Raw genomic sequence first — 576716 nt, forward strand, 5'->3', positions numbered from 1 at the left:
ACTAGTCCGGATCAGAATTGTTGTGATTGTTTCACAACTTTTGCTCTCGGCGAACTACTCAGTCGGATACATAAGTCATGGTAATGCCGTGTTTTCACCTTGATTAGTGAACATTTTTCCGTGAAGCTCTGTCTGTAATTGCTTCAGAAATGTAAGGGTCTACTCATACAGGTGATTTTGCGGCCGCGTTTGAAACTAACAGAGCTTGGACCCCTTAAATGGGTATTCTGGCAATGAGAACTTCTTTTTAGATTTTACTCATTCACTGCATGGTTGAAAACTGATAGATCGATTGGGTTTCGACTGCTGGGACCCCCACTGATCCCAAAAATGTGGGACCTGTGTTTCCATATTTCACAGTTCAAGATACATTGTCCCAAGATACATTTGTAGTGTAGTGTAGTGGGGAATGGAGCCTTTGGGCGCACATGTGATCTATCGGTTTTTACCCATCCAGTGAATGGGTGAAAACTGAATAAAGTCTCATAGCCGGAATACCTCAATGTGTTTTTTAATATCCTCAATTTTTTCACGGACTGACGGACAGTGTTAAAAAAAAAATTCAGCATGTTCTATTTGGTGTGTTTTCATGGGCCATAATCACCCATTAAAGTCAATGAGTACAAAAAAAACGGAAAGCACTTGCATAACATGTATGTGCATACACATTTTTTCACGTATCCATTGACTTTACTAGGAGTATTAACTTACATCAATCAAGCCACATAATGGTTTTTTGATGCACGTGAAAAACAGATTACACTCAGATGACATTTTCATGATAAAAACGCAAAAACTGAACAAAAACAAGTGAAATTGGTTCGTTTTTCACGGACCGAAATTCAGGGTTTTATCATGACTATTCAATAATGTAACACAGCAACATAGTATGTTAGGCTGAAAAACCCCAATGAGGTAGAAGCCAATTGTCAAATATGTTATTTGTGAATCATCTCAACAATATCCTAGTCAGCAACTTGTACTACAGTAAATACTCTATGGGGTTGAACCAGATGTCTTTACTTCCCACGTGTGTCAATGAATCTTGAGCGCCCAACTGAGCCTCGTGTGACGCAGAGTGTAAGCTCTCGCCTATGACCTGAAGGCTGCAAGTTCGATCCCCGCATGATTCAGGTAGCCGGCTCAAGGTTGACTCAGCCTTCCATCCTTCCGAGGTCTGTAAAATGAGAACCCAGCTTGGTGGGGGGTAATAAGTAATTATTACCTGAAAGCGCTGCGGAATAAGTTGGCGCTATACAAATACCAAGATTTATTTATTTCCTGTTCTCCTTTCTTGGACCACTTTTAATAGGTACTAACTACTGCATGACACGAATACCCCACAAAACATGAACTGTAGGAGATGCTTTAACCTAATGGTCTAGTCATCACAGTTTGGCCCATGTCAGTCCCTCAAATCCTTACACTTATGTAATGTTATTGTTATATGTTATGTGTTCTCGGTGTATGGTTAAGGGTTGTAACTTGTACTCATCATATGGTTTTCGACCAGACAGCCTGATGGGTTTTTCTCAATTCTGTTTTGCGCTACTTTTTAAAGGTGACAGTCTTCCTCTGTGTTCCAGCATTTCTATGCTGCACACAAAGAAAGCACATCCATGAACGGTTCAAGTCCCACTTGTCGTCCTCCATGCTGAACTTGGTGTGATCTTTCCACTGGATTACTTTAACACAAAATCCAAAGCATCCATATGAAATGTAGTGTTCATTTATTCATCACAAAAAAGGTTATAGATGGCAGCGTTTCAACCTTGTACAACCTTCTTCAAGCCTCATAGAACACAAAAGGCAAATTACAACATGATTCCAGATTTTTACTCTACTTGATCTGGAAAAAACAACACCTGCCATTCATTTTTTTAAAAAAGTACTCATTATTTTAAGGTATGTTTCACGTTGCCAGAATGTTCAGTTGTTACAGATGCATCGTTTTCTGTCATGTATGTAATCTATGTATTTGCTACAAAGTAAAAAAGCTGGTGTTGCGTTCATGCAGGACGTGTGAACATCGAGCTACACAAACAGAATACATTTATTGCTAAAGGAATGAAAATACAGTCAAAACCGGATGCATAGATCACCAAATGAGCACCAAAGTAAAGGGAAAGGAGGAAGTCTACCCCTACACCACAGAAGTCGGGGAGCCTGCCTAAAAGCAGGGTAATCGTCCCAATAAGGAGGACCCCACAGGGGAAGTCCAGGAAAACCTGACTTGCTCTAGATAGAAATAGGGAAAAAAGCAGGAAACATAAGACAGGTACAGAGCAACTACAAACAGGACATAGTTCACATCAGGCGTCTGCACATCTGCAGATGGAGGGAAAATTCCAACCTTGTGTGGTGCAGAGTGCTAAGGCAGTGAGAGCAGTCCTAAGCTCTCACTCACGACCTGAGGGTTGCAAGTTCATTCCCTGAATGGTTCAGGTAGCTGGCTTCAGGTCGACTCAGTCTTTCATCTTTTCGAGGTCAGTAAAACTAGTACCCAGCTTGGTGGGGAGTAGTAAATAAATTATTTGAATGTGCTACAGAATAAGTTAGTGCTATACAAATAACAAGATTTATTTTTATTTTAACATAAATCAAACAGAACCACATTCATGCAGACCACAAACCAGACGGACAGAACAAGACACAAAACAAAGATCTGCACAGCATGCATCCTAACACCCAGATTTCATTAGGAGATGATGAGGTATAATGACCAGCACCTTCTAGCAAGAGGAGCTGGTATTTATGTGCAGCAGACCGGAGGTGGTTGGCTGGCTGGAGCAATCCACATAATCAGTCAGCCAAATCAACCCACACCTGCAGATGTGTTCCTGGAAATACAGAGTACCACAAGCCCCAGAAGAATGATGTGACAGGTTGGTGAACATCCGTTAAGAATAAGCTGACACTGGGTAGGTGTCCGTGGTGTGGCCAAAAATCACACTGACATGCTGTTCGATGTGGTATTGAAATTGATTGCTAATGTTTACATGATTGTGCATGTAAAACTATTGTTTGCCTGCAAAATAATACAAAAGTTACTGAATTGACACTTAATAACTACACAAGTAGAAGTTTTATCGTCAAAACACTCAGAGGTCGTCTTGCACCCTTGGTGCATCTGAGAACTAATCTTGTAATGCAAATAAGCCTGATTGGGAGACTATAGCTGGTGACATCCCACTGCTGTGTTACAAAGCAGCAGATATAGTAAAAATCGCAAGTGATTGTGTCATATGTCTGGAAGAGATGGAAAGTGGCGTGGTACAGCGTGTTTACTGTATACACTCACATTTGGCTCTACGACAGTGGAGTGTGCAAACTAACTTTTCCACTATGTGAATGGTATCGATGCACTTGTAGTCCTCCATGCTGAACTCTGTGCCATCTTTCTTCTGGATCACTTTAACACATAAAAGGCAAAGTCCAAGGCAGTGGCCGCACATGACCTTTATCAAGCCTCGTATTGTATTCTATGATGCTTGACAAAGGTAATGCCAGGCTGAAGCGTCTCCTCCTGTAACCTTCTTATGATGAATGAATATGCATTGTTTTACATGGATACTCCAGTGCCTTTCATTTTGCCCTCAGTCCTAAAAAATATGTTTTCTTGCATCGCCAGGGCAACGTGGTGAAAATGACCCAATGAGGGAGGTTAGACATAGGGTGACTCCTGCTAAACCTAGGAGACCTCTCTGGTCTGGTTCACCATAATTCCGGCAGCCTTTTAGTGGATTTCCCAGCAGATGAGACATAGGCCGTGATGCCAGTAGGTTGCATGTTTCCCGATACCATAGAAGTTTGGATATAGCAGTATGGCCACCAACTGCAGAGTACACTAAATAGGCTTAACTGCATAGGCAATCACACAGTCTGCCCAAGCTCCCTTTCTCTGGCACCAAACACTGTATTAATCTACATTTTCTCTTCCCCCTCCTACTAGCACTTTGCCCAGCGCTTTAGTGCCACAATGTTCATTTCTACATATGTGTAAGTGTTTTACTGAGTCTACACTGATGCTCGTACCTCCTCCTACAAGCCAGCAACCACACGACTTTCACTCCTGCAGAACTATTATGGCAGGATAGGCTGATGCATATCATAGTCTGCCAGCCCATAGATCCTCAAACCCAAAGGTGCACCGACAGCACAGTGCAAAATAGTGATAATAATCTTTATTTGTCTAGCGCCAACATTTTCTGCTGCACTTTACAAATCAGAGGGGGCATGATCACTTAAAAGTATAGAACAGCATATATGTTGCAATAGAATACAATGCAAACAAGCAAGTCTTTAAAGCAATACACTCATAGATCTTTATTGTAAGGTGAAGGATAATGTCCAGCTCCCATTACATTATACACCCATTGTCAAAAAAAAAATCCATCCCAAGCAGGAATTGTCACAATTGAATGAAACTTTGTGTGATTGTAGCATTGATATAAGTAAGTGATTACCATATCAGAGCAAAAGGATAATTTATGGCAAAAAACTGAACCCTAGAAGGGAGGCTCTAGTACACTGTTGGGCCAATTCTAGCTTGGATGTAAGATGTGATACGGGTGAGTATGGAGGCATATTGGTTCCGTAGGGTATCCTGCGGCATATCGGTCCACATTTGCTGTAACTGAGCCTCTACATCATGCAAATTCATAGGCTGTGAAAGTTGATGTCCCAAATGGTTCCATACGTGTTCTGTTGGCGATATATCTTGTGAACGAGCAGACCATAGAAGTGTGGCAATGTTGTAGAGGCATTCCTATGACCCCCTTGGGTGTGCAGCCGAGAATAATCCTGCTGGGAAATGCCTCTAGGAAGCCTTCAGGATATCGGTCCACATTTTCTGTAAGTGAACCTTTAGATGGTACAATCTCATAGGCTGTCGAAGTTGGCATCTCAGATGGTCCCATAGATGTTCTATTGGTGATAAATTTGTGGAGGCATGCCTGTGACCCCCTTGATTTGTGTGGCCGAGCATTATCCTGCTGGAAAATGCCCTTTAGAAAGTCTGCCATGAGAGGAACACATGTGGCTACAGCTGTCATTATCCCTCGTACCACTGGGGACTGTTGTATGTGATGCCCCCCCAGATCATCACAACAGCAGTGGGGGCAGTGTACCGCTCCACAGCAAAAGCAGGATTGAGGCACTCACACATGGTCTCCAGATACGAACACGGCCATTGTCGGAGCGCAAACTAAACCTGGATTCTTTTACATTAGTGTGGGCAAACAAACACTGGGCCAACACGAATGTGACCCAGAAGATGTTAGGGACCACTGGAAACAGTGTCGAAAAACAGACTCAGACTGAACGTACTGGCAGAAGACACAAATGGGAACTGACTGACGACACACACTCACCATGCATACCTGAACACATAAACAGATGTTATAGCTGTAAAAGTACGAGGCATTGGTTCGTATATTGGCTAAAATAGTTAAAGGGGTGGTCTCGCGAAACCAAGTGGGGTTATACACTTCTGTATGGCCATATTAATGCACTTTGTAATGTACATTGTGCATTAAATATGAGCCATACAGAAGTTATTCCACTTACCTGCTCAGTTGCTAGCGTCCTCGTCTCCATGGTTCCGTCTAAATTCGCTGGCAGCTTGCTTTTTTAGACACGCTTGCGCAGTCCGGTCTTCTGCTCAGCGCGAGCCGCTTCAGTGTGTTAGACGCTACAGCTCTTCTGCGCATGCGCAGACGAGCTGTAACCTCTCGGGAGCGCGCTGGAGCGGCCATTCTGTACCTTCCTCTGTTACAGAAAGGTGCAGAAAGTTCAGCAGCCCAGCCGAGCGGAGACGAGAAGCCCAGCCGAGAAGCCGCCCATGTACGTCGCCTGCCCCCGGAGCCCACCGCCTGCCCCCGGAGCCCACCGCCTGTCCCCCGAGCTCACCGCCTGTCCCCCGAGCTCACCGCCTGTCCCCGGAGCTCACCGCCTGCCCCCGGAGCCCACCGCCTGTCCCCCGAGCTCACCGCCTGTCCCCCGAGCTCACCGCCTGTCCCCCGAGCTCACCGCCTGTTCCTGGAGCTCACCGCCTGCCACCGAAGCCCACCGCCATGCCCCCGAGCCTGCCGCCGTGCTGCCCGAGCCTGCCGCCGTGCTGCCCGAGCCTGCTGCCGTGCCCCCGAGCCTGCCGCCATGCCCCCGATGCTGCCCCCGATGCTGCCCGAGCCTCCCGCCGCCGTGCCCCCGATGCTGCCCGAGCCTCCCGCCGCCATGCCCCCGATGCTGCCCGAGCCTCCCGCCGCCATGCCCCCGATGCTGCTCCCGATGCTGCCCGAGCCTCCCGCCGCCATGCCCCCGATGCTGCTCCCGATGCTGCCCGAGCCTCCCGCCGCCGTGCCCCCGATGCTGCCCGAGCCTCCCGCCGCCGGGACACACAGACAGACAGACAGACATATATACAGACAGACAGACACACACACATATATATACACACACACACACACATATATATATATATATATATATATATATATACACATATACACACACATATATATATATATAATATATACACACACATATATATATATATATATATATGTGTGTGTATATATATATATATATATATATATATATACACACACATATACAAACACGTGTGGGTATATATATATATATATATATATATATATGTGTGTATATATATATATAATATGTGTGTGTATATATACACTCACGAATACGCGTATGCGTATACTCATACACACGTATACTATATATATCTATCTATATATATAGATATATATATAAAATGTGTACACGCATATATACACACACACATATATATATATATATATATATATATATATATATATATACACATACACATATATACACACGCATATAAAAAACATGTGTGGGTATGTGTATATATATATATATATATATATATATAGTGTGTGTGTATATACACTCACGAATACGCGTATGCGTATACTCATACACACGTATACTATATATATCTATCTATATATATATATATATATATATATAGATATATATATAAAATGTGTACACGCATATATACACACACATATATATTTAGGTGAAAAAACTATTTCATCTAAAACAGTGGAAAGTGAATTGCAGGGAGGCATTACAGTACCTTCTGCTGAGAATTCAGCACTGGACAGCTCCCTGCTATTACGAAGCCTGGGTTACTTGTGCAGGGGGAAAGGATCAGCACTGGACAGCTCCCTGCTAATACGAAGCGTGACTGGCGTCTCGGGAGCGAGCACGTCGGGCTGAAGCAAGCGCAGGGAGAAGAAGCGGCGGCCATCTTTGGGAAACTTTTTATAAGTTCATGAAACGCCAGAACTGTAAGTAGGAACCGGCTTTAAAAGCCATTTACATTGGTACTTAGTAATGTATGCTGAAGAAGGGGGACTGGGCAAAAAAAATATTTCACTGCTGCCTCGAGACATCTCCTTTAAGCCTGCAAGCTGTGATTAAGCCTCCTCATTGTCTTGCGGGTCCCTACACTAGCAAGATAGCTGACCCCAAGCTGCAGAAAGAATGGCAGGACCCTACCTAATAAGCAAGGCGATCACCTCAATAAAGGCAGCCCCGCACTGGAACCTCAGTCCTGACTATCCCTAAAGGGTTATAACACGGTACCAGAACAGACCGGCACACAGAACACAAATCACACAGCAACACACTAGGGTTAGCATGCCAGACACACAACCACATAGAACAGGACAGTTCACTCCTCATGTCTACCCACCTGCACAAACACTGGACATGACACTGTTCACCCACATAATACATGTACAGGAATGCAAAACCAACAAACCATAGAGTGAAGGGAAACCAGCTTCCTCTAGCAGAGAGAGGATATTTATATGCAATCAGAGTGGTGGTGATTGGCTAGCAGAAGAACACCACACCCAGCCAGCTCAATCATTCCACACCTGTGGAGCTGTGCTGCTAAAAACCTATGTGGTACAACAGATTCCAGCCAGCACAACCATTACAGATTCATTGCTGAAGACAACCCGGTTCCATAGCAATCTAGTTTTGTTGTACATGCAACCACTGCATACAGAGGCAATGCTGGGTGGGTGTCAAAGGCAGTACGTGTAATAGTTACTGGGAGGCCAAATTTCCTTCAGCCAGGCACCTGGAAATGCTTGCACCAGACACAGGAGCTTATAATGATAGTACCAACTGTCTCGGGATGACAGATAACGAAACAGTTGGAGCTGCTTGTGCTAGTTGGATGATCAGATGATCAGATGATCCTTTCTATTGGTGGACTGTTGAAAGCGTCCTGAGTCCGATTACTTTGTGTGACCTCACGCATCCACTGGTTCCAACACCTCCTAACAGTCGGATCAGAACAGCCCAGTGGTGGGCAGTTAATTCATATGACCATCCAGCTTCTCGCATTCCAATAATGCACCCCATGTTAAACCATGTTAACTGGGAGAAATATCTTCAATTGTGTTGTAGAGTTGTCTAGTGGTCAACAAGCAGAAAAAGAGATCCACTACACACAAGTAGCCTCTGAGAGTCTTTTTAAAGGTCAAGGAAATCACTTTTAGGGCCTTGTGTGGCAAGATTGTTCATCTAATCACTCCACAATGCTAAGCATTTGGATATCTGCCTGAGATGTAACTGCATGCTGAGTTTCTTCAAGGGGCTTGATGTTTTTGATAATGATTGTATAAATATACTGATCATGCAAAACCTGATCACATTTTCCAGTAATTCTCTTACAGGGAAGAGCAAAAAAAGCCAACATTTGCTGGGGTGAGGTTCTTCATTTGTGATTATAAGTTACCTGAAGTTAAAAAGAATGCCCCCTTCCCATCCTCTCGCTAGCAGCTAGGATATTGAGCTGGCAGAGCAGCATGTCCACACTGCACAGACAACAGGTTAAATCTTGACAGCCATGTCAGTATTGTGCCTCATGTTAACTCATTAAATGCATCGATCCAGTGACGTCATATACATAAGGACCACACAAAAGGATGAAGAAAGCTCCATGCACAATTCCTCATATGACCTCTACCAGTGAGGAAAAGTGATGGTAAGGGGAATATGTCACCACATTGTCAATGCTACGCTCTTAGCTAAGTATATAGTGCACTGTGTACTTGTAGCATGTTAAGGCTAACACCAGGAGGGATTGATAGCAGAACTAATTTCACACAAAACTCAATGTATTATGCATTAGTCTAAAGCAAGTAAATAAATCAATCTTGTTATTTGTATAGCGCCAAATTATTCTGCAGTGCTTTCAGGTAATTTATTTATTACCCCCCACCCAGCTCAGTACTCATCTTACTGACCTTGGAAGGATGAGTGAATCTTGAGCTAGCTACCTGAGCCAAGCAGGTATTGAACTTCTAACCTTCAGGTTGTGAGTGAGAGCTAAGGACTGCATTTCTGCTGCCTTAACACTCTGCACCACATGGGACTCTGTAAAGAATAATAATGGTGATCTGGTGTGTAGCTCCACTAAATGCGCTTAGTGTCCAGCTTAAACCAGAAAATAACCACCGTCATGACTAACTTCGCAGAGCAAATTTTAATATACTCCATTGCTGAATTGTCTTTCAGTTGATATTGCATCTGGATCTGCATGCTATATGTAAACTGTTGAAAATGTCACCAAATGCAGCATTCTATCTCAGGGCTTATTCACACATCCATATATCGGCCGGGTTTTCACCCCCGGCCAATATACAGTGCCCCTTTCTGCAGGGGGAGGAGGCGGGCCGGGCCGAGAGCAGTGCACTGAGCTCCTGCCCCCTCTCCGCGCTCTCTCCCCCCTCGCCACTATTTGTAATGAAAGGGGACAGAACGGGGTGGAACTTAGCTCTGCCCCCGCCCCTCCCCTCCCATTGCAAACAGTGGCAAGGGGTGGAGAAGGGGGGGAGCTCAGTGCACTGCTCCCGGCCCGCCTCCTCTTCCCCCTGCAGAAAGGGACACTGTATTTTAGCAGGGCGTGAAAAACCGGCCTATATACGAACGTGTGAATAAGCCCTTAGACTGTCTTCATACAGGGATTAAACGCTGTGGGATTATCAGAAGCGGAAATGCTTTGGAGACTCGCAGCTTCTACCGTGCAAACTAGGTGAATTCACACGGTGTGGGAGTTTTCTGTGATGCATCCTCAGCGCTTTTAGAAAAAGCTGAAGAATCTAATGTCTATTTATACTGCGGAATTTAACCCTTGATATATACAGGTTTAATGCTGTAGCTGATCCGCAATTGAAAACTAGGCCAAATCTTCACTTAAATGCTGAGGATTTCCTGAAGATCTGTGAAGGTAGTCTAATAGGTGCCTCGCTGTAACTCTCCAATAGAAACCAGTAGGAGCCATACAGTCAGCGCTCATGTCTAATAAAGAAAGATTGGTTACTGAAGAACATTTTCAAGTTTACAACCTAATTTTAGAAAGTGTTGCGAAGGGCACTGGTCATATATTTTTCCTGGATGCTCCTGGGGGTACCGGCAAAACATCTGTCCAAAATCTACTACCAGCCAGAATATGGAAAGATCGTGGGATGGCCTGGGCTGTTGCCTCTTCTGGCATTGCTGCCACATTACTGGATGGAGGTAAGATAGCTGATTCTGCTTTTAAAATGCAGGTAGTGACATCTCTGTGTAACATATCAAAGCAGAGTAATATGGCGCAGGTGCTGAAAGAGACTAAGCTTATTGTATGGGGTGAATGCACTAAGGCTCATAAAGGTGGAGTTGAAGCTCTCTGTAGAGCGCTGCAAAACATAAGGACAAATGACGTTTAATAGGGGGTGTTACAGTTCTCTTAGCTAGAGACTTTCAGCAAACTTTACCAGTCATGCCCAGGGGAACACGAGCCGATGAAATAAGGTCATGTTTAAAATCTTCACATTTGTGGCCTCATATTCAGAAGCTTGCCCTAATAACAAATATGTCAGTTACCTTAAGAGCTTATGCTTCCGATGGGCATAGGAGACAGAGAAAACTCCATACTTGGAGGTTAGATCATCCTAACGAAGCTTAGCCATAGTGGTGACATCTCTTACAGGACTGACTGCTAAGGTGTACCCCGACATCTCTGACATCAACGTGAAGCCTGTAAATTGGTTATGTGAGCATGCGATTTTAACTCCCCAAAAAATGACAAAGCAGCTATTAATGATCCTTTGTTGAAATCATTCGAAGAAATGCAATATAAGTCTGTGGATTCAGTACTACAAACTCATGACACATTAAACTTCCGGTGGAATTCCTAAACACCCCCAACCCAGCCGGTCTTCCCATGCATAACCTCATTCTTTAGATTAGCGCACCAGTTATGTTATTAAGGAACCTAAACCCTCTGAAATTATGTAATGGCACCAGACTGCAGATGAAGGTTCTCCATTAAAATGTTATCAAGGCCACAATAATCACTGGATGTGCTAAAGGGGAAACTGTATTCATACGACAAATACCGTTAATACCCACTGAGTACCAATTTGGGTTCAAAAGCCTGCAGTTCCCCCTCAAGGTCTGCTTTGCAGTGACGATCAATAAATCACAGGGGCAAACATTGAAGGTAGCCAGAATAGACTTGAGAGAGGTCTGATGTTCACATGGTCAGTTCTATGTGGCCTGTTGTGAGTTCTGCTAGCTGCCTGGTGATCCTTGCACCAGAAGGTAATCCTATGAATGTACAAAGAGTTGCTTCACTAATCAGGATTAGTGAAGGACATGTCATAATGCAGGTATTATAAGAATGGTTTATGTAATAAACACCAAAAATATATGATAAAGCAAGATGAAGGTTTATAACATAAGTTAATTAGAGATGGGTTAGCCACATAATAATTATGAAGATAGTGATGGTTTGTATCAATTAGAAAGCATAATGTGTATTTCACGCAGACGAAGTCACAGGCAAAAGCTAGTAGTATATAGAAGTGGGGATATAGCAGGTCATAGCTTATAGGACTGGATGCACAGGGGGTATTTGTATAGAAGGGGAGCACGGGGGTATAACACCGTAGTATATAGGAGTGGACACAGGGGGCTCACAGTATATAGGAAGGGGGCATAGAGGGTGAGAGTATGATTATGTATTTTGGACTGGTGTGTTTGGTGCTCACTGCAGTTACCTATAGATATCCCTACTCCATCTCCTCCATCTCTCCCTGGTACCAGTGATCAATTGTGGGTCCCCCTCCTGGTGTCAGGCAGGTGGGCACTGCTGGTTGCACTCCGGGTGGCAGAGGCGTACCTTGAAGCTCCTGGGCCCCAATGCAAAACCTGTAACAGGGCCCCAACTACAATGCTTTATTCATAGTATTGGGCTCCCTATATGGAGAAGAGAGGCCTTATGGCCCCCCTAAGGCTCCTGGGCCTGGGTGCAACCGCATCCCCTGCATCCTCTATAGTTACGCCAGTGCCGGGTGGTCATAAAGCTGCAGCCAGGTCCTGATAACTAACAGTTTGACTCCACTCCTGGTGCTGCCCCTCTGCTCGGACCAACGCCACACAGGAGGCAGTAAAGGGAAAAGTTGGCTAGCGTCTGGTCGGTACACAGAGCTTAGCTTCATTCCCCAGCTTCCATCTCTTTTCTGTGCCGGGAGTGCAAGAGCCAAGCGCTGGGTCCCCTGCATCTGCCTCTGTATGTAGAAATGAAAATAACTTTTATTTGGGAAATCGATACTGGAGTGGGGGTGCAAGGAAATTGTGGTGTAGGGACCTTTCAGGACCCCCAGGCTCAGAGACCGGGTCATAGGTGAGACCCCTATAGCTATGCCACTGCTCAAAGCATATGTTTACTGTTAATGAAAAAAGAACAGGGGTTTAATGCATGTGTTTAAAAAAAAAAAAAAAAACACCCAATAAATCACCTCTTTTATATATATTTTTTAGACTGTGTGAAGGTATGCACCAAAGTTAGAAAAAAAAACATCACAAAAAACTGCACTGTTTTTAGTATGTTTTACAATTCCCTATTGACCTACAGCTAACAACTGGACAGGATGATTTTTGATGCAAAAAATGTGAAAAAAATCATTGGCATTCAAGTAAAATGCTGCATTCGTTTTAATAAGGCTATATGGGACAACAACTACATCCAGTCTGCTTAATGTAAAAAATGTGTTGCCTTTGCAAGAAACTCATCATTCTACTTGTACTCAGCTACAATGTGAAATGAAGCAGCACACAGTTCTGACTTGTACCACAAGATGTCGCTCACGCACCTCCACAAGGACTACTGATGTGCTGATCCGGCAGAACACTAGATGTCACCTGCAGCTGATTGAACATTGAAGTAGGAGAGGCGATAGGATGCTATAAAAGTATCATCCCTGACACATGCACATGCAAACTAAAAACTTGGCAGCCAAGCTAAGGATGGCTTCTTTACCAATCTCGTGTGAGCACTTATCCCCATCCTCTTTACATTGGGCAACAGGAGACTGAAGAAATGAAATGAGCTAAAGTCCTCAGAGCACCAAGCATCAAACTGTCTTGTCAAGTTCAATCCAGAACTGGATTGGAAGGAAGGTGATAGGAAGAAAATGCTATTAAATGTAAGTGCATTGAACAGTTCTTTGCATATTCCCAAGGAGCTGGTATTGGATCGTCCTCCTTGGGTGGCCACTGCTCTTGCTGCCATACTCATCTTCACCATTGTCGTTGATATTTTGGGAAACCTCCTGGTCATCTTATCTGTGTTCAGGAACAGGAAGCTGAGAAATGCAGGTAGGTACCTGACTGCTACTATGGCAGAAAGTTATTGACAACTTTGATCCTTCTTTGCAAATAGTCTTCTGTTAATTAGATCAACATGCTTTCCCAGAAGGAACAGGTAGGAATTTGAGTGTCATGCATGTGCTAAGAGATGAATACTTGCTCTAATATCTGGAGACAGAATTTAGATTGTGTGACCACCTTGTGTGACCCCTGAACCTGACAGAGCTGTTCTCTCATTAGACAGTTACCTGTAGACAACTCTCTAGAGTTCAGTCATCATTTCCTCTTAGGGACCTTTCACACCTGATATATTTCTGCAAGACGCATCTGAAGACGCAGAATATTCTGCACCAAAATCCTCATGTATGCATGCGGGTTATGGAGCAGATATCTGCAGCAGGAGATTAAGATGCATCTTTAGGTGAGTCTTGCAGAAATATTCGGCATGTGTGAAGGATCCCTTAAGTAGGGACATCTTACATTGTACTTTCTAATGCTTAACGTATGTATATTAAGATGGAATAAGAGTCATGGATGGATACTATTTAATAAAAGGCAATCGTTATACTAAGTATATAGCTGCTAATGTTCTAAACTGTCTCTATATAGTAGGAATGGCATTAATAAGTATAGCTCTACTATGGTGTGAGTGTTGGGTGTTTAGAAGCGGGCAGCAATAAGTTCAGAACTCTTATTAATTGGCTGGAATGTCTGCTAACAACTCTGCCTTCTGTTTATCAATGGCAATGATGAAGAAATAAGTGGGGGATGGGAGTAACATGTTTGAAATGATAAAATGTATTGTAATGGATACTTTTCATGATGGGTCTTGATGAAAGCTAGTATGTTATATTAAAAATATGTATTTGACTCTAGTAATAAAACATGATTAAAAATCTACAAAAATCGAAAATCATATAAAGGAAAAAATCTTCATAGCGGCATGTGATTGCAGAAGGAGTGTGAAAATGATTATCTTATTTGCTTGAAATTCCAGTCCTGATATTCAGTTAGTTAGGGGAACTGGAAAACTTTGTGGTTTCCTCAGGTCACCAAGGAAATCAGTGTTCCCAAACCAGGTTACACAGCCAGCTGTCTGCACTCACAGACATGCTGAATATTTCTGCAAGATGCATTTCAAGACACAGCATAGGGCTCCTTCAGACGAGCATATTCTAAAATATACTCGTTCTTGCTCAACTTTTTTGCAGAGAGAACGAGTGTACTTTGCATGCAGGTCTGTGCAAATATTGTGCATATTTGCGCAGGCACTGCTAGTTCACTTGGGACCCGACCAATCGGCTGAGCTATCAGCGCCACAAATACACAGAGATTGGAGAGGAAGCAATGGAAGTTTCTGCGCTGACCTCTGTGTAGTGGCTGGTGCTTGTAACTGCAGGCGCAGCTCGCGTTGATTGCAATGGAAGCTGCTGACACCATGCGCCTGCTTAGCTGATTGGTTGGTGTCCCAAGCGACAGACCCCAGCCGATCAACTATTGATGACAGGTCACCAATAGCATACTCCCTGGATAACCCCTTTAAGCCAAACGAGGTGCCTGCATTCTTGGGTATGCGCAGCATTTTGTACATATGTGCACGTACATATTTGCACCATAGACCCCTATGGGTCTTTTTAGTGTGCAAATGTGCACAAAATAGAGCAGGTCTTATTTTTTGTGCCCGCGAGAAATGAGAATGTACCCCTCAAAAAAACGTGCAAAAATACACTCATGTTATGCTGCCCTAAATCTCCTGCTGCAGATTTCTGCTCCATTACCCACATGTATACATGGGGATTTTGGTACAGAATTTTCTGTGTCTTTGGGTACGTCTTGCAGAAATATTCTGCACGTGTGAAAGGTCCCTTAGGTATTTGCATTAGATAAATTGGGAATTTAGCTAGTAATATCCTATAACGATCACAGATGAGCAGCACTTAGAAGTGACTGAGTTTCTCACATCTATCACTCGGAAAGATGATCAAACAACGTAACCCCCACCACAACTTTTGATAGTTGTCACCCAACTTGCTTAGAGTCCTGAATAAGAGCCTCCCAAGGGTGACGATGTATCACCGCATATTTGCACCCATTGACGTTCAGGAATCCTCAGAATCGGGATCACAACCCTGATGCGATCCTTGAGGACAACTCTGTGAATCACTTGGTGGTGGATATGTCGCCTGTGAATGTAGAATGACTTAACTCAGCAGATGACATCATTACATAGCGAACAAGTCATGTTTCCATAGGAATATGTAGCTTTCACAGATAACAATGGATGGATCACAATGCTGCTACATTCAATAGGAGGGAGGAAACATTGTCATTTCTTCAAGGAGCCTGCTGCAGTAACTTACATTAGTCTGCCATCAGTAAGTCCACGAAGAGAGCATGCACTTTATTACTGCTGCTTCAGCAAACTCCATCTCCTGCTCTTAAATGCTGTAAGCTGCCACCGCCGAGTATTTTCTGATCACATCACAGCTTATAGATGAGAGTTTTTGACAGATGGCAAAATGAACACTTGAGATCAAACCAAATGTAAATTAGTGTTGTCCATCTTCAATTTCTCACTGGCCAAGTCAGACTGTGATGTGCCATAGAGATCACTCAGCTTCACTTCTAGATCAGAGGGATTTGTGGGATTGAGAAGCATATCACATATTACCAGAAATCACTAAAGCTTGAGGAGACGCTGAGCCCCAGAGATCTCCCGCTTACTGATATCCAGGTTTGGTCTACAGGTAGTGGCATGCGTTGTCACTTCCCACTATAGGTCAATAATACTGAAGGACTACCGAATGCTATACTTTATCAGTTCTATAAACCCTTTGCATAAGCCCCATCACAGAATGCTAGGCAAGTCACGGAGGGTTCCCTCGTTTAAGATTAGTAATCCTTAAATTACCTAAATGGCTTTCTAGAGAAAACGACCAGTTCCGCAGTGCTGTAGTCGCGCTAATGGAAGAACATGATAAAAGTGGTTCACAAACACAGCAATCCCAGTGATCGGCTGACTTAATTTTTACATTTTAATTCATTGATTGGCTATGATTGGTTCATTTTGTTCCGGCTCTGATTGGCTAAGGCGGCGCTTGTGAACAAATCAGAGCAATCTCTTGCAGGAGGCGGGCTATTCAGGGCCCATTACCAGCAAGAGATGATCTGTCAGTGCTGACAAGTGCATGGGAAGCCTGCAGGAATGCCAGAGAGCAGCGGGAGGGACCTGGATGGCACCTGCTAGGTGAGTATAAGACACCCCCCAAAAATAAGACCCTGTGCCACTTTTGGGGCAAAAATTATTATAAGGCAGGGCCTTATTTTCAGGGAAATACGGTTGTACATCTAAATATAATACAGCTTTAAGGGCGGCCTCACACCTGCGTAAGCGCAAAAACGCTTGCTCCTGTGCAATGTATTTGCACAGTGAAGGCTTCTTTGGACGACAGTGATTTTGTCCCATTTTGTGGGCGTGAAAATTGATTTCAATGGTTTCATTTCCAGTAGCGTGATTCTCGCAAGATAAAAGATAGGACTTCTACATGTGAGAAAAGATAGGGCAGGACCTATATTCCAGCTTTTTTTTTCTTACCCGCACGTAATAATGCGTAATTTGAATATTAAAAAAAAGAATTTTGACTGGTTCTAGCGCTAATACGGTCTATAGCGACGGGTGTATTTGTGCACGCACCAGTCTGTTTTAGCCCCAAAGAAGTGTTTTTTGCGCGTGTGTCTGGACCAATACTATGCGTATTTGCGCAGGCTCTGCTAGTTGACATGGGTGGAGGAATCACCCCTGTCTTGATTTAAATGGATATTAAGCCAAAGGTGTTAGTGTTTGCAGGCATGCCATTGCTGCCATATGTGCACATTTGCACAACTCCTATAGACTCCTATTGGTGTGCAAATGTGCACCAAAATAGAGTATGGCATGCAAAAAAGGACACTGAGAATGAACGTATCAAAACAATGGCTCTATTCTCTGCACCTTGCGTGCGCAGATTTTGGGCGCACAAACACACTTGTTTGAAGCCGCTCTAAGGCTTCATTCTCACATACCAGGTAGCAGCTGCCAATAGTTGAACGATCTTGACGACCTTATCGCAGCCTAAGCCTAGTTTCACATGGGTGATCGCGATTGTACCGCAAGAAAATCACTGCAAAATCATGTCTTTGTTCCCACAATTTTTGTGCGTTAGCGATGCTTTTTTGGGGAATAATTTCGCATTACATTGCTGCTGCCCGCGATACAATGATGTACTTAAAACACACATTTTTTTATCGCGAAAGTCAGTGGGACTTTCTAATATTAAAATGACTTCGCACCACATGTTTGTTGCGTTGCAATGTGATAAAAAGCAGGCTTCATAGGGAAACATGGGAGATAAAAAAAATCGCACATCGCTGAAAGGTAAAGCATGCTGCGATTTTTTTTTGTTCTCCCAACATCGTATCAGTGTAAACATTGCAGATGGGAAGGAGACCATCGTAAATCATTGCTTTGATATTCTGCTTTTCTCGCAGCAGGCGAAAATCGGGCAATTTTCTCGGCCGTGTGAAACCTCCCTAATGTATTTTGTCTTTCTCCTTTTTTTCCCTAAAGTTGGCTGTTCTGTAAATGCTCAGAATCTTATGTGATTGTTCCCAGCAAGAGAAACCAAGTAATCTTGTAGATATGATACCTTTTAATGGCTAACAAAAATACATGATGTTATAGCAAGCTTTGGAACCTGTCAGGGTTCTTCCTCAGGTTTGTTCAGAATCTCTGCACTCACTGAAAAATCCGATCAACCATGAAGCATGGAAGTGGCAGCAACAGAAGAACTGTGTGAGGGAAGGTGTTTGTTTATTTCCTATAGGAGATCTATTGTGTGTGATGAGTAGATCTTCTAGTTAGAGTATCTCACATTGATTTCCATGTAGAATGTTAGTTCTAATGTCCTAGCCATGCCCTGGCTCTGCAAGTAACTGCAGCATGGTGCCATTAGCTTGAATAGAACTCTTCTGGATATTCAGCGTCTGGGATTGCCACTATAAAAAAAAAAAGTGAAGGGATTGCAGCTTTAAGACAGCACTGTGACCCCTTTATTCTCAGGGTTGATGAGGACCCCAGAGGTCATACCCTTACCAAGTTATGGCAGATCCTACGGTTATGTTATCACTTTATCAGATGGGAATATTCTTTTACTATATTTATATGTAGGTAAATAGAAACAAACAGAAACAAACTTTTTGATGTAAAAAAGTTTTTTTTTGTGAGCTATGAAGGCAAGAAGAGTAGGCTGGCACTGAGCTCACACAGGAATACCGAAGGAACACAACTTTTATATCAGGTAAAACTCAACCAATGACGATGTGTTTGAACCCCGGGGCGTTTTTTTTCTCAGGCCTCTTGCTGAAGTAGACTTGCTCTCTTGGGTTGATACATGTGGCCATTGTTTTATTTTTGTTTGTAATAAAAGTAAATTGCGTTTGGAGCAAATTGAATATTAGATTTGTCATTTCTGGAGGAGCAGCACCTCATCAGCTGGTTGTCTTGTTGTATTGATGAACTGAACCAGGATCTGAGCCCAGGGATAGGCTCTGCCGGAGGAGCAGGAGAGGCTTACAGCTCCCATCAGCGAGGGACTCCTTTTGGGTTGCTACCTTCATTCTAGCAGTGATTTCATGTGGCTGTGTTCATACCTAGCACAACTTTACCAGGTGAGAGTATTAGCTGTTTGGTGCCATTCTTATCCGTTTTCTCTGTCACCAGATATCACCCCCTGTCACTCATTTTTTCCCCTGAGATTCTTCTGAATGTGGACAGTTAATCCTAAATTATTTTGTTCATAGTGACAATATTCCATGTCTTAGAGGGACTTCTGAAATCAAAGCCAATACAAATTCTCCTTAACACCTTAAATACTGAATGCAGTCAACATGTTCAGCATACATCAAACTACTAATGACCACTTGACTGTGAGTATGTATGTGTGTGGGTGCTTCTCATGCTGCACCCCTGGTGATGTCATCGCTCCGCCCCCTGGTGACATCATCACAGATCATACAAAATATATAAAACAGAGCGTGACTGACAGAAGAGGAGCACAGTTAGGGCTCTTGGAAGGGAAGGACAAAAATAACAAAATGAAAATACAAGTAAGCCGTTATTATCTCAGACACAACTCAGCAGTCCTGACAGAAGACATTGACGTACCGCCATCACAGAGATCCGGTGGGCTGAAGGACCTGCGGTGATGTCACTGCTCTGGGAGTGCAGTTTGGTAGAAAGTACTGTATACTAGACAAGCTGACAGCAGCCACCAGGACCTGTGATGACGTCACTGTCATGTGATCACCTGTGTTCGTGGAGTCAGGAATCACATGACCAGGGGCTGATCACTATATCCAGGAGTCTGCTGAGCTGGTGAGGTCTGGATATCAGCATTGATATACAATAGCTGTATGTGTGTAATGTGTGGGAATCAGAATGGATGTAGTAGAGCTGTGTGTGTGTGTGATGTGTGGGGATCATAATGGATTTACCATGCAGCAGAGCTGTGTGGCGCATTGCACCACCAGAAACATTGGTACTATAATTTCCTAATAATTACCAGTATATTTATACCTATCACTGAATGCCACATTAAGCAATAGAGTACATATCATAGAGACAGACCATGTGACTGCTGTGGCGCCCATGGAGAGAGGGGGCCCCAGCTCTGATTGCACCATCACTTTTGCTTCTGGGTAGTGAGAACATATACAGGACCAAGACCTAACTCTAAAGAGAAACTGCATTGTTAGCAAACAAGGAGGTAGAGAATTGGCCCAAGCAGTGGTGGATTATAATAGGGGTGATAGGGATGGCCGCCCAGGGCCAATGCTCAGGGGGGCCTACTGCTGTAAAACCACCCTTATTATAATTTGCTATTGGCTGCCTCCAAACATGGTATAGCACAGTGCTCAGAATTAGATTACGGACCCAGGCTTCCCTCTCCGTGCTCCTGGTGCCATTAGAGAGAATGCCATCTTTCCCATTCCACGGGCTCTTGCTCAGGCTACAATCACTCATTGTGTTATTCACAGGGTTGCAGTGTGACTTGCTGTCCATCCCAGATGAGATGCCACCATGAAATTTTGGTGACTCTACCACCCTCCTCCCCCGTGATCCTATCGCACCGTAGACAGACAGGCAGCGCTGGCAAGCTGAGTAAGTTTGTGAAAGTATGCCTGTGCTCCTATATGGAATGTGTGTGTATATATTTAAAAGCAAGCCTCCGTGTGTGCATGTATGTGTAAAAGTGTGCCTACATATTGGAAAGACTCAGTTCACACTGCATTTCAGTGTGCGCCCAGCTTTTCCGTACCGGGGTTTGACCTTAATCATCATAAATGACATTGAGTCAGAACTCTGGAGGAAACCACACTGTAATTTCATAACTCAGATGGAGACCATGTTGATCTCCACTTTAGCAGAATTCTGTTTGTTTTTTGTTATTTTTGGTGAACAGTAAAATATGCTATTAGGTCAGCTTCACAGGAGCCTATGCGCAAAAACACTTGCCGCAGCACAGCACATTTGCGCACATACAAGGTTTGAAGAGGTACATAATCTGTGCTTCTGCGTATTTTTGCACATTGTATAGACTTCTATGGGACCAGTGCTGCGCAAAATGCAGGAAAATAAAGTAGGTCCTATTTTATCTCGTGCATGCGAAATGCACGCGCAAAACACACTTATGTTAAAGAACCCCCTACCCTGATTTACAAGGCTATTTAGCCTAATGAGGTCCTCATGCATTCTATTGCTCACGGAATTGCGCAGCGTATTGTGGATTTGTGTGCATATTTGCACACCTCCCATAGTCTTCGATAGGAAACTTTGCTGCGCAAATACCGGGAAAGGTAGAGCAGGTCTTGTTTTTTTGCACTCAGCCAAAATTCGTGCAAAAATTGTTCATGTGAAAGAACCCATCGACATTAATGGGTTTTATTCCCTGCATATTGTACATGTATATATTGCATGCACAAAAATGTGCGCAAATGCGTCCATCTGTAGAAGCCCTTACTGTGGAAACAGTCTCCAACTAATCCAGAGTATAAGTGCCACATGCGACGGGCATCTTTTCCATTCTCGACACTTGTTCAATAATAGAGCAATCTTCTCCTTTCAGAGCCAGTTTGGGCGTCCACATTTTCATCTTGACTTTTAAGATCAATAACGTTATTTTCCATCATCTTTGCAGCATGAGGGCTTTCTGTGGTATGAGCACCATTTAATTTACCATATAATGCACTGAAAAACCCTTCATTTTTTAAGAAGTAGAATAGAAAAAAACTTGCAACTTCGTAGTTGTTTTCATTAGGCCTCATTTCTATAGTTCACTGTGTGATGAAATGATATGTTTCCTTTATTCAGTAAGATTACAGAGATGCCACATTTATATACTTTTTGTTATGATTTACTATTTTTGCAAAATAAAAAAGCTTTATAAAAAATCCCTTATGTCACCATATCTTCAGACCTAGAACTGGTTTATTCTTCATCAATGGGGCTGTGAGAGGCTTGTTCATTTCGGGGATGGGCTGTAGTTTTATTGGTACCATTTTGAACTACCTCCAACTTTCTTTTAATCATTTTTTTATGCCATTCCTTTTGGAGACACCAGATGACTGAAAAGCAGGAATTCCGGTGATGTGCTTTTTTTTTTACACCATTCACTATGCAGCATAAGTAATGTGAAATATTAATAATTTGGACCTTTGTAGCCCCAATCATACCAATTGCAGTATGTCTGTTTCTCATTATGTTTTTTACTAAATGTTTTTAAGTGTTTAATATTTGTGTTTTTTGATGTTTTTAATAATATTAAACTTTTTCCCTTTTTTTTAGTCCCACTAGGGTACTTTACTATGAAATCTCTTGTATACTGCTGTATGCCTGTCAGCGTTGTTCTACTACACTCTGTATCTGGCAGTATGTAACAGTATTATTAAGATGGCAGACCTGGGGGCACTTCCTAGGTCCTGATTGCCTAAAAAGAAAACCACAGCATCCCTTGATTGTGCTATGAGGGGTATCAGGTGACAAAGGCAGCCGCTTCCTGCTCTGCTCTGTCCGTGAGCCATTTCTGAGGTCACCAGACTGGTGGCACGCCACAAGCAGTGCTTGCTGTGGCCGGCCTGTCCATCCTGTTTGAGCTGAAAGGTCTTCTGCATGTGCGCACACTATCGGGAGTGGAGGGCGGCCCGTCCTGACTCCTATCACAAGGCTCCTGTCTTCTGTACCTGCGCGCAATCCCGGAGGGGGGTGGGGGGTGGCAGACCATCCTGGCTTGTCAGAGGGCTTGTGGACTGCCAACCAAAACCGTCGCCGTATGCGGCGTGTACTCCAAAACTATACATATTATATATCAAAACGTCCAAAACGAAATGAAGAATCCATTCCCATACTATATTTTAGCGTAAATATACTAATTTAAAAAAAAAACTATAAATGTTAAAAAAGGTGTTTTTAAATTTTTTTTTACCCCCAATAAAACTAATAACTGGGGGGAAAAAGTCAGTGTAGAAGATATTTTAAAAATCGCCCTATATGTCACGGGGAAAAAACGCAGCCAAAATAATTTTTGTAGCTGAAGGAAAAAAATAGGGCAGTAAAACCATCACATGGGTAAATTCCTAAAAAAGTGTCTGGTCCTTAAGGTACAAAACAGCCTGGTCCTTAATGGGTTAATAAAAACAATGTAGATGATACATTCCCTTTAAGAGCTTTGAGTCATTGTTTGTCTTCTTCCAGCTGCTAATGTCATCCATGGCAAGGTCATGTGTCCATGGGTGGAGAATGACATTTACATCCGCTCACTGTCACATCTTACCTTGTAGAGTCCCCCATGGCAGGAATCTCGCCTGCACCTTTACGTAGATTTCCTTTACACTTTACAATCATTTAATTGCAGTATTTGTATCCTTCAAGACGCCGCCTGACAAAAGCTCTTTAAATTTCAAGCACTTCATCTAGTGCAATCGTTTGTTCTGCTGGGATCTGGTGGGAGCGCCATGGAGGCACCTGCTGTGTCCTGTATATGTCATCTGCAATATTTATCCAGGTTAATCAAAGCCCATGTTAGATCCAGGATTCTGAATTCAAGGAAGGGAATTTTCAAAGATAACCATCTTCTCAGGAGTTCATCTTCTGCTGATGTGTGAGGGACACAGTTTTTGTGTCTCCAGATGATTAATTACAATAAAATAAATATAATAACAAATCTAGTTATTATTCTTCATTCCTTTAATAGTATTAGAAATCCTAAATATCCTTATTCAGACAACCATACTTACGCCAGTATTTCGCTGTGAAAAAAAATTGCCAGAAAAACTCATACGCTACTGTTTTCAGTCACCGGTTTTATTCGCCGTGTTAAAAGATAGGTTTTGGCCTACCTTCTGACGTGATACACAGCAAGCTCCCATAGACTTCTATGGAAGCTGGAAAAACCGGAGGGGAGGGAGAGTATGTACAACGCTGGGAAAAGAAGACAGCTGGCCCTAATTAAGCATTATTGGTCATTCAGAGGATTTTAAAGCGATTGCTCATTTTCAGCGCTTCTGCATATTTCCAGCGCCCCGTGAGAATGGCAAATTTTGAGCATGCAAATACACATGCAGATACACCTGCATAAAACACCCTAACTCTCATGCAAGACTCGCACAAGAATAGGACATGCAGATATTTTTCAAACTTGGACTATTGGTCCGAGGGAAAATAGCCTGTGTGCATGAACCCATTCCAAAGAATTCCAAAAACAGAAAAAGGTCAGCCCACTCAATCTTGCAAATGTCGCTCTCAACCTAATAGTTATTTGGAGGAGTGCACAGGGAAACTCCAATAGACTTGTAGAGATATGTATAGTGGTCCAGAAATAGAAAAAAATCCCAGCAGTAATATTTGGCAAGATGAAACTGTCCTATATACATAACTAGCAGAGCAAAACTTTGAGGTTATGATTTCAAATTTTCAACTGCTAAAGCTATAGGGGTCACAGTGGTTTCAATTCCAACCAGGCCCCTATGTCAGGGGTGCAAGGGGTACCCAAGGGCTCCCCTCACCACAGTAGCAGAGAAAACTTTAGTTACTGGGCACTTCTGCTCTCAAAACTCTGAGTGAAATTTGACTCCCAATCAGAATTGGTGCCTGACAGGCCCCCCCAATTGTACAGGATGCCTGACACTTCCCACCTGGCACTCAGTCAGGAGACTGGAGGGAGCCAGGTGTGCTGTACACCCTGTGTGACCTATCAGATACCAGCTCAGGGTCAAAGTTCACTATGCACTTGTCAGAGTTTTGGGGTTGGAGGAGCAAAGGCAGAAAGGGCAATAGGGAGGCAGCAGGCAGGAGAGAAGTAGAAGGCAAGAAGAGGCAGGAGTGGCGGAAGAGAGGTTAAAGAGAAGCAGAAGAGGTAGTGATAGAATGTGAGCAACTGGGGGGAGCTGGGGCGGAGGCACAATGTGAGCATGTTAGGGAGAGCCGAGCCGGAATGTGGGCAGTGGCATAGCAACAGGGGTTGCAATTGCAACAGGGTCCCTTAGCTAAGGGGCCCAAAGGATTTCCTTCTGACTAATATCACTGCCCCCTATCTGCTGAGTTGTAAGAACAGAGCATTTTAGATTCATCAAACAGCAGCGCTCCATTCATGCTGCCTGTCGGTGGGTTATGTGGTCAGAGCGCCTCCTCCTTCTCCTGAGGTCTGAAGCTTAGAGTGTATAGTGAACAGGAGTAGGGGGGGGGGGGTTGGGGGAGTCGCTCTGACCACCTAACCTGCCGACAGGCAGCATAAATGGAGCACTGCTGTTTGATGAATCTGAAAGCCTCTGTCCTTACTGTGACTGCATTATCTTTCTAGTGTTTGTTAAAGATGTGCTGCTGCATATTAGCCATTCTTTGATAGATGTTCTTTCATACATATTTTGTATATATAACAATGTATCTGTGCACTGGCGAAACTATAGGGTATGCAGGGGATACGGTTGCACCCGGGCCCAGGAGCCTTAGGGGGCCCATAAGGCCTCTCCTCTCCATATAGGGAGTCCGGTACTATGAATAAAGCATTATAGTTGGGGGCCCTGTTACAGGTTTTGCATTGAGGCCCAGGAGCTTCAAGTTACGCCTCTGCGTTAAGGGGTTGAGAGAAGTTGGGGGGCCTATGAGCCTTTAGCTACACCACTGTATATGTGTATGTATTTTTTGGGTGGAAGCTAAACTTTTATACCCGGGCCCTTTAGCTTCACCCCTGCATACATAATTCAGAAGACGGTGACTTAAGGCACTTTGACATGAGCTGATGATTGGGCCCAAATGTTTCTAAGCACATTCTTTTGTCTGATCATTAGGCCGTACCCCTGATCAGCTGATAACAAGCTGACGCTCGTTCATTATTTTATCGGGTCTTTTGTGCATCTGAAAAAAATCATTGAAAGCACATCTCCCCAGGTAAATGGCAAATAATGATGAAGTTGTATGCATCATATGTATGTATGTATTATTTGTTCATCCCCCATGCATTATGAATCGGTCTTTGAGAAGGCCAGTGACACTAGTGCCGATCTCATTGATCCACGCTTGTTAGTTGACTCACATCATATTACATTATATGGTGGCGATGAATGACTATTCTTGGTGTTAGCTAAGGTAAGGAACATTTCTCGGCGCATCTTATCTCTCTATTACAGATTTCTGTGTGACTCAACAGACTGCTGATTGTCATACTTTGTTTTGGTACATATGACAGATTTTTATCTTAAACATTTACCCAGTTTAGAAATCCTATTTTCACATCACAGGTTCCCCAAAGATGAGATGTTGGCAGCAAAGACGTAATGTAAATGCTCACTATAAAAATGGCCAGGGGTGAAGACAGAAATCATAGGGCCCTCAAGCAAAATTCAAAATAGTCCACCCCATCCCCACTTTTTTGGGTGGGTCCACAATTGTGAGCTGAATCATTACATAATCTGTAAAGGGGAGCCCTGTTTGGGTGACTTGATAAATAATATGATTCCAGCTGTGTGCAGCCACCAATAGAAGGAGTTAATATCATTACTCATTGAAGGGATCTCAGCGCTCCAAAAAGTGCTGCATTCTTTTTTTGTTTACCAAGCACAATTTCATGCAGTTTGTGGTGGCCGTGCTTGGTACTGCAGCTCTTTGTAGTTTAGTCCCATTCAAGTAAATAAGACGGAGCTGCAGTACCAGGCACAGCCACTACAAAATGTACAGCACTATACTAGCTAAACAAGGAAATGGATACAGCACTTTCTGGAGAATTAGCTGATTGGTGTTGTATCCTAACCGATCTGATTGTGATGTTTTACTCTAAGACTAGGCCATCAAAATTAAAGTCCTGCAAATCTCCTTTAAGATAGTCCATCTAATACAGATCTGTTTCTATACAGGGTGTCTTCACACCTTTCTGTTTTGATGCAGTTTTTGAAGCCAAAGCTAGAAGCTTAAGTACAATTAGAACCTTTCGTATACAATTTTTCTCCTTTTCTGGTTCACTCCTGGCAATGGTTTTAAAAACTGTGTAAAAACTGCATCAAAATGGCCCATGGGAAAATACCCTTATTGCATACTTTTTATCACCATCATAGAAGTATGCACATGACAACTTAACAGATGTGTGAAAGCAATGCATGAGGCCACTCCACTGACACAGAAACATGTAATTATGAATAAAGCTTTTTAATTATAACACTAATCTTGGTGCTTTCAGGCCATATTTTAGAATGTTTCCTGTCTTCTCTTTATGAAAATGGGATAATTGGCCATTTTTACATATGAAAATGAGAATGGCAGCACTCTAAAGTATACAGCAAGTCAGTGACAGTAAAGATCAAGCTTTCATCAACAGAGCTTACCACATGTCCCGTTTCTTTTCAAAGAGACCACCTGTAGAGTCACAAAAAGGGCTGCTTTCATTAACATACATCTATCTGAATATTAGCCCAGCAGTCAATTAACAGTTTGGCAAATACATGGTTGCCTACCTGATTTTTTTTTTCTTTCTGGACAACTTTTCTAAATATTATGGACTGCCAACTTTTTTACGGACCCGTTGGCAAGCCATACTGAATGCTAAATATTATACTACCTGGATGATTTAAGAACTGTTCCAGAAGATGCAGAACATTTTAGTTGAAAAAGATATTACCAGTGCAAGAAGGGAGTGAGTGGAGCCCTGCACCCCCCTTACAGAATGCCGTGGCTTGGCCTCTCAGATTCGCGACAGTGACAGCTCTGCCCCTTGCAGGGCTCCTGCAGGAGGATAAGAGTCCAGCCGTGTTTGTCAGCTCTGTATGAGGCTCCCCTTTACCAGCCAGAGCTGTATCTGGGGGGGGGGGGGGGGGGGGAGGGGAAGGGGTGCAGAGGGTGAATGGTAGCGCTAGTGAAGATGCCTACTTCCCTGCCAGAGAGCAAGGAAGTAAAGGGGCACAGGGCACCATGTTTGTAATGTTAGGAAGTGCAAGGGAGGAGGCTCCAACCTCCCCTTGAGGTCAGTAGTTTGTACATCACGGCTGAGAGATCCAGAACCAGTGTAGGGCTATTGAACAAGGTTAACCTCCATCCCCCAAAAAGGTTGCCTAGCGTAAATGTAAGGGGGTGTAGCCATGATGTTATTTGTTATTTCAGCATGGCCTGACATTTGGGTAATCATGTCTTTAAAATAAATCATAGATCTTGGAGAACTAAAGCATATAGCAGGGGTCTCTGGGTATTTCCACTCTTCCTCTAATCTCCTGTAATCTCTGATTGGTTTCTGGGCAGCGAACAGATTAAGCAAGTAGAGAGAATGAAGAAAGTGCAGGAGCTCCGCTGCAGAATGTGGTCCGGACCCAACGGGTGACCAGCTCCAAATCACATTGTAATTGCATTTTTTCTTGGAATGGTCACACCCAGAGGTTCCTCTCAATGTCAGCTTGTGACGGCCAGTACCCTGCTTAATATTGTCACCTACTAAATGGCACTAGTGAACTTGGACTGTGAGTGTCCAGATCACAATACACAGTAACGAGTGTTTGCACTAAAGGACTTGAAACTTTGGTTGCAATTACTTAGCGAGAGGACTGCTTTTTTGTTCAAAAGACTGCAACCAAAAGTGGCCTTGTCATTGTTATTGCTGCATATAATTATTTCACAGACTAAGAAACTGTTGGACGGCCGGACCGGACAGAAAGTTAAAGTTGTTAATGAACCGTTTAAGTTTGCACATCAAAGATGTCAGACGACACAGAGAACATCCCCAAAGCCATCAGCCTCTCATAGTGTGACAGTTTAGGGACACTTGCTCCTACATACCATACATACCTACATGAGTGGTCGGTGGTTGCAGAAGCCCCTCGGGTAGATAGGGAGTCACCTTGGGCTACATTTTTGGGGAACCTTGGTTTTTACGCTTGACACCTTCAAGCTGGATGCAGCCTTTTCCAGAGGGTCCCCAAACCATTGTTCACACAGATAGTCTCAGTATTATGGTTGCTAATGCTGCACTGGGCTGAGGTACATGAACGTGTGAACAGATGCATATCCAGAGAAAAGGCTTTAGTCAGGGCACTTGACATAGGGGCAATAATGAGGTCCGGGCAGAAGCTGAGAGCAGGCAGCAGGCAATAAAAAAAGTCCAAAATACAGAGCCGAGGCCAGGGAGCACAGAAGTCCAAATCATCAGGAACATAGGCAGAAATGAAATACAAAACTACAAGGGCTTGTCACAATGGCTGATGGGACCATTTTTTTAGGTCTCCTCCATGTGGGGAGGTCCTGTTAGGGGAGGGGGGGGGGGGGGAATGTTTGCGCCTTACAGGCAGATACCAGGGAGGCAGAGGAGGACAGAGCATGGTGTGTAGGACGTAGAGGATGGTGGTGCCTAACCGCAGCTCCAGTGACAGGTGAGCAATGGCAGCGACACACTGTGACAGATTCCCACACTATAACATGTTTCTCTCTAGTAGCTCACCACCTCCTCTATTCGGTGACATTAAACTCTCATTGCACAGAACCTCTCATGTAATATACTCTAGATCTCGTAGCCTCTGTCCTCAGCTCACATCAATAATTTCACAGCAGGCTTTCAGACTTTTGCTTCTTCTTTCTACTTCCCACACTTCCCGGTGGCTGTACTCAGGCTGCTCTGGCACTTGATGTAGTTTCACCATACACACCGACTGGTGCCAGAAACATGCTTTTACTATTTCTCCTGGCTCCTCTTAGTTAGCATTCTGAAATAATACTCAGCACCATAAAATTCATCACATTGTCATTGTCAGGCTCTGCTTATGCTCACGCTGATGCCTGTAACCTCCTTCTTCAATACATGGTAGTTCTGGTAGTGAAAACGGGCCACTGCGGTGTCGTCCTCAGCCCCAGAATCAGGATCGACCGCAGGTGTTGTAGTATTTGGAGGTTCAAAGGCCGACCTAGATCTGGTGATGCAGAGTCCTTCACAGAGAACCTGACGTCCACGACATCCGCCCAGTTTATCAATGGCTTCTTTTCTCCTGCTCTGTATAACTGATGTTCCTTCAGGTTCTCATACCCAAAATAATATGCACATTCATAATGAACTTTTCAACTGAACTTTTAATGTGATGTTTGGATTCTCTCTGGGAGCTGGGGTGGCACACTTGGTGGAGCACAAGAGGTAGTCCCTGCCTCGCTAACTCCTCAGCCTTAGGCTTCTAGTAAAATGTCAACTCGCTCTCCCACCCTGACTAACTTACACACACTCCCTAGAGGTGGACACCATTCTGTCTATATGCACCACACCCTGGTTACCAGGACAATGGGGACTTTTGGCGTGTTGTGTCAACCACAGGTCGGCCCACCCAGTACTTGGACAAAATGTTACTTACAGCACAATCTTGAAGAGACAGTATATATATATATATATATATATATATTATAATCAATGCCGTTGTAAAACCCAGTTGTTAGGCATCACCCTCTTACACTGCAGCTTCCAAGGAGTGGGCTCGTAGCCGAGGAGATAGCAGGCTAAATAAAGGCTTTGTCACGGGACTCTACCATCTCCTCCCCTGGGGGTAGCTCAGGACGCAACCAAGTTACTGCTAGGGGAGGGCACAGAAACAAAGTAATCAGAGATTACCTGTAGTCCATTTGTGACATGTGGTTGACATGCTATTGAATGACAGCTGAGAGCTGCCTCTGATTGGTCACAGCCCTCACCAATCAGAGGCAGCTCTCACTCACCCATTCATGAATGGGTGAGTGAGTGCTGCCTCTGATTGGCTCAGCGCAGGGACCAATCAGGGGCAGCTCTCAGCTGTCATTCAATAGCTGAGAGCTGCCCCTGATTGGTCCTTGCGCTGAGCCAATCAGAGGCAGCACTCACTCACCCATTCATGAATTCATGAATGGGTGAGTGAGAGCTGCCTCTGATTGGTGAGGGCTGTGACCAATCAGAGGCAGCCCATTCAGCAGGCGGGGATTTTAAATCCCCAGCTGCTGAATACTACCCAGAGCAGTTCAGGAGAGCTGCCGGCCGGCCGCGGCTGAACTCCGGCTGCACGGACAAGGTGAGTATATATATTTTTTTTATTTTTACACATTTTTGGATGTTTTTCAGGGAAGGGCTTATATTTTTAAGCCCTTCCTGAAAATTCATCCGTCGCTCACCGCCAGCCCATTTCTTTTTAAATGGAGCCGGCTGTATTGCCGGCTCCATTGAATTGCAATGGGTTGGACAGCGCTCCTTTGATCGGGGCCTTTTCCCCGAAAACGCTGCTAGCAGCAGATTTTTCGGGCGATTTTTCGGCCCCGGTCACGCGATTTACGGATGCACATCCGACATGCGATCCGCAAATCGCGGCAAAAAACGGTCATCTGACCGAGGCCTTAAGGTGCATTTACAAATGATCACTCAAAAGATCATTTTGCATAAACTACTACTTGGTTCTAATGCCTATTAGTACCATTTAGTAGCGCGTGAGCTGCCAGGAGCTGTATTCAGAGAATAGACCACCCGCTGTTCTCTGAATAAACTCCCTTTGCTCTCCCACAGGGCTGACAGCTGCAACAATGTAAAGAGCGCTCCCCGGGCAGAACACAGCATGCGGTCCTTCTTATCAACTGTTCTACTGAACAATGGATTTCATGCTTAACTGAAATTCATCGTTCAGCAGAAAAGTGAAAGATGGGCACGTTTAAACCCAGCGATTATTGTTTAAAATATGGCTTTTGAGAAAATTTTGAGCGATAATTGTTGTCTCTAAATGTGCCTTAACTCCAACTACTGACTACTACAGACTGCTTTGCATAGTATGCTTGCAAACACATATAGAAAACATAGTCACATCACACACAAAGTGATACATTTTCCAGACATACCCCAGACAATCCTGCAGAGGTGCAATACACATAATCCAAATGCATACCACACATAGGACACTGACAAAACAATGGCACAAGACAGACATATCACATTAGGGATGAGCCCCACTAACTCTGGGCCACTACAACAGTAGCTTTGCCATGTGCAACTGCTGCCGAATCTTTACATATACTGTATTGTAAGTGTTAACAAAGCTGCACAAACAAGTGCAAACAATACATAGTATATCATGTGAAAATATGTTTCACCCAAAAATCACTTACATCTAACGATAACAAAATGCCTAATTAGCTGGTTAATATGAAGAATCAGATCATTCTTAGTGATCCTTCTGTAGTGAACCTACATGAACAGGAATGTTTCAGCAGTATTGAGGGTGATCAATGAGTGGAACAGGTTGCCACAGGAGGTGGTGAGTTCTCCTTCAATAGAAGTATTCCAACAGTGGTTGGACAGACACCTGTCTGGGATGATTTAGTGAATACTGTATTGAGCAGGAGGACCCGATGACCCTGGAAGTTCCTTCATACTCTGCTATTCTATGATTCTATTGCAGCATACTGTAACTTGTCTCATCTGTGTAATGCTTGGTGCAATACCATTACAACAATACACTATTATATGCATGTAGCTACATCATTAGTGTACAGTCTTGTCAGTCTCTGCTGACATTTTTTTACTAGGGTCGTTCATGTGAAAACTGAAGTAATTTGACATTTCCTCTTTCGGAGCACAAAATCCAGACCAATGCTGGAGATTTTATCTTCTCTTTATAATCCCCACCCGCAAATTCTTAAGCCCTGTTATTTCCTAAGTTATTTCCTGCTTTGACATTTCTGCTTTTAAATCCATATAATGATATTTCAATTATTCATTCTTATCTTTTTGCTCTCCCGGGACCCAGAATGGTAAAAGGGTCTGTGTCATATGAGCACTTTGATTCCAACACACAGGACAAGAAAGAAAGCAAAAAGATCTGTGCTTGTTTATGTAGTCTTTTATTTGTTTCTTTGTACATGATGAATTACAGCTGTTACATTTTTTCATGATATGATGTACTGTAATGCTTGCGCACATCCACACATTTACTCCTACTATATGTACAGTATATACACTTATATGTACAGAGTGTGTGTATATATATATATTAGCTGAGTTATTTTGGTACAGGTGTTGACCTGTTGTTCACACAGTAAATTTTATGAATTTGTGCTTACTTCAGAGGGACCGAGGAATAAAATGTATTCATCATTTTACATGGTCCTTCACGTTACCCATGGTGAATAGAATTTCTTCTTAGGTTCCTCTGAAGTAATCATGACTTTTTAAAACTTGTACCAAATTAACTTGGGAGAAGCCAGGTATGTCACACAAAAGGCTTCATTCACACGACCATATGCATTTTTATGTTTGCCCGTATGCGCTGTTAAATCGCATGAATGAAAAATAGCCGTGATCAAGTCCCGATCTTAATTTGCGTATTTTCAGCCATTCACATGGGTGGCTGCAGGGTATTGGGAAAAAAATACGCTGCAGCGCGGAAATCCCTCAACCAGCAAAAATCTTTGAAATAACTACTAATGCTTGAATCGAGCTAGCTGTCACCTTTTCCCAACGTTGGATGCAGCTAAACTCCCTCCCCCTCCTTTTATTCTCAGCTCCCATAGGAGTCTATGGGAGCTTCCAGCATATCTCGGCAAAAAATAGGGCAAGACCTATCTTTAGACACAGCGTATAAAATAGGCAACCTATTTTTCCTGCCATGACTTTTTTACGTAGCCAAAAATTGTTCATCTTAATGAATACATTGTAATCCAATGCTTCAGATGGTCGTGATTTTTGACCAATTTTTTTTTTTTTTGAAGCGGCTAAATAGCTGCATATCTATACGGACGTGTGAATTAGGCCTAAAGGTGAAGTAGATTCTCCTCCGTATATACACCTAGAGGTGAGGTAGATTATCAAGTTACGACTCCTATTTACATACCGAATTTCAAAGATTTGCATTTTTATTGTGAATTTGCATGCTTGGATACTAAATTTTCATGACCTGAAGGTAGTGTGTGTACAAAAGATCATTTCCCTAGGCTTTATGGTTTCTGAGAAATGAATTATTTAATCACATTTATTTGCAGATTTTTGTGTTTTGGATTGAATAATCAAATTGCGACCCCTTTACCTTTCCAATTTAGGACCTAAAGAATGACGTGCTAAATTTCACGTTTGTGCTGTACAGATGTGTGTTATTAGTTATATTACATAGGGGGTCAATTACTTTTGCACTTAGCATTGAATAATCGAGTTGTGATCCCTTTACCTTTCCTATTTAGGAACTATAGAATGGTTGTGCCAAATTCCTAGTTTGTACGACATCAGGAATTTAGAGAATTCGATTAGGTACATAACATAGGGGGTCACTTACTTTTGCACTTAGCATAAATAATCAAGTTGTGACCCCTTTACTTTTGCTAGTTACGACCTAAAGAATGGTTGTGCCAAATTTCAAGTTTGTGTGGTACAGAAGCGTATTAGTTACATTACATAGGGGTGCACTTACTTTGCAGCTTAGCATTGAATAATCAATTTTTGACCCCTTTACTTTTCCTATTTAGGACCTAAAAAAATGGTCCTGAAAAGTTTGTGAAGTTTCTCCTCAGTATATAAACAGATAGGTAAGTTAGATTCTCCTTAGTATATACACATTCAGGTGAGGTAGATAATCCAGCTGCGACCCCTTTACTTTCCCTATTTACATACCAAATTTTCAAGATTCACATCTTAATTAGGAATTATCTCATGTATCGCACATTTTCTTGCTTCAAACTGAATAATCAAGTTTCAACCTTTACTTTTCCTATTTAGGACCTAAAGAATGGTCGTGGCAAATTTCACATTTGTACGACACCAGGAAGTTAGAGAATTAGTGGCGAGACAGTCAGTCAGTGAGTCAGTCATTAAGTGAGGGCTTTTGCTTTTATAGATATAGATGTTGGGTGATGCAGCCATTCATGCGACATGGTATTGATTCACCAAGCACTCAAATATTGTTCTACAGTAGTGTTGACATTGTGGTAGTTTCTACACTCTGCTTTTGCCTGGAAATCTGATGTCTAAGCCTTCAGAACATGTAGGACTTTTGCACTTGTGGGTGAATTTTGCTCCTTTGTTGTATGTGATAAGATGAAAATGCCACAAAGCAAATTGAAAAAGATACAAAGTGTCAGTCATTTTCATTATAGTTGGAATGTGAGTGCGGTCTTAAGCACCATCATTAGTTAAAGGGGTTGTCCCGCGAAAGCAAGTGGGGGTATACACTTCTGTATGGCCATATTAATGCACTTTGTAATGTACATTGTGCATTAATTATGAGCCATACAGAAGTTATTCACTTACCTGTTCCGTTGCTGGCGTCCTCATTTCCATGGAGCCGTCTAATTTTCAGCGTCTAATCGCCCGATTAGACACGCTTGCGCAGTCCGGTCTTCTTCTTTTCTGAATGGGGCCGCACGTGCCGGAGAGCGGCTCCACGTAGTTCCGCCCCGTCACGTGCCGATTCCAGCCAATCAGAAGGCTGGAATCGGCAATGGACCGCACAGAAGACCTGCGGTCCACCGAGGGTGAAGATCCCGGCGGCCATCTTCACCAGGTAAGTAAGAAGTCACCGGAGTGCGGGGATTCAGGTAAGCACTATCCGGTTTTCTTTTTTAACCCCTGCATCGGGTTTGTCTCGCGCCGAACGGGGGGGCTATTGAAAAAAAAACAAAAAAACCTTTCGGCGCGGGACAACCCCTTTAACTCCTTGGTGACTGTTGTATTGTGACCATGTATTATTGACCGTAGTTTTAAATTGTTATTGTTATTATCCTTCAATTCTCAGTAAATGCTGCTGCTGTTTGTATTAGTATTCAGACAAGTTATTTGTAATAATTTCTTTTTGTTTTGTTTTTTCATAAATGTATTGGCTGGCTATGACTTTTGATTAAGTCTCTTTTCATATCTGTGTAAGGTCTCATATTCACGGGCACGCATGGTTTCTATGTGCAGAATTCATCCAGCCCGCAGCTATGAGGCCAAAAATGACAGTTACTCACCTGTCCGGACGCTGCTAGGCCCTCCTCCGTAGTGGCCAGATCTTCTTACTTCTGCCCAGGCGCATTCGCCGTGCTATCTTTTTGAATCTCCTACTCTCCCACAGATCCGCGGCACAGCCACAATGACAGCTGTCCATGCGTGGATCTCCCACATGGAAGATTTTATAATTAAAATGCGCCCATGGACTTTGGGCCTTAGCCTTCATAGCAGATCTTGTCACATCTAAGCTGTCGATGTATACTCAATAAAAAATAAATAAATGAGCAGGACATCACCTCAAGAAAATTAAACGCTAATGCAGAACAAATCATTAATAGGAAAAGGACTTACCTGGTATGAACAGCTGGACTCGAGGGTTAATGGGCCAGCCGTCACACCTGTAGTCCTAGCAAGCGTGTTATGTGTAGCCTCTTATCCCAGGTATGGCATCTAGAAGGAAAGCCGCGTATAGGGAGACGTCATCCAGTGCGTCGATTCAATTACAAACATGTACAATTTAGCAAAAAACGGTCTAACACTTCGTTATGCAGTTAAAAGAAGCAGAACGTGTTAAAAAGGGGATGAAATACACAATACTAAGAGATATGGTGAAAAAGATGGAATGAGAATAATGATCCAAAAGAGTTTTCTATTAATTATAAAATAATATAATGGGTATGAAATATAGTGGAGAATTTTCGAAACATGTTAAAAAGGGGATGGGACAAGGGCACCATATAAATATTTTGGTCATATTGTTATTTAAGGTGTAATGGAGATCTGTGGGGGGTGAAAGGGATGGGGGATGGGGGATGGACGGGATAAAAATAATAATATTATAATATATAGAAATAGAAACCTAAAAAAGCAGAGACGGATACACAGTAATGCATATGAAAGACTTTCCATTATAAAATATCTAAGGCAAGAGGAATACTATAAACAGTAAATGTCCATTCTATAGTTTCTTTAGGACCTCGTTGAGGCCATTTGGGACTAAAGTGTTTAATTTAAAGATCCAGGACATTTCCTGGGTTTTTAAATAAGAGAAATGTCACGATTTACCAGTTACTAATGGGGTAACCTTGAGTTTGGATGAATCTTTATCACAATAATTTTCAAAATCTCTCAATAAAATTTTCTTTAAAAAAGGCATACTGTGAATTATAGCGCATTGTTAAGAGAGTCCGTCAACATGCCTTTTAAAGAAAATTTTAATGAGACATTGGGACATCCTAAAGGGACATCCTTATAGATGATCCCCAACTATATACAGTAAATAGCAGAAAACAGGAACACGTGGAGGTAGGAACAGAATATTACATACAGAATAAACTTTCTCTACTTTATTCTTTTTAGTGAACCATTACAAGTAGAGATGAGCGAGCACCCAAATGCTCGGGTCCCTGTTATTCGAGTCGAGCTTTTTGTAAAATTCAAGAGCTCTACTCGAGTAACGAACCCTATTGACTTCAATGGGAGACTCGAACATTTTTGTATGGGACCCGCCGGTTACCGAGCTTTTTTTCTCTCTCTCTCTCCTCCCCCAATCCAGCCACAAACTGCCATTGACATGCGCAGCGGGGAGGGGCCAAAACTGGGGCGGGGTCGAACACGACGGGATGCTCGCTCAAGTACCGAGCACCATCGAGTATGCTAATACTCGAACGAGCATCAAGCTTGGAAGAGTACGTTCGCTCAACTCTAATTACAAGTAATTTTTTTTGCCGTGATAAAGAGTGGTAGAACATGAAAGCCGAAGCCCGTGATTCTGGATACAACAGAGGAACGCACAGAGAAGACAGGGCTCTAAGAAATTCAGTCCGGTTGTTTTCTCCAAAAACAATCTGAGTATTTGACCCCCAAATTCACACACACTATGACAATACCAAATAAAGAGAATATATAGTGGAGCAAGTCATTGTTTGATGCTTACCATAGGGGGTATAAAGGGAACTTATCACTATTTCCCAGCAGAATAAACACATGGAAGCAAGACAACAACGAAGTACAGAGAAATCCGAGGGCGTTCTGCATCTGTTTTTGTCTTCCCATCCAAAACACACATGCACTGTGCAGTCAGGATGGTGCATGCATGGATGGCTTAGCGCTATTGTTGGCAGATATTCTGTGCATGCGCTGGTCCCACATGCATGGCACATCAACATCAGTCATCAAATTTAGATGGGACTGTGGATGACATAGGGCACATCATCAACAGAAGGGCTGGGTTGTGAAGCATACTATGTATGGCAGAAATGGTCTAAGCCCGCCCACTGGACTTTTAGGGTGGTATTAGCATACAAAGCAGGAACTTATTTTTACAGAGTATGATGGAATTATGTACCGTAATAAAAAACAGATGTGGAATGATCTGTGCTTTATTATTTTCTTATTTCCTTTTAGGTCAGTTTTAGATAAGACAAGAAGGAATAGGATCCAAGATTTAGAGCTTTATAGGGGTAGGAAAAGACTAGAATGGTGTTTTCCAAACTCCAGCCCTCAAGCAGTCCCCACAGATCAGGTTTGGAGGGTAGCCTATAGTGAGAACACCTGTGGCAATGTCTGAGACACTGACAATAATGACTTCACCTGTGCAATACTGAGGAAATCCTGAAAACATGACCTGTTGGGGGGTCATGAGGACTGGAGTTTGTGAAACACCAGTCTAGAATATGAGAGGACACAAAGCAGTCTATCCATTCCGTAGGACTATTGCCAGACAAGGATCTTGTTGAGTATCTGACCCTTCAGTAGACAAATAGATTAGAGTTTAGTAGAATAGCTTAGAGTTGTGAAAACATGTATTACCTGCAGGTGTGAGGTGTGATATATTCTACTGTGATTTTAAAATCACACTTAGGGCTCAGTCAGACAAGTGTTTATTTCACACATGTAAAGGAGCTTGAAAATGAAACGCAAAACACATTTATAAAAAACGCGTGACTGAAGCGGCAGACACGTTTTTTATTCACACTTTTGTGTGGTCATGCGAAGCTAAAATTCGCACATATAGTGCAGCCCCATTGACAGCAATGGGAGAGGATCGCTATCCCCTACTGCGGCTGTAACAGCTGCAGCTGGGAATTCCTTGAATGTGAAACCCCTAGATGCTGTCACATCCAGGGGCTTCACCTTGTGGTCAATTGGGCTGGCGACAGCAGTCCTAGCCCTATTGAAAACATAGAGAGAAGATTGCTCTCCTCTGCCATAGCTGTGACAGGGGACAGCTGCTGTAAGCAATGGGATGAAGGCAACCCCTAGAACCACCTAGAAGTGCTGTCTGGGTCTTCTTCTTCATGTTCTTCTGGCCGAGGATTGAAAAATCCCTGCCTCCTGGAACACTGCCTCTGGTTGGCTGAGCACTTTGACCAATCATGGCCATTCGACCAATCACTGCATTTTTGTGCAAATCGAAAAACGTGTCCTATTTTTTTCCTGGAGCGAATTTTAAACACCTGTAAAAAACGGACATGTTACCGCTTTCATTGGAAAGCATTGGTTCTAATAGATCCGTTTTAAAAACGCGTCTATCCATGCGTTTAAAATTCGCTCATCTGACTGAGCCCTTAGGGTGTGTTCACACGTAGCATATTTACTGCTGATTTTCCGCAACAGAAAAAATCTTCAGCAAATCCACAACAACATCCATTTACAAAACTGCACCATTTGATGCAGATTTTGTTGCAGATCCACAGCAGATTTCACCTGTTCAATTTAAATGTAATTGTAGAGGTGAAATTAACTGCAGATCTGCACTAAATTCCACCTCAAATGGTGCAGATTTTGACTTGGATGCTGGTGCGGATCTGCAGCGGATTTTCTCTGCTGTGGAAAATTTGCAGCAAATCTGCTACATTTGAAAGCACCCTTCGGTCTCCTTCATGTGAGCATATAAGGAGCCCTTATAATGTGGAAAACCATTTACTTAGAAGAAATAACCTAAGCATATCGGCTACATTTCCCATCGCTTTGAAATGAGAACTTTTTCTCCATTATCTATGCATCTCCAGCTAGCCATAGAAATAAAGCGAGATATGATTTCAGGGCCGCCTTAAGAACTATTTCTTATCTAGAAAACTCATGATGCTCTCAAATTCAATGACTGTGTTCTTCAAAGTCACATAATACATTCTGCCATCTGATATTTACATTTCAGCCTCAGGACTGTACTTGACCCTTTTACTAGGTTGCTTCAGAGCTGCCACTGACCCTTCCTTTTAATAATACTCGACTGTACGAAATCTCACATGTTTCCCTTGTGCTTTTCAGACATCTTCATGAGTCATATACCTTGGCATGCTACAGATACACAGTTGTTGTGTGCAGATGACTCACACCATTATTAACCGTCTCTACATTGATATACCAATATGAAATGTAATCAGTCCAATCCATTACAATGGCCGACATGAGAATTTGTAGGACCTTAATTAATTAGGTAAACTTTAGGTTCAACATGAAAATACTGAGAAATGATATAAACAGTAATAATCTAATATACAGTGAAATTCATGTATCTGGCATCCCTAAGGTCTTAATAGTGCTGATGAATTTCCGATTTCTATAATCAACTAACTTCATTCCCAATGTGCAGCTCAACTCCACATCCAGTATGTAATATAGAATTCATCAGGCTCTCTGATATTCACAAAATGATTATTTTCTCTATTGTGTATTAAATGTGCACACATAAATAGATACATACATGCAAAACTATTAATTGAAGGAGATATATTTTTCCATATACGGTATTGTTAATGATGATGTATACTGTTCAGACATAATATCAAAACCATTGGCCACATATAGTGTACAGTAGGTCTCTCTTGTGCCACCAAAAAAGCAGCTCCGAACCATCGAGGCATGAACTACTAAAGGTGTCCTGTGATATCGGGCAGCAATACATCAGCTACTCATCCACATCGGGTAAAAAAAAATATAATTCATCAGACAGACCACTTTCTTGCATTCCTCCTCGGTTCAGTTCTGATGCTCATATGTCCATTAGAGTTTTCGGTTGTGGATAACAGACAGCATGAACAATGTGACTCGTCTACAGCTACATGGCCCCATAAACAGCAACATGTGATGCACTGTGTGTTCTGACACCTTTCTATCATAGCCAGCACTTTGCACTATAGTAGCTCTTTTGTTGAATCAGACCTGACAGGCTAACCTTCAATCCCCATGTACATCAGTGACCCTTGGGTGCTTATGAACCTGCCACCAGTTCAATGGTTGTACTTTCCTGGACCACTTTTGGTAGGTACAATGCTATCCACTACATACTGAGAACACCCTGCAACATTTGCTGTTTCAGAAATGGTCTGACCTAGTTGTCTAGCCATCATAATTTGTTCCTTACCAAAGTCTTTCACATCCTTAGGCTTGTGAATATTGGCCTTCAGAAATTCTGTTAAAACCGCTCCAAAGAAAAGTTGACTGTTGCCCACAGCAACCAATTAACCCTTTGCAATCCAATTTTGAATTCTGTGTTTCCTAGGGGGTTTTCTCTCTCTGCCATTATACAATGGCGCCACCTACTAGCTAGAGACAGTACTGCGGTATTGGATATGCTGGAGAGGCCCCCCGACAACAGAGCGGCCAGTAATATACAGTAAGAATACCCTGCCGGATGTCTTCGGACATCGGAAGCTATGCAACCTTCAGTCAGAATGTCTTTACACGTCAGACAGTGGATTGGAAAGGGTTAAAGGGAATCTGTCGCCTACTTTTAGCATATAGTAAAATCTTTTAGAATCAACCAATGGTTCATTTTGTAAATTTTTTCTACCAGGTTGAAGTGTTTCTCTTGCAATCCAGCCATTTTTAATGTACTGAAGCTCACTGGCCCAACTGTCCCATTCACAAATGAAGCAACAATACTTGGTGTATCCCAACTGCAATCCCAATAGAAGAGCAATAACTTTGCATTACATTTAATGCATTACAATTCTCGACAACTGACACTTGTAAAATAAAAACCAGAGCTAATTATCAATTTTGTCTGTCATTTTCATTTTTAGCAGCATCAAATCAATACAAATGAGCTACTTTGTTCAATTTACCTTTTTGTTGTTGAACAGTGTAACCATTCATTTCATTGACTTCTATTGTCTACAGAAAAAGCCTGTGTTCTGTATTCTGCTCAGCAATATTAATAACAGTAGAAATAATTATAATAATGTTACAATCCCCTTCAATTTGTTAATTAGCTTTTCCTGTCATTTTATTAACGACCATTGATTTGGTTTCCAAGGAAATTAATTAAATTGTAGAACTTAGTAAAGCCATAGGGATGAAATACAAGTTGTACTCCCAGTGTTAATTCTGTGTCACTTCTGGAAGAAACAGCTTTTTCAGGCTGTTTGAAGCAGAACTAAGCAGAATTAATGTCACAGCTGCATAAAAGAAACTTCTTTTGTAACACATCCTAAAAGTAAAGTCTGTCAAGATCTGTCAACTTATAAAACAATTAGCTGACCAGATCAGTAAGTTTGGAAGCTAATAATCAGTTCCTAAGTAAGGTTCTATTCACATTACTCTCTTCTGTCCAGCATGAAACTAACAGGGACAGAAATCTAGTGAAACGGAGACCAAAGATGTTTCTCACCTATTGCAACCTATGGTTCCGTGCCATTTCCATCCTGGTTTCCGTTCCCATGCAATATTCTGCATGGAGGATGGAAACCAGGACGGAACCATCACTAAGTTGCAGAAGCGTGATGTGAAAAGAGCCCTAGCCTAAATTCACACTACCTGTGTGGTATAATTGTACGTTATACTGTATTAAGAAGAAATTGAATGAAACCTATGTGTGATTATAACTTTGATATAAGTAAGTGATTACAATATCAGAGCAAAAGGATAATTTATGATGGAAAACTGAACACTTGAAGGGAAGCTCTAGTATCCTGTTGTAGGCAGGTCACAGAAGTCTGACAATGTTGTGGGGACATTCGTGTGACCCCCTTGTGTGTGCCACCTAGCATTACCCTGCTGTAAAATGCCTCTTGGAAGCACTACCATGAGAGGAGCCTATGTGGCTGCAGGATGTCCTGAACATATCCCTGAGCTGTCATTGTCCCTTGTACCACTACTAGGGGTGATCGACTGTCATATGTGATGGCCCCTCAGACCATCACACCAGCAGTGGGGGCAGTGCTCCACAGCAAAGGCACGATTGAGAAGCTCATGTCTTGGTCTCAGCGCCCAAGCTAAACCTTGATTTGTTGCTGAAGACAACCCTGTTGCACTCTGTAGCAATCCTGTTTAGTTTTTCACACTACCACTGCAAAATGATGAGATGGTGGGTGGGTGCCAAAGGCAGTACATGTCATGGGTGCCGTAGGACCACATGTCCTTCAGCCAAATGCCGAGAAATTGTTCTGACCAACACAGGGGTCTGTAATGATAGTGCCACCAGTCTCTGAATGGTGGACAATAAAACAGTTGGAGCTGCTTATGCTTGTCAGATAATCAGATGATCCTCTATACTGGTGATGTCGATGGGTGTCCTGAGCCTAGTCGCCTGGTGTGCCCTCACACATCCACTGGTTCTAACACCTCCTAACAATCTGGTCAGAAAGGCCCAGGTGGCAGGCAGTTCGTCAGACAAGCATCCGGCTTAACACGTGGTCAACAAGCTGTACACGAGCGGAACAAGAGGGACTCTACTCACAAGCAGCCTAAGAGCCTTGTTATAGGCCAAGGGTGGAAATACTTTTTGGGCCTCAGGTAGCAAGACTGTTCATCTAATCACGCAACAACTCTAATCATTTGCATATCTGCCTGAGATGTAGTGGCATGCTTTGCAACAAAATAACAACTTCTAGGTGCTTGATTTTTTTTTTCTTTTGACAAAGAATGTACATATAAATTGGAATTCCTAATGATGACTATTAGTTTTGACTAAATTAAAGAAATTCCAAGATTATAACGGTCATGATAATTATTTCATCCCTAGTGTCTTCCTGCTAAGCATAAGTCATATATCTATGTTTTCAACACTTTCCTATTTTCTACAGGACCGTTTTCACAGGTTCTACATGTCCGACCTAGTGTTGTCTTTGCTTTACGCCAGATTCTCTACTGGGAGAGACTGGTGTATCATTCGTATAGCGTGTCAGTAGTAATAAATCTCCCCCATTGTCTCTCACTGCCCCTAAACTAGAGAGAAGAGGCAGCCACCAGACACTAATAGCAAGGATATGTTCAGACATGTGTAATGTACGTGCGTAATATGTATATTACTTGTTACACTAACATGTGTAATACATGTCTGCCCCAAGCTTCTCCTGCACTGACATCACTGTAAAAAGATACTGTAATTCTACTGACTTGAGTATATAGCTGCCAGGAATATTCTTTTCCTTCCAACATGTGCCAATGGTGGAGGTCACATCTCTACCTCTGAACGTGATGGTGAAAATGGACTGCTGTAGTTTTTACAGACCAGAGCAACCACCATGACTAGTATGGTAAAGTGTCATCCCTAAAACACACAATGTATACTGAACGTACTGCAATTCAAGTTCAAGTGTTTTCAATATGTCTGTAATTGCTGATTTACCTAAACTTTTCCTTGACAATGGATCCAGATCAGGGAAGCAGAATTGAATAACATTAGTTCATTAGCTAATTAGTCCCCCCAAAACCGTTTTTTCCTTGCTTGGGGTTTAAAAAACACTTAAGTTAGGGTGGTTTCACATCTGCGGCAGGTATTCTTCTTTCATGCTCTATTTGGGTAGCAGGCAAGGGGAATCCCTGCAGCTGGATAGTGCCGTCTCTGGATGGAACCGAAAAGCACCGGATGCACCCCATGGACTATATTAGCTTTTGGATGGAAGAAAAAGCGCTGTATGCAGTGCTTTTTATTCCGGTATTTTCAGTTGGATTTGCAATGGAAGCTCCGGCCAGAGATTCCAGCGCAGATGTGAAACCAGCTTTACAGTAATTTGTCACATTTCAATTATACCAGCTGTAGCGGTGCTGAAAGTATGAAGTCTCAGGATACCACTAAACAAAAAGAATTACTACTGATGTATTATTTATAATGACTACTAGGTCAATAGATTTTCAGTTTGCCAAAGTAACCCACTAATAAACAGAACTAACTGGCTTCTGTATTTTACATTGGTATCATATTTAATGTATCTTGGTTTAGAATTTGTATTACTTGTAAGATGGAAATCCCAACTTGAAATCATAGACATATTCTAATGATTTGTATGTTTTAGGAAGGCATGATCATAATTATGATCAGTAAAGCACATTCCGTGGAGATATTGAACATGGGGAGATTAAATACTACTACCGGGTACATGTACACTTTTGCAACCATTTCATTGTTTTAGTGCATCTTCATGACTGTATGCTTATGGACTGTAGTTTGTATAGGTGAATAAAAAATAAAGAAGTTATGGCAGTGTCCTCCCAGCAGGTAGAAGTGGTACTAGCACTAGCTCGTCATGTCATGCTGTTCCGGTGCATAATGAGAGTGTTAGCAAAACACAGAAAAAGTGAGCAGGACGAAATCTCAACATCAAAATGGTGCCTGATAAGTGTCAAACAGGAGGCTGCATTGCATTGAAGTGATTGCAATATACAGATTAAACCTCTAGAGTATACCAGGTAATCAGGCAAGTGGGACAGGCATGTAAAAAAGTGTTTTTTGCCAAAGTGGCCCTTTAATTAGGTGGCATTCACATTTGTGTCATGGCTTTTGTTCAAAATAGAAGGTATGATGGTGTGCTGGATCTGTGGAATGACAGGTTCGAAAAGATCTCATTGAGTTATAATTGAGTTCAGTCAAGGTTTCCATTGTTTGGACTGTAAAAAGAGTGACAGAACTGTCAACAGCACCGTTAACAGAACCCCCAAAGTGGCAGTGTGAAACATAGCCTTAAAGCAATGGTGCCAACATGCACAACCCCTCCCCGAATACAGAGCCTGGAGTAAACAGCTGACTGCCCTGGTCCTGCTCTCGGCACCACCAGCAACCAGTTGATTTTGATGGGGAAACTGCGGCCAACCAAGAATTTTCCCCACAGCAGCTGCTACAGGGGAAAGGCACTATTACAGAATGGCCATTCCGATATACTACCAGGAAAGCAGGAGGTCCACCAGAACAGGAGCTACTTTACCAAGCATCTTTTCATTATGGGTCATAGAAGGGAGTCACTCATAAGGGGCCAAAGAACAGGGGCTGTCCTCTTGGCAAAACCCTTTAAATATATTTTCGCTTATTGTAATGGTGTAATCTCTGTACAATGCTGAGGAATCAATCGTCACTACATAAATGATAAATGAATAAAAGTTAGAGAGCGCAGCTACACGTGGTCATGGATCTGTTTATACGGGCAAGGAATCCATACAACACTCCATTATTCACTGAGAACACATTTAGCTTTCCCATGTTGCAGTAAAATGATTAATGTAACCTGATGCTGTAACTTATTGAGGTAGCACTTATTTATTGGCATGGTGTGCGGTTGGAATTTAAAGGATCACAGCACTCTACCTTGACTGGCTACGGTTATACACTGAGCTAAAGAGCATTTACCTCCTTAATGCCCAAGCAGATGTGTGAGTAAACAGCAATTTCATGCATTGTAGGTAGGTAAATATATTTATTTCTTCTTTGAATAATGTAGCTGCTTGTCTTCTACTTATGTGAGAGAGGGAAATAATAAATGCAGGGAGCAGAATTTATTATTATTACAAACTCTTTGTGTCTTTCAGAACACAAATACTTAGCCTGAAAGACACAAAGAGATTAGTCTTACCCCAGATGAAGCTAATGCAAAATGTTTGCCGGGTGAAGTGGGTCCGCTCTCACCCCTTCCTTACATACACATGCTCTTTGATGGCTTTTTATGGTTTTATTTTTTTAAATTATATATATATAATTATAGATGCACTTTGCTATGATGTAGAAGTACTGACCGTGACACTTTTTGCACATATATTGGCACTTTGCTGTTTACAATATGGAATACATTGTTAGTTTGGTGGTTTGGTGAATGTATGATTCGTTATTTATGAAGTGGGGGTTGCTCAGTGACCCATCTTGTGATGTTTTATCTATATGCATTGATCTCATTGATTTTATATATGGATTTTTTTACGCATAAGTAAAGATATCTATTTTAGATCAATATTTGCTGCCAGTAAAGGCCCATTTAGATACAACAATTATTGCTCAAAATTCGCTCAATAGCTATCTTTTGAGCGATCACGCTGCCATCGTGCACTTTTCGTGCACTATTTGTTCATTGCTAAAAGCAAGCGATGAGACTTATCAGTGTCGTGCGCTGAGTTCTCAGTGGGATACCAGCTGATAGTATTCTTTCAGCTGGTATCCCGCACGGAGCTTTCACTATAGCTCTGAGAACAAAGCAGCTGTTCTCAGCGCTATCAGCTCACTGGGATACCAGCGGACAGCTCTGAGAACAAAGCAGCTGTTTGCATATACAAAGCAGCTGCTGTTCTTGGAGCTGTTAGAGGTGTCCCACTCCGCCTTAATTTAACTTTTAAGTTACTAATTAGCTACTTAAGAGTTTATGCAAAGATGATCGGTCAAAACTGTCACTCAAACTGTTGTTTGAGCGATTTATGAGCGATCATCTTTCAGTGTAAATGGGGCTTTATAGTCGGCATTCATGAGTAGCCATTACAGTATATATAGAAAGTGCATAATGTATAGGCAGTTGTGCAACAATTGATTTAGCATATTACTCTTTTATAACCTCATTACTTTGTAGGAGATCAGAGCTGCAACTACCTTCCAGTGTTACTACAGAAGTATTAATATCATTACAATAGTTTAAACTTCTATAGAAAACTGGATACAAATATGCTACTTCTCAAGGTGTTGTGGCAAGTTGGGGTCTTCTTGTCATGGGATCGCCCACGTTGGGATACTGGAATGGCCACCTCATGCGACATATGCTCCAGAGACGTGGATTCTCTTTAGCTCTGGCTCTTCCAGCCTTTATGTTACAGCACATAACAACATAACTTATATACAGTCCACAAAGCTTGGGTTCACAACCCACAGGGTTCTGTCACTAACCCTGGGGCGTCGGGAGGGCGTCTTCCTCCATCCGACCGGGTGACAGACCCAACTGGTCCACACTGGACCTGAGCTTTCAGCCTGTCCTGCACTGCCAAGCTGTAACTTTCCCCTTGCTTTTGGCAGGAACTGGCTTAAATGCAACTATTTCCTGCTACACCCATCAGGTGTTAACTAGAGATGAGCGAACGTACTCGTCCGAGCTTGATGCTCGGGCGAATATTAGGGTGTTCGGGATGTTCGTTATTCGTAACGAACACCACACGATGTTCGGATGTTCGGGTTACTTTAACTTTCTTCCCTGAGAAATCTTTTCTATATGCGCTCAATGGGGCCGGCGGCAGCAGCGCCAATCCCATTGAGAACATATAGAAGACAAATCCTTCTTCTCTGCCACAGCTGTAACAGCTGTGACAGAGAAGAACGATGTTTGCCCATTGAATTCAATGGAACCGGCAATACAGCCGACTCCACTGAATGCAATGGGCTGCCGGCGATCGCGGGATGAATTGTCGGAAAGGGGTTAAATATGTAAGCCCTTTCCTGCAATTCATCCAGAAATGTGTAAAAATAAAAAATATATATATACTCACCTGGTGCCGGCAGACGGAGTTCAGCGCGGCCGGCTGCAGTTCTCCTGAACTGCTCTGAACAGCTGTGAGTAGTATTCAGCAGCCGGGGATTTAAAATCCCCGCCTGCTGAATAAGATGCCTCTGAATGGCCACAGCCTGACCAATCAGAGGCCAGCCCTCACTCACACCCATTCATGAATTCATGAATGGGTGTGAGTGAGGGCTGGCCTCTGATTGGTCAGGCTGTGACCAATCAGAGGCATCTTATTCAGCAGGTGGGGATTTTAAATCCCCGGCTGCTGAATACTACTCACAGCTGTTCAGAGCAGTTCAGGAGAACTGCAGCCGGCCGCGCTGAACTCCTTCTGCCGGCACCAGGTGAGTATATATATATTTTTTATTTTTACACATTTCTGGATGAATTGCAGGAAAGGGCTTATATATTTAACCCCTTTCCGACAATTCATCCCGCGATCGCCGGCAGCCCATTGCATTCAGTGGAGTCGGCTGTATTGACGGCTCCATTGAATTCAATGGGCTAACATCGTTCTTCTCTGCCACAGCTGTTACAGCTGTGGCAGAGGAGAACTTGCTGTGTCGTTCCCATCATTTTCTTGAATTGCCAAGATTTTCACACATGAAAACCTTAGCGAGCATCGGCGAAATACAAAAATGTTCCGGTCGCCCATTGACTTCAATGGGGTTCGTTATTCGAAACGAACACCCGAACATCGCGGGAAGTTCGTTTCGAATAACGCGAACCCGAACATTTTGGTGTTCGCTCATCTTTAGTGTTAACCCTATCTCTTACTTTCCCGGTATCAGACTGCCTGACTAGCACACTCTGCAGGTCATTCTGATACTGCACCACCACAGTGTCCAGTGGAACACTTTCTATTGACTTTATGCATTCAAAACTGCAATAACATTGTCTATAGCAGTGTTTCTCAACTCCAGTCCTCAGGGACCTCCAACAGGTCATGTTTTCAGGATATATTATAGTAAGATAACCTATGGCAATGTCTGAGGCACCGACAATAATTACATCACCTGTGAAACACTGAGGAAATCCTGAAAACATGACCTGTTGGTGGTCCCTGAGGACTGGAGTTGAGAAACACTGGTCTATAGGCTAAAAAAAAAAAACAATTATCCATTCCGTTTAGCCTATTATCCTGCAATGTTAAATCATTTTTCAAATGTATAATTACAATAGATATGGTTTTTAAGCTGAGCAACACCATAGTACTTGGTTGTGTTGGAGTTGCTTTAAAATTGTGGGCCTACCGCAATGCAGCCTCAAAGTTTCCTCATAATAGACTTGGGACCAACACACAAATTTCAAGGCAGTTAGAATTTTTGAAACTTAAATGTCCTTTTTAAAGGGGTTGTCCCGCGCCGAAACAGGTTTTTTTTTTTTTTTCAATAGGCCCCCCGTTCGGCGTGAGACAAACCCAATGCATGTGTTAAAAAAAAAAACGTTTAGTACTTACCCGAATCCCCGCGCTGCGGCGACTTCTTCCTTACCTTAGCAAGATGGCCGCCAGGATCTTCACCCACGATGCACCGCGGGTTTTCTCCCATGGTGCACCGTGGGCTCTGTGCGGTCCATTGCCGATTCCAGCCTCCTGATTGGCTGGAATCGGCACACGTGACGGGGCGGAGCTACGAGGACCAGCTCTCCGGCACGAGCGGCCCTTCACCAGGGAGAAGACCGGACTGCGCAAGCGCGTCTAATCGGGCGATTAGACGCTGAAATTAGACGGCACCATGGAGACGAGGATGCTAGCAACGGAACAGGTAAGTGAATAACTTCTGTATGGCTAATAATTAATGCACGATGTACATTACAAAGTGCATTAATATGGCCATACAGAAGTGTATAACCCCACTTTCTTTCGCGGGACAACCCCTTTAATCTTTTTTTACATACTGAAAAATTGAGGTTGTGGTAATTTTCTGACTTGTGTGCAATCAAATGTCACAGTGTATCATAGAATCATAGAATGGTAGAGTTGGAAGGGACCTCCAGGGTCATCTGGTCCAACCCCCTGCTCAGTGCAGAATTTACAAAAAAATCCCAGACAGATATTTGTCCAGCCTTTGTTTGAAGACTTCCATTGAAGGAGAACTCACCACCTCCCGTGGTAACCTGTTCCACTCATTGATCATCCTCGCTGTAAGAAAGTTTTCTCTAATATCAAATCTGTGTCTCCTTCCTTTTAGTTTCATCCCATTGGTTCTAGTTTTTCCTTGTACAAATGAGAATAGGGCTGATCCCTCTGCACTGTGGCAGCTCTTCAGATATTTGTAGACACCTATTAAGTCGTCTCTCAGCCTTCTTTTTTGCAAGCTAAACATTCTCAGATCCTTTAACTGTTCCTCATAGGACATGATTTGCAGACCGCTCACCATCTTGGTAACTGTTCTCTGAACTTTCTCCAGTTTGTCTGTCTTTTTTAAAGTGGGGCGCCCAGAAATGGACACAGTATTACAGATAAGGTCTGACTAAGGAAGAGTAGAGTTGGATAATTACCTCACGTGATCTAAACTCTATGCTTCTGTTAATACATCCCAGATTGTATTTGCCTTTTTGGCTGCTGCATCACATTGCTGACTCATGTTCAGTCTATGGTCTATTAGTATACCCAAGTCTTTTTCACATGTGATGCTTAGCCCAATTCTTCCCATTCTGTATGCACTTTTTTTATTTTTATTGCCTAGATGTAGGACTTTGCATTTATCTTTGTTAAATTCCATTCTGTTAGTCGCCACCCACTGTTCAAGTTTTTCTAGATCTTTTTGAATACTCTCTCACTCTCTTCCCTAGTGTCACCTATCCCTCCTAGTTTTATGTGGTCCAGCAGCAAGAGAAGGATAAGACTAATTAGGGTATCAGGGCTGAATGTACTGTACAGATGCAATTGTGCTCTAAATGCAATCATCCTTTCCACCAAAACTAATAGGGACAGAAGCTTATTCCACTTTCCCCCTTGGATTCCCTAACTCCATAAAAATGTGAACTACAGGGAAGACTTTCAGCTTTGCAGGATTTACAGAAAGTAGGAACACATTTTGCAATGTATCTTCCAGTTTATGTTGAGTGGACAGAAGCAGTAGAACACTTTTTTTTTTTTTTTTGGGGGGGGGGGGGGTCAAATTATGCTAAACGTTTGGTTCAGCACAAACCTGAACTGAGCTTATAGCAACGTTCTACCCAATCGGGCCTCTACTAGTTTGGTTTACTGAACACTAGTCTTGAACACTGGTGCATAACACTAACGCCATAACAGCGCTGTATGACACTGTTACATAGGACTACTATGGCTCTTAGATAGTGTTACACACCAGTTTTAGGAGTTTTGGTGAAATTCCAGTTTGGTTTTAATTAATTCAGACTGAATCAAACTTTCTGCAAGAGTTTGGCAAACCAGTTCATTCATCACTACTTCCAGTACATATATTAGCACTTTAGCAGGTGCTGTTGATACTTACCTTATAGCTCAAAGTTGTTAGGGCATCTATAATCATGGTTACGAACCTGAATTTTTTTTCTAGACAATTTATCCCAAAATCACGGACAGACAAAATTTTCTACAGACAAAACCATAATAAATGATCAAGATTATAAAGGACACATGTTTATGGGTCAAATATTGATTAAGAACTCATTACCAACATTTACTGTGACCTGTAAAATGATGATAATTACAATCACAATGACCTGCTGAAGTACTACTACAAGCCTCAAAAATTCACGGACACTTCCATTTTTTTCATGGACATTGGAAAAAACACCCCGTTTTCGCAGACTTTCCAGGAATTTCTAGACTGCTGGCAACCCTGTCCATAATATTAAGGGACATGTCCTATGTACACAAATCCATCAAATTAAACTTACTTCCAATTATGTTATGTCCAATATTGTTTATTAATTCAACTTTCCTGTACCTTCTATGTATATGATTTGAAAAGTCAATAAACCCTGTCAAGAACTAATAAGCGACGAGGGTCCGTTGGCCGGGGCTTGGTTTCAGTACCTGCAGTTATGCACATATTTACAATATCTCAGCCTTGGAGCACAACTCATGGCCCCTCTATCTCAGTTTGAAAAACTCTGTATGTCATCCACACCACCTACAAAAGAGATCTCTCCGGTATACCATATCTTGCTGGCAGAGGAGACACAGAAAGACTCATTGGCATTTTAACAAGATTGGGAAAGAAAACTAGGTAGAGCTTTTACAAAAGAACAAAGGGCCAAAATTTTCACTCTGACACATAAAGGCTCTGGGCAGAGGCATAACTTAAAGCTTCTGGGCCCCAATGCAAAATCTGTAACAGGGCCCCCAACTATAATACTTTATTTAAAGTACCGGGCTCCTTACATGGGCCTTATGGGCCTCTTTTTGGGGTTCGTGGGCCCATGTGCAACCAAATCCTCTGCAACCCCAATAGGTACGCCCCAGGCTCTAGGTGTAGCAAAGGCCAGGAACTCAACTATAAGCTGTTAACTCAATGATATAAAACCCCAATGAGATTAGCCAAAATGTTCCCTCAGACCTCAAACTCCTGTTGAAGGTACACCTCAGGTGTAGGCTCCTTCATACATATTTGGTGGTTTTGCCCCCTAGTAAGGCCCCTGTGGCATGATATAAACAACCTATTCAATGTGGCTTACCATTCATTCTTAACCTTTTCCTCAGAGTTAGCGCTGCTTTCATCGCTTCCAGACTTTCTGGCACAGACTAAAAAGAGCCCACTCAGATTTCTCCTAGCCATGTGCCAGCTTATTCTCAAATTATGGAAATGAACCTCACCTCCCACACGGATACAATGGATAGAAACATTAGGTGAAATAATGCACATGGAAGATTTTGGGGTGAGTGATGAGAACAAACATGCCACCTTTTTTAATACTTGGTCAGCTTGGATAACATTCTGTGACTCTCTGCATCTAAATGTTTTACTGATATCGTGTGTTGACACCTCGTAATCACAATTTACTACCTTCTTCATCCTACACTCACTAAAATCAAACTACTATCGACCACTTGTCTGTTGGTATGTAAGTGCTTCTCATACGCCACCCCTGGTGACATCATCGCTCTGCCCCTGTTGACATCATTAAAGGTCCTACAACATATATAAAACACAGAGCCCGACCAACAGAAGAACAACAAAGTTAGGGCTCTTGAAAAAGGGAGGACAAAAACAACAAAGTGAGGATACAACTAAGCCGTTATTATCTCAGACACAACTCAGCAGCCCTGACAGAATACACTGACCTACCGCCACCACAGAGATCTGGTGAGCTAAAGGACCTTTGGGGATGTTACTGCTGTGGGAGGAGCAAGCTGTGTTTGCCTTGTGTGGGGGTCAAGATAGATGTAGTAGAGCTGTGTGTGAGATGTGTGGGGATCATAATGAATGTAGCAGAGCTGTGTGTGTGAATCAGGATGTAGTAGAGCTGTGTGTGTGATGTGATGTGTGTGTGATGCGTGGGATCAGGATGGAAGTAGTAGAGCTGTGTGTGTGTGATGTGTGGGGACCATAATGGATGTACCATGTAGCAGAGCTGTGTGTGTCATGTGCTGTGTGTGTCATGTGTGGAGTCAGGATGGATGTAGTAGGAAAGCTGTGTGTGTGATATGTGGGGATAATAATGGATGTACCATGTAGCACAGCTGTGTGATGCTTTGTGCCACCAGAAACATTGGTACTATAATTTCCTAAAAATCACTAGTATTACTATAAGAAGCTCAAGCCCTGCAGTTTGTCTGGCATCCCCCCCAACCCGCTTCCCCTGACACCTCCTCCCTCTTTCTATCCCCAGTTTCCTCAAATTTTGCTATGCTATTGAGTTAAGGTCTGGGCATGCATGGCGTCAGCATATACCTATTTCTTCTCTTATTATTATTATTAGTGTTTAATATAATAGAAAAACTATATACTTTGAGTCTAATAAATACATGAATTTATATCATATAACTATTTTTGCATATCTCAAATGTAAACTCATTTTGTACTTTGCAGTTCTTCAATAAAATACTTTTGAACCATGAAAAGTCAATAAAAGTGAAAACATACAGTACAGACTACATGGGTGTTATTGGGCAAATATAAGTCATTCAGGGACCATGAATAATAGTTAGAGTTTTTCTGGTTCTATATAAATAAAACTCTTTGTATACTGAAAAAGTATTCAACGTTCGGTTATAAATTGTGTTCCAGTTCCTCATAACTTTTAAATTCTTTGTTTATTGCCAGTGAATAGAATCATTCTTGTTTATATCAAGCAGCTGAAAACCTATACAGATTAAATACTTTTTACATAGTTTGCTACAATTGTATCAAGTCCTAGGAATTCACTATGAGCTAAATAGTCTGATACATTATAGCAAACTATACAGACAAAAGACAGATTAGTGCTGCTGAGCATTTTAGCTACCAGAGCACTGCCAGGACTGGAAACTGTAATTCTCCACTGTGAACGGAATTAAAGGGATATTCCAGGCATTAACTATTGATGATCTATTCTCAGTGGCATAAGTGGCTTCATTTTTCATCACACCGTGATCTATCTGCATACCAAAAAACACATGTAAGGCTGAATTCAGATGGCTGTAATGAGATGCGTGTGACAAACTCTAGTCCAACTTGCATTGGTCGGTATATGGACACCTGTGCAGTCCAATATTCACGGACAGTTCAAAATAAAAATTTAATATAAACTTCCATAAAGTGAGCTTGGTTAAAGTTCTAACTGAAGCCTGAAAGTAAATATCAATCCACCACATTCAACATGTCTCTGAGTTTTTGCTCCTGTTAAAGGAGTTTTGATCATGTCTCTACTCCACTTATAAGAGCCACCTCCAAAGAATAGGTAATCAAGATCAGGAAGATATAGGTTTTACTCCTGGTACCTCCACCAATCAGCTGGCACCTTCGTTGCTTATCAGGCATACAACGGCTCCATATACGTTGTGGTTTCTGAGCTTAGCATTGCAGCTTGGTCCCATTAAATTGAATGGAACTGAGAGGCAGACAGGTCAGATACCAGGCACAGCCATTACAGAATATACAAAGCTATGTCTAGTAAACAATGAAGGTAACACAGCACTGGGTTCCAGGAGTTGGATGTCACTGATCTGATAATAATGGACTATTATTAAAACTACATGTACACCCAAAGATGATCGCTCAAAATTAGTTCAGAAGATAGTTTGATTGTCAGTTTGAGCGATCATTTTGCATAAACTACTAATAGGCACCAATGCCCATTAGTAGCTTATTAGCTTTATTTGCGTGTAAATGAAGCTCCCTCCACTGTATGCAGATAACAGCAGGTGGTCTGTTATCTGCATACAGCCCCTTTGTTCTGCCTCAGGACTGCAGCTGAAAACAATGTCATCAGCGCTGCCATGGAGAACTCAGCGTTCAGTCCCTGCTATCACGAAAGATGGATTTCATGCTTACATGAAATCCATCGTTCGGCAGAAAAACAAACGATAGTGGGATTAACATGCAACAATCATTGCTCAAAAGCCATTGTTTTAACAAATTTTGTGCGATTATTGTTATGTGTAAATCAGCCTTAAGGTTAGGACATCTGTACAAGCATGCAGCAAAACTCTTTTAACAAAAGATTGTACTTATTGACTTTTTAACCTTTTATTAGCCGCACTTCTTTACCAGTTCTCATGCTTTAGTATTAAATAAATGATATCCTAAAGACGCCAAAATACTTATTACATATAGGAAATTTGAAATGAGAACCTCACCCTTTATTTTCTTTTTTTTCTTGTCCCGGAAAGCAACCCCTTCATTGAAATGCATGAAAGGATATTCATATCCTCTTCTAAGAAACAGCTTATTTTAGCATTTCAATGCTAAGTGGCAGCTGGATTTTTGAAATCATGTGCTTGCCTGGTAGAATAGATGCCAGAATTTCTATTTCAATTGTCTCTGGATCACTTAATATTTGCATACTCACAGGTAGTGGAACAATAAAACACTCTAAGGCCTTAGTCAGACGGGCGTTGTTAGCCGCGATTTGCGCATGCGCATGCGTCCGGCGATTTTATAAAACCATTGCTTTGCAATGGTATCGGACACATGAGCACTTTTTATGCGCTCGTCCGATAAATTATAGAACAAAAAATCGCAGATCGCACCTATCTGCGATCTGCGATTCCTGTTCTCTTCTGTATATGCGCTTAATGGGGCCGGCGGCAGCAGCGCCGACCCCATTGAGAACATATAGAAGACAAATCATTCTTCTCTGCCACAGCTGTAACAGCTGTGGCAGAGAAGAACGATGTTTGCCCATTGAATTCAATGGAGCGGCAATACAGCCGCTCCATTGTAAGCAATGGGCTGCCGGCGTGCGCGGGGTGAATTGTCGGGAAGGGGTTAAATATATAAGCCCTTCCCTGCAATTCATCCTAAAATGTGTTAAAATAAAAAAAAATTGTATACTCACCTTTCCGCTGCAGCCGGAGTCCAGCCGCGGCCGCTGTCAGTTCTCCTGAACTGCTTCTCGGCACTATTCAGCCGGCGGGGCTTTAAAATCCCCGCCTGCTGAATGATCTGCCTCTGATTGGTCACAGCCCTGACCAATCAAAGGCCGGTTTCACTTACACACCCATTCATGAATTCATGAATGGGTGAGTGACTGCTGCCTCTCAGCGCTGAGCCAATCAGGGGCAGGTCTGACTCACATCCATTCATGAATTCATGAATGGGTGTGAGTGAGGCATGCCTCTGATTGGCTCAGCGCTGAGCCAATCAGGGGGCAGGTCTGACTCACACCCCCTTCACACCCACTGCAGGACGGCCGCGCAGAGCTCCGGCTGCCGGGAGAAGGTGAGTATACAATTTTTTTTTATTTTAACACATTTTAGGATGAATTGCAGGGAAAGGCTTATATATTTAAGCCCTTACCGACAATTCATCCCGGGCTCGCCCGCAGCGCATTGCTTTAAATGGAGGCGGCTCTATTGCCGTCTCCATTGAATGCAATGCGCTGGACAGCTCCGGCCCGTTTCTAATGAAACGCGGCTAGGAGCAGATTTTCGGGCGATTTGTGGGCGACTTGTGCGCAACGGTCACGCAATTTGCGGATGCGCATCCGTCATGCGATCCGCAAATCGCGCAAAAAAACGCCCGTCTGACTAAGGCCTAAGAATGAATATAACTTCTGCAAAAAAAAAAACTCCATTGCCCTATATGATTATTACTCCGAAGTTCATGAGCTCAGTACTCTTGGTGGAAGTCATAGTTGAACGCGTGAACTTTTTTTCTGGGTGGAGCAATAAAAGGAGAAGCTTCCACCATGGAGTTGATTCTAGTTAGATTAGTATCATCATTATTTTTATGGAGCTCTAAGGTAGCAGCTTTGTATCCTTTGTTAATACAGTTCTGCACTAAGTGTAAAATTGAAATCTAAAGATGTAGCAAAATTTAACCCAATGCTAATAAATTGCTGCAACAACTTATCTTACCTAAGAAGGCAAGAAAAAGTTGTGGATCGGAGAATATTTAACGCATTATCAATTTAAACTTTGGTAAATCTGTATATATTCCTCTATGGAACAGGGAAAAGTCACCTGTCAGGTAACCATTAATAAATGCTAATAAGAGGAAAGAATTCATAGCATTTATTAATCCTAACGTCCCACATTCTGTGTACTGTAATTACAAATCAAAGAACCACATCTAAGTTTTGGAATTTACAATACTGTCACAGCTTAATACTCCCAGCAAGCAAATAATGTACAATGACTGACAACTTAATTAAAGGAAATCTGTCTCCAGATTCATGCTGTCCGGACTATAAAACTAGTGACAGAGACCCTGATTGCAGCGTGGGTCACTTACTTTGATATGTGCTGTACTCTTTATAAAATGCTGTTTCTTTGCCACAGCACAATAACAGCATACAGTCCATTCTTTGCTGTCCTTGCACTGTGTGGTCGACAATATTCATCAGCTGCTCCCCCACGGATGATTGACAGTTCTACTCTTATAATGTGCATAGCTAGTCCTGGGCTCATCGGCATAGGATGCAATTGTATAATGCTCCCTCAAGTTACAATGGCCGCAGGATGTAAAAATGTCATCATACAATGGTCTTTACCACACTATTGTAACTTGAACTCAGACTCAACATACAATGCCACCAATAGTCCGGATCTGCGGCACATGCACTTTGCTGAAATATCCAACCAATCAACATGGGCATACTACTAATAAAACCCGTGTTATTGAAACATACGGTATGCACTGATTTTCTGTCTAGTAGTGCCTTTCTACAGTACAGTACGGTATTATATGTTCTGAACTTCTTTTTACCGCTGCCAGGGAGGTATAGCTAAGAGGAATATACAATGGTTTCCAGTCTAGTCAATCCTATGTGAGCTAAATCCAAATTGATACATTTATGGACCTTTGACATTTGCAGAATCTTTCTGCAAGACGCACCTAAAGACGTAGCTTAGGGCCGTTTCAGATAAACGTGTTTTCCCCCCCTTATGCAGCCATGATAATCACGGCTGCATAATGCCACAAAACCAAACCACTGATCTGAATGGATTTCAGTGATTTTGTTTTCACTAGCTCTTTTTTCAGTCGCTAATACTATGGACAAGAAAAGAAAGGGCACTTTTTTTTTAAACTCCTGCGCTATGGCGTGGAGTTTGAACGACCGGCAAGGGGTTAAAAAAACCTAATTCAAGTGCAACTACGCTCCGTATCAGCTAGAGTAATTGCTCCTATGGACATCTGAAACCACCCTTAGGGCTCCTACACACTTGCGTTTTTCTTGCGCGTTTTTTTCATGCAATACCGCCTGAAAAAAACGTGCAAGAAAAACGCAAGTGGGCAGGAGCCCTTAATCTGCTGCTGTGGATTCCTGCTCCATAACCAGCATTTATAATGCAGATTTTGGAACAGAATTTTCTGCATCTTAAGGTATATCTTGCAGAAATATTCTGCATGTGTGAAAGTTCCCATGGGGGAAAATTCTGCACCAACATCTGCATTTATAAACTGGTTATGGAGCAGAAATCTACAGCAGCAGATTAAGCTGAGTCTTTAGATGTGTCATGTAGAAATATTCTGCACGCATGAAAGGTCCATAGGTGTATCAGTTTAGGCTTAGCTCACGTAGGTTTATCCAGACTGGATACAATTGTATATACCGCTTAGATGTTCTTCCCTACTCGCCAATGTGATTTCATGTGCTGCTGCTCTACATTTGACTGTTTAAAGAGAACCTGTCATCAAGTTTTCACAATGCAATCCATGATGAACTTTAACAGTGCTGCTAACAAGATTTCCTTATCGCTATTTGGTTTTGTAATACGTGCCCAGATCCTTTTACAATCTGCTTTTGAAGTTTTCGCATGCTGTGTTCTAATGAGCTGAAGAGTTAGATTTTGCAGAAAAGAGTCAGATTTTTCCACCAGCACCATGCCAGGCATGCCCCTGTTCTTGATTGGCATGCATACTGATTTTCCTTCTTTGCTGTAATCCCACATAGGCACCGAAGCAAACCCTGCTGATGCCTGTACACCTCAGCTGTCCTTACTAGCTGTGACTTAATCAGTATACTGGCATGTGCTTTGAAGGTTGTTACTCCCACTGCGTCCTAGGTCAGATGACTGTGGGAGTAACAATCCTCAAGGCACATGCGCAGCAAAGAAGGGAGAGCTGAGGTGCGCTGGCGCGGTAGAGTGCGCTGTGGTGCCTACGTAGGATAACAGCGAAGAAAACAAATCAGCATGCGCGCCAGCTCGGCGCTGAGGGAAGAATATGATCATCTTCAACTTATTTTAATACAGCGCAGGAAAACTTTAAAAGCAGATTGTAAAGATACCGGGCCACGTATTACAAAACGAATTAGTGATAAAGTCTCATTAGCGGTACTGTTAAAGGTTTAACATGGGTTGCATTGTACAAACTTGATGACAGGTTCCCTTTAACACATTTTATTTACATTCTTCTTACACTTCCATTTAATCAGATTTTATTTTGACATTTTTATCTTTCACTTTTGCGTGGTTAGAGATCTGTCTGTGAAATATGCTTCCTCCTTCCTTAAATTGTTGCTAACTATCATATTATAACTCGCTGGAACTTTCTGATAGGTAAAAGCTGGCCTTGCATGACTGGCTGAGTTGCTGTACTTGTTACTGTGACAATGATGAGACCTCAAAGTCCCTTTAATTTAAATTCCAGCGGATTCATTCTCATGTATTCCCATAGCACATTGTTGAATTTGTTATTCACTTGGCCTTTGTTATATTCATTGGATGTGATTGTTGGTTTTGGCCCATCTATTCTGCTAAGCGAAATCTAAGCAAGTGATTCTTTAGATTTTTTACATATCGCATACACTTACATCATGTCTTCTCATGTCTCAAAGTGATCATCTAGGAAAAACATCAATATCTTGATTCTGCAGAGACAAGCTGAAGTTTTAGTGTAGATGATAGTAAAATTACAAATGCAGGTTTAGAAGCTGCATTTGTACAGTTCAGAGAAGTTTTATGTGAAATGTAGATCGCCACTTAAATGTCACATTTCAGATTCTACTACATTTATTCAAAAATCTACATACGTTTTCATACCTTTAACATGCTTATCTGTCACAAATTATAGGCAAATTCCATAAAATGTAGCATTAAAATTTATGCTACTAATGGTATATATATATGTATACATATATATATATATATATGTGTGTGTGTGTAAAATGTCTTAAAGTTTCAGGCGTTGATCATATGCCACTTCCTAAGGGGGACTCCCAGTGCTGAGGATATGAAATGTCATTGTTCGTGTGACATATTCTTTTTCCTGGGAACCATTCCCTGAACCAAATGTCACGCCATGTGATGCTTCCTCCTCCATGTCCACTGCTGCTATAAGGAAGGCCTCCTGCAGAAAGGCAACTTTGCACCCGTTTTTGCGAGCAAAATGTTGGTTGCAGAGACCGCATCCATTAAACCCATTGATTTCAATAGGTTCCCTCCCATTGCTCATTTTTCCGTGCGCATTTTTGTTGGGCTAGAAAATACGCAACACGATCTATTTTTGTGTGGAATTGCACACCAAATGTTCCATAGAAGTCTTGGGGGCGTGAAAATGCACACAAACTGTTAATGAACATACGAGTTAGGGCGCTATAAAGTTTGCAGCTAATTGCTTAGAAGGCAAGGCAGACATTTTGGAGAGTGCTTAGGAGAGTCTCCTTTTGGGAGCTTCATCAATTGTTTGGAGGTGGAATTGCTCATAAATTTCATAGATCAGAGGCCGGAAATCTGGAACCCCAAAGAATGAACTCTGAACCTCCTCCTCTTTTTCGGAACAAACTCTATCACCTCACGTGCCTGCCAACATCTATGCGACAGCTACCAAGTCATCAGAAGACTGTCTTCAATCTCAGCTATTCTCTCTCCCTAAGCCAGAAAGTATCCAAAGTACAGCTGGATAGCATCACGTTGCACATGTTCAATGTTTATGGGTGATTACAGGGGGCTGTGTCAATCATGACAGCAGGACGTATTGCAGACAGAACTTTAAGCGTGCGCAAATCCAAAGCTATTGTAGACGAAAGAGATAAAAATGTAAATAAATCTAGTTCTTTGTGGAAATATGTTGTGTATTTGTGAATACTCTTGTGTGCCGGAGCCCGAAATGTTACAGTTCACATGATATTTCCAATGCTGCATTCATCTTCCCCTGAAAGTAATGTCAAAAAATAACTAGGAGGTTACATAGAAGACAGATGTGAGTTTAAGGAGGAAGGACAAGGGGCAGGCTACAGTGGGAGGGAAGTTTGCTTTGACTCAGGGGAACTGTACTTTAAATCAAGGCTGGGTTGCAAGCTGAATCAGAGGAGGGCAGGTATAGATGCAAGATTAAAGAGGAAATATACAGTCAAGGAAAATGTAGTTTTTAGGCATGGAGCAGTGCAGCTGGACTACCCTATTATAGCGATGGTTTGGGGTTTGCTTCCTTTCTAAATAATCTGGTACAGGTTTTGTATGTGTTTCTCTATCTTCTGGCTCTGGTGGGAGTGGTATTTGGTGAAACATGCTTGGCCTCACCTGTGGGCAATTTGTCAGGTCTATTTAGCCTGGCCTGGTGCTTAGCTCAAGTGCTTTTTAATTTTCAGTTCTCCTCTGACTGTGATAATCAGAGCATGGTGCTGGATCTCTGATTTGCCTGAAGTCTTCTCAAAGCTAAGTACTGCGCTTGTTATCCTTTTATCTTGTTTTCTGTGGTATTCTCCTATCCCACGTAAGGTATACTAGTGGCCAAGGTATGTGGTTAGGTTCTTCCTTGTCAGGATGGGTTACCTGCATATAGGCAGGTCCCTTTCCTGGGTTTAGGTTCATTAGCAAAAGTGTTTCCCTTGTTGTGGTTGTCTTTATTATTTAGAAGTATTTGGTATGCAGTTGCGTGAGTGATTCAGGTTATGGCTCCAGTGTGGCCGGTCTGGATACGACATCTATTAGAAGTTGTGACGCAATTAAACAATGGCGCCATGAGGGAGCAAGAGAGATCATAAACTTTTATGAAAATATAATCGAAAAATAGCCAGGAGTGACATGGGAGTAAGTGTTTTTGCTAGATATGTTTCATCTCAGAATTTAATGAAGTCGGATAACCCCTTAATACCCATTTAATGAGCTTGCTTGACTAACTTAGCTTTAGAGAACCACACTAATACCCAGTTTAGACATCTTCAGATATTTTTGATTAAATAGTTTTATTAGCTTTTTAAGATTTAAAACACATAAGAAAACAATGCCCTCAATCATGCAGTTTCCATAAACTAATATTGGTAGTAGTATCGTGCTGAAGACTTCAGCTACTGTTAATATGGAACAATCACGAGATGCCTTTTTTGATATAAGTGGGGTTTCTATGGTTGAGCAGCTTCACACAAACCTCACATCACCATGTGTAATGCCAGGTGTCAGCTGGAGTGATATAAAACAAGTATTGTAAATGTAATCTCTGGAGTGATGAATCACGTTTTACTAATTTGCAGTCCAATGGGCAAATCTGAATTTTTCCGATTCCTAGAAAACATTACTTACCAGAATGCATTATACTTACTGTAGAATCTGTTAAAAGAGGGGTAATAGTATGGGCCTTTTTTCCAGCAATTGGCCTATTATTTCCTCTTTTCTTTTCAAAGTTCTTTTTTTTAGATTTTAAAACACGGTGAACAGATCGTATCAAAGCAATACTCACATATGCAATTAAGGCAGATATAGTAAAAAATAGAAATAGAGACCTGCAGTGGCAAGTTAGAAATAATTGTACAGATAATCCCACAGAATTAGGTCCCTTTTTATGGGATGACTGTTGGTGTATAAGCGCCCAACAACCGCCCCACCAATGCTCACTCCTGTGCTTTTACACAGGAGCGATAGTCGTTCTGTGAATGGAGGCGGAGTGGAACAGAGGTCTCTTCAAGCTGTCTGCCTCCATTCACAGTAAATGGGCAGTCATTCAAGAACGGATTAACTCCTGTTTAAACGGGCCAACAGTCACTTGGTTTTTAGGTGAGCTAAAAACCATGTTACTCCAACAAATAAGTGATTTGCTGCTCAGTGCCCTGTCAGCAGTCGCATATACACAGAGCAATACCGCTCAAATTTGATATTCCCAGTGATAATTTGGGTTATAATTGCCTCGTGTGAAGGTACATTTAAATATTAGATAATAGCTTGCAAAAAGCTTGAATGTTTAGCTTGCAAAAAAAAAGGCTGAGAGGAGACTTAAGAGCTGTCTATAAATATCTAAAGGGCTGTCACAGTGCACAAGGAAAGACTAGAAGCGATGGGATGAAACTGAAAGGGAGGAGACACAAATTAGATATTAGACAGTAAGGGAGATCAATGAGTGGAACAGATTGCTACGGGAGGTGGTGAGTTCTCCTTCAATGGAAGTCTTCAAATATCTGTCTGGGATGACTTACTGAATCCTGCATTGAGCAGGGGGTTGGACCAGATGACCCTGGAGGTCCCTTCCAATTAATCATTCTATGTTTGTTGCTAAATATGGTGGTAGGAGGGAGGGTGGGAAGAGGTGGGGTTGAGTGCACGGCATAGTTTGGAATGACTGTAAGAGGTTACATTTATGGTTAAGCAATATAAATATTGATGGGTTCATAGAAACATAGACATCAATCAGAGGTAATCAGTGGAAGTATGATAATTTTGCCAAAGATCCCAGATCTTTTGAACGTGCATGAGAGGACAGGCTGCTAGAGCTGCTATCTCCTTAATAAGGTTTCATTGGTCAATCTTGTTCAACTAGCTATAAAGAGAAGGACACTGTGGAGTTCTCCAGAGAGGGGCGGGGGGGTTAGTAGCCTGGCACTATCTAGTAGTCCATTTGTTAAAGCATTTTATGGGCATGTTGAGCAATAAGCTTTGTAATGGGATGACTATAAATCTTGAGTATGTTGTCCTAAAATGGCCTTAGACAAGGATAATGCCACCAGATGTGGAAGTATAGGCCTCCTATTTCCAGTAGAGGGTAATGTTAATGCATCACCATACAAAGACAATTGAATGCTTCCAACTTTGTCATATCACTTATGGCAAGACCCTTTCCTGTTCCAGCATGATGGTCCCCCTTGTGCACACACTGAGGTTCATAAAAACAGGATTTGAAAAGTTTGGTAATGGGAATTCACGTGGCATGCACAAAGCCCTGACCAACAGCCCTTTACAATTCCACTAAATGCATTTGGAATGAACATAAACACTGATTATGAATCAGGTCCTCTGATCAAAAATCAATGCTTGACATTACTTATACCTGAAGGGCTACAAACCCCCATAGATGCATTATAAGATCTTATGGAAAGCCTTTCCAGATGTGTGCAGGCTGTTATAGCTGCAAAAGAGAGCCCAACTGCATATCAATGCATATGGTCTTTGAATTGAATGTCTAACAAGAGAAGTGTGATGGTCAGGTGTCATGCATGGAAAACAGAAATGGTATATTTAGTAGGTTCACAATAGCTCTAGTATTCCAGGAGGAGCAAGAACAGAATAGTGGTAAGGGGTCACAGAAAACGTGTTCAACTGTAATCACCAATATTCTAACTCAAAAGTCAGAGAAAATGAATTGCAATGAAAACCGTTTTCCCACCAATCTTTCATAAGAGCAAACAGAATGATCTCTGATCGTGCGGTTAACATTGTGTCTTTCCATAGAACCATTTTGTAATTACAGCATCTAATATTGGCATTCTTAAAGCAGAATGCCTTTTTTCTGAATAGAAGGTGTCATTTCGAGAACTGAGTCCGAGGAACTCCAGCGACCCACTTTGGAACCCAGTTTAGGAAACAATGGTGTACGTGGGTGAACACAATACTTTACATATACTTTTCCATAAGTGGCTTCAGAACAGCCTGTGAGAATCCTGTATTTGGCAGATGTCCTATAGAGCCATCAATTCAAGACAAGACATTCCAACTAGGAGAGGAACTGGGTTATTTCAGCTCTTCATAAATATAAGATGACTTTAAAATATGTGCTTTAGTTGGTATGACATGCAGTTCTTTTGTTAAATAATTAACAACCTTTAATATCAACCAAATGCATTGGAAGATAAGGATAATACGGCTGTGACATTCTACCACTTTAATTAAGATTGTGCTGCCTGCTCCTCCTTTTCTTCTCCGATACAGCTTGTAGCACTTAGGACTTTGAAAATGCTTAACAGAATAAGACTTTTCTTTTCAATCACAGTTCAGCAAATGTTTTCTTTCAGTGGAGTGTAGAAGAATGAGAATATCGAAATGAAATAAACCATCAACAGCATGTAAAGTGGTTCCTGTAGTCTACTGAGTCGAGTGTTACTATTATCATAACCTAATATATTCACTCTCTCTTTCACCATGTGTAGGTGTAAAGGTAAATAGCATAACAGCGGCACACCCACTTCTGTCACATTTTGCGTTTTGTGTTAATGATTTCCTGCCTCCTTAATTAAAATCTCATTCCTTCTCTATGAAATAATCTCAATATTGCTCTGAAATGAAAAGCAAGAAAAGTTTAAAGGGGTTGTCCCGCGCCGCAGCCTTTTTTTTTTTTTTTCAATAGCCCCCCCGTTCGGCGCGAGACAAACCCGATGCAGGGGCTTAAAAAAAAACCGCACAGTACTTACCCGAATCCCCGCGCTCCGGTGACTTCTTACTTACCTTGTGAAGATGGCCGCCGGGATCTTCACCCTCGGTGGACCACAGGGCTTCTGTGCGTTCCATTGCCGATTCCAGCCTCCTGATTGGCTGGAATCGGCACATGTAATGGGGCGGAGCTACGAGGGCAGCTCTCCAGCACGAGCAGCCCCATTCAAAACGGAGAAGACCGGACTGCGCAAGCGCGTCTAATCGGGCGATTAGACGCTGAAAATTAGACGGCACCATGGAGACGAGGACGCTAGCAACAGAACAGGTAAGTGAATAACTTCTGTTTGGCTCATATTTAATGCACAATGTACATTACAAAGTGCATTAATATGGCCATACAGAAGTGTATACCCCCACTTGCTTTCGCGGGACAACCCCTTTAAGGGGGAAACATTCTTGAGTTATGTTGATTTAATGTGGCATCTGACTTTAAAGAGGTTCTGTCATTAGAAAAAAAAATTCAATGCTTCCCTATTCCTCCCCATTCAGTCTTCTTACCGCATCTTCTCCTCACTATCCTTCTCCTGGCTCCTTTAGTCCCCTGGGTCACCTCACCTCATCTCTAGCTGGCCAGATCCTCTTCTTGTGATGTAGCATAGATTCATGGCATTCTGCTTCCTGCAGGTCAGTGTACAGTATATGAATAGTATATGAAAACTCGCGGCAAGACATCGTGCATGCGCAGTCGCGGCAATAGCTCAATCGTTCATATACTATTTGTATACTGTACACTGACCTGCAGGAAGCAGAATACCTGTGAATGTACGGTACATCACAGGAAGAAGAGGATCCAGCTGGCTTGCGGTCAGGTGCCCCGGGGGACTGGAAGAGCCAGGAGAAGATCTGTAAGAAGATACGGTAACAAGACTGCATAGGAAGAAGATGGGCGAGGAGAAGTTGCAGTAAGTAGACTGCCTGGGGAGGAATAGGTAAGTATTGAAATTTGTTTTTCTAATGACAAAACCCCTTTAAGGACATCAGGGTGTAGAGGTCTAGAGGGACAGAGGGGATTGCTGTGTGTTGGCCCTCTTCCCTTTGGTTGTTCAAGAGCACTCTTGTTGGTATCCAGCCAGAGACCAGTGTGAGACAAGCAACAATCATGTGAATATGCAGCCAGATACTCTGCCTGTGTGGTCTGACCCCTACAGGACACCAGAGCTATCTTCTCTATGGTCAATCACTGCTTGATACCTGCAGTAATTACCGGATGGACTTCAAGTACGCTTCATCCCAGCTCCTTCCCAGAATGGCTGGTTCCCAGCAAGTGTGTCTCCACTCTGAACCTGAATTGCATGGCTGGCTGTGCATGAGAAGTTGACATACAGGACTTGGTATGTGAGTCTTTGATTACATCAGCAGGCATGAAATCCTATTCTTTTTTTTCCTGGCATGACAATGACGAGAATGATGATCCCTAGAAATGTATGCTCCTCCTTGTCAGACAGGGGGCACACCACTAACTTCTGCTACTAATCAACCTGCAGGTCCTCTGCCAGTGGCTCACCTGGTGCAAAGGGACATACCCCCACCTCCACCTAGGCATGATTCCACAAATGCTGCAACATTATGCTGACCTTCTGCATAGATAGCTGAAAGGATCTCCGTCTTAACAAATACAAAAACGCTTTTTAAATATAATCTTGGCCCTAGATGTTATTTAAAGGGGTTGTCTCGCGGCAGCAAGTGGGGTTATACACTTCTGTATGGCCATATTAATGCACTTTGTAATATACATTGTGCATTAAATATGAGCCATACAGAAGTTATTCACTTACCTGCTCCGTTGCTAGCGTCCCCGTCACCATGGATCCGTCTAATTCTAATGTCTTCTGGCGTTTTTAGACGCGCTTGCGCAGTCCGTCCTTCAGGTTGGTGAATGGGGCCGCTCGTGCCGGAAAGCTGGTCACCGCGTCGTCATCGTAGCTCCGCCCCGTCACGTGTGCCGATTCCAGCCAATCAGGAGGCTGGAATCGGCAATGGAACGCACAGAGCCCATGGTGCACCATGGGAGAAGACCCGCGGTGCACCATGGGAGAAAACCGCAGTGCATCCCTGGGAAAGGACCGGCGGCCATCTTAGGGGGAATATTTTTATAACTCCATATTTAGTCGGAACGGTGAGTAGCAAGCGGTTTAAAAACCGCTTTAAATTGCTATTTTATGCCAGGGGGGTGACAGGGGGAATGGGGTAATGTAAAATTTTGATGTTTGCCGTGAGACAACCCCTTTAAGGGATCCACTGAGATGGCAGTTGAATCTGTTAAGTAACTCTTGGAATAGCTCTTAGCTTTGGAAGATATATCCTGTGTATAGCTTTGCATTAAAAAGCTTTAATACAGGGGCATAGCTGTAAGAAATGCAGTGGCGCCCCAATGTTCCTCTGCCATATATTATAAATGGCACATGGGGGCAGAGGAGATAGGTTCAGGGTCTGGAACAGGCTCAGGGGGCGTATTCACAGCCCTGGATACGAAGGAACCTCTCACTGGACATATGATTGTGCTACTTAAAACAGTTTCTGGACGGCCCCATTGTTGATAGGCTTGGGAGTCTTGTTGGGCATAATGAAACCAGTCACAGGACACTTACCAGGGAACCTGTTGGTATGACACACTCACTAGTTGCATGCTCAAACTCCTTTATTGTCAAGAGAGAACATGTCCGGCATGGTAAGTTGCGAATGCTGGACGATGCCAGAGGATGATCAGACTAGAGGGTTATGCCAACTATCTGGTTACCAGGATACTTCTTCAATTTTCCAACTGTGAACGTGCCACTCAGCATTATGTCTGCAGCCTTTCAATCCCACAGCTCGCTATTGCAGAAGCACTTAACAACCATGCTGGGTCCATGACATAGCTTCTTTTTTGCTTTTCATACTGTGGCATAAGCCAGCGTAACCTCTTGCAGACCTCCGTGACATCATAGGACTCTATGTAACTCCTTTTCAAGAAACACACATGCATTTTAGTTACAATACATAAGAAGTAGAAGGGCACGTAACTTGGCCATTTCAAACTGTACTAACACCATAAACCCTTCCCATGCTACACATCGTTAGTGGAAGGCCCTGGCTTAAATTTTGCATTGAGGCCTAGATGCTTCAGGTTACATATTTCATATTCATTTTCTTCCAAAGAGCCTTGCTGTAGAATTTTATTTGCTGGCATTAATCTTGTATTTTACTGAAATGCAAGATGTCATATTTTTACTATTTCTTTTGCAATATTTTATTAAAGGAGATGTCTCGAGGAAGCAGTTAAATTTTTTTTTTGCCCAGTCCCCCCCATTAACTACACATTACTAAGCCCCCCTGTAAATGACATTTCTAGCTGGTTCGTACTTACCGTTCCAGCGTTTCAGCAACTTATAAAAGTTTCCTCAAGATGGCCGCCGGCTCTTTCCCCGTCGCTCGCTGCAGCCCGACGTGCGCGCTCCCGAGACGCCGCCAGCTGTGTCTCCATGGCAACCGGACGCATCGCAGCCGCCGACCAGACGCCCCGCAGCCGCCGACCAGACGCCCACCGCCAGGCAGCAGGTAACCGGCGCTAGCCCCCGGCTCCCCAGCGCTAGACCCTCAGCCCAGGTGAAGGCCCCGGAGCCCAGCGCTAGGTTCCGGAGCCCAGCGCTAGTTCCCCCGGCCTAGCGGCAGCCCCCCCCGGCCTAGCGACAGCCCCCCCGGCCTAGCGACAGCCCCCCCATCGCAGCGGCAGCCCCCCCGGCCTAGCGACAGCCCCCCCATCGCAGCGACAGCCCCCCCCGGCCTAGCGGCAGCCCCCCCGGCCTAGCGACAGCCCCCCCATCGCAGCGACAGCCCGGCGCAGCGGCAGCCCCCCCCGGCGCAGCGGCAGCCCCCCCCCCCGACAAATCACTTACCTGGGAGGCTTCTCGGGGCTGCTGGGCTGGCCTGGGCTGGGCTTCTCCGCTGGGCAGCTCCAGTTTCTGCACCTTCCTCTAACAGAGGAAGGTACAGAATGGCCGCTGCAGCGCGCTCCCGAGCAGTGACAGCTCGTCTGCGCATGCGCAGAAGAGCTGTAGCGGGGAGCACACTGAAGCGGCTCGTGCTGAATGGAGAAGACCGGACTGTGCAAGCGCGTCTAAAAAAGCAAGCTGCCAGCGAATTTAGACGGAACCATGGAGACGAGGACGCTAGCAACGGAGCAGGTAAGTGGAATAACTTCTGTATGGCTCATATTTAATGCACAATGTACATTACAAAGTGCATTAATATGGCCATACGGAAGTGTATAACCCCACTTGGTTTCGCGAGACCACCCCTTTAAATATTTCCAATACCAACTAAACTATTTAAGGCCTCCAGGACTGCCATTGCAGATTGCCTATGATGTGGCTTGATAGACTGCCTGCCACATCATGGTATAATGTAATTCTATTGCATTGCATTATACTGCAGGAGCAGTCAAACAATCGCAGGTTCAAGTCCTCTATGGGGACTGAAAAATATAAAAATTAGTTTAAGAAAGTTTTATTTAATTAATTTATAAAAAATAAAAAAATGCTAAAACATATTTGGTATGGTTGTGTATGTAAAAGTCTTAGCTATCAAAGTGATACATTATTTAGCCTGTGCAGTGAACGTCATCAGAAACAAATACACAATGTCACAATTGTGCTTTTTTGGTCCCCTCATCTACAAGAAAAAATATAATAAAAAGCGATTAAAAAGTCGTATGTACCCCAAAATGGTACCAATAGAAATTACAGGATATCCCACAAAAAATGAGCCCTCATACAACTATGTTATGGCTTTTTTTCCAAATATATTTTATTTCTTAAAAGTTGTACAGCAAAAAAATATATAAATTTTGTGTTTTTCGCAATCATACTGACCCCTAGAATAAAGTTAACATGTAATTTTTGCTGAAGTGTGTCCAATGTAGAAACAAGACTCCCCCCAAAGATATCAGGATTGTATTTTTTTCCATTTCATTGCACTTAGAACATTTTAAAAGTTTCTACTACATTAAATGGTACATTAAATAATAATACCATTGCAAAATCCAACTCAACTTGCAAAAAAACAAGCCCCCAAATCAGCAACGTCAATGGATAAATGAAAAAGTTATGATTTTTTGAAAGTGGGGAGGAAAAAATAAAAATGAAAAGGGCTGTGTCATTAAAGTGACTGTCACTTACTTTTATCCCTATAAAGCTAAGCTTATGAGTAGAGTTGAGAGAATGTACTCTGCTAAGCTTGATGATTGTTCGAGTATTAGCGTACTCGATGGTGCTCGTTACTCGAATGACCATCAAGCCGTGTTTGGCCCCGCCCCAGAGAGAGAGAGAGAGAGAGAGAGAGAGAGAACACACGAAGCAAGGGAAAAAAAAAAGCTCGAGACCTGGCGTCCCACATACAAAAATGCTCGAGTCTCCCATTGTAGTCAATGGGGTTCGTTACTTGAGTAGAGCTCCCAAATTTTACCAAAAGCTCGACTCGAATAACGCAGACCCGAGCATTTGGGTGCTCGCTCATCTCTACTTATGAGCTGAAAGTAGGGGACCTGGCATGTAAGTTTTATACTTATCTCCCCCATTGTTCTCCTGATGTGAGTGCTGAAAGCTGCTGCTGAAATACATTGAGCAGAATGCTAAGTTAATCAATGCACTGCTGTTGTTTGTACTAACTGTATAGTAGGAGTTAAGGCCTGTTTACACGCAAAGATAATCTTTCAAACGATTGAAAGATTGAAAATTTTAGTGATCTTTTTGCATAAAGTGTTAATGGACCCTAATGTCCATGAACACTTTATCATCTTCATTTGCATGTAAAGGGGCATCCAGGAGCTGTTTGCAGAGCCCAGCATGTGAATAATTACATGCTCAGCTGTGCGCACAGCTGCATTGTTCTTCATGAGGCTCCCAGCAGAATACAATGTAATCTCCTGGCTCCCGTGGAGAACATAGCATGTGGTCTGTTGAAAGATACTTTATCTCTCTGTGGCTGAACAATGGATTTTAAGCTCACCTTCAAATCATTGTTCAGATGAAAAGTACAGGATGGCAGCATTTGCATGTAGCGATTATCGATCATTTTTGGTCATTTGAACGAATTTTGAGTGATAATTGTTACGTGTAAATAGGCCTTAAGGAACTTATCCAATAAAGTTCATCTGGATGTAACAGATGGGTCCACATATTTTGATCACAATGTGTGCGAAGAAACTTGCATTTTATATGGTTAGCATAAACAGCAGTTGTACAAGTTTAAACTGATTTTAGATGTTTATGAGCACTGGAGAATATGTTTTGTTTCTGTAATTGTCACAGTCATAGCTTAGGTGCATCTTCATTTTTATTTGTTGGAAACACTTTGTTTTTTTGTTACATGTCTGTGAAATAAAGTGTACACTACTAGCACCTAGACACCCATAGGTACAGTTTTGCAAGTATAGTGCGCCATAATATGGCTGTGTACATGAACTTTTAAACTCTTGGTTCCCGATTGCTCACTTGTAGCTCATGCTGCATCTAAATTTGTATTAAGTAATCACTTGATTTATGTAGAATCACAGGGGCTTACCAGAGAGTGCCGCCTGGAGCTATAGCTGTACCAGCACTTACTAAGCAAACAAGAAATGCTGACGGCACATGCAAACCAACTGGGCCATTTAGCTTTTCAGTTGTCTATTTTCAGCTTAGAACGTTATTTCTTTTAGACACATTTTATATTACATTACTAAGATGTTCCGTTGATATTTATTAGAAGCCCAGGAAAAAAGTTCCGTCTCCTTTATGTATGATAACTAGAATTCACATACACTATTATATATATATTATTGATATATAGAAACATATCGTAATACTATTAGAGTTGTCTGCATGCCTAAGGAGTTAGTGAAAGTCTCAATTATATAAAGTGATCATATTCTGTATTTATTGGCCATTAGGCACTGGCTTTAGGGACAGTACACAGAAGAATTAGCGCAGAAGTTTCTTCTCTGTTCTATGATGCATATCTCATGTTATTTTAATGCGAAGTACCATAAATTAAAAGGGCCTCCTCAGTGATTTTTTAAATTCATTCCTTATGTAACTATCCCTCCAGTTCATATAAGTGAGCTAGTGATACTTTCCTTAGTTATTTCTTTCTGTCGGAAACTCCTGGCCTCTTCTTCTTCAGATGGTCATGTGATCTCAGTTGTGATTATCTCTGATCTGCATAGAATTATGTATTCATTTCTAGTCAAACTCTCAAGTCTATGTGATTCTATTATATGATCCCTACCACAGAAACTGTCTACAGGGGGGGCAAAGGTACTCTTATCACAGATACTGACAATGATCAGACAGTTATAATAGAGGAGATCACATCCTCCTGTCTATATACTTATGGTGTGTAGCTTATTTAAAAGAATATAGGAGATAATGATAATTGAACTATACCTCCAGCAGACAGAAATGGTATAGCCTCAGCTAATGTCGTACTGAAACATCATAGGATAAATGTGAAACTGAAAGAAAAAAAATCACAGCCTGAAGATGTTGTTTGATAAGTATCAGACAGGAGGCTGTACTGCAGGGACGTGGCTGGAATATACAGAGTAGACCTCTGGAGTGTGACAGGCAATCAGGTGAGGGGGGCAGGTATGGAAAAATATGTTTTCACTGGAGTGGCCCTTTAAGCATATGACTAAACAAATTACAATGTGACTTTTCAGCATACATCCACTTTGGATCTACAATGTGAAAAATTGTTATACCATGGAAATCCTTAATATATTTATTTCAGTCAATTTCTAAAGAGAAGCCGCAGGAAATTTAAGTGCCACTACTGTGTTTTCCCAAAATAAGACCCTTTGTTTTGCCCCAAAAGAGGCACAGTCTTATTTTCAGGAGATAAAACAGCAGTAACTGGCAGCATATAAGGATGTAGAAAAAAATGCAAAAACGCTTTATTGCCCCATTACCAATAAGGTAGCAAAAACGATTTATTGCCCCATTACCAATAAGGTAGCGCTTTATTGCCCCATTGCCAATAAGGTAGCAGGAGATGTCTTATACTTACTTAGCAGGCCTCATGCAGGTCCCTACTGCTGGTCTCCAGAGCTCTTGCTTCAGTCCTCAGCAGCCGACAGAACATCGCTTCCTAGTAACAGAGTTTGTAAACCCCACCTCCAGGAAGCGATGGCCGTATTGGTTCTCGAGTGCAATGGCTCAGCCAATCAATACAGCGCTCGTAGAACCAATCACAGCTATCGCATTGAATGGCTGTGATTGGTTCATGGAGCGCTACATTGATTGGCTCAGGTGCGGCGCTCGAGAAAAAATCAGAGCAATTGCTTCTATGAGCCAGGGTGGAGAGCCATCTGCTGCTTTGACAGACATGGTCCAGCCACTGATTACATGCGGTACCATGGTGATCAGCTGAGTTTTAGAGAATGACTGTTCTGATGAGACAGCCCCTTTAAGCATAAGTCATACTTTTTTATATCTACTTTACATTTGTGAAATCTTTTTTTCTTCAAATCAAGTAATTTTTATTGAAAGATTTTACTCCTTATTGCATAAAGCCGCTCTCGCCCACCCACCGCCCACTCCCTTCCCTTTTTAAACAGAGAACAGAAAACAAGAAAATTCTGAGCTTACATTTCATGCACCGCAGTACAAATATTTGTTCATTATAGTGCTCACGTAGAATAAAATATTTAGCTTTCCTATGCATACAACAATTGTATATGTACAGCCTGATCTATGCATGTTGTTCAATATAGACAGACTGGAAAATACTACGACTGGGAGTTACCAAAACAGATGTTTACTACAGCTGAATTCAGGCATGGCAAATAAATGTGGTGAATATTGTGGCAGTTTATGTCCTAGAAATCAAATCTATACCAGCTATAAACACTTTTGCCATAAATTAGAGTAAATATGTTGGGCTATAGGAGGCCCCGCCCTGATGTTGGAATTGGCCACTTTTTTTAAAAGTGGCAAAAATGGCATAAAACCTAAAAAGCTGCAAATTGTTTTCCAAAAAAAAGCATGTGTCAAAATTTACAACTTGTTAAGAGATCTGAAGAGGGTATTAAATGGTCGCCATTGTGACCCCTGTGAAACCTGATGCTATGCCTATGGTTGGTACATTAAAGGGGTTGTCTCGCGGCAGCAAGTGGGGGTATACACTTCTGTATGGCCATATTAATGCACTTTGTAATGTACATTGTGCATTAAATATGAGCCATACAGAAGTTATTCACTTACCTGCTCCGTTGCTGGCGTCCCTGTCTCCATGGTTCCGTCTAATTTCGCTGGCTTCTTGCTTTTTTAGACGCGCTTGCGCTGTGCGGTCTTCTGCCTGGTGAATGGGGCCGCTCGTGCCGGAGAGCTGCTCACCGCGTCGTCATCGTAGCTCCGCCCCGTCACGTGTGCCGATTCCAGCCAATCAGGAGGTTGGAATCGGCAATGGAACGCAAGGAAGGAGAAGAAAATCCACGATGCACCATGGCAGAAGACCCGCGGTCCACCGTGGGAGAAGACCAGCGGCGCCATCTTTAAAAGAAGAATAGAAGAAGCTGCAGAACGCTGATGCAGGTAAGTGCAATGTGCTTTTTAAAAACTAACCTATGCTTTCTTTTTAACAGGGCAGAATGTGGTGGTAAGTGAAAAAAATTTTTTTTCGCTTTCGCCGTGAGACAACCCCTTTAAGTATGGAAATGTGTGGATCGTTCTTGTGAAATGTATACAGGTGTATGTTGCATGTAGTAGGGCTTGCTGCTTTTTACAAAAAACCTGTACAGAATAGTGCAGCACATGCTGCACTATTTCATCTTCTAAAATGCCGGACAGATGGAAAACTGAACTGACCCCATTATACTCAATGAGGTCTTTTTGGCACTGCAGACAATATGTAATTTTGTTACTATACATTCATTATATACGTACAATATGTATTTAATTTTTTTTTCGTCTACCTACTAAAAATAGGTCACTCTCAAACATTCATAAGAAAATAGAAAAAATCTTTATTGACACCATACATATAAAAAAAGATTGGTCGCACAAATAATAAAGTAACAACTTACCCATTGGAAGGCTTAGAGGGAACCTGTCACCAGGTTATGCTGCCTGAACCATGGACAGCATGAACCCGGGACAGGTAAGCACATTGTCCTTGTGCATGTTTTATTCTGAACCCATGCAGGGTATTATAAATACCATACTTTGAAGTTTGTCTGAAATGTTGCAGTGATTCAGTATAAGACATACACAGGGGTAATAGGCAAACCTGTCCTGGGTTCATGCTGCTTATAGTTCAGGCAGAATAAATCTGGTGGCAGGTTCCCTTTAAAAATCCAGCATGCATGCCAACCTTGCTACCTTCCCCCTCAAAAAAAGGTGCATTGGGATTGCACCATTTCCATAGAGGTAGGTATAATAGGGGCATGTATATGGAATCAGTAACATAATATACTAGACATTGTAATTTTTCCTTATTTTACATGCATTCTGCGCTTTATTATTGATGTCCCTGTCTTTATAATAATCTCTATATACGTTACCCTTTCTTATACTTGTATTAGAATTGTATATTACATGCATAAGCAGTTCACTTCTATTTATGGATGTTATGAGTATCCTGTCTAGCATTTGTATTCATAATTGTAACAACTGTCAACTCCCAAGATTTCACATCATCATTTGCACGATCCGTCTTTCTTAGCTGTATATTTATTATGTCAATAAAGACTTTTTTATTTTCTTATGAGTGTTTCATGTAGCAGCATATTCTTTGTGGGTAGAATATTGTGTAGTCGTGCCATATAATAACTATGTACCGAAACATTGTGTATTTTTACAGCTATTTAATACCTATTACTATGCTATATTTTCTGTTCTTACTATTGCTATATGTTAACATTTTTCAGTTTAGGAACCAAAAACACCATCATAATTATTCTAGTTGGGAGAACTGCAAAAACAGCAGGTTTACTGACATTGGGCACCGACCTCCTGTGTTCTTAGTGACCCAACAGAAGAGGCAAAATGATGTCATTGCAGTGCACTACATACTCTCAGTGGCTAACAGTGCAAGCAGCAAGAGGTCGATGGCTATACTGCTTGTCATAGGAAGATGGCTATGTATCGTTCTTTTTTTTAAATTTATTATTTTTAATAACATTTAAATCATTCTTAGTATGTGGTAGCTGAAGAAGGGCACAAACATGGGTACTTATACTCTGTGGGGCACTGTTGCCATCTGGGCCACTATTACTGTTTCAGCAACAATCTGGCACTACTGTTTTCTTGGCCACTATTGAGTTGTGGCTGGAAGAAGTTATCATGACATTCTGAACGAAATAGAGAAGAAAAGGAAAAGTTAACTCCCATCAGAGATTATGTCACCTGTGAGTTTAAACTGCTGCCATGAATGTTTCTTTGGATTGCTTCTAAATAAGTAGAATTGTTCGTATGTTTTTATTTGAATATGTAGCTATTGTAAGACAATTGGCTTTTGATATCCAGACTGTTACATTCATGGTGGGTGCAAGTACAACGTCCTCCATGGATGTCACCAACACATCGCACCGAGATATAGCCAGTGTCCGCAAAGAACAAATATAGACAAGTATTATAATATTAAATACAGGGAACACAAAATAGGGCAAATAAGGCAACAGAAATTTGGAGGTGGGAATGCTATCCCTAACCAACTTTGGTTTGGCAGACCAAACCTAAAAGCAGGGCGATCGGCCCAATAGGGTTGACCTCCTATCAGGAACCTAGGGGATCTAGTCTGTCCCTAGATGGAGGATAGGGAAGATGTATAATGCTGATGGAAAGAGCAATGTATATAACACAGTATAAGGTAGAAGAGAATAAGCCCCACACAGAATAAGTAACCACAGGTACTTAGCTGATAGGAGTGCGCTAGGAAACCAAACATCTTAAGCAGGATATATAACTGACACCCATGAAGGGCCGGGTGTAGATTATATGTACTTTCCCAATGGCTGATTGACAGGTCAGGGAAAACACCTCCTTGTCAACCAATCAGTCTATACAGCACAGGAGATGCTGAAGCAGAATATAGAAGAGAACATAAAACTCAAAGGGAACTTCTACAGTGACAGGGAACACTGAGGGATGCCTTACAGGTACCATTAAGAGAACCTCTGCAATGACAGGGTGCATGCTCTGCAGGCGCAACCATGTGGACCAAGACTAAAGTCATGACGTCACCTCAGCTCCACTTCTTGATTGCAGCCTGTGTGCTGCAACATAAACATTTATTTATACCTCATAGCATGTTCAGGAATGAGGTTTCACTCATGAAACTTTTGCACTTGGCCCACTAATGTGTTAAAACGGTTCTAATTATATCCCAATATGGGTGAACATAGTTGTTGAAGTCGACCAAAGTAATATATGAAACATCTTGTCCTTCCATAAACGCCATCACTTTACGTACCATTTCATAGTTGAATGGAGGAAGCATATACAGCATACAGCAATAAACAATATGGAATGGAGTAAATAAAGCAATGCAAGCAGACACCTCTGCCATCTGTATAATTTTCATGCGTTGGCATTCAAAAGAAATGGAGCTGTGAACCACAACACTAACCCCTCTTAAGTAACCAGTGTGTATGGAATGCTAGTTGTTACTCTCAGTAAGAGAAACAAAATAACCTTGTAGATATACCTTTTTTTTTCTTTCAAACATCTTTTTATTTCTGTCTTTTATAAAATTTTCATTACAATCCCATACAATAGTTACGGTACAACTTAGAAGCAGTGCAATCATTCTCATGAGGTTTGCATTTTCAGGAATAGTAAAGAAATAACCAAGCTGGCGTCCTATATAGTTTCCTTATTGCGATTTGTTAATAATCACTTTTAACCCTCCTATTTTGATCATACTGATCCATTCATTTCAAGATAGACCAAAAGAATCACAGTAACAGAGTTCCAAACACAGAAAGGAAAAATTATAGAAAAGGTAGCAAAACGGGAACCCATCTAATGCTATTTCTATCTTCTTTGCCCCTCTCCCTCCTATCTCCATCTCCATCCCACATCTCCTATTTAATTTCAATCTACCCCGTTTTCTTGCCCTCGGTTGATTTTTAATCTTCCTAAAGAGTTCCCAGTGTCCTCCATTAGATACCAGGTCATGTACTGGAAGGGAGTAACTATTTTTCTGAATCCTGGTCAGTGTAATGTGATTGCAGAAAAATTCACCATTTTTTGAAAATGTTTTTGCTGCTTTTTCTTTGTGTCTTTTAGTCTCCACTCGTTCCTTATTTAATAGGTGTTTAAGTTGGGCTACCAGCTCTGTTATTCCTGGGATTGTTTGTAGAAGCCAATGTTTGAGCAGAAGTCGTTTTGCTACTGATATGATACCTTTTAATGGCTAACAAAAGTGATGATGTTAATTAGCTATGATGTTTGTTGACCATTAAAAGGTATCATATCTACGAGATTACTCTGTTTCTGTTAGTGAGAGCAGAAACAATTCTTGCACTCGCTAACAGTACCACACATTTTATCTTTTTATAGAATGATGTTCATGGTCCATTCCTGCCCTATGCATACCCGGTATCTTATCTCTAGGGAACTCTGTTTCTTAGAAACACACTATGGCTGAGAAATGATTTTTGAGATAGTTGAAAACTGCAGAGTGCTTAACAGGATCTCCCTAAGTCCCTGACACGCCGTAGTAGGAAAGTAATGTTTTTATTCATAATCCATTTATGTAAAATTAAAAACAGAATATTAAAGGAAACTGATAAACTCTGTGAACTTTACAGAGGTAAATGTGGACATAGTTACAGATGTGCCTACCCTTACTTTAGCTCCTGTTGACTAAGGACTGCATTTCTCATTAAACCAATTTAATATAATTATCACATCATGCTAGCAAAATGCTTTACAGGCAGCAACGCACATCACAACCACTTGGTGGCCACTATAGATACCGTAGGAGTCCAGTAAACAGAATGGCCTGCAGATTGTGGTAGACAGGGATTCAGGCTGCAGAAACAAGAGGTAACACTTGTGGGTGTGACAGTAAGCAACATAAAAAGTCAGTTCCTGCTACACTCAGGGGAAAGTTGGCTGAGAGCGAGAGTGAGAGGCGCTGTGAAGATGCCACATAAGGAACTGGGAGCCTGAGGTCTGGAATTGACCTGTCAGGACCCGTCTCAAGTCTGACAGAGGAGGACGCCTCTAGACTTCCCGGGTAAGGGGTGGTGATGGAGACCTTGTGTTTTGTGAACATTGAGCATTGTATTCTGTACACACATTGCTGTGATATGGAATAAATGCTGGTGGAAGCCAGAAGTTAAAGAAATTTGTGTCTATGGAGACTGTATGCATATGGTGTTCATTTCTGCTGAAAGGCAAAGATAGCGATCCAATAGGCAAGTAACCCTAACTTGCCGCAACACATAAAGGATTCATCTGTCATGATAAAGTAACACAAAATCATGTTGTTTTGAAAAGCTGGCAATTTTGTGATAGACATATAAATGTAGCAAACGTTAGCTTCACATTTTACTGCTTGTGATAACAGAACTACAGTGTACTACAATGTTATAAATTGAGTTATCACAATGCACCAGTTATTTTAGTAATTGCTACATCTGTAGTTGTACCCAACCAAGAGTAAAGTAAGGAAGGACACATCTTTAGTACACATTTTAAGCAGTGTATAAGAGCAGCATGTATGTAAAATCAGAGAACAATAAAAAAAAAACAACTAGTGTACTCTCCACCCAAAATTACTTACCTTACAACTGCTGTACTCAATGGAACATACATGCTTAGAGAGAAGTTGGAGCACTAGTCATTCTTTAAGTGAGCAACACATAGCTGTATGTAAAAATTAGTCCATAGAAAGTGTAAAGAATGGATAACATCCTGCTAGAGTCACATAAGACCATCCTCCTAGATTCCATCTTATTGGAGGGGACACACCTTCTAGGCGCTCTACTTAAAGAGAAACAATACCCTTCCTGATCCACACCATAGGCCTCTCACTTGCCAAGCCATAAACCTACTGCACACTGATGAGGGGCAATCACCTTGAAACATCTGTTTGTGCATGGTTATTCTGGCTTTGGCTCACAATTCCCAGTCATTGTTCAAAGACTTGAGGCAGGGCTTGGGGGCAATCACATCTGTAGGATAGATTTCCTGGGCTCAGCTGATACAAAGTGAGAAAGGTTTTTTAGTATCCAAGGCATGTCAGTATTTCTTTGCATCCACTCAGGAAAAGGCTAGTCAAATGAGTGTATGTGGATTGTTTCACTCCAAGTCAGAGGGATCAGATTACTTTACATTCTTTACAATCCCACAGGTAATGATAGGTGCAGTAATCTTATTACTAGAGATAAGCAAGCATACTCGTCCGAGCTTGATGCTCGTTCGAGTATTAGGGTGCTCGAGATGCTCGTTACTCGAGACGAGCACTAAGCGGTGCTCGTCTTGATTAAACGAGCACTGACCATTGAATTCAATGGAGCCGGCAATACAGCCGGCTCCATTGAAAGCAATGGGCTGCCGGCTAGCGCGGGATGAATTTTCGGGAAGGGCTTAAAAATATAAGCCCTTACCTGAAAATCATCCTAAAATGTGTAAAAAGTAAAAAAAAAATATACTCACCTTGTCCCGGCAGAACGATGTTAGCCCATTGAATTCAATGGAGCCGGCAATACAGCCGGCTCCATTGAAAGCAATGGGCTGCCGGCGATCGCACAATGAATTTTCGGGAAGGGCTTAAATATATAAGCCCTTCCCTGCAATTCATCCAGAAATGTGTAAAAATAAAAAAATGTATATATACTCACCTGGTCCCGGCAGACGGAGTTCAGCTGCGGCCAGCTGGCAGTCCTCCTGAACTGCTCTCTGTAGTATTCAGCAGCCGGGGATTTAAAATCCCCGCCTGCTGAATGAGCTGCCTCTGATTGGTCACAGCCTGACCAATCAGAGGCAGATCTCACTCACACCTATTCATGAATTCATGAATGGGTGAGTTAATGCTGCCTCTGATTGGCTCAGCGCAGCTCTCAGCTGAATGACAGCAGTTCAGCACCACAGTGCAGGGGACAGCAGGAGAAGACACGGCTGTGCCCCGGCAGCTGAAGGGAGGTATCTATTTTTTTTGTTTTTTAAATCACTTTTAATTCATTTCCATGGAATGGCTTATATGTAAAGCCCTTCCCTGAAAAAGAATTCAGGTGTGCCAGCGGACCATTGTCTTCAATGGAGTCGCCGGCAGCAGCAGCGGCTCCATTGCAGAGAATGCCTGCATTTTTATTCTTTTTTACACTAAAATCTTTCTTTTTCAGGTAAGGGCTTATATTTTTAAGCCCTTCCTGAAAATTTATCCCGCGCTCGCCGGCAGTCCATTGCTTTCAATGGAGCCGGCTGTATTGCCGGCTCCATTGAATTCAATGGGCTAACATCGTTCTTCTCTGGCACAGCTGTTACAGCTGTGGCAGAGGAGAACGATCTTAATGCTGACATAATTTTTTTTTTATTTTTACACATTTTAGGATGATTTTCAGGTAAGGGCTTATATTTTTAAGCCCTTTCCGGAAATTCATCCCGTGCTCACTGGCAGCATTGCCGGCTCCATTGAATTCAATGGGCTAACATCGTTCTTCTCTGCCACAGCTGTTACAGCTGTGGCAGAGGAGAATGATCGATCGTTATGCTGACAGTGGGGGGAGGGGGGTCTCACTCTTCCCCCTATTGTGGCTTAATAGTGAGACCTCGGAGCCCGAAATGCAGCCCTGCATGTTGCTCCTCGCCTGCCCTATCCATTTCTGTGTTTTTTACATGACTTTGTTGATTTGCTAAGATTTTCACAAATGAAAACCTTAGCGGAGCACCAGTCATATACAAAAATGCTCTAGTCGCCCATTGACTTCAATGGGATTCGCTACTCGAAACGAACTCTCGAGCATCACTGAAAGTTCGACTCGAGTAACGAGCACTCGAGCATTTTGGTGCTCGCTCATCTCTACTTATTACTCAGACTATGCCACCCACAGTGAGCTGCTCAGCAATATAAGCACTATGAACCACAGAATGGGAACTAGTAGAGAGTATTTTTTTCTTCAAATGCACAGTTGTCTTTACTTTTTTAGAAAGATGTAGAGCAAAAATACTGTGGCACCGTGTTAGCCAGAAAAATCTATGTGATGATAAATACTCTTGTGTAAAAAGACCAAATTATTATGGCGTTGATACCTTTTATTGGTTAACTAGAAAAACATTTAATTACAAGCTCTCAATGTTACTTGAGCCTACTCAGTAGGCTGGCATAACAAAATATTTCTGAAGAAACATATACACACACAAAAGAGCAGTGGCGTGGTGTGATTAATTTGCATTTAAAAAGGCAGGATAACAAACAGAGCAGTGAGAATAAAAACACAACACTTAAATAATGATAAACCACAGAACTATGGTTTGTGTATAAGATGGAAGGGGGAGAGATGAGAATTTAGGCCCCCGCTCCACGGCCGAGGCAAAATATTGCTAGTGATATTCCGGCGTGGGGGAGGAGGGGGGAGCGCTGACAGGTCTCCGAGGTGAGCCTAACTGATAGATAGGCTCACCGTGGAGAATCGTGGCAATCACAGGATGCTGCGATTTAAATCCCGCGAGCAGAGAATTGCTATGATTCTCCGCTTGTGGACAACGGCGCTGCGCTTTCCAGAGCAACCCTATAAAAAGCTTCACAAAGGCAGCCTTAGGCCTTATTGACTACAATGGAAGCCAGACGTGCATTTTTCCCGCAGCAGTTAGAGCATGCTGCGGTTTCTTTCATGCTGCAGAGTTCAATAGAACCTAATAGCTGCTGCATAATGCCACGGATTTCCACCACGTGAAACGCAGCAGAAATCCGGCCGTGGGCATTAACCCTTAGGAAGTCACAGATCAGACTGAGGAGTCTGAAGTATAAATATAATGAATCGTAAACCCATATGTTAAACTGAGCCCTTGTGTTAATATCAGGAAAATTCTTATCAATTTGAATTATCAAATTCTTCTGCCTCTGTCATTCTTAAGATGACCTTCAAATATCAAGACTTTTAGAGCTATTCAACTGTGATACGGTCTAAGAAATGGTTTCCCATGGGTGTATCCAGCTTCTTTATTATTGTATGTGTGTGCAAATTCATCTGATTTGTTTCAAAAATGTATTTGCCTTCAGAAAATCTTGTATACTGTATCATGTATCACTCATACGCTATCTCTCGTGGCCGAGCATGATTGTCTTCCAAGTATGGTGGCTTTGCGGTGGGTCTGTAGATTATTATAGAGACCTATTCTGGATCTGCAAGTTCTTTCGCAGTGGAGACATCAGTTTCTAAGTGGAAGGTGGTCCTGACAAGGATTGGCTTGACACGCTTTCCTCTTGATACGTTTTTCCCTTTCACCCTCCATTTGTGCCTCTTCCAAATTCACAGTGCTGTTGGTAATGGCTGAACCCCAAATTGAGCTCTCGAGGGCCAGAGCTTTCCAGTTCTCGATGTCTATGCCACAGTTTTTAAGGTTAGCTTTCAGTCGTCCTTAAATGTTTTGTTGTCCACCAACATTCCTTTTTCTGTTCTTGAGTTGAAAGAATAGTAATTGCTTTGGGAGTCTGAAATCTAAATGTGACCAGTCCAGCAACTCTTCACTGTTAGGACTTTAAAACATAACCTTTAATAAAGCAATTAAAATTTAAAATAGTACTCACAAAGACTGACACACATAATACATAAAGAAAAATATTAATAACTCTGGAAGTATCTCAGAGGATTCTTGAAAATGTAGATGCCATATATCGTGCTTTCTAGGTATAGTGTGATGCCTTAACTGGTATCTATTCGCGGCAACGAATAACCGTTTTAGGGTGATAATACACCCCCACAATGGTAGTATCTACAGTCTTGGGAAACATAGTGCCCAAGACCGAGATTATTTGTGCTTGGTATTAGCACCAAGAAGGCTTAATCAATATCTGGTCCTTGGTCCGACGCATTTCGCTCAACTTGAGCTCCTCAGGGACCTCTTGTGAATATTTAATATGCCTCTCAAGATCTTAACAGCAATTGCATAATAACCAAATAGTGAGCATTCAGTTGGTCGCAGGTAAATATATATCTTGCAGATCAGATGTTATCTTCAATGAAGTATATAATACCTCTTAATATGGTAAAAAAAATTAAAAAAAAAAAAAAAAAATTTCTGAAAAGTTCAGAGTAAGCCATGTATCAGAGTCTCGTGTTGTGCAAGAGACAGTGCTGCATGGACTTTACACACCCATGCCTTGCATCTACCTTGATAGCATGCTGGCCCCTATATATTTACTAATTCCTATCTACCAGTGGTAACTATGTTACCTAATAGTTTTTAGGTCACACACTGGAGAATTTCTAACTACTATCTCTCTCTGCTAATTAGATTCTATTAGTGCCTTATTCCTAAGGCTTCTCTGATTACAAGATAGCAAAAAGTATTGCACTAAGTAGCAGGTAGATCAGTAAAATAAAAAAAGGATAGAGCAACAGCAAGCCAACCACCCTGATGGTGAGTGATTGGTATCAAGCCAGAGCTTCCCAGTTCTCGATGTCTATGCCACAGTTTTTAAGGTTAGCTTTCAGTCATCCTTAAATGTTTTGTTGTCCACCAACATTCCTTTTTCTGTTCTTGAGTTGAAAGAATAGTAATTGCTTTGGGAGTCTGAAATCTAAATGTGACCAGTCCAGCAAAGTTGATGGTGAAGATTACTTGCTTCAATCCTGGTGGTCTTTCCTTCTTAAATTTGGGAATATTTCCTTTAATCTATTGTTTTTATGGAATATGGGTTGGAGATTAGCAGTAATTTTCCTTAAAATGTTAATCTGGTGGTTGTATCCGACCACAAGGGTCACTCTTCTTTCTGTTTGTAATCCAGAAGTCTGCTCGTTGGAGTCAATGTGGCTCTGTGGATCTACATATCTATAACTAGTGGATGGTATCCCTGTTGTAGGAATGTATTCCTCAAAAACAACAGATATTATTATTTTCTGTCTTCACTGCCTAAACCGAAAGCAAACAAAAAGATGGGAGGTAATCTTATCTTATTGTGCAGTTAATTCAGAACTTTACATATTTTTTAATAAGAAAGTTGGCAGCAAATATTTTGCATTCCTTCGCATGTTATTCTAGATCTTTTGACATCTCCACAATTGACAATATGAACATATTGGTCCCATAGACATATATTTAAGGATTTCAGCGCCTTAACATTAATCAGTTTCTGCTTTACAGTCATTGGTCAGCTCAGCCCATTATCTTTGCACCATTCAACCTGTCAGATTTCATTAGCTTTCCGGGAAAGAAAAGCTCCCTCTACAACCGATTGCTTGTTAATTCAGATCTTGCAAACACTCCATGATTTTCTTAAAAAGACGTTTTAGAAAAAGCTCTTGATTTAAACTTCTTTTGGCACCACTTAGCTGAAGGTTGAACACACGTCACATTTTTACAGCTCTTGGAAGCTTCAAGAGGTTTTCAGTACAAGCTACAGAATAAATCTATTTAAAACTCTCTGGCAGCATTTGGATTTTTGAAATATAAAAAAAAATAAATATTGTATTACTTCCAGAGTTCACAAGGTCTCGGCACAGTCCAATTTTGTGAGAAATCCGGCAACTTTCTTAAAGTTAAGTCTTACGATAATTAATTTAATATTGAATATGACAGTCAAAGATATTTTATTACCAGAGTCTTGACCTTTACATTGAGAACAAAATGATTCAATTTCTTTCTTCAAACATAATAAATATGTGGAGAACTCAGTGTAACTACTCGACTTCTGCTAATTGACTTCCACAATGTTCTTGCTGGAAAGGGATTTATACACAAGCTTTAAATATTTGCACTGGTAAAATGAAACCAAAAAAATTAATATGGATTTACAGTCAAGAGTAGAATTATCAATGTAGAGATCTTGTTTAAAGTCTAAATGCACAGCTTCTCTCTCCATCTAGGCGAGTTCTTCATGGTGGAGAGTTGGGGCTGTGCTATGTGTTCTGAGATCGTTCCCACTGATGACCCTTCTCCACCCTCATGCTTTTTCGCTAAAACACTTAAAGGGGTTGTCCCGCGGCAGCAAGTGGGTCTATACACTTCTGTATGGCCATATTAATGCACTTTGTAATGTACATTGTGCATTAATTATGAGCCATACAGAAGTTATCAGAAGTTATTCACTTACCTGTTCCGTTGCTAGCGTCCTCGTCTCCATGGTGCCGTCTAATTTTCGGCGTCTAATCGCCAGATTAGATGCGCTTGCGCAGTCCGGGTCTTCTTCTTTTCTCAATGGGGCCGCTCGTGCAGGAGAGCGGCTCCGTGTAGCTCCGCCCCGTCACGTGCCGATTCCAGCCAATCAGGAGGCTGGAATCGGCAATGGACCGCACAGAAGCCCTGCGGTCCACCGAGGGAGAAGATCCCAGCGGCCATCTTCAGCCGGTAAGTAAGAAGTCACCGGAGCGCGGGGATTCAGGTAAGCGCTGTGCGGATTTTTTTTTAGGTCCCTGCATCGGGTTTGTCTCGCGCCGAACGGGGGGGCTGTTGAAAAAAAAAAAACCCGTTTCGGCGCGGGACAACCCCTTTAAGTTAGAAACTGCAGCTGTGTTCCCCTCCTCCCTACTTTCTATTATGTGACACTAGATAGATTTTTATTTTTTAATGACCAAGAAAGTTCTTGAAAATTTACATAGAGCCCTCAAGAAGTGGAACTATAGATGACTATGCTTTTTCAATTAAAGTTAACACTACGGGATCGAGACATACAAACAGACAATGGCTAAAGGACAAGTTTTTGGCATTCATTCACTAATTAAAGTCTATGACCACATTGTGTATATTTTGGGAGATATTCATAGTGTATATATTGATAGTGCAAAACAGACATGGTGTGAATTAAGCCTAATTGTTCTGTTATTTCAAATGGGGATGGCTTAGGTTTAACTGGTAGAGCAAAAACATTTTATCTTTTGGTTATAGCTTATTTGTCCTTAAAGAGGTACTCCAGGAGTTTTACAATTGACGACTTATCCTCAGGTCCGCCACTTGGGATCCCCACCAGTAAGTAGGGACAGTGCTGGAAGCAGGTAGCACTGTCCCTGCAGTTTGGTACTGCAGGCAGACCTGCTATTAAATTCAGTGGAATCTATGCCTGCAGTACTAAATCGGGTTCCTGAAATATTGACAGTGCTATCTGCTTCCAGCGCTTTCCACACCGAGAGTGGGCCCAGGGATCAGATGATCAGCAGGTATCCCAAGCTTGGATCGCCGCCAATCAACTTGATGACACATCCTAAGGATCAATTAAATAAGTCTTTAATAGTAAAAGCTCTGGAGAATCCCTTTAATCTGCTTGGGTTTTTTGCATTGAAGGGCCTGTCATGTTACAAATTAAGTTTTTAAAATTAGAGACAAATGGGTTAAAAAAAATTAAAAAGGCATGTATCTGTCCTCAGTTCCAACAGTTTTCCCGATGACTGTTGACTGAGGAAGTGAGGTGACCGCTGCCTGCCAATCAGAGCAGAGGCTGCAGAGTTGGATGTTATGATGCCAGGAGTCCCGAATTGCCTCTGATTGGCAAGCAGCGGTCACCTATATTAAAAAGGTAATTTGCAAATGGAAAACCTCTTTAAAGGGGATTTATTTATTCTACTTGACCTCTGCATGGTCGGACATATTTCAAAGCATTGCCATCACAAAGCATTTTCAGTTTTGTATTAAAAGAGGACATGTCTACTATACGGCCTCATCTGTTTAAGTAAATCATGGCATACCCCTGGAAATAACAATTTTGGAGCGTCTATTTTTATAACTCTGCATCATATGTCATTCCTCTGTCACTACTCCTATGAATGTACAGTATAAATAAATCGGGCCTTACCATTCCCCTTGTTAATTGGGTGTGTCCATACACAGTCTGAGGCAGTCAGTACTGACTGTGCATGGACCCCCTCAGCTTGTAACACTTAGTTGTCAGTTTATTCATTCATTTCTAGTATAAGTAACAGAGGAACAGTACAATGCAAAGTTTTAAGGAAAAATGCCCCATAAATGTTATATTAGGAATGCAAGTATTTACTAAAACAGATGTGTCAAGAGAGCTGAATGGTTCTCTTTAAAGAGATTGTCCAATGGAAAAAATTGTTTATAGTTAAATGCAGACCTTATTTATCAACATTTGTATTTATACTTATTAAAAAATAATTTATACTCCAGAACTATTGTTAGAAGAGCACCACCTGCTGTTTCTATTGAAGAGCCTTTTTGTGTCTCATCCACCTCAGTAATTGTTCCAAGGTGGTCACACATGCTCAGTCTTGCATTCCTTTCTGCTCCACTGGGTATGCAGTGGGATCCCTCATGTGATGAGCAGCTGCTTCTGAAGTTACTGCGTATTCTCTGGTGTAAGAAAAGATACCGAAGAAGTAATAAATTAAAGTAATCAGAGAAGACACGGCAATTTCATAAGCAGCCGCTCATCACACAAGGGATCACTCTGCATACCTGAAGCAGAGAGAAAAAGCAAGATTGATTATGTATGGTCACCTCGGAATGTTTACTGAGGTGGATAAAGAAAAGAAACAGCAGGTTGCACTATTCTAACATTAGACCTGTGATATTTGAGGATATGCACTTTTTTAAAGGGACCTTTTTCACAGGATAACCTGTCAGGGACAGAGCGCCTGACAGTCATCGCAGCAATGATCATTCCTGTGCTTTTACACAGCAACGATCATCAATCAGTGAATGGAGGCGTAGCGGACTGCGGATCTTCTGCCTCACCCGTCTTCATTGATTCACTGGGCAATCGTTGTTCAGTTTTATGCATGTATAAAGTGAATGACGAAAAACAACTGAATGAATTATTGGTCAGTGCATGCACTTACATTGAATGATAATCATTCAGATTTTCTCTGGATAATGCAAATCTGAATGATTATCCGTCTATTTAAAAGGTGCTTTAATATGTGCATATACAAAAAATGTTTATAATGATTATAATGTTTATAATGATGCAATTTAAATGTAGACAATGGGTCTACTTACTTAGACAGGTGTTGCGCATGCTGATGTAAATAAACCCTGCAACCATCTACAAATAGCCATCATACAATATTTTGAATCTTGATCCTTTCCATTTTTTTAATATGAAGAAGAAAACACAATGTCCAGCCGCTACTCGGACACCTCTGTCCTGTGCCAGTCACTGCACTGGCTGCCCGTCAAATACAGAATTCAATTTAAACCCATTATCTTCATCCATATACAGCTTAAACCACTATACAGCTTAAGTCTAACCATTATCTATGTGTATAACATCCCCCACACTCCTCCTCGCAGCACATCTCTAGCCCCTTTACCTTCTGTATCACCCCATTATTTGTAGTATGTAAGCTCATTGGAGCAGGCTCCTCACCCCTATGGTTTCCATCTGTAGTGTCCCTTGGGTGACCCCAGTCACAGGGCATACGTTGAGGAGCTGGGAGGGTAAGGTGGACGCTTGTCATGGCGGCACTTACCCGACTCCCTCCCGGAAGCGTAAGTCAGGGCAGCACTGGGCCTCTTTCAGACACCCCTAGAAGAGGGATGGCCAATAAACATGTGAACAGAAGTTGAAGTTGTCACGGGTGATGCCACCATTCCGTTACCCACCAGAATTACCCTTGGCAGTAAATAAATGAGCCGCAGACTTGTGTAACATACCCCAGGTCCCTGGGAACAGTCAGGGCCTGGCAAAAACTTTACATGATATGAACTTACTACAAGGCACAATTATACAAGACTGCTGTGCAGGCAAAACAATAGACTTAAGGTCCGGGAGGAAAACACTGGATGACACCGGTCCTGCAGGTCACATTATCTGACAGGCAGTGCTCCTAGAAAAGGAAAATCTCCATAGGATGATAAGGGTAGGGATACTCCACAGACACTCTTGATTATAGTACCTCTGCATGGTGATCTCAACCTTGTCTTTCCGCTCTCCCGCTCATGCTCTCTCTCTCCCCTCTGGCTCTCACTTCTCTGTGGTTACTGGCATATAGATCCTCAGAAACCGCTCCTCCTCTTCCATTCTTCACCACATGAGGGTTGAAGGTACATGCATATGGCTGGCACTCTTGCTCAGGAACCCAGAAGAAATGGAACTCTCTCTCCAACTCACTACCACACCCAGTCTCCTGCAAACATTAACCTCTCATTTGCTGCAGCTGTGCAATACACATAACAAAATGACCAGACAACTTTGCACAGCGCACCTACAAAAGACTTGACATGTGTAACATTTATGGAGGGGGCCAGGAATATACATTCTGGACCACTACACATCAGTTGATTACTTCATGTAACCGTGGTTTTGTTTCTGTTCCCCCTGTCTTGTAAGGGCTGTGGAATATGTTGGCACTATATAAATAAAGATTATTACTATTATTATTATTACAATGCGTAAGTTGACAAAACTATGCCAGACGTCTATTAAAACTGTGTAAGTTGCAAAGGTATAGGTATGCACCATGCATAATGAAAAATATGCTACTGTCAGCTACTGTATGTTTTTGGTGTAAGAGTAAGTGTATCTTTTATTTCTAGTATATAGCTTTAAGTTATCATCTTTGCTAGAGAAGAGGTATTATGCAAAAAGATATATGTCAAAAATATACTTTGGTATATCTGTGTCCAATAGAAAATGACGGGATACTTCAAGAATACATTTCTTTACACTTGTCTGGGAAAGTTTTCAAAAACAATGTGTGAATCGGGACCTTTTGAAAAGGCCCAGTAATGTGTCTAGAAGTGGAGTCCTCTGTCAGTTGTTAACTTTGCATAAAGTCATTTTTAACTATATCTGTCTCTGAGAAACTTAGATAATAACCAATATGAACCCCGCAGGGTTAATCACCCAGTATTTATACATAGAGGCCTGAACAGTAAATAAATCTACAGTAGTTATATATAGAGTGACATATAACATATTAATTCCATACAGCAATTTAGGACAGAGTCACTATATACAAGGGAGCTCTAATGGGGCCAAATTAGTTGTCTATAAAATAGAGCTATCAAAAACGTTGCTGAGAAAACTCTAATCACAGATTTGAAGGGGTAAGGGTCCCTTTAATTTGTGTTAAATAACATGAAAACATGAGTAGTGAGAGAATAAGCTTCATTTGTATCAGTATAAGATATAACAAGAATTTTAATGATGTAAATGAACATGGAGAATGTTCTAAAGATGCTGTGCCCGCATAGAGTGGCTTTGTCTCTGTTGATTATATCGACTAGTTGCTCTACTGGCACCATAGAGAACCCCTACCATCTCTTGTTGAATATCTACTTTATTTTTTATTCATTGTATTTCATCTTTAGATATTGAGAAAATTCAAGCTGATTTTTCGGTAAACTTTTATGTGTGGCAGCTAAAGGAACAGCAAGTTAAGGAGTAATTTTTCTCAGTGTCTTACTGCTGTTGAAATACTTTCTTCAGATCTGCCCTATGGGAAGAGGAAAATATCAAAAACAGAGCCATGGTGACATTTTATGTAGCAAAACATTCAATGTGAGTATCATAAAATGTATAATTAATTTAATCCTCAATCTCGACATTCAAAGTGTTTTCTATGTCAATCTATTGATTTAGGAAAAAATGAAACATCTTTATTCAGTCATTTAAATTTTTAATGTCAACCTCCTGCTGCTTCATGTTGTTTGCTTGAGAAAACCTGGTTTAAAAGCAGAAAAGACATGAAACAAATAATGGCAACTGATAATACTTGGAGGCAAATTCAATGTACTGAAATTAAGTTGAAGCACTGTGGGTTCCACTAGAGGCTGCCTGCAGACGGGCGGGTCGGATCCAGCAGCGAGAATTCTCGCCGCGGGACCCGACCCCAGCACCTGCAGGCAGGGGTGCGTATTCACCCGCGCCCGGCGCATGCGCAGACTGGCCCCGCCGGCGGGTGACTGACGTTTCTGTGCGAGGCTCTATAAGCCCCGCACAGAAATAGGACATGCCGCGGTTTGTTTGCCGCACGACATTTCGCGCGGCCAAACCGCGGCCGTCTGCATAGGAGTGCGTATTGTAATGCACTCCTATGCAGGCTTTTAGTGGCAGAAATCTCGCGGGAAATCCCGCCGCGGGATTTCCGCCCGTCTGCAGGCGGCCTAAAGATGTGGTTAAAAAGGAGATACTGAAGGAAAGAAATGAAAAATAACAACAAAAATTTACCAAAATTGTGTAAGAATTTTTAACACTATTTTACAAAAAAAGCGTTGTGTAAATATTTGTACTGTAAGTGTCACAGGTAGTAGTGCAATATAGGATTCAGGATACAGTGCAGTAGATGGAGTAACCAAAATGTTCAATATTTATTGATAATCACAAAAATGAACAATAATAGAATAGCAATAAATGTTACAGAATTAAAACTTTTTACTTAGAATCACGTGTCGTTAACTGCAGCTAACTAAGTCCTAAGGATAATACTTTGTGCACAATAGGAAGTAATTCCAGAAGAACAATATCAATAACACTCGACTATAATTATCAACGCCTTTTCATGCAATGTCCAGTTATGGAATATCTGGAACAAAAACACAGCTTTCCCTTAGTGACTAACACTCCACTGCAATGAATAGTTGGTTCCCGTATTCACGTTTAATGTCCTTTTATGGAGTGTGTTAAAAGGACCTGGGTTTGAGCATCAGAAACCTGTACAATGCTAGAGACCACACCATGTGCCTTATCTCCTATATCAGGCCTGCTAACACACTGTCTTTAGGCCTTTCCTTTATGTGCACACCTGCTGTCAGATTGAGGCTAGCCTCACTTACAGTATGTCCCCGTAGGACTACTCATTTTGACTGACCCAGACTAGTCCAATGTCAGGAGCCCTCCTCCACCATGATTTTAATAGATCCTTACCACTTTCCAAGTGCCCTGCTGGTCTAGAGAAAATCAGTCTCTGGTCACTGTTCTTTCTTAGCACTCCAGCAGCTTCACCTCACAGGCAGCCACTCATCAGCTCTCTCAGGCTTAGCTTTCACAGAACCTCCAGCTCACTCTGCTCAGCACTGTCTCTCCACAGTGGCTTGGCACAAAAGGTCCCTTTTATAATCAAGGCTCCAGTTAGAGATGAGCGAACGTACTCGTCCGAGATTGATACTCGTTCGAGTATTAGCGTATTCGAGATGCTCGTTACTCGTAACGAGTACCACGCGATGTTCGGGTTACTTTCACTTTCATGTCTGAGACGTTAGCGCGCTTTTCTGGCCAATTGAAAGACAGGGAAGGCATTACAACTTCCCCCTGTGACGTTCAAGCCCTATACCACCCCCCTGCAGTGAGTGGCTGGGGAGATCAGGTGTCACCCGAGTATGAAAATCGGCCCCTCCCGCGCTCGCCTCAGATGCGTTGTGACATAGCTGAGGGACAGTGGTATCGTGTTGGAGCTGCTGTAGGGAGAGTGTTAGGAGTTAGAGTAGGCTTCAAGAACCCCAACGGTCCTTCTTAGGGCCACATCTAACCGTGTGCAGTAGTGTGGAGGCTGCTTTTAGCAGTGTTGCACTTTTTTTTTTTTTGGTATATCGGCCGTGCAGAGCATTGCGCCCTGCAGTAATAGTCCAGGGTCAGAAGTGTGGAGGCAGGGAGAGCGTTAGGAGTTATTGTAGGCTTCAAGAACCCCAACGGTCCTTCTTAGGGCCACATCTAATCGTGTGCAGTAGTGTGGAGGCTGCTTTTAGCAGTGTTGCACTTTTTTTTTTTTGGTATCTCGGCCGTGCAGAGCATTGCGCCCTGCAGTAATACTCCAGGGACAGAAGTGTGTAGGCAGGGCCAGAAGACATATATTATTGATTGAATATACGCAGTGGTCCTTTTCAAAAAAATATTGGAAAAAAATCTATTTGGCCTGCCTGTCACTGTGCTCAGTGTTCTGGGTCCGTGTCTGCTGGGGGTATTAGTTCTCCAAATAAATACGCAGCCAGCTAAGTGTTACAGCAGGCTTGCGCCAAATTATTTCCTGGCTCTGAAATCACCGCTCTGTTGCAGTTAATAACAGTGCAACACTGCAGTTCCGTGACACACACATCAGGGACAGAATTGTGTAGGCAGGGCCAGAAGACATATATTATTGATTGAATATACGCAGTGTGGTCCTTTGCCAAAAAATATTGGAAAAAAATCTATTTGGCCTGCCTGTCACTGTGCTCAGTGTTCTGGGTCCGTGTCTGCTGGGGGTATTAGTTCTCCAAATAAATACGCAGCCAGCTAAGTGTTACAGCAGGCTTGCGCCAAATTATTTCCTGGCTCTGAAATCACCGCTCTGTTGCAGTTAATAACAGTGCAACACTGCAGTTCCGTGACACACTGCAGGGACAGAATTGTGTAGGCAGGGCCAGAAGACATATATTATTGATTGAATATACGCAGTGTGGTCCTTTGCCAAAAAATATTGGAAAAAAATCTATTTGGCCTGCCTGTCACTGTGCTCAGTGTTCTGGGTCCGTGTCTGCTGGGGGTATTAGTTCTCCAAATAAATACGCAGCCAGCTAAGTGTTACAGCAGGCTTGCGCCAAATTATTTCCTGGCTCTGAAATCACCGCTCTGTTGCAGTTAATAACAGTGCAACACTGCAGTTCCGTGACACACTGCAGGGACAGAATTGTGTAGGCAGGGTCAGAAGACATATATTATAGATTGAATATATGCAGTGGTCCTTTGCAAAAAAATATTGGAAAAAAATCTATTTGGCCTGCCTGTCACTGTGCTCAGTGTTCTGCGTCCGTGTCTGCTGGGGGTAGTAGTTCTCCAAAATCATACGCAGCCAGCTAAGTGTTACAGCAGGCTTGCGCCAAATTATTTCCTGGCGTTCCGTAAGCGAACTCAGCCTCCAACCACAGGCCAATAAGCGGCACATTTAATTAAAGCGTTGTGTTTCTGCATTCCTGGTAATACAGCATGCTGAGGGGTAGGGGTAGGCCTAGAGGACGTGGGCGCGGCCGAGGACGCGGAGGCCCTAGTCCGGGTGTGGGCACAGGCCGAGCTCCTGATCCAGGTGTATCGCAGCCGACTGCTGCGGGATTAGGAGAGAGGCACGTTTCTGGCATCCCCACATTCATAGCACATTTAATGGGTCCACGCGGTAGACCTTTATTAGGAAATGAGCAGTGTGAGCAGGTCCTGTCGTGGATGGCAGAAAGTGCTTCCAGCAACCTATCGTCCACCCACAGTTCTGCGCCGTCCACTGCTGCAACTCAGAATCCTCTGGCTGCTGCTCCTCCTTCCTCCCAGCCTCCTCACTCCATGAAAATGAGACATTCTGAGGAGCGGGCAGACTCCCAGGAACTGTTCTCGGGCCCCTGCTCAGATTGGGCAGCAGTGGTTCCTCTCCCACCAGAGGAGTTTATCGTGACTGATGCCCAACCATTGGAAAGTTCCCGGGGTCCGGGGGATGAGGCTGGGGACTTCCGGCAACTGTCTCAAGACCTTTCAGTGGGTGAGGAGGCCGATGACGATGAGACACAGTTGTCTATCAGTGAGGTAGTAGTAAGGGCATTAAGTCCGAGGGAGGAGCGCACTGAGGATTCTGAGGAAGAGCAGCAGGACAATGAGGTGACTGACCCCACCTGGTTTGCTACGCCTACTGAGGACAGGTCTTCAGAGGGGGAGGCAAGGGCAGCAGCAGGGCAGGTTGCAAGAGGCAGTGCGGTGACCAGGGGTAGAGGCAGGGCCAGACCGAATAATCCACCAACTGTTTCCCAAAGCGCCCCCTCGCGCCATGCCACCCTGCGGAGGCCGAGGTGCTCAAAGGTCTGGCAGTTTTTCACTGAGAGTGCAGACGACCGACGAACAGTGGTGTGCAACCTTTGTCGTGCCAAGATCAGCCGGGGAGCCACCACCATCAGCCTCACCACCACCAGCATGCGCAGACATATGATGGCCAAGCACCCCACAAGGTGGGACGAAGGCCGTTCACCGCCTCCGGTTTGCACCGCTGCCTCTCCCCCTGTGCCCCAACCTGCCACTGAGATCCAACCCTGCTCTGAGGACACAGGCACTACCGTCTCCTGGCCTGCACCCACACCCTCACCTCCGGCCTGTCCTCGGCCCCATCCACCAATGTCTCTCAGCGCACCGTCCAGCCGTCGCTAGAGCAAGTGTTTGAGCGCAAGCGCAAGTACGCCGCCACGCACCCGCACGCTCAAGCGTTAAACGTGCACGTAGCCAAATTTATCAGCCTGGAGATGCTGCCGTATAGGGTTGTGGAAACGGAGTCCTTCAAAAGTATGATGGCGGCGGCGGCCCCGCGCTACTCAGTTCCCAGTCGCCACTACTTTTCCCGATGTGCCGTCCCAGCCCTGCACGACCACGTCTCCCGCAACATTGTACGCGCCCTCACCAACGCGGTTACTGCCAAGGTCCACTTAACAACGGACACGTGGACAAGCACAGGCGGGCAGGGCCACTATATCTCCCTGACGGCACATTGGGTGAATTTAGTGGAGGCTGGGACAGAGTCAGAGCCTGGGACCGCTCACGTCCTACCCACCCCCAGAATTGCGGGCCACAGCTCGGTGGTGGTATATGCGGCGGTGTATGCTTCCTCCACTAAACCACCCTCCTCCTCCTCCTCCTCCAACGCAACCTCTGTCTCGCAATCAAGATGTGTCAGCAGCAGCAGCACGTCGCCAGCAGTCGGTGTCGCGCGGCGTGGCAGCACAGCGGTGGGCAAGCGTCAGCAGGCCGTGCTGAAACTACTCAGCTTAGGAGATAAGTGGCACACGGCCCACGAACTGCTGCAGGGTCTGACAGAGCAGACCGACCGCTGGCTTGCGCTGCTGAGCCTCCAACCGGGCATGGTCGTGTGTGACAACAGCCGTAACCTGGTGGCGGCTCTGCAGCTCGGCAGCCTCACGCACGTGCCATGCCTGGCCCACGTCTTTAATTTGGTGGTTCAGCGCTTTCTGAAAAGCTACCCACGCTTGTCAGACCTGCTCGGAAAGGTGCGCCGGCTCTGCGCACATTTCCGCAAGTCCCACACGGACGCTGCCACCCTGTGCACCCTGCAACATCGGTTTAATCTGCCAGTGCACCGACTGCTGTGCGACGTGCCCACACGGTGGAACTCTACGCTCCACATGTTGGCCAGGCTCTATGAGCAGCGTAGAGCTATAGTGGAATACCAACTCCAACATGGGCGGCGCAGTGGGAGTTAGCCTCCTCAATTCTTTTCAGAAGAGTGGGCCTGGTTGGCAGACATCTGCCAGGTCCTTGGAAAGTTTGAGGAGTCTACCCAGGTGGTGAGCGGCGATGCTGCAATCATTAGCGTCACCATTCCTCTGCTATGTCTCTTGAGAAGTTCCCTGCAAAGCATAAAGGCAGACGCTTTGTGCTCGGAAACAGAGCCGGGGGAAGACAGTATGTCGCTGGATAGTCAGAGCACCCTCCTGTCTATATCTCAGCGCGGTGAGGAGGAGGAGGAAGATGAGGAGGAGGGGGAAGAGACAGCTTGGCCCACTGGTGAGGGTACACATGCTGCTGGCCTGTGATCCTTTCAGCGTGTATGGCCTGAGGAGGAGGAGGATCCTGAAAGTGATCTTCCTAGTGAGGACAGCCATGTGTTGCGTACAGGTACCCTGGCACACATGGCTGACTTCATGTTAGGATGCCTTTCTCGTGACCCTCGTGTTACACGCATTCTGGCCACTACGGATTACTGGGTGTACACACTGCTCGACCCACGGTATAAGGAGAACCTTTCCACTCTCATACCCGAAGAGGAAAGGGGTTCGAGAGTGCTGCTATACCACAGGACCCTGGCGGACAAACTGATGGTAAAATTCCCATAAGACAGCGCTAGTGGCCGAAGGCGCAGTTCCGAGGGCCAGGTAGCAGGGGAGGCGCGGAGATCAGGCAGCATGTACAGCACAGGCAGGGCAACACTCTTTAAGGCCCTTGACAGCTTTATGGCTCCCCAGCAAGACTGTGTCACCGCTCCCCAGTCACGGCTGAGTCAGCGGGAGCACTGTAAAAGGATGGTGAGGGAGTACGTAGCCGATCGCACGACCGTCCTCCGTGACGCCTCTGCCCCCTACAACTACTGGGTGTCGAAGCTGGACACGTGGCCTGAACTCGTGCTGTATGCCCTGGAGGTGCTTGCTTGTCCTGCGGCTAGCGTCTTGTCAGAGAGGGTGTTTAGTGCAGCTGGGGGAATCATCACAGATAAGCGTACCCGCCTGTCAACCGACAGTGCCGACAGGCTAACACTCATCAAGATGAGCAAAGCCTGGATTTCCCCAGACTTCTCTTCTCCACCAGCGGACAGCAGCGATACCTAAGCAATACGTAGGCTGCACCCGCGGATGGAAACATCGTTCTGTATCCCCATCAAAAACGGGGACCTTTTCACTTCATCAATCTGTGTATAATATTCCTCCTCCTCCTCCGGCTCCTCCTCCTGAAAACTCACATAATCACGCCGAACGGGCAATTTTTCTTAGGCCCACAAGGCTCAGTCATATAATTTTTGTAAACAATTTTTATACGTTTCAATGCTCATTAGAGCGTTGAAACTTTCACCTCAACCATTTTTTATTTTAACTGGGCTGCCTCCTGGCCTAGTTACCAATTAAGCCACATTAACCAAAGCGATTAATGGGTTTCACCTGCCCTCTTGGTTGGCCATGGGCAATTTTTCTGATGTACATTAGTACTGTTGATACAGCAATTTTTGTGGGCCCTCACCTACAGTGTAATCAAATTAATTTTTAGCCCACCTGCATTACAACTGACGTTACATCAGCTGTGTTGGGCACTGCAATGGGATATTTTTATGTACCGCCGGTGGCTTCCTGGCACCCACCCATGCTGTGGGTCCACAGGGAGTTGTAAATGCATCTGTGTCCACTTCTAAAGAACCCCAGTCTGACTGGGCATGCAGTGTGGGCCGAAGCCCTCCTGCATTAAACATGACATTACTACCTCAGCTATGATGGGCAATGCAATGGGATATTTTTATGTACCGCCGGTGGGTTCCAGGGAGCCACCCATGCTGTGGGTCCACAGGGAGTTGTAAATGCATCTGTTTCCACTTCTAAAGAACCCCAGTCTGACTGGGCATGCAGTGTGGGCCGAAGCCCTCCTGCATTAAACATGACATTACTACCTCAGCTGTGATGGGCAATGCAATGGGATATTTTTATGTACCGCCGGTGGCTTCCTGGCACCCACCCATGCTGTGGGTCCACAGGGAGTTGTAAATGCATCTGTGTCCACTTCTAAAGAACCCCAGTCTGACTGGGGCATGCAGTGTGAGCCGAAGCCCACCTGCATTTCATCTGACGTTAGCTCTGCTGTCCAGGGCACTGCAATGGGATACATTTATGTACAGCGGGTGGGTTCCAGGGAGCCACCCATGCTGTGGGTGCACACGGAATTCCCATTGCGGAGTTGTACCTGCCTGTGACTATTTATAAAAAACCGCGGTCTGACTGGGGCATGCAGACACCTTGACAGAATGAATAGTGTGTGGCACATAGGTTCCCCATTGCTATGCCCACGTGTGCAGCTCCAGATGGAGGTGGCACAGGATTGGATTTCTCATTGCTTCTGTACAGCATTGTGGGCTATCGCCCCGCCCCTTTTAAAGAGGGTCGCTGCCTAGCCGTGCCAACCCTCTGCAGTGTGTGCCTGCGGTTCCTCCTCATGGCAGACACACTTATAAATAGACATGAGGGTGGCGTGGCATGAGGGCAGCTGAAGGCTCGGCAGGGACAATTTGGTGTGCGCTGTGGACACTGGGTCGTGGGGGGGGGGGTTGGGCAGCATGTAACCCAGGAGAAGTGGCAGCGGAGTGTCATGCAGGCAGTGATTGTGCTTTGTTGGAGGTAGTGTGGTGCTTAGCTAAGGTATCCATTGCTAATGAGGGCTTTTCAGAAGTAAAAGTTGTTGGGGGGGGGGCACTCTTGCCGCTATTGTGGCTTAATAGTGGGACCTGTGAACTTGAGATGCAGCCCAACATGTAGCCCCTCGCCTGCCCTATCCGTTGCTGTGTCGTTCCCATCACTTTCTTGAATTGCCCCGATTTTCACAAATGAAAACCTTAGTGAGCATCGGCGATATACAAAAATGCTCGGGTCGCCCATTGACTTCAATGGGGTTCGTTACTCGAAACGAACCCTCGAGCATCGCGAAAATTCGTCTCGAGTAACGAGTACCCGAGCATTTTGGTGCTCGCTCATCTCTAGCTCCAGTCTCTGAAACTTCCTACTAAGCATGCTGAGTTCCAATATGCAGAAATTTGGCACACATTTTTTTTTTTAATCATTAGTTTTTTATTCAAGTGTAAGGAAATATTACATGACACATACTGAATAATATACAGAATAGGGAGAATAAGAGGCAGGTTGATAATTATAGTCTGCAAGGTAACACATTCTCCTTCTTAGTAATTTTCACTTTCTCAATGATACATGTATAATCAGTAAAAGAGATATCTATTAATCATCTTATTATATTATCCTTCTTTTTTGGAGGCAACAACACGATGTGGTGTTACCATCCCAAAGTTAACGGTCAATAACAGGAAAACAGAAAAATAGAACTAGGCATTATTAGGCATTTATATGTATCGAAGTTATAGCGGTTCCCTCCACATGTTCCACATCTCCTCGTGCTTCGCCAGCGCGTTTTCTCTGAATGCCAACCATCTCTCAAACACCTTCTGCTCCGCCATCCGGTTTTTAAATTCGCTAAAGTGAGGGGGGTCGGGGCCTCTCCAGTGCTGCGCAATGAGAGTTTTGGCGGTCATCAGGGCATGACCAACCAGGTATCTAGCCGGTGGGGGGATGTCCTCCAAGCCCACGAGCAGCAGGATGTGTTTTGTTGCCCTTGGTACCCGAATTTGTAGAGTTCTATCCAAAAGGTTTAATATATCTTGCCAATAGTTAGACAATTTAGGGCACGAGCAGAAAACATGTGAGAGAGTACCTTTACGACCACACCCCCTCCAACAAAGACCGTCACCACTACGGAGTCTGTTACGTAACAGTGCTGGAGACTAATACCACCTCATGTTGACCTTTACTTGAACTTCTAAAATTCCCAGCCCCTTGGTTGCCTTTTCAGCCAGTCTAAAGGCACTGTGCCAGGCTTCCAAAGGGATGACTGTCTCCAGTTCTCCCTCCCAGTTTAACATATGGGCTTTCTTTGAAAGGTTGTCATTGCCTATCAGTATGTCGTAAAAGGTTCTGGTTTCGGATTTTCCCAGAGTAGGAGTTGAGGCGAGTCTGTTTGTAATGTCAAGTGGTATCTTTATTGTATGTAATTTGGAGTTGGTTAGGAAATGTTTAATTCTGGAGTACCTATATAGGTCCTGACTTTGTAGTCCGTATAGAGAGCTGAGGCTGTCAAAGGTTTTCATAGAATCTCCTGACAGCAAGTCGGACACCCTCCGCATTCCCCTCCCCCCCCAGTCTCTCAAGTCTAAATTTGGAATAAATAAGCTCAGAGTTTCGAGAGGGATGTTGGGAGGGACTAGTGTGCAGTATCGTGCCACCTTTTTTGTTAGGTCTCTCCAGGCCCCAAGTGAAGCCAACGCAGTGGGAGGCAAGGGTTTTGTATCTATGTTTATGCTTGTTTTCGCGTTTGAGGGGTTTGACATAGCTTCTAAGGATGCTGCGAGCAGTAATGAACTGCCTGAGGTAAGTTTAGCGAAACCTCTCTCCATTCCCACCCAGCCTATCTTATCTTTCCGAGGGATCAGGTACCTAGTTTGGTTCAAGAGGAAGGCTTTGTGGTATTTCTCTATGTTGGGGATATCCGCTCCCCCATTAGAGCGACGCATAGCCAAAATGGACAGTGCTAGGCGAGGTTTCTTGCCGCCCCAGACAAAGCTCGATAATTGCCTCTGGAGTTTGGCTAATGTGAGTTTTGACACATCGATCGGTAGGACTCTAAAGACATATAAAATCTTAGGTAGGAGTTTCATTTTATACGTCATGATTCTTCCATACCATGTAAGGTTAATTCCGGCCATACGGTCTATCTCCCTCTGCGTGGACTCCAACAGCGGGGGGAAGTTCGCCCTCTCAAGGTCATTTGTATAAGGGTTTAGCTGGATTCCCAGATAAGGCAGATCATTCTCTCTCCATTCATATGGGAACTCCTTTTTTATTGCCTCTTTTAGGTCTTTTGAAACATTAATTCCCAAAATCATTGATTTGTTCGTGTTAAGTTTATATTGTGAGACTCTACTAAAGGATTGCAAAATTTGTTGAGCAGCCCTTAAGGAGTTTAATGGTTGGGTCAGGATGAGAATAACATCGTCCGCGAAAAGACCGATCCTGTGTTGTCGGAGGTTCAAGGGGACACCCTTTATCTCAGGTGATGTCCTGATGGCTTCGGCCAATGGTTCTATTGCGAGGACATACAAGATAGGGGAAAGGGGGCAGCCCTGCCTTGTACCATTTGTTATTTTAAAAGGCTCAGATAGCGTGCCATCTACTAGTGTCCTAGCCGATGGAGTGGAATATAGGGCCCGGATGGCACGCCGCAACCCCTCACCCATGCCAAACTTGGCCATTGTTCGAAATGCGTAGTCCCAGTGGACACGGTCGAAAGCCTTTTCGGTGTCAAGGGCTAACATGACTGCTGGAGAGTGGGACACTTTTAGGGAATGCAGGAGATTTAGTACTTTGCGCGTGCCATCCGGGGCCTGCCTCCCCCTCACAAATCCAACCTGGTCGGAATGTATTATCTCAGGGAGGATCTTAAGGAGTCTCATCGCGAGGGTTTTAGAGTATATCTTTATATGCGAGTTTAGCAACGAGATCGGACGAAAGTTTGAAGGGTCGTCTGGGGTTTTACCCGCCTTGGGCAGAACTACGATAGTGGCCTGAAGAGCTTCCTCCGGGAAAGAGCCACGTTGCATGGCGGTGTTAAAGTATTTTACTAAGTATGGGGATAGAAGATTAGAGAAAAATTTATAATATTCGGGTGAAAACCCGTCAGGGCCGGGAGCCTTCTGGCTCCTCATTTTTAAGATTGTGTTGGTGATCTCAGGGGCAGTCATTTCTCTATCTAGCTCTACCGCTTGTGATTTATCAATGCTTGGGAGGTTTAGTTTGTTTAAAAAGTTATCTATTGCGGCACTATTTGGTTGATCTGAGGCAGGGTCGTTCTTTAGGTTGTATAGTTCGCTGTAGTAAGAGCGAAACTTGTCCGCTATTTGTTTCGGGTGGGTGATTTTAAATTCCCTATTTTTTGAGTTCCACACAAAAGGGATAGTAGCCTTGACTGTCTTTTTTTAACTAGATTAGCCATCCACTTTGACAGTTTATTTAGTGAGGAATATATGTTAGCTCTATGAGCAGTGACTTCTTTATGGAAGTCGCTTTGTAGCATCTTACGAAGTTCAAGTCTTGCCTTAAATAGGTTGTTATGGGTAAACGGCGAAGGGTTTTTTTGCATCTCGCTCTCCAAACGTTGTATATCCGTCACCAGGGACTCTGTCTTGCTCAGCTTTATTTTTTTGTGTCTGGCTCCTAGTTTAATAAGGACCCCTCTCATAAACGCTTTATGGGCGTTCCATAGAATGCTGGGATCTATGTATGGGGAGTCGTTTAAAGTAAAAAATTCCTCTATACTATTTTTAATTTCATTTTTGTATTCGGGGATTTTCATTAAGTATATGTTATTCTTCCACATTCTGGCTGTCTGCCGGAGGTTGCCCAATGCAATTGTTGTCACTGTTGGGGCATGGTCCGACCATGTGGCCGTGCCAACTTCTGCCTTCACCACTGATGTTATGAGTTGTTTGTCAACTAAGCATAAATCAATGCGTGAAAACGTTCTGTGTCGGGAGGAATAGAATGTGTATTCCCTTGCCGCGGCGTTAAGGCAGCGAAAGGTGTCAAAAGTGCATTATTTCTTAACCAATGGTTTAGGCACGCGCCTATTCTAGTTGTTTGTTGAGTAGAGTCAATAGATCTCTCTGGAGTTAGGTTAAAAATCACCGCAGAGGATCAATGAGCCTCTCGCAACTTTACGTGTTTTTTTCATAAGCTTATTTAGGAAGCTCAATTGCTTTTTGTTTGGGACATAGACATTGATTAGAGTGATCGGGGTGCCCCTCAGATCTCCAACCAGAACTATATACAGACCTCCAGGATCGCATAATTGTTTTTTAAGAGTAAATGATGTGGAGTCCTTGAACGCTACCATCACCCCAGCCTGTTTTTTTTGGAGCACATGCAAATAGGGTGTGTGGGAATTTTTTGTGAACCATGCGGTGTGTGTCTGTGTCTAGTAAGTGTGTCTTCTGTATACATACGATGTCGATGTTATTACGGAGAGCCTCTTCCCACACGGAACTTCTCTTCCGTGGCTGGTTTACCCCGTTGGCATTCAGCGACAATATCTTCAAAGCCATACAGCTGGAAATTGCACTCTGGAGCTAAGAGACGGGGACCCTAAGTAGTGAGCGATGCCAAACAGAACAGAACTGTATAGGAAACAAAATTTTGTTACACAAAAAACCATACATTCGTGGGTTAGTAGATCTTGTAGCAAAAACATACTGTAAACAAGAAAAAAGCAGCGTAGTATAAAGAAGTGTGTATGGCAAGCCGATGCTTGCGGTCTCATTTGGGGGGGAATAAGAGTTCGCAGGAGTGATTGGCGCGACCCTCGAGTCTGCAATGCCCTGCAGCAGTGGGACATATTGGATGCAAAAAAAAAAAGGAAAAAAAGAACTTCTTACTTGCTTGTAGAATATCTTATTTTTTTTAAACATTTTTCCCTTGCTTCCTTGGGTCGGCTTGGAAATTAAGATTTTCTTTCGCGAGCCTTTCCGGGGGGGCCTTCGGTGCGAGTAGAGGAGAGTTCTTTTATCTTCAGACCCCATGAATTTAGGGTGCTCTTGGCTGAGGTGAGGTCATGAAATACATGGGGTGTATTTTCTCTTGTGGCAATAATTTTCGTGGGGAAGCCCCACCTGTATGGAATATTTGCTTCTCTCAGAGCCAGAGTTACGCTTGCAAAATTTCGCCTTGCTTCCATGGTAGCCTGAGAAAGGTCGATAAATAAGCGAATGTCGGTATTCATTAGGGCTTCTTTTGTACTGTAATGGTGAATTCGCACTATGATGTCCCTGGGACTATTTTCTTTCAAGAATTTCGGGAGTTGGAGCCTATGAGCTCTATCAATCTTGAGCTCGTGTTCAGGAATGTTCAGAAGTATTTTCTGGATCAGGCCTGTTACATACTCCGGGATCTCGATGTTAGAGACTTTCTCAGGGACGTCTCGGATTTTGACGTTATTCCGTCTATTCCTGTCCTCTAAGTCGATTAGTTTGCTCTGCAATTTGGTAACAGTCCCTTCCAGGTCATAATGCGCATCTATGAGCTCATTGTGCGATTTCACAAGCTCTTCCATCTTCTTTTCAGTGTTATTCAATCTGTTGGTGACTTCTGAGACTGACGTGTCTACATAGTGAGAAAGGCTTTTCAGGTCAGCTTGTATTGTATTTCTCAGGGCTAGTATTGCCTCTTTGATGTAGGATTCTGAGGCCGGTTTGTCTGACGCTGACAAGTTATCTATTTCGCCCTCATTTATAAGTTGAGGAGCGTTTTTTTCAGGGACCTCTCCCTCTGCAGCGTCTGCCAATCTTTGTCTTTGCTTGACTGGACTGTTAGAGGCAGAGTGACCTCCCTGCAGCGCGGCCGGCGCCATTTTGTTTTTTGTAATGCGGTTTATAGGGGCCCCTGATTTCTGCCTGAGCTCACTTGCCTTCCCTTTCTCCTCGCTTCCCGGTTCCGCTGTCCCCTCCTGCTCACTGTCTTCTCCCTCTCTACGAGTGGGCATCGGGGCTGGGGGTTTGCGGAGATCTCTTACCGGGGTTCCAGCTTCAGGTGCAGGCACCTCTTCTGCCGCCATTTCAGGGAGAGAGCCGCGCGCAACAAAGAACTCCTCCAGCCGCGTCGGGATCGCTTTAGAAGCCCTTCTTCTGGATGCCGCCATGGTCCTGAGTGTTTTACCCTGTAGAAAGGTGGGTTTTTCAATGTCCCCGCTCGCTTTTTTAGTAGCTGAGAGCCGCTGCCGAGCGGAGCTTACACAGGCACTGCCGTCTCGGACTCACTCCAGGCCACGCCCCCATTTGGCACACATTTTGGTGCATGCGGTGATTTTGGCATAAGTCACAGTTCATCCCCATAGCAGCATTTTAACCCTTTAGGGTGTCCCTTTACGTAAGTATATATTCTATAATAATGCTTTACCAGTACATTTTATGACAACCACTTAGTACACTAACAGTTTTCACTTCAGCACTACTATCCAAGGATTGGTGCCTGCTGGAAAGATATCCAAAGCCACAGTAATATTTCCTTTTGCATCAAATAGATATCTATTACAATCTGTTTTTAAGGCATTTTTATTGTTTGTTTAAAATGTTGCCCTAATTTAGGATAGGTTCACACTAGCAAAAAGAGCTTCTGTTGTTCGGCTCCATCCTTGAATCTAAACAACAGAAATACTGGAAGTGCTGTATCCAGCATATGCCAACCTGGATGGCACTGAATTGGCTCCATTGTCTAGGAAAAGGTCCTCTAAGCTTCCAGCATACATGAAGGAGTTCTCCCAGATGAAATAACAGAATACTGCATTATTTTGTCTGAGATTTTATGCCGAATCATCTCCAGAGGCTTGAAAAGGAGCCTCCAATGCAGATGTGAACAAAACCTTACAACTGCACGTGTGTAGTTGTATCAAATAGATATGTTAAATGGGAGCATGAACAGATATAAAGGGAATTGTTTCCATTTGTGTTTGTCCCCCATTGATAGCAATAGTTTAAAAAATGATAGAAAGCTCCATTCCATTTGTTTTGTTCTTTTGGATAGAAAAAAAAGTCTTGCAGTTTAGTCTTTTTTATCAAAAAGATAGAAACCAAGGTTAATGGAGGTGACCTGAGAAAAAAACCTCTTTGAAATGAATTAGAATAATTCATAATAACGATCCGCGCCACCATATAATGAGTAATAGGAGTAACTCACCTGGTGCACAGCGGGGTTCCCGTAGACCGTTGAATCATTGGGGAACACCCCGCCTGCACCTGTGGTCCGAGTGTGCCTTGTTATACGAAGAGACTCCAGATATCCTTCAATGGGGAAGGAGAGCCTTTTTATTTGGAAATAAATTTATTAATAATTTATATAAAGACTGTCTGCTACGACAGTTCATTTAATTCTAAGAGGAGCCACAGTAGGAGCGCGGAAAGAGTTTTTTCCACTTTGAAGATTTGAAATGAATTAGGGATTTTAAAAGATGTATTTTTTTGTTCTCTGCTCTTGGAATGGAACAGAAAAACTGGATGTTGATGTGAACATAGCCTAAGACATACTCTCATGTGAGAAGTGTAGCAGTTCATCATTTTTTTGCTAAGTACTTGTGGACCTTCCCACTGGTTCACATGTAACTCTGAAGAGACTTTTCTAAACAGCTCTGAAGAGTCTGCAGCTCTACAGAAATCATACAGCTGCAGGAGAAAGGAACTGGCTGACAGAGACAACTCAGTTCTCCATAGTGAAAGCAGGGATTTTTTATTAGTATACCTACTTTACTATATGCATGTGAGTAAAAGAAATGAAAAAGGAGGGTGGAGCAAGACCCAGTGAGGGTAGTGAAATATTTATGGAGTACAAAGAGTTTTCAATGATTGAGTATTTTGAATGGTGGAGGTGCTACCAACCAGATGACGCTCCACCAGTGTGGGCGTAAGTGTAGCGAAAAGGATGTGAAAAGAACTGGTATGGAGGCGCAACACTCTAAGCTACTAGAAGATGTAGATCAAAGTCCAATGTGTCATGGTGAAAGCACTTCTTTTTTATTATTTTTTCAGAAATTAAAAACCAGCAATGGAATACGCGTTTCGGGGAAGAACCCCTTCGTCAGTTCGGCTGGATAGGACTGTGTGCAGGAGGACAGGGGAGGTTAAAGCATTTTTTTTTTCTCCCCTGTCCTCCTGCACACAGTCCTATCCAGCCGAACTGACGAAGGGGTTCTTCCCCCGAAACGCGTATTCCATTGCTGGTTTTTAATTTCTGAAAAAATAATAAAAAAGAAGTGCTTTCACCATCACACATTGGACTTTGATCTACATCTTCTAGTAGCTTAGAGTGTTGCGCCTCCATACCAGTTCTTTTCACATCCTTTTTACTATATGCATGGCTCTTAATAAACACCATGTATACAAATCGGGAAGCAACAGTGCCACTTATTGCTGCAATTCCGGCAATATCGTGGTCACTAGGTATTGAGTAGCTATAGTAACCCAATAAAATATAAAGAAAAACCATCAGCTCCCCATTTCCCAATAATGGTAAATGGCACAAGGTGATCCACCCACAGCATAGAGGGAAGGCACTGAGTCAGTTCTCATTTCATACTATTAAAAACCTGCCTATTGGCAAATCCGTCCATGCAAAGCGAGTGTGCTTTGAGGATAACACTTATCACAAACAATGTAAGAATGTATGTACCCATTTTTTACAATATGGTTATTCTAAATCCATTCTAATTCGACCACGTTCTATCACTAACTCCAAATCTAGATAATCAAATATGTATTCTTCAACTAGAGTTAAAGAAAAAGTTTCTACTCTATTTAGACTTCAGTATACTCAAATTGCTAGTATATTGAAAAAACATATATACTTTTGTGTCAGAATTCTCTGTAGCCAGGAGAGCTCCAGCTCTTGGGAATCTACTCTTTCCCAGTTTTGTATACTTTATCTAAACCTCAGGGTGCCTAGCTTCAATATAATGTTTTTTTTTTTTAATGTGCGATGGCCCAGCGCATGCCTTTATGGGGAGATAGCGGGGAATAAGCTGGTTATGTCAAGGGTGGCTCTGCTGCTCCCTCCCGAAGGTTGGGTGTGGCCTGGCTTGGCTACTCGCAGTGGTAATAATAATAACTTGTGACGCCAGTGCCCTGGGATAAGTGACATATAACCTACCCAGAATAAAGAGTAGTCCACAACACAAAGACTTTTAAAAACCGGGGGCACACTGTTTCTCTTTACTCACATTCAACATGGATATCACAGTACAAACTGTTCCAGATTATGGCATTCAGTGCTTCAAAGTACACCCTTTAGACATCACATTTTCTTGTTTCAGTTCTTTACACTCTCTCACACCCACCCTTGCTTTGTATCTTGCATTCCATTCTTACAAGGGGACGGACTCTTATAAGAGGAGGCTCTGCCAGAGCAGCCAATCTCTCCCCCATCTCCTCCATCTCCATCCTCTCCTCTCTCAGCAACCAACAGTCCTCTCTCCTCTTCTTCCAACTCCTCATTCCATTTACCAACAACTAACTACTCTCTCTCTCTCTAAACTCTTCTTCCTTAGGCTGCCTGCAGACAGGCGGAAATTCCGCGGCGGGATTTCCACCCTTGGAAACTGCCATAGGATTGCGTTAGCAAACGCAGTCCTAGGCAGATGGACGCGGTTTGTCCGCGTGGCAAACAAACCACAGCATATTCTATTTCTCTGCTCGCAGAGACCCGCACAGGAATGTCAGTGCCCGGGCGCCGGCTCCGGTCTGCGCATGTGCCGGCTGCCCGGCAAGCCGGCACATCAAACAGCCGGAGCCGCGGGTGCGGGTGAGTATGCGCTGCTCTCTGCAGGCACTCGGGTCGGGTCCCGCGGTGAGAAACCTCGCAGCCGGATCCGACCCGCCCATCTGCAGGCGGCCTAACACATGACTAATTACAATCATGTGCACACCAAAGGTTATGACATACAATACACAAAACTAGACTAAACAGATACATTTTCTAGACACCAGACATTAACTCATTCATGCCCTGTTGTGTTAATACAGATAATACTGTTCCATTCAACACTACATACAGTGACATGAGACATACAGAAATCATCTATACAAGTGCTGGAGCCCTGCTCCAACCCCTGTGTTTTACAGTGCTGACAGCGAGCTTGGCAATCAGCTGATCATCCGTGATCATGTGTAGTGGACCCCAACTGATCAACTATTAATGATCTATCCTGAAGTTACGTCATTGTTAGTATTTGTGTGGAAAACCACTTAACCTACTAGTACATTTTTGGAGGAAGAGAAGAGACTGGAGAACCTAGAGAAAAGCTACACAAACTCTATGCAAGTGTTGTCATTGGTCAGATTTGAATAAGGCAACAGTGCTAACCACTGAATCGTTGGGCTGCAACGTGATGCCTCTTAGCTAATCATCTCAATAGAATATTGCTTGAGTTCACTTAAGAGAGAATACTTAGTAAGACCAATAGCACCAACAACCTTAGTTTTATTATGTATCCTGATTAGAGATGAGCGAACGTGTTCTTCCGAGCTTGATATTCGTGCGAATATTAGGGTGTTCGGTATGTTCGTTATCCGTAACGAACACCATGCGGTGTCCGGGTTACTTAAACTTTCTTCCCTGAGACGTTAGCGCTTTTTTTTGGCCAATATAAAGACAGGGAAGGCATTACAACTTCCCCCTGCAACGTTTAAGCCCTATACCACCCCCCTGCTGTGAGTGGCTGGGGAGATAAGGTGTCCGCCTGATATAAAAGTCTGCCCCTCCCGCGGTTCGCTATGGATGCATTCTATATGCGCTCAATGGGGCCAGCGGCAGCAGCGCTGACCCATTGAGAACATATAGAAGACAAATCCTTCTTCTCTGGCACAGCTGTAACAGCTGTAGCAGAGAAGAACGATGTTTGCCCATTGAATTCAATGGAGCGGCAATACAGCATGTTCCACTGAATGCAATGGGCTGCCGGCGATCACAGGATGAATGGTCGGAAAGGGGTTAAATATATAACCCCTTTCCTGCAATTCATCCAGAAATGTGTTACACTAAAAATATATAGCGGCGTATAAGGCGACGGGGCGTATAAGACGACCCCCCAACTGTCACCTTATACGCCGGTAATACAGTGGAGCAAAGAATAAAAAGCATTACTTACGTTTTTAGATGATCTGCGGCGCTCCTGCAGGCTGTCACTCCCTCCTGGTCCACGGCAGAGTATTGCTTTCTCCACGAAAAACTTTAAATCCCTGCCTCCAGAAGCACACGTGCCTTCAGCCAATCACAGCCAATGACAATGATGTCATTGAATGGCTGTGATTGGCTGTGTTTCTGGAGGCGGGGATTTCAAGGCTTGAAATCCCCGCCTCCAGAAACACAGCCAATCACAGCCATTCAATGACATCATTGTCATTGGCTGTGATTGGCTGAAGGCACGTGTCTTTCTGGAGGCAGGGATTTAAAGTCTTTCATAGAGAAAGCTTGTCTGCCGTGGATTAGGAGGGAGTGACAGCCTGCAGGAGCGCCGCAGATCATCTAAAAACGTAAGTAATGCTTTTTATTCTTTGCTCCACTGTATTGCCGGCGTATAAGGTGACAGTTGGGGGGTCGTCTTATACGCCCGGTCGCCTTATACGCCGGTATATATTTTTAGTGTAACACATTTCTGGATGAATTGCAGGAAAGGGGTTATATATTTAACCCCTTTCCGACCATTCATCCTGCGATCGCGGGCAGCCCATTGCATTCAGTGGAACATGCTGTATTGCCGCTCCATTGAATTCAATGGGCAAACATCGTTCTTCTCTGCTACAGCTGTTACAGCTGTGCCAGAGGAGGACGATCTTTATGCTGACAGTGGGGGGGGGGGGCACTCTTGCCGCTATTGTGGCTTAATAGTGGGACCTGTGAACTTGAGATGCAGCCCACCATGTAGCCCCTCGCCTGCCCTATCCGTCACTGTGTCATTCCCATCACTTTCTTGAATTGCCCAGATTTTCACACATGAAAACCTTAGCGAGCATCGGCGAAATACAAAAATGCTCTGGTCGCCCATTGACTTCAATGGGGTTCGTTGTTCGAAACGAACCCTCGAGCATCGCGGGAAGTTCGTTCCGAATAACGAACACCCGAACATTTTGGTGTTCGCTCATCTCTAATCCTGATTTAAACACTTTCTATTTCTCCTTATTTTATCTTTTGGCTCTATCAATCAGTGGCGGCAGTGTTACCTGAGATGACAAAGAAGTAAGATAAATATGGCGCCTAAAACATTATTTATTGAAATTTTGTTCAGCTATTTTCAGACAAAATAGATGTTATTTTAAGACAGTAATATAATCAAGTCTTCTGCTTAGATGGGAAATTCTGGCAGTCTGTTTAACTTCTGTCTGTCATAAGCAAGGAATGCCTATAGAAAAAAAATAGTAAAATGAACTTCAGGACATATTGTGAGAACATATGATTGTGACACTTTGAGAACTTTGTATTAAAGAAATATTTACATCTCCGCTATTTACAGCTACAAAAATGCATTTTATGTGACTTTCATGATTTGAGGACACGATTTTCTCAAGTGTTTATTTTGGATAAATAACAAAGAATGTGAGAAATAAACGTAGGTTACTGCAGGTCATCAAGAGAGGAACTAAGAATAGGAAGCCACAAAAAGTGCTATTGGTGACATTTCTGGGGCCATTCAGCAGCAGAGATTGGTGACACTTTACAGAAGTATTTCTCAAACTTCTCAAGCCAAGTAACCGCTAATGGCAAAAAGTTGCAACTGAGTATCTCCTAAAATGTATTCTGAGCCTTTATTGGTGGTTCTGTCATATTCATTGGGGAAAATAGTGCAATATGCAGGTCTATTCTTCTTGACAAAGCCATGGACATCACAGTGGAGCCCTGATGGATACATTAGGGTTCTTTGGGTGTGGGCAGTGCTGTTGGTGTCTGTCATGTGATGAATCTGGTTTACATTCTAAAGTGGGGAGCAAAAAGTTGTGTGCATAGCATAGAACATAATCTTTTCTCTATATTGTGCTCATTTATACAGGACACACCCAAAACCTACAGCATTTAAGTCACAAATAGTACATATGACCCCTTCCTAAATAAGTATATAGACGCCAGGTCAGACTCCCCTTATATAGACCTAAGCTCTGTATACAGCCCCCAAACCAGCCCCCACGCCCCGGTATACACATTCTAGACCCAGATTGTATCTACAATACTACAGTACATGTTCTGTGCTGCTACTTTTGACAGAATGAGTGTCTTTCTTAGACATCAGGTGAGGACAGTTCTAGGTTACTTTGCTAGTACATTGTCTCTACTGTACAGAACCCAGTACAGAAGAAAGTGATTTACAGCTTCCAGCAGCTCTTTCTGACTTTTATATGTATGGATTTGTTTTATTTGTATTAGCTATCTGCTTCATTTTCTTTCATTTTTTTCTTATTTTTGGGATGACATTTTGGATACTTTGCAATCAGTTACTAGTTTTCTATACTGTTATGGTCTCAAGCTACAATATATTCAACTTACAATGGCCTTATCAGAATGAATAATTATTATGGTAGCTTGCAGAATATTGCATGAATTCCCCACTTTTGTTTACTACAAAGAGTCTTATCGCATATATCTTTTTTTTAATATCCTTCATTGAAATAACTAGTATAGACATTGAGCCACAATATTTTCCATTAGCGTGTGAAGCTTTCTGCTTTATATAATAGATGGCTACGACATTAAAACCTTTGAAGCAAATTTGGAATATGTCATGCTGTTCCTAAAGTATGCAAAGCTGTCTGTATAGAAAATAATACTTAACAATAACTTTATCTTATCAGTCCTATTAACCATGAGAAGCTTTATCTTAAGTGATGGCAATGCAAATTGATATTCTTTAAACAAGGTTCTCAGTAGAGATGAGCAAGCACCAAAATGCTCGGGTGCTCGTTACTCGAGTCAAACTTTCCGTAATGCTCGAGAGCTCGTTTCGAGTAACAAACCCCATTGAAGTCAATGGGGGACTCAAGCATTTTTGTATGGGACCGATGCTCCACATAGGTGATGATTTGCCAAAATGAGGGAAAGAGCCTGGTGGTCACCCTCCTAACTATTTGCTTGCGACAGACCCTCATTAGCAAGGCACACACGCTGGCACATCTTAGCTATGCACCACACTAGCTGCAACCAAGGACAATCACTGCCTGCGGGTGACACCGCTGCCTCTTCTCCTTGGTTACATGCTGGCATTGCATCCACAGTGCACAAAAAATATTCCCTGCGCAGCATTCAGCTAGCCTCATGCCACATGCTCGCTTCATAGCCACACCACCCTCATGTCGATTTATAAGTGTGTCTGCGATGAGGAGGAACCGGAGACACACACTGCAGAGGGTTGGCAGGGCCAGGCAGTGACCCTCTTTGAAAGTGTGGGCGATAGCCCACATTGCTGATGAGAATTGATGATGAATTGACGTACGATCATCATTCCAATCCCGTGCCACCTCCGTCACAAAATTGTCAGGAGCCGCAAACGTTGCCCTAAAGGGGACTCAGGTGCCAGCACTTCTACACAATGCAGCAGTGCATACTAACACCATAGATTAGTTGGAAGCCGGAGGTGTCGTAAAAGTAGCCACCACACGTATACAGTGACCCTGTGAAAGTCTCATGAAATCCGTTTTGCTTCCTGTGAACGCTCCAATCCAGTATCTCGGATAACTGTCCTAATTCGTAGCACGAGAGATAATACATGTCGCCCAGCGCTGCTCCCCAGACCCCAAGCAGGAGGAGGAGCCATAATAAGCGCGAGAAACCATGAATGAGGTCGGACCCGCAATACTCTGTGTGGGAAGCACGTCAGCGGACCCAGGGTCAGGCTCGGTCCCAGCCTCCACCTTGTGTGACCCAAGGTGCCGTGAGTTACATAGCTATGGTAAATCCATGTGTCCCCACACACTTCATTCTGTGTATGTGTCAGGCAGCTGAACACCGCTATGGTAAAACCTTTATGCACCCACAGTATAGGCGGACCCCTGAAACTTTTCTGTTGCAAGAGTATAGGCGAACCCGTCAAACCTTTCAGTAGGAAGTGTATAGGCGGACCCCTGAAACTTTTCTGTTGCAAGAGTATAGGTGAACACCTCAAACCTATCAGTAGAAAGTGTATAGGTGGACCCCTGTAACGTTTATGTAGCAAGAGTATAGGCGGCCCCTAGTAACATTTCTGTAGCAAGAGTATAGATGAATCCCTCAAACCTTTCAGTAGCAAGAGTATAGGTGGACCACTGTAACATTTCTGTAGCAAGAGTCTAGGTAAACCCATCAAACCTTTCAGTAGAAAGTGTATAGGCAGACCCCAGTAACATTTATGTAGCAAGAGTATAGGCGGAGCCCTGTAACATTTCTGTAGCAAGAGTATGGGCGGAGCCCTGAAACATTTCTGTAGCAAGAGTGTAGGCGAACTCCTCAAAACTTTCAGTAGCAAGTGTATAGGTGGACCCCAGTAACATTTATGTAGCAAGAGTATAGGCGGACCCCAGTAACATTTCTGTAGCAAGAGTATAGGTAAACACCTCAAACCTTCAGTACCAAGTGTATAGGTGAAACCTATTAACATGTCTGTAGCGAGAGTACAGGTGGACCCCTGTAACATTTATGTAGCAGGAGTATAGGTTGACCCCTGTAACATTTCTGTAGCAAGAGTATAGCCGAACCTCTCAAACCTTTCAGTAGCAAGTGTATAGGCGGACCCCAGTAACATTTATGTAGCAAGAGTATAGGCGGACCCCTGTAACATTTATGTAGCAGGAGTATAGGTTGACACAAGTAACATTTCTGTAGCAAGAGTATAGGTGAACCTCTCAAACCTTTCAGTAGCAAGTGTATAGGCGGACCCCAGTGACATTTATGTAGCAAGAGTATAGGCGGACCCCTGTAACATTTATGTAGCAAGAGTATAGGTGAACCCATCAAACCTTTCAGTAGCAAATGTATAGGCGGACCCTTGTAACATTTATGTAGCAAGAGTATAGGGGGACCCCTGTAACATTTCTGTAGCAAGAGTGTGGGCGAACCCCTGAAACATTGGTGTACCAAGAGTATAGGCAAACACCTGAAAAAATTTGGTTACCAAGAGTGTAGGCGAGGCCGGAAAAATTAGTCAGATAACAGTATAGGCAAGGACCTGAAAAATTGGTGTACCAAAAGTACAAGTGTACCCCTGAAAAATTGCTCAACCGTGAGGGCAGGTGAAACACATAAACATTATTTTAAAGAAATATAGCTCGCTGTGAAACCCATAAACATTTTTTTAAAAGATATAGCTCGCTGTTGCTTAATTTGTAACAGAGCCTGGAGGTAGCCCTCCAAAAAAAATGGTTTCAAATAAAGTATAAAAACTTTTGAAACTTTTAAAAATTGTAAAAAACTTTTAAACAGAGCCTTTTGGGCCGCAGAAAAATTTGCAGTTAAGCGTATTGACATGCTGTTTTAGGAGGAGGAGGAGTAGTAGGAGGAGGAGTAATAATATCTGAGAGAGATTGACAAAGCTAATTCTCCCTTTTTTGTGGTGATAGAGGATGCATTTTTCTCCTGTTGCAGCAAAAAGAATCATTAGGTTCCGCTGCTTTCTGCCGGTGGAGAAGAGAAGTCTGGGGAAATCCAGCCTTTGTTCATCCTTATGAGTGTAAGCATGTCAGCACTGGCAGTTGACAGGCGGGTATGCTTATCCGTGATGATTCCCCCAGCTGCACTAAACACCCTCTCTGACAAGACACTAGTGGCTGAGCAGGCCAGCACCTCCAGGGCGTACAGCACCAGTTCGTGCCACGTGTCCAGCTTTGCGCCCAATAGTTGTATGGAGCAGAGGGATCATGGAGGATGGTGGTACGATCGGCTATGTACTCCCTTACCATCTTTTTACATTGCTCCCTTCGACTCAGTCTTGACACTCAGTCTTGACTGGGGAGTGGTGACACAGTCTTGGTGGGGAGCCAAAAAAACTTGCAAAGGCCTTGGAGAGTGTTTCCCTGCCTGTGCTGTACATGCTGCTTGATCTCCGTGCCTCCCTTGCTACTTGGCTCTCAGAACTGCGTCTTCTGCCGCTAGAGCTGTCAGATGGGAACTTTAGCATCACTTTTTCCACCAAGGTCCTGTGGTATTGCATCACTCTCGTACCCCTCTTCTCTTCGGTAATCAGAGTGGAAAGGTTCTCTTTATACCGTGGGTCAAGAAGGGTGTACATCCAGTAATCGGTGTTGGCCAAAATGCGTCTAACGTGAGGGTCACAGAAAAGGCAGCCTAACGTGAAGTCAGCCATGTGTGCCAGGGTCCCAGTACGCAACACATCGCTGTCCTCACTAGGAAGATGACTTTCAGGATCCTCCTCCTCCTCTTCAGCCCATACATGCTGAACAGATGAGAGGCAAGCAGAATGGGTACCCTCTGCAGTGTGGCCAGCAGTCTCTTTCCCATCCTCCTCCTCCTCCAAAATGTGCTGAGATATAGACATGAGGTTGGTCTGGCTATCAAGCGACATACTGTCATTCCCCATCTCCCATTCCAATCGCAAAGCGTTGGCCTTTATGCTTAGCAGTGAACTTTTCAGCAGGCAAAGCAGCGGGATGGTAACACTAATGATGGCCGCATCACCGCTGACCATTTGGGTAGACTTCTCAAAGTTTCCGAGGACCTGGCAGATGTCTGCCATCCATGCCCACTCCTCAGTAAAGAATTGCGGAGGCGGACTACAACTCCGCCGCCCGTGTTGCAGCTGGTATTCCACTATTGCTCTACGCTGCTCATACAGCCTGGCCAACATGTGAGGCGTAGAATTCCAGCGTGTGTGCACGTCGCACAGCAGTCTGTGCTCTGGCAGCTGAAACCGACGTTGCAGAGTCCTCATGGTGACAGCGTCCGTGGTGGACTTGCGGAAATGTGCGCAGACACGGCGCACCTTGCTGAGCAGGTCAGACAAGTGGGGGTAGTTTTTCAGAAACCGCTGAACCACCAGATTGAAGATGTGGGCCAGGCATGGCACGTGTGTGAGGCTGCCGAGCTGCAGAGTCGCCACCAGATTACGGCCGTTGTCACACACGACTATGCCCAGTTGGAGGCTCAGCGTCGCAAGCCAGAGGACGGTCTGCTCTGTCAGACCCTGCAACAGCTTGGGGGCTGTGTTCCTCTTGTCACCTAAGCTGATTAGTCTCAGCACGGCTGGCTGACGCTTGCGCACCATTGTGCTGCCGCGCCGCGCGCTACTGACTGCTGGTGACATGCTCACACTTCTTAATTGAGAGGTGGAGGAGGAGGTGGCATAAAACGCCGCAGATACCAGCACCAAGGTAGGACCTGCAATTCTGGGTGTGGGTAGGACGTGAGCGGTCCCAGGCTCTGACTCGGTCCCAGCCTCCACCAAGTTCACCCAATGTGCCGTCAGGGAGATATAGTGTCCCTGCCCATCAGTACTTGTCTGCTTGTCCGTGGTTAAGTGGACCTTCCCAGTAACCGCTTTGGTGAGGGCGCGGTTTATGTTGCGGGAGACGTGCTGGTGTAGGGCAGGGACGGCACACCGGGAAAAATAGTGCCGACTGGGGACCGAGTAGCGCGGGACCGCCGCCACCATCATGTTTTTGAAAGCCTCCATTTACATAAGCCTGTAAGGCAGCATCTCCAGGCTGATTAATTTGGCAATGTGCACGCTTAAAGCTTTTGCATGTGGGTGGGTGGTGGCGTATTTCTGCTTTTGCTCCAACGCTTGTGTTAGCGACAGCTGAACGCTGAGAGACATTGCTGGATGTAGTGGAGGACCGTGGAGGTGAGTGTGTGGGTGCAGGCCGGGGGGCGCTCATGCCTGCGTCCTGGGAGGGGGATCGGATCTGTGTGCCAGGTTGTTGCACAGGAGAAGAGGCAGTGGTGTGACCCGGAGGTGGTGAATGGCCTTCGTCCCACCTTGTGGGGTGCTTGGCCATCATATGCCTGGGCATGCTGATGGTGGTGAGGCTGGTAGTGGTGGCTCCGCGGCTGATCTTGGTGTAACACAGGTTGCACACCACTGTTCGTCGGTCGTCCGTGCTCTGACTATATTCTTGCTGCTGCACTTATCTCCCCCTCTGAAGCCCTGTCCTCAGTAGGCTTAGCAAGCCGGGTGGGGTCAGTCACCTCATCGACCAGCAGCTCTTCCTCCGATTCCACTGTGCACTCCTCCCTCGGACTTACTGCCCTTACTACTACCTCACTAACAGACAACTGTGTCTCATCATCCTCATTTACAAAAAGCTCTTGAGATAGTTTTTCGGAAGTCCCCAGCCTCATCTTTTGGACTTCGGGAACTTTCCAAAGGTTGGGCATCAGTCACGACAAACTCCTCAGGTGAGAGAGGAACCGTTTTTTCCCACTCAGGGCAGGGACCCGAGAACAGTTCCTGGGAGTCTGCCTGCTCAGAATATGTCATTTTCATGGAGCGAGTAGGCTGGGAGGAAGGAGGAGCAGCCAGAGGATTTAGAGTTGCAGTCCCTAGGCCGGGAGTAGTGGACTGCGTAGAAGACTGGGTGGTCGATACATTGCTGGACATGTTTTCTGCCATCCACGACAGGACCTGCTTGCACTGCTCTGTTTGTAATAAAGGTCTACCATGCAGACCAGCAAATTGTGATATGAATCTGGGGAGCCCAGAAACTTGCTTCTCTCCTAATCGCTCAGCAGCTGGCTGTGATTCACCCCGCCCAGGAACTCGGCCTGTGCCCACACCCTCACTTTATGCCCGCATCCACGTCCTCAACCCTCACCCCCACTCCTCATCATGGTGGATTAAGGATAGAGTAGGGCCCAAATAAATAACCCCACTGTACAGCGCTGACAACTGTGGCTAATTCACCGCACACAGAGACTTGTAGATAGCGGAGGCTCTATGCTGTGACTTGCAAAATTAACCCGCTGTCTTGCGCTGATACCTAGGGGTAATTTACAGTTTACAGAGACTTGTAGATAAGAGAGACTGTATGGAGTGGGAGAAGACTCTAAAGCCAGTGGATAGTGCTGGTAACGGCGGCTATATCAACCCCCCCAAGGAAAGGTTATTGTAAAACGCTCTGCACAGTGGCAGAGCTGAAATACTTTGCAGTGGCCTAGGAAATATTAGAGCACTGTTTCACGGTGAGACCTCTGTCTAATGCACTGCAAACTGAGAACGGTATAACTGTAATGCTCTGCACAGGCCTAGATGCTTTAAAAAAAAGAAGGGTGCACTACTGCTCCCAGCCAGCCACAACTATAATGCACACGGCGAGGAGTAGCCCTAAGAAAGACCATTGGGCTTCTTGTAGAGATGATCCCGACTGTAAAACTTTCCCTATCTCAGCAGGTCTGTCCCTAAACTCTGCGCAATGCAGCTCTGTCCTTAAACTCTGAGAACGGTATAACTGAAATTGTTTGCAGTAGCCTAGGAAATATTAGAGTAGTGTTTCACAGTGAGACCTCAGTCTAATGCACTGCAGACTGAGAATAGTATAACTGAAAGGCTTTGCAGTGGCCTAGGAAATATTAGAGTACTGTTTCATGGTGAGACCTCGGTCTAATGCACTGCAGACTGAGAACGGTATAACTGTAATGCTCTGCACAGGCCCAGATGCTTTTAAAAAAGGGTGAACTACTGCTCCCAGCTAGCCACAAGTATAATGCATACAGTGAGGAGCAGCCCTAAGAAAGACCGTTGGGCTTCTTGTAGAGAGGATACCAACTGTAAAACTTTCCCTATCTCAGCAGCTCTGTCCCTAAACTCTTCCTAATTCACTGCAGACTGAAAATGCTATAGCTGTAATGCTCTGCAGAGGGATAGATGCTTTAAAAAAAATTGGTGCACTACTACTCCCAGCCAGCCACAACTGTAAGGCACATGATGAGGAATAGCCCTAAGAAGGACCGTTTGGGTTCTTGAAGACAGGACCCTACTCTAACACTTTCTCTGTATAAGCATCAGCACTATCCCTAACCACTGCCAGCATGTGTCTGAGGTGAGCCGTGGGCGGGACCAGTTTAAGTACTCGGCGGTCACCTGATCGGCCCAGCCACTCACTACTGGGAAAGGGGGGGGGGGGGCTGGGCTGGCACATCACAGCAGGAAGTGGTAATGCCTTCCCCACATGTTTATTGGCTAGAAAATGGCGCTAAACATGCGGGGAAGGGAAATGCAATTGACTCGAGTACCTCGGGGTGTTCGTCTTGAGTAACGAGCATCTCAAGTACCCTAATACTCGAACGAGTAGCAAGCTCGGAAGAGCATGCTCGCTCATCTCTAGTTCTCAGCCATAGACTATAATATATAAAACTTAAGAGATCTCATAGTAAAACTCAGAATTGCTCCCCATTTCCCCCAAAATTATATTGTAGACTGACTGCCTATCTATAGCAGATACAATGGCTCAGCTCTAGTATACCTATAAGTAATAGACATATACTAACTCTACCCAGTGAGATGAGTTATCTTACAAAGAGAAGGGCAGATTGTATGTATCGGACTGTCATCATTGACAGGACTACTGCTATGAAAAGAAAAACAAGATGCAAATATTTCCAGTATACATCTGATAAATATTTTAACAATAATCATGAACCATGAAGAGACTTCTGCTATTATCAGTGTCTGAACTAATATGTATATAATTGTTTTTTTCTGGAATTATATAGAATTCTAAAAACAAAAAAACAAACCAACTTGCAATGCCCCTGACCCAATTTCATAGGGTTCGAGTATAAATCAAGCGCTTTACACCATTTTTCTGTGCATAGCTTGTGACTGTTGTGGGAAGCATAACTCTAAGCATAACTCTATACCAAGGGCCTAGCCAAATAAAATCTCAAAGGATTAAGTGACATTTTTCCATTGGCTGTGTTCCCGGTAGGGCATAAAGTAATGAGTAGACATTGCACATCGTTTCTGTTTTTCCTTTTTGGCCTTGTTAATCTTAACGCTTGAGTCTATCTTCCTTGCCACTACTTGTCATATGAAGTGAAAAACACTTGTACAAACATCAAGAGATTCTAGTACAGCCTCTGCATTTCTGATTTGTTGCCCAAGGACCCCACAAAGGGTCTACTATACCAATGGGCCTATAATTGTGGGCGATGTTCAAAGAGTACCTGGACCTTGTGTGCAGCTTACAGTCTTACCTCCAGTCATCTTACAATGAGGGCCATCAGATCCACCTACCAGGCTGACCACCTTGGTGGGAGTATTTGTTGTGGTAGTAGTTCATGTTGCATGGCCAGCACATATCCTGTATTGCATGACCCATCCTTGGAATATCTGAAGCCATCTACAAAAAAAACTTAAAAAGTCCATCAGCAATGCAATTCTCTTTGACATTCCTTAATTTTCTGATTTCATCAGTTAAAGGCAGTTGTGGTCTTTACCATCTTTCTGCTTACTCTCATCTTCTCTTCCCTCTTTAGACCCATATAGCTGGGCTCAACACAGAATACCACCTAATAATGAGATTAAATAGAAATAGGAGAGCACCCATGTATTTAGTAAGCCCGGCATCAGAAAGGTACTTTGTTCATATCTGATGAAGAATTTCCTGAACACTATTAAGGACTAGAATTAAATCATGTTCCAGGATTATGTATGTGACTTCATCTGTGAGAGATGCAGTAGCAGCTATCACACTAAGGCCGCCTGCAGACGAGCGGGTCGGATCCGGCAGCGAGAAATCTCGCCGCGCGATCCGACCCCAGAGCCTGCAGGGGCGAGCGCGTACTCACCCGCGCCTGGCGGCCCCGGCTCTTTGATGTGCCGGCTGCCGCGCAGCCGGCGCATGCGCAGACCGGAGCCGGCGGCCAGGTGAGTGCGTGCTCCGCACAAAATTAGAACATGCCGCGGTTTGTTTGCCGCGCGAGATTTCGCGCGGCCAAACCGCGGCCGTCTGCATAGGAGTGCGTATTGTAATGCACTCCTATGCAGACTTTCAGCGGCGGAAATCCCGCGGGAAATCCCGCGGCGGGATTTCCGCTCGTCTGCAGGCGGCCTAATACAAGTAGATGGTATATTCAATATATTTGGTTTTACATATTTGAATACTATTGGATTATAATGTTAAAATGCTTCTTCTCTGCTTAGTTGGTCTGTGTTAAGGAGGAGCAAAAGGCTGTCCTGTCAGAGAAATCATACCTATGTCTCCTCCTTCCTTTTACATCACTTGGCTCCATTCATTGTGGTCTGGCTTTGTGTTTGGGCGATACTCTCCCAGTCTATGCTCAGCTGTCCAATGGTATATATGAACCATATAGCTTGTACAAACAGATATACAATGACACTTATATGGACCCTTCACACACATAAATTAACAAAAACAACAAATCCACATGATTAATGTTCAAACAAGGTCAGATTTAACAAAAATTATTTCCTATCTTTTGTGTGGTAATATCACAGCCTACTTACACATTCTTAAAATGCAGTTTATTTGACCTAAACTGCTTTTTGACTAGAATGCACCTCTCCCACTGGAATGTACCCTATCTCTTGAAGAAAAGTTAACTCTCTAGGTGAGCAATGGAGTTGTATAACAGATTTTATTGCTTTCCCTCTCATTTCTACATGCTCTGATCATGATTTTTTCATCTTTCCAAGCAGGGACTTCAATATGAAACCCTTTATTATGAATCCATGATCATTTATCCATCCTTTACAATAACCTGAAAACTTTATCTATCCGCATCCAAACATACAGTCCTTGGAGGGCCTATTTGCCAGAATGATTGAGCATGACCTCCACTGACTCATCCCCTTGTTCCTCAGACATTTAACTCATCCCAGATGATCTACAGCTGCAATATCATTCCCTGAATGATTAATACTAAGGAAAGCATCCCCAAAGTTTTTAATTCGTTAGTTCAGAATTCCTCTAATTCAGAATCCCTGTTGCAATGTCATTCCCTAGATGACTACCTGCCGTAAGCTTCCCTAAAGTAGTTTAATCCGTTAGTCAGAGGTCTTAGACTTCCATTGCAACAATCTGGCAGTTGAGTAGCACCCTTAGGCCAAATAAGCAGAAAGTTACCAGTATGTGACTGAAATATTTGACACAATGTACATCTGACCAGAACAGATAAGTCTTACAATATGTTACTTTAATTTGTACATGTTATTCATGTGCACTTCTCTATGATTACAAGTATAGTTATCCAACCTGGAGCATATGCAATATTTCTTATGACCTAGGTTCACCAGACTGAAAAAATTTCTCCCTATTTAAGCAGTCTGTCTCTCTGGGCATACAGAGTCACTGAGAACAGCTACTACTTTCAGGTCAAGATTACTTATCTCTAAATTGTAGCCTATTGTGTTAGGGAAGAGAACAGTGTGGCAATTGTAGGTCATACATTCTTTGTTCTGTCTGAATCTTATAACAGCAGATGGGGTGTTATAAACACACACAAGTCTGCAAGTCACATGTACAAGGGACAGCGCTCCAGCTCTAACACCATATAAACATAAGGATGGAGAGGAAAGAATGAAATAGGACTTACCCGGCATCAGGGGGGGTGTTACCCTGATAACAGGTGCCACACTGACACCTCCACGTCCTGGATGGCATATCACAAATCTAAATAAATGCGGTCCACGGGTAGATTCCCAATATCCCAACGTGATAGCAGGAGAGCTAGCCTGGCTTATCGTCCTCCTAACAGGGGTCCGATATAAAGCAGGATAATGTACAAAACAAATAAAAAAAGGCTCGGCACTCATGCAGGAAAAAATCTGATGTACTACTAAAGATCAAAGTTAGTGATCTTAAATGTCATAGCACACTTCGTACATCGTGTTTCGTCGCGACAACCACGACTTTCTCAAGTACAACATACATACATCTATTTTAACCAATTTATATGTAAAATAAAAGACTCACATTATGAGCACGCCAATCATTCTCCATCGGGACACATCCGGACAGGCTGAATAGCACTTCCTGGTGTCGTGACAGAACGTGTGACGTAGGCACGTCACCTGGAACGCACCTTATGCACCAATGGAAAGCATATAATGTCACGTCCGGGTGTCGTGACAGAATGTGTGACGTAGGCACGTCACCTGGAATGCACCTTACGCACCAATGGAACGCATATAACGTCACTTCCGGGTGTCGTGACAGCACGATACCCATCACACACTGAAGATTGTTGCTGTGGGCAATGCATTAAACTCCGTGTCAGCATATGCAATCTTTAGCAGCAAAGAAATTAGCAGCAACAAAATAGGTTACAATAGAAACCAATCTTGAAATTATATACTCACATGCTTATTTCAATTAACCTAATGACAAAATGCACATTATTCTAAAAAACACTTATATATCTGCTAACTCAAGTTTTGTCCATTAAGCAGACATGTATGGATCTTATTGTTACAAACACCTAAAACTGCTACAATCTTAGTAAAAAATAATAATATACTAATAAAATGGTTCTACTACCATATTCTTCTATTATAAAAACTATTAATACTACTGTTTATACTTTCCAACTCCAATAAAATAGCATCAGTGAAATATACAGTGGTAATATACATACCGTATATACCGGCGTATAAGACGACTTTTGAACCCCGAAAAATCTGCTCTGCAGTCGGGGGTCGTCTTATGCGCCGGTAATTCAAAAAAAAAAAAGTGTAAAAAAAAAAATCAGTACTCACCTCCCCCGGCGTTCTGTCGCGCTCCGGCAGGATGTCGCTCGCTCCTCGTCCCCGGCGCAGCGTTGCTTTCTGAATGCGGGGCTTGAAATCCCCGCTTCCAGAAAGCTAGTACACACGCCGGCAGCCATGACAGCATTGAATGGCTGTGATTGGCTGAAGGCGCACGTGTGTTAGCAATCACACCCATTCAATGATGTCATTGAATAGTGTGATTGTCTGAAGCCACGTGTGTTTTAGCCAATCACAGCCATTCAATGATGTCATTGAATAGTGTGATTGGCTGAAGCCACGTGCGCCTTCAGCCAATCACAGCCATTCAATGCTGTCATGGCTGCCGGCGTGTGTATTAGCTTTCTGGAAGCGGGGATTTCAAGCCCCGCATTCAGAAAGCAACGCTGCGCCGGGGACGAGGAGCGAGCGACATCCTGCCGGAGCGCGACAGAACGCCGGGGCAGGTGAGTAAGGATTTTTTTTTTCTCCTCTGTATACCGGCGTATAAGGTGAAAGTTGGGGGGTCGTCTTATACGCCCCATCGCCTTATACGCCGGTATATACGGTACATATAAATAATACCACCATGTTATATCTAAAAAATAATTTCCTCAGATATGCATATAAAAACTCAATAATAAAAAATATTAAAATTAAAATAACTAAAACAAAATTATGACATGATAAATATTATGCAAATCACTCAAGATACAAACATACACATCCTACAGACTAAAATGTCTCCAAAACCTCGTTTGAACCATGGGGTACCATTGTGTTTAGTTTAAATATCCAGTACATTTCCTTCATTCGTAAATTGTTTACAGACCTAGTGGATATACTCTCTAGTGGGGTGACCTTTAAAAGGGAAGGGTCACAATTATGATGCATACTAAAATGCAATGAGACACTATGCTTTGTAAAACCTTTCTTTATATTACTCTTGTATCTTGATATTCGGACTCGCAAAGCATTAATGGTCCTGCCTACATACCTCTTGCCACAAGGGCATTCTAAAAGGTAAACCACAAACTTCGTTCTACAATCTAGCTAAAGTAGAGGACATAGTTATCAGAAAAGCCGATAAGGAGAGGGGGGAGAATTGTTCTTATGAACTATTCAGATTATCATAAAGAGTCCTTAAGAATTCTGAGCGATACACACTACTATGAGAAATTAAAATGTAATCCAACGGAGGAAATAAAAATAGCCTTTTATAAATTTATGAACGAGGGAGTTGAAAATCATAGTGTCTCTAAAGAGGAATACAAATACATTTGTAGCATTTCACCGGAGACCCTGTACTTTTACCATATACCAAAGATACATAAAAATGTTTTCCAACCACCGGGTCGCCCAATAATTGCTGGTATGTGTTCTATCACAAACCGTTTATCGGAATATGTAGATGCCCAGTTACAAAGATATGTTAAAGTGTTGCCTTTCTATATAAAAGATACAGGTCATTTATTAGAAATCCTCAAAAATGAACATTGGGACAATTCTTTTGTGTGGTGTACTCTGGACATAGAGGCACTATACTCTAATATCTCTCATGAACTAGATCTGGAAGCGATCAGTGCTGTACTGGACGAAGACCCTCTGATGCCACCACAACAAAGGGACTTCATGATAAAAGCGATCTCCTTTATTTTAAAGAACAACTATTTTTTGTGTAATCGGGAGTTTTATAGACAAGTCTGTGGAACCGCGATAGGCACAAAATGCGCGCCCAGTTTTGTCAACCTAGTAATGGGAATTTTTGAAAGAAATCAATTTTGTGACCCACACGTAGCTCTATATAAAAGATATATAGATGACATTCTGATGTTTTGGAAAGGAGACATAGGAGGATTAAAAGAGTTTGTTGAGACATTGAACCTAAAATTATACTCATTCTTGTTTAAAGACACGATAGATAAGCATAGAATTGTGTTCCTAGACCTGGAAATATCATCTAAAGTGGAAATATAATTACTAAGACTTTTTTAACCCAGTTGACACTAATAGCTACCTGGATTTCCATAGCTGCCACCTAAGAAATTGGAAGACCAATGTCCCCTATGGACAATTACAAAGAGTAAAGCGAAACTGCTCTAAAACAACGGATTTTGAACAACAAGCGAAAATTATAAAACAGAGATTTAGAGAGAAGGGCTATCCAGGGGAAATTATAGAGTCAGCCTATCCAAAAGTGAGTCTAGAAGGGAGCAATAAGGATAATAGGATAGAAAAACAGAAAAGAAAGGAAACCTTTAAAAAGGTAAGTATAAATCAAGGAACTGACACAGATACTATAAAAAAGTCATTTATTACAAAATATAGTGCTCATCATAGTCGCATTAAAGCTATTATAAAAAGAAATTGGGCAGTTTTGAAAAGTGATCCATATTTTGGTAAAAACCTTGAAAAAGGTCCCAGATTTATTAAAGCTTTAAAAAATATACTGGCTCCATCGTGTCCAAAAAATGAAAAGAAATCCAAATTTCTGGAAAAATCAAGTATCAAAAAAGAAAGGGGCCTACAAATGCGGAATTGAGAGGTGCAAGAGCTGTATACATATTGTGAATGGAAGAATGGAAATAGAAACGGGAGAAAAACAGATAGTCGCTATTAAACAGCTTCTTACATGAAGGACGAAGTTTGTGGTTTACCTTTTAGAATGCCCTTGTGGCAAGAGTTATGTAGACAGAACCATTAATGCTTTGCGAGTCCGAATATCAAGATGCAAAAGTAATATAAAAGGTTTTATAGTAGTATTAATAGTTTTTATAATAGAAGAATATGGTAGTAGAACCATTTTATTAGTATATTATTATTTTTTACTAAGATTGTAGCAGTTTTAGGTGTTTGTAACAATAAGATCCATACATGTCTTTTTAATGGACAAAACTTGAGTTAGCAGATGTATAAGTGTTTTTTAGAATAATGTACATTTTGTCATTAGGTTAATTGAAATAAGCATGTGAGTATATAATTTCAGGATTGGTTTCTATTGTAACCTATTTTGTTGCTGCTAATTTCTTTGCTGCTAAAGATTGCATATACTGACACGGAGTTTAATGCATTGCCCACAGCAGCAATCTTTAGTGTGTGATGGGTATCGTGCTGTTACGACACCCGGAAGTGACGTTATATGCTTTCCATTGGTGCGTAAGGTACGTTCCAGGTGACGTGCCTACGTCACACGTTCTTTCACGACACCCGGAAGTGCTACTTAGCCTGTCCGGATGTGTCCCGACGGAGGATGATTGGCGTGCTCATAATGTGAGTCTTTTATTTTACATATAAATTGGTCGAAGTAGATGTATGTATGTTGTACTTGAGAAAGTTGCGTTTGTCGCGACGAAACGCGTTGTATGAAGTGTGTTATGACATTTAAGATCACTAACTTTGATCTTTAGTAGTACATCAGGTTCTTCTTGCATGAGCACTAAGCCTTTTTAATTTGTTTTGTACATTATCCCACAAGACTACAAGAGTCTCTTACTTTCTCCACCTTACTAGAACATAAACACTCAAACAACATAAATGAGATATTCGATTCATACATGAGAGAAAATAACTTAGGCAGAATGCGAGTCTGTGACTTCCACCATGACAGAAGCAGCAGTAAATAGTTGTAACAAACAAACGTTGTTACTTACCATTGCTTTTAATTTACTGGTGCTTAGCCTTTGTCCATAATTGGCAATTCATTGGACCTCTTATTCTGCACATAGTCTTCACCAAGAACGTGTTGGAGTACACCTTTAAATTTAGAATCAGCAATAAGGCTATTGGGATCAGAGTTCTCTCACGTGTCCAAATTAATTAATGATGATCATCAGAGATAGAAAAAAAAACATCAACTATGTGAAGTCACCACTGTACTCTTTCTGAGGGGCTAGCCCAGTGTTAGCTTTATTAATAGCACAAATGGAACAAAGAAAGGTTTAATGTCCAGTCAAGGTAGACAATTCGGCATTCCCTGCTAAGCAGGGAACACTACATCACTCGTAGCATTCACTGCATGCAGGAAGTGAACTGCAGCTAATGGACGCTCCAAAACAGGAAGAACATGATCTGGCCAGCTGGAGGTGAGGTGACCCGGGGACTGAAGGAGCTAGTGGAAGATTGGTGAGTAGAAGATGCAGTAAGAAGACTGACGGTTTAGGTAAGTACTGAAGATACCCTTCCTGACACAAATTATTTTTCTACTTTCACAGCATCACATATAAAATTGTGCCATGTATAGTGTCCCATATAAAGTTCTGCTATTAAGTAGTGCCCCATACATATATCACCCCTGTAAAATTGTGCCATGTACAGTAAAAAACTATATATAGTAAGTAACCCATGTAAATCTGTAACAATGCCCACCAGTGCTTACCTGTCCTCATTTCCATGAGTAGTCCAGCTTCTAAATAGTCTACCCATTTTATGTACAACTAAAAATGTACCTTTAACAACTTACGAGAAACAGCTTTTGCCTCTGAATGGAATGCAACTTTAGACATTTGTAGAAGGATTTATTTAGGTAGTAGAGAAGAAAAGGTGCAAGGAAATCCTATTTTCTGCACCATCAGTAAAATCTTTTGGAGTCCTGCCTTGTAGCAAAACATAGAAAAGAGGGATTAGTGATCCTCGGCGCAGTGCAACAGCCTCCTTGATTTTCTCCACTCAAGAAATGTCAACTCCATAAAACAGCACCTGCATTCTGCTGACAGCACTACTAGGGAATTGCTGTAATGCACAATAAAGTATTTGAAGTTTAGTCTACAAGGCTTTAAATACATTCAGTTCTTGATGGTTTATTTAGAAGGGAAATTAATAGAGCCGAAGTACCATACTTGTGTGTTTCTAAAGTTCTCAACCTTTTAAAAAACCAGATATTTTTATTGAAATTTTAATAAATACACCAAAACATGTAATCTAAAATACAACTTTACTTGCCCTGAACCCAACTAACCTCCCTCTAACACAGTAGGGGCTAATCCAGATTTGTCAATGCATGTGGACCAAAGATCTTCAAACTTCTTTAAAACTCCTCTTTTTACATATGTATGCTTTTCCACGCCTACAAGCCAATTAACTTTATTTATAAATTCTGTTTGTTTTAGGTGAAACTTGTCTCCATTTTCGAGCCACCAACTTTTGTGCTAAGTATAATAATCTAGGCATTGCCAATTTTGTACATTCTGAGAGGGAAAATCTTTCACATAATCAAGTATACATATATAAGGTAATAAAGGGATAGTTACATATGGAATTTATGAGGTCAATTACTCCTTTCTAGAAGCTAGCTAACCGAGGATATGTCCACATAATATGTAGGATATCAGCGGAAGAGGCATTAGAACTACTTTAAATAGAAGATTTTCTGAGGCCAATGTTATATAGGAAGAGTGGTGTTCCGTATACTCGATGTATCAAATACAAGTGTGAGATCCTATGAACTTCACTGAGAGAATTCTTTCCAGTATCTCTCGTTATTGCCTGTCTTCCAAATGACCAAGATCCTTTCCCATTTTGCTTTTATCTCCCAATGTACTGGACCATAAAACTCATCTGGCAATTATTGGTATAATCTTGATATAAGACCCTACAATCTCTCTGCCTCTCCCACCATAGTTATAATTTGGTAATTGATCACTGACAAAGATGTCTCTGCAATAAGTGCATTACAGAAATCCAGATACTTCTAAAATTGTGTGTGTGGTAAATCAAACTCTTTCTTTAACCTGTTAATGACGCGGCTCTTTTTTTTCCATTTTCGATTGTTTTTCTTCACCCCTTTTGGAAACTTGTAACTCCTTTCTTTATCCATCGACGTAGCTGTATGGGGGCTTGTTTTTTTGTGGGACAAGTTGTATTTTTCATTGGTACTATTTAATTTACCATATAATGTACTTTTAATGTACTTTTTTTAAGTTTTAAAAAATGCTAAGTGGAGTAAAATGAAAAGAAAACGACATTCCGCCATTTTTCGGTGCGTCCTATTTCTACAGCGCACAAACTGCAACAAAAGTTACATAAAACTTTATTCCATGGGTCAGTACGATTACTACGATACCAAACTTATGTAGTTTTATTTTGCTGTACTACTTTTTTTTTTCAAAAACATTAAATTTTTTAAAATTATTTTTGCCACCATCTTCTGCGTGCAATAACTTTATTTTTCCATCGACATAGTTGTGCAAAAGCTCATTTTGTGCAGTACGTCCTGTAGTTTCCATTGATACCATTTTACAATACATACAACTTTTTGATTGTTTTTTATTGCATTTTTTCTTGGAGACAGGGTGTCCAAAAAAGTGCATTTCTGGCGTTCTTTATTTTATTTTTTGGATGACGTTCACTGTGTGGGGTAAATTATGCATTGCTTTGATAGATAGGACCTTTACGGACGCGTCGATACCAAAAATGTATTTTTATTTTACTGTTCAGATTATTTTATTGTAATTATTGCAATTTTTTTTTTAACTTTTATTAAACAATTAGTAAAACTTTACTGTTCTTGTTTTTACTTTTTTTTTTAGACCCCACAGGGGAGCACCACATGCGATCACTTTAATCACTCCTGAAGCATGATGTAATGCCATAGCTTTATCGGGAAGGCAGTCTATCAAGCCACCCCTTGGGGATTTTGGCATAATTGTAATTGTACCAACCCGTAGAAAAAGATTACCATGTCATTTAAGTTGTATGATTAACGCTGCAAGAAAACAAAAGGACAGAATTTATGTAATTTTCCATGCCCTCCAGAGAAAATGAATACAAGTTTTACCATACACTATATGTACCCTAAACATAGTACAAATAAAAACTACAGTTCACCATGCAAAAAAACAAGCTCTCATATGGCCCTGTCAACTGAAAAATAAAAAAGTTATGGCTTTTGGAAAGTAGAAATGAAAATTCTCAAAAAGGTGTTGCATCCGTATGGCGAAAATAGGCCATGTCCTCAAGGGGTTAATAGGATGTTTGTAAAAAGTCTTGGCATAGGATTAAAATGTTGTACCAAACATGCATAAACAAATCAACATTAGATCAAAGCTTGATTGCTGGTACCCTTATCTCTAGTAACATAGTGCCATTATTTTTTCATCTATCTATCTATCTATCTATCTATCTATCTATCTATCTATCTATCTATCTATCTATCTATCTATCTATCTATCTATCTATCTATCTAATATCAATCTATCTATCTCATATCAATCTATCTCATATCTATCTCTCTATCTATCTATCTATCTCATATCTATCTATCTATCTATCTCATATCTATTAGAGATGAGCGAGCACCAAAATGCTCGGGTGCTCGTTACTCGAGACGAACTTTTCGCGATGCTCGAGGGTTCGTTTCGAATAACGAACCCCATTGAAGTCAATGGGCGACCCGAGCATTTTTGTATATCGCCGATGCTCGCTAAGGTTTTCATGTGTGAAAATCTGCAAAACCCAAGAAAGTGATGGAAACGACACAGCAACGGATAGGGCAGGCGAGGGGCTACATGTTGGGCTGCATCTCAAGTTCACAGGTCCCACTATTAAGCCACAATAGCGGCAAGAGTGGGCCCCCCCCAACAACTTTTACTTCTGAAAAGCCCTCATTAGCAATGCATACCTTAGCTAAGCACCACACTACCTCCAACAAAGCACAATCACTGCCTGCATGACACTCCGCTGCCACTTCTCCTGGGTTACATGCTGCCCAACCCCCCCCCCCCACGACCCAGTGTCCACAGCGCACACCAAAGTGTCCCTGCGCAGCCTTCAGCTGCCCTCATGCCACGCCACACTCATGTCTATTTATAAGTGCGTCTGCCAGAGGAACCGCAGGCACACACTGCAGAGGGTTGGCACGGCTAGGCAGCGACCCTCTTTAAAAGGGGCAGGGCGATAGCCCACAATGCTGTACAGAAGCAATGAGAAATATAATCCTGTGCCACCGCCATCAGGAGCTGCACACGTGGGCATAGCAATGGGGAACCCATGTGCCACACACTATTCATTCTGTCAAGGTGTCTGCATGCCCCAGTCAGACCGCGGTTTTTTATAAATAGTCACAGGCAGGTACAACTCCGCAATGGGAATTCCGTGTGCACCCACAGCATGGGTGGCTCCCTGGAACCCACCCGCTGTACATAAATGTATCCCATTGCAGTGCCCTGGACAGCAGAGCTAACGTCAGAAGAAATGCAGGTGGGCTTCGGCCCACACTGCATGCCCCAGTCAGACTGGGGTTCTTTAGAAGTGGACACAGATGCATTTACAACTCCCTGTGGACCCACAGCATGGGTGGGTGCCAGGAAGCCACCGGCGGTACATAAAAATATCCCATTGCATTGCCCAACACAGCTGAGGTAGTAATGTCATGTTTAATGCAGGAGGGCTTCGGCCCACACTGCATGCCCAGTCAGACTGGGGTTCTTTAGAAGTGGACACAGATGCATTTACAACTCCCTGTGGACCCACAGCATGGGTGGCTCCCTGGAACCCACCGGCGGTACGTAAAAATATCCCATTGCATTGCCCATCACAGCTGAGGTAATAATGTCATGTTTAATGCAGGTGGGCTTAGGCCCACACTGCATGCCCCAGTCAGACTGGGGTTCTTTAGAAGTGGAAACAGATGCATTTACAACTCCCTGTGGACCCACAGCATGGGTGGGTGCCAGGAAGCCACCGGCGGTACATAAAAATATCCCATTGCATTGCCCATCACAGCTGATGTTATGTCAGCTGTAATGCAGGTGGGCAAAAAATTAATTGGATTACACTTATGGTGAGGGCCCACAAAAATTGGTGTACCAACAGTACTAATGTACCTGAGAAAAATTGCCTATGCCCAACCGAGAGGGCAGGTGAAACCCATTAATGGCTTTGGTTAATGTGGCTTAATTGGTAACTAGGCCTGAAGGCAGCCCAGTTAAAATAAAAATTGGTTGAGGTGAAAGTTTCAACGCTTTAATGAGCATTGAAACGTATAAAAATTGTTTAGAAAAATTATATGACTGAGCCTTGTGGGCCTAAGAAAAATTGCACGTTCGGCGTGATTACGTGAGGTTTCAGGAGGAGGAGCAGGAGGAGGAGGATGAATATTATACACAGATTGATGAAGCAAAAAGGTCCCCATTTTGGATGGTGATAGAGAACGATGCTTCCATCCGCGGGTGCAGCCTACGTATTGCTTAGGTATCGCTGCTGTCCGCTGGTGGAGAAGAGAAGTCTGGGGAAATCCAGGCTGTGTTCATCTTGATGAGTGTAAGCCTGTCGGCACTGTCGGTTGACAGGTGGGTACGCTTATCTGTGATGATTCCCCCAGCCACACTAAACACACTCTCTGACAAGACGCTAGCCGCAGGACAAGCAAGCACCTCCAGGGCATACAGCGCGAGTTCAGGCCACGTGTCCAGCTTCAACACCCAGTAGTTGTACGGGGCAGAGGCGTCAACGAGGACGGTCGTGCAATCGGCTACGTACTCCCTCACCATCCTTTTACAGTGCTCCCGCCAACTCAGCCTTGACTGGGGACCGGTGACACAGTCTTGCTGGGGAGCCATAAAGCTGTCAAAGGCCTTAGAGAGTGTTCCCCTGCCTGCGCTGTACATGCTGCTCGATCTCTGCGCTTCCCCTGCTACCTGGGCCGCGGAAATGCGCCTTCGGCCACTAGCGCTGTCGGATGGGAAGTTTACCATCAGTTTGTCCACCAGCGCCCTGTGGTATAGCATTATTCACGAACCCCTTTCCTCTTCGGGAATGAGAGTGGAAAGGCTCTCCTTATACCGTGGATCGAGCAGTGTGTACACCCAGTAATCCATAGTGGCCAGAATGCGTGTAACGCGAGGGTCACAGGAAAGGCATCCTAACATGAAGTCAGCCATGTGTGCCAGGGTACCTGTACGCAGCACATGGCTGTCCTCACTCGGAAGATCACTTTCAGGATCCTCCTCCTCCTCCTCCTCTGGCCATACACGCTGAAAGGATGACAGGCAAGCTGCATCTGTACCCTCAGCAGTGGGCCAAGCTGTCTCTTCCCCCTCCTCCTCATGCTCCTCCCCCTCCTCCTCCTCCTCCGGCCATACACGCTGAAAGGATGACAGGCAAGCAGCATCTGTCCTCTCAGCAGTGGGCCAAGCTGTCTCTTCCCCCTCCTCATCATGCTCCTCCCCCTCCTCCTCAACGCGCTGAGATATAGACAGGAGGTTGCTCTGACTATCCAGCGACATACTGTCTTCCCCCGCCTCCGTTTCTGATTCCAAAGCGTCTGCCTTTATGCTTTGCAGAGAACTTCTCAAGAGGCATAGCAGAGGAATGGTGACGCTAATGATTGCAGCATCCCCGCTCACCATCTGGGTAGACTCCTCAAATTTTCCAAGGACCTGGCAGATGGCTGCCAACCAGGCCCACTCTTCTGTAAATAATTGAGGAGGCTGACTCCCACTGCGCCGCACAAGTTAGAGTTGGTATTCCACTAAAGCTCTACGCTGCTCATAGAGTCTGGCCAACATGTGGAGCGTAGAGTTCCACTGTGTGGGCACGTCGCACAGCAGTCGGTGCACTGGCAGATTAAACCGATGTTGCAGTGTCCGCAGGGTGGCAGCATGCGTGTGGGATTTGCGGAAATGTGCGCAGAGCTGGCGCACCTTTCCGAGCAGGTATGACAAGTGGGGGTAGCTTTTCAGAATGCACTGAACCACCAAATTAAAGACGTGGGCCAGGCATGGCACGTGCGTGAGGCTGCCGAGCTGCAGAGCCGCCACCAGGTTACGGCGGTTGTCACACACGACCATGCCCGGTTGGAGGCTCAGCGGCGCAAGCCAGCGGTCGGTCTGCTCTGTCAGACCCTGCAGCAGTTCGTGGGCCGTGTGGCTCTTCTCTCCTAAGCTGAGTAGTTTCAGCACGGCCTGCTGACGCTTGCCCACCGCTGTGCTGCCACGCCGCGTGAGACCGACTGCTGCCAACGTGCTGCTGCTGCTGACACATCTTGATTGCGAGACAGAGGTTGCGTAGGAGGAGGAGGAGGGTGGTTTAGTGGAGGAAGCATACACCCCCGCAGATACCACCGAGCTGGGGCACGCAATTCGGGGGGTGGGTAGGACGTGAGCGTTCCCAGGCTCTGACTCTGTCCCAGCCTCCACTAAATTCACCCAATGTGCCGTCAGGGAGATATAGTGGCCCTGCCCGCCTGTGCTTGTCCACGTGTCTGTTGTTAAGTGGACCTTGGCAGTAACCGCGTTGGTGAGGGCGCGTACAATGTTGCGGGAGACGTGGTCGTGCAGGGCTGGGACGGCACATCGGGAAAAGTAGTGCCGACTGGGAACCGAGTAGCGCGGGGACGCCGCCGCCATCATGCTTTTGAAAGCCTCCGTTTCCACAAGCCTATACGGCAGCATCTCTAGGCTGATCAATTTTGCAATGTGCACTTTTAGCGCTTGAGCGTGCGGGTGCGTGGCGTCGTACTTGCGCTTGCGCTCAAACAGTGGCGCTAGCGATGTCTGGACGCTACGCTGAGAGACATTGCTGGATGGGGCTGAGGTCAGCGGAGGTGAGGGTGTTTGGTGCAGGCCAGGAGACGGTACTGCCTGTGTCCTGAGAGGGGGGTTGGATCTCAGTGGCAGGTTGGGGCACAAGGGGAGAGGCAGTGGTGCAAACCGGAGGCGGTGAGCGGGCATCGTCCCACCTTGTGGGGTGCTTGGCCATCATATGCCTGCGCATGCTGGTGTTGGTGCCTCCCCAGCTGATCTTGGCGCGACAAAGGTTGCACACCACTGTTCGTCGGTCGTCAGGCGTCTCTGTGAAAAACTGCCACACCGTAGAGCACCTTGACCTCTGCAGGGTGGCATGGCGCGAGGGGGCGCTTTGGGAACCAGTTGTTGGATTATTCGGTCTGGCCCTGCCTCTACCCCTGGCCACCGCACTGGCTCGGCCTGTGCCCACACCCTGACTTGGGCCTCCGCGTCCTCGCCCGCGTCCACGTCCAATAGGCCTACCCCTACCCCTCAGCATGGTGTATTAGCAGTAGTGTAGAAACAGAACGCTGTAATTAAATGTGCCGCTTATTGGCCTATGGTTGGAGGCTGACTTCGTTTACGGAACCCCAGTAAATAATTTGGCGCACGCCTGCTGTAACACTTAGGTGGCTGCGTATTTATTTGGAGAACTAATACCCCCAGCAGACACGGACCCAGAACACTGAGCAGCACAGTGACAGGCAGGCCAAATAGATTTTTTTCAAATATTTTTTTGAAAAGGACCACACTGCGTATATTCAATGTATAATATATGTCTTCTGGCCCTGCCTACACAATTCTGTCCCTGCAGTGTGTCACGGAACTGCAGTGTTGCACTGTTTTTAACTGCAACAGAGCGGTGATTTCAGAGCCAGGAAATAATTTGGCGCAAGCCTGCTGTAACACTTAGCTGGCTGCGTATTTATTTGGAGAACTACTACCCCCAGCAGACACGGACCCAGAACACTGAGCACAGTGACAGGCAGGCCAAATAGATTTTTTCCCAATATTTTTTGGAAAAGGACCACTGCGTATATTCAATCAATAATATATGTCTTCTGGCCCTGCCTACACAGTTCTGTCCCTGGACTATTACTGCAGGGCGCAATGCTCTGCACGGCCGATATGCCAAAAAAAAAAAAAAGTGCAACACTGCTAAAAGCAGCCTCCACAGTACTGCACATGGTTGGATGTGGCCCTAAGAAGGACCGTTGGGGTTCTTGAAACCTACACTAACTCCTAACACTCTCCCTATAGCAGCTCCAACACGATACCACTGTCCCTCAGCTAAGTCACAACTAGAGATGAGCGAATGTACTCATCCGAGCTTGATACTCGTTCGAGTATTAGCGTGTTCGAGATGCTCGTTACTCGTAACGAGTACCACGCGATGTTCGGGTTACTTTCACTTTCATCTCTGAGACGTTAGTGTGCTTTTCTGGCCAATTAAAAGACAGGGAAGGCATTACAACTTCCCCCTGCGACGATCAAGCCCTACACCACCCCCCTGCAGTGAGTGGCTGGGGAGATCAGGTGTCACCCGAGTATAAAAATCGGCCCCTCCCGCGGCTCGCCTCAGATGCGTTGTGAGATAGCTGAGGGACAGTGCTGTTGGTGCCTGGGCTGCTATAGGGAGAGTGTTAGGAGTTAGTGTAGGCTTCAAGAACCCCAACGGTCCTTCTTAGGGCCACATCTAACCGTGTGGAGTACTGTGGAGGCTGCTTTTAGCAGTGTTGCACTTTTTTTTTTTTTTGGTATATCGGCCGTGCAGAGCATTGCGCCCTGCAGTAATACTCCAGGGATAGAATTGTGTAGGCAGGGCCAGAAGACATATATTATAGATTGAATATACGCAGTGGTCCTTTTGAAAAAAATATTGGAAAAAAATCTATTTGGCCTGCCTGTCATTGTGCTCAGTGTTCTGGGTCCGTGTCTGCTGGGGGTAGTAGTTCTCCAAATAAATACGCAGCCAGCTAAGTGTTACAGCAGGCTTGCACCAAATTATTTCCTGGGGTTCCGTAAAGGAAGTCAGCCTCCAACCACAGGCCAATAAGCGGCACATTTAATTACAGCGTTGTGTTTCTGCATTCCTGGTAATACAGCATGCTGAGGGGTAGGGGTAGGCGTAGAGGACGTGGGCGCGGCCGAGGACGCGGAGGCCCTAGTCCGGGTGTGGGCACAGGCCGAGCTCCTGATCCAGGTGTATCGCAGCCGACTGCTGTGGGATTAGGAGAGAGGCACGTTTCTGGCGTCCCCACATTCATAGCTAGAGATGAGCGAACGTGTTCGTCCGAGCTTGATATTCGTGCGAATATTAGGGTGTTCGGGATGTTCGTTATTCGTAACGAACACCATGCGGTGTTCGGGTTACTTTCACTTCCTTCCCTGAGACGTTAGCGCGCTTTTCTGGCCAATTGAAAGACAGGGAAGGCATTACAACTTCCCCCTGTGTTGTTCCAGCCCTATACCACCCCCCTGCTGTGAGTGGCTGGGGTGATCAGGTGTCCGCCGAATATAAAAGTCGGCCCCTCCCGCGGCTCGCCTCAGATGCCGTGTGAGTTAGATGAGGGACAGTGCTGTTTGTACCGGAGCTGCTGTAGGGAAAGAATTGGTAGTTAGTGTAGGCTTCAAGACCCCCAAAGGTCCTTATTAGGGCCACTGATAGCTGTGTGTTGGCTGCTGTTAGCAGTGGCAATTATTTTTTTTCTGAAAATCGCCTCTGCAGAGCGTTGCACCCGGCATTAGGGACAGAAGTGCTGCATAGGCAGGGAGAGTGTTAGGAGTGAGTGTAGCCTTCAAGAACCTCAACGGTCCTTTCTAGGGCCATATTTAACCGTGTGCAGTACTGTGCTGGCTGCTGTTAGCTGTGCTGCATTTTTTTTTTCTTCTCAAAATCGCCTCTGCAGAGCATTGCACCCTCCATTGATACTGCAGGGAAAGAATTGTGTAGGCAGGGCCACAACACAGTTATTATTCATTGAATATACGCAGTGCGGCCTTTTGGTGGAAAAAAACTGAAAATAATTCTATTTGTCCTGCCTCTGTCCGTCCTAAGGGCTGTGGACACGTGTCGGCTGCGTGTGCAACGTTTAAAAATCAGACGCACCCAGCTACGTTTTACTCCTGGCTTCGCCATTTGCTTTCCTTAATTGGGAAAAAAAATACCTGCTCTGCCAGAGTTAATAACTCTGCTACCCTCACGTTCTGTGCCACATTAGCAGGGCCACAGCAGAGTTATTAAACTTCTCATGTTCATTGAATATACGCAGTGCTGCCTTTTGGTGGAAAAAAACTGAAAATAATTCTATTTGTCCTGCCTCTGTCCGTCCTAAGGGCGGTGGACACGTGTCGGCTGCGTGTGCAACGTTTAAAAATCAGACGCACCCAGCTACGGTTTACTGCTGGCTTCGCCATTTGCTTTCCTTAATTGGGAAAAAAAATACCTGCTCTGCCAGAGTTAATAACTCTGCTACCCTCACGTTCTGTGCCACATTAGCAGGGCCACAGCACAGTTATTAAACTTCTCATGTTCATTGAATATACGCAGTGCTGCCTTTTGGTGGAAAAAAACTGAAAATAATTGTATTTGTCCTGCCTCTGTCCGTCCTAAGGGCGGTGGACACGTGTCGGCTGCGTGTGCAACGTTTAAAAATCAGACGCACCCAGCTAAGGTTTACTGCTGGCTTCGCCATTTGCTTTCCTTAATTGGGAAAAAAAATACCTGCTCTGCCAGAGTTAATAACTCTGCTACCCTCACGTTCACCCTCATCTCCGCTGTCCTCGGCCCCATCCAGCAGTGTAGTTCAGCGCACCGTCCAGCCGTCGCTTGCGCAACTGTTGGAGTGCAAGCGCAAGTACGCCGCCACGCACCCGCACGCTCAAACGTTAACCGTCCGCATAGCAAAATTCATCAGCCTTGAGATGCTGCCGTATAGGGTTGTGGAAACGGAGTCCTTCAAAAGTATCATGGAGGCGGCGGCCCCGCGCTACTCAGTTCCCAGTCGCCACTACTTTTCCCGATGTGCCGTCCCAGCCCTGCACGACCACGTCTCCCGCAACATTGTACGCGCCCTCACCAACGCGGTTACTGCCACGGTCCACTTAACAACGGACACGTGGACAAGCACAGGCGGGCAGGGCCACTACATCTCCCTGACGGCACATTGGGTGAATTTAGTGGAGGCTGGGACAGAGTCAGAGCCTGGGACCGCTCACGTCCTACCCACCCCCAGAATTGCGGGCCCCAGCTCGGTGGTGGTATCTGCGGCGGTGTATGCTTCTTCCACTAAAGCACCCTCCTCCTCCTCAACCTCTGTCTCGCAATCTAGATGTGTCAGCAGCAGCAGGACGTCGCCAGCAGTCGGTGTCGCGTGGCGTGGCAGCACAGCGGTGGGCAAGCGTCAGCAGGCCGTGCTGAAACTACTCAGCTTAGGCGATAAGAGGCACACGGCCCACGAACTGCTGCAGGGTCTGACACAGCAGACCGACCGCTGGCTTGCGCCGCTGAGCCTCCAACCGGGCATGGTCGTGTGTGACAACGGCCGTAACCTGGTGGCGGCTCTGCAGCTCGGCAGCCTCACGCACGTGCCATGCCTGGCCCACGTCTTTAATTTGGTGGTTCAGCGCTTTCTGAAAAGCTACCCACGCTTGTCAGACCTGCTCGTAAAGGCGCGCCGGCTCTGCGCACATTTCCGCAAGTCCCACACGGACGCTGCCACCCTGCGCACCCTGCAACATCACTTTAAGCTGCCAGTGCACCGACTGCTGTGCGACGTGCCCACATGGTGGAACTCTACGCTCCACATGTTGGCCAGGCTCTATGAACAGCGTAGAGCTAAAGTCGAATACCAACTCCAACATGGGCGGCGCAGTGGGAGTCAGCCTCCTCAATTCCTTTCAGAAGAGTGGGCCTGGTTGGCAGACATCTGCCATGTCCTTGGTAATTTTGAGGAGTCTACCCAGGTGGTGAGCGGCGATGCTACAATCATTAGCGTCACCATTCCTCTGCTATGCATCTTGAGAAATTCCCTGCAAACCATAAAGGCAGCTGCTTTGCGCTCGGAAACGGGGGCGGGGGAAGACAGTATGCCGCTGGATAGTCAGGGCACCCTCCTGTCTATTTCTCAGCGCGTACAGGAGGAGGAGGAGGAGCATGAGGAGGAGGGGGAAGAGACAGCTTGGCCCGCTGCTGACGGTACACCGGCTGATTGCCTGTCATCCTTTCAGCGTGTATGGCCTGAGGAGGAGGAGGAGGAGGAGGATCCTGAAAGTGATCTTCCTAGTGAAGACAGCCATGTGTTGCGTACAGGTACCCTGGCACACATGGCTGACTTCATGTTAGGATGCCTTTCTCGTGTCCCTCGCGTTGCACGCATTCTGGCCACGACGGATTACTGGGTGTACACACTGCTCGACCCACGCTATAAGGAGAACCTGCCCACTCTCATTCCCGAAGAGGAAAGGGGTTCGAGAGTGTTGCTATACCACAGGACCCTTGCGGACAAGCTGATGGTAAAATTCCCAGCCGACAGCGCTAGTGGCAGAAGGCGCAGTACCGAGGGCAAGGTAGCAGGGGAGGTGCGTAGATCGAGCAGCATGTACATCCCAGGCAGTGCAACAGTCTTTAAGGGCCTGGACAGCTTTATGGCTCCCCACCAAGACTGTGTCACCACTCCCCAGTAAAGGCTGAGTCGGCGGGAGCACTGTAAAAGGATGGTGAGGGAGTACGTAGCCGATCGCACGACCATCCTCCGTGACGCCTCTGCCACCTACAACTACTGGGTGTCGAAGCTGGACACGTGGCCTGAACTAGCGCTGTATGCCCTGGAGGTGCTTGCTTGTCCTGCGGCTAGCGTCTTGTCAGAGAGGGTGTTTAGTGCGGCTGGGGGAATCATCACAGATAAGCGTAGCCGCTTGTCAACCGACAGTGCCGACAGGCTAACACTCATCAAGATGAACAAAGGCTGGATTTCCCCAGACTTCTGTTCTCCACCAGCGGACAGCAGCGATACGTAAGCAATACGTAGGCTGCACCCGCGGATGGAAGCTACGTTCTCTCTCACCATCCAAAACGGGGACATTTCTGCTTCATCAATCTGTGTCTAATATTCCTCCTCCTCCTCCTGCTCCTCCTCCTGAAACCTCACGTAATCACGGTGAACGGGCAATTTTTCTTAGGGCCACAAGGCTCACTCAAATAATTTTTCTGAACAATTTTTATAAGTTTCAATGCGCTTAAAAGCGTTGGAACTTTAACTTGAACCAATTTTTCGTTACACTGGGCTGCCTCCAGGCCTAGTTACCACTTAAGCCACATTAACCAAAGCGATTCACCTGCCATCTTGGTTGGGCATGGCCAATTTTTACTGAGGTACATTAGTACTGTTGGTACACCAAATTTTTGGGGCCTTCACCTACAGTGTAATCATAGCAATTTGTATGTTCTTCGCCTGCACTCATGGTACAGAAAGGTGTGTGGGGTTGGCCTACACTTTAGCTACATAAATGTAACTTGGGCCTTGGCTATACTAAGGCTACTGAAATGGAACTAATACTGCGCTCCCGCTATACTGCTGCTTCGGAATTGTTACTGGGGCCTGTCATGAGTGCTACTATTGCTGACATGGAACGAAGACTGCGCTCCCGCTATACTGCTGCTTCGGAATTGTTACTGGGGCCTGTCTTGAGTGCTACTATTGCTGACATGGAACGAAGACTGCGCTCCCGCTATACTGCTGCTTCGGAATTGTTACTGGGGCCTGTCTTGAGTGCTACTATTGCTGACATGGAACGAAGACTGCGCTCCTCCTATAATACTGCTAGTGATATGTTAGTGGGGCCTGTCCTAATGCTACGGCTGAAATGTTACGAATTCTGGGCTCTGCCTATACCGCTGCTAATGGTATGTCTCTGGGGTGTGGAAACAGAGGCTTCCCAAAGACATGATGGCGGCGAGGCCATTTCCCACCAACGCGGTTACTGTTAAGGTGCATATAACCACGGACACGTGGAGAGGACACGTAGTGCCTCAAAAACATCCCCCTCCTCCTCCAACAGGGAAAACATTCTTGGCAAATGCCTTTGCATTGGTTCGTCTGGTGGCAGTCCAAGAATTTCACCTTTACCGACACAACAAGAGAGCCCCCACACCATCCCCCCGCCACGGCCCACTTAATCCTGGCCGCATTCCGAAAACCAACAAAATACAACCGTGCTACTAGGTCCGCAGTCACCACCACATTACCACCAACGCGGTTACTGTTAAGGTACATATTACCAGTCTGACTGGGGCATGCAGACACCTTGACAGAATGAATAGTGTGTGGCACATAGGTTCCCCATTGCTATGCCCACGTGTGCAGCTCCTGATGGCGGTGGCACAGGATTATATTTCTCATTGCTTCTGTACAGCATTGTGGGCTATCGCCCCGCCCCTTTTAAAGAGGGTCGCTGCCTAGCCGTGCCAACCCTCTGCAGTGTGTGCCTGCGGTTCCTCCTCATGGCAGACGCACTTCTAAATAGACATGAGTGTGGCGTGGCATGAGGGCAGCTGAAGGCTGCGCAGGGACACTTTGGTGTGCGCTGTGGGGGGGAGGGGGGGGCGGTTGGGCAGCATGTAACCCAGGAGAAGTGGCAGCGGAGTGTCATGCAGGCAGTGATTGTGCTTTGTTGTAGCTAGTGTGGTGCTTAGCAAAGGTATGCCATGCTAATGAGGGCTTTTCAGAAGTAAAAGTTGTTGGGAGGGGGGGGGCCCACTCTTGCCGGTATTGTGGCTTAATAGTGGGACCTGTGAACTTGAGATGCAGCCCAACATGTAGCCCCTCGCCTGCCCTATCCGTTTCTGTGTCATTCCCATCACTTTCTTGAATTGCCCAGATTTTCACACATGAAAACCTTAGCGAGCATCGGCGAAATACAAAAATGCTCTGGTCGCCCATTGACTTCAATGGGGTTCGTTACTCGAAACGAACCCTCGAACATCGCGGGAAGTTCATTTCGAATAACGAACACCCGAACATTTTGGTGTTCGCTCATCTCTATTCATAGCACATTTAATGGGTCCACGCGGTAGACCTTTATTAGAAAATGAGCAGTGTGAGCAGGTCCTGTCGTGGATGGCAGAAAGTGCTTCCAGCAACCTATCGTCCACCCAGAGTTCTGCGCCGTCCACTGCTGCAACTCAGAATCCTCTGGCTGCTGCTCCTCCTTCCTCCCAGCCTCCTCACTCCATGAAAATGAGACATTCTGAGGAGCGGACAGACTCCCAGGAACTGTTCTCGGGCCCCTGCTCAGATTGGGCAGCAGTGGTTCCTCTCCCACCAGAGGAGTTTATCGTCACTGATGCCCAACCATTGCAAAGTTCCCGGGGTCCGGGGGATGAGGCTGGGGACTTCCGGCAACTGTCTCAAGACCTTTCAGTGGGTGAGGAGGCCGATGACGATGAGACACAGTTGTCTATCAGTGAGGTAGTAGTAAGGGCATTAAGTCCGAGGGAGGAGCGCACCGAGGATTCTGAGGAAGAGCAGCAGGACAATGAGGTGACTGACCCCACCTGGTTTGCTACGCCTACTGAGGACAGCTCTTCAGAGGGGGAGGCAAGGGCAGCAGCAGGGCAGGTTGCAAGAGGCAGTGCGGTGGCCAGGGGTAGAGGCAGGGCCAGACCGAATAATCCACCAACTGTTTCCCAAAGCGCCCCCTCGCGCCATGCCACCCTGCAGAGGCCGAGGTGCTCAAAGGTCTGGCAGTTTTTCACTGAGAGTGCAGACGACCGACGAACAGTGGTGTGCAACCTTTGTCGCGCCAAGATCAGCCGGGGAGCCACCACCACCAGCCTCACCACCACCAGCATGCGCAGACATATGATGGCCAAGCACCCCACAAGGTGGGACGAAGGCCGTTCACCGCCTCCGGTTTGCACCGCTGCCTCTCCCCCTGTGCCCCAACCTGCCACTGAGATCCAAGCCCGCTCTGAGGATACAGGCACTACCGTCTCCTGGCCTGCACCCACACCCTCACCTCCGCTGTCCTCGGCCCCATCCAGCAATGTCTGTCAGCGCAGCGTCCAGCCGTCGCTAGCGCAAGTGTTTGAGCGCAAGCGCAAGTACGCCACCACGCACCCCCACGCTCAAGCGTTAAACGTGCATGTAGCCAAATTTATCAGCCTGGAGATGCTGCCGTATAGGCTTGTGGAAACGGAGTCCTTCAAAAGTATGATGACGGCGGCGGCCCCGCGCTACTCAGTTCCCAGTCGCCACTACTTTTCCCGATGTGCCGTCCCAGCCCTAAACGACCACGTCTCCCGCAACATTGTACACGCCCTCACCAACGCGGTTACTGCCAAGGTCCACTTAACAACCGACACGTGGACAAGCACAGGCGGGCAGGGCCACTATATCTCCCTGACGGCACATTGGGTGAATTTAGTGGAGGCTGGGACAGAGTCAGAGCCTGGGACCGCTCACGTCCTACCCACCCCCAGAATTACGGGCCCCAGCTCGGTGGTGGTATCTGCGGCGGTGTATGCTTCCTCCACTAAACCACCCTCCTCCTCCTCCTCCTCCAATGCAACCTCTGTCTCGCAATCAAGATGTGTCAGCAGCAGCAGCACGTCGCCAGCAGTCGGTGTCGCGCAGCGTGGCAGCACAGCGGTGGGCAAGCGTCAGCAGGCCGTGCTGAAACTACTCAGCTTAGGAGATAAGAGGCACACGGCCCACGAACTGCTGCAGGGTCTGACAGAGCAGACCGACCGCTGGCTTGCGCCGCTGAGCCTCCAACCGGGCATGGTCGTGTGTGACAACGGCCGTAACCTGGTGGCGGCTCTGCAGCTCGGCAGCCTCACGCACGTGCCATGCCTGGCCCACGTCTTTAATTTGGTGGTTCAGCACTTTCTGAAAAGCTACCCACGCTTGTCAGACCTGCTCGGAAAGGTGGGCGGTGCAGTGGGAGTCAGCCTCCTCAATTATTTACAGAAGAGTGGGCCTGGTTGGCAGATATCTGCCAGGTCCTTGGAAAGTTTGAGGAGTCTACCCAGGTGGTGAGCGGCGATGCTGCAATCATTAGCATCACCATTCCTCTGCTATGCCTCTTGAGAAGTTCCCTGCAAAGCATAAAGGCAGATGCTTTGCACTCGGAAACAGAGCCGGGGGAAGACAGTATGTCGCTGGATAGTCAGAGCACCCTCCTGTCTATATCTCAGCGTGGTGAGGAGGAGGAGGAGGAGGAAGATGAGGAGGAGGGGGAAGAGACAGCTTGGCCCACTGGTGAGGGTACACATGCTGCTGGGCTGTCATCCTTTCAGCGTCTATGGCCGGAGGAGGAGGAGGAAGAGGATCCTGAAAGTGATCTTCCTAGTGAGGACAGCCATGTGTTGCGTACAGGTACCCTGGCACACATGGCTGACTTCATGTTAGGATGCGTTTCTCGTGACCCTCGTGTTACACGCATTCTAGCCACTACGGATTACTGGGTGTACACACTGCTCGACCCACGGTATAAGGAGAACCTTTCCACTCTCATACCCGAAGAGGAAAGGGGTTCGAGAGTGTTGCTATACCACAGGACCCTGGCGGACAAACTGATGGTAAAATTCCCATACGACAGCGCTAGTGGCCGAAGGCGCAGTTCCGAGGGCTAGGTAGCAGGGGAGGCGCGGAGATCAGGCAGCATGTACAGCACAGGCAGGGCAACACTCTTTAAGGCCCCTGACTTCTTTATGGCTCCCCAGCAAGACTGTGTCACCGCTCCCCAGTCACGGCTGAGTCGGCGGGAGCACTGTAAAAGGATGGTGAGGGAGTACATAGCCGATCGCACGACCGTCCTCCGTGACGCCTCTGCCCCCTACAACTACTGGGTGTCGAAGCTGGACACGTGGCCTGAACTCGCGCTGTATGCCCTGGAGGTGCTTGCTTGTCCTGCGGCTAGCGTCTTGTCAGAGAGGGTGTTTAGTGCGGCTGGGGGAATCATCACAGATAAGCGTACCCGCCTGTCAACCGACAGTGCCGACAGGCTAACACTCATCAATATGAACAAAGCCTGGATTTCCCCAGACTTCTCTTCTCCACCAGCGGACAGCAGCGATACGTAAGCAATACGTAGGCTGCACCCGCGGATGGAAGCATCGTTCTGTATCCCCATCAAAAACGGGGACCTTTTCGCTTCATCAATCTGTGTATAATATTCCTCCTCCTCCTCCTGCTCCTCCTCCTGAAACCTCACGTAATCACGCCGAACGTGCAATTTTTCTTAGGCCCACAAGGCTCAGTCATATAATTTTTCTAAACAATTTTTATACGTTTCAATGCTCATTAAAGCGTTGAAACTTCACCTCAACCAATTTTTATTTTAACTGGGCTGCCTCCTGGCCTAGTTACCAATTAAGCCACATTAACTGAAGCGATTAATGGGTTTCACCTGCCCTCTTGGTTGGGCACGGGCAATTTTTCTGAGGTACATTAGTACTGTTGATACAGCAATTTTTGTGGGTTCTCGCCTACAGTGTAATCAAATTAATTTTTAGCCCACCTGCATTACAGCTGACGTTACATCAGCTGTGTTGGGCAATGCAATGGGATATTTTTATGTACCGCCGGTGGCTTCCTGGCACCCACCCATGCTGTGGGTCCACAGGGAGTTGTAACTACATGTGTCCACTTCTAAAGAACCCCAGTCTGACTGGGGCATGCAGTGTGGGCCGAAGCCCACCTGCATTAAGCACGACATTACATCAGCTGTGATGGGCACTGCAATGGGATATATTTATGTACCGCCGGTGGGTTCCAGGGAGCCACCCATGCTGTGGGTCCACAGGGAATTGTAAATGCATCTGTTTCCACTTCTAAAGAACCCCAGTCTGACTGGGGCATGCAGTGTGGGCCGAAGCCCACCTGCATTAAACATGACATTACTACCTCAGCTGTGTTGGGCAATGCAATGGGATATATTTATGTACCGCCGGTGGGTTCCAGGGAGCCACCCATGCTGTGGGTCCACAGGGAGTTGTAAATGCATCTGTTTCCACTTCTAAAGAACCCCAGTCTGACTGGGGCATGCAGTGTGGGCCGAAGCCCACCTGCATTAAACATCACATTACTACCTCAGCTGTGTTGGGCAATGCAATGGGATGTATTTATGTACCGCCGGTGGCTTCCTGGCACCCACCCATGCTGTGGGTCCACAGGGAGTTGTAAATGCATCTGTTTCCACTTCTAAAGAACCCCAGTCTGACTGGGGCATGCAGTGTGGGCCGAAGCCCACCTGCATTAAGCACGACATTACATCAGCTGTGATGGGCACTGCAATGGGATATATTTATGTACCGCCGGTGGGTTCCAGGGAGCCACCCATGCTGTGGGTGCACACGGAATTCCCATTCCGGAGTTGTACCTGCCTGTGACTATATATAAAAAAACGCGGTCTGACTGGGGCATGCAGACACCTTGACAGAATGAATAGTGTGTGGCACATAGGTTCCCCATTGCTATGCCCACAAGTGCAGCTCCAGATGGAGGTGGCACAGGATTGGATTTCTCATTGCTTATGTACAGCATTGTGGGCTATCGCCCCGCCCCTTTTAAAGAGGGTCGCTGCCTAGCTGTGCCAACCCTCTGCAGTGTATGCCTGCTTTTCCTGTGGCAGACGCACTTATAAATAGACATGAGGGTGGCGTGGCATGAGGGCAGCTGAAGGCTTAGCAGGGACAGTTTGGTGTGCGCTGTGGACACTGGGTTGTGGGGGGGGGGGGGGGAGATTTGGCAGCATGTAACCCAGGAGAAGTGGCAGCGGAGTGTCATGCAGGCAGTGATTGTGCTTTGTTGGAGGTAGTGTGGTGCTTAGCTAAGGTATGCATTGCTAATGAGGGCTTTTCAGATGTAAAAGTTGTTGGGACGGGGGGCACTCTTGCTGCTATTGTGGCTTAATATTGGGACCTGTGAACTTGAGATGCAGCCCAACCTGTAGCCCCTCGCCTGCCCTATCCGTTGCTGTGTCGTTCCCATCACTTTCTTGTATTGCCCTGATTTTCACAAATGAAAACCTTAGCGAGCATTGGCGATATACAAAAGTGCTCGAGTCGCCCATTGACTTCAATGGGGTTCGTTACTCGAAACGAACCCTCGAGCATCGCGAAAAGTTCGTCTCGAGTAACGAGCACCTGAGCATTTTGGTGCTCGCTCATCTCTAGTCACAACGCATCTGAGGCGAGCCGCGGGAGGGGCCGATTTTTATACTCGGGTGACACCTGATCTCCCCAGCCACTCACTGCAGGGGGGTGGTATAGGGCTTGATCGTCGCAGGGGGAAGTTGTAATGCCTTCCCTGTCTTTCAATTGGCCTGAAAAGCGCGCTAACGTCTCAGAGATGAAAGTGAAAGTATCTCGAACATCGCGTGGTGCTCGTTACGAGCATCTCGAACACGCTAATACTCGAACGAGTATCAAGCTCGGACGAGTACGTTCGCTCATCTCTAATATCTATATATCTATCTATCTCATATATATCTATCTCATGTCTATCTATCTATCTCATATCAATCTATCTCATATCAATCTATCTATCTATCTATCTCATATCAATCTATCTATCTATCTATCTCATATCTATCTATCTATCTATCTATCTATCCTCATATGAAACTATCTATTTTAGTGATAAACACCTGTGCCACAGCTTATAGTGAAATCACCACATGTCATCAATTGTTTTCAATAGGATTACAGTCAAAACTGCTACATTATGTGAGTTATAACAATGCCATTCCAAAGACGTAAATGACAAAATCCTAATGACTAAAATATGAACATCTGGATATTACAAAAAAAAAGAAACCACATCCTCATTCACATAAATATCAACTTAATTTGGTACTTTTTAACCTTTTTGTTTTCGATCTCTTAATTTAGCAAAATAAATGATAAGTAAATGCCAAGTCACAGATCAGGCAGTCTTGTATATGTCTAAACAGAAATATATAATGCCATATTTTGTTAATTTTTACCTTTAGCATCTAAAGATGTAGAAAAAAGGTGAATTTGTCATTGACAGCTGCTAAGGCTAGGGTCACACCTGCACTGGAAGCTCTGTTTGCAGATGTGGCACAAAATGCTGGACAAAATAGTGCAGCATGCTGCGCTTTACTGTCTGGTAATTGCTGCAGGGAATGCTGGAAGTCCGACGGACTCCATTGTAGTGAATGAGGTCCGCCTGGTGCCCTTCAGCTTGTGATGGATCCGGTAAATTCAGTTTTTCAGTTCTGTTTCCAGGACAGAACTGAACAGTGGAATGCACAGCGCAGGTTTGAACCCAGCTTAATTTGTTGCTGCCAGCAGCAACAGCAATACTATAGGGATGAGAAGTATACAGTATTCTTGTTCTTATTGGTCTACAGTAGTCTTTTCATCACATTGTCCAATATAAAACATAGGAGTAGTGGTTATAGACAGTAGTAGTAATAAAGGATTATTTTAATAGGGGGCTACTATAGTACACAGTGATAGGTCTGGAATCAGAGTAAGATCTCATACTCTAGTCTAACTTTAAATTAGACACAGTAAATTTGAACACAGCCATTCCTATGTCTCATGCAAGAAACATTTAAAAGGTGTAAAGCTGCTTAACTTTTAGAATTTCATTTCTAAGGAATATAAATGAACCGGAACATTTTCCTCATGTACTTCATAAGTATATGATGTTCTACATCTTTAGTACAGAACACCATTCTTCTGTTTCCTCCAGATATGTAAAGATCTCAGCTGCCTGTTGTCTCCATTAGGGAATAGATATGTACAGCTGGATGGGTCTCCTACTGAACTGAATTGGAACAGCTACAGATTGACCCCTAGTAGAAATAAAAGGCAGCCCAGATTCATAAGAATGAGCAAGGAGACAGACAAAGGAACAGTGCTCGGTTCTAAGGAAGCAAAGTACCATAGCTTTGTTAAATATATCAGAAAATGCTGGAAATCCCTTACAGTACTGCTGGTTTCACAGAAAAGAAATTAAACGGTAGGTACACCTTAGGCTGAGTTCATAGCTGCATAAGAGAATTAATTGCAGATTTTGCCATATTCAACAAAGTACACCATGATAGAACACCGTTGGACCTCATTATAAGACGATAGGATCAGTTGGGCACTGTTGGTGTCTGTTAGGTGATGATTCCAGCACTGCATTGTGGCTTCTGTTTAAAATGGAGCACAGATGTGAGTAGGGCACTGGCTGGTTCACAAATCATGTAAAGTGAAGCTTTACTTTAAAAGGACTTTGTGGCCGCAGTCACTAGCTTACCTCTTCTGATGGTCATGGTGTGCATCCTGTCCCTGCCCCAAACAGAGTCCTCACACTGGCATCTGCCTGGTCTTTGTCTATGGCCTGGGCATGCCCATGATCTTAAAGGGCCAGTATGTACCTTGCAACATCTTTCCTTGCAAAACATGTGGTATCTCCAGCTATATAAGACAAACCCCACCCCATGGTGGGTGACTGAGTTTGTGGTCTTTTGGTCCTGCTAAGGTTCTGTCCAAGTGTGTTCTGATTATCTGGTTCTTGACTTCACCTATTGTTGACTATGTTCCTGTCTATGTTTCTGACGCTGGCTTGTTATACTCTTCACACTTCTGTCTGCTGCTTTCCACAACCTTTGGTCTGTTGTACCATGCTGAACCAATTTTGTGGGTCCTTACATCTGGCTTGCTCCTTGTCCTGAAGTTGTGCTGCCTGTCTGACTATGCCTGTTTTCACACCCTCAGGTACTGCACCTTGGTCTATAGCTGCAGCAAGTTCCACATGTCGTGGCTTGTTGGTCACGACATGTGGCTTTGTACCATGGTGGCCACGACACAGGGTCAGACTTGTCACCCTGTTACTATGCAGGACAATGGTTAATGCACATTGTGCAGAGATTGCTGCCTCCTATCTCCCAGTATACTGCATATTTGTATGCTAACTATGTATCATACCTTGAGAGAGGGTTTGGGGTGTGATTCTCTAACTGCTCTACCTAGCAGCAGGTGTGGAGGGCTTTATATTCCTACCCCTGCTTTTTCTTCTTGCTGTTTATTTCAGTTCAATAGAGGGGTGGCTGGTGCCTCTATGCTGGGTGGAAAGCTCCTTATTCAGATAAGTACTGGTGATCATTTCTGTAGTTTTTTTTACCATTATTGTTTCGCTTTGCTGTGTCAGTGCACCTCTCCAGGGGTTCCTGCCAAGCATAGTCATGGCCCATGAAAAGACAGTGGTGCTGTCCTTATTGGAACAATTACTCTGCTTTTGCAGGGGCTCCTCACTTCCCTGTTAGGTAAGGGACTGGTCTTTTCCATCTGATGGTGCCTGGAGTGGTGTTCACTGTCCAGCATTGTTTGGTGTATGCTTTTTGCTTTCCGCGTGAAAGTCACCCTGTGTCTGTGCTGAGTGTGGTGCTGTTGTGCCATGCGGACATGACACCACAGTACTGGAACCACTTTCGGAGTGTTGGTCTGGGGAACCCATAGTGAAGCCCACATCCTGATTGGTGAGGTTAAAGGTTGAAGACCAGGGTTCCTCAGGTATTTGCCTCTGAATTTGACCCTAGGTTTAACCAGTGTGAGGCACAGATGTACATCTGCTGATTCTGACAGTACTTAAAAGAGAATCTGTCAGCTTCTATGAATTAAAGCTACGGGCTCATAGTAGAGGGATTGCTGAGGGTGTGACTTTTATACTTATCTGCATCCCTGATTTCATGTGCTAAGTATGAAAATCTGCCGCTCAGTGCTTACAGAGGACTTCTTGAGAAATAACAATGAGAGCACAGCGTGTTTGTGCTCAAAAACTCTGCTGTATGCACTGAGCAGCAGCTTTGCAAGTAGACAGTGGGGAATCAGGAGACAAATGAAAATAAGAAACACCCCCCCAAAACACAGTGCCGCCACTCCTATGAACCCATAGTGTAACTTTATTTTATTCAGCTCATAGAAGCTGACGGATACCCTTTAAAGGGTACGTGAGCTTTCAACAAGTTTTCTAAAACATGCCAGGTTCTCTTTACCCAGTCATATGCTGCTGTTTGCACCATTTCATATCTGCAATTTCTGATTTTCAGGTGGTCTTTCCCATTTTTCTTTTGCTTTCTTGCTATTTGTATCTCACGAGGAGGCACGTAGCAAGCCTAGCATACTGCCAGTAGTTTACTGTTCTGTACTTTCTTTCATTCACTTTGCATACTGCATTGCTCTGTCTGTGGTCCAATCAGCAAGGAGGCAATATCTAAATGTCCACCCCTTTGCTGCCCCAGGATGATTGTAGAAGTTGAGCTTTCAGAGACATTTTGGCCAAATGATTAGTAAACCCAAAGTAATGTGTATACACACACATGCTGTAATAGCAGGAAAGGCAGATAATGTGGAAATTGCAGACACTGTGCACATCTGTCAGCCTTCAAGTGCATGGAAGCAGCCTGTGAAGATATCATCCTTCCCCACAGTGAAGAAAATGTTCCAGCATTCTAGCTACTAGAGAAACTCAGTACCTAACAGCAGGCAGTGGATTGCAGAGGAGCAGGATGGGAGACCCCTAGTGGCAGCTACTTCAAATTTAATTTTCAGTGGCAAAACAAAAAACATTTTTAGTGAAAGTATATTACAAGATTGATGAGACACACACAGGCTATTAGATGAGCATAAGTTGTCTGAAACATTAGTCTGAAGTATAGTATTGTATTACAAGTAATTCCATAATATATATTGCATCTAATTTCTGATTTGATATCACAGTGTATATAAGTGGTGTCACTGAACAGGTGTAATATGTTCAGCAGCTAAAAGAAGTGATGTTATAGTAATGGCATAATACACATAATACAACATAGTATGGGAACAATATACCCACAGAACAAGCATAATACACACAGTAATGTCTTAGCACAGGAATTATGTTGAATCATGTTACTATACAGAGATAGGTCACCTGCACACAGGCGGGTCAGATTCCGCATGGAAGTCTTTTTGCTGTACTGCGGATGGCAAGCCATAGGACATATGCAGTACAGATCTTTTTTTTTTTTAAATCACTACTTTTTCCGCGTTATCTGTTAGTGGAAGCCGTGACCTTGAGGAAGGGCTGCGGATCAGACGGCTTCCATTGACTTCAATGGAAGCCGTACATGCAGAGTCCACAAAGAATTGCGGGATGCTGCGACTTCTTCTCCGCGAGCGGAAAATCACAATCGATTTCCGCTCGTGGAGATGAAACCGTGATTTGCCATAGCATGCTATGTACTGTACTTGCTGCGGAATCTGGCGGCGGACGCCTGCTCCAGATTCCACAATGCAAATCTGCAAATCTTTCCGTGTGCAGCCAGCCTTCATGTGCTTTCCTTGATCTCGTAGTGATCTGCAGGCAACTTCCCATGTTCTCCTTCCATCACCATCCCCTGTAAATGGAATAGGTTGGTGGTAGTGCCCATCAGAACTTAGTGATAACTCTTCTGCTCATTTCATTGAGGGTACAGAGCTTGCGGTACAAGATATCTGTATTCTGATAACGATCCCTACAGCACAGCGGTAGTGAAATTATATTCTCCGCTACTTTCTTGGTCCAGTACTCAGGTATTCTAAGAATTGTAAAAACAATGTATTATTCAGTATACCTACCTGTATGCTGATGACAGAGATAATACATTTTAGAGTTCCTTAACAATAAAGCAACCTCCACATGATGCTTGACTTGATTTACAAGAGTAGTAAAAAAATGCTAAACAAATCGTATACGCTAATGAGGTTGATATAAAATTAGATTGTTTCTATTTCTGACTCAACAGATTTAGTGCCCAGTCTCTTGAATCATATTTATTTTAGTAATACTAAAAATTCAAGTTGCTCGAGCATTATCTCATGCTATTTCCTGCTGAAAATGGATTAACCACCACCATCGGCTGTTAAATCTGATGGGATTAGAACAATTTCCTTCTGAGCAGGAGAAAAAAAATAAACTCCAGTCTAGCGCTATGTAATGAGAGAAATAAATATATATTTTCTGTCATCATCTGCTGTCTCCGTCTATGTCGGATATTTAATTGCTTCTCTGCTGGAGGGCCTACAGTGTACTCCATTTTATCTTGATGCCAACTTATGAATGAATGCATTCTATGATCAAATGTCAAGGAAAATAAAATGCAGCAAAGGAATTATTTAATGCTTAAGACATAAATTGTAATTTTCTCCTGGCTTGGTTTTCATTCCTTAGTTCTGCTTTATGCTTGGTAAAATAATTCAGGGTGATGGCAAGTGTACTTCAGGTCTTTGCAAAATGTAACAATAGGAGAAGCATCTGGTACTGTGAAACAATCTGTGCTTACTCTATGACTACAGCCAGAGTTTCTAGATAATCTGTCAGAAACAGGAAGAATATATTTTGTTATACATCTGCTTACATAGATAAAGTGCACTTGGGCTTGGATTAACCTGGGTAGAGTAAAGCCATTTGCCCAAGAATTTTGCCAGATAAAACTGATTACATGTCAAGCTGAAAAAGAGGAAGCAGATTCTAGGACAAATATTCATAAAGCATTATTATGCGCAAAGGTATAGGCATTATGGTTTACGAAACCTACTTAGCACAGATTTCCACAGGCACTGTCGCTTCTGGCGGCATAATGTACAAGTCTACTTTTGCAAAATTTTGCTACAAGACATCATTGATAATTCTTAAACCTATAAAGTTGTATCCGATAAGAAAACTGCTACTTTCTCACTATGCGACTTGTGATCGGCCAAAATTTCCGTACAAGAGGGTCTTTGTGTGCCAAGATCTGGATCCTGTTAGGCAGGGAAACCTTTCTCAAAGGTTTCAATTAGGAAAGATTGCCTTGTTTGATTCTTTCATTTCCTAACACAAGGAAACCTGTTATTTTGTCAAATGGCAGAAGAATTTTAAGATATATAAGAGATAAGATGCAAATGCTTGAAAGAAAAGTTTCTGATTCACTGAATTTAGTTAAGCGGTCCTAGAATTTTTGAAACGTTTTGTGGAATCTGTTTTCCTAGGCTGAAAGTTCTTCCGTGCGAAAGGTATAGTTGACCTTTTGGAACCACTGTAAGCTTAATTCGGATTTGGGTTTGAAAGAGGGTTCTTCTTTGCGGCCTTTGACCTTACCTGCAAGGCTCCATTTGATAATGACGCAGTAACTAAAGGCCCATTTACACGTAACGATTATCGCTCAAAATTCGTTAAAATGATGGCATATGAGCGATAATCATTGTGTGTAAATGCTACCATCATGCACTTTTCGTCTGAAGGATAATTTTAAGGTGAGCTTAGAAACCATTGTTCAGACCGCACACTGTGTTCTCCATGGAAACAGGAGATAACATTGTTTTCTCTCTGCAGCCTGTGGGAGAAAACAGGCAGCAGGCTGTTATCTCCACGGGCACTAGAGATAACGTTGTTTTCTGCTGAGTTCTGCAAGCAGCTCCTGGAGGTTCATTTGCATTAGTGCCAGTTAAAATGTACTTTATGCAAAACGATCACTAAAACTTTAAATGTTTCAATCGTTTGAAAGATTATCTTTACGTGCAAATAGGCCTTAAGTAGAGATGAGTGATCACCAAAATGCTCGGGTACTCGTTGCTCAAGTCGAACTTTTCGTAATACTTGAGAGCTCTTTTCGAGTAACGAACCCTATTGAAGTCAATGGGGGATTCAAGCATTTTTGTATGGGACCGATGCTCTGCATAGGTGATAACTTGTGAAACACCAGAAAGCATCAAAAAGTCATGGAAACACCACAGAAACGGATAGGGAAGGGCAGGGGCAGCATGCAGGGCTGCATCTGAGGCTCCAAGGTCCCACTATTAAGCCAAAATGGAGGCAAGAGCCTGGCGGTCACCCCCCTAACAATTTACTTCGGACAAACCCTCATTAGCAAGGCACACGCGCTGGCACATCTTAGCCAAGCACCACACTACCTACAATGAAAGACAATCACTGCCTGCGGGTGACACCGCTGCCTCTTCTCCAGGGTTACATGCTGGCATTGCTGTCCAACCCCCCACACGACCCTGCGGCCACAGCGCACACAAAAGTGTCCCTGCGCAGCGTTCAGCTGGCCTCATGCTACACGCTCGCTTCATAGCCACACCACCCTCATGTCTATTTATAAGTGCGTACTGGATGAGGAGAAACCGGAGGTACACACTGCAGAAGGTTGGCAGGGCCAGGCAGCGACCCTGTTTGAAAGTGTAGGCAATAGCCCACAATGCAGTTGAGAATTGATAAATTGATGTATGATCATTATTCCAATCCCGTGCCACCTCCGTCACAAAATTGTCAGGAGCCGCAAACGTGGGCATAAAGGGGACTCAGGTGCCACCACTTCTACACATCTCCACAATGCAGGCTGGCTGTGATTCACCCCGCCCAGGAACTCGGCCTGTGCCCACACCCTCACTTGGATGCCCACATCCTCGTCCTCAACCCTTACCCCTACTCCTCATCATGGCGGATTAAGAATAGAGTAGGACCCAAATAAATTACCCCACTGTACAGCGCTGACAACTGTGGCTAATTCACCGCACACAGAGACTTGTAGATAGCGGAGGCTCTATGCTGTGACTTGAAAAAATTAACCCGCTATCTTGCCCTGATACCTAGGGGTAATTTACCGCTGACAAAGACTTGTAGATAGGAGAGACTGTATGGAGTGGGAGAAGACTCTAAAGCCAGTGGATAGTACTGGTAACTGCGGCTATCTCAGCCCCCCCGCCCACCCCCACCAAGGAAAGGGTATTGTGAGATGCTCTGTATAGTGGCAGAGCTGAAATAGTTTGCAGTGGCCCAGGGAATATTACAGTACTGTTTCGCGGTGAGACCTCTGTCTAATGCACTGCAGACATAGAACAGTATAACTGAAAGGCTCTGCACAGGGCTAGATGTGTAATAAAAAAATTGGTGCACTACTGCTCCCAGCCAGCCACAACTATAATGCACATGGTGAGAAGTAGCCTAAAAAAGGACCGTTGGGGTTCTTGTACAGAGGATCACGAAGACTGTAAAACTTTCCCTATATAAGTAGCTGTGTCCCTACACTCTGCCTATGGCACTGCACACACAGATCGGTATAACTGAAATACTTTGCAGTAGCCTAGGAAATTTTAGAGTGCAGTTTTACAGTGAGAGCTCGTTGTAAGGCACTGCAGGCTGAGGAAGCTATAACTGAAAGGGTGGGAACAGGCCTAGATGCGTAATACAAAAGTTGGTGCACTACTGCTCCCAGCCAGCCACAACTATAATGCACATGGTCAGATGTATCCCTAAGAAGGACCGTTGGGGTTCTTGTACAGAGGATCAGGAGGACTGTTAAACTTTCCCTATATAAGTAACTGTGTCCCTACACTCTGCCTACGGCACTGCACACACAGCACAGTATAGCTGAAATGGCCTGCACAGCCCGAGATGCTTAAAAAAAAATGGTGCACTAATGCTCCCAGCCAGCCACAACAGTAATGCACACTATGAGGAAAAGCCCTAAGCAGGACCGTTGGGGTTCTTGACGACAGGATCCTACTCTAACACTGTCCCTATATCAGCAGCAGCACTATCCCTAACCTCTGCCAGCATGCGTCTAAGGCGACCCACGGGCGGGACCATTTTAAGTACTTGGCGGTCACCTGATCGGCCCAGCCACTCACTGCTGTTGGGCAGAGGGCTGACACATCACAGCAGGAAGTGGTAATGCCTTCCCCGCATGTTTATTGGCTAGAAAATGGCGCTAAACATGCGGGGAAGGGAAATTCAATTGACTCAAGTACCGCGTGGTGTTCGTCTCGAGTAACAAGCTTCTCGAGTACCCTAGCACTCGAACGAGCATCAAGCTCGGACAAGTGTGCTCGCTCATCTCTAGCCTTAAGGGAACTTAAGAAAACTTTACTCCAGAGGAGGCACAAGGCATTACAGTCAAAATAAGTATACATTTGATGGTTGCAATGTCTATACCAGACACAGAAGTTTATGTTTACAACTAGGGCACACAGTTTAGTGGTAACCGTATCTATTGCCAAAAAAAAGTATTTTATTTGGGCAAAAAGCATAATGGTTACAATCTCTTTGCAGAGCAGTAAGCTCATTGATTACAGTCTCTGTTGACGTCAGGAGGGAACTCACTTGAACAGGACAAAACACAGGACAACAGGTTACGCCCAACACTTGAACCACTTGGCAGCTCTCTCAGGGCTTGACTGTCCCACAGTGCACACTTTCAGGTAGCAATCTGGAATTGCATCAATATCCAGAGGAACTTCTTCAGGTCAAACTACACAAGGTCACAATTCACAATCCAAGAGAGGAAATCAATGGATCATCACCTACAGATTCTCAGAGTTTAAAGTTCAGCTTTGGGCTTGCTGGAACCAACTCCATTTCTCCTGCATAGCTGCCTTACTTCAGTCAGACTAGGCACACTGATACCGGTGGACTTTCTGCTGCTGTGTCACAACTCACCATAAGGTGCATGAAGCAGTGCCAATTATACTCTAGTACTCTGCCCTTAATGGAGCCTATGACCGCCTGTACACAAACAGGTCAGATTCCACTTGCGGGATCCCGCAGCCGAATCCAACCCTGTGCCTGGCCGGTGACCCCACGTACCTGTCTCGAGTACCTGCAATAAAACATGGTAACAAAACATGGCAAACAAAGAGCAACAACAAATGGTGGTGCAACAGTTAGTAGTCCTAATCATGGTTTTAAGGACCTATGAAGTCCATAGACAACAAATAGCAGCATGGTACAGTTCTCACCTTTGGAAAGGGGGAGCTGCATGTGACAGCATCTCACATCAACCCCCTTACAGGATATTTTCAGAATAGGGGGATTAAATGATTCACAGTAACAACGTTGCCTCAGGGATCACCCTTCCCAGACTTTAAGCCGACGCATTTACGGACCATCCCTACATTTTCAAAGTTAGAGGTTTGGGTACCATTTTACTTTCTTCTTAAAGCTGGGAGCACCCTTGCTTACCCATGGTTGCCCTGAAAGTATATCAGCAGGATATTGACAGCTATAGAGTAGTTTGCTGTCAAGTATAAACAGAGAATTCTACATAAATACAATTATTTATTTCAGATTTGGCGCATGTCAATGTGATATTTTACATAAAGTATCGCCGAACTCTTGGAAAACTTACATTAGGAGTTATGTAATTATATTATTATTATAGTAATTGTATTGGGTGCAGAAGTTACAAGCATACTCAGGCCCAAGGAGCCTATGGGAGCTATGGGGACCCTTTGTTAAATATGAAGTCAGTGGTACTATAAATGACTCGTAACTGTCTGGGGATTTCGTTGCTGGTCAAGGCGTTAAAGCAGTATTGAAGGAGTAATAATATAAAGAGATTTAAAGCTCAAATCAAAATGGTTCTAACTGAACACATTTAATTCTGAGTTTTACTTTGCTCAGACTTCTACATAAGCTTAAATTTCAATCATTGCCTTGCTGCTTTTTTCTGTGTTCATATTTCCATATAGCTTACTATGGATACTACATAGACAATTAACTATATATGTGCACTGTCAGTATCTCTGTCAAGTTGGACGTTCCCAGATTACCGCTATTGTTTGTTCACAAGATAAGTGTGTCTGGCAACAGCTCAACCCTTCTGCCTTCATAGAGATTAATATGCACAATAGACCAAACCACCATACACATTAGTGTTTAATCATGGGAACCTGCCAATTACAGCGGAGCTGGACTACTCTGTAATGTTTATAGCAGCTGATCAACTCTTCCCAACAGATGATGTTGGGGACAAGGATTGGGGATGTTGAATTTTAATGCTTACTACTTTTGTTTCCCAGGAAGTACTCCACCACAAAAGCTGTGTGGCCGAGCCTTACCTTACTAAGCCCATGAATGTTCATGTGTATGGGGAAGTCAAGGAAAGTAGCTCTCATGACATCCCAACAGCTGTTGAAGGTGCATAGGCAATTAAGAGTAAGGACTAGAGATGAGCGAACGCGTTCGTCCGAGCTTGATATTCGTGCGAATATTAGGGTGTTCGGGATGTTCGTTATTCGTGACGAACACCATGCGGTGTTCTGGTTACTTTCACTTCCTTCCCTGAGACGTTAGCGCGCTTTTCTGGCCAATTGAAAGACAGGGAAGGCATTACAACTTCCCCCTGCAACGTTTAAGCCCTATACCACCCCCCTGCTGTGAGTGGCTGGCGAGATCAGGTGTTCGCCTAATATAAAAGTCGGCCCCTCCCGCGGCTCGCCTCAGATGTGGTGTGAGTTAGATGAGGGACAGTGCTGTTTATACCGGAGCTGCTGTAGGGAAAGAATTGGTAGTTAGTGTAGGCTTCAAGACCCCCAAAGGTCCTTATTAGGGCCACTGATAGCTGTGTGTTGGCTGCTGTTAGCAGTGGCATTTTTTTTTTCTCAAAATCGGCTCTGCAGAGCGTTGCACCTGGCATTAGGGACAGAAGTGCTGCATAGGCAGGGAGAGTGTTAGGAGTGAGTGTAGCCTTCAAGAACCTCAACGGTCCTTTCTAGGGCCATATTTATCCGTGTGCAGTACTGTGCTGGCTGCTGTTAGCTGTGCTGCATTTTTTTTGGGCTTCTCAAAATCGCCTCTGCAGAGCATTCCACCCTCCATTGATACTGCAGGGAAAGAATTGTATAGGCAGGGCCACAACACAGTTATTATTCATAGAATATACGCAGTGCTGCCTTTTGGTGGAAAAACAAGTGAAAACAAATCTATTTGTCCAGCCTCTGTCCGTCCTTACGGGCGGTGGACATGTGTGAGCTGCGTGAAAAACATTGCTAAATCATACGCACCCAGCTACGCTTTACTGCTGGCTACGCCATTTGCTTTCCTTAATTGGGAAAAAAAATACCTGCTCTGCCAGAGTTATAATAACTCTGCTACCCTCACGTTCTGTGACACATTAGCAGGGACACAGCACAGTTATTAAACTTCTCATGTTCATTGAATATACGCAGTGCTGCCTTTTGGTGGAAAAACAAGTGAAAACAAATCTATTTGTCCAGCCTCTGTCCGTCCTTACGGGCGGTGGACACGTGTGAGCTGCGTGAAAAACATTGCTAAATCATACGCACCCAGCTACGCTTTACTGCTGGCTTCGCCATTTGCTTTCCTTAATTGGGAAAAAAAATACCTGCTCTGCCAGAGTTATAATAACTCTGCTACCCTCACGTTCTGTGACACATTAGCAGGGACACAGCACAGTTATTAAACTTCTCATGTTCATTGAATATACGCAGTGCTGCCTTTTGGTGGAAAAACAAGTGGAAACAAATCTATTTGTCCAGCCTCTGTCCGTCCTTACGGGCGGTGGACACGTGTGAGCTGCGTGAAAAACATTGCTAAATCATACGCACCCAGCTACGCTTTACTGCTGGCTTCGCCATTTGCTTTCCTTAATTGGGAAAAAAAATACCTGCTCTGCCAGAGTTATAATAACTCTGCTACCCTCACGTTCTGTGACACATTAGCAGGGACACAGCACAGTTATTAAACTTCTCATGTTCATTGAATATACGCAGTGCTGCCTTTTGGTGGAAAAACAAGTGGAAACAAATCTATTTGTCCAGCCTCTGTCCGTCCTTACGGGCGGTGGACACGTGTGAGCTGCGTGAAAAACATTGCTAAATCATACGCACCCAGCTACGCTTTACTGCTGGCTTCGCCATTTGCTTTCCTTAATTGGGAAAAAAAATACCTGCTCTGCCAGAGTTATAATAACTCTGCTACCCTCACGTTCTGTGACACATTAGCAGGGACACAGCACAGTTATTAAACTTCTCATGTTCATTGAATATACGCAGTGCTGCCTTTTGGTGGAAAAACAAGTGAAAACAAATCTATTTGTCCAGCCTCTGTCCGTCCTTACGGGCGGTGGACACGTGTGAGCTGCGTGAAAAACATTGCTAAATCATACGCACCCAGCTACGCTTTACTGCTGGCTTCGCCATTTGCTTTCCTTAATTGGGAAAAAAATACCTGCTCTGCCAGAGTTATAATAACTCTGCTACCCTCACGTTCTGTGACACATTAGCAGGGACACAGCACAGTTATTAAACTTCTCATGTTCATTGAATATACGCAGTGCTGCCTTTTGGTGGAAAAACAAGTGGAAACAAATCTATTTGTCCAGCCTCTGTCCGTCCTTACGGGCGGTGGACACGTGTGAGCTGCGTGAAAAACATTGCTAAATCATACGCACCCAGCTACGCTTTACTGCTGGCTTCGCCATTTGCTTTCCTTAATTGGGAAAAAAATACCTGCTCTGCCAGAGTTATAATAACTCTGCTACCCTCACGTTCTGTGACACATTAGCAGGGACACAGCACAGTTATTAAACTTAGATTATTCATTCACTAGAGGCAGTGGGGCCTTTCGTTTTCCAAAAAGGGAAAAAATTATATTTGGCCTGCAGTCTTGCGCCAATTTATTTCCTGCCTGTGAAATCAAATCACTGGTAATACAGCATGCTGAGGGGTAGGGGTAGGCCTAGAGGACGTGGACGCGGCCGAGGACGCGGAGGGCCAAGTCAGGGTGTGGGCACAGGCCGAGCTCCTGATCCCGGTGTGTCGCAGCCGACTGCTGCGCGATTAGGAGAGAGGCACGTTTCTGGCGTCCCCACATTCATCGCCCAATTAATGGGTCCACGCGGGAGACGGTTATTAGAAAATGAGCAGTGTGAGCAGGTCCTGTCCTGGATGGCAGAAAGTGCTTCGAGCAACCTATCGTCAACACGCAGTTCTGCGCCGTCCACTGCTGCAAATCCGAATCCTCTGTCTGCTGCTCCTCCTTCCTCCCAGCCTCCTCACTCCACTACAATGACACCTGCTCAGGAGCGGGAACACTCCCAGGAACTGTTCTCGGGCCCCTGCTTAGATTGGGCAGCAGCGGTTCCTCTCCCACCAGAGGAGTTTATCGTCACTGATGCCCAACCATTCGAAAGTTCCCGGGGTCCGAGGGAAGAGGCTGGGGACTTCCGCCAACTGTCTCAACAACTTTCTGTGGGTGAGGAGGACGATGACGATCAGACACAGTTGTCTTGCAGTGAGGTAGTAGTAAGGGCAGTAAGTCCAAGGGAGCAGCGCACAGAGGATTCGGAGGAAGAGCAGCAGGACGATGAGGTGACTGACCCCACCTGGTGTGCAACGCTTACTCAGGAGGACAGGTCTTCAGAGGGGGAGTCAATGGCATCAGCAGGGCAGGTTGCAAGAGGCAGTGCGGTGGCCAGGGCCAGGGGTAGAGGCAGGGCCAGACCGAATAATCCACCAAGTGTTTCCCAAAGCGCCCCCTCGCGCCATGCCACCCTGCAGAGGCCGAGGTGCTCTAAGGTCTGGCAGTTTTTCACAGAGACGCCTGACGACCGACGAACAGTGGTGTGCAACCTTTGTTGCGCAAAGCTCAGCCGGGGAGCCAACACCAACAGCCTCACCACCACCACCATGCGCAGACATATGATGGCCAAGCACCCCACAAGGTGGGACGAAGGCCGTTCACCGCCTCCGGTTTGCACCCCTGCCTCTCCCCCTGTGCCCCAACCTGCCACTGAGATGCAACCCCCCTCTCAGGACACAGGCACTACCGCCTCATGGCCTGCACCCACACCCTCATCTCCGCTGTCCTCAGCCCCATCCAGCAGTGTAGTTCAGCGCACCGTTCAGCCGTCGCTTGCGCAAGTGTTCGAGCGCAAGCGCAAGTACGCCGCCACGCACCCGCACGCTCAAACGTTAACCGTCCGCATAGCAAAATTCATCAGCCTTGAGATGCTGCCGTATAGGGTTGTGGAAACTGAGTCCTTCAAAAGTATCATGGAGGCGGCGGCCCCGCGCTACTCAGTTCCCAGTCGCCACTACTTTTCCCGATGTGCCGTCCCAGCCCTGCACGACCACGTCTCCCGCAACATTGTGCGCGCCCTCACCAACGCGGTTACTGCCACGGTCCACTTAACTACGGACACGTGGACAAGCACAGGCGGGCAGGGCCACTACATCTCCCTGACGGCACATTGGGTGAATTTAGTGGAGGCTGGGACAGAGTCAGAGCCTGGGACCGCTCACGTCCTACCCACCCCCAGAATTGCGGGCCCCAGCTCGGTGCTGGTATCTGCGGAGGTGTATGCTTCCTCCACTAAAGCACCCTCCTCCTCCTCCTCCTCCTCTGTCTCGCAATCAAGATGTGTTAGCAGCAGCATGTCGCCAGCAGTCGGTGTCGCGCGGTGTGGCAGCACAGCGGTGGGCAAGCGTCAGCAGGCCGTGCTGAAACTACTCAGCTTAGGCGATAAGAGGCACACGGCCCACGAACTGCTGCAGGGTCTGACAGAGCAGACCGACCGCTGGCTTGCGCCGCTGAGCCTCCAACCGGGCATGGTCGTGTGTGACAACGGGCGTAACCTGGTGGCGGCTCTGCAGCTTGGCAGCCTCACGCACGTGCCATGCCTGGCCCACGTCTTTAATTTGGTGGTTCAGCGCTTTCTGAAAAGCTACCCACGCTTGTCAGACCTGCTCGTAAAGGCGCGCCGGCTCTGCGCACATTTCCGCAAGTCCCACACGGACGCTGCCACCCTGCGCACCCTGCAACATCACTTTAAGCTGCCAGTGCACCGACTGCTGTGCGACGTGCCCACACGGTGGAACTCTACGCTCCACACGTTGGCCAGGCTCTATGAACAACGTAGAGCTATAGTCGAATACCAACTCCAACATGGGCGGCGCAGTGGGAGTCAGCCTCCTCAATTCCTTTCAGAAGAGTGGGCCTGGTTGGCAGACATCTGCTATGTCCTTGGTAATTTTGAGGAGTCTACCCAGGTGGTGAGCGGCGATGCTACAATCATTAGCGTCACCATTCCTCTGCTATGCATCTTGAGAAATTCCCTGCAAACCATAAAGGCAGCTGCTTTGCGCTCGGAAACGGGGGCGGGGGAAGACAGTATGCCGCTGGATAGTCAGGGCACCCTCCTGTCTATTTCTCAGCGCGTACAGGAGGAGGAGGAGGAGCATGAGGAGGATGAGGAGGAGGGGGAAGAGACAGCTTGGGCCGCTGCTGACGGTACACCGGCTGATTGCCTGTCATCCTTTCAGCGTGTATGGCCTGAGGAGGAGGAGGAGGAGGAGGAGGAGGAGGAGGATCCTGAAAGTGATCTTCCTAGTGAAGACAGCCATGTGTTGCGTACAGGTACTCTGGCACACATGGCTGACTTCATGTTAGGATGCCTTTCTCGTGACCCTCGCGTTGCACGCATTCTGGCCACTACGGATTACTGGGTGTACACACTGCTCGATCCACGGTATAAGGAGAACCTGCCCACTCTGATTCCCGAAGAGGAAAGGGGTTCGAGAGTGTTGCTATACCACAGGACCCTTGCGGACAAGCTGATGGTAAAATTCCCAGCCGACAGCGCTAGTGGCAGAAGGCGCAGTACCGAGGGCAAGGTAGCAGGGGATGTGCGTAGATCGAGCAGCATGTACATCCCAGGCAGTGCAACAGTCTTTAAGGGCCTGGCCAGCTTTATGGCTCCCCACCAAGACTGTGTCACCGCTCCCCAGTCACGGCTGAGTCGGCGGGAGCACTGTAAAAGGATGGTGAGGGAGTACGTAGCCGATCGCACGACCATCCTTGGTGACGCCTCTGCCCCCTACAACTACTGGGTGTCGAAGCTGGACATGTGGCCTGAACTAGCGCTGTATGCCCTGGAGGTGCTTGCTTGTCCTGCAGCTAGCGTGTTGTCGGAGAGGGTGTTTAGTGCGGCTGGGGGAATCATCACAGATAAGCGTAGCCGCTTGTCAACCGACAGTGCCGACAGGCTAACACTCATCAAGATGAACAAAGGCTGGATTTCCCCAGACTTCTGTTCTCCACCAGCGGACAGCAGCGATACGTAAGCAATACGTAGGCTGCACCCGCGGATGGAAGCTACGTTCTCTCTCACCATCCAAAACGGGGACATTTCTGCTTCATCAATCTGTGTCTAATATTCCTCCTCCTCCTCCTCCTGCTCCTCCTCCTGAAACCTCACGTAATCACGCTGAACGGGCAATTTTTCTTAGGGCCACAAGGCTCACTCAAATAATTTTTCAGAACAATTTTAATGTTTCAATGCGCTTAAAAGCATTGGAACTTTAACTTGAACCAATTTTTCGTTACACTGGGCTGCCTCCAGGCCTAGTTACCACTTAAGCCACATTAACCAAAGCGATTAATGGGTTTCACCTGCCCTCTTGGCTGGCCATGGCCAATTTTTGGGATGTACATTAGTACTGTTGATACAGCAATTTTTGTGGGCCCTCGCCTACAGTGTAATCAAATTAATTTTTAGCCCACCTGCATTACAGCTGACGTTACCTCAGCTGTGTTGGGCAACGCAATGGGATATTTTTATGTACCGCCGGTGGGTTCCAGGGAGCCACCCATGCTGTAGGTGAACACTGAGTTTTTAATACATCTGTACACTTCTAAAGAACCCGTCTGACTGGGGCATGCAGTGTGGGCCGAAGCCCACCTGTATTACGCACGACATTACTACCTCAGCTGTGTTGGGCAATGCAATGGGATATTTCTATGTACCGCCGGTGGCTTCCTGGCACCCACCCAGGCAGTGGGTCCACAGGGAGTTTAACCTACATGTGTCCACTTGTAAAGAACCCCAGTCTGACTGGGGCATGCAGTGTGGGCCGAAGCCCACCTGCATTAAGCACGACATTACTACCTCAGCTGTGTTGGGCAATGCAATGGGATATTTTTGTGTACCGCCGGTGGGTTCCAGGGAGCCACCCATGCTGTAGGTGCACACTGAGTTTTTAATACATCTGTACACTTCTAAAGAACCCGTCTGACTGGGGCATGCAGTGTGGGCCGAAGCCCACCTGTATTACGCACGACATTACTACCTCAGCTGTGTTGGGCAATGCAATGGGATATTTCTATGTACCGCCGGTGGCTTCCTGGCACCCACCCATGCTGTAGGTGCACACGGAGTTTTTACTACATCTGTACACTTATAAAGAACCCCAGTCAGACTGGGGCATGCAGTGTGGGCCGAAGCCCACCTGCATTAAGCACGACATTACTACCTCAGCTGTGTTGGGCAATGCAATGGGATATTTCTGTGTACCGCCGGTGGGTTCCAGGGAGCCACCCATGCTGTGGGTCGACAGGGACTTCACAATAGGGAGTTGTACCTGCCTGTGTCTATGAATTAAAAAGCCCGGTCTGACTGGGGCATGCAGACACCTTGACAGAATGAATAGTGTGTGGCACATAGGTTCCCCATTGCTATGCCCACGTGTGCAGCTCCTGATGGCGGTGGCACAGGATTCTATTTCTCATTGCTTCTGTACAGCATTGTGGGCTATCGCTCCGCCACTTTTAAAGAGGGTCGCTGCCTAGCCATGCCAACCTCTGCAGTGTGTGCCTGCGGTCCCTCGTCATGGCAGACGCAATTCTAAATAGACATGAGCGTGGTGTGGCATGAGGGCAGCTGAAGGCTGCCCAGGGACACTTTGGTGTGCGCTGTGGGGGGGGAGGGGGGGCGGTTGGGCAGCATGTAACCCAGGAGAAGTGTCAGTGGAGTGTCATGCAGGCAGTGATTGTGCTTTGTTGGAGGTAGTGTGGTGCTTAGCAAAGGTATGCCATGCTAATGAGGGCTTTTCAGAAGTAAAAGTTGTTGGGAGGGGGGGGGGGCCCACTCTTGCCGGTATTGTGGCTTAATAGTGGGACCTGTGAACTTGAGATGCAGCCCAACACGTAGCCCCTCGCCTGCCCTATCCGTCACTGTGTCATTCCCATCACTTTCCTGAATTGCCCAGATTTTCACACATGAAAACCTTAGCGAGCATCGGCGAAATACAAAAATGTTCTGGTCGCCCATTGACTTCAATGGGGTTCGTTGTTCGAAACGAACCCTCGAGCATCGCGGGAAGTTCGTTCCGAATAACGAACACCCGAACATTTTGGTGTTCGCTCATCTCTAGTAAGGACAGATTAGATATATGCTATAATGTCCTTCCTACAAATTGTCTCAAATACCAATAAAAAGAACATACGCAGCAATGTTTTAGTTTCCAATTTTGCTACTTTTATTTTCTTTTTATGCAAATACACAAGATATCAGCTTTATATAATGTATCCCTTTAAAGAATAAATTCTGAAGTGCTCAGGCAATCTCCCTTCATTGCTCCATTACACCCTCAGACTTGGGTACCCCACCAGATTTTGGGGCTTTCTGTGGTAAACTAAAATGCAATAGAAACTATGGCTAGGGGATTCAAAGAAATTGAAAAAAATGACATAAAGTTCAGGTTTGCACCTTACTGAGCTGATGAAAATCACAAAGCCATGGTTGATATACCCATGAGTCATTTTCAAATCTTAGTTCATGCATTTTAATGGATATTGATATTTTTATATTTCCCATAGGTTTCCTGTTGGATTTGTTCATTGCGTTAAATGACAGAGTAAGAAGCAAAATAGAAATGCATGTCTTTGATCATCTGCATTGTCTGTCTCAAAAGAAGTCTAATTTATCCAACTTGTCAAGGATTTGAACTGTTTTCAAGGGCATAGAGCTTGCACTTGCAAACGGTGTTATTAGCATGTATCCATGCTGTGAGCGTCTTCCAGTACAATATCTTAATTCACTACGCAGTATTTTAGGGATTAGAAGGCAGGATTTATGAATGATATAGGTTTTTCTAGTATATTTTAAATCCTTAATACACATTTTAAGTGTAAAGCACTTCTATGTACAGAGTGAGCCTCATGCCCAATCTTGGTGGTGACAATCATGCTTCTTTTAAATACAAGTAAACACTTATTTTGATTTTGTATTGAGAAGTCTCTGAAATATTATTGGATAATAGTATTTGTCAGGGACCTTTCACAGAATATTTCTGCAAGATGCACCTAAAGTAGCAAAAAAATTCTGCACCAAAATCCGCACCCCCGATCCTAATATAGAAAGTTACAAGAAGACAATTGTCTGATGACAGCTAAACAACTTATTATAAAAGAAATCCTTCCTGACCAGGGCTTTTTATTGCCTGATGTAAGATTGCCATCTGGAAGGTCCCTTTTATTTGTTGCCATCTGACTAGCAAAACAGTACAGTCTAGAACAAGTCCTAAAAAGACAAAACATAATTTGGCTGGTATTGAGTGTTCACAATGATAACCTGTGTTTCTGTAGTAAGAATAATATTGTTTCTATACAACAGAAAGTAATCTGACAGATGGTTAACAATTGATGTGGTTTATTGCCAAAGCTGAATACATTTTTTAGCCTTTCTCGTTGGCAGGATAGGAGAATTTTATATTGAGCATTGATTCTCCAAAATGTTAATCACTCTGATTCACTAAAAATCCAGAAACTTGGGAATGAATTCTGCCTTCTCTAATGAAGTATAGAACTGCATAGGAACATAGTATGTTAGGTTGAAAAAAGACATATGTCCACCTAGTTCAACCTATTACACTACCCCTATGTTGATCCAAAAGAAAGCAAAAAAACCCCCAATGAAGTATAAGCCAATTTTCCTCATTTAAAGGGGTTCTGACATCAAAAAAAAAAAATTGTACTCACCTTGCCTGGCCTAGCCCGATCGCCAGGCATGTCCCCTCCAGCCGGCATCTTCTTCTGTGCCTTTAAAGCAGAGCAGGAGCGGTCAAAAAGACCGCTTCCTGCTTTGGTCCGTCTGTCAGGCACTTCCGAGGTGAACGGACGGACCGCCTACAGCAAGCACGTCACAAGCAGTGCTTGCTGTGGGCGGCCCGTCCGTCCTGCTGAACTCCGGAGTGCTGCACATGCGCAGTGGAGACGCAGCCCGTCCTGACTCCTGTCAGAGGGCACCTCTCCACTGCGCATGCGCGCGATCCTGGAGCGGCGCGGCTCGTGCAGACAGAAGAGGAGGAACAGCGCCTGCTGGGAGATGACCCCCCCGATGTCAACAACAACAGAAGAGCAGGTAAGTATTATCTTTTTATGCTTTAGCAGCCATTACACCATGGGTTCCCTGGGTCCATTAGGCAGACCAGGGAACAATGGCTGCTAAAGCATAAAAACATTATTTGTGTCAGAACCCCTTTAAGGGGAAAAAATCCTTCCCAATTCCAAGTCTGGCAATCACAATAATCCATGGATCAATAACCCTTCTGAAGTAATCAGTGACTATAACATGTAATATTGTAATGCTTAAGAATGGCATTCTGGCCCCTTTTAAACTCTTATCGAATTCGCCATCACAATGTCCTCAGGCAGAGAGTTTCATAGTCTCACTGTTCTTTCAGTAAAATCCCCCTTCTAGGTCAGGGATGAAACCTTCTTTCCTCTAGATGTAGAGGGCGCCCCCTTGTTGCAGTCACAATCCTGGGTATAAATAGATGCTGGGAGAGATCTCTGTATTGTCCCCTGATATATTCATGCATAGTTATTAGGTTACCCCTCAGCCATCTTTTTCTAAACTAAACAACCTAAATTTTGGTAACCTCTCTGGGTATTGTAGTCCGTGCATTCCATTTATTACTTTAGTTGCCCACCTTTCACCGCCTCAAACTCTGATATGTCCTTCTTGAGTACCGATGCTCCAAACTGTACACAATATTCCATGTGTGGTCTGACCAGTGACTTGTAAAGAGGAAGAACAATGTTCTCGTCATGTGCCCCTAGACCTCTTTTGATGCACCCCCTGATCCTATTTGCCTTAGCAGCTGCCTGACACTAGTTGCTTCAGTTAAGATTACAGTTAACTAAAATCCCCAAGTCCTTTTCCATGTTAGTGTATCCCAGTGGTTTCCCATTTAGTGAGCAATGGTGACATGTATTTCCCTGCCCATGTGTATAACCTTACATTTATCAATGTTAAACCTCATTTGCAACTATTCTGCCCAAGACCCCAACTTATCTAGATCCTCTTGCAACTGCATTGTGTCCTCTCTTGTGTTAATTACTTTACATATTTTTGTATAATCTGCAAATATTGATATTTTACTATGTAATTTTTATACCAGGTCATTAATAAATATATTCAAAAGAATGCGGCCCAATACTGACTTCTTTGGTACCCCACTAGTAATGGTCCCAAAATTAGAGTATGTACCATCAATTACCATTTTTTTTATCATACGACTAGGGTAGTGAAGCCACACAGCCGAAGAGCTGTTTACAGGTCTGCAGCCCAGGCTGGCACATGGCTGACCCTGTGCAATCTGAAGCCAGGCAAGTTCATATGTGACAATGGGGCCAATATTCTGACAGCCCTTTGCCTCAGCAATCTCACACACATCCCTTGCCTTATGTGCTGAACCTGGTAGTGCAACGCTTCCTAAACAATTATGCAGGTTTACAACTATTGCTGGAAAAGGCCAGGCAACTTTGCTCACACTTTCGGCATTCACACTTAGCTGTCTCTCATCCGGCGGAGGTGCAGTCACAGTTCAGGATACCACCCAACCGTCTCATTTGTGATGTGCCTACATGGTGGCATTTCATGTTGTATATGTTGCAGAAGCTAAGCCAGCAGCATGAAGTTTCAGATAGTGTTTTCCATTAGCAGACACTGTATGGTTGTCAGTCACTTGATGCCTGTGGAATTTCTACAGATCAAAGCCATGTATGCCTTTTTAGTCTGCTTTGAGGAAGCAACCAAAATGGGTAGTCTTGATGACCCATTGATCAGTAAGACCATCCCTGTTATCTGCCTGCTGTAACAGACGCAACAGGGCCTCAAGGACAATGACATGTTGTTGTCACAGGAGGAGGCGGAAGAAATACCAATCTTCTAACTGTCTGGCTAATTAGCCAATACTCAAGACCACAGGGCGGGTGGCTTTGGGCAAGAAAGGGGGGCATCCTCTCCAACATACTTTTCCACCCATGGGAGAAGTATAGAGAGGGAAGAAGAGGAAGGAGATAAAATAGGACCAAAGGCAGGGAAGAGGGCTAGTCACTGTTCCTTTCATCCATCACTAACCCCAGCTATTCTACATGCATGATGGGAGCAGCCAGAGGACACTCCTAGGCCAGACCCTGAGGAATGTGGGTCATCAGCCTTTAGCACTTTGAGGCATATGAATGCATTTATACTGTAGTGTTTGCAGAAGGACCATCGCATAGCCCACATCAGCACATTAGATCATTACTGGGTGGCCAACCTCCTTGATTCCTGCTACAAAGCGAAAATGGCAGATCTCATTCTGGCAGTGGAAAAGGACCTCACAATGCAGCACTATCAGAACAGACTGTTAGCAGCTTGAGCAGTGCATTTCCCCAAGGCCGCAGGCTCATGATTGATGAGCAGGAAGCCACCACAGTAGCACCACCTTCGGTGGTAGGGAAAGTCTAACAGAGGCGTGGCATAGTTTTTTCAGCCTGTCATACCCTACAGCAAAAGCACAGGGTAGGACAGAAAGTCACAGGCTGCACTTATTTAAGATGGTCCAAGAGCATGTCAGCTCCTTCATGGATGTACTCAAACATTGCGTTGGCCCCTTTGACTTCTGGGTGTCTAAGGTGGATGATTGGCCAGAACTTGCACAACATGCTTTAGTGGTGCTTGCCTGCCCTGCTGCCAGTGTGCTTTCAAAAAGGATCTTAAGCATAGCTGGGGGTGTGATATCTGACAGATGCATCTGCCTGTTCACAGACAAAGTGGATTTCCTGATGTTTCTAAAAATAAACCAGGCATGGATGTCACCTGACTTCTGCACCCCCATGGCAGATTCCACTGATTAGTTAGCATGCTAAAATTTTTTACTCACATATGACTTAGCATAGATTTATATCAAAGACTACACTGGGCCCTCAAGGTGCTGGGGGTGGTGGTGGAACTGTTGCTGCTCTACTTCTCCTGCTTCCACCATGTTTACTCCTCCTAATTCCCCCAAATGAAAAATACGTCCATATGGAAATATGGACCTATAGCTCTCATGCTTTCAAGAAGAGCACGCTCTGCCCTCAAAGTGCTGTTGTGGCTGCTGGTGGTGGAACTGCTGCTGCTCTCTGCGCTGCGGAATAAGTTGGCGCTATACAAATAAAGATTAATATTATTTATTATTATTATGCTCTCCTTCTTCTGCTTCCACCATGTATCTTCCTCCTCCTTCTCCCAAAATGAAAATGTTCTAGAGCACAAGAAACTGGGGTAGCTCTACAGCTTTTTCCTTGGAGAAGGTCCATGCTTGGCTGTTCTGTTCACTTGGTAGAATTTGTCCTTTGCAAACTTTATAGCATTGCTTTTAAAACCAGCAGCACACCTGCTGTCTTGCGTAAAATGTTTTGATGGCTCTAAAACTATTCCTTGGAGCAGGCTTGTGCTTGAGTGTTGTTTTCCCCTGGCAGAATTTCTCTTTGTAAAATTTATGACGTTGCTTTTGAAAACAAGCAGCACATCCGCTGTCTTTCTTGATGCAGTTTTTGACCTAGGAAATGCTATGTAGGCCTTTTGTTTTGTTTTCAGTGACATCCCTGTGCCACAACTGACTCCTACACTACTGTACACTATTTTGACAAACTTTTGGAAGAATGACAGTGTTCCCCATATGTGTGGCTGTGTTTTCATGGAATTTGGGGGGGGGTGGGGGGGCTTGGGCTGCATTGTGGACCTTCTGCAAATTAGTGAACCCAAGGACTCTAATATAAGTGGATGGTCTCTTGTGAGGAGTGAGGGGCTTGTTATACCATTTCTACTGTAGAAAATACTTGCATGTCTTAAAAAAAAAGAATACAAAGTTACACCACTGGATAAAGTAGATCCATAGTCTGTGGGGACCCGGTAAGTATAATAATCACATTCCCAGGTCTCTAACATGTCTCCACACCACCATAGTCTATTCACCATTTGTCATTTACACTCTTCGCCAGTGGAACTAGATACCCCCAAAATATTAGTATTTTGGCAAAAGAAGGATTTTCTCCTAAATTGAAGGCCTGGAAAAGTCTTTATGAAATGTTGCCTAGCCATGAAAGCAGGTCTGTGCTTAAGAACAGTTATTTGCCTTGGAAGTTATTGCAGCTTTCTTTAAAAGGCCATGGCATAGACAAAGATTTGCAACATTAAATTCAATGTGAGGCAACAAAATGGAAGGTGGTTCTACAGCACATATTAGACGTAACATTATTTTTGTCATCTAGAGGACTTGCCTTTCAAGGGGATACCACATCCACAATAAATGTAAAAGATTGTAGTACTTTTGGAACACTTACTTTGTAGTGTTTTGTATTCTATGAACACATACCTAATAAAATAACACTAACTTTTAGATTTTTTCCACCTTGAGTAAAACATGCAGATTACGGTAATAACATTTTTAGAGAATGGATGGACTAGGGGGGCAGATTGTGACGGGGTAAGGGACCAGCTGATATTCTGGTAAGGGGGCTCTTGAAAAAAATGTAGGGTCTATAGTTGTGCCAGTTTTGCTGCAAGATGAAAGAGACTGTGAGTTCTCACTGTGAGTGTGAGATCCGGCATGGGTGGTAAGGCCATTCCAGCTGAAGACCGTGCTGCTGAGTTCTAGAGTCAGTGTTACTTAGCTTAAAGCTATTAAAAGACATACTTTCAGGCTAAAAGCCCAGTGTACGGATTGTTTCAGAGTGGGCAATAAGCCCATGTGTTCATTAGCTTTGACTGTTTTGGACAGTATGGTAAAGTTATATATAACGTTCAAGTATTGTTCCTTTCCATGGAGTGATAATTTATATTTTATATGTGTGCTTAGTAAAAACTTGATATTTGCTGCATTGAGCCTCTGTCTGTCTGTCACTGCTGCACCAATGTACACCATCCCACCTGCATCTTAATATGGCTGGAGGCAGCAAATCTGCACCATGTGAACATACTTTAACCCCTTAATGACATGGCCTATTTTGGCGTTGAGGACCAAGCGATTTTTTGGTATTTTTCCATCTCCATTTTTCAAAAGCCATAACTTTTTTATTTTTCCGTGGACGCGGCCGTGTAAGGGCTTGTTTTTTGCGTGGCGATCTGTAGTTTTTATCGGTGCCACTTTTGGGTATATAGACAATATCGTAAATTTTTTTTTTTTTTTTTTTAATGATAACAGGGAGAGAAAACGCATCAATTCTGCCATAGATTATTTTTTTTTTTTTACAGCGTTAATCATGCAGCATAAATGACACACTAAATTTTTTCTGCGGGTCGGTACGGTAACAACGATACCAAAATTGTTATTTTTTTTTAGGTTTTTACACTTTTTTGCAATAAAACCCCCTTTTTTTGGAAATCTTTTTTTTTCTCTATAGCTGCATTCAAAGTCCTGTAACTTTTTTATTTTTCTATGTACGGAGCTATTTAAGGGCTTATTTTTTGCGAGACGAGCTGTAGTTTTTATTGGTACCATTTTGGGAAATGTACGGCTTTTTTGATCACTTTTATTGCATTTTTTGTGAGGCAAAATGCTAAAAATTAGCATTTTGCCTCTGTTTTTTAGCGGTTTTTTTTACGCTTTTTGTCGTACAAAATAAAAAGCATGTTCAACTTTTTGTACACGTCGTTACGGACGCGTCAATATCCAATATGTGGGGTTTTAGTTTTTTTCCCCTTTTTTTATGCTAATATTAGAAAAAGCATAAAAAAGGGGTTTTTTACATTTTTTTTTTTACATTTTTCTTTTTTTTACACTTTTCTTTTCTTTTTTTTTACACTATTTGAGTCCCTCTGAGGGACTTGCAGCACTGTGCCTATGATCGCTGTCATAAGGCATGGCAGAGCTACTGCTCTGCCATGCCTTATCGCTTGTACAGCGATTATAGGCACAGGCAATACAGGACGCCAGTGTCTGGCGTCCTGTTGCCATGGTGACAGGCCGGGCTCTTGCGATGACATCGCGAGTTCCGGCCGGAGACACACAGGGATCGCGATCCCTGTGAACTCTTTCCCTGCCGCGATCTACTTAGATCGCGGCAGGGAAGGGGTTAACAGCGGTGGGCGCATCTCCGATGTCCCCCCGCTGTTGGAGCAGGACGCCGGCTGTGACTGACAGCCGGCTCCCGCTGCGGGATAGCGCGGGATCACATGTGATCCCGTGCTATCTCCAGGACGTACCAGGTACGTCATGTTGCGGGAAGTACCAGGCTGCCATGACGTACCAGGTACGTCCAGGAGCGGGAAGGAGTTAAAAGTAGCCAAGTACTATATGCAGTATATGTAATATATGATGCCAGCTTAGCAATGGGGTGAACAAGTTTGCTTATTAGTTTGTTGTATTTTTCCTTTGATATCATGGTGCATTTAAAGTAGTTCAATACAACAATGTACTATATAAAAGGTTTGCAAGGCCATGTAACCTAATAGAAATAGCTTTCGCTGTCTGACTCAGATTTGTGTATGTTTGATTTTTGAATAATTTTAGACGGATACATCAAATGATTTTATGGAATAATAGCTTTAAACAATGAAACAAAAAAAAATCTGTGTTTGGAGTGTTATGTCTGTTACTTCCATAGCTCTAAAACATTGTATTCATTCTTGATTAAGTCATCAAGGCCATATGTGAGCATTGGCACTAGTTTATACTAAACCCGAATAGCTGTTTAATCCTATTGGCTTCCTATGAAGATATCATTAAAACATACCCTACTGGAGGTACATAAACATTAATTCTACACTCCAGGATCCAGGCTGCTCACATTATTTCCTTTTTGTCAAGCAGACATGGTTAGCCAGAATAATCAACAAATATATTTGTATGTATGTACACTAGTATTGTGGCCAAGGAGATGGGAAAAATTTTTGGCTTCGAGAACGGCATTTACTGTTGCCAGAACTTGCATTAGTCCATTATGTTTTTCACTCCTGTATTGAACTGTAGAGGCAGAATCTTAAGACATATGCGTATGTTTACATATATATACATATCCGTAAATCTAAGTATATATAAAATGAATATTGTATTTAACTGTGAATGAACATTTTAAAGAAAAGCATTTAGTATTTCAACTTTATATATAGATATCAGGTTTATTACATTATGTGGGAATTTTGCCACTGATTTTGCTGCACATTTGCTTGTAAAGAGTGAAATCTGCTGTAAAAACAGAACAGAATTCCACACTGATTTTTTTCCTGCTATAGTACATGTGAATAGAGTTTTGAAAACTTATTACATATATATTGTGCTTTAAATTGTAATTCCTTTTTTTTTAGTTAGAGCCACCTAAAAAGGTTAAAATAGAAAACACACAGGGTTCAAAGGGAATTAAAGGGATTATCCAGGCAGCTCCGCCAGATACACCAGGGTTGGAGTGGAAGCAAATCTCTGACCCCTGTGTAGCAGCCAGCGTTCATAATTGCAAGCATAGTTTTCATTGCAATCAATGGGAGCTGGACTTGCAATTCCGAGTGCCGGCCGCTAGATCGGGGTCAGGGTAGTGCTCCCGCTATGACCCTGGTGTATCCCGGCAGCTGCTTCTTGGATAGCCCCTTTAAGTAATGTGATAGACAGATTGTTGTTTCTTATATTTAAGGACTCTAAAATAAGGGGGTCTATACCACTGTATTGGTGCATAGCCAGTGCAGTGCCGATATTCAATAAGGGATCAAAATGTGGACCTGGAAACTATAGGCTGGTAAATCTTACTTCTATTGCGGGTAAAGGATTGCACAGTAAAATATCAATATTTGCAGATTATACAAAAGTATGTAAAGAAATTAACACAAGAGGTTAGAATACGGTTGCAAATGGATCTGGATAAATTAGGGGCTTAGGCAGAAAATTGGCAAATGAGGTATAACACTGATAAATGTAAGGTTCTGTACATGGGCAGGGGAAATACATGTCACCATTACAAACTAAATGGGAAACCACTGGGAAACACTGACATGGAAAAGGACTTGGGGATTTTAGCTATAAGCTTAACTGGAGCAACCAGTGTCAGGCTGCTGCTGCCAAGTCAAGTAGGATCATAAGATGCATCAAAAGAGGTCCAGGGGCACATGATGAGAACATTGTTCTTCCTCTTTACAAGTCACTGGTTAGACCACGGATGGAATACTATGTACAGTTTTGGGCACCGGTACTCAAGAATGACATATCCTAGCTTGCCATGAATAGGAGGGAAAAAAAGTCTGCGCTCTTACAATATGAAAAGCGATGGCCGAACAAATCGTCAATCCAGAAGAAAGGAAAAGAGAATAGGGACGGCAATTACTCTGGAGGAGGGGGGTGTATCTACCAAGAAGCCCCCTTCTTGAAGTGTCAACTCCTCAAATTATCCCAGTTCCAATTACGTCACAGGGTCTGGTGAATTCAAGTTTCACTTTATTCCCAAGTGGTGTATATAGGCAACACGTTTCAGTGCACGCAGGCACCTTTCTCAAGCCAATAATAACCAAGACACTCATACATCTATATATATATAAAAAATAAATAATGATTAAGATTATCTCTTACATTCAAATCAGTCCCGCTGGCGTCCACCGATCTCATGGAAACGTCATCACGTCTAAAACACGTGATGCGGACACGTCATCACGCTCAGTCATGTGGTGCTCCAGTATGCCGCGTTGTCATAGAGACGGTTGTCATGTGTTTTTGAACTGCTGTGTTTTTTATATCCTAGCTTGAGCAGGTAAAAAGGCAGTCAACTAAAGTAATAAATGGAATGGGTGGACTGCAAAACCCAGAGAGGTGATCAAAATTGGGGTTATTTACTTTAGAAAAAAGATGTCTGAGGCACGACCTAATAACTATGTATAAATATATCAGGGGACACTACAGAGATCTCTACCATCATCTATTTATACCCAGGGCTGTGACTGTAACAATTTATGTAAATTTGGTGCACACTATTCCTTTTTTTAATTTTAAGCTGTGTCTAAATATTTTATATAATCACTTAATTGTCATACAACTTGTGATTACATGATAGTCAATATTATAACCAGCAAATTTGCTTTATTTACCTAAAATGACGTTTTTGTGCTGAAACTTCCCTCTAAAGTTCGGACTATTAAAGGTTCCCATTCCTTCCATCTTGCAGGCCACTATATTTTTTCAAGTGATATTTTCTGTTACTGGAGACAGAACAATGGTAGGACAGAAAGTGTAGGAGCAGGATGAGTCAACCAGCTCATTGAAATCTATGAGAACAGAGAGGAGGGGAATTTTAAAAAATTACTGCACACTGATGAGGGACAATCACCCCGAAACAGCTGTCTGTGCAGGGTTTTTCTGGCTCACAACTCCCAGTCATTGTTATAAGGCTTGTTTAAAAAGTCTGACAGTGACTTGCAGGAATGCTGCCTTCCAATAGGTGGTGCTACAGAGGTATTGTTCTATCTTTCCATTTGCATATTTCCCAGAGGAGCATGGATGGCCTTATAAGCCTCCTCTTTCCTTAAGGAAAAACCCTACTAGAAACAGGTAAAAGGATTTGGGAATATTGAGCTTGTAAAAAAGAAGGCTGAGAAGAGACTTAATAGCTGTCTACAAATATCTGAAGGGCTGTCACAGTGCAGAGGGATCAGCCCTATTCTCATTTGCACAAGGAAAGACTAGAAGCAATTGGCTGAAACTGAAAGTGAGGAGACACAAATTAAATATTAGACAGTGGTGAGATCAATGAGTGGAACAGGTTACCTTGTGAGGTGGTGAGTTCTCCCTCAGTGGAAATCTTCAAACAGAGGCAGGACAGACATCTGTCTGGAATGATTTAGTGAATTCTACATTGAGCAGGGGGTTGACCTGGAGGTCCCTTCAAACTCTATGATTCTATGAAGAGAGGAGATTCATGTAGACTTGCTGTTAAAACTAATGGTGAGAGATTTGCCACTATTTATTCACATCTACTCTGCTCAGCACTGCTGTAAACTGTCCTTCATGCTGATGTTATGTTTCTCTGTGTGTGTTACAGACAGTTAAAGAGCACAAATCTCAGTTTTCTGTGCACAATGTATAGAAGACAGCATAATAGCTAAGACTAGTTCCACCAGTTCTGAGGGAAATGAGAATCAGATATACAACCTGCAGTGGCCAGAAATAGTGTTAATCCTCACAGTAGCTTATTCTGAAAAGTTATCTGAAAAGTTCGATACACTATAAATATGACAAAGATAAAGCAAAAATTCAGATTTAAAGAGGTATTCTGGTTCCAACAAGTTATTCCCTATCCACAGAATAACTAGCAGCAAGTGATCTCCTATCCACAGGATAGGCAATAACTAGCTGATCGTTAGGGGTCTGACTACTGGGACCCCCACTGACCATGACAACGGTGTCCTGGGTTGTCCCCAAATTAAGGAAGCACAGTACAGGAAGAACAGGATGGCTCGGTGCACTGTGTTCCATTTATTTCAATGATAGTGTCAAAGATTGCCGAGTGCTTCACTTAGGTGCTCAAATTGAAATGAATGGAGCACAGTGTGCCTGCCCACCTTGTGCTTTCTGCACTGCCCGACCTGCACTTCATTTGGGAACCACCCCGGAACCCCACTCTAATGATCAGTACTGGTCCTAGTGATTGAACCCTCACCAATCAGCTAGTTATCCCTTATCCCACAGATAGAGGATAACTGTTAGTTTGTGTGTCTGGGACATGTGGTTCTACAGGTTTCCATGAGCACAGCTTCACAGGTGCTGTTTAATTGAGCTGGCTGGGTGTGGAGTTCCGGACATTATGCATGAACAGGCATGTTCTGTGTATATGTGTGTGAACAGTGTTGTGTTCAGTATCTGTGCAGGTGGTCAGACATTACATGTGAACAGGCATATTCAGTGTTAATGGTGTTTTGCATTGCAGGCTAGCCCTAGTGTGTTGATGTGAACTGTACCCTGTCCTGCTGGATCATGTATCATCTCTGGGCTAGTGAGGGCTTTAGGTTCCAGTATGGGGCTGTACTTATTGGGGCGATCACCCTGCTTGCAGAACATGGGTTCTGGTTGATGTTGTCTTGTTAGAGCAGGGATCTATGAGACAACAAGGACCCTTGAAGTTCAGGCTCACAGGCTTAAGTGACTTGGCCAATCCACAAACTAATACCTCATACTTTTATAGCAAGTCCATCTGTTATGTGTGCAGGTATGCAAGGTGAGTGTTTTGGTCGTTTGTCAGTCCTTATGTTATGTCTGTCCGTGAGTCAAGCTCCCAGTATGCAGTTCACTATCCCTTTTGTACGTGATTGAATATGATACCACTCCGGCGTCCATGCTGCATAACAATAACTTGTCGGAACCGGAACACCCATTTAAGCTATTAGCTATAGGATGTTATTATATTTTTGGAAGGGTCATATGAGGACTACATGGCTCTTTACAAAAACAGCACTACTCCTGTCTCTTTTCAAGTGAGCTTCAAAAGCGGGAACAATCCATCAGTGGCGCTGTTTCTAGAAAAAGAAAACAGCCAGGGTTTTTTCGTAATGTAAGACACCCCTTTAACATTTTTATATCAAGTTAAAATAATTACAGTAAAACGCGGATGTACTTACATTAATTATGTACTTAGGATTTTCTGGATAAAATAAAAAATGTTTTAATAAATGCACAAAACCCTTTATGTTAGCCTAACGCAAAGCATTACGAATGAAATCCTCTTACACTGCCGTGCTTCTAAACTCTTTTCTGCATTCACTGCAAAATTTCTAATACAACTGTATCTTATTTTCAATAGAAAAGCAGAAAATGATGTCATTCTGTACAAATTGAAAACTAGTGAAGATTTGCTCCTAGCTTTCACTTCCTGCAACTGTCATATTATGAATCACAGCAGAAAAATTAATCCAGCATTTCAAAATTGATTTGTCTCGGGGAGATTTTTTAGATCTGTCCAGTGGCAGCAGAATGTAGAGAAAGGCTTCTGCTGTCTAGTACATGTTGCTGTGTTCTGACCACGGTCACTGACTGTGCTTATAGCAACATTTAGCCCTTGAACATACTTTTAATGAACATATTCAGAATGTCATGTATTCTAAATGTAATGTTCCTGAATAAATGGGATCCCATGGTTCTCAAAGGTTCCAACATTATTCTCAATATATTGTACAACCTTTACAAAATGTATAAAAGTGACAGTAAAATTAAGGAAATGCTCCAGGCAAAACGTATACACTGTGTTATGCCTAGTGCAAGGCCTGAGGATTAGTACATGACACAGGGATTTAAAGAACAGAAAAAAGAATGTGTGTCAAGCATCACCCCTCAGGTTCTGCACTTGCCATAACTCAGTGCATTAGATTTGACAGGGTGTTTCTTTAATGATTATGGCAAAATAATGAGGTTCTTTAAGGTTACAGAATAGCAGTAACTTGTGTGGACTGGTATGGGCAAAGTACCTATAAAACCAACACTTTAAGGCCTCGTTCATATGAGCGCGGTTTTAGCGCATTAGAGGCGCGTGAAAAGATTGTGTCTACTAGAGCCAATGGTTTCCTATAGAAGCGTTCGCATAAAGGAAGTTTGAACACGAAAAATACTCACATCTAACAAAGATAGGACCGGCGACTACAAAGCACTCATCTAAGGTCCGTTATGCGAGAAGAGATAGGACCTGAGCTATGTTTGGTGCGAGCTGCACAGGAGTTTCCATAGACTCCTATTGGAGCTTGATAACACGCACCATGCAACTCAGACTGTGTGCACAGGCAATTCACAGCTAATTAAGCTCGAGACTTATTAGCTGGAAATCACCCGTTCACGCAATTTTTGCACGAGCGACATGCGATTATTTTTTTTTTTTGGTCTTTTAGCGCAGCTATTAGAGTGCTTAAATAGCGTTTGTGTGAACGAGGCCTCAATGTCATCTCCTGAACCGAAACACCTTTTGGTAGTTAGCTCTTAGAGAAGTCAGAGGTTCACTTACTTTTGATTCCTGTACAGTCGATGTTAACTGAATGTGCTCAATAAAACACATGAACGGTACAATCGGTTATGTGTTATTAGTTTTGTTACATTGTGTTTGTCTAAAATTGTAACTTAGATAACAATCAGACCACATTTTATTAATTATCAATGCAGGAATCCAGGTCATCTATTAACCCTTTCCAATCCACTGTCTGAAGTCTATAGACATTCTGATTGAAGGCTGTAGAGCTCCGATGTCAGAAAACATCCGCCAGGGTATTCTTAGGCAGGGTTCACACGGGGCGTATTTTCTTCGGAAATATCGCGGTTTGGCTGCAGCAAAAACCGCGAGATTTCCGCCGGGAGAACCGCCACGGTTTAAGCCGCGGCGGCTTTGAAGCGGTCCGGCCGCATGCTTTTCCGTTGCGGCCGGCTCTCCCATAAAAGAGAGCGCGGCGATAACATAAATAAACAAAAAACCGACTGTAAACAGACATGCTCAATCTTTTGAAACCGTGGCTGCGGCGGCCGCAGCCGCGGTTTCGACCGGATTTACCGCAGCAGATTAGCCATCCCGTGTGGACGAGGTTTCTGAGAAATCTCGTCCACATGGCTGGCTAATCCCGAGAATAGCGGCCACGGGCGGTTTTGCCGCGGGCGGATCTGCTGCGGCAAAACCGTGGCAAATCCGCCCTGTGTGAATCCACCCTTACTGTGTATTACTGGCCACTCTGTTGTCAGGGGCCTCTCCAGCATGTCACATATCACAGTACTGGCTCTAGCCAGCAGATGGCGCCATTTTATAATGACAGAAAGAGAAAGCCCCCTAGGCAACCCTGAATCCAAAATTGGATTGCAAAGGGTTAACTATTGATGACCTATCCTGAAAATCGGTCATCCAAAGTTCTTGCCCGGAAAACCCCTTTAAAGCAACCCTGCAGTATTGGTCAAACCAGGATGGCCACACGGCTTCTCTCACTTATGAGCAGTGCTGGCCAATCCAAGCAAAGTGCAGTGTTTTAGATTAATGGTGTACAGTGTGCATCAGGTAGTCAGAGAAGTGGTGAGGCCATCTTTTTTTGTCCGGGACTGGAGGGGTGCTTTTTGACATAGAGTTGGATTGGTCAACAGACTATTGCTTTACTTTTACTTTGCACAGTTTTGATAAATCTCCGCTTTATGTTTTATGATTCCATCTGAAATCATTTCAATCCTTTCTCATTTTTGCATTTGTCACTTTTCTTTTACTATAGCAACTTTTAAAACTTAAATAGTGAGCATCGGAAAGCATTGTCCAAGGTTCACTCTTGGAAGCATTGTGTAAGTTAGTAAACATGCATTACGTATGGGGATGTGTGTAACTCTATAGAATGCCGTTTCTCTACATTTACAGTATAGCACATTTGACCCACTTCTTGATTCAGTAAACACATTTCCATGTGAAGAATTTTCCATAACCACACAGACCTCAAAGATCCCTTGGCATTAAACCTGTCAGTGTTAGGTTTTATGTGTATTTGCGCTAGATGTGACATGTGCATATCTAAATATAACATTTTATTTTTATCTTGCACGATGGTAGGGACTGGCCCTCTATAGAGACACTTGGGATTATGTTACTATTATGAGAATGGCTCTTCAACATTGTTATTCATGCCATTCCTACTCCTGTTCCATCTGTGCTTTTTTTATCCCCTACGGCCGCTCACACTGTCATCAAGTCATCTGTTTTTACAGGAGCCATGACGAATATGATGAATCCATTATGATACGTTTAGTAACGGAGAACTTTCATTGAGTACAAGCACAGGGTCAAAAATATGAATAGTTTTTGAATGATACTTTTCAAAAGAAAAATAGTGTCATTTATCACAATTATGCACATTGCATTATGATTGGAGGAGGGGGTAGAACCAGCTCTACCTTGCAATAACTTACTGTAACTGCATGGGTCGGACTTCGGAATAGAGTGATAGAAAGCAGATGTAGTAACTCCTTGATCCAGTGCTATAGCGCATTTGAAACATTTCTTAAATTTTGAAAACACATTTCGATTTGTGCTGCCAGTCAGACTCATATCAAAGCAGGCTTTATTAGGTAAGATTCAAAGAAGCTTTATTGGCACAACTAAATGGACATTGCTATTGCCAAAGAGATTAGAAAAAAAATAGCGATTGGGGGGTAGGGGTGGCACTTCTGGGGTGGGCGGCTAGAGCTCCATGGCATATTATGTAGAGGGTATGGAAATCCATGACATTTCGCACTCCTTTTAATCTATGGAAGGCATTGACATATTGTGCTGCTGAGAGCCCAGGTTCGAGCTTGTGCTGTAATGAGTTCTGTTATAGTTCCTATAGTTATGTAATTTGGATGGTATAAGGGCAACCTCTACTGACTGTCATACATTACTGCAGTTTGTGTATTTCTCTATAGAATATTGTATACAACTTCCCATTGGCTGCAAAGGTCAGGTGAGAGATCTGAAGGACTTGAAATCATAGAGAGCTGAAAGCTGGAAAGCAGTTCCAGTAGTACTGAGCCTTAAGTGAGACTGCATTGCCAGGAGAGATAGTTGCCAAAGGAGTGAGGAGTCAGCTTGGGAAACTGTGGAAGACTTGTCCTGGAGAATCTGTGCTTGTTGGAGAGGCTCAGTGGCACAAGACAGGAGTGCAGAAGTGCGTCCCCATAACGCACCAGAATCGACATTGCTGAAAGAATAAAGATGCAGGGACTACAGCTAGAGAGGCTGCTGCAAAGATTTTACATCATCCTACAGCTCTGCGAATTTGGGTACCCGTAACAGATGTCCAAAGATGCATCACCTACATTATGGTACCAAACACACTCACACTGGAGATACGCAAATGAGATGGACCCTCAGGAAAACGCCCAATGTGTGCGCATGGGTAGTGACTTTAATGCAGGCCTGCCAGTTAAAATACACAAGCTCAAACCAAGTTCAGAGGAGCACATTTTTATCTGCCAGCTGGGGACAAGTTATTGGACAACTCTGTTACTTTAGGACTGTGTGCGGGCGATTGGTATTGATGGGTTGAAACATTCGGTGGTACTATCACATGTTCTGCAGTTGAAGTATGTGGCTGATCTTTGTGATTTATAGAAGATTGTTACAATACCCCACTCATGTTAGAGCTAATCATATTTTTAGAGCCAGTTAGGGTGTCTAACATTTTTAAATAACTACATATTGCTTATCTATTAACAGAAGCTTCTACTGCCAAATTAATCTTCAAGTTTATTTGCTAAAATAAAAACATATTTTTGTAAGCCTGGTGTTTGCATTGTACCCTGATTCCTGTGTTACCTGTCCTTACTGCTATGGCCACTTTGTCTTCCTCTTCCTCCAGCAGAATGTGAAGTTTCTCCTCCTCCTCCATGGATATGAAGTCCTGGTGGAGATCAGAGAGTCTCCTGAGATGAGTGTCCCTCATCACTGAGTATCTGAGTAATTGCAGTAGGACGTGAGCCTCATCCTCCATGGCCTCCTGGTCACACTGTTGGCACAGCCTGCTTTCCCTGGGCTTGTAGTTCTGTCTGTGCCATCCTGATTCAATGGCCAGGCTATCAGTCTGTAGCAGCTCAGGATTAGGCACTCTCTTGCAGTGCTTGGTGGAATTGTTGTATTCAATTACAAAATGCTATGTGGCATTAGAAATGTTACTAGTATTTCCAGGGTTAACTATATCTCGCAGGTCAATAATGCATAAATCTAGGTAATTACAAATTCCAGTACTAAGTATTTCTGGAAAATGGTTGTCTTCTGAGCCGGCAGACTTTACTGATCTGATCATTTCACATGTATTTTTTGACTGGATTTCTCCTATAAATTTAGCAATGTAAACTGATGAAAACATGAAAGTTGAAGGGAATCTGTCAGGTTCAGCATGTTGTCCAAACTGCAGGCATCATGTTATAGAGCAGGAGGAGGCGAGCAGATTAATATATAGTTTTATGGGGGCAGATTCAGTATACCTTGTATTATAGTCATTTTATCTCTGCTCATTCTGAACTGAACAGTCCAATGGGCGGAGCTATCAGTGACTGACAGCTGCAGCTGTATGTACAGTCATACGCAGATTGCTGTCAATCAGGACCGCCCATTGTATTACTCAGTTTAAATGTCTATAATACAAGTTATAATGAATCTTTCCTCATACAACTATATATCAATCTGCTCGGCTCCTTCTGCTCTATAACATGTTGCCTGCAGATTAGACAACATGTTTGAGCTGACAGGCTCTCTTTAATAGAATCTGGGCAATTTCTACTTGGTAATCATTCATCTAGTGTGATATTACATAAGAGCTAGGAGATATTGAAAAAATGTAAGAATATTAATTGTTCTTTTGACTTCCCTCCATTCTGTAAGAGTTATATGAATTCTGGGCATTTTGTAACCTGGAGTAAAGTGGATCTGTTATATAAGCAATGGTACAGAGAGTGGGAACATTTTAGAGTGGACAACATTGTAGAATTCTTGTAATCTTTGTGGATCTGACTTCTCTTATTTAAATTTACTTTAGACACTCTAAAGAGTTTGGTGGTAAATTCTAAATGATTAACTTTTTACAGGGATATTTAAAGCATTACTTGAGCCACGAGACAAAAAAAAATCTGTCCAAAATCTGTCCAAAGTATATAAACTATTAGATTATGGGAAAGGCAAACCATTAAGTAGTAAACTAAGATGGGATAGCATCTTAGAAGGGTACAGAAAAATCTGCTGGTCCAACATCTTTCAAAACATGAGTAATTTATATGATGATAAATACTCTTGTATATAAAAAAGACAAAAGTATTATATAAATGATATCTTTACTGGCTAACTAGAAAAATTATATTTGCAGGCTTTAGGAGTACAGGGAAATCTACATCAGGTATTAGCCCTTTGCAATCCAATTTTGGATGCAGGGTTTCCTAGGGGGTTTTCTCTATCTGCCATTATACAATGGCACCATCTGCTGGCTAGTACTGTAGTATAGGACATGCTGGAGAGGCCTCCAACAACAGAGCGGCCAGTAATATACAGTAAGAATACCCTGCCGGACGTCTTCTGACATCGGAGCTGTACAGCCTTCAATCAGAATGTCTGAAGACGTCAGACAGTGGATTGGAAAGGGTTAACAAATAAGAAAGTGAGAGAAAAGCACAGCATTTAAATATTACATGATAAAAGCATCTACTTTTTAAGTAAAACATATTGCTTTACTTAATTTGACATCATACATAGATGCACTATACACCATAGTTTAAAGGTAAATTCATCAAAGCAAGTCCAGTTGCCCGAGATGTCTTCAACCAGAGGTTGGTTTCTTATAGCTTATATAGGAGTGGGTCCAGATTAAGATATGTATATGGAAGATGAGGTTTTCAAAAAAATTGCAAGAAAAAGCCAAGTAAACTCCTCCTTTCTCCAATACTTAGAATTCTAGGTGATAACTCTCTGCTGATTGCTAATTTCTGCAGGAAATTGATGATTGGCATTATTTTTAGTTGATCGCTGTATGTAATTTGTTCACACAAGAAGGTGTTATATAAAGTTTTAACTTTAACCACAGAATACGAAAAACTGGGCTACAAAAAAAAAAATTTGGAAGATTTGGGAATTCGATCTCCCTTTTTCCCCTGTCTCCCTTGCTAAAGTAAACTATTTGGATGGTAAAACGAATTTAGAATTTTCTGGATTTACCGTAGATTTAATAAAAAAATTAAAGCACAGTTTAGGGCTCAGTCACACGAGTGCAATCGGGCGCCAATGCGCCCGTGATTACTGCACGAAGAAGACGACAGCACTGCAGGTGCGGACAACCCTCCGCACCGCAGAAAGAAAGAACACATGACCGGCAATGGAGCCGGTCATGTGTTCTTTCCTCCGGCAGTGCGGAGAGTCATCTGCACCTGCAGTGCGGCTGTCTTATCCTGCAGTAACACGGACGCATCGGCGCCCGGATGCACTCGTGTGACTGAGCCCTTAAAATGATAAGAGACAGTTTGCAGACAGTAAATGAGGGTCCTTTTGTCTTAACAAAAATGTGTCTAATTTTCCAGTAGAACATACGGTACAGTTTTATGTTCCAAAATATTCCATGAGATTTCACTAGATTCTAGCTACATACATAGCATCCATTGTGTCCCCAATGAACACTGCACAGAGAACACCTTGCAACACAATTCACACATTTTGTTAATGAAATTCAGAATGAATGGATAGTTAATACCCAAAGGCTACAGACTTTCCAGGCAAATGCAGTGTTAGTAATTTAATGTATTTCTGTAAAAAAAAAAGATCCTTTTAATACTTAGCAAGTATGAAAACATGCCAAAATCCAATTCTTTTCATTACGTCTGCCCAATTTCATATTAATATCACAACAGTGAAGTGGATTGTGATGCCAAATTTGTTTGCTATTCCCTTTAGTCTCAGTAAAGCTATACACAGGATCTGTCTTTAATTACATAATTTTTTTCTTATACTTACCAAGGATGTGCTGAAATTGAGATGTGGCACATTTCACCCAGTCACGTATTGTATAAACACTTTGGGTGATATTGCCATGTTCTTAGTACATTTTGATAAATAACACTTGCTATTTATTGACTGCAAGCCTAGAAATGCAGCTGCTTTATTCTCAGATTGGAAGACGTGGTCATCAAATATTCTTGTTACATTTCAGATAAAGGTTGGTTGAGAAATTGGTAGTTTGAGGATAATGCTGTATTACCTGGCATATTAGTTTATTCAGATTGGATATTGGCTTTGTTCAAGCAACAAAAACTAAAAATGGAAAATAAACAAAAAGGTATAATAAATAAAGGAAAACGGAGATATAAAATGCATTACCTTATAAAGCAACAAATAGGTACACGTACTGTACGGTATGTACTTTGGATATATACAATGATTAGTGCTACAATGAATGCAGAGTTATAAATAAGGCTGCACTTATTCAACCCTACAAGGCATGAAATCAGTTTGTAGACTGGGGACTTACAGACTTACATCTGCAGTAATGTAAAATAAAAGGCTTCGATTGAGAGACAGTGTATGTACTTTAGAATAAGCTTTATTCTCCTATTTGAAGATGCCATTGGAGTCTGGAAGCACAGTTGCTATGTAGGAGTATATGTTCAATAATGTTAAAGTAGGCATAAATGGTCAAATGGACCAAGCATTTTCATCAAAAAAGGCTAACACAGACAGCATGGTCCAAGGCTTTGCACGCTTGAGAAAAGTCTTGAAGCTGTCATTGATAGGACGTAATGGAAATTTTTACCTGTCAAACCAGCCTTCAATATGAACATCAATTTCACCTTCTATTTTTGGTTGAGTGAAGTGGAACTTTGAACAGTCTGACTATGTGTAACCCGCCCAAAACTTTATAACTTTACAGCCGTAAGGCATTTTTTTTGCCTGTTGCGCAACTCATTGTGCCCTGCATATAAGTCAAAGAAAAGAACTTGTGGGTTATTTTTGTTCTTCGATGTTTGTAATATTTAAACAATGACATTCACAATATTTGTATTCACATATTGTAGTCACTTTTTAGTCATGCATTGCCGTATACGACAACTTTCTTGTAGCAGCAAAAATCAGAAAAAAATTCCAAAAGCAATATATAAATGTGTGAACACACACCTTCTGTGAATCATGTGTTTTATAAACCTTATGTACAGATCTAGTGATTGTTAACATGATCACCAAAATTCAGTATGGCATCAAAAATAAATAAACTGTTGAGCAGCACTCACTTCTCAAGTAATCATATACTGAGCGGTGTATTCGTATTTGTTGGATGCAACACCTCCACAGAATCGGATCCCAGATCCAGTAGTGCCTCCATTGTATATCAATATTAAGGAAGCAGCATCCACGGCATATGTTCAAATCTTTAAAAGGACACTTTATTCCACATGGTCCATGCGTAAACAGACAGCAACATTTCTATCCCAACCGGGAACTTTGTCAAGCTTAATACACACATTAAAACACACCCTTAGGCCGCCTGCAGACGAGCGGAAATCCCGCCGCGGGATTTCCCGCGGGATTTCCGCCGCTGAAAGTCTGCATAGGAGTGCATTACAATACGCACTCCTATGCAGACGGCCGCGGTTTGGCCGCGCAAAATCTCGCACGGCAAACAAACCGCGGCATGTTCTAATTTTGTGCGGGGCACGCACTCACCTGGCCGCCGGCTCCGGTCTGCGCATGCGCCGGCTGCGCGGCAGCCGGCACATCAAAGAGCCGGGGCCGCCAGGCGCGGGTGAGTACGCGCTCGTCCCTGCAGGCGCTCGGGTCGGATCGCGCGGCGAGATTTCTCGCTGCCGGATCCGACCCGCTCGTCTGCAGGCGGCCTAATATACAAAATCCCTAACAAAATTCTCCAAAAACCGGAACACCTCCCTATTTACACTTGAAAAACAGAAAAATCATATTAGTCTCAATAATTTTCATATTTTATATATTTGTTTATTTATGTTGTTTATTATTTATTTTATCCCCAAAAGAAAACATATTCATTTGTTATTTATTATTAATTAAAACCAAAATACATGAAAGATCAGAACCATATTATATGTTATTTATATTTCTGTACTGGCAGTACAAAAAAGCATTACAATCTTTACAACAGTCATATACTTATTAGCCTACTCAATTTACTCATATAGTATTTAGGAGAAGGATAGTTGAAGTCTTTCTTTGTATTAAAACATGGCAGTGAATTTTTCCAGTTTTCCCGGTCATTTAGGGAGGTGTTCCCGTTTTTTTGTCTTGATTTTTTAAATCAGCATACTGAATTACATAAAACCTGAAATGTGCCTTTCATTCCGACAAAAAAGATCTCCGACACTACAGGCTACTGCATACTGGTATGCTACTTACATATTATACCTGGAGAGAAGGTTTGGGGTGGGGTTCCCTAGCTGATCTGCCTATCAGTAGGTGGGGAGGGCTTTATATTCCTACCCCGCCCTCTTCCCCTTGCTGTTTATTTCAGTTCTCTAGGGGAGTGGTTAGTGTAGGTGTCAGTTTCTAGCCTAGGTGTAAAGCTTCTTATTCAGTTAAATACTGGTGTTCCTTTCAGTTGCTTTTGTTAACCCTTTATTGTTTTGCTTTGCTGTGTCAGTGCCCCTCTGCAGGGGTTCCTGTAAGAGACAGTCAGGGCCCAGATGAAGACAGTGGGGCTGTCATTATCGGGACAATTACTCTGCTGTTAGGCAGAGGCTCCCCGTTTCCCTGTTAGGTAAGGGACAAATCATCTAATTGTGCCTGGTGTGATGTTCACTGTCCAGCATTATTTGGTGCATGCTTTTTGTGTTCTGTGTGCATCATGTTGGGCATGGCGCTCTTGTGCCACATGGACGTGACAGACACATTTTGCTAAAATGATCAACCACAACACAGATGACAGTGTTACTCTCAGAAGTCAGCAAATCCGTAATAAAGTCGATAGGCAAATCAGTCAAAAGTTTCACAGGTGCAGGCAAAGGCAGCAAGTGTTTAAGCGCAAGCGCAAGTACGCCACCACGCACCCGCACGCTCAAGCGTTAAACGTGCACGTAGCCAAATTTATCAGCCTGGAGATGCTGCCGTATAGGGTTGTGGAAATGGAGGCTTTCAAAGGTATGATGGCGGCGGCGGCCCCGCGCTACTCAGTTCCCAGTCGCCACTACTTTTCCCGATGTGCCGTCCCAGCCCTGCACGACCACGTCTCCCGCAACATTGTACGCGCCCTCACCAACGTGGTTACTGCCAAGGTCCACTTAACAACGGACACATGGACAAGCACAGGCGGGCAGGGCCACTATATCTCCCTGACGGCACATTGGGTGAATTTAGTGGAGGCTGGGACAGAGTCAGAGCCTGGGACCGCTCACGTCCTACCCACCCCCAGAATTGCGGGCCACAGCTCGGTGGTGGTATCTAAAGCACCCTCCTCCTCCTCCTCCTACGCAACCTCTGTCTCGCAATCAAGATGTGTCAGCAGCAGCACGTCGCCAGCAGTCGGTGTTGCGCGGCGTGGCAGCACAGCGGTGGGCAAGCGTCAGCAGGCAGTGCTGAAACTACTCAACTTAGGAGATAAGAGGCACACGGCCCACGAACTGCTGCAGGGTCTGACAGAGCAGACCGACCGCTGGCATGCGCCACTGAGCCTCCAACCGGGCATGGTCGTGTGTGACAACGGCCGTAACCTGGTGGCGGCTCTGCAGCTCGGCAGCCTCACGCACGTGCCATGCCTGGCCCACGTCTTTAATTTGGTGGTTCAGCGCTTTCTGAAAAGCTACCCACGCTTGTCAGACCTTCTCGGAAAGGTGTGCCGTCTCTGCACACATTTCCGCAAGTCCCACACAGACGCTGCCACCCTGCGCACCCTGCAACATCGGTTTAATCTGCCAGTGCACCGACTGCTGCGCGACGTGCCCACACGGTGGAACTCTACGCTCCACATGTTGGCCAGGCTCTATGAGCAGCATAGAGCTATAGTGGAATACCAACTCCAACATGGGCGGCGCAGTGGGAGTCAGCCTCCTCAATTCCTTTCAGAAGAGTGGGCCTGGTTGGCAGACATCTGCCAGGTCCTTGGAAACTTTGAGGAGTCTACACAGGTGGTGAGCGGCGATGCTGCAATCATTAGCGTCACCATTCCTCTGCTATGTCTCTTGAGAAGTTCCCTGCAAAGCATAAAGGCAGACGCTTTGCGCTCGGAAACAGAGCCGGGGGAAGACAGTATTTCGCTGGATAGTCAGAGCACCCTCCTGTCTATATCTCAGCGCGGTGAGGAGGAGGAGGAGGAGGAGCATGAGGAGGAGGGGGAAGAGACAGCTTGGCACACTGCTGAGGGTACACATGCTGCTTGCCTGTCATCCATTCAGCGTGTATGGCCTGAGGAGGAGGAGGAGGAGGATCCTGAAAGTGATCTTCCTAGTGAGGACAGCCATGTGTTGCGTACAGGTACCCTGGCACACATGGCTGACGTCATGTTAGGATGCCTTTCTCGTGACCCTCGCGTTACACGCATGCTGGCCACTACGGATTACTGGGTGTACACACTGCTTGACCCACGGTATAAGGAGAACCTTTCCACTCTCATACCCGAAGAGGAAAGGGGTTCGAGAGTGTTGCTATACCACAGGACCCTGGCGGAGAAACTGATGGTAAAATTCCCATACAACAGCGCTAGTGGCCGAAGGCGCAGTTCCGAGGGCCAGGTAGCAGGGGAGGCGCGGAGATCAGGCAGCATGTACAGCACAGGCAGGGCAACGCTGTCTAAGGCCCTTGACAGCTTTATGGCTCCCCAGCAAGACTGTGTCACCGCTCCCCAGTCACGGCTGAGTCGGCGGGAGCACTGTAAAAGGATGGTGAGGGAGTACGTAGCCGATCGCACGACCGTCCTCCGTGACGCCTCTGCCCCCTACAACTACTGGGTGCCGAAGCTGGACACGTGGCCTGAACTCGCGCTGTATGCCCTGGAGGTGCTTGCTTGTCCTGCGGCTAGCGTCTTGTCAGAGAGGGTGTTTAGTGCGGCTGGGGGAATCATCACAGATAAGCGTACCCGCCTGTCAACCGACAGTGCCGACAGGCTAACACTCATCAAGATGAACAAAGCCTGGATTTCCCCAGACTTCTCTTCTCCACCAGCGGACAGCAGCGATACCTAAGCAATACGTAGGCTGCACCCGCGGATGGAAGCATCGTTCTCTATCCCCATCAAAAACGGGGACCTTTTTGCTTCATCAATCTGTGTATAATATTCCTCCTCCTCCTCCTGCTCCTCCTCCTGAAACCTCACATAATCACGCCGAACGGGCAATTTTTCTTAGGCCCACAAGGCTCAGTCATATAATTTTTCTAAACAATTTTTATATGTTTCAATGCTCATTAAAGCGTTGAAACTTTCACCTGAACCAATATTTATTTTAACTGGGCTGCCTCCAGGCCTAGTTACCAATTAAGCCACATTAACCAAAGCGATTAATGGATTTCACCTGCCCTCTTGGTTGGGCATGGGCAATTTTTCTGAGGTACATTAGTACTGTTGATACATCAATTTTTGGGGACCCTCGCCTACAGTGTAATCAAATTAATTTTTAGCCCACCTGCATTACAGCTGACGTTACATCAGCTGTGCTGGGCAATGCAATGGGATGTATTTATGTACCGCCAGTGGCTTCCTGGCACCCACCCATGCTGTGGGTCCACAGGGAGTTGTAACTGCATGTGTCCACTTTTAAAGAACCCCAGTCTGACTGGGGCATGCAGTGTGGACCGAAGCCCACCTGCATTAAACATGAATTTATTACCTCAGCTGTGATATGCAATGGGATATATTTATGTACCGCCGGTGGGTTCCAGGGAGCCACCCATGCTGTGGGTCCACAGGGAGTTGTAACTACATGTGTCCACTTCTAAAGAACCCCAGTCTGACTGCGGCATGCAGTGTGGGCCGAAGCCCACCTGCATTAAACATGAATTTATTACCTCAGCTGTGATGGGCAATGCAATGGGATATATTTATGTACCGCCGGTGGCTTCCTGGCACCCACCCATGCTGTTGGTCCACAGGGACTTCACAATAGCGAGTTGTACCTGCCTGTGTCTATGAACCAAGCATGTCTCACCAAATACCACTCCCACCAGAGCCAGAGGATAGAGAAACACATACAAAACCTGTACCAGATTACTTAGAAAGGAAGCGATCCCAGAACCACTGCATCATATTTTCTCCATGGTGCATCCTAAAGTCACCACTTCCCCAGTTAAAGGGGTTGTCCCGCGCCGAAACTGTTTTTTTTTTTTTTTCAACCCCCCCCCCCGTTCGGCGCGAGACAACCCCGATGCAGGGAAGTAAAGAAAGTTTACCGGAGCGCTTACCTTAATCCCCGCGCTCCGGTGACTTCAATACTTACCGCTGAAGATGGCCGCCGGGATCCTCTGTCTTCGTGGACCGCAGCTCTTCTGTGCGGTCCACTGCCGATTCCAGCCTCCTGATTGGCTGGAATCGGCACGTGACGGGGCGGAGCTACACGGAGCCGCTCTCTGGCACGAGCGGCTCCATAGAAGACTGCTGAAGACCCGGACTGCGCAAGCGCGGCTAATTTGGCCATCGGAGGCCAAAAATTAGTCGGCACCATGGAGACGAGGACGCTAGCAACGGAGCAGGTAAGTAAAAAACTTTTTATACCTTCTGTATGGCTCATAATTAATGCACAATGTATATTACAAAGTGCATTATTATGGCCATACAGAAGTGTATAGACCCACTTGCTGCCTCGGGACAACCCCTTTAAGCAATGCGCATGCAAATCACCATCCACATGATGTAAAAGAAAATGCATTTCATCAGGCAAGTACACCTTCTACCATTGATCTGTGATCCATTTCTGCTGTTCACATAACTATTGTAAGCACAGCCCCAAACATAGCAAGCTGAAATTCACTGTGTACCAGCACCTTTTTTTATGATAGTCAGCATTAACTTTACAGCAATTTATGCTACAGTAACTCTTTTGCAGGATCAGTCCAGACAGGCTTGCCTTCACTCCCTAGATGCATGAGTGGGCCTTGGGCACATGTGGCCCTGTCGCCAATATATCAGTTGTCCTTCCTTTGGACCACTTTTGGTACAGTAGGTACAATCCACTACACACCAGGAACAAACCATAAGACTTGCCATTTTAGAGGTACTCTGACCTAATCATTTATCTATCACAGTTTCACCTTACAGCTCCCCGTTTTTCAGGCTTCCAACACCTTAACTTCAAAAACTGGATGTATGCTGTACGTGCTGCCTAATATATCCCTCAACAGGTGCACAGTCACACATAATTAATGCGATTCACTTCAATTGTCAGTGGTTTTCATCTTATCGCTGATCGGTGTACATTCACTTTCTAAGAATGCTGAGATTCTGAAGTGCACAGATAATGTGATCAGGATTGCATTCTTATCTGTTTTGTGTAATCCTGGTTATGTAAGATTTTTCTTTATAGTTGTATACTCAAGCATTAGAATTAAATGTGTGTGTATCAAGATAGGTCAAATAGTTTTTTTATACAAATAAAACTTGTATGTTACCAGCATTTCTTAGCTTAAAGGCCTTTTCCTTTTTCAGCAAAATGTCTTTGGAATCTATTTGTATTCTGTGTAATCATTTAGCATGGGCATAGTGTTGTAGAGTAAGGATGTGGACAAGATGTTTTGTGAAATGCAATATTGTGAAACTTTGACCTAAATTACAAGTAAACCGGAAGAAAATGCTTAAAGTGACATTCCATCTTTCAAGACATTGTCGTTATAAATTTAGGAAATTCTGATACATTCTATATATAATACCATAAAAATGCAGGGACTGTGTCTCTCTCCTTTAGAAAGTCAGATTCCACTTGGTATCTGTGCAGTAAGTGTCAGAGGAATATACAGTAGATTGTGATCCCATAAAAAGGGGTTGTCTGGGTGTGGATAATTTTTTAAACATTGGTGCAGCTGTGTTAAACCAATAAATGCAGCCATATTCACATCTTCATTCCCCTGGCACTGTAGCGCTTTAGCTCCCATGATCCTCCCTGTCTTTGTTTACAAACAGCTACCCCTGAGGCCACAGCTGTCACATGCCGCTTTTGGCTTCACAGTTCAGATGCTGGCAACCAGGATGCCAGTGGAATAGCATGTGACCACTGTAGTCTCTGATTGGCTGCAGTAGTCAGGTTGTAGCCGCTCATTAACAAAGACCGGGAGGACTGCGAGAACTACTGTGTTGAATCATTAGGGAGAGGGCAGGTGTGTATGGCTGCTTTTATTGTTTTAACGCAGTTGCACCCATGTTTTAAAAAAATTGTCCACACCTAAACAACCCCTTTAAGTTCTATTTCTGTAGTTCTGTTCTCCTCTCTCATGCTACAGGCAACCTCCAAATTTGAGGAATTTTATAATCAGTAGTGCATTGCCCTCTGACACACAAAATGGAACTTACCCCTGTAAGGTAAGGAGCTGCAAAAACTGCTCACATGTACTAACCACGGACATGATACAAATCCCCAACACACAGCAGGACTACAAGATTCCTGTGTAGTAAATGTCCTGTTGGGGGGCTTTATATTGGTGAAACAGGACAAGCACTGAGAGCCAGGATGAGACCTCATCGCCACACAATTAGAGAGGGAAAGACGGAATTACCTGTGGCAGAAAAAATTTCAAGTCACCAACACAACATAGAACAGATAAGAGTTATCATACTGAAGGGCAACTTCAAGTCGCAGCATCATAGAAGAATTTGAGAGTATAAATTGATTGCCATTTTTGATACCCTCAAGAATGGAATGAACATCGGAGTGGGGTTCTTACATCAGTGGAGAATATGGAAGGTCTGAAGGAGGTCAAGAGTGGTGTCCTTAAGGAGAGCACCCAAAGGGTGTGTGGAGACACCTGGGGGTGGATGGGTTGGGGGATGGCATCATCTCTCCCCAAGGAGACCATCCAGAATGGGTGCTATTCACAATTATTGTTTTACAGACTTGGTAAAAGGTCATACATTGATTTGAAGGAATGCTGCCATTGAATAGGTGACGCTGCAGAGGTGTTGTTCTATCTTCCTTATTTGCAGGTTTGAAGGAGAGATAACACACAGGCCTGCGACCCCCTAACACCAATTTAGATATCATAAAACTGTCACATTCCTTACCAGCTGACTGGTATTGTTTTAAGTGCAAATTAGGTTTGCGCCTTTTCATATGTGTACATTTGTACAGATCTGCTTCATTATGCCTGAGTAAGGATCCTGAGAGGTCCAAAAACTCACAATAACATCATGGAATTTTGTTAGGCATTAAAAGGTATCATGTCTACAAGATTACTTGGTTTCTCTTACTGAGAACAATCACATATAGATGAGAAAATACATGAAAGTTATGTGGTGCTAAATTGTCCATTGAATATGAGCATGAGTATGAATATTGACTTTTTATAGATTCTTTAACCCATTAAGGACCAGCCACTGTATATATACGGCGGCTGGTGCTGGGCTTTGAGGACCACCGATTGTAAAAATACGGCGGTGCTCTAAGTCTCCTGACTCTGCAATCAGTCAGGGCAGGTACGGGTTATCAGCTGTTTGTGACAGCTGATAACCTGGAGCAGAAGGCAGGAGGGGTTTTTAACCCTTCCTGCCTTCTGCTTCCCCGATGTACAGTGCTCAATGAACACTGTCGGGGCAAAGTGAAAGTAAGAAGTACTTTCACTACGGGAGCCTCGAGGGGTCATGTGACCTCCCGGGATTCCCTGCTATGCAGAGCTGGAGGGTCAGACTTAGACCCTGGCAGCTCTGCAGGTGACTAATGTCACCATAGGGATTGCTTTCCCCTGTAACTGAGGGTCCTATGGACTGCCCAGCTACAGTGGGAAAATGTCAAATAAAGTTAAAAAAAAAAAAAAAGTGAGTGTCCCCCAGAGGTCTTATATGACGTCATGGGGGACACAGATAGTAAAAAACACAATTACATACATAAGTAAAACAAAACAACAGAATAAAACAACAATACATACAAAAGAAAGAGAATAACACAAAGCAGACGCCAACAAAAACCGTCGCCGTATGCGCCCTGTAAACCAAACCCATACATACTATATATCAAAACGTCCGAAACAAATAGAGGAACCCATTCCCATACTTTATTTTAGTGTAAATATAAAAAAAAAATTTTTTAAACTATAAATGTTAAAAAAAATCATTTTTTTTAGCATTTTACCCCCAATAAAACTAAAAAACGGAAAAAAAAGTCAGTGAAAAAGATATTAAAAAATAGTCCAATATGTCACGGAAAAAAAAAACGCAGCAAAAATAATTTTGGTAGCTAAAGGAAAAAAAATGGAGCAGTAAAACCGCCACATGGGTAAAATCCCTAAAAAGTGTCTGGTCCTTAAGGTACAAAACAACCTGGTCCTTAAGGGGTTAAGCTGGTCTCCATGTTCCAAATGGTTATTTAACTGATAATTTACAGAACCTTCTATATCTCCCGTAGAGTTTGTATTGAGTGGTAACACGCTTGCTCAAGCATTGCTATATAGAACGCCTTAATACCTTGGACAAGCTAGTGATGAGAAGCCAGGTTCTTTAACTTGTGACCTGTGTGCCCAGTAATGGGCCAAATGTCATTAGTGGGAAGACCCATATAGATAATACACCCCAAATACAAGTGTCCTCTGCAGTAAAAATATGGCCAGGAAAAATAGTGAAAAATGGTAAATATAAACATAAGTTAAACAAAAAGCACAAAGTGGATGACTGGAAAGAAGTGAAATGGATAAGTCTGAGGTGCATGGATCAAAGAGTAATATGTGAGGCACAGAGCAAACGAAAGAATCCTGGAGGCATGGATAATGCCTTCTGTCAAGCATAGCTGAGAAATGTCATAGTTTGAGGCTGCTTTGGTACTAGTAAGGTGGGAAATTTACAGAAAGCGCTAAAACTAATAAACCAGAAAGGTTACCCCAAGGTTACTATTTTACAGCGTCATACTATTCACAGTATCCAACATCTGAGGGGTATAAAATTCATCACCAAGCATGACAACAACTGAAGTATTCTCAGCTACACAGAACTTGGTGGAGAGATAGGAGGCCACATTACTCTTAAGTCAGCTGGCTGGCATAATTGACAAATTGTTATTGAGCTCTTGTGGAATAACTTTTGTATGTTCAGAGGAAAATTTTATAATAAAGACCTTTTGGGTTGAAATTTCTTCTGAAGATCCTTGAACATTGCCAGCTAGAATGCTACATACGTGTAAAATATTAAAGTTATGTCTCACCATACCAATGCACTGAGAAAAAAGTATCCTTTCAATAAACTAAAATATAATGTAATGTACAGATGCCACAAAATGTAACCTGAGTGTAACAACTTTGTGATAAATTGTTGGTAACAAACAAACTATAACACAGAAAGCCATCTAAGGGCTGACACCCACTGGTGTTTTTTTCTTTATTGCACTGTGAGAGCAAGTGAAAACACTCGCCTTGCAGTGCAAGAAAGATGCCGGGATGAGGCTGGGATATCGCCAGTCTTTTCAATGGGGCTAGCGGCAGCAGCGCTAGCCCCATTGAAAAGTAAAGGAGAATACCGTGGACTTCTGACACAGCTGTGACAGCTGTGGCAGGAGTTTCCTTCATCCCTGCAGGGACGGCAGGACTGAAGGAATCCTCTGCCACAGCTGTGACACCTGTGGCAGAAGTGTAGCATGCTATCCTGCTGCCAGTCCCATTGAAAGCAGTGGTTTGTGGCAAAGCCTGCAGTATGATTTTCGGGGAAGGGCTTGAAATATAAGCCCTTCCCTGAAAAATCATCATTAAATGGTAAAAAAAGGGAAAAAAATTTACTTACCTCTCCGTCGCTCAGACGCGTCCTCCGCCTGGCTCCCCTGCACTGCTGTCCAGCACTTTTAGCAGGCGGGCATTTGAAAGCATTGGGATAGCATGCTGCACTTCTGCCACAGCTGCCACAGCTATGACAGCTGTGGCAGAAGTCCGTGGTATTCTTCCTATCTTTTCAATGGGGCTAGCGCTGCTGCCGCTGGCCCCATTGAAAAGACTGGCGATATCCCATCTTCATCCCGGCGTCTTTCTTGCACTGCAAGGCGAGTGTTTTCACTTGCTTGCGCAGCACAATAGAGAAAAAACGCCAGTGGGTGTCAGCCCTTAGATGGCTTTCTGTGTTATAGTTTGTTTGTTACCAACAATTTATCACAAAGTTGTTACACTCAGGTTACATTTTGTTGCATCTGTACATTACATTATATTTTAGTTTATTGAAAGGATACTTTCATGGCTTGGCCATAGCAAAAAAACAAGATTTCTGCGGGATAAGTGCTGCTTCAAAACCTGTGTGTTTTGGAGCAGTTTGGCCGCCGGTGTTCCGTTGCGACTTTCTCTCCCCATAGAGAGGAGTGGGGCCAGAACAGAAAAGATAAAAAGAATTGACATGCTGTGGCTGTCAATTGTGCACCGCAATGCCAGCTCAGTGCAGCTTTGCCGCGACGGACTGGCCGCCCAATGTGGATGAGATTTTTGCAAAATCTCGGGACTAGGAGCCGCCGGTGGATTTGCGGCACAGAAATTCTGCACGGATCCCGTGTGAACCCAGCCTAGACATGTTAAGTCTTAGGGCTTTCACCCACTAGTGTTTTTTTAACGCTGCAATATCGCTGCGTTTTTTTTTACTGCAAATGTCGATGGGACTTCCTAATGTTAAAATCACATCGCGAAAAAAAAATCGCAAAAGAAAAAAGTGCAAACCTGCGATTTTTGTGCTATTCGATTTTAACTTTAGAAAGTCCCATTGAAAATTGCAGTTAAAAAAACGCAGTGATAGCGCAGCGTTACAAAACGCTAGTGCTTAAAAGCCCTTAAATTAAACTGCGCTACATTTGTATATGTATTAGATATGCAATACATTAAACACAATGTTGTGTTCAATAATATTTTGGGAACCCTTAGGATAAGCTTATATGGTTTCTAAATTAAAAAGGTCATACACCATGTAGCTAAAAAGGGGAGCTGAGTGATATAATGATTTATCCATCCATTGGTGCATGTCATGGCTGAGTTCTATGATAGCATAGGTAATAATTCCCTAAAGGCTACTTTAAATGATTGTTCTTCTTTATCATACCTCATACGGAGCAGAGACCGTGGAACAAGGTGCATGGAATGATAATAACAGATCTATAAACTGATGCTTGCTCTTCAAGGATTTGCCTTCTAGCCACAAGAAAATATTTAACCAGAAACGTTTCTTTGCATTTGTTGATATAAAGCAGATCTCTGGTTTGTTGGTTAGCAAGAGAACAAGTGAAAGCCTAAAAAAATAGCAATTTGAGTTTATCTCCAAAATTGGATGTTACTGGGTATCACTTTTGCCTGTTGTGTGAACAAGATAGTGAAAGAGAATAAGAACACAATTGGAATGTATTTACGGAATAGCATGCTGTGCCGAAAGGAAGCAATCTTTGGTTTATACTGTACTTATTGAAGGGCATTTTGAGAAGGCATGATGCATTTTTCAAATTCAATATGTATTAGGATTATTCAAAAAACAATATGACACTGGGGAAGAACAAAAAGAAAGGGAAAATATCCAGGATATTCGAAACGCATTGGAGAAAAGTACACAAAAATGATTTTTATACCAGCAGTGGGGTCAACTTCTGGGACCCCACCCTTTCCCATTTTTTATTAATTGTGGCTGATTGCCGTAAAACAGTAACATAAAGTGAAATAAAATTGCCATTATATCTCACTACAAACTTAATGTGTCAATCAAAAGGATTGTCTGACAAAGTTATTCCTTACGCACAGGGTAGGGGATAACTATCTGGTTGATGGGGGTCTGGAAATAGCCGAACCCCCCACTCCACAATCTTTGGAATCCCAATGAAATGAATGCAGCAATAGGGCACACAAGTGACCACCACTTCATTCATTTGGGAACCTTTAGAACCCCTGTTGTCATAATCAGTGTACTTAGTCCCAGCAGTTGGATTCCCACCGATCACATAGTAATCCCCTATGCTGTGGAACGTTTGCCCCCTCCATCCTCACTCCAGTCTACATGGTCACTGCAGCCCCTGCACCCAATATAATTGCATCTCTGCTTGTAGATAGAACAAGACAGTTGCTAGCTTTAGGCTGGGTTCACTCCGAGTGTTTATGGTCTTTTTTCTGTCATTGCTTTCATTATGTGGAAAAAGAGCAACATTAGAATGCTTGCAGTCAGCGAAGCAGAAAATATAATTTTGTGTTCACGCACAGCATTTTTTTAAAAGCATGCTAATTTTTATAAAATTGCAGCTCGCTCTGTTGTAGCATTTTAGTAGTCCTTTCCTCCATTTCTTCTAAGCAGTAGGTATATATGAAATATACATAGAGTATATTTCTATAGAATCAATTCTAACAATAGAATCAGTTCCTTTTTCTTAGCATTACAATGCCCTGACATCCACAGCAAATAACAATCTTCCCAATGAATGATACTACCGGTATGTTACTACACCTCTAGAATAAAGGTATTGAATAATGTATATCTATATTGTAGGTGATGTTCTGTTACATAAAGACCGATTTATTATCTGCGTTTGATTTGTCTTTGCATCTATTCTGGCAGATCTTATTTCGTTCCAGCAAATTAATGATTGTTGGTTAATAAAGGGACCATTTACTGTGAATTACAATATAAAACACTTGTGTCTTTTGTGTACTGCAGGAAGTCTGGGGATTCAATTGTGAGCACCACTTACATGACCCATATTTATTCAGTATATAAGTGTACAGTTTCTCAAATCACTCTTTAGGCAAATGAAAACAATAAAAAGACCTTAATTTCATGGGATATACAGCTCAGTTTATTTCACTTATGCTAAATACTTTATTTCCAGCAATAAGTGATAAAAAAAAATATGATTACCGATATAGCAGAGCCAAACTGCTCATTTAAAGGGGTTATCCCGAGATAGGTTAGAAAAGTATGTGTCACCGCTGGACGGTCGCGACAGTGTCGTGCCATGGTGGCCTTGACACAGGCCAGGACTTGTCGCCTTATTATGCAGGACAAGGGTTAATGCACCATGTGCAGAGACTGCTGGTGCTGTCTTTCTTTGCTGCATGGATGCATGCTGGATTAGTCATGCCTGGGAGTAGGGTGGAGGTGTAGTTTTCTATTCACTCCAACAGTCCAAGTTGTAGAGTGGCTTTATATTCTCACCCATCCTGGTGATCAGTGCTGCTTATTCTGTTCCATGGTGGAATACTTAGAGTTTGGAGCTCTTCTGTGTTGGGTGTATTGCTTTTTGCAGATAAGAAGCTGTGGGTTCCTTTTCAGTTTTATTTCTGCTTTTCATTTCTCTTTTGCTTTGCTGTTCGGTTCATCTCTCCAGGGTCTATCAGGGCCCAGGATGAAGACCGTAGGGCCGTCTCTATCGAGAAGATTACTCCGGTTCTAGGCAGAGACTCTTCACCTCCCCTGCTAGGTTAGGGCCAGGCTTTCTTCTCCCTGGAGTGGTGCTACTGTTCAGCATAGCGTGGTGTGCGGCTATTTCCAACAGTGTACATATATGGCCACCGCTCCATTAATTTCAATGGGGCTGATGGAAATAGCCAAGTACACAAGCTGCCTCTCCATTAATCTTCTCCTCACTGGGGGGTGCAGCAATACTGCATTGAGAAGGAGAGTGTAAACAGTACCCGCATTCTTGAGATCGTGGGAGTTTCAGCGATGAGACCCCAATGAATTACATTTTTATCACCTACCCTATGGATAGATGATAAAAGTCTATCTTGAGAATACCGCTTAAATTATTTGTCTAAATTTTAGTACATTGTGATAACTTTGAATAATGCATTAAGATTACTTGTTCTCCTGTGTAAAACAGCAGATAACACATTTTAAGATCATCGCCTGCATAGTATCACCTAGTTTATGCAGTGCAGTGTGGACAAACCCGGAATGCATCCAAAATGATGTAATAAGCAGTAACCCAGTATTGCACTCACCAAATCCTATTAAATTACAGGCACATCACACTCAATGGTGCATGGAACTGGTCCTCAATAGCAGTAAATCCTGGTTAGAATCGTACTCAGTAGCAGTGAATCATGGTTAGAATCATCCTAAATAGCAGTGAATCATGGTTAGAATCGAACCAAAGCAGTCGCATCCACCATATTGGGTAGCTCAAAGTTAAAGCGCTGATAATTAAAATTATATAAATCCAACAATGCTATTAAAATGGACTTGTATTCATTAAGAACAATTAAGCAAACAAACACTGAAGTACTGAAAGAGTAGTAGAAGCTTGGAATAATCATCCAGCAGATGTGGTTGGAAAATCAACAGTAAATTAATTTGAGCATGCCTGGGATTGGCAAGATTTATCCTAAGGGCTCAGTCACACGGACGGAGGTCCACGCGTATTTCCGTGCAGAAAAACGCTTGCACAGAAGGTGCAGGCGAAAATCCGCACCTGCCAGAGAAAGAACATATGGCTGGCAATGGAGCTGGTCATGAGTATTTTCGTCCGCACGTGGTGCGGGTGTTTTTCCGCACGGAAATGCCCGAGGAGTGCTGCCTGTGTGACTGAACCCTAAGAGAGAAATGAAAAGGAAATAATATAAGGGCGACTAGATGGACCATGCGCTCTTTCTATGCTATGTTTCAAATATAGGTCATCAACATGACTTTTTGCAAATCCCTGTTTGCTCCTTGCACTGTTTCTGTAGGCACCAATGATCACCACATTCAGTTGTATCCGCAGTCTACCCTTCCACCATGTCTCATAGTATGCCACCTATCTGCAGTTTACCAACACCCCTGGTATAAACTATAAAACGGTGAACACATCTTTATTACTATTATACCTCCGGGCCAACAATGAGGGCATAGTCTCACATAGCAGCCACCCAGATACAGCCATGATGCGACCAGTAGCCCCACCATCATAAAAGTCAGCATGGTTTCTATATGAATTCAGTATTAACTGATTATTGATTGTTAATGCCACGTCGATACTACCCTGAGTGTGATAAGGAGATGTGAGAGAAGTGTTCATTCATCTCTTAGTAATTCTGTTAACTAGTGGAATTGGTCATTATTGGCTGCCTAAGAATATATTATTTTTTTTTATATTGCTGTGTTCTACTCTATGAGGCCTGTGTCACATGAATGTATTTGCGCATAGAAAACTTACGCACACAATCCGCAGTGAATAGAACCCATTGATTTCAATAGGTTTGTTTACATGCGTGTCTCTTGCACACTCAATTTGTTTGCACAAAATAATGCACAACCAGCTTTCTTCTTCCTACGTATTTGCATACGAAAATAGCACATATTGAACTAATTAACGTAATTGTACATTTCAATGAATGGGAGCATTCTAGTGTGTTTTTATTTTGCACGTGCAAAAGCAAATGATTTGTGCATGGAAAAAGTACAGTAAAACACGCAGATGTGTGCGCAAATACACAATGTCCATCGTGCAAATATGCGGCACATATGCACTTATAAATGCGCTTATACCCATGTGACACTGGCTGGCCCACTACACCAACTTGAAGGCTCTAATTTTTTTCATTTTCAGTTCTTATCGAAGAGCCTTTTGGTGCAGAGTGTTAAGGCAACAGAAACACAGTCCTAAGCTCTCGCTCACGACCTGAAGGTTGCAAGTTCAATCCCTGCATGGTTCAGGTGTCTGGCTCAAGAGGTCTGTAAAATAAGTACCCAGCTTGGGAGGATTAAGGCCTCCTTCCCACGAGCGTGACGGGGTCCGCCGCGTAATATTACGCAGTGAAGCCCGTCACGGCGCCCCCCAGAGCCCCTATACTTACCTGCGGGAGATAGCGTGAAATCGCTTCCCCGCCCACCACCGCCGCGTCACCGCCCGTCACCGCCCACCACCGCCGCGTCACCAGCTGTGTCACGTGCACGGCCGGCCGTGTCACGTGACGCGGCCGGACGTGTCATTTGGCGTCATATGACGCGCGGCGGTGGGCGGGAAAGCGTTTTTTCACGCTATCTCCCGCTGGTTACAGCGGGAGAGAGCGTGAACGGACGGCTTCCATTGACTGCAATGGAAGCCGTCAGTGCGTACAGCCCGTCCTCACCCGCAGAAAATAGAGCATGCTGCGGGTGAGGACGGGAGAAATCGCGGTGCGTAATTCCGCGCTGGAATTACGCATCGTGAGCATTGTGCTATTAGGTTCAATAGAACCTAATAGCTGCGGGCAACGCAGCGGATTTTCGCCGCGAATTACGCGGCGGAAATCCGTTCGTGGGAAGGAGGCCTAAATAAATTACTTAAAAATGCTGCGGAATAAGTTGGTGCTATACAAATAAGAAGATTTATTTATTTATATTGTAGGTTGCACATGTATGCCATTGTGGCATTTGTTCAGTGGCACTTTTCAACCCGTTTCATCAAATGTAATCCTCAATTGTGAGGTCAACTAAGTCCTATTCAATATGGTGGTGATGAACGTGTGGCACTTTTATTCCAACTGCATAACTGCTCCTTTTATCTTTCTTCAGATTTCCTTACATGATATATTTTGTTATACAGTAATTTATATGTCACTGTGCGGATCCAGCTGTCTCCAGCTCACATATGTATAAAAGTCTACCCACTTTGAGCAATCAATCCTATGATAATGAAAGGTGTAAGATGAATACTATAATTACTTTTAACATACAGTCGTTCTATTAGCACTCATCCCTCCTATATTATAAGGTCTTCTTTCCTCTTCTAAATCTAAAGCTAAACTTTCCAAAAGACAACAATAAATTCCCTCAGCGGAGAATTGGAGAGCCCAGGCATGTGTGAAATTGTATTACATCAAACACAAAGGAAAGGCTAAATCACTACATTTCACCAACTACAATTTTGTGTTTTGCCTTGAAAAGATTTTTTTTTTTTACCCTTTTGCTGCCAGAGCTTTCATGACAAATTTCACACTTTTGACATACGCAGATAAAACCTATATTCTAAAATTATTTAAAAAATCACATTATACCCCAATGCTCATATGTCTTCTGAAAGTAAATAACTGCCACATTGTGAAAATACTACCCAGCACTTTACACTCAAGGGTACTGTAGTAGTGCAGTACACAGAAGGGCCTGTAGAGGGCTGCAGACAGGACCTCTGGTGCGAGGGATAACACAAAGGGGTGGAGCAGGAACTAGAAAAGGGCCAGTTCCTGCCAGAATCAAGTTAGAGAGAGAGAGATGACCAGTGCAGCAGAGGGAGATGCTGCAGGTTGGTGGCCTAGCAAATGCCAGAGTCCAACAGGGATGATGCCCCTGGACTCACACCCAAGTTGGGGTGCTTATTTGAATTATATATATTTACGTTGTGTGATGTGCTGTGGAAAAAGGGTGGCAGGAGCCAGACAAAGAAATAGACATCTCCGGAGCCATTTTTACACGTATAGTGCGCCATTTCACGTACGAGAGGTCAGCAATCCCGCAAGCAAGTGCACCCCGCTTGCTACAATGCCCTCATGCAATTTTTTGCTAAAGGTGTTACATTTTGCAAAAAATACATAAAAACACAAATGTATGTCTGAAAGTCTAACCCAAGCAGATTCACAGCACCTGGCAAAAATAAAAGTTGACGTTATGCAGGCTTGCCTACCTAAATGTTTTTTTCTTTTGGACAACTAGCATTTTTATGGACATATTGGAAAACTATAATGAATGATGAAGATAGAAGTCATTCATGTCTATAGATCAAAAGACTGCCATAAATTAATCGCCAGCATTTAGTGATCTGGAAAATGCTGATAATTGCAGTCATTATAACCTGCTTATGAACTATCACCCTCAAAAAAATCATGAACGCATGAATTTTTTTTCATGGATGCTGGAAAAAAGCAGTCTATTTTTACAGAGGTCCAGAAATTTGTGAATGGCTGGAAAGCTTGAAGATAACTAGAATTCAAACATGCCACTTATGCCTAAGGCCTTAGACGGGCGTTTTTTCGCGCGATTTGCGGATCGCATGACTGATGCGCATCCGCAAATCGCATGACCGGTGCCCGAAAATCACCCGAAAATCTGCTCCTAGCCGCGTTTCATTAGAAATGGGCCGGAGCTGTCCAGCGCATTGCATTCAATGGGGACGACAATACAGCCGGCTCCATTGAAAGCAATGCACTGCGGGCGAGTGTGGGATGAATTGTCGGGAAGGGCTTAAATATATAAGCCCTTCCCTGCAATTCATCCAGAAAAGTGTTAAAATAAAAAAAATATATATACTTACCTTGTCCCGGCAGCCGGAGATGAATTCATGAATGGGTGTGAGTGAGACCTGCCTCTGAGTAGCTCAGCGCTGAGCCAATCAGGGGGCAGGTCTGACTCACACCCCCTTCACACCCACTGCAGGCCGGCCGCGCTGAAGTCCGGCTGCCGGGACAAGGTAAGTTTATATATTTTTTTTATTTTAACACTTTTCTGGATGAATTGCAGGGAAGGGCTTATATATTTAAGCCCTTCCCGACAATTCATCCAGTGCTGTCCGGCAGCCCATTGCTTTCAATGGAGCCGGCTGTATTGCTGGCTCCATTGAATTCAATGGGCAAACATCGTTCTTCTCTGCCACAGCTGTTACAGCTGTGGCAGAGAAGAATGATTTGTCTTCTATATGTTCTCAATGGGGTCGGCGCTGCTGCCGCCGGCCCCATTGAGCGCATATGGAGAAGAGAACAGGAATTGCAGATCACAGATAGGTGCGATCTGCGATTTATGTTCTATAATTTATCGGACGAGCGCATAAAAAGCGCTCATGTGTCCGATACCATTGCAAAGCAATGGTTTTTAAAAATCGCCGGACGCATGCGCAAATCGCGTAAAAAAACGCCCGTCTGACTAAGGCCTAAAGATGAGTCCAGCATTAGCTTTCTGTGCATTTTATGAAAGACTCCACTTTCTCATAATACATTTAATGAACAGATGTATCAAATTCAAACTTGACACAATGTGTTTAATAAACTGTGGTGCAGAACTTCTTCTTGCCCTTTCAATGGCTTTTGCCGTGTTAAAATAACTTGCTGCAGTAAGGGAACAGCATTGGGTTAAAATTTGCTACATCTGTAACTTCAATACCTTCTTGTGCAGATAAGCAGGAAATACTTAGCTTCTCCAATAGTTATGGGGGAAGGGGTGGTTATAAACAGAAGTACCACCCTCTTGGGATCAATGGAAGAGTGTACAGGGGCTGAGACGACAGTAATAAACTCAATACTTTTGCCCTGCTGTCACTTACAGATTTCTTGGTTGATGTGGTACTGCAGAAAAACATAAGGGTGCATTCAGATGAATGTGTGCGGACATACGTGCGCTTATAACCGCACATCTATTAGAGCCATTGGTTCCCTAAGGTGTGTTCACATGTCCATATTTTACAGGAGTGCAAACGCGCACCTGTAAAAGATAGGACATGCGTGCACCATAGGTCCATGGTGCGTGTCAATATTCCCTGCGGGGAGTCCCCTCATCACTGAACACTATGACAGCACTGTCACAGTGTTCAGTGACAAGGGGACACCCCGGGAGGAGTAAAGAATCACCTGCCACAGATGTCACATCTTTAAGTATGCTGTTGTATGCGTGCATACATCCCTGTGACAGCTGTGGCAGAGGAGCGCAAAGCTCTCCAATTGATTTTAATGGGGCCATCGCTGCCGGTGGCCCCATTGAAAGCAATAGGATGCTGGCACCCCTGCAGAGTTTTCCAGGGAAGGGCTTAAATATAAGCCCTTACCTTAAAAAATCAATATTAGTTGTAGTACAAGATAAGAACAAAATCATACTTACCTCTCCACGCTGCTGGGGCTCAGGTGCATCTAGCCGCTTGGGTTCCGTCACTGTAATGGAGTTCTCTCAGCAGGCGGGGATTGTAAATCCCCGCCTGCTGAAAGAGCTGCATCTGAATGGCTGAGCACTCAGCCAATCATAGGCAGCGGATTATCCATTCATTGAATGAAAGCTGAGCACTGCCTGTTATTGGTCACAGTGCTCAGCCAATCACAGGCAGCGCTGAGCCATTCAATGAATTTAATGATTGGCTGAGCGCTTAGCCAAGCAGACGCAGCCCTTTTAGCAGGCAGGAATTTTAAATCCCTGCCTGGTGAAAGAACTTCATTACAGTGATGGTACCCAAGTGGCTAGATGCACCTGAGTCCCGGCAGCAGCGGAGAGGTGAGTATATATATTTTTACAAAAGATAGTAATAATTTTCAGGGAAGGGCTTATATTTAAAGCCCTTCGATGAAAATCACTCCAGGGGTTGCTGGCAGACTTTTGCTTTCAATGGGGCCGCCAACAGCAGGCAGCTGACAAGGGATGTAGACGGGGGGGGGGGGGGAAGGGGGAGAGAGTTTAGCAGAGCAGCTACTAAGCTCTCTCCCACCTCCCTTTTCCGGCAGCTCTCATAGGCTCCCATAGGAGTCTATGGGACCAGATGGCGTATTCCGGATGGAAGATAGTTCCAGAACCATCTTTTCTGGCCAGCGTACAATCATTTTTAAGCACCGGAAACTCAACCATCTGAATGGATGCATCGTAATCCAGTACATCAGATGGGCTCGATTTTCGGACAGCTTTTTATCGCGTCTGAAAGGGGATAGGTTGGGGATAATTTAGCTCAATGTGTACTAGCCCTTTAAGTATGCTGTCGTATGCATGCATACATTCTTAGGGCAGTAGTGCAAGACCGATTGAAATCCAGAGCACATGCAATGATACCCAAAGGGACTCATAGGAAATGTGGACCTCACTCTGCAATGAATATTTTCATCAGAGAGTGTAATCAAGAAATGAAAAGTATATGATTATCATAGTATTGCTTTGTCACCTGTATCTTCTTCTCATCTTTCTTCTCCTGAATATACAAATGATCTTCCCTATTTACAGGAATTACTAGCCACTCTTTGCCACTTGCTGTAATACAAATGGCAAATCAAAAACATGCTAAACCTCACTGTAATTGCTCTACCTGCTACTAAAGATGAGCGAGCATACTCGCTATGGACAATTACTCGATCGAGCATTGTCCTTAGCGAGTATCTCCCCGCTCGGCACAGAAGGTTCGGCTGCCGGCGCGGGTGACAGGTGAGTTGCGGCAGTGAGCAGGAGGGAGCGGGGGGGGGGAGGGTGGAGAGGGAGAGAGAGATCTCCCCTCCGTTCCTCCCCACTCTCCCCCGCCGCCCCCCGCCCGGCGCCGCCAGCCGAATCTTTGCCCCCCAGCGGGCAGGCACTCGCTATGGGCAATGCTCGATCAAGCAATTGCCCTTAGCGAGTATGCTCGCTCATCTCTACCTGCTACCCTCCTAGTGACACCCATACATGCAAACTGGGACGCCAACTGCTAACCAGAATAGAAGTGTCCAGGCCATCTGTTCAGAATAGTGAGGTGCAATTCTATTATAATTAATGGAAATACAGAAACAGACAAATGTTCAATTCTCATAATAATAAAAGAAAGTAGGACCTTGTTTGACTCTTAACTATTTCATGATTCCTAGGCTCTATATGCACAACTGGAATAAACATTTATACAGCACAGTGAGCAGCATAAAAAAGGACAAAAAACAAAGTCAAATTGCTATGTTTTATACATCTGCCACCCCAAAAAATGCTATAAAAATGTGATAAAAAAAGATGTAAGTATCCCCAAAATGGCACCAATGCAAACTACAACTTATCTTACAAAACACAAACTGTCACACAGTTCCATTGGGGGAAAAATAAGTATTCTATGGTTCCTGGAATGTGTTGATGCAAATATAAGTATTTTTTCAGTGTTTTATTGTAGAAGAGTATTGACACAAAAAAAATTACACAATTGGTATCACCCTGAGGGCGCCCACCCACTGGCGTTTGCGATTTTCGTGCGTGAAAAACGCAGCGTTTTCGCGGCGTTTTTCCCGCGTTTTCCGCGCGTTTTCGCGGCTTTTCCATTAATTTCCATTGACTTTCATGGGTGCATTAGGAGAAAAATAAGGACACATATGCAACTGACAGTTCCTATGTTAAAAATCGCAACGCAACGCAAAAAAAAACGCCAGTGGACAGGAGTACATTCAATTCTAATTGCTCTTGAGAAAAAACGCAAAGAAAAAAAAATCGCCAGTGGGTGGGCGCCCTTATCATTTTGACTTGCAGAATAAAGATAACATGACATTCATACTGTATGGCAAATAAAACGGAAAAAGTAGAATTTCTTGTTTCTTTTAATCCCCCCAAAATAAATAAAAATCAAACAGTATGTTATATGTACTCCAAAGTAGTGCCATTAAGAAAAATACAACTTGCCACAAAAATCAAGCCCTCATAGAGCTACATAGACAACAAATAAAAATGTTATGTCCCTTGGAGTGCAATGATCGACAATCAAAGCAATCAAAGAAAGCTAAGAAAAATCATTGGTCAATAAGGCACAAAATCACTAAAGGGACTAAGGTCATAGGGTTGGCCTGCCAATGGCCAGCTGCATTGTGTAGCCTTAGCCAAAGGCCTCATTCAGATGGCTGCATACGAGTTGCATGTGGGAATCTTGGGTGCAATTCGCACCGGACAGCACATGGACATTCATGCAGTAATCCTGTTGCCACCACAACATGAGCAACTTCTGTAAATACACATCGCAGTCAATTGGAGGTTCACTTACGATACATTTTTTGTATTTTAAGCAAACCTTGTGTTGAGGCATTCCCGTATTTTTCAAAGTTGCATTTGATGAAAAATTAAATTTTGCTTTAAAAACTATCTGCTCAAGACATTATGAAGAACAGCTTCCTCTTTTTTCTGGGTCATTCAACTCCCAAGAGCTACAAAGAAGACATATCTATGTTGCCAAGACATGAATGAAGACATATTTAAACATTTATATTGTTATTTCAGTCATTCTTGCTCCTTACTGTGAAGGCTAATGAATATTATCATCTAAGTCAATGTAATTAGTTACAGTTGGAATACTGGAACTGTATGTTTAATATTACATGCATTTGTTATTCATATCTGCTGATAAATATGCAGGCACTGATATCAATTAAAAAAGCTTTTCATCTATTTTATAAGAAAACACAACTTCTGTAAAAAATGGTGATATAGGAATAAAAACGATACAATTGCTTATTAAGTGTTAAATAATTTTCTCTTTATTATGTTATAAATAGATTTTGCAGCACAGGAGGGGGATTTTTCTCGCACGAATTGCCGTGCCATAAAAATCTCCGCACAGAAAAATCACATGAAGAGGTGCATTTGCACTCACATGTCCTATCTTTTGCAGCTGTGATTTTTTTCACGCTTGTAAAAATTGGATGCTTTCACGTGGCTATTCATGCGCAAAAAAAATGCTTGTCGACCTGAGCCCTTTAAGAGAACTTGTAACCACCTGCACTGACAGGCTGATTTTTGTTTTATGTGTCTGAAAAACATTTTTTGAGCATGTACATTTTATCAGTAGCAGCACTCACATTGCATTGTTAGGATGTAGTCTTCAGCATTCAACACCCACTTCCTTCCACTGACTGATGGTTTTAATGTGTATTCCACATCAAAATCCATAAAAGGGTCAATTGAGAAAGAAGGGTGCTAGACTTGGGTTGCTGAGCGCTTAACTGAAACCTTGCAGAGACAGCTGTTGGGGTTCAAAATAGGGTTGTTGGTAGTCTAGTCACAGAAGATAGTTTTCTAGGGGCCTCAGTATACCTGGTGAGCTAATCCATATGGGTGTGGGTTAGGTGAGTCAGTCTAGAGCAGTGTTTCCCAGATTCCAGTCCTCATGGACTCCCACAGGTCATGTTTTAAGAATTTCCTCAGTATTACACAGGAGATTATTGTCGGGGCCTCAGACATTGCCACGGGTGTTCTTTCTATCCTTTCTGTAGGATATCCTGAAAACATGACCTGTGGGGGCCCATGAGGACTGGAGTTTGGGGAACACTGGTGTAGAGGGACCATGAGGAGGAGTGTTTGGTGGGTAAATCAATGTTGTGTATTGACCCTTGGGCTGTGTTTCTTTTGGGAATCAGTTGTGCCCAGTGGAGAGTAGAGTGAAGCATTGCTGTGTAACATGGTATTAGGAGCTTTCTCAAGTAACAGTTGCTTTAAAGTGCTTCTGAATAATTATTGTTCTAGAACATTCTGTAACATTCAAGCTACAGTGCTATCTCATCTGTTTTAACTATCAGGGCTCATGTCCACGGGGAAAATAGGATTTAGGATCCGCAGCGGATTTCCTGCATGCGGATCCGCACCCCATAGGGATGCATTGACCACCCGCGGGTACATAAATACCCGCGGATCGTCAATAAAAGTGATTTTAAAAAAAATGGAGCATGAAAAAATCTGGACCATGCTCCATTTTCATGCGGGTCTCCCGCGGGGACGGCTCCCGCGGGCTTCTATTGAAGCCTATGGAAGCCGTCCGGATCCGCGGGAGACCTAAAATAGGAATTTAAAGCATTTACTCACCCGCAGCGGACCGCGAAGCTCTTCTCTTCCTCACGGCCGCATCTCCCTTGCTTCGGCTCGGCGGATGTGCCCGGCGCATGCGCGCAGCACGTCGACGACGTGCCGGCGACGTGCCGCCGGCGTCAGGAATTCATCCGCCGGCCGAAAATGAAGATCCGGCCGTGAGGAAGAGCAGAGCTTCGTCGCCCGCGCCGGATAGGTAAATTCTTTTAAATTGCTATTTTCGGCGCTCATGTCCGCGGGGCAGGAGGGACCCGCTGCAGATTCTCCATGGAGAATCTGCAGCGGATCTGATTTTCCCCGTGGACATGAGGCCTCAAGCTTCATACCCATTGTGTGTATTGAAACTATCAACCTGACTTCAATAGTTGTTAGTAGTGATAAAGAATAATTTGATTTAAACTACCTGCCTGTTTTGTGTATTCATGAAGGCTAAGTCCATATAGCGACATTGTGCATGGCACATTTTGCAGGGCCAAAGATTGCAGTGTCATCATGCCAGTATTGCATGTATTGTAAGTCAATGTGCTTCTGTTGCAACACATATGTTGATGAGACCACAATGTGGCAGCTGCAAGAAATCCAGCAGGTTTTGGTTTATTATGACTGATGTGTACCTTATTGGTTGCAGTGCAACCACTTTCACTTTCATTGTGATGCTTGTGATAAAGGCAATGTAGAATGCGTGATGACCAAAGGTGCCGTGCAGTCTTAGCCTTAAAGCGGGATACTAAGAACACAACCTTACGCACCAACTTAGAGTACTCTTAGGCATATAATATGTGGCTGATACTAACTCAACTCACATTGGGACACACAACTGTACCTGGCTGGTAGCAAAATGCCATAAGGAAGAGAGGAAGTTCAGTGTTTCAAGTAGATAAATTGTTAGGGCTTTATTAAGAAATTTTCATAAAGTTCACAAGAGCCAAGAATAGCCACTTAAACCTTTCAGGCATGTTTTAACACACCCGAAACATACAAGTGGTTATTCTTGCTTCCTGTTAATTTTGTGGAAGTTACCTAATAGAGCCTTAATATTCGCACCAGTTAGAATTCATCTTTTCCTTAGTTTTAGAGCATATCCTATAGACAGCTGTGACAACCATCCAGGACAACCAGCTTTTACGGACATGTCAAGAACTCCTCATTGTAAAAAATCTATGACAGCAAATTACGTAAAATCAGAAGGAAAGACGCTGAATGGTCTACTTGCGCCTGTCTTTCTTGTCATTGCCTCTCCTTAACCTTGTTCCAATCATATAATTTTAGTCTATTTATATCGCTTGTACATTAGGGCTGTGTGATGTCTTGGCTTTTACCTTAAATTAAATCTATAAAATCAGTGGAAAGGTGCTCATAAAAATTCTGAACCAGCAGAGTGAAAATACATTAGGTTAGAGTCTGTCACAATGTGAATTTTAAAATATAGTGATTCATAGAAAGATCATCTCTTCTTGTATATCTACACTATAGTCCCAAATCACTTTCAATGGGGATGAAAGAAAAAACTAATCTCCCAGCATGCTCAAATGTTCTGTAAGGTACCAAACAGAAGAATCAGGTAATGCTCATTTAGTAAGTACACCGTAGCATTACATAACTTTGTAAAAAAAAGTAATTTAAAGAAAAGTTATTTTTTCATTTTGTTAGGCTTTGTTCACATCTTGTTTTTACTCCCATTAGAGGCATATGTTAAAAGTATTTCCTGATGTATACAACCATGTAATATAAGCTACTGCATAGGTTTTCAGTGCAAAAAATTGCTAATAGGCTACCAATGTTTTGTTTTAGACCCTATACCAGGGGCGTAACTATAGGGGATGCAGGGGATGCGGTTGCACCCAGGCCCAGGAGCCTTAGGGGGCCCATAAATCCTCTGTTTTTCATATAGGAAGCCCACTACTATGAATAAAGCATTATAATTGGGGGCCCTGTTACAGATTTTGCATTGTGGCCCAGAAACCTCAAGTTATGCCTCTGCCCTATACAATGCAGGATGCTCTTTCATTGTGTGCCTCTGTATAACAAACTACAGTATGCTTTTACTACCGTATATTCCGGCGTATAAGGCGACGGGGCGTATAAGACGACCCCCCCAACTGTCACCTTATACTCTGGGAATAGAGTGAGCAAAAAAAAAAATCATTACTCACCTTCCCCGGCGTTCTGCGGCACTGCTGCAGGCTGTCGCTCCCTCCTGGTCCCCGGCAGAGCATTGCTTTCTGGACGCAGGGCCGTCAGCCAATCACAGCCATTCAATGACATCATTGAATGGCTGTGATTGGCTAAAACACACGTGCCTTCAGCCAATCACAGTCATTCAATGATGTCATTGAATGGCTGTGATTGGCTGACAGCGTGTGTTAGCCAATCACAGTATTAGCTTTCTGGAGGCGGGGATTTCAAGCCCTGCGTCCAGAAAGCAATGCTCTGCCGGGGACCAGGAGGGAGCGACAGCCTGCAGCAGCGCCGCAGAACACCGGGGGAGGTGAGTAATGATTTTTTTTTTTTTGACACTTTCTTTTTTTTGGGGTTCAAAAGTCGTCTTATACGCCGGTATATACGGTATATGGTTAAAAAAGAATATATATCTGCATGCAGATGCATAGTAATCTGGTGTATCCCAAAGTGACGCTTCTTTGGAAGATGCTAGGTGTATGGGTGTCTATGCAAATGTTCAGTGTATGTGCTGGTAGCTGTACTTTCTGAACATAGTAAGGTAAGTGTTCTACAATTGAAGAAGTGATTTCAGAAGTGACTTAAATCCAACAAATGCCGTTTTCCACAAAACAGGATTTTTTGTGGTGTGACTTTTGACACTTTGGAATAAATTTTGATCTTCGCAGTGAATATTTTGCAGGTATTTTAGTGATTTTGGCTACGATATGTTGCTAATGACGCAGTAGGCATCATGATAAGTACATAACCACTCTTACCTCAATTTCTTTGGAACATGAACATGAGTCATTTCAGAAAATACCTCTTCAATTGTACATAGCATGGATGACATTTCCTGGTACCCTCTATTATCCAAAGTCAATACTCATTATCAAAGAGTGACCAGGCCGCTAATTATAGGATCAGCCATTCATTTGAATTGACAGTATGTAATGTAACACTACATTTCTCCTGAAGCATAGGGAAAGACCTGAGAAATGGCTTTAGTTGCATGACACAGGGTTTCAATGAACATCAATAATGATAATTCCTTATTTCCCTTTATTTCTTAACTAGCTTCACAGTACAAATTCATCATTTAATTATTCCAACTGTGGGATTATATTACATCAAACAGATAAAAACCTAAGGCTATATTCACAATGGGTGGATTTGCTGTGGAATTCCAAGCAGACTACCACGTAAGATATTCGGGTTTTCAAATCCGCATTCACATGTTGTAGAAAAAGAAATTAGCACAGATTTTAGTTCTTTCTGCAAATTTTTAAAATGATTGACTTTCAGTTTTTATAGGACAAGTGGTTTGGATGGGAAGGGGACAGATAGAAAGGAAGGAATGGGGTTAAGAAGATTATAGAAACCACAAGAAAATAATGAATAGTAGAATTCTGGTGGGAGTCTTTGCTCACAGGGCAGATAAGTACAATGTGTAAAGCAGATCCAATAATAGTTTAAGAGTAGAGATGAGCGAGCGTACTCGCTAAGACAAATTACTCGGGCAAGTATTGCCTTTTTTGAGTACATGCTCGCTCGTGCCAAAAGATTCGGGGGCAGGTGGGGAGATCTCTCTCTCCCCTTCGCTCCCCCATGTCCACTACCGCAACTCACCGCTCACCCCCGCCGGCCCTCGAATCTTTCGGCATTAGCGGGCATGTATTCGAAAATGGCAAAACTCACTTGAGTAATTTGCCTTAGCGAGTACGCTCACTCATCTCTATTTAAGAGGTTCAATTATAATAAGTGTTTTTTCCCATTTAATGAGTAGTTTATAAAGGCATAGGACTTTTTAAGGCATATGTAGGGTGTTTAAGACATAAGTGTATTACTGTAACAGTAAGGTTCTAGATGTGTCTAACATTTAGAATCGTACATAGTCATCCAGTCATTCTAGTCAAGGGTCCATTTTGTTTTTTCATAGTATTGAATTAAATTACCTTCCTTTAACCATTCTGATATCATCCATGAATCTGCTTCTTGCCATTTTCCATTTTCTTGAGCTAAGTATTTTTTCTGCATTTAGGAGGTAGCAGTGCCAGCCCCATTGATAACAAAGGGAGTACATAGCGCTCCCCTGCCACAACTGTGACAGCTATGGCAGGGGATTCCTTCATCCCCGCTGGGATGCTATCCCATTGACAACAAGATGAAACCCCTGGATGTAACAGCATCCAGGGGTTTTACATCCAAGGAATCCACTGCTACAGCTGGGTGTCCTTCAATGGGTTGCCTTCATCCCATTGCTTTCAATAGGACAGCAGCAGCGCTGGCCCCATTGAAAGCAATGGGATAGCATCATGATCCTCTGCCACAGCTGTCACAACTGTCAAAGCTGTGGCAGGGGAGCGAGATGCGCTGCTTATGTTTTCAATGGGGCCCATTGATAAGGTGAAATCCCTGGATGTGACAGCATCCAGGAGTTTCATATCCAAGAAATCCCCTGCCGCCATTGTCACAGCTGCAGCAGGGGATAGTGATCCACTCCCATTGCTTTCAATGGGGCGGCAGTAGCGCCATCCCCATTGAAAACAATGGGATAGCATTGTGATCCTCTCCCCTAATCATTGAACACTGTGACAGTGCTGTCACAGTGTTCAGTGATGAGGGGACTCCCCGCGGGGATGAAGGAATCCCCTGCCACAGCTTCCACAGCTGGGGCAGGGAATTCCTTCAGTGTGATGTGATGTGCGTATAGCAAAAAGCTGTCCTATTTTTTACAGGTGCAAATTTTATTTGCTTGTACAAAACAGCCATGAGACGACTTTCATTGGAAAGCATTAGTTCTAATAGATGCAAATCGAAAATGCAACTATATATGCGTTTAAAATTTGCTCGTCTGACTGAGCCCTCAAAGTCAGATTTATTTAAATAACAAAATATTTAGCTTACACAGTAATGTCATTCTGAAAAAAAAATACGCAATTCCAGAACTACACTTTTTTGGTCACCCCCTCTCTAAGAAAAAAATTTAACAAAAAAATTACCAAAAAGTCGTATGTACTCCAAAATGGTACCAATAGAAACTTCAGGACGTTCCAGAAAAAAACATGTCCTTGCCCAACGGAAAAAAAAGTTATAGCTGTCTTAATAGGGGAGCATAAAATAGTTTTATGTTTTTCCAAAGATATTTCATATTTTAAAAGCAGTACAGCAAAAAAAGAAAACTATACAAATTTGGTCTGTAGAATAAAGTTATCATGTTATTTTTGCCACAGTGTGTATGCTATAAAAACAAGACCCCCCCACCCTTCCCCACCCAACATGGCAGAACCACCCAACATGGCAGAATTTTGTTTTTTCTCCATTTCATTCCACTTTGACATTTTCTAAAGTTTTGCAGTATATTAACTGGTACGTTAAATAATATCATTGAAAATTGCAACTCGCCCTGCAAAAAACAAGTTGTCAGACAGCTATGTCGACGGATAAAAGAAAGAGTTATGATTTTTTGAAAGTGGAAAATAAAACAAAAATGAAAAAAAGGGCCACGTCTTTAAGGGGTCAAATGATTGTTTATGCCGAGTGCACAAGAGAGAAAGAAATAAGACAGGCATTTGCCTTAGAGTTATATTGCAGATGAAAGGAATAACACTGGTGTAAGAACAGATTTCCTGCACACCTTGTGTAAACTAGTGCCAAATGCCTTAAAATGTAGCCAATCTGCGGGGAGATCCTCTCTTATCAGCAGGCCCTGCTCAGACTGTTAAATTATTTGCATGGACCTCCATCAGGCCTTCAGAAAGCTGGCACAGGACTTCACATAGGCTTGGACTAGGTTCATAAACCCTCTGTATGGTGCCGGATTGAATGATAGACAGTACTGATGCTGTAGAGGTGTACTATTGTATCAAGGAATAATTACAATGGGAAATAGGAAAAACTAAGTAAAAACTATTTATTGACCTGATAGACTGGAGCCCCAGCACTGCGATCTTCTGGGGTTACTCTCACGTGCCCTTCTCTAGTAACTGACATGTAGTCCGACATAATCTTGCATTTATAGTTCTGATCTCTGTGTGACGATACCCCATCAGCAAACTGTCCCATCTTTTCACAGTCATGACCTGGGAACTAAATCGGGACTTGAAGCTATGCTAGAGGGCCTGGTACAGCAACCCAACTGGCACCAATCCATCTTGCTGCAAAACTCTCTGTTGCTCTTCTCCATCTCCAATGTCGCACACACCCTGTTTATCAGGCATATGTGATTCCTGGAGTCCACACACCTCATGTGTCCAGCCACAGCCAATCAAAAGTGAAAGATAACTAAACATTATCAATTACAATTCGAAGTGGCTGCACCTAGATGGACCAGTAGAGGGCAGACTGCACCAATAAAATAAAACATCATGCAGTTTAAACTAGCAGGTTTGTTACTTTACAACCTTATTTCATTTCAGGGGTTACAGAATGCCACCCTTACACATGTATAGACTAAAACCTCATGGTAGACTAGATTGTATTGCTAACCATTGAGTATACAGGGTGAGCATAAGAACAGTCCTTGATTTACAACAGGTACAGAATGTAGCTTTATTCGAATATTTGTACACATTGGGGCTATAGTTGCATCAACCCATAAAGTTTCCTGTGGTATTGGTTGGTACCTATACACACTCTATGTGTGCCCCATCCGTTACTCGGCAAATATTGATGCGATAATCTAGCTCGGACTAGGCGTTCCACAGCTTATCGGGGGTGATTGAGTTTATAGCTTCAAGTTCAACCTCAAGGGTGGCATGCCGATTCTCACTTTTCTATATCCTCAAATTGTGCCTGTTGACCTTTTTACTTACGTGGAAAGTTGCTTCATTGCTAAAAATAATCTTTAACAGCAGGTTATCGTCCTTTCCCATTAACGCCTGAAGATTCCTGCAAAATTCAAATTGCATTTCATTGTCTTGCAGGTGTAACTTTTGGGCCACTTGCAGTTTATTAGGCTGAAACCATAAGAGTGTGGTGTAAGATCTTGTTTACCATGTTTTGTGGGACGTGTAACTCTCAGCTAGTTCTACGTGTTGACTGCTTGGGGCTGCACAAAAAGGCTTCTCTGATGCGATCACCAACTTGCTCTGAGACCGATGGTTGGCCTGAATGTCCCTTTCTCAGATTACAGATGCATCCTTTCTCAATGAAATTGTTGTACCCCTTCAAAATTGACTTGTTAGTAGGTGGATCCACATTAAATTTGCATTTGAAAGCACACTGGACAGTCATTGCATGGTTTGTTTTAGCAAATTCCAACATGCACCAGCTGCGTTGCCGTGCGGTGAGCGCCATCTTGGATCTCACTGCCTTCTGACTTTGGGAGGATGGCACAGAGATTCTGCGGGAGAGAAAAGAAATGTTTTGAATTAATGTATCTCTGGTTACCACATTTGTAAACATATTTCAATAAGGCCGCCTGCAGACGACCAGGTCGGATCCAGCTGCGAGAATTCTCGCAGCGGGACCCGACCCGAGTGCCTGCAGAGAGCACCGCAGACTCACCCGCTCCCGCAGCTCCGGCTCTTTCATGTGCCAGCTGCTGGGCTGCCAGCGCATGCGCAGAGCGGAGCTGGCGGCCGGTGAGTGACGTTTCTAAAACATGCAGTGGTTTGTTTGCTGCGTGTGATTTCGCGCAGACAAACCGCGGCCATCTGCATAGGATTGCGTGCTGTAATGCAATCCTATGCAGGCGTCCAGGGGCGGAAATTCTGCCGGGAATCCCGCCGCAAAATTTCCGCCCGTCTGCAGGTGGCCTGAGGCCACCTGTAGACGGGTGGGTCAGATCCAGCGGCAAGGATTCTTGCCGCGGCTCCGGCTGTTTGATGTGCCGGCTTGCCGGGCAGCCGGCGCATGCGCAGACCAGAGCCGGCGGTGGGTGAGTGACGTTTCTGTGCGGGGCTTGCAGAGCCCCGCACACAAATAGGACATACCGCGGATTGTTTGCAACGCGAGATTTCGCGCGGCCAAACCAAGGCCGTCTGCATAGGATTGCGTTTGTTAGCGCAATCCTATGCAGGCTTTCAGCGGCGGAAATTCAGCGGGAAATCTCGCCGTGGAATTTCCGCTCATGTGCAGGCGCCCTAAGTTTTAATTTTCTTACTAGTTGAAGTGAAGAACTGTTTTGGTGCTCACCCCATATACTCATCAGAACATCTACCCAACTATGTGCTATTCCATGAACCTGCCAGCGGATACAGAGGCACATACAGTCACTAATCTATCACTCATTCTAACTCCTTGAGATGCGGATTCTGTACTTTCTTTACCACTTTTCATTGTCCCCACCTGCCTAGGACATATTTATTTTGGTATATAGAGAGAATAATACAGCTTTCATTCAAATTCTCCTCCTACTATTATGATGAGAATATCTGGGACATAACCTCTTTTCTTTGCAGCAGATTGCACATTGACAGTAGTCCGCCTTACCATTCAGGACTTTTAAGTCTTTGTGCTAACTAGTACAGTATTTTGCATTTAATGATTTTAAATGGAATGTATCACCTATATCCTTATGCTAATTAAAACCACAAAGTGAAACCTATTCCATTTGTCCAATCTTTTTTTATTTCCTCTTTTTATTCTATTGTCTGTACATGAATATGGGGCGGCCATCTTGCCTAAGCTGAAGTTAACAGCACTGGCGTAACTATAGGGGATGCAGAGGATGCAGTTGCTCCAGGACCTTAGGGGGTTCATAAGGCCTCTCTTCTCCATATAGTAAGCCTAGTAGTATGAATAAAGCATTGTAGTTGGGGGCCCTGTTACAGATTTCGCATTAGGGCCCCAAAACTTCATGTTACCACTCTGGTTAACAGCATTTTGACATATGCTTTACAGCAGTATCATGGGCCATAGACAAAATGGACAGGAGGGAACCAATTGACATCTATGGGAGACTGTTGCAGGTTGTGCAGGGAAAGGGATGAAAATGAGATAACCACTGGAAAGGTTTCCCTACAGAACGAGAAGTGTTAAACTATTATTAGGTTTAGTGATCAGTGTAAGAACTGATGGATTTTTGGATTTTTTAAAACTTTATACAACAGATTATGGCATTGAAAATGTAAGAAATAATTTGCAGAGAATTCCTATAAAACATGTTTAATGTCAAAGCTTGACTTACATTATATGTCATTTTCTGAAAACACATTTGCTTTAATCACATTGTCAAAAAAATTAAGAATTCCAAATGTTTTCAATCAATATTGAGTTTAAAAAACACCCCTTCCTGACAGACATGCCCCTGATAATAGAGATAACGAACCATGAAATTACAGCAGAAATATTTGTAAAAAGATTAAATGGCTACTCTGGCGATTTAAAAAAAAATATAAAATTGTTTATGAAACTAGTCCCTCGTACATATAAGTTGGCTGGTATTACTTTGTTTAGTAATTCCTTTCTATCTGAAAATCCTTGGAATCCTTTTTTTTTCATTTGTGTTATGTAATCTCATTATGTCCACCTGGGAATTACTTGTCTCTCTGTACTCTCCAGGAGTCACTATCTTCCTGTATGATGAAACAGCATGGACTGATACTGCTGATGATTAGAGGCTCTTGTCAAATAGTTATAATGAAGAAAATTACAGCTCATCTTCGCTGACTGTATATTTATAACATTAGGCTTATTTAGGTGCATATAGAGAGTGATGATTACACTGTCCTTCCAGCAGGCATAGATGGTACTGGCTCTGGTCATGGGATGCTGTTCTTTATGTATCATGAGATTGCTAGGATAACGTAGAGGAAGAGAAAGCAGGGAGAAGTCTAAAAATCAAGATGGTGTCTGAGAAGTAACAGTCGGGAGGCTGCACTTCAATAGCTGAGACCTGCCTCTGATTGGTCCCTTCGCTCAGCCAATCAGAGGCAGCACTCGCTCACCCATTCATGAATGGGTGAGTGAGAGCTGCCTCTGATTGGTGAGGGCTGTGACCAATCAGAGGCAGCCCTTTCAGCAGGCGGGGATTTTAAATCCCCGCCTGCTGAATACTACACAGAGCAGTTCAGGACAACTGCCGGCCGGACGCGGCTGAACTCCGTCTGCAGGGAAAAGGTGAGTATACTTTTTTTTTATTTTTACACATTTTAGGATGGTTTTCAGGGAAGGGCTTATATTTTTAAGCCCTTCCCGAAAATTCATCCTGCGCTCGCCGGCAGCCCATTGCTTTCAATGGAGCCGGCTGTATTGCCGGCTCCATTGAATTCAATGGGCGAACATCGTTCTTCTCTGCCGGAGAACGATCTTTATAGTATATGTTCTCAATGGGGTCGGCACTGCTGCCGCCAGCCCCATTGAGCGCATATATAGAACACAGCGATGCGCAGAACGGAGATAGGCACATTCTGCGAATCGTTGTTTCCTATAATTGATCGCACATCCGCATAAAAAGCGGACATGTGACCGATCCCATTGGGATGCATTTGGTCTATAGATCTGCAGATCGAAGCGCGTCTGCAGATCGGACCAAAAAACGGTCGTGTGACCGAGGCCTGAAGCAGTAGGTAATTTTCAGATTATGCAATACCTTTAATTGAGACCTTGGTACATAAAACTGATGAGCAGGCTACAGCAAGCCAATATCACATAACAATGGCACATATAGCTAGAATGAATTTTAAAACCACAGACCAGCAATATATATCATAATAACTTTTTTTTAAATGATGGAGTGTCTTTGAAATGAATGTAGCATAGAAGGCTATAAGAAAAAATAGAAATCAACTGAAAACATTTATATGAAGTAGAAATTGAACATAAGCTGTGGCTGTGAGGTACAGTATGCTGATTATCATTTATGCATAGCTGGTTATTTGACAGTTCCCTGCTCTGTGATTATTTGTCCCAGTAATGATAGTAATAATGAATATAACATGCAGTAGAGCAACATACAATAAAAATAAATCAGAACTCCAATCTGCTGCAGCGCACATTATGGTCCCCAAAGCAGCTTTAAGTGCTTTGCACTTTTTATATTTTACATTTTTTTTTAGAAAAGCTTGAAACACATTCTTCTTATCTATCACTTTTCTGAAATCTCTTTTAAATGGGTTCAGACAGAATACTTTTGAAATAAATATTAGAAACTACAAAGTAAAATATTGTATAACCTAATGATTAAAAAAAATGGACACTTCCTTCTAGTTTTCTAGTGCTAATGATGTCAGGGGTAATACATATTTAATTATATCAGGGAAGAACATCCTGCATATTTCACAAGACATCTGAAAGTATCAAGAGACATAAACAAAGAAATAACTTGTAGCCTACAAATGATTTGATGGCCCCCAAAATGTATCCGTTCAATTATTAATACTACGTTTTTAAGAAAATTGCTAAAATCTAATAAAATTCATGCCAAATGTTCTGTAAAACCTTGGACGGTGTACAGGCTACTGAATCAACAGGCTATGCTAAATGCTTGTAAGTTTACAGTGCTACTAGGGTGTGACAGGTTACCTTTAGGCACAGAGAACTAGTTTTTATCAGAATTGTATAACAAAATATGAACATTCCAGTTATGGAGAATGACTTGATAAATAGCAAAGGATGCAAAATCTGAAAAACTGTCATCTGCCCCATTTTTTTCTTTTTTATGTTCGGAATGTCATTAATTTTTCTCTATGCACATTAAAGATGTCTTTGCTTTCGACAAACTTGTTAGAAGGGTCCATTGACTATAAGCACATAATCTTTGGGAAACCAGGCAGCAAGTGTTCAGCTTTCTTGCAGCACTACATAGGGGAAATTAAGCATTACTCTGTGCCCATTCGAATCATTGGAATGTCATCTCATGCAGTACAGGGCAGGTTCATCAGAGAAAATGACACTAAGCAATCTCTCTAGACTGCGGCCCAGATATGAGGATCCTAAACAGGGAACCCCTTCTGTTAACTCAGTATTTTATAACAGTGTACATGAAAGTGGGTTTTCAAAACTGAACAACGCATTTCAATATGTCCAGATGTCACCTATGCCCATGAGCTTGCAGATTATTGGTAAAATAGCATCTGACTTCTGCAAAGAGGGTTTCTATACTTCTTTCAAGGCTACTTGGAAAGTTAAGGTCTCTTTCAATGGGAATACTATTGGGCACATATGTGCCCGGCAACCGCCCTACAGACTACTGCTCCAGTGTTTCACACAGGAGCGATTAGTCATATAAAGAATCTAGACAGAGCAGCCAGAGGTCTCCTCCAGCCACTCCACTCCATTCACTGTAAACAGGTAGCCATAGATGAATGACTGCCTGGTTACGAGGGCCAATAGTGGCTTGGTTTGTAGCTCAGCTAAAAACCAAGCAACTCCAACAAGTGAGTGATTTTTTTGCTCTGTGCCCTGATGGCAGTCATGTGTACACATGGTGACTATCACCCAAATTTGCTGTTTCCAGCAATTATTTGTGCTATAATCACCCTATGTACCTTTAGAATGACTTCTTCATAATTTGTGCCATAATTGTCAGGTGATATCCTTGTCCTCCTAGCTTTAGTGAGACTATTACACATGGATTTGCATCGTGGTGAATGAATAATAAAAAGAGTAACAAAGTTAACCATCTATAAACATAATCTTTATATACTCACCCATCTATTGGACTTTAGTAAACCTCTCTACCCCTATCTTATTAGCCTCAATATGAGTGCAGCAATTCTCTATTATTTCTTTTTCTCACTGGTGATCTACTTTCACCACTGAGTTTTGACAGGCCCAGCCATCCATAGCTCCATCTGATGAGCTAAGTGCCTGGAGTCAATATTGGCAGACTCTTGCTGATCTGGTATTGGTGACCTGTCTGGAGTATAGGTCACCAATAGTTTTCTCTTGGAAAACACATAGCGGAAAACCGGCACCAAAAGCTGCAGCTTTTCCCCATCAAAAAATGCACTGCTAGGGATTTTGATGTGAAAAGGATGCAGATTTTGGTGTGGATTTCCCACCGTGGAAGATCTGCACCATTTTCTGGTATGTGTAAACAAACCTTTAAATTGGAGATAGATTTGAGACCTCGGATTTCCTGTAAGGACTTTCACTAAGCTCCAGTCTATCAACTCACCATCTTCTTCTGCCTATAAAAAAGTAAAATGTAGCAATAGTAAATTATGTAAGCTAATATTAATTTACCTTTTTCTTTAAAAACTATCTACATCAGTGTTTTCAGTGTACACAAATATGCAGTTTGTGCCAAGCATTGTGTATACATTAGCTTCTGCTCTATAGTCCACCATGTCACTGCAAACAGGGAAATGGAAGATTCCCTTTTTGAAGACCCCTAGGACTGTTACAAAAGGCATTGTGTCATCAGGTTCATGCTGCCCGAACCAAGGGCAACATGAACCCAAAACAGGTATGCCTATTGGAGGGTTTCATTCTGAAACACTGAGGTTTTAGAATAAATATACGTTGAAGTTTGACTCAGAGCTGAATTCCGAGTCACTAGGGTTGGCCAATGCTGACCGTTTCCTGCCCAATGCATGAAGATTGACAGCTCTCTCCCTGAAGACAAAAGGGGAAAGAGCTATCACTCTGAATACACCCAGTCGGCCATGGCCAGCACAGCCCACCCCCATGACTCAGAGCTCAGCTCCAAGTAAAAATTAAAAAGTGTATTTACTCTGAAGCACAGCATAGTTTCAGAATATAACACTCTCGGTGACAACAAGCATCCCTATCTTGGGTTCATGTTGACTTAAGGAACTGAGAAAAACTACGGATGTCCATTGAGTCATCCAAAAATAAAGGTTTATATTTGCAAGTCTGTAATTTCAATTTTGTGCTTACTAGCAAAGCTCTACTTGGAGTATAATAAACTGAGAAAGATGACATGCGTATAGAATGTTTAAAGCGTTCTCTTGTAGATCTCCTTCTAGTTAAGTGATTAATTATGATACACATAACCTAAAAGTATTATGTGCCTATTTTTCTAAGTGTATATATTTTTCTTTTGCAGGAAATATATTTGTCGTAAGCCTGGCTGTGGCAGACCTGGTGGTGGCCATTTACCCATATCCCTTGGTAGTGACATCAATATTTCGAAAAGGGTGGAATCTTGGATATCTACATTGCCAAATTAGTGGATTCTTAATGGGAATAAGCGTCATAGGATCTATATTCAACATTGCTGGGGTCGCAATCAACCGCTACTGCTACATTTGTCATAGCCTCAAATATGACAAGTTGTACAGTGACAAAAATTCATTGTTCTATGTGATTCTGATTTGGGTGCTAACATTCATTGCCATTGTGCCAAATTTATTTGTTGGATCATTACAATATGATGCCCGGATCTACTCCTGTACATTCTCACAGTCTGTTAGTTCAGCGTACACCATTGCAGTGGTGTTTTTCCATTTTATACTCCCAATTACTATAGTAACTTTTTGCTACTTACGCATATGGATCTTAGTTATTCAAGTGAGACGTAGGGTAAAACCAGATAACAAGCCCAAACTTAAACCTCATGACTTCAGGAACTTTTTGACAATGTTTGTGGTATTTGTGTTATTCGCAGTCTGCTGGGCTCCATTGAACTTTATAGGCTTGGCTGTTGCTGTAAACCCGGACATGATTCTACCTAGAATCCCTGAATGGTTGTTTGTTGGCAGTTATTACATGGCATATTTCAACAGTTGCCTTAATGCTATCGTATATGGTCTCCTGAATCAAAACTTCAGGAGGGAATACAAAAGGATTATCATCTCCATTTGTACTGCAAAGATATTCTTTCAAGACAGTTCTAATGATGGAGCAGAGAAGATTAAAAGCAAACCATCGCCAATGTTAACAAATAATAATCAAGTCAAGGTTGATTCAGTATAAACTTGGATTGTGCAAGCATAGGTGAATATTATTGAATGGGAACTCCATATATTAATATATAATAATTGCCAACTTAAAAAGGATGTACCAGAATTACATTTTACTTGGCTATCTCCAGTAGTCACATTGAAAATGAATGGAATGGCCATTGCTCCATTCAATCTCCTCCTCACTATGGAAGGTGCAGTAAACCCACAGTAAGGAGGAGAGGGGGACCCGGACCCCTGTTCTTGGGATCAGCGGGTCACAGCAGTGGGACCCTCCACCGATCAGACTTTTACACCTATCCTACGGATAGGTAATAAAAGGTAATTGTGGTGCAACCCCTTTAAATACACTGCTTTAGAGTCTTGCAGGACCAGGGTCACCATCAGAAATGTCAGGATGCTATTTAAGTAAATGGCTAGAATTTATTACACAACTCAACTGAGCATTATACATCTTTAACTACTGTGCTCAGATTTCCACTGTTTTAAACTTCTGATATGCTATTATTGCATGTTAGAACTTTATGGAAGTGACCAAATGTACCCTTCCAGACAACATAATAGTGGCACTGTTTCTACCACTGCTCCCCTGGGGACACAACTTGAAAAGGTGCATAAAGTTAATAATTTCTTCTTCCTGCCACTACCACCCCCTCCCCCCCCCAAAAAAAAAAATCGGTGGAATTTGATTTTAGAATATATTTTACAGATCTGCTTCCCTTCAAGCGCCTTATTTTTTCCCTGGAGACCTCTGAACAGCTCTAGTTTAATTATGATCACCCTATATATAAGATGGTCATGCAGGCTTCCCCCAATATATTTATAGGAGTTCTCATTTAATACATAGTTCATAAATTTAGAGTTAAAAGGGTTTTCCAAGAGTTAGCAAAAAGAAATGTATTAAAATAAAAAATAACCATTACTCACTGACTCACTGCTTAACTCACCAGCTGATCCAGCGCTACCACTCCATTGGTCGCTTTTGATTTTTGCTTACCATTGCTGTACATCCAAATGACCACTGCAGTCCATCACTGGCCTTAAGTCATGTGGATGTACGACACATTATTGATGTGGTACATTATGGCTTCAGCAAAGCACTTGAAGGCTGATGAAGACTGTACTGCAGCAGCAGTGAATTTATTCAAGTAATGATTATTTTTAATTTATCACATTTACTAATGTTAGCCAATTTTTATAAAACCCCAGAAAACTTCTTTCTGAAGTGTTGCTTGGCATCAACAGCCAGTAAAGTATGTTATCTGTCATAATGCAATACTATACCTCTAATAAAGGATTCAGGGTTCGTTAGTAGATGTCTGTACATTTAATTTCTACACTATAGTCGGGAATTTACCCATTTATTATTAATATGATAAAAATGTAATGTATATTTAACTTTCCATAGTTCCATATTCATAATTTCAGTTATTCATACATGGAAATGGGCACAGACACAGATGTACACTCTGTATGTCAAGGTATACACCAGATTGACACTATGATTTACTCTTCCATCAGCACCGTTGAACTAAATAGCCATTGTCAATGTGTCAGCTACAAGGGCTACATCTGTGTGTATATGCTCTGTGCAGGGGCGTAACTATAGAGGATGCAGGGGATGTGGTTGCACCCAGGCCCAGGAGCCTTAGGGGGCCCATTAGGCCTCTCTTCTCCATATAGGGAGCCCAGTACTATGAATAAAGCATTATAGTTGGGGGCCCCGTTCCAGATTTTGCATTGGGGCCCAGGAGCTTCAAGTTACGCCTCTGCCTCTGTGTGAACTATCCTGTACCAAACCAATAGAATGTACTGAACAAAATGCTGGTCGTATGCTAAGCCATGAGTATTTATACTAAATTTACATTAACCAAAGTATATCATAAGTATTTATCTACTCTGCACTTGATACTCAGTAGACATCCAGGACTGGAAAAACAATATTATTTTCTTAATGTGTGTAATTATCTATGTTTCATGGAAGGAAAGAAAGAAGTATCTGAACACTATAACACTGATTGTTGAAATGTATTGACTGTACATATGATTTTTTTTCACAGAGGCCTATCCACTGCTTATATAAACTTTACAGACTTTGCACTTTATCTGCTTGGACATATTTTACATAGATACTTGAACAAAGGAATAAGATTTGGGCAGCTATGGTATACTGTAATGAAAACTTCTTCAATATACTGTAGGTGCCTGAGAATATTAACTTTTCATAGAGATTTTAAGGATTTTGAAATGCATGCCAATACATTGCCAAGGATCTTATTAATAATAACTGTTTACATTTACATATAACACTCCGACATACTGTGTAAATAAAATATGATCACATCGATCAAGGGGATTGGCTGTCCTCTCTCTTTTTTAAACATGTTTCGTCTCTACGTTTTGTCTCTAATTCTTTTAGTGCTGAGAATTTGCTTTTCTTGCATTTGCAAATCTAAAATCCCTGCTGTCTGGATCAGTACTTAAAGGGGTAGTCCCATCTCATTGACCTTATCTCAATCTTTCCCATAGGTCAAGTATATATATATATATATATATATATATATATATATATATATATACACACACACACACACACCTTTCTTTTTCCCTTTTGTTTCTATTCTGCCCAGGCCCCTTTCTTTGCTTACGTATAGTTTTCGTTGGCCATGGACACCACCTCTTCCTGCAGTGGTGGCCATGCTTGTATAGAAGCTCTTGCTTTCATTCTATGACGTTTGCCCAGGTTCATTCACAATAGCTTCCAGACCAGCCACCTTTCTGCATAGAACAGATCTCAGCATGTGGAATAGCCTGAGAGCCATCATGTTCATCTCTTTGTCCCGCCAATCCTCTCCACTCTGCAGTAGAAGTGAAGAAGTTTGGCACCCACACACCGCTAAGAATACATCAAAGTCCTTATCAGGGCTGTCACAATGTCTATGTGCTTAAGCACCATATATGGAAATAGAGAAGCAACAGTTTAGATTAATGACATGGACATGTGTGGCATTAGGACAGCACATTGACACCTGTCCACGTGCAATTTGCTCTGCATGGACCATGCAAATTGCATGTCCTATTTTCATTCTCCAAAATGGACGAGAATAGGTTAAGCAGACATTTTTTCACATGGGCCGTCTGAATAGCCTCATAGGCTATAATAAGGTTGAATGCTGCTGTGGAACAGACACACACCACCAAAAATACTCCCATGTGAATGGGTCTTCAGAGTGAGCTGGGTAAGAACATCAGGACCATTATCTGCTGACATGGAAATATTGTATGGACATCAGTATCAATGTAACAATGCAAGTACATCCAATGCTTTTAACTGTCGATGCTGCTAGTATACTATTACATCAGGAGCGCACACACATAGCTTGCTGTCATATAATGACCGGGCTTAGTACCACCCACAACCTTAGGACACGGGAAAGAGGAGGTCAGCAGAACAGCTTGAGACAGGAGAACGAGGAAGATGGGAATACCCCTTTAAGTTGTTGATATTTTGGTTTGGGTACTTTTGCCTTACCTGAGAGAAGATATTCTATATTGATATTTCTATGACTTGAGGTTTCGACGGGTTTGGAGCTTAGAATATATTTACTTGCCTTCATGGACCAAAGTGTTCACATTCTCTGTAACATCATATGCGCAAGCCTTCAAACTGTGATGGAAGTTGTCTTAGGATCACTGTGGAAAATGTTACATTCTTTTTGACCTTTTTTTATCAAGTCAAGTGCTGCCATGTATTTTAGACTGCTTTTATGCAATAAAATGCTGTATCCTGCTTAGACTTGTCTCATTTCTTTTTTAAATATTTCAGAAATTACAAGACCTTTATTTGTTACATATTTTGGTTTATTTATTGTTCTGCATGTCTTCTATTTTAGCTAAAAACTTTTCCAGTTTGTTCTTTTAAAGCATTTTATAAAAATACACACTGATCTTTCAATGGATTGTGTTTCATCAGGATTTTAACTTGTTGCAGTATGGTAATTTTTATTAAAGTCCACTGATGTGTTAACTATTCAGCCTCTACATGATCCTGTACGTACATCATAGTACGCAATCCCAACTCCAAAATATAGCATTTGGGGGAATGTGGCTTGGCTGCCAGACTGAATGACTGCCTAGTGCAGAGCCCCTGAACTACCAGGGCCCAAAAGCAACATTACAGAGGGAAAAAAATAGCTACATGGGCCTCACTTATTGCTTATACCTCCAGGATGCTGCAGAGGGAAAAGCAGTTGGCCAGTAATTCAGGCAAGCCCAATATTTTTTTTCCTAGTCCTCTTAGTGATATCAAGATAGCACAGCTAGAAACTCACAGGGCAGCTCTCCTACTTCAGAGCCCGTGGAGTGCTCACCTGAGTGGACTGATTCTATGGAGCAGCAGCGAGGATACAGGTTCGAAACTACTTATAGCGAGGTTTTCCTTCCCAGCCACGCTGTTCCGATTGCTTCTGCACACAACACTTTGGAGAGCAGCCTTGCAGATACCAAGCAAAAGTCTCTACAGCAATATCATCATCATTGACTACTCAGCCACGTGGTGGCTGCAGCCTCTTCTTTTTCTGCTAGCCCAGAAAAACTGTTAAGAAAATTGTAGATCAATGTATCAGTGAATTGTTTTGCTATTAGATTGTAGACTAGGAAGATATAGCATGCTGCTAGTATAAGTAGTGAAGGGGATAAACGAAACCTTTTCTATATACCAGTGAATGGTACCGATAAAGACAGAGAGAAGATAAGATAGTCTTTCAGACTGCCTGCCTTGCATACCTTCTCACTGACATAAGAACGGTTTCTTTGTATGTTATAGTTACACCTTAAAAGGTGTAGCTTATGTTAAACATCTTAGTTGTAGCCCATCATGTATTCTAATTATTCTTGGAGGTAGATACTTTCCCTGTGATGTCATTTATGGTATATAAACCACATACAACTTTGAATACATTAGAAATCATTTGATAGCACAACAAGGCTGGTGTGATTTGTATTTCTCCTATGGGCCTAGACTTCTACACGAGATCTGAGATTGTCTTCTCCTTGGTAAACACATAAATTCTCCTTACAAAAACAGAGGCAGAGACCGGACACTCTGGAAGTATCATCTGATGCAAAGGTGAGCAATTTATCACATACTACTGGTGCAACCTCACCCTTAGCGGAGATTTTTCATGTATCCCAATTGCTGGCACATTCCAGAAAATTTCCCTCTGAACTTCTGCAGTATCTACAGAGTCTCATAAAAGCATTGTTACCAGAGTGTTGAGTAAAGGACTTGATTGATAATTGATAGGGTGGATAGACTCCCTTGCCCTAAACAGGATCATGTAGCGAAGCATGTTTTGGCTCATATTCACTTCTTCCATTTAAAGGAGAACTTACTGGATGCTGCTAGGAAAGCAAATCCTCTAACTGGGTCATGTCAATCTTCTTATTTGTACATAGACTTGTCTGCGGAAACACTGGCTCAAAAATGAGAATTACTCTCTGTCACAACAACACTCAGCGATCACAAAATCCCATATAGATGGAGATTTCCAGTATGGCTCCTGATCACTAAGGGCAACACTATTTTTGTTGCCAAGTGTTTGGAAGATCGAATCTGCTTTATAAAGCAATGGAACTTAAATGTTTCCTTACCTGCCAAAAATCCTCACCAAATTCTTCAACATATGACCGGAGATTGGCACACTGTAAAATCCCGTAAGCAACCACATTGCTGCTTCATATGCCTTGTTGGTGTGTTACTATGGATGACCAAACCAGGAAACATCTGAGAACTTACTGTATACTCCCAAACAAATGTTGCAGCTCTGAAGCAGTTGGTCAACACCGGTTCAGATGTTAGCATAGATACAATCTCTTAACTGCCTATGTATGTCTAGTCCCTGGGTGATATATTGTGGAAATAGGAGCTTTTTGATGTTTGCTGAGCTATGCATAGCTCTGAGAAAGATTATTGCTTTTACTCATATGTGCATAACAGTTACTTCTGGATTGACATGCTCATAATTGATAGACGTTTATTACTGCTATCTCAGAAATCGGCGATCGAGGCAATTACATTGCCCCATCATGCAGCGATATCCTTAGCAATTGTGGAACAATATAATCAAACAACATACTTATGGTAAAGTAACGACCTTGTTATCTCAGGCAGAACATAGGAATACTCTTAAAAGGGACATAAGGGAATATTTTAATAATAATGCATGTTCATGTTCTATTGAATTCACACAAAGCGTATATAAGAAGCCCATTCATAAGATTAGGACACTATATTAAAAAAAAGAACCAAGCTATTAGAGAAGATATTCGATAAAATTAAAGTATTTGAAACACAAAATAAGTTAACACAAGGCAAAAAGCAGAAGAATTATTTTAATACAGATAGGCACTTCAAAATATATTGCTTCAGAATTATGAGAGGAAACTAAAAAGAATCAAAGCCCAATGCTGCTCACAAAACAACAAATCTGGGAAACTATTGGCTTCTCATCTTAAGGCTTGGCATCTCAAATCTTGGATCTCATACCTATTAAGCCCAAATAACACACAGAAATGGACAATAAATGGATATAGCAAATCATTTTAAAACGACTATTCAGCCCTATATAGCCTAAAAGATGATCCTTTCACATTTCCAAGTGCGGTCCATCATGTTCAAACATTTTTACTAAAGATGAATTTATGTTCCCTTTCTGCAGCTCAGAGAGAATTTTTGACTCTTCATTCTCAGTAACTGAAGTGCTTGAACATATTAACTCCTTGCCAGCGGATAAATCATCAGGCCCTGATGGACAAAGGCTTATTACAAAATCTTCTGGGCAATTCTAATTCCGTATATGGGAAAAACATTTCAGCTGCTGAGCATAGAGGCTTCATTTCTAAAAGAAAACCAACAAGTACTTATAATCACCATTCCTAAATAGGGAAAAAACCCTATTTAGGAATACAATTTTCCATCCATCTCATTACTAAACACAGATATAAAAATGTACACAAAAATACTGGCCTTCAGATTGGCACCTATTTGGCCAATATTAATTGGGAAAGATCAGGTAGGATCCATGAAAGTCCATCAAGCTTCAGATAACACTAAGGGGAGTACTAAAAATTACCCATTTTACAGAGTCTAAGAAAATCCCTGCAGTCTTGTTAGCTTTGGACTCCAAAAAGGCATTTGAGTGCATAAATTGGGCATATGGATTCAAGGCCTTGAGTAAAATAGGCTTTGAGGGGTCTATTTTTCAAGCTATATGGCACTAGGCAGGGCTGACCCTTGTCCCCATTGATATTCATATTATCATTAAAACCATTAGACCAAGCCCTAAGGGAAAAGCCCTCACTCAAAGGAGTCCTAATTGGAGACCATAAACACTTCATATCAAAAATGCTCGAGTCGCCCATTGACTTCAATGGGGTTCGTTACTCGAAACGAACTCTCGAGCATCACTGAAAGTTTGACTCGAGTAACGAGCACCCGAGCATTTTGGTGCTCGCTCATCTCTAATTAACTCTAACAGGCCCTATACTCGCTCTAGATACTGCACTCGAGGTTATCAAGGATTTTGGCAAGATTTTTTACTACAAAATAAATGCACAAAAATCCTAGCTCTTACCAATGAACATTTCTGAAGATATATTACACTATTTCCAAAAAAGTATTAATTTGACTGGGGGTATCAAATATCTGGGTACCACATATTTACACGAAAATGTATACCAATATAACTTTGAGCCCATGCAAAAGGTGTTACTGGAAGAATCTCAAAGACTTTATAAATTCGAGATATCACAGCTGGGAAGAGTAGCTACTTTTAAAATGCTTTTATTACCAAAATTACTATATTTGTTCCACATTTCTGCATTGTCCTGCCAAAACATGTTTTTGTAGCTCTGAATCGATTGTAGTCACAATTTATTTAGGGGATGTGGAGACCCTGTCTAACTAATAAAATGCTTATAAAAGACAGATAGGTAGGAGGACTGGGCATTCCTGATATTTACGATTACAACCTAACTTTGCATGTATCTCAGTTTGCCTCATTGTGGAGGTTTGGAACTCAGACTCCTGCTTCAATTAAATCTATTCCCTTTGTGTCAACTACCTATACCATTATATCTCTCCCCACTGACCCATATCTCTTTAAGGCGGGGTTCATATAAGCGTATCTTGCAGGCTGAGGGCCACCCACTGCAATGCACTATCTTGGCGTGTATGTGTGTAATACGTACCAAGATAAAACAAGCTACAATTTTTTTGAGCACATAATAGGTGCAATTTGTGTGAAGGGCAACATGGCAGCCTATGCGATATTGGTATAGCGCATTACGTGTGCAATACCCATGAGCGTAATACGCAACTACCATATGCTTGTGTGAGACAGCCCTAACCGCATAGAAAATATTTCACAACCATGCAAAACCCCAAGGGCCTTTTCCAAGGGAATATATTCCTTGGAACTGCTGCAATATGGTATCATTTACCTGAATATCTCTAAGTGGATCTCATCAGGCATCTTCAATCTGGCACAATCACTTGCACCATATGATCAGTTAGTGTCTCAGCACCATTTGACCCTGGAGATCACTGCAAATACTTACAAATCCACCATGTTTTAAAAGGCTAATAAGCCCCCTTTGTTTCAGGGTAACTTAAACATATTCAAGATATTTTCCAGAGGAACTAAAGGGCCAAAGCCTGTCTATACCTTATTGCATGATTGAATAATTAAAATAAATAAATAAATAAATAAAAAAATATATATATATACTAAAGGAACGGGAGAGGGAGCCTGCTCAAATGTTCAGTGAAAAAGATGGAATCGAGCCTTTTAACTGACACATAAAGAATAGAGATGAGCGAACACCAAAATGTTCGGGTGTTCGTTATTCGGAACGAACTTCCCGTGATGCTCGAGGGTTCGTTTCGAACAACGAACCCCATTGAAGTCAATGGGCGACCAGAACATTTTTGTATTTCGCCGATGCTCGCTAAGGTTTTCATGTGTGAAAATCTGGGCAATTCAGGAAAGTGATGGGAATGACACAGTGACGGATAGGGCAGGCGAGGGGCTACGTGTTGGGCTGCATCTCAAGTTCACAGGTCCCACTATTAAGCCACAATACCGGCAAGAGTGGGCCCCCCCCCCTCCCAACAACTTTTACTTCTGAAAAGCCCTCATTAGCATGGCATACCTTTGCTAAGCACCACACTACCTCCAACAAAGCACAATCACTGCCTGCATGACACTCCACTGACACTTCTCCTGGGTTACATGCTGCCCAACCGCCCCCCCTCTCCCCCCACAGCGCACACCAAAGTGTCCCTGGGCAGCCTTCAGCTGCCCTCATGCCACACCACGCTCATGTCTATTTAGAATTGCATCTGCCATGACGAGGGACCGCAGGCACACACTGCAGAGGTTGGCACGGCTAGGCAGCGACCCTCTTTAAAAGTGGCGGAGCGATAGCCCACAATGCTGTACAGAAGCAATGAGAAATAGAATCCTGTGCCACCGCCATCAGGAGCTGCACACGTGGGCATAGCAATGGGGAACCTATGTGCCACACACTATTCATTCTGTCAAGGTGTCTGCATGCCCCAGTCAGACCGGGCTTTTTAATTCATAGACACAGGCAGGTACAACTCCCTATTGTGAAGTCCCTGTCGACCCACAGCATGGGTGGCTCCCTGGAACCCACCGGCGGTACACAGAAATATCCCATTGCATTGCCCAACACAGCTGAGGTAGTAATGTCGTGCTTAATGCAGGTGGGCTTCGGCCCACACTGCATGCCCCAGTCTGACTGGGGTTCTTTATAAGTGTACAGATGTAGTAAAAAGTCCGTGTGCACCTACAGCATGGGTGGGTGCCAGGAAGCCACCGGCGGTACATAGAAATATCCCATTGCATTGCCCAACACAGCTGAGGTAGTAATGTTGTGCTTAACCCTTTCCAATCCAATTTGTATATGGTTTTCCTAGGGGGCTTACTCTTTTTCTGCTGTTATACAACGGCGCTATATGCTGGCTAAAGCCAGTACTGCATGAGCTGACACGTAGGATAGGCTCCGACAGCAGAGAGGCTGGCAATATACAGTAAGAGAACCCCGACGGACGTCTACCAACAACGGAGCTGTACAGCCTTAAACCCTAATGTCTTCACAGGTCACACAGTGGACTGGAAAGGGTTAATGCAGGTGGGCTTCGGCCCACACTGCATGCCCCAGTCAGACTGGGGTTCTTTACAAGTGGACACATGTAGGTTAAACTCCCTGTGGACCCACTGCCTGGGTGGGTGCCAGGAAGCCACCGACGGTACATAGAAATATCCCATTGCATTGCCCAACACAGCTGAGGTAGTAATGTCGTGCGTAATACAGGTGGGCTTCGGCCCACACTGCATGCCCCAGTCAGACGGGTTCTTTAGAAGTGTACAGATGTATTAAAAACTCAGTGTGCACCTACAGCATGGGTGGCTCCCTGGAACCCACCGGCGGTACACAAAAATATCCCATTGCATTGCCCAACACAGCTGAGGTAGTAATGTCGTGCTTAATGCAGGTGGGCTTCGGCCCACACTGCATGCCCCAGTCAGACTGGGGTTCTTTACAAGTGGACACATGTAGGTTAAACTCCCTGTGGACCCACTGCCTGGGTGGGTGCCAGGAAGCCACCGGCGGTACATAGAAATATCCCATTGCATTGCCCAACACAGCTGAGGTAGTAATGTCGTGCGTAATACAGGTGGGCTTCGGCCCACACTGCATGCCCCAGTCAGACGGGTTCTTTAGAAGTGTACAGATGTATTAAAAACTCAGTGTTCACCTACAGCATGGGTGGCTCCCTGGAACCCACCGGCGGTACATAAAAATATCCCATTGCATTGCCCAACACAGCTGAGGTAACGTCAGCTGTAATGCAGGTGGGCTAAAAATTAATTTGATTACACTGTAGGCGAGGGCCCACAAAAATTGCTGTATCAACAGTACTAATGTACATCCCAAAAATTGGCCATGGCCAGCCAAGAGGGCAGGTGAAACCCATTAATCGCTTTGGTTAATGTGGCTTAAGTGGTAACTAGGCCTGGAGGCAGCCCAGTGTAACGAAAAATTGGTTCAAGTTAAAGTTCCAATGCTTTTAAGCGCATTGAAACTTATAAAAATTGTTCTGAAAAATTATTTGAGTGAGCCTTGTGGCCCTAAGAAAAATTGCCCGTTCAGCGTGATTACGTGAGGTTTCAGGAGGAGGAGCAGGAGGAGGAGGAGGAGGAATATTAGACACAGATTGATGAAGCAGAAATGTCCCCGTTTTGGATGGTGAGAGAGAACGTAGCTTCCATCCGCGGGTGCAGCCTACGTATTGCTTACGTATCGCTGCTGTCCGCTGGTGGAGAACAGAAGTCTGGGGAAATCCAGCCTTTGTTCATCTTGATGAGTGTTAGCCTGTCGGCACTGTCGGTTGACAAGCGGCTACGCTTATCTGTGATGATTCCCCCAGCCGCACTAAACACCCTCTCCGACAACACGCTAGCCGCAGGACAAGCAAGCACCTCCAGGGCATACAGCGCTAGTTCAGGCCACATGTCCAGCTTCGACACCCAGTAGTTGTAGGGGGCAGAGGCGTCACCAAGGATGGTCGTGCGATCCGCTACGTACTCCCTCACCATCCTTTTACAGTGCTCCCGCCGACTCAGCCGTGACTGGGGAGCGGTGACACAGTCTTGGTGGGGAGCCATAAAGCTGGCCAGGCCCTTAAAGACTGTTGCACTGCCTGGGATGTACATGCTGCTCGATCTACGCACATCCCCTGCTACCTTGCCCTCGGTACTGCGCCTTCTGCCACTAGCGCTGTCGGCTGGGAATTTTACCATCAGCTTGTCCGCAAGGGTCCTGTGGTATAGCAACACTCTCGAACCCCTTTCCTCTTCGGGAATCAGAGTGGGCAGGTTCTCCTTATACCGTGGATCGAGCAGTGTGTACACCCAGTAATCCGTAGTGGCCAGAATGCGTGCAACGCGAGGGTCACGAGAAAGGCATCCTAACATGAAGTCAGCCATGTGTGCCAGGGTACCTGTACGCAACACATGGCTGTCTTCACTAGGAAGATCACTTTCAGGATCCTCCTCCTCCTCCTCCTCCTCAGGCCATACACGCTGAAAGGATGACAGGCAATCAGCCGGTGTACCGTCAGCAGCGGCCCAAGCTGTCTCTTCCCCCTCCTCCTCATCCTCCTCATGCTCCTCCTCCTCCTCCTGTACGCGCTGAGAAATAGACAGGAGGGTGCCCTGACTATCCAGCGGCATACTGTCTTCCCCCGCCCCCGTTTCCGAGCGCAAAGCAGCTGCCTTTATGGTTTGCAGGGAATTTCTCAAGATGCATAGCAGAGGAATGGTGACGCTAATGATTGTAGCATCGCCGCTCACCACCTGGGTAGACTCCTCAAAATTACCAAGGACATGGCAGATGTCTGCCAACCAGGCCCACTCTTCTGAAAGGAATTGAGGAGGCTGACTCCCACTGCGCCGCCCATGTTGGAGTTGGTATTCGACTATAGCTCTACGTTGTTCATAGAGCCTGGCCAACATGTGGAGCGTAGAGTTCCACCGTGTGGGCACGTCGCACAGCAGTCGGTGCACTGGCAGCTTAAAGTGATGTTGCAGGGTGCGCAGGGTGGCAGCGTCCGTGTGGGACTTGCGGAAATGTGCGCAGAGCCGGCGCGCCTTTACGAGCAGGTCTGACAAGCGTGGGTAGCTTTTCAGAAAGCGCTGAACCACCAAATTAAAGACGTGGGCCAGGCATGGCACGTGCGTGAGGCTGCCGAGCTGCAGAGCCGCCACCAGGTTACGGCCGTTGTCACACACGACCATGCCCGGTTGGAGGCTCAGCGGCGCAAGCCAGCGGTCGGTCTGCTCTGTCAGACCCTGCAGCAGTTCGTGGGCCGTGTGCCTCTTATCGCCTAAGCTGAGTAGTTTCAGCACGGCCTGCTGACGCTTGCCCACCGCTGTGCTGCCACACCGCGCGACACCGACTGCTGGCGACATGCTGCTGCTAACACATCTTGATTGCGAGACAGAGGAGGAGGAGGAGGAGGGTGCTTTAGTGGAGGAAGCATACACCTCCGCAGATACCAGCACCGAGCTGGGGCCCGCAATTCTGGGGGTGGGTAGGACGTGAGCGGTCCCAGGCTCTGACTCTGTCCCAGCCTCCACTAAATTCACCCAATGTGCCGTCAGGGAGATGTAGTGGCCCTGCCCGCCTGTGCTTGTCCACGTGTCCGTAGTTAAGTGGACCGTGGCAGTAACCGCGTTGGTGAGGGCGCGCACAATGTTGCGGGAGACGTGGTCGTGCAGGGCTGGGACGGCACATCGGGAAAAGTAGTGGCGACTGGGAACTGAGTAGCGCGGGGCCGCCGCCTCCATGATACTTTTGAAGGACTCAGTTTCCACAACCCTATACGGCAGCATCTCAAGGCTGATGAATTTTGCTATGCGGACGGTTAACGTTTGAGCGTGCGGGTGCGTGGCGGCGTACTTGCGCTTGCGCTCGAACACTTGCGCAAGCGACGGCTGAACGGTGCGCTGAACTACACTGCTGGATGGGGCCGAGGACAGCGGAGATGAGGGTGTGGGTGCAGGCCATGAGGCGGTAGTGCCTGTGTCCTGAGAGGGGGGTTGCATCTCAGTGGCAGGTTGGGGCACAGGGGGAGAGGCAGGGGTGCAAACCGGAGGCGGTGAACGGCCTTCGTCCCACCTTGTGGGGTGCTTGGCCATCATATGTCTGCGCATGGTGGTGGTGGTGAGGCTGTTGGTGTTGGCTCCCCGGCTGAGCTTTGCGCAACAAAGGTTGCACACCACTGTTCGTCGGTCGTCAGGCGTCTCTGTGAAAAACTGCCAGACCTTAGAGCACCTCGGCCTCTGCAGGGTGGCATGGCGCGAGGGGGCGCTTTGGGAAACACTTGGTGGATTATTCGGTCTGGCCCTGCCTCTACCCCTGGCCCTGGCCACCGCACTGCCTCTTGCAACCTGCCCTGCTGATGCCCTTGACTCCCCCTCTGAAGACCTGTCCTCCTGAGTAAGCGTTGCACACCAGGTGGGGTCAGTCACCTCATCGTCCTGCTGCTCTTCCTCCGAATCCTCTGTGCGCTGCTCCCTTGGACTTACTGCCCTTACTACTACCTCACTGCAAGACAACTGTGTCTGATCGTCATCGTCCTCCTCACCCACAGAAAGTTGTTGAGACAGTTGGCGGAAGTCCCCAGCCTCTTCCCTCGGACCCCGGGAACTTTCGAATGGTTGGGCATCAGTGACGATAAACTCCTCTGGTGGGAGAGGAACCGCTGCTGCCCAATCTAAGCAGGGGCCCGAGAACAGTTCCTGGGAGTGTTCCCGCTCCTGAGCAGGTGTCATTGTAGTGGAGTGAGGAGGCTGGGAGGAAGGAGGAGCAGCAGACAGAGGATTCGGATTTGCAGCAGTGGACGGCGCAGAACTGCGTGTTGACGATAGGTTGCTCGAAGCACTTTCTGCCATCCAGGACAGGACCTGCTCACACTGCTCATTTTCTAATAACCGTCTCCCGCGTGGACCCATTAATTGGGCGATGAATGTGGGGACGCCAGAAACGTGCCTCTCTCCTAATCGCGCAGCAGTCGGCTGCGACACACCGGGATCAGGAGCTCGGCCTGTGCCCACACCCTGACTTGGCCCTCCGCGTCCTCGGCCGCGTCCACGTCCTCTAGGCCTACCCCTACCCCTCAGCATGCTGTATTACCAGTGATTTGATTTCACAGGCAGGAAATAAATTGGCGCAAGACTGCAGGCCAAATATAATTTTTTCCCTTTTTGGAAAACGAAAGGCCCCACTGCCTCTAGTGAATGAATAATCTAAGTTTAATAACTGTGCTGTGTCCCTGCTAATGTGTCACAGAACGTGAGGGTAGCAGAGTTATTATAACTCTGGCAGAGCAGGTATTTTTTTTCCCAATTAAGGAAAGCAAATGGCGAAGCCAGCAGTAAAGCGTAGCTGGGTGCGTATGATTTAGCAATGTTTTTCACGCAGCTCACACGTGTCCACCGCCCGTAAGGACGGACAGAGGCTGGACAAATAGATTTGTTTTCACTTGTTTTTCCACCAAAAGGCAGCACTGCGTATATTCAATGAACATGAGAAGTTTAATAACTGTGCTGTGTCCCTGCTAATGTGTCACAGAACGTGAGGGTAGCAGAGTTATTATAACTCTGGCAGAGCAGGTATTTTTTTTCCCAATTAAGGAAAGCAAATGGCGAAGCCAGCAGTAAAGCGTAGCTGGGTGCGTATGATTTAGCAATGTTTTTCACGCAGCTCACACGTGTCCACCGCCCATAAGGACGGACAGAGGCTGGACAAATAGATTTGTTTCCACTTGTTTTTCCACCAAAAGGCAGCACTGCGTATATTCAATGAACATGAGAAGTTTAATAACTGTGCTGTGTCCCTGCTAATGTGTCACAGAACGTGAGGGTAGCAGAGTTATTATAACTCTGGCAGAGCAGGTATTTTTTTTCCCAATTAAGGAAAGCAAATGGCGAAGCCAGCAGTAAAGCGTAGCTGGGTGCGTATGATTTAGCAATGTTTTTCACGCAGCTCACACGTGTCCACCGCCCGTAAGGACGGACAGAGGCTGGACAAATAGATTTGTTTTCACTTGTTTTTCCACCAAAAGGCAGCACTGCGTATATTCAATGAACATGAGAAGTTTAATAACTGTGCTGTGTCCCTGCTAATGTGTCACAGAACGTGAGGGTAGCAGAGTTATTATAACTCTGGCAGAGCAGGTATTTTTTTTCCCAATTAAGGAAAGCAAATGGCGAAGCCAGCAGTAAAGCGTAGCTGGGTGCGTATGATTTAGCAATGTTTTTCACGCAGCTCACACGTGTCCACCGCCCGTAAGGACGGACAGAGGCTGGACAAATAGATTTGTTTTCACTTGTTTTTCCACCAAAAGGCAGCACTGCGTATATTCAATGAACATGAGAAGTTTAATAACTGTGCTGTGTCCCTGCTAATGTGTCACAGAACGTGAGGGTAGCAGAGTTATTATAACTCTGGCAGAGCAGGTATTTTTTTTCCCAATTAAGGAAAGCAAATGGCGAAGCCAGCAGTAAAGCGTAGCTGGGTGCGTATGATTTAGCAATGTTTTTCACGCAGCTCACACGTGTCCACCGCCCGTAAGGACGGACAGAGGCTGGACAAATAGATTTGTTTTCACTTGTTTTTCCACCAAAAGGCAGCACTGCGTATATTCTATGAATAATAACTGTGTTGTGGCCCTGCCTATACAATTCTTTCCCTGCAGTATCAATGGAGGGTGGAATGCTCTGCAGAGGCGATTTTGAGAAGCCCAAAAAAAATGCAGCACAGCTAACAGCAGCCTGGACAGTACTGCACACGGATAAATATGGCCCTAGAAAGGACCGTTGAGGTTCTTGAAGGCTACACTCACTCCTAACACTCTCCCTGCCTATGCAGCACTTCTGTCCCTAATGCCAGGTGCAACGGTCTGCAGAGGCGATTTTGAGAAAAAAAAAATGCCACTGCTAACAGCAGCCAACACACAGCTATCAGTGGCCCTAATAAGGACCTTTGGGGGGTCTTGAAGCCTACACTAACTACCAATTCTTTCCCTACAGCAGCTCCGGTATAAACAGCACTGTCCCTCATCTAACTCACCAGGCATCTGAGGCGAGCCGCGGGAGGGGCCGACTTTTATATTAGGCGAACACCTGATCTCGCCAGCCACTCACAGCAGGGGGGTGGTATAGGGCTTGAACGACGCAGGGGGAAGTTGTAATGCCTTCCCTGTCTTTCAATTGGCCAGAAAAGCGCGCTAACGTCTCAGGGAAGGAAGTGAAAGTAACCAGAACACCGCATGGTGTTCGTTACGAATAACGAACATCCCGAACACCCTAATATTCGCACGAATATCAAGCTCGGACGAACGCGTTCGCTCATCTCTAATAAAGAACTTAAATGTAGTTTAGATGCGAAGACACTAATTAAAATCACATTGAGATTGTATTATCTTCCAGTCCGATTAGCTCAAATGTATCCTAACTGGACAGCCAACTGTTGGAGAAATTGTACATTGCAACCTGTTTTGTGGAGCTGCACATTTCTTCTACAATATTGCGACCCTGTATTTCAAATGATATCCTCTTTGGTGGGTTGTGTAGTACTGAAAGCTCCTTCTTTAGCCTTATTGAATATTGGCTTACACGCAATCCCACCAAAGTTTCGAATACTAGGATGCAAAATACTAGCTTCATCCAATCTTACCATGCTAAGACATGGGAAAAGCACAGATGTCCCTAATATAGGAAAGACTTTTGTAAACTCAATTAATCAAACACATACATGAGAAAATGCTTGTATGTAACACCCTTATGTTTCCCAAAATCCATTACATATGAAGAGCATGGTTGTCTAGCACCTATTGTGTAGCGATTGGACTATGGCCCCATCCTCAGGATAAGCCTACGAGCCATTAGGGCGAGATGACAAATGCGTGGAACACTGATCATACCACTTTTATAAACTTGGTAATTACTCTCATATCTACATGCTTTCTTTTCCACTTCTTTTTCTTTTTTTAATTGTATGTTTTATAGATTTCAATGTATTCATTTACTGTGCCACTGATTTTGTATGCTGCATGATATGCCATGTGCATATATCCGGGTACACGAAAGATGATTATCTCATTTGTTATACTCTGTTTTACAATTCAAAAACTGTAATAAAAACCATTGAAACAAAATATAGTATTTGGATTGGAAAATGCTATGAAAGTCTGTTGCATAAAAACCCTAACCAACAGAAATGTAAACTAACATGAACATATGGTAATACCAAGAGCTGTTACAGGAGATTTGAATATTTTAACAATTTGATGCAATTTTACATAGCGTGTGCTGAAGCCAAAAGAGAAAATAAATATTAAATGACAAAAAAAATACTGCATGTGCGATCGCGATCCTCTGCCACTTATATTTCAATCACCCACGCCAAAAATCTGCGCCGCGGGGAGACCCCTGCCACTGCTGTCACAACAGAAGCAGAGGATCGCGATCATCTCCCTTTGATTTCAATGGGACTGGCACTGCTGCTGCTGCCGGCCCGGTCAGAAACAAAGGGCGAGATCGCAAAAAGATAGGTCATGCTGCGATTTTGCTTTCACGCTGCATCGCAAGTGTTAAAACATCACACATGTGCAAGGAGCCATTGGAAGCCATTGGCTTCATAATTCAGCGATTTCTCGCAGCCTCTCAGTGCTGAGAAATCGTGCGATTTCATGGCCAATGTGAAGGCACCCTAAAAGAATAGGATCAATGGAAATTCCTTGTTCCATTAATTACTACCGAGGATTGGTTTGATGCTATGAAATCTCAATTATCAGTATCTCAAGTGGTAAAAAAAAGTCATTTAATTATACATTTTGCATCAATGTTATATTATTCCCAAAAGACTGTGCCCGATGTGGAGTCAAACCAGTTCCCAATGTCATAGATGTTTTTCACCTGATGCTGAGTTATACATTTGATATAGGCATGTACTGAGATTCAGACCTTTTGGTGCAAAATGACTGATTTGCTTAGTTAGGTTTTAGTGATTCATATACTGAGAGTCGAGAGGTTTTTTTAATGGGACTTCTGGACATCAAACAATGGCAACACCATGTATGGATTTTAGTATGCAAAATGCTTTTTTGGCACCCAAGCGGTGGTGATAAATGGATGGACAGATGACCTCCAACTATGACCCAATGGACAGATATGGCTAACAATACCATTCCATATGAAAAAATTATGTTTAAAAATAGAAAGTGTCCTGAAAGTTTTCATTAGGTTTGGGATATATGGTGCATTCTTCTAGTATGAGTTTTACACAAAAAGCCTTTCCATCACTAATACACTAACTGTACCATTTTGTTAGATAGACACAGCGATTATTTTAGCGATACGGCTCTTAGTGTTTTCTTATCACCCTCCTGTGTTTTCTCACTTTCCCATGATTTATCAGCAGATGTCCTATAAACTCTTCAAGTGTAAACAGTAATAAATCACAACACAAATTATTATTGTTCTATGAATATTTATTTTATTTAATGTATGAGGCAAAATACTTCACAATACTGTACTTGTTAGAATAGATCTGTTATTATTACTCAGTGAAACAAATTTAAAAAAATTCGAACAATAATTTCTCAGGAATTTTATTTTTTAATCTGTGCTTTTATTGTTTAATAGGTCTTTTGAATTGGATTACTTAAAGGGGGGTTAACTCATAGTATCTCACTTACAGGGGGGGGGGGGTGGACTCAAAGCATCTTCTAAATTAAAAATCTACCATTAGTCACTTTAGGGTGCATTCACATAAGAGTGTGCGTGTGCCATACATAGTTGCGCACAAAACCGCGCATCCACGTATGTGCACAAACACACGTGATGATCTGGATCCTATTTTCCTCCAGCAGGTTTCAGGGTATTCTGTAGCTTCCAAATTGTATAGTGTGCACACATAATGAAAGAATCCAGTCAGACACAAGTCATCAGCCTTGAATCTCAACCAGCTCCCTGAGTTATGATCTTCAGAGCCCTAATTTTATTGAAACACATGATACCTGCCCTTTATGGGTGTGCAACAGAATACATCAGTAACATATACATATTCTTATTCGCTGGGTCATATAGAATCTTCAACCTCCTTCTCCTCCTGCTCTCAAGTCCAGTGTAGCGTGGACTTTGTCCCCTCAGCATGCGGTCGAGCTGAAGGAATTTCTGTGTACGTGACAAGTCATTGTTTAAGTAGTTTCTGTGTTATTTAAGAAGTTTCTGTGTGGCGGCAGGGCTGGGGAAACATCCAAGATGAACACAAGCAATACATATAGCACTGTGATTTAACTCTTTCCTTATGCAGCAGAACTCCACATTTGGCTGAAGTCACAAAACACACATCTTTCACCATGCCATTGTCCAGCAATTACCATAATGAAATTATGCAGTCATTAGCCTCTATAGAGTCAAATCACTACAGCTGCGTAATACTTCCAGTTAATTACAAATCAATAGACATTTTACGCTAACTAATCATCATGTCTATCACAATCCCCCCTTAAAATGTCTATCCTGTAACTCTCCATCTAATTTTCACAGTTCTCTGCGTGTGAGCCTATAACTGGAGCGCGTTGAAGGTTCGATTTAGGGTCTTCAAGGGGGTGTAGGACTTGTCCACTCCTTCTGGGGATGCATCCAGCAAACTCATTGTGGGAGCGGCTTTTTCAGCGGCAGTTTCACAGGTCTCTCTGACACGGGATAACACAGCAGACTAGAACGGAAAAGATAATCAGTGCACATACAACAGCGACACCCATCTGAGCCAGGATCCTTTGCCACCACTCATCCATGGCAAGTACTGGTCCCAGAGGTTAGCTCTTTTTAGTTAGTGCGGTCAGCTTCTTAATGGCAACTGCGTCTTTACCCACGGGTCACGTGTTGTCTGGGATGTAGGTACAAGTCTCCCCTATCATCTTACAGACATTCCCCTTTTTAGCTAAAATCATATCTAAGGCCATTCTATTTTGAAAAGTCATAGTCGAGGTAGGTCCTATTGGTCGACTAGTCCCTATAAGGCATCTCTAGTGTAATTTATAAACCGCTGCTGATTATAATAAACATAATTAGTCCAGTCAACATTTTATTTACCATAATGATCAGAAAAATGGACTCGAATCTAGTTTTAACTTGGTCTCTAATTTTTAAAACTCGTCAGGTACCCCCCTTGGCTGTCCTATGACGTCAATGTACACGTGTAGATCAAAACTACCACCAGGAGTCTCTCTTCTCGCTCTAGTATAATGTTACAATACTAGTAGTGTGCACAGGTACGCATGGCGTGGAACTCCCTGATCTTCACCCACACCAATGTCCCTCCTGGAGATAGCCCTGAAGGTGGACAGGTCCAGGCCGCCAACACTGACCCTACACTACCTAGTGACAAGACTGGAAGGAACCGCCGTACCTATGCAGAAAACAATGATAGACCAACATGACAGGATAACCACAAAACACAGACAGAGTTGGATCGAGATAAAGTAACTATTGGGGGTAACCTCATTATCCTCAATGCTGTCTGACAGGATGTGGAGGAGCATAAGAGCTTTACTAAGGCACACTTCCCTGCCCAATTACCTTCCAGGCGGGTCCTCCACCTCATGTCTCCACAAAGCCAGTAAACGTCTCCTAAGGACTGGACCTGATTCTGCATCCATTCCCCTCCTATCGTACCGTAGGAGGTGCAATACCCGTTAGTGAGTTCCCCAAAAATCTCCCTCCACCCTGCCCATTTGCCTGGCAGGTGTATTTTCCAGGGTAGTCAGTAATACTCTCTCCGGTGCAAAACACTTAAGTAGTTATAGAGTATTCCTTTTTCCACTTCTCACAAGCAGTGTAATTGGTGGAAGTGCTAACGACGAAACTAAGGAAACACTCTTCAGCATCTACAGGGAGATTTAGGGGGACCATCCCCAAGTGTGGTCGTGTACTACCGCACACGCAACAGTTAGACTTGTTGCTCCTGTTAGCATTGTACCTCATCAACTCCAACCAGAGATTCTGGTCAGAGTAACCAGTCGCTACTGTCAAGGGGTCCTCAAAGGTAGGGTCGGCTATGATCATCATGTTCATCAAGGTCTTTATCTTATGGCGGAGGGGGTTAATTATGGGCACAGGACTAAGTGAAGGCTTCCATTTGGGAGCATCTACCATATCCCTTGTTTTAAACTTCCCTAAGGGATCTGTCCTCCCGTCCCCCGGGCTTGGATTTCCCATGGTTAGTGTAAAAACCGTATTAAAACCAAGCAACATACTAAGTTCAGCCTTCCAATACCTGCTGTCCTTATTATTCTCAAGGAGGGTTAAACGACTAATTAGGGATTTCCCGCTCTTATCTTTCTTATTTAAGGCACTTCGCGGTTTATAGTACTAGTCAGTTCCTGTGTTCCGTCCCACTGATCCCCAATAACGGCAGTCTTCTCCCCAGACATTATCAGTGGCGAAAACATATTGTATTCCCCGGGTATATAAGTCATATAACCAGCTGGACTGAGCTAAATCTGGTCCGCGGTGGGATCTTGCGCCTAGACACAGGACCACAGTACAATAGTCGAAGGAATATGCGGCTACTTGAGTGTTGGACGAGTTATACCAGAAGGTAACCATACCCTCATATCCTTCCGACTAAGGATTCCAGTTGCCACCCTCCTCTCTCACTAGCCCTAACCAGAGTAATGTCTTCGGCACAACTAAGACTGGTCTCCCGGATCGGAGGCTTTCTTACAGTATGAAGCGTGGATCCATGTAAGTCTTATGGCTAATTTCACAGCTGTGGCAGTAGTCAGAAGCACCTGGTAGGGACCATCAAATCGGGGCTCAAGAGGGTGCTTCCTGAGGAACTTCTTGACACACACCCAATCCCCAGGCTGCAAGATATGTGTCCCAGTGTCTGCCTCTGAGTCTGGAAGAGAACACCTGTGCATAGGCTTTGGTTAGTGCTTTAACAACGGACATCACATACTTAGTCAACATATCAGATTGTAATTGTAACTACTGAGGATAGTAGCAACCTAGCCTTGGGGCTAGCCCATACAATCTCGGATCCCCCCTGGGTTCATATCTAACACTGAATAGGGCTATTGGATGACAGTCTTTTCAAAGTAGCCCCATTTTCGGCGTGAAGTGTGATGTGGCAAATTTACTTCTGCCCTGACTCACCTATGGCATAGATCATGCTAAACTGGACAAATGATGCAGCAGCTACAGAGAACCCAGGAGTCGCCCGTCCTCTTTCAAGAATCTACGTCATTGCTGCTTCACTAGGTAGGTCTTTCCGTGCGTCAGCTGGGCCATCATGGGATACATGAACTGCGGTAGGCAAGTGCTGTTGACTGTTCACCATACACGGTCCTGTTTCTGCTGCTCCCATATTAGTCCATTTATCCTTTCTTTCCTTCCTGGCTTGTAACTGTAAAGTCTTTAGGATATCAAAGTCCAAATTTTGTCAATGTCCAAAGTTTTTGCCACTGACTCATGCTGTCAGTATCTTTCTTCTTTCTTCCACGGCTTGAGGGCCGCTGCCTTTGCTGTGCTGTTAGCGAGGGTGTCGTCTCTCGCTTCTCCAGTGTAGGAATCGGTGTGAGCTCTCCATTGTTGGGTAGTAGTAGGGCCTCCATGAGACTCTGCACCGCTGCACCATTCTCAATTGGTTGTCCTGCTAAGGTAAAAAACTGTCTGGTCTTCCATATTGGGCCGTAATCATGAGCTATGCCAAATGCATACCAGGAGTCAGTGTAAAGGGTTGCCGTCTTACCTTTCGCCACTCTACTCGCCTCAGTGAGGGCCTTCAGTTCCGCTTCTTGTGCTGAGACATGCGGAGGCAGAGCTTCTGCTTCTAGGACATCTTGTTGTGTGACCACTGCATATCTGATGTGGAGTCATCAATCCTCACCCTGGTACCATCTGCAAAAAGCTCAACACATGCATTGTCAACAGAGGTTCCAGTAACTGTTTGCATACCTGCAGTTTCTTACTGTATTAGTAATAAATAATCATGTTGATGTTCTATTTCACATGGATCAGAATCTCGTAGCACAAAATCATTTATTTCCTTTTTATCTTATTTCATTTTTTTATTAATTTAAAAACAAACAAACCAATACCTGATCTACAACACCTAGATCACCTATGACCCAGATCACCTATGCCTCCCCCCTTTTGAACCGGAATACTCAATGGAAAAAAGAGTCATTGCGTTCAAACTAGTACAAGTTGAAAAGGGAAACCAAGAGGCACAAAAACAAGCACTTTGTAGGTCAAGGTGACATTGTATGCAGCAAAGTCTGAGCGAAAATATCCTTTAGATCTTTTTTTTCTTTTTTCCTGGTCGCAGTTAGCATTTTTAACACAAGGGGGCGCAACACAAACAAAATTTACAGTCACCCAGTGAAATAGCATTCAGGGAATTTCAATGTTTAACTTTCACTCTCCTGTTGGAATATAATTATAGCTTCAGTGTAGACTGACACTAGAATGTACCAAGACATAAGGAAAAAAACTAAAGAATACGGAGGAATTGACATCCTACTCTGAGCAATTCAGTCCCTCTTTCTCACATAAAAAACAAAATTACTTCATTAAATTGCGTGAAAAAGTTAGCTGGGTGACTATAGGGAAATTATTCCATCTGTAGGAGCCTTCCTTAACATCATCTGTCTGAGCATCCATTGGAGAAGCAGGCAGTGGAAAACACAGCCCCTGGGAACACACCATGAGAGGGCTTCTCCTGCTCATGGGTCCCTGGCCTCTGTCCCCCCCATGCATCAACTCCAATCTTCTATACACTATAAACCAGCTTAGTCATCTACTATGTCCTAAGCTGCATCTTCACAAAGAACAAAGGTTTGTTTCCCTGAACTTATCACACATCCAAGTGGCCACATTTTGGAGCGTAACAAAGTCTGGTCAAACAGGACCTTACTTCAGACAATCATGATGTTAGCACTGGATACAGTGGCATTGGGGAATGTAGGCCTCCCAAGTGCAGCAAGATGGCCGCCAGAGGCAGAAAGGGGCGGGGCTACAAATCTCCCAGGTGAGGCAATATGGCTGCTGGGGGAGGAAGGGGCGGGGCTCAGTCCTGTCCCAGATTGGAATGGCCAGAAGTAACGTCACACACCCTGAAAGTGAGCACATGGGGGGAAGTAATTTCAGGATGGGGGCAGGGCTCACCACACTTGCTGCAGAGTCACACTATGTGGGGGTTTTAAAACATTGCAAGTGCGGCCGCCATTATAGGGATGGGCTATAGTCAACACAAAGGCATTACATTGTTCATGATACAGGCAATACACATCCCCCACTACACTCTTTCCTCCTCCCCTCACCCAATTCTGCTTGTGAATCCCTTTTCTATATTACACCACCTCCTAGCAATCTAAAACACTTTCCTTTCTGCTAGGGCTTCCTGCGTATCTGTCTACAACCCGACATTTCTTTCTTTCACCAACTTTCCTGATCCTTTACTTTGTAAAACATTTCTACATATTTTGCATATTCCAAAACATCCTGCACTGATCCCGTATTCTATTCTGCCTGCTTATTCTATCCTATTTGAAATTTCTGGACACAGTAAAACTCCTTTACCAAATTCCACCCATCTCTTCTTATATCCCTCGCAAATCACAATGCACATTAATTCTATAACACCGAACAGACGGGACAGACGGGATTACTGGAGAATACCCACAACGGCTCAAGGTATATATCTCACCAACCTTTGCAACAGCCCACCCTCTACTAGTAATCCCCAACAGCACTCCCTGCACACAGTTTGGACAGGACATTTAGCTATACACAGAGACTGACGATTATATTCAGTGACCAAGACCTCAACAATATCCAGAGACTTCAGCCGTCACACCACGGCTATAATTCCCGCATATCCCTTTCCACATATGAGAACATAACAAGCTCGATCATACATGTGAACACGCGTATTTTAAATCTACCTGACCTCACACTATTACCTAGGAGCGTGCGTCCCTCGGGCGTGCGCCCTCAAAGCGTATAGGAACACAGACTATGTCCTGCTATACACTGAAGTCCGCCTGTCTACGCACATTAACCCTCACAGAATTTGTCTCTTGGTCTTGTATACACAATCTTTAACCGTCTCAGACACAATATTCATAGCATACAGAATACCCCTAGACAGGTTACACGGTGATAATCGGGTATTCAGAACTATATTACCTGCCTTTCAGTGATTTATTACTGTGGCTGTAGAGGCAGACAGATAAACCGACAGAAGTCATCACACAGATAGATTAACATAAAGCAATCTTACCATGTTCTGTAGATTTTCGGGCCCGTGAGTTCTGCGTCTTATCTGCCAGTCTCTGTATCTTTCCAGAATAAAAAAAGTCACACATCTACCCGCCCACCCAGGGACGCCAATTGATCTGGATAATATTTTCCTCCAGCAGGTTTCAGGATATTCTGTAGCTTCCTAATTGTATAGTGTGCACACATAATGAAAGAATCCAGTCAGACACAAGTCATCAGCCTTGAATCTCAACCAGCTCTCTGAGTTATGATCTTCAGAGCCCTAATTTTATTGAAACACATGATACCTGCCCTTTATGGGTGTGCAACAGATTACATCAGTAACATATACATATTGTTATTCGCTGGGTCATATAGAATCCCCAGCCTCCTTCTCCTCCTGCTCTCAAGTCCAGTGTAGCGTGGACTTTGTCCCCTCAGCATGCGGTCGAGCTGAAGGAATTTCTGTGTACGTGACAAGTCATTGTTTAAGTAGTTTCTGTGTTATTTAAGAAGTTTCTGTGTGGGGGCAGGGCTGGGGAAACATCCAAGATGAACACAAGCAATACATATAGCACTGTGATTTAACTCTTTCCTTATGCAGCAGAACTCCACATTTGGCTGAAGACACAAAACACACATCTTTCACCATGCCATTGTCCAGCAATTACCATAATGAAATTATGCAGTCATTAGCCTCTATAGAGTCAAATCACTACAGCTGTGTAATACTTCCAGTTCATTACAAATCAATAGACATTTTACGCTAACTAATCATCATGTCTACCACAGTGAATGCAGGTCCGTGCCCATTGCCTTGAATGCAATAGCATGCCGACAACCCTGCAGTGATTTTCAGGGAAGGGCTTGAAATATAAGCCCTTCTCTGTCACAGTTTCAGTGATAAGGGGACTTCCCGCGGAGAATAAAAAATTCCCTGCCCCAGCTGTCACAGCTGTGACCGCTGTGGCAGAGGTTTGCGATGTTCTCCCATTGCTTTCAATGGGATCGGCGCTTCTGCAGTCCCATTGAAAGCAATGGGCTGCTGGCTGAGTGCTGCCTGTGATTGGCTGAGCGCTAGCCAATCAGATACACCCCTTTCAGAAGGCGAGGATTTTAAATCCCCGCCTCCTGAAATAGAGTCAGAGCAGTGCAGGGAGAAGACAGGCTGATGCGCCTGAGTCCCGGCAGCTGAGGAGAGGTGAGTATATATTTCTTTTACTTTTAACACATTCTAGGGATAATTATCAGGGAAGGGTTTATATTTAAAACCCTTCCCTGAAAATCCCTGCAGGGCTTGCCGGCAGCCCACTGCTTTCAATGGGGCTGCTGAAGCGTTGGTGGGGGAACATTGCAATCCAATGGGAGAACATCGCAATCCTCTGCCACAGCTGTCACAGCTGTAACAGCTGTGGCAGGGGATTCTTTATTCCCTGCGTGGGATTCACCATTGTGATTGAACACTGTTACAGTGCTGTCACAGTGTTCAGTGACAAGGTGACTCACCACTGGAAAATATTGACACGCACCACAGACCTATGGTGCACGCATGTCCTATGTTTTGCACGTACGTGCGTTTACACACCTGTAAAACACAAACATGTGAACAGACCATAGGGAACCAATGGTTCTAATAGGTGCGTTTTTGTGCGCACAATTGTACGCACATAAACACGCTCGTCTGAATATGCCACTTGGGCATATCCAGACTGGTAAATTTTTATGGTATGTCTTAACAATACAACTAATAGAACTGATAATGCAGTTTGGCAGTACTCTGCCCTATAGTAATGAATAGGCTAAATTGACTGACCCATTCGTATCAGTTTTTTTCACAATGACATACAGTACCGAAAAAATGCCAATGTGGATTAGTGTGGATAATGTGGATATGCCCTCACGCAGTTGGAAATTATTCTGCAGCTGTTAAATATACTGTTGTATTTTTTTATGGGTTTAAAGGGCTACTCTAGTGAAAACACATTTTTCCATGCTTGCCCCCTCTATTGATTGCCTGTCAAACTCTGGACATCTACATTATAAAAAGAAACCCTGTCGTCCGCACTTTAGGTAGACATTTTGGGTACTTCAGAACCAATTAGCAGTTTTCCATAGACTGATGGTTTCAACATAATACATTTTTATCATACAATGGTTGCCCTGGAACCAATTAATATTGTATGTTGATAGACAACTGTATATATCCAGCAACTTTGATATCACAAGAAGTGTTCAATAAATGATAAGCCAAAGGACTGCAGGGAACTTAAATACCAGGTGTTCATTGTTTTTAAGGGAACATCTGAGGATCTCCAGAGAGCTGCTTTGATTATAGCTAATGAAAGTACAGTGATTCCATCCATTTAAACCACATGAAAAGCAGCAGTCTCCAATAGAAAACTTCTGTAAGTGTTAAACAGGATGTGGCAGAAAGTCAAGCACTTGTAAATGTAATGGAAATTTACAACTATAAGCAGGGGCAATAATGGAGCATACTGAGCCCCATAGCAAACTTTTAAAAGGGCCCTCCTATAATTGAGCATAATGGATATAACAGCAAATTTCACCCTTTGTAATGTCAACCACCTTTTTGCAACAACATTGAGTGTTCTGCCGATTTCTGAATCCATGGAGTTGGTATTCCGCAATTTGTAATTAGACTTTTTAAAATATGACCAGACCACCCAGTATTCCACCCATCTTTTAGGGATTTTACTTAGGTCACATATGTTGCATTTATGCCTTTCTACCTTCTTATTTACCAGGTCCAACATTTTTGCAATAATAGTCTGCAAATCATGTCCTATACGAATGGGTAAAGGGTCTGAGAATGTTTAGCTTGCAAAAAAAGAAGGCTGAGAGGAGACTTAATAGCTGCCTACAAATATCTGAAGGGCTGTCACAGTGCAGAGGGATCATCCCTATTCTCATTTGCACAAGGAAAGACTAGAAGCAATGGGATAAAAAGGGAGGAAACACAGATTAGATATTAGAAAAACTTTGATCAATGAGTGGAACAGGTTACCACGGGAGTTGTTCAAGTGTTCAAACAAAGGATGGGCAGACATTTGTCTAGGATGATTTAGTGAATCCTGCACTGAGCAGGCGGTTGGACCCGATGGGTCATGGTGTATCTTGACGCCACCGGAAGCTAGGGGTTTGACAGGAGACACACCCCTGTCACACCCCTAGTTCCCGATTTGTGCAAGAATTGAAGGTCCTGGAAGGTCCTAGGATGCATTATTTCCCAGCCCTATGACTGTCCTCCCCGGCCTCAGTGTAAGTTGCCAGTGCCGTGCATGCGCCGGGCGTCAGTAACAATCCCCCACTGCTGCGGCCCCATGCAGCAGTGAGTCACTGTCCCCCCTGCGCTGTATGGGCTCCCTGCTGTCATCCTCCAGTGGTAGTCTGCCAGCGCTGCCTCTCACAGTGTTTTGTCTTCCCGGCTGTCCTCTGCCGGTACTAGGTGGCCGCCAGCACTCAGTCACTATCCCCCCGCGCTGTATGGCCTCCCAGCTCTCCTTCTCCTACTGCAGAAATCTGCCACTGCCGGCGGTGAGTCACTGTCCCATGGTGCTGTGTGCTCTGTCCTGCAGCGGTGCTAGGGAAGTCATTTGACACCGCTGTGGTGTTCCTGCTGACGCGGCCCCTCTCAGATAAATGAGTGGCGCCACTGGGGAAGGAGATTAAAGCCGGAGTGCTGTTCCTGCTGCGTACCCCGCTGTGCGCTTCGGGGAACAAACTTGCAGCTCAGGCTGGCTGCCTGCAGCGGGGGCTGCGGTATGTTTCTCAAAGTACGCATTCTGAGAGGCTGCCGGGGAAGGACCTTGTAGCTGGGGCTGTCTGACTGCTTGCCTGCAATGGGGAACGCTGTATGCTTTCCCCATAAATCATTAGTGGGCGGCCAGGACCTGCAGCCCATCCACCTTTGCAGCCAATCACATAAAGGGGGTGTCACCCCCTGTCAATCTTGATGCCATAAGGACTTGCAGCTCGGGCTGGCTGCCTGCAGCAGGGACTGCGGTATGTTTCTCAAAGCATGCATTCTGGGCGGCCGCCAGGGAAGGACCTTGCAGCTGGGGCTGGCTGACTGCCTGCAACGGGGAAGGCTGTATGCTTTCCCCATAAATCATTAATGGGCTGCCAGGACCTGCAGCCCATCCACCTCTGCTGCCAATCACATACAGGGGGCGTCACCCCCTGTCAATCTTGATGCCACCAGGACTTACTGGTTGCATCAAGATACACCAATACCGACCCGATGACCCTGGAGGTCCCTTCCAACTCTACTGTTCCATGATTCTATGACCACTCAGTTGCTTTCTGCAGAGACTGCCAGAAATCAGCACATACGGCATCTATTTTTAAGTTCATGGGAGTCTTTACACAGGGAAGTGCAATCTATTAAAGCTTGTATGTCATTGTTTATTACATTCACTCAAAGTCATAAATAATAAAATAGAATACTCTGCTCTCCACCCAAAGCATCTTCCACCCAGCCACCTCGTCCATTGTATAATTAGGCTCTGTTTTTTTAACCCAGCTCAGCTCCCCAGCCTTGTCATTTGCTCTAGGGATAGTACTGCATTATCTGCCCCACCACTACCAATCTCTCCCCCACTTGTAAACAGAGAGATAACATTGTGCAGTATTTAGTGGATGTGGCTACATAGCCTCTGACAGATGAGAGGGCAGGGGGAGCTGAGCTTGTGCTGATCAGTACTGGAAATGCCCCTCAGCCACAAATCTCAATGGAGGACTTGCGTTGCAAGTATAAAACTTTTTAAGTGCATGGCAAGGAAAACTCAAAGCAAAAACAGATAGGTGCATCAATTTTTCGGCAGGGACTTAGTAAGATATGTGTATATTGATTTTGCATGCACAATGGTTTCCATAGCCTTAAATAATGCAAGCTCTTCAAGCCAAAGCAAAAAGGGAAAGCACTGGGCCCATATGGGCTGCGCATATATTGCATTCTTATATAGTTGATAAGGTTGAAAAAAAGTCTAACCTACTGTATAACCCCATCATATTGATTAAGAGTAAGGCAAAAACTCCCATGAGGGGAATGACAATTGACCTATACTATGGGAAAATGTTGCTTCTTTGTTATGTTTACAGGTCTAGGTATAAAAGGATCATTAGAAAGATCTCTGTACTGTCCATTGATATATTTGTACATCGTAATTAAATCACCACCAGGCCATCTTTTTTCCAAACTGAGTGATCTCTTGGTGTTTGTCTTGGAGTGCAATCCACCTATTTCCTTAATTACCTTAGTCGTCATCCTCTGCAACCGCTGCAGTTCAGCTATGTCCGCCTTATACACAGGTATACAAAATTGAACACAGCATTCTATGTGTGATCTGCCTTGTGATTTGTATAGATTTGTCATGAGCAGCTGTGCCCCTTTTGATGCATCCCATGATTTCATATGCCTTGGCAGCAGCTATCTGGCACTGGTCGTTTAAGTTGAGTTTACTGAACACCAATATTCCCAAGTCTCTTTCAGTGGCAGTTTTACCCAGTGTTACTATTTAATACATAATTGTACATTTTGTTTCCTCAGCTCAAGTACATTAACTTACATTTATCCACATTAAACATCCTTTGCCAATTTTCCACCAAAGCTTCCAGCTGCTACAAATCCCTCTATAGTGCATTACACTGACCGTTGTAGAAACCTTCTTTCCTCTAGACATAGAGGATACCCCCTTGTTACAGTCATTTGTAGAGATCTCTGTTTTGTCACTAATATATTTATACATAGTTATGAGGTCGCCCATCAGCTGTCTTTTTTTCTAAATTAAATAATCGTAATTTTGTTAGCCTCTCTGGGTACTATAGTCCATCCATTCCGTTTATTACTTTCATTGGCCGTCTTTGTACCCGCTCAGGCTCTGATATATCATTCTTGAGTACTGGTGCCCAAAGCTGTACACAATATTCCATGTGTGATCTGACCAGTGGCTTGTAAAGAGGAAGAACAATGTTCTCATCATGTGCCCCTAGACCTCTTTTGATGCCCCCTCATGATCCTATTTGCCTTGGCAGCAGCTACCTGACACTAGTTGCTCCGGTTAGGTTTACAGTGAAGTAAAATCTCCAATACCTTTACCATGTCAGTTTTGCCCAGTAGTTTCACATTTCATAAATAATGGTGACATGTATTTTCTCTGCCCACATGCATAACTTTACATTTATCAGTGGTAAACCTAATTTGCCATTTTCTGCGCAAGTCCCCAACTTATTCAGATCCATTTGCAGTCATATACTGTCCTCTCTTGTGTTTATTACTTTACATATAATCTACAAATATTGATATTTTACTGTACCATCCCTGAACAAGGTAATTAATAAATACATTAATTAAAAAAAAGAATAGGGCCCAATACTGCCCCCTGTGGTATCCCATTAGTAACGGTGACCCAGAGTAAGCACCATTAATAACTCCCCTCTGCGTTCTATCATTAAGCCACCTACTTACGTACTTACACAGATTCTCGACCAGACTAAGCATTTTTATTGTATATACCAACCTTTAATGCAGCACAGAATCAAACGCTTGGAAAAAATCTAGATGTAAGACATTCAATGACTTTCTATAGTCTAGTTTGGATCTTACCTTATTGTAGAAGCTGATCAGATTAGTTGACTGGACCGATCCCCCATAAAAACATATTGAGGCTGTGTTACATTTTTTTCTTTAACATACTGTACTCCAAAATAGCATCTTTTAGAAATCCTTCAACATTATACCTCCAACAGAGGATAAACCTATTGACCTTACTCTGTTATCCCTTGTTGAATATTGGAATCATGTATGCTTTACACCAGTCCTATGGAACAGACCTTGTCCTTATAGAATCCTGAAATATTAAAAATATGTAACTGTCCATCACATTACTTAATTCCTGCAGAATTAGGGGGTAAATGCAATCCTGAATTGGTGATTTGTCTATTAGAGTGTTTTTAAAGCAGCTCTTCATTTATTCTTGGTTTAACCCCTTCATGACATGGCCTATTTTGGCGTTGAGGACCAAGCGATTTTTTGGTATTTTTCCATCTCCATTTTTCAAAAGCCATAACTTTTTTATTTTTCCGTGGACGCGGCCGTATAAGGGCTTGTTTTTTGCGTGGTGAACTGTAGTTTTTATCGATGCCAATTTTGGGTACATAGACTATATTGTAAATTTTTTTTTTTTTTTTAATGATAGCAGAGAGAGAAAACGCATCAATTCTGCCATAGATTTTTTTATTTTTTTTTTACACCGTTAATCATGCAGCATAAATGAGACTTTCCATTTTTTCTGCAGACCGGTACGGTTACAACGATACCAAAATTCTAACATTTTTTTTAGGTTTTCCCACTTTTCTGCAATAAAAACCCTTTTTTTTGGAAATCTTTTTTCTATTCTAAATTGCTGCATTCAAAGTCACGTAACTTTTTTTTTTTTGATGTACAGAGCTCTATGAGGGCTTATTTTTTGCGAGACGAGCTGTAGATTTTATTGGTACCATTTTGGCGTACATACGACTTTTTTGATCACTTTTATTGCGTTTTTAGTGAGGCAAAATGCTAAAAATGAGCATTTTGCCTCAGTTTTTTAGCTTTTTTTTTAGCGTTTTTTTCAGTGCACAGTCAAAAGCATGTGCAACTTATTGTACGCATCGTTACGGACGCGACAATACCAAATATGTGGGGTTTTATTTTTTTTTTACCTTTTTTTATGCTAATCTGAGAAAAAGCATAAAAAATGGTTTTTTTTACTCTTTTTTTTACATTTTTTTAATTCATTTTTTAAATCTTTCTTTTTTTTACACTGTTTGTGTCCCACTGAGGGACTTTAACCACTGCCCTGATGATCGCTGTCATAAGGCATGGCAGAGCTACTGCTCTCCCATGCCTTATCGCTCATACAGCGATCTCAGGCATAGGCAATACAGGACGCCAGTGTCTGGCGTCCTGTTGCCATGGTGACAGGCCGGGCTCTTGCGATGACATCGCGAGTTCCGGCCGGAGACACAGAGGGAGCCGCGCTCCCGCTGTGAACTCTTCCCCTGCCGCGATCTACTTAGATCGCGGCAGGGAAGGGGTTAAAAGTGCCGGGCGCATCTCTGATGTCCCCGCGCTGCTGCAGCGAGACGCCGGCTGTGACTGACAGCCGGCTCCCGCTGCGGGATAGCGCTGGATCACATATGATCCAGCGCTATCTCCAGGACGTAAGTTTACGCCCTGTTGCGGGAAGTACCCCGCTCCCAGGACGTAAACTTACGCCCTGCAGCGGGAATGGGTTAAACAGGTGACATTTAATGGGGAATTTACATTATCACCGATCACATCACCTGTCATTGGATTGTCCTGTTTGAATACAGTAGAGAAGGTGGCATTTAATAGATTGGCCTTTTCTGCATCCTACTCCGTCACAATAATAATGTACTGAAAACTCTGTTGATTTCTGAGTTTTAGGCACATTATTATTTGTGTACCATAGTTTAAGAATATATTTTGATAAGGCTATATTAATCCTTTGCAATCCAATTTTGGATTCAGGGCTTTTTAGGGGGCTTCCTCTTTCTGCCATTTTACAATGGCACCATCTGCTGGCTAGAGCCAGTACTGCAGTATATGACATGTCGGAGAGGCCCCCAACAATCGAGCGGCTAGTAATCTAGAGTAAGAATACCCTGCCAGACGTCTTCTGTTATCGGAGCTGTACGGGCTTCAATCAGAATGTTGAAAGACGTCAGACAGTGGATTGGAAAGGGTTAACATCCAACTATATTTCCATTGTTCAACTTTGTCATAGGAGCCCAACAATGAAAATCATGGAAATGCCAAATCCAGCACATTAGACATGGATGGCATTGAGTCATTAATTATAATGAGGTCCATGTGGTTTCTGACATGCCATCTGCCATTTTACCAAACAAAATAGTGCAGCATGCTGCATTATTTGGATCCAGGGTTTTGGACCAGATCTATAATGGAGCCTCAAATGCAGATGTTAACAAATCCTTATTATTTTTTCTTTCTTTGACAGTTTTTCCTTCAAATCCTTGCTGCTTTCATATGTCTTGTATACAGTCATTGTTACAGGGCTTGCTTAAAGGTCTGACATTGGAATATTGCAAAAGAAAAATAATTGGTGCTGTAGAGCATATATCCCAGAGGAGCATGGGTGGCCTTATAAGTCTCCTCACACCTTTTAGCTGTTCTCTAAGGAAAAATTATACCCTTTCCAATCCATATCTATAGGCCTCTCTCAAACCAAGCCAGAAGCCTTCTGCATACTGATGAGGGGTAATCACCCTAAAACAGCTGTCTGTGCATGGTTATCTTCTCATTATGTAGAAGATGCTGGCTTTGGTTCATAATTCTCAGTTATTGTTACAAGGCTTGTTAAGAGGTCTGACATTAACTTAGAGAAATGCTGCCTTCCAATAGGTAGCACTGTAGAGATATAGTTCCATTTTCCTGTATGAACAATAACTGGCACAGGTAATGTATAAAGAGGGGATTGAAGAGAGCACTGAACACTCTCTTAGGCTTCTTTCACATGAGTGCATATCGGCCGGCCGTTTTCACAGCCGGCGGATATACGCTACAATGGGAGTGAAAAGTCTGGTGAACAGGTGCACAAATCAAAGGTTTGTGCACCCGTTCATATGGTCTGATGAGGCCGGCGCAAAATCCACCGAGCTCACCAGGCCATCGTCCATTTCCCCCTCCCCATCGCAGGCTCACCTCTCATTCCTCCCCCCTCGTTCTGTGCAATGGGAGGGGGCAGAGCTAAGATCCGGTCCACCCCGACTTCTCCCATTGATGGCTATAGACAAAGGGCAAGAAGAGGGCGTGTGCTTGGCTTCGTCCATGTCCCGCCCCCTCTCATTGCACAAAACGAGCGGGGAGGAACGAGAAGTGAGACTGCACGGGGGGAGGGAGAACAGAGGGAGGGAGATTAACAGCCATGCTGCTAACCTCCCTCCCACCTACAGCCGCTGCCATGGGCTCCCACAGGAGCTATGTTATGGTTACTATGTCTGCATGCATGCATGATAGATATTGCAGAGTGGCACTACCCTTTACAAAAACAGCTGAATTGGATTCCTAGTGGCAGTGGCGCATGAGCTGTGGCTATTTTCTTGGAGTCCGAGAAATAACATTGTATTATGTCCCATTTAGCCGGGATGAGAGTCGTCTAAATGACTGCACGAGCATTGATGTCATTGCTAAGGTTGTTTTTGCTCATGCAGAGAGTTCAGACAAACTTCACAGCCGGATTGCGGGCTTCTCACTCAGCGCTTCACCTCCTATGTGAAGCATTGAGCGGGGAGCATTTACACTGAATAAGAATCCCGCGATTTCTCTCCTCATGCTCCACGTCCCTCCCCATTGCTTAACATAGCGGCTGTTCAGTACTGAACGGCGCTCCAGAGAGTAGCGAAAGTGACCTGGACTGAGTCTGCTAGGTAATATATTCAGTTTTTTTAATGTAATGCAGCTAGGGCTAATTCTCGGGGTAGCGTTTATATTTCATGCCTCCCTGAAAAATCAGGGGAGGGCTTATGTGTAGTAAGTAGAAGCCTAAAGAATGATATCTTATTTATATGGAGAGAGAGGGAGAAAGAAAAGCTTGGCAACCTGCGGGTCCCACACAAAAATGCTTGAGTCTCCCATTGAAGTCAATGGGGTTCGTTACTCGAATAGAGCTTTTGAATTTTGCGAAAAGCTCGACTCGAATAACGAGTACCCGAGCATTTTGGTGCTCGCTCATCTCTAGTCAGTATCTAGGAGACAGAATATGGCATAACAGGCTTTGGTATAAATCATTTTAAATGACTGAAATTAAAAGTGTATTTTATATTGTACATATCAAAATACTGTGAATTCTTTATACAATATTGTGTGTGAGATTGGAAGGTTTTGGCAAGGGACCAATATTTCTAGCAGTTCTGTGATATACAGGTAAGATCTTTGCAGATGCTTCTTGCTAATTTTTTCAAAGTTTATTATTCTATTGTATATGACAGTGCAAACAGCGGTAATCTCTGAAATATTAGATGAAAAATATTGACCTTTAAACTACAGTAACTTTAGATTATGAAAATAAAGATTTCTTTGTACTTGATCAAAAGGGACTCTCTAATTCTCGATATTTTTTTTTGAAACTTTGTAATAAGCAAGGCAGTATTCTTTTTTGCCTAGAAGCTGGTACTGGGAGGAGGCAGCTGACAATGCTGGATCTTCTTCGCCCTTTGTGACTCAATAGACTGCAGAAGCAAAAGCTGAAGGACATGTTGTTGTGACACATTGGAGGACAGGTAGTGAGGATCAGCACTTTTGCCTAGGCATTTCTAAATAAATTGCACCTGGACCTCTGTAGACTTATAATTAAGTGCTAACTAATAGCAATGTGGGGACAACTCCATTTAGCAATTGCAGCCATCATGAGCAGGAGAAGCAGAGCACATTGGCTGGGGTCATATCAGTCACTCCCCGACAATTAGGTACTAATGGCATATCCTAGTAATACAGTGTTATTACAAATGATCTTCCTGATTTGAAGCACTCACAACTCACATTTAAAGGGGTTGTCCCGAGGCAGCAAGTGGGTCTATACACTTCTGCATGGCCATAATAATGCACTTTGTAATGTACATTGTGCATTAATTATGAGCCATACAGAAGTTATAAAAAGTTTTATACTTACCTGCTCCGTTGCTGGCGTCCTCGTCTCCATGGTGCCGACTAATTTTCGCCCTCCGATGGCCAAATTAGCCGCGCTTGCGCAGTCCGGGTCTTCTCCTCTTCTCTATGGGGCTCCGTGTAGCTCCGTGTAGCTCCGCCCCGTCACGTGCCGATTCCAGCCAATCAGGAGGCTGGAATCGGCAATGGACCGCACAGAAGCCCTGCGGTCCATGGAGACAGAGGATCCCGGCGGCCATCTTCAGCAGGTGAGTATGAAGACGCCGGACCGCCGGGATTCAGGTAAGCGCTGTGGGGGTTGTTTTTTTAACCCCTGCATCGGGGTTGTCTCGCGCCGAACGGGGGGGGGGGTTTAAAAAAAAAAAAAAACCCGTTTCGGCGCGGGACAACCCCTTTAATGAAGCTCAGATACAGAAATTTGATATCAATGGAAACAGAAACTCAAATATATTCATTTAGCAGAGCTGTCTAACAGTAAGATGTCCTTGTTGGTGAAGTAAAATGAAAGTTACGCTATGATTGGTTGCTATGGGCAACAAGGACAGTCTTACTGTTAGACAGACCAAAAACATTCATTCCAATGTAATTGTCGCTAGGGAGATGTGAGACAGAATGGCTGCCAACAAAGACAGGAGAGCGTTTTGTGTCCTTGATTTTGACGTACATCAGTCTGTTCGTAGTGTGCAATGTAATTTCTGAACAGTATTTGGTGAACATCCAACCAAAGAGGCACAATAGGTAAGTTGTACTTCAATTTTAATGAAAAAAGTTGCATCTGTAAGCAAAGACCATCTGGCCGTCCACCAATAGGTGTGGAGAATGTCCATGCAAGTTTCACACAAAGTCCTTAGAAATCCAACGTAAAGGCAAGTAGAGAATTGGACGTCCCACAGTCGACTGTGTGGAAGATTCTGTACAAATGTTTGTGATGTTATCCCTACTGACTGCAATTGTTACAGGGCCTGAAACCGGATGACAAAGCAAGACAACGTTCTTTCTGTGAGAGTATGCAAACTAATGGAAAGCGATGGTTTCATGGAATCTTTAGTGTTTAGTAATGAAGCTACCTTCCACCTTTTGGACACAGTTAACAACTGTAATGTCCGAATCTGGGGGAGGTAGAACGCACCTGTCTAGGTGGAGCATATGCACAACTTCCCCTCAGTGAATGCGTTTTGGACTCTAACCTGTAAGAAAGTGTACGGCTCCTTCTTTTTCCATGAGGAAACAATCCCAGGGATTTCCTACCTGCACACTACAGATATGACTTCTGCAGCAGATGGAATGGGAAACCCCAGGTTTCATGTTCAAACAGGACAAAGCACCCCCCAATTTTCACAATGAAGTCAGAAGTGAGCTCAATACGCGACTACTAAACAGATGGCTTGGCCATGCAGGTTGTGATGATAATGAATTTCCTTCCTTGGCCTCCATGTTTCCCGGACCTTACACCTTGTGAATTTTTTTTCTCTGGTGGCAGTGTTAAAGATAGAGTCTATATGCTCCCCCCCTACCACCCACCATATATGATCCACGGGTACACATCATAGAAGCATTATATCAATCAATCATGATATGCTACAACATGTTTTTCGCTTGACTACAGGCTCGATGTGTGTTGAGTGACACAAGGGGCTCACATTAAACACTTCTGATGCAGAAAACATTAGTGATGTTGTGCAACAAAGTTTTTATTTCCCCCCCCCCCCCCCCGTTTATATTAAAGTTACATATCTGAGTGTCATTAAAAGAGAGTTATGAGTGTTTCGAATTTTGGAAGATTATTTGTAATAACTCTGTATTTCATTAACATCTTAATGAGAGGTTATATCACATTTGAATGCAATAAATGTACTGTATATAGTATGACAATATTTCACATCTCTTCTTTTACATATGACTAGGTTGTAAGCAATTTATTGGATGGATTGAGCATGTACGTAAAAGCTATGTTGTTAGCATCAATCAGGTCAAAGTGCCCGCATGGCACAGTCAAGTTATGATTCAACATGACCTAATAGGAGCATTCACTCAGGCCATTACTAATAATTTAAATGACGTGTATTACTGGATGGTGAGTTGGTTCCTTGTGAATGTCTGTAAGGACGACTCCATCTACAGTAAATGGAATAAAAGTTCACCTGCGGGGAACAATGGATTTTACTTTTCCTTTTAAACTGATGTTTTATAAAAGAAGATAATATTTCAGTTCCACATTCTGCACTTGAAACTACAAACGATCATCTCAAAAATCGTAGAAGAGTACACTGTTAACCTGGTAGACTGCAGTTTAAATACGTTTCAGTGACACATGGGAAAGCTTTTTGTATTTGAAGACAGTTGTCAGAAATGGTCCCCATGCTCGTTATACCATTCATAAACCTGTTCAGTAGTGTATTTAGGAGGAAATTTTTCTCAAACGAATGTGTAGTAACCCAGTACATCATCCTGGTCCCCTCCATAAAAGTCATACATGTTTGTCTTATGTGGATGCACTGTGCAAAGCTGTCTTGTAATTTCCAGTATGTGTGTTGCACAGCTGCGGCGCTTGAGAGGTTAACTTTAATAAAATTCAAGTCTGCATGTAAATGTATTAAGTTTATCATGACACATGGTATGAGAGAGGGTATAAATAGGAGTGATTGAGAGCGGGAAGGAGTTTCATCTTCTGGGTTTAGAGAGTCTAAAGCACAGAGCCACATGGAGGCACCTTCAGCTTCCTTGTGGTAAAGATGGAGGAGGAGAGATTTCCCATGATGTCTGCATTCTGGATGTGAGTGGATTGAGTCTTCAATAGTGAGGGAGTAATTGTAAGTAATTCTTCAGACAAGGTGAGTGCAAAGGTACTACCTCTCTGTCTAATTTTCCTATGCAGCCGTCCAGAGCCAGGATCACTGTGTAAAGGTACACCGTTTAATTGTCACACCCACGCAACTCTGAGTCTGGGTGGAGGTACTGCAAGAGAAATAATCTTTACTACGTTTGAAAGTCATTTGCCTGCACTGTAAAGTCTTAAGGTGAACTGCCTTCTGTAATCTGTTCAAGTTTGCAAGTAAAAGTTTATGCCGCGCCCCAACCATTCCTAGGGGCCCGTGGTACTCCAAGACTGTCTTTGTGTTTATTCTCCACCAAAGGTCATTCCAGTGTGTAGGAACGGTGGCATCACCCGTAACAACTACAACCCCTATTTTTCCTGTGTTATTAGAATTCACTATTATAGGGGTGTCTATGGTGGCCTGCAGTAATACTCTGGCCTTTATTGCGTGTATCCCTCTGGGAAAGGAGTTTGGTAAGTGCCGCCGTGACAAGCCATCACATTACCCTCCCAGCTCCCCACGTATGTCAGATGTCTGAGGTCTCCCTATGGGACGCTGCAAATGAATGTTTTGCTCTTTACAGAAAGTCCAATGATATTAATGGGAACCTGTTAGCAGTTGTATTGATGCAAAACCGCTGATGGAGCAAGTTAGTAGTGGGGGAGAGGGGTGTAAATGTACCTTTATTGGTGCTTTCCGGGTCCCCAGCAGTGAGAATGTAAATTTTGGTACTGCCATTATAAGTGCTCTGGAATGGGACTTCTCGCTCAAGTGTTGTCATCTCTGTCCAGTGAGCTGCTCCAGCTATAGTGGTCTCTTCCAGAGGACTTTTGGCAGTGGCGTCAAACTTCATTTTCTCTCTGCTTTTCTTGCTGAAGACCCTGAAAGCATCCATAAAAATATATTTACTTTCCTCTTCCCTGCCTCTGACTATCGTTGTCAGCAGTTTTGCATGGCTAAAACTACTGACATATGCTTTTTAAGTACCAAAGCAAGAGATGTAATTGAAAGGTGCCTCCTTTTTATGCAGCTCACCACATCTCCCGACAGAAATGTAAAGAAGGTACCCTTTAAGGGCCCAATCAAAGGTTATCATTAATTTTCTACGTTGCTGTGATCATTCCTCCGGCTACTGTTTTTGCTATCAAGATTTTCAAGATCTAAATACATCAACCAATAGGTCCTGAGTGGGCTTCACAAACTTGTTGCCCTGAAAGTACCTTCCTTCTTATTACATACTGAAGACTGCTAAGTGGATGCCAGACTACTTATTACCCAGCTTTCCAAAGTATCAAATCACTCTGTGCTCAACTATCGTACGTGCCTGATTACTCAATACCCAGGTCTTGAATGCTTTATGCCCCTTCATCCCCATAGCGCATCACAGAATCTATGACTTCCATGCCCTGCACTGGTGACCGCTAACTAGCTTAATGCATAAGTAATTTTTCAGACAACTCCTGCTCATCTAATAGCTTGTGAATGTCTCATTAATTTGGAACATACTTTCATAATTTTGTTTTAGCACTGCAAATCATGTCTAAAGGGCATTTAGCTTCCCCTGGCAAATGGGACTTCCGGGCATTTCCTTGATGTGGGGGCGGGGCTATCCTCACAGGCTCAGTCCCCTGCACTCACGCTGCTCTCAGTAACGCAAGCAGTGTGTCAGTGTGTACGCAATCTCTGCCTCTCCCGATCATATATTTAGCTAGCCTAGTATGTGCACTTATTTTATGTTGTGGCATTATATGTATGTTTTCAGTTTTCTGTGACCAAAGCAGCATAATGGATTGATCCTTTTCAGCTGCTTTACTAGCCTGAGTGTTTGCATAGTCGCAGCATATTAAGGCTGGCGTCACACGAGATGGAATTTCAGCGGAATTCTCGTGGAATGGCTGTTTTTGGGTGCAGCCAAGCAGCGAGATTTTTGCGGCAAATCCGTCCCTTGTGAACCCAGCCTAAGCATTTCAGTATCTGATTTACATTTTAGTTATTCAACTATTTTACTATATACTTTTTTTATTTAATGATTTCACTCATCTAACCTTGTGGATCTGTATAAAGGTACATATAACTTAAATGGGCTGCATCTCAGAGCTAAGAGCTAACTCAAAGTTTGCAATGCCATTTTAGCTTGAAATGTTTAAGAAATACCTATTTTCAAGTCGGAAAGATTTTCACTGTTGACCAATGTAATCAGTCTAATAAGAATAGTGCTGCCTTACCCAAACCAAACTGAAGATACTGTAGGGGTGCGCTACAGAGGATGGCCTGTAGGGGGCAACAGACAATCAGTCTGATGCCTGAAACAAGAGGGAAAACACCCACAAGTGTGGTCAGTGCTATAAAAAAGGGTTGTTCCCACTGCAGTGGGAGAGTGCAGGGCTGCTAGGCCCAGTGTGACAGCTCAGTGGAGCTGTAGGGCTGCCAGGCCCTGTGTGTGGCTAAGAAGGCCAGAGGTGGACAGGGAGACCCCCTCACCTCAACACCAGAGACAGTGTGACAGCTCAGTGGAGCTGGGGCTGCCAGGCCCAGTATGTGACTAAGAAGGCCAGAGGTGGAGAGGGAGACGCCCCTCACCTCCACACCTTGCAGAGGTGTGTGTATGCCTGGGAGATTCAGACTGCAGTTAACCGGTGACTCCTGTGGTATGCAGTAGAGAGACATTATGGACCAGGAACTACATGGTTCCAGCAGGACCCCTGAAGTACGCCTGCCCTGGGACTAAGGGTCTGAAGGCATGACAGACTAAGGACCAGCTGCGATCTGGACACCCACAGGTCTGTGCAAATCAAGTGGACTTGTTGTTGCGGTTGCCTTTAACCCTGTGGAGGACTTTACTGAGGGGACTCTAAAAAGGACTGTGAAGGGATGTTTAAAAGAGACTTTTGTTGTTGCAAGTATTTATTATTTATCTGGAGACCCAGTCTTTTAGGTTGCTGTTAAAGATTGTGTGAATAAAGTGCAAGTAAAGAAGAGAAGTGACCATTTGGCGTGATATGTAACCCCTGTGTTGTCACAATACATAATGCCTACAACATGACAGTAAGTGCACATTCCACGTTAGGTAAATATAACATCAGGAGAGGCAGAGATTTTGTACACAATGACTGCAGAGCTGAGAGAAGGGAGTGGAGAAAAGCTGATTTTGTGAAGACATTCCTTCCCCCACAGCTAAAAAATGTCTTAAAAGTCCCAGTTGCTATGGAAGCTAAAAGCTTAACAACAAGCAGGGGATTGAAAAAGGGCTGCACTTCAGCCTTGATTTTCAATGGTAAAAAAAAATTAATGAAAGTCTATTACAAAATTGATGGGACACACACAGACTATTAGATAAGAATAAGTTGTCTGAAAGGTTAGCTTTAAAATAGCTGCAGCCTTGCAGGAGGTCATGAGCTAGTATACAAGCCATCTGTATCTTAGAAAATTCTGCACATATATACACTCATGGAATGTATGTGGCTGTTGCATTACAAGTTTATTTTGATATCACACAAGCCAAATAAAATGTTAGGTTGCTTTTACATGGGATGATTTGTCTGCTTCTGTTGTCCCCATGACAATCATTCCTCTGCTTTTACACAGCAATGAGCATCGCTGACTGAATGAAGGTTGAGTAGGCTTGGGATCGTTTCAGCCCGCCCGCAATCCATTCACAGCAAGCAGGCAGTTGCTCATAAGTGAATGACTGCCTGTTTACATGGACCGATACGTCTTTCAGTTTTCTGCATGCAGAAACTGAACAATGAACAAAAAGTGAACAACTTTTCGTTCGTCGTTCAGTCAGGGCATGCATTTACACTGAACGATAGTTGTTGAGATTCTCGCAGGATCGCAGGAATCTGAACGATAACACAGATCTGTGACTTAAAAGCTGTTTGATTATTTTCAACTAATTTCCATATATTTTGGTGTGCTGAACATGAAAAAAAAAATTGAAAAAAATCCTAGACGTCAGGATTTACCACAAAATGCAAAATTCTCTTCAAATGTAGCCATTTTTTCTCAATTTTTGGTATTTTTTTATCTTGGGGTTTTTAACTAAATTCAAAGTCAACATTACTAATAACTAATTCACATCAGTGCATTTAAGATATACAATGCCAAAAAAACATAGCTTTCAAGGAAAAGAACTTTGAGAGTCAGCTAATGGAAACCAGCATCAACACGTTGCAAGCTGACCACGCTGGCTCTGACATGCATGGGCTTGATTCAATTTTAATTTTTGGTTCTCGCCTATGGTACTATTGTATCTTGACACCACCAGAAATATGGGTACAGACAAGATACAGGGTGCTTGACAGGGCAGTGTCGCCCCCAGGAGCGGATTGGCTGCAATGAGCAAGGTCCTAGCACGCTGCAGAATTCACTCTAAACAGAGCAGCCATCCCCTTCCTTTTCCCCGTGGCAAACCGCTAGGTTGCACCTGTGCTGACAGTGTCATACTGCTCCCTCACAGCTTCCTTCTACAGACATGTCTGTGCCACCTCTCAGCTCTGTCCCAGAACCCGTCTCTCTGCTGCTGTGGCCGCTGACAGCTCACTTTCCCACTCAGTGTCTGCCGCCAATGCCAGTGACACCAGCTCTCTGCTGCTGTGGCCACTGACAAACGGAGAGAGGGAGTAACTCCCACAATCTCTTCGTGATTCTTAAATCGTGTTTCCCCAAGTTAGAGTTATGGCTCCGTGAAAGTGTATTAATTTGCCGGACAGTTTCTGTTTCATTTGTGGTGAATATACAGTGTTGAAGCAACAGCTGAGTATTACAAACTTTGTGAAAAAAGTCTTCGCGTACTTCGTACTAAAACTTAGAGATCAAGATAAAGTTTGGGCGCCTCATAAAGTATGCAAACGGTGTGTTTGGGACCTCTAAAATTGATTCAAGGGTAAGAAAAAAGCTTTCCATTATGGGATACTTATGGTATGGCGAGAGCAAAAGAACCATAGTGACGTCTGATACTTTTTATTCATGCGATGTGAAAGGGTATAATTCCAAATGAAAGCATTCCATTTCATACCCCAATCTTCACTCAGCAATTCGTCCCATCCCCATGGCACAGATATACCAGTACCCAAGTCCCCTGCTACCTTGGAAGAGATACCTCGCTCCAATGAAGGTGGAGTCATACCCGAACCAGATGACGAATCAAGTTCTGACTTTGAAGATAATACAAAACCAAAATTTTTTTCCCAGGAGGAGATGAATGATTTGGTAAGAGACTGGAATCTTCCCAATGATGCCACTGAGTTACTTGGTTCAAGGCTCAAAAGCATGAATTTATAATTGCCAGGAGTGTCTTTTTCATGGTACAGATATCGTGAAAAGGAGTTTGTTCTTTACTTTGCCCAAGAAGACAAGTTCGTTTATTGCATTGATGTCAAAGGCTTGATGGGTCAATTCAAAATCCAATATGATTCAAAGCAATGGCGTCTTTTCATAGATTCTTCAAAAAGAAGTCTCAAAGCAGTTTTCCTCCACAACGGCAGTTTTTATGCTTCTATCCCTGTAGGTCATTCTGTACACTTAAAGGAAACCTACGAAAACCTGGAATTGGTTCTTCATAAACTTAAATATGAAGACCATGGTTGGCAAGTGTGTGGGGATTTAAAGGTCTTGTGCATGCTGCTCAGGCAACAAGCTGGCTATACCAAATATCCTTGTTTTCTGTGTCTATGGGACAGTCAAGACCGACAAAATCACTGGACCAAGAGAAAATGTGATACCTCCATATGAAGTTCTTCTACCACCTCTCCATATAAAATTGGGATTAATGAAGCAATTCGTGAAATCACTTCCATGAGAAGGAGAATGCTTCAAATATTTGGTCACCAAGTTTCCAGGCCTCTCCAAGGCAAAATTGAAGGAAGGTGTGTTCGTCGGCCAGACATTAGAAGGTTTATAGCTTGTCAATACCATGACAGATTCTCAAAAAGAAGAGTGGATTGCATTTAAAATGGTCGTAGAGAACTTTTTAGGCAATAAGAAAGATCCTGACTATAAAAAGATCGTCGGACGAAAGCTGAAAGCATTTCAAGCTTAAAAGGGTTGTCCCGCGGCAGCAAGTGGGTCTATACACTTCTGTATGGCCATATTAATGCACTTTGTAATATACATTGTGCATTAATTATGAGCCATACAGAAGTTATAAGAAGTTTTTCACTTACCTGCTCCGTTGCTAGCGTCCTCGTTTCCATGGAGGCCGTCTAATTTTCGGCGTCTAATGGCCAAATTAGATGCGCTTGCGCAGTCCGGGTCTTCTTCTTTTCTCAATGGGGCTCCGTGTAGCTCCGTGTAGCTCCGCCCCGTTACGTGCCGATTCCAGCCAATCATGAGGCTGGAATCGGCAATGGACCGCACAGAAGCCCTGCGGTCCACCGAGGAAGAAGATCCCGGCGGCCATCTTCAACCGGTAAGTAAGAAGTCACCGGAGCGCGGGGATTCAGGTAAGCGCTGTCCGGTGTTCTTTTTTAACCCCTGCATCGAGGTTGTCTCGCGCCGAACGGGGGGGGGGGGGGGTGAAAAAAAAAAAACGTTTCGGCGCGGGACAACCCCTTTAAGTTGCCTGCTGAGTTTGAAAGTGCATTTCCTCCAGTCCCACCTTGACTACTTTTTCCTGAAAATGTGGGAGCTGTGAGTAAAGAACAAGGTGAACGTTTCCACCAGGACATTAAAGAGATGGAAAGAAGATACCAGGGGGAAACTGGAGCATTACAATGATGGCAGACTACTGTTGGATGCTTCAGAGAAACATTCCAGACGCTACTCACAAGCGTAAATGTACCAAGAGGAGCCTCACAGGGAAAAAGAAACCATTTTAGTGTGTTTTTTAGTGAGCTCATTTCAGTTCAAAAATGATTTTCATGTAAAATTTGTAATTAAAAATTAATCTATTTTCATTTCTTTTGAGGTATTGCCTTATTTAACATAGATAACTGAATTGTCAGGAAACGTGATGTCATATGACAAAATGGAGGTCATTTTCGGATTTAGCGTACCGAAAAATATAAAGATTTCGTGGAATAACCAAAACAGCTCTTAAATTTTTTTTTTCAGACCTGTGTTATCGCTCCATGTAAAAGCATCTTTAGTCTGAAGAGTAAAAAAAAGGCATTGATCTGAAAGGGAATTACAGTACTTCCAGTATGAATGAAATCAGTAATAATTCATGTTTTTGGAAAAGTGGAGAATCTTGCTTTTATGAAGAGATTATGTAGCTTGACTGAGTCTACGGGGGAGAATAGAACATCTTTGAAGCATTTCAGTGGCAATGGCAGTACTAGTTAGTTTGTGAAAGTCCCAGAAGGTATTGAAGATGGAATGCACATTCATTAGACACTTTCAATTAGATGCAACTATCATCTTCTGTATGAGCAAGTTTCATTTTGCCCATGCAAAAGAAGATACAGAGGTTAAACACCAGCCTTACCATAAGGGCTCGTTCACACAAGTGTGGTTTTAGCACAGTTTAGGTGCAGGAAAAGATCGTGTCTATGGAAACGTTCATATAAAGGAATTTTAGACGCCAAAAAACTTGCATTTAACAAAGATAGAACATGCATGTGCAAAGCTTGCATCTAAGGTCCGTGGTGCGAGAAAAGATAGGACCTGACCTATCTTTGGTGTGTGCTGCGCAGAAGTTTCCATAGTCTCCTATGGGAGCTAGATAATATGCACAATGCACCTCTGATCGTGTGAACAGACAATTCCACTGCTAATTAAGCTCAAGACTTAATAGCTGGAAATCGCCCGTTCGCGCTAATTTCTCCCAAGTGTTATGCGATTGTTTTGCAATGCTATTAGAGTGTGGTAAGACATAACTAGTTAGGCTAATGGCACGCTCTGTATGTTAGTTTTTAGCTCATTGTCAATGGCACAGCAAAAACAAAAGGATGAAAATATTCTCTTTTTCCATGACCCCGCTAATATGTAGAGATGAGCGAGCACGCTCGTTTAAGGCAAGCATCGGTCTTTTCAAATAACTGATTATTCGTCTGTGCACCATGCGGGGGGCGACGGGGAGTGGGGGATCCCTCTCCCCCCCCCTTCCTGCCACCCCCAGACAAGTAATCAGTTACTTGAAAAGACCGATGCTCGCTCGAGCCTCAGCCTTAAACGAGCATGCTCGCTCATCTCTACTAATATGATCAACTCAGAGTGACCACATTTTCATAAATATGTATAGCAGAGAGTGTGAGGACTTTGAATGCTTACACTTAAAGTGGGAATTTGAATCTGTTGTGCCCCAAAGGAGGACTTGTCAATACAACCCTCCCTGTATTGTATGATCAGCTTCCAATGACTTGTGATGCCCAAAAGCCCATGTACTGTATATGTATCTTCACATATTTTACCAAACAGTGCATCTACTTGTCTTGCCAGATACAGGCAAGCTATTCTGTGTGTAATGATAAAGTTGATTTAAGAGTAAATTATTTTAATTATAAAGTCAGTATTTAAAGGGGTTGTCCAGTTGTAAACTTTTGATGGAGTATATGCAGGATAAGCCATCAATAGTAGATCACTAGGAGACTTCCGTCTGAGACCCCCATCAATCAGCTGTTTGGCAGGCCGATGTGCTCAATACACTGATCTGATTTCTGCAGACAGCTCCAGTCCCATTGCATTGGCCAGGCTTAGTATCTGCAATACCAATCCTGACCACTGCAGTGAAAAAAGGAGTTGTCTCCTTCTTGCAGAAATCAGCTCAGTATATTGAGTGCACAGGCCTGACAAATAGCTGATTGGCAGAAATCCCGGATGGTGGACCCCCACCAATCTACTGTTGATGGCCTATCTTAATAGTTTACAATTGGATGACTATGGTGACCTTCAGAAGTCCCCAAGCTGCCATGACATCCAGACAGCACCCCTGAGATCTTTTGCGGGGTCTCAATTTGGGGCATTCAATTCCTGATCAGGACATTTTCATGCCGCTGTCAGAACAAAAAGCAGCATTTAAAGGGTTAACAGTCATGATCAAAGTCAGAACTGTTTCCGGCAGGTGTCAGTTGTCAAAGACCACTGATACCTGCTGTGTATGGAGCGGGTTAGGCTCCTGAGCTAGCTGAATATACAGCGTAGGATGTCCAAAACTACTTACGTGCTAACTGCACAGGGTCGTATATAGTTATATGTGTGGCACAAAGGGGTTAAGATGACTAACAAATGTTCATGCAAAGCCACAGCATTCAGTTTCTTCATCAATAACCTACTGTAGTGGTTTATCATCTAGTCTGTGCTATGACCTTATAAAAGACTACAATGCAAGACAAGCGCACAGGCCCTTAGGTTGTGCCACTTTTGGATTATAGCTCAGTGTCACTGTGCATTTCGTCTACCATGGACATTTGCTTTAATCTCTGCAAGTCGCAGGAAAAGCTTCGGCATAGAATACTCCATTAATGTATCTCTTGTCAAAAAGACAGAATCATCTTAAAAAGTCAAAGGCTTGATTAGTTTGTTAGGGAAAAAATCTTTCACTCTGCAACTCCGAACTGGAGATACAGTTTGTTTCTCGTCATACGTGTTTTTTTCATTGCAAGGAAAATCCAGGAATTTAACAATTAGGGTGCGTTCACATACAATTAATTTGCTGAAAAGATCCACAGCAAAACCATGTCAAAATCCACACCATTTGGTTCAGATTTTGTTGCAGATTTTGCTGTGGATTTGATGCTGCTTTTACCCTTTCGATTGAATTTCAATTTAAGGGGTGAAATCTGCTGTGGATCCAAACCAAAATCTGCAACAACATTTTCAGATGGATTTTGCAGTGGATTCACTGCAGATGCTTTCAGCTGCTGACAATCCATAGCATAGGTGTAACTTGAAGCTTCTGGGCCCCATGGCAAAACCTGTAACAGGGCCTCCAACTATAATGCTTTATTCATAGTACTAGGCTTCCTATATGGAGAAGAGAGGCCTTATGGGCCCCCTAAGGCTCCTGGGCCCGGGTGCAACCGCATCCCCTGCATCCTCTATAGTTATGCCCATGATCCAGAGCAAATCACAATATCCCCACAAAACCCTCAACAGGCTGCACTTCACATCACAACCACTGGGTGAAATGTGATTGTTCTCAGTAAGAGAAACCAAGTAAGATATGATAACCTTGTAGATATGATACCTTTTAATGGCTAACAAAAAGACACAATGTTATTGCGAGCTTTCGAATATCTCAGGATTCTTCCGCAGACATAATGGGGTGGTCCACTGGCTGGGACTCTGAAGTGCTCTCCCTTGCAGTCAATTGAGCTGCTCCACAGCTCAGATTGACAGCTGCAGCATCCAACCAGAAGATTAGTTCAGTTTAGTAACTATGCATGCAAATAAGGTATGATCTTAGAGTAGCCACAGACAGGAATGTACTTTCTTTCCTAAAAATATTTGTAAGATATTTAGTTTTTGTAGGTTAAAGATATATAAGAATATTGTCATGGCATATAAACTGTTAAAGTTTCAAGTTAGAATAAATGTATGTATTTATCATCTTGATTGACTTCGGGGAACTGGCTTAAAATTAGGAACTATACATAGTGTACAGTTGAAACAGGAAGATACAGGAACGTAAGTATATAGAATATGTTGAAATGTTATGAAAACCTTGACTGCATTTGTTTTCTTGATTCAAACTGTCGACCACAAAAGTCTTACAACTGTAAAGACTGTTTTATCAGCAGACAGAAATATCTTATGGTCAATAGTTCTGCAATAAGGGACTTTACATTACAACACCTTCTTTCCTGTATAAAAGCTTGTAATATCTTTCAATAACAGAGTCCTCTTGAATACTCATGAGTTCTCTCAAATGAGGATCATCCTACTATAACACAAGTCCTTTTGCATTATTTTCAGAAACTAAGCTAGCTTTTCCTCTTCATGGGCATTCCTCCATTACAATTTGGCACCTGACAGCAAGGTCAAAGATCGTTACCAGTGTGGTTTCGATAACAATATCAATAGGGTCTAACATGAAATTCATTTATGGAATATTAAGGGGAGATTTCAATGCAAGTGAAGGAGGCCACCTTTAGGCTTGTTTTCTTATTTCAGGCTATCATATGCCTTAGCTAGCAGAAACTTTAGGAGCGACTAAATCTGTTTGATAAAGTCTTAAAAATCAAGAAAGCATTGGTGAGTTTCTACAACACCAAAAGACCTGGAAAAGCACAAAAGACAGCTAAAGTGGATAATTGGCAAAGGAAAATTCACAACATCTAGCCAAGTCAAGAACACTCTCATAGAGGTCATATTGTCAACAATTAGGAGACTTCTTCATGAATGTAAATACATAAACTTTATCTCAAGATGAAACCACTGGTAACGTGAACAGACAGGTCAGATTACATTGGAAACATCTAAAAACATCACCAAGTTGAGGCACAAGATTTTTTGAACAGTTGATACCAACTTATACTAGAAGGAAGGGAAGACAATAGAGATGAGCGAGCACCAAAATGCTCGGTTGCTCGTTACTCGAGACGAACTTTTCGCGATGCTCGAGTGTTCGTTTCGAGTGCCGAACCCCATTGAAGTCATTGGGCGACCCAAGCATTTTTGTATATCGCTGATGCTCGCTAAGGTTTTCATTTGTGAAAATCTGGGCAACTCAAGAAAGTGGTGGGAACGACACAGAAACGGATAGGGCAGGCGAGGGGCTACATGTTGGGCTACATCTCAAGTTCCCAGGTCCCACTATTAAGCCACAATAGCGGCAAGAGTGGGCCCCCTCCCAACAATTTTTACTTCTGAAAAACCCTCATTAGCAAGGCATACCTTAGCTAAGCACCACACTACCTCCAACAAAGCACAATCACTGCCTGCATGACACTCCACTGCCACTTCTCCTGGGTAAAATGCTGCCCAACCCCCCCGCACGACTCAGTGTCCACAGCGCACACCAAAGTGTCCCTGCGCAGCCTTCAGCTGCATTCATGCCACACGCTGGCCTCATAGCCACACCACCCTCATGTCTATTTATAAGTGCGTCTGCCATGAGGAGGAACCGCAGGCACACACTGCAGAGGGTTGGCACGGGCAGGCAGCAACCCTCTTTAAAAGGGGCGGGGCGATAGCCCACAATGCTGTACAGAAGCAATGAGAAATCCAATCCATCAGGAGCTGCACACGTGGGCATAGCAATGGGGAACCCATGTGCCACACACTATTCATTCTGTCAAGGTGTCTGCATGCCCCAGTCAGACCGGGGTTTTTTATAAATAGTCACAGGCAGGTACAACTCCGCAATGGGAATTCCATGTGCACCCACAGCATGGGTGGCTCCCTGGAACCCACCCACGGTACATAAATAAATCCCATTGCAGTGCCCAGCACAGCTGAGGTAACGTCAGGTTTAATGCAGGTGGGCTTCGGCCCACACTGCATGCCCCAGTCAGACTGGGGTTCTTTAGAAGTGGACACATGCAGTTACAACTCCGTGTGGACCGACAGCATGGGTGGGTCCCAGGAAGCCACCGGCGGTACATAAATATATCCCATTGCATTGCCCATCACAGCTGAGGTAACGTCCAATTAAATGCAGGTGGTCTTCGGCCCACACTGCATGACCCAGTCTGACCGGGGTTTTTAATACATAGACACTGGCAGGTACAAATCCCTAATGTGAAGTCCCTGTGGACCCACAGCATGGGTGGGTCCCAGGAAGCCACCGGCGGTACATAAATATATCCCATTGCATTGCCCATCACAGCTGAGGTAACGTCAGGTTTAATGCAGGTGGGCTTCGGCCCACACTGCATGCCCCAGTCAGACTGGGGTTCTTTAGAAGTGGACACATGCAGTTACAACTCCGTGTGGACCGACAGCATGGGTGGGTCCCAGGAAGCCACCGGCAGTACATAAATATATCCCATTGCATTGCCCATCACAGCTGAGGTAACGTCCGATTAAATGCAGGTGGTCTTCGGCCCACACTGCATGCCCCTGTCTAACCGAGGTTTTAATACATAGACACTGGCAGGTACAAATCCCTAATGTGAAGTCCCTGTGGACCCACAGCATGGGTGGCTCCCTGGAACCCACCGACGGTACATAAATGTATCCCATTGCAGTGCCCTGCTCAGCAGAACTAACGTCACATACAATATAGGTGTGCTTCAGCCCACAGTGCATGCCCCAGTCAGACTGGTAATATGTACCTTAACAGTAACCGCATTGGTGGGAATGTGGTGGCGACTGCGGACCTAGTAGCGCGGTTTTATTTAGTTGGTTTTCGGAATGTGGCCAGGATTAAGTGGACCGTGGCGGGGGGATGGTGGGGGGGGCTCTCTTGTTGTGTCGTTAAAGGTGAAATTCTTGGACTGCCACCAGACGGACCAATGCAAAGGTATTTGCCAAGAATGTTTTCATTGTTGGAGGAGGAGGGGGATGTTTTTGAGGCACTACGTGTCCTCTCCACGTGTTTGTGGTTATATGCACCTTAACAGTAACCGCGTTGGTGGGAAATGGCCTCGCCACCATCATGTCTTTGGGAAGCCTCCGTTTCCACACCCCAGTGACATAGCATTAGCAGCGGTATAGGTAGAGCCCAGAATTAGTAACATTTCACCGGTAGCATTAGGGACAGGCCCCAGTAACATATCACTAGCAGCATTATAGGGGGAGCACAGTATTAGTTCCATTTCAGTAGTAGTAGCAGTCCAGACAGGCCCCAGTAACAATTCTGAAGCAGCAGTATAGGGGGAGCACAGTATTAGTTCCATTTCAGTAGTAGTAGCAGTCAAGACAGGCCACAGTAACATTCCTGTTGCAGCAGTTTAGGGAGATAACAGTCTCTTTCTTTTCTCTTACATTTATGTTTATGTAGCAAAAGCGTAGGCCAACCCCACACACCTTGCTGTACCATGAGTGCAGGCGAAGCCCATAAAAATTACTAGGATTACACTGTAGGCAAGGGCCCAAAAAAACTGGTGTACCAACAGTACTAATGTAACTCAGAAAAATTGCCCATGCCCAACCAAGAGGGCAGGTGAAACCCATTAATCGCTTTGGTTAATGTGGCTTAATTTGTAACTAGGCCTGTAGGCAGCCCAGTTAAAATCATAATTGGTTCAGGTGCAAGTTTCAACGCTTTAATGAGAATTGAAACGTATAAACATTGTTTACTAAAGTAATATGACTGAGCCTTGTAGGCCTAAGAAAAATTGCCCGTTGGGCGTGATTACGTGAGGTTTCAGGAGGAGGAGCAGGAGGACGAGGATGAATATAATACACAGATTGATGAAGCTAAAAGGTCCCCGTTTTTTATGGTGATAGAGAACGATGCTTCCATCCGCGGGTGCAGCCTACGTATTGTTTAGGTACCGCTGCTGTCCGCTGGTGGAGAAGAGAAGTCTGGGGAAATCCAGGCTTTGTTCATCTTTATGAGTGTAAGCATGTCGGCACTGTCGGTTGACAGGCGGGTACGCTTATCCATGATGATTCCCCCAGCCGCACTAAACACCCTCTCTGACAAGACGCTAGCCGCAGGACAAGCAAGCACCTCCAGGGCATACAGCGCGAGTTCAGGCCACGTGTCCAGCTTCGATACCCAGTAGTTGTAGGGGGCAGAGGCGTCACGGAGGACGGTCGTGCGATTGGCTACGTACTCCCTCACCATCCTTTTACAGTGCTCCCGCCGACTCAGCCTTGACTGGGGAGCGGTGACACAGTCTTGCTGGGGAGCCATAAAGCTGGCAAAGGCCTTGGAGAGTGTTCCCATGCCTGCGCTGTACATGCTGCCTGATCTCCGCGCCTCCCCTGCTACCTGGCCCTCGGAACTGCGCCTTCGGCCACTAGTGCTGTCTGATGGGAATTTTACCATCATTTTGTCCACCAGGGTCCTGTGGTATAGCATCACTCTCGAACCCCTTTCCTCTTCGGGTATGAGAGTGGAAAGGTTCTCCTTATACCGTGGGTCGAGCAGTGTGTACACCCAGTAATCCGTAGTGGCCAGAATGCGTGTAAAGCGCGGGTCATTAGAAAGGCATCCTAACATGAAGTCAGCCATGTGTGCCAGGGTACCTGTACGCAACACATGGCTGTCCTCACTAGGAAGATCACTTTCAGGATCTTCCTCCTCCTCCTCAGGCCATACACGCTGAAAGGATGACAGGCAAGCAGCATGGGTACCGTCAGCAGTGGGCCAAGCTGTCTCTTCCCCCTCCTCCTCATGCTCCTCCCCCTCCTCCTCCTCCTCAACGCGCTGAGATATAGGCATGAGGGTGCTCTGACTATCCAGCGACATACTGTCTTCCCCCGCCTCCGTTTCCGAGTGCAAAGCGTCTGCCTTTATGCTTTGCAGGGAACTTCTCAAGAGGCATAGCAAAGGAATGGTGACGCTAATGATTGCAGCATCGCCGCTCACCATCTGGGTGGACTCCTCAAAGTTTCCAAGGACCTGGCAAATGTCTGCCAACCAGGCCCACTCTTCTGTAAAGAATTGAGGAGGCTGACTCCCACTACACCACCCATGTTGGAGTTGGTATTCCACTATAGCTCTACGCTGCTCATAGAGCCTGGCCAACATGTGGAGCGTAGAGTTCCACCGTGTGGGCACGTCGCACAGCAGTCGGTGCACTGGCAGATTAAACCGATGTTGCAGGGTCCGCAGAGTGGCAGCGTCCGTCTTGGACTTGCGGAAATGTGCGCTGAGCCGGCGCACCTTTCCGAGCAGGTCTGACAAGCGTGGGTAGCTTTTCAGAAAGCGCTGAACCACCAAATTAAAGACGTGGGCCAGGCATGGCACGTGCGTGAGGCTGCCGAGCTGCAGAGCCGCCACCAGGTTACGGCCCTTGTCACACTCGACCATGCACGGTTGGAGGCTGAGCGGCGAAAGCCAGCGGTCGGTCTGCTCTGTCAGACCCTGCAGCAGTTCGTGGGCTGTGCGCCTCTTCTCTCCTAAGCTGAGTAGTTTCAGCACGGCCTGCTGGCGCTTGCCCACCGCTGTGCTGCCACCCCGCGTGACACCGACTGGTGGCGACGTGCTGCTGCTGACACATCTTGATTGCGAGACAGAGGTTTTGTAGGAGGAGGAGGGTGGTTTAGTGGAGGAAGCATACACCGCCGCAGATACCAGCACCGAGCTGGGGCCCGCAATTCTGGGGGTGGGTAGGACGTGAGCAGTCCCAGGCTCTGACTCGGTCGCAGCCTCCACTAAATTCACCCAATGTGCCGTCAGGGAGAGATAGTGGCCCTGCCCGCCTGTGCTTGTCCACGTGTCCGTTGTTAAGTGGACCTTGCCAGTAACCGCGTTGGTGAGGGCGCGTACAATGTTGCGGGAGACGTGGTCATGCAGGGCTGGGACGGCACATCGGGAAAAGTAGTGGCGACTGGGAACCGAGTAGCGCGGGGCCGCCGCCGCCATCATGTTTTTGAAAGCCTCGGTTTCCACAAGCCTATACTGCAGAATTTTTCAGGCTGATCAATTTGGCTATGTGCACGTTTAACGCTTGAGCGTGTGGGTGCGTGGCGACATACTTGTGCTTGCGCTCAAACAGTTGCGCTAGCGATGGCTGGACGCTGCGCTGAGAGACATTGCTGAATGGGGCCGAGGACAGCGGAGGTGAGGGTGTGGGTGCAGGCCGGGAGACGGTCGTGTCTGTGTCCTGAGAGGGGGGTTGGATCTCAGTGGCAGGTTGGGGCACAGGGGGAGAGGCAGTGGTGCAAACCGGAGGCGGTGAACGGCCTTCGTCCCACCTTGTGGGGTGCTTGGCCATCATATGCCTGCGCATGCTGGTGGTGGTGAGGCTGGTGGTGGTGGCTCCCCAGCTGATCTTGGCGCTACAAACCTTTCACACCACAGTTCGTCGGTCGTCTGCACTCTCAGTGAAAAACTGCCAGACCTTTGAGCACCTCGGCCTCTGCAGGGTGGCATGGCGCGAGGGGGCGCTTTGGGAAACAGTTGGTGGATTATTCGGTCTGGCCCTGCCTCTACCCCTGGCCAAACCACTGCCTCTTCCAACCTGCCCTGCTGCTGCACTTGCCTCCCCCTCTGAAGACCTGTCCTCAGGAGGCTTAGCAAACCAGGTGGGGTCAGTCACCTCATCGTCCAGCTGCTCTTCCTCCTAATCCTCTGTGTGCTCCTCCCTCGGACTTACTGCAATTACTACTACCTGAGTGATAGACAACTGTGTCTCATCGTCATCGTCCTCCTCACCCACTGAAAGCTCTTGAGACAGTTGCCAGAAGTCCCCAGCCTCATCCCCCAGACCCCGGGAACTTTCCAAAGGTTGGGCATCGGTCACGACAAACTCCTCCGGTGGGAGAGGAACCATTGCTGCCAATTCTGGGCAGGGGCCCGAGAACAGTTCCTGGGAGTCTGCCAGCTCCTCAGAATGTGTCATTGTAATGGAGGGAGGAGGCTGGGAGGAAGGAGGAGCAGCAGCCAGAGGATTCAGAGTTGCAGCAGTGGACGGCGTAGAAGTCTGGGTGGTCGATAGATTGCTGGATGCACTTTCTGCCATCCACGACAGGACCTGCTCACACTGCTCATTTTCTAATAAAGGTCTACCGCGTGGACCCATTAATTGTGAGATTTATCTGGGGACCCCTGAAACTTGCCTCTCTCCTAATCCCGCAGCAGTCGGCTGCGATACACCTGGATCAGGAGCTCGGCCTGTGCCCACACCCTGACTTGGGCCTCGGCGTCCTCGCCCGCGTCCACGTCCTCTAGGCCTACCCCTACCCCTCAGCATAGTGTATTACGAGTAGAGCAGAAACAGAACGCTGTAATTAAATGTGCCGCTTATTGGCCTGTGGTTGGAGGCTGACTTCGCTTACGGAACGCACAGCAGAGCCAGGAAACCATTTTGCGCACGCCTGTAGTGAGACATAGATGCGTATCACTGAGCTAGTGGAATTCACAGCGCAGAAGCAGTCAAGTCGCCAAAGGGCAGTGGCACGCCGTAAGTATTTGGCTTACCTTTTTTTTAAATGGTGAGCTGAAACAGCAGACAGATACTGTATGCAGCGTATATTATGTTTACTGTTTCCCTCTGGCGCTATCACGGCAGTGATGTAACGGAGACAGCAGAGCCAGGAAACAATTTTGCGCACGCCTGTAGTGAGACATAGATGCGTATCACTGAGCTAGTGGAATTCACAGCGCAGAAGCAGTCAAGTCGCCAAAGGGCAGTGGTACGCCTTAAGTATTTGGCTTCCCTTTTTTAAATGGTGAGCTGAAACAGCAGACAGATACTGTATGCAGCGTATATTATGTTTACTGTTTCCCTCTGGCACTATCATGACGGTGATGTAACGGAGACAGCAGAGCCAGGAAACAATTTTGCGCAAGCCTGCTGTAACGCTTAGCTGCGTATTAATTAGGACTACTACCCCCAGCAGACACGCAGTACACTGAAGACGGTCACAGGCAGCCCAAATATAGTATTTTTCCCCAATTTTTTTGAAAAAGCCCACTGCCTATATAGACAGTATATCTCTTTCACCTTTCCCTCTTTCCCCGCCTCACCAGTACTGCCCCTATACTCTGTACAATGACTGCAGACTGAGGACGCAATGCTCTGCACGCCCGATATACGAAAAAAAAATTGTGCAACACTGCTAAAAGCAGCCTCAACAGTACTGCACACGGTCAGATGTGGCCCTAAGAAGGACTGTTGGGGTTCTTCAAGCCTAAAATAAAACATAACGCTCTCCCTATAGCAGCAGCATCAGCAGCACTTTCCCTGATCTATGTCAGAATGCATCTGTGGCGAGCCGCGGGCGGGGCAGATTTAAATACTCGGGTGACACCTGATCTCCCCAGCCACTCACTGCAGGGGGGTGGTATAGGGCTGGAACGTCACAGGAGGAAGTTGTAATGCCTTCCATGTCTTTCTATTGGCCAGAAAAGCACGCTAATGTCTCAGAGATGAAAGGAAAAGTAACTCGAACATCGCGTGGTGCTCGTCTCGAGTAACGAGCATCTCGAACACCCTAATACTCGAACGAGCATCAAGCTCGGACGAGTACGTTCGCTCATCTCTAGAAGACAACAGAATGGAGAAGAAAAAGAAGGGCTGATGATTCAAACCACACCAAAACACACCATAATGCGTTACGCATGGTTGAGTCAGAATTATAGCATAGTCAATTTGGACATGTATGATGCGAATAGACCTGGGTCACTCCTGTGTACTGACCATGTTACTGTAGATAGCTCAATTCAAGGTATACAGGTAATGACCTTACACATGCTACAAAAGCAACCATGGAGTTTTTTAAGGCAAAGAAATGACATATTCTTCGATGGCTGAGTTTGCCATCTGATCTCAACCTGATTGACAAAACTGAAGATGAAAAGCCTCACGAACAAGCAGCAACTGACAGCGGCTGTTGTATATAGTTATGCAAATAAATTTATATTACCATTAATATTTGTGATAGTAAGTGTATAAATTAATAAATATGCAAACTGCTTCTATATAAAATATACCTTAACATTATAATAATATTAACAGTATATATAACAACTATAGAATACCCAAGGAGACCTTCATTTCCATCACTTGTATTCACACAGAATGATTATTTTATAACACAGTACAATAAAAGAAAAAAGGAAAGTAGATTTTTGTATAGAAGATAAGAAGCCTTGCTTCTGTAAGATTGCTCTAGAATTGCAGGAAATCATAGAAAAGGCTCAAGTGCTTAGTTCTGTACCTCAAATGCACCTGTCACCATTAATTACCATGCTCAGGTTAAATAATGCATACAAAAAGCTATGCGGCTGTCATCCTTGGTATTTGCTCCAGTGTTTGTTTTACTGTCTCCTCTTTTACAGATGGCATTTTATCCGGTTAATGCCAGTAACTTGATTGTGGAATTGAGAGGCAGAGGAATAATTCAGGATTCCCTTCTAATGCCGAAATAGAATGAAAAATTCAATATCTCACTGTCGATTTAAAGAGAAAATAGTTGCAACTTGACTCGAAAACGACTTTGGATTTTGCCAACCAAATGTGCTTTACCACACTGTGTAGACTGCAATATTTAGGCCCAGCACTGGTCTCTTTGAGGATTTAAAGTTGCTTTGTAAATAGCCATTAGTATTTTCTTCCCTATTTAAATAGGTTGTCTGGTTCAGAACACCCACTGTACTGTATCATATGAGGGAATTTTTAGTAGAGAATAATTCCAAGTTCAACACTAGAGATGAGCGAATGTGTTCTTCCGAGCTTGATATTCGTGCGGATATTAGGGTGTTCGGGATGTTCGTTATTCGTAACGAACACCATGCAGTGTTCTGGTTACTTTCACTTCCTTCCCTGAGACGTTAGCGCGCTTTTTTTGGCCAATTGAAAGACAGGGAAGGCATTACAACTTCCCCCTGTGACGTTCAAGCCCTATACCACCCCCCTGCTGTGAGTGGCTGGGAAGATCAGGTGTCACCCGAACATAAAAGTCGGCCCCTCCCGCGGTTCGCCTCAGATGCCGTGTGAGTTAGATGAGGGACAGTGCTGTTTGTACCGGAGCTGCTGTAGGGAAAGAATTGGTAGTTAGTGTAGGCTTCAAGACCCCCCAAAGGTCCTTATTAGGGCCACTGATAGCTGTGTGTTGGCTGCTGTTAGCAGTGGCAATTTTTTTCCCCTCAAAATCGGCTCTGCAGAGCGTTGCACCCGGCATTAGGGACAAAAGTGCTGCATAGGCAGGGAGAGTGTTAGGAGTGAGTGTAGCCTTCAAGAACCTCAACGGTCCTTTCTAGGGCCATATTTATCCGTGTGCAGTACTGTCCAGGCTGCTGTTAGCTGTGCTGCATTTTTTTTTGCTTCTCAAAATCGCCTCTGCAGAGCATTCCACCCTCCATTGATACTGCAGGGAAAGAATTGTATAGGCAGGGCCACAACACAGTTATTATTCATTGAATATACGCAGTGCTGCCTTTTGCTTGTAAAACAAGTGAAAATAATTCTATTTGTCCTGCCTCTGTCCGTCCTAAGGGCGGTGGACACGTGTCGGCTGCGTGTGCAACCTGTAAAAATCAGACGCACCCAGCTAGGTTTTACTCCTGGCTTCGCCATTTGCTTTCCTTAATTGGGCAAAAAAATACCTGCTCTGCCACAGTTAATAACTCTGCTACCCTCACGTTCTGTGACACATTAGCAGGAAAACAGCACAGTTATTAAACTTCTCATGTTCATAGAATATACGCAGTGCTGCCTTTTGGTGCAAAAAAACGGAAAATAATTCTATTTGTCCTGCCTCTGTCCGTCCTAAGGGCGGTGGACACATGTCGGCTGCGTGTGCAACCTGTAAAAATCAGACGCACCCAGCTACGTTTTACTCCTGGCTTTGCCATTTGCTTTCCTTAATTGGGAAAAAAAATACCTGCTCTGCCACAGTTAATAACTCTGCTACCCTCACGTTCTGTGACACATTAGCAGGAAAACAGCACAGTTATTAAACTTCTCATGTTCATAGAATATACGCAGTGCTGCCTTTTGGTGCAAAAAACCGGAAAATAATTCTATTTGTCCTGCCTCTGTCCGTCCTAAGGGCGGTGGACACGTGTCGGCTGCGTGTGCAACCTGTAAAAATCAGACGCACCCAGCTAGGTTTTACTCCTGGCTTCGCCATTTGCTTTCCTTAATTGGGAAAAAAAATACCTGCTCTGCCACAGTTAATAACTCTGCTACCCTCATGTTCTGTGACACATTAGCAGGAAAACAGCACAGTTATTAAACTTCTCATGTTCATAGAATATACGCAGTGCTGCCTTTTGGTGCAAAAAACCGGAAAATAATTCTATTTGTCCTGCCTCTGTCCGTCCTAAGGGCGGTGGACACGTGTCGGCTGCGTGTGCAACCTGTAAAAATCAGACGCACCCAGCTAGGTTTTACTCCTGGCTTCGCCATTTGCTTTCCTTAATTGGGAAAAAAAATACCTGCTCTGCCACAGTTAATAACTCTGCTACCCTCATGTTCTGTGACACATTAGCAGGAAAACAGCACAGTTATTAAACTTCTCATGTTCATAGAATATACGCAGTGCTGCCTTTTGGTGCAAAAAAACGGAAAATAATTCTATTTGTCCTGCCTCTGTCCGTCCTAAGGGCGGTGGACACGTGTCGGCTGCGTGTGCAACCTGTAAAAATCAGACGCACCCAGCTAGGTTTTACTCCTGGCTTCGCCATTTGCTTTCCTTAATTGGGAAAAAAAATACCTGCTCTGCCACAGTTAATAACTCTGCTACCCTCACGTTCTGTGACACATTAGCAGGAAAAAAGCACAGTTATTAAACTTCTCATGTTCATAGAATATACGCAGTGCTGCCTTTTGGTGCAAAAAAACGGAAAATAATTCTATTTGTCCTGCCTCTGTCTGTCCTAAGGGCGGTGGACACGTGTCGGCTGCGTGTGCAACCTGTAAAAATCAGACGCACCCAGCTACGTTTTACTCCTGGCTTCGCCATTTGCTTTCCTTAATTGGGAAAAAAAATACCTGCTCTGCCACAGTTAATAACTCTGCTACCCTCACGTTCTGTGACACATTAGCAGGAAAACAGCACAGTTATTAAACTTAGATTATTCATTCACTAGAGGCAGTGGGGCCTTTCGTTTTCAAAAAAGGGAAAAAATTATATTTGGCCTGCAGTCTTGCGCCAATTTATTAGCTGCCTGTGAAATCAAATCACTGGTAATACAGCATGCTGAGGGGTAGGTGTAGGCCTAGAGGACGTGGACGCGGCCGAGGACGCGGAGGGCCAAGTCAGGGTGTGGGCACAGGCCAAGCTCCTGATCCAGGTGTGTCGCAGCCGACTGCTGCGCGATTAGGAGAGAGGCACGTTTCTGGTGTCCCCACATTCATCGCCCAATTATTGGGTCCACGCGGGAGACGGTTATTAGAAAATGAGCAGTGTGAGCAGGTCCTGTCCTGGATGGCAGAAAGTGCTTCGAGCAACCTATCGTCTACCCGCAGTTCTGCGCCGTCCACTGCTGCCAATCCGAATCCTCTGTCTGCTGCTCCTCCTTCCTCCCAGCCTCCTCACTCCACTACAATAACACCTGCTCAGGAGCGGGAACACTCCCAGGAACTGTTCTCGGGCCCCTGCTTAGATTGGGCAGCAGCGGTTCCTCTCCCACCAGAGGAGTTTATCGTCACTGATGCCCAACCATTCGAAAGTTCCCGGGGTCCGGGGGAAGAGGCTGGGGACTTCCGCCAACTGTCTCAACAACTTTCTGTGGGTGAGGAGGACGATGACGATCAGACACAGTTGTCTTGCAGTGAGGTAGTAGTAGGGGCAGTAAGTCCGAGGGAGCAACGCACAGAGGATTCGGAGGAAGAGCAGCAGGACGATGAGGTGACTGACCCCACCTGGTGTGCAACGCTTACTCAGGAGGACAGGTCTTCAGAGGGGGAGTCAAGGGCATCAGCAGGGCAGGTTGCAAGAGGCAGTGCGGTGGCCAGGGGTAGAGGCAGGGCCAGACCGAATAATCCACCAAGTGTTTCCCAAAGCGCCCCCTCGCGCCATGCCACCCTGCAGAGGCCGAGGTGCTCTAAGGTCTGGCAGTTTTTCACAGAGACGCCTGACGACCGACGAACAGTGGTGTGCAACCTTTGTCGCGCAAAGCTCAGCCGGGGAGCCAACACCAACAGCCTCACCACCACCACCATGCGCATACATATGATGGCCAAGCACCCCGCAAGGTGGGACGAAGGCCGTTCAGCGCCTCCGGTTTGCACCCCTGCCTCTCCCCCTGTGCCCCAACCTGCCACTGAGATGCAACCCCCCTCTCAGGACACAGGCACTACCGTCTCCTGGCCTGCACCCACACCCTCACCTCCGCTGTCCTCGGCCCCATCCAGCAGTGTAGTTCAGCGCACCGTCCAGCCGTCGCTTGCGCAACTGTTGGAGCGCAAGCGCAAGTACGCCGCCACGCACCCGCACGCTCAAACGTTAACCGTCCGCATAGCAAAATTCATCAGCCTTGAGATGCTGCCGTATAGGGTTGTGGAAACGGAGTCCTTCAAAAGTATCATGGAGGCGGCGGCCCCGCGCTACTCAGTTCCCAGTCGCCACTACTTTTCCCGATGTGCCGTTCCAGCCCTGCACGACCACGTCTCCCGCAACATTGTACGCGCCCTCACCAACGCGGTTACTGCCACGGTCCACTTAACTACGGACACGTGGACAAGCACAGGCGGGCAGGGCCACTACATCTCCCTGACGGCACATTGGGTGAATTTAGTGGAGGCTGGGACAGAGTCAGAGCCTGGGACCGCTCATGTCCTACCCACCCCCAGAATTGCGGGCCCCAGCTCGGTGGTGGTATCTGCGGAGGTGTATGCTTCCTCCACTAAAGCACCCTCCTCCTCCTCCTCCTCTGTCTCGCAATCAAGATGTGTTAGCAGCAGCATGTCGCCAGCAGTCGGTGTCGCGCGGTGTGGCAGCACAGCGGTGGGCAAGCGTCAGCAGGCCGTGCTGAAAATACTCAGCTTAGGCGATAAGAGGCACACGGCCCACGAACTGCTGCAGGGTCTGACACAGCAGACCGACCGCTGGCTTGCGCCGCTGAGCCTCCAACCGGGCATGGTCGTGTGTGACAACGGCCGTAACCTGGTGGCGGCTCTGCAGCTCGGCAGCCTCACGCACGTGCCATGCCTGGCCCACGTCTTTAATTTGGTGGTTCAGCGCTTTCTGAAAAGCTACCCACGCTTGTCAGACCTGCTCGTAAAGGCGCGCCGGCTCTGCGCACATTTTCGCAAGTCCCACACGGACGCTGCCACCCTGCGCACCCTGCAACATCACTTTAAGCTGCCAGTGCACCGACTGCTGTGCGACGTGCCCACACGGTGGAACTCTACGCTCCACATGTTGGCCAGGCTCTATGAACAACGTAGAGCTATAGTCGAATACCAACTCCAACATGGGCGGCGCAGTGGGAGTCAGCCTCCTCAATTCCTTTCAGAAGAGTGGGCCTGGTTGGCAGACATCTGCCATGTCCTTGGTAATTTTGAGGAGTCTACCCAGGTGGTGAGCGGCGATGCTACAATCATTAGCGTCACCATTCCTCTGCTATGCATCTTGAGAAATTCCCTGCAAACCATAAAGGCAGCTGCTTTGCACTCGGAAATGGGGGCGGGGGAAGTATGCCGCTGGATAGTCAGGGCACCCTCCTGTCTATTTCTCAGCGCGTACAGGAGGAGGAGGAGCATGAGGAGGATGAGGAGGAGGGGGAAGAGACAGCTTGGGCCGCTGCTGACGGTACACCGGCTGATTGCCTGTCATCCTTTCAGCGTGTATGGCCTGAGGAGGGAGAGGAGGAGGAGGATCCTGAAAGTGATCTTCCTAGTGAAGACAGCCATGTGTTGCGTACAGGTACCCTGGCACACATGGCTGACTTCATGTTAGGATGCCTTTCTCGTGACCCTCGCGTTGCACGCATTCTGGCCACGACGGATTACTGGGTGTACACACTGCTCGATCCACGGTATAAGGAGAACCTGCCCACTCTGATTCCCGAAGAGGAAAGGGGTTCGAGAGTGTTGCTATACCACAGGACCCTTGCGGACAAGCTGATGGTAAAATTCCCAGCCGACAGCGCTAGTGGCAGAAGGCGCAGTACCGAGGGCAAGGTAGCAGGGGATGTGCGTAGATCAAGCAGCATGTACATCCCAGGCAGTGCAACAGTCTTTAAGGGCCTGGACAGCTTTATGGCTCCCCACCAAGACTGTGTCACCGCTCCCCAGTCACGGCTGAGTCGGCGGGAGCACTGTAAAAGGATGGTGAGGGAGTACGTAGCGGATCGCACGACCATCCTTGGTGACGCCTCTGCCCCCTACAACTACTGGGTGTCGAAGCTGGACACGTGGCCTGAACTATCGCTGTATGCCCTGGAGGTGCTTGCTTGTCCTGCGGCTAGCGTCTTGTCGGAGAGGGTGTTTAGTGCGGCTGGGGGAATCATCACAGATAAGCGTAGCCGCTTGTCAACCGACAGTGCCGACAGGCTAACACTCATAAAGATGAACAAAGGCTGGATTTCCCCAGACTTCTGTTCTCCACCAGCGGACAGCAGCGATACGTAAGCAATACGTAGGCTGCACCCGCGGATGGAAGCTACGTTCTCTCTCACCATCCAAAACGGGGACATTTCTGCTTCATCAATCTGTGTCTAATATTCCTCCTCCTCCTCCTGCTCCTCCTCCTGAAACCTCACGTAATCACGCTGAACGGGCAATTTTTCTTAGGGCCACAAGGCTCACTCAAATAATTTTTCTGAACAATTTTTATAAGTTTCAATGCGCTTAAAAGCGTTGGAACTGTAACTTGAACCAATTTTTCGTTACACTGGGCTGCCTCCAGGCCTAGTTACCACTTAAGCCACATTAACCAAAGCGATTAATGGGTTTCACCTGCCCTCTTGGCTGGCCATGGCCAATTTTTGGGATGTACATTAGTACTGTTGATACAGCAATTTTTGTGGGCCCTCGCCTACAGTGTAATCAAATTAATTTTTAGCCCACCTGCATTCCAGCTGACGTTACCTCAGCTGTGTTGGGCAATGCAATGGGATATTTTTGTGTACCGCCGGTGGGTTCCAGGGAGCCACCCATGCTGTAGGTGCACACGGAGTTTTTAATACATCTGTACACTTGTAAAGAACCCCAGTCTGACTGGGGCATGCAGTGTGGGCCGAAGCCCACCTGTATTACGCACGACATTACTACCTCAGCTGTGTTGGGCAATGCAATGGGATATTTCTATGTACCGCCGGTGGCTTCCTGGCACCCACCCAGGCAGTGGGTCCACAGGGAGTTTAACCTACATGTGTCCACTTCTAAAGAACCCCAGTCTGACTGGGGCATGCAGTGTGGGCCGAAGCCCACCTGTATTACACACAACATTACTACCTCAGCTGTGTTGGGCAATGCAATGGGATATTTCTATGTACCGCCGGTGGCTTCCTGGCACCCACCCAGGCAGTGGGTCCACAGGGAGTTTAACCTACATGTGTCCACTTCTAAAGAACCCCAGTCTGACTGGGGCATGCAGTGTGGGCCGAAGCCCACCTGTATTACACACAACATTACTACCTCAGCTGTGTTGGGCAATGCAATGGGATATTTCTATGTACCGCCGGTGGCTTCCTGGCACCCACCCAGGCAGTGGGTCCACAGGGAGTTTAACCTACATGTGTCCACTTCTAAAGAACCCCAGTCTGACTGGGGCATGCAGTGTGGGCCGAAAGCCCACCTGCATTATGCACGACATTACTACCTCAGCTGTGTTGGGCAATGCAATGGGATATTTCTATGTACCGCCGGTGGCTTCCTGGCACCCACCCAGGCAGTGGGTCCACAGGGAGTTTAACCTACATGTGTCCACTTCTAAAGAACCCCAGTCTGACTGGGGCATGCAGTGTGGGCCGAAGCCCACCTGTATTACACACAACATTACTACCTCAGCTGTGTTGGGCAATGCAATGGGATATTTCTATGTACCGCCGGTGGCTTCCTGGCACCCACCCAGGCAGTGGGTCCACAGGGAGTTTAACCTACATGTGTCCATTTCTAAAGAACCCCAGTCTGACTGGGGCATGCAGTGTGGGCCGAAGCCCACCTGCATTATGCACGACATTACTACCTCAGCTGTGTTGGGCAATGCAATGGGATATTTTTGTGTACCGCCGGTGGGTTCCAGGGAGCCACCCATGCTGTAGGTGCACACGGAGTTTTTAATACATCTGTACACTTGTAAAGAACCCCAGTCTGACTGGGGCATGCAGTGTGGGCCGAAGCCCACCTGCATTATGCACGACATTACTACCTCAGCTGTGTTGGGCAATGCAATGGGATATTTCTATGTACCGCCGGTGGCTTCCTGGCACCCACCCATGCTGTCGGTTCACAGGGACTTCACAATAGGGAGTTGTACCTGCCTGTGTCTATGAATTAAAAAGCCCGGTCTAACTGGGGCATGCAGACACCTTGACAGAATGAATAGTGTGTGCCACATAGGTTCCCCATTGCTATGCCTACGTGTGCAGCTCCTGATGGCGGTGGCACAGGATTCTATTTCTCATTGCTTCTGTACAGCATTGTGGGCTATCGCCCCGCCACTTTTAAAGAGGGTCGCTGCCTAGCCGTGCCAACCCTCTGCAGCGTGTGCCTGCGGTTCCTCCTCATGGCAGACGCACTTCTAAATAGACATGAGGGTGGTGTGGCATGAGGGCAGCTGAAGGCTGCGCAGGGACACTTTGGTGTGCGCTGTGGGGGGGAGGGGGGGGCGGTTGGTCAGCATGTAACCCAGGAGAAGTGGCAGCGGAGTGTCATCCAGGCAGTGATTGTGCTTTGTTGTAGCTAGTGTGGTGCTTAGCAAAGGTATGCCATGCTAATGAGGGCTTTTCAGAAGTAAAAGTTGTTGGGAGGGGGGGGGGGCACTCTTGCCGGTATTGTGGCTTAATAGTGGGACCTGTGAACTTGAGATGCAGCCCAACATGTAGCCCCTCGCCTGCCCTATCCGTTTCTGTGTCATTCCCATCACTTTCTTGAATTGCCCAGATTTTCACACATGAATACCTTAGCGAGCATCGGCGAAATACAAAAATGCTCTGGTCGCCCATTGACTTCAATGGGGTTCGTTGTTCGAAACGAACCCTCGAGCATCGCGGGAAGTTCGTTCCGAATAACGAGCACCCGAACATTTTGGTGTTCGCTCATCTCTATTCAACACCCTTATCTTTTAGCCAGAGCGCAAGAAGAGTCTCGAGGACCTTGCATGTTCATACGTTTAACAGACAGCCCATTGACTTTAATGGGCACTCTGTAATGCCTTATTTCTAATGTGGTGACTCTACAGCAGGAATTTAACACTTGTTATATGGTTCCCATGAGAGCCCTGTGTGACAAGTAAGAGATAAGGCAGGTCGGGACATAGCCTTACCACAGGGGATTCCTTGGGGTTGATGGGTTTCTCCACCGAGTAGGGAGCCATTATGGGGAAGGGATGAGCGTAGGTTTGGTTACAAGGCTTACTAGAGAGCAGGCGGTGTACCGGCACTTCACAGCAGAAAGCCCACATCTCTTCTGGCTTCTTTGCTGAAAAATGTTTTTTTTGATGGAAAAGGAAGACATCTCCAGACAAATATTCGGATATACTCTGGCCCAGAGGGTGTTGTTCAGGAAAGGCAGCACACTCTCCTTGCTAGTAGAATCTGACTCATCTCAGGCTTCACTTTACATAGTCCTGTATAATAGACTGCAGTACATTCAGCTGCAATATAAAACTGATGCAGTCTATGGAAGTGATGCTTGGCGACTACTTCACAGAGAGGACTAATATACTTCCACAGCATTCGACTCCTATTACTGCATAACACATTGTGGCTCCTTGGAACAACCTTTTTTTTTAGAAACTTACATTGGCAGCTGCCAACTTTTGCATAAAATAACTTTTACAATAAAACAAAACCAGCATGTACACCCATACGTAACAGAGCTGACCACTGGGAGCAATGAGACAACCTAGGATCGAATTATTGTCAAGGAAGCCCTCAAACAAAAAGTGATTTCCCAAAGCAGACATCATATTTAAAAGGGTTTTCTGAGAACAGAAACACGTTAAAAAAAAAAAAAGAAAACAAAAAGCAGAACTTACCTTTCAGATGTTCTGATATTCCAGCACTGGTTTTTCAGTCCCAGAAGCTCCTGCAGTGGTCAGATGCCGTTCATCATTCACATGACCAGTAAGACAAGCACTGCCCTTAGCAGCCATATATGCACGAGTGGCACATGATTGCTGAGGCCAGTGACTGGTTGTAGTGGTCACGTGAACGCTAAATGACATGTGACCATTGCAAAAGTTACCAGGACCATAACAGTGGGGACTAGACCATTGACCCAGGAAGTTTTGAAAGGTGAGTACTGCTTTTTTTTCTTTTTGTTACACACCTTTCTGCCCTCTAGCCATTTTTGGAAAAACAAAAAAATCCTTTAACCCATTAAGTACCAAGATCAGTAAATTTATGTCACTTGGTACTGGGCTTTAATCCCAGTGGATAGTAAAAATATGGTGAGGGATTAAAGCCCCTGCTTCTGCAATCAATCAGAAGCAGGGCAGGTTGTCAGCTGTTACTCACAGCTAAGAACCCGAAGGAGAAGGCAGAAGGGGTTTTTAACCCCTTCTGCCTGCTCATTTCCCTAGTACACAGCACTCAATGAGTGCTATGTACTGACAAGTGAAAGTGGAAGTGTTTTGCCTGCCACAGCAGAGCTACAGGGTCCTAGTAGATCCTGGTCAGCTCTGTCAGTGACTATTGTCACTATAGGGAATATTTTCCCATGTAACTGCAGCTCCTACGGATGCTCCAGCTACAATGGAAAAGTGTGAAATAAAAAAAAAGCATGTGAATGTCCCCCTTAGGTCTGTCTATGACGTCATCGGGGAGATAGATAGTAAGAAAAAATAATTACATAAATAAGTAAAACAAAATTACAGAATCTAATATAAACGAGACCACATGCTTTGTCTTGCATCACACTTTGACCTCTTTGCTTTAACTTTGGTGGATGATGTTGGTGTCATTAGATGACACACATGCTCACTGGTGCCGTAAAATCACCAAATGTGAATATAATACATTCAGGGACCTGTCATGTGGGTTGAAAGTTACAATGTTAAGTCTATGGGCATGGGCTCCTGTATTTCAGGCATGCGCTGGAATTAGTCAAGCATTGCAAAGTAACACAGCACACACTGCTGAGCTGCACCATACCCTGCTCAAGCAAGAGTGATAGAGAGACAGAGAGAGAGTTAGCAATAGAGACAGAGAGTGAGAGAGTGGTAGAAAGATAGAGAGAGACAATGATAGAGAGAGCAATAGAGAGACAAAGTGAGAGAGCGACAGAGAAAGAGACAGTGAGAGCGATAGAGAGAGACAGTGAGAGCGATAGAGAGAGAGAGAGAGACAGTGAGAGCGATAGAGAGAGAGACAGTGAGAGTGATAGAGAGAGAGACAGTGAGAGCGATAGACAGTGAGACAGTGAGAGCGATAGACAGTGAGAGAATGAGTGATAGAAACAGAGATAAATCGATAGAGAGTGATAGGCAGAAAGAGAGAGATAGATAGTAAGACAGAGAGAGCAATAGAGAGACAGATAGTGATAGAGAGACAGACAGAGAGAGCGACAGAGAGCAATAGAGAGACAGACAGATAACAATAGAGAGACAGAGGGCAATAGAGAGACAGAGAGAGCGATAAAGACAAAATCAGCAATAGAGAGAGAGACAACAATAGAGACAATGGTAGAGAGAGTAATAGAGAAACAGAGTGAGAGAGCAATAGAGAGACAGTGAGAAAAAGAGCAATAGAGAGACATCAATAAAGAGTGATAGAGAGACAGAAAGAGAGAGAGCAATAGAGAGACAGAGTGAGAAAGCGATAGACAGAGAGAGCAATAGAGAGATAGTGAGAGAATAAGCGATAGAAACACAAATAGAAAGCATGATAGACAGAGAGCGATAGAGAGACAGAGAGAGATATAAAGACAGATAGAAAGAGCGAGAGAGAGATAGCAATAGAAAGACAGAGAGAAACAGAGAGAGCGTAGAGAGACAGAAAAAGTGATAGACAGCAATAGAGAGAGACAATGATAGAAACAGAAAGAGAGCAATAGAAAGACAGAGTGAGAGAGTGATAGAGACAGAGAGAGTGATAGAGAGAGAGAGACAGTGAGAGAATGACCAACAGAAACACAGAGAAAGCAATAGAGAGACAAAGAGAGATAGACAGAAATCGAGAGATAGATAGTGAGGCAGTCAGAGAGAGAGCAATAGAGAGACAGATAGAAAAACAACAATAGAGAAACAGATAGCGATAGAGAGACAGAGAAAAACAGACAGAGAGTGATAGAGAAACAGAGAAACAGAGAGAGAGAGTGTAGAGAGACATAAAGAGTGATAGACAGAGAGACAGTGCTAGAGAGCGACAAAGATAAAGAGACAATGATAGGGAGACAAAAAGAGAGCAATAGAGAGACAGAGTGAAAGAGTGATAGAGAGAGACAGTGAGATAAAGAGCGATAGAGACGCGGTGATAGGGAGAGACAATGATAGAGAGAGAGAAAGAGAGCAATAGAGAGACAGAGTGAGTGATAGAGACAGAGAGCGCGATAGAAAGAGACAGTGAGAAAGAGCGTTAGAAATACAGAGAGAAAGCAATAGAGAGACAGACAGAGAAAGCAATAGAGAAACAGACAGAGAGAGAGAGCAATAGAGAGACAGGGAGATTGATGAAGAAACAGACAGAAAGCAATAGAGAGAGCACTAGAGTGACAGACAGAAAGAACAATAGAGAATCAGAGATAGCGATAGAGAGACAAAGAAGCAGACGGAGAGAGTGATAGAGAAACAGAGAAACACAGAGAGAGAGAACATAGAAAGACAGAAAGAGTGATAGATAGACAGACAATAGAAGAGAGAGACAGAAAGAAAGCAATATAGAGACAAAGTGAGAGAGTGATAGAGACAAAGAGAGATAGTGAGAGACAGTGAGAGAAAGAGTGTTAGAAACACAGAGAGAAAGTGCTAGAGAGACAGAGATAGAAAGAGCAATAGCCAGAAAGAGAGAGATAGATAGTGAGACAGACAGAGAGAGAGAGAACAAAAAAGAGACAGAGTGATCGAGAGACAGAGAGAGCAATAGAGAGACAGTGAGAGAATGAGCGATAGAAACACAAATAGAAAGCATGATAGACAGAAAGAGAGAGATAGATAGAGGGACAGAGTGATAGAGAGACAGACAGAGAGAGCAATGGGGAGACAGACAGAGAGAGCAATGGAGAGACAGACAGAAAGAGAGAGCTATAGAGAAACAGACAGAGAGAGTGATAGAAAAACAGACAGAGAGAGAGAGCGATAGAGAAACAGACAGAGAGAGTGATAGAGAAACAGACAGAGAGAGTGAGCGATAAAGAAATAGAGAGAGAGCAATAGAGAGACAAACAGAAAGAGAGAATGATAGAGAGAGAAACAGACAGAGAGAGAGGAACAGAGAAACAGAGAGAGCATAGAGAGACAGAGAGATCGATAGACAGAGTGATAGAGAGACAAATAGAGAGAGATAGCAAGAGAGAGACAAATAGAGAGAGATAGCAATAGAGAGGCAGAGAGAAACAAAGAGCAATAGAAAGACAGAGAGAGAGAGCGATAGTATTCTCACAGCAGCACTACCACATAAACCACTTGAGTGGGAGGCACATACCAGGAAGTCACGCCAGGCTCAAAATAAAGGACCAGACTCCATTAGTCCCTTCAACTCAGTCCAATGTAGAGATAAAGCAGAGCAGTGTCATGAGTGCCTTCTTAAAACAGCATCCAAGTTGATGCTTCTTTATTTACTCCATCATAATAGCAGTACAAGGTTTCAACCCACGCAGGGGTCTTTTTCAAGTCACCATTACAAGACAAATGCACATAATATACTAGCTGATATACCTGGCTTCACCCGAGTTAATTTGGTACTGGTGTTTATCTGGTGTTCACACGGAAAATCTTATGAAGTCGTGGTTACTTTAGAGATACTGAGGAAAAAAATATGTTCACCATTTTGCATAGTTCTCTCCGTTACCCAGGAAACATCACGTGGAGGTAACTATGCGACGTTTCCTTTATATAAAATGACATCAGGAAGTGAGAGAATTAGATTTCATTCTTAAAATTTGGACGCTAATTCTTTTGCACTTAGAATTGAATAATCGAGTTGGGACCCATTAACGTTTCCTATTTATGACACAATCAATGCCCGTGCCAAATTTTAAGTTTCTATGACATCGGGAAGTGAGAGAATTAGATTTTGTACGTAAAATGTGGACGCTAATTCTTTTGCGCTTAAAATTGAACAATTGAGGTGGGACCGATTAACTTTTCCTATTTATGACATAATCAATGCCCGTTCCAAATTTCATGTTTCTATGACACCGGAAAGTGAGAAAATTACATTCCGTACATAAAATTTGGAAGCTAATTCTTTTGCGCATAGAATTGAATAATCGAGTTGGGACCCATTAGCTTTTCCTATTTATGGCATAATCAATGCTCCTGCCAAATTTCACGTTTCTATGACACTGGAAAGTGAGAAAATTACATTCTGTATGTAAAATTTGGACGCTAATTCTTTTGCACATAGAATTGAATAATCGAGTTGGGACCCATTAGCTCTTCCTATTTATGACATAATCAATGCTGGTGCCAAATTTTACGTTTCTATGACACCGGAAAGTGAGAAAATTACATTCCGTACGTAAAATTTGGAGGCTAATTCTTTTGCGCATAGAATTGAATAATCGAGTTGGGACCCATTAGCTTTTCCTATTTATGACATAATCAATGCTGGTGCCAAATTTCCCGTTTCTATGACACCGAGAAGTGAGAGAATTAGATTCCGTATGTAAAATTTGGACGCTAATTCTTTTGCACATAGAATTGAATAATCGAGTTGGGACCTATTAACTTTTCCTATTTATGACATATTCAATGCCCGTGCCAAATTCTAAGTTTCTAAGTGAGAGATTTAGATTATGTATGTTAAATTTGAACGCTAGTTCTTTTGCGCTAGAATTGAATAATCGAGTTGGGACCCACTTACTTTTCCTATTTTGGAGATAATCTATGCTTGTGCCAAATTTCACGTTTCTACGACATCGGGAAGTTGGAGAACTTTTGGCGAGTCAGTCAGTGAGTGAATGAGTCAGTGAGTGAATGAGTCAGTGAGTGAGTCAGTGAGGGCTTTCGTCTTTATATATATATATACACCCTTCACCACAACCTATCCTATCACACCCACCTATCACAACACATAAATTAAATAAAACACTCCCACTTACAGCTGCAAGCTATAATCCACCTGGCTGCCGCAAGTGCCGGACCGCACCCACTTTAGATCCTCCATGCTGGTAAGATAGTAGTACACATGTTTGTCCAAGATAGCATCCCATACACTCTAAGCGCATGTGTCGACTCTGCTCCATATTAGACTATGCAGGGCTGCACAGACGAACCAGAATCCCGGTATCACCAAAGCGCAGGCGCGGGATCTTCTTTCTTCTCGCATGATGAGACACAGAAATTTCTTCTGCGCGTGTGCATCATCGTAAACCACATAATTTCCTTCATTCATGTGCTTGTATAGCAACTATTGCATAGGTCATTCATAGATATCATGGCATATATAGTTCACAGCACGACTGCACAGTAAGTATAACACGGTACATAATAGAGCTCACTTCATTGGTCAACGATGCCATATAAACCACTATTGCAAATTAATCTCTTGCATTTCTCTATGTAGCAAGATATCCAAATACACTAAAGCATGTATGGTTTAAGGCAGAGCTGCATACATGACAGACAGCTCAAAGGCAGCTCGCACTGCCATGCATACCATTCTCTGCATCATTTATTGGGTCTCCATGTGAGAGATATAACAGATGCATAAAAGGCCATACCCCTGAAAAGGGTAGCAGATAGAGATGAGCGAACGTACTCGTCCGAGCTTGATATTCGTGCGAATATTAGGGTGTTCGGGATGCTCGTTACTCGTAACGAGTACCACGCGGTGTTCCGGTTACTTTCAGTTTCCTTTCTGAGACGTTAGCGCGCTTTTCTGGCCAATTGAAAGACAGGGAAGGCATTACAACTTCCCCCTGTGACGTTCAAGCCCTATACCACCCCCCTGCTGTGAGTGGCTGGGGCGATCAGATGTCACCCGAGTATAAAAGTCGGCCCCTCCCGCGGCTCGCCACACATGCCTTGTGAGTTAGCTGAGGGACAGTGGTATTGTGCTGGAGCTGCTGTAGGGAGAGCGTTAGGAGTTAGTGTAGGCTTCAAGAACCCCAACGGTCCTTCTCAGGGCCACATCTAATAGTGTGCAGTACTGTGTTAGCACTGTATTTTTTTTTTTTTTTTTCAAAATTGGATCTGCAGAGCATTGCGCCCTGCAATAGGGACAGAATTGGTGGTTAGGCAGGGAGAGTGTTAGCAGTGAGTGTAGGCTTCAAGAACCCCAACGGTCCTTTCTAGGGCCACATCTATCCGTGTGCAGTACTGTCCAGGCTGCTGTTAGCAGTGTTGCATTTTTTTTTTTTTCTCAAAACCGGCTGTGCAGACCATTGCACCCGGCATTAATACTACAGGGATAGAATTGTGTAGGCAGGGCCAGAAGACATACATTATTCATTGAATAGACGCAGTGTGGCTTGTCCTTTGAAAAACAAGGGAAAAAATTCTATTTTGCCTGCCTCTGACAGTCCTCAGGGCTCTGGGTACGTGTGTGCTGCGTGCAGAACGTTAAAAAAAATCAGACGCAGCCAGCTACGTTTTACTGCAGGCTTGCGCCAATTTTTTTCCTGCATGGGAAATCCCTGATCTGCTGGAGCCAATATCTTTGCATCACTGCAGTTCTCTGACACATTTGCAGGGCCACAACACAGTTATTAAACTTAGTAGTATTCATTGAATACACGCAGTGTGGCTTGTCCTTTGAAAAACAAGGGAAAAAATTCTATTTTGGCTGCAGGCTTGCGCCAATTTCTTTCCTAGCTTGGAAATCACTGGTAATACAGCATGCTGAGGGGTAGGGGTAGGCCGAGAGGACGTGGACGCGGCCGAGGACGCGTAGGCCCAAGTGAGGGTGTGGGCACAGGCCGAGCTCCTGATCCAGGTGTGTCGCAGCCGACTGCTGCGCGATTAGGAGAGAGGCACGTTTCTGGCGTCCCTACATTCATCGCCCAATTAATGGGTCCACGCGGGAGACCTTTATTAGAAAATGAGCAGTGTGAGCAGGTCCTGTCCTGGATGGCAGAAAGTGCTTCGAGCAAGCTATCATCCACCCACAGTTCTGCGCCGTCCAGTGCTGCAAATCCGAATCCTCTGTCTGCTGCTCCTCCTTCCTCCCAGCCTCCTCACTCCACTACAATGACACATGCTCAGGAGCGGGAAGACTCCCAGGAACTGTTCTCGGGCCCCTGCTCAGATTGGGCAGCAGTGGTTCCTCTCCCACCAGATGAGTTTATTGTCACTGATGCACAACCATTGGAAAGTTCCCGGGGTCCGGGGGATGAGGCTGGGGACTTCCGGCAACTGTCTCAAGACCTTTCAGTGGGTGAGGAGGACGATGACGATGAGACACAGTTGTCTTGCAGTGAGGTAGTAGTAAGGGCAGTAAGTCCGAGGGAGGAGCGCACAGAGGATTCGGAGGAAGAGCAGCAGGACGATGAGGTGACTGACCCCACCTGGTGTGCAACGCCTACACAGGACAGGTCTTCAGAGGGGGAGGCACGGGCAGCAGCAGGGCAGGTTGGAAGAGGCAGTGCGGTGTCCAGGGGTAGAGGCCGGGCCAGACCAAATAATCCACCGGCCTGCAGAGGCCGAGGTGCTCTAAGGTCTGGCAGTTTTTCACCGAGACGCCTGACGACCGACGAACAGGGGTGTGCAACCTTTGTCGCGCCAAGATCAGCCGGGGAGCCACCACCAACAGCCTCACCACCACCAGCATGCGCAGACATATGATGGCCAAGCACCCCACAAGGTGGGACGAAGGCCGTTCACCGCCTCCGGTTTGCACCGCTGCCTCTCCCCCTGTGCCCCAACCTGCCACTGAGATCCAACCCCCCTCTCAGGACACAGGCACTACCGTCTCATGGCCTGCACCCACACCCTCACCTCCGCTGTTCTCGGCCCCATCCACCAATGTCTCGCACCGCACAGTCCAGCCGTCGCTAGCGCAAGTGTTGGAGCGCAAGCGCAAGTACGCCGCCACGCACCCGCACGCTCAATCGTTAACCGTCCACATAGCCAAATTTATCAGCTTTGAGATGCTGCCGTATAGGGTTGTGGAAACGGAGGCTTTCAAAGCTATGATGGCGGCGGCGGCCCCGCGCTACTCAGTTCCCAGTCGCCACTACTTTTCCCGATGTGCCGTCACAGCCCTGCACGACCACGTCTCCCGCAACATTGTACGCGCCCTCACCAATGCGGTTAGTGGCAAGGTCCACTTAACTACGGACACGTGGACAAACACAGGCGGGCAGGGCCACTACATCTCCCTGACGGCACATTGGGTGAATTTAGTGGAGGCTGGGACAGAGTCAGAGCCTGGGACCGCTCACGTCCTACCCACCCCCAGAATTGCGGGCCCCAGCTCGGTGGTGGTATGTTCGGCGGTGTATGCTTCTTCCACTAAAGCACCCTCCTCCTCCTCAACCTCTGTCTCGCAATCTAGATGTGTCAGCAGCAGCACGTCGCCAGCAGTCGGTGTCGCGCGGTGTTGCAGCACAGCGGTGGGCAAGCGTCAGCAGGCCGTGCTGAAACTACTCAGCTTAGGAGATAGGAGGCACACGGCCCACGAACTGCTGCAGGGTCTGACAGAGCAGACCGACCGTTGGCTTGCGCCGCTGAGCCTCCAACCGGGCATGGTCGTGTGTGACAACGGCCGTAACCTGGTGGCGGCTCTGCAGCTCGGCAGCCTCACGCACGTGCCATGCCTGGCCCACGTCTTTAATTTGGTGTTTCAGCGCTTTCTGAAAAGCTACCCACGCTTGTCAGACCTGCTCGTAAAGGTGCGCCGGCTCTGCGCACATTTCCGCAAGTCCCACATGGACGCTGCCACCCTGCGCACCCTGCAACATCGGTTTAATCTGCCAGTGCACCGACTGCTGTGCGACGTGCCCACACGGTGGAACTCTACGCTCCACATGTTGGCTAGGCTCTATGAGCAGCGTAGAGCTATAGTGGAATACCAACTCCAACATGGGCGGCGCAGTGGGAGTCAGCCTCCTCAATTCTTTTCAGAAGAGTGGGCCTGGTTGGCAGACATCTGCCAGGTCCTTCGAAACTTTGAGCAGTCTACCCAGGTGGTGAGCGGCGATGCTGCAATCATTAGCGTCACCATTCCTCTGCTATGCATCTTGAGAAGTTCCCTGCAAACTATAAAGGCAGCCGCTTTGCGCTCGGAAACAGAGCCGGGGGAAGACAGTATGTCGCTGGATAGTCAGAGCACCCTCCTGTCTATATCTCAGCGCGTTCAGGAGGAGGAGGAGGAGCATGAGGAGGATGAGGAGGAGGGGGAAGAGACAGCTTGGCCCACTGCTGACGGTACCCATGCTGCTTGCCTGTCATCATTTCAGCGTGTATGGCCTGAGGAGGAGGAGGAGGAGGAGGATCCTGAAAGTGATCTTCCTAGTGAAGACAGCCATGTGTTGCGTACAGGTACCCTGGCACACATGGCTGACTTCATGTTAGGATGCCTTTCTCGTGACCCTCGCGTTACACGCATTCTGGCCACTACGGATTACTGGGTGTACACACTGCTCGACCCACGGTATAAGGAGAACCTTCCCACTCTCATTCCCGAAGAGGAAAGGGGTTCGAGAGTGTTGCTATACCACAGGACCCTGGCGGACAAGCTGATGGTAAAATTCCCATCCGACAGCGCTAGTGGCAGAAGGCGCAGTTCCGAGGGCCAGGTAGCAGGGGAGGTGCGGAGATCGAGCAGCATGTACAGCCCAGGCAGTGGAACAGTCTTTAAGGGCCTGGACAGCTTTATGGCTCCCCAGCAAGACTGTGTCACCGCTCCCCAGTCAAGGCTGAGTCGGCGGGAGCACTGTAAAAGGATGGTGATGGAGTACGTAGCCGATCGCACGACCGTCCTCCGTGACGCCTCTGCCACCTACAACTACTGGGTGTCGAAGCTGGACACGTGGCCTGAACTAGCGCTGTATGCCCTGGAGGTGCTTGCTTGTCCTGCGGCTAGCGTCTTGTCGGAAAGGGTGTTTAGTGCGGCTGGGGGAATCATCACAGATAAGCGTACCCGCCTGTCAACCGACAGTGCCGACAGGCTAACACTCATCAAGATGAACAAAGCCTGGATTTCCCCAGACTTCTCTTCTCCACCAGTGGACAGCAGCGATACGTAAGCAATACGTAGGCTGCACCCGCGGATGGAAGCTACGTTCTCTCTCACCTTTCAAAACGGGGACATTTCTGCTTCATCAATCTGTGTCTAATATTCCTCCTCCTCCTCCTGCTCCTCCTCCTGAAACCTCACGTAATCACGCTGAACGGGCAATTTTTCTTAGGGCCACAAGGCTCACTCATCTAATTTTTCTAAACAATTTTTATATGTTTCAATGCTCTTAAAAGCGTTGAAACTTTAACTTGAACCAATTTTTAGTTAAACTGGGCTGCCTCCAGGCCTAGTTACCACTTAAGCCACATTAACCAAAGCGATTAATGGGTTTCACCTGCCATCTTGGTTGGGCATGGCCAATTTTTACTGAGGTACATTAGTACTGTTGGTACACCAATGTTTTGGGGCCCTCACCTACAGTGTAATCATAGCAATTTGTATGTTCTTCGCCTGCACTCATGGTACAGAAGTGTGTGTGGGGTTGGCCTACACTTTAGCTACATAAATGTAACTTGGGCCTTGGCTATACTGCAGCTACTGAAATGGAACTAAGACTGCGCTCCCACTATACTGCTGCTTCGGAATTGTTCCTGGGGCCTGTGTAGGCTGCTACTATTACTGAAATGGAACGAAGACTGCGCTCCCACTATACTGCTGCTTCAGAATTGTTACTGGGGCCTGTGTAGGCTGCTACTATTACTGAAATGGAACTAAGACTGTGCTCCCCCTATAATGCTGCTAGTGATATGTCAGTGGGGCCTGTCGCTAATGCTATGGCTGAAATGTTACTAATTCTGGGCTCTGCCTATACCGCTGCTAATGGTATGTCTCTGGGGTGTGGAAACAGAGGCTTCCCAAAGACATGATGGCGGCGAGGCCATTTCCCACCAACGCTGTTACTGTTAAGGTGCATATAACCACGGACACGTGGAGAGGACACGTAGTGCCTCAAAAACATCCCCCGCCACGGCCCACTTAATCCTGGCCACATTCCGAAAACCAACAAAATAAAACCGTGCTACTAGGTCCACAGTCACCACCACATTACCACCAACGCGGTTACTGTTAAGGTACATATTACCAGTCTGACTGGGGCATGCAGTGTGGGCCGAAGCCCACCTGCATTAAGCACGACATTACTACCTCAGCTGTGTTGGGCAATGCAATGGGATATTTTTGTGTATCGCCTGTGGGTTCCAGGGAGCCACCCATGCTGTAGGTGCACACGGAGTGTAACCTACATGTGTCCACTTGTAAAGAACCCCAGTCTGACTGGGGCATGCAGTGTGGGCCGAAGCCCACCTGCATTAAGCACGACATTACTACCTGAGTGGTGTTGGGCAATGCAATGGGATATTTCTATGTACCGCCGGTGGCTTCCTGGCACCCACCCATGCTGTGGGTCCACAGGGAATTATAAATGCATCTGTTTCCACTTGTAAAGAACCCCAGTCTGACTGGGGCATGCAGTGTGGGCCGAAGCCCACCTGCATTAAGCACGACATTACTACCTCAGCTGTGTTGGGCAATGCAATGGGATATTTTTGTGTATCGCCAGTGGGTTCCAGGGAGCCACCCATGCTGTAGGTGCACACGGAGTTTAACCTACATGTGTCCACTTGTAAAGAACCCCAGTCTGACTGGGGCATGCAGTGTGGGCCGAAGCCCACCTGCATTAAGCACGACATTACTACCTCAGCTGTGTTGGGCAATGCAATGGGATATTTTTGTGTATCGCCGGTGGGTTCCAGGAAGCCACCCATGCTGTCGGTCGACAGGGACTTCACAATAGGGAGTTGTACCTGCCTGTGTCTATGAATTAAAAAGCCCGGTCTGACTGGGGCATGCAGAGACACCTTGACAGAATGAATAGTGTGTGGCACATAGGTTCCCCATTGCTATGCCCACGTGTGCAGCTCCTGATGGCGGTGGCACAGGATTCTATTTCTCATTGCTTCTGTACAGCATTGTGGACTATCGCCCCGCCCCTTTTAAAGAGGGTCGCTGCCTAGCCGTGCCAACCCTCTGCAGTGTGTGCCTGCGGTTCCTCCTCATGGCAGACGCACTTCTAAATAGACATGAGGGTGGTGTGGCATGAGGGCAGCTGAAGGCTGCGCAGGGACACTTTGGTGTGCGCTGTTGGGGGGAGGGGGGGGTGGTTGGGCAGCATGTAACCCAGGAGAAGTGGCAGTGGAGTGTCATGCAGGCAGTGATTGTGCTTTGTTGGAGGTAGTGTGGTGCTTAGCAAAGGTATGCCATGCTAATGAGGGCTTTTCAGAAGTAAAAGTTGTTGGGAGGGGGGGGGGCCCACTCTTGCCGGTATTGTGGCTTAATAGTGGGACCTGTGAACTTGAGATGCAGCCCAACATGTAGCCCCTCGCCTGCCCTATCCGTTGCTGTGTCGTTCCCTTCACTTTCTTGAATTGCCCAGATTTTCACACAAGGAAACCTTAGCGAGCATCGGCGAAATACAAAAATGCTCGGGTCGCCCATTGACTTCAATGGGGTTCGTTACTCGAAACGAACCCTCGAGCATCGCGAAAAGTTCGTCCCGAGTAACGAGCACCCGAGCATTTTGGTGCTCGCTCATCTCTAGTAGCAGAACCCGCAGGAGCGGCAGCCAAGGATCTGTGGAGCAAAAATAAAATACAATAAATACATAAAATCATGCCAGGAATCCATCAAACAAATAGCAATGGGCAATATTCCTAGTTTAAACCATTTGGCTGTAATGCATCTAGTTCAAAAATCCAGCGTGCATCTTTAAATTTTAGTCTCTTCTCTCTGTCACATCCTCGTACATTAGGTGGCTCATAGTCAATAATCTGGGACCTTAGCTGACTAATGGTATGATGTTTCTCTAAAAAATGTTTGGCTACTGGTACGTCAGTTCTCTCAGTACGTATCGTACTTTTGTGTTTGGATATACGACTTCTACATTCCGTAGTGGTTTCCCCAACATATATTAGCCCACACGGGCATGTGATAACATAAATAACATATGAGATGTTGCAACTGTACCTGCCTCTAATAGGATATCGTCTTCCAGTGCGTGGATGAGTAAATGAGTTTCCTTTAACCATGTTATGGCAGCTGGAACACCCCAAGCAGGGAAAATTACCTGTCTTGGGGGGGCCAACAAAGACTGCACTATAGGTCTATCCTTAATGTAGACCGTGTGTACAAGCTTGTCCTTAAGGTTCATACCCCGTCGATAAGACATAAGAGGTGGTAACTGAAACTCGGGGACTTCTGGATGGCATTGTCCCACTACTGGCCAGTGCTTTCTCAGAATGTGCGCTATCCTCCCACTCATAGGACCAAAAGTTGCTATGAATGGGACATCGCCAATGTGGCTTTGAAACCCGATGTGATCCTCCTCCACGGACCTTGTCTGGATATTGCGCATGGGCCCATCGGCAAAGGGCCAGGCATATTCGCAGGAGCCGGAAAGGGCCCGGGAAATTTAAAATTTCCTTACTCCCGGCTACCAAGGTCACAGAGAGCCTGGAGCAGTGACAGGTGGCCTCGTTGAGCTGTCTCCAGTCATGTGATAAAAAGGTAGCGACCTACCTTAGGCTAGTCTTACACAATCGGATAGGAATTACAGATTATGCATAAGTTTGATTTGCGGTAATACGCAAATAAATCAAATGTACTGGATTACACAATTCTGCTCACATGAGTGGGTGGGAATTACGTAATCCACTTGCTGAAAACAGAATGCAGCAGGTTCTATTTTACCACAGATATCTGAAACATAAAGCCCATTGTGCTCCATGGTCACGGATATACCCGCAGCCCATATGCAACTACATCGGGTACAGGCTGCGGGTACCCGCATCAGCGCTAAGCGACGGTGCGGGAAATACAAACAAAAAAAAGGTGTACTGCGCATGACCGACTGTGTGAGTACGCAGTTATACAGAGTACATTATGCGGCTGTATGCAGGGCCACTGCGGGGCTCACAGCTGGGATCCGCTGTGGGATCCTCCACAAGCAAATTCCACATACGGCCGTGTGAACCCAGCATTATTCAGATCACTACCTGTATTACGTAATTTACAAGAAGCCCCAGGAACGCTCACCTTCCTGCAGTTCCAGGAGCAGTTTGATGAACGTCTTCTGTTAGATACCGCCGTACCTCAGCAAGATTACGAAGTCTCACAGAGCGCCATTTTGCACACCCTATCGTTGTTGCTGAGATCAAGAAATACCCCCCAAAAAGTATGGGAGGAGGGATGCCTGGTTTTATTGCCCCATGTGCCCATCCCAACCAGGCTCTGTAATTGCCCCTGTCTTCGGACATACCACACAGTTTACATTATTACTTTTATCTAAGATTTAGCAAATGCCAAAAAGGGCGCGGGGGGGGGGGGGGGGCGATATTTTTAGGGAGTCAATTTTTTTTCTCGCAAAAGTGAGCAATGGGGCCTGGAATTTATTCAGTTGCACCCTGAAATACAACGTGTGTTCCTTCCATTATAGGCCTAGCCATGTGTCCTGTAAGTAATTAGGGCCACATTGGGTATGTTTTTGAAAAAGGAACAAACAGGGGGATCCATTTTGGGGTGAAAGTCTTCATTCATTTGTGCGCTGTACAAAATAAATGTTTTTACATTGACACAATTGCCAAAAAAATGAAAATTGTAATTTTTGCCTTCTGCTTTGCTTACATTCTTTCAAAAATTGTGGGGTCAAAATACGCAGTACACCCCTAGATCTAGTTTTAAAATAGGTTCATTTGTGGGGGTTCTCCACCGTCTTGGCCACTCAAGGGCGCTACAACTGTGCAATGGGGCCTAAAACGCCTTCAAGCAAAATGTCTGTTCTGAAAGCCACTGGCTTCTCCTTTCGGTTTGGGCCCCGTTATGCATAGAGATATAAGATTAGGGCCACATTGGGTACGTTTATGAACACAGCTAAAACAGGGCTATCTATTTTGTGGTGAAAGTCTTTATTCATATGTGTGCTGTACAAAAAAAAACTGTTTTTAAAATGACAATTTGCAAATAAATGAAAATCGTAATTTTTTCCCTTCTGCTTTGCTTAGATTCTTTCAAAAACTGTGCGGTCAAAATGTTCAGTAGACCCCTATATTAATTTGTTAAGTGGGTCTAGTTTTCAAAATGGGGTCATTTGTGGGGTTCTCTATTGCTTTGGCCACTCAAGGGGATTAAGATCATTAGTGCATCGCAAGAATAGGAACCCCTGCGCCTGCACAGTAGGTCCCGGTAGCGTCATACCATCTGATACTGATACTGTGAGAATGGGAATCCCTGTGCCTGCGCAGTAAGTTCCGGCAGCGTCATACCATCTTATACTGGCCACTGAATGGGAGGATGCAGACTGCTGGTGACGTCATTATAGCATTGCGGGACGTTGTATTCCCGCACATGCGCAGTAGTCCTTCATGGACGCCATGATTCCGGATGCCTTCTTGGGAGTTTGCACGTGTAGACATCACAAAGGTAGGATTATTAATGTTATGCTCAGCTGTTATGTGTTCGCTAAAGTATTGTGGCTATTTAAGAGTGCTGTTACATTGGTCCAATATGCTTGACAAAGATCTATTGAGAGATCGAAACGTTGCAGCTTTTTATGCTATGGGGGAATAAAAGTTAAGTTTTTTTGCATATATACATGCCGCTACAGTACTTATTTACCAGAATAAAGTACACAGATGGAAATATATATTGTGGGAGAGTCAGCTCAGGCAGAGTGCGGCGTTGCAGTGTGAACAGCAGTCAGAGACGAAGACACCAGGTATAGTCCATACATAGGCTTGGCCTGCGTTCATTGAAAAGTACAAAATCAACAAAATATAGCCTTAGCTTTAGGCACAAGCAAAATCCTGCTTCTCTAGCACTTACTAAACAAAGTCTTTTCCTAACTATACGTTACGGCTAGCTGCATCTTCACAAACACCAAACGTTTGCACATAGTCCAGTTTTTCCCTTGGTCAGGAATAAAGCATCTCTTGAGGCCAGCAGCCTCAAGCATACTGGCATCCATTCCAAAAAAAAAAAACAGGCCCCAAACATGTTTTATCAAAACATCTCCAGCAACTACCTTTGCTGGAGATCACATTACATTTCCCTAGTTTTCCACTGTCTCACATAGGGAGACACAAACTCCCTTCACTCCTAATGGGCGTAATGTCTGAACCCAGGCGTAATATAGCGACTAGAGATGAGCGAGCATACTCGTCCGAGCTTGATGCTCGTTCGAGTATTAGGGTGCTCGAGATGCTCGTTACTCGAGACGAGCACCACGCGGTACTCGTCTCGATTAAACGAGCACTGACCATTGAATTCAATGGAGCCGGCAATACAGCCGGCTCTATTGAAAGCAATGGGCTGCCGGCGATCTCAGGATGAATTTTCGGGAAGGGCTTTAAAATATAAGCCCTTACCTGAAAATCATCCTAAAATGTGTAAAAAAAAATATGTCAGCATAAAGATCGTTCTCCTCTGCCATAGCTGTAACAGCTGTGGCAGAGAAGAACGATGTTAGCCCATTGAATTCAATGGAGCCGGCAATACAGCCGGCTCCATTGAAAGCAATGGGCTGCCGGCGAGCGCGGGATGAATTTTCGGGAAGGGCTTAAAATATAAGCCCTTACCTGAAAATCACCCAGAAATGTGTAAAAATAAACATCGGAAGCATCTGTCTGAACTACAAACATTTTGGTGAAGTCAGGAGTAACTAGGACTGGCTATCTGCAAAGGACTGACTTCAATTTTTGGAACGCCTGTTAAGCCTTTTCATCCCACTTTATCATGATGGACCTACCTCCCTTGGTTAGATCTGTTAGGGGCGCTGCAATAGTGGCAAAGTTACGGATGAATCTGCAGTAGTAGCCCACAATACCCAGAAATGCTCTCACCCGTTTCTTGGTCACTGGCTGGGGCCAGTTTTGGATGACCTCTACTTTAATAACCTGGGGCTTTATGACACCTCTTCCTATAACGTACCCCAGATAACGCGCCTCCTTCAAACCCAATGCACACTTTTTAGGGTTTGCCATCAACCCTGCAGCCCTGAGGAAATCAATTACAGCCTGTACTTTTGGCAAGTGACTTTTCCAATCATCACTGAAAATAACGATACCATCCAGATATGCAGATGCATATCTACGGTGTGGTTTTAAGACAATATCCATCAATCTTTGGAAAGTGGCAGGGGCCCCATGTAGCCCAAAGGCAGACATACTGAAACAGACCCTTAGGGGCAACAAAAGCAGTCTTTTCCTTGGCTTTACCAGTGAATGGCACCTGCCACTACCCTTTAGTCAAGTCTAATGTAGAAAAAAACCTAGCATGACCCAGTCTCTTTATCAGCTCGTCAACACATGGCATCGGGTAGGAGTCAAACTTTGACACCTCGTTCAACTTCCTGAAGTCATTACAGAACCTCAGTGTGCCATCTGGTTTGGTAATCAGGATGATGGGACTTGAAAAATCACTCTTTGACTCCTCAATAACCCCAAGGCCTAACATCTTTCTAAACCTCTTCCGATATGGCCTGTCCACGAGCCTCGGGTACCCTGTACGGTTTCGAACTGACCCGCACCTGAGGCTCGGTAAAGATGTCATGTTTGATGACTGAATTACGCCCAGGTACTTCTGAAAATACATCAGAGTTTCTAAGCACAAACTCTTTTGATTGCTGCCTTTGTACCTTAGACACGGTCTCTGAGATACGCACTTCTAGTTCTTTCTCACTAGGGCCATATCCCAAAGACTTAACCGAAAGATCACTACTCGGCACACTCATAGCTGACAGAGATTCCCTATCTTTCCAGGGTTTGAGCAGATTCACATGAGGTATCTGCTCGGGCTTTCTCCTGCCAGGCTGGTACACTTTGTAATTGACTTCTCCCACCTGCTCAATTACCTCATAGGGTCCTTGCCACTTAGCCAAAACTTGCTTTCTACAGTGGGCACCAATACCAACACTCTGTCACCTGGGTTAAAAGTTCTAACCTTAGCTGCCCTGTTATAGACCCGATTCTGAGCCTGCTATGCTTGCTTTTTGTGCTCTTTCACTATGGGCATGACCGCTGCTATTCTGTCCTGCATCAGTGCAATGTGTTCTATGACACTTTTGTAAGGGGTGTGTTGATTCTCCCAAGTTTCTTTGGCGATGTCAAGGAGGCAGCGTGGGTGTCTGCCATACACCAACTCAAATGGGGAGAAACCTGTGGAAGACTGAGGTACCTCACGGATGGCAAACATCAAATATGGTAACAAACAATCCAAATCCTTCCCATCCTTGCTGACCACCCTTTTTAACATGCCCTTCAAAGTTTTATTAAACCTTTCCACCAGACCATCAGTCTGGGGATGATACACTGATGTACGCAGCTGTTTAATTTTTAGTAGCTTACACATCTCCTTCATGACCTAGGACATGAACGTAGTCCCCTGGTCCGTGAGGATTTCATTGGGTATGCGTGTGCGGGAAAAACATATGGAACAGCTCCCTGGCAATGAGCTTGGAGGAGGTGTTTCTTAGGGGTACAGCTTCAGGATATTGCGTGGCGCAATCCAACACAACTAGTATATGCTGATCCCCCCTAGCGGACTTCACTACCGGGCCGACTAGATCCATAGCAATCTTGTCAAAAGAGACCTCTATAACTGGTAGAGGTACTAAAGGGCTCCTAAAGTGAGACATGGGGGCAGTAAGCTGACACACCAGACACGGGCCACAGTATCTTTTAATATCTTCATGCACACCTGGCCAATAGAACATGTGTAATACTCGCTCTCTGGTCTTTTCACACCCCAGGTAACCACGTAGCACATGTTTATGGGCCAGGTCTAGGACTACACGGCAATATGGTTGGGGCACAATTAGCTGTTCCAGCTTCTCTCCACGTACCATATCTACCCTGTTTAGTAAGTTACTGTTAACCACCATGTAAGGATACTCCCTGTTCGTCTCAGGCTTTTGAGGTACACCATTGACAACTTTCCCATTTTCCCGGGCCCTTAACAAGGTGGGATCCCGGAGTTGAGCAGTACCAAAATTATCACGTGACATTTCTAGTTCAGGCATGTCAGGAACTTCTTTCTGACTCTCTGCGTCACTCTCCGTGTCACCAGCCAGCACAGCTAGGGCAAAATTGTCATTTTCACCTGTGGTCACCAATACAGTTGATACCTCAGCGTCTGGGTCATAAAGTTCTGGGGTTACCTCCTGGCACACATTATTACTATCAACATTTACATTTTTTGAAGACCATGTGTCTCTACCCCTTCACAAGTCCCAAAACAACGGAAAGTCACTTACGAGTATTACTTTATGTATCGAAGCCGGCACTACCCCCACTTCATAGGTAGTTGTTCCACAAGGCGTGTCTATGTAAATAATAGCGGTAGGGTACTCCCAAGTGTCCCCGTAGATGCAAAGTGCTCCAACTTTCCGTCTACTGTACGCCTCCGAATTGACCAGAGTTCTGTGCACTAATGTCACAAGACTTCCAGAGTCCAGTAGAGCTGCAACAGGATAACCCCCAATGCACACGCTGCACACCTGTGGTTTAGTCTTGGTCATAGTTTCTGTGGCCAAAACAGGGCGTGCATATAAGGATACATGTCTGGAGGTGCTGCAGTTCATGGGCTCGTTGCTAAGGGGACAGTGGGCTGCTATGTAACCCCACTCATGGCACCTCCAACACTGCATGCGGCCTGGACCTCTGTCTTGAGACCCCTGTTGAGTCACAGCCACTGGCTCCCCCTCTGAACCAGGTCTGTTTACATCACACCTCCCGACAGAAGTAAATAAAGCAGTCTTACCGACTCCTTTGGCCAACTGGTTCACCAGTTGGTCTGCGTCGGTAGGTCCTGCCTGTTCAACCCAGCGCTGTATTCTAGGCAGCAAGGAGCAGATGTACTTGTCCAGGACGACCCTCTCGACCACCTGTGCTGGAGTGCACTTCTCGGGTTGTAGCCACTTTGTTACCAGGTGGATAAGGTCATGCATCAGGGACCATGGTGGTAGGCTTCCTAAGAAAGTCCAGGCATGAACCCGGCCTGCACGCACCTGCATGAAAACCCCCCAGACAAGCCAGGATCTCTGCCTTTAGCTTGGCGTAGTCACAGGAGTTCAACTCACTCAGGTCATAATAGGCCTTTTGGGGTTCACCTGTCAGGAAAGGCGCCACGACATCCGCCCACTGGTCCATAGGTAGCCTTTCCCGCTTTGCTACCCTCTCAAAGATGCTGAGATACGCTTCCACATTGTCTGTAGGAGTCATCTTTTGCAGCAAGGCTTGCACTGTGGCCCTCATGGATGGTTGCACACCACAGGCTCATTGCCGGTTTGCATCGGGCCATTCAGCTGTCGCAGTCCGCTGTATAGACACAGTGCAGCTACTTGTTCCATCAGAAGGCGATTAGTTTTCTGTTGCTGCAGATTGGTCTGCACCATCTGTGTGACCAGGTCCTCCATGGTAGCGGCCCTCTCACACAGGTCACCTGCCGCTTTCACCCAGGACATGCAGTGTCAGCACAATATAACTGTCCTTTTCCGTGTATGTCTCTTTAAGACTGCGTTTGCTCACTGCCCGCTACGAAGCACCATATGTGGAAGAGTTAGCTCAGGTAGTGTCCGGGGTTACAGTGTGAACAGCAGTCAGAGACCAAGACACCAGGTATAGTCCATACATAGGCTTGGCCTGTGTTTATTGAAAAGTACAAAATCAACAAAACAATGCCTTAGCTTTAGGCACAAACAAAATCCTGCTTCTCCAGCACTTGCTAAACAGAGTCTTTTCCTAACTATACGTTACTGCTAGCTGCAGCCGCATGAACACCAAATCTTTGCACAAAGTCCAGTTTTTCCCTTGGTCAGGAATAAAGAATCTCTTAAGGCCAGCAGCCTCAAGCATACTTAGCTGCTACCAGGCACCCCTCTGTCTGCAGCTTTGCAAACTTTATGGACCAGCTAATCGTCCAGCCACTGCACCCAAGCAGTTTGCCTCCATACAATAAGACCTGGAGTGGAGGGAGTGGAATGGACAGCCCCACTGCCGAACCTGCCATCCATCCCCCCAAAAAACAGGCCCCAAACATGTTTTATCAAAACATCTCCAGCAACTACCTTAGCTGGAGATCACATTACATTCCCTGTTTTTCCCCTGTCTCTCGTTGGGAGACACGAACACCCTTCACTCCTAATGGGCGTAATGTCTGAACCCAGACGAAATATAGCAGCCGTCCAGAATTAACCCCTTCAGTGTCTCACAATATCTTATAAAAAAATGTGTACAGTATGTTTGCACATATTTGAGATATTGAAATTGAAAATGTGAAAAAATTAAATTTTTTCAAAATGTTTCCAATTTTGTTGCTTTTAATAAATATACATAAATTATATTGGTCTATTTTTACCACCTAAATGAAGTACAATATGTGGTAAAAAAAAAACAATGCCAGAATCACTTGAATATGCAAAACCTTTACAGAGTTATTCTATGTTAAACTGACACATGTCAGATTTCCAAAATTTGGCTCCGTCACTAAGGTACAAACAGGCTTCGTCACTAAGGGATTAAGGTACAAAACAGCCTAGTCCTCAAGGGGTTAATGTCACATGCCAATTTCTTAATATTTCTTGATGTTGTTGTGGACTCAAATTGTATAAGTTTTTAGATGATCTTTCAGAATAAGCAGCCATGTATATACCCATTTTCCCCTTTACATGGTGTACTAGATTCTGCTCTATAACTGTCTGTAACACACATAAGGTAAAGGTAAAGTCCCCTGGTGCAAGCACCGAGTCATGACTGACTCCTCGGGTGATGTCACATTGTGACGTTTTCTTGGCAGATTATTTTTGCGGGGGGATTTGCCATTGCCTTCCCCAGTCATATTTACTCACTAGCAAACTGAGTACTCATTTTACCGACCTTGGAAGGATGGAAGGCTGAGTCAATTGGAGCCTGCTACCTGAACCCTGTGGGGATTGAACCTTCAGGTCATGACTGAGAGCTGCCTTAACACTCTGCACCAAATAGGGCTTTGTAACACACATAGAGAGACTTTATCATCATCATGGAGGACAGTGTACAGCGGTGCTGAGCAGTGCAGATACTGTTTCAGCAGCTAAAACCCAGTAAACTTAGTATTAGCTGCAGGCAGTGTCTGTGTAAGTCTCTCCTTCTCTCCTCCCCCTCTCCCCTTTGCTCTCTATACACTTCAATGGGCATAACGCATTCCCCTCCTCCACTTCCTATTGCACCATCCTCCCATCTCCAGTAATATACTTCACTGCAGTCAATGGACATCAAGTAAAGAGGGAAAGAAACCACTAGTGACCAGCAGTTGAATAATTCTTCAGCAAAATACATAATTTTAGGTAAATAGAGTAAATAGCAGTCTTACTAGTTATCACATTGGCTATCATATAGGCACAAGTTGTTTGAAAAATTAGAAAACATTTAACATTTTTAGTATTACACTAAAGTTTGTCTCTCACATTAATGAATCAAAGGCTCAGTTACTATATGTGTCCCCAAACCTTCTCTGAATGGGCTATGAAATACATAATGTGACAACATTCTTACAATTACAGATAATCCTTAAAAGCATATTTCTATCTCAACAAGTTTCCCCCCATCCACAGGATAGGGGGTAACTTGCTGATCGGTAGAAGTCCAACTGATGGGACCCCCACTGTTCCAGAGAAATCTTCCTCCACTGCTTTCATTAAATTTTACAGTGGTGGCCACACATGTGCTCCCCCATGTCATTCACTTCAATGGGAACTGCCAGAGATATCCAAGTTCAAGCGCTCTGCAATCTCCAGCGGTCTCATTTACTTCAATGGGACTGCCAGAGATTGTCAAGTGAATGAACTCAGCTATCTCCAGTGGACTCATCGAAGTGAATGGCATGGTGGCACGCTTGCGCAAACATCCACTGTCAACATTTTGGGACACATCAGAGGTAATTTCTCTGGATTGGTGGGGGTGCCAGTGGTTGAACCCCCACCAATCACATGTTATCCCCCTTCCTGTGGAAAACCCACCGAGATGGGAATACACCATTTATTTATCATTTGGAGAGCTACTGGATTTTTATCATTGCACAGAAGCCAAAATGGGGCGCAGGTCAGAAGACTATAATTGTTTTATGTAAGCATATAAACATGATGTCACAAGGTCAACCTTAAGGCTGGGTTCACACAGGGCGGATTTGCAGCGGCGTTGCCACGCGGCATTTGGCCGTGGCAAATCCGCCCGCAGCCGCTAATCTCGGGATTAGCCAGCCATGTGGACAAGATTTCTCAGAAACCTCGTCCACACAAGACGGCCAATCCGCTGCGGTAAGTCTGGCTGAAACCGCAGCTGCGGTCGCGCAGCCGCGGTTTCAGAAGGTGCAGCATGTCTATTTACCTTTCCTTTTTTGTTTATTTTCATCGCAACGGAAAAGCAAGCGGCCGCGGCTTAGACCGCGGCGGTTCTCCCGGCGGAAATCTCGTGGTTTTTGCTGCGGCCAAACCACGAGATTTCCGACAGGAATCCGCCCTGTGTGAACCCAGTCTTACTCGCTGCAATATTGTCTATGTATGGTCACAGATTGTAGACCACCTATGAGGAGGATAATTAGTAAATGTAGCATGCACTTTTTTTAATTTCATCAGTTCTTTTCTGCAAATAGGATAATCTAGAAACATGCTAGGAGTACAGTGTTAGCAATTTTTGCTATGACAACAATGCATATTTTGCAGTTTGTACATAAAGTACGCTAGTGTCTATCAGAATGCAGCGATCGAGACACGAGGCACACCACTAAGGAGATGGCAGGGGTAGTTGTTAGAGTTGTCACGGTGGCACTACCAAACTCCTCCCCTGAGGGGCGCATGCAACCCCAGCCAAGGCATCACTAGGCCTCATCCAGGCAACGATATGACAGCGTTTACCTGAATATATGGTGTAGTGTGCTTGAATAAAGATGTCACGGGTGACGCCGCCATTTCTTACTCCATAGGATGTCCGACGGAAAAAGTAAGAAAGTCCACACACAGATATTTGACAACTTCAGTCTTTGGGAACGGTCAGAGACTGGAACTTTACTTTTAGAGATTATAACTTCACACACCAGTGCAGGAAGAACAGGTTAAAGAGGTCGGGGGGGGGGGGGGGGGGGGGGGGGAGAACACAGGATAAAACTAGGGCTAACCAATCTAAGTTATCTGTATGACTCCACTACTGGAAACACACATTCTAGGACACAAGATGACACCGGCCTATAGTCTCAGTTATCTGTATGACTCTGTTCCTGGAAACACACACCAGAGGCGGACACAACACTCCACTGACACTCACTTGCAGATAGGTGTCTGAACACTGCACGGCGGGCTCCTTCTCTCTTTCTCCTAGGGTAGGAGTCCTGGGGTTGTCATCTCTTCCTCTTCCATCCTTCACCACATGCGGGTTGAAGGTACCCCCATGTGGTCGACACTCTCCCTCCACTCTCACCTTACACTCCTATTTTTACCTTACACATCCACGTGACAGCACAATTGGTTACAATTTTCAGACATATCCCAGACACTCACAGACATTAACCTATTACATGCTTCAGCTGTGCAATACACATACCTAAAAATAAGACAATTTAGGCCTCATGCACACAGCCGTGACAGGCTCCGCAAGAGGAATACCGCAGCGGAGTCCGTCACAGTGCCCCCCCCCCCCCCCCCAAAGACCCCATAGTTACCTCCAGATCTGCTGCGCAAAGTCCTGCATGACGCTCCGGCACGCATGCGCAGTACAGCTCATGACGCGTGGGCGGTGTCACAAGACTCACCGGCTACGTCACATGACGTGGCCGGCGGTATTCACGCTGTACTTCCGCTGTGCTACAGTGAAAGTAAGGCGTGACGGGTGGCTTCCATTGACTACAATGGAAGCCGGCGGCACGTATACCTGCGGAAAATAGGAAATGTCATGGGTAATTTCACGCTGCGGAATTCCGTGGTGGAGTTCCGCAGCGTGTACATTGAGCTATTAGGCTCAGTAGAACCTAATAGCTGTGGTGAAACGCCGTTTTACGTGGCTGTAATCTGGCCATGTGCATTAGGCCTTACAGAGAGCATCCACATTAAAAAGACATGACATGTATGACAGTTATGGAAGGGCCAGATATATGTACTTCGGGCCACTACAAGAACAATAAGTAGCTGTTGCATCCTTATTATTTAGAAATGTAACCAAGAACATTAATAACAAGGTAAGCAGAAGCTTTAATTAATTTCATCACTCAATGGTACAACAGGTTTCTGGATTTCCAAACACTACAATAACTTATGGCAGCCGTTATAGTGGCTATTCATGGAAACAATATGTGAACCTCAGGAAATAAATCATTTAGCTAACAAGTTAATTTGTCAGATTTTGGTAATGAAACACTCCACGTTTTTAGCAGGATCTGTTCGTACGTGATGAATTATTAGTTTTGATTGAAAGCACAAAGATAAAAAAAGAACTAAAGCCAAAATAATATGTCACCTTCATGTATTCAGTAGCAGCACATTTCGCTTGTTCATAAACATATTAATCAGAGGAAAGTGATGTTGGCACAGGTGCGCTCCGGTGTCCTCTTGAAGGAGATGTTTTGCTATAGCATTAGTACAGTCAATCATACAAAAAGGGGACATCAGCAGACTTTATCTCAGATGTTGTCATTTAAGTTGCAAACTTTAGAAAGACTCTAAATCAAAGGACAAACATTACAGACAGGAGGCAAAACTATATTATTTGAAGTTTTAAATCAGCACGTCAGAATTCTAAAAAAAATGTACTCTCTGTTCAGTAATTGTTAAACAAAAGGAGCAGTAACTAACATTAGCAGCTGTATAATGCTTGTCCACTGCTGAACACCAATACATAAACATAGATAGAGAGCTCTAAGACTCCAGTATATACATAGAGTTAAATGATAAAATTATTTCTGGCTGCGACTCTTTAAAACAGAGCATCATTCTGGGATTGGAATTCCTCAGTGTTCTACCCATTATTACTTTAAGAACCATCTACACAGTCTAGGATAGTGCAATGCAAAACTATTAAACAAATTTCCCCTTTGGTTACTACTCAGACTTAACCCATCCTGGTATACTCAGACTACCTGGGATCTCACTTTTTCTGCAAAGCCGTAATACATGACAGCGTGTAAAGAAGTGGTAAGGCTATACCCACTGAGAAAAGTATTGCTAGGCTGGACAAAATCCAGGATGCACTAGCACTGCTATGGGGCACTTAAATAATTCTTCTCCCCAAAGACTAAAGAAAGATACAACACTGTAGCTAAACATGAGAATAGAAAAGGGTGACTGTTGGCTTTGAAAAATATGAGGAAAGTGGAAAGAACATCCCTCCTCTGAATCTCGTGAGGGATGGTAGCATTCAGTCAATACCCCCAGCCAAACTGACTAGGAAAAAAATGATAAGGAGGCTGCATCTTCTGGGACAGATAAGACAGACACTGGTGCTCTTAGTGGATAGTAGGGTGGAGCGTCTAGACCTCCTGTCGCTCACATTCACCCCACGCAGACATACATCTACTTAGATGCAATTAATTTAACTTTACATACATCCTCCTGCTCAATAGTTTAAACATTAACGTTGCTTTAACATTATTAACATGATATAAAGCATTTGCAAGTGGGGAACAAAATGCCTTTAGAGTCCTTCTGGGCAATAAAGGGAAACAAGGAAGAACAGAGTCCCAAAACAGTTCTATACAATGGAGAGATATAAAGTCTCATACACACCATCTCACTCTTTTCAAAAATGGAACGGCTGGCTCTTCTGCTTTAGCATCTGTAGTATAGCCTGTGGGTGTTGCATTACTTCCCTAGGAATGGATTTCTATAGAGGAACATAGTAAGGGGCTAGCATGCAGAAAGTTACTTCAATATCCTCATGAGTATAGTCCTCCTCTGTGATGCACGTCTCAGAACAATCCCCTGATTGCCGCCTTGTTCCTGAAGTAATCCACCAAAACTCAAAGGGGCCTACTTCAGGGTTTTTTAGCAGGAGCGTAGTAGGATGGTCCTTTTGGGCGGTCCTCTCAGTCATCCGTATAGACAAAAGAAAAGTTTGTGTCTCCATACTCCACCACATACGGCTGTAGGCGCTCTGGCAAAGAGTCTTTAGCTGCCTGATTGTCCTGGTGGACTAGGATTCACGGTGGATAGGGTGAGGAAACAAATCCATTGTCGGTATGGTAGATTTTTGGGGTTAAGTCTTTTTTCCTGGCTCCGGAGAAATCTGCTGAGGTATTTCTCTGAAAAAGTCTCCCTGCTAATGGGTCCCTTGTGGCAGGTAAGAGTTAAGTATAAATCCTTGAGGAGGCAGTGGAAGTGGAAGCTGTGGCAATGACTGGTACTGTCAACTCCTCCAGTCCCATCTCAGAAGCTGGGTACTGTGGCTCTTCCATTCTCTCCTCAGGTGAAGGTGAAGCGGGGGAAATATGAGGTAGTAATTCCAATACCTCTGGTTCGTTGCCTCAGTAAAATTGTGGCCTGGGTGGCGGATATCCAGCAGAAAAGCCTCTCACCACTTTTGTCACCATCTCACCTGCAGGGGTGCTCTGGCTGGTCTGCTAGGTGGTTTCAGACGTCTTACTCACCAGCACGAGTAGCTCCTTCTTGGGGCGGTCTTCAGCACTCTGCTGCTGTTCCGCCGTGGGGGTGCCCCTCCTACTTTTCCCACTACCATGGCGGGAAAATTTCGCAGTTGGACTGTCTTTTGGGATTAAGAAGCCTGGGCGCCATTTTGGGATTTATCGGAGCCTTCCATATTTTTTGATACAAAGTGTAAACTGGACAGTTCCACCTTGTCCAAAAATGACAGACGTTTTTTCTCCAGACAATAACGCATCCGGGACACATATAACTTTTTATTTAATCAAAGAGTCCTTACTTTTACTCTGCATCTTTGCAGGTGACTCAGCTTTGCCTCTCTGGGTTGTCCTCAGGCTCTGAGGAACCACAGCCTTGTTCTTCTAATTCTTGTAAACTCCGAGGAACCACAATCTTGTCCTTTTTACTTTCCTTAGGCTCAGAGGGTGAGAGGGAACTTATCCTAGACTTTTTAGAAGACTCAGGGGGTTAGAGGGATCTTGTCCTGTTTTTTTTAGAGAGCTCAGAGGGCTTAAAACCGGAAACAGCTTAATTTTCACTTTTCCTCAGGCACGGGCATACGTATACTAACTTCTATGGCTGGTAATGGTGGAGGCATTTCTTCTCTGTTTTCTGGCAAAAGCACAGAGGAATCATCCTGTTCATGACACCAAAGCTCCGCCCTGCAGTGTCCGAGGAATGGACCCACAGCTGAGAAGACAGCGGGTAGATAAAGGTCTTGTCATGGGACTCTACCATCCACTCCCCTGTGGGTAGTTCGGGACCCAAACACGTTACTGCTGGAGGAGATCACGGAAGTTGTAACTGGGGGTTACCTTAAGTCCAATTGTCACTCGTGATGCTACCGTTCCATCCTTTGTGGCGAATCTCTCAGATGTAATAAAGTAGTCCACAAACAGGCTAACTTTCTGAACAACAACTGGGAACGGTTGATTCTGTTCATTTACTGAAAACTTTTCAACTTTGATCCAAATAAACAGTCTTTGTACAGAAACAACAAGTCATAGTGGTGCAACCGGGAGGATTCTCGGCGCATCCGGATAATCCACAGTCCAAGGTATCTGTGAAATTCCTCTCCCGCCAAACTCTCTCTCTCTCTGTCTACAGGCAAACACTCACTCTCTCTCCTTCTTCTTGCTATAAAGTGGTTGCTCCTCCTCTCGGGGTTCAGCAGAAGCGCCAAAGCCTCCTGGGTTGAATAGGCCCAGGCTGAGCACGAGGAAGTCGCTCGGCCTCCTCCATGCCCCACACACAGATCGATCCATCTGGTGTCTTGACTCCCTGATTCTCCTCTCATTCCATCCTTGCAAACACACATATATAAAGCATGATCACATGACCACAAACGATACACTAAATACAATACAATTTTCAGACAGGACAGAAAATTCTAGACATTAACTCTCTGAGTCCTGAAACCATTCAATCCACATGAACCTAATGCATGCCACAAACAAGACACTGACAAGACATTGGCAAGAAACAGACATAGAACATTATGGAAGGGCCCTACTAACTCTGGGCCACTACAGTAGGATGGGGAGAAAGTGCAAAGACAAATCATAGCTGAAGGACATCTTGATGACAGCCTGGGCCCAGATAAAGATGAAAATGGATGTCTGTAATTACTCTTGCTATGTAGAACTGGTATCTGGCTAATATATGGTAACTGCATTATTTATATGTATATTAGAGCTGAACTGCTTTATCTCAGCTCGTCATGTTATAGACATGCTGCCTATATATATTGGGGGACAATTCAGAGTTTCACTATGGGGTCCCATGAGTTCTATGCACGCCCCTGGTACAACCTAATTGTAATTCTAAGGGCTTCTTTACAGTAAGAGCAGCTACAGGTAGAAATGTAACTGGAACTGATATAGTGATTAACTAACTAAATTAAGTTATGTATTGGAACAGAATATTAGACCCATGGTGACATGTTAAAAAGTCGACTTCACTTTAGGTCTCATTTACCTGAGCATGGTTTTAGCACATTATAGGCTTGAAAAGATTGCTTCTAATAAAACCAATGGCTTCCTATAGAAGTGTTCACATGAAGGAATTTTACCTTCACAGGTAAGATTCTAAAATATAACCTTCATTAAATAAGATTAAAAATATTTATGGCCAAAAAAGACAAGCAAACACTCAAATACGTTTGTGTAGTGTAGACAGTAGTCACCCCAAAGTCTAGTGACCAAGTCAGTAATATACTGGAGCAGCCCCAAAGGATAGAGTGCTATGGCTGCTTTGGGAGGATCAATACAGATAAACCAGTTTGTGAAGGACAAACGTTAGTTTGATAAAGGGGTAATCTATGTCGCTATCACTACCACTATAAACGAACAGGTAATTGGTAACTAAATGATCTTTGGTTCTTGGTTCGACGCGTTTCAGACGTTTAATCGGCTCATCAGGAACCTGTCATGAACCAGTATTAAGAGTACAACGTACTGCACTTAAATAGGGCAAACTGAAGGGTAGCCGTATTAATATCGAACCACGGACTACACCATACCCGTATCAAACAGAAAGCCTGCTATATGATGAAGAGAAGCTTCACTATCTGACCTGAAGGAATTTTAGATGCGCAAAATACTTGCATCTAACAAAGATAGAACATGCGACTGCAAAACTTACATCTAAGGTCCGTACTGCAAGAAAAGCTAGGACCTGACCTATCTTTGGTGCGTGATGCATGGGAGTTTCCATAGACTCTTATAGGAGCTGGATGACACGCGACACCCAGCTCCTGATCATGTGAACGGGCAATTTCACTGCTAATTAAGCTTGAGACGTAATAGCTGGACATCACCTGTTCACGAGATTTTCTCCAGAGCATTAGGCTGCCTGTCCACGGGCGACGATCCGTGGGTGATAAATCGCCCACGAATCACGCTCTCTGAAGCTTTCGCAGTGCCGGCGTCCACGAGCGGGATTTAAATCACGGCATGCTGCGATTTACGCTATTCTCTGTGGCAAGCCTATCTGGTAGATAGGGTCACCCCTGAGACCTGTCGGCTCTCCCCCTCATCCCCTGCAGCGGAATATCGCTAGCGATATTCTGCCTTGGCCGTGGACAGGGGGCCTTATGCAATTTTTCTGTGATGCTATTAGGACTCCCCCACACTTGCATTTTTTTTAGCAAGAATGTCAGTACGACTTTCTTATGTTAAAGATGCATTGTGAGTTTGTGCTTTGCAAATTTTGTGCCATAAGTTTTTAAGATTAGAAAGTCCCATTGACATTTGTGTTAAAAAAAGCAGCGTTAATGCAGCGTTAAAAAAATGCAAGTGTGTGGGGGCCCTCAGAGCACTAAAACCAGGCCTTAAGGCCACCTGCAGACGGCCGGGTCGGATCCAGCTGCAAGAATTCTCGCAGCGGGACCCGACCCGAGTATCTGCAGAGAGCAGCATGGCACTCACCTCCTTACGCGGCTCTTTGATGTACCGGCTGCCGGGCAGCCGGCGCATGCGCAGACTGGAGCTGGCGACCGGGGAGTGAGATTTCTGTGCGGGGCTCGCAGAGCCCCGCACAGAAATAGAGCATGCCGTGATTTGTTAATGCAATCCTATGGCAGCTTCCGCGGGTGGAAACTCCGCAGGAAATCCTGCCGCAGAATTTCCGCCCGTCTGCAGGCGGCCTTAAGCTAGACTATGGCATGATATCTAGTAAGAGCATGTTCTATTTTTATATGAGAGTTGTGTAATTCAAGTCCTGTGATTTACTCTATAACCCCATAAAATTCTAAATTGACTTACTCAACAATGGTGGACTGTGCATGGACAAATCAAAGTGCTAATGACCACTTGTCTGTGAGTGTGTTTGTGAGTGCTTCACATGCTCCTCCCTCTGATTAAAGGTCCTAAAGCATATATAAAACACAGAGCCTGACAGCAGCCTTGTGCTCACAGGACCTGTGATGAAGTCACCATCATGTAATCAGTCACATAGTCTCTGAGCTCTGTCCCTGATCACATGATGGTGACATCATCGCAGGTCCTTCACGTTATTAAAAAAACGCAGAGCTGTACCCCAGATTGGGGTTTGAAGAGTGCTGCTGGTAACCTTGTTCTTTACTCACGACCTGTGAAGACGTAATCATCATGTGATCAGTAACATGGTCTCTGAGCTCCGCCCCTGCTCACATGGCGGTTATGTCATCACAGGTCCTAAACCATCAGAGCCTGATCACATTAAGGTGATGTCATCACAGATCCTTCATCCTTGTTCACTGAACGAGGGATTATGGGCGGACTACATCCCCCACAAACCCCCTGTGGCCTCAGTTGCTAAGGATACAGCAGTACTCAGTCTGGCAGTTTGTAGCTGGTTGTAAGACAGCTGCACACACTAGTGTTTCCTAAGCAGTACAGTATATCATTGCCCAGTGACTGCTATTCTGAATGCTGTTGCAGGTGAAAGTGATGGATAAAAGGGGAGGGACACAAAGTTAGACCATCGACATAAATGTATTCAATATTTACAGAGTAGATTCTGAGATTGATAATTGCCATCCATTAGAGAAATGCTTTCCAGCAGGTTATATTGATTCCAAGTATACTTTTTCAGTGCTGACCAATTACACCACATACACTGCCGGAAGAGATAATGAAACTATTAGTTTCTCACCAGGGCAATCACACCAGCTTAGTAAAAAAGGTCAGTAAAGTCTTTCTGACACCAATTTTAATGGCTCTACTGTATGACATTTAACTACAGTGATTATTTAATAAGTCCTTAATACTAATAGAGGAGGATTTTTTATTACGATAGTACAGATTGATTGCAGTGAATGCTTCTGGTACTAATTGCATGGCATGGTAATCATGTCATATTGGTTTATCCTATAGTTGCTAATGACAAAATTAGATCCAATTTTCCAATTACAACTCAAAAATGCAGCATTAACTTTTCTCATATGCTTTTGAAGAGGGAAATAAGTCACATTTCCATTCTCCATATGCATGCACATGTTTCAATATACCAGTCAAATATTTCACTGCTTGTGAATCTGATTAACAGTAATTCATTTACCCATTATAATACTGAGCTACATCATTCAAGAAACCCTTTAAGGACCTCAACCATAAATAGAATTACGGTTCTAGAACAGATTACGGATCCCTCTTCTTTATGTTTAAAGGGTTTTTCTGAGTACATTGGTGGAAATGGGGAGTGCAGAGTACATACAAAATGAACCCAGTACTCACCTCCCACGATGCTCCCCTGCCGCTCTCTCATGGTCCTCTGGTCTTCTGTTGACAAGCGTTGCAGTAGTCACATGGGTTGTTTTCCCACGTGACCACTGCAGCCAATAGAAGGGCTAATAGGAATGTCACTGATAATGTCCTATAAACCTGATGGGGACACATGACAGGTTTACGGCATGTCACCAGGCCTTCTGATTGGATGATGCCAACTGGCAGATGTTACAGCGTTGGACTTCCAAAACTATGGTCTGGAGCCGCTGTGAGTATATCTACCTTTTCAGTTTTAGCCATGGGGGGCCAAAAACTACGTATATAAAATAAATAACTCTGAGAACCCCTTTAAGCATGTCAACCTACCTATACACTTTATTTCTTAGTGTATTATTCTTGTTAATTTGTTCATACCAGTATAATTTTGATCATTTTATATTATAAGTAATAGAATAATTTTAATTATATTAACCCCATAACACACTGTGATGTACATGTATATCATTGGCAGGAGGTCATTCTCAAACAATGCCATACATGTACGTCACAGTTAGAACTAATCAGCAATCTTGAGTTGACCATACACGTTAGATTTAAAACGGCAGAACCAGATGATCATCTAATATGTTTGGGGTCCCCTGACTCTCCCCCGATATCTAACATTGGATTTCAACTTCTCAGGAGATAAGCCATGGTGAGAGGTGTCTGGCAGTGGCTTTCTCTCCTCACTGCATACAAAGCATATACACGCTTGGTGGAACCGTGAGTGCATGTCTATGGGGTGTTGGAAAAAAAATAGCTGCTATATGTGTAGCCTAATTGTGTAATTTTGTAAATATATTTCATTATCTGAGTGAGTTATAGCCTACAATATAATTCAAAGCTCCAATTAAAATTCTGTAGGTTTCAGAGCTGAAATTTCGCAGCATTGGTTGCTGGTTTTGTATACTGTATGTACAAAGCTTTCTCTGGTGATTCTCATATCAGAAGATAATCTGATGTAGGAAAGAACAAACTCTCCTATTGCATTATAGAACAAAAAAAACTGCTAAAGGATAATGGAGAGTTTCCAACTTTAATATTTATCACCTGTCCTGTTGATGAATGTTAGTCAATGATGAGTTGACTACTTGGACCCCAGCCAATCACTAGAACTAAGGATCCTTGTCTCGATTCCATGTAGGGAGGGAAGACGAAGGCTGTGTAGTTCTGTTCCATTATACTTTGCCAGTTGTAGAAACAGCCCAGTCAACTAGATTACAGTGAATGGAAGCTCTTTTATCACCTATCCTAGGAATCAAAAACATGGAGCATCAGCACTCGTACACATTCAATGTCTAAATAAAATGGCATAACTGTTATATTTACTAACTGCATAAAAATGAAATCTTCTTAGGGCATGTTTTGATCAAAATACATGAGCCCATCTGTCACACCAAGGCGACCTTATGATGATCGAACCCAAACTGACAGACTCACCTCTCTTTGGCCTAAAGGCCCATTCACACGGGCGTATTTTCTGTTCGTATTTAGTCCATATATTTTACTGACTGAATACACAGCCATTAAATTAAACTGGTGTATTCAGACATCTGTATTTTACGCGTGTAAGAAAAAAAATGAGCATGTATGATTTTGGTCTGTATCACGGGCCAAAATCATCCAAGAACGTCTATGGGAGTGTAAAATAAAATATAGTGAAAACAAATATTACATGCATATTCACTAAGTTTTTTTGCTCATGTTGTCAGGAGACAGTGGTAAAAAAAGGTACAGCGTGATATCGGGCTGTTAAACTTGTCCCGATATCACACTTGCCAACGTGTGATTTCCCCGTGGATGTGAGGCATTTTTGTATCAAAAACTTAAAGCCGCGGCAGTGTTTCCCATTGTTTTCGATGGTAAACCTTGCTTTGCCAGCCCTATTAAAAACAATGGGTAATGTGTTCTAAGGCATTCTGAGAGAACGCCCGAAGATAGAACATGCCACAATTTTTTCCCGTGTTGCGATGCGAGAAATAAAATCGCTCATGTATATAACCCCATTCAAAAGAATGTGCTTCATATTCGTGTGAGATTTGTGCACGATTTTCTTAGCCATGTGAAAGCGGACAGTTCAGAAGTGGCTGAAAGAAATCTATCGTAAAATTTCATCACATTTCACTGGCAAATTCACAAAGGATCTGCAGAAAAATCCACATGTGCTACATGCAGATTTATAGATATTTTTGCAGATCTTGCCACGGACAGGCCATGGATTTTATCCTTCATATTTCAAAATGAGAAATCTAGAGCAAAAATCTGCGGCATTTGAAAATCCATAACATGCTTGTTGCTTCATGTGGAAAATTTTAGCTACATATGGATTGCGTTTTTTAAATCTCATTCACACAGCAAACATGTACTGAAACATAATATGGTTTCAGGGTTTCTAATCCACAGGGTCCCCATCACTATCCCCCACCTGGTGTGTCTAGAAGGCATCCTCCTCTGTCAGACACATGACAGTCCATAGTCTGGTCCATGCCAGACCTCAGGCTCCAGGTTCCTGACACTGCTACCATAGCCTCTTTCTCTGGCTTTTAGCCAAAATCCCCCTGAGTGTAGCAGGAACTGATATGGGGGTCTCTCTCTTTTATTTTTACTACCTCTTCATGTTGCTTAACACTTTCCTAGCAGCCACCTCATCTTTCTCATTCCTGAACTGCCATTAGTTCTTTAGTTGCTTATCTACAGGTCCTTGTGTGTAGTTTGCCTCTATTGCCCCTGTTTTGCTATTGTCTGCAACTACTTTAACATTGTTTTCTTCACCTGCAACTTCTGTAGTCTCTGATTTTTTTAGTGGCCCTTTAAGCTTCAGTAGCATCACCTTTTGCCTCCTCTTTAGTCTCTTGTACTTCAGAGAATTGCTCACCGTCCATCTGTTGCTCAGCCCTCACCTTCTCAATGTCTTTACTATCTTTTTTTAGGTGAATTCTTCCCTCAAGACTTTTTTAGTTTTCACAAACTGTTCACCTTTAGGCCTTAGTCAGACGGGCGTTTTTTCGCACGATTTGCGGATCCAATCAGCGCTGAGCCAATCAGAGGCAAGTTTGACTCACACCCCCTTCACACCCACTGCAGGCCGACCGCTCTGAACTCCGGCTGCCGGGAGCAGGTGAGTATGTATATATTTTTTATTTTAACACTTTTCTGGATGAATTGCTTTCAATGGAGGCGGCTGTATTGCCGGCTCCATTGACTTCAATGGGCAAACATCGTTCTTCTCTGCCACAGCTGTTACAGCTGTGGCAGAGAAGAATGATTTGTCTTCTATATGTTCTCAATGGGGTTGGCGCTGCTGCCGCCGGCCCCATTGAGCGCATATAGAGAAGAGAACAGGAATCGCAGATCGCAGATAGGTGCGATCTGCGATTTCTGTTCTATAATTTATCGGACGAGCGCATAAAAAGCGCTCATGTGTCTGATACCATTGCAAAGCAATGGTTTTAAAAAATCGCCGGGCGCATGCGCATGCGCAAATCGCGCAAAAAAACGCCCGTCTGACTAAGGCCTTAGTGCTTAGGTCCCCTTCTAAGCATAATTTTGCATGCTTAACTGCTTGTATCTTTTCTTTAAGATTCTTCAACATGATCTTCTTTTACTTTATTTGCTTTCTGAACTGTGTCCTAGACCCCCCTAGTCTTTGAACCTTCCTTTCTGCAAACTGACCATTTGATTCCAATTGTTTCATCTTTGCACTTAACTTCTTGACGAATCTTTGAAACACAGCCTTTTCCTCTGACATCACTTTCAGTGTGTGTTTAGGTTAGCATCTCGATCTTTTCCTTATAGGCCCTTTCCTCAACACGCTCAAGTTCAATGGCATATCTCAGACCTGATTTTCTCTTCAGTAAGCCACTGTTCATGTGTCTTCTGTTTCTTCCCCACTTTGGACACAATCTGACGTTGGTGAACAAGCTCCGCAGTAATATATTTTAATTTCCTCTAAAGACTAATTTTAAACTTGTCAAGTTTATCATAATCAACTGCTTTTTCTTCATACCGTTGATTTGTAGCTTCTAATTCTCTTTGAATTTCTCTCTTCTGCTTTTCAATAGAATCCAAGGATGCAGTATTCTTCTCTATTTTCTTTGTCATATCTGCACATATATTCTAAAGTGTTGAAATTTGCTTTGACAGGTTTCTCTTCATTTCTGCATCTTTCTCTAACTGCTTGAGGAACACATTTCTCTCACCTTCCATTCTCTTCAAATGTGCACTAAGGCCAAGCTTCTCGAGTGTCTCTTTTCATACCAGTTTTTGAGACTCTTCAATCTGAGCTTCCAATTCCACCTGCAGTCTGTTCACCTTCTCAGACTGCTTTGCCTGTACTCTGTCACCTTTAGTGATTTTTACTTGTAGCTCTTGAAGTTGTGTCTCTGCTGCATTTCTCTTTGTCACATTTGTCTTCAAATAGCACCTTTCACTCATTGGTCAACCCAGTTTGGCTTTTTTCAAGGTTTATTACATCTTTTCAGGGTGCTCTAGCTGTTCAGTCAGCTTCTGGATCTGGGTTTCATATACTTCAGCTTGCTTATCCAAGCTTTTTTTTAACTAGGTCACCTCTTGCTCATGAAGTGCTTCCTGGGCTTCCTTGAAGTACAGTATATCTTCCAAGACCTTTGCTTGCTTCTCCGCCTGGCTGCAAATGGCTTTTTTTAATTTAACTTATCTGAGACTCCATTTCACCATTTTTCTTAGCTAACTGCATTTTTAACTCTGCAATTTCATTATGCAAATATGTAGACTCTCCTTCTAACTTGCAATACATCAACTCTAACTCTTGGGCTCTTCTTTGCATTTTCTTAAAGTCCTGTTAACATTGTGCAGCTCGCGCTTCCAGAAACAACCTGTGATCAGCCTCACAAGAGCATTCATGACAGCATGCATCATAGCATGTTCCTCTTGAACTCTGAGCAACTGTTCACCCTCTTTCTCATTTTGGACCTCGGGGTCTGCTCTGACTACATCTTCTATCATACTAGAAGCAGTCTTCTTTCTTTTTTCTTAATCATAGAATCATAGAATGGTAGAGTTGGAAGGGACCTCCAAGGTCATCTGGTTCAACCCCATGCTCAGGGCAGGATTCACAAAATCATCCCAGACCAATAATTTGAAGATTCTTCTTCTCACTTCACTTTTACTATCTATAGTCCTAGCGGATGTTTGGTTGCTACTGTACTAGCAACTACTTCAATTTCACAGAAAACTATACTGGCAACACCTCTCTCTAGTTTGTCTTCACTTTCAGTACTGCATGCACTAGCAACTATCTGAGTTTCACAGAAAACTATACTGGCAACACCTCACTCTAGTTTGCCTTCACTTATATTAATACATGCATTTTTTCCTTACTTCCACTCTCTACCACTAGAGGCACATTTGAGCTAACTCCCACATGGACAGTGGCTGAATTCCCCGTAATAGCCTGCTCAGACTCTGCCTTCACTTGTGTAGATTGAGAAATGCTTCTGCAAATTCTAGACATTTCATAGACAGAACCAAACATTACGCAATATTTCTCACATGACACTTCTGTGTCAATAGAAAACATTTTGAGCAACACTTTTTAGCCATAGTTTTCAGACATGTTTTCATTAAACGTCAATGCACATTGCACAATTTTCACTGCGCCATCCTGCAAGGAAAACGTATGCAACATTTGTGTCAGTGCAATTTCCCGACATGTCTTTACTACATGCCAGTGCACACTGTGCAATTTCCACCTTACCAACCTGCAAAAGATTTGCAATATTAGTCCTTTTAAGTTCATACTGCACCCTTCCAGGAGTTCTTGGAATGATCTCCCCAATTCTTGAACCCAACCTGTGATACTGCAGCTTCTCTGGACAAACTTACTGCAACTTCATCCATACTCCAGAGGCGTTTGACTAGCCACTTTGCCTCTGGACATCCAAACATGCAATAGTCTATTTGTAGACAACATCAACATGGTTCCATACTTTTGACACCAATATGAACAAGAAAGTACACTGCCGTCCTCTGCTGCTCAACCTTTGTTGCCCCACGGCAACCGCATGGAATGGCTACCCCTACATCTATAAATCATTTGTGTCTGTGCGTTATGGCATATGCCTTGGCACTTGTGCCCCATTTCTTTTAAAACCTTAGCAACTCCCCTGGAAATACTAGAGATCAGTGATGAAACTCTCTGCCCACTGCCTTCTCAATTGATTGAATGTGACTGTATTGCTGATATAATATTTTCACATTTGGGACCCCACTTTTAAATTTGCCCAGGGTCACACTTTGTCTACATCCTGTGTATAAGCTCCAGGCAAAATTATATCTTTGCTTTTGGTAAGCTAGATTTATTAATTTCACATCATTTTAATTTAGAATATTTCTATGCATTACAGATGTTGTATTCATCTAGCAGCTGTTGGTTGTATTTTCCATGTGATATAATTAGTACTAGTATTATATTCTCCTGTCAGAGTTAGCTATACAGTGATACAGTGATCTCATCTAGGAAAAACTATTTCCCCCAAAATAAACTGTTTCTAATATTTCTTGCACCACACTTTGACCCCTTTGCGTGACCTTTGGCGGATTATTTTGGTGTCACTAGATTTTTGACATCTTCACCAGCACCGTAAAATTAGAAAATAAGATTTTTATACATTGAGTGAGCTGTTAGGCCAGGTCAAACTTCCTATTTTAAGTCTAGCCGTGCTGTTTTGCTTTAGCCAACAGCGCCACTAAGGAGAGTCAAGCATTGCTGAGCAACGTTCATATTAAGTGCTTTCCAGTTCGACTGTTGCCATGTCCCCAAAACGTGGAAGACCAAGCCATGGACGGCAAACAGTTCAAGCCGAATCCTCAGCCCGGCAATTCTTAAAACATTTACAACCATTTTTCCAAACATTTTATGTTCGCATAGCGAACATAGGTCCAATCTAGTTATAGGAACTCAGCTAAGTTGTTTGGGATTGACAGGCCTTTCACTGGTTCTTTTAGTAACTTAACAAGATGCCCCAAGTAAGGCAATGTATTCACAAATGTACCCAAATTTTTAGGAAGAATCATTTTATATATAAACTATATAACGATGTTGGAAGGTGTTGTCCTAATTTAACAGTCAACTTTGTTAATTTATAATGAAAAAATAAGTCATGTAGAGTATCAATTGGATTCCGCTTCCACAGAGGACATAAACCTAGCCTTGTAATTTTACTTCAGGAATGAGCTAATTGGATGCTCATGTCATACAGAATACAGATCCTGAACATGGTGCTAAAGGGAAACTATGTGAATAGGTCTGATCTGGCATATTCATCTGGTGCAGCTCGCTCCACCCACCTGCCATGATTAAAATATTTTTCTTGCTATTATTCTGCATTTTGTAAAAAAGGCAATCACAGTGATTGGGGGTGAGCGATACCTCATGGGTTCACTGGACCGCTGTCTAGCTGAGCACTGCAGGAGCTGGACCTATCCTATGCAGGAAGCTACCAGTTGAATATGTAAGTACTCAAAAGCTAAAGAACTTTTTCCCCATAATTGAAAGACTGCTAGAATCAGTGTGTATGTCACTACTGTATGCTGCCCTCGGTAAGGGCTGCATAAAGTACAACACCTGACAAGTTCCCTTTAATAAGACAGCAAGGTACAAGTAGGTCAAAAACCAAAAAAAAGCAAGGGCTCCAGGTAGTCAAATAGGATTAAATAAACTGTGAAAAACTCACTTCACAGGGGTGCCTCAGGTGTGTGCACCCCTAATCCAGAAGAGCCAAACAGTATCCAACCCAGATCCAATAGGGAAGGAGTTACAGGTGCCACCGTATAGTATCAGGTGCTTCATTCATACAAGTAAAAGTACATGGGACGTGTTTCGGCTCTATAGATGAGCATGCTTGAAGAAGGCTCACCCATAGAGCCGAAATGCGTCCCATGTATTTTTACTTGTATAAATAAAGCACCTGATAGTCTACTGTGGCACTTCTAACTCTTTTCCTATTGGATCTGGGTTGGATACTGTTTGGCTCTTCTAGATTAGTGGTGCGCTCATCTGAGGCACCCCTGTGAAGTGAGTTTTTCACAGTTTATTTAATCCTATTTGACTACCTAGAGCATTGTTTTTTTTTTAGGTTTTTGACCTACTTGTACTTTGTTGTCTTATTCTATCTTCCAATACTTCCCAAATCGGTTCACCATTGATGCTCTCCTTCACTGAATGTCCTGAGGACCAGTGTATGTGACATTTTTTTATGTTCTGCACGCCAGGATCTTGGACGTACTAGAGCATCTTATCAAGGGTGACTCTGGTATGCCGGGTGAGTCCATTTGTACAATATCATCCTGCTATCTAGCACTATATCTTCTGTGAGCCTTCCTATTCTATCTTCCCTCTATGGCACTCCCGTTCTGATTTACTACCCTAAGTTCCCTTTAATGCTATCCAGTGGTGCCATGGAATTGAGTAGTTAGCAAAAATGGAAACAAAAAAAATGCAAAAAGCATGCTCAATCGTATACTGAATATTGGACCAAGTTCTCATCAAGAAGGTCTGAAACTTGATCTGATAAATGTAACCTCACTGCACCCTCATTTACTATTGAATAGTTAAACAAATTATGCTCTGAATTAAACAGGCTACTGCTCAAAAATAACCCATTGCTATTATGTCTTGGATGAATTTTAGGCCAGGTAATGTAACACCCTATGATTTTGTGCGCAATTTAATTAATTCCAATGTCAATTAAAAATAATCACTGCATGTAAATTACCTGAGCGGATTGCTTTCTATTGACAATAACTGTTGCCATCATCAATTAAATTAATTTAACATGCTAAAAATTTGTATTGTTAGACTGAGCCTAATATGGCCTGTAATTACTTAAATGCTTAAAACTGCATTGAGACCGAACTCTGGATGGAACCACAGGTGCAAGCTTTGGGCTCCATTTTAGTGTGTTTCTGCTTGTTTCTGGCATTTTAGCCAGCTAGATTAGTGTAGTTGGTTAAAACTATTTAATCTGTCTAGAGCAGTGGTTCTCAACGTGGGTGTTATTACCTCCCGGGGGGCGTTTTACTTCTCAAGGGGGGCAGTGGAACAAAAAGGGGTGGAGGGGGGGTGGGGCGTTCTTTGTTTGCTTTGTTGATTTTTTTTTCATCTAGTAGCTACATTTTTCTAAGCATTAGTAGTGATGGTTCGGTTTTCATTGATAATCCGTCCTAAAACAATCAGTAAAACAAGATGTAAATGGGGGTCCACATGAAAAGACTCCATTTAAGCAGGTCATCAACTATCTTTTTGGCCACCGTATATACGCCGGACGTATTTCGTCTGCTTATGTTCCATTTTTCACGGTGCTGACGTATTTACTTGCTGCATAATCGCCCATGTGAATGAATGCATTGGAAACCAATGCTTCACATGGGTAGCGTACATACGCCCGGGCGTAAAAATTCGCTAGATATGCACTCGTGTGAAAGAGCCCTTAACCCCTTAATGACATGGCCTATTTTGGCGTTGAGGACCAAGCGATTTTTTGGTATTTTTCCATCTCCATTTTTCAAAAGCCATAACTTTTTTATTTTTCCGTGGACGCGGCCGTGTAAGGGCTTGTTTTTTGCGTGGCGATCTGTAGTTTTTATCGGTGCCACTTTTGGGTATATAGACAATATCGTAAATTTTTTTTTTTTTTTTTATGATAACAGGGAGAGAAAACGCATCAATTCTGCCATAGATTTTTTTTTTTTTTTTACAGCGTTAATCATGCAGCATAAATGACACACTAAATTTTTTCTGCGGGTCGGTACGGTAACAACGATACCAAAATTGTTATATTTTTTTTAGGTTTTTACACTTTTTTGCAATAAAACCCCCTTTTTTTGGAAATCTTTTTTTTTTCTCTATAGCTGCATTCAAAGTCCTGTAACTTTTTTATTTTTCTATGTACGGAGCTCTTTAGGGGCTTATTTTTTGCGAGACGAGCTGTAGTTTTTATTGGTACCATTTTGGGAAATGTACGGCTTTTTTGATCACTTTTATTGCATTTTTTGTGAGGCAAAATGCTAAAAATTAGCATTTTGCCTCTGTTTTTTAGCGTTTTTTTTTACGCTTTTTGTCGTACAAAATAAAAAGCATGTTCAACTTTTTGTACACGTCGTTACGGACGTGTCAATACCCAATATGTGGGGTTTTAGTTTTTTTTCCCTTTTTTTATGCTAATATTAGAAAAAGCATAAAAAAGGGGTTTTTTACATTTTTTTTTTTACATTTTTCTTTTTTTTACACTTTTCTTTTCTTTTTTTTTATACTATTTGAGTCCCTCTGAGGGACTTACATCACTGTGCCTATGATCGCTGTCATAAGGCATGGCAGAGCTACTGCTCTGCCATGCCTTATCGCTTGTACAGCGATTATAGGCACAGGCAATACAGGACGCCAGTGTCTGGCGTCCTGTTGCCATGGTGACAGGCCGGGCTCTCGCGATAACATCGCGAGTTCCGGCCGGAGACACACAGGGATCGCGATCCCTCTGTGAACTCTTTCCCTGCCGCGATCTACTTAGATCGCGGCAGGGAAGGGGTTAACAGCGGCGGGCGCATCTCCGATGCCCCCCCGCTGTTGGAGCGGGACGCCGGCTGTGACTGACAGCCGGCTCCCGCTGCGGGATAGCGCGGGATCACATGTGATCCCGTGCTATCTCCAGGACGTACCAGGTACGTCATGTTGCGGGAAGTACCAGGCTGCCATGACGTACCAGGTACGTCCAGGAGCGGGAAGGAGTTAAAGGGGTTCTGTCATTAAAAGAAAAACATCTATACTTACCTATTCCTCCCCGGGCAATCTTCTTATAGCATCTTCTCCTTACCGATCTTCTCCTGGATCCTGCAGTCCCCTGGTCACCTCAACTCCAGCTAGCCACATTCTCTTCTTCCTGTTATGTAGTGTACATTGCTAGCAGTTTCCTTCCTGCAGGTCAGTGTACCTTGTCACTAGTGACGTAGCATTCCCTGCCTAGCAGGGAATGCTGAACCTCGGCAGCCTGCTTTAGTGCACATGCGCCAGGTCTTGCTGCTATTGTTACTATCGTATGTATAGCAGCGAGACATGGTAACATGTGACTGCTATTAATGTATTGTGATATGATGCTGGTTATACATTGTAACATGCATATGGGACATCAACCATTATACTAATGCATATTTGACTGATGATGTACTGTTTTGGTGGGAGGGCTGCACTCTCTTATTAAACTTATACATTTTTAAATACTAAGATTTTAATATGATTGGTAAATAAATAATTTTTAAATATATTCCTTATCTGTGAATTGAGACTAACTTTTTGGAGTTGATATCAGTAGTGACCAGGTACACTGACCTGCAGGAAGGATAATGCCGGCAATGGACACCTCATCACCGGAAGAAGAGGATGCAGCCAGCTGGGGGTCAGGTGACTCAGGAGACTGAGGCAGCCAGGGAAAGATTTGGGAGGTGAAGATATGGTAAGGAGACTATAAAGAAAATTCAATATTAGACAAGTAGGCAGCTTATGAAAAACAAAAAAATCTGTAAGCGGTCTACAGAGCAAAAAAGTTTGTTAACCTCTGGTCTAGAGTACTGGAAATGAATAAAAACCTACTAAAACTGGGACCAAAGCTTTATTATAGTCATGTAAGCTTATGGTTCTGTTCAAGGTTCCATCTGAATGCAATTTTTGGCATTTCAGATAGAACCCGGGGATGGACACCATAGACAGGCTCTCAGACACAATGTGACAGGCATACTAGGGTTTGGTTTACTCTGACTTAACTGAAGAACTTGTGCCAAATAGCTTTAACCCCTTAAGGACATGGCCTATTTTGGGCATAAGGGCACAACGATTTTTGTCGGATTTTCATCTTCATTTTTCAAAAGCCATAAGTTTTCAGTTTTTTTTGTTGACACAGACATATAAGGGCTTGTTTTTTGTGTGGCGAACTGTAGTTTTTATTGGTGCCATTTTTGAGTACATAGACTATATATTGTAAAATTTTTATTAATTTTTTTATGATAGCAGGGAGAAAAAACATCAATTCTGCCATAAATATTTGGCCTTTTTTTTACAACTTCAATCATGCAGCATAAATGACGGAGCACATTTTTTCTACGGGTCAGTACAATTACAACAATACCAAAATTCTTCTCTTTTTTTTTTTTTAGGGCTTTCCCCCTTTCTGCAATAAAAACCCTTTTTTTGAAATTATTATTTTTTTCTAAATCGCTGCATTCAAAGTGCTATAGCGTTTTTATTTTTCCATGGACGAAGCTCTGTGAGAGCTTATGTTTTGCGAGATGAGCTGTAGGTTTTTTTGGTACCATTTTGGGGTACATACGGCTTTTTCGAATAATTACTTTTATTGGCTTTTTTGTGAGGCAAAATGAAAAAAATAAGTATTCTGCCTCAGGTTTTTTTGGGGTGCTTTTTATGCTTTTTGCCGTGCAGGATAAAACACATGTTCAATTTATTGTACATGTCATTACAAATATGATGATACCAAATATGTGGGATTTTAATTAAAAAAATATATTATGCTTATATGGGAAAAAGCATTGATCGCTATGATAAAGCATTGCAGGACTTATGTCCTTCAATGCCTTATCGCTTGTATGAACGATCATTCGTACTGGCAAGGCAGGATGCCTGTAGCTGGCATCCTATTGCCATGGCAACCCGACAGCTCCCCCCTGCGTGGTCCGATGACGTTACAGAGGGAGCGCGGTCCTTTTATGCACCCTCTACATAGATCGCAGCAAGAGCGGGGTGAACAGTGGGGATCGCTGTCCCGATTCACCCTCGCTGTTGCAGGGCGAGGCTGGCTATTGGTGACAGCTGGCTCCCACTGCCGGATCTTGCACTATCCACAGGGCGTAACTGTACGTCCTGTTGCGTTAAGGACCAGGGAGCCAGGACGTACAGTTACGACCTGTGGCGGGAAGAGGTTAAAATGTTGCACGCAACGTATTACAGTATGTACATTGAAGGAACAGTCTCTATGCTGGGAGAATCCTTCTTTCATCATTTAGCTTGTGCATGCACCAAGTGCCCTTTGGACTTCTGTTTTGAGGATGTGGCTTCAGGTGCTGGTTTTCCCCAGACCTCCTACTGTTCCTTGTCAGTTCGTAGGCTCTCTTATTACCCAATTACAAGCAGTGGCTCCAGTATAGGGCCGGTTCTGAACTCCCACTACTGATACTCTGCTCTGAGACTACACATTCATATTCTCTTCTCTCGCCACCAGGTACGATGGCTGCAAATGAGTGTGGAGAGCAGTACAACACACAGGGGGAAAGGATAGATGTTATTGACAATAAAGTCTATCTACTAGAGATGCTTCATACACTGTTACACATAACAGTACAGTAGCGTCTGAAGCTGTTCTGTAGAGAACATCTAGATGCAACGCCCTCTACTGTTGTACAGATAGGTGAAGAGTGAAGACGGATTTCTCAGTCTTCTATCTGCATAACGGAATTGGTTATATTGAAGAAAAAAATGTGCAGAATAGGCTGATAAAACCTATTGCAAAAATTATTAGAATTGCCTATTCTGTACTTTTTAACCTCCTCATGACCAATGCCTTTGTTGCCTAAATGTCCACACCAGCATTTTACATTTTCAAAACAATGCACATTTTCAATGCACAATTTCACATCTCCATGAGAGTTAATATTTTGTATTTAATTCCTACTTTTTTTGTGGCATAGATTGAGCTTTCTTATGGTGCCAGGACAGGGCCAGTACCTTTTAATTTTCTGTTTAAGGCCCAATGTCCACGGGCAAAATGGAATTAAGAAAACCGCGTGGGTCTCCCTCACGCATGATCCACGCCCTTGGGGAATCATTGGACACCCGCAGGTAATTAAATACCTACGAATGTCATTTTACCCTGATGCGCAGATTGCACATGCTGAAAAGCACATGCAGCATGCTCCATTTCGTGCGGTTTTCCCACACGGACGGCTCCCATTGAAGCCTATGGAAGCTGTCTGGTCCTGAGGCACAGATGCAGCTGTCACTGCGTCCGTGCCACGGGGCAGCGGGAAAGCAGGAGTGCAAAAAAACAGAAGTATGCACAGCGCATGCATGCAGCACGTTGCCGGCATGCCGAGCACATCCACTGAGCCGAAGAAAGAAGATCCGGCTGCGACAGAGGGGAGACGCGCAGCGTCTGGACAGGTAAGTATAATCAATTTATTGGCCTCATGTCTACAGGACAGGAGGGACCCGCTGTGGGATTCTGTCCCTCCTTCTCCCATAGCACACAGCCGGACGGAGGAGAGAGAAGGGGAAGGGGAGGCCCAATGTCATTCTGGCCTTGGTCTGTATGCGCAAGGGCCCGTGACATCTCAATGGGCGCACAAACATTAGATTTGTTTGCCCGTTTATGCGTTTTTACGGCGTCGGCGGGCACACATAAAATACCTATGGCCATGGGAAAGAGCCCTGATGCTGTGGAGTTCTTCAGCCAGCCAATCACCATGCATCTTTATATGCAAGTACCAGTCCTTCTTGCTAGAAGATGCTGGTCATTATCCATTCCCTCTCAGAACTCTGGTATTTGAAGTCATTTATGCTGTAAACTAGTTTGAGTCAGTCTCCCATACACTCCATGACGATCATCTGGCAACCTGATCCCCTTGTTCACATGTTCTGCGGGCCCCCACTCCCTTACCCCTGTGAGGTGTGGTTCTAGACATCCAATGTCCTTGTCAGATGGGTGATGTCTGACTGTGCCCCTTACGAGTGTGGGTGTGGATGTTTAAATTATGTTTGGCATGAAGTTCTGAGTGGGATTTCCCTGTGTCTGTAGGAGTGTACACACTTGGTGTGAGCAATGACTTGTTCAGGTGTGCAGACACCTGGTGTGAACAATGACTTGTTCAGGGTGTGCAGACACCTGGGGTAAAAGTGTCTTGTTCTCTGTATGTCTGTAGGTGTGTAGACATCTGATGTGCATTATGTCCTATGTTGGTGTTCCCCTAGGTCTGTACGTCTGCAGATGCCTGTTGTGTTATGTCCTGGTCTGGTGTTTCTGCCTACTCCTATCTCGGTTGAGACGAGTAGTTCCTAAATTCCAGCATGAGGCCGTCCTTGTTGGGAAGATTGCCCAGTTGTAGGTAGGGTTCCTTTTTGTGGTTTACTTGTCTTGTTAGAGACTCACAAGACAATGAGGACCCTTGACATGGCTTGTGCACTTAGGTACTTTGACCAAAAATACTGACTAATACCTTGTACTTTTTTATATTTCTATCTTCTTTCTGTGTTGATACATTTGCTAAGTATTTGGTCATCTGGTATTGGTGCAGGGTGTATAACCCTCCCCCTTTCCTTCCAGCCTTAGGCCGCCTGCACACGGGAAGATTTGCATTGCGGAATCCGGGGTGGGCATCTGTCTCCGGGTTCTGCAGCAAATACTGTTGATAAAAGTCATAGAGTAGGAGCAGCAACTAAGGTGCACTTGTAGCAAAGATGAATACTCACATCTCCATCTTCAAGTGCAGTATCCTTTATTAGTAAAAACACAGCCACTGCATGTCCTGGGACATTTCGACTGTTCATCTCAGTGTTTTTCAAGAAAATGCAGAAAATTCAAGAAAAAGACTAAGATGAACAGGCGAAACGTCGCAGGACATGCAGTGGCTGTGTTTTTACTAATAAAGAATAGTTCACTTGAAGATGGAGATGTGAGTATTCCTCTTTGCTACAAGTGCACCTTAGTTGCTGCTCCTACTCTATGACTTTTCTGGGATGATTTAGTTGTGGATTATACAGTCCATATCCACATTTGGAGCGTGCAGCTGACTGTACTGTGTGGCTCTCCCGGTGGGATTATCTGCGGTGCTGCTGTGACACGCCAGAGCAAATACTGTCCATAACATGCTATGGAAAAGTGATTCTTCCTGCACTTGAGCGGAAACCAATTGCAGTTTCCGCTTGCGGAGAAAAAATTGAAGCATGTTCCATTTTTGCATGGATTCTGCCAGGATGCATTCCATTAAAGTCAATTGAAGCCGTCCGATCTGTGGCCCTTCCGCAATGGACGTTGTGGAGAGGCTGCGGATTCTGCGTCTTTGCTAGACGATAACGCGGGAAACACAGGAGTTTAAAAAAACAATTGGTACTGCACTTGTCCGACAGCTTGCCATGTGGACCATCCGCAGTACAGATGAAGAGAAAAGAAAGCAGGTACGCGCGGATGCCGCTGCTGCCAGGGCCAGATTGCCCTGTGGAATCCGACCCGCCTGTGTGCAAGCGGCCTTAAATATATTGTGTTCGTGTACGCAAGGTGAATAAGACCTTGTGAATGTAACAAAACCTAGTGTTCTCCAAGAAAGTTCCTAACCGTTAGTCCAGTTGTTGTTCTGATCCTCTTTCTGAAAAGTGTCATAATTATTACATTTGAGGTGCCTGTTCCTGCAAGTAAAAGATTTGGATTTCAAGGAACCGCTGTGCACAACTAAATATTTTGACACCGTACCATTAGCTATTGTGTGTGTCACGCCAGGCCGAGTGTTCATCTTACATCACAAAAAAATAACCAAAATAAACACCAATTACATAGCAGTAGTTATAGAAGGGGTCACTGCTCCAGCAGTGCTTATCAAATATGCCAGCCATAGTGTCCCCACTAAACAACACTGGATTTCCTTTGCAGCATCCCATAGGGATACCCTGGACATTTGACAGACATGGGGAGCTCGGAGGGTTAAGTGTTGGCTTGTCACGGTGGCACTTACCAGACTCCTTTTCCCTGAGGGATGACACGCAGCCAAGGCCAGAGTATACTGCAGGCCACCACTGACACCTCTAGGACAGGGAATGCCAATAAACAGGATGATGGGGGTAGTTGTTGTCATGGGTGACTCCACCGTTCCTGCACACTAGTATGCTACACGTGGGAGAATAATCACAGACACAGTTTTCTAGTACCTTGGGTTCCCAGGAACAGTAAGGGCCTGGTACGAACTTTACTTGAAATAACTTATAGCAAACAATTATTACACGACAACTTAGGTACAATCTTCACAGTGCAGGCAAGAAAAGAGATTAGAGGTCAGGGAGGATACACAGGATGGTACCAATCCTACAGTCCACGTTATCTGGAGCACTCCAGAGGAGGAAGAGGGGTAGGGTCACTCCACCGACACTCTGGTAGTAATTATTACTTTTTAGGATTTGCACCCCACACTGGAGTCGCGTGAGTGTGACTTAGGAGAGTACTTCTACACAGTGATCCTGACTTTGGACGCCGGCGTAGGAAAACTTGTGAATTTGAATTAGTACCTCTGCACTGGTTCCGTCTTATGGAATTACTTACAAGAGCTCTCTTAGGCTTGGAACTCCACTCACATTCAAAATGCAGTCGCCACGGGATATCTCTCCTCCTCTTCCATCTTCACCACAAGGAAACTGATGGTGCTTCCATGTGGCTCTGTGTTGGGTAGTAGACCAGTCAGAACTCTCTGAAGATGGAACCCCTTTCCACTCTCAAGCACTCCTATTTATACCTTTACTCATATCACATGACATGACAGACTGATACATTTACAAGCAGGCAATAATTTTATTGAAGTTAACCTCTCAAGCGCCACAGCTGTGCAACACATACACACTGGAAATGACAGGACAGCTTTGCACAGTGCATCTACATGAGACAAATATGTATGACTTTTATGGAGGGGACCAGGATGATGTACTGGGCTACTACACCTTCATGGTCCAGTGCAGCGTCCAAGGAGCGGGCCTTAGCCTAGGAGACAGCAGGGTAGAGTTTTGGCCTTGTCATGGGGCTCTACCGTCTCCGACCCAGAGGGCAACTAGGGATATGTCCAAGGGGCCGAGGACAAGCTATTAAAGAGGGGCAACCCAACTACGGTTTACCTTAGTCTTTTATCATCGGTGATGCCACCGTTCCAGCCTCTGCAGTATATTCTAGACGATGTAATAAATAGCCCATGCACACAGAGTTGATCTTTAAAGGCTAAACCGAGAACGGGTGGTAGAACCGTTTACTTGGAAAATAACTTGAATAAACGTGGAGAACAGTCCATACAATTTACATCCCCCGGCTAGACACTAATGCAGGACTCGTGGTGTGACAGGGAGGAATCACAGGAGGACAGAGGGATTACACAGCCCTAGTTATCTGTGGTTCTCTGGTCCCAGCCAATCTTCATCTTGCACTCTCCAACCCTCTAGCGGTTCACACTCACTGGGTGGAACATACACTTAGCGCTGCACAGTGGGGTCTCAGAGACTTGCGGCTCCTCTTTTGCTCATCAGTGATAGGGCTTGGGTAGAAGGCACCCAAGACACGCATATGCTATCTGCTCAGCTTCCTCCATCTTCCCTACATGCAGACTAAAGGTGTGCAGCAGAAGGTTGCTGGAAAGGACCACACTCATGAACCTTGCAACCATATATATAAAACAAGGTCACATGACAAACAAAAAATACATTTCCAGACATAACCCAGACAGTAACCCATTCAGTGCTGCAGCTCTGCAATGCGCATCAAATTCACTCACATAGAACACACTGAAAATACATAAGCACAAGACATACATAGACCATTCAAAAACGTCCAGAACGTTCAGCACATCAACTTCTGTACACTACAACAGTACTACTCAATTAAAGGGAACTTACATCTGAGTTGCAAATCAGTATGTTTTGCTACTGTATCTGTACCGGAGCCGAAGTCTATAGTTAGATCATTGGAGAATTCCATCTGAAAGAAGCGACCTGCGAATGATCTCGTTAAAAGCAAATATGGTGCTTTCTAGGATAATGCTAGGAATCTGACACTATCTCACTCAATACTCAAATCTGATTTTTTTTGAGATTTTGGAGAGGCAAGAGTCTCATTAAAGATGCAGGAGAGCCGCATGAAGTTCCTGAGCCACCTTGTGGTCACCCTATTAACACTACATGACTCTCATCAGAAAATCATTTCATCTAAACACGTGTACAGGCACTTACAATCAGCATATAGCTATTAGGAGCGCAAGTTACATTTGTTTTTTACAAAAAGATAAAGGAACATCGACGCTTCCGTAAAGACACGTACAATAAATTGAACACGCTTTTTATCCTGCACGGCAAAAAGGGGTTAAAAAAAAACGGAAAAAAACTGAGGCAAAATGCTAATTTTTAGCATTTTGCCTCCCAAAAACGCAATAAAAGTGATTTAAAAAACGTATGTACCCCAAAATGGTACCAATAAAATCTAAATCTCGTCTTGCAAAAAATAAGCCCTCAGAGAGCTCCGTCCATGGAAAAATAAAAAAGTTATAGGACTTTGAATGCAGCGATTTAGAAAAAAATAATAATTTCCAAAAGAAGGGTTTTTATTGTGGAAAAGTGGAAAAACCTAAAAAAAAAATAAGAATTTTGTAATCGTACCGTCCCGCAGAAAAAAATGTAGTGTGTCATTTATGCTGCATAATTAATGCTTTAAAAAAAATTATCGCAGAATTGATGCGTTTTCTCTCCACGATAATAAAAAAAATAATAAAAGTTTTACATTATAGTCTATGTACCCAAAAATGGTACCAATAAAAACTACAGTTTGCCACGCAAAAAACAAGCCCTTATACGGCCGCGTCGGCAGAAAAATAAAAAAGTTATGGCTTTTGAAAAATGAAGATGAAAAAATACCAAAAATCGTTTGATCCTCAATACCAAAATAGGCCGTGTCCTTAAGGGGTTAAAAAGTGTGATAACGCGCCAAAACAGAGCTGACAGCACTAAAAAATTGAGGCCTTTCGAAAATGCCGCGTTCGAGTGCAGGTCTGCAAGGCCCCATTGAAATCAATGAGATCGTTGTAGCGCGATTAACGCAACATTGAAAATGCTGTGCTAATCTCAGTAAAAAGTGCATTTGTGAGATATCCTTAAACTGCATTGTTCACGGGCGGCCTTGAATTGCGGAATCCGAGCAGGGCACTGACGATCCGCAGTTCAAGCTGCCCATAGAGAAACATGGGCGTCTGCAGCTGAATTAAAGCATGCAGATTTATTTTGCGGACCTTTTAGTCCAGAAAACAAATCACAGCATGCTCCATTTTAGTGCGAGAATTGAAGTCAAGCGGATTCCGCGGGAAAGCAGGAGTTTAAAGAAAACCGGTGGTTCAGAAATGCAATAAAAAAACGAACACAGTCTTAGGGCGGCTGCATACAACTGGGTCGGATTCCGCATGCGGGAGTCCGCAGTGGAATCCGACCCTGTGCCCGACTGGCATCCACGCGTACCTGTAATTTCTTCTTCTTTTCTGTACTGTGGATGGTCTGCATGTTTTAAATCTCTGCTTTTCCTGCACCGTTGCTAGGCAATGACGCGGGTACCAATGACATTTCCGCAAAGTCAAGCGACACGGGTCGTACGGCTTCCAATTTGTTGAATAGAGCATGCTGCGATTTTTCCTCTGCGAGTGGAAAATCGCAGTTGATTTCCACTCATGTACAGGAATAAACGCTTTTCCATAGCATGCTATGGGCAGTATTTGCTGCAGAATCAGTAGGCGGATACCCGTTCCGGATCCTGAAATGGAAATTTAGCCTTAGGTTAATTTCACACGGGTGAGTCTGATATCGGGCGATGAAACTCTGCCCCATATCACGCTCACCAACGTGCGATGTCCCCATGGATGCAAGGGGTTTTGTGTTAAAAACAGCTCACATTGGAAAAGTAATGATACATTTAGCCGCAGCGGAGGATCACAGAGTGTTTCCCGTTGTTTTCAATTGGGTAAACCTTGCATTGCATCACACTCGCATGCACCTCATGGGCAATGAGAGGTGTTCCAAGGGAATGCCCAAAGATAGGACATGCCACAATATTTTCGTGCGATGCGGGAAAAAAGTTGCTCATTTGTATGATTCCACTCCAATGAATAGAGTTCATATTCGTGCGCAATTTGTTCATCTTGCAATGCACAAATCTCGCAAGGTTTTCACAGCTGTGTGAAAGTGGCCTAAGGGGCTGCAAACAGATTTTCATGTAGTCCAGGAAATGAGCCATGTTTAGAAAGCTTACACCAAGGGGCTAGGTGTTGTATGTAAATTAGCATGGTTTGGGTATTGGTACGGGTACAGATGGTGGGGGAAATAGGGGCCAGCTGAATTTTTGCACCCCGACCCCTGAGCCTTTAGCTATGCCCCTAGATGCACTCACCTGCTCCATCTCTGCCAGCTGACTACTTTCTGTAGTAATCTCTTGTCTTCGGCCAGGCCGAAGAGGAATATATGTGTATAAAATGGTGGATCTTGCCTCTGTGTCTACAGCTGTAACACCGCAAATGTAATAAAGTTTTGATTCACCGTGACTAAGTACGATCCTGATTTCTAAATCAGTGCTGCTACATCTGTATGTGAAATTTCTATGTGTAAGTATCTGTAAATGTGTACCTCTGCATGTATGTGTAAAACTGTGCTTGTATAAATACTCCTGCAGTATGTGTATATCTATGTGGTCGCCTGCACACGGGCGGATTTGCATTGCGGAATCCAAAGCCGGCGTCCGTCTCCAGATTCTGCAGCAAATACCGTCCATAGCATGCTATGGAAAAGCATTTTTTTCCTGCCCATGAGTGGAAATCAATTGTGATTTTCCGCTTGCTGGGGAAAAATCGCAGCATGCTCTATTTTGAGCCGGATTCGGTGTGGACGGCTTCCATTGAAGTCAATGGAAGTTGTCTGACGTACAGCCCTTCTGCAATTATCATTGCTTAAAAGGTCGCAGGATCTGTGTCATCACCTAGTGATGGCGCAGCATAATCTGTACTGCGCATGTGCACCGGCGTGCCAGCCAGCACATCCGCAGCACAGATTATGCAGACTGCGGACAGGTATGCAGGGGTCACCTTCCGGGCACAGGGTTGGATTCCGCTGCGGGATCCCACATGCGGAATCCGACCCTACCGTGTGCAGACTAAGTTTGTAAGAAGTGCTGTTGTGTATGTAAATCATGTCTTCCAACTGGATTTTGTTGGACAGTCTTGGATTTGGAACGCCGTCCCACATTCCCAGGAAGAAGGAGGCATATCCCGCTCCTCCCACCCAATGGCAGAATAATAATAGGGGCAATAGGGGTAACCAAAATGGCCATATTGATAATCCGCCACTGCAATAAACATAAAAAATGGCTATACTCATCTGTATCACTCCTTCCACTCCCGGCCTGTGCAGACCTCACCTCTGGTAATCAGCGTGCTTCCGGGTAGACAGATCCTATTATAGACGCATTGCCACATGATTGCTAAATGGAGCATGAGGAGCATTATTTATAATCAGGGCATAAGGGGCATTATTACTTAATGGGATCATGAGGGGGCATTATTTTTAAACAGAGCCATGAGGGGCATTACTACTTAATGAAACATTAAAGGCATTATTAATAAACAGGCCAAGTGGGGTATTATTACTAAATGAAGCATAAGGTGTATTATTAATAAAGTGGGCATAAGGAGCATTATTGTTAAACGTGACCATGTGGGAGGCATTACTACTAAATGGAGCATGAGGTGCATTATTATTAATTGAGGCATGAGGGGCATTATTTATAAATAGGACATGAAGGGGCATTATTACTAAATGGGAAATGTGGGGCACAGTTAATAAACAGGGCCAATTGGGGCATTGTTATTACATGGTTCATGAGGGGCACTATTATTAAATGGGGTCATAAAAGCCATTATTACTAAATGAAGCATGAGGAGCATTATTAATAAACAGGTCTAAGTGTGTCATTATGTTTAAATGGGACCATGAGAGTGCATTATTAATAAATGGAGCATGACGAGCATTGGTAATAAACAGGGCCCAGTGGAGCATTATACGAGGTCCCAAGAATGTTGACAGCAGAAAACAAACGCCAGAGACACGTCATGTCCGCCGAAAACTTGACCCTTTTTGAGGCAGATCCTGTGACATTTCTCAAACGTTTTGTGACAATGGATGAAGCATGGGTTCACCACTTTCAACTTGAAACCAAGGTTCAATCGAAACAGTGGAAACACCCCTCCTCACCCACCCCCAAGAAGTTCAAGTCAGTCCCATCAGCTGGCAAGGTGATGGTCTCTGTTTTTTGGGATTCGAGGGGTGTTATCCTGGCTGAATACCTCAAAGGAGGTGAAACAGTGAACAGAGCATATTATGCTGCTTTACTAATGTGTTTGAGGGAGACCATCAAAGTGAAACGCGTTGGAATGTTGACAAAACGAGTGTCCTTTCATCAGGACAATGCGCCCGCGCACAAATCCGTCATTGCGATGTCTGCCATTGAATCCTGTGGCTTCAAACTGCTTCGGCATTCACCTTATTCCCCAAATTTGGCCCCCTCTGACTTTCATCTCTTCCCTAAGCTCAAGAAACATCTAGATGGAACCCATTTTTGATCAGATGATGACATAATGGCTGCAGTGGAGGACATTTTTGCCATGCAGGAAAAACGTTCTACAAGGAGGGTATAATGGACCTGCAGAACCAGTGGCAAAAGTGTGTGGCCCTAAAAGAGAACTACGTTGAAAAGCCATAAACATTTGGACCACTGACAACCTTTATTGGGTGGGCTGAGAACTTTTCAGTCACCCCTCGTAATAAAACTGTGCTATGAAAGGGCATAGAGTGACAGAGAGATGTGTTAACTTTTAGAGCTATGTAGATGGTTGTAGAGAAATAGTATTGTTCTCTTTACTGAGGAGGATGGGGCAGTAGTATATGAATCACCATGTATGTGCATTGTTGTAAGTGATTCACACATCACTTACTGATACATTTTACAGGACAAAGAATAGGAAAGAATTAAACAGTACAAAGACTGTATGAGGGAAAGAGACAGATTGAATCAAAAAAGATAAATAGAATTAATGTATAATATATCACCCACCTTACAGATGTGTAACTGTCAATATAATATATCTCACCCTATATAACCTATGCTCAGTAATTCCCTAGTTTAGCCAAAAGCACTATATTGTGCCTACAGGAGGGGTGCACATTGTCCATGATAATATTTAAAATGATCATCCAGGTTTAAAAATTAATGGCCTATTCTCTGGATAGGCCTTCAATATCGAATTGTTACCATGCAGCGTTTGCTGGTCCTCCCGGGGCGGCAGTGTGCGAGGTCCCACGGTCGGGGCGCATCCCCCCGGCTTGTTGTCTAGCTGCCGGGGGCGCGAGTGCCTCGCCGGCATGGGCTGCATTGTGCTGGTGGCGCGCGGCACCATGCGCGTGCGCACCCGTGAGTGCAGCTGCCGTGCATGAGCTCCTTTTTGTTATGTTGTGTTGGGAGTTGACTGTCTCCCTCTCTCCGCCCCTGGATGGAGGCGTTTATTTAAAGGTCGGACAGAGACTTGCAATCACTGCCAGTTATTGATTTCCCTCAGTGTGCTAGCTAGTCTGCCTCTGCTGATCTCCTGCTCCTGTCAGCTTGTCTGCTATTCTTGCTATTATCTGCCAGGTTTTACCATCAGCCTCAGTTCAGCTTAGTATTGTTCGTGTTGGTTATTTACATCTGCCTTTTCTGTTGGTGTTCTACCCTTTCCATCCTGGTACGCCAGCGTCCCTTTTTCGGTCCCTAGTGAGAGTAGGGACCGTCGCCCAGTTGCCCGCCTGGGGTTAGGCAGGAGTGGAGGCAAGCAGGTAGGGACAGGGGTTGTGGCTGAGATCTAGGGCACCCAGGCTGGCGTATCAAGGGTAGTATACCGTAACACGAATATGTGGGGGTCCACCACTTGGGACACCTGAAGATTAGCTGATGAAAGTGCCTTGGAGCTCATCTGACTACTGCGACTGCTTCAAAGTTTACATACAAGTACCATCCTGTTCCACTCAGAATGCCGTACTTTTTGTAGTGGCCACTCTGAGTACTGCAGGCCTATCCATCCCATTGACTTCAATATATGAACAAGTGGCCCTTTCAATCAGTTGATCAGTGGCAGCACATGCTTACGCATCTAACATTGATGGCCCCTGAGGATCAAGTTCTACAACTGGGAAAACCCTTTAAAGGTGAACTACTACAGTATAACATTAAAACCCTTTTATTGTATAGTAATGATGTGGAAACGTTTTCTCACTACCTTCTTCCTGTGTGGAATTGACTGAAGTTAATGATAGACCCAAGATTTACAATTTCTCAGTTTGTGTTCCCATAACAAAAACGTAATATCACTGACCCAGCTATGAGGCTTATGAAGCAGGTGTGTGTGTGTGGTGGTGGTGGTGGGGGCACAGAGTGACAGAGAGATGTGTTAACTGTTAGAGCTATGTAGATGGTTGTAGAGAAACAGTATTGTTCTCTTTACTGAGGAGGATGGGGCAGTAGTATATGAATCACCATATATGTGCATTGTTGTAAGTGATTCACACATCACTTACTGATACATTTTACAAGAGAAAGAATAGGAAAGAATTAAACATGAAATTACATTTAACATTTCTTTCATCAGATTTACAATTTCTCTCATATTTAGTAGCAGCAAGTCATGTAGCAGAAGACAGGCCTTTTGGACATTCGCCTGATACCTGACTCACTTGCTGTAACTGAACCTCTTCTGTCTCATAGGGCCCTTTCGGTCCTCCTGACTGCACCCCAGAGTAGGGATACAGACATTGCAGACTGAATGGAGAAGTGGCTAGCATCTGGATGCAGCTTTGACTGTTCACCCCATCTGGTAGAAAAGGGGTAGCAACTGGATGCGTCTTAAAAATGAACAACAATCAGTTAATTATTGCAAAGCTGATTTCCTCAACAATCAACAGGGAAAGACACATTCAAAAGAATGGATGGCTATAAACTACATTGTTATGATGTGTTCACTAGAGCATTTGACTAATAGAGAGGGTCCCTGAGTTAGGTACTCAACTATACAGCTCATTAATAGAAATAGATTTTTCTTCAGAGGAGCATGTATATAAGTCTCCTCACATCTTCTGGTGTTTTCTCTAAGAAGAAACCATTATCCATCCTGACCCACATCATAGGCCTCTTACCCTACCAACCTAATGCACACTGATGAGGGGCAAATACCCCAAAACAGTCAGTCTGTACATGCTTATCTTTTCCCTCTGGAGAAGACTCTGGCTTTCATTCCTAGTCATTGTGACAAGACCTGTTAAAAGTTCTGATGTTGACTGCCTTCCAATAGGTGGCGCTGTAGAGGCATCCATCCATGTTCACATTTGCATAAATTTCCCAGAGGAGCATGCAAGGCTTTATAAGTCTCCTCACACCTCCTAAGTGCTCTCCCTAAGGAGCAATCGTACCCTTTTCAGCTATAATATGGCATACGAAAGGGGAATTGTCATAATAGAATGCGTGCTAATACTGAGGCTGGTTAAACAATTCTTGAACATACTGTACCTGTTTAGGTTAATAAAAAAAAACGAAACTTCTTTTTAATTATGTTAAACTAGATAAATATTATTTCTAGGTCACACAATATATAATTGGAAAACTTATTAGTATTGAAGCATTTTTTTCACAGTTTCTTTCAATTAAGTCATTGTATGTATGATCCCTCAGAGCTGATCTCTAGAGGATAATAGTCTGCACTTGACATTTTATAGCTGATAATAGCTTATTTGTGGTAGGATCTTCTATTGTTTAATCATTCTTCCCATTAAATGTGGTTTTGTTCAGTCAGTAAGCAGTGCTTCCTCATATCTTAGCTCATAGCAATATAAAGCAGAAATTAATTCTTCAATGAATTCATTGATGTTCCAGAGTCACAGGCAAATTTCTCTGTGTTTTCTGAACGTAGTTATAAAGCAAAAGTAATTTTGCCATATTAGGCTAATTTTGCTCGACAGATTCAGTTCATGCTTCAGCTGTCGGAACAACTGCTGCCTTCATCCTGTTAGTGATCTTGACATTCCTTTGAGCAACTGAAATAGCACAGATTCAAGGTGCACTGCAAAATTGTGGTGTTTGTATCATGAGTTAATTTAAAACCAATCGCTACATCAAGGATGGTAAAATATGTCGAATATCAGTTTTGAAAAATAGCAGTTCAGCAGCCATTTCAAGGTAGAGTTGAGAAGAACACATCACATTGATGCTGATAACAATGCAAGTGAAGCACAATAAGCGATGCAGCTCAAGCGTTTCTTTGAAATGATGTTGCTTCAAAATTTCTTAACATAACAGGAATGATATCAGTATGTCTCTGTAATAAACTAGACACAAATGGAAACTGCAGTTACAAGAAAAAGTAAGTGAATCCTATGGAAATACCTGGATTTCTCCATTGATTGCTAAAAAATAGGATCTGGTTGTTTAGTCAGTCTAAGTAAATTAATGACACATAAACAGCTATACTGTTCATCACTTTGATTGGTAAGTAACTCATTGAATTTAATAACCTGTAGATCCCCCAGCAAAAATCCCCAGCTGCTGAATACTACTCACAGCAGTTCAGGAGAACTGCTGGCCGGCCGCGGCTGAACTCCGTCTGCCGGGACAAGGTGAGTATATATTTTTTTTTTACTTTTTACACATTTCTGGATGAATTTCAGGGAAGGGCTTATATTTTTAAGCCCTTCCCGAAAATTCGTCCCGCGCTCGCCGGCAGCCCATTGCTTTCAATGGAGCCGGCTGTATTGCCGGCTCCATTGAATTCAATGGTCAGTGCTCGTTTAATCGAGACGAGTACCGCGTGGTGCTCGTCTCGAGTAACGAGCATCTCGAGCACCCTAATACTCGAACGAGCATCAAGCTCGCTCATCTCTATTTGTTATGTTTTTATTTTCTTTGTTTATTTATTGTGCGTGTTTTAGAAGTGAACAAGGATTATTTCAGTTTTTAGGCAATTTTCACACTAGAATATTTTATGGTCCATATTATGGCTACAATACCATGAAGTTCAATAGAGAATTAAGTCCGGTTGTGTACAACTGAATAATGTCCAGGGGTTATGGTCATAATATGGACTCAAAAATGCTCTGAAATTAACTTAGTCCTATTTTTATGTAGCAGTATTTTGGTCAATATTTTGCAGCAGTACTTTTAAGACAAAACCAGGAATTGGGCTCAAAACACTAAAGAGGTGAAAATCTTCCCATTATAGTTTTTCTCTGTTATTTTATGGGGAAGCATTTCCTAAAACAGACATGTCAGGAGAGCTGACATGTCCAAAGCCCCTGCCCTTCTCATGGTGCACGGTGATAGCTCCAGGTACATACTTCAGAGCCTACACTAAAAGCATGTTCCCTGCTTGTCCCATTAGCTCCAAAACCTGACAGTAAGCAAAAGAATCTGCCATAACAATGTGCCAACCACTGGTATGCCCATAATTGTCCCTGTAAATGGCGCCTTTTTAGTGACTGTTCCAAGTGCTCCACAGCTAGGTCCTCTTGTTAATACATCTGTCCTAGTTGCCTCCTCTGAATGTTTCTGTCTTAGGCCTCATGTCCACGGGGAAAATCGGGCCCGCTACGGATTCTACATGTAGAATCTGCAGCGGGTCCCTCCTGACCCGCGGACATGAGCGCTGAAAATACGAATAAATAAGAATTTACCTATCCGTAGCGGGCGGCGAAGCTCTGCTCTTCCTCACGGCCGGATCTTCTTTTTCGGCCGGCGGATGAATTCCTGACGCCGGCGGCACGTCGCCGGCACGTCGCCGGCACGTCGACGTGCCGCGCGCATGTGCCGGGCACATCCGCCGAGCCGAAGCAAGGGAGATGCGGCCGTGAGGAAGAGAAGAGCTTCCCGGCCCGCTGCGGGTGAGTAAATGCTTTTAATTCCTATTTTAGGTCTCCCGCGGGTCCGGACGGCTTCCATAGGCTTCAATAGAAGCCCGCGGGAGCCGTCCCCGCGGGAGACCCACACGAAAATGGAGCATGGTCCAGATTTTTTCATGCTCCATTTTTTTTTAAATCCCTTTTATTGACGATCCGCGGGTATTTATGTACCCGCGGGTGGTCAATGCATCCCTATGGGGTGCGGATCCGCGTGCAGGTAATCCGCTGCGGATCCTAAATCATATTTTCCCCGTGGACATGAGCCCTTAGGTTACTTCTTAACTGTCTCTGCTCTCCCTTAGGGCTCCCACCCACTGGCGATATTTTCTTTCTTGCGCTGCAAGAGCACGAGAAAAATATTGCATCGCAGCGCAAGAAAGAGGCCGGTATAGAACAGGTATATCGCAAATGGTTTCAATGGGGCTAGCGACAGCAGCGCTAGCCCCATTGAAAGCATAGGGAGAATGCTGCGGACTTCTGCCACAGCTGTGATAGCTGTGGCAGGAGTTTCCTTCATCCCCGCCTCCTGAAAGGCCTGTGCAGATTGGCTGAGCGCTCAGCCAATAGCTAAGCAGTACCTTTTTTTTCACACTTATTGAAGATTATTGGGGAACTGCTTATATTTCAAGCCCTTCCCCGATAATCATTCTGCAGGGCTTGCTGAAACCATTGATTTCAATGGGATCGGCAGCAGTGCCGATCCCATTGAAAGCAGTAGAATAGAATGCCGGGGACTTCTGCCACAGCTGTGACAGCTGTGACAGCTGTGGCAGAGGATTCCTTCATCCCCGCGGTCCCCGCGGGGATGAAGGAAAGTCCTGCCACAGCTGTGACAGTTGTGGCAGAAGTCCCTGGCATTCTCAAAGTCTTTTCAATGGGGCTAGCGCTGCTGCCGCTGGCCCCATTGTGAAGACTGGCGATATGTCGGCGTGATGCTGATATCCCCAGCGTCATGCCAATTTTTTTCTCGCAATGCGATGCGAGACTTTAACTTTAGAATCGCATCGCAGTGGAGAAAATGTCGCCAGTGGGTGGGAGCCCTTAGTATTTTTTTCCCATGGTGCATCCTGCAGTTCAAGCCCTTTTTCTCTACTTGCCACAGGTGCCTCCTTCCCTCTCTGCCCCAGTAGTCACTGTCAGTAACTGTTCAAGGTGTCTCCTTCGGTTTCTGCCCAGGAAGTCCACCTTCAGTGAATGTTGCAGGTGCCAACTGTCCTAATGTTCCCACATTGTATAATGCAGTAAGCTCTATGCTTCTGGCCTGAAACCCCATGTACACCAGAAATAGCGTGCTTTTGGTCTTTTTTTGTTAACACACACACATAGTATTTATAGATAGATCTTTATTTAGGCAATTTTTAGCTGAATTGAAATGAAAAAAAAATTAAAAAAAGAAGCCCTAGATATTAGAAAACACTGATTAGATATTAGAAAAAAACTTTCTGACAGTGAGGGTGATCAATGAGTGGAACAGGTTGCCACAGTGGTGGTGAAATCTCGTTCAATGGAAGTCTATAAATCTGGGCAAATATCATCTGTCTGGGATGATTTAATGAATTCTGCCCTGAGCAGGGGGTTCAACCCGATGACCCTGTAGGTCCTTTCCAACTATACTATTATATGATATTCTGGCAGCAAGGACCAAAGTCATGTATTGCTTACCTATTACACCTATAAATCCTAATACATGCTGCCAAAGAAAATGGCAAAATTGTTTGATAAAAATGCCATTTTAATGTTCTTACCTATTTTATGTTAGTTTATCACATACGAAACATTGATAAATCGACCCTCATTAGGCTCTAGGAGTCTCTAAAGTGGTATGCATTGACAGTATTTGAAAGCAATTGACATATGAATTGTTATACAACAGTGCAGAGTTAGATGATGAATAGAAAGATTTCAGAGCAGAAGGTATGGCTGATCAAGTTTTTCGATCACGTAAAAGTTCAGTCCTGGACATTCAGTTCATTAAACTGAGACCCTGCTGTGTAGTGCATTTCAAGTCTTGTTAGTCTGTTTGTATAAGTAGTAAAATAAATGACGACAAAGTTTTTTAATGAGAGTTTGTGTTCTTAGAATTTCATTTTGTAAAATCAATGAAGCACTAAAACGATAAGTATTGGAAATAGAAAGGACATCTGGCTGCACTTATTCAAGCACATATTAAAGTTAATTTAGTATAAATGGTGCTTTGTATTATACAGCATACATTTACTTTCATGTTTTTTCATAAGTGTTCTAAATGTCTGACACGTTTTAATATAATGTGGTTATTGCTTCAGTTTCTATAGATTTTACCTGTTAAAATGATATCTGAAAGCTATGCTATAGCCCGCTGGAAATGTCAGACAAACAAGTATAAGGGTGGATTCAGGCGATCATGTTTATGTGCATACAATTGTGTGCACAAAAACGTGCACCTATTAGAACCATTGGTTCCCTATGGTGTGTTCACATGTCCATATGCACATACCTGCAAAACCTAGGACATGTCCATGGTGCTTGTTAATATTCCCTGTGGGGAGTCCACTTATCACTGAACACTGTGACAGCACACAGTGTTCAGTGACAAGGGGACTCCCCGTGGGGAGTAAAGAATCCCCTGCCACAGCTGTCACAGCTGTGGCAGAGGAGTTCTTCATCTCCGCCGGGAGTAAAAAAAAAAACTGCCACGGCTGTCACAGCTGTGGCAGAGGATTTCTTCATCTCTGCGGGGCTGAAAAATTCCCCTACCACAGGTGTCACAGCTGTCACAGCTGTAGCAGAGGATCGCAATGTTCTACCGTTGCTTTTAATAGGACCAACGCTTCTGCAGTCCAATGGAAAGTAATGGGCTGCCAGCAAGCCCTCAGGAATTGAATTAAATGAATGGCCAAGCGCTGCCTGTGATTAGCTGAGTGCTATGACCAATCACAGGCAGCACTCAGCTGGCATTCAATGAATGGCTGAGTGCTGCCTGTGATTGGCTTAGCACTCATCTAATCAGATACAGCCCTTTCAGCAGGTGGGAATTTTAAATCCCCGCCTGCTGAAAGAGATTCAGAGCCGTGCAGGGAGAAGATGCTGCTGGACTCACCTGAGCCCCAGCAGCTGAGGAGAGGTGAGTATATATATTGTTTTAGTTTAACACATTCTATGGATGATTTTCTGGGAAGGGCTTATATTGAGAGCTCCGACCCACTGGCGTTTTTTTCTCCACTGTGCTGCGAGAGTAAGTGAAAACTCTCGCAGAGAAGTGCGAGAAAATCGCTGCAATATCGCTGCGACAGTCTTTTCAATGGGGCCAGCTGCAGCAGCGCTAGCCCCATTGAAAAGATATGGAGAATGCCGCGGACTTCTGCCACAGCTGTGACAGCTGTGGCAGGAGTTTCCTTCATCCCCGCGGGGACTGGCATTCTATTCTACTGGATGTAGGAACCCTCTGTCACAGAAAGCATTTAAACTACTAAAGCAAGAAGGCAGCGAAGATGCACTGAAAACCTATAAGAAAAGAAATACATTTTGTAAAAAGCAGATAAAGGCTCCAAAGGTGGAGACAGAGAGACTACGGGCGTTTTGACGCACAAATTTTTGAATGCATCACTTATGCGTTCAAAAATTTGCGTGACCGAAGCGGGCGTCATGGCGTAAAAAACGCTTCTAGCAGCGTTTATCCGCTCAAAAAGACTGCTGCCCGCTATACCCTGCAGCGGCTGTGACAGCTGCAGCAGTGGATTCCTTGGATGTGAAACAGCTGTGGCAGAGCATTTTTTCATCACAGCAGGTTGTAAAGAATCCCCTGCTACAGCTGTTACAGCTGTGGCAGAAGATCGCGATGTTTTCCCATTGCTTTTAATTGGACCAGCGCTATATTTAAAGCCCTTCCCCGAAAATCCCTGTAGGGCTTGCCTGCAGTCTTCAATACGACTGCAGAAGCACGGGTGCTATTGAAAGCAATAGGAGAACATTGTGATCCTCTGCCACAGCTGTCAGAGCTGTGACAGCGGTGGCAGTGGAATTCTTCAGTCTTGCCAGGAAGTCCCTGTCAGGACTCGGGGTCCGGGGAACTGGAGATCCCTGAAAATACCCGCAACCCCTGTCCCTTCCTACTTGCCCCCCTGGGCTAAGCCCCAGGGCGACAACTGGGCGACGGTCCCTACACTTACTAAGGAAGGGGGACACGGGGATGACGAACAGACAGACACTGGAACAAACAACAGCAAGGAGAGTCAGAATATCCGGGTCAGCAACAAGAGGGTGCGCGGTACAAGAGGGTCAGGAAAAGGCAACGTCAGGTCCAGAGGCAGAGGGTCAGTAACAGGAGTCAGGAGTCAGAGATGTGCAGTACGCTGGTGTAGCAGGAAATCCAAACTAACACTGGCAACGCTAGAGAGAAACAGGCACGTTTAAATGCTGTCAGAACTCCCGCCCCAGCAGCTGATTGGGGCGGGGAGTCTGCCAGCAGCCAGACCTAGGCAAAAGGCAGCGAGTGCAGATCCCAGACGTGCAGCAGCAAGTGCAGATGCTGCTAGTCCTAACAGTCCCCTTGTCACTGATCACTGTGGCAGTACTAGCCACCACGGAGAAGTTCTTGATGAACTTACGATAATACTCAGCAAACCCCAGGAAGCGCTGCAGGGCTTTTAGGGTAACTGGCTGAGCCCATTCCGTGATAGCCTTCACCCTAACGGGATCCATCTGAATATCACATGGTGTAGTGATATATCCCTTTGTCAAACTGTCCTGAATATTGTCCTTTCTGGACTCTCTCTCAGGAACAGTTACATTGTAGATCCGACCCTTTGGGAGTTTAACACCTGGGATCAGATCAATTTCACAATCAAATTCTCTAAGAGGAGGCAATCCTTCAGAGAGTTGTTTGGAGAAAGCATCAGAAAACTCATTAATATAGTCTGGTAACTCGACCCCCTCCAAAACAGAAGTATCCAGGTGCACTGGATTCATGTGATTAGTACAGTGGGACCCCCACTTGACCAGCTCCAGCGTGTTCCAATTAATAATGGGATTGTGTTCTCTTAACCAAGGGAGCCCTAAGACTATGTCCACCGACAAGTCTTTCATAACGAGGAAGGTGCAAGTCTCAGTATGCTGGGCTCCTATGGTGAATGTCAACTCTGGGGTAACCAGATTGACGAGGCCAGCATGCAAGGGAGTGGAGTCTACCCCTGCAATCTGAATAGGAGGATCTAAACGTAGCAAGGAACCAAAAATCTGAGCCACAAAATCAAAGTTCACAAAGTTTGCTGCTGCCCCAGAATCAACAAAGGCTTGTCCTGCACGAGAGAAGGAATGGAGCTTCAAAACACAGGGCAAGAACATTTTAGACACAACAGGGGGTACCTGAGCCCCTAGACAGTCCTCCTGACAACTGCCTAGGAGCGGAAGTTTCTCCTGCCGAGGTTTTTTTCCGCAGGTAGCGATGCGATGACCAGATTCTCCGCAATATAAACAAAGGTTCTTCTTTAACCGATATTCCCTTCGCTGTTTAGGTGACATCGTCCCCAGTTCCATGGGTTCAGCGGGGGGAGGTGAGGTTGTTGGTCTTGCCACAGAAGTGGCCGGGAAGGCCGGATGGATCAGACTGGGCCGAGCAGATAGTCTGGCCCTCAGGCGCCGGTCGGCTCGGATGGCTAATGACATTGCTTGTTCCAGGGTACCAGGCTCCGGCTGGGCCACCAGCAGCTCCTTTAGGTCCTCAGATAGACCAGTCAAGAACAAGTCCTTGAGGGCTGAGTCGTTCCACCCCGACTCAGTGCAGTGCTGTCTGAATTGGGAACAATAATCTTCTGCCACCTTCTGACCCTGTCGCAAGGACAACAGTTTAGCAACAGCGTAGGCAGCACGGTCGGGTTCGTCATAGATCTGGCCCAAAGCAGCAAAAAAGGCGTCTAGTGACTGTCGGGTGGGGGAGTCAGCTAGTAAGGAGAAGGCCCAAATTTGGGGTTCTCCCCTCAGGCGAGTTATCACGAAACCCACTTTCTGGTACTCTGTGCCAGAGGTGTGGGGTCGGAGGTCAAAATAAAGCTTGCAGCCTTCTCTGAACACAAAAAACTGACTTCTCTCACCGGAAAAGAAGTCAGGAGGTGTTGCTCGGGGTTCAGAAACCGTACCAGGAGTGGCAGGGAGCTGCATCATATTAGAAGCCCCTCGCTGCTCCTGAAGCTGCAGGCGAGCAGTCAGGTCCTGGACCAGGTCCGTCAGAATCTGTACCTGGTTGGCTAAGGCTGCCACAGCCTCCATAGCAGGTTTCAAGGTTGCTGGTCGGATGTAGGGATCCGACTTCCGTTCGGCCAGTGTTACTGTCAGGACTCGGGGTCCGGGGAACTGGAGATCCCTGAAAATACCCGCAACCCCTGTCCCTTCCTACTTGCCCCCCTGGGCTAAGCCCCAGGGCGACAACTGGGCGACGGTCCCTACACTCACTAAGGAAGGGGGACACGGGGATGACGAACAGACAGACACTGGAACAAACAACAGCAAGGAGAGTCAGAATATCCGGGTCAGCAACAAGAGGGTGCGCGGTACAAGAGGGTCAGGAAAAGGCAACGTCAGGTCCAGAGGCAGAGGGTCAGTAACAGGAGTCAGGAGTCAGAGATGTGCAGTACGCTGGTGTAGCAGGAAATCCAAACTAACACTGGCAACGCTAGAGAGAAACAGGCACGTTTAAATGCTGTCAGAACTCCCGCCCCAGCAGCTGATTGGGGCGGGGAGTCTGCCAGCAGCCAGACCTAGGCAAAAGGCAGCGAGTGCAGATCCCAGACGTGCAGCAGCAAGTGCAGATGCTGCTAGTCCTAACAGTCCCCTTGTCACTGATCACTGTGGCAGTACTGTCACAGTGTTCAGTGACAAGGGGACTCCCCGTGGAGATGAAAAAATCCTCAGTTACAGCTGTGACAGCTGTGGCAGGGGATTCTTTACTCCCTGTGGGGGAATATTTATATGGCAGCAGCAGAGAGATGAGTATATATATATATATATATATATATATATATATATTTTTTTTATTTTTATTTTTATTTTACACAAACCAGGGATGATTTTCAGGGAAGGGCTTATATTTCAAGCCCTTCCCCAAAAATCCCTGCAGGGCTTGCTAGCAGTCCATTGTTTTCAATGGGGCCTCCAGCAGCAGCCGCAGCCCAATTGAAGGCAATGAACATGGAACTGCATTCACGCATGTTTGTGCACATATGTGGGTGTGCAGTTTTGGGTGCACCTATATACTCATATGCATATGGCCGTGTGAATGCACCCTGAGTGGATGTTCAGGTGTATTATGTGCTCTAAAACATGTGTTTTTATCATTGCACTAGAGATGAGCGAGCACCAAAATGCTCTGGTGCTCGTTACTCGAGTTGAACTTTCAGTGATGCTCGAGAGTTCGTTTCGAGTAACGAACCCCATTGAAGTCAATGGGTGACTCGAGCATTTTTGTATATCGCCGATGCTCTCTAAGGTTTTCATTTGTGAAAATCTGCAAAACACAAGAAAGTGATGGAAACGACACAGAAACGAATAGGGCAGGCGAGGAGCTACATTTTGGGCTGCATCTCAAGTTCCCAGGTCCCACTATTAAGCCACAATAGCGGCAAGAGTGAGACCCCCCCCCCCCCCCCACTGTCAGCGTAAAGATCGTTCTCCTCTGCCACAGCTGTAACAGCTGTGGCAGAGAAGAACGATGTTAGCCCATTGAATTCAATGGAGCCGGCAATACAGCCGGCTCTATTGAAAGCAATGGGTTGCCGGCGTACGCGGGATGAATTGTCGGGAAGGGCTTAAATATATAAGCCCTTCCCTACAATTCATCCAGAAATGTGTAAAAATAAAAAATATATATATACTTACCTGGTCCCGGCAGAACGATGTTAGCCCATTGAATTCAATGGAGCCGGCAATACAGCCGACTCCATTGAAAGCAATGGGCTGCCGGCGATCGCGGGATGAATTGTCGGGAAGGGGTTAAATATATAAGCCCTTCCTGCAATTCATCCAGAAATGTGTAAAAATAAAATATATATATATACTTACCTGGTCCCGGCAGACGGAGTTCAGTCGGCAGGCTGCAGTTCTCCTGAACTGCTCTGAACAGCTGTGAGTAGTATTCAGCAGCCGGGGATTTAAAATCCCCGCCTGCTGAATGAGATGCCTCTGATTGGTCACAGCCTGACCAATCAGAGGCATCCCTCACTCACACCCATTCATGAATTCATGAATGGGTGAGTGAGGGCTGCCTCTGATTGGCTCAGCGCAGGGACAGCTGAGAGCTGAATTCATGAATGGGTGTGAGTGAGGGATGCCTCTTATTGGTCAGGCTGTGACCAATCAGAGGCATCTCATTCAGCAGGCGGGGATTTTAAATCCCCGACTGCTGAATACTACTCACAGCTGTTTAGAGCAGTTCAGGAGAACTGCAGCCTGCCGCGCTGAACTCCGTCTGCCGGGACCAGGTAAGTATATATATATTTTTTATTTTTACACATTTCTGGATGAATTGCAGGGAAGGGCTTACATATTTAACCCCTTCCCGACAATTCATCCCGCGATCGCCGGCAGCCCATTGCTTTCAATGGAGTCGGCTGTATTGCCGGCTCCATTGAATTCAATGGGCTAACATCGTTCTGCCGGGACCAGGTGAGTATATTTATATTTTTTATTTTTACACATTTCTAGATGAATTGCAGGGAAGGGCTTATATATTTAAGCTCTTCCCGACAATTCATCCCGCGTACGCCGGCAGCCCATTGCTTTCAATAGAGCCGGCTGTATTGCCGGATCCATTGAATTCAATGGGCTAACATCGTTCTGCTGGGACCAGGTGAGTATATTTATATTTTTTATTTTTACACATTTCTAGATGAATTGCAGGGAAGGGCTTATATATTTAAGCTCTTCCCGACAATTCATCCCGTGTACGCCGGCAGCCCATTGCTTTCAATAGAGCCGGCTGTATTGCCGGCTCCATTGAACTCAATGGTCAGTGCTCGTTTAATCGAGACGAGTTAATTAATTGTCACTTGATGAAACATGTGGCATCAAAGAGAATGTCCCCTGGCTATAGCTTCCCAATCAGGAATTGGCCCCACAAATAAACAAGCTGTTAAACAACTGCCAACAGAAAAACAAAAGGCTATGGGTGTCAGAATATGACAACACAAATACATTTTTTAAGTATTTTATGTTTAGAAATAATAAAGCATAACAGAAACTATAAGTCAATCAAAGAAACTTGAATTCCAAATTCATACAAGAGCTGCATTTTTTGAAGCAATCTAACAACATATCTAGCATTTTTTCCTGAGGTTAGAGGTAGAAAATCATTCCGGTCTTACAATTTTCGTTTTGAGTAAGGTGATTTGCCTTATGGTCATATTGCTGGAAAACATCCTCTCTGTTATTGCAGCATGTCTGTGATCCTTTAGTTAACTGGAGCTTGATATTCCATTATTAATGGGAGCATCAAAGAGAGAATGACAGTGTCTTGTGAGCTCATTCAGATTTTTGTGCATATACACAATTTATAAGAAGCGTACAAGAACTTTTCAGCCTTTTGTTCTGCAGCGCAAGCACTTCCTGTCATTTTAGCACACACTTTATTACATTAATACTAATCTAGGCATTGTATGGGAAATTGTGCTATAGTTCTAAACACTTCATTATAGTACCCCAGACCGTAGTTTTGGGTTACATCATCTTCTGCTAAAATGCAGCATGTATCCATGATGTCTCATCTGTCTTGGCGGGGAAGTAGTTGGGTTGGGTTATAGGCAAGACTTGCATTGAATGCTAGATGCCAGGGGGAAAGTCTATAAGCCATTCTGCATTGACCAAGGTATTTAGATACAGGTCTAGAGAGGTGAATTGAATCTTTGCCCTGAATAAAGAAAAGTCTATCTACAGCTCTGTGCTTTGGCACCATAACTACACAAATGGAGCCGTGAAGGGCAAATGATTACTACACTTTTAGGGCGCCCACCCACTGTCGATTTTTTTTTCTTTGCGTTTTGCGTTTTTTCTCAAGAGCAATTAGAATTGAATGTACTCCTGTCCACTGGCGTTTTTTTTTGCGGTGCGTTGCGATTTTTAAAGGGGTTGTCCCGAGGCAGCAAGTGGGTCTATACACTTCTGTATGGCCATAATAATGCACTTTGTAATGTACATTGTGCATTAATTATGAGCCATACAGAAGTTATAAAAAGTTTTATACTTACCTGCTCCGTTGCTAGCGTCCTCGTCTCCATGGTGCCGACTAATTTTCGCCCTCCGATGGCCAAATTAGCCGCGCTTGCGCAGTCCGGGTCTTCTGCAGTCCTCTATGGGGCCGCTCGTGCAGAATGCCGGCTCCGTGTAGCTCCGCCCCGTCACGTGCCGATTCCAGCCAATCAGGAGGCTGGAATCGGCAGTGGACCGCACAGAAGAGCTGCGGTCCACGAAGGTAGAAGATCCCGGCGGCCATCTTCAGCGGTAAGTATTGAAGTCACCGGACCGCCGGGATTCAGGTAAGCGCTGTGCGGGTGGTTTTTTTAACCCCTGCATCGGGGTTGTCTCGCGCCGAACGGGGGGGGGGTTTAAAAAAAAAAAAACCCGTTTCGGCGCGGGACATCTCCTTTAACATAGGAACTGTCAGTTGCATATGTGTCCTTATTTTTCTCCTAATGCACCCATGAATGTCAATGGAAATTAATGGAAAAGGCGCAAAAAAGCCGCGAAAACGCCGCAAAAAACGCCGTGAAAATAGGCACGGAAAACGCGGCAAAAACGCGCCGAAAACGCTGCGTTTTTCACGCACGAAAATCGCAAACGCCAGTGGGTGGGCGCCCTTAAGGAGATAAAGATATACTTTTTCCCCCTTGAAGGGGTTTTCCCAGGGAGAATACTATTGATGACTTATCCTCAGGTCAGAGCAGAAGCAGGGGAAGTCTCTGCTATGACCTATGTGAAGTTTCCAGGGCTTGTCAAAAACGTTGTATCCTTCAAACCTTGTATTTGAATCATGTGTATCATCCCACCAAGTTTCCATGATGCCTATGATATTATATATCTCTTCCTGTGCTAGGATCTCTAATTCTCCTTGTGTGTTTCCCATGCTCTGTGCTTTGTATAGTGTATTGTGTTTCTCGTTCCTCTACTATCTTTCTGAATTTTCTGCTCTTTCTTTTCACTTCTAATAGCAAGGTTCTCAAATATATTAATTAGCTATATATTTTTAACTGGTCTTTCACTTCCCTTCCCATATTGTTCTAGTTTAAAGCTCTCCTGATGGGTGTAGCAAGGCACCTGCCATATATATGCCTTCCTGCCTTTGTAAGGTGCAACCCATCTCTAGCAAGGGGTCCATCATAAAGGTAATTCACTCCGTGGTTTATAAATCCAAATTTTTACTTTTGGCACCATCGACTTGGCCAATTGTTCACCTCTAGAATCCTGTTCCACCTCCTTATTCCATGGCCATCCACTGGGAGGATGGATGAGAAGAATACATGTGCTCCTAGTTCTTTCACTTTTCTGGTGAGGTCTTCAAAGTCTCTGCAGATAGTTGCAAGGTCGTTTTTTGCAGTGTCATTTGTCCTTACATGTATTAGTAGGAATCGGTGGTATTCTGTAGGACTGAAGAGTCTTGACAGCCTATCAGACACATCCCGTGAGGTGTCAGGTCTGCAGACAGCTGCCTCTGTTCCTTTCAATAGGGAATTCCCCACAACCAGCACTCTCCTTTTCTTCTTCACCACACTTTTTTTCCATCCAAGAGGATTCTGAATAATTACTAGATTGTTCTTTGTGGGCAAAGTCAGTTCTTGTTGTACCTCTTCATTGTTCTTCTGCGTGAGAGCCGGGTACTGGTTCAGCTTCTGCAGGTACACTGATAATTTATTTTTTCTTCAACATTCTGAAGACTTACTTCTGCTCTGTCAAGGAAATCCTCAGTTTCAATGTAGCTATTCTGTCCTGAAGACTTTGCACCTACCCCCCAATAGAAACACAAGCTTGTTTTTCTGGCAGGTGAAGTTTGGCTTTTCCTCTGATGGGTTTGTTAACATAGAGCATACAGTGCAGCTCACCATATGGCTACTCACCCCTTTTATGTTGTCAGTTGATGTCCACTTCTAAACTTCTAAAACTCAAGAATTCTAGTGGTGATATATAGACCATAAAGTACTACTAAGTGTTAAACGTCAGCAGCTAGACCCAGCTGAACCAGGCAATCCTTCCACTCACAGCAACTCTTCACTCTTCCCAGAATGCACTGGGAATATGCAAATTATCTTCTTGCAGCTCCAATCTCTGGTCTGGCAATGTCATCTGAGCAGCTAGACCCGGCTAATCCCAGCAACCTTCCCATTCACAGCTACTCTTCGCTCTTCCCAGAATGCCTTGAGAATATGCAAATTATCTTATTGAAGCTTCAATCTCTAGTCTCATACATATTCATATATAAGTACATATACTCATATATAAGTACATAAACCAGCATTCAGCTTCTGTTTTGTGGAGGAGCTACCACCTACCAACAATCAGCTGCAGCCCAGGAACAGGAGAGACAATTCAGTCACGGGAGGAGGGTGAGCCAGAATATCATGAACACCTGTTCTCCCTTCCACACTTTAGCTGTCAGGGCTGTCAGCGGTGAAATAAACCTGGATAGAAAGGATAAAGGGCAGCTAGGCCTTGGAATTCTGGTGTGACCCCTCTCCTCTTCACTAGTTATCATTATAAACCACCAGACATCTGCCAAGCATTCTTCTGGGCTCTGGCTAGTTCTCATCTTGCCAGCAGTTAGTGGAGTGGAGAAGAAACTACCAAGCTAGGCACCACACACCCCACTTGTTCCATCTGGTGGTAGACAGAGGTCCAACAATGTACAGAAAAATACATTAAAAACCTTCTTGATGCTGTTAGGGCCACCCCTAACAGCCAGACACCCTAAGCACTGACCCTCCCTGCCTACTGGCTATCACACAGGATTGATCAGTGAATGGAACAAAAGTGAGCCAGAAGTTGCTTTGGCCGTGTGCCTTAATTCACAGTAAATAGGCAGTCATTCATAGATGAGTGACTGCCTATTTATGCAGGCTGATCACCATTTGATTTTTATGCCAGCATTTACTGAGTGATTTTGTTTCAGATTCCTGTGATCCAGTAAGAACCTGAATGATAATTCAGGCCCTTAATGTAGCACCAGCCGCCTGGCCGGAGGTAGTTAGGAGTGAGTTCAGTGGAACACATGTGATTGAGGAAGAACTGCTGCAGCATGCTAGAGAGAGAGTAGAGCCAACAGCAGCGTGAAAGCATTAAGAGTAATTCAGGAAAGAGACACTAAGAGAGCACCTACTACCTTTGATGTGAGCAAGTTAGAGCCAGCTGAGTTATACAGAGCATCTATTACAAGCTCCCATCTTACCACTGTTGCCCACTCTGGATTGCCATTCCTCCATAAAGGAGCAATAAGTACCCTGCTGATTACTATGTACAGACTCAAGGATTTAAGGATCCCTTTATGTTGTTTGAAAGGACAGTGTGTGTGAACACACACACCTAATGAAGAGATGGGTACGATGCAAGCACCAAGCCTTTGTAGGAACAAAGAAAGGGATTGGGAAGCAGGTGAATATGATACTTACATCCCTTGCCTTAGTCACTCATCACTGATAACGTTCCTTTTAGGCATTCTATTTACTGTAGTGGTCACTTGAGTAAACCACAATGTGTAGTCAAAGGAAAGAGAAGACTGAAGTGGTGGTGATGGGAGAGCAGCATGGCAGCGGAAAGGTGAGCATTGTGCAATTTTTATATACATCCCGCCACTGCCAGCACATTGAGTGTGGCACTCTAGCTCTTGGCAGCCCTAAATAAGGTTGTGTCCTAGTGACAACAAGAATGTTATACTATTACTAAAGCTTGACCCTAGTGTTAGAAACATATCACTTGACAGTTAACATTATGGTAAGATACATTTGGCACTGTCATATCTGTTAAGTGTTCCTCCTAGCCACTTCACAGTAATCTTAGATCCTCCTATACAGGACCTTTATGAAGTTTTCCTCTGCAATGCTTAGTCATTAGTACTACAAACTTTTCTTTTGCCTTAATTAACTGATAGAAATTTATTATTAACATAGTATGGCACTTCATTATGACTGTTTCTAAAAGCTTATTACTGTAGCTCGCTTTACATTTGCAAAACTTCACCTTCTCCTCTTAGCGCACTCCTACATGCAGTTTGACTTAATACCAAGGCTGCTGTAATCACAGAACTTCATTTACTAACCAGTTTCCTTTACAGGCATTTACAAAACTTTCCAGTTCCAATTTGGTAAGATATCAAGTTATTACAAAGTAGCTCTATGGACTAAGTTATTCATGCCCTATTCTCAGAATAGGTCATCAATATAAGATCAATGGAAGTCCGCTGCTCTGGACCCCACCCATCAGCTGTTGGAAGGGGTTGCGGTGCTCACATAAGCACCGCAAGCTCTTCTCAGGCATGTAATATCATGTTACTTGTCACATGTCCTGAGAGCAGGCCAGTCCCATTGAAGTGTAAGAGATTAAAATGTTATATCAGGCACAGGTAAAAATTTGCATAAAAATGTTTTTTGCCATTTTTGACTCATTGTATCTTAAGAGCTATGCATCCTTTTGGGTCCATAATGTGAATAATGAGAAACATTTCTATGGAGTACACATTGATAAAGTCATAGCTGAGTTGGATTGCATTGATTATGAGTTATTACTGCTTAAAATATGAGTTTTATTTTGCGCGATAGAATTTTTCAGCTACTTTGACATGCAATGGTGGCAGAATGATGATAAGAGTGGCAGTCTGAGTAGCTTAGCTGGATTCAGCACCAAAAGTTCTCCTAGTGTGTGAAGTTTCATTGCTCTAGAGTCATTGGAACTGGCTTGGCAATAGATTGAAATCACCACTTTTTTCAGGTTGCGCGCTGTAATCACAAGACAACCCCCTAGATTAAGACCTGTAGCTCGTGAACCAAAGCACTTTGAAGCCTAATATTTTGGCTATCTTAGTTTAGGGTCAGGTTCTATCTTTCTGCAAAGTTTCATTGAAATCTCAGATGGTCGACTAGGAGCGTTGGTTGAACTGACATGGAATGACCCAGTAGCAGTAAAGACAGGCCCCAGTAACATATCACTAGCAGCAGTATAGGGGGAGCACAGTATAGGGGGATCATGTAACGGACACAGCAGAGCCAGGAAACAATAATGCGAAAGCCTGCTGTAACGCTTAGCTGGGTATTAATGAGCGACTACTACCCCCAGCAGACATGCAGTAAACTGAACACGGTCACCGGCAGCCCAAAGATTTTTTTTTCCAATTTTTTTGAAAAAGCCCACTGCCTATATAGCCAGTATATCTCTTTCCCTATACCACTGTCCCTACCTCACCAGTACTGCCCCTATACTCAGTAAAATGACTGCAGACTGAGGACGCTATGGTCTGCATGCCCGATAAACAAAAAAAAAATGTGCAAAACTGATAAAAGCAGCCTCAACAGTACTGCACACGGTCAGATGTGGCCCTAAGAAGGACCGTTTGGGTTCTTGAAGACGAAGATAACAACCTAACACTCTCACTATAGCAGCTATAGCAGGACGGCACTTTCCCTAATGTCTCTCAGCGTGCATCTGTGGCGAGCCGCGGCCGGCCCCAGTTTAGATACTCGGGTGTCACCTGATCTCCCCAGCCACTCACTGCAGGGGGGTGGGATAGGGCTGGAACTTCACAGGAGGAAGTTGTAATGCCTTCCCTGTGTTTCTATTGGCCAGAAAATGGCACAAACTTTTCTGGGAATAAAATGGAAGTGACTCGAACACCACGTGGTGCTCGTCTCGAGTAACGAGCATCTCGAGTACCCTAATACTCGAACGAGCATCAAGCTCGGACGAGTACGCTCGCTCATCTCTAACTATAATACCATTGTCAGAAATTATATATTTTTCAACATTTTGTTAGTTTTATCAATAGGTTTGACCATGAGTCCATTAACCAGTATGTGCAGAAGATTATTTTATTTCCCCACAACAGTGCGAAGGACTTGTCCTATCTTTCTCGCACATATGTTTTATACATAAGAGAGAAAATAGGCCCAACCCTAACTTTCGACTTTTTTTTACTGCACGCAATAGCTCAAAATGTAAGCTGGAAAAAAAAAGAAAAATTTTAACTTGCTCATACGCAAATATGCTCCATAATGGTGAGCATATTTGTGCATGCACTTGTCTGTTTAAGCCCTTAATATGTTAACTAAATTGGACATTTTATCACTTGTCCTCCAATGTTCGGTATTATGACTCTCTGTCATGCATTTACATACCAGTCAAATGTTCATCTGTTTGACGTCAGTGAAATGAAACAAAATTAAGTTGAACAAATTGTATGTACTAGTTGCAATAATCCTGTGGCATATTTTATTCTTCCATGACTCTTGATAGTCTTAAACTTAGCATTTTGACGATATGTCTTGAATAAAAAGATCATTACCGTAGTAGTTCAAGTAAGTTTTCCTGCAGGAAGTCCAAGAGAGTAGCAATTACCACATACTGCGAAGACTCTTCAGTAAACATATAAAAGAGAAACAAAAGGTCGTAAAGAAAGACACCACATGCTACTTATAGATTTCTAAGACAAAGTGTGATCCATTTTATCCTTCAGATTCTAGGGTATGAAAGGAACCATTATTTCCTTGTTATTTTACAAACTTTACCTTGCAAGGCTTTTATGTCAATTGTGTCTTGGGAAGTGTTCATTCATATTAGCCCAACAAATAAAAGAAAATGGTTTGCTGACTTGAAAGGAAGTAAACAAAGGATACATGTGTTTTATCTGCAGCCTGTTTTAACACCGTGGATTTGAATTTTGAATTGATTGGTGCTTTTTTGGTGAAAGACACCTCACGGGTGGTATGTCTTCAGGAGAGCTTCTTCAAAGGATGAATGACCACAATGACACTTTTTAAAGCACTAATGAAATATATTTTTGTACGTAATAACTGAAGTTCCAAATCAGTCCATAGTTACATACTTTGATTTGTGAATGCACTGGCAGAGACATATCTTATACAAATAGAAAGTAAAGATTTCTATGTTATGTATGGCTGGCTTCAGTATATTCTCAAATATCATCCATGTACATAACCATAAATTATTGATTATAACAAAGAAGCCCCAGAAAAAAAACATTCCCTTACATTTTGGAAATTTACAGATGCTGCATACTTCAAATACTCTTTTTATTTTGAGGTTGTTACACTGGGGCAGTTATGTATCATGCTAAATCTTAAAGGAACAATAGCTTTTAGTGCGCTAAAAATTAATGTAGGGGAAGTTTATGCCTAGATGTGCTTCAGTAAAGATGAATCCTCACAGAGCTGTTCTGCAGTATTTGATTTTATAGCTTTTTTGTTGTACTACTTGAGATCATGGGTCACCTCTAAAAGCTGAACCAGTTCATGCATAGAGATTAGCTCTCATACAGTATTTCAATCTATAAGGCAGACATCTCCATGACAAGATGTAGACTACATAGTCAAAGAGACTCCGTATGCTTTCTTTGCGGTAGCACCCATTTGTGTTCAACCCTTCCAGGACTGATATCCTGATCACGGACATCACTATTAAAGCAACTGTAAAAGTATAGTTTACCTTTTGCTTAGTTGCCCAACTGCTTATAGCAGTATTGCCAAAGGGCCTGAAATTCTGCTGCTCTCACCACTTTACATCTCAGTGATATCTTTTAGTTCTGACCATCCTGACAATTGGGATGAAACCAGTTTGTTGCATACTATGAGAACCAGAACTTTTGCTTGTACTTATTCAAATCTTTTTACCTTGCTACAGTATATTGTATCTGTTAAAAATTCTACTTACTATTATACTCAGACTAGTAATATTATATGCATCATATAAGTTACTCACGTATGATTCTTCTGTGCTTGCTTTAATTTTAGATGTTAAATTCCTTATCTTGCATATTCATATTGTGTTTATGTTTTTTCAACCAATGGTAATAAATGAATTATAATAAATTTGAATTATTGTAATTGAAGCATGTGCCTCTATAAAAACTGCTGCCTGTCAATCAATAAACAGATACCTTTGGATCATATCAAGTCATGTGTGATTTGACAAGTCATTCCTGAGCTCGGCTTATCCTCTAACTGAATCTGGACCCCAGAAGCATATTGTATAACAAATAGATTTATTTGCACTAACATTTCGGTGCCCAACATGGGCATTGGATCTATTCCAGCCCCTGCAAAGAACTCAGTAACTTGCACTCCCCCGGGAAAATGCAGATAGAGTGAGCTCTACCAAAAGTAAGATTTCTTACAAAGTGTCTATTTTTTCCTGAGACTGTGACTAACTGCACTGGAGGATGGAGGGCACACCTGTTATGCTTTGATCTATGCAAAGAACCAGACAGAGCTTTATGCTATTGGGTAATTTTGGAATCTGTAGGTGAATGCTGTCCAGACATTTGAGACGTGAGTACTATGAACATGCATAGTTTTATTGCCCTGAGATGAGATTGTGAATGAATGCTACAATAGTAAATAGAGTGAATCTGAAGGGAAAAAGTTTGCTGTATGATCAAAATTATTTGATGGCTTAATAAGTACTGAAGTATGTTATACGTTAGGTCTTACACTGGTGTCTTTAGAATGCGTGGGTATTGGTGATGTTTCACTCCCCCACTCTTCTTTAACCTCAGACTGACATTGCTGAGAAAACATTGAACATCTAATGCATAGTTACTATGTTGTAAATTTACGGACAATTGTGACGATTTAACACTGTAGATGATAGCAATTGAATTTGGCAAATTTGGCAAATATAAATGCATTTGAAATATTGTATCTTACAAAAGAAAAATTTTCTTCAGACCCTCTTGTTGTTGAAATAGGCAGAAAATATCTTAAATTGAAATAGCCACATCAGGGTCAAGTGTTTTTTTTTCCTGCACTCCTCTCGGGTGTGTTTTCTTTTGACTGCTGACCAGAATTGGTCACCTGTTTATTGCTTAGGTATATTATTATGATAGAATAACACACTGCCCTGTAAGTAGTGTGTTGTTCACCCAGCTGTACTACCAGGATAAAGTAGTATTACCTTGGCTACCAGGATAGAGTAGTCTGGCTGGCCTACAAATCCTTGTTCTGAGTATTCGAGTGAAATACAACAGGTAACAGGAAATTATGGAGAATGTGCTAAGTAATGGTGCTGACCAGGATATTGTCCGAAAGACCGCCAAACAGATTGTAGGGGAGACAGAGGTAAAAACCGCAATCAGAGACTTTGGAAAAATTGGCTGACGTATTCATTTTCACTATGGCTTAATAAATGTGTTATATCATTAAATCTACATTATTTCTCTAAGCTTTTGGATTATGCAGCAAGATTCTGAAGTGTTTAAATAATGTAACTCTCTGTCTTTGACATTGGTGACTTTTCCTTGCAGTAAAACACATGTAATCCATATTTATTTTTTATAATTACATTTTTATTAAGATTATGATAATAATTGTGATAATAATCACAGGTTACATCAATTCTGTTTTATAATCCCAAAGAGTAAAAAATAGCCTTTGTAACATGTAGACCTGGGTTATGAGTAAAACATATATATCAATATTTTAATTATTATTCTCCCTATTTTTATATTTTACAACAAGATATAGTTTGAACAAAGGAACTAGTTTGAAAAGAGAGCAACTGAGGGGGTAAGGGGAAAGCAGGTGGGGGGGGGGGGGATATTAATGTAGGGAAATGGGTAGTCACATGTAATCCATTTTAACACAAGAAAAAAGAGAGATTTTGCTGACGATGGCTTGCTTCTCCAGAAGACATTTTGAAGTTTGGACTTTCCCTATTATGCATTGTGTATTAACTTTGAAGAGCAGCTTGTAATGCTCAAGAAAGACATCCAGGCCCATCTTAAACTCTTTTATCAAGTTTGTCATTACCACAGTCTCACTACTCTTATAGTAAAGAACTCCCATCTTTGTTGGTGTAGAAACTTTCTTTTCTCTAGATGTAGAGGGTGCCCACTTGCCTCCTTGTTACAGTCACAGCCCTGGGTATAAAGATATTGTAAGTGAGATCTCTGTACATAGTAACATAGTATGTTAGTCTGAATAAAGGCAATGTCCATCTAGCTCTGCCCCCCCCCCCCCCCCCCCCTTGCTGGTTAAGAGGAAAGCAAAAAAAAAAAACAACGAGCGATGTACATATAGTGATTAGGTTCCCCCTCAGCCATCTTTTTTCTAAAGTCAATAACCGCAACTTTGATAACCTCTTTGGGTATTGTAGTCCACCCATTTCATTTATTAATTTAGTTACCTGTTTTTGAACCCGCTCAAGTTCTGATATGACCTTCTTAAGTACACAATATTCCATGTGTGGTCTGACCAGTGACTTGTAAAAAGGAAGAACAATGTTTTCATAAGGTGCCCCTAGACCTCTTTTGATGTACCCCATGGTAATCTTGGCAGCAGCTGCCTGACACTGGTTGCTCAAGTTAAGTTTAACGTTAACTAAAATCCCCAAGTCCTTTTTCCATGTTAGTATTAACTAGTGTTTTCCCATTTGGTGTGTAATGGTGACATGTATTTCCCCTGCCCATGTGCATAACTTTACACATATCACCATTGCTAAAAGACCAGTAAAACATAAATTCAGAGAACTATTTATTTGCAAAACCACAATGTGCACAGGACTGCTACAAAGACAATGATCAAGAACCTTACACACAAGTGCAGAATATTTCTGCTAAACGTACCTAAAGATGGGTGATAAAATTGCTCCAATTTTAGTAAAATTGAATTGGGTAAGTCTGCAGCTATTTGTTTGGCAAAAATCACTGGAAAATCGAATTTTCTATAATGCCTGCTGCAGAGGTGAGTGTGCAGCCAATCAGCAGCTTAGGACACCAGGTTGATGTCAGCAAATGTGTCCTCCATGTTGCATATGGTCAGCAGTTTCATTACATACCTGCATCACATGACCTAGCCATATATAACATAGGCACAGTGTAACCAGCGGACATTTTACACTTGAGCACAGGACAGAGAAGCTACATCATGTTTATCTATATAACATGTGTTCTGGTATTAGGACCAGATATTCTGCAGAGATAGGACATATTGCTGCTGGTGTGAAAGCTTTTATACTGGGGTTATATTGGAGGGACCAGTGAAAGAAGCTGCATCACGTTTATATGCCTATATAAAATGCGGTGTGCTGTTAGATACAGATATTCTACAGAAGATATAATGCTGCTGGCTCTGAAAGCTTGTTAATCAGCAGAGAACTTCAACAGAGTTCTTTTGGAGGGAGCAGAGAAGGTTACTGCATCACAATTTTATGCCTATACGAAATGTAGTCTGTACATTAGGAGAGGGTATATTTCTACTGCTGTCAACGTATATAGCAGCAAAGCAGACAGACAAACCATGCTTTGGTGTGGGGAGTATTAAAGTTCACTGTTTGTGACCACAGATGTCATTCAAAGTCATCAGTTCGTCTACTACAAATTATTTGCAAGCCTTATGCAGCTAACAGTGGGGTGAGGTAAATTCAATGACACTGCGCCAAACTGGTACAAAAATACAATGCTACACTCTGTGGCCTTCTGTTCTCACATATTGTGCCTCCCACAGATTGTGACCTTTTTACATGGTGGTGTTTTTTTTGATAATATGAAACAAAAAGGAAACTCAAACTGGGAAACAACAAGACACACAGTATGTACCACTACGAATTATTTACAGCAGTAGGGTAAGAGGAATTCAATTATACTGCACCAAACAGGGACAATTCATAAAGAGGCAAGCTATATATTCTGCAGACTTCTGTTTTCACCCATTATGCCTCCCAGGCACTGCAGCCCTATGGCAGATTCCACTAATTAGTTACCACGCTGGGGCAATTTTTATTCATATATGATTGAGTAGAGATTTAAATCAAAGACCACACTGCACCCTCAAGGTGCTGCTGCTGGTGGTAGTGGTCCCGCTTTCCCTCTCCTGCTTCCACCATGTTTCCTCCTCCTACACCCCCCCCCCTCCAAATGAAAAATGGCAATATGCAAATCTTCTTAAGCATAAGAAACAGCGATAGCTCCACAGCTTTTTCTTAGAAAGGACCCATGCTTGGCTGTTATGTTCACCTAGTATTTGTCCTTTGCAAATTTATAATATTGTTTATAAAACAAGCAGCATACCTGCGATCTTGCGTAGCAAAATTTGTGTTAGCTCTACAGCTGTTCCTTGAGGCAGGGCCATGCTTGAGTATTATTTTCACCTTGTAGAGTCCATATAAATCTATGCTCGGTCATATGTGATTAAAAATGTCCTGAGGTGCTAAGTTATCAAGGGAATCTACCATGGGGGTGCAAAAGTCAGGTGAAATCCATGCCTGGTTCATCTTTTTAAATGTCAGGTGAGTTACATTGTCTGTGGACAGGTGGATGATTCTGTTATCACAACACCCTGCTGTGCTGATACCCTTTCTAATAGCACACTGGCAGCGGAGCAGGCAAGCACTTCTAAAGTACGTATGTTGTGCAAGCAACTCGTCCAGCTTAGACACCCAAAAGTCAAAGGGGCCAAAGCCATGTTTGAGTACATTCACGCGGGAGCTGACATGCTCTTGGACCATCATGGATAAGTGTTGCTTAAGACAATGAGTCCTAGCCTGTGCTGTTGTAGCAGGCTGTGATGTGCTGAAAAGACTAATTTTAACAACAGGAGTCAACAAAATTTTAATGGTAAGAAAAAAAGAATTTTGACTGGTTCAAGCGCCAGTATGCTCCCTAGCGGCAAGGGAATTTGCACTTGTGCCAGTCTGTTGTAGCCTTTAAAAGAGATATTTTTATGAATTAATACACTTCCTCCATGTGAATGACTTCAGTACACAGAATGAAAAGAATGTGCCTTTACAAAATAGTGAAGGAAGTGACAATCATAGCATCTCTCATTGGTGGTAGAAGTATGCCTTCATTCAAATGATTCATTAAACACTGTCAATAAATGTGGCAGAAACATATCTTGGTAGTGCATAAAAAAATAACTTGAAAGACCATCAAACCGGGTGATTTTTCATTAGGAAGTGTTGCTACTGCACCCCTTAACTCATTCAGATCCTCTAATATACCCTCTCTGGTCATCAGACTAAGTCGTCTTAGCTCCTAAATCCCTTATGATGCCAGAGTTCTGGTGAAACATGTTGGAGGAGCTGGTCTTTTAGTACAGAGCTTCATGTAGTCTATCCTGCTATGCTTATGTCAGACTCAGTTTATCTGGCAGTATTTATCACACATGCTGGCAGTTTATGTAGGGGTACTCGAATTGAACTTTTCATAATGCTTGAGACCTCGTTTTGAGTAATGAAACCCATTGAAGTCAATGGGCGACTCGAGCATTTTTGTATGGAACTAGAGATGAGCGAGCACCAAAATGCTCGGGTGCTTGAGTCAACTTTTCGTAATGCTCAAGAGCTCGTTTCGAGTAAAGAACCCCATTGAAGTCAATGGGGGACTCGGGCATTTTTGTACGGGACCGATGCTCTGCATAGGGGATGATTTGTGAAACACCTGAAAACATCAGAAAGTCATCGAAACACTACAGAAACGGATAGGGAATGGCAGGGGCAGCATGCATGGCTGCATCTGAGGCTCTCAGGTCCCACTATTAAGCCAAAATGGGGGCAAGAGCCTGGTGGTCACCCCCCTAACTATTTACTTGGGACAGACCCTCATTAGCAAGGTACACGCGCTGGCACATTTTAGCTAAGCACCATGCTAGCTCAAACCAAGGACAATCACTGCCTGCAGGTGACACCGCTGCCTCTTCTCTTGGGTTACATGCTGGCATTGCTGTCCAACCCCCCGCATGACCCTGCGTCCACAGCGCACACAAAATTTTCCCTGCGCAGTGTTAAGCTGCCCTCATGCCACATGCTCGCTTCATAGCCACACCACCCTCATGTCGATTTATAAGTGCATCTGTGATGAGGAGGAGCCAGAGACACACAGAGGGTGTAGAGGGTTGGCAGGGCCAGGCAGCAACCCCCTTTGAAAGTGTGGGCGATAGCCCACAATGCTGATGATAATTGATGATAAATTGATGTACGATCATCATTCCAATCCCGTGCCACCTCCGTCACAAAATTGTCAGGAGCCGCAAACATGGGCATAAAGGGACTCAGGTGCCAGCACTTCTACACATCTCCACAATTCAGCAGTGCATACTAACACCAAAGATTGGTTTGAAGCAGGAGGTGTCGCAAAAGTAGCCACCACAGGTATACAGTGACCCTGTGAAAGTTTCATGAAATCACTAACGCTTCCTGTGAATGCTCAAATCCAGTATCTCGGATAACTGTGGTTACGCTGATGTCCAGACCCCAAGCAGGAGGAGGAGGTTGCATAATAAGCCCAAGAAACCATGACCGCGGTAGGACCCGCAATACTCTGTGTGGGAAGCACGTGAGGGGGCCCAGGGTCAGGCTCGGTCACAGCCTCCACCTTGTGTGACCCAAGGTGCCACGAGATAGCTGAACACCGCAATAGGAAAGCCTTCTGCGCCCTACCCAAGTCAGTCTGTGTATTTGTGCCAGATAGGTGAAACACTGCAACGGGAAATCTTTGTGCACCCACAGCAAAGGCGAGTCCATGAAACTCAAAGACAGTATTACACATGAAGAAATCAGAGTGCCCAAATATGGCAGAGTTTCATCCCGCCAAGGACGTCTGCCTCGGCCCACATTTCTGCCCAATTCATTCTTTGTATGTGTCAGATAGCTGAACAACGCAATTGGGAAGCCTTTGTGCACCCACAGTATAGGCGAGCCCATGAAACTCAAAGACAGTATTAAACATGAAAAAAAAACGGTGCCCAAACATGACAGAATTTCACCCCGCCCAGGACCTCGGCCCACACTTCTGCCCTAGTCATTCAGTGTATTTGTGCCAGATAGGTAAAACACCGCAATGGGAAAGCCGTCTGCACCCTCGCCAAGTCAGTCAGTGTATTTCTGTCAGACAGGTAAAACAACGCAATAGGAAGTCTTTGTGCACCCACAGCATAGGCGAGCCCATGAAACTCAAAGACGGTATTACACATAAAGAAATCAGAGCGCCCAAACAAGGCAGTTTCACCCCAACAAGGACCTTTGCCTTGCTCACACCCTTAGTAATCGTGGGCCTCAAGCAGACTCGGATGCTAGTGCATCTGTGAACGTCTCATTAATGCAGTAACGCTCCTTTTGTTTGGCCCAAAACACTGTCTCAGATAACTGTGGTAACACGAGAGAAAAAACATGTTGCCCAGCACTGATTCCCATACCCCAAGCAGGAGGAGGAGGTGGCATAATAAGGCCGAGAAACCATGACCGAGGTAGGACCTGCAGTACTCTGTGTGGGAAGTACACAAGCAGCCCCTGGGTCAGGCTCGGTCCCAGCCTCCACCTTGTGTGACCCAAGGTGCCGTGAGTTAAACAGCTATGGGAAGTCCATGTGTCCTCACACACTTCATTCTGTGTATGTTTCAGGCAGCTGAACACCGCAATGGGAAACCTTTGTGCACCCACAGTATAGGCGGACCAATTAAACTTTTCCGTTGCAAGAGTATAGGTGAACCCCTCAAACCTTTCAGTAGCAAGAGTATAGGCGGACCCCAGTAACATTTCTGTAGCAAGAGTATAGGCGGACCCCAGTAACATTTCTGTAGCAAGAGTATTGGCGAACACCTGAAAAAATATGGTTACCAAGAGTGTAGGCGAAGGCCGGAAAAATTAGTGAGATAACAGTATAGGCAAGGGCCTGAAAAATTGGTGTACCAAGAGTACATGTGTACCCCTGAAAAATTGCTCAACCGTGAGGGCAGGTGAAACCCATAAATACTTTTTAAAGAAACAGCTCGCTGTTGCTTAATTTGTAACAGAGCTTGGAGGCAGCCCTCCGAAAAAATTGGTTTCAGTTAAAGTATAAAAACTTTTGAAACTTTTAAAAATGGTAAAAAAAAACTTTAAAACAGAGCCTTTTGGGCCGCAGAAAAATTGGCAGTTCAGTGTGATGACATGCTGTTTTAGGAGGAGGAGGAGTAATAATATCCGAGAGTGATTGACAAAGCTAATTCCCCCTTCTTTGTGGTGATAGGGGATGCATTTTTCTCCTGTTTCAGCGAAAAGAATCATAAGGTTCCGCTGCTTTCCGCCGGTGGAGAAGAGAAGTCTGGGGAAATCCAGCCTTTATTCATCTTTATGAGTGTAAGCATGTCGGCGCTGGCAGTTGACAGCGGGTACGCTTATCCGTGATGATCCCCCCAGCTGCACTAAACACCCTCTCTGACAAGTCGCTAGCGGCAGGGCGGGCCAGCACCTCCAGGGCGTACAGCGCAAGTTCGTGCCACGTGTCCAGCTTTGACACCCAATAGTTGTATGGAGCAGAGGCATCACGGAGGATGGTGGTACAATTAGCTACATACTCCCTCACCATCTTTTTGCAGTGCTCCCTCCGACTCAGTCTTGACTGGGGAGTGGTGACACAGCCATGCTGGGGAACCATAAAACTGGAAAAGGCCTTGGAGAGTGTTCCCCTGCCTGCGCTGGACATGCTGCCTGATCCCCGCGCCTTCCCTGCTAGTTGGCCCTCGGAACTGCGTCTTCTGCCACTAGTGCTGTAAGATGGGAACTTTAGCATGACTTTTTCCACCAGGATCCTGTGGTATTGCATCACTCTTGTACCCCTTTCCTCTTCGGGAATGAGAGTGGAAAGGTTCTCCTGGGTCGAGAAGAGTGTACACCCAGTAATCTGTGTTGGCCAGAATGCATCTAACGTGAGGGTCACGGGAAAGGCAGCCTAACATGCCAAGGTCAGCCATGTGTGCCAAGGTCCCGGTACGCAACACATCGCTGTCCTCACTAGGAGGATGACTTTCAGGATCCTCCTCCTCTTCCTCTTCAGCCCATACACACTGAACTAATGAAAGGCAAGCAGCATGGGTACCCTCTGCAGTATGCCCAGCAGTCTCTTCCCCCTCCTCCTTGTCCTCCTCCTCCTTCTCTCCCTCCCCCTCCTCCTCCAAAATGCGCTAAGATATAGACATGTGGGTGGTCTGGCTATCAAGTGACATACTGTCTTTCCCCGTCTCCTGTTCCTACCGCAAAGCGTCGGCCTTTGTGCTTAACAGCGAACTTCTCAGCAGGCAGGTAACGCTAATGATGGCTATATCGCCGCTCACCATTTGGGTAAACTCCTCAAAGTTTCCGAGGACCTGGCAGATGTCTGCCATCCATGCCCACTCCTCAGTAAAGAATTGCATAGGCTGACTACCACTCTGCCGTCCATGTTGCAGCTGGTATTCCACTATTGCTCTATGCTGCTCGTACAACCTGGCCAACATGTGCAGTGTAGAATTCCAGCGTGTGGGCACATCGCACAGCAGTCGGTGCTCTGGCAGCTGAAACCGACGTTGCAGGGTCCTCAGGGTGGCAGCTTCCATGGTGGACTTGCGAAAATGTGCGCAGACGCAGTGCACCTTGCCGAGCAGGTCACACAAGTGGGGGTAGTTTTTCAGAAACTGCTGAACCACCAGATTAAAGACGTGGGCCAGGCATGGCACATGTGTGAGGCTGCCGAACTGCAGAGCCGCCACCAAGTTACGGCCGTTGTCACATACGACCATGCCCGGTTGGAGGCTCAGCAGCGAAAGCCAGGAGTCGGTCTGCTCTGTCAGACCCTGCAACAGCTCGGGGCCGTGTGCCTCTTGTCACCTAAGCAGACTAGTTTCAGCACGGCTTGCTGACGCTTGCCCACCGCTGTGCTGCAGCGCCGCGCGCTACCGACTGCTGGCAACGTGCTCACACTTCTTAATTGAGAGGTAGAGATGGTGGAGGGGGAGGGTTGGAGGCAGAGGCGTAACTTGAAGCTTCCGGGCCCCAATGCAAAACCTGTAATGGGGCCCCCAACTATAATGCTTTATTCATACTACTGGGCTCCCTATATAGAGAAGAGAGGCCTTATGGGCCCCCTAAGGCTCCTGGGCCCGAGTGCAACCGCATCCCCTGCATCCTCTATAGTTACGCCCCTGGTTGGAGGGGGTGGCATAAAATGCCACAGATACGAGCACCGAGGTAGGACCCACTATTCTGGGTGTGGGTAGGATGAGCGATTCCAGGCTCTGACACGATCTGATCCTCCACCAAGTTCACCCAATGTGCCGTCAGGGAGATATAGTGGCCCTGCCTGCCAGTACTTGTCCACGTGTCCGTAGTTAAGTGGACCTTCCCAGTAACCGCGTTGGTGAGTGCACGATTTATGTTGCGGGAGACTTGCTGGTGTAGGGACGGCACACTGGGAAAAATAGTGGTGACTGGGGACCGAGTAGCGTGGGACCGCCACCGCCATCATGTTTTTGAAAGCCTCCGTTTCCACATGCCTGTACAGCAGCATCTCCAAGCTGATTAATTTGGCAATGTGCATGTTTAAAGCTTGTGCATGCGGGTGGTTGGCTGCGTATTTGTGCTTTCGCTCCAACGCTTGTGTTAGCGACAGCTGAACGCTGCACTAAGAGACATTGCTGGATGGAGTGGAGGACCGTGGAGCTGAGGGTGTGGGTGCAGGCCGGGAGGTGCTCGTGCCTGCATCTTGGAAGGGGGATTGGATCTGTGTGGCAGGTTGCGGCACAGGGAAACAGGGAGTAGTGTGACCCACAGGTGGTGAATGGCCTTCGTCCCACCTTGTGGGGTGCTTGGCCATCATATGCCTGTGCATGCTGGTGGTGGTAAGGCTGGTAGTGGTGGCTCCTCGGCTGATCTTGGTGCAACACAGGTTGCACACCACAGTTCATCGGTCATCCGCGCTCTCACTAAAAAACATCCACACCTTTGAACACCTAGCCCTCTGCATCAAGGCTTGCCGCGAGGAGGTGCTTTGGGAAACAGTTGGGGGATTCTTTGCTCTGGCCCTGCCTCTACCCCTGGCCACTCTACTGTCTTTTCCAACCTGTCCTGCTGCTGAACTTGCCTCCCCCCCTGAAGCCCTGTCCTCAGTAGGCTTAGCAAACCAGGTGGGGTCAGTCACCTCATCGTCCAGTAGCTCTTCCTCCTAATCCTCTGTGCGCTCCTCCCTTGGACTTACTGCCCTTACTACTACCTCACTGACAGACAACTGTGTCTCATCATCCTCATCCACAAAAAGCTCTTGAGACAGTTGCCTAAAGTCCCCAGCCTCATCACCTGGACTCCGGGAACTTTCCAAAGGTTGGGCATCAGTCACAACAAACTCCTTGGGTGAGAGAGGAACCATTTTTTCCCACTCAGGGCAGAGACCCGAGAACAGTTCCTGGGAGTCTGCCTGCTCTGAATATGTCATTTTCTTGGAGTGGGGAGGGTGGGAGGAAGAAGGAGCAGCAGCCAGAGGATTCAGAGTTGCAGTCCCTAGGCCGGGAGTAGTGGACTGCGTAGAAGACTGGGTGGTCAATACATAGCTGGACGCGTTTTCTGCCATCCATGACAGGACCTGCTCACACTGCTCTGTTTGTAATAAAGGTCTACCACGTGGACCCGCAAATTGTGATATGAAGCTGGGGAGCCCAGAAACTTGCCTCTCTCCTAATCCCTCAGCAGCCATCTATGATTCACCCCGCCCAGGAACTTGGGCTGTGCCCACACTCCTACTTGGACGCCCGCGTCCGTGTCCGCATCCACGTCCTCGGCCCTTACCACATGGCGGATTAAGGATAGAACAGGGCCCAAATAAATTACCCCACTGGACAGCGCTGACAACTTTGGTTAATTCACCGCACACAGAGACTTGTAGATAGTGGAGCCTCTATGCTGTGACTTGAAAAAATTAACCCGCTATCTTGCGCTGATACCTAAGGGTAATTTACCGCTCACAGAGACTTGTAGATAAGAGAGGCTGTATGGTTTGGAAGAAGACTCTAAAGCCAGTGGATACTGCTGGTAACTGCGGCTATCTGCACCCACCCCCCTCCCCCCAAGGAAAGCGTATTGTGAGACGCTCTGCACAGTGGCAGAGCTGAAATATTTTGCAGTGGCCCAGGAAATATTAGAGTACTGTTTCACAGTGAGACCTCTGTCTAATGCACTGCAGACTGAGAATGGTGTAACTGAAATACTTTGCAGTAGCCGAGGAAATATTACAGTACTGTTTAGCGGTGAGACCACTGTCTAATGCACTGCAGACGGAGAACAGTATAATTGAAATACTTTGCAGTAACCCAGAAAATATTAGAGTACTGTTTAGCGGTGAGACCTCTGTCTAATGCACTGCAGACATAGAACGGTATAACTGAAATACTTTGCAGTAGCCTAGGAAATATTAGAATGCTGTTTAGCGGTGAGACCTCTGTCTAATGCATTGAAAATGGTATAACTGTAATGCTCTGCACAGGCCTAGATGCTTTAAAAAAAAGAAGGGAGCACTACTGCTCCTAGCCAGCCACAACTATAATGCACACGGTGAGGAGTAGCCCTAAGAAAGACCGTTGGGTTAGTTGTAGAGAGGATCCCGAATGTAAAACTTTCCCTATATAAGCAGCTCTGTCCCTAAACTCTGTCTAATCCACTGCAGACTGAGAACGCTATAGGTGAAATACTTTGCAGTAGCCTAGGAAATATTACAGTGCTGTTTCACGGTGAGACCTCAGTGTAATGCACCGCAGGCTGAGAATAGTATAAGTGAAAGGCTCGGAATGCTATAAGTGAAAGGCTGGGAACAGGCCTAGATGCGTAATTAAAAAATTGATGCACTACTGCTCCCAGCCAGCCATAACTATAATGCACATAGTGGGAAGTAGCCCTAAAAAGGACCATCAGGGTTCTTGTAGAGAGGATCCTGACTGTAAAACTTTCCCTATATAAGCAGCTCTGTCCCTACACTCTGCCTACTGCACTGCACACACAGAACAGTATAGCTGAAATGACCTGCACAGCCCTAGATGCATTAAAAAAAAATTGGTGCAGTACTGCTCCCAGCCAGCCACAACAGTAATGCACACTATGAGGAGTAGCCCTAAGAAGGACCGTTGGGGTTCTTGAAGACAGGATCCTTCTCTAACACTTTCGCTATATCAGCAGCAGCACTTTCTCTAACCTCTGCCAGCATGCGTCCAAGGCGAGCCGTGGGCGGGACCAGTTTAAGTATTTGGCGATCACCTGATCGGCCCAGACACTCACTACTGTTGGCGGGCAGAGGGCTGGCATGTCACAGCAGGAAGCGGTAATGCCTTCCCTGCCTGTTTATTGGCTAGAAAATGGCGATAAACATGCGGGGAAGGGAAATGCAATTGACTTGAGTACCGCGTAGTGTTTGTCTCGAGTAACGAGCATCTCGAGTACCCTAATGCTCGAACGAGCATCAAGCTCAGACGAGTGTGCTCGCTCATTTCTAGTAGGGATGTAATCACTTGCCAAATCTTCAGTACATAACAGTGCACTGCTGCATGGTAGCGCACACCATTTGCAGCAAGTCTTACAATCGTCACCCTGATATCTGTGCATAAGCAGCAGGGCAGGATATTGTTTCTCTTAAACTGGTTTTGTCTAATATATTACACTCATTCACACTTTATTGAGACTCTGATCTTTTTAATTTATTGCTACCACAATATATTTTACTACATATCAATGAAGGTTACTTTTTAAGGGAACCGAACTGTGGGTTTCAGCTTATGGCTAAGGCTGTGGAGGAATTGGTTAAAGCTGTCAATTGCACCCGAACCAAATATTCATAAAGATTTTCATAATCCACATTTAACTTAGAACAAATGTCTCTAAAATGTCATCCTTCCTTATAACTAAAGAATTATCAGGCCTTTTCCATGCTGCAACATAAGATGCCTTAAAGGGGTTGTCCCGCGCCGAAACGGGGTTTTTTTTTTTCAACAGCCCCCCCGTTCGGCGCGAGACCAACCCAATGCAGGGACCTTAAAAAAAATCCGCACAGCGCTTACCTGAATCCCCGCGCTCCGGTGACTTCTTACTTACCGGTTGAAGATGGCCGCCGGGATCTTCTCCCTCGGTGGACCGCAGGGCTTCTGTGCGGTCCATTGCCAATTCCAGCCTCCTGATTGGCTGGAATCGGCACATGACGGGGCGGAGCTACACGGAACCTCTCTCCGGCACGAGCGGCTCCATTGAGAAAAGAAGAAGACCCGGACTGCGCAAGCGCGTCTAATCCGGCGATTAGATGCTGAAAATTAGACGGCTCCATGGAAACGAGGACGCTAGCAACGGAACAGGTAAGTGAAAAATTTCTGATAACTTCTGTATGGCTCATAATTAATGCACAATGTACATTACAAAGTGCATTAATATGGCCATACAGAAGTGTATAGACCCACTTTGTTTCGTGGGACAACCCCTTTAATTATAGAAGCCAAATAATGACCCCCTGCTTCCCTTCCTTAAAGATCTTCCACTTTATAAAAAGGCGTCTGTTTTTTGCGACATCTCTCAGATGATCCACAAGTTGAGACTGTGTCTCTTTCCAATTAATTTCTGCCTGAGTAATGTGAATGTTTATATATATATTCGGTGCTGAAGGGCCTTAATGACATCCCAAAATTTAGACTTATGTAGCCTAATCTTATATATTTAATGACAATGTAAAAATGCCTTCATAGCATCCCACACTGAGAAAGAGACAATTACAATCTGAAAAAATTACTGTATAGCCTCCAAGTATTACCATCAATCAGGTTAAACCAAAAGATTTAACCTCCAAACACTCTCCAAACCAAATAATCCACCATTCATAATCAACGACAAACAGAGTGAAGCGTAATTAGACAGAGTTTGTGGTAGATATTCCACTCTACGAACATAAGAAAGCATGAATGGAGTACCTATCGGAAGATCTATCCTAATAAGGCCTCTATGGGCCTTTATTAAATCTATCCAAACAAGGATCCAGACAATTATTAGCGCACAGTTAATATAGGATCAGCAGGGGATATAGCCACGAATTCCATCACATGTTTAATACATTTTCTGGCATATGAAGGGGGGGAGGGGTAGAGGGGTATATATTGCCACAAAAAAATATTTATTTTGTGCAATAATACATTTAAGGCCTCATTCACACGACCGTATGTGTAAAACAATGCAGGGTATTGCAGTGTTTTTTGTATGGACAGCGTTGAAAATGCTGCCCATAGATAATAATAATAATAATAATAATAATAATCTTTATTTGTATAGCGCCAACTTATTCCGCAGCGCTTACATAGAAAAGAATAGGGCTCACGCTGCGTGATACGCTGAAAAATAGAGCATGCTGCAATCTATCTCCAAATAAGTGAGGTGGAACAATATCTCTGCAACACCACCTATTGGAAGGCAGCATTCCTGCAAGTCAATGTTAGACTCTTAATACAAGCTTTGTAACAATCACTGGGATTTGAAAGCCAACCCAGGATACCATACACAGACAGCTGTTTAAAGGTATTGTTCCATCTCCCTTTTTTGCATATTACCCTGAGGAGCATGAGTGGCATATAAGTGTCCTTATTCACTCACCTTCTAGGTGCTCTCCCTGAGAAAAGATAGCGTTCCTGACCTACATCACAGGCTTCTCGCTAGCCAAGCCAGAAACCTACTACACACTGATGCGGGTCAAATACCCCCAAACAGCTGTAAATGTATAGTATTCTGCCTGGCTTTCAATTCCCAGTCATTGTTACAAGGCTTGTATAAAGAGTCTATCATTGACTTGCAGGAATGCTGCTTTCCAATATGTGGCACTGGAGAGGTATTGTTCTATCTCTCTTATTTGCATATTACCCAGAGGAGCATGAATGGCCTTATAAGTCTCCTCACTCACCTTCTAGGTGCTCCCCCTTAGGAGAAAAGATAGCGTTCCTGAGCCGCAATCTTTTTCTACAAGCAGTGTATACATGCTAATCTGAATTGATCAATGAAAATCTATTTACTTTTATTGACTCCAATAAATGCACATCATGTGGCCAATATCATGGTCGTGTAAATGAGCCCTAAGACAAACAAATCTCCCCATAAATGATGACTCACACTTAGGGCTTAAAACACAACAGTGATTTTGTCCTATTGCAGGTGTTAAAATCACGTTTGCAAAACGAGCAGAAATGAAACCATTACTTTTAATGGTTTTGTTTTAACAAGCAGGATTCTTGAGAAAAGATAGGACTTGCCCTATCTTTCTCGCACATAGTTTTTGTATGTGCAAGAAAGATTGGGTAGGACCTATCTTCCTGCCTTTTTTTTACCAATGCGCAATAGCGCAAAGTTTTAATGGTAAGAAAAAGAATTTTGACTGGTTCATGTGCTAATACACTCCGCAGCGGCGAGGGTATTTGCGCTTACGCCAGTCTATTTTAGCCTTTAGAAGAGATATTTTTATGAATCAGTACACTTCTTCCATGCGACTTCAATACACAGAATGAAAAGAATGTGCTTGTACATAATGGTGAAGCAAGTGTACAGTGTCTCCTATTAAGTGTGTTTTTAATAAGCAAACAATAGCCAGTTGAAATAGTCGAATAGAGAAACAGCGTATCTCTTAGTTTTGTCCCCCACGCTGCGCACATTCCACAAATTATAATAACCTCTTACATCATGGCAAATGATATTCAGTTTTACACACATAATTTAAAACGCTGGCTGCATTAAATGGTAGAGGAGTAGAAACCAACTCCATGCACACATACCCATATATACCCTAAGGCTCTAATTAACTCGGCGTAGTGATATCCTAATATCACAGTAATGTAACTTATACTGCGGAGTATTACATAGGAACCTCCCATCTATCTAACAAATAATCTCATTTCAGGTGGTCAAATACTCTACCAATAACACTGGCCTACAAAACAAAAACAAAACTTTTTTTTCTTTCACAAGAACACTTAGGCCTCATGTCTACTAGGAAATTTGGGCCCGTGCGGATTCTCCATGCAGAATCCCGCAGCAGGACCCTCCATTCCCGCAGACATGAGGCCTGAAAATAGATTTTTCTTACCTGTCTGGGCGCTGCGGGTTCCTGTCCGTTGCGGCCGGATCTTCTTTCTCTCTGCCTGGCAGATGCGCTCGGCACTCCGGCAGCATGCTGCGCGCATGCGCTGTGCACTCTTTTTTTTTCTTTTTGAACTCCTGCTCTACTGCGCTGCCGCAGAACAGAAATTCAGCTGCGGGTGTACCGCGGGACCGGACGGCTTCCATAGGCTTCCATAGAAGCCTGCGGGAGCCGTCCACGCGGGAGACCCGCAGAAAATGGAGCATGCTGCGCTTTCTTTCACGTGTGGGAGAAAACGCAAATCCATTAAAATACCATCCGCGGGTGCAAATTACAATTTAATTGCCTGCGGATGCCTAATGGATCCCTATGGGCAAAATTGAATGCAAATTCCGTGGCGGAAATCCGCCGCGGAATCCGCAATTCGATTTTGCCAGTGGACATGAGGCCTTTATGGTGATTCTTGTAGTATTTCACTACTAAAATATGTTGCTTCTGTTTGTGCATATGCTGTTTATAATTTTTTTAGGCTTCTCACAGGTTGGAGAAACGGTTCACATCATATGCCATTTATCATTCCGATGATTTGGAGGGAACCGAAGGACTATTTAGCAGATTGCTAATTCTGCTTAACTAACATTAAAGGAATCACATCTAAAACAAAATATACGGTTAATTATCACAACTTGCAATCTGCAATTAGGCTGTCTAATTAGGCGAAGACTATGCTGTACCAAAGTGTCCAGATTTTGTGACCATAAGTGACAGCTCCGACTCTGACCTTATTCACGCTGAAGAGGAAACATATAGCAATTTGAGAAGTGATCCTATATTTGAAGTAAATTATTCATCACAACCTGACATTTTATCTCAAGAAGATCTTCATGATCTTATCCGGGATTTAACCCCTCGGTGACCACCCCATAGTGTTTTTACATCCTGGCTGGCTGGGCTTTAATCCCCAGGGCACTAAAAACACACTCGATCTGGGGATTAAAGCCCTGTAGGCTGTGGATGTAACAGCTCCCTCCTGTTGGCTGCCAGAGGTAGCCGACAACCTGGAGCTGTCCTAGTGGTCGGGATATCCAACTCCGGTCACGCGATCTCCGATATCCAATAGATAACGTCGATCTTATTAAACTAAATAATTCAAAGTTGCTTTGGATCATTGTCATGCTTAAAGACCCAGCCACGTTTCATCTTCAGTGCCCTTGCTGCTGGAAGGAGGTTTGCACTCAAAATCTCACGATACATGCCCCCATTCATTCATTCATGTATACGGATCAGTCGTCCTGGTCCCTTTGCAGAAAAACAGCCCCAAAGCTTGATGTTGCCACCCCCATGCTTAACAGTAGGTATGGTGTTCTTTGGATGCACCTCGGCATTTTTCTCCTCCAAACATGATGAGTTGTGTTTCTGCCAAACAGTTCTACTTTGGTTTCATATGACCATATGACATTCTCCCAATACTTTTCTGGATCATCCAAATGCTCTCTAGCAAACTTCAGTCGGCCACAGACATGTACTGGCTTAAGCAGGGGGACACGTCTGGCATTGCAGGATCTGAGTCCCTGGCGGCGTAGTGTGTTACTCATGGTAGTCTTTGTTACGTTGATCCCAGCTCTCTGCTGGTCATTCACTAGGTTCCCCCGTGTGGTTCTGGGATTTTTGCTCACCGTTTTTGTGATCATTTTGACCTCACAGGGTGAGATTTTGTGCTGAGCCCCAGATTGAGGGAGATTATCAGTGGTCTTGTATCTCTTCCGTTTTCTAATTATTGCTTCCACAGTTGATTTCTTCACACCAAGCTGCTTGCCTTTTGCAGATTCAGTCTTCGCAGTCTGGTGCAGGGATACAATTTTGTTTCTGGTGTCCTTCGACAGCTCTTTGGTTGTTAAAATTGAGAAACCCTCCCAAAAATGTCACTTTTTTATTGTAGATTTTGAAATTTAAGACTCAGGGACATTTATTTGGTGAAAAACTCAGTTGCCTTAAGTGCACTTTTAACCTCTTAGTGACATAACTAATTTTGGCTTCAAGAGCCTTTTGTATTCTGGTGGTCATAACTTTTTTGTCTTTTTTATCAATGTAGGTGTATGAGACCTTGTATTTGGAGTTGTAGTTTTTATAGGAACCATTTTTAGGTACACATAATATATTAAATATGGAGCAATAGAAAAAAGTTATTTCACCATGTGTTTTTTGCAATTTATTTTTATGCTGCTCACAGTGTGGTATAATTAAAATGTTACCTTTATTCTATGAGTCATTATGATTATGACAACATCTAATTTGTATAGGTTTTATTATGTTTTACCACTTTTGAACAATATTTTTTTTTCAAAAATACTTTTTGTATGGCAGCACATTCCAGGACCAAAGAATTCTTATTTTACAGTAGACAGAATCAAGCCTTTTTTGTGAGACAACTTGTAGTTTTTATTGGTACTATTTTGAGGTACATATGACTTCATAATATCTTTTATTCCTGTTTTGGGAAAGCAAGATGATTAGAAAAAAGCTATTTTGAAATTTTTTTTTTTACTTTTTTTAAATAAACTTTACCATGCTGGATGAATAATTAAATATTTTATAGTACAGGTTGTTATGGAAGTGCCAATTTTTCTTTGTTTTTTTGTTCTTTTTTATTTTTTTGAATATTTAAAGCCTTGTGTAAGAGGAAAAAGTTTTTACATTTTTATTCTGTAAAAACATTTAGATGTCATGGTCTTCAATGACTGCAGAATCTGTGAGATGTAGAGGAGTGATTAGAAGAGCAAGTCCTCATCATTTCACTCTTTTTCTGGGGAAAGACCCATATGTGAACATCAGAGAGCAAACATTCTCTGTGATTGATAAGCTGTGATAACATGAACACAAATTCATGTCACCGTTTTCCTGAGACAGGCATATATACAGTAGAATCACAGATGTTTTCTGCTGCTATTGATATCCCCTTCATCTTCCTCTCAGCTCTGTACTACACTCACTGAAATGACCGCTGTAAATTCAGTATTTCCCAATCAATTTGTAATTGCTGTAACTCCAGTTATGTAAATCCAAGAATTAAAATTTAAAGTGAAACCAAAAGCATGTCAGTAGCCCTGATAGGACAGATGGACGGCGTTACAGATGTTTAAATTAGAAATGCCCTTTACCCTCAGAACAAACAACTCATCCAAAACTGCTGGAGGGGTGGGGGGTGGGGGTTAATTGACAGGTACAAAAAGTCAACATGTGGTTTTCTGTGATAAAAAACTTCAATTTATATTTCCTTCTCTGATTGTATTTTCAGAGAATTGTATGTGGGATAGCAAAAAGGTTTTGTTTTGTCCCACCTTGCTGGTTGTGCTGCTGCCCTGTTCCTGTCGGCAGGTATACTCATGAGCCTTCACATAGCCATCCGGTTGCTTTGGCTTTTGTCAAACGAATTAATTCTACAAACAGGAGTTCGGCTTGCATGAGATAATAGTTCCTGCTTTATTTACATAAACATGTGCTCTTCACAGACAATAGAGTACGCGTTTCGGTTCTAATAGAACCTTGCTCACCTAGATAAGGGCTCGGTTCCTCCTATGCTGAGATGATTATTGAAAGTACATAAAAAGAGTAAGAGTTTTGACATGTCAGAAATAACTACAGTTACAGATTAGACCTCACATGTTTTGTGTAATGACTGCAGGGTTATAACATCAAGTATTCTTGTCTTCAAAGATGCAGTACCGAAGTATGCATTCTCCTGATACACATTTGATGTTTACAGTATTATTGACATTGACAACACTGATCGCCATCAGTATCTGTTGAGCGCAACATGTCCTGATGAAAACATCACTGAGAACTGGCACCAAGTAGACATGATTATAGTGGACACTAGGGATGACCATGCTGGTAGTGGAAACATGAAAGTTACTGAATCTGATGGGCATAAAGACTTGATATTTTTGTTTATATCAGTTCCAATCTTTAAAGGGGTTGTCCCACGCCGAAACGGTTTTTTTTTTTCAATAGCCCCCCCCGTTCGGCGCGAGACAAACCCGATGCAGGGGTTAAAAAAGAAAACCGGAGAGTGCTTACCTGAATCCCCGCGCTCCGGTGACTTCTTACTTACCTGGTGAAGATGGCCACCGGGATCTTCACCCTCGGTGGACCGCAGGGCTTCTGTGCGGTCCATTGCCGATTCCAGCCTCCTGATTGGCTGGAATCGGCACGTGACGGGGCGGAGCTACAAGGAGCCGCTCTCCGGCACGAGCGGCCCCATTCAGAAAAGAAGAAGACCGGACTGCGCAAGCGCGTCTAATCCGGCGATTAGACGCTGAAAATTAGACGGCACCATGGAGACGAGGACGCTAGCAACGGAACAGGTAAGTGAATAACTTCTGATAACTTCTGTATGGCTCATAATTAATGCACAATGTACATTACAAAGTGCATTAATATGGCCATACAGAAGTGTATACCCCCACTTTGTTTCGCGGGACAACCCCTTTAAATTCTACAGTTAATGTTTATCTCAAACCAAGAGCAAAATGTGACTTAGACAATTACAAGGAGTACCTTCACAGTTATCCTCTTGTAAGTTCTGTTTTTGTTCCTGACTATTCCCATCTATGCTTGGTAAAGTTCCCTGTGTGAGTCCTCACATACAACTATTTCTCCTTTGACAAAGAGATATTCCAGCAACATACCGGGACGGTCATGGGTAGTAAAATGGCACCGCAATATGCTAACATTGCTCTACTGGGTAACACGGTACTTTTTTTTTCGTTTAGTCGAAACATAGGAATAATATGCTGGAGATGTCAATAAAGACAAGCGGTTCTTCACCTGAATGGATGCTGTGGATAATAGAGTAAACAAGACCTTTTCTTACTTGCTGCCATCACATGTGCTAATGCTTGGAAGCCATAAATATATTTTGTAACATAATATTTAATTTTTCACTGATGATAGTAATTAATGCAAATACTGTACTCCTTTCATTTTGAATATCTCATGTGAGCTTCCATGGTTTTATTCAATTGGAATACAATAGAGTTCAGTGACATTCTATATTTTATGGATGAAAGTGTGAACGTTTGCTATTTACATTAATTAGCAGTTTTAATTATTTAGGATTATTGTTTATTAAACTGAACCAATTTAATTTCTCTAAATTGATGAAGATGAATTAGTATGACTTTCATAGCTTTGTATCTTTCTGTCATCAGAATTTATTTTTCTTACTTAAAAAAATATTAGGTTTAATTTTTTGTCTTGCCGGAGGTTGGTAGTATATTGTATAAGAACTAGAGTTGAGCGAAAGTACTCTTCCGAGCTTGATGCTCGTTCGATTATTAGCATACTCGATGGTGCTTGCTACTCGAGCGAGCATCATGCCATGTTTGACCCTGCCCCAGTTTTGGCCCCTCCCCGCCGCTGACGTGTCAGATTTGATCCCTCCCCGCTGCTACGCTGTGCACGTCAATGGTAGTTTGTGGCTGGCTTGGCGGAGAGAGAGAGGGAGAGAACACAGGAAGAAGAAAAAAGCTCGGCAACCGGCGTCCCACATACAAAAATGCTCAAGTCTCCCATTTAAGTCAATGGGGTTCGTTACTCGAGTAGAGCTCTCGAATTTTAAGAAAAGCTCGACTCGAATAATGAGGACCCGAGCATTTTGGTGCTCGCTCATCTCTAATAAGAACTCAAGTACATAGCTATTCTGGCTTGGTAGGGTAACACATAGAATGTGCACAGCTCGGTAGTGTGGTTCCATGCCACAAGGTCTCCGTGTGCCTCTGTACAATGTTTCTAGGACATGGCTTTATTATAAGCATGAAGCTTATCAGAAAATTTCTATTACAGTAGTTTGTTAAGTTTATTGTGTTTGCTTTTCATGATAAGGTCTTAATAAGAGATTTTAAAGTACTGTAGGAGATTTTGAAAGGATCAAACTCTTAGGAAAGCACAACAGTTCTAGAAAAAAATATATCTCAGGCTTTTAAGGTTTCTGCCTCTTTTGGTAGCTACGATTTTTCCACTTCTGAAAAGACTTCTTGATTGTCACGCAATATTACACGAGATCCTTGAAAGTAATAACTGATCTAACTGTAAGGTGCAGGTGGATGGTGACAATCGCACTGAACCCGGGGTTATAATGAACAGTTATTTTACTAAGATACATGTAGCACTCAAATCACAACAGTGCAACTGGCACAAAATCTCAGCATACAATTGAGCAAAATACATATTTCCATCACTTTTAGACCAGGTGCACACGACTGGGCCGGAGTCTGCATGTGGGCGCCCGCAGCAGAATCTGACCCAGTGCCTAGCCGGCGTCTGAGTGTACCTCTCATTCAGCCGCCTCATCTGTACTGCAGATGGTCCGCACTGCTCACCGTTGGACATGCCCAGTACAGATCTTTTTTTTATAAACCCCTGCTATTTCCATGTCATTGTTTAGTGATAATGTACAATCCGTGACTTTTCCGCAATGTCAACTGAGGATGGGCAACGGGTTGGACGACTTCCATTGACTTCAATGGAAGACGTCCGCGCGGAATCTGCGCAAAAATAGAGCATGCTGCGATTCTTCCTCAGTGAGCGGAAAATTGCAATTGATTTATGCTGGTTTACAGGAAAAAGCACTTCTACATAGTATGCTATGGAAGGTATTTGCTGTGCAATCTGGAGGCGGACGCCTGTTCCTGATTGTGCAATGCAAATCCGGTTGTGTGCAGCCGGCCTTATCTATATCCCAGCTCTAGTAACTATTGTAGAAGTTCATAATTGGAATTCAACAATTACTCTATAGTATATTTCTGGGTCATTGGTAGTGTACACCAGGTACCTTTGTTCTTATCTCTCTGATGCTTCTGTTAGCACACTGCATGGGACACATTGTGGCTGGTTCACAGTACAGATAGTCCCCTACTTGCGAACATTCGACTTACGAATTTCGCAAGATACGAACTGTCTGTCCTGCACAGTATGATGTAATGCTATAGCATTACATCATACTATGCAGGGACCGGACAAGCTTCTATCAAGCCTGATAGAAGCCTGTCCGGTCAGATCGCGGTTGCTAGGCAGCCGGGGGCCTTCTGAAAGGCCCTAGGACTGTCTATGCAGAGCGCCTGTCAAGCCGTGCGCTTGATGGGCACTCTGCATAGGCAGCCCTGGGGCCTTTCAGGAGGTCCCCGGCTGCCTAGCAACCACACAGCGTCCCGCGATCTCATCGTGGGACGCTGTACGGGCCCCCTGAACGTCGGGTGCAGGCTGTTTCTTACAGCGGGCACCCGGCGGCAGCAGTTCCGACGAGCTGCGCCGCTCGTCAGAACTGTTAACACTTTAAATACCGCTGTCAGAGCGGTATTTAAAGTGTTAACAGTTCTGACAAGCGGTGCGGCTCGTCGGAACTGCTGCCACCGGGTGCCCGCTGTAAGAACAGCCTGCACCCGACGTTGTATGGAGCGGGATCCACCCGCGATCCCGCTCCATACTACCATTTGTTCGACTTGCGAACAAAATGGACTTGCGAACAGACTCCTGGAACGGAACCTGTTCGCAAGTCGGGGACCACCTGTACCTCATCTTGTAAATGCTACATGTCTTCCCTTATGCTCTGCGCATACAGTTTCTCTTAGAAACATACTGTCTATCCCCTTCCTGACTAGGCTGGAACACCTTCTTCGGGAACAACCTCTCTAATCACAGTACCTTTTTCTGTAAATTACAGTTAGACAATTCTTTGGCTTCCTTTTGTGTAACTGCAGGTACATACATGATATTAGACTGTTCGATAACTGACTATTGGGCACATAACGTAGTTCAGAGTGGTGGCTCTCACCCAATGATATATCTATAATTATTCACACTCCGTCTTATCACTTTTGTGTCTTTATGCCGCAGATTCATTAACTCCATTACACTGGCAACTTATGATGAACATCCTATCAGTCATATTTAACATTTGCTTCACATGACATGTTGCACCATAACCCTCATTCCCCTTACGACAGCTTCCCATGGACATATTTGCATGTGTATTTGTGTGCACAAAATTTGCGCGCTCAATACACGGAGAATAAAACTCATAAATTTCAATGAGGTTACCCTGAAATTCGTTTTGCGCACATGTAAAAATAATTCAGCATGCTCTATTTTTCTGCACATTTGCGCGTAAAATGCTTCATAGGAGTCTATGGGGATGGTGCACACCCGATACCCATGTAATTGCATATTACGCTGTGCAATTTCACGAGAAAAAGAACACATTTGTACTAATTGGGCTATGTAGCCTTTTAAATCACGGAACGGATGTGTCCCGTGCCCATATGACATGTCCCTGTAAGCACAAAAAAGTACAGTAAAATGTGCCAAAACATTCACAAAAGTGCAACATTAATGGCACAAATAGGTTTTGCCAACGCGTGTGTTTGACGCATACGCCTGTGGGAAGCCGCCATAAGGTTCCATTTACACGGGGCAGTTCGGTTGCAATAAAAACCACACCAAAAAGTGCATTTGCAAAACTACGTGCATTTTTTGCCACATTTTACTACAAACATAGTAAAAGCGCAAATGGTTTCACCAAAGCAGTTTTTGGTGTGGTTTTTATTGCAACCGAACTGCCCCGTGTGAATGGAGCCTCAGACTGTAAGTCATAACGAGCAACATCTTCACACCTGCTAATTGTTGCGCTTTACTGATATTTCTGGTTTCTTGGAAAGGATTTTTTTCATAACAATGAATAAGGGCTCATGCCCACGGCCGTGAGAGACTCCGCCAGCGGAATATCGCAGCAGAGTCTGTCACGGCGCCCCCACAAGGACCCCATACTTACATCCCAGATCTGCTGTGCATATCCTGCCTGACGCGCAGGCGCAGTACAGCGCATGACACGTCCAGCAGTGGGCGTGGTCGTGTATTCACGCGATACTTCCACTGTGCTGACAGTGGAAGTATAACGTGACGGCCAGCTTCCATTGAGTACAATGGAAGCCAGCCGCGTGTAATAGGACATGTCGCTGCTTATTTCAAGCTGCGGAATTCCGCGATGGAATTCCACAGCTGGAACATTGAGCTATTAGGCTCAATAGAACGTAATAGCTGTGGTGTAACGCCCTAAAGGTTTTACTAACTTTGAAGGGATTTCAATGTGTCATGCTTGATAAAAGAATAGACATTGGAGGAAGGTAAGACCTGCACTGAGTGCATAAGATAAAACCAGGGAACAGTTGTGCACCCAATAGGTATTAAATAGAAATGAATGTATTAATATTTTTATAAACAGTATATACTGTGAGGAAAAAAGTACAATTGAATTATGCAGCTATGCATACATTGATTAATGTGACAATGCTTAGAAGTAATGTTGACAAATGTGTTATGGAAATAAAGTTTTGCAAAAATTATAATGGCAAGGGCACCCCTAATGTGACTACTTAATGATATGTTCAGTTTACTTATAGTTATGATATACATTTTTTGACTGCAAGCCACACCCTGCAGGGCAATGATGTCAAATGGCATTGAAGAATTATATGTAGGGAGTAAATATTTTGACACAATTCATTTTAAGTCATTTCATTTATTTCTTGTGCAATTTAAATGATTTAAGGACAGTCTATATAAACCAAAATATCAAATGGCTGAATTTCGCTAGCGATATAAAACAAATGCGTTTCTAGAATCATTTTTTAACTTGCTTGAAAGGATAAAAGTACCAATGCGCACACAACACCAGTGTAGAGCAGACAGAAGAAAAACTGCTTAAACATCCACAGCAGGGGGCCTTCACCTTCTCTCACAAAATATCTGGACACATTGAAAATGGGATTTCAGTTTTGCAGAAAAACAACATAAAGGAAGAGGTTGGTTTGTATGATATGAAAAACCTCTCCTCCGAGAGACCCAATTAAAATCGAAATGAAAAATGAAACATAATTGAGCATTTTTTTAAAAAGTCACTTTTGTGACTACAGATTAGAATTGGCTACATTTGAGCCAGGTTAATTGGTGATTTGGCACATGCCCTAGGTGGCCTAGAGAAGCAGTGACAATTCTGGATGCATTACAGACCCTTGCTATAGATAATCACAGCTGAAATGGGCTAATCCCCTCTGCTTCTCACTTCTTTTCCATTTGGAACTGACATAACTTGGGAATACGATTTTTCATTTGAAACAAAACATTATGAAGGCCCGAGGTGAGATGCTCATGTAGAGCAAGTTTTCAGAATTTTTTTTTTCATCAGCCGCAACACTGTAGTGCCAAAGCCTCATCACTGGTCAAAGTCTATGCCAAAATAAACCCTGGGGTCCAGGGATCTGGTTCAGTGACCTGTTATACATGCACTGCATTATACTCTCTTCCTAGTTTCGAAATTGAGGACTGAGGCGGGAGCTGTTTTTTTTTAGAAATGGTTATATACTTATATAAGTATATGAGTGACTTGCATAAGTATATAAAAAGCCCGTATAAAAAAGTTTTGTGAAGGGGGCATACTTTTTGTCTGAAGTAAAGAAGATTAAGGCCGTCTTCACAAGGGCCACATCTTCAGCGGAAAACCTGGCAGCAGATACACAGGAAACCAGAGACTGAATGCGCACCTAAATGGTGTGGCGCTTGGACGCATTTCTTGTTCGTGGATCTGCTGCAGAGTTTAAACCTTGTATTTCAAGAGTTGAATTCCGCAGCAGAAATCCACAGCATTAATAACTATTTTTTAAAAATGCTGCCGATCTTTTGCTGAAAATTTCCACACCATGTGAAAGATTTCTGAAATCTCCGCATGGCTTGTATTGTAAAATGCTTCGGAATTTCCACAGCAAAATTAGCTGCGGAAAGTCTGCAGTGTTTACAGCCAATGTGAAGGCGGACCAAAACTGATAATATGTCTCTAGTAAAGATGAGCGAGTATACTCGCTAAGGCACATTACTCGAGCGAGTAGTGCCTTAGCCGAGTATCTCCCCGCTCGCCTCTAAAGATTCAGGGGGCGGCAGGGGGCAGGGAGTGGCGGGGGAGAGCGGGGAGGAAAGGAGGTGAGATCTCCCTCTCTCCCGTCTGCTCCCCCCCGATCCCCGCCGCAACTCACCTGTCACCGGCGCTGGCCCCCGAATCTTTAGAGACAGGTGGGGAGATACTCGGCTAAGGCACTACTCGCTCGAGTAATGTGCCTTAGCGAGTATACTCGCTCATCTCTAGTCTCTACCATTAAGAAAAGCAAATCTGTGGAAGAGTCACCTCTGAAACAGATTGCAGCCTTAACTGTTAACGGGTTCAAAACAGGCATACATGACTTCTTAGAACACAAAAACACCGGCGGCATATTTATTACTGGTGTTGCAACAGCATTCTGGATTAAGTTGCACCCATTTTAAAAAATCAATTTGCATCAAAAAAAGATGTTCCACCTCTCATTGCACTTTTGCACTTTTTAAAAGTGTCTAGAAAAGTGAGTGTGGCTTACTACTTGACAAGATTTTTGAGACAGCTATGATACGCACATTTTTACACAGTTTCCTCTATAAATAAATGACCAAGTCTAATCTTTTTACTTATTTGTTTAATTTGGTTCTCTTTATCTTTATCTACTTTAGGGACTTGAGTAAAAATCTGAAGCAGTTTTAGATCAAATATAAGCAGAAATATGGAAAAGTCTGTAGTTTACAATCTTTCAGTACCGCTGTATAACACAGATTTGTGTATTACACAATGTGATGCATAAAATGTGTTGATTACATGATGGGACAGTGATGATGTGTGTATTCCACATGCCCACCACAGCCAATCCCTAGGTGGTCTTGTGTCATATATCTCTTGAAGCTAATGATTAGCTACTGTAGTCACATGGAATGTCACCTTCACAGCCAAGTAAACAAAGCCCAGGGGGGAGAAACTGAGCTATGGTGTTGAAGCAACAAGGAATCCAGGAGGTGAGTATGTAGTCTTCTGTAGTTTTATGCAATTCTCCCTATTTGCACATCTAATATAAATAATCCTACATGCTTTTTCTTGCACCACACTTTGACCCCTTTGCTGTAACTTTGGTGTATGATGTTGGTGTCATTAGATGACACACATGCTCATGGGTGCCGTAAAATCATCAAATGTGAGTTTAATACATTCAGGGACCTGTCAGGCCGGTTGAAAGTTACAATGTTAAGTCTATGGGTGGCGCTGCCGTGCTTCAGGCATGCGCTGGAATGAGTGAAGCATTGCTAAGCAACACAGCTTACACTGCTAAGCTGCACCATATACTGCCCAACCAAGAGCGATAGAGAGAGACAAGGATAGAGAGACAGAGAGAGAGCAGTAGAGAGACAGAGCAATAGAGAGAGAGACAGTAAGAGAAAGAGCGATAGAGAGACAACGATAGAAAGACAGAGATAGAGAGCGATAGAGAGAGAGAGTGAGAAAAAGACAAGGAAAGAGACAGATAGAGAGAGGCAGACAGAGAGAGAGACAAATAGACAAACAGAGAGAAAGACAGACAAACAGAGAGAGACCTGTAGGCTTTTTTATATAAGATATCTGCTCCAAATACAAAGTGACACTCTAAATAATCACCTATCCTAGCAGATTTAAAAGTTCACAACCACCACTTTTGAAACATTTTATGCTTGTATCAATCTACTTTTTTAAATCACTCATACAACCTCTTTAATGTGTATTTGGTAACATAAGATCTATATCTCTTTTAAAGATAATTGCATGTATAAAATGTAAATACTCTATTGAAATAATCAGAATAAATATTTTACATACAATTTTAAGGTCCTGAAAGCCTAAAGTGTGACCTTAATGTACAGTAACTTCTTGGATGAATGCAATTGTGTTATATAATGTAGAGAGGTTACCTTGTGCTAAAAATATAAAACAGATAATTGTGGCAACAACAGTATGGAAGATTTGGAATGCCCCAAAATGCACAGATATGCATGTATATTCTAATCCATCTTGTTTTAAAGAGCAAATCTGGTTGTACTGTATCCAGACTATTGTTGAGTAATTATTGAAATAATCGCGTTGGGAGTGACCGACCGGATTTAAAAAAATAATTGTGAATTGAAAAACCCACTTCCAACTTCCATTAAAAAGCAATGGAGGTAAATATCAGGTACTCTGATTTGAACAACACTGGAAGGCGGCCCAGTGACTGGCACTGCTGCTCTGAAGTGGTGGGATCCCAAGTTCAAATTCCCATCAAGACCAGATTCAAGTCTAGAACTCCAGCATTGCAAGGCAGGACTGCTACGCAACATACCTGTATTTTCTGTTCCAAGCAGAAAGCTGATATTTTTTGGCAATTTATGCTAAAAATCGGAAAGCGATGATTCAATCTAACTTAGCAAAAATCAGCCCAATGTTATTGCCTCGGCAACATTAATCAAGACTTATGGTCTCCTCTGTAACACAAACTGGCTGGTATCAAAAGAAGATTACTTATAGCGCACTGAGATATGAAGGAGCTAGGAACAAAGCTCCTCTCTTAAATGTGAGTACAATCTTCCCCTATGATTAGGTTTGCTCTCCTAAGTTGTTTTTTGTTATTGTTTGCATACAGAACTTTGATTGAGGTCCTGGACCATGGCTTAGGAGATAACTTGCTGATTGGCGGGGGAGTCTCACCACTGAGAACACCACCAATATCAAGAATGGGGGTCTTATGTCCCCCATCCGGGTAACTGTACTACTTGCAGTGAGAAGGAAACTGAATAGAGTGCTGGTTGTGCAAGCGCACTAGTGCTCAATTCACTTTCAATGGGATTGTGGAGAAACCTGAGTGGGTGCCACTCGGCTATTTCCATCATCCCCATTGAAATGAATGGAGTGATGAAAACGCATGCTCAGCCAGCACTCCATTCCCATTGATGTCACTGCGTTGGAAAATGCAAACCCCGCAGTGACAGAAGAGTGGGACATGGGAGTCATGTTGGGATGATTGAAATTGGAAGCATTCTCAGTGATGAAACCCCCACTGCGCAGCAAGTTATCCCCTATCCTGTGGATAGCAGGTAACCTGCAATTGTGGTAGAACCTTTTTAATGGTCAAGAGGGTTTAGTTCAGTTCCTGTCCAGGGTTGCCATCTTCTCGATTTAAAATGGAAATCCTGATGGGATCCCTTGATGGAGGGCATATCAAGCTCTGAACATGCTCTAATATATTTTGAACTAATTACATTTTCTTGAATTTCTACTAATAGAAAACAGTATACATTCTATTTTGCTTCATTTTCCCATTATTTATGACATCCAGAATGGTCTTCTCCTATTTATAACACACGTATTGAAGTATTACACTGTCTTAAAAAGGCAATCTCAAATATGTAGGCAGTAGTTTCATGTGGTTGCTGTAAACTATAGTTTATTTTCTAAGTCAACAGGAAGGTTTCTTGGTTTTAGCCCTCACCTTTAACTACAGTATGTTTGTGAATGTACAGTGACTAATATGAGCGTCAGAGGGGTAATTGATTTATCCTAGATACTGTCTCCTAATGTCATCATCATGCAGTCACCTGTATTAGGCTTGTTATTTTATTTAGTTGCATAGAGTATTGACCTTCTGACTCACAGAAATGTCAGTTCACTTCACTTTGCGTAACATCTGCAAATCTGTTATATTCTATGATTGTGATTTCATAAAACACATTTGCAAGTGTTATTCTTGTCTCTGAAATTTTTTTTAATGAAACAGTCAGCAATTTTATGCTGGTCCCTCAGGCTTGTTCTAGGAATGACTACATTGAAAAAATTGAGGCAAATTCTGCCCCCACCCCTTTCAGTATGGTGCAGCAGAGGTCTGGATTCGTCTGATTGGGCAATGTTTTTCCACTGGTTAGTGAACCAATTTTTGCACTACTTTGCCCATCAGAGTCTTGCCTTTCTCTTACACAGTAACAGCACTGGAACTGATTGTCTGCTGTTAACGAATGCCGAGTTGTCAAAATAATGATAATTTGTGCATTTGAATACATTAGTTGAAGCACTAATATTGTATTCAGATGCAATGTGCTTGACTGTGCACCGCCATGTTTGTCAGAATGATTCTTTACATCCTCCTCTGAACCCCTTTCCTTTATGAGCTTACTTACATAGGATCCCCTTTTGCTGGATATTTTTCCTCAATTACACCATTCTCTGTATATTCTCAACAACATTGCACAAGAAAACCCCACAAGGTTACAGTTTTTGAATACTGGCCTTGACTAGCCTAGCAGCAATGACCAAGCTCTGTTTGAAGTTAGTCCATTTTCCCATTCTGATGTGGATTCACGCTGAAAATGATTCGCGGTAAACTTATTCACTTGATTTTAAGCTGCACTCTAGAGTCACATGTCTATTTTCCATATAGGAATGCTCCAATTGTGAAAGGGCAATGCATGAGTACAAATCCTATCCAGCTATATGGAACAGTTGTAGAAATTGCTGCTACAAATTTGTTATCTATGAACAAATTCTAAAGGGTCTCAGATTTCAAAAATTGTTCACAATTTTGCAAGTTAGCTAAAAATAGAAAGAGGTCAAGAAACAGTAAAAACAACAAGCTAAATACTCACCACTATGGTCCCTTGCCATTCCAGCACCACCACTGACATCCTTACTTTTTACATTGGCTGCAGCAGTGACATTCTGTATAGACCCATGACGACTGAAACCAATCACTGGCCTCAGCGGTATATGGCATGAGGCTGCTGAGCCCAGTAAAGACCATGCTACCTAAATAAATGAAAAATGTCATGCTGCCCAAAGGTTATACTTCCATGATGTGTTCTGTATAGAGAATGCAGATTTCGTATTGCAATAATAAACCTTCCTAGAACTGCTACATGTTACTCGTGCCATGCACATACACTTTAGTTCACCCACGTTATCTGGTGTATATTCAATATAAAACATTTTACACAAACTTAATACATTACAATATTTCTGTTCTCCAAACATTTTTCTATATTCAGACGTATATTTTATATGGAAACATCACTGTGTGATCTATTAACTAATGTACATAGCAGTCAGTGGTTAGACTTTGTATCCTGAGGGCTGGGGGAAGAGTTCAAATGTATTTACAGTTTAACATTGTAAATAATAAATATGCTTCTGAAAGCTTTATTTGGGATTTTAAATGTATAATTACATGCTGTAACTCACATTTCATTGACCATGCCTAATTGCCTGATTCCTTGAAGGAACACATTTCATCAGTAAGCATGTTTCATTACAGTGCCGAATGTATAAAGCATTTTGCAAACCTTATTATGCAAAAATATAGAAAACATTTAGCAAATGTGTTAATATATTAATTTAAAAGAAAATTATTTCCACAATGTAAATCTCCTTCTCTAAATCAAGGTGGTTCAGTGGCTATCACTATTGCCTTGGAGCACTTGGGTTCTAGGTTTAAATCAGACCAATGACAACATATATTTGGTGTTTGCATGTTCTTTCAGTGTGTGTATTTTAAAGTTTCCTCCCACACTTCAAAAACATACTAATAGCTCAGATGACACTTGTATATGTGCGTAAGAGGGCTACCCTGTTGGGATTTGTGAAACAAATGCACAAGTAACTGTTATAGCTGACAATTTTATAAATACTAAGATAAAACTTAAAGTTATAGTAGCATCTAGTGGCCAAGCTGGGTAATAATATCTTAAGAATACTTTACTCAGGAAGATTTCTGATTGGTAGTCTTCACAGATCATCTGCTAGAAAGCGGCAGCCAACTGAGCTAAGAGGAAGCTGCTGAGAGAGGGAAAGAAATGCTCAGTAAGAAAGCTTAGAGCAGTGGATTATCAATGTTTTTGGAGCACATGGTTAATGCTGCTGTAAAGAAAAGAAGCAGTGACACCATACATCACTTCCAAAAAGGTGCAAGTACTACAGAGGACACCAATGGTGGTTATGCAGTTGCTGAACTTAAACAACAAGCGTAAGCAGAGACCATTTTCTAGGATAGAACTATAGTATGCAAACTTAAAACCAACTAATGTAGTAACCCAGAGTAGGGTCCCTCCATCAGTTGTAAGTCTGTTTGTCTTTAAGTAAGTTTGGTTGTCTTCCTGTTGTATGAGTGTGTTGTGAGTGGTCGGAGAATGAGGTGAGTGCAGGAGAGACGGGCTGATGCTCCTGCCAGGGCTAAGATGTGGTTTTATCTGATGCTCCTGCCAGGTCTAAGATGTGGTTTTATCTCTTCTGTTAGAAGGCTTGTCTCCTCCGGGGATGAAAGCACAGGAGATGCTGCTTAAGAGGTGGTATGGGAATGCAAATGTCATATGTACCCCAATGAACTACATCTAGAGGGAAAGCGCAGAAGCCCATTACAGCTAACAGCTAAAGTAAGAGTGATTTGAAAGGCCGTGTAGCACAAGAAAGTGTCCTACAGGTAACAGTGACTGCGGGTGTGTGTTTTTTGGGAAAAATAACTTTTTGTTGTCAAGTTTGTCTTGATTGGTAGAGCTCAACAATCTGTTCAGAAGCATGTATCTTCATGTTGAGAAGTACAAGTAATTTGCCTGTGTTGGAAGATCAAAGTTGGATGTTGAGTAAAGGGAAGCAATGTGTCCCTGGTTTTGAATTTGAATTTGTGGATTTATTAATTCATTGCGAGTAAGTTGTTGCTTATATAGGGACACTGGCATCACGACAATAATCTAGGACTGAACTGTGGTAATCAAGTCTGCTAAAATCTGATCTCCCTTGCTAGTGACCGAGATGGGCTATACTTCAGCCTTTGGGAAAGGAGACTGTAGAGCCACTGTGAGCCGCTGCCACCTTATATCCTCCACTGTCCCCTCAGCTAAATGCCTGGTTCTCGGCCGCTGCACTAAACAGAACTATAACTTCCAAATAGTTGACCACCATGATTGTTTAACTTGGAACTATATTGTCTTCATTGGTCCTGCTGCATGTTGCAGAGTGCTCCACAGGCCATGTGGAAAACTAAACCGCTCAGAGAGGTTACATTATTTGACTCTAAATGTTGAGCGGGACTTCAATTTTTCCACATTGTTGATGATGATGATGATATAAAATGGACTGATCAAGGAGAGCTTGAGCTTTTTGTTTAACATTTTTATAAAAGCTAGGAGGGATAGCTAAGTAAAGAGAGAGAGGATTTATAAAAATCTAGATTAGCTTGAACAGTGATTAGCGATTGACAGAGTGATATTTAACAAGGAGAAATGCAAGGTCCTACATCTGCGCAAGAAAAATGAAAAACATACAGAAAGGGAGGAATTGGGCTAAGCAGTAGCACATGTGAAAAATACTTGGGTATACTAATAGATCATAGACTGAACGTGAGTCAACAGTGTGATGTAGCAGCAAAAAAGGCAAACACAATTTTGGTAAGTATCAAGAGAAGCATAGAGTCTAGATAACGTGAGGTAGTTATTCTCTCTACTCTTCCTTGGTCAGACATCATCTGGAACACTGTGTCCAGTTCTGGGCACCCTAATTAAAAAAAGACATTGACAAACTGGAGCAAGTTCAGAGAAGAGTTACGAAGATGGTGAGCGGTCTGCAAACCATGTCCTATGAGGAACTGTTAAAGGATCTGGGAATGTTTAGCTTGCAAAAAAGAAGGCTGAGAGGAAACTTAATAGTTTTCTACAAATATCTGAAGCAACAAACTTCAGCGGCAGCAGTAGTATGGTGCAAAAAATATAAAAAGATCTTTATTCTTCCACGATAAAATGCAACGTTTCGACCGCCATGCAGTCTTTTTCTTGCTTGAGACAACCATCAGGTCTGATGACTTACTGTGAATTTGTATTGCTTATACTTTGTCAAAATCTCTTTGTTCCTAATCTAATTATCACTAAACAAGAATTATTACAAACTTTGTATTCGTGCCTCTGATTTCACTGTCATTTTTCAATTCCTTGCATACTATCATGGTCACACTACATATGTATGTTCGAGATAGGTAATTTAGATTGTGAGCACCATAAGTCACCAGTGGAGAACTGATGAATGAACATGTAAGACAAAGGTAGTGAAAGGCTGCCACACTAAGGGTCCATTTACACAGCACGACTGTCTGGCAAATGATACCTGACACTCATCCCTGTGTGTCCGCGCTCCCGTGCTGTCACACAGGAGCTAGCAGAACTGTCTCGCAGGGGGTGCGGGGCAGTGCCAGAGGTTTCTCTCCTCTCGCTCCCCTGCTGAACAGCCGCTGTTTGACCTGAACGATGAGCAATCAGCTGATCGTCCATCGTTCATGCTGCATAAATGATGGATGATGAGCTTAATCACTTATCGTTCAGTTTAAACAGCGGCCGTTCAGTAGTGAATGGCCGCTGTGTTATGTCAATGGAGAGGGACAGGGGAGTGAGAGGAAAGAAATCTCCTGCACTGCCCCACCCCCCTGCTGGCCGCTCCATGAGCAAGACAGCTCTGCTTGCTCCCATGTGACAGCACGGGAGCGTGGACACACCGGGAGGAGTGTCGGGTATCGTTTGCCCAACAGTCGTCCTGTGTAAATGGACCTTTAGTCAATTAAGTGATGTTATATTTCTGATAGAAAAAAAAACATTTAAAATTGTTGTAGACTGTAGGACAGTGTGATAGGAGGAATGAGAGAGCTGTAGTGTAGAGGAGCAGCATGGAGTTCTCTGGTGTAATATACAGTATTGATTTATAGATAAGAGAAGGGATACTTAGTAAGTAGGTGCAGTGTTGTTGAGAGCCTTGAAGGAAATTTGCTACTAAGTCAGACCCCTTTAACTTAGATATTTAACAGATGCCTTAAAGTGTACTTGCACTTAATGATGACTTTTCAGATTAAGCTGATATGTGTATACATGAGGAATGATACTATATATTGCCATTATATGACTTGTATTCATCACGAGTTTTCCTCTCTGTAGGCTGTATCTCTAATTTTCAATTAGCTGCTGCAGCATCTGTGTAAGTCTGTTCTTCCTTAACTTCTTTTTTCCTCCTCACACCCTCTCCGTAAACGTCTATGGGCAACAGGAGTCATTACTGTCCTTCACTTACTGTTAGACAGACTTCACATAACAACAGGCTATATCAACAAAAAAGTTTAAAAGTTTTGGTTCTAGGAATGTGACAATCAAAAACCTTGGTTTGTCATTACATCATAAAAGGGGCCCCTCATTTAGGGGTTAAGGATGAACCTTTATGGATTCTGTGCCCTGTTGGCTAAGGCATTCAATTCAAAGTCCCTCTCTAATGATTCCTATTCATTTCAGTTGAGTGAATTAAAGTACTTCAATGAGAAACAACATTTTAATCAGTGAATTAATTAACAGTTTGCTTACTTGTAAATGTTTCTTTCTAATTTATTTGCTCATTTATTGAAGTTCGAACTCTTTGATAATGACTCATATTAAATGTGTTTGGTATTAATTAAAATTCTATAATCTATTGGTTTAATTTAATTTATGAATTTTAAGATAAATTAAGACAGCAAAGCATCTAAGTTCTTCAGTGATTCAAATTAATGGAAAGTTGTTTCATTAAGTAAACTTAACCTGCTCTAACTTTTATTCCATTATATCTTATTTGGGGCTATAGTTGTGTTGGACAATGGGATATTTTTGCACAGTGCTTGTCTCAACTCTGATAGTAGCCTACAAGAATGAGCATATCTATGCCACTTTAGTATTCAATATGACTTCAAACTCTGGCTTTCACAATAGAGGAAAGTGTATATATATAAAGATAAAGCTATCTTATAATATAGTAGAGCAACCTACTCATTTCTTTCATTTTGGGCAAAATTCCACAATCAACCTTCTGTTAGAATACAATTTTACATGGCTTGTTCTTCTAGTTATTACAGCTGTAGAAGCTAGATGAATAATATGTATGCCAGAGGCATGTCCATGGCTGGTTTAAATACCAATCTGTCATAAAGATTATTTAAATTCATACTCATGTTGTGTTCCAAAGTATAGACCAAAGAGTAAAGTAGTACTGTTAGGGTATTCTTACACATAGAAGATTTCAGTTTTGCAAGTGAATGGGGTTAAATCACAATTCCATGCTGCAGAAACCCCTGTCAGATTTATGAAACGTGTGAATAGTTAGAACCCTTATAAATTCCAGAATACATAAAAGTTAATAGTTTTTCAAGTCAGACACTGTAAATGTACATTTTCTTAACATACTTTTGTAGCTTCTTAGAAGCATTTCAAAATACCAATCTGTGGGGTAATACATTTCCTAAACATAGGACATTTACACTTTCAGATTTATCATTGCAGCACACTACTGCATAGCATGCACTAGTGTGTGACAATAATTTAGTTTGGCATTAATATTTGTTGCGTCTAACATGAGGTGTCTTGAGAGATCTGAAACAAAGACTAAAAATGTCAAGAACAGCTAGAAGGCTTTGATTAGATCCTTTGACAAGGCAACACAAAGTAAATCACTTGTTTGTTTGAATATGTTTGCTAAAAATCTATACAAATATTCAGTTTGAAATAGATTACCCATAAGTCAGTCTTTATACAGCAACATACAAAACACTAATATGAAGTAGTTAAAAAACATTTATAAAGAGTACAGGGAAGGTATTAGGGAAGAATACATGCTGTTCTTTTCAACAGTTCTGGGATTTATCATTAGAGTGGTTGTGTCTCACTAATCAGTCTTAATAACAATCATATGTAACATAGGGATGGTTCCATTATATTTTCCAGGATCTTTAGGATAAGCCATCATTGTGCAATTGATGGGCATCCAACACTGGTAAACTTACTGATCAGCAGACAGAAGAGGCCACAATTTAATGGAATACCAGGGTCTTATTACTGTAGTACCCTACTGTACTATAGTACCATTACTGCTGCTCTAGTCATTTATTTGTCCGTGCCTTGTACTGCAGCTGAGCACCGGCTTAGCTCTAATATCAAAGGGGTTGAAACAGGCTGCATTAGATGGACATTGTCGTCGTTCTGCCTAACCTACTTTGATACTATGTTTCTATGTAATATAAATAAGCCTACATGCTTTTTCTTGCACCACACTTTGGCCCCTTTGCTTTAACTTTGGTGTATGATGTTGGTGTCATTAGATGACACACATGCTCACTGGTGCCGTAAAATCATCAAATGTAAGTTTAATACATTCAGGGACCTGTCAGGTGGGTTGAAAGTTACAATATTAGGTCTATGGGCGTGTACTGCTGTGCTTCAGGCATGCACTGCCCAATGACTCACTGTAATGAGTGAAGTGTTGCTAAGCAACACAGCATACACTGCTAAGCTGCACCATACACTGCCCAACCAAGAGCAATAGAGAGACAAAGTAACTGAGTGATAGAGAGAGACCGTGAGAGAAAGAGTGATAGAAAGACAGAGAGAAATAGTGATAGAGAGAGACACAATGATAGAGAGAGCAATAGAGAGACAGAGTGAGAAAGCGATAGAGACAGAGAGAGCAGTAGAGAGAGAGAGACAGTGAGAGAAAGAGCAACAGAAACACAGAGAGAAAGCAATAGAGAGACAGAGAAAGAACGATAGATAGTTTGACAAACAGAGAGAGAGAGCAATAGAGAGACAGACAGACAGCGATAGAGAGACAGGCAGAAAGAGAGCAATAGAGAAACATACAGAGAGAGTGATAAATAGACAGAGGGAGAGCGATAGAGAAACAGAGTGAAAGCAATATAGAGAGAGAGCAATAGAGAGACAGACAGAAAGAGAGAACGTTAGAGAGACCGAGATAGCGATAGAGAAACAGAGAGAAACAAACAGACAGCAATAAAGAGACAGAGACACAGAGAGAGAGAGCGTAGAAAGACAGAGAGAGTGATAGACAGACAAATAGAGAGATAGCAATAGAGAGACAGAGAGAAACAGACCAAGAATGAGAGAAAGACAGAGAGAGAGTGATAGACAGACAGAGAGAGCGATAGATGGACAGAGAGAGCAATAGAAAGACAGAGAGAGATAGCGATAGAAAGACCCAGAGAAAGCGATAGAGAGAGACAGAGAGAGAGCAATTGAGACAGAAAGAGAGAGCGAGAGACAGAGAGAGACAGAAAGAAAACGAAAGAGACAGGCAGAGAGATAGTGTGATACTAAGACATAAAGAAAGAGAGAGAGATAGACAGAAACAAACAGAGAGAGACAGACAGATAGCGAAAGAGACAGATATAAAAAGAGAGGCAGACAGAGATAGATAGGCACTAAGAGAGACAGACAGGCAGAGGGAAAGTGACACAGTGAGAAACAGAAAGACAGACAGAAACAGAAAGACAGACAGAGACAAACAGACAGACAAAAAGACCGACAAACAGAGAGACTGGTAGACTTTTTTATATTCTATATCTGCTCTAAATAGAAAGTGACGCTCTATGTAATCACCTAACCAAGCAGATTTAGAAGTTCACAACCACCACTTTTGAAACATTTTATGTTCTCCGTAGCGAACATGAGGTCAATCTAGTTCACTTGAATATGACTAAGGAGCAGTACAGGTCAAAACTGCTCAGGTAACCAATGCAACCCTTGTGTTTCTTGAAAACTGGGTTTCCTAATTGGCAAATAGATGTCAACTGGGAAACCAAAATACAGTCAAGCATAAGGATGCGGCTTGGATTTGGGTTAATTGAGGAGGCAACACCTGAGGATTCCTTCACCCTTCCAAGTGAGGTACAGACTTCAGGGACTTCAGGCCGTTATTCACACAGATAGTCCCGGTAGTGTGGCTGTTGATGCTGCACAGGGACAATGTACAGTACCTGATGATGTGTACATGAGCTTATCCAAAAACGTAGCAGAGGTTGGGGCTGCCAGAACATTAGCAATAACAGGGTCTGGTAAACAGAGTCGAAGTCAAGGAGCACAGAAGTAAGAATTGTCAGGAATCAAGCAGAAATCAGAATGAGAATATACAACTAATAGGGGCTTTGTAAAAATAGCTAATAAGAACAGGAGAGAGGGCTGAGAGCACCCGCAAGCCTCATGGGCAGGGAGGAGAGAGGCATCAGTGGACACAGCATTGTGTGCAGCACATGGAGAGCGATGGTGCCCAGTGACAGGTGAACTAGAGGAACAGTGGCAAATATACAGATTCAGCTTCATTTAAATTGACATTTAACACATCGCATGCCAATGTGGCTTATGGCTCACACAGGAAAATGTTGCAGGATTCAGCTAGTCACAGTGTGGGACAATAGAGGATCGGTATGGAGTTGATGTCTCCACTTATACCTGATTCTCCTTTGCACTCAAAGGGGTTATCCAAGATAACATATTTTATTTTACAAAAGGGTACCCCAGGACGCAACATAATGAAGGAGCTGATATTCACCTCACTCCGCTCCCCGCATGCCCCTACCAGCAGCTCTAGCTCTCCGCTATGCTTTTTTGTTTATAAACTGCATTCAGCCTCTGACGTCCCGTAAAACCTGCAGCTGCGCCAATGACATACAGTAGCTCAGTGATCATTGCTGGACTTTGTCATTGGCTGCAGCAGTTGGTTTAATGAAAGGCTCAGGCTGAATGCAGTAAGAAGATTCAAAGCCACTAACAGGGGATGAGGTAGCGGGAAGAGGTAGGTATCAGCTTCTTTGCAATATTGTGCCACAGGTGACCCTACAGTACAAAAAAAGAAATTATCTCAGGAAGCCACTTTAACTTTTTTGGCATTCCTAATATTTATATTTTATAGAGAAAGTCCCGCAGCACTCCTTAGTAATGCACAGCATGTGCAGAGGTTCTTGTGAGGAAAAATGCAGATCCACCTGTGGGGCTGTGAACCTTCAGCCCCAGGTATGTTCCGTTAGCAGTAGAGACGAGCGAGCATACTCGCTAAGGGCAATTGCTCAATCGAGCATTGCCCTTAGCGAGTACCTGCCCGCTCGGGAGCAAAGATTCGGCAGCTGGCGGCGGGCGGGGAACGGCGGGGGAGAGCGGGGAGGAACGGAGGGGAGATGTCTCTCTCCCTCTCTCACCCCTGCTCCCCCTGCTCATGGCCGCAACTCACCTGTCACCTGCGTCGGCAGCCGAACCTTTTCTTCCGAGCGGGGAGATACTCGCTAAGGACAATGCTCGATTGAGTAATAGCAGCAATAAAGTGGCAGCATCAGTGGTGTAATATGCAAAAAAGAGGTTTATTGCTCCATAAGGTTTGATAAAGACTCACCTAGTCAAAACGTTGCCATTTTTATGGAGCAATAAACCCCTTTTTTATTATTACACCACTGATGCTGGCACTTTATTGCTAATATTTATATTTGTCGGAATTACCACAGATTTTAATGCTATTGGTTTATACTTTGCTATAATATTGCTCCCATCCCTTCAATAATTGATCTTACTGATTGTCATGGCTTAATCTTAGATCTATAGATTTGCATACAACTGGTTATCCTTTGCTGGTGGCAATTTACGCATATGTACATGTACATGTTCATTATTAATATCAACATATAATCCACCCGTGCTGTTTGCATTTTTGTTTAATTTTTATTTTTTGGTTACCATTTTGGGGTCCCAATGGTCTTTTGGCTTAATAAACAACTAATAGTGTTGTTAACTATTATAACACAAATGCACTTAAATCTCGTGCGTTTGTTTTTGTTTGGGATTTTGATTCTTGAAAATTACGTATAATTTATTCTTTTTAATTCCTATTATAATAAAATATATTTGCTTTTATTTTAACTCTATTGCTTTGATTGTGTGCTGTTACTTTATTTTATATTTATTTTGGGGGTCTCATGAATAAAGCAGCTGGTAAGTATATTGACTACTCTAATATGCACTGCATGGCAATGCTAAAAAAGTTTTCCCAATGATAAAAAAGTTTTCCTTCAGTGAGGATCCTAGCTCTACCCCCAGTTGGTTTGATAAAGTAATAATTCAGATGCTAAGATTCAGTTATGATTTGTGGCTACAAGTTGCAAATTCTGTTTTTCTTAGTTATCTGTGTGATAGTTTTCAAACTCTCAAAAGTATGTTAGCTTTGTATTCTGGCTGCAACATCAACAAAGTTATGTTCTTGAGATGTTATGCATTTTTAATTATACAGCTTGAAGTATAAAATAATATACTGTACACATAATGTATTCAGGTTACATACAAGATGAGCCCGCTTTTTGTCTTTGATACAACTTTCCTAAAGAGTGCTCAAAATCGAATTAAGCATTAATATTTATACATTCAAATTATCCTAGTATGTCTCTAAAATTAAAAAAAGCAAACTATGAAACAACCATTGAGGTGTAAATAAATGAAAACAAGTGTGGTCTAAGAGATGAAAAGGAAGTGTTGAGCTTAAAGGAATGTTTCATGTTGTCAGTGGAGTGGAATGACATTGCCTTTGGTAACTTATTAAATCCCATCTTCCATGATTGTAATTCTTTAATGAAACATAAATTAAATGAAGTGAATTCTGCAAATTACTTCAACATGCTAATATAGGATGAAAGGCTTGAGCAAAGAGTTTGGTTGCTATCTTATGACACTCTCAGCAAGTTCATTGAAATCGTGCATCGTCTCTGGATTTTGTTCATATGTTTCAATTCTACAAGTAAATATTCCCAGTAAGAGTGTTTCTAATTAAACTATCACTTATCTTGAAGCCTGAAATTACACCTCTGGGCTATAAACAATTTACCTTTTACTGAATCCTATTAGTTATATTGATAGTCCTGTTTATCTGTTTATCCTTTTGGCTCTTTGTAATCATAAAACTGCCCATCTACATGCATACAAAATAGAGATTCTCTTTTTCAATCGTTATTAGAATTAAATCTTATTCATTATTAACTGCTCTTTGACAGATGGTGAGCATATTCCTCTTGATTGGCAGACAGAAGCCACATCATGACAAGCATAACTTTCATGTCCACAATACTACTGTGTCCACAAAATTGGGAGCAGAAAACCGGTAGTAGCACATAATCACAACCTTAGGGTGAAGTCACACGAACGTATATCGGCTCGGTTTTCACGCCGAGCCGATATACGTTGTCCTCATCTGCAGGGGGGGGGAGGATGGAAGAGCCAAGTGCAGGAACTGAGCTCCCGCCCCCCTCTCTGCCTCCTCTCCGCCCCTCTGCACTATTTGCAATGGGGAGAGGTGGGACGGGGGCGGGGCTAATTCACGGCCCTTAGCCCCGCCCCCTCCCCGCCTCTTCCCATTACAAACAGTGCAGAGGGGCGGAGAGGGGGCCAGGAGCTCAGTTCCTGCACTTGGCTCTTCCATCCTCCCCCCCCCTGCACACGAGGACAACGTATATCGGCTCGGCTGAAAACCGAGCCGATATACGTTCGTGTGACTTCACCCTTACTCTGAGATCATAGAAATCTCTGATTTCCACCATTTAGCATTTTACTTGCTGCATTCAACACCATTCTCACTATCCAAAAATAAAACAATATACTCAGCTCACCTATATGAAATGCAAACCATAGAATGCTTTATGCCCCTGTCTATCCCATAGCATGCGAACAAGGATAAACGTCTCTTGGGGCTGTTGATGAAATGTTTAATGGCACCCAATGTATTCCTGTCAGTAGCAGTGTGAATATCCATAATATGCACTGGTATTCTCTTCTTCAATTGATGCTTTGTACAACGTACGTATTTTAGATGGCAAGAAGTGCACTAAGTAACATATACAATATGATCCAGGATGATATTTTGGCATAGATAATTTAAAAAGTTTGTAATTTTTGGGCCAGAAAGAGTAGATACCTGGGTAATGCTTTGGCTCACAGTATACTAAAAAACTGATACAACTAGAATGGAATCGGTTTATGTGGGCAACTTCAAATGTGGTTCAAGCAGATGTAATGTGAGGAAGTGTTCTTTAGTATAACACAAAGACACACAGGGGATTTATTAATTGTGATATGGACCCTTTTGTATGTGTAATTGAGTGCACTTTTGTCATCTAAAATGTGTGGGTTGCACAATGCGTAAATTGAAGAAGAGAATAGCAGAGCATATTTTGGATATTCACACTGCTATCAACAGGAATATATTGGTGCCGCTAAACATTTAATTAACAACCACAGAAGGAATTTATCCTTGTTCAATTTAATAATAATAATAATAATAATCTTTATTTGTATAGCGCCAACATATTCCGCAGCGCTTACATAGACAGGGGAAATACAGAAAGACAAAAGTACAAAAAATTACAGAACCACGGTTACAATCGTAATCAGCTGATATTTTTCTGAGATAGAGAGGTGTAAGAAACCCTTTAAGGGGAGGGGTTTGGCCCAAACATTTTAGGCATTGTGAGTCCCTTTAGATCCATTTTTAGCTATAAAAATGATTTAAAAAAAAATCTATATTAATGTATTTAGCATAGAATGTATGTATATATACATTATGCATAGTATATTATGAACATATGCATTCAATCATATATTGAATTGTTTTGATACCATATGACTTGAAATAGAATATCTATATTTTCTGGATTAATACTGATTTGGTGTTCACCAAGGAGTCTCTGCACCCTCCGTACTCCACACATTGTTTAAAGCTTTCAACGGATTTCATTTCATACCGGTTGAGCTGACTTAATTGCTTGCCTTTTTGGTACAACAAGTTGGACTTTCGGTCATGCTCACATGTTTCTACTTCTAAGGGTACAATCTATTTATTACATTACAATAACATCAGGAGTGAGATATTTGAATTAAAATTGTGGATTAATTATTTTGAAAGATTTCTGCCTTCTTTCACACATGTTTTAAGCTGTTCATAGTAGTTATAAAGTTGCTAGTACAAAAATGTCTTATAAATCATTGGAAAAGATATGCAGACGAAGATTGGCTTAAATTTTAAATTTTCAACCTGTGAGTAGTGATGATCATACTGGGTGTTGCGAACTATTCCACAAATTAAACAAACATTCAACGCAGGAGTTGCACACATGCTGGGATCTCACAGCACTCAATACATATATATCGAGAAAACCACCATTCCCTGGGGTCTGAGAATAAAAAAGATTTTCACATTTGTATTCTCAGATATGTTCCTAGAGAATGGAATTCAATCCTCTTTAAATGTTCATTAAAACCAATGAAGTTAATTGAACAATAAAAAGAAGAGAGATTGAAAGACATAAAATTCAAATTAAGGATTAAAGACCAATTACAAAAATACAACAACTTTTTGGTATATAATAACGTGGATGAGAAATTGTGTATTAATTTGTCAAAGTTGGAAGATCAGATGGTGAAAACGAAGAAGTCCAAATTTCAGTGGGACTCTGATGATTGTTCATGGGTGCAATATATTAATACAAGAAAAATAAATATGATCGAAAATCCATTTTGAAAAATACCAAACAAGATACTAAAAATAAAAATCATGTCAGTTTTAATTCAACTGAATATGATATGTCTTATGTGTCAGAGGGAGGTATATTAGGATACACCAAAGAAGAAACACCAACATATATTTAATAAATCAAAATGAAAAAGGAGAAAAACAAGAAGGAGTAGGAAACATAAGAAATATGGCAAGAATATTTGACACGTAACTAAAAGTAAACCTGAACATTTCCGGATTAGCCTTGTCGCCATGTAGAGGTATCACTGGTATTAATGGGAATATGCTAAATGTCTCTTCTTTTAACTAATCAGTGCCAGTTTTGAATAAGGGTTTAGGTTTTGTGCCCTCAGAGGATTTCAACTTGTTTAACACCTAATTAGATGTGAACAGATTTGCAGAAAGTTTAACCTTAGGTAGGCATTTTTCAATCAAGACGTTGAGATTAATCATGTAGAAATCGATGACCATTATTAATGAATTTTTGGGTTTTAAAGTTTAAGGACCAATTATAAGTCATGGAGCTTATGCATTTGAAGAAGGATGCACAACAGAAAACAAATCATATAATGCATAACAAATTTTGCTTCTTTCTACCTGGTGACCCCAGGGTGGAGGCTTTAGATCAGTTTCAATCAGCCATGAAAAATAATGAAAATATCATTGTGAGGCAATCAGACAAGGGGGTTTGATAGTGATTTTGGGCAGAGAAGTTTACAGATATTTAGCTTTGGAAATGCTGAGAGATCAGCAAACATATAGGAGGTTAGATGAGGATTAGAGATGAGCGAGCATACTCGTTTAGGCGATTTACTCGAGAGAGCATCGCCTTTTTCGAGTACCTGCTGGCTCGTCTCTGAAGATTCGGGGGGGGGGGGTGATCGGGGAGTTACGGAGGGGATGGGGAGGGAGAGAGAGATCTTACTCACTCTCCACCCTGCTCCCCTCCACCGCCCCGTGCCGCCCCCGCCCACTGCAGGCCCCCGAATCTTCAGGGACGAGCCAGCAGGTACTCGAAAAAGGCGATGCTCTCACGAGTAAATCGCCTTAACGAGTATGCTCACTCATCTCTAATGAGGATCCTTTGCAGATTTTTGATAATATTTTAGAGACCTAACATCTGAATGTTTTTTTTACATATATTTACAGAGAAGCAGGCTGATTCCTGTTTTACCAATTTTCAATGGTCCATAGGGGTCTATACCCCCCTCCTTTGTGTCCCATAATTTCTGCAATAGACTCATTAAATGAGAACATTTGTGATCAGGTTAAAAATTTACTACAACTCTTAGTGCAAAATATAGCCAGATACATAATGGATAGTAAGGAAGTATTAAGCATTTTCTCTGAATTTGTTTGGGAGGAGTCTTACAAATGGCTAATATGTGATGTGTGCATGCTGTATTCAAGTATCCATCATGATTTAGCTATAACAGCATTCATGTTATTGTTATATTTATATAGATGGAACATTAAGGATTTGTGTGAATTCATAATTGATATGATTGCTCCTTTCTAAGGTTCCAAAACCCCTACCTCCTTAACCATTTCCTTCCTCTGGTAAGAATTAGCTCCAAGATCGCAAATTCGCTTATTAAAGGAAAACTTTTTACATTGAGGGTGAGTCCTTCCTCCAGACATGTGGCACACCAATGGGGGCCAGATTGTTGCCCTCATTGGTGGGCCTCAATAATTTCTGGTGGGAGGAAGAATTCACTTTTTCATTCAGGAATCACTATGCTTCTCAAATGTATTGATATGGACACTTCATAGATGGTATGTTAATTGTGTGAAAAGGGAACAGTGGTGACAACATTAAGTTTGCAACTTACATTATTATTAATAATAATAATAACAACAATGTCAACTTAAAATTTATATCTCAGTTTGTTGAAAAGGAAATTACTTTTCTTGACATCAAATTGAAGAGAAATTTGAATCAACATGGAATCATCACAGCTCCATTTTGGAAACATTTATCTGAGAACAATATTATACATGCTAGCAGCTCACACCTGAAGCATACAGTAAAGTTATTACCAGTGGTATTAACTAGAGATGAGCGAGTGTACTCGGAAAAGCACTACTCGCTCGAGTAATTTGCTTTATCCGAGTATCGCTGTGCTCGTCCCTGAAGATTCGGGTGCCGGCACGGAGCGGGGAGCTGCAGGGGAGAGCAGGGAGGAATGGAGGTAAGATCTTTCTCTCCCTCTTTCCCGCCCGCTCTCCCCTGCTCCCCGCTGCGACTCACCTGTCAGCCGCAGCGGCACCCGAATCTTCAGGGACGAGCACAGCGATACTCGGATAAAGCAAATTACTCGAGCGAGTAGTGCTTTTCCGAGTACGCTCGCTCATCTCTAGTATTAACCCCTTAGTGACCACCATAGTGTTTTTACATCCTGCCAAAATTGACTTTAATCCCCAGGGACATAAAAACATGCTCCCTCTGGAGATTAAAGCCCTACAGGCTCTGGACATGACAGCTCCATGCTGTCAGTTCCTGGAGGTAGCCAACAACCTGGAGCTGTCATTGGGGTCACGGGAAGCCCCCCTCAGTCATGCAATTGGTGCTATCCAATGGATAATGCCAATCTCAGAAAAGTAAGTAAAAAGCTAAAAAAAAGTTAGATTTTTAGCTTCCCTCACGGATCGCATCCATGAGGGCAGCTAAAAAAATACTCACCCCCGCCCTCCGTGATGTCCTGTAATTATCTGGACCTGCAGTGGGCTTTTACGCATGCGACGATGTGGCGCGCATGGGCAGAAGACCAGGAAATCTGGCAAATTTAAAATTCCCCAGCACCCGGCTGTAAGAAATAACTGAGTGCAGGGAGATGTCACTGGGGACTGCTGTATGCGGTTCCCGGTCACATGATCACCGTTATCCGATGGATCATGTGACCATTGTTAAGTTAAAAAGTGTTAAAAGAAGTTTAAAAAGTTTAAAGTTTCATCTTCCCCTACGGATCGTATCCCTGAGATGAAATTACATACCTGAGGTCCCCGGATTTGTTCCCCAATGGGATGTTTATCTGTGGACCTTTGCCAGCTTCGGCACATGTGCCCCTCAGCAAAATGGTGGACGCATGTGCAAAAGTCAAGGATTGCCTGGGAAATTTAAAATCTCCCTGTTCCTGGCTTCCAAAGCTAGCCGAGAGTCTGGAGATGTCAAGGGGGCCTGCGGTATGTGGTTCCGAGTCACGTGATAACAATTATCCAATAGATAATGAGGATCACGTAAAAGTTAAAAAAAGGTGGAGTTTAATCTTCCCTCACTGATGCGATTGGTGAGAAGAGATGAAACTTCTTACCGGAGGCCTCCGCATTTAAACCCGACATGATCCTCCTCCACGGACCTTCCCAGGCTTCTGCGCATGCACCCGCCAGCAAACTGATGGACACATGCGCAGCAGCCGGAGAGTCCAGGAAATGTAAAATCTTCTTGCGCTCAGCTACCATAGGTCCCCGAAAGCCTGGAGCAGTGACCGTTGGCTTCGTTAAGCGGTCCCCGGTCACGTGATAAAAAGGTGGCAATCTACCTTAGGTCGGTCTCACATGACCGGATAGAAATTGTGGAATCTGCATACGTTTGATTCGTGGTAATGCACGGATCAATTAAATGCTTTGGATTACACAATTCTGCTCACATTAGCAGGTCAGAATTATGTAAGCAGCTCACAGAAAACACAAAGCATGTTCTTTTTGTACCACTGATTTCCGCAACAAAGAGCCCATTGTGTTCTACGGTCATGGATATATTCGCAGCCCATATGCAACTACATTGTGTATGGGTTGCGGGTACCCGAGTCATGGCTTAACAACAGCGTGGGAAATACTAAGAAGAAAAGATGTACTGCGCATGACCACCTGTGTAAGTACGCAATTATGCGCAATACATTACGCGGCTGTACACTCATATGGCCGGGCTCACAGCTGGGTTTAGGCCCCCTTGTGCATACAGACATAAGATTAAGTCCACAATGGGTATATTCCTGAACACAGGACAAACAGTGGTGTCAATTTTGGGGTGCAAGTCCTCATTCACATGTGTGTTCTACCAAAAAACTGTTTTTAAATTGACGCAATTGCCAAAACAATGAAAATCATAATTTTTTTCCTTTTGCTTTGCTTAGATTCATTCAAAAACTGTGCAGTCAAACTACGCAGTACACCCCTAGATGATTTAATTAGGGGGTTAAGTTTTCAAAATGGGGTCATTTGTGGGGGTTCTTCAAAGTTTTGGCTGTCCAAGGGCTCTACAACTGTGCTATGGCCTCAAAAACCTTCAAGCAAAATGTCTGTTCTGAAAGCCACCTTCTGCTCCTTTCGGTTTGTACCCCTTTGTGCATACAGACATAATATTAGGGCCATAATTAGTATGTTTCTGAACACAGCACGAACAGGGGGTATCCATTTTGGTGGTGCAAATCCTAATTTTCATGTGCATTATAGAAAAAAACTGCCTTTAAAATGACATATTTGCAAAAACATGAAATTTTATTTTTTCTTCTCTAAATTGCATTAACTCCTGAAAAGAAACTGTGGGGTCAAAATACTCCTGACCTCCCTCATTGAATACATTAAAGGGTGTAGTTTTTAAAATGGGCTCATTTGTGGGGGTAGCTATCATTCTGACACCTATAGCCTTTGCAATCTTTTGCTTGTTGTAGGAAAACAAAATGTTCCTCAAAATGATAATGAATTATGGTAAATTTGTATTTTCCAATGTGTGTCCAGAATAAAGTAAACAGTTAGAAATATATATCTTATCAAAAATGTGTACAGTATGTTTGCACAGATTTGAGATATTGCAATTGAAAATGTGAAAAAATGACAATTTTTTCAAAATGTTCCCAATTTTGGCGCTTTTAATAAATATCTACAAATTCTGTCAGTCCATTTTTTCTATCTAAATGAAGTACAATATGTGGTGAAGAAACAATGTCAGGATCACTTGGATATGCAAAACCTTAACGGAGTTATTCTATGTCAAAGTGACACATGTCAGATTTCCAAAATGCGGCTTGGTCATTAAGGCGCAAACAGGCTTTGTCTCTAAGGAGTTAAACATGCCTATACATATGATCATATATATAAAATACAAGAGAGGACTACAAAAAAAATTGGGAATAGAGGTCACTGCAAATGGACTCTTGATCATGCTTCAAGGATAGTGGATGAGAGGAGTACATCTGATATGTTGAAATCGGAATGGCCTAAGACAAAACGAAAAAGCAGGGAGTGTGGTGGTCTCATTTTCTACCCAATTATAGTGATTATAATAATGTTTAATCATTTGCTTGAATAAATTGCCATTGAATCTGGATGATATTTATCAAGAGATAACTAAAAAGGGGTTGTAATTTTGTGACCAGTATTAAAAAAAAAAAACTGCTACGACTAGAAGGAAATTCAGTTTTGTAGGCTACCTCAAATATGGTTTAAGCAGGTGCAATGTTTTTCAAAAAATCTTGAAGATGTCAAATTTACTGAAAGTGATAACACAGACACACAGAATCAGGAAATGTATTAACTGCGATATGAATCATATTGTACATGTTATTCAATGTACTTCTTGTGGTCTAAAATATGTAGGTTACACAATTGAAGAAAAGAATAGCAGAGCATATTGTGGATATTCACACTGCTACTAACAGGAATATACTGGGTGCCGCTAAATATTTCATCAATAGCCCCATTAGGAGTTTCTCCTGGTTCATCTTTTATGTAATAGAAAGGGGTGAGAAACCTGGTAGAGGATGGGATTGGTCCAAATATCCTAGGCATCATGAGGCCCTTTTGGATATTTCAGTTGAGAACAAGATGTAAATATATTGGATAGTATATGTATTAACAATGTACTTGAATATATATTGGATGGTTTCAATAACATGTGACTTGAAATAGAATGGCTGTTGGCTGACATAGGCTTTTAATGGTTTTGGTGTTATTTCGCAGTTAGCCAAGATTAAAAGTGATCATATGCTAGAAATGCCTTAGTAATGCGAGTAGAAATATTTTGTGAGCAATCATGTTTTATCCATACTAATAAAGTAGAGTGATTTTAGATGAATTGTGATCGTGGAAGACATCTGGATTAACTTTATTCATTGCACTACTCTCCATGTACAATGAAAGAGACTAAGAGATTGACTCCCCTTTGATCTTATCACACAAATCTCTGTGACATGATTCAGGCCCATACATTTTTTGGGAAGAAGCTCATAAGTGTTTGAATATAACATTTTATCAGTATCTTAATGGGCTTACTGAAGAACACCAAGGCATAATGAAGTTTTCTGGAACTAAAGTGTTGGTAACCTATCCTCAGGATCTGGATCTCCGCCAATCACGGCTTACACCTAGCACATGGTGCGCTGATTCCGCCAGCCCCAAAACATCGCTCATGTGTATGACCCTATGCAAAATGAATGGGGTTCATATTTGTGCGAGATATGTGCGTCTGGAACACACAAACCTCACGTGATTTTCTCGGCCGTGGGAAAACGGCCTCAAGGTAAAGAATTACTAAATATGTATAATTTATTTATTTTCCTTGTGTCCGCTGATAGGGTTGATGTAAGGACTTCTCTAGCTTGCCGAATCCAAAACAGGACTGACACAAAAAACATTTGTGCATTATTAGTTAAATTACATTGTGGCAGATTTATTACACATAATCTATAATTATGACTTAGATAACAATCAGACCACATTATTAATTAAACCACAAATTCAGGTGATTCCAAAGGGTTTATCTACTTTTTCTTTCAGCTATAGTCCTAAATACTAAACTTATTAATTTCAAACTTAGGGCTCCTTGAGACAAGCGTGTATGTGCACGCAAAATTTGCACGTGCGATACTCAGAATAGAACCAATTGATATAAATGCGTTTGTTCTCATTTTCCGTTTTTTACATATGCATTTCTAGTGCTCGCAAAGAAAATAAAACATTTTCTGTTTTGTGCACATTTGCACACCAAAAGGCCCTTTAGGGCAAAATACAACTCAAAATTGCCTGTTGCGAGAACATATAAACAGGCCCTACATGTGCCAAAAAGTACAGTACAATGCGCCGTTACATGCGCAAATCAACCATGTTTACAGCGCAAATAAGTTGAGTTGAAGTGTGCACATTTACACATATGCTTGGCTGAAGAAGCTCTTAGTCTATTTTTTATTATCTGGCAACTACATTTTCAAATCCCTTGCTGCTTCTATGAACTTCTTCCTAGAGCTCTTTGCTGCTCTTGTTACTTGCTTGCATCTCATGTTTTTATATCACACATCCTTTTTACATATGTTATTATTTTACAATCTTTGAACTGGCTCCATGCCTATTTAATACCGAATGCTCATATTAATTTTAATGGAAATTGTGATGTGTTTCCTTTAATTAAATGTTAATAACTTCTTATAAAGAATACATTAGTAATGCTACAATTGCTATTCTGATTCCTTTTAGGAATTCATCTGATGGCAAAAATAGATGATTTTTCACAATTATGTATAAACTATGCTATGTACAATATTGTGCCAGCAATACAAATGACCGTGTGTGGACAGTGAAGAGTAGAGGTCCTCATATTCGCACCCTTTATTAAGCTATGCAGCTAGCCGAGGACAGATTTTTCTAAGCAATGCTTCTGGGCATAACTAATGCTGATCAATGTTGATTTTATTAAAGCTTTATTAGTGTTGAAATTAATGCTGATTCATTTCATGATGATAGAGAAAGGCATTCCTTTCAACACTCGCAAGAGTATGCCACGTTATCTTGGTGGAAACAAAATCACCCCTGTGATTTTTGAGCGCTGGCCAAGCATGTGTGGTCAGCGTGCAGTGTCCGAGGAGCGGCCCTCAGCCTAGGAGACAGCAATGTAGAGTTTGGGCCTTGTCACGTGGCTCTATCATCTCCCACCCTGGGGGCAGCAAGGGGACCTGTTCAAGGAACCGAGGGCAGGCTATTAAATGGGGTAACCCAACTGTGGTTTACCTGCAGTCTTTGTCACGGGTGACGCCACCGTGCCATCCTCTGTGGTAAAATCAGCAGGTGTAATAAGAGTCCACACACACAAATTAGACTCTTCAAGGCTGAAAAGGGAACGGTTGGTAAAGCCTGTTTACTTGAAGAACAACATGAACAGCAGTTCAAAACAATTTACATCCACCGTCAGGACACTGGTGCAGGAAGATTTGTGATGTGACAGGGAGTTATCACGGCATGACAAATGAATCCACAGGCCAAGTTATCTGCTGCATTCTGTTCCCAGCCACTCTTTTCTCGCTCTCTCTAACTCTCTATTGGTACACACTCACACTCCAGGATAGGAACTCTCGCATACTTGCGGTTCTCCAAGTGTTTAGCATAGAGGCTTGGGTAGATTGGGCCAAGCACACACACACATAGCAATCGTTCTGCTTCTTCCATCTTCACTACACACAGACTGAAGGTGTCTGTGTGCAGACAGGTTCTCCAACTCACACTCCAAGGAGAGACTGAAAAGACAGAAAATGCATGCACCTTGCAACCACATATATATAACAAGCTCACATGACATACAACAAGATACATTTTCCAGCCATAACCCAGACAGTAACCCATTCAGTGCTGCAGCTATGCAATACACATCAAATGCACTCACATAGTAGACACTGACAATGCATAAGCACAAGACATACATAGATCATTCAGAAACATCTAGAAACTTCTGAACACTAACCTCTGTAGACTACAAGCACTCCATTCACTTTCAGTGGGACTCCCAAGTACCCAAATTGTGCACTGGCCCAGGTATTTCCATCACTCCCATTGAAATGAATGGAGTGCTGACCATGTAGGCCCGTCCAGTTCTTCAGAGTGACGTCACTGCTGGGGAAGAAGCAACTCCTGCAGTGACAGGAGAACGGGACACAGAAGTCTTGTTCTACAGATTGATGGGGGTTTCAGCAGTTGATAGGGAATAACTTGTTGTTCTGGTAAAGCCCCTCTTAAGCTTTATAGAAAAGCTAACTTTTAGATGACATTTTAGTAGTGATGAGCGAACTTTCAGTTCAGCTGGTTTGGCGAATTTCAGCAAAGTTGGGTTCGGAACTGATTTAAACCGAACTGGAACTTCACCAATACCACTAAAGCTGGTGTCTAACACTATCTGAGAGCCATAAAATCCTTATATAACACTCTTAGGTCACCTAGAATGTATCAAAGTACTTTTGAGATGTTTTTAAGACAAAGTTTGTGAAGAAAAAAGAAAATAAAGGAAGAAAAAGGCAGATGGAAAAAGAGAAAGGAAAAAAGGTTTTTTCTTGCTTTTTCTTTTTTGTTCTCATTCCTTCTTTTTCATTTTTTCTTTCTTTTTTTTCCTCTTTTTATTCCAGGTTTGGCAGAGATGAACAGCCCAAAGTTCAGTTCATCAAGTTTGGAAGGGCTACAGAGAAGAACAGCTGCAGGTAATACACCCCCATCTTACCCAGGACAGCATTTTCTCCCTAAAATCAACAGGCTGCTTTAAGCCCCATGCAATTTGGTCTCTATTCCTTAAAATTGTATGCCAAACTTGTGTCTACGGAAGGCTTTGCTTTTTATGTTCATTAAATCCATTTTACTTCCACATTAATTCAGCTGTATGACGTAGGATCTATTCTAGCATAATGTTATGCAACAGTTTAATTGGGTAGAACATCTTTTCAGTAACGTTATCCACTGATGCTTTTAACTAGCTAAAAATTAAATTGCACATATTACCAATGTATTATTAGTAGAGATGAGCGAACGTGTCCGTAACGGACACATCCGCACCCGGACACCGGCTTTAGCGAACACTGGAGTGTTCGCGCGTAAGTGTCCGGGTGCCGCCGGGGGGCGGGGAGATGCGCGGCGGCGCGGGCGGCAGTAGCGGGGAACAGGGGGGAGCCCTCTCTCTCTCCCTCTCCCCCCCACTCCCCGCCGCACCCCCCCGCGCTGCCACGGCGGCCCCCGAACTTTTTCGCCCGAACACCGAGGTGTTCGCAAAGTTCGGTGTTCGGGCGAAAAAGGGGCGGGGCCGAACGTGTTCGCTCATCTCTAATTATTAGGAAACGGTTCTTAACCTCCTAAAGGCTAGTACAGACATAAACTTTAAACTTCGAACACTATCGTTTAATCATGAATTTATATTTCATTTTAAGTTTGTGTAGATTATTCAGCTTTTCTCTTAGTCTACATTCATATGGACGAGCGCAATATCGAAACTTGGCCTGATATCGCACCTTCCAACAAGTGTTTTTCATGTGATGTGAGACGTTTTTTTCATTCAAAGACACCTCTCAATGTTTCTGTGAAATTGCAATCCTCAGGTGCATTTTTCATGTGTGTCAATGGGAAATATCACATCGCATTCGCATGCACGATATTCGAGTGCCATGCAATGTCTTTTATGGTCCCATTGAAAACATGAAAGATGCTGCGGTTTTTATCCTTGTAATATCTCTGTGAGGAAAAAATTGCTCAATGCTCATGTGAATAACTTCATTTAAAACTCATGCAAGATTTTCACCGGTGCAAATGTATTCATGCATGGAGGAAGTGGGTGGTAGTGTTCATATGATATCAGCATTGCAGTCGATGTGGGCCGTTTTAAAAGCCTGTGCAAACTACCCTAAAAGTAGTTTGTTTTGTTTTAAGTATTTTTACATTTTATATACTTTCTTTATGCTTTATAATAGAAAAAATACAATATGTGGCACTGTATTTTACCAATCTCTCAACTTCCAATATAAAGGATTAAACATCTCCATGTTTCAGACTAATAGAAAGCAATAAAATAAACTCATCAAAATGGGTTGGACATGTAATCTGAATGACTTTGACAAAGGAATTAGTGTTGTCATCAGGGGGTGTTTTGAGTAACACAGAAAATGCCGGATTATAATATACAATAGTTTATATGTGTATTATGTTACTGACTAAAACTTTTCTTCCAGTGTTAAAATTGGGAAATGGGCACAGTAACCACTGAGCAGCCTGAAAGATGTCCTAGGTCAACATGATTGCATTGCCCTTAGGGAGCCTACCCACTGGTGTTGCCGATGTTCGAGCGTGAAAAACGCAGCGTTTTTGGCGCGTTTTCCGCTGTGTTTTTGGCGCGTTTTTCACGGCTTTTTTGCGCGTTTTCCGTTAATTTCCATTGACATTCATGGGTGCATTAAGAGAAAAATAAGGACACATATGCAACTGACAGTTCCTATGTGAAAAATTGCAACGGACCAAAAAAAAAAACGCAAATGGACAAGAACACATTCTATACTAATTGCTCTTCAGAAAAACCGCAAAGGAAAAAAAATCGCCAGTGGGTAGGCGCCCTTATGTTGCAGAAAACTGTTGGATTTGGAAATTTTGTGGGATCATCAGGTAAACCAATTCAGAATGCAGAAGCGGTGTCTTTGTTGTACAAAGCTTTAGCTTACCCACACAGGTAGTCGTCATCAAGCTTCAGACTCACAACAAGGAAGTAACTACTGAATGTCAGGACCAGTGGCTCCCGGGGCCTCTATGCCCGCACCGCTGGTCCTATCACCCGGGCAGCTGGGGCGCGGCGCAGGGGAACCCTGCTGCTGGTGCCATGGCAGCCCGGCATGCATCCTTTATCTCCACCCGGCCAGTTAGTGCTGGGGGCAGGCTTGTTTGTACTCTGGATTAGCTTCTGCTGCTGCCAGGCTCCCGCCCCAATCAGCTGCTGGGGCGGGAGTTCTGACAGCATTTAAACATGTCTGTTTCCTTCCGGCATTGCAAGTGTATGTTTGTCTCCAGTCTACACCCGCATATTTGGATTGCGCTCCTGGCTCTTGACCCTCGGACTTTGGACCTGACCTTGCTTTGCCTGACCCCTTTGTACCGCGTACCCTCCTGTTGCCGACTCGGACTGTCTGACTCTCCTCTGTATTTGCTTGTTTCCAGTGTTTGTCTGTATCGGTCCCTGTGCCCCGCTTCCCTAGTAAGTGTAGGGACCGTCACCGAGTTGTCGCCCTGGGGCTTAGCCCAGGGGGACAAGTAGGTAGGGACAGGGGTAGTGTGTTGTTTTCAGGGACTCCCATATCCGGACCCCAGATCCCTGACACTGAAGCTCTATCAAACTGAAGATTAGATGTAGCAGCCTGACTCTCCTTGACAGAAACGGGCCTCAAAGAGAGATAAGTAAGACTGGCAAAAGAGAAGAGTGAACATAATACTGACGGGGTCTTAAGGAAGGATCATCTCCTGTGCCTCCTCCCACACACTCTACTCCATGATGTCATACTTGAGCCATCAATCCAAGAAGGTAATGTGTGGTATAGTGCCTTGTGCTTGGATTACCTCAGGGTTTAACACTGCTGCGACCCGGTTTGTACAGGGCTGCATGGTATGTGCCCCTGATAATCCAGACCATTTTGTCAAAGTACCTACTCGCTGCTACTTCAGGGCCAGACTATCTGTTTCAGTCATTGCAGATTGACTGCATGCATCTACCAAAGGTAGGTGTTTTGGAGTTTATATTGGTTTGCATAGACCACTTCTCAGCTAGAAGCATGTCTTGTAAAATAAAACAAATAAAAATGTCAACGCCAAAAATTACAGCTAAGAGATTGTCAAAGAAAGTAATTTTGTATGTATGTATGTATATGTATATAAATAGTGTACTAGAAGTCATAGAAAATAATAGAGGTACACATTTTATGAACCCTCTACTCAGTCAGACCTTTGTCTAATTGTAAGACTGAGTTGAGCCCCTATGAAGTTTTGTTTGATTGGGCCCCTTAACAGGCCTATACTTTCTTTAGTCCCAGCAGAAAGATCACACTTCCTACTTCAGTGATTTATGTCGGGAGTTAACTGTCACTTATAAATGTGTATTTTCCTCGATTCCAGATCCAGGCTCAAAAGAGAAGTTGCATAGCTTTGTGACTGGGTTGTCCTCCAAAGGACATATCAGGAAAAAAAAGTCTGAGATTTGATGGACTATACCAGATCCAGTTGAGGACTGCCACTTCAGTCAAATTGAAAGGAAAAGACAATTGAGTCCATGCTAACCACTGTATGTGAGTCTCCGTCCAAAGAAAAGAATCAAGTACTTTCTAGAGCCATGCATATCTTTTTTGTAATGGTCATAGTACTATGGATTTTGGGCTTGAATAATATGTTGAAAATTATTTGGGACAATAAGTTTGTTAAAAATCATGAAGTACTTATTGTAGAAAATTGAAACATTGTTGAATGTACACCCATGCTCCTATAGTGTCCTCCTCTAGGCTCTAGGTGCCTATACTCCTGATTATAGAGGAGATCAGGTCATGGTTTATTAAAATTATTGGTGCCCCTGTGTTACAAAAACAACAGAGCATGACTGCCCTAATAATGGTTAGAAAATGGCTCAGTAACCCCTGGTTGGTTCTTTTTTTATTCAATCAAATTTTTATTAGTATCACATAATAGTTGTACAAGAAATAACATTCAATAAAGAACTGCATAATCATCAATCGCTAAAATTTAGCATTACTTACAGTTGTCATATAGTCAATTACTAATTGTGATACAAACTTTTTCAAGGATATAACTTGACAAAGAAAGATCTCCAGTTGGCGTGAGCTCTTTTGTAGGAGAGGGAGGTGAGGGGTGGGAGGGAGGAAAGGGAAAAGAGAAAGACATGTAGGCAAGAATAAACCAGGATACCAAAATTTGAAGACATCATGATGGGAACATAGTTTTCCATGGATTCCACACAGAATCATATTTTAATATGGCATTGTTTCTAAAGGCCAAAACTTTTTCATAGATACTATGTTCAGACACCAATTGTACCAATTAATGGACATGCCCAGAAAATATGCAAGAGAAATCTCTCTTGCTCACATCCTCTCCAGCATAAGGGCGCCCACCCACTGGCGTTTTTTTACCTGCGTTTTGCGTTTTGCGTTTTTCCTGCACAGGCATAGAGATAAAGTGTGCTCATGTCCACTGGCGTTTTTAAAATCGCCCCGCCCCGCAAAATCGCATCGCAGCTGTCCTTACACTCTGGCTCCTTTTTTTAATCTAACTTCTCCCATGGTTTTCAATGCTCCCGGAAAAAACGCAACGCAACGCAATTCGCACGCGCCGCGTGGCGTTTTTGCAGACAACATTACTGAAGACTGTGGAAGGGCGGGCATTCTTCACAGGTGCTGTAGGGTGTGTTGGTATAGAAACGCTATGCAACGTTTTAGGATGAGACATTCTCCGCGTTTTGCGTAAAAAAAACGCAGCGAAAAACGCGAGAAAAACGCAAACGCGTAGATGCGAAATCGCTGCGTTTTTCACGCACTAACAACGCAAACGCCAGTGGGTGGGCGCCCTAAGGCTTATGGTAACAAGCACCTATTCCTAAGTTGCAAAGGTGTGAGATACTATCTTGGTAAAACCTTTCAATGCGTTTCCACCATTTTTACACAGCTGGTGGCTTGCTTTGCCTATCTAAAAGATTCCAGCCAACTCTCCGATGAAATGGTCATCTCCAAATTCCTTTCCCAATTTAGGAGATGGTATTTTTCCCGAGTCTCAGGCTTCCTGCGATCGTATCTGAAATTATTTGAACATATCCTTTTTAGGTAGGGCAAATTTGTTTACTAAGGACCAAAATGATTTGATGTTTTCTTCTCTAAAAAGGTATGAGACATATTTTAAACCTTTTTTAGACCAAGGGAGTAGTTGAAGTCCTGGGATAAATTATTCTAGGGTGTCTATAGGAATCTGTTTTATACCACAGGTAACTGTTTTATCGGAGGATTGTATTAACCAATCTCAAGCCTCCAAAGTAGCCCTCATAGATAGAAAAAGAGGGGTGTTAGGGATATTCTAGGGACCCCTCAGTTGATATGTTGCCGAGTTCCGAATTTAATTGTATACCCGGCTGGAAGGAATCAGTGACACACAGACAGTTCGCTGTATTCTAAAGAATTCTACTGTTTATTCTACAAACAGAGCTTTATGGAGAAAGAAAGGGAGTGGCTTTATGCCAAAGCTGTCTACAAGTTGTTTTGAGAAATATCGAGATGACAAATGATAACAGGCATCGCTGCATAACACATACATAGTCTAAACATATAGCAAGTGTAGTCATGAGAAACAGACTGGCTTGTTACTACAAGACAAGCAATACATTTTATCCCTAAATTTAAGACAAAACAATTTTAGATAATTTTCATGGGAAGCACTGCACTAGTGATGCTGGCTGCAGGCCCAGAAAATTCCTATCTCAATTTGTATAATAGAATTGATCTAAAGGGGCATTAGATATTTAAAGGAAACACGAGTTAGTTAGCAAAGAGAATTAATCTGAAACTTATAAGATGTCTCACTGGAGACAAGATGAACGCTTGAAGACCAGAATCCTAACATTTCCCTCATTTTAAAACAGTTCATCTGAAGATTCTTGGTTACGTTGCGTTAAAAGTACATTCTAGGGTTCTACTCCACCCTTGCGGGGCTTGTGATTTTATTTTTCTTCTGTTTTTGGCCGATTCCCACCGTCACCGACTCTTCAGTGGCTGTTTTATGTACAGGTACGTGTCCTGAAGTCTCCTTACTTGTCTCTGTAGTTTGCAAAAGTTCCACAAATTTATCAGACATAAGATGGAAGTAAAAAAGACAAACAGTATTACTACCAAGCTTATTATTACCAACAGGATACAATAAAACTAAATTATTACAGGGTAAAATAACAGATTGCATCATTATTATTTATATTTATCACATGCTTAAACTAAGCGTTTCATCGAGACTGTTCTTAGCATGTTCAAAACATGCCACACATAAGAGATATTAGAGAAGGCATACATTGTATGCAGCATGGATTGTATGCAACATGTATGGATTCCGTATTGTTACATTTCATACCGTTGGTCATTTTGTTCGGTTACGCAATATATGATATTTGTGCACATTTCCCTATCTCAGACTTGTTGCAGGTGAAGTTATAACAGACTTCTGCTCTCGCTGTCTGTCTGACTTGAAACCTGGTCCTATTTGCCCACCGGGTGTGTTCTACTTGTGGGCACTCTGGGCAGTAGTCATAGATATTTACAAAATTCTGAATATCATTTTCCTCTACCTCGGTGTCATTATGGATTACTGAAAATACACTTTTTAGTACTGAAATTGAGGTAGGTACTGTTAACAGGCAGATACACAGTATGTCCTCACTGCTCCTGAGATTTGCCATACACGTATTAGTAATATTTAATACATCCTGGGCCAGGTATTCCCACATATTGGCATGCCCTTCTGCCATTGCATCCATCTCCTTCCATGCCTTAGCTGCTCTGTTTCCTTCATTAGTGGGAAACAAGAGACGAAGAATGCAAGGACCATGACAGTTATACCACAGGCCATGAGGGATGCAGACCTCATTGCCCCTGGGGTTTGGTTGTCTTTTTGCAGTGTGAGGCATGGATCCAATTTGGTTTTCCCTCCAATTTGACTGAAATTCTGGTGGTCAACAAAACCTGGTAGGGACCATCAAATCTGGGTTCCAGCACCTTCCTTACATGTCTCCGGATGACAACCCAATCTCCAGGCTGCAGGTCATGTGTACCTTCAAAAGAATTAGGATCTGAAATAGTAGAGAACACTTGGTCATGTGTTACTTTCAGACGTTTGCTTAAGGACTGTACATAATCAGTCAGTGTCCCAAATTGTGCCTGCAGTAGTTGTGGAAAGTACAGACCCAGTCTTGGCACACTGCCAAACAAAATTTTATAAGAAGACAACCCTATCTTCTTATTAGATATGTACCTAACTGAGAAAAGGGCTAATGGAAGACACTCAGTCCAAGGTTTACCTGTTTCCTCTATTTCCTTTTGTATTTTTAATTTCAGGGTACCGTTCCTCCTTTCTACTTTCCCCCTACTCTGTGGATGGTAGGGTGTGTGAAAGGCCTGGGATATACCCAGAGCAGACATGATGTGTTGCATTATTTCACCTGTGAAGTGTGCACCTTTGTCTGACTCAATCACTTCTAGTAACTCGTATCTGCAGCTTACCTCATTCATGAGCTTCTTTGCAGTTACTTACAAGGTTGCTTTGGAAACAGGGTAGGCCTCAACTCAACCTGAAAAAACATCAACAACAACAAGCAAATATTCATACTTCCTAACATGTGGGAGCTGAATGTAGTCAATTTGCAATCTCTGAAATTGGTAGAGTGGTCTAGGAAAGTGTTTTTGTGGCATCTTTACCTTGTGCCCTGGGTTGCTCATGGCACAGATCATGCAAGATTGGACAAATGATGCAGCAGCTAAAAAGAATCCAGGAGCCACCCATCCTCATTTGAGCATCGACATCATTGCTGCTTTCGATAGGTGCGTCTTTTGTGTTCGTCAGCTGGGCCATCATTGGGTATAGTGACCGTGGTAGGCAGGTTTTGTTGACTGTTCGCCATACACCGTCCTGTTCTGCTGCTCCCATCTTAGTCCATTTATCTTTTTCTTCCTTGCTGACTTGTAACTGTAAAGTCCTTAGCATATCAATGTCCAAGTTTTTGTCAATGTCCAAATCATTGTCTCTGACTTGTGCTGTCAGTATCTTCTTTTCTTCTTTCTTCCACGGCTTGAGGGCTGCTGCCTTTGCTGTGAAGTCTGCTAGGGCGTTGCCTCTTGCTTCTCCATTGTCAGCTTTGGTGTGAGCTTTTGGCTTGAGGACTGCTACTTTGTCTGGTAACAGTAGGGCTTCCATGACACTCTGCACCACTGCACCATTCTTAATTGGCTATCCAGCGGTAAGAAACTGTCTGGCCTTCCATATTGGGCCGTAATCATGAGCTATGCCAAATACATACCGGGAATCTGTGTAAATGTTTTCCGTCCTACCTTCTGCCACTCTGCACGCCTCAGTGAGGGCCTTTAGTTCTGCTTCTTGTGCTGAGACATGCGGAGGCAGAACTTCTGCTTTTAGGACATCATGTTGTGTGACCACTGCATATCTGGTGTGGAATCGTCAATTGTCACCCTGGTATCTGGAGCCATCTACAAAAAGCTCAAAATATGCATTGTCAAGTGGGGTTTCAGTAACTGCAGTTTCTTTTTGCATCAATGCCAGACAATCATGCTGATGTTTTACTTCAAATAAGTCAGAATCTTGGTGCAAAGAATTTAAAAATAGCTGATCTGCAATACCTAAATCACCTATGCCTCCCCCTCCCCCATTTGAACCAGGATACTCGATTGGAAGAAAAGTAGCCGGGTTCAAGGTAGCAGAACATTGATAAGAGATCCTAGGAGGCATGAGAAGGGCACATTGTAGCCGGATCTGACAAGCCAGAGATAAGTGCTAAGGTTGCACTTGTGTGAGGACGCTCTGGATGTTATGAGGGGTGAGGACCACTAGGAGGTAGTCCAGAACTGTATCCTTGTTCCCCTCACGGAAGTCATGGACCATGCGGTAGGTGTCTGACTGACCTTTTTGTGTCTTTCTCTTGACCGGAAATAGAGGGGTGTTTGCAGGAGAACGTATTCCGCTCAAAGCCCCCATTTGAATCAAGTCTCCCACTTGTCCCTCAACATTTTTCTTGTGGAAAACTAAGGGGATACAGTTTGACCCTGGGAGGGTGTATATCCTGGTTTCAGATATACCATCATAGGGGGTACATTTAATTTCCCTATGTCTGTCTTGGAGGTGGCCCACAATTTGTCAGGAACCACGGAAAGCTGGGTTTCTTCAGCGGCTGTCAGGACAAACACATGAGCTGGATCCACCAAGAGAGCAGTTTGTTTGCGAAATTCTTTTGAACTGACACCTGAGGCCTTAACCCGTACCGATCCATCCAGTGAGAACTTGGTGGATGCAGATAGGGCTTGTAAGATGTCCGTGCCAATAACAGAGACAGGAAATAATTTAATTGTGAGTTACAGCAGGGCAGAATAATCCACAAACATCTATCCATATTGAAAATGTGATATCTTTTAAGCAAATTCATTATTAATCTGATCCTGCCTGCAATGTCTCATCAAATGTGAAAAAAAACTTTTCCTGACAGCCAAAGATTCTCACCCCCCTCCTTTGTGGACAAGAGAGGGATGACCCATTACGTACTTTTACATAATCTAGCTCCACCCCTTTGATTCTGGCTGTTCGCATGCTTCTTCATGCTTCCATTTGAAATTTGCAATTTGCACATTTACATCACAGACAAGTTTTGCTTTTGTAATACTACTGCGGTATCTGCATACAACGAACCAGGGACCTCTCTATTCACATTCTACCCTGAGTGGTCATTAAAGTCTTATGCAGAGGGGGAGAGAAATTTTTATCCCCGGTATATCTGCATCACACATTTTACATTCATCACAGCTTGAACATTGGTCATTAATTCTCATCCATCCATGCGGTCAAGTCTGTCTCTCTCATATAAATATTAAGAACCATATAATCCTCCACAGAAAGGCAGACTAGAGACAGGTCAGACAGAGCTCAAAGAGACAGAACAGAGTGATCAGAAAGGCTGAGTGTCAGGAACAAATAAACACGAAGTGAAAAGCATTAAGTGCTTTAAAGTACAACAGTAACACCATTTAGCAATTATACACAAATCCAACCGATCACGGAACTGACATGTACACAAAGAACAGCAAGAATATACCTTAAAATTCCTATTTTTAAGACAGTATAATTCACTTAATTCATTACAAGTTTCTTATTCCATTCACGCTTGGCTTCCTTCTCTCTGTGACCCTGAATACAGACTGAAGTCAGAGAATGACAGCTCCCACTTTTTAAAAATAACTCTGACTGTTATCTCTTTGTGAAACAGCATAATAGCTATTTCAGCACTGCCACATGCTTCAAATATGGCAAAAGATATTAAAAAAGCAACCAGAATATTCAAGTAGAAATATGAATAGAATATGAAGCACAGACTACACAAAGTTGTTTTTGTTTAACTGCAAGGAATGGTGAAAAAAAGCATAAAAAACATACACTAGGAACTTCTAACAGCCCCACCTTTTCTGCATTCTTAGCATTTGTATTCTTTCACTGCAGAGAAAAGCCCCCACAAGATGTGAGTCGGCTACAACTTTCTTCAACTATCGATGTGCATTTTTCTCGCTTTCTTTACGTGGGGTACTGTACCTCTCTCCCTTCCCTTCTGTCTCTACTTCTTCCCTCTTTCTAAGAGGGGCTCCCAATCAAGCTGTCCATAAGAAAGAGCTTGAATATATATATATATATATATATATATATATATATATATATATATATATATATATATAGCGCTGCGGAATAAGTTGGCGCTATACAAATAAAGATTATATATATATATATATATATATATATATTGTGAGGTACTGAGGGGTGTAGTGGTGGATGGTCACTACGTCGCCCCTCGGTTCTGGTATTATGCATAAGGGGACTGAAGGAAGGTCACGTCCCACTATTGGAGACGTAGGAAACCAGGAGTGTAATGTGGTCTCCAGCAAGTAGTTGCTGAAGATCTGTTCTTTAAAAATATCCGGGCCTGTTTTTTTTGGAATGGATGGCAGGTTGGTAGTGGGGCTGTTCATTCCACCTCCTCCACTCCAGGGTGTGGGCGAGGCCAATCAGCCCAAGTGCTGAGGCTCAGCCAGACTAAGGGTGCACATAAATAGCAGGTGCACGGACACAGAGGGAGCTAAGATGGCTGCTGGACCCTGGCAGCCTGTGTGACCGGCTTGGAGATAGAAGCCCTGCTGTGCTGCTCTGCCCTGCACCTGCAAAGTGGGACCTGATCAGGCCAGGATGGTCTGATAGCCATATGTTGGACGATAATTTTGTTTGCCTGAAGCTAAGGCTGGACTTTTGTTTTACTGTTATAAAAATAAACGCAGGTCAAGCCTGCTTTTGGACTGCATCCGCTGGTGTTCCGTCCCTGAATATCGCGAAACCCGCACGCTACCGAGCTATTTCCTCACAATATATATATATATATATATATATATATATATATATATATATATATATATATATATATATACTGTATATATATATATATATATATATATATATATATATATATATATATATATATAAAATTCCTTCCGTCCGGATATACAATTTAATTTGGAACTCGGCAACATATCAACTGAGGGGTCCTTAGAATATCCCTAACAAGGAGGAATGCATAATTTTGTACGTAAAGGAGTTACAGAGGCAAGGATTTTTGCATAGATCATAGAGGTTAGAGAATTCAAACCGTCTCTCTCTACTTCCAGGCTAGGCCAACTAATCAACGAGGACTGTGTAAAACATGATAGGGATTAATTTAAAATCAGAGCATTGCGATAAGCCTCTAAGTTGAGAAGGTCAACTCCTCCTTGAGTCTTGTGGAGGGCTAGAATAGAAAGAGACACTTTAGGTGGTTTTCCAGCCCAGACATAATTGGTCAGTTGCCTTTGAAATTTTAACATTATTGAGTGAGGTACCGGTAATGGCAATGTTTGAAACTAGTACATTAACTTTGGAAGAATCATCATCTTATAAAGTACTATGCGATCAATCTACATAGCCTTTTTCTTTTAATAGGAATCTAATTCATTTTGTAGATCTTTCAGCAAAAGGAGGTAGTTGACAGGGATCAGGTCTGTAAGGGGGAAGCAAAGATGTATTCCTAGATAAGGAATGCTTTTTGTCTGCCACCGAAAGGGAAGTTTCTGTTTTAGCTTTTTTTAAATTCTTTTATGTTATCTAATGCCAGCATGTATTCCATGTATATGGGGATTCAGTCTAATATATTCCGCTAAAGGTTCTATTACTAGTGTAAAAATCAACGGGAAAGTGGACACCCCTGGCAAGTGCCATTTGTGATGTGAAAGGATTCAGATAGTGTGCCGTCAATTAAAACTTTGGTTGAAGGAGATGAGTATAGTGCCTTGATTGCTTTAATGATGTTCCCAGCAAAGCCAAATTTTTCAAGAAATGTAAAAGTGAAGCCCCAGTGTAGGCTGTTAAACGCTTTTTCAGTGTCTAGGGCTAATAAGATGGAAGGAGAACAAGAGGACTCCATCTTAGTTAGCAGATTCAGAACTCTCCTCATACTTGTTCCGAGTGGACAACGCTAGGGAGGATCTTGAGAAGTCTTTAAGCTAAAATTTTAGAATATATTTTTGTATCACAATTCAATAGAGATATTGGCTGGAAATTTACTAGTGATGTGGAGTCTTTGCCAGGTTTGGGAATAGTAACCACTGTGGCTTTAAGCATCTCCATGGAAAGTTTGTTTTTTGGCTATACCTTGGTTAAATGCGAAGGCCATATGTAGTGTAAGTATCTTTGCAAAAGGCTTATAATACTCATTGGAAAATCTGTCTGGCCCTGGAGGTTTTTGGGATTTTAGTATTTTAATTGTATCTAATGTTTCTCCATTCGATACAGGTTCGTTCAGAAATTTACTTTGGAAATTTAGAAAGTAGTTTACTTTAGAAAGTAGATTTAAGTCTCAGAGGAAGGACGAGATCCCCTGCAGAGTTGGTTGGGGATTTAGACATCTTTCTTAAGGTTATATCATTTTTCATAGAATTGACAAAAGATCTTCGCTGTCTGTTTAGGATGGGAAACTTTCCCACCTCGGCTGTCTGGACTAGTCATACAAGGAATTTTTGCGTTTATTAATTTCTTCTTAACTAGACTTGCCATCAGTCAGGAGGGTTTACTCGTTGAGGCGTAATAATTAATTCGGGAGGCTTTCATTGTCCCATCAAAATTTTCCATAAGGAGGGAGCGCAGTTTTTGTCTTAGATCAAAAGGTTTTTCATGGATATCATAGCGATTCAGAATTTTTAATTTGTGCAAGTACTTCAGTAATCTGTACTGCCTTCTCTCTCTTATGTCTAGCACTCATCTTGATGAGGACCCCCCTTAAAAAGGCTTTGTGAGCATTCCAAACCGTAAGAGGGGCTACCTCCAGAGTGGATTTAATATCAAAATATTCTGCAAAAGCATGAGAAATAATTTTGGAATGTTGGGGGATCTCCATCAAGAAGAGATTATTTCTCCATGACCTGACCCCTCCCCCAACATCCCCATGAGAAGGTAGCAAAAATTGGGACATGGTCAGAACAGATAGCCATGCTAATTTTAGCATCAGTAATAAAGGGAAAAGTCCATCTATCTACCAGCACTAGGTCTATTCGTGAGAAAGTCCTATGACTTGGGGAGTAGAAGGTGTATTCTCTGGCTAAGGGCATTTAGGCAATGAAAAGTGTCATAAAACGCCTCTTTCTGAAGCCAGGGAAGCAAGAAAGGGGCACCTCTAGAGAGTTGGCTTGACGAATCCATAGTTCTATCCGGTATGAGATTGAAATCCCCACATACAATCAATATGCCCATTTCATGCGTCCGCAGCCTCTTAATAGTTTTATTTAGAAAACAAATCTGCACAGAATTAGGCGCATAGACATTCTATATAGTAAAGGGAGCAGAATTTAGATTTCCCAAAAGAATTATAAATCTACCTTCAGAGTCTAGTTCTAGAAAAGATACATCTAAAGTGATAGTATCTCTAAATGCAATCAGAACACCTGGCTTTTTATTAGGTGCGCAGGCTAGGTAAACATTAGGAAATTTATTGTGCAACATTTTTGGGCAAGCAGATGCATTCAAGTGGGTCTCTTGAACACACAAAATATCTTCATTATTAGAGAGAGCTTCTTTCCATAATGATGAGCATTTAACTGGTGAGTTCAGCCCATTAGAATTCATGGAAATAAGTTTAACCGCCATACTTAGTATATGTTTTGCTAAGAAATAGTGTGTTTTTTGTTAGATGTCTTCTCAGAACAAGGGGGGTAAAAAACACAATTATTAAAACAAGCTTTAACTTTGGTAAATATATAATTAAACCCAATAGAACAACAAGTCCGTGAAAAATGTGGACTTGTCCATTGGGGTGGAAAAGTTCACCTGAGTGAGAGCAATGACCAAGCTCTCAGTTTTTCTGAATACGCTTTCATATCTTCAGTGGCCCAAGTCATCAGCCGAGTAATTTTTCTCCTGAGTTCTAGGTCATTTGGTCAGGAGTACGGGTGCCACATCAGTTGTATAGATACCGCATGATTTCAGAAGGAGAGTCACATCTTCGGGTTTAGAGAACATGTGGTTGATGCCCTCTTTCTGAATCAAGAGCTTTGGGGAAAAACCCCATTTATAGAGTATTTTCACTTGGCGGAGGGCACTGGTGATTGCTGAAAATTTTTTCCTTGCCTGCAGAATACCTTGCCATAGGTCCATATAAAGAGGAATGTCTGTATAAGGTGCTGGCAATTGGTTTAGTTTGCAGGCTGCTTGCCTCATGGCCTCCTTAATGTGTAAATAATGTATCCTTGCTAGCACATCTCTAAGAGCTGCTTCTGATATGAATTTAGGCTTGGGCAGCCTATAGGCTCTGTCAATTACTAAGTGCATAGAGGATGCATCCGGCAGTATGGCTCTTGAAGGTATATGGTCCTTTCTGTTGCAGAGAATGTCTCTGATATCCCTCTAAACTTGACATTGTTACATTGGTTCCTGTCCTGCATGTCTGCCAGTTTAACTTTCAGCAGGTCAACTTCTTTTGACAAGGCATAATGTGCATCAATAAGGTTATTATGATACTGCATTATTTCAGTGTGAGTTACTTCTGTGTGAGTTCGTCTTTCATCAAACTCCTCTAAGTTTGATTTCAAAGTAGATATGAGAGAATCAAAATTGGCTTGCAATGATTTTCTTAAAGCGACCTCCTTCATAAACACCTATGTTGCTGGTTTTCTGTTGTGGGCATGGAGGAGATGGAGTCACCCCCAGAAGGAATATGTAACCTCTCTATTTGTTCAACTGTTAATTTAGGGTGCTGTTTAAGCGGACTGGCAGAGGGGGAGATCTGTGTTTGCCTCTGTGTTTAAAGAGCCGGCGCCACTTTGATGGCATGATGTTTCTCTTTATGAGAGCCTTTCCCCTTAGGACACAGCCTAGGCTTTGCTGCTTGAGAGGGAGAGCACCCAGGGGAATCATGCAGCGAGCTCACCTCAGCATTCTCCTCCTGAAGAGACCTCAGCGCTTGTGATGAGGAGGTGTTGGAGACTGGTGAAGCTGGGGCCTCAGAAGCTGTCTCATGCATTCAGCCGTTTGCTGCAAAGACCTCACCCAAGCACCCAAGCAGAGCACGGGATGTCTTGTGGCGAGTCATCTGTGGTGTGATAGAGCCAAAAAGCTGCTAATGCTATAAGTAACAGCCACTGAATGTTACGGTATCCTACTCACCGGTACGCCAACCCCGGTTTCCCTAGAACTTACCCACACCCCTGTCCCTGCCTACTTGCCTCCACTTCTGGCTGACCCCAGGCGGGCAACTGGGCGACGGTCCCTACTCTCACTAGGGACCGAGAGGGGGGACTGGCGTACCAAGATGTAACAAGGTAGAATACCGACAGGATGGGCAGATGATACAACCAACAGAAAATACAAGCAGACCAAGGCAGATGGGAGAACCTGGCAGATATGACAGAACAAGCTGACAACGCTGGAGACCAACAGAGGCAGGATGCTAGCACACTGAGGGAAACCAATTAACTAGCAGTGAATGCAGGTCACTGCTAGCCTTAAAAACACAAGCCTCCGCCCAGGGACGGAGAAAGGGAGACACTCACTCCCACAGCACGAATTTAAAAGGTGCTAATGCACGGGGGTGACTACAGGTGCGCGCGTGCATGGCGCCGCCTGGAACCGCGAATTAGCGCACCGTGCCGCGCACCAACAGCACCACGACGACCAAGAAGGAACAAAAGGCTTCAATAAAGACTTATGAAACACCCTGTGAACCTTCCATGCAGCTGACAAATGAAGTTCATAAACCAGAGGATTCACTACCTGCGTGATGACAAAGGGCCCCACATAATGCAGCGCCAGTTTTAAAGATGGAAGCTTCAATTTGAGATTTTTAGAAGACAGGTATACCTTCTGTCCCACCCTGTAAGGTTCAGACACTGACAGACTCTTCCCACTACGCAACTGCATAAGAGCCCCCGTCACTTCCAAGTTTTCCTGTACTTCTTTCCATACTCTCTTCAGCATATCTGTGGCGACATCAGCTGCAGGACAGGCAAATAGAGTAGGAATAGCCGTAAGGAAGCGAGGATGCTGCCCATATACACAAAAGAATGGAGACACCCCAGTAGAAGAACAAGTGCAATTGTTTAGCGCAAACTCTGCCAACGGCAAGAATTCTGCCCACTGATGAGCCTTTTCACTGGCAAACAACTGTAAATATTGCACTAAATCCTGGTTCTTCCGCTCAGTCTGACCATTAGTTTGTGGCTGGAAGGCTGACGAGAAGGACAACGACGTTCCCAGGTTTTTGCAGAAGGCTCGCCAAAACGGCGCAGCAAACTGAACACCGCGATCTGATACAATGTTCTCGGGAACCTCATGTAGACGAATGATTTCTTTCACAAAAATCTTGGAAAATTCTATTGCCGAAGGTAGCTTTTTTAACGCCACAAAGTGTGCCATTTTTGAAAACCGGTCTACAACCACTAAAATAGTGGTGTACTTCTGAGATTCCGGTAGATCGGTGATAAAATCTACTGATAACTGCGCCCACGGACGAGAAGATACCGGTAACGGTCTCAGAGGTCCCTCCGGACGACGCGACTTTTACTGCATGCACAGACAGAGCATCCCTTAACAAAGTCGTGGATCTCCTGAGACATGCCTGGGCACCAGAAGTGTCTAGAACAAAGATCCAGAGTACCCTGAATCCCTGGATGGCCTGCAAAACCCGATGAGTGAGATTCTTCAATGACTCTGAGACGCAAGGTCTCTGGCACAAACCATCTGCCCTCCGGAACCCCCGAGGGATGTCCTGCTGACAGTTCTATAGTTGAGAGATGAGGTCGGATTCTACAGCTATCACCACCACCCCAGGTGCCAAGATATTCTCAGGATTCATAGTCTCACTTTCTGGTGCCCCAAAACTCTGCCTTCACGTTAAACCTGCCAAAAAATAATGCCCACCTGGCCTGCCGAGCAGTAATTCTTTTAGCATTGGTGAGATATACCAAGTTCTTGTGATCCATTTACATGGTAACGGGGTGTCTAGCCCCCTCAAGATGGTATCGCCACTCTTCTAGAGTCCACTTGATTGCCAGTAACTCACGCTTCCCTACGTCGTAATTACGTTCCACCGGAATAAACTTCCGTGAGAAGAACGTACATGGACTATACCCGCATCTCCCACTGATCTCCTGAGACAAAACCGCCCCTGCCCCCACCTTGGACGCATCATCTTCAATAAAAAACGGTTGCTGTGCGTCCAGCTGTACTAACACCAGGGCAGTAAAAAACGTCCTTTTTAGATGACTAAACGTTTCTAGGGCCTCTGGTGAGCATCTTACCAAGTTGGCACCCTTTTTGGTAAGATTGGTCAGGGGTTGGGCAATAACTGAGTAAATTTATTGAATTTGCGGTAAAAATTTGCAAAACCAAAAAATCGCTGGAGAGCTTTTAGGTTGTCTGGTCGGACCCATTGGGAGATTGCAGCCACTTTATCAGATTCCATTTGAATCTCCGTGGGTGAAATCACATAACCAAGGAAAGACACTTGTTTAGTACCAAATATGCATTTTTCCAACTTGACAAAAAGTTGGTATTCACGCAAACAGGTAAGAACCAACCTCAGGTGCTGCACATGGGAATCCCAGTCTGGTGAGTACACCAGAATGTCATCCAGATATATGGCCATAAATACCCCCAGGAAGTCGTGGAAGCCTGCGTTCATAAATCCCTGGAACACAGCGGGGGCATTACAAAGTCCAAAGGGCATGATCAGACATTGAAAATGTCCCAACAGGGTGTTGAATGTGGTCTTCCACTCATCTCCCTCTCGAATACGAATTAGATTGTAAGCGCCCCTTAAGTCCAATTTGGAAAACCAGTGGGCCCCTACTACGTGATTCAATAAGTCAGGAATCATGGGCAAGGAGCACTGGTTCTTCACTGTAATTTTATTCAAAGCCCAATAATCCACACAAGACCTCAATGTCCCATCCTTCCTCTCCACAAAGAAGAGACCTGCCCCGGCATGGGACCTGGATGGCCTGATATGTTGTTTGGCCAGAGACTCTGAGATATAGGACTTAAGGGCTTCATGCTCACGCCCAAACAAATTAAAAATGGCTCCCTTAGGGATGGGACTGTCAGGGATCAAATTAATACCACAGTCCCACTCCCTATGAGGAGGCAAAGTCTCAGACAGTTTCAGAATACGTCCTGAAAGTCAGACAAATATTCTGGGATAAGTGCGGTATCTGCTGAGCACATGGATACAGTAATTACGTGATTATGACAGGAAAACCCCCAACGTGTCAATTCCTGGGTGGACCAATCAATTTGGGGGTTGTGCAATGCCAACCAGGGCATACCAAGCACCACATCTATGGACATCCTTTCTATAACCAGGAAGGACAGATTCTCTGAGTGGAGAAAACCCACAGTGAACTGCAGAATGGGAGTCCTATATTGGACAACACCTGCAGATAGAGGGGTAGAGTCAATGCTAGTGAAGTGTATGGGGGACTTTAGCGCTGAAAATTCAATCATCAGAGGTCTGACAAAATATAAACTAATCAAATTGGTGGCAGCGCCCGAATCAATAAAGGCTTGCCTGGATCGACTAAAATTCTGGAAGCCAACTTGACAAGGCACCAACAACTTAGGGAATACCTGTGATCCTAGGCAATCCTCCCGACAATCGCCTAGGATCTGTAGTTTTCCGCCGGTCCAGACTGCTTACGCAGATGTCTCTGGGGAGAGGTCACTACACGTTGTCCAGCTTTCCCATAGTAGAAGCAAAGACAGTGAGTCATCCGGAACTGTCGCCGTTCCTCGGACCTTAGCTGGTCCACTCCCATAGGCTCGGCACCAGGAGTTGCTTGGCTTGGAAGAAGTGGAAGCGGGTCTGGAATATTCCCTAGTTTTCCAGGCCTGACGTTCCTCTGTACAAGATAAACGGAAAGCTGTTCTACAGAACAGAGTTATAATTGATAGTATTAAGTCATGGATCTGAGAAATTTGAGGGTATGTGTTGTTTTAACCTAACTGATAAATCAAAATCTATTCATAAAAATATGCAAGATATTAAGAAAAAAGTTAGTGAGTACAGATACTTGGGCAAAATATGGACCAGAGATAGTTTGATTGGCTTTCTGGTTCCTGGTTCAGTGTATCTTGAATTATATGTATAGTGGTGAGTTGTATGCTCCTTTGCTGTTGTATTCAGTGCATATCTAATCTAGTAGGTTAGATAATAATTGGTTTACGGGTCCATTAATACATGGATTCATAATTAATGTTATTAAAGTAAATTCAAATTAGATATGACTAAATGGTTGTATCATGTCTCCTCATACTATATCTGTCCCAGAATAAAGAATACATGAGTCTCCAGCTCTCAGACTCAGGGTTAGAATAGAGCCCTTAGGGATGGGCTGGAGCCACCCTACGTGGGTGTAACCTGAGGAATAGGACAGTTCTTAGGAACTTTCATCTTCCTGGATGTTAGGTAAGGCAACACATTCCTTAGTGGTTAGCTCAAGTTTTTGGGATGAGAATGGAGATCACGTTGTTGTAAGTCTGGGGGCTATGTAGCATAATGAAGCAGTCACAAAAGGGTAGACTGTTAGAACAGTAAATATGAATCTATTTTGTGTCGTGTATCCAAATTGTATGCTTCAGCCTGCCATATCATACTGTTGATGTTTTCCTTTACAAAATGTTTCAAATTTGCATTTGGTACACAACCTTGCTTGGTCAGTACATTCCATACTGTTCACTACTTTGAGACAAGAGAACCAGACTACACAACCTTGGTGCTATTAGTGCTAGTTCTCCATGAGAAGGCCATATCTTAGTGTTTATTAGAGATGAGCGAGCGTACTCATCCGAGCTTGATGCTCGTTCGAGTATTAGGGTGTTCAAGATGCGGTACTCGACTCCATTACATTTCCTTCCCTGAGAAGTTTGCACGCTTTTCTGGCCAATAGAAACACAGGGAAGGCATTACAACTTCCTCCTGTGAAGTTCCAGCCCTATCCCACCCCCCCTGCAGTGAGTGGCTGGGGAGATCAGGTGACACCCGAGTATTAAAATCTGCCCTGCCCGCGGCTCGCCACAGACACACGCAAAGATAGATGAGGGACAGTGCTGCTGCTGCTGTTGCTGGTTTAGGGAGAGTGTTAGCGTCTACAAGAACCCCAACGGTCCTTCTTAGGGCCACAGCTCACCTAGTGCACTACTGTTGAGGCTGCTTTTAGCAGTTTTGCACATTTTTTTTTTTTTTTTGGTATATCGGGCGTGCAGACCATAGCGTCCTCAGTCTGCAGTCATTTTACTGAGTATAGGGGCAGTACTGGTGAGGCAGGGACAGTGGTACAGGAAAAGAGATATACTGTCTAAATAGGCAGTGGGCTTTTTCCAAAAAATTGTAGAAAAAAATCTTTGGGCTGCCTGTGACCGTGTTCAGTTTACTGCGTGTCTGCTGGGGGTAGTAGTAGTCGCTAACTATTACCCAGCTAGGTGTTACTGCAGCCTTGTGCATAATTTTTTCTGGCTGCACTGTGCCTTCAAAAACCACAGTCATTCTCCAACAGGGAAATCTATATACAGGCTATATCACAGGCAGTGGGCTTTTTCCCAAAAATTGTAAAAAAAATACTATATTTGGCCTGCCTGTGACCGCCTTCAGTTTACTGCGTGTGTGCTGGGGGTACTAGTCGCTCATTAATACCCAGCCTTGCGCATAATTGTTTCCTGGCTCTGCTGTGTCCGTTACATGATCGCCGTCATCCCGCCAGAGGGAAAGAGTATACATATATCCGCTGCATACGGTGTCTGTCTGGTTTTTCACCTCACCATTTTAAAAAATTGAAGCAAAATACTTAAGGCCTACCACTGGCCTTTGGCCACTTGACTGGTTCTGCCCTGTTAATTCCAGCAGCTCAGTCATACGCACCTAGGTCTGACTACAGGCTTGCACATAATTGTTTCCTGGCTCTGCTGTGTCCGTTACATGATCGCCGTCATCCCGCCAGAGGGAAAGAGTATACATATATACGCTGCATACGGTGTCTGTCTGGTTTTTCACCTCACCATTTTAAAAAATTGAAGCAAAATACTTAAGGCCTACCACTGGCCTTTGGCCACTTGACTGGTTCTGCCCTGTGAATTCCAGCAGCTCAGTCATACGCACCTAGGTCTGACTACAGGCTTTCACATAATTGTTTCCTGGCTCTGCTATGCGTTCCATAAGCGAATTCAGCCTCCAACCACAGGCCAATAAGCGGCACATTTAATTACAGCATTCAGTTTCTGTTCTACTCGTAATACACCATGCTGAGGGGTAGGGGTAGGCCTAGAGGACGTGGACGCGGGCGAGGACGCAGAGGCCCAAGTCAGGGTGTGGGCACAGGCCGAACTCCTGGTCCAGGTTTATCGCAGCTGACTGCTGCGGGATTAGGATAGAGGCAAGTTTCTGGGGTCCCCAGATTCATCTCACAATTAATGGTAGACCTTTATTAGAAACTGAGCAGTGTGAGCAGGTCCTGTCGTGGATGGCAGAAAGTGCATCCAGCAATCTATCGACCACCCAGTCTTCTACGCCGTCCACAGCTGCAACTCTGAATCCTCTGGCTGCTGCTCCTCCTTCCTCCCAGCCTCCTCACTCCATGAAAATGACACATTCTGAGGAGCAGGCAGACTCCCAGGAACTGTTCCCGGGCCCCTGCCCAGATTGGGCAGCAATGGTTCCTCTCCCACCGGAGGAGTTTGTCGTGACCGATGCCCAACCTTTGGAAAGTTCCCGGGGTCCGGGGGATGAGGCTGGGGACTTCCGGCAACTGTCTCAAGAGCTTTCAGTGGGTGAGGAGGACGATGACGATGATACACAGTTGTCTATCAGTGAGGTAGTAGTAATTTCAGTAAGTCCGAGGGAGGAGCGCACAGAGGATACAGAGGAAGAGCAGCTGGACGAGAGGTGACTGACCCCACCTGGTTTGCTAAGCCTACTGAGGACAGGTCTTCAGAGAGGGAGGCAAGTGCAGCAGCAGGGCAGGTTGCAAGAGGCAGTGCAGTGGCCAGGGGTAGAGGCAGGGCCAGACCGAATAATCCACCAACTGTTTCCCAAAGCGCCCCCTCGCGCCATGCCACTGTGCAGAGGCCGAGGTGCTCAAAGGTGTGGCAGTTTTTCACTGAGAGTGCAGACGACCGATGAACTGTGGTGTGCAAGGTTTGTCGCGCCAAGATCAGCCGGGGAGCCACCACCACCAGCATGCGCAGGCATATGATGGCCAAGCACCCCACAAGGTGGGACGTAGGCCGTTCACTGCCTCCAGTTTGCACCACTGCCTCTCCCACTGTGCCCCAACCTGCCACTGAGATCCAACCCCCCTCTCAGGACACAGGCACGACCGTATCCCGGCCTGCACCCACACGCTCACCTTCGCTGTCCTCCCAGCAATATCTCTCAGCGCAGCGTCCAGCCGTCGCTAGCGCAACTGTTTGAGCCCCGCACACTCAAGCGTTAAACGTGCACATAGCCGAATTGATCAGCCTGGAGATGCTGCCGTATAGGCTTGTGGAAATGGAGGCTTTCAAAAACATGATGGCGGCGGCGGCCCCGCGCTACTCGATTCCCAGTCGCCACTACTTTTCACGATGTGCCGTCCCAGCCCTGCATGACCACGTCTCCCGCAACATTGTACGCGCCCTCACCAACGCGGTTACTGGCAAGGTCCACTTAACAACGGACACGTGGACAAGCACAGGCGGGCAGGGCCACTATATCTCCCTGACGGCACATTGGGTGAATTTAGTGGAGGCTGGGACCGAGTCAGAGCCTGGCACCGCTCACGTCCTACGCACCCCCAGAATTGCGGGCCCCAGCTTGGTGCTGGTATCTGCGGCGGTGTATGCTTCCTCCACTAAACCACCCTCCTCCTCCTACGCAACCTCTGTCTCGCAATCAAGATGTGTCAGCAGCAGCACGTCGCCAGCAGTTGGTGTCGCGCGGCGTGGAAGCACAGCGGTGGGCAAGCGTCAGCAGGCCGTGCTGAAACTACTCAGCTTAGGAGAGAAGAGGCACATGGCCCACGAACTGCTGCAGGGTCTGATAGAGCAGACTGACCGCTGGCTTTCGCCGCTGAGCCTCCAACCGGGCATGGTCGTGTGTGACAACGGCCGTAACCTGGTGGCGGCTCTGCAGCTCGGCAGCCTCACGCACGTGCCATGCCTGGCCCACGTCTTTAATTTGGTGGTGCAGCGGTTTCTGAAAAGCTACCCACGCTTGTCAGACCTGCTCGGAAAGGTGCGCCGGGTCAGCGCACATTTCCGCATGTCCAACACGGACGCTGCCACCCTGTGGACGCTGCAAGATCAGTTTAATCTGCCAGTGCACCGACTGCTGTGCGACGTGCCCACATGGTGGAACTCTACGCTCCACATGTTGGCCAGGCTCTATGAGCAGCATAGAGCTATAGTGGAATACCAACTCCAACATGGGCGGCGTAGTGGGAGTCAGCCTCCTCAATTCTTTGCAGAAGAGTGGGCCTGGTTGGCAGACATCTGCCAGGTCCTTGGAAACTTTGAGGAGTCTACCCAGATGGTGAGCGGCGATGCTGCATTCATTAGCGTCACCATTCCTCTGCTATGCCTCTTGAGAAGTTCCCTGCAAAGCATAAAGGCAGACGCTTTGCGCTCGGAAACGGAGGTGGGGGAAGGCAGTATGTCGCTGGATAGTCAGAGCACCCTCATGTCTATATCTCAGCGCATTTTGGAGGAGGAGGAGTGGGAGAAGCATGAGGAGGAGGGGGAAGAGACAGCCGGGCCCACTGCTGAGGGTACCCATGCTGCTTGCCTGTCATCCTTTCAGCGTGTATGGCCTGAGGAGGAGGAGGAGGATCCTGAAAGTGATCTTCCTAGTGAGGACAGCCATGTGTTGCGTACAGGTACCCTGGCACACATGGCTGACATCATGTTAGGATGCCTTTCTCGTGACCCTCGCGTGACATGTTTTCTCGCCATTACGGATTACTGGGTGTACACACTGCTCGACCCACAGTATAAGGAGAACCTTTCCGCTCTCATACCCGAAGAGGAAAGGGGTTCGAGAGTGATGATATACCACAGGACCCTTGCGGACAAACTGATGGTAAAATTCCCATCCGACAGCGCTAGTGGCAGAAGACGCAGTTCCGAGGGCCAGGTAGCAGGGGAGGTGCGGAGATCAGGCAGCATGTACAGCGCAGGCAGGGGAACACTATCCAAGGCCTTTGACAGCTTTATGGCTCCCCAGCAAAACTGTGTCACCGCTCCCCAGTCAAGGCTGAGTTGGCGGGAGCACTGTAAAAGGATGGTGAGGGAGTACGTAGCCGATCGCACGACCGTCCTCCGTGACGCCTCTGCTCCCTACAACTACTGGGTGTCGAAGCTGGACACGTGGCCTGAACTCGCGCTGTATGCCCTGGAGGTGCTTGCTTGTCCTGCGGCTAGCGTCTTGTCGGAGAGGGTGTTTAGTGCGGCTGGGGGAATCATCACGGATAAGCGTACCCGCCTGTCAACTGACAGTGCCGACAGGCTTACACTCATAAAGATGAACAAAGCCTGGATTTCCCCAGACTTCTCTTCTCCACCACCGGACAGCAGCGGTACCTAAACAATACATAGGCTGCACCTGCGGATGGAAGCATCGTTCTCTGTCACCATAAAAAACGGGGACCTTTTAGCTTCATCAATCTGTGTATTATATTCATCCTCCTCCTCCTGCTCCTCCTCCTGAGACCTCACGTAATCACGCCGAACGGGCAATTTTTCTTAGGCCCACAAGGCTCAGTCATATTTTTCTTTTGTAAACAATGTTTTTACGTTTCAATTCTCATTAAAGCGTTGAAACTTGCACCTGAACCAATTTTTATTTTACCTGGGCTGCCTCCAGGCCAAGTTACAAATTAAGCCACAGTAACCAAAGCGATTAATGGGTTTCACCTGCCGTCTTGGTTGGGCATGGGCAATTTTTCTGAGGTACATTAGTACTGTTGGCACACCAATTTTTTGGGCCATCGCCTACAGTGTAATCCTAGTAATTTTTATGGGCTTCGCCTGCACTCATGGTACAGCAAGGTGTGTGGGGTTGGCCTACACTTTTGCTACATAAATGTAACTGGGGCCGTGTCTATACTGCAACTACTGAAATGTGAAAGAGACTGTTATCTCCCTAAACTTCTGCAACGGGAATGTTACTGTGGCCTGTCTTGACTGCTACTACTACTGAAATGGAACTTAGACTGTGCTCCCCCTATACTGCTGCTTCGGAATTGTTACTGGGGCCTGTCTTGACTGCTACTATTACTGAAATGGAACTAACACTGTGCTCCCCCTATACTGCTGCTAGTGATGTGTTACTGGGGCCTGTCTTGACTGCTACTATTACTGAAATGGAACTAATACTGTGCTCCCCCTATACTGCTGCTAGTGATATGTTACTGGGGCCTGTCTTGACTGCTACTACTACTGAAATGGAACTAATACTGTGCTCCCCCTATACTGCTGCTTCGGAATTGTTACTGGGGCCTGTCCAGATTGCTACTACTACTGAAATGGAACTAATACTGTGCTCCCCCTATACTGCTGCTAGTGATATGTTACTGGGGCCTTTCCAGACTGCTACTACTACTGAAATGGAACTAATACTGTGCTCCCCCTATACTGCTGCTAGTGATATGTTACTGGGGCCTGTCCAGACTGCTACTACTACTGAAATGGAACTAATGCTGTGCTCCCCCTATACTGCTGCTTCAGAATTGTTACTGGGGCCTGTCTTGACTGCTACTACTACTGAAATGGAACTAATACTGTGCTCCCTCTATACTGCTGCTAGTGATATGTTACTGGGGCCTGTCTTGACTGCTACTATTACTGAAATGGAACTAATACTGTGCTCCCCCTATACTGCTGCTAGTGTTATGTTACTGGGGCCTGTCTTGACTGCTACTACTACTGAAAAGGAACTAATACTGTGCTCCCACTATACTGCTGCTAGTGATATGTTACTGGGGCCTGTCCCTAATGCTATCGCTGAAATGTTACTAATTCTGGGCTCTGCCTATACTGCTGCTAATGCTATGTCACTGGGGTGTGGAAACGGAGGCTTCCCAAAGACATGATGGCGGCTAGGCCATTTCCCACCAACGCGGTTACTGTTAATGTGCATATAACCACGGACACGTGGAGAGGACAAGTAGTGCCTCAAAAACATCCCCCTCCTCCTCCAACAGTGAAAACATTCTTGGCAAATACCTTTGCATTGGTCCGTCTGGTGGCAGTCCAAGAATTTCACCTTTAACGACACAAGAAAGCCCCCCACCATCCCCCCGCAACGGCCCACTTAATCATGGGCACATTCCGAAAACCAACTAAATAAAATCGCGCAACTAGGCCAGCAGTCGCGACCACATTCCCACCAACGCGGTTATTGTTAAGGTACATATTACCAGTCTGACTGGGGCATGTCCTGTGGGCCGAAGCCCACCTGTATTGTATCTGACGTTAGCTCTGCTGAGCAGGGCACTGCAATGGGATACATTTATGTACCGCCGATGGGTTCCAGGGAGCCACCCATGCTGTGGGTCCACAGGGACTTCACATTACGGATTTGTACCTGCCAGTGTCTATGTATTAAAAACCCCGGTCAGACTGGGGCATGCAGTGTGGGCCGAAGCCCACCTGCATTTAATCTGACGTTACCTCAGCTGTGCTGGGCACTGCAATGGGATTTGTTTATGTACCGCCGGTGGGTTCCAGGGAGCCACCCATGCTTTGGGTCCACATGGACTTCACATTAGGGAGTTGTACCTGCCTGTGTCTACTTATAAAAAAAACCCAGTCTGACTGGGGCATGCAGTGTGGGCCGAAGCCCACCTGCGTTTAATCTGACGTTACCTCAGCCGTGCTGGGCAATGCAATGGGATTTATTTATGTAACGCCGGTGGCTTCCTGGGACCCACCCATGCTGTCGGTCCACACGGAGTTGTACCTGCCTGTGTCTACTTATAAAGAACCCCAGTCTGACCGGGGTATGCAGTGTGGGCCAAAGCCCACCTGTATTTAATCTGACGTTAGCTCTACTATCCGGGGCACTGCATTGGGCCAAACTACAGGAGCAGTACAGCGCTAATGAGACGTGCACAGCTACGCTAACATTGGAGTCCGCTGTAGGCACGCGATTGCTGAGAGTTTGTGCAGAGGCCTATGTCCTGGGTGCAGTGAAAGTCCGCTTCCTGCCTAGGATTGCTGAAGCTGTGGGCCGAGGCTTATGTCATGGGCGCGGTGCAAGTCTGCCATGTTTGGCCGCTCAGATCAATTTTTTGTTCATGTTTTGGGTTTCCTAGGTGCAAACTTAGTTCCCATCGCGGTGTTTGACCTGTCTGGCACAAAGACACTGACTGACTTGGGTAGAGGGCAGAGCGCTGATGGCTTTCCCCTTGCAGTGTGGATTGAGCTATGCGACACCTTGACAGAATGAATACTGTGCGGCACATGGATTCCCCATTGCTATGCCCACGTTTGCAGCTCCTGACGGAGGTGGCACAGGATTGGAGTTCTCATTGCTTCTGTACAGCATTGTGGGCTATCGTCCCGCCCCTTTTAAAAAGGGTCGCTGCCTGGCCCTGCCAACCCTCTGCAGTGTGTGCCTCTGGTTCCTCCTCATGGCAGATGCACTTATAAATAGACATGAGGGTGGTGTGGCTATGAGGCCAGCGTGTGGCATGAGGGCAGCTAAAGGCTGCGCAGGGACACTTTGGTGTGCGCTGTGGAGACTGGGTCGTGCGGGGGGGTTGGGCAGCATGTAACCCAGAAGAAGTGGCAGCGGAGTGTCATGCAGGCAGTGATTGTGCTTTGTTGGAGGTAGTGTGGTGCTTAGCTAAGGTATGCCTTGCTAATGAGGGTTTTTCAGAAGTAAAAATTATTGGGGGGGGCACTCTTGCCGCTATTGTGGCTTAATAGTGGGACCTGGGAGCTTGAGATGCAGCCCAACATATAGCACCTCGCCTGCCCTATCCGTTGCTGTGTCGTTCCCATCACTTTCTTGAATTTCCCAGATTTTCACAAATGAAAACCTTAGCGAGCATCGGCGATATACAAAAATGCTCGAGTCGCCCATTGACTTCAATGGGGCTCTTTACTCGAAACGAACCCTCGAGCATCGCGGGAAGTTCGACTCGAGTAACGAGCACCCGAGCATTTTGGTGCTCGCTCATCTCTAGTGTTTATTCATTATGTTTTGAGAAGTCTATTATGCATAGTAGAATGATTTTCTGTTTTTACTTTTACCCTATATATAATGAAATGTACCGTTAATAAAGAACAAACTTACTTGAATACATTAGGGAAACAAGCATGGTCATTCTGTTCTTGGAGTACTCCATTCTACTGTTATTTTTATAAGATTTGAAACACCCAAAATATACCTGAAGCATACATTTTGCTATTACCAGTATTTTGTAGAAGCAATGCTACAGTACAAGCAATTTAGATTGTTCGGTGGACAGGGGGTTTAACCTGGGACTGGAAAGGCATATCCTTTAGGTTATTGCAAAGATACAACTGTAGGTTCCTAAAGAAGGGGAGGACAGGAATTTCATAAGTGGATTAAGGAGTATTTTTCTCTGATACGATATATATCAAAGTTTCTTATATTCACCTGTACCACTGATTAATGCAAAGTTTGAAAATACACTGTCCATTTAAAATACTAGGAGCTTCTTTCTATTCTTTTTTCCCAAGTCCCAAGATGCTCTGTACATTTTAGGCAGCTTACACCACAGACAATAACATATACTCCTGCATGGTGCTGGGCTGTGCAGGAAAGTTTGTAAAACAATGCTGCCTTCTCTAACACCACACAGCACTCTACAGCTTTTGGTTGAAGCTATACATGCTTTTTCCACCAACTACATGCACTCTACACATAATGTTAGTACTGAGATTTCTCTGTTTCCTTTCAGGAAATTTGCCCTTCTTTCTCATCCAAATACAGCAAGAAACAGCTAAAATGAAGCAGAGAGTTTAACCCCTTGAGTGGCACGCCCGGAAAAGTTCCGTGACGAGCTCCACTGCTCATAGCAACATAGCCCGGAAGATTTCCGGGCTATGTATCACTATGGGAGCTGCAGAGCACAATGCCACAAGCTGTGACATTGTGCTCTGCCTGCACAGACCCACAGAGAACAAAGCAAGGGCTTTGAAAAACCAGCAGAAGATATTGCCGACATCTCGGCAATGTCCTGCTTTGTTTACAGGTTGCCATAGAGACCATCGGCTTGTCAGAAGCATGCCGATGGTCTCTGTGGCAGGGAGAGCTGGTTGTTAGCTGTCAGAGGACAGCTAGGTACCTGCTCTTACAGCAGAGATCAGAGAAAACCTCCGATCTCTGCTGTGTTAACCCTTTACATGCTGCAGTCTATGTGACTGCAGCATGTAAAGGGCTGTCACTGCAGCATGTAAAGGGCTGTCACCATCGGACCCCTGGAATGTGATCAGGGGTCCTGATGGGTCCCTGTGGAAGTCCCCTAAAGGGACAAAAAAAAATAAAAAAAATTTAAAAAATTAAAAAAAAAAAAAGTAAAAAAATAAAAAAAAAAATAAAAAAAACACTTGTCTCCCTTTACTTTGTAAAAAATCAAAAATACAATCACACATGTGGTATCCATGTGCGTTGTAATAACCCAGAGAAGAAAGTTAATACATTATTTAACCCCTTAATGACATGGCCCCTTTTTTCTTTTTTCCCCATTTCTTTTTTTCCTCCCCCCTGTTTAAAAAATCACAACTTGTCCCGCAAAAAACAAGCCCTTATATGGCCATGTCAATGGAAAAATGAAAAAGTTATGGCTCTTGAGACGCAACTGCAAAACTAGTTGAAATTCAATGATTAGACCATTTTAAAAAACCTGCCCTGGTGGGCACGACAGGGTGGTAGGAAACCTGCCACTCAAGGGGTTAAAGGGGTGGTCTCGCGAAACCAAGTGGGGTTATACACTTCCGTATGGCCATATTAATGCACTTTGTAATGTACATCGTGCATTAAATATGAGCCATACAGAAGTTATTCCACTTACCTGCTCCGTTGCTAGCGTCCCCGTCTCCATGGTTCCGTCTAAATTCGCTGGCAGCTTGCTTTTTTAGACGCGCTTGCGCAGTCCGGTCTTCTCCTTCCAGCACGAGCCGCTTCAGTGTGCTCCCCGCTACAGCTCTTCTGCGCATGCGCAGACGAGCTGTCACTGCTCGGGAGCGCGCTGGAGCGGCCATTCTGTACCTTCCTCTGTTAGAGGAAGGTGCAGAGCTGCCGAGCTGTCCGGAGAAGCCGCCCAGCTGTCCCGCCGTCCAGCTGTCCTGGTAAGTGATGGGCCGGGGGGGGGGCTGCCGCTGAGATGGGGGGGCTGTCGCTGCGCCGGGGGAACTAGCGCTGGGCCGGGGGGGGGCTGTCGCTAGGCCGGGGGGGCTGTCGCTGCGCCGGGGGAACTAGCGCTGGGCCGGGGGAACTAGCGCTGGGCCGGGGGGGGGGGCTGTCGCTGCGCCGGGGGAACTAGCGCTGGGCCGGGGGAACTAGCGCTGGGCCGGGGGAACTAGCGCTGGGCCGGGGGGGGGGGGGCTGTCGCTGCGCCGGGGGAACTAGCGCTGGGCCGGGGGAACTAGCGCTGGGCCGGGGGGGGCTGTCGCTGGGCCGGGGGAACTAGCGCTGGGCCGGGGGAACTAGCGCTGGGCCGGGGGGGGCTGTCGCTGGGCCGGGGGAACTAGCGCTGGGCGGGGGGGGGCTGTCGCTGGGCCGGGGGGGCTGCCGCTGTGATGGGGGGGGGGGAGCCGGTTACCTTCTGCCTTGCGGTGGGTGACTGGTCGGCCGTGTTCACTCCAGGGGTCCGGTCGGCGGCTGCGGGGCGTCTGGTTGCCATGGAGACACAGCTGGTAGCGTCTCGGGAGCGCGCACGTGGGGCTACAGCAAGCGATGCGAAAAGAGCTGGCGGCCATCTTGGGAAAAAGTTTTATAAGTTACTGAAACGCTGGAACGGTAAGTAGAAACCAGGAAATGACTAGGAAAGTCATTTACAGGGGTAATCAGTAATGTATGTTTAATTAGGGGGACTGGGCAAAAAAAAAAATTCACTGCTTCCTCGAGACATCTCCTTTAAGGTGTCTTATACACATAGTGCACAAAGCAGGAAGTCTGTAAAAGTGCAGCTTCAGTCAATAATTACAGGACATTGAGTGACATCAGACAACAGAGTGGCTTTTGCCACTACTCCTGTACAGTCAGTAACAAGCAGCTATTTTTTAGTGACTGATGTTAAGGACTTACAAGGGCAAATGTTTTTCATATGCCAGTCTAAACAAAAAAATTGTTTAAGTGATTCTCGCCAAATTTATTAAAAGTTACATGCCTCTTAATAAATTTGGCACATTTCAGACTGCCCCAAAGTCAGAACATGAAATCAAATTTTTACAAAAGTTGAAATTTTTTTGTATAAATTATAATTATTATTTTTTTTTTTTGGGGGGGGGGCTCAGTCTTCACCCTAAGCTGGCATAAACTTATTAATAAATGTAGAGCAAAGTACCTGATCAGTACTGGCACATCTACTACAAGAATTACTATCCAAGTATAGACATTCATATTCAAGAACACACACACACATATATATATATATATATATATATATATATATATATATATATATATATATATATATATATATATATATATATATTCCATTCTTAATGAGGAGTGAAACTCTTTGGGTCTGTTCTGCTCTTCAGTTTGTCAGCAACGAAAGGTGTAGTACAATTCCAAGACTTCACAAGAACACAATTCCATTGACCTGGAAAATTAAATAAATGTGGACTATTTTCTAGTACATCTTGCTTTAGTGATTTGTGAAATTATGGGCACATCAGAGAAAACATAGCTTAATCTTTAAAACATGAAAATGCTAAACAGACTTAAGTGTAAAAAACAACTTCTGGGTTGTATTAGTATTTTTACACTATGTTATTTTTTCAGAGCTTCTCTGTAGCTATACAAAAATAAAATAGCCTGAAAACAATATAATAATAATAATAATAATAATTCTGTTATATTTAACCCCTTAACCCCTTGAGTGGCGGGTTTCTACCACCCTGTCGTGCCCACCAGGGCAGGTTTTTTAAAATGGTCTAATCATTGAATTTCAACTAATTTTGCAGTTGCGTCTCAAGAGCCATAACTTTTTCATTTTTCCATTGACATGGCCATATAAGGGCTTGTTTTTTACGGGACAAGTTGTGATTTTTTAAACAGGAGGGAGGAAAAACAGAAATGGGGAAAAAAGAAAAAAAGAGGCCATGTCATTAAGGGGTTAAATAATGCATTAACTTCCTTCTCTGGGTCATTACGATGCATGGATACCACATGTGTGATTGTATTTTTGATTTTTTTTTACAAAGTAAAGGGAGACAACTGTTTTTATTATTTTTTTATAATTTTTTAACTTTTTTTTTTTTTTTTTTTTTTTGTCCCTTTATGGGACTTCCACAGGGACCCATCAGGACCCCTGATCACATTCCGTGGGTCCGATGGTGACAGCCCTTTACATGCTGCAGTGACAGCCCTTTACATGCTGCAGTCACATAGACTGCAGCATGTAAGGGGTTAACACAACAGAGATCGGAGGTTTTCTCTGATCTCTGCTGTAAGAGCTAGTACCTAGCTGTCCTCTGACAGCCAAGCACCAAGCTCTCCCTGCCACAGAGACCATCAGCTTGCTTCTGACAAGCCGATGGTCTCTATGGCAACCTGTAAACAAAGCAGGAGATTGCGGACATATCGGCAATATCTTCTGCTGGTTTTTCAAAACCTTGGTTTGTTCTCTGTGGGTCTGTGCAGGCAGAGCACACTGTCACAGCTTGTGGCATTGTGCTCTGTAGCTCCCATAGTGATACATAGCCCGGAAATCTTGCGGGCTATGTTGCTATGAGCAGTGGAGCTCGTCCCGGAAAATTTCCGGGCGTGCCACTCAAGGGGTTAATAGAGATGAGCGAGCACCAAAATGCTCGGGTGCTCGTTACTCGGGACGACATTATCGCGATGCTCGAGGGTTCGTTTCGAGTAACGAACGCCATTGAAGTCAATGGGCGACCCGAGCATTTTTGTATATCGCCGATGCTCGCTAAGGTTTTCATTTGTGAAAATCTGGGCAATTCAAGAAAGTGATGGGAACGACACAGCAACGGATAGGGCAGGCGAGGGGCTACATGTTGGGCTGCATCTCAAGTTCCCAGGTCCCACTATTAAGCCACAATAGCGGCAAGAGTGGCCCACCCCCCCTTTCAACAACTTTTACTTCTGAAAAGCCCTCATTAGCAATGCATACCTTAGCTAAGCACCACACTACCTCCAACAAAGCACAATCACTGTCTGCATGACACTCTGTTGCCACTTCTCCTGGGTTACATGCTGCCCAACCCCCCCCCCCCCACACCCGCACGACGCAGTGTCCACAGCGCACACCAAATTGTCCCTGCGCAGCCTTCAGCTGCACTCATGCCACACCACCCTCATGTCTATTTATAAGTGTGTCTGCCATGAGGAGGAACCGCAGGCACACACTGCAGAGGGTTGGCATGGCTAGGCAGCGACCCTCTTTAAAAGGGGCGGGGCGATAGCTCACAATGCTGTACAGAAGCAATGAGAAATCCAATCCTGTGCCACCTCCATCAGGAGCTGCACACGTGGGCATAGCAATGGGGAACCTATGTGCCACACACTATTCATTCTGTCAAGGTGTCTGCATGCCCCAGTCAGACCGCGGTTTTTTATAAATAGTCACAGGCAGGTACAACTCCGCAATGGGAATTCCGTGTGCACCCACAGCATGGGTGGCTCCCTGGAACCCACCCGCTGTACATAAATGTATCTCATTGCAGTGCCCATCACAGCTGAGGTAACATCCGATTAAATGCAGGTGGGCTTCGGCCCACACTGCATGCCCCAGTCAGACTGGGGTTCTTTAGAAGTAGACACATGCAGTTAAAACTCCGTGTGGACCCACAGCATGGGTGGGTGCCAGGAAGCCACCGGCGGTACATAAATATATCCCATTGCATTGCCCAGCACAGCTGAGGTAATGTCATGTTTAATGCAGGTGGGCTTCGGCCCACACTGCATGCCCCAGTCAGACTGGGGTTCTTTAGAAGTAGACACATGCAGTTACAACTCCCTGTGGACCCACAGCATGGGTGGCTCCCTGGAACCCACCGGCGGTACAAAAATATATCCCATTGCAGTGCCCAACACAGCTGATGTAACGTCAGCTTTAATGCAGGTGGGCAAAAAATTAATTGGATTACACTGTAGGCGAGGGCCCCAAAATATTGGTGTACCAACAGTACTAATGTACGTCAGAAAAATTGCCCATGCCCAACCAAGAGGGCAGGTGAAACCCATTAATCGCTTTGGTTAATGTGGCTTAATTTGTAACTAGGCCTGGAGGCAGCCCAGTTAAAATGAAAATTGGTTCAGGTGAAAGTTTCAACGCTTTAATGATCATTGAAACATATAAAAATTGTTTACAAAAATTATATGACTGAGCCTTGTGGGCCTAAGAAAAATTGCCCGTTCGGCGTGATTACGTCAGGTTTCAGGAGGAGGAGCAGGAGGAGGATGAATATAATACACAGATTGATGAAGCTAAAAGGTCCATGTTTTTGATGGTGATAGAGAACAATGCTTCCATCCGCAGGTGCAGCCTACGTATTGTTTAGGTATCGCTGCTGTCCAGCTTTGACACCCAGTAGTTGTAGGGGGCAGAGGCGTCACGGAGGATGGTCGTGCGATCGGCTACGTACTCCCTCACCATCCTTTTACAGTGCTCCCGCCGACTCAGCCTTGACTGGGGAGCGGTGACACAGTTTTGCTGGGGAGCCAGAAAGCTGTCAAAGGCCTTAGAGAGTGTTCCCCTGCCTGTGCTGTACATGCTGCCTGATCTCTGCGCCTCCCCTGCTACCTGGCCCTCGGAACTGCGCCTTCGGCCACTAGCGCTGTCCGATGGGAATTTTACCATCAGTTTGTCCGCCAGGGTCCTGTGGTATAGCATCACTCTCGAACCCCTTTCCTCTTCGGGTATGAGAGTGGAAAGGTTCTCCTTATACCGTGGGTCGAGCAGTGTGTACACCCAGTAATCCGTAGTGGCCAGAATGTGTGTAACGCGAGGGTCACGAGAAAGGCATCCTAACATGAAGTCAGCCATGTGTGCCAGGGTACCTGTACGCAACACATGGCTGTCCTCACTAAGAGGATCACTTTCAGGATCCTCCTGCTCCTCCTCAGGCCATACACGCTGAAAGTATGACAGCCAAGTAGCATGGGTACCCTCAGCAGTGGGCCAAGCTGTCTCTTCCCCCTTCTTCTCATCCTCCTCATGCTCCTCCTCCTCCTCAACACGCTGAGATATAGACAGGAGGGTACTCTGACTATCCAGCGACATACTGTCTTCCCCCGGCTCTGTTTCCGAGCGCAAAGCGTCTGCCTTTATGCTTTGCAGGGAACTTCTCAAGAGGCATAGCAGAGGAATGGTGACGCTAATGATTGCAGCATCGCCGCTCACCATCTGGGTAGACTCCTCAAAGTTTCCAAGGACCTGGCAGATGTCTGCCAACCAGGCCCACTCTTCTGTAAAGAATTGAGGAGGCTGACTCCCACTGCGCCGCCCATGTTGGAGTTGGTATTCCACTATAGCTCTATGCTGCTCGTAGAGCCTGGCCAACATGTGGAGCATAGAGTTCCACCATGTGGGCACGTCGCACAGCAGTCGGTGCACTGGCAGATGAAACCGATGTTGCAGGGTGCGCAGGGTGGCAGCGTCCGTGTGGGACTTGCGGAAATGTGCGCAGAGCCGGCGCACCTTTCCGAGCAGGTCTGACAAGCGTGGGTAGCTTTTCAGAAAGCGTTGAACCACCAAATTAAAGACGTGGGCCAGGCATGGCACGTGCGTGAGGCTGCCGAGCTGCAGAGCCGCCACCAGGTTACGGCCGTTGTTACACAGGACCATGCCCGGTTGGAGGCTCAGCGGCGCAAGCCAGCGGTCAGTCTGCTCTGTCAGACCCTGCAGCAGTTCGTGGGCCGTGTGCCTCTTCTCTCCTAAGCTGAGTAGTTTCAGCACGGCCTGCTGACGCTTGCCCACCGCTGTGCTGCCACGCCGCGCGACACCGACTGCTGGCGACGTGCTGCTGCTGACACATCTTGATTGCGAGACAGAGGTTGCGTAGGAGGAGGAGGAGGAGGAGGAGGGTGGTTTAGTGGAGGAAGCATACACCGCCGCAGATACCACCACCGAGCTGGGGCCTGCAATTCTGGGGGTGCGTAGGACGTGAGCGGTCCCAGGCTCTGACTCTGTCCCAGCCTCCACTAAATTCACCCAATGTGCCGTCAGGGAGATATAGTGGCCCTGCCCGCCTGTGCTTGTCCACGTGTCCGTTGTTAAGTGGACCTTGCCAGTAACCGCGTTGGTGAGGGTGCGTACAATGTTGCGGGAGACGTGGTCGTGCAGGGCTGGGACGGCACATCGGGAAAAGTAGTGGCGACTGGGAACTGAGTAGCACGGGGCCGCCGCCGCCATCATACCTTTGAAAGCCTCCGTTTCCACAACCCTATACGGCAGCATCTCCAGGCTTATAAATTTGGCTATGTGCACGTTTAACGCTTGAGCGTGCGGGTGTGTGGCGGCGTACTTGCGCTTGCGCTCCAACACTTGCGCTAGCGACGGCTGGACGGTGCGCTGAGAGACATTGGTGGATGGGGCCGAGCACAGCGGAGGTGAGGGTGTGGGTGCAGGCCAGGAGACGGTAGTGCCTGTGTCCTGAGAGGGAGGTTGGATCTCAGTGGCAGGTTGGGGCACAGGGGCAGAGGCAGCGGTGCAAACCGGAGGCGGTGAACGGCCTTCGTCCCACCTTGTGGGGTGCTTGGCCATCCTATGTCTGCGCATGCTGGTGGTGGTGAGGCTGGTGGTGGTGGCTCCCCGGCTGATCTTGGCGCGACAAAGGTTGCACACCACTGTTCGTCGGTCGTCTGCACTCTCAGTGAAAAACTGCCAGACCTTTGAGCACCTCGGCCTCTGCAGGGTGGCATGGCGCGAGGGGGCGCTTTGGGAAACAGTTGGTGGATTATTCGGTCTGGCCCTGCCTCTACCCCTGGCCACTGCACTGCCTCTTCCAACCTGCCCTGGTGCTGCACTTGCCTCCCCCTCTGAAGACCTGTCCTCTGTAGGCGTAGCAAATCAGGTGGGGTCAGTCACCTCATCGTCCTGCTGCTCTTCCTCCGAATCCTCTGTGCGCTCCTCCCTCGGACTGACTCCAATTACTACTACCTGAGTGATCGACAACTGTGTCTCATCGTCATCGTCCTCCTCACCCACTGAAAGCTCTTGAGACAGTTGCCGGAAGTCCCCAGCCTCATCCCCCGGACCCCGGGAACTTTCCAAAGGTTGGGCATCGGTCACGACAAACTCCTCCGGTGGGAGAGGAACCATTGCTGGCCATTCTGGGCAGGGGCCTGGGAACAGTTCCTGGGAGTCTGCCTGCTCCTCAGAATGTCATTGTAATGGAGTGAGGAGGCTGGAAGGAAGGAGGAGCAGCAGCCAGAGGATTCAGAGTTGCAGCAGTGGACGGCGCAGAACTCTGGGTGGTTGATAGATTGCTGGATGCACTTTCTGCCATCCACGACAGGACCTGCTCACACTGCTCATTTTCTAATAAAGGTCTACCGCGTGGACCCATTAATTGTGAGATGAATGTGGGGACGCCAGAAACGTGCCTCTCTCCTAATCCCGCAGCAGTCAGCTGCGATACACCAGGATCAGGAGCCCGGCCTGTGCCCACACCCTGACTTGGGCCTCCGCGTCCCCGGCCGCGTCCACGTCCTCTAGGCCTACCCCTACCCCTCAGCATGGTGTATTACCAGTAGTGCAGAAACAGAACGCTGTAATTAAATGTGCCGCTTATTGGCCTGTGGTTGGAGGCTGACTTCGCTTACTGAACGCACAGCAGAGGCAGGAAAGAATTTTGCGCAAGCCTGCTGTAACACTTAGCTGGCTGCGTATGAATTAGGACAACTACCCCCAGCAGAGACCCAGTACACTTGTGGACAGGAATACAGCGGTGATGTAAGAGGCAACACAGAGGCAGGAAAGAATTTTGTGCAAGCCTGCTGTAACACTTAGCTGGCTGCGTATGAATTAGGACAACTACCCCCAGCAGAGACCCAGTACACTTGTGGACAGGAATACAGCAGTGATGTAAGAGGCAACACAGAGGCAGGAAAGAATTTTGCGCAAGCCTGCTGTAAAACTTAGCTGGCTGCGTATGAATTAGGAAAACTACCCCCAGCAGAGACCCAGTACACTTGTGGACAGGAATACAGTGGTGATGTAAGAGGCAACACAGAGGCAGGAAAGAATTTTGCGCAAGCCTGCTGTAACACTTAGCTGGCTGCGTATGAATTAGGACAACTACCCCCAGCAGAGACCCAGTACACTTGTGGACAGGAAAACAGCGGTGATTAAAGAGGCAACACAGAGGCAGGAAAGAATTTTGCACAAGCCTGCTGTAACACTTAGCTGGCTGCGTATGAATTAGGACAACTACCCCCAGCAGAGACCCAGTACACTTGTGGACAGGAATACAGCGGTGATGTAAGAGGCAACACAGAGGCAGGAAAGAATTTTGCGCAAGCCTGCTGTAACACTTAGCTGGCTGCGTATGAATTAGGACAACTACCCCCAGCAGAAACCCAGTACACTTGTGGACAGGAATACAGCAGTGATGTAAGAGGCAACACAGAGGCAGGAAAGAATTTTGCGCAAGCCTGCTGTAAAACTTAGCTGGCTGCGTATGAATTAGGAAGACTACCCCCAGCAGAGACCCAGTACACTTGTGGACAGGAATACAGTGGTGATGTAAGAGGCAACACAGAGGCAGGAAAGAATTTTGCGCAAGCCTGCTGTAACACTTAGCTGGCTGCGTATGAATTAGGACAACTACCCCCAGCAGAGACCCAGTACACTTGTGGACAGGAATACAGCGGTGATGTAAGAGGCAACACAGAGGCAGGAAAGAATTTTGCACAAGCCTGCTGTAACACTTAGCTGGCTGCGTATGAATTAGGACAACTACCCCCAGCAGAGACCCAGTATACTTGTGGACAGGAATACAGCGGTGATGTAAGAGGCAACACAGAGGCAGGAAAGAATTTTGCGCAAGCCTGCTGTAACACTTAGCTGGCTGCGTATGAATTAGGACAACTACCCCCAGCAGAGACCCAGTACACTTGTGGACAGGAATACAGCGGTGATGTAAGAGGCAACACAGAGGCAGGAAAGAATTTTGCGCAAGCCTGCTGTAAAACTTAGCTGGCTGCGTATGAATTAGGACATCTACCCACAGCAGAGACCCAGTACACTGAGGACGGTCACAGGCAGTCCAAATAGATTTTTTTTCCCAAATGTTTTTGGAAAGGCCCACTGCCTATATACACTAAATATGTCTTCTGTCCCTGCCTCACCACTACTGGCCCTGGACAATGTAAAATTACTGCTGGACGCAATGTGCAACACTGCAAAAAGCAGCCTCCACACTACTGCACACGGTTAGATGTGGCCCTAAGAAGGACTGTTGGGGTTCTTGAAGCCTAAAATAACTCCTAATGCTCTCCCTATAGCAGCTCCGGCACCAGCAGCACTGTCCCTGAACTATGTCAGACTGAATCTGTGGCGAGCCGCGGGAGGGGCCGATTTATATACTCTGGTGACACCTGATCTCGCCAGCCACTCACTGCAGGGGGGTGGTATAGGGCTTGAACGTCGCAGGGGGAAGTTGTAATGCCTTCCCTGTCTTTCTATTGGCCAGAAAAGCGCGCTAACGTCTCAGAGATGAAAGTGAAAGTAACTCGAACATCGCGTGGTACTCGTCTCGAGTAACGAGCATCTCGAACACGCTAATACTCGAACGAGTATCAAGCTCGGACAAGTACGTTCGCTCATCTCTACCCCTTAACTATACATCATGGAGGGGGAGTTTGTATGGAGCAGGATTGGGGTCAATCCAGCTCCATACAATGCAGGTGCTGGCTGTCTTTGACTCATGCTGATCATGACTATTAACCCTTTAAATACCACTGTTAAACGAAGTTCAAAGGTCCTGAATAGCCCTTCTCCGATGAGATTGTGTGGCACAGAGTGTTAAGACAGCAGAAATGCAGTCTTAAGCTCTCGCGCACAACCTGCAGATTGCAAGTTCAATCTCCGCATGGTTCATGTAGCCATTGACTCATGGTTCAGGTAGCTCAAGGTTGACTCAGCCTCCCATTCTTCTGAGTTCGGTAAAATGAGTACCCAGCTTGGTGGGGGTGATAAATAAATTACCTGAAAATACTGCAGAAAAAGTTGGTGCTATACAAATAACAAGATTTTTATTTTATGAATGCCCCCAGGGCTGCCATTACAAATTGCCTCTGAAGCCATGCCTGTGGCATGGCTTGATAGACATCTGTCAGATCACAAAATATTGTAATACTATATTATTACTATAGTATTACATTATACTGCATGTGATCCAACAATCACAAGTTCAAGTCCCTTATGGGAACTAATATAAAAATGTAAAAATGAGTTTAAAAAAAGCTTTATTAATAATTAAAAAAGGTAATAAAAGTTTTAAAAAAAACCTTTTCCCATATTTATAATAAAAAATAAATAATTTGGTATAACTGCATTTGTAAAAATCCAATTTATCAAAGAAACGCATTATTTATCATAAAAATATTTCCCACCCCTCAGGTCGACCCATCATCTCGGGGATTGAGTCCATCACTAGCCGACTTTCAGTGTATATTACCAACAAGGGATAGATGTGACACAGTGTTTTTTAGACACAGACCATCTAATGCCCTATCAACAGAAATTATTTATCCTTAAAGCGGTTGACTTCGCATTATATAACAACTATTCCACCTACAACAAACAATGCTACCTCCAAACAAGAGGAACGGCCATGGGGGCTAAATTTACCCCCTGTTATGCAAACCAATATATTATTCCATTGCAGGTTCATAGATGACATCCTTATAATCTGGGATGGGAGTGAAGAAGAACTCCCCTCTTTTTCCCGAATTCCCAGCATAAACACATGGGAGTAGGAGTTTACTGGAACCTCAAGCAGAGAGAGTATTATTTTTTTTATCTTTAAATATTCATTGAAAACAAGTCAATTTTGACTAAAACCTTTTTCAAAAATGTAGACTCTAATAGCTCCTTGAACTTCAAGAGCTGCCATGCTAGGGAATGGAAAACCAACATTTCCTATGGACAATGTCTAAGAATTCTAAGAAATTATACGAAAACAGAAGACTTCAAAGAACGATTGAAAATCATCATCAGTCATTTTGAAGATAAAGGGTATCCCAAAACTTTGATCAGATCCACATACCAGGAGGCTCTAGCACAACCTAGAGAAACTGCTCTGCAAAAAATAAAAGAGAAACCTTTTGATTCAAGAAACCTCACCACTACCCAGTAAAGCTCCCAGCAAAAAACATGAAAGAAATCATAAATAAACACTGGAGTATTCTCAAAGGGGATCCGTTCCTGGTGAATGAAAAAACGGAGAAACCAAAAATTATATTTCATAAAGGTCCAAATGGTGCTGTAACAATATTCAGCATGGGAAGAAGGAAATCGAGCTTGGAGGAGGGAGGAAATTCCAGTTCAAACAATTCCTAAACTGTGGGACATCATATGTAATATATTTAATAGAGTGCCCCTGCGGCCTCAAATACATAGGGCGCACCACAAATACCCTTTGTGTTAGAGCCAACCTACACAGGTCAAATATTAAGAAAGGGTACCAATCACATAGTGTATCCAAGCATTTTTGCAACACTCATAATAATGAAGACAGTCTGTTGCGTATAGAAAAAAATAACGCAAGGTCATTTTTTAAAACCTTAAGAGTAAAGAAATGTATTGGATCTTTTGTCTAGGGATCCTCAAACCTGGGAGCCTAAATGAAGTTTTAGAAAAAATCTAATCTTTACCTCACAAATGTACTTATTACCGCAGTATGTAACATAGTAACATAGTAGGTTAGGCTGAATGAAGACAGTGTTGATCTAGTTCAGCCTGTTTCAATCCCCTTGTTGATCAAGAGGAAGGCAAAAAAAAACAAAAGGCAGAAGCCAATTAGCCCATTCCGGGGAAAAATTCCTTCCCGGCTCCATAATGGCAGTCAGAATAAATCCTGCATTAACCTTTGATAGTTCCTACCTAAATGTAAGACCTGGAAAAAAAAAACCGCTGGTCACCTAATGTCTATATCTTGTAATATAGAAAGACATCTAGTCCCCTCTTAAACTCCTCAATGCATTTTGCTATCACCACGTTCTCAGGCAGAGAGTTCCACAGTCTCCCTGCTCTTACAGTAAAGAACCCCCTTCTATGTTGGTGATGAAGCTTGCTTTCTTCTAGACGTAGCAGATGCCCTCTTATTACTGTCGCAGTCCTGGCTATAAACAGATCATGGGAGAGATCCTTGTATTGTCCCATAACGTATTTATACATAGTTATTTGATCGCCCCTTAACTGTCTTTTTTTTCCAGGGTGAATAATCCTAATTTTGATAAACACATAAATTCCATATACAGGAGTCCGGCTTTTGTGAGAAGGTGAGCAAGGTTCTATGTGAACCGAAACGCGTACTCTGTCTGTTTGTCATGAGCACAAGTTTATTTGAATAAAAACAGGAACTATCTCACAAAAGCCGGACTCCTGTATATGGAATTTATGTGTTTAACCAAAGCCAAAGCAGCCGGATGGCAATGTGAAGGCGTGTGAGTATACCTGCCGACAGGAACAGAGCTGCAGCACATAATGCAAGGTGGGCCAATTTACTATTTGCTCCTAATTTTGATAGCCTCTCTGGGCATTCCAGTCCTCTCATTCCATTTATTAATTTAGTTGCCATTCTTTGAACCCCCTCAAGCACTGCAACATCTTTCCTGAGCACCGGTGTCCAGAACTATACACAGTATTCCATGTGGGGCGTGATTAGTGCCTTATATAGTGGAAGAATAATGTTCTTGTTCCTCTCCCCTATGCCTCTTTTAATGTACCCTAAGACTTTATTTGCTTTTGCAGCAGATGACTGGCATTGGTTGCACCAGTTAAATCTACAATCCACTAGTACCCCCAGGTCTTTTTCCATATCACTTTTCCCTCACTGTATCCCATTTAGTGTATATTGGTGATATCCATTTATCTTGCCCATGTACATAACCTTACATTTATCAACATTGAACTTGATTTGCCATTTTTCTGCCGGGGGCCCCAGCTTAGGTAGGTCCTTTTGTAGCCGTACATTGTCCTCCGTTGTATTAATTATCTTCCATAATTTTGTATGATCTGCAAATATTGATATTTTACTGTGCAGTCCCTCTATCAGGTCATTGATAAATATATTGAACAGAACGGGGCCTAATACTGAACCCTGTGGCACCCCGCTAGCAACGGTGGCCCAATCAGAGTACGGGCCATTTATTACCACCTTGTTTTCTATCTCTCTCTTTACCCAGATACACACGTTTTCGCCCAGACCGAGCTGTCTCATTTTATATATCAGCCTATTATGTGGCATCGTGTCAAATGCTTTAGAGAAATCCAGATATACAAGATCAACAGACTCTCCCAGGTCCAGCCTAGAGCTTACTTCATCGTAGAAGCTGATCAGATTGGTCTGACATGATCGACCCCTTATGAACCCATGCTTATGAGGGGTTATACTGTTGTTCTCCTTGAGGTATTCTAGGATGGTGTCTCTCAGAAACCCCTCAAATAATTTTCCAGTTATTAAAGTAGGACTTACTGGCCTTTAGTTACCAGGCTCTCTTTTGGACCCCTTTTTGTATATTGGAACCACATTGGCAATGCACCAATCCAATGGTACAACCCCAGTCCCATAAGTGTCCATAAATATAAGAAATAGTGGTCTAGCTATCACATCACTTAGCTCCTTTAGAACCCTTGGATGTATTCTATCTGGGCCTGGCGATTTATCAATTTTAATCCTCTTTAACTGGATCTATACTTCTTCCTGTGTTAGGTATGCAATATTTAGCAGGGAGTTCATTTTATTCCCCTGCATCTCGAGTGACATTTCCTTTTCGTTCGTGAATACACTTGAAAAGAAACTATTTAATAGGTTTGCCTTTCCCCCATCGTCTTCTATGATTTCTCCTGCATTATTTGTTAAAGGTCCAGTACTCTCAGTGCAAATCCTTTTCCTGTTAATATAATTGAAGAATAGTTTAGGGTTGTTTTTGCTCTCTTTGGCGATCAGTCTTTTTGCCTCCTCCTTAGCAATTTTGATCTTTCCTTTACATATTTTGTTTTTTCCCTGTAAGATTTTAGTGCTTCTTCGCTGCCTTCTTGTTTTAGTAGTTTAAACGCTTTATTTTTTTCGTTTATTGCCCCACTTACAGTGTTGTCGAGCCACATTGGTTTCCTTCTACTTGTAGTTCTTTTATTTTTAAAGAGTATGAACTGCTCATATGAGGTGATTAGGATGTTTTTAAACTTTTCCCATTTGTCCTCTGTACTGATATTTTTGAGGATGTTGTCCCAATTAATGTTACTGTTAGTAGTTCTGAGCTGATCAAATTTTGCTTCACTAAAGTTTAGTTTATTCGTCTCTCCCTGATAAAGCTTCTTATTGAATGACAGCTGGAAGTTGATTATATTGTGGTCACTGTTCCCCAAGTGCCCCTCAACCTGCACCCCCATTATTCGGTCCGGTTTGTTGGTTAATACTAAGTCGAGAGTGGCTCTTCATCTAGTTGGCTCCCGCACAAGTTGGGTAAGGTAGTTATCTTTAATTGTTCTCAAGAACTTATCGCCCTTGTGAGATTTGCAGGTTTCATTTTCCCATATTACATCCAGATCATTAAAGTCCCCAATAATAATTACTTAATTGCGGTTTGACATCTCTTCTATTTGCCTTAATAATAAGATTTCAGTTTCTTCTGTTGCTTTTGGTGGCCTATAGAAAACCCCTATCAGTATTTTGTTATTTTTATCTTCCTTTATTTCTACCCACAGAGATTCTGTGTGCTCATCTCTTGCCCCTATATCCTCCCGTAGCCTCAGCATTAAGTAGGATTTAACATACAGACATACCCCTCCCCCTTTCTTTTCCCCACGGTCTCTTCTGAAGAGATTGTAATCCTGAAAATTCACCACCCAATTGCACTTATCATCAAGCCATGTTTCCATCTGTATCGTAATTTTTATCAGTCATTCTCGCTTCAAGCTCACCCACTTTGTCGATCAGACTTCTTGCATTCATTGCCATACAATTTATACAGTTGTTTTTGCTCTTTAAATTCATTGTGCTATTAATAATACTATTGGCTGTACTGTCAGTTCTAACTGTACTAACCCCATCCCCTGCTCGACCCACATTTCCATTACTTGGCCCCAGGTCAGTGTCTACACTGTCTACACCCCTGTTTCTCTTTTTGCCCTTCCCCCTAGTCCCTAGTTTAAACACTCCCCCAGCCTTCTAGCCATCTTCTCCCCAAGCACAGCTGCACCCTCCCCATTAAGATGCAGCCCATCCCTATGGTAGAGCCTGTAGCCGACAGCAAACTCAGGCCAGTTCTCCATGAACCCAAACCCCTCCTTCTTACACCAACTCCAGAGCCACTTGTTTACCTCCCTAAGATCCTGCTGCCTTTCTAGTGTGGCTTTTGGTGCAGGTAGTATTTTCGAGAAAACTACCCTGGAGGTCCTCGCCCTAAGCTTGGATCCTAGATCCCTGAAATCATTTTTGAGGGCCCTTCATTGTCAGACATGGAGCTCATCCTGATGGGGATCCACAATTTACTTCTGGAAGTAGTTAATATAGACTAGATCACTCAAAACACTCCTCCGCCCATCCGCAACTGCTAACACTTCTTTTTTTCTATAAACGCTTACACACAATAACTACTTGCTCTCACTCAATCACCCAATTCTGCTTCACTTACATGTTACACACAGACGCTTATAGTTTTTCTCCACTTACACACTCACACACCCCCTCACTTAGTCACAGACACACACTTATACCCACAGACACACACTTCAACACACTAGGCACACATAGACTCACAGAGACACACTTAGACACACGAAATATACTTAGCCGCTCCTGTCAGCAGCTCCTCAGCAGTTCCTCTCCAGCTCCGATGACATCACCTGCAGTCTCAACGTTAGGACCTCTCTCCCGGCGGCCGCACTCTCTGGTCTCCTGCTGCTCCAGTAACTGCATTCTTCTTTACTCATCTTCAGCCGCTGGACATATCTATTTATTTATGGAAGCTCAATCCATCACTACACACATTTTGTCAATTTGCATTGCTACAAATTCTTTTTATATGGACCAGTACAGAACTATGTTCACTTTATATTTATTCCATTATTTATGTATTTATTATGTATTGTATTTTTTTATTATAATGGTTCCCCTCATTAACCTTGTTCAACACTAATTATCAGCCATAGGACCAAGGAAATCTCCTCTCTGAATTTCATAGCAGTAATTTTCAGTGCTCCACTGCCAACATCCCTTTATCCACACTTTCTGTTACATACAAAGTGTGTAAAGCTTGTACAATGCATCCGTCCTGAAGTGGAATGCATGGGTCGTCACTTCCGGTGACGTCATATTGCTTCCCTCTTGCGATACTCCGGCATCCTCCGGCGTCCCAGCGCCATCTTCCCTCATTATAAATAAGCTATGCAGACACTCACCACTACACAGTATCTGAGCCACGGTCTGATGAGCACCATTAGCGCTTTCAGCGCTGCTAGCGCCTCACATCTCCTCCCTGTTTAGCCATTTCCAAAAAGAACTATTTTGCACATATTCTTTTACCCCATATGACATACCTTTTTAACAGGGTGATGACATATCCCTAGTGAGTCCTTGTGCTTACTTTGGATACCTATTGCAGATTTTGACATCTTTATGGTGACCTCCTTTTGATCCTTAAGCTTCTATTTGATGTTTTTATCTTTTAAATCCATGAGATATTAACCCATTATTTCACTGAGGCAGAGAAATCAACATATTATATCAAAGCCCTTAACACAGTGTAGACAATTTAAAATAATTTTCATTAATCACAATAGTTAAAAACACAGGGCACATAGGAGAGAACCCGTACCCCTATTTTAATATAGAAGGGGGTAGGGACCCAACACAAAAACACAATTATGACTCAGAAACACACAACAATAGCAACACCTAGGCTTCTTATCGCAAAACCTTAATACCAACAAGTGGCTAACTGAAGGCAGTTCAGTTTTTTCAGAAGGCGACTTTCAGGCTCAATCCCAGAGTACCAATATTCATGGCGGCTTTAAAAAACTGGCAGCAATGAAGAGAGTACGCAAGATGCTGGTGGGAGATTCAGGGTCTGCAGAAATATGAAGAACACAAAATTATTCCTCGTGGTCTTCGCAACCCAATTCTCCCTCCAACCAGGTGTAGTACTCTGAGTTTATGAAGAAGTGGGAGTCTGAGTCCACAGAGGCCTCATTACGTTTCGTTCACCTCCTAATTGAAGAGGAAAAGGCTACCCTGCTTCATAATCAAAAAGCACTATAAACCTTGATAGAACAAACTAAGGTATTTTCTGCAGACCCTGCGTTCTCCCGCCAGGAAAAAAATCTTCAGGACAACATCAATAATTATATGGCACATACAAAAGAAAGCACGCACAGTTCGTTCGTGATATGCATGTCTTCCGAGAAAACAAGGCTTATGGGGAACACACTAATCGTTCTGATACAGAAATAAGCTTGTCTAAATGTGAACTATCATAAAGTGAATCCTTCAGACGTGATAGGCCCCCTTTTCCATCTCGTCATGGCCGAGGCCGCCAGCAGAATCATTTTTGAGGTCTGGGTCGACGAGCTACTGAGGAGGGATTCCTAAGACAACCAATTTCCCACTATTTTTGAGGGGACATGGAGAACCTCTCCTCAATATAGGAACAAATGAGAATTCAGAATTGATAGAGCCATACTCAGAAGTCACGGACAATAATATGCGTATCATAAATCTGTCAAACTATACTTTGAAGAAGGGGGAGATCAGCATGCCGGAGAGGGGGCTGTCCTTCATTCCGACGACCCGCTATGGTCCATTCGTCTGGATGAAGGAAATCTCCCTCTTTGTACACTAGCTTAGGTGGAGCAAATACTTTGCCATTCGAGACAGAGCTACTGCACATGATCTGGATCTCTCCCCTAGCGACATAGTAGGTCTGCGGATCTTACAGAGCCTGGAAGACGAATCTACTAGACCCATAGGTTCAGGCCCATTCACGGACCTTAAACCTCCTTGCACTTCTAATCCTCCATCAATGAACTGCCCAGAATTAGATATATTTGAACGCCTTGTCCTCAAAGATCTCAAAAAAAATGAAAATTCAAAATTATAGACCATACAATTTGATGCAGGGTTACATGACTTCATTGAAAGCCCTAGAGTCAAATAGGTGTTTCAGTTTCAAGCCCTCCAACAAGGGCGGTAATGTGGTGGTCCAGGATAGGGGACATTATATTCATATGTGCATATCACTTTTGAACGACAAAGATACCTATTCTATTCTGAGAGAAGATCCAACTATGTCCTTTCTTCAAGAAATAAGACAGGTGTTACAAAGTGGGCTGGACAAGGGATGCATAGTGAGGCCAAGATGAAGTTTATGCTTCCTAAATTTCCAAAAGTGGATACCTTTTATGCCCTCCCCAAAGTCCATAAAGGGACAATCCCCCTTAAAGGACATCCCATAATATCAGGGATCGATAGGCTGACGCAGAATGTGAGTATTAACATCGACAAAATTTTAAGACCTTTTGTGACCACACTGTTGTCTTATATCAGAAACACCATGGACGCTCTAAGACAACTGGAGGGCATCACTATCGGAGAAGACACTTTTTTAGCCACGTTGGATGTAGAGGCTCTTTACTACGCGATTCCACACAAAGGAGGTATCGAGGCAGTGGGTTTCTATTTGGCCCAGAGGGGCATACATTTCCTTGAACACAAGTTTGTAAGTGAACTTCTATCATTCGTAATTACCCATAATTACTTTGTCCATGATGCTAAGTACTTCCACCACTCAACATAGTATACCTCACAACCTGCTCCTGCCCACTAGATTATGTAGGAAAAACACGTCAACGGTTTAGACATAGAATACTGGGCCATATTGGCAATATACGAAGACGGGAAAATACACCACTTGCAAACCATATCTGGTACAAACACAATGGGGATTCGGAGGCTATTAAGTTTCAAGGTATAGAAGTGATGCGAACGGATATCTGCAAAGGAGACATTGAACAGCGGCTTTTCCAGAAGAAAACAGTCTGGATTTTCAGGCTGAATTTGGTGAATCCAGCTGGACTAAATGAGAATATGTTGTTTAACTGCTTCCTGTAATTGCGAGTTTGGCATCGTTTATTCTGGTCTCATAGACCTTCAGCGGGATTAGTTCAATTCTGATCACATCTAGCATCAAATTCTGAGCCATTGTTACACATTGATGCAGAATTGTATTCTCAGGTGAATACACAAGCATAACATAAATCTAAGTACAGCTCACTATATCTAATTCTACCGTTATGTGAAGCAGGATTGTGCAGATCATGGGTTCCCAGTAGTTACGTAGAACTGTACAATAAAGGGGGCAAACTGCCCTGTTTGTAATATGTACTGAAGATTAATGTCCCCTAAACTTGGGTTTAGAATATGGCTGAGGATAGAAGCCACGTCACTAACGGCTTCCCTGCAAACATGCCCCATTTCCCTGAAAATAAGATGCACCCTGAAAATAAGCCCTAGCATGATTTTTCAGTATTTTTGGGGATGCAGAGTGTTATTTTTTTTTATTTTTGAGTATGATTGAAATATGGGTTCTGCTCCAAACTTAAGCCCCAGTTCTAGTCAATAAAAAAGGTCAATTTGAGTAATGTCCAGGCAGCTGTACATGTAACAGCTGACTTGCCTTGTATACAAGTGGTGTACGGCAGAAAATTAGCATTGTGGTTGCGTCAAGGCAGAACTGCACTACCCTCTTTGCGGTGAGCGATTACAGCGGCTCAGACTGTATGAAACTGTAGCCCATCATGCACCATAAGCTGATACCTTTACCCACTTCTCTGTCTTATGTAAAACTGATATAGAACTGATGTTGGTAGCAAGTATTTTGGCTAATTGATAGACAATGCCCTCCTCGAATTCTAATTAACCCAAGCCACTCATATTTCCACCCCTAGGTGGGTTTTTTATCCTATTTAAGCAGGGTCAGGAGCATAGACCCGCAGACACCTGCAACCGACCATCCACCAAGCTTTATATTTATTCTGCTTCATCTTTATTTCATTTGATTTGTGCTACTCTATCTTTGAGGCAGTTTTATATAAGCTCTGGCATGCAACCACCTATCCCTAAGAAGGGACATAGTATTATTAGGGAAAAGGGAGTTTTGCTTAGCTTGGTCTAGAGGGAAACAAAAGGCTATCTAGACCCTGATCAGCCAACAGCAGCAGGAACAGAGATACCATCTCCTCTGTTTCTGCATGAGAAGCATTAGAATGTCCTCAGGCAAGGTTAGTGGATAAGAAGCATCCACACACCTACTTAACGGGGTTCTCACTGCTTATGCTTATCTATGCATAGCAGTGACACCAGTATTGCCCTGTGCTTCATTCCAATCTAACCAGGCCCGGATATTTGCCTCTATAATTGGACCAGATTCTCTATCAACAATCGATATCCTAATCTATAAGGGACTAGAACACTACGGGAGATTTTTCTCCCCGTTAGGGCTAGGGTGGTTCCTGATGAACTACTTGATACTGTAGGGAAACGCGTTGAACGTAACCCTAAGAATATTAAAACTAATGAAGTGAATCTAAGGATTACACCTAGAGCCCGATAGGAAAAGTATGACCTATGAAGTCCTTATACGTTATTTCATTGGCATCTAATTCACTATCTCTGCCCCCTTCTATATTAAAATAGAGGCATGGGTTTTCTCCTATGTGCCCTGCGTTTTTAACTATTGTGATTAATAAAAATTATTTGTCTACACTGCGAATGAGATATTAACCCATACTTGTCATTGATTTTTAGTAACTATTTTAGTATTTTTTAGTAACTAATTTGACTATGCGCTTATATTTACATATAAAATCTTATTGTTTGTTTCATTTATCATATGTATCATATCTATTTATGACGGAAAATACCATGATTACTATAATCATGTGAAATAATCTTAAAAGTAGATACATCTTTTAGAAAAAGATCCTTTAATAACCCTTTAATATTATTTTAAGAAAAAAATCTCTGTATTTGATGATGAATTTCTTTTTGTATTTTTAATTTTTTTCATTTCTTGTGCTACCTGTATACACCTTATATCACGCATAATGTATATGTTTTTTTAACACCGCCACATTCATATAGTTGTGCTTGAAAAAGGAGTCACCACTCCGAAACGCGATGTACCTTGTACTATCTGTGATTTAATAAATACCTATTTTCTTCAGTACTGAGAATCACATCCCTACTTTAACCATCCACCATGAATGGAAGTTATCCTCTGTTCCTGAGCCATCCACCCCTCTTATGGTGTCTAATTGTTGCTCTCTTCTTGCTTACCCTGAGTTCTCCCAGTATCTCTCCTTGTTCTAGCTCTATTTGGATGTCTATTGGGACAGGGTAACACCCACCACGAGCAGCCTTGTGTACACCTTCTAGATAAATGTCATAGATCTCATGACACACGATTAATCAACTACAATTAAATTGGGCTCCATCTATAAAGGTACTGTACTAACCCTTTACCAATCAAAAACAACAACAGGCAACAGATGCCAAAATAGTTACCCATGTACCACAACACTCTGACAGACGGAAAAATATAATAAGATAGTACATACGAGGTATTGGTTGTATTTTGCCCAGAATTTGCAAGCTCAGAAGCCCACACCAAGGGTCCTCATTGTCTTGTGAATCCCTACTCTAACAGGCAACCAAACCCCAAAAATTGAGTCCTGCCCACAAGCAGGGCAATAGGGATGGCCCCACACTGGAACCTAAGGACTTCCTCACCCTAGATGATAAGAGGCAGGAACATAAGACAAGGGAAATACAATACACAAACTGAACAAGACAGTTCACACCTAACACTGAACACCTATAAACAGAGCCTTAACACATCACTGTTCACACCAACAAACAGACAAGAGCCTCATGCATGCAGCTAACACCCAAGTAGAACATGCATGACTCCAAGCACCAGAGTTCTGAGAGGGAATGAGATCATGAATAAATGACCAGCACCCTGTAGTAGGAGTGGCTGGTATTTATGTGCAGAAGACGTTGGTGATTGGCCAACTGGAGCAATACACACCCAACCAGCTCAATCATCCCACACCTCTGAAAGTGTACTCCTGGAAACCAACAGAACTAAAGGTCCCAGGAGCACAACGTGACACAGAGCATACAGTATATTGCAGCAACATTGAATGATCTATATTGCAAGTGGCTTAGCGCTCCTTGGTTTGCTAGGCAGGTGTTTGTATTTTTAAATCCTATGTCATCTTAGTATTTTAATTTAGTTTAATAAAAGTTCCATTTTAATGAGGGTATTCAACCCAGGTGTTGCTTGCCCTTTGGACAAGTGTGATGTTAATTATTGTTAATAAGCCTGGTGTATGCACTTTCTGTATACTCCTGGCTGAGGGCTCATTGCGGGATTCACCTGTTCATAAGTGTAGCTAGGTTTTCCTGCAACTGGGACAAAGGTACAGTTTTCACCTGTCCATTTAATGAATTAATGTAATGTAACTTTCTTTTAATTATTTTGTTTTTACATTATGGAGTCTGTATCTGAACATTTGAGGGTAGTGCCCCACAGTATGTCTTTCAAGCAGCTGAATTATGCACTGAGCAGCATGTTGGCATGCTTTGTAAATTGATTGTTATTGGCTGGGTAGTTTTGCAGGTAAAGCTGCTGTTTACCTGGAAAATTGTGAAGCCATTTAGCAATCAATTTGAAACCATGCCAAATAGTATCTCAGCACAGTTCTTGTCTGTACTGTGACCTTGCTGCTCTGTGGACTTACTGTAAGCCCAGAGATGTAGCTAAAGGCTCACAGGCCCTGGTGCAAAAATTCAGTTTGGGGCTCCTCTCTGCTCTCTGCAATGTCTTTTCATGGCTGCTGATGACATTTCATCTGTAACTTTCCTCTGCATCACTGGGTCTCTTAGGCTGTTCATATGGGCTAAATTTAAATTTAAAATGCACATCAAACATCCGCATCATTGTCTACAGACCTCTGACATTGGTTTTCATTTGTTAAATTTGCAAATCCATATGTGGATTTAACAATTTTCCAACGCTGAATCTGTCTTAAGAAGTAGCATGTTGTTTATTTTTCTTCCGCACATGTGCAGAATAAAGCCATACCATATACACTACAATGTGGATTCTCAATTCCTATGTGCCCTCCATAGTTATAGTGTCCTCCTATGTGCCCTCCACAGTGATGGTGTCCTCCTATGTGCCCTCCACAGTGATGGTGTCCTCCTATGTGCCCTCCACAGTGATGGTGTCCTCCTATGTACCCCTCCATAGTGATAGCATCCTCCTTCATACCCCCACACAGTGTTAGACATCTCTCACCTGCTTATTAGGATCTACATTTCTCTACACTGTAGAAAAACTGCAAGAAACTCCCCTGACAGCAGAGCCTGAAGTGAAAAATACAAGTTGTATCAGCAGCACCAATATCATCCCAAACCGGGTCAGGCCACCATAGGCAATAGCCAGTCAGGAAGCCTCAAACCTTCAGCTCCATAGAAATCCAGTATACGTAAAGTATTGGACCGGAAGCATGTAGGGATGCAGTAAAATTATTGTTTTATTCTCCCATCGCACAGAAATAGCTGTTATTTCTGTTTGATAGGAGAATAAAGCAATAATTTTACTGCATCCCTACATGAGCAGAGCCTGAAGTATGACTCTTCCTACTCATGTGACTAATCACATACTCATGACATCATCAAAGGTCACACAAATTCTGCAACAGCTCTCCTATACATTTGACTGCTCACCTGATCATCCCATCAAAGGTCTTCAAAGGTGCTTTAGCTGTAAATGTATCTGTTAGTCTGGCTACCCATGTCTGCGGCCCTCTTACTGCCGTTCTGAAGTATGACTCTTCCTACTCATGTGACTAATCACATACTCATGACATCATCAAAGGTCACACAAATTCTGCAACAGCTCTCCTATACATTTGACTGCTCACCTGATCATCCCATCAAAGGTCTTCAAAGGTGCTTTAGCTGTAAATGTATCTGTTAGTCTGGCTACCCATGTCTGCGGCCCTCTTACTGCCGCGGGCAGACGTGGGCATCACTCTGCCCCCCCTGTATGAATGGGCTCATAGCTGGGTACATTCCATCAGCACTGCAGGAGTTAATCCTCCCTAGTGCTCTCAGCCCAGCTACAGGGTAATAATCGATTGCTCTCCTATTTATCTGAGCTGAGGATCCTCCTCCTTGCCCAAGTATTGGTGTGAGTTTGTCTCAATCACCTTGTTCTGGATCCGAATTTCTCCAGCAGGGTGTGAGGTATTCTTTAGCTTCCTAATTATATATTATGACGTGCACACGCAATGAAAGAAAGGCAATTTGTCACAAGTTATCAGTCTTGGATCTCAATCAGCTCTGGGGAGTTACAATCCCAGAGCCCTAATTTATAAAGCACATAATACCTGCCCTTTATGGGCATATAGCATATGACATACGTAATATATATTTATTGTTATTAGTTGAGCTATATAGAATCTCCCCTCCCCACCTCCTCAGGCCTCGTGTACAAAGTAGCCTTTGTCCCCTCAACATGAGGTCTGCCAAAGACCAGTTCCTTTGTCTCAGAAGTTGAGGAGAGGGGGGTAGAGCCAGAGAGACGCCCAAGATATACTTTCAGTTTCACTGCATACCTATGTAATTTAACCCTAGAAAGGCTGCATTGGAACTTTACATTGGACCAATGTTATAGCAGACATCTTTCACCATGCCATTGTTCAGCAATTACCATAATGAAACAATGCCGCTATCAGCCTCTACAGAGTCAAATCACTACAGCTTTGTAATATATCTAGTTTATGCAAATCAATAGACATTTTACACTGATTAATCATCATTTCTACTACAACCTAGCAAAGGTCTCCAGCTTCTGACTGCTGCGTTTGCCTTGATACTTGAACTTTACCTGGATTACATCTGTACTCCGCCTGCCCCGTCATTGGTTTACTGCAGCAAAAGCAAGATTCCTGTACAGAGATAAAAGGGTGAATACTGGGGAACCTTCAGGATAATACCCCTAGTTTTAGCCAAAAGCCAAATCGGTTAGTTGGCACAGTGGGTCGACACTCACTGTCCCTAACAGTATCTTTTCCACTGCTTTCCTGTAGTAAGCAGCTGATTGCCTTCTTTGCCTGTAGGTGGATATGATGCTCCCTCTCCTCATTAAATCTGAGGCAAATACCCCTCCTGCACCCCCCTTCCCCAGCTATGCCCCTGATATGTTCCCTTGTGGGCCAGTCTATGCTTGCTTACAGGATCAACGAGTGTTAATAGTTTCATGACCAGGGCAAAATTGCCTTTTCGGGAAAGCATTGCAAACTTAGTTGTTAAGGCTCTGTTCACACTTTTATTAACATTTTCCATTTTTCTGTTTTGGCATGGAATAGAAAAATGAAAATAATGGCGTGCCAGATCCATCAAATAACAGACACCAGTGGCACCTGTAAGAACCCATGGGCTATAATGGGCTCTCGTGGGTATGTGTCATGGGTCTGTCATTTTACTGGAAAAATAATACAGCGTGCTGCACTATTTTTTCCATCATTTCTGATGAAAATCCTGGGTGGAGGATCCTATCAGATATGTGAACAGAGCAAAATGCAAACCCATGTAAATATACATAATGCTATGACTGCTACTACTAAAGATAATAATCATGAAAATAATAATAGTGATGATACAATTCTTCATAACCTCTAATTAATTTATATAGTGCAGTAACACTGATCGCATAAGGGCTGAATACTTTGTACTACCGTAAGCCACACAAAATTATATTGGGAATTCATTCCTATAATTAAACTAATGTTCTGCCTGATTGAACAATTTAAAACACTCATTTATATTCAAATACATAAAATCTGGGCTAGCTAGAAAATAAATATCCCTGTCAGGCTCTGATAAAAAAGAACAACAGCAGAGATGAAAGACAGAAAACATTGTTGCTGTTTCCTGCCAACTGCATTCGCTACTGCCTGTCACTGCACATATCATTCTTCTCTATCAATTTGTGAACAGTAGCTACATTTTTGCTAATATGTGCTGTTATTGCACCTATACAATGGTGCAATACAAAATAATGTGATAGCATGAATATACACACCCTAAGGCCGCCTGCACATGGGCGGAAATCCCGCGGCGGGATTTCCCGCGGGATTTCCACCACTAAAAGCCTGCATAGGAGTGCATTACAATACGCACTCCTATGCGGCGTGTCCTATTTTTGTGCGGGGCTCGCAGAGCCTCGCACAGATATGTCACTCACCCGGCCGCCGGCTCCGGTCTGCGCATGCGCCGGCTGGCCGGCAGCCGGCACATGAAAGAGCCGGGCCGCCGGGCGCGGGTGAGTACGCGCTCGTCTCTGCAGGCGCTCGGGTCGGGTCCCGCGGCGAGAATTCTCGCCGCCGGATCCGACCTGCTCGTCTGCAGGCGGCCTAAAGGTAATACTTTGTTTATGCACTCTTTGATTGTATGACAGCATTCAGTCTTTTTAGGTAGATGTCTATCAGCATGGCACATCTTGACTTGGCAATTTATGCCCACTCTTCCTTGCAAAAGCGCTCCAATCTGTCAGATTGGGAGGGCATCTCGTGTGCAGCGCCCTCTTCAGGTCATCCCACAGATCTTCAATTGGATTCAGGTCTGGGTTCTGGCTGGACCATTCCAAAACCTTGATCTTCTTCTGATGAAGCCATTCTTTAGTTTATTTGGATCATTGACATGCTGAAAGGTGAAATTCCTCTTCATCTTCATCCTATTAGCAAAAGCCTGGAGGTTTTGTGCCAAAATGGACATATGTTTGGAACTATTCATAATTCCCTTTACCTTTCAGAAAAATGGCTCCAGAGCATAATATTGCCTCCACCATGCTTCACTGTGGGTATGGCATTCTTTTAGTGATGCTCAGTGTTGGCCTTGCGCCAAACACACCTTTTGAGATGAATGCCAAAAAGTTTCACCTTGGTCTCATCAGACCAGAACACGTTCTTCCACATACCTTTGGAAAACTTGATTTTGGCAAAACATAGCCAAGCTTTGATGTTTTTCTGTGTTAGAAAAGACTTCCGTCTTGTCACCCTACCTCACAGCCCACACAAATGAAATACAACCATAGGGATCTGTTATTCCTCAGCAATCAACTGCTCCTATCATCCACCAACACACAATAATACTAGATTATCTCCCTGCTGTCCAATCTGTCAAATAATAGGACCTACCTGCTGCCATTACATAGAACCTAAGGGTGATATGCAGGTCAAAACCAGTGTCCAGAAAATCCAGGAGATGAAAGCAAATGGCTTGGAAAACATGAGGAGAAACAGGACTTGTAGTGGAATGACACTTTCAATTTTTAATCTAGCTTACTGGTTCAAATCTATTGTTCATGGGTTTAATACAGACGATTTTCCAAATACTGCTGCTATGTTTTACTGTATATGTTATTTCTAGATTGATTCTCTGCTGTATACCCCAACTGTGCAATGCTGATTAACAGACTGTGGGAGTGGATTTTCAGATATAGACAACACGCACCCACACATGCAGTAGACCCGATATGCCCTTACGTTTTGTCCATGAAAGATGAAGGTTATATTGAAAATTGGCAGTGAAATCTGTTATACAGTTCTATTTGTCTAGAGAAATTTCCTTTGTTTTATTGGAGATAAGGTAAATTCCAAAGGGTGGGGTACTGTGATGTAGAGTGCTTGTTTGTCTGTGCAAGGTTATGTGAATTGAAAATTGTTATATTTTGCTGCATAAGAGAATTAGTATGTAATATGTGTCTGCTCTGATCATAAATAATGGGGATCTGTTATTTTTGTGTGTGTTTAAATATGAAATCACCCAGCTAGCACCCTCACATATTGCTATCAAGAGGTGTATAGTTCCAATTACAGTTTAATTTCTTCTGCTGAATTTGGAAATTAAAGAGGTAGGGGCAGCAGGGGCAGACCATGACATTAAATCTCAAGCACATGATTGTATGATTGTCTGGAGATTAATCGAAAGTGAAACTAGTTGTCTTAAAAATGATGCTGAAACTTCCATTGCTAAAGTTGCAAGATATCATAAAAATGAACAAGGAAAACAGGCTATGCAGTGGTAACTAACAGAATAAGGTAATTGTACAAAAACACTCTCTCCTGTGGAAACCTCTGGAAGTAGAGCTGATGGCACTTACTAAAACATGCAAACTGGCTTCAGGTAAGGATTTTAAATGTCTACACCAACTTAAGATACACATTAGAAGTCATACACGATTTTTCACTTTTTGTGATGCAATAGAAATTTCATGGGGCACTCGAGTAAGCCAATCCAGAATGCAAAAGTAGTGTTTTTGTTGTACAAGGTTTTAGCTCTTCAAGCACAGGTGGCTATTATCAAAGTCCAGGCTTATACAAAAGAGACAACTCCTAAAGGGGTTGTCTCGCGGCAGCAAGTGGGGTTATACACTTCTGTATGGCCATATTAATGCACTTTGTAATGTACATCGTGCATTAAATATGAGCCATACAGAAGTTATTCACTTACCTGCTCCATTGCTAGCGTCCCCGTCGCCATGGATCCGTCTAATTCTGATGTCTTCTGGCGTTTTTAGACGTGCTTGCGCAGTCCGTGCTTCTGGCTGGTGAATGGGGCCGCTCGTGCCGGAGAGCTGGTCACCGCGTCGTCATCGTAGCTCCGCCCCGTCACCTGTGCCGATTCCAGCCAATCAGGAGGCTGGAATCGGCAATGGAACGCACAGAGCCCATGGTGCACCATGGGAGAAGACCCGCAGTGCACCATGGGAGAAAACCGCAGTGCATCCCTGGGAAAGGACCGGCGGCCATCTTAGGGAGAAGATTTTTATAACTCCATATTTCGTCGGATCGGTGAGTAGCAAGCGGTTTAAAAACCGCTTTAAATTGCTATTTTATGCCAGGGGGGTGACAGGGGGAATGGGGTAATGTAAAATTTTGATGTTTGCCATGAGACAACCCACTCCTAAGTCTCTAAAGAACCAGAGAGTGGGCGCAGCAGCTGAAGCAGCAACAGCCCAACTTTCCTTTAATGAGTGGGAAAGCAGAAGTTTTAATAGCAATAAAGTACAATGTGGAATTTCAGCTACTGATAATGGAGACAGATTAAGGGGGTAGATATTTAAGTTTGAGTTGTAAAGTCAATGACTTTCTTATAACCTTGGTCAATATTTATACACCTTATGTGCTACAACTACGTTTCCTGGGCAAGGTCATGAGAAAAGTAAAAAAGATACAACAGGGAAGGCTAATTTTATGTGGAGATTTTAATGTAATAGCAGATGGGGAGCTTGACTGCAGCAGCCATAGTAGTATTCCCTTCCTAACCCCATGGCTGATTAAAGAAGCGATGTACGATTGCTTCATGTGTATAAACATGGTATCCAGGGAGTACACTTTCTACTCGACACATTATAAGTCCTTTTCGAGAATTGACAAGTTTGTGGTGGACTTTCATGCGCTCACTAGAACATAGGGAATGACAACAAGAGTATACAGTATCTGTCACTATATAGGTGGGCTGCCAGTCTCCTACCTTTAGGAATTGGAAGAATAATACTTTTTTAATGAAGCTACCAAAATACCAAGAGAAGATCTGAGAAGCAGTGGAGGAATACTTCCACTTCAATGACTCCCCAGAGACATGTTGATTTTTACTATGGAATGCCCATAAACTGGTAATTAGGAGAGTTATGATTCAACAGAACTCAATGTGCAAAGAGGAAAAAAATAAGTTATTGCGAAACATCACATTTGAATTAACAAATATAGAGGGAATGCAGAAGAACCCCTCAGATCCACTATAGAATAAGCTTCTAGAAACAAGACTACGACTGAGAAATATCCTAACATGAGAGAAAACTGAGATCACTGAGAGCCTAATATTATGTAGCTTATAATAGATATACCCATCTTAGGGCCAATAGCGTTAAACAAAAAAGAACTAAAACGAGGGTTCCCTATATGGTAGAACCAGAATCCAGCTATAAAGGTAACTAACCCCATAGAAATAGATGAAATCTGTAGAAAATATTACAAGATATTGTATAATCTGAAGGAAGACATTTTTATTTCACATCCCTCTAAAGAAAAAAATTAATTGATTTCTTTCCTCAATAAGCCTTCCGAAACTTAAAAAGGAACACCTAGATAAATTGAACTCCTCCATCTTAGTACGGGAAGTATTGCGGGTAATAAAAGAATCTAAGAACTCTAAGTCTTCAAGTTTTGATGGCTACTCAAAAGAATATTAAAGAATATTGAAACGCCAACTAATTAACCACATGAGAGACATGTTTAATTTAGTGATAGAAAAGGAGCCTTTTGCCATAGAAATGCTTCAAGCAACTATAGTAGCAATACCGAAACCAAGTAACCCGTCTGCCTCCCCTTCCAACTTCAGACCCATTTCACTGCTGAATAGCGACACAAAATTCTATACTAAATCTTGGCATCACACCTCCTGGGTATCATTCCAGATCTAATACACAGTGACCAAGCGGGTATTGTAAGAGAGAGACATACCTCAGATGTGTCAAGAAGGGTGTTGGACCTGATGAGTGGAGCGGAGAGCTCCTGAACGCCTTCTTTGCTCCTCACACTGGTCGCAGAGAAGGTGTTCAATAGAATACATTGGAGATATGATTTTGCGGACCTCCAGAAGTCAGGTTTTAGGGGAGCAATCCTGAAAGCCATTAGAGCATTATATAAGTCCCATCAGCGAAAGTACTGATCAACGGGGTTATATCTAAGTCCTTTAATATAACAACTGTCAGGGTTGCCGGTTGTCCCTGACCCTGTTTATCCTAACGATGGAACCTCTGCAAAAGCCATCAGGATGGATGGAAATATCAAGGGCGTTCCCCTATGCTTCAAGCAACACATGATTGGACTTTTCACAGATGACATAATATTGATGTTGTCTTCCACCTTGGAGTCCCTGATAGCAGCATCTGACCTTATCTCTGCATTTGCAGAAACCTCATACTTTAAAGTAAAGCTGACCATTTCCCAAATATTGACTATCAATATCCCTTCCAAATTACAGAAGCAAATCAAGGGGGAATTTCCATTCACATGGGAGACATCTGGAATTCAATACTTAGGTATTAAAGGGGTTGTCCCGCGCCGAAACGGGTTTTTTTTTTTTTCAAACCCCCCCCCCCCCCCCCCCCGTTCGGCGCGAGACAACCCCGATGCAGGGACGTACAGAAAGCTTACCGGAGCGCTTACCTTAATCCCCGCGCTCCGGTGACTTCTATACTTACCTGTGAAGATGGCCGCCGGAATCCTCTTCCTCCGTGGACCGCAGCTCTTCTGTGCGGTCCATTGCCGATTCCAGCCTCCTGATTGGCTGGAATCGGCACGTGACGGGGCGGAGCTACACGGAGCCTGCATTCTGCACGAGCGGCTCCATTGAAGAGAGCAGAAGACCAGGACTGCGCAAGCGCGGCTAATTTGGCCATCGGAGGGCGAGAATTAGTCGGCACCATGGAGACGAGGACGCCAGCAACGGAGCAGGTAAGTAAAAAACTTTTTATAACTTCTGTATGGCTCATAATTAATGCACAATGTATATTACAAAGTGCATTAATATGGCCATACAGAAGTGTATAGACCCACTTGCTGCCGCGGGACAACCCCTTTAAGTAGAGATGAGCGAGCACCAAAATGCTCAGGTACTCGGTACTCGAGTCAAACTTTTCGTAATGCTCGAGAGCTTGTTTCGAGTAACGAACCCCATTGAAGTCAATGGGGACTCGGGCATTTTTGTATGGGACCGATGCTCCGCATGGGGGAGGTTGTGTGAAACACCTGACAACATCAGAAAGTCATGGAAACAGCACAGAAACTGATAGGGACTGGCAGGGGCAGCATGCATGGCTACATCTGAGGCTCCCAGGTTGCACCATGAAGCCAAATTGGGGGCAAGAGCCTGGCGGTCACCCCCCTAACGATTTACCTGGGACAGACCCTCATTAGCAAGGCACACGCGCTGGCACATCTTAGCTAAGCACCACACTAGCTGCAACCAAGGACAATGACCGCCTTTGGGAGACACTGCTCACTGCTGCCTCTTCTGCTGGGTTACATGCTGGCATTGCTGTCCAACCCCCCGCACAAGCCTGCATCCACAGCGCGCACAAAATTTTCCCTGTGCAGCATTCAGCTGCCCTCATGCCACATGCTTGCTTCATAGCCACACCAGCCTCATGTTGATTTATAAGTGCATCTGTGATGAGGAGGAACCGGAGACACAAACTGCAGAGGGTGGGCAGGGCCAGGCAGTGACCCTCTTTAAAAGTGTGGGTAATAGCCCACAAAGCTGATGAGAATTGATGATAAATTGATGTACGATCATAATTACAATCCCGTGCAACCTCCGTCACAAAATTGTCAGGGCCCGCAAATGTCGGCATAAAGGGGACTCAGGTGCCAGTACTTCTACACATCTCCACAATGCAGGAGCGCATACTAACAGCAAAGATTGGTTTGAAGGAGGAGGTGTCTCAAAAGTAGCCACCACAGGTGTACAGTGACCCTGTGAAAGTCTCATTAAATCCATTTTGCTTCCTGTGAAAGCTCAAATACAGTATCTCGGATAACTGTGGTAATTTGTACCACGAGAGATAATACATGTCGCCCAGCGCTGATCTCCAGACCCCAAGCAGGAGATGACGTAATAACCCGCAATACTCTGTGTGGGAAGCACGTCAGCGGGCCCAGGGTCAGGCTCGGTCCCAGCCTCCACCTTGTGTGACCCAAGGTGCCGTGAGTTACATAGCTAAGGGGAAATCCATGTGTCCCCACACACCTCATTCTGTGTAGGTGTCAGATACCCTAACACCGCAATGGGAAAGCCGTCTACAACTTACCCAAGTTAGTCAGTGTATTTATTCCAGATAGCTAAAACACCGCAAGCGGAAATCTTTGTGCACCCACAGCATAGGTGAGCCCATGAAATCCAAGGAAAGTATTAAACATGAAGCAATTACAGTGCCCAAACATGGCAGAGTTTCCCCCAAACCCAGGACCTCGGCCTCTGCCCACACCCTCAGTAATCGTGTGCACAAAGCAGACTCGGAAGCTAGTACAGCTGTGAACATCTCCTTAATTTGGTTATGGTTGATTTCATCGTTCCAAAAGACTGGATGAACCACAAAGAAGTTCCACAGGCCAAACCTGGCACAGTTGCATCCCCCCCTCAGGCCCTCGGCCTCTGCCCACACCCTCATTAATTGTGGGCATAAAGCGGACTCGGATGCTAGAACAGCTGTGAACATCTCCTTAATTCAGTAACGCTTCTTTTGATTGGTCCAAACCAGTGTCTCAGATAACTGTGGTAACATGAGAGCAAATACATGTTGCCCAGCGCTAATCCCCAGACCCCAGGCAGGAGGAGGAGGTGGCATAATAAGCCTCAGAAACCATGACTGAGGTAGGACCTGCAATACTCTGTGTGTGAAACACGCGAGCAGGCACAGGGTCAGGCTCGGTCCCAGCCTCCACCTTGTGTGATCCAAGGTGCTGTGAGTTACATAGCTAAGGGGAAATCCTTGTGTCCCCACACACTTCATTCTGTGTATGTGTCAGATAGCTGAACACCACTCTGGGAAAGCCGTCTGCACTCTGCATGTCTTTGTGCACCCACAGTATAGGCGAGCCCCTGGAACCCAGGGACAGTATTAAACAGGAAGAAGACAGAGTGCCCAAACATGGCAGAGTTTCACCCCACCCAGGACCTCGGCCCACACTTCTGCCCTAGTCATTCAGTGTATTTGTGCCAGATAGGTAAAACACCACAATGGGAAAGCCGTCTGCAACTTACCCAAGTTAGTCAGTGTATTTGTGCTAGACAGGTAAAACACCGCAATGGGAAGTCTTTGTGCACCCACAGTATAGGCGAGCCCCTGGAACCCAGGAACAGTATTAAACAGAAAGAAGACAGAGTGCCCAAACATGGCAGAGTTTCACCCCACCAGGGGACCTCGGCCCACACTTTTGCCCTAGTCATTTAATGTATTTGTGCCAGATAGGTAAAACACCTCAATGGGAAGTCTTTGTGCACCCACAGCAAAGGCGAGCCCATGAAACTCAAAGACGGTATTACACATAAAGAAATCTGAGCACCCAAACATGGCAGAGTTTCACCCCACCCAGGACCTTGGCCAACACTTCTGCCCTAGTCATTCAGTGTATCTGTGTCAGATAGGTAAAACACCGCAATGGGAAAGCCGTCTGCACCCTACCAAAGTCAGTCAGTGTATTTGTGCCAGACAGGTAAAACACCGCAATGGGAAGTCTTTGTGCACCCACAGCATAGGGGAGCCCATGAAACTTAAAGACGGTATTACACATGAAGAAATCAGAGTGCCCAAACATGGCAGAGTTTCACCCTGCCAAGGACCTCGGCCCACACTTCTGCCCTAGTCATTCAGTGTATTTGTGCCAGATAGGTAAAACACCGCATTGGGAAGTCTTTGTGCACCCATAGCATAGGCGAACCCATGAAACTCAAAAACAGTATAGCAAATTAAGAAATCAGGCGTGATCCCCAGGGGGAGAACTGTGTCCTCTGCCGCTAACGCTGTCAGATGGGAACTTTAGCATCACTTTTTCCACCAGGGCCCTGTGGTATTGCATCCCTCTTGTACCCCTTTCCTCTTCGGGAATGAGAGTGCAAAGGTTCTCCTTATTCCATGGGTCTAAAAGGGTGTACACCCAGTAATCCGTGTTGGCCAGAATGCGTCTAATGCGAGGGTCACGGGAAAGGCAGCGTAACATGAAGTCAGCCATGTGTGCCAGGGTCACAGTACCCAACACAGGTCTACCACACGGACCGGCAAGTTATGATATGAAGTTGGAGAGCCTAGAAACTTGACTCTCTCCTAATCCCTCAGCAGCCGGCTGTGATTCACCACGCCCAGGAACTCAGCCTGTGCCCACACCTTCACTTGGACACCCGCATCCGCGTTCTCGACCCTAACCTCTGCTCCTCATCATGGTGGAGTAAGGATAGAGCAGGGCCCAAATAAATTACCCCATTGTACAGCGCTGACAACTGTGGCTAATTCACCGCACACACAGACTTGTAGATAGCGGAGGCTCTATGCTGTGACCTGAAAAAATTAATCTGCTGTCTTGCCCTAATACCTAGTGGTCATTTACTGCTCACAGAGACTTGTAGATAAGACAGGCTGTATGGAGTGGGAGAAAACTCTAAAGCCTGTAAATTGTGCTGGTAACTGCGGCTACCTCAACCCCCACAAGAAAAGGGTATTGTGAGACGCTCTGCACAGAGACAGAAAACTATACAAACTATACAGCCAGTGGACAGTGCTAATCACTGCGGCAACTTCACCGCACCCAAAGAAAGGGTATTGTGAGACGCTCTGCACAGGGACAGAAAACTATACAGCCAGTGGACAGTGCTAATAACTGCGGCTACTTCACCGCACCCAAGGAAAGGGTATTGTGTGACGGTCTGCACAGAGGCAAAAAACTATACAGCCAGTGGACAGTGCTAATAACTGCGGCTACTTCACCGCACCCAAGTAAAAGGTAGTGTGAGATGCTCTGCACAGGGGCAGAAAACTATACAGCTAGTGGACAGTGCTAATAACGGTGGCTACTTCACCGCTCCCAAGGAAAGAGTATTGTGAGATGCTCTGCACAGTGGTAGAAAACTATACAGCCAGTGGACAGTGCTAATAACTGTGGCTACTTCACCGCACCCAAGGAAAGGGTATTGTGTGACGCTCTGCACAGAGGCAGAAAACTATAAAGCCAGTGGACAGTGCTAATAACTGCAGCAACTTCACCGCACCGAAGGAAAGGGTATTGTGAGATGCTCTGCACAGTGGCAGAAAACTACACAGCCAGTGGATTGTGCTAATAACTGCAGCTACCTCAACCCCCACAAGGAAAGGGTATAGTGAGATGCTCTGCACAGTAGCAGAAAGCTATACAGCCAGTGAACAGTGCTAATAACTGTTGCTACTTCACCGCACCCAAGGAAAGGGTATTGTGAGACGCTCTGCACAGGGGCAGAAAACTATACAGCCAGTAGACAGTGCTAATAACTGCAGCAATTTCACCGCACCCAAGGAAAGGGTATTATGAGACGCTCTGCAGAGTGGCAGAGCTGAAATGGTTAACAGTGTCCCAGGAAATATTAGAGTACTGTTTTGCAGTGATACCTCTGTCTTATGCACTACAGACATAGAATGGTATAAGTGAAATGGTTTGCAGTGTCCCAGGATATATTAGAGTACTGTTTCACGGTGAGACCTCTGCCTAATGCACTGCAGACTGAGAATACTATAGCTGTAATGCTCTGCACAGGGCTAGATGCTTTAGAAAAAAAATGGGTGCACTACTGCTCCCAGCCAGCCACAACTGTAATGCACAAAATGAGGAGTAGCCTCATGAAGGACCGTTAGGGTTCTTGAAGAGAGGATCCCGACTGTAACACTTTCCCTATCCCAGCAGCTCTTTCCCTAAAATCTGCCTAATGCACTGCAGACTAATAATGCTATAGCTGTAATGCTCTGCACAGGGCTAGATGCTTTTAAAAAAAAAGAGTGCACTACTGCTCCCAGTCAGCTACAACTGTAATGCACACGAGAGGAGTAGCCCTAAGAAGGACTGTTGGGGTTCTTGAAGAGAGGATCCTACTCTAACACTTTGCCTATATAAGCATCAGCATTTTCCCTAACCACTGCTGGCATGCATCTGAGGTGAGCCGCGGGCGGGACCACTTTAAGTACTCGGCGGTCATCTGATCCCACCAGCCACTCACTGCTGTTGGAGGGCAGAGGGCTGGCTCATCACAGCAGGAAGTGGTAATGTCTTCCCTGCATGTTTATTGGCTAGAAAATGGCGCTAAACATGCGGGGAAGGGAAATGAAATTGACTCGAGTACCACGTGGTGTTCGTCTCGAGTAATGAGCATGTCAAGTACCCTAATACTTGAACGAGTAGCAAGCTCAGACGAGTGTGTTCGCAGATCTCTAGTATTAAGCTGTCCCTCCCAGTAATAAACACAGCAAGCTCTAATATATTTTCTCTAGTTAACGACTTATACATAAGGATTGAGGGCAAAGAATTGAAATATCAACAGTAATATCAAGAAAATGACAGATAAAAACAAAATGTCCATTCGTAGAAATATGTATAAGACACACAACAATGAGAAACACTATGAATATTAACATGTATTGAAAACCTTGTCCACACCCATAAAATTAAAATGGTATCAATGTGTTTTCCTAATGTGAAAGCCATAGGAAATGTTCTGTTTTATTCCTTATGTTATGCACTGTAAATGAGAAAGTATTTGTTGTGCATAATTGTATGTAAATTCTTACTATTATTGTTTGGTTAGAGATGCATTGTTTTCGCTGCAAGTGTGATTGTAGCCTTCACAGTAATCCAGTGAATGAGACAAAACATCTTGCTGTTACTTTATTAAATTCTACTGGCATTACAATAGTGGTTGTGTTTATTGACTGTTATGTACAGTTCTTCTCTGTAGGAGTGCCTTTCTCCTGTTGATTTTTAGTATCTGATATTAGATTTGAGTCTCTAAGTGATCATTTCCTTAGATGTGTATTTTTTGCAGTGCTGCATCATTGTCTTTCTCAAGGTCATAGCTTCTTATCTCAATTCCCAGCTCTGTTGGTTTCTGAATCCTCTAGATACAGGAAGAACTTACTGATTGCTCCTAATGGTGACTTCAATCATTTCTGTAAACAGCCTCGCAAAGTATTTACTATAACTTCTTGAAATCTCTCATGATCCTATAAGTCAGATCTAAAATAACCTTTTGCAATATGAAAACATGGTCAATTAGCATAGATGTCCATGTATGCTGTTATAGTACTTAATCCAGAACAAATGTGAAATGCAGTATGTCTAAAGTTATAAATACAGCTATCCACTCTTCTTTGCATAATGCACACAACACTATGAGCACATATTGTGCTATTATATTGGCGGAAACCTTTTAAAGTGAGCTTATCACCTTGATAAGGTTCTGTGTTTCAATTAGCAGCAAAGGTGAAGACAAAGATTCTCACTGCTAAAAAGAGTAAAACTAATCTTAAAGCCCTAAAGTATTCTTCAATTATGCAAATAGTAAAAAGATTAAAAGTGATAGAGTTAGCTCTTTAAAAAGTAATGAGGGAGAAATTGTAGTGGGTGATGAAGAGAAAGCAATTCTGTTGCATTTTTTTCTTCATTGTATTGATAGAGGAAGATGAAATGTCAGGTGAAATATAGAGTGGTAAAGTAAACTTTCAACTAAATTTCACAAGTGTAACCCAGGAAGAGCAGAGCCGCTTTTAAAAGATTAAAACAGACAAATTTCTGCGTACCAATAGCGTACGCCCGCAGGTTCTAAGGGAATTAACTAATGTGATACATAGACCACTGTTTCCTATATGTAAGGACTCTATTGTGATGGGGTCTTTTGCACTGGAATGGCACATGGCCAATGTGGTGTCGATATTCATAAAAGGGTCAAAAAATGAACCTTGAAACTAGAGGCCAGTAGGTTTTCCTTCTATTGTGGGTAAAATGTTTGAACGGTTTTTAAGAGATGTTATCCTGGAATACCTTACTCTGCGTATACATGGGTTTATCCTGTCAAACCAATCTGATCACTTTCTATAGGGAAGTAAGTTCCAGACTGGACTAGGCCGAGTCAGTGAATGTCATACTATATATCTCCATTTTTCCAAAGTGTTTAATACTGTGCTGCATAAAAGGTTGATATATATAAAATGAGAATGTTTGGTCTGGGTGAGAATGTGTGAAGTGGGTAAGTAACTGGCTCAGTGATAGAAAGCAAAAGGGAATTATTAGTGGTACATACTCTAATTGGGTCACCATTACCAGTAGATTACCACAAGGCACAGTACTGGGCCTTTTTCTCTTTATTTCATTAACAACCGCGTAGATGAATTATACAGTAAAATATCATTATTTGCAGATGATACAAAACTATGTAAAGTGATTAATACAAGAGGACACTGTATGGTTGCATTGTTTGCTCGAAAGCTCATCCTGTGTAAAAGGACCTCAAGGCCTTAGTCACACGGGCGATTTTTCTCGCGATTTGCAGGTCGCATGACGGATGCGCATCCACATATCGCGTGACCGGGGCCGAAAAATCGCCCGAAAATACTGCTTCTAGCCGCGTTTCAATAGAAACGGGCCGGAGCTGTCCAGCGCATTAAATTCAATGGAGCCGGCAATACAGCCGGCTCCATTGAAAGCAATGCACTGCGGGCGATCGCGGGATGAACTGTCGGGAAGGGCTTAAATATATAAGCCCTTTCCTGCAATTCATCCAGAAATGTGTAAAAATAAAAAAAAAATGTATACTTACCTTTCCGCTGCAGCCGGAGTTCAGCCACGTCTGGCCGGCAGTTCTTCTGAACTGCACTGAGTAGTATTCAGCAGCCGGGGATTTAAAATCCCCGATTGCTGAATGAGCTGCCTCTGATTGGTCACAGCCTCACCAATCAGAGGCAGCTCTCACTCACACCCATTCATGAATTCATGAATGGGTGAGTGAGTGCTGCCTCTGATTGACAGCTGAGAGCTGCCCCTGATTGGTCCCTGCGCTGAGCCAATCAGAGGCAGCACTCACCCATTCATGAATTCATGAATGGGTGTGAGTGAGAGCTGCCTCTGATTGGTGAGGCTGTGACCAATCAGATGCAGCTCATTCAGCAGGCGTGGATTTTTAAATCCCCGGCTGCTGAATACTACTCAGAGCAGTTCAGGAGAACTGCCGGCCAGACGCGGCTGAACTCTGGCTGCAGCGGAAAGGTGAGTATACATTTTTTTTTATTTTTACACATTTCTGGATGAATTGCAGGGAAGGGCTTATATATTTAAGCCCTTCCCGACAATTCATCCTGCGCTCGCCGGCAGCCCATTGCTTTCAATGGAGCCGGCTGTATTGCCGGCTCCATTGAATTCAACGGGCAAACATCGTTCTTCTCTGCCACAGCTGTTACAGCTGTGGCAGAGAAGAATTATTTGTCTTGTATATGTTCTCAATGGGGTCGGCGCTGCTGCCGCCGGCCCCATTGAGCGCATATAGAGAAGAGAACAGGAATCGCAGATCGCAGATAGGTGCGATCTGCGATTTCTGTTCTATAATTTATCGGACGAGCACATAAAAAGCGCTCATGTGTCCGATACCATTGCAAAGCAATGGTTTTATAAAATCGGCCGACGCATGCGCAAATCGCGGCAAAAAACGCCCGTGTGACTAAGGCCTCAGACTGCAGTCTTGCCCAGCCACAAAACTTTTCACATTTATTAGCACAGCTGCATATAACTTTGAACGTTTGCATTTCCTTATCAGAATGGGACCAGTTCAAGAGAGACACTATGTGAAAGAACACGCAGATACTTGATAATGTATGCATATTTTTCTTATCTCTTACTTGTTATTTCATACTCTGATTGGTTGGCATCTCATATGAACTGCATAAAATTTTTCTTCTTTATTTCTTATAAATAAAAAGAACTGGGGAAAGATCTCCCAAATTCTGTTATACAAGTACGATTCTGTTTCTGCATATATTTCTGTCTCCCGACTCGTGAAACCCTTGATCCTTGACAATTTCTCCTTTGGGGTAACAACTCTAACACTATCTAAATATAATGCATAAAAAAAGAAAAAATAGTTTACAAGGTGTGTGCACATCTAATATAATTAAGCCTACATGCTTTTTCTTGCACCACACTTTGACCCCTTTGCTGTAAATTTGGTGTATGATGTTGGTGTCATTAGATGACACACATGCTCACCGGTGCCGTTAAATCATCAAATGTGAGTTTAATTCATTTAGGGATCTGTCAGGTGGGTTGGAAGTTACAATGTGAAGTCTTCGGGCAGTGCTACTGAGCTTCAGGCATGCGCTGGAATGAGTGAAGCATTGCTAATCAACACAGCATACACTGCTAAGCTACACCATACACTGTCCAACCAAGAGCAATAGAGAGACAGAGAGAGAGAGAGAGTGAGAGCAATAGAGAGACAGAGTGAGAGAGCAATAGAGACAGAGAGAGTGATAGAGAGACAGTGAGAGAGCAATAGAGACAGTGATAGTGAGACACCGATAGAGAGACAGTGAGAGAAAGAGTGATAGAAAGACAGCAATAGAGACAACAATAGAGAGACAGAGAGAGAGCAATAGAGAGACAGAGTAAGAGAGCAATAGAGACAGAGAGAGCTATAGAGGGAGAAAGAGAGACAGTGAGAGAAAGAGTGATAGAAACATAGAGAGAAAGCGATAGAGAGACAGAGTGAGAGAAATAGTGAGACAGACAGAGAGAGCAATAGAGAGACAGACCGAAACAGAGAACAATAGAGACATAGTGATAATGAGAGAGAAACAGACAGAGAGCGATAGAGAGACAGTGAAACCCAGAGAGAGCATAGAAAGACAGAGAGAGTGATAGACTGACAGAGAGAGCAATAGAGAGACAAATAGAAAAAACGAGAGCGATGGACAGGCAGAACGAGAGCGATAAACAGACAGAATGAGAGCGATAGACAAAGAGAGCAGCAGAAGACCCAGAGAAAGCGATAGAGAGAGAAAGAGAGAGCAGGAAAGAGAAATATCTCTTTTACGTTTAAATCAATTATTTATTATTAATTTAGATCATGATAAAAAGGAGATACATGCAGATTAGAGATAAAAATAAGAAGGAAGTAGGTAGAGGGATACAAATCTCTTTCCCTATCCTGACTGGGCACAAACAACATGTTTCTGCGCTCGAGGGTACCTTCATCAAGTATAGTGCACAGGAAAATTACACACACATTTATAGACGTTAGATAATAATTACCTGCCATGGCAATTCATTGCTGTATGATCTGCTGGACCACAAGACACCGAGCGCAGGGGGAAAATGTCATAGAGAATGACATGGGTGATACTATAGTGGCCAAAATGGCTACCATGTGGAACGCAACTTGTGTTCCAAGGCCACTGCATGCGCCGAGTGTAAACCATAGCTGGGCAATCTCGGTGTTATGGGTCACGCAAACATGGCCGCTATGTGGAACGCATCATACGTTCCAAATCTTGTACAAGCGCAGAAGAGAATCAGAAATGTGGCTCGTAGAGGGAATTGAAATTGAATAATTGCCATTAGATGAAATGCACACTGTGCTCCACAGTCCAATCCACCAATCCAAAATATAGAAGCAGTGTGTTTGTTGTCTAAGGCTTTAGCTCTTCCCAAACAGATAGTATCATCATCAAGGTCCACGCTCACACCAAGGAAGTGACTCCTGAGGCTCTATGGAACCAAAGAGTAGATGCAGCAGTCCGACTCCCCTTGATTGAGGCAACGGCTGTTAACCTGGTTGCACCTAAAATGGGTGTAGATATCTCTCTGCTGCTTAAATTGTAGGAACAAGCTTGTGCCTTTCCTGCACACTCTACTCCATGATGCCGCACCTGAGCCATGGGCCAACCAAGGAAGTAGTGTGTGGTATTGCTTGGATTGCCCCAGGGTTCAAAACTGACCAGGTTTGTATATGGTTGATGGCTATATGGTATGTGCCCGGCACAACCCAGGCTAATTGGTAAAGGTACCTCTTCACTTATAACCAAGGCCAGAGTAGCTGTTTCAGCGTCCGCAGATTGACTCTATTTTTTAAGGGACCAGTTCAATTCTGAGCTGATTTTCAGAGGCCTATATATTACTAACTCCAATAAGTGACTCCATTTTAAAAACTGAATCGCTCAATGTTTTCAAAACGGCATTTACAAATTATTTTAAAACTTTAGGTGTTTCACAGGAATTAATGCAAAGTGGAGGATATTTTTGAAAATGGCATTGTTCTTGCAGATTATTTATTGCAATATTTTTTTTCTGCAACACAACAGAAATTAGGTGGGAAACAAAATTTGATATGTATTTTACAGAATCTGATTTTTTTTTTTAAATATCCCACATCTGCCCCTAGTGTGTAACATGACTCAAACACAGGCCTAAGATAGCTCCTTATATATAGTAGGACCTCCCTTTTATTGGGCCAACTTTTCATCTCGATATTTAGAGAACTATTATTTTCTTATTTTTCCATCTACAATGCTGTCATTCAATAGCTGAGAGCTGCCTCTGATTGGTCCCTGCACTCAGCCAATCAGAGACAGCACTCACTCACCCATTCATGAATTCATAAATGGACGAGTGCTGTCTCTGATTGTCTGAGTGCAGGGACCAATCAGAGGCAGATCTCAGCTGTCATTCAATAGCTGAGAGATGCCTCCGATTGGTCACAGTGATGAGCCAATCAGAGGCAGCACTCACCCATTCATGAATGGATGAGTGCTGTCTCTGATTGGCTGAGCGCAGGGACCAATCAGAGGCAGCTCTCAGCTGTCATTCAATAGCTGAGAGCTGCCGCTGACTGGTCACAGTGATGAGCCAATCAAAGGCAGCACTCACTTACCTATTCATGAATTCATGAATGGATGAGTGCTGTCTCTGATTGGCTGAGCGCAGGGACCAATCAGAGGCAGCTCACAGCTGTCATTCAATAGCTGAGAGCTGCCTGTGATTGGTCACAGTGCTCAGCCAATCAGAGGCAGCCCGTTCAGTAAGTGGGGATTTTAAATATTCCTCAGAGCAGTGCAGGAGAAGAGCCATCTGGATGTGGCCTGCGCCCCTGCAGCTGAAAAAAAGCGAGTATGTTTTTTTAAATTTTTTTCTTTTACACTAAAATTCTTGTTTTCAGTGAAGAGCTAATATGTAAGCCCTTCCTTGAAAAACAATTCAGGGGTGCCAGCAGACCATTGCCTTCAATGGAGCCGCTGGCAGCAGCCGCAGCTCCATTGAAGGTAATGCACGGACCGGCATTCACGCATGTTTTTGCACGTACATGGGTGTGCACTTATGTTCGCACCTATGTACACACAAAAACACGCTCGTGTGAAGCCACTCTTAGCCTGTGTTTGTGCATCTATTTGTTCCCACTGTGGAATTCACCATAAGACACACAGCAGTGTACATCACTGGATATTGGGCTTACAATCTTAGTATGTATATATGTATACACATTGTAAAATGTAAATAAATGTAAAGAGGAAAAGAGATGCAATGATTTGGAAATCTCATATTCTGTCTACAATGCAACACAGGACACATATCAGAAGGTTTCATTTCATTTTTTTAAAATTAACTCATTTAGAAATTGATGTCAGAAAGACATCTCAAAAAAGTTTGGCCAGGGCCACGTCTACCATTCTGTAACATTCCTTCTTCTTTTTAACAAGAGTCTGTAAACGTCTGGGAAGTGAGACCAATTGCTGGAGTTTTGGGAGAGGAATGTTGTTCTATTCTTGTCTGATGAAAGAGTCTAGCTGCTCAACAGTCCTGGGTCGTCTTTGCAGGATTTTTTGTTTCATAATGCACCAAATGTGTTTTATTGATGACAGGTCTGGACTGCAGCCAAGTCAACTCAGCACCTGGACTCTTCTTCTGCAAAGCCATGCTGTTGTGATGGATGCTATATGTAGTTCAGCATTGTCTTGCTGAAATATGCAAGGCTCTTGAAAGTTATTGTCTATATGGGAGCGAATGTTGTTCTAAAACCTCTGTGCCTACCTTGATGAGTACGCTGCCCAAGCCACAGGCACTTATGCAATCCCATAGCATCAGATAACAAGCTGGATGGTCCCTCGCCTTTTGAATATGCGTGACACGGTGTCCGTGGTTTCCAAAAAGAATTTAAAATTATGATTCATCTGACCACAGAACTGTATTCCATTTTGCCTAAGTCCATTTTAATGCCTTAGTGACCAAGCCTGTTTGCGCCTTAATGATCAGGCCAAATTTTGCAAATCTGACATGTGTCACTTTAACATGGAAAAACACCAGAAAGGTTTTGCATATCCAAGTGATTCTGACATTGTTTTTTCGCCACATGTTGTACTTCATTTAGGCGAAAAAATTAGACCGATAGAATTTGTGTTTATTTATTAAAAGCGCCAAAATTGGGAAAATTTTGAAAAAATCGTTATTTTTTCACATTTCCAACTGCAATATCTTAAATATGTGCAAACATTTTTGCTAAGATTTATATTTCCACCCGTTTACTTTATTTTGGGTGCACATTGGAAAAACTTTCGTTTTTTTTAACCATTTAGGAGACGTACAAATTTAACATTACTTTTTAGCATTTTGAGGAACACTTTGTTTTCCTACACCAAGCCAAGATTGGAAAGGCTCATGAGTGTCAGAATAATAGATACCCCCACAAATGACCCCATTTTAAAAACTACACCCCTTAGTGTATTCACTGAGGGGTGTCATGAGTATTTTGACCCTACAGTTTTTTTTTCAGGAAATAATTCAATTTAGAAGAGAAAAAGTAAAATTTCATATTTTTGCAAATCTATCATTTTAAAGACATATTTTTTTCCTATAGTTTACATGCAAATGAGGATTTACACCCCAAAATGGATACCCCTGTTTCTCCCGTGTTCAGAAGTATACCCATTGTGGTCCTAATGTTATATCTGAGTCCACAACGGGGCCCAAAATGAAAGGAGTAGTCAGTGTCTTTCAAAACAGAAATTTTGCTTGAAGTCCTTTTAGACCCCATAGCACACATGTAGAGTTCTTGAGCGCCCAAAACCATAGAAAACCCCCACAAATGACCCCATTTTGAAAACTAGACCCCTTAAGGAATTTATCTAGGGGTGTAATGCATATTTTGACCCCACAGTTTTTGAATGAATTCAAGCCAATCAGAAGGAAAAAATTGTGATTTTCGTTTTTTTGGCAATTCTGTCATTTTAAAAACAGCTTTTTTTGTACATCACACATATGAATGAAGACTTGCACCCAAAAATGGATACCCCTGTTTGTCCCGTGTTCAGAGACATACCAATTGTGGCCCTAATCTTATATCTGGATGCACAACAGGGCCCAAAATGAAAGGAGTAGTCAGTGGCTTTCAGAACATAGATTTTGTTTGAAGTCCTTTTAGGCCCCATTGCCCACTTGTAGAGTTCCTGAGCACCCAAAACCATAGATAACCCCCACAAATGACCCCATTTTGAAAACTAGACTCCTTAACGAATTTATCTAGGGGTGTACTGTGTATTTTGACCCCACAGTTTTTGAATAAATTCAAGCAAAGCAAAAGGTATAAATTAGGATTTTTGTTTTTTTGGCAATTCTGTCATTTTAAAAACAGCTTTTTTTGTACAGCACACATATGAAGGAAGACTTGCACCCCAAAGTGGATACCCCTATTTGTGCTGTTTTCAGAAATATACCCATTGTGGCCCTAATCTTATGTCCGCATGCACAACGGGGCCCAAAATGAAAGGAGTAGTCGGTGGCTTTCAGAACATAGATTTTGCTCGAAGTCCTTTTAGGCCCCATTGCCCACTTGTAGAGTTCTTGAGCGCCCAAAACCGTAGAGAACCCCCACAAATTACCCCATTTTGAAAACTAGACCCCTTAACGAATTTATCTAGAGGTGTACTGTGTATTTTAAACCTACAATTTTTGAATAGATCTAAGCGAAGCAGTAAGAAAAAATTACGATTTTCATTTTTTGGGCTATTGCGTTAATTTAAAAACAGTTTTGTTTTTGTACAGCACACATATAAATGAAGACTTTCAACCCCCCAAAATGGATACCCCTGTTTGTCCCGTGTTCAGAAACATACCCATTGTGGCTCTAATAGGCTTACAGGACACATGGCTAGGCCTACAATGAAAGGAATACCTGTTGGATTTCAGGGTACAACTGAATAAATTCCAGGCCCAATTGCCCACTTATAGAGCCATTGAGCAGCCAAAACTATAAGGAACCCCCTCAAATGACCGCATTTTGAAAACTAGACCCCTTAGCAAATTCATCTAGGGGTGTACTGTGTATTTTGACCCCACAGTATTTGAATGAATCTAAGCAAAGCAGAAGGAAAAAGTTACGAGTTTCAATTTTTTTGGCAATTTTTTAAATTTAAAAACAGTTTTTTTGTACAGTGTACATAGGAATGAAGACGTTCACCCTAAAATGGATACCCCCGTTTGTCCCGAGTTCAGAAACATACCCAATGTGGCCCTAATTTACTTACAGGACCCATGGCAAGGCCTATAAAGGAGGGAACAACTGTTGGATTTCAGGGCACAACTGAATAAATCCCAGGCCCCATTGCTTATTTGTGCAGAATAAAAATTGACTCCCTAAAAATCCCCCCTCCCCCCCACACACACACACTCCGCGCCCCTTTTGGCGTTCGCAAATCTTAGATAAAAGTAATAATGTGAACTGTGTGGTATTTCCGAAGACAGGGGTAATTACGGAGGCTGGTTGGAATGGGCCCATGGGGCAATAAAATCGGTATCCCCCCTCCTCTCATGCTTTTTGGGGGTATTTCGTGACCTTAGTGGCAGGGACGGGGTGTGAAAAGGGGCGTTCCGTGAGTCTCCGTAAGCTTGATGAGGTGCGGCGGTCTCGCACAGAAGGCGCTCAACAAGCTGCTCCTGGAACTGCATGAAGGAGAACGTTCCCGGGGCTTCTTGTAAATTACGGATTACAGGTAGCCATCTGAATAAAGCCGGGCTCACGCAGCCGTAGGCGGAATCCGCTTGCAGAGGCTCGCAGCGGATCCCATCTGTGAGCCCGGCTGTGACCCTGCGTACGGCCGCGTAATGTACTGCGCATAACTGCGTACTTACACGGGCGGTCATGCGCAGTACACCTTTTTTTGTTTGTATTTCCCGCACCGTCGCTTAGCGATGACGCGGGTACCCGCAGCCCGTATACAACGTAGTTGCGTATGGGCAGTGGGTATATCCACGACCATGCAGCACAATGGGCTCTATGTTGCAGATATCCGCGGTAAAATAGAACCTGTTGCGTTCTCTTTTCTGCGAGTGGATTACACAATTCCAACCCACTAATGTGAGCGGAATTGTGTAATCCAATGCGATTGATCTGCGTATTACCGCGGATCAGACGCATGCGGAATCCGTAATTCCTATCCAATCATGTGAGACCGACCTAAGGTAGATCGCTACCTTTTTATAACGTGACCGGGGACCGCAGAACGAGGCCACCCGTCACTGCTCCAGGCTCTCGGCGACCATTGGTCGCTGGGAGCAAGGAGATTTTACATTTCCTGGGCTCCCCGACTTCTGCACATGTGTCCGGTATTTTGCCGGCGGTCACATATGCAGAATCCGGGTAAGTTCACGGATGAGGATCGCGTTGGGGTGCAAATACGGAGGCCTCCGGTAAAAAGTTTCATCTCCTCTCACCGATCGCATCGGTGAGGGGAGATGAAACTTCAATTTTTTTTAAAAACTTTTTTACGTGATCGCCATTATCCATTGTATAACGGCAAACCCATGATCAGGAACCGCTCACGGCGGCCCCCCGTGAAATCTCCAGGCTCTTGGCTACGTTTTGTAGCCAGGAGCAGGGAGAATTTCAATTATCCTGGCAATCCACAGCTTTTGCGCATGCGTCCACCATTTTGGCGACGGGTGTGTGCGCAGAAGCTGGGGTAAGGTCCGCGGAAAAATCTGGGGGCCTTATGTGCATACTTTCATCCTCCCTTATGGATATGATCCGTGAGGGAAGATGAAACGTACGCTTTTTAAACTTTTTTAAAACTTTTTTTAACTTTTTTAATTTTTTTACTTTTTTACACTTTTTTTTAAACTTTACATGATCATGTCCCCAGTGACCCCCATCTGCTCTTGGCTACACATGGCAGCCAGGAGCAAAGGGGTTTTAAATTTCCTGGGGCTCGAGCCCCTCTGTGCACGCGCCCGATGTCAATCATCGGGTGCGCATGCGCAGACGGGCACTTCCGGTCCCGGGACATCGGGACATCGCAGAGGACCCGAGGTGAGTGTTTTCACCTCCCCTCATGGATCCGATCTATGAGGGGAGGTGAAACTAGCACTTTTTTTTTACTTTTTTAACTTTTTCGCGATCGCCGGCGATTGTGGGCCCGGGGACTGCTCACCGCGGTCCCCGGTAACACCTCCTGGCCAGGAGATTTTGAATTTGCCGGGGGCTCCCTGGCTTCTGCGCGTGCGCGTGACGTCATTGTCTGGCGTGCATGCGCAGAAGAGCGGCGGCGGGTCCGGGAGGACCAGATCTCCGGGGGACACCGCCGACAAGCCAGGTAAGAATTTTCAGCTGCCCTGGTGGATCTGATCCATCAGAGCAGCTGAAACTTTAACTTTTTGGGCACTTTTATTTACTTTTTTGCGATGCGCCGATCGCAATGCTGGGGTGGGGTCCCCACAGCCTGGAATGACAGCTCCATGCTGTCGACTACCTGCGCACACTGACAGCATGGAGCTGTCACGTCCACAGCCCGAGGGGCTTTATTCTCTGCAGGACACATGTTTTTACGTCCTCAGAGAATAAAGCCCACTTCGGGAGGACGTAAAAACACTATGGGCTGGTCGTTAAGGGGTTAAATGGGCTTTGGCCCAGAGAAGATGTCGGCATTTCTAGACTGTGTTGATATATGACTTCTTTGCATAATACAGTTTTAACTAGAATTTATAGATTGCACAGAGAACTACGTTCACAGACAGGGATTTCTCAAAGTATTTTCCAGGACTCTGAAAAGAATTAGATTTTTGTGCCACTTGTTGTCTTCAGAGGAGGATATTGCTGGATTACAGGACTGGGTGAGAATAAAAAATACATCATTCAGCTCCCTGTCACATTCCCTAACAGCACCATAACTTAGTTTATGGTGCTGTGTCGGCATGACAGGTTCCCTTTTCATATCATTTTTAATTGCAAAACTTAATGCAATGTACTTTATGACTAAGAGTTTTACATTTTTAATTGGACCAACTATTTAATATTTATTTCAAATAAATAAAATACTGTATGTATAGTTTCCTGACTTTTAATACTTATCATTAATTGCATTTCATAAATATCCAAGAGATTAAACGTTTTTCATCATTTGCCAAAATGATTTGCTTGGAAGTACATCCATATAATTTGATTTTAAAAAGCAGCAACCTAGTTTTAGATCTACAAGGTAAATGTTTTAAAAAAGACTAATGTAAAATATAAAGCAAAAAATAATAAACATTTAATTCAGATTTCAATCTAACGCTTTAAATATTTTCTGTTTTCATCAGGAGAAAATTATATAAACATAGATTTTCCAATTAGTCCTGTGAAGAACAGCTAAAACTACAAATGCAGAATATTTTGTTTTCAGTATACGCTGCTAAATTGCCGGTTTATAAATAATACATTCCTATTTTCTAAGGCTGTTTTGACATTAGTGTCAGAAATTCTGTTCGCAACCTGTGACTCAAATTCTTTCAGATTTGATGGGCAGACCCAACTAGAACAGAAGGCACCATGCTGGAACCCCTCAGGGACCCTATTGTAAGTCAGGGTTCCTCAAGTACCCATAATACAATATATGACAGACGCAGCGGAGCATTGTGGATTCCATTATAAATAGAAACTATAACATGGATGTGAATAGAGCCAGGGGTGTAAGAAGAAAACGCTAAGTCCCATAGCAATGTTTTAACCAACCCAAACTCTTCTTCTGCTAAGCCATGCAATTGTTGTTGGATGCAGTATGTTGTTTACCATTGCCTTGCTGAAATATGTAAGTATTGAAATATGTAATGCTGAAATATGTAAATAGCGATCTGAATAAGGTAGAATGTTACCTTTTTATTCTGTTGGATAACAGCGATCATGTAAACAGAGACCACTCATTGGAGCCTCCAGTCACTGCTCTATTTTGTCAGCGGGCATATGCACAGAAGCCGGGGAAGGTCAGTGGAAGATGATCAAATCGATGAGGGGAGATGAAACTTTATCTTTTTACATGTTTTTAAAATTCTTACAGGATCGCCGTTATTTCTTGGATAATGGCGATCATGTGACTAGGGACCACTCACCAGGGCCTTTGGTTACTGCTGCAGGCTCTCGACTACCTTTGTCAATGGGTCCATATGCAGAAGCCTGTTTGTGCAGGCAGATCATTTCGGGAGACATCGCCAGAGGCCTTATGTAAGTAGTTTCATCTCCTCTCATGGAATCGATCTGTGAGTATATAAAACTTTAACTTTTTATTTATTTTTATGTGTTCACCGTTATTCATCGAATAATGATGATCATGTGACCGGGGTCCGCTCAACCGTGCTCTGGTCACTGCTCCAGGCTCTTGGCTACCTTTGGTAGCCAGGAGCACAAAGGTTATAAATTTCCCAGGCCCTGCCCTGGCTTCTAAGCATGCAAACGCCATTTTGCCGGTGGGCCTATGCACATAAGCCGAGGAGGTCTGTGGGGGACCTTCGTAATTTGGAGTCCTTGGTAAGAAGTTTCATCTCCCCTTACCAATTCAATTGGTGAGAGGAGATGAAACATTAACTTTTAAAACTTTTAAAAAAACTTTTACGTGATTGCCATTATCAATTGGATACAGTGGTCACGTTGATGGGAACTGCTCACTGTGGACCCCGGCGTCAGTTCCAGGCTCTTGGCTACTTTTGGTAGCCTGGAGCAAGGAAACTTTAAACTTCCAGCCCCTTCCGGTCTCTATGCATCTTACCGATGCTGGATTTGAGCCACAGGTGTAGTAGCTGAGCCAGTCACTGGAAAGTAGTCAGAATAGCCGAGAGTCGTGATCAGGAAGTCATGATATGCAGTACAAATGGATGAGACAGAAGCGTAGTCAATGGAAGCCAAAGTTCAGCAGCAGGGGGTATTGATATGCAGTACAAATGGATGAGATGGAGAGAGAGGAGCTTGATCAAGGTGGTGGAACACAATAATCATGCACTGAAGGAGTGGCAGGGCTAGGCTTATATAGGAAGCTTAATCAGGAACATGGGCGGGTTCAGGAGTGGGAGGCAGGAACTAGGTAACTGAGAAATACAGAACAAGGCTAGGTTTCAGCAAGGGAACTGTCCAAGCCCTAAAATGCCTAGCGGAGAGGGCTGCTGACTGGAACACAAGAGGTTATGGGTTTGAGTCCTGACAGTAGCCCCCCCTCTTTGATGGCCTCCGGATATCCCAGGTGCCAGTTTCCCTGGGTATCTCCTGTGAAACTTCTTTGTTAGCCTCAGGGCATGCATATTTTTTTCTGGGTCTATTTTGCCAAGTTGAAAGGCAACAAGTTCAGATACGGCTTGAAAGAAGGACAAATATGCTGATGCAACTGAATTTTTTAAACAAGATATTAATTGAACAAAATTGTATAAAATAAGTGATACTTAAACTAAGCTACATGAAATAGGTGATATGGCAAACAGTTTTACAATATTTCTTATGCAAAGGTTACTGATATCACCAAGAGATATACATGAATCATATTCACCTCATTTAGGAATATACTCACATCACAAACACATCATCTGTCTTGGAACATCAACTGCAGGTAGAGTCAGCGAAAGACAGAACCAATCCCATCTGTCGAAGCCTATCTTAACATCATCTGTCTGGACATCTACTGGAGAAACGGGTAGCGGAAGACAGAGAGCCCCTGGGAAACTGCACCAAGAGATAGCATCCCCTACTCAAGGATCCACGGCTTCTGTCCTCCATGCATCAACTTCAATCTTTTATGCACTATAAAATAGCTTAGTCATCTTCTATGCCCTAAGCTTGCATCTTTGCAAAGAACAAAGGTTTCTTTCCCTGAAGTTATCACTAGAGATGAGCGAACACCAAAATGTTCGGGTGTTCGTTATTCGGAACGAATTTCCCGCGATGTTCGAGGGTTCGTTTCGAACAACGAACCCCATTGAAGTCAATGGGCGACCAGAGCATTTTTGTATTTCGCCGTGGCTACATGTTGGGCTGCATCTCAAGTTCACAGGTCCCACTATTAAGCCACAATACCGGCAAGAGTGGGCCCCCCCCCCTCCCAACAACTTTTACTTCTGAAAAGCCCTCATTATCATGGCATACCTTTGCTAAGCACCACACTAGCTACAACAAAGCACAATCACTGCCTGGATGACACTCCGCTGCCACTTCTCCTGGGTTACATGCTGACCAACCACCCCCCCTCCCCCCCACAGCGCACACCAAAGTGTCCCTGCGCAGCCTTCAGCTGCCCTCATGCCACGCCACACTCATGTCTATTTAGAAGTGCGTCTGCCATGAGGAGGAACCGCAGGCACACACTGCAGAGGGTTGGCATGGCTAGGCAGCGTCCCTCTTTAAAAGGGCGGGGCGATAGCCCACAATGCTGTACAGAAGCAATGAGAAATAGAATCCTGTGCCACCGCCATCAGGAGCTGCACACGTAGGCATAGCAATGGGGAACCTATGTGCCACACACTATTCATTCTGTCAAGGTGTCTGCATGCCCCAGTTAGACCGGGCTTTTTAATTCATAGACACAGGCAGGTACAACTCCCTATTGTGAAGTCCCTGTCGACCCACAGCATGGGTGGGTGCCAGGAAGCCACCGGCGGTACATAGAAATATCCCATTGCATTGCCCAACACAGCTGAGGTAGTAATGTCGTGCGTAATACAGGTGGGCTTCGGCCCACACTGCATGCCCCAGTCTGACCGGGGTTCTTTACAAGTGGACACATGTAGGTTACACTCCGTGTGCACCTACAGCATGGGTGGCTCCCTGGAACCCACCGGCGGTACATAAAAATATCCCATTGCATTGCCCAACACAGCTGAGGTAGTAATGTCGTGCTTAATGCAGGTGGGCTTCGGCCCACACTGCATGCCCCAGTCAGACTGGGATTCTTTACAAGTGGACACATGTAGGTTAAACTCCCTGTGGACCCACTGCCTGGGTGGGTGCCAGGAAGCCACCAGCGGTACATAGAAATATCCCATTGCATTGCCCAACACAGCTGAGGTAGTAATGTCGTGCGTAATACAGGTGGGCTTCGGCCCACACTGCATGCCCCAGTCAGACTGGGGTTCTTTAGAAGTGTACAGATGTATTAAAAACTCCGTGTGCACCTACAGCATGGGTGGCTCCCTGGAACCCACCGGCGGTACATAAAAATATCCCATTGCATTGCCCAACACAGCTGAGGTAACGTCAGCTGTAATGCAGGTGGGCTAAAAATTAATTTGATTACACTGTCGGCGAGGGCCCATAAAAATTGCTGTATCAACAGTACTAATGTACATCCCAAAAATTGGCCATGGCCAGCCAAGAGGGCAGGTGAAACCCATTAATTGCTTTGGTTAATGTGGCTTAAGTGGTAACTAGGCCTGGAGGCAGCCCAGTGTAACGAAAAATTGGTTCAAGTTAAAGTTCCAACGCTTTTAAGCGCATTGAACCTTATAAAAATTGTTCAGAAAAATTATTTGAGTGAGCCTTGTGGCCCTAAGAAAAATTGCCCGTTCAGCGTGATTACGTGAGGTTTCAGGAGGAGGAGCAGGAGGAGGAGGAGGAATATTAGACACAGATTGATGAAGCAGAAATGTCCCCGTTTTGGATGGTGAGAGAGAACGTAGCTTCCATCCGCGGGTGCAGCCTATGTATTGATTACGTATCGCTGCTGTCCGCTGGTGGAGAACAGAAGTCTGGCGAAATCCAGCCTTTGTTCATCTTGATGAGTGTTAGCCTGTCGGCACTGTCGGTTGACAAGCGGCTACGCTTATCTGTGATGATTCCCCCAGCCGCACTAAACACCCTCTCCGACAACACGCTAGCCGCAGGACAAGCAAGCACCTCCAGGGCATACAGCGCTAGTTCAGGCCACGTGTCCAGCTTCGACACCCAGTAGTTGTAGGGGGCAGAGGCGTCACCAAGGATGGTCGTGCGATCCGCTACGTACTCCCTCACCATCCTTTTACAGTGCTCCCGCCGACTCAGCCGTGACTGGGGAGCGGTGACACAGTCTTGGGGGGGAGCCATAAAGCTGGCCAGGCCCTTAAAGACTGTTGCACTGCCTGGGATGTACATGCTGCTCGATCTACGCACATCCCCTGCTACCTTGCCCTCGGTACTGCGCCTTCTGCCACTAGCGCTGTCGGCTGGGAATTTTACCATCAGCTTGTCCGCAAGGGTCCTGTGGTATAGCAACACTCTCGAACCCCTTTCCTCTTCGGGAATCAGAGTGGGCAGGTTATCCTTATACCGTGGATCGAGCAGTGTGTACACCCAGTAATCCGTCGTGGCCAGAATGCGTGCAACGCGAGGGTCACGAGAAAGGCATCCTAACATGAAGTCAGCCATGTGTGCCAGGGTACCTGTACGCAACACATGGCTGTCTTCACTAGGAAGATCACTTTCAGGATCCTCCTCCTCCTCCTCCTCCTCAGGCCATACACGCTGAAAGGATGACAGGCAATCAGCCGCTGTACCGTCAGCAGCGGCCCAAGCTGTCTCTTCCCCCTCCTCCTCATCCTCCTCATGCTCCTCCTCCTCCTCCTGTACGCGCTGAGAAATAGACAGGAGGGTGCCCTGACTATCCAGCGGCATACTGTCTTCCCCCGCCCCCGTTTCCGAGCGCAAAGCAGCTGCCTTTATGGTTTGCAGGGAATTTCTCAAGATGCATAGCAGAGGAATGGTGACGCTAATGATTGTAGCATCGCCGCTCACCACCTGGGTAGACTCCTCAAAATTACCAAGGACATGGCAGATGTCTGCCAACCAGGCCCACTCTTCAGAAAGGAATTGAGGAGGCTGACTCCCACTGCGCCGCCCATGTTGGAGTTGGTATTCGACTATAGCTCTACGTTGTTCATAGAGCCTGGCCAACATGTGGAGCGTAGAGTTCCACCGTGTGGGCACGTCGCACAGCAGTCGGTGCACTGGCAGCTTAAAGTGATGTTGCAGGGTGCGCAGGGTGGCAGCGTCCGTGTGGGACTTGCGAAAATGTGCGCAGAGCCGGCGCGCCTTTACGAGCAGGTCTGACAAGCGTGGGTAGCTTTTCAGAAAGCGCTGAACCACCAAATTAAAGACGTGGGCCAGGCATGGCACGTGTGTGAGGCTGCCGAGCTGCAGAGCCGCCACCAGGTTACGGCCGTTGTCACACACGACCATGCCCGGTTGGAGGCTCAGCGGCGCAAGCCAGCGGTCGGTCTGCTGTGTCAGACCCTGCAGCAGTTCGTGGGCCGTGTGCCTCTTATCGCCTAAGCTGAGTAGTTTCAGCACGGCCTGCTGACGCTTGCCCACCGCTGTGCTGCCACACCGCGCGACACCGACTGCTGGCGACATGCTGCTGCTAACACATCTTGATTGCGAGACAGAGGAGGAGGAGGAGGGTGCTTTAGTGGAGGAAGCATACACCTCCGCAGATACCACCAGCGAGCTGGGGCCCGCAATTCTGGGGGTGGGTAGGACATGAGCGGTCCCAGGCTCTGACTCTGTCCCAGCCTCCACTAAATTCACCCAATGTGCCGTCAGGGAGATGTAGTGGCCCTGCCCGCCTGTGCTTGTCCACGTGTCCGTAGTTAAGTGGACCGTGGCAGTAACCGCGTTGGTGAGGGCGCGTACAATGTTGCGGGAGACGTGGTCGTGCAGGGCTGGGACGGCACATCGGGAAAAGTAGTGGCGACTGGGAACTGAGTAGCGCGGGGCTGCCGCCTCCATGATACTTTTGAAGGACTCCGTCTCCACAACCCTATACGGCAGCATCTCAAGGCTGATGAATTTTGCTATGCGGACGGTTAACGTTTGAGCGTGCGGGTGCGTGGCGGCGTACTTGCGCTTGCGCTCAAACACTTGCGCAAGCGACGGCTGGACGGTGCGCTGAACTACACTGCTGGATGGGGCCGAGGACAGCGGAGGTGAGGGTGTGAGTGCAGGCCAGGAGACGGTAGTGCCTGTGTCCTGAGAGGGGGGTTGCATCTCAGTGGCAGGTTGGGGCACAGGGGGAGAGGCAGGGGTGCTGTTTTCCTGCTAATGTGTCACAGAACGTGAGGGTAGCAGAGTTATTAACTGTGGCAGAGCAGGTATTTTTTTTCCCAATTAAGGAAAGCAAATGGCGAAGCCAGGAGTAAAACGTAGCTGGGTGCGTCTGATTTTTACAGGTTGCACACGCAGCCGACACGTGTCCACCGCCCTTAGAACGGACAGAGGCAGGACAAATAGAATTACTTTCACTTGTTTTACAAGCAAAAGGCAGCACTGCATATATTCTATGAACATGAGAAGTTTAATAACTGTGCTGTTTTCCTGCTAATGTGTCACAGAACGTGAGGGTAGCAGAGTTATTAACTGTGGCAGAGCAGGTATTTTTTTTCCCAATTAAGGAAAGCAAATGGCGAAGCCAGGAGTAAAACGTAGCTGGGTGCGTCTGATTTTTACAGGTTGCACACGCAGCCGACACGTGTCCACCGCCCTTAGGACGGACAGAGGCAGGACAAATAGAATTATTTTCCGTTTTTTTGCACCAAAAGACAGCACTGCGTATATTCTATGAACATGAGAAGTTTAATAACTGCGCTGTTTTCCTGCTAATGTGTCACAGAACGTGAGGGTAGCAGAGTTATTAACTGTGGCAGAGCAGGTATTTTTTTTCCCAATTAAGGAAAGCAAATGGCGAAGCCAGGAGTAAAACGTAGCTGGGTGCGTCTGATTTTTACAGGTTGCACACGCAGCCGACACGTGTCCACCGCCCTTAGGACGGACAGAGGCAGGACAAATAGAATTATTTTCCGTTTTTTTGCACCAAAAGGCAGCACTGCGTGTATTCAATGAACATGAGAAGTTTAATAACTGTGCTGTTTTCCTGCTAATGTGTCACAGAACGTGAGGGTAGCAGAGTTATTAACTGTGGCAGAGCAGGTATTTTTTTTCCCAATTAAGGAAAGCAAATGGCGAAGCCAGGAGTAAAACGTAGCTGGGTGCGTCTGATTTTTACAGGTTGCACACTCAGCCGACACGTGTCCACCGCCCTTAGGACGGACAGAGGCAGGACAAATAGAATTATTTTCACTTGTTTTACAAGCAAAAGGCAGCACTGCGTATATTCAATGAATAATAACTGTGTTGTGGCCCTGCCTATACAATTCTTTCCCTGCAGTATCAATGGAGGGTGCAATGCTCTGCAGAGGCGATTTTGAGAAGCAAAAAAAAATGCAGCACAGCTAACAGCAGCCTGGACAGTACTGCACACGGTTAAATATGGCCCTAGAAAGGACCGTTGAGGTTCTTGAAGGCTACACTCACTCCTAACACTCTCCCTGCCTATGCAGCACTTCTGTCCCTAATGCCAGGTGCAACGCTCTGCAGAGCCGATTTTGAGGAAAAAAAAATTGCCACTGCTAACAGCAGCCAACACACAGCTATCAGTGGCCCTAATAAGGACCTTTGGGGGGTCTTGAAGCCTACACTAACTACCAATTCTTTCCCTACAGCAGCTCCGGTACAAACAGCACTGTCCCTCATCTAACTCACACGGCATCTGAGGCGAACCGCGGGAGGGGCCGACTTTTATGTTCGGGTGACACCTGATCTTCCCAGCCACTCACAGCAGGGGGGTGGTATAGGGCTTGAATGTCACAGGGGGAAGTTGTAATGCCTTCCCTGTCTTTCAATTGGCCAGAAAAGCGCGCTAACGTCTCAGGGAAGGAAGTGAAAGTAACCGGAACACCGCATGGTGTTCGTTACGAATAACGAACATCCCGAACACCCTAATATTCGCACGAATATCAAGCTCGGAAGAACACGTTCGCTCATCTCTAGTTATCACACATCCAAATTAGAGTGTAATAAAGTCTGGTCAAACAAGACCTTACTTCACACAATGGGGATGTTATAACAGGATTAACCAGGCTCAACAGGTCTTTTACAGAGAGGTTCATAGTCCATACAATGACATACTGATACAAAATCAAATTATATAATCATTATAGCTTATATTCATGGCTACTAAGACACTTTTATACATTTTCATAACAGGGTCCCAAGAGTTTTCACCACAGGGTCCCAGGAGTTCTCTCTTGGCCAATGCCCTTCCCATTTCAAAAGGTACTGTATTTTACCTCTCTGAAGTCTGGAGTCAAGAATCTTCTCTACCATGAACTCGTCCTGGCCCTGAACTTTCACAGGAGTGGGAGGCAGTTGATGTCTTCCCATAGAAGTATTCTCATGAAATGGCTTTAGTAGGGAAACATGAAAGACAGGGTGAATCCTCAGGCTGCTTAGGAGCTTCAGTTGGAAAGCCATCTGGCTGACCCTTGCTACAATTGAAAGCGCTGCAGAATAAGTTGGCGATATACGAATAACAAGATTTATTTTATTTAACCAGTAACTTCACAAAGTCCTGTTGATTATCTGCGAGGTCTTGCATTGGTTCAGGGGTGGATGTTGGTACCTGGCAATTCTCTTTACAAAATTCTGAAGGGAAAGCAATGGTTCTTGATTCCCAGTTGATAGAGAGATTGTGGGCAGAGAACCAAGGGATCCCAAGAATCACCAGAAATTTAGGGGACTACTTGAGCTGGAAGCTGATTGTTTCTTGATGGTCTGGTTTCAGGCAGAGCTCCAGTTCGACTGTCTCCTGTGTGACAGGTCCTGAGGACAAGGGTGACCCATCAATAGTTTCCATTTCAATTGGTATGGTTTTAATTCTGGTAGCAATATATTTGTCAAGATCAAATTTTGAATCCATTAAGTTTCCTTCTTCTCCTGAATCCAGCATCGCTGAGCCCTGCGTCATCTGATCTCACGTGAAGATCTCTATTGGGAGAACAAAATGTTGGAGCAGGGGAAAGATCTTCACACCATCTTGAATTACCAGTGCAAAGGTGTGTTTGGTGACATCCCCTTGTTCCATGACAGCTAGATTGATTGTGGCCTTGACATTGGCTAAGGTGAGAGTCCTTTGGAACTTGTTTGGATAGTTTAAAGCATAATGTCCCGAGTTTCCACAATAAAGGCACAGATTATTAACATTATTTCCTTTTCACAGTGGAAAGGATGACATCGACCTGCATTGGTTCTCATGCGGCTTCAGTCCTTGGCGCAGGATTCAATGTGGATTGGCTGAAGGAATAAGGGGTGTTAGTGCCCCAACCTCGCAGTCCCTCTTTTTGCCATTCAGAAAGTCTTAGGTCAATCTGGATGTACAGTTGAATGAAGTCTTTCAGGTTGCCAGGAGTCTCCACTCTGGCAAGTTCATCCTTTTCCCACTTTGATAATCCCTGATGAAATTGGCTCTGTTGTGTAATTGGATTCCACGTTGTATCAATCGCCCAGCGACGAAATTCTGCTGTATATTCTGCTGTTTATTCTGTATAGCCTCCCTTCAGCCATGGCACAGCGGTTTGGACCATCAAAAATTTGACCTGTAGCGCTTGTGAAAGCATCAAGGCTGTTACGCAGATTACTATTAGTCTCTATGTACGGCGAGGCCCATGTGAGCACTTCATCAGTGAGAAGGTTAATGAAGCTTAAAAAACACCTTCTTCCTGTCACTGGTAAACAAGGTGGGCTGCCCCTGGAAATATATCCAGCATTGATTTAGGAAACCTCAGTATTGAGGTGACGGTCTTCAGCAAATTTTCATGGCAATGGCAAGTGAACGTCTGGTCCTGAATTGTGCATCTCCACAAGTTGCCTTTGTAACCCCTCAATCTCATGTTGCATAGCAGTAACCATTTCCTAGTATGAAGCACAAAACTCTTGGAGCTCTGTTACCTGTTTCCTGAGCATAGCTACTACAGACTCCGTTTTAGGGGGGCGTGATTATCTGCCTTGTCTTACCAATGCTGGATTGGAGCCACAGGTGTAGTAGCCAAGCTGGTCACTGGAGAGTAGTCAGAATAGCTGGGAGTTGTTATCAGGAAGTCACAGTATGCAGTACAAATGGAATCCTAAAGTAAGCAGCAGGAGCTATTGATGTGCAGTACAAATGGATGAGAAGGAAACGTAGTCAATGGAAGACAAAGGTCAGCAGCAGGTGGTATTGGTATGCAATACAAATGGATGAGATGGAGGAAGAGGAGCTTGATCAAGGTTGTGGAGGAGTGGCAGGACTAGGCTCATATAGAAAGTGCAATCAGGAACACTGGCGGGGTCAGGACCAGGAGGCAGGAACTAGGTAACTGAGAAATACAGAACAAGGCTAGGTTTCAGCAAGGAAACTGTCCAAGTCCTGAATAGCCTAGCGAAGAGGGCTGCTGGCCCTCAGATCCATGAGGGGAGATTAAACTTTGACTTTTGAAACTTTTTTTTACTTTTACCTGATCGCCGTTATCCATTGGATAACGCAATCACATGACCGGGTGTAAGGAAATTTTAAATTTTCCGATTCATGAGGTAAGATGAAATTTTACCTTTTGAAACTATTTTTTTTACTTTCACATAATTACCGTTATCTTTTAAATATTAACGATCACGTGAACAGGGATTGCACATCGCAGCCCCCAGTGACATCTCCAGGCTCTCGGCGATTTTAAATTTCCTGACCAGTGAGGGGAGATAAACTTTAACTTTTAAAAATATTTTTTTTTTACTTTCACATGATTGCCGTTATCCATTAAATAATGGTGATCACGTGACCGAATACCACACACCGCAGCCCCGATAACTGCTCCAAGCTATTAGATCCATGGGGGGGGGCAGATGAAACTTTAACTTTTCTAACTTTTTTTAAAAATTTACTTTCATGTGATTGCCGTCTTCTGTTAAAAAACGGCAATCATGCGACCTGCGACTGCACACTGCAGCACCTGGTGACAGCTTCAAGCTGTCGGCTACCTCTAGTAGCCGGTAGGAGGGAGGTGTCACAATCACAGACCCCGTGGCTTTATTCTACAGGGCCAATGTGTTTTCATGGCCCCGTAGAATAAAGCCCAGACACCCCGGATGTGAAAACATGTGTAGGTGGTCACTAAGGGGTTAAAACACTGTAGAATAAAACATATAAACTGGATTGGCTCCAGCTTTATGTGGGCACTAAGGCAATAGAGTCTCAGTGGGTCCTTTTGTGGTGTCGTGATATCATGACACATCCTACAGTAAAAGCAGTACAATCACCAGTGCTAAAAATGCAACAAAGACTGTCAGGGACCACCAGAAAGACAGCGGATTTATCAGTTGCGGGTTGAGTATGAGTGATTCTTCATGTTACTAGTGCAGTAGTAAATATAAGACTCTTATTTTTGCTCCCTGCTGTTTCCTAATGTATAGAAGGCTTGCATAGTTTTACATGCTGCTTTTTGCACACTGTGTATTTATCTCAGGATTCCGTTGGAATTGCCGAAAACATTCAGATAGAACCCTGAATAGAACCATAGACTTTAAAGTGTCAACCTGAGACCACTATGGTTTTCAAATATCACCTATGTAGCAGGTTATGTTAGCTCCCGTCTTATATTTCTTGCTGTGTCCTCTTTTCAGCATGAAGAAAGCAGTCTCTCATCCATACCGCTCGATCCTAGGCAGTTTCTTGACACAAGTGCATTTAAATGATAGGAGCTTGGATGCATAGAGATAAAAACTTTTTTCTCTCTTTATTTAGTATGTGCCCATCATAACAAGGAAAATACAGACGTCCTGAGGAAGCGTTTCGACCGTGATCAAGACCTGAGAAGTTCGAAACGCGTCCTTAGGACGTCTGTATTCTCCTTGTTATGATGGTCACATACTAAATAAAGAGAGAAGAAAGTTTTTATCTCTATGCATTAAAACGCCTATCATTTAAATGCACTATGGTTTTCATCTGACATGGCTTCAATTCTTTTCTGTCATTTAGCAAGGGCAGGAAAGCATAGTCAACTATGGTTTCTTCTAGGGTCCTGTCTGAATGTCGTTTTTCAACAATTCCAGTCGAACCCTAACAGGCTAACAGAGAGCGCACAAAAAATGCTTTGTGAAAAGAGCTTTATTTACATGTATTAGAAAGCAAATTCTTGCATTTAAGTTCAATGTCTCTGCTCCATCATAGCAAAAGAAAAACAGAATGATGGCTCTGAACAAATCTATCTTATGATGGAAACAAATGGCATCCACCAAACCCCATTGACTGTAATGGGGTCTGTTGGGCTTCCATTATGCCATCTAGCATTTTCCTTGACAAAGCATCATAGCATGCTGCACTATTAGGTCTGAGATTGTATTCTGAATCTGCACTGGAGCACTTGGGGGAATTGCTCTCAGGTGTGAACAGGGCCTTACCACTATGTTTTTGTTTTTTTTTTGCATGGGAGGGATTGGGAAACATGTAAAATTCTTATAAGTCACTCTGAGTGCTCACTTCATCATGTGATACAGTGGTGAAATACAAGGATCTGTGGGCTTGGGCCTCTATATATCATTTAGTTAACTCAGACTAGATGGCTACTTTATTCAACAGTTTGCTACTTCTGGAGATGGGTTCTTACAGAAGCGTTGCTGTCCGACTCCTATGGAAGAAATTCTGCGTCTGAATTTTGGCCACTTGTGCCACTGGCTGACCAGGGATGAGCTTGAAGCTGGCAGATTCCACCAGCTGTGTGTGTATTGTATCCTATTCTGCTGCACTGCAGTTTTAGGTACTGTATAGAGATGAGCGAGCATACTCGTCCGAGCTTGATGCTCGTTCGAGTATTAGGGTGCTCCAGATGCTCATTACTCGAGATGAGCACCACGCGGTACTCGTCTCGATTAAACGAGCACTGACCATTGAAATCAATGGAGCCGGCAATACAGCCGGCTCCATTGAAAGCAATGGGCTGCCGGCGAGCGCGGGATGAATTTTCGGGAAGGGCTTAAGAATATAAGCCCTTACCTGAAAATCATCCTAAAATGTGTAAAAACCAAAAAAAAAATTATACTCACCTTTCCGCTGCAGCCGGAGTTCAGCCGCGTCTGGCTGGCAGTTCTCCTGAACTGCTGTGAGTAGTATTCAGCAGCTGGGGATTTAAAATCCCCACCTGCTGAATGAGCTGCCTCTGATTGGTCACAGCCTCACCAATCAGAGGCAGCTCTCACTCACACCCATTCATGAATTCATGAATGGGTGAGTGAGTGCTGCCTTTGATTGACAGCTGAGAGCTGCCCCTGATTGGTCCCTGCGCTGAGCCAATCAGAGGCAGCACTCACCCATTCATGAATTCATGAATGGGTGTGAGTGAGAGCTGCCTCTGATTGGTGAGGCTGTGACCAATCAGAGGCAGCTCATTCAGCAGGCGGGGATTTTAAATCCCCGGCTGCTGAATACTACTCAGAGCAGTTCAGGAGAACTGCCGGCCAGACGCGGCTGAACTCCGGCTGCAGCGGAAAGGTGAGTATACATTTTTTTTTATTTTTACACATTTTGGGATTATTTTCAGGTAAGGGCTTATATTTTTAAGCCCTTCCCGAAAATTCATCCCGCGCTCTCCGGCAGCCCATTGCTTTCAATGGAGCCGGCTGTATTGCTGGCTCCATTGAATTCAATGGGCTAACATCGTTCTTCTCTGCCACAGCTGTTACAGCTGTGGCAGAGGAGAACGATCTTTATGCTGACAGTGCGGGGGGTGGGGTCTCACTCTTGCCACTATTGTGGCTTAATAGTGAGACCTCGGAGCCCGAAATGCAGCCCTGCATGTTGATCCTCGCCTGCCCTATCCATTTCTGTGTTTTTTACATGACTTTGGTGATTTGCTAAGATTTTCACAAATGAAAACCTTAGCGGAGCACCAGTCATATACAAAAATGCTCGAGTCGCCCATTGACTTCAATGGGGTTCGTTACTCGAAACGAACTCTCGAGCATCACTGAAAGTTCGACTCGAGTAACGAGCACTCGAGCATTTTAGTGCTCGCTCATCTCTAGTACTGTACATACTACTAGATATCACAGCCTAGTAGGAACTGACCAGCCTGCCCACTTGACCAGGCTACCAGGAATCTGACTTTTCGATACAGTAGGATGGGCTGACAGTCATGCATTGATGTGCAAATTAGTAGTTAATCAATGTTTCATCAAGTAAAGTGGTCTCCCCCAGATGCTATGGGTTCCGACACCTGCCCAGGTCTGCTGGGTTCTAACATCAGCCCTGCATACATGTCTCCAATGCACATCCCACTCCCAAGTTCATTCTGTACCCAGTGACGAGTTTTCTTTAAGGATTCTGACTAACATGCAAAAATGTGGATTACTTTAAGGAAAATCTAGAATTATTTAGCAAAGCAGTTTATTCTTTTGCATAGAAATGTATGTATAATTACTGTCATGTAATTTAACACTAGTACAGTAAATTGATACCAAAATTATTGTAAGAAAACTTATTGTAAGAAAACCAATGATGTTTAAGTGTTAAAGTTGTCCTTGATAATCTTTTAAAAGCTTTTGTAAGTTATTATCTATTGTATATTCTACAGGAGATAAGAAATATAATTGCGGAATCATGTAAATCATTTAATAAACAACCTAGCAGAGCTGCAAAACAATGTATTTCTATCCAAAGGTAGTTATTCAGTCACTGGAATGCACAGTTGTATGTAAATTTATACACTGCAATGTCATTGCTTCAACAGCAATTGCTGAAATATTTAAAGGCAACTTGTCTCATTGAAAATGCTGTCTGAATTACAGGCAACAGTTTACAAAGCAGGTGGAGGAGAGCATATTGATATGTAATTTTGTGGGAAAAGATTCCTTATAATTTCTCTAAGATTTATTTAAAATTTTTGCTCTGTCTATACTTGAGTGATATGTAGGTAGTCCTACTTAGTGGTTGAGTACTATCTCCATATGCACATATAAGGAAGGCTGTCGAAGACCGAGTAAGACTGCTTACTAGGCCCCCAAGCTTAGAAAGAGCAGGGCTTTATAATAAATGAATAAAAGACAAGTTATATTGAATATTATCCACAAAAATATATATTAATATGTTCAGCTCCTGATTTTCTATACCACGCTGCACACAGAGCCAATGTGAGGTTAATCAATCAAGTCCAAGAATTTTTGAAATCTCTTCCACAAGGCTTCTATGTAAATGCTGTGGAATTTCTGCAGCAATTCTTATAGCAGAAATTCAATTCCATTTCTGCCATGTGTGAAGACGGCCTAATTGTTTCTGTGGTTCTCATTTATGTGAGACAGTTATAAAATAAACATTAGTTTTAGAACAATTTTTTCTACTTTTATTTTTTTTGTAACAGTCTCTAACCTTTCCACAAATGTGCTTATTTGACAAGACAGTGTGATAACTAGAGGGAGGGTATTTTTGTGCTGAAAAATCACTCTGAATTGCTGGCCACTATATGTTTCCCTTTCTTATAATTTGTTGTCCACTACCTGTTGTCAAGTGATGTCCATGTGTAGTAATAAAGATAAGAAAATCAAAAACATATCTATTATCTACAGTTAACAATACATAGTTCTAGTTATTTTATAGAATTCATAAAGATGGACTCTAATTGAAATATATATGAAGAGTCACTTATACCTGTCAAGACTCTTATATTTACTACCAGTCATTGTATAATATATGTAAGGCTCCTTTCACATAGTGGGGTTTTTTTTGGTCGCTGTCTATTTGTCTCAGGGTTTCAACAGAATCGCCAAAAACAGAAATCAGATGGAATTGTAGACTTTAAACTGTCACATAGGGACCACTTTGGCCCCCATTTGACATAGTTTCCATTCTTTTCTGTGATTTAGTGAAGATAGGAAAGTATAGTCAACTATGTAGTTGACTGTGGTTCCATCCAGGGTTCCATCTGAAAGCTGTTTTCGGCAATTCCAACAGAACTCACACATGCCTATATCTAATAACTATAATAACAAGATTGAAAACAAGAAGAGGAGGGTAATGACTAGAGATGAGCGAGCACACTCGTCCGAGTTTGATGCTCGTTCAAGCATTAGGGTGCTCAAGATGCTCGTTACTCGAGATGAGCACCATGCTGTACTCGAGTCAATTTCATTTCCTTCCCCGCATGTTTAGCGCCATTTTCTAGCCAATAGACATGCAGGGAAGGCATTACCACTTCCTCCTGCCAGCCCTATCCCACCCACCTGCAGTGAGTGGTTGGCGAGATGAAGTGACCGCCGAGTACTTCAAGCGGTCCCGCCCGCGGCTCGCCTCAGACACACACTGGGAGAGTATAGGGAAAATGATGCTGCTGCTATAGGGAAAGTGTTAGTGTAGGATCCTGTCCTCAAGAACCCCAACGGTCCTTCTAGGGCCACATCTGACCATGTGCATTACTGTTGTGGCTTGGTGGGGAGCAGTTTTGCACAATTTTTTTCTTTCATCTCGGGCCGTGCAGGCCATTATAGCTATAGCGTTCTCAGTCTGCACTCTATTATACAGAGTATAGGGTAAGTGCTGCTGAGATAGGGAAAGTGGTAGTGTAGGATCCTGTCTACAAGAACCCCAACGGTCCTTCTTAGGGCTACATCTGACCGTGTGCATTTTACTGGGTGGCTGCTGGGAGTTGTAGTGCTTCCATTATACTACTGCTCAGCTAGGCCTGTTTGCAGCCTTTCGTTATTTTTTTTTTCTGGCTGGAGTTTGTGTTAAAATACCGCTCTCAGCATGAAAGTGGACGCAAATAATTCCATACTTATTTATACCGGTCTGTGTCTGCAGTGAATTAGACGCACAGCGTAGGGCCAGAGCCACTTCTACAGGTGAAAGTGATATACACTATACAGCCTCTGTCCTCCGTCCAAAAAAAATACTTATTTATACAGTTCTCTGTCTGCAGTGAATTAGACAGCAGTCTCTACCGCTAAACAGTACTGTAATATTACCGGGGCCACTGCAGAGTATTTCAGCTCAGCCGCTGCGCAGAGCGTCTCACAATACCCTTTCTGTTGGTGGGGTTGAGATCGCCACAGTTACCAGCACTATCCACTGGCTTTACAGTCTTCTCCCACTCCACACAGCCTCTATAATCTACAAGTCTCTGCAAGCAGTAAATTACCCCTAGGTATGAGCGCAAGACAGCGGGTTCCTTTTTTTCTAGTCACAGCATAGAGCCTCCACTATCTACAAGTCTCTGTGTGTGGTGAATTAAGGCCCAATTGTCAGTGCTGTACAGTGGGGTAATTTATTTGGCCCCTTCTCTATTCGTATTCCGCCATGATGAGGAGTAGGGGTAAGGGTCGAGGACGTGGACGTCCAAGTGAGGGTGTGGGCACAGGCCGAGTTCCTGGTCCAGGTGAATCACAGCCGGCTGCTGCGGGATTAGGAGAGAGGCAAGTTTCTGGGGTCCCCAGCTTCATATCACAATTTTTGGGTCCACATGGTAGACCTTTATTACACACAGAGCAGTGTGAGCAGGTCCTGTCATGGATGGCAGAAAATGCATCCAGCAATGTATCGGCCACCCAGTCTTCTGTGCAGTCCACTACTTCCGGCTTGGGGGTTACAACTCCGAATCCTCTGGCTGCTGCTCCTCCTTCCTCCTAGCCTCCTCACTCCATGAAAATGACATATTTTGATGAGCAGAAAGACTCCCAGTAACTGTTCTCGGGTCTCTGCCTTGAGTGGGAAAAAATGGTTCCTCTCTCACCTGAGGAGTTTGTGGTGACCGATGCCCAACCTTTGGAAAGTTCCCGGGGTCCGGGTGATGAGGCTGGGGACTTCCGGCAACTGTCTCAAGAGCTTCAGTGGGTGAGGCGGATGATGATGATGAGACACAGTTGTCTATCTGTGAGGTAGTAGTAAGGGCAGTAAGTCCGAGGGAGGAGCGCACAGAGGATTTGGAGGAAGAGCAGCTGGATGATGAGGTGACTGACCCCACCTGGTTTGCTAAGCCTACTGAGGACAGGTCTTCAGAGGGGGAGGCAAGTGCAGCAGCCGGACAGGTTGGAATAGGCAGTGGGGTGGCCAGGGGTAAAGGCAGGGCCAGAGCGAAGAATCCCCCAACTTTTTCCCATAGCACACCCTCGCGCCAAGCCTCCGTGCAGAGGGCTAGGTGTTCAAAGGTGTGGATGTTTTTCAGTGAGAGCGCAGACGACCGACGAACAGTGGTGTGCAACCTGTGTCGCACCAAGATCAGCTGGGGAGCCACCACTACCAGCCTGACCCCCACCAGCATGCGCAGGAATATGATGGCCAAGCACCCCACAAGGTGGGACGAAGGCCATTCACCGCCTCCGGGTCACACCACTGCCTCTTCCCCTGTGCCTCAACCTGCCACTCAGATCCAACCCCCCTCTCAGGACACACGCACGAGCGCCTCCCGGCCTGCACCCACACCCTCACCTCCACTGTCCTCGACCCCATTCCAGCAATGTCTCTCAGTGCAGCGTTCAGCTGTCGCTAGCACAAGCGTTGGAGCGAAAGCGCAAATATGCCACCACACACCCGCACGCACAAGCTGTAAATGTGCACTTTGCCAAATTAATCAGCCTGGAGATGCTGCCGTACAGGCTTGTGGAAATGGAGGCTTTCAAAAACATGATGGCGGCGGTGGTCCCGCGCTACTCTGTCCCCAGTTGCCACTATTTTTCCCGGTGTGCTGTCCTAGCCCTACACCAGCACGTCTCCCGCAACATAAATCGTGCCCTCACCAATGTGGTTACTGGGAAGGTCCACTTAACCACGGACACGTGGACAAGTACTGGCGGGCAGAGCCACTATATCTCCCAGACGGCACATTGGGTGAATTTGGTGGAGGCTGGGATCGAGTCAGAGCCTGGGAACGCTCACATCCTACCCACACCCAGAATAGCGGGTCCTACCTCGGTGCTGGTATCTGCGGCTTTTTATGCCACCTCCTCTAAACCCTCCCCCTCCTCCTCCTACGCAACCTCTACCTCTCAATTAAGAAGTGTGAGCAGCACGTCGCCAGCAGTCGGTGTGGGCGGCGCGGCAGCATAGCGGTGGGCAAGCATCAGCAGGCCGTGCTGAAACTACTCAGCTTAGGTGACAAGAGACACACGGCCCCCGAACTGTTGCAGGGTCTGACAGAGCAGACCGACCTCTGGCTTTTGCCGCTGAGCCTTCAACCGGGCATGGTTGTGTGTAACAACGGCCGTAACCTGGTGGCGGCCCTGCAGCTCGGCAGCCCCACACACATGCCATGCCTGGCCTACGTCTTCAATCTGGTGGTTCAGCGGTTTCTGAAAAACTACCCGCACTTGTCTGACCTGCTCGGCAAGGTGCGCCGAGTCTGCGCACATTTCCACAAGTCCACCACGGACACTGCCGCCCTGAGGACCCTGCAACATTGGTTTAATCTGCCAGAGCACCGACTGCTGTGCGACGTGCCCACACAGTGGAATTCTACGCTCCACATGTTGGCCAGGCTCTTCGAGCAGTGTAGAGCAATAGGGGAATACCAACTCCAACATGGGTGACGTAGTGGTAGTCAGCCTCCCCAATTCTGCCTGGATGGCAGACAAAGCATAAAGGCCAACGCTTTGCGGTTGGAACAGCAGATGGGGGATGACAGTATGTCGCTTGATAGCCAGACCACCCTCATGTCTATATCTCAGCGCGTTTTGGAGGAGGAGGCGGAGGGGGAGGAGCAGGAGGAGCAGTAGGAGGGGGAACAGACAGCTGGGCACACTGCAGAGGGTACCCATGCTGCTTGCCTCTCATCTGTTCAGCGTGTATGGGCTGTGGAGGAGGAGGAGGATCCTGAAAGTCATCTTTCTAGTGAGGACAGCCATGTCTTGCGCACTGACACCCTGGCACACATGGCTGACTTCATGTTAGGCTGCCTTTCTCGTGACCCTCGCATTAGACGCATTCTGGCCAACACGGATTACTGGGTGTACACCTTTCTCGACCCACGGTACAAGGAGAACCATTCCATTCTCATTCCCGAAGATGAAACGGGTACGAGAGTGATGCAATACCACAGAGCCCGGGTGGAAAAAGTGATGCTAAACATCCCATCTGACAGCGCTAGCGGCAGAAGGTGCAGTTCCGAGGGCCAAGTAGCAGGGGAGGCGCAGAGATCAGACAGCATGTTCAGCGCAGGCAGGGGAACACTCTCCAAGGCCTTTGCCAGCTTTATGGCTCCCCAGCAAGACTGTGTCACCACTCTCCAGTCAAGGCCGAGTCGGAGGGAGCACTGTAAAAAGATGGTGAGGGAGTACGTAGCCGATCGTTCCACGATCCTCTGTGATGCCTCTGCTCCATACAACTATTGGGTGTCAAAGCTGGACACGTGGCACAAACTTGCGCTGTACGCCCTGGAGGTGCTGGCTTGCCCTGCCGCTAGCGTCTTGTCAGAGAGGGTGTTTAATGCAGCTGGGGGAATCATCACGGATAAGCGTACCCGCCTGTCAACTGCCAGTGCCGACATGCTTACACTTATAAAGATGAACAAAGCCTGGTTTTCCCCAGACTTCTCTTCTCCACCGGCGGAAAGCAGCGGTACCTAAAGATTCTTTTCACTGCAACCGGATAAAAAAAGCATTCTCTATCACTGGAAAAAAAAGGGGCAATTAGCTTTGTCAATCAGTTTCGGATATTAGTCCTCCTCCTCCTACTCCTCCTTCGGAAACAACATGTCATCACGCTGAACTGCCAATTTTTCTGCAGCCCAAAAGTCTCTGCTTACATTTTTTTTTACAATTTTTCAAAGTTTCAAAAGTATTGATACTTTACCAGAAACCAATTTTTTTCACTGAGCTGCCTCCAGGCTCTGTTGCAAATTAAGCAACAGCGAGCTATATCTTTAAAAAATATTTCTGGGTTTCGCCTGCCCTCTCGGTTGATAAATTTTTCAGAGGTACACTTGTTCTCTTGGTAGACTAATTTTTCTGGCCCTCGCCTATACTGTTATCTAACTAATTTTTCTGGACTTCGCCTACACTAATGGTACACCAAAGTTACAGGGGTTTGCCTATATTTCTACTACAGAAATCGTACAGGGGTCTGCCGTCTACTTCTACTACAGAAATGGTACTGGGGTCTGCCTATACTGCTGCTACAGAAATGGTACTGGGGTCTGCCTATACTGCTGCTACAGAAATGGTACTGGGGTCTGCCTATATTGCTGCTATAGAAATGGTACTGGGGTCTGCCTATACTGCTGCTACAGAAATGGTACTGGGGTCCGCCTATACTGCTGCTACAGAAATGGTACAGGGGTCCGCCCATACTTCTACTACAGAAATGTTACAGGGGTCTGCCTACACTTATGCTACAGAAATGCTACTGGGGTCTGCCTATACTTCTGCTACAGAAATGTTACTGGTGTCTGCCTATACTTCTGCTACAGAAATGTTACAGGGGTCTGCCTATACTGCTGCTACAGAAATGTTACTGGGGTCTGCTTATACCTTTGCTACTGGAATGTTACACGGGTCTGTTTATACTATGGGTGCACACAGACTTCCCATCACGGTGTTTTACCTATCTTGCCCAAAAACACTGACTGACTAGGGTATGAATTGTGGGCCGAGGCCAATATGTATTTTCTCTCACGTTACCACAGTTATCCAGGGCACTGGTTTGGGCCAAACAAGAGGAGCAATACTGCACAAATGAGACGTTCACAGCTGCACTAGCATCGGAGTCCGCTCTATGCCCGCGATTGCTAAGGGTTTGTGCAGAGGCCTATGTCCTCAGGGCAGTGAAAGTCTTGGCACCGTATTGGTTTTATTAAGACCTCAATGAGCAACCCATTTGATATGTTGTAACAAATTTTATTAAATTCTATCTTGAACAAAGTCAAACTTTATCAAATTGCAATGTGACCTCATGAGCATGTAATTTCTATTGAACAATGATCTGTTCCCTGACTGTACTATTATCGGAATAGATTGGCGTACATATGATTTTTAAAGATCTTCTAAAGATAACTGACAACGGGTGTAATTTTTGTGACAAATTATTGCTATGGAATGGTATTAATTTTCCCCTCTTCACAAGAGCCCTTTCCCACCTGAAGAGAAGCAACCTTAAAATGTGACACAGGTACCTGACAGCTTCACAGAAGCTACAATGTTCTGTGTGTGATGAGCTCTGATATTTTTCTCTATTCTTGAACTTATCTTTTTGAATTAAGGTCACCATTGTAAACCTTGCTTTTGTCAGACATCTGCTTGAACAGTTTGAAGTGATTAAGTGTAATAGTTTTATAGTTTTTTAAAACCCAATTTATAAAATTACTAGCTGATATATCCCGCTTCACCTGAGTTAATTTGATACAGGTGTTTACGTGTTGTTCACACAGAATATTTTATGCAGTCAAGGTTACTTTAGAGTAGCTGAGGAATAAAATATGTGTACATATAGTGGAGTATTAAATTCTCCTCAGGCTGCATGTACCAATGTCCCTCTGCAGAATGTACCCCCCCCCCCTCCCACTCATTTAGGACCTAAAGAATACTTGCACCATATTTCACGCTTGTACGACACCGGAAAGTTACATTACATAGGAATGCACTTACTTTTGCAATTAGCATTGAATAATTGAGGTATGATCCCTTTACTTTTCCCATTTAGGACCATAGAATGCTCGTGCTAAGTTTCATATTTGTACGACACCGGAAAGTTAGAGAATTAGATTAGGTACATTATATAGGGATGCCAATACATTTGCACTTAGCATTGAATAATCATGCTGTGACTACTTTACTTTTCTTATTTAGGAATTAAAGAATGGTTGTGCCAAATTTCATGTTTGTACAACACTAGGAAGTTACATTACATAGGGGTGACAATACTTTTGCCCTTAGCATTGAATAATTGAGTTGTGACCCCTTTACTTTTCCTATTTAGGACCTAAAGAATGCTCCTGCCAAATTCAACGTTTGTATGAAACTGGTAAATTACATTACATAGGAGTGCCAATACTTTTGCACTTAGCATTCAATATTCAAGTTGTGATCTATTTACTTTTCCTATTTAGGACCTAAAGAATAGTTGCACCAAATTTCATGTTTTCAGTGACACCGGGAAGTTAAAGAATTAGCTTAGGTACATTACATACGGGTGCCAATACTTTTGCACTTAGCATTGAATAATTGAGTTGTTACCCCTGTCCTTTTACTATTTAGGACATAAAGAATGAACGTGCCAAATTTCATGCTTGTACAACACTGGAAAGTTAATGAATTAGATTAGGTACATTACATAGGGGTGTTAATACTTTTGCACTTAGCATTGAATAATCAAGTTGTGACCCCTTTACTTTTCCTATATAGGACCTGAAGAATGCTCCTACCAAATTTAATTTTTTATGACACTAGAAATGTAATGAATTAGAATAGGTACATTACATAGGGGGGCTAATACTTTTGCACTTAGCATTGAGTAATCAAGTTGTGACCCCTGTACTTTTCCTATTTAGGAACTAAAGAATGGTTGTGCCAAATTTCATGTTTGTACGACACTGGGAAGTTAGAAAATTAGATTTGGCATATTACACAGGGGTCCCAATACTTTTGCACTTAGCATTGAATAATCGAGTTGCAACCCCTTTAGTTTTCCTATTTAGGACCTAAAGAATAGTTGTGCTAAATTTCATGTTTGCATGACACCAGGAAGTTACATTACATAGGTGGTGCCAATACTTTTGCACTAAGCATTAAATATATGAGATGCGTAGCCCCTTTACTTTTACTTTTTAGAACCTAAAGAATGGCTGTGCCAAATTTTATGCTTGTACGACACGAGGACGTTAGAGCATTAGATTAGGTACATTACATAGGGGTGATAATACTTTTGCACATAGCATTGAATAATCGAGTTGTGACCCCTTGACTTTTCCTACTTAGAACCTAAAGAATGCTCCTGCCAAATTTCACATTTGTACAGCATCGGGAAGTAAGAGAATTAGATTTGGTACATTACACAGGGGTGCCAAGACTTTGCACTTAGCATTGAATAATCGAGTTGTGACCCCTTTACTGTTTCTATTTAGGACCTAAAGAATGCTCCTGCCAAATTTCATGTTTGTACAACACCGGAAAGTTAGAGAATTAGTGGCGAGTCAGTGAGTGAGTCAGTTAGTCAGTGAGGGCTTTCACCATTATATATATAGATTTACGTGTAGAGATGAGCGAGCACCAAAATGCTCGGGTGCTCGTTGCTTGAGTCGAACTTTTCGCAATCAAGCTCGTTTTGAGTATCGAACCCCATTGAAGTCAATGGGCGACTCGAGCATTTTTGTATGGGACCGATGCTCTGCATAGGTCATGACTTGTGAAACTCTGGAAAACCTCAGAAAGTCATGGAAACACCACAGATAGGGAAGGGCAGGGGCAGCATGCATGGCTGCATCTGAGGCTCCCAGGTCCCACTATTAAGCCAAAATAGGGGCAAGAGCCTGGCATCACCCACCTAACAATTTTTACTTGGGACAAACCCTCATTAGCAAGGCACACCTTAGCTAAGCACCACACTACCTGCAACCAAGGACAATCACTACCTGCAGGTCACATCGCTGCCTCTTCTCCTGGGTTACATGCTGGCATTGCTGTCCAACCCTCCCACACGATCCTGCGTTCCCAGCGCACACAACAGTGTCCCTGCGTAGCGTTCAGCTACCCTCATGCCACACGCTCGCTTCATAGCCACGCCACCCTCATGTCTATTTATAATCGCGTACTGGATGAGGAGGAACCGGAGGCACAAACTGCAGAGGGTTGTCAGGGCCAGGCAGCGACCCTCTTTGAAAGTGTGGGTGATAGTCCACGATGCTGTTGAGAATTGATGATAAATTGACGTTCGATCATTATTCCAATCCCATGGCACCTCCGTCGCAAAATTGTCAGGAGCCGCAAACGTGGGCATAAAGGGGACTCAGGTGCCAGTACTTCTACACATCTCCACAATGCAGCGATACTCTGTGTGGGAAGCACGTGAGCGAGCCCAGGGTCAGGCTTGGTCCCAGCCTCCATCTTGTGTGACCCAAGGTGCCGCGAGTTGCATAGCAATGGGAAATCCATGTGTCCCCAAACAATTCATTCTGTGTAGGTGTTAGATAGCTTAACACCGCAATGGAAAGTCTTTAAATTCCTTGGGCTTGCCTATGCTGTCGGTATACAAAGATGGTATTACACAAGAAGAAATCAGAGCGCCCAAACATGGCAGAGTTTCACCCCGCCAAAGACCTCGGCCCACATTTCTACCCTAGTCAGTCAGTGTGTGTGCCAGACAGGTAAAACAACGCAATGAGAAGTCTTTGTGCACCCACAGCATAGGCGAGCCCAAGGAACTTAAAGATGGTATTACACATACAGAAATCAGAACGCCCAAACATGGCAGAGTTTCACCCCGCCAAGGACCTCGGCCCACATTTCTACCCTAGTCAGTCAGTGTATTTGTGTCAGACAGGTAAAACACCGCTATGGGAAGTCTTTGTGCTTTCACAGCATAGGCAAGCCAAAGGAACCCAAGGAAATTATTAAACATGAACCAATTACAGTGCCCAAACATGGCAGACTTTCACCCTGCTATGGGCCTCGGCCTACTTTTTTGCCCTAGTCAGTCAGTGTATTTGTGTCAGACAGGTAAAACACCACTATGGAAAGTCTTTGTGCATTCACGGCATAGGCAAGCCAAAGGAACCCAAGGAAATTATTAAACATGAAGCAATTACAGTGCCCAAACATGGCAGACTTTCACCCTGCTATGGGCCTCGGCCTACTTTTTTGCCCTAGTCAGTCAGTGTATTTGTGTCAGACAGGTAAAACACCGCTATGGAAAGTCTTTGTGCACTCACAGCATAGGCGAGCCAAAGGAACCCAAGGAAAGTATTAAACATGAAGCAATTACAGTGCCCAACCATGACCAGGACCCGCTATAGACTGTGTGGGAAGTATGTGAGCCGGCCCTGGTAGACAAAATTCTGGCTATTTTGCACATGCATCGTCGCCGTGTATAATACACGATGCACAGTTACTTTACTCTATCTTAGAGTTACACTATCTAATGCGAATACGGCATTCAGTTGCGAGGCAATAGGATCCAGTTGAATAGCTTTCTGGACCTTATAGGTTTCAAGCATACATAGGATTCACTCTACAGATAGAATCCAAGCGCAATTTATAAATGAGGCAATTTTGAGGAATCTAGGAATCTCTTTATTGAAAAGTGACAGGCACATTTTAGCCATCGTTTTGGTGATCATTTCTGATAGAAAACTCTCTCCTACTTCTCTAGGGGCGTATTGTTGCCCAGCTCCTGACGAACTATCGGCTATCCCGATAGGGAAACGCATAGAGCAAAAACAAATGAGAGTCAAAAATAATATGAATACAGTGTAAACAATGCACGAAATGATACAGTGTAAACAATACACCAAACGACACTGATTTGAATACCATACTAAAAATCATACGAGTCCTTATAAATAAAAGGGCTGTCTGGTTCGCACTAAAAAACAATCGCCATCTCAAGGGGATGCGAATCATAACAGCTCAAGTACTAAATACTTACCTTGATAGTGAACCATCTTATATAAGTGACTCCTGAGGACCTCTGGAGGGCTACACGGGAACTGTAGATATACTCCCCCCTCCCTTACCCCCATAAGATCCTCCCTTTTTATGTTAACTGTTTGTCCTGTCACTATATGTTCTATGTGACTGGTTTTTTTTGTTGGTAGGCTTTGACTTTTTAAATCAATTACTAATAAAATTTATTCTTTTTAACTCTATATCTGTGACGGCCTCAACCTATAAAAAATATAGATACTTCATACCACTGTGATTTGTGCTACGTATTGTTTATGTATCGCTGCTGTCCGCTGGTGGAGAAGAGAAGTCTGGGGAAATCCAGCCTTTGTTCATCTTGATGAGTGTAAGCCTGTCGGCACTGTCGGTTGACAGGTGGGTACGCTTATCCGTGATGATTCCCCCAGCCACACTAAACACACTCTCTGACAAGACGCTAGCCGCAGGACAAGCAAGCACCTCCAGGGCATACAGCGCGAGTTCAGGCCACGTGTCCAGCTTCAAGACCCAGTAGTTGTAGGGGGCAGAGGCGTCACCGAGGACGGTCGTGCCATCGGCTACGTACTCCCTCACCATCCTTTTACAGTGCTCCCGCCAACTCAGCCTTGACTAGGGACCGGTGACACAGTCTTGCTGGGGAGCCATAAAGCTGTCAAAGGCCTTAGAGAGTGTTCCCCTGCCTGTGCTGTACATGCTGCCTGATCTCTGCGCCTCCCCTGCTACCTGGGCCGCGGAAATGCGCCTTCGGCCACTAGCGCTGTCGGATGGGAAGTTTACCATCAGTTTGTCCACCAGCGCCCTGTGGTTTAGCATCATTCTCGAACCCCTTTCCTCTTCGGGTATGAGAGTGGAAAGGCTCTCCTTATACCGTGGGTCGAGCAGTGTGTACACCCAGTAATCCGTAGTTGCCAGAATGCGTGTAACGTGAGGGTCACGAGAAAGGCATCCTAACATGAAGTCAGCCATGTGTGCCAGGGTACCTGTACGCAACACATGGCTGTCCTCACTAGGAAGATCACTTTCAGGCTCCTCCTCCTCCTCCTCCTCCTCCGTCCATACACGCTGAAAGGATGACAGCCAAGCTGCATCTGTGCCCTCAGCAGTGGGCCAAGCTGTCTCTTCCCCCTCCTCCTCATGCTCCTCCCCCTCCTCCTCCTCCTCCTCCTCTGGCCATACACGCTGAAAGGATGACAGGCAAGCAGCATCTGTCCCCTCAGCAGTGGGCCAAGCTGTCTCTTCCCCCTCCTCCTCATGCTCCTCCCCCTCCTCCTCAACGCGCTGAGATATAGACATGAGGTTGCTCTGACTATCCAGCGACATACTGTCTTCCCCCGCCTCCGTTTCTGATTCCAAAGCGTCTGCCTTTATGCTTTGCAGGGAACTTCTCAAGAGGCATAGCAGAGGAATGGTGACGCTAATGATTGCAGCATCCCCGCTCACCATCTCGGTAGACTCCTCAAAGTTTCCAAGGACCTGGCAGATGGCTGCCAACCAGGCCCACTCTTCTGTAAATAATTGAGGAGGCTGACTCCCACTGCGCCGCCCATGTTGGAGTTGGTATTCCACTATAGCTCCACGCTGCTCATAGAGTCTGGCCAACATGTGGAGCGTAGAGTTCCACTGTGTGGGCACGTCGCACAGCAGTCGGTGCACTGGCAGATGAAACCGATGTTGCAGTGTCCGCAGGGTGGCAGCATGCGTGTGGGATTTGCGGAAATGTGCGCAGAGCTGGCGCACCTTTCCGAGCAGGTATGACAAGTGGGGGTAGCTTTTCAGAAAGCGCTGAACCACCAAATTAAAGACATGGGCCAGGCATGGCAAGTGCGTGAGGCTGCCGAGCTGCAGAGCCGCCACCAGGTTACGGCCATTGTCACACATGACCATGCCCGGTTGGAGGCTCAGCGTCGCAAGCCAGCGGTCGGTCTGCTCTGTCAGACCCTGCAGCAGTTCGTGGGCCGTGTGGCTCTTCTCTCCTAAGCTGAGTAGTTTCAGCAAGGCCTGCTGACGCTTGCCCACCGCTGTGCTGCCACGCCACGTCACACCGACTGCTGGCGACGTGCTGCTGCTGACACATCTTGATTGCGAGACAGAGGTTGCGTAGGAGGAGGAGGAGGGTGGTTTAGTGGAGGAAGCATACACCCCCGCAGATACCACCACCGAGCTGGGACACGCAATTCTGGGGGTGGGTAGGACGTGAGCGGTCCCAGGCTCTGACTCTGTCCCAGCCTCCACTAAATTCACCCAATGTGCCGTCAGGGAGATATAGTGGCCCTGCCCGGCTGTGCTTGTCCACGTGTCTGTTGTTAAGTGGACCTTGGCAGTAACCGCGTTGGTGAGGGCGCGTACAATGTTGCGGGAGACGTGGTCGTGCAGCGCTGGGACGGCACATCGGGAAAAGTAGTGGCAACTGGGAACCGAGTAGCGCGGGGCCGCCGCCGCCATCATGCTTTTGAAAGCCTCCATTTCCACAAGCCTATACAGTAGCATCTCTAGGCTGATCAATTTCGCAATGTGCACGTTTAACGCTTGAGCGTGCGGGTGCGTGGCGTCGTACTTGCGCTTGCGCTCAAACAGTGGTGCTAGCGACGTCTGGACGCTACGCTGAGAGACATTGCTGGATGGGGCCGAGGACAGCGGAGGTGAGGGTGTGGGTGCAGGCCAGGAGATGGTACTGCCTGTGTCCTCAGAGGGGGGTTGGATCTCAGTTGCAGGTTGGGGCACAGAGGGAGAGGCAGTGGTGCAAACCGGAGGCGGTGAACGGGCATCGTCCCGCCTTGTGGGGTGCTTGACCATCATATGCCTGCGCATGCTGGTGGTGGTGCCTCCCCAGCTGATCTTGGCGCGACAAAGGTTGCACACCACTGTTCGTCGGTCGTCAGGCGTCTCTGTGAAAAACTGCCACACCGTAGAGCACCTTGACCTCTGCAGGGTGGCATGGCGCGAGGGGGCGCTTTGGGAACCAGTTGGTGGATTATTCGGTCTGGCCCTGCCTCTACCCCTGGCCACCGCACTGGCTCGGCCTGTGCCCACACCCTGACTTGGGCCTCCGCGTCCTCGCCCGCGTCCACGTCCTATAGGCCTACCCCTACCCCTCAGCATGGTGTATTAGCAGTAGTGCAGAAACAGAACGCTGTAATTAAATCTGCCGCTTATTGGCCTGTGGTTGGAGGCTGACTTCGTTTACGGAACGCCAGGAAATAATTTGGCGCACGCCTGCTGTAACACTTAGCTGCCTGCGTATTTATTTGTAGAACTACTACACCTAGCACACGCGGACCCAGAACACTGAGCACAGTGACAGGCAGGCCAAATAGATTTTTTGCCCACTATTTTTTTTTGAAAAGGACCACTGCGTATATTCAGTCAATAATATATGTCTTCTGGCCCTGCCTACACAATTCTGTCCCTGGAGTGTGTGACAGAACTGCAGAGTGCTGCACTGTTATTAACTGCAACCGAGCGGTGATTTCAGAGCCAGAAAATAATTTGGCGCACGCCTGCTGTAACACTTAGCTGCCTGCGTATTTATTTGTAGAACTACTACACCCAGCACACACGGACCCAGAACACTGAGCACAGTGACAGGCAGGCCAAATAGATTTTTTGCCCAATATTTTTTTGAAAAGGACCACTGCGTATATTCAGTCAATAATATATGTCTTCTGGCCCTGCCTACACAATTCTGTCCCTGGAGTATTACTGCAGGGCGCAATGCTCTGCACGGCCTATATACAAAAAAAATAAAAATTTGCAACACTGCAAAAAGCAGCCTCCACAGTACTGCACATGGTTAGATGTGGCCCTAAGAAGGACCGTTGGGGTTCTTGAAGCCTACAATCACTCCTAACACTCTCCCTGCCTAACCACCACTTCTGTCCCTGTAGTATTACTGCAGGGCGCAATGCTCTGCACGGCCGATATACCAAAAAAAAAAAATTGTGCAACACTGCAAAAAGCAGCCTCCACAGTACTGCACACGGTTAGATGTGGCCCTAAGAAGGACCGTTGGGGTTCTTGAAGCCTACACTAACTCCTAACACTCTCCCTACAGCAGCTCCAGCACAATAGCACTTTCCCTCAACTATGTCACAACGCATCTGAGGCGAGCCGCGGGAGGGGCCGATTTTTATACTCGGGTGACACCTGATCTCGCCAGCCACTCACTGCAGGGGGGTGGTATAGGGCTTGAACGTCGCAGGGGGAAGTAGTAATGCCTTCCCTGTCTTTCAATTGGCCAGAAAAGCGCGCTAACGTCTCAGAGATGAAAGTGAAAGTAACCCGAACATCGCGTGGTGCTCGTTACGAGTAACGAGCATCTCGAACACGCTAATACTCGAACGAGTATCAAGCTCGGACGAGTACGTTCGCTCATCTCTAGTAGACTCCAGTAACATTTCTGTAGCAAAGGGATAGGCAGACCCCAGTAACATTTCTGTAGAAAAGGTATAGGCAGACCCCAGTAACATTTCTGTAGTAAAAGTCTAGACGGACCCCAGTAACATTTCTGTAGCAGAAGAATAGGCAGATCCCTGTAACATTCATTTAGTAAAAGTACAGGCGCACCCTAGTAACATTTCTGTAGCAAAGGTATAGGCAGACCCAAGTAACATTTCTGTAGTAAAAGTATAGATGGACCCCAGTTACATTTCTGTAGCAGAAGTATGGGCAGACCCCTGTAACATTCCTGTAGTAAAAGTATAGACGGACCCCTGTAACATTTCTGTAGCAAAAGTATAGGCAGACCCCTGTAACATTCCTATAGCAAAGGTATAGGTGGACCCTAGTAACATTTCTGTAGCAGAAGTCTAGGCAGACCCCAGTAACATTTCTGTAGTAAAATTAAAGACGGACCCCAATAACATTTCTGTAGCAAAAGTATATGCAGACTTCTGTAACATTTCTGTAGCAGAAGTATAGACGGACCCCAGTAACATTTCTGTAGCAAAGGTATAGGTAGACCCCAGTAACATTTCTGTAGTAAAGTTGAAGACGGACCCCAGTAACATTTCTGTAGCAAAAGTATAGGCAGACTACTATAACATTTCTGTAGCAGAAGTATAGGCAGACCCCAGTAACATTTCTGTAGCTTAATTTGTAACAGAGCCTGGAGGCAGCCCTGTGAAAAAAAATGGTTTCTTATAAAGTATCAATACTTTAGAAACTTTGAAAAATTGTAAAAAAATTATAAGCAGAGCCTTTTGGGCCGCAGAAAAATTGGCAGTTCATCGTTATGACATGCTGTTTTAGGAAGAGGAGTAATAATATCCGAGAGTGATTGACAAAGCTAATTCCCCTTTTTTCGGTAATAGAGAATGCTTTTTTCTCCGGTTGCAGCGAAAAGAATCTTTAGGTTCCGCTGCTCTCCGCCGGTGGAGAAGAGAAGCTTGGGGAAATCCAGGTTTTGTTCATCTTTATGAGTGTAAGCATGTTGGCACTGGCAGTTGACAGGCAGGTATGCTTATCTGTGATGATTCCCCCAACTGCACTAAACACCCTCTCTGACAAGACGCTAGCGGCAGGGCAAGCCAGCACCTCCAAGGCGTACAGTGCAAGTTCGTGCCATGTGTCCAACTTTGAAACCCAATAGTTGTATGGAGCAGAGGCATGACAGAGGATGGTGGTACGATCGGCTACGTACTCCCTCACAATCTTTTTACAGTGCTCCCTCCGACTCAGCCTTGACTGGGGAGTGGTGACACAGTCTTGCTGGGGAGCCATAAAGCTGGCAAAGGCCTTGGAGAGTGTTCCCCTGCAGCGCTGGACATGCTGCCTGTGCCCACACTTCCTGTGCTAGTTGGCACTCGGAACTGCATCTTCTGCCACCAGCGCTGTCAGATGGGAAGTTTAGCATCACTTTTTCCACCAGGGCCCTGTGGTATTGCATCACTCTCGTACCCCTTTCCTCTTCAGGTATGAGAGCGGAAAGGTTCCCCTTATACCGTGGGTTGAGAAGGGTGTAGACCCAGTAATCCATGTTGGCCAGAATGCGTCTAACGCAAGGGTCATGAGAAAGGCAGCCTAACAGGAAGTCAGCCATGTGTGCCAGGGTACCAGTATGCAACACATCGCTGTCCTCACTAGGAAGATGAGTTTCAGGATCCTCCTCCTCCTCTTCAGCACATACATGCTGAACAGATGACAGGCAAGCAGCATGGGTACCCTCTGCAGTGTGCCCAGCTGTCTCTTCCCCCTCCTCCTCCTGCTCCTCCCCCTCCTCCTGCAAAACGCGCTGAGATATAGACATGAGGGTGGTCTGGCTATCAAGCCACATACTGTCATCCCCCGTCTCCTGTTCACTGCAAAGCGTCGGCCTTTTTGCTTTGCAGCGAACTTCTCAGCAGGCAAAGCAGCGGGATGGTAACACTAATGATTGCCGCATCGCCGCTCAACATCTGGGTAGACTCCCCAAAGTTTCCGAGGACCTGGCAGATATCTGCCATCCAGGCCCACTCCTCAGTAAAGAATTGGGTAGGTTAACTACCACTCCACTGCCAATGTTGCAGCTGGTATTCCACTATTGTTCTACGCTGCTCATACAGCCTGGCCAACATTTGCAGCATAAAATTCCAGTGTGTGGGCACCTCGCACAGCAGTCGGTGCTCTGGCAGCTGAAACCAATGTTGCAGGGTCCTCAGGGTGGCAGCGTTCGTGGTGGACTTGCGGAAATGTGCGCAGACTCGGCGCACCTTGCCGAGCAGGTCAGACAAGTGTGGGTAGTTTTTCAGAAACCGCTGAACCACCAGATTGAAGACGTGGACCAGGCATGGCACGTGTGTGAGGCTGCTGAGCTGCAGAGCCGCCACCAGGTTATGGCCATTGTCACACACGACCATGCCCGGTTGGAGGCTCAGAGGCGGAAGCCAGAGATCAGTCTGCTCTGTCAGACCCTGCAACAGTTCGGGGGCCGTGTGCCTCTTGTCACCTAAGCTGAGTAGTTTCAGCACGGCCTGCTGATGCTTGCCCTCCGCTGTGCTGCTGCGTGATACTGACTGCTGGTGATGTGCTCACACTTCTTAATTGAGAGGTAGAGGTGGCAGAGGAGGAGGAGGAGCGGCAGGGTTTAGAGGAGGTGGCATAAAACGCCGCAGATACCAGCACTGAGGTAGGACCCGCTATTCTGGGTGTGGGTAGAACGTGAGCGGTCCCAGCCTCCACCTAATTTACCCAATGTGCCGTCAGGGAGATATAGTGGCCCTGCCCGCCAGTACTTGTCTACGTGTCCGTTGTTAAGTGGACCTTCCCAGTAACCGCGTTGGTGAGGGCACAATTTATGTTGCGGGAGACGTGCTGGTGTAGGGCTGGGACAGCATACCAGGAAAAATAGTGGCGACTGGGGACAGAGTAGCGCGGCACTGCCGCCGCCATCATGTTTTTGAAAGCCTCCATTTCCACAAGCCTGTACGGCAGCATCTCCAGGCTGATTAATTTGACAATGTGCACGTTTAAAGCTTGTGCATGCGGGTGCGTGTCGGCGTATTTGCGCTTTCGCTCCAACGCTTGTGTTAGCGACAGCTGAACGCTGCGCTGAGAGACATTGCTGGATGGAGTGGAGGACAGTGGAGGTGAGGATGTGGGTGCAGGTCGGGAGGTGCTCGTGCCTGTGTCCTGGGAGGGGGATTGGATCTGTGTGGCAGGTTGGGGCACAGGGGAAGAGGCAGTGGTGTGACCTGGAGGCGGTGAACGGCCTTCATCCCACCTTGTGGGGTGCTTGGCCATCATATGCCTGCGCATGCTGGTGGTGGTGAGGCTGGTAGTGGTGGCTCCCCAGCTGATCTTGGCGCGACACAGATTGCACACCACTGTTCGTTCGTCGTCCGCACTCTCACTGAAAAACATCTACAGCTTTGAACACCTAGCCCTCTGCACGGAGGCCTGCCGCAAGGTGGTGCTTTGGGAAACAGTTGGGGGATTCTTCGCTCTGGCCATGCCTCTACCCCTGGCCACCCCACTGCCTCTTCCAACCTGTCCTGCTGCTGCACTTGCCTCCCCCTCTGAAGCCCTGTCCTCAGTAGACTTAGCAAACCAGGTGGGGTCAGTCACCTCATCGTCCAGCTGCTCTTCCTCCGAATCCTCTGTGCGCTCCTCCCTCGGACTTAGTGCCCTTACTACTACCTCACTGATAGACAACTGTGTCTCATCATCATCATCCTCACGCACAAAAGCTCTTGAGACAGTTGCCGGAAATCCCCAGCCTCATCACCTGGACTCCGGGAACTTTCCAAAGGTTGGGCATCGGTCACGACAAACTCCTCAGGTGAGAGAGGAACCGTTTTTTCCCACTCATGGTAGGGACCCGAGAACAGTTCCTGGGAGTCTGCTTGCTCATCAGAATATGTCATTTTCATGGAGTGAGGAGGAAGGAGGAGCAGCAGCCAGAGGATTCAGAGTTGCAGTCCCTAGTCTGGGAGTAGTGGACTGTGTAGAAGACTGGGTGGTCGATACATTGCTGCATGCATTTTCTGCCATCCATGACAGGACCTGCTCACACTGCTCTGTTTGTAATAAAGGTCTACCATGCGGACCCATAAATTGTGATATGAAGCTGGGGACCCCAGAAACTTGCCTCTCTCCTAATCCCGCAGCAACCGGCTGTGATTCACCTGGACCAGGAAATCGGCCTGTGCCCACACCCTCGCTCGTCCGCGTCCACGTCCTCGAACCTTACCCCTACTCCTCAACATGGCGGATTAAGAATAGAGCAGGGCCCAAATAAATTACCCCACTGTACAGCACTGACAACTGTGGCTTAATTCACTGCACACAGAGACTTGTCCTTGAAAAAAGGAACCCGCTGTCTTGCGCTGATACCTTGGGGTAATTTACTGCTCGCAGAGACTTGTAGATAATAGAGGCTGTGTGGAGTGGCAGAAGACTCTAAAGCCAGTGGATAGTGCTGGTAACTGTGGCTATCTCAACCCCACCAAGGAAAGGGTATTGTGAGACGCTCTGCACAGCGGCAGAGCTGAAATACTTTGCAGTGGCCCGGGTATTATTACAGTACTGTTTAGCGGTCAGACCTCTGTCTAATGCACTGCAGACACAGAACGGTATAAATGAAGTCGTTCGCAGCAGGCTAGGAAATATTTGAGTGCACTTTCACGGTCAGAGCGGTATTCTACTGCACTGCAGCCGGAAAAACTGTTACTGAAAGGCTGCAAACAGGCCTAGATGCGTAATACAAAAATGGATGCATTACTACTCACAGCAGGCCCCAACTAAAATGCACAGTCAGATGTAGCCCAACAAAGGAGCTTTGGGGTTTTTGAAGACAGGATCCCACTCTAACACTTTCCTGAAAATACTTTTACTGAAAGGCTGCGAACAGGCCTAGATGCATAATACAAAAATGGATGCACTACTACTCCCAGCAGGCCCCAACTAAATTGCACACAGTCAAATGTAGCCCAACGAAGGAGCTTTGGGGATTTTGAAGACAGGATCCCACTCTAACACTTTCCCTATATCAGCAGCACTTTCCCTATACTCTGTATGATACACTGCAGACTGAGAACACTATAGCTGAAATGGCCTGAACAGCCCGAGATGAAAAAAAAAATTGTGCAAAACTGCTCCCAGCAAGCCACAACAGTAATGCAAACAGTCAGATGTAGCCCTAAGAAGGACCGTTGGGGATCTTGAAGACAGGACCAACGCTAACACTTTCCCTATATCAGCAGCAGCACTTTCCCTAACCTCTGCCAGCGTGTGTCTGAGGCGAGCCGCGGGCGGCACCGCTTTAAGTACTCGGCAGTCACTTCATCTCGCCAGCCACTCACTGCTGGGGGGTGGGATAGGGCTGGCACGTCACAGGAGTAAGTGGTAATGTCTTCTCCGCATGTCTATTGGCTAGAAAATGGCGCTAAACATGCAGGGAAGGAAATGCAATTGACTCGAGTACCGCGTGGTGTTCGACTCGAGTAAGGAGCATCTCGAGTACCCTTATGCTCGAACGAGCATCAAACTCGGACGAGTGTGCTCGCTCATCTCTATTTACGTGGCTTTTACTATTATTTTATTTGTTAGCAAATTCAATTATAGATGGAGAAATGTTTGACATGATTTTAAGTTTTACATAGAAAAGCAGCGTCTGACGCTGCTGGCCCTGGGACTTTTTTCTTTCTTATTTTAATTCTGTATGTTCTTGCAGTCAGGCAGGAAGAGTCATCAACTGGAGATGGTGGAAAATGGTAATTAGAATCAGTTTGCCTCAAGGGTTGTCTCATCATAGTAACCCTTTTCTGCATTAAGAAAGCTGGTCAAATAGCTGAATTCAGTGTGTTTAGTCTCAGAAGCCACTATCAGGCGTTATCAGTGAGGAAAGGTCTGGCTGGCAATACATTTCTACAGTAGAGTCTTTTTACTCTGGCTTGTAGAGGGGATATGAATAGGCATAATAACACATAAGGACAGTAGTTGTCATGATGAGAGACACTTTTAAAGCATCAAACAGCAGACAGATCAGTTCACATCAATGCCTGCTGACTTGCTCTGGACTATAGTCAGTTATCATGGTGTTGGTATGCTGGAAATGGGAAATCCCTAGCCTGTGCACAAGAATGGAACCTCTCTTTAACCCGTTCCCAAGAGAGATCAGCAGTCATCACAGAGATACTATTAACCCCTGTCAGAAAAAGGACTTAATAGGATAATGTGAACAGGAATAATATAACGTGATAGAGAAGTATTGGAGTTTATTACACAAGCAATCACATTGTAAAATCCCATAGTGAGACTAAAAAAACAAAACAAAAAAAATTTAAAACAGGTTACAGAAAATTTTCAAAACGATTAAATGCTCATAGGCAAATAAATCTAAATAAGAAAAAAATTATTGGAGAAATGAAGCTAAAAGTGATCAAAATGGCATATGTACAGTACCTCAAAATCATACCAATAAAAACAATGTTTCACAAAGGCAGAGAGCCTTAAGAAAACATTAAATTACATTAGACAACGCAGTTTTTGTGTCTAAGAAAAGTTTATTTGTTCCTGTTAGCTTATTGTAAAATATAATGGAAAATATATCATTTCGAAAAAAGTTTGCTTTTGTGGTCAGGGCAAAAATATATGATTTGGAATTTTGAATGTTTCAAAGACATACACAGTAAGTAAAGAAATTACTTACAATCATGAACCAAAGTCATTATACAATGCAGAGTATGTCCAAACAGTTCAAAATTTAAGAAAATGTCTGGTTCTTTTCATTAATCCCTTCCAGTGGCTCACTCCGCACATCTCAAGGAGGAGTACAGTAGTATCAAATCCCTGTTGCAAGTTCTGAAGTATGATCAGTATGGTTGGGAGGTAATTGGAGACTTCAAGATAGTTGCTTTCCTAATGGGTCTTCTAGGTGGTTTCACAAAGTTTCCTTACTATTTTTTGTTGCCTATTGTTATAATTCGCAGGAAAAAAAACTCTACAGAAGGAAAACCTAAAGCAATCATTTTATTGATAAATAATTAAAACCATAGGGTGTCAAGGGAAAAACACATATACACCTGATTCTATGGCAAATGACCCTGATGGATGGTAGGACCATAGAAAAAACAAGGCCTCACACAACTCCATTATTACAAAAATGAATCTCAGAATATGTGGACACAACAATTTTGTAGTTTGCAAAAGTAGAAAAACAAAACCATACAAATAATTTTACAAACCCATAGAACAGTGTTTACATTTAATTTTTCAATATTTTTTGCAACACCACTATGGAATTTGCCGTGGAATGAAAAAAATCTCCATGTCTAATATAGAAATTCTGATTCACAACTGAAAATGGCAGTATTCTGCCAGCAATTCTGCATCAAAATTTACAATCAGACATGCAGAATAGAGATGAGCGAGCACGCTCAGTTAAGGCAGATACTCCAGCGAGCATCGCTCTCCTCGAGTAACTGAATACTCGTCCGAGCAAATGCGGGGGGCGGGGGGGGGGGGTGAAGAGTGAGAGATCTCTCTCTCTCTCCCCCACGCTCCCACCCGCTTTTCCCCGCTCACCCCGCCGCCCCCTCGCATTTGTTTGGACGTGTATTCAGTTACTCGAGAAGAGCGATGCTCGCTCAAGTATCTGCCTTAAAGGGGTTGTCCCGCGCCGAAACGTTTTTTTTTTTTTTCAATAGCCCCCCTATTCGGTGCGAGACAAACCCGATGCAGGGATAAAAAAAAAACCAGATAGTACTTACCCGAATCCCCGCGGTCCGGCATCTTCATACTTACCTTGTGAAGATGGCCGCCGGGATCTTCACCCTCGGTGGACCGCAGGGCTTCTGTGCGGTCCATTGCCAATTCCAGCCTCCTGATTGGCTGGAATCAGCACACGTGACGAGGCGGAGCTACGAGGAGCGGCTCTCCGGCACGAGCGGCCCCATTCAGCAAAGGAGAAGACCGGACTGCGCAAGCGCGTCTAATCGGGCGATTAGACGCTGAAGATTAGACGGCACCATGGAGACGGGGACGCTAGCAACGGAACAGGTAAGTGAATAACTTCTGTATGGCTCATAATTAATGCACGATGTATATTACAAAGTGCATTAATATGGCCATACAGAAGTGCTTACCCCCACTTTGTTTCGCGGGACAACCCCTTTAACCGAGCGTGCTCGCTCATCTCTAATGCAGTTAATGTGAATTTTCACAATGCATTCCGTTTCATGTTGTGAAAATAATCCCCCCATGTAAAAGATATTTTGTACAGCTATGTCGACAGACAAATGAAAAAATTACGGATCTTGGAAGACAGGTATGAAAAATAAAAAAATCATTGCTAAAATTAGCTGTAATGGAAAGTGGTTAAGGAAACCTCAATGAATCAGTCAGTTAGGAATTCGGCAACAGCAGTATGAAGGTACACAATTTTGGAACCTTTCATGCAGAATGGACTATTCCACAATAATGTTGCCGGATATTCCCTCCTGCAAAATATTCCATACCGAATTCTGCACTGATAAAGTGTGGATTTTACTGTAAAATTGAAAATAGAATTCTGTGGGAAATTTTCTATCAAAGTCCGCAATTAGTCATGCCAATTTGTGGAATATTCCATCCTGTGTGAAAAGACCCTTTTGAGAGAAAGTCAGATAAACAGCAAACAAAAAGACAAGTAATACAATGGACAGGGCAAGATTATAACAGGGAAATTATGAAGCTGGATTACAACAGAGTCAAATACAGAGAAGATGAGCAAATAACAATTGGACAATACAAGTGATACAAAGTAGCTGAGACAGGGTTGCCAAGTTAAATTTTTCATTTTACTGGACAACTTATTCAAAAGTCATGGATAGACAACATTTTTTATGGACACATTGGAAAACTGTAGCAAAGATTTAGGGCCTAGTCACACTGCGTATTACTGCAGGTAGGAGATGGCCGCACTTCAAGACGGACGTCTCTCTGCAGCGCCGGGAGAAATAACATGTGACCGGCTTCATTGCCGGTCATGTGTTCTTTCTTCAGCGCTGCGGGGAGTGTCCATCTTTAAGTACGGCCGTCTTCTTCCTGCAGTAAGGCCTCAGTCACACGGGCACATCGGCGCCTGTGTACGGGTGCTGATGCGCCCGTGTGACTAAGCCCCATAAGTGATACATGTAAAAAGGTGATAATTACTATGATAGCAACCAGCTCAATTACCATCAGCCTAAAAAAATCACAGACGCATCTAATGCTTTTAACAGACACTAGAAAAAAGTTCCTTACTTTTACGGACTGTCCAGGAATTTCTATACATATGTTAGGAAAGTATATATCTCCACAGATATTCAAACCTCAGACAATGGTACTTCTGCAGGAACTGTTTGAGTAAGAATATAATGACAGAACAACAGAAAGGACACAATTGTAGGCATTTACTAGAGGCCACCTAGACAAGCAGAAGGTATGAATGAACTCTTTCCACATCAGATGACTACTTTCTCAAAAAAGTATGACACAGTGGGAAATTTTAACTATCCAGACATTTGTTGGATGACTTTCAACATTTGTTGGGAATCTCTTAGGCAAATGTAATGGGACCAGCAATTTTATCCTCTCTTGCTCAGAATTGTAGCAACACAGGGGTTAATGAGTATGCCAAATGGTCACTTTTACTTCTTTGTTAGTTTATTCATATAAGTTTTAGCAGAACATAAACGACTGGGTCTCCTGAGAAATAATAAAGTTTGTAAAAGTCCTTTCAATTTAACCCTCCATAGTCCACAGGGGGAGCAAGTAAGTCCATAGCTGAGGGAAACAGTAGTAAGTCCGTTTGTTTTCACAGACCTGTAGTTGTCCAGAGTGCAGCTGGTCTTTAAGTCGTAGTGTATCCAGACCCCAGTCCTAGGGCAGGCGTTCCCCAAGGGTCCTGCTGGAGCAACGTAGCTCTTTGTCCACAGCGTCTCTCTGCTCACAACAGAATCAGGTTGACCAGAAGTCTGGTCACAACACAAGTCTGGTTACAACTGAAGTCTGGTTCTCCCAGACACACACACCTCTCCCTACTTGCACCTGTCCCTTTACATAACTTGCTGGTTCAGATGGAAGAACTGGCCTGGAGTATTATTGGACTGATCTACATCACAGAAGCTAACAACCTCTGTGACATACATCTTCCATTCCATACCATACCTGTGGGTGTTTTTCCTCTTGTCTCAGGCACCAGACTGACTGTCTGTTGCCCCCTACAGGCCATTCTGTGTAGTGAGATCTCTCTCCCTCTCCCCCCACTCCCTCCCGCTCCCCCCTGCCGCCCCACCCCCCGCCGCCCCCCACATGCTGCTGCAACGAATAAACAGTTACTCGATAAGACTGCTACTCAAGCCAGTAGCAGGCTTAAACAAGCGTGCTCGCTTATCTCTAGTCAAAATCAATATAAAAGGATTTTGAGGGTATGCCAAAAGCAAAATAAAAGTCAAAGATGCTATAGGATGTTTACAGGATGCAAATGGTGAATTGCTTAAAAATGGTGTTCAGAAGACCGAATTCTATACAGGAAAGATCTTTGAACATATTATTAAACAGCATGTATGCAAGTACTTGGATGAAAATGGAGTAATTAACCACAGTCAGCATGGGTTTGTAACAAATAAGTCATGCCAGACTAACCTAATTTTTCTATGACAGAATCATGGCCTGGGTTGATCAAGGAAATGCAGTAAATATAGTATATCTTGACTTTAGTAAAAGCATTTGACAAAGTATATATATATATATATATATATATATATATATATATATATAAAGAGAGAGAGAGAGATGAGTTCAGAGAAAAGTAACCAAGATGGTGGTCAGCCTGCAAACCATGTCCTATGAGGAACGGTTAAGCTTACAAAAAAGAAGGCTGAGAGGAGACTTAATAGCTGTCTACAAATATCTGAAGAGCTGTCATAGTGCAGAGGGATCAGCCCTATTCTGATTTGCACAAGGAAAGAATAGAAGCCATGGTATAAAACTGAAAGGTAGGAGACCCAGATTAGATATTAGAAAAAAACTTTCTTACAGTCAGGGTGATCAATGAGAAGAATAGGTTGCCACAGGAGGTGATGAGTCCTCCTTCAATGAAAGTCTTCAAACAGCGGCTGGACAGACATTTGTCTGGGATTATTTAGTGAATCCTGCATTGAGCAGGGGGTTGGACCCGATGATCCTAGAGGTCCCTTCCAACTCTACTATTCTATGATTCTACACTGGCTTTAGGCCACTTCCGTTTCATGCCAAAGGAGTCAATCTGCCCCCAGCCTCACCGCACATCCTTCCCTTTTAAAGAGACAGTAATTAGTTAACATATATAGATACAGTAGTGAACTTAAGCTTAAAGAAAGAAAACATCATTGTAAGTAGTGTAGGGGTGTTTCTCCCAACACATAAACAGGGAACACTACAGTGGTGACACAGGTATGTTACCAATAAATGTGCTGCTCTAATAACTCGTTTAGCCTATTCTAATTGACCGTTGGCAAGGATCCATGGCATAATGTAATGTCAAATGTTATCAGCATTTCTATGCCTAGGCAGTACAGGTTCCACAGTACTTTATGCCTATGAAACTATACAACTTCTCTTGAGCTATGCCGATAGCCAAATCTACCACGACTAACCAGCATCAATCCTTTGAAAACTTCATACCAAGATGTTTAAACCCAGAAACATTCTCTATCACCAAATAATTTATTAACTCTAGGGAATGAAAAGCATTGCCTCTGATAATGGAAAATGATAATAAGTAGCCTAATCTTTTCAGCATTCAGAATTAAATTTCTACATTACATTAGATTACACTATTACAAAATTTTCTCAGTGCGATATGAAGGTTCATCCTCATGTTTAATCATCTCCATGACAGTTGTTTCATCGGCACATTTTGAAATCAAGTTCTCCTTACACTCCATTTACCACACAGGTGATTTTCATGTGTAATTTCTGTGCATTGCAAGATGCACAGTAACCACAAGTGAAAAGACCCTTTTATTTTCAAGGGGTTAATATAGACAAGTGACATTTCTCTCGCAGAGATGTGCGAGATAGAGAAATTGCAGGATGTCCTATTTTTGGATGATTCTGTTGAAGAATCTCGAATTATTTACTATAAGGTTTGTAAAAAAAAATCTCATTCTCACAGGTTTACAAGTGCAATATTGATCCTATTTTTTCAGACTGTTCACTAGGGCAGAACAGTCTATAAGTCACTTTAGGATCCATTCACAGTGTAAAGGTCTAAAAACAATAAATCTTTATTAATTCTGTATAAAAATCAGGGCTATAAGACACACATAAGTCCCACACTGGTATTGCTCTGAAAGAATACCGATACGTTGGTAGCTAGACAAACAACAAAACAAGAAAATGAAAAAATCCTGGGAACCCCGATCATCGGTACCCCAGATATTACTCAGATCCAGTATCCTCCATCCCTTCGGATATAATGAAGGAAATGGCAAATAATAGGGGTCTGGTCAGTAGTCTAGAATAGGCTGTGTTTAAATAGTTCCCTTTTGAGATTATGTATAACTCACTTCAAGGTCAGTGTAGTTTTTAAGGATATGGACTCCACATGATATTTATCAAATGAGAGTAGTTACACCTATCTTGTGCGTATATTGTCAGCACACATGATGAAATAATACGTGGTTCTAATTCTAATACAAATACTAGCAAAATAAACTACTTAATGGTTTTGATTCTGGTTCAGTTCTAATGGTTTTGATTAGGTTTGACGTGTTTCTCTGCTGATTCAGCAGTTCATCAGGAACCATGTAATTTAATTGTCAGAAGAAAAATGGTAAGTATAGTCACAATGGGGTGTAAGAAATGTTAAGCACAATACAACTGCATGACCAGAACTACCCACTATACTTATAGAGTACAGATTGATGAACAGATTGTTCAAGAGTCTGCCTTTAATCCCTAGATAGAAGCACCATGGCTAGCTAGCTATAGATAGATTGTGCTGTTCTTGAATGTGCATAATATGCACCCACTGGTAAGAACTTTTGCGGACGTATTTGAGGTTGTACAAGAGGCTGTTTAGTAGTATCTGGATTTCTACAACCCCCAATTAATTCAGGAACTTAAAGCTTGTTGACTTGGCCCAGTTTAGGAGCTATCAGATATGCTCATGGCTAGATAAATGCAGCGACAAACTCCAAGCTGTTAATACCTATCTCCTACCACCACTAGTCTCCTAGAAGTATGGATTTGGCCTGCTTCAGCTAATCCAAGAAGTGCTTGCAAAGACTGCTGCCATAGGAAAGCAGGTAGCGCTACAGTGCTTTGGTTGTTCCTAGAATTCACTAATAGACTAAAGGCACAGTCGCCCTGCTTAGCGAATAATTAGATTCAAATTAATAAAAGATGCAGCATGACCTGTAGCCCTGATGGCGGACTAGAGACTAATATGACACTCACCTGTGTAAATGCAGCCTTGTATTTAAAAGGGTAGTCAGGGGAGAAAAGATTTAAAGTCTGTTACCAAAATTAACTTTTATCACCTATTCATAGAAATCTCTTTAACCTTTTAAAAAGATGTGTCCTCTAAAAAACAGCATGATTTATGTCCAAAAATGTCCATCACAGCTCCAGTTTCTCCGAAAAATTATTTAAAAGTGTTGGCAAGTATGATTTTACATCATGGATGTTTACTCTGCATGGAGAAGCGGGTGAAGCACACATGAAATGGCTACCAGCTCTGCCTTAGCATGATATTTTACATTTATAAGTGATTAATTCCTTGGAGGTACAGTATTGTATTCTGTTGGAACTTCTTGTTGCTGAGGGCACGTGGCTTGGAAAGATGGGAAATGTTGATTTAGACAACGATTATTAATATGAGGAATATGGGAATATGGTCTCGTTTGCTGCCCTGTCAGACTCTATCCCGGCCTCCAGTGATAACATGTCACATAGACATGTGACTTCAGCAGCCACAGTGATCACATGGGTTGACACATCATTGCTGGAGGCCAGGAGATACTATTGGTGGATTGGGCAAATTTCTGCATTGGGGCAGGAAAACGACAGAAAAACAATGGCATAACTCCTCATCAGCATGGATTCATGAGGGGTTGATCATGTCGAATCAACTTGATGAGCTTCTACAATGAAGTAAGCTCTAGGCTAGACCTGGGAGAGTCTATTGATTTTGTATGTATGGATTTTTCTAAAGCATTTGACACCATGCAGCATAATAGGTTGATATATAAAATGAGACAACTCAGTCATGGGTCAAAAACGTGTGTAGCTGGGTAAAGAACTGGCTCAGAGATAGAAAGCAGAGGGTGGGAATTAATGGATTGGGCCACTGTTGCAAGCAGGGTGCCACAGGGTCCACTATTAGGCCGCATTCTGTTCAATATATTTATCAATGACCTAATAGAGGGACTGCACAGTAAAATATTAATATTTGCAAATACTAAATTATACAAGACAATAATTACAACGGAGGATAATGTATGACTGCAAATGGACCTGAATACGCTGGGGCTTGGGTAGAAAAATGGCAAATGAAGTTCAATGTTGATAAATGTAAGGATATGCACATGGGCAAGAGAAACGGATGTCATCAATATACACTAAATGGGAAACTGCTAGGGAAAAGTGATATGGAAAAATACCTGGGGTACTAGTGGACTGTAGACTTAACTGGAGCAATCAATGCCAGTCAGTTGCTGCAAAAACAAATAAAGTCTTGGGGTGTATTAAAAGAGGCATAGGGGCGAGGGACGAGAACATTATTCTTTCACTATATAAGGCACTTGTCAGGCCCCACATGGAATACAGTGTACAGTTCTGGTCACCGGTGCTCAGGAAAAGCGTTACAGTGCTTGGGGGGGTTCAAAGAAGGGCAAATAAATTAATAAATGGAATAGGAGTACTAGAATACCCAGAGAGGCTATCAAAATTGGGATTATTCACCCTGGAAAAAAGACGGTTAACCCCTTAGTGACCAGGCTTTTTTGCTTTTTTCCATTTTTGTTTTTTCCTACTCCCTTTTAAAAAATCGTAGCTCCTTTATTTATCCATCGATGTCGCTGTATGAGGGCTTGTTTTTTGCGGGACGAGTTGTATTTTTCAATGGCACTATTTATTGTACCATATAGTGTACTGAAAAACTTTTTAAAAATTCTTAGCGACATTCCACCATCTTTCGGTGCATCCTGTTTCTACGACGCACAAACTGCAACAAAAACGACCTGATAATTTTATTCTATGGGTCAGTATGATTACTACGATACCAAACTTATATAGTTTTTTTTTGCTGTAGTACTTGTATTTTTTTTTTAAGATATTTAATTTTTTTCAATTATTTTCTGCTGTCATTTTGTGCGCGCAATAACTTTTTTATTTTTCTGTCGACGTAGTTGTACAAGGGCTCAATTTTTGTGGGATGTCCTGTAGTTTCTGATAGTATCAATTTGGAATACATACAACTTTTTGATCGCTTTTTATTGCATTTTTTCTGGAAGACAGGGTAACTAAAAAAGTGTATTTCTGGCATTCTTTATTTTTTTTTTCAGACGACGTTCACCGTGCAGGAAAAATAATGCACTACTTTGATAGATCGGACTTTTACGGACGCGGCGATACCAAATACTTATTTTTATTTTATGATTTTGATTTTTTAGTAATTGATATGGCAAAAGGGGGTTGATTTAAACTTTTATAACTATTTTTTTTAACAATTTAAAAAACTTTATTGATTTTTTTTTTTACTTTACTTTGAAGTCCCCCTGGGGGACTTTAACATGCGATGCTTTGATCGCTCCTGCAGTATGACGTAATGCTATAGCATTACGTCATACTGCTTTTTTACAGGCAGTCTATCAAGCCACCCTGTGTGGATAGCGTGATAGGCAGTCTGCTAAGGCAGCCCTGGGGCCATTCATTAGGCCCCCGGCTGCCATGACACCTGCACGGATCCCCTGATCTCACCGCGGGGGGGGGGGGGGCCATGCGGGACCCCCAAACAGTGTTTGGGGGATTTAAATGTCGCTGTCAGAATTGACAGCGGCATTTAAAGGGTTAATAGCCGCGATCGGCCGAACGGCCGAGCGCGGCTATTGCCCGCGGGTGTCAGCTGTAATAAACAGCTGACGCCCGCGCTGTATGGAGGGAGATAGTGGCGCTACCTCCCTCCATACACGTCCTGCAACAGCAGGACGTAAAAACACTATAGGGTGGTCACTAAGGGGTTAAGGAGCTACCAAAAACTATGTATAGATGCATTAAGGAACAAGACGATAGGATCTCTCCCTATCTGTTTATTCCCAGGACTACAACGGTAACAAGATGGCATCCTCTACGTCTAGAGAAAGGAAGGTTTCATTACCAACACTGAAGGGAGTTCTTTACTGTAAGAGCAGTGAAACTGTGGAACTCTGTGCCTGAGAACGTGGTGATGGCAAAATCGATAGAGTTTAAAAGGGACTAGATGTTTTTCTAGAGTGCTATGATATTACAGGATATAGATATTAAATAACCAGCGAGGTTGTTGATCTGGGTCTTAGAGTCAGGTAGGAACTTTCATACTGTCAGTTCATAGTCCCAATTCTCGGGCAACTCTAAATGGAGCACGCACAAATACGAACATTTTCTATTACTGGCTCCTGAACACATATTCTCACACAACTCCAAATGGAGCACGTGCAAATGTAAAAATCTCGCAAACTTGTTTCTTAGTAAAAATTATGACATTAATTCACAGATAAACAATGGATTTAACCCATGCAGCCATATCTAAGGGCTAATGCGCACGGATGGATTTCTGCAGTGTTTCACGTAATGGTAATCCACAGGTAATCCATTCTACTGTGGAATTCCACAGAGTGAAAGAAATCGTGGTATGTTCTAAATGTCATTGAAAAACAGGTGGCCGGATTCCATTGTAGTCAATAGAAGTCGTTGGGTACGTGATACTTCCGCTGTGAGTACAGCGGAAATATTGCGTGATTACACATCACTGCCAACGAGTCATGCGCTGCAATGCGCATTCGCTCTGGCTTCCTGGATAGGACTCGTGCAGCGGATCCGGAGAGGTGAGTACAGGGGTCTTTGGGGGGCACCGTGTCGGACTCCGCTGCGATTTTGCGCTGGCGGAGTCCGACACGGCCATGGGCATGAGGCCTAATACCAAGAGATACACAAATAGAACATAACAAACAATGCTAAAGTGACAAACTGTGTTCCCCAGTGAAGTGATATATGTGCAAAAAAGTGATTATACATGTTTATTAATAAATAAAGTGCATGCATATATAATGTACCAAAACATAGGTATAATCAAGTGCTAGGGAGAAATCAATTGAATATTCTAATAATGAAATAGCATAATGTGATACAAAAAATAAATAAATTAGTATAAATATGAAAAAAAGACATTATTAGTTCTGTTTCAGTTCTGAAAATATCAAAAATGAGGCTTAAGGAAGACCTGAAAAATAAAAGAAAAACGCAAATATAATCCAAACAAAACACATATGATTAAAATAACCCACCCATAAAAATATCTGAGGTGCTACACAGGAGTATAGAAAATACTAAGAAATACATGACAAACAGACTATACAAACAGTGCAAAACTAATTGTGTCATTAAAGCCCTTAGGGGAGACCGTATCTAATAAAAATATCCATTTACTTTCTTTCTAGGTATAAAACCTCTTCCATTTACCCCCTCATGAGTTAATCAGGACCTGATATATCTCTTTAACTCTCAACACAGAGCTATCACAATTGTGAAAAAGCTTAAAATGTATAGGCATAGTTTTGCTGCATTGATATCTAAGATATGTTCTCTCCATCTTGACCAAAGTTCCCGTTTGGTCATAATCATGTATATCCGGCCCGGGGAAGGTGCCATGATAAATTACCCTAATTGTATCACAAATTCACAATATATTGAGTGTGTGATAAATATTCATGGTTACCTGAAAAGTTGTAGAACGTGCTCCCGTCATCAGTATTGCAACATGCAACACATTTCGACCAGTCCCATTTCAGGCCCTTACTCTTAAAGATCCTATGAGGTATAGTCCCCACATAATAACAACTCACCATTTTTCCCCCAAATTCACAGATCTGTAAAAATGTCATTGAAGGATGACCAGGTAAAGTTTCAGACAATCTATGATCCATTTTCAAAATTTTCCAATATTTCTCCAAAATTCCTCTCATTTCTTTCCATCTTGAATTACATTGGGCTATATAGCTCACAATCTCACATATTTGTTTTTTTCTCTTAATCTGTAGCAGCAAATTTGCAATCAAATTGGCACAAACATGGTGCGGATTTGTGGCTGCATTATTCCCAAATCTGGATAGATTTTCCACAGAAAATCAGCCCTGTATGAACATATCATTACGGTTTAGGCAAATAATGCTTAAAGGCATTGTTTGGGACTTTTACTATGGATGACCTATCTTCAGGAACTCCCTGGTTGCTGTGCCTGCGGGAACAAAGCAAGCTGCTACAATTAGAGCAACACTATCAGATTCCAGCACTGCCTGCACATACAGAGGGACCAGATCAGCTAAACAACGGGGATCCAAGCAGTGGATCCTGGCCAACCACCTATTGATAGCTTACTCTGAAGATAGATCATCAATAGTAAAAATATGTAAAAGTCCCAGACAACCCCTTGAATCACTATATAATCAAAAGTTCTGTGGTTTTCTTTTAGATTTTGTCTATAAATTCCTCAAATTTTTTTCAAGACATTTACTTGTAGTCATTGAATGGAATGTTGAATTGAAAGAATGCTTCATATTTTTTTACTTTCTGAGGATTAGACCTAGTTATGTAATGGTCACGCAGGTTCAGCATTCTCTGGTGGTTCCAGGCTCTGAAATAATACACAAAAGTATTGCAGAATATACTCCATTTAGAGCTGGCTTTGGAGATAATCACTTGCCACAAGGGCCTAATACTTATGCGTTGATTCAGAAATAACCTACTATATCTTACGGATAATAGGTCCTATGCTGTGCATGCAATATAATTAAAAATGGACTTACACATGTCCTGGATTGCCATAAGAGGCCTATAGAGCTTTAGTCCAACACTGCCATAATCTTCAAAATTTAATTTACAACTTTCTCAAACATATTTAATTCATATTTTCGTAAATCTCAAGGCCCTCTGATACATTCCATGCATTAAGTTCTTTCTAGTCTATTCCATGTAGAGTCACTGGTGGTTTCGTTATGTTTCAGTTACCGTACCTCTAGCGTACCTCTATAAGTGCAACTTTGTATTTGCTAACCCAGATATAAACATTATTCCTTTTTATGAATGATTCTTTTATGAGTTTGTTCGGTAAGATTATATTCTGCAGAATTCTTTTCATTTGTTCTCACATCCAAAATGAAGGAAATCTATAATTAAACTTATTACCTGTCAATGAATTATGCAATAATCTTGAGTGAATCCAATTTCAGGCAGTCTAATTAATTTCTCTTTATAAATTTGCATTGCACTGCAGTTTGAGTTAAAGTTTTAATCAATTTCAAGATAAAAGAGCAAATTCTCAAAAGAAACCTCCAAACCACAAAGAATTGTGAATGCAAAGCAAGCAAGCAGGGCAGATCTTTGCAGTATAGGCACATCTCAAACTTTATGCTACTCGCTTGCACATTTATTATGCAGTCAAAGTCCCACTTTCAATGTACATATTCTGGAGCTTTAAACACTTGGATATGTCAAACAAAAATACTTAATGCCCAAAGGTAATAATATTAGATTGATACATTTCATTTGTTCTTCGTTCTTGGAGAAGAGGATTTGACTTTAATTGACAAGGAGATTGATTGACATCCTTTGACATCCTTTAGGTCATAATACTCTACTCAGCCTTGCTATCTTATGTATTAATCTTTTCTGAATTGAATCCTAAGGCACAGTGCACATCACATGAATATACGCTGTAAGTGGGGGAATAATTTTAGCAGTGCTTCATAAAAATGTGCTGTATTTCTCTGATATTCCTACTGCTTCTAGACTTTTCGTTGAAATTATTTAATGTTCATTGTTGCATGGTGGCAAACTACTTAGTGCTACTATGGTTTCATATCTAAAAGTGACAGCATCTTCTCAGCCTGTACACTAAAAAGGGCTGCTAAGCCCAAGTACAAATTTTATAAAATTGCAGTTTAAAACAAAAGCTTGGAATATTAATCATGTACAGGGTGAACATAATTAAACTAGTGATGTTAAAAATGTATAATAGAAAAACTATGGGGCAGAACCTAATAAAGGTTTGTGTGTATACTCACCGGGGAATGGTGGGTGATGGGGTAAGATTTCTGGAAGAAAAAAAAAGACCAAATTTTGTCACTAGGGGAATATTTGGTTTTGTTGAAGTGGAAGGTATAGGCATGCATTACAATTAATGGCTAAGAACCATGAATTGTGGCATATGACAGTATTATGTTTATTGAATGATGGCTCAGTGATTTGTCATGTTGGAAAAATGTATAGATATGGGTCAATGTGTGCTCCTTGAACATATTCGTTGAATTTCTAACCATCTCGCTGATAATAAAATTTAACCAGTAAGGCACTTTTAGGCAATATGAGAGTCATAGCACTGCAGTCCTAGTGTACCAATCTGAATAACAGAATTGACAAAAAAAAGGAATATACAGTGGCCCCAGTGGTAATAGTGACACCCCACAGTGGCCCCAGTAGTAATAGTGACATCCCAAAGCTGCCCTAGTAGTAATAGTGACACCCTAAAATGGTCCCAGTAGTAATAGTGACATCCTACAGTAGCCCCCAGTAGTAATAGTGACATCCCACAGTGGCCCCCAGTAGTAATAGTGACACCCCACAGTGGCCCCCATTAGTAATAGCGACATCCCACAACAGCTACAGTAGTAATAGTGACATCCCACAGCAACCCCCTATAGTAATAGTGACATCCCACAGTGGCCCCAGTAGTGATAGTGACATCCTGCAGTGGCCCCAGTAGTAATAGTGACATCTGACAGCGACCCCCAGTAGTAATAGTGACACCCACAGCGGCCCCAGTAGTAATAGTGACATCCTACAGCGGCCCCCAGTAGTAATAGTGACATCCTACAGCGGCCCCCAGTAGTAATAGTGACATCCCACAGTGGCCCTAGTAGTAATAGTGATATCCCACAGTCACCCCAGTAGTAATAGCGCCCCCCCCCCCCCGAGATCCAAATACTTACCTCCCTCCTCTGCTCAGCACTGCTGCTAGCGCTGATCCCAGGTGCACACTGTGACATCAGTGTGCTTCCCAATGACTCCTCCACTGCTCTCGCAGAAACAAGTAGGAGACATCGGGGGGGGGGGGGGTGGAGGAGGATCCTGGCTGCACATTGAAGTCACAGTGTGTGCTGGGATCAGCGCTGCCAGCAGCGCTGAGTGAATGCCGGCAGGAGAGCCACGGCCCCTGCTGATATTCACTAACATGATGAGTGGCCAATAGCAGCACCTGCCAGCAGGGAGGGCTCTGCGTGCCACCTCTGGCACGCATGCCATAGGTTCGCCACCACTGCTCTAGCATGTCTGTGTGCATTTTTTTTGCTTCTGTCGCCTCCCCCCTACCCTTTGCATCTATTGGCAGCATCAAACAACACTCCTCAACTTCCTGTAATATGTCATGTCATCTTTGTTACTAGAGATGGCCTTCACTTAACAACAGGCAGTGGACAACAAAATAGAAGGGAGACCCTAACTGGTCAGCAGTTTAGAGTAATTTTTTTCAGCACAAAAATGTTATTTTAACAATTTATCTGTAAATGTTCCAAAATTGGATCAGTGGATTCACACAGTTGCTGACTGGCTTTGGATTGCAGCCTTGCTTTGGATTTGACAGGTAAAAGGTTACGTGATTTGTACTTTTGCAGTTATCTCCTTGGCTATTATTAGAGATGAGCGAGCACCAAAATGCTGGAACTTTTCATAATGCTTGAGAGCTTGTTTCAAGTAACAAACAATTGAAGTCAATGGGAGACTCGAGCATTTTTCAAGGTGACCCATGCTCCGCATAGGGGAGGTTGTGTGAATCACATGAAAACATCAGAAAGTGATGAAAACACCACAGAAACGGATAGGGAACAGCAGGGGCAGTATGCATGGATGCATCTGAGGCTCCCAGGTCACACTATTAAGCCAAATTGTGGGCAAGAGCCTGGTAGTCACCCCCTAACAATTTTATATGGGACAGACCATAATCAGCAAGGCACATCTTAGCTAAGCACCACACTAGGTGCAAAGAAGGCCAATCACCGCCTGCGGGTGACACCACTGCCTCTTCTCCTGTGTTACATGATGGCGATGCTGTCTAATTCTCCCCAGGATGCAGGCACGAACCTGCATCCACACCATACTGAAATTTTTTCCCAATGCAGCATCCAGCTGTCCCCATCCCAGACAGGGTAAGGCGCACCCCTTTGTCTACTTCACCGACGGGAGCTCCATGACACCATAGGCTTGTCCTTTCCGGCTCCTGACATCTGATGGACTGACGTCGCCCCCATGCGGAGCGGCATGCAAAAGAGGAGTGGCCCTCCCCTCTTGGAGTCAACCCGCCTTTGTCCGGGAGTACTGGTGGAGAGCTGGCAGTCTTTGACCTATTTTCTCCAAGCACTCAGGAGTGGGAATGCGCACACTGGAGTCAAAGCACCGCAGCTGCCCCTCTGCCGCCTCCCTTTGGGACACAGCCACGGAGTCCCCGAGTCCGACCCGGGCACCCCCTCCGAGCAGCCGGGCACACAACGATGCCTTTGCCGGTTGCGGAAGAAAAAGAAAAATGAAAAAAATCTTCCCCCGAGGGGCTTGTTAAACAGTGCCCCAGGGAAAGACTGCATGAACCATGAAGAAATTAGAGTGGCCAAACCAGGCACTGTTTCACCCCACCCAGGGCCTCGGCCTCTGCCCACACCCTCATTCGGACACCCACGTCCATATCTACGTCCTCGTACTCTACCCTTACCCCGAATCTTCATCATGTTGTATAATGCTATAATGCACTGCGTCAAAATGCTAAGCAAACTGTGAGGTATTTTGCGTATGCTTTAAGCCAAAAATAAACAGTGTAAAATGTGTACAGTCTT

The 576716-nt window shown here is 44.2% G+C and overlaps 1 protein-coding gene across 1 annotated transcript; it reads left to right on the forward strand.

The window, feature by feature from the left end:
- Window positions 1–13510: 13510 nt before the first annotated feature.
- MTNR1A (melatonin receptor 1A) lies at window positions 13511–234949 on the forward strand. Its single transcript, XM_066574660.1, has 2 exons — window positions 13511–13719; window positions 234081–234949. The coding sequence occupies exons 1-2, from the start codon at window positions 13536–13538 to the stop codon at window positions 234947–234949; spliced, it is 1053 nt and encodes a 350-aa protein (XP_066430757.1). The 5' UTR covers window positions 13511–13535.
- The last annotated feature ends 341767 nt before the right edge of the window (window positions 234950–576716 follow it).

Source organism: Eleutherodactylus coqui, chromosome 7, assembly GCF_035609145.1.
Source record: "Eleutherodactylus coqui strain aEleCoq1 chromosome 7, aEleCoq1.hap1, whole genome shotgun sequence".
Lineage (NCBI taxonomy): Eukaryota > Metazoa > Chordata > Amphibia > Anura > Eleutherodactylidae > Eleutherodactylus > Eleutherodactylus coqui.

Excerpts from the sequence above, each read along its gene's own strand:
- MTNR1A (XM_066574660.1), top strand. The coding sequence starts at position 13,536 with ATGCTATTAAATGTAAGTGCATTGAACAGTTCTTTGCATATTCCCAAG. Across the intron at positions 13,720-234,080 it reads CAGGAAGCTGAGAAATGCAG|GAAATATATTTGTCGTAAGC; the intron begins GTAGGTACCTGA and ends TTTCTTTTGCAG.